Here is a 576716-nt window from a genome sequence, read left to right on the forward strand (position 1 = left end):
ACCATTAAATTGCATGATTAACTTAAAATAAGTGAAGTAAGAAAGGTCCAAGTCATTATAATCTAACACAATTAATTAATAATTGTTATTTTGATTATTTTTGTAAATTTTATAATTAGTGCATATTAAAATAGTTTTCTTATAGGTTTTAAATAGGTATTATTTGATTGAATATTTATTGAAAAAATTATAGATTTAGCATTTTAAGTAAATACATATAATATTTTAACAGTTAATACCAATGTTTCATTATTAAAGTTTATTTTTAATAAATTATTTTATAAAAAAAAAAAAAATACATTTTTTTATAATATTATGACGCTTACATATTTTTATTTTCATAATATATTTTTTATGAAAATTTTAAAATTTTAATTTGTTTTTGTATACTTTTGATACTTAACACATCAGTATTTTTCGAGTATATTTGTATTTATAATTGTAAATTTATCTTAAAATTTGATAACTGGTGTATACTTCAGTATATACTTATTTCTTTAATTTCGAGCGCATAAATTAATGCATATTTCATTGTATTTAAATATACTAAATTGGTAATTTAGAAACACTTATGATACTACACAGAACCATAATATCGTGCAATAATACGCTAAAATATATACAAGCTAATGTTATGATGATGTATACAATTTTGAAATAAAGCAAACCATCTAAGAAGAAATATTTATTAGTTTATGGTAAAAAACTAAAAACTAAAACTTTAATCGCTATTTAAATTCTACGATTTATTACAACTTTTTTTTTTAAATTCACTCTTTTTTTATTGTAAATCATTAAAAAAGAAACCTGAGTACAAACAGAGCGTCAAACAAAAGAAACAAGCATTTTTTATTTTATTTTTTTAAAGGAAAGGCGTAATTTATTGATTTGTTTTAGCCTACAGCCGAGGGATGAGACCTCTTATCGGTGTTTTTTAAAATTTGCGATCCGAGACATTTCTCCATCCACGTCGTTTAGTCTTAAAAAAAAATCTCACATTTTAGGGTTGACTAATGTTTCTATTATTTTTAATATAACTACAATAAAATGTAAAGTAAATACTCGTTTTATTATTATTTATTGAACTATTATAAATTCTTGAAACATAATATTATTCATTATTATTATTAAATAGGTATATTTTACTTCACACATAAATAGAAGTCAAATATGTTTTGAAATAAAAGTATAATGGTCACGGGCACATCCTGTGCATTACTATACCGTTACGGTCAGCCGCACAAATTTAATTTAATTTATGTGCTTAAGGACACAATTGATAAATATAGCTTATATTATATATAAGTATGATATTGCACTTTTTATGATTATCAATGTTATTCGTTTCATGAATTTGAAAATTCCTTATATTTTCTGAGATATTATGGTGCATGATAAAAATGAATCATGCTGTATATACGCAAAGCCACACTCATTTAGGGTGTACCGTATATAAATATATAATACACACGTATTGTGTGTATCGCGGTATTTCTAGGGTTATACACCTGTGTTATAAGGATTTTTGCTTATATTTTACTAGGGCGTGGGTGGAAAATCGGACGCTGCAACAGAAGGCTTTACGTGAATCATCAAATTCTAATCAACGATTGCAGTACATATACACAATATATATAGCAAAATCTCTCGTGCACTAAATCACACACGTCGTCGTCTTCGTGTCGTAGGTTAGTCCAGGTTGGGGGAGGGTGGGAGAGATAGTGGAAGAGAAGAAAAGAGAGAGAAAACGAGCACAGTAGAAAGCTAAAGGTTACTTTAAAGGCTCACTAACCCCCTCATCCTCTATATCGCTCACACATCATGCACCTAACCCTGCGAGTATTTCACTATACTACTACTACTACTATACTACTACTACGACGACGACGACGACTCCTGTTACAACAGCAGCAAAACTTTATATAAAACGTTAGTTTCAAGCACCCCGAAATTTTGTAAAACACAATAAATATATATACGGCGGCAAAATATGCACCGATGTACGCGCATATATAGGTATGCCAGCAATCCGCACTCGCCCTCCCCGCTTTGGCCGGACATCTGTTACCTATAAATAAAATACGCCGTCGGCGCTCATTATTTCCAAATTACACAACCACCCCCTCCCTCACATAGGTAACCGTTTAATTTTTCGACTAAGGCGCGTCCGCCCGCACCTGGCACGCCTTTTCGGTACTTGTAGTGCGTATATAATAATATGTATTTACTATATATAATATTATACAGGGTGGCTTGCCGAGATTTCCTGTTTTGACTTACGCGAAGGAAGTTGCAATCGACTACTACTCGTCGTAGTCATCATAATATATTTATAAACGTTTATATATTATGTATACAGGTTAATATAAAACAGTATAATATTATGATATCGTTTTTCTTTTACTAATTTTTCTATGCATTTATAGTAATTGATAATTGTACCTATTTGAGAAAAAATATAACAAGACTGGGCGAGTTTTTGAATCACTAATTTTACTGTTTACGATAGGGATGATAAATTTATTGTACAGAGCCATTCTAATGCTGCAAACGCGTAAATATTGACCATGTAAAAAAAAAAAATTTACAAAATCTTAAAAATACACGTTATCGCTTAAATGTGTTCAAGGGTCACAGATATTATATAAAGACTGCGACGGGTCGTGGATTGAATACCGCCCTAGTCAGTGGTCAAGGCAGTGTTTTATGTGCACCATGGCTATAAAAATTTCAATAATAAAAAAAGACTTCGGTTCACGTCATATTATTATATTGTAACGATACGTACATTGTACATGATACGCCGACCGCGTCAGCGCTCTTTGAGAAAAATAATATATTATGGTGTTATTATGCCATACAATGTGTATGTCGTCTGTACAATATTGTGATATTGTTATGTAGGTACCTGCTACGATTGACGACGAGACATTAACTTACGCGTTCATCATATTATTATACTTAGGTACTCCATACTTGCGGAATATTACATACTACGCTAGTGGTTGCTCTCTCTGTGTTGCTTGGTCTTTATAGGGGTAAAGAGGTGATTTTTTATACGACGTGAGACGAAGCATGTGTGTAATATACGTTGCGGATATCTCCGGTTTTGTATTGATTAAAAATGATTGTCGTGTCGAGAAAAACCGAAAGAAAAATTAATAAATTATTATACATATTTTGTTTTTCATAAATCAGTGTTGGACAAAGATAACGATTGTAAAAATTTAAAAATATCGAAAATATATAAAAATATGAATACAATATCATCGTATGTCAGTATATATTTTTATTATTTTATACACATGTACTTATTGATATAAATATTTTTTTTTAGTCATAAAATTATTATGACGAATAAACGATGATATTTTCGACGCTGTCAAATCTTAGTATAATATACTTATCAGTGGCGTAGCTAGTATTTTTCCTTGTGGTCTAATAATTTTTTATACAGTGGAGGTGGTTTAATAATTAAATCTCTATTATAAATCTGGCAAAGGCATGCCAATGCCACGGTCGTGGGTATACAACATTTTAGACTAGCAATCTTCATAGTTCATACAAATTACAGTTTAAATGTATCGTTAAGTCTTATGTATAATACCTACAACACACTAAAAGCCTTTCATATATTTTCATCAAATTTCTGGCATGGTTGAGCGCCGTCTGGCTACGCCACTGGCATGTATACTATTTTAGTATTTTCCATATAAAATAACAAAATTGTTTATCCAGGATTAACATTTACCTATTAGACCAGCATTTAGACGTTTTTTTAATTAGACAGATTGCAAGAAATACACTATATATAGTATTAGTATATATAGATTGTATGGATACAAAACTAAAAATAAAACAAATTCGGAGGTAATATCCATCTAGAATAATTATATGATATCCACTGCTTTTTATTTTATATATTAACGTTAAATTGTGCTTTATTCCATCGAAGCGACCGCCTTTGCTGTTCCGTTATTCTGATGTCCCTCTCATATCAAATTTCATAATTTTATTTTCGTTATCTATTATACTAATAATAATAATGAAAATGTTGGCATTTGTCAAAGGTAGGTCAGTGTCTTAAAAGTGTTCAACGTGTTTTCGAATTTTTTTTTCAATTGAACTTAAAATACAAGTTGGCCGTTTCTGACTGATGCAACGTAGGTATTATGTTGGTACATTATAAATAATAATTATAATATAACGCACACTTTTTTTCCGCACGCATAGAAACATAGACATTAATATTAATTAATACCACAATACACATCAGAGTTATAAATTGACTGGTGAATACAAAATATTCGAACGTATACGATAACCAAATTCTTGCGTGATTCAAATTCCTCGCCTGCAGCAGGATCAGGCGGAATTTATTATGACGCGTATACTACACTGCAGCCGAGTGTGTTTACGGTTATAGTCGGTATAATGTGTGTGTGTTGTCGCTGCGATGACGAGGACAGTTGTCGACGACGACACGCGAGACGAACGGGAAATGGAAATTCGACGACGGCGGGGTTGGCGGCGCGGCGTTTCCGCGCTTCCTCGTCGTACTTCCGGCCCGTGGCCCATAAACCGATTATTGGACTAGCTATGATACTATATAATATTACACACACACACACACACACACACACATATATATATATTATATAATGTTATTATGTGAGACGGACTCGGACTCGGGCGCTGTGCGTGCATTATTTATAATAGCGGTCGTCTCGTCGCGTACACGATGAGTGTTTTAATCGAGCTCGTTAACTGGGCGCGTAGAAAGTTACGCGGGCACGTACACACACACAAACACACGCATTTATACGTGAGCTCGAAACCATATTATTATATATATATACGCGTATTTTCCGCGCTCGCGTATCGCATATAATAATAATATAACAGCAGCAGCAGTGTAATAGTAATAATATGGAGATGTCATCTCTGCGTGCGTGTCGCCCACACCGCGCGTATTCTCCGCCGCCGTGATCCCATTACCGGTCGCCTTGCAGCGAAGACGACGAGGAGAGCCGGAACGACGCCGGAAACTCGGAACGGGTGGCGAGAACAACAACTTAGTTATCGTCGTCTCTTACTTGTTATAATAACCTCGTCGTCCTCCACCCCCAGCGACGTATCCTATATGTGTGTCCTTTGCGTACCTCCGCCAAAAGTGATATTGTGTGTATGTGTGCGGTGCGTGTGAAGGATTCGCAAAAGCGCCTAACCTATACCCGGCCGTGTACAATACGAGCAATAATTGTGCGAAAAAGACCGTTGCAGCATTTTAATGCACACTGTATACGACCACCACGCTCTTCCGTCGTGTAGACTTTGCAATATTATTATATCGTATAACTCGGTCCATATTGTTATCGTGTTGCGGTGCGTCTGCTGTCGTGTATTATTATTCCGTAGTTACGTCAGTTCGTGTTGTATGTCATTTAAAGGTATATCATGACTAGGGCTAAGATTTATAATACGAGCATTGGTTTTATATTTTAGCAATGGCCTTTTTCGGAAAATGTTGTTGGAGAAATGTTCACGCGAATCACTTCTTTTTTTGGTGACGATTATCTATTCTTATTGTGTATTTTGCACATTTTAATTTTAAACCCCTAAATTAAATTTAGTGTAAGTAATAAAGTATCTTATAGGATGACACGATTTCAGTTTTCCCGTATAACAATATTGTCATTTTTCTTATATGCATTTCTGTTAGTATATAGGAATATTTCAGAGTATTTTCGGAACTTATTTTTTTGGAAATAACTAGCAAATAACTAGTCAAGTGTTTTAAAAGTTGTATTTGTATGAGTTTATAATACAAATAGATACGTGTACAATGACAATTTACAAGCACTTCAGTGAGACTCTGATTGGTGACATCATACGTAATGTGTATCAGCGTAATATACCAGCTGCGCAGTTCAGGAAGCTTAAAAGGAGGACGGTGGTGTTAATGAAACACCTAAGAATTAAAAACCACAAAAATGTTATTTACTTTCACATTTGTGTAATAGTTTTAAATTTACCTGTATTTTTATGCACATACTGTTTCACCGTTTTTTATTTCTAATTTTATAAAAGAAACAAAATTTACAGCATAAAAATATTACAACCTAGTCAAATTAGTAAATTAGTTAATTAATTTCTTTGTGTTATATAATGTATGTATGATCTGTATCATGTTGTTATCTATTGAAATTATGATTGATAGTCGGTGGGGTGCAAATCTCCTATGGTATAATACATGATTACTATAACGTCTCTAACTGTTTTCACATCAATTGAACTTTAAGTCTGAGGGTGTTCCTGAACTGCACTAGAGGATGATGTATTCGCCGGAGAAATAGCAAAATCATACGTCAACGTAATAATTACGAATAGGTATTGTAATATAAACACATGCTGCTGTGGCGACGGTTTGTAATTATCGAACTTATTGTTTTGTGAGGTGTTTATTATATTACTATTCCAATGGAATTAAGTAACACGGTGAAAAAGACGTAACTACATCCATTAGTGAATTTTCCATCAAACAAGACACGTGATCTAGACGTAATGCATGTACTGTAGAATATCTTTGTGCATCAGCCATCAAGAAAACTTGAGAGACACCCGTTTCATCACTCGTCATACATTAAATAAAATTTGCATTACAATAATGTTATCCACATCCATCTAGTACCTATGCACAATATATTACTGTATTATTATTGAAATTTATTTCCGTAAATAAAGATTGTATGCATTATGCTTATTATGAATGGTCACAGCTAATATATTGCTGCGAATATTCGTATTTACATAACTCGTGTCGCAATGATACTACAATTATTTGTTATACATATTTTACTTTATTATTATTTGCACTTTATTAGTGCAAACTTATTGTATGTAAAAGTACGGTGAAAGAAATAATTTTATTGAAATTCGAGAATTTGTTTTCCTTTATATAGCAGATTTTAAATTTTCTTTTTTTTCTATTAAATTTTTTTTTCACCAGATATGATATTTTCATCTCAATTTATGCGTGTTGCTGATAAAAAGGTACACAAGAATTATAAAAAAAAACGCTATGATTCTTTCTTATAACTATTTTTGGTACGACGAAACTATAACATGTGAAAAACTGAATACGATTTGTGAAGCGAGCAGTATCACTCGTGTAATTGATAAACTGGGGATATCCCGAGTGTGTTCCATTATTTATTTTTTTCAAACTTTTGTATAACTCTACCGTGTTGGTAGTCAGTTTTATTGTCAAATTATATTGAATGATCCGTGTGCTTTCGAGATTTGATTAGTCTGTTCATTTTGACACGCTTAAAGAGTGGGTAAACAAAGCTTTATAAATATAATAAAATGCCAGTCTCACGTCTTATGGTAAGCATATATATAGTGGAACCGTATTTAAAATTTGTAGTGGAGAAGAGATTACAATTTAGATAAAAAAGATATTGGTAAATATTTTGTTAAAATTACATATTTAAGCGTTGTAAAATGATGTTCATATTTTTTTTTTATAATTTAAAAACATAATTTGTGCTATCTTAAAACGTTTGCATATATTTCGAATCAAATATAAATAATTTCATAAATGCAATTTTATGGGTAAAAATTAATACAATCACTGGTTATATTAATAAAAAATTAAATCAACCAACTATAATTCTAATATATAAAAAAATATTTTAATAGCTATACTAAAAAATCAAAATATTAAATACCTATACTTACTTATTAATTAGGCTGTCAGCCTGTCTTTTCTCAGGATCATTTTTCATACATAAGGAATAACGCAATAGCATTGAATTCAAATTTAATACATCCGTTGCAGCAATCCGCTCGACACCTACTGCACAGCCGAGTGGTGTCCACTCCACTTTCTCACCATTTTACACATTTAGTTAATATGATGCCTAGAGAGAAAAGCGTTGAAATTACCTAGAAAACGCTTGTTGGCGGGCCGTATTTCTAGAATAATGTGCGGTTTCTAATGCTCTTCGTCGTAATGTTAACTTATTCAACCTTGCACGGCGTGCAAGTGATTTCGGTTAACCACGACTACTGTGTTCAGATAGAATATTATACATAATATACATATTAGGTATATACATGGTGTATAATTTATTAAGTATGTGATGACGAAGACTGTCGTAAAATTAGTATCTATACGGAAGTACCTATACATTACACGAAATTATTATTATTACCCTATCGTTGTTGCTGTGCATTATTATTTATTATTAATATGTTTTGATTACTTAATGATGACACATGATGTTCAGTGGTTGCTATAAAGATTAAAGGATAATATTTTTGTAAGATGTATATTTTATATTGGTGGTGACCAATGTGTGGTCATACATGTGTATATAGAAGATAGAGGTCTATGGGGAAACCGGGATTTTTCCGATGTGCTACAATTCGTAATTACGCATTTTTGGAATAGGTACTTTTTTATTTGTTTGATGCCATGACGATTAATACAAGCATGGTTGGTAGGTTGGTTATAAAATTATTAAGGGTCATGAAACTATTATATTAGGAATTAGAGCAGTGATTTTCAATCTTTTTAGGACCCAATATTTTCCCCTGAAAACTTTCGCGACGCATATGATTTTACTCTTACAGGATGTAGTTTTAAAAAATCAAAGTTGATTTATTGCTTTTACTACTTATTAGTTATTACTTTATACTTTATAAAGTTTATAGGTTTGTAATGAATATAATTTTATTAATGTATTTTTAATATTAAGGCGTGTACAAAGTGTGTGCTTGTTTCCTGCTGTGGTTTATAACAGCAACTTTTAATTTAAATAGTTTATGTTTATACGAAATAAAATATTATAAATATCTTAGAATTTCTATAATTAATAAAATTCTCAAAACCCTCTAGTGGGTTGCGACCTACAGTTTGAAAAATGCTGAATTAGAGATTACGAGTGTAATATTATAATTAAAAAAATATATAAAAATTACAAGTATTATGTTTATAAGTAGGTACATAATATTAGATTTAGTAGCGATTTTACAATAATGTGTGTTTTGTGTGTCTGAAGTCACCTTTTATGGTAGAAAATGTGAACAAAATTTCAACTAAAATTATTTTTTCTTATGAAAAGTGAATCTAGTTGAATGTAAACAATTCCCAATAAACATATCTTGTTCATTGATAAAAATAAAAATTTGGTAAAACAGGAATTTTTATGCTAAAAATTATTATAAATTATTATATTTTATCTACACATTGTCACAATGAAATTGTCAATACATATTTTAGATTAATTTTATGACATTATTAATTTATACCACATGAATCTATTTACAACGTTCTAAGGTAAGTTGGAATTCTAAATGTTCAACATGGGTATTTTTTTAAACGATATACCTACTTTATTTTAACACATGACTTGAATTCACCGAATTTTTAAGTGTATTTGATCTATAAAATATTGTCCTTAATTCAAAATTTTCCGAATGACAGACATTTTTTTTTAACTGTTATATTTAAATATTTAATATTTCTATTCATAATTTGGTGCCTAGAGTTAAAAACAAAATTGTTCTAAAGAGAGTGAAGGGTATAGTTTCAAAATGTAAGACAATTTAATAAGAAAAATAGTTCAAAATAATTGAGAAATCCAAAACCATAAAAAAATAAAAAATAAAATAGTGATGAGCCATCTCATTGATGACTGAATCATTCAGAGAATTTGGAGTTCAGAACAAAGTGTAATTATAAGACGAATTAACTTAAAAGGAATACCGAAAGTGTAAAAAAATTAGAATATTTCACAAAACGTTTGTTCTAGTAGTAGGTACCTCCTAGATCCTCCCACCACAAACCTCATTTAAATACTTTTAATTTAATTATTAATAATATCGTGTCACGCTGTATAACACAATACAATATACTCGTATGTATCATTTAATCGGTGTCACGTCGTCTTTTGCAAGACCTACGCGTTTTGTATCGCGAACAACGATCGGTCACGGATTATTTGTGAGTATTATTTTATGTCACTACGAGTTTATATATATATGTATTAACACGAATAATATCGTTATTGTTATTTCGACTGAAACAAAAATATTATTATGTCCACTCCCACAAACGATATAAACCCTAGTCCGCGGATCAAGGTTAGATACATCGCACGCGTGTGTTACTCGTAGCGTAACTGCCGCGGCGTGACGAGATTACTCGCTTTCTCTATATATAGGTATTAAAGACGCGTGTGTAATATAGCTCGGACGACAGAAATTTTATGTTTTTAGTCTCTTCTCGATACTGTTTTCATGCGATCGGCAAGACGTTTCAAGGGTGGTCTCTGTAAGTGTAGACCATACACACACATACACACAAACACAAAAATGTCTTACCAGATATTCATCGGGCACACGTTATTGGCGTATATGGTCGTCACCGGTCATCGGATAAGAATCACAGTTTAGTATATAATATATTGTTATGTGCGTATTTACTATACTGTGATAACGAGAGTGCGAGTGTTCGACAGCCGTTTAGGGGCCCAATAATACTTTTATACGTTGTATAGGTATAAAAAATACAACTGCAGTTAAGCTGCACAAAGCTTGGACAGAGACAGACCCGTGGCGGCTGCGACCGCGTATAATAACGACGTCGCGGGAGATTATAGTGTCACTCGATCGGTGAAGACAGCGATTCACTCGAACGACGACGATAGCAATATAATGGTTGAAATATCTATATAATAATATTGCCTATTGTACGTTAATATAACAGTTTTTTTTTTTTGAAAATTGTATAAAATAATATTATTTTATCGATTTAACAAAAAATGTATGATAATTTAATTTCATCATCATAATAATTAGTATACCTCACCGAGATGATTTTATTTTAAATTAAAGCTGGTAGAAAATAGTCAATTGTCGTGAAACAGAAAAGACAATTAAGAGACAACTTTTGGATAAGTTGTTCTTTCCTTATAATGCCGTAGATGAAGTATAATATATAATAATATAATAATAATATATAATCAACAAAATTAATTTTTGTTTAAAAAAAATTATTTAAGTAAAATTTATCCAAGATGATTCACAAAACATATTTTATTCTCATTTTCCTTTAATAATGAATTTATTTAAATTCTGAATTTTTGAATTGTTATACTATTTAAAACATGAACTATGGCGCTTATTTTTATTATGTAATATCCAATCTTTTTAATGAAATTGTTAAGCAGATACATTTTTGGAAAATGTTGATTTATCATCTAAAAAAAGTTTAAACGATTAATGTAATGAGTTTCTGCAGTGTTATTACAATGTAAACACTAAAAATATATGTCCTTAAAATAGATTTGTAAAAGTATAAAATTGTTACTAGTTATTTCCCCTAAGAAGGTCAAATTTAGACGGAGGCCGTCTGTTAGTTGTTACCGACCCCTGCTATACAGGTGCATCAAATTTTTTCAAAAAAGTCATATAATTAGTTGAATCAATGATTGCAGAAACGTCACAAGTCACATATTTTATTTTTAAATTCATTTTGTTTTCAAAATTATATATACTGTACAGTTTTTATTAATTATCCAAAAGTTTTAAATAATTGACTCATAACGTTTTTGCGATTATCGATTCAGTTTCTTATTTGGAAAAATATAGAGGTGTTTATTTGTAAATGTGAAATTGATATTGCAATAGAAACACTTGGTACACATTGAAATCCTTAAAAAATTATAATATTATTATATAATATAATTGAAATTTCAAAAAATAGAGTTTAAATAAATTGTAAAGTTAGTGAAAATGTATCTATATTACTAGCCATATAATCGACCATATCATAAAGATCAACATTTTAATCGTACTAAAAATATAAATATTTTAATGAAGTTTGTCATTACATAAAACGTCTTCAGAAAAATATTTATAAGTGGATAGTGGATACCGCTCTGCTGTATATTAACTATCTAGTAGATTACTGTAATTAATATATTAAATTCGAATTCAATGATAGGTATATCATTAATCATTATATACGAAAAACGATTCTGTATGTCAGTTTTAATAACTATATTTTATGAAATTTTCAGTTTTTTTCTATAAACATCGATAAGAAATTATTTTCATGCTCAAATTTTTTAAAAAATTAACACCCTGAAAAGTTATTTTTATAGGCGTATCCAAATATAAAAAACACATGGGAACAATTTTGTTTTTCTATTCATAGATTTTAAGTCAGAATTTCGACAAAATTCGTCAAAATCACAAAAACTTGCAAACAATATTAAGTAGTTAAAAATTCATAAAATTTTTATTTTCTATCTAAGTTTTGAAAATTTAATACTAATAATTACTAATAATTTAATAATTTGTAAGTAATACACAGAAAAAAATATTTAGATAGATTGACCATTTTTAAAGTTAGTTCAACTTTAAATTCTAGTTATATATGTGACAATCAGATAATTAGTTAGTATCACCAATTAATTTTAGTTGAATTTATTGTGATATTAAACAAAATTTAGGTTAGATCAATTAATTTTTTAGTTGTTACAGCTATTTATTATGGTAAAATTTATTGTGATATAAACAAAAATTAATTTAGGTTAGATCAACCAATTTTTAGTTGTCACAGCTATTTATTATAGTTAAATGTATAGTAATATCGAAAGAAAATTTTAGGTTACATCAACCAATTTTTAGTTGTTACAACTATTCATTTCAGTGGCGTATTTAGGGAGGGAGGTTTCGGTATGGATGATAGATCCCCCCTGATTTCTTACTTGTTAGTAATTTATAACATTGTGATGTTGATGGTAAGTTAACTAATCCCTTAGGAAAATTAAATGTTTTCCAACATATATCCCTCCCCTTGAAAAAATCTTAAGTACGCCACTATTTCATTTAGAACAAATTTATAGCAATATTGACAATTTTCTTCTGTTAACTTTTTTCTTTTAATCTTCCTTTTAATAATTTGCATTACCATATTAAATACAACTTCTTTCAAAGTTCTTTTAACATCAATTCAGTGAGAGACATTGGTGTTTCACTATCAATACATTCATCTAAATACAAATAAGTAATTAAGTAAATAATACACCTAATATATACTTTTATATTTAAATGTTTATGTTGGGAATGAACTCATTTTCAATGTTAATGATTTATCTGACTGTTATTATTTAAATAATTACATTTACCTTTAAATTTGTCAATACAATTTTCCAATTTCCACTCTTTTAATTTAGATATGGTAAACCCGTCAGCCATTTTAAAATTTCCAAACTATTCAAATAATAAATTTTAATGTGTAATACCAGCATTATATTAACCATGGTGCACCACTTTTTACAAATTTTCACGAAATAACTAAAAAAATTTTATATTTTTTTACCAAATAACTTATTTTTAAATATTTTTTACCTTAAAAATTGTTTTAAATTATTTTTTAACTAAATTTTTTTAATTTTTTACCAAATAACTTATTTTTTAAATATTTTTTATCTTACACTTTTTATATTTTTTATCTAAGAAATTGTGTTAAATTATTTTTTAACTAAATTTTTTTTTTACAATTTTACTTAAAAAATATCGTTTTTAAATATATTTTTAATAAATAATAATATAATACAAAAAATAATTAATATGATTAAGCACTCAGTACTTAACTATCATAATCAATAAAATCGGCCTTTGTCTTTAATGTGTCGCAAAATCACATCATTTACTATTGTAAACAACTGTCAACTTAACGACCATCTTTAAAAATTAATACTTTAGTAAGTCAACAAAAATATATATAGGTACATTTATACTTACATGTATACAAATGATAGCAAAAACGTATTGATGTCAGGTGACAAATTTACAAGTGACAATTGAAAAATTAAAATTTAACACTTTTAAAGAAAATTTAAATTTCAAATGACGCAATGAAGATGATGAATGCGGGAAAAAGAACAAAACAGTAAAAAGAAAAACCGATTTTTCGATCACTCAGTCACTGCCATGGTGGTAAAAAACCCGAAATAGGTAAAAATAACAGTGTAACCGCGAGTCGTTGTCAGATGTAGTAATGTGATAATTACTATAACAATTCAAACAATAATAAAATAGGTATTAAAATCTTTTAGTCGTAATTACCAAAATATAGGTAAAAAAAACTAAAATTTTTCACCTATAATTTTATAGTTAGGCTTACCATCTAAAGTTAATATTTCTTACTATAATTTCGAAAAATTAACTAAATATTTTTCAACTAAAATATTTTAGAAAATATTTTTTCAGTGTAGTATTTTATTATAATTTAAACATTTTATTTGTGGGAACTTAAATGTTTATATATTTTATATTATTATGAATTTTAATATATCCTATAATATTTTTGATTTATTTAAAAGCTTATCTGTACTATGAATTTATTTTTATTATGTCACTGTTATTTACAAAAAGATGTAATTAAATCTATGGGTATTTGTTTTTGAATTACAACAGAAAATATAAAATTGATTTTGTCGAATACTGATTCGCATAAAAATTCATGTTTTTCTTGATTTATTTTGTAAAATCAAAATTTTTACTAAAAGTTAATGTCAGACAGAAAAAAAACATACACATTATTGTAAAATCAATACATTGATCACTCTGTTAAAATTTAAAATAACATTCAAGCTCAAACAAATATGTAAATAACTCAGTTTTATGGGTACAGTTGTTCCCAGTAAAATGTCGTATCAGCGATATTGTTAATACGAATATAATAAATATTATGTTCTAAAAATTTCTTAATAATGCATTTTTAAATATTTTAAATAAATATAAAAAATGTTTATTTTTACAAAAAGCTATTTTTTCAATTATTTTTCACTAAAATTTTTCTTTTTTTCCGAATGGCGTTTTTCCAGTAATTTTTGATACATTTTTCGGATATTTTGAGAATTTTATGTGCACAATCCTAAAAAAAAAGTTGTACAATTTTCCATTTTCTTGCAGATTTCTTATTATTATTATTATTTATCTGTTTAATATGAATAAAAATATAACATATTTGTTGTTGTTTTTTTTCGGTTGCTAGATGAATGCGAAATCGTTTAGAAAATAATGGTTCATAAATCGGCCACAAATATAATAATGTATATAAATATCAAAAAACACATTCACGTTAGAATGTGATGTACCTACTATCATTGAGTTAGAGCTTAAAATAAGTGTGAAAACACGATATATCCTTAGCATAAGGGAAGAGACCCATAGATAACGCTTACTTATTATATATGATTATATATTTATACAGCACGTATACGCCTGATAAAATAAAATATAATAACAACAAGCTCCGTAAATCGCGTAATGTTTTTAGCCGTCAATCGATCGAGTGTGCTTCTATTTCACGGTCCACTAATGTCTCGCTATATAAGATGTTTTCGGTGGAAAATCTTCTCTCCCTAACGAGACAAGAACCGACGGGATTATTGTCGGCTAAACATCAACACACATAACGAAATCGTCGTTGGCGATGCGAAAAAACATTAATAGCCTCCACGTATTATATACTGCCGCCTCTTCTCGGTCGCCCTCCCGCCGATACATGAGTTCGCGATGCAGCTGCGGTCCAAAGATAAGGTGTCTAGTATTAATGGTAATAATAGACTAGTGACTCTGACTCTCTCTTTCTCTCTCTCTCTCTCTCTCATTCCATCTCCTTTTATTACCCTTTCCCTACTCACTATACTAGGTTACATCAGTGCGTATGTATTGCAATGGTATATTATATTATACAATAGGTATTACAGATCACGAGCGGCTCTACGGCCGTATGGGCTTACCATACGGTATAATGGACGAAAAAGATACTATATTTCAATTTGGAAATTTTAGAAATAATAAAAGTGAAAACTGATGGGTAAGAAGACGGTATAGCTATCTTCGACTGTACAATATAAATCGTCGTTTCGTATTTACTATGCCGTGATACAGCTATTTTTTCTTTTATGATATTATGTTATGATGAATAATTTAATATTATACTCGTAGTTGAGTAAAATGGGTAAATGTGGAAAATCCAAGAATTATATACGTTTCTCAAGTATTTTTTAAAATGCTCAGCATTTTTTGGAATTATAAATAATTCTTTAAACATTTATTATATTTATAGAACGACCAATTTATCACAAGAAACATTAAATTAAAAAAAAAAAACTATAATATACATTATACATTATACAGGTTTGGGTAAATAAACTATGTTCTTGAGTTTGGATAAAATTTAAAGCTATTGAAATAATTATAATAATATCGTATTAAATATCTTATTTCATGACATACCAATTATTTGAAACGACCAACTGGCGATGTTTGTAAATGATAATTCATAAGTTTTTAAAAACAGTGACTACTTGGTTAAAAAAGTGGAAAATGAACCTGGACCAAAACAAAAAGTACAACAAAAATCTTTTTTATCTAAAGTTATATAAAAATGTTCTTGTTCTCGTAAGCAACTAAAAAATAAAATGGAATAAACAAAATAATGAATATGACTCCGTAAAATACCTTGATGCATGCATTCATAGACGAAAAACTGCAGTAGAAAATTAATTTAAATAGAAAACTTACCAAACATATTTAATGAAGATAATATTGAAAATATTTTTTTATTTTGTTTAATATGTATTGAAAATTAAAAAAAATGTACAAAAGGCTTAGAGACTTACAAAACTTTCAGATTAAATAATATTACACACAATCCTCATACTCGTAAACTCGTAAGTTCAAATATACAATTTACAAATGTGCAAATAAATTTTTTTTGAAAAACTAATTTTAAAAGTCTTAACAGATAGATAGAATATTGTTGGAAACAAATATTAATTGTACTAGGTTTTTTTTTTAGCGTATATGTACTCAAAAAAAGTAAACAATAATAAACAAACAAAATGTTCTTGTCGCGTCAACGAAAACGTTATTACACGTGTATATTGTATAATATATTTATAATAATTATAGTGTAAGTAATACGTAACAATGCTATTGTAATTTTTTTTTACTTTTCATTTGTATTTATAATAAGCGTTCAAATACAAAAAAATAGTCACGGATCCACCATCGACGTTAGGTATTTAGGGTTAGAGTATTATTATTATTATTATACATTCAAATGTATATATTAATATCATTATACAAAAATATATATGTGTTGTATTAATAATAATGTAATGCGCGTTCATTACTTCGCCATCGCTGTACCGAGCAACAGTCCCACGCGGTGTCCGGCACAAACTTTTGGGATAACCTTGTATTTTGTTTGTAATTGAAAATAATTACCCACTCTGCCACCGTTACTACGATGGACCCAGTGGAAGTTTTACAACGAAAACGGCTTTAACGTCCCAATCGTATATATATATACAGTATACACCTACCAAAATATTATATATATATTTGGACGTTGCACCGGATTACATATATATATATTATATATACTGAATATAATGACACCGGTCTATTAACAAGGTGTTATGCTGCAGCGCTCGTGCTCGTCGTCAGGGACATAATTTCAGTTTTTTTTTCAGAGCGCGTGAGCTTTTAGTAGGACCAATTTTAATATTTTACCGCGGGTCTATTGTACGACTTTTCAAATAGCTATTGCAGTCAAAAGAATTGAAAAATCTAACATCTCAACGGGTTCAAACGAAAGTTTAATGTTTTTTGACTATTTCTAAGTATTGCTTTCCGAACAGAACATTTATTTCGTACGTCAATAAAGATCTTAAAAACTAAACTTTTATTTTAAAATTTTGATAGAACTTTCAGGACATTTTTTTTAACCGAGTACATTTTTCATGTATTTTTAAGAATGGATAAAAATGTATTAAACATTTATAATAAAATACTACATTTGAAAGAAGTAAAAATTAAATAGTTATTTATTTTTCTTTGTCATTTTAGTTTTCTTACGTATTTTTTTTTTATCTATGTATCAGACAAAAGTGGCTCACAAATGAAATTTCATCACGTACTAGCAAATATATCATATACACCAGTATAATACTATAATATAGTATATAGGAGATTACGGGTTAGGTTTTTAATTTATGGCTTATATTATGTACAAATAACGCTAAATTTCATAAGTTTAAAAAATACAAATAGATTTTTGTTTAACCATTTTTATGTATGAGTAATATTAAGTTAAAAATAATTTGTAATGCTATTATAATAGGCTTAGTTGTATTATTTAAAGGTATATTCTTAAAACATTAAAATCTGCACCCTAATTTTAAGTAACAAAAAACAACCAACTGAAACAATATTTTGCTATTATTTATAAAAGAAGATAAAAATATCAAATAAATATATTATAATTATCATTACTTTAATAGTTTAATATTTAAGTTAGAGTTAAGTATGCCACCACTATAAAATCAATAAAATAATAAACAATGGTAAGATAGTACGAGTACAATGAGTACATGGTTAGCATATTGTCTCGGAAGCACAATATTAACAAACATTTCGTTAGTAGTGCTGGTGCTGTCATCGTACCATTTTCAAATGGCACTCTAACTTGTCTATCTTACGTTTTAAGATTTACACAACTATAGTATTATACTTCATGAAAATTATTACACTATTTGAATATTAACACACATTAATTATACCAGTATAATGTATGTTATGTATAAATCAATTACTTCAAATACTGTTATACTGTTAACAAAAAAAGTTGGAGAAATGTATTAAATTATAAATATTTTTTTTATAGACTTTATAGCACACTTATGGTTATAATTTAAGTTAAAATTTTGCAAATTTCTTTCTTTTTTTTTTTGTGACCTACGGAGATAATATTTATGTTTTTATTTTATTCCGTTTCGAACACATCGCAAACATTAATCTTTTTTAATTCGAAATTTTCAACTTCATTTAATTCTGTATTTAAAATATCTAAAATACTATCATCATGGACTTCAAATCAATTAATAAATTATACTTAATGTAATATCTACGTTGGTGAAGTATTATATTACACAATTTGTGAAAAAAAAATTCTTCTGGAGAATTTTATTTATAATTATAATTTTATAAAAAACATAAAATAATATTTTAATACGATTTTTTATTTTTTAAGCTGGTAGTTATACATTTAAACATTTTTTTGTATTTTTTTAAATAAGTATTTTTAAGAGGGAACATTAAAATCTCACCTCTAATAATAACTAATAACATTAAAAATCATATTTCAAAAATATTAATTATAAAAGAGACACGGACGATAAGTACAAAGATGGTTAAATATCCTGTATGGCATGTCACCGTTATATAATATTATGATATATATGCTACCTCCACACATGCTCCTATCTATTACAACCGTTATTATTATTACACCTTCGGTGACACCGTTTTAATGGGCTTGTATAAAAAAAGGTTTAATATGATAACGGCACTATAATGTAAACTACTATAAAAGCGAGTAAACAACTAGGTATATGGTATATACGCGGACACATAATTCCTGTTAACTCTTATTAAGGACGTAATAGGAATATTTAATATTACATTTGTCTATGTAGGTAATCTATTGGTACCTACTTAACTTCAATTTCTTCAATACGATAAACAAACGCAAAATATTGCATCTGTAATACAAAATCAATACTGACAAAAATGTTATGTATTTTTTTTTTGCTTTATGTACCTATAATCAATACATTCTTATTTTACTTATTATTAAAAATATGTTAACATAGTTTTTTGTGAAAATGATGTTTTCAGCATTTATATTGTAATATAGGTATAATATATTTTTTTAAATTGAGCTAATTCATGCAAGTAATATATGATTTCTACTTATTTAAATATAACTTATATAAAAAAATTATATACTTAAAGTACATACAAAAATCTAAATAGATACTCATTATTGTGTACACATACACAGCTATTATCAATACACTCCAGTCTATCTATAGTTACACCGATGATTAAATTTCAGACACAGCAACAGGTAATGTGAATGTAGTGTAATGTATTCTAATTGGCCGCGATGAATTTTTTCCAATAGTTTTAAGATTAAACGAAGTTTGTTTTTAAAATAAATCTAATTTATTATATTAATAAAATAAATCTTATAAGATTTATAAAAGAGTTTTTCGACCCTCGAATTATTATTTATACTTTTATGTGTGTACGACGACGACGACCGAAACATCTGTGATTTATCGTTTATATATAATATAATATTTTGCACAATATGTATACATGCAGAATATATACCTACGGCTATATACGGTAGATTTCTAAAATATCACCATTGTCGTAAAAATGATGTAATATTTTTTCCTATAAAAACAGTCGTCTCACCCGAAGAGCCGTAATCGCGGGCAGCATGCAGTGCTGCAGTTCTTTTCACACAGTCGATATCTCAAGAAATATTCGTATACGTTTTTTTAGTATGAGTTTCACCCGCTCGAACCGTGTGCACTACTATAAGCTAATCTAAAAAATAAAACCCTGTTGATCTATATAATTTTTATGTTGTGCACTGCTGCAGTTATCTTGAGAGATGCATTGTATAATGGTGGTTAATACTTAAAAGTTTCAAAAACGCGTTAGCCGTACAGTGAATGTTGACGGTTTAGCTATAAAATGGATGACCTGGTGCCTCGCAGACGATAATTAGAAACTTTTTTTTATATACACTTTTTAATCCGAAGCGGTGAAGCAAAATACTTTATGAAAATGTTGAAGTATTAAAATAATATATTCAACGTACACCAAGTTTTATTTTTTATTAATAAGTATTTTAAGTTTGGATAAGAGGAGTAAAGTGGAATGGTACCCTTTACCATTTGTGGCTCACCACTTTCGGTATACTCATCAAAACATTAAACGATTACCTATTACCTAATAATAAAAAAAAAACTTTTTATATTCTGATCCAGGTTATTACAAATTTAAAATTATATGTGAGTCACTGCAGCTTTTTTTAACAAATTAAAAATAGTAAATAATTTGATTTCTTGTGTAAACATCGACAAAGATATTTCAAATCTATGAACACACATATATATATATATATTGAGAATAAACTGTAATAATATGTGAATAATTGCTTTAAAAATAGATTTGTGTGTATAATATAATATAATATTATATCGATTTTTTTACATTATTATTTTTTCTAACAAAGCATTATAATAATATATGTGTATACACATTTTTTTAAATAGTTGAATATTATTAACTATATTATTATTTATATTTAAATTGTTGAATATCTACCTTTTTAGGTGATACTCGTGTTGAAGGTAAAATTATTATTATTAATATTTATAAATGATCAAATCAGATTTTAGATTCTGAACGGAGTGATGAATGTATTGATTTTACAATGATGTATGTTTTTTTTTTTGTGTCTGTGTACAGCATAACTAGTCGAAATAATGCTTCAATTTCAAACTTTGGGGGTGGTTTCCGATGGAAAAGTGAACATCCTTGGTGTATTTTTATAGAGGTAAAAAGTAAACATTTACCAACAGTTTTCAAAAAAATCGAGAAAAACAAAAAAAATGACGGAAAAACGGGAATTTTTACGCAAAACCAGTTTTTGACCGAATCGATTTTTTTATATGATTGTTTGACCAAATGTTTATGTTAGTGTTATCTATATACAGTTAAATTTTCAAAAATTTTTTTTTAGAGTTATTTATAGACCACTGAAATTTTCGATTTTTATGCGAATTTTTTTTTAAAGTGTCGGTAAAAAAATTTTGGATGACCAAAAAAACTTGAAAATTTAATACAAGGTCCCTTATGAGTTGTTCTTATTGTAGCTAAAAAAATTGAAAATCGTTAGTCACAATTTTTTTTTATAAGCGTTTATAGTTCAAATTTTTACGAAATCTGTCGAAAACGCGAAAATTTGCAAGTAATTTTGAAGTTGAAAAATCATAAAATGTTTTGTGTTTATAACTAAGGATTAAAAATACAACACTAAGTTTTCCATAGGGTTTTCTTCAAGTATCTATAGAGAAAACTCGAAGCATCATTATAGGAAACATTTTAAGTGCGTTTGAATTTTAATTTTTTTCGAAATCGCGTAACGATAACGATTTATCCTCAAACGATTTTAAATATTTATTATTATTCAAAAAGTATAAGTCGTAGATACTTGAAAATTGTACCAGTTATTTAGATTGGCATTTTTTTTGCATTATTTAATTTTCAAAATATTTTGAGTTTTTTTGAGCTATTTATAGACAACTGAAATTTTCAATTTTTCTGAAAATTTTTTTTTGAAGTGTCGATAAAATTTATTCTGCCCAATAAAAATACTTGAAAATTTTATACAAAGTTCCTCATATGTTATTCTTATAGTAATTAAAAAATTATAAGAATACATAGGCACAATTTTATTTTATTAGCATTTGAAGTTCAAATTTTGACAAAAATTCGTCAAAATCATGAATATTTGCAAATTATTTTGTAGTTCAAAATTCATAAAATTGTTTGTATTTATATCTAACGTTAAATATTCTAGACTCACAAATCATCTCTGTTCAGAATCGTTTTTCGTATACAATGATTGAATGATATCTATCATTGAATTAAAATTTAACCTACCCTAGCCTGAGGTCCACCCCACCCCCTAATGTACAGCAGAACGGTACCCATTTGCCGACTTTTTTATAAATGTTTCAAACAGATTCATAAAATATTTATGAAAAAAGGTAGAAATAATTAGACGTTATTATAAATATATTTTTAAAGCTTATAATTATTAAATTTATCTGTAAAGTAAGAAAATATAAAGTGTATAATGATTATACTTATTTCTGCTAGAGTCAATCTGACTCCTGTTTTTTTAAAACAGCTTACAATTTACAAATATGTAAATTCTCAAAACGGATCCCATTTTTGAAAATAATTCTTGTCCACTTCATACAAACTTAGGCTTGTGATTTTAAATGTATTGGTGTTTTTTAAAACATTACACGCAAAGTGCTGTTCCTAACCTAACTTGGCGTTCTATAATAGTTCAATCTAGAAGTAAATTTTTGAGGCACAATTTTTTAATATACCATTCAAAATATTTCGTTAAATGAAAACCCTTGAACAATTATAGCTCCAATGAGCTCATGTTTTATTTTTTATTTGGAGTTAGAATCATTGACATAAATACGAGATTTTATTTGCTCTAACATTAAAGCTTTGCTTTATTTACTTTAGTATTAGAATTTTTGTTGTAGATTACTATTGCCGCGGCCGTTTGGAAATTTATACATTCGTGAAACTTTTTTCGAAGACAGTCGTTTGGGAACCAATACGAACAATGGATGGGAGCCATTTAGGTTGCAATGTTTACCGCTGATTACATAAACAATTCAATCGTTGATGATTTTTTTAACATTAGATGACGAATTTTTGACTAACATTTTTTTTTTATAATAAGTTACTTTACATTCTGTAACTTATTGTTACAGTAGTATGAGATTAACATAGAAAGAATACATAATAATTGCTTTATAATTAAAAGAAAAAAATCTATATAATTTAACGATGAAAACCAGTTTCTTTGTAATATGCAGTATATAGGTATATGATATCTGGAATGTTTTTGATCGATTTTGTTGAAAATCGCAAACATTTATTTAGTTTAGGATCAGTGTGGTCGTTTGAGTACAATATAAACTTGATTAAATTCGCGGAGCTTTATTTACCTTTAAAACTGCAAAATTCATAAGAATCTATGGCTAAAAGAAACATTTTAATGATAAATGATACTTACTACCTAATATCATTCAATATTTTTTCACTAATAATATTTGAAAGCAGCTTAAAAGTAAAAAAAAAATAGTCTTCAATACGACTACTTGTAACTTAAATTTTGATATTTATTCAATAAGAAATATCTATCGTGGACGAATAGAATGTATAATAATAACGATCTTGGATTATTTGAATTTTGTAAAATTTGATAATATTTAGATACTCACCTCAAAATAATAACTTTTACAATTTTTTTTTCCATTCACCTCATTTTACGGTTTATCATAATTGTGTGTATAATACAGAAGTAACTATAGTACGCTTCACATCGTAGTGCGGGCCGCAGTGTGGTGTAACGAGTGCGAGTGAAACGAAAAAAGTACCACGCCGCGTCCGCGGGGAGACAAATAATTATTACGATGCGAAAAAAATGCACATTCGATTTTAGCGATATATTACGCCACCGCCGATACGATACTAATTTGTAATTTACGGCGGCGGCGTTAAAATATCATTGGCGTTTTTTTATTTTTATTTTTTTTAGAACTTTTTTTTTCGCCCTCCGATGCTGAAATATGTAAACGCGCATAATACCTTTTTAACCGGCCGGGATCAAAGTGCTAGCGCTAATACGACTGCGAATGTAATTATCGCGCGACGAGCGGCGGACACTAGGCACTATTTTTTTTATTATTTTTTTTTTTTTTTAATGGCAATAATGGGCACTATTACTACGATGATAATAATAATAATAATGCTTTTGCAGCCACACGATACACGCGAGATTATAGCAAATACTATGTATTAAGTCATATATACCATATACGTGAATTCATGTTACCTATATGCTCTAGTATAATATTATATAATTCACTGGCGTAACGCGTAAGTGCATATAACTATGTATTATAGGGATAGTGTGATATTAAGTCACGATTATAGGGTTGTGGAAAGGGGCGTTTCAAGGGAAACACATTTTTTATTTATATTCGAACAAATTATATATATATTAATATTTTACATTATAAGTATTGCCTTTAATTTGTACTAAGAGTTATTAAGAACCATGAAATAAAAGTGCCATATTATTATCATATTCACAGTGACCAAAATATACAAATAAACAAATGCGATCCACGGATGAGACTCTTCCCGTACAGTCTTAAACATCTCTACTACTAATTAAAATACAATAATTAATAGTGTAAATGGAAGTTTATCATCAGAAAAAAAAACGCCAATACATAACTTACTGCTATGAAACATAATGTTAAAATTATTATTATTATTAAAAAAAAAAACAAATAGCTTATCATTACCTACGGTATGAATAATTAATTAACTTATGAAGACAATTATCATCATTAGTTAAAATAAAAAACAGTCATTTTTTTAAAAAAAAAAAAACAAGTAAAAATAGTAAAAATACAATATTCGTAAGTGTGAAAGTGGTATGTGAACGGCTATGGAACATTTAAAAATACTCTATTGCGGACTCCATTAAAATGTACGGTGTTTCAGTTTTTATTTTCCTAGATTAGAAGAATTTATTTTTGTAAAATGCGAATCTAAGCACTTTTAATTCATTAATCATATGTATATAAAATATATCATTATAATAATCGATTGAAATTACGTACTATATATAATAACATGATTGTGTTTATTTAGGAAAAACTTTGGAGGGTTTAAATACTCAATATTGTGAAATGAACATTATTTCCGATGAGTTCTGCAGAGAATCCAAGTCCGTGTTCGCTATTTTATAATTTTCAATATTAAAAAAAAAAATAATTATTATTAATATCAGATTCTTCTTAATTTTATCAGTGAAGTATAAATAGTCAATATTTTCAAACATGATAGTATATAAATATTAAATATAATATATAATACATAATGTAAACTGATAAATTAAAAAATATATACACTTTACAAAAAATATAATAGTTGAGTCGAAAAGTAATAATTATCTGATTGAGAGATGTTTCCAAGAAAGAATAAACAAAAATATTATAGTAAAAAACGATACGATCTTTTTTTTATAAAGTTTAATAATAACTATTATAAAATTTCTTAATTTCAATAATTAACAACATAATTCAAAATATTCATGTGAAACTTATTATACGACTTGAAACATTATAAATCTTGGATGCAGAGTTGAGCGATGAATATAAGATTTTACTATAATGGGTGTTTTTTTCTTTTTAATTTTTTAATTAAATTTTTATGATAGTAATCAGCTTTTAGAACAGTAGAAGTGTCAAGATTTTTAACGTTAATATATATATTTTTTTTTTGGCAAAAAATGAATCTATAGTTGATAATTTGAGGAATTAAGAGCAAAAACTTCATAGTTCTTTTCTTAATATTTTTTGCAGGGATTAATTAAAAAATATATATATATCGTTTTTAGATATTTAATCGTTATAACATTTAATGTTTAATGTTATTGTACAATCGTTCAAACGTTATTTGATTTTTACATTATTAACATAATAACGTTTTGAATTTTACCTTTTCTTTTTAATATTATAAATAAAATGTTATTTTTACTTAATTCTATTGTCAACATTCCAAATCATCGACTTGAATTCGCATGCATACATGTACTTCATTAACTATTACATTATATATTGTTAACGCTGACTGGTATTATGTGTCACAGTGTAGTATTAAATTTTAGTTTATTTATTGACCATAAAGAGACCATTAGAATGCTGTTATTAAGGGAATTTAAATATGGATCAATAACTTGCATTGACAGACGCCAGTCAACTTGGTCAGGTAATAATATATGACCTCTAATATACTTGCTATATTGTGTTACTAAAAAAATTTTATTAGTTGCAATGAAACGATTTTTTTCTTATTACCGAAACTTACTTATTGTGAAACAATGTGTAAGATACTTTAAATTTGAATGTCCTCCTCATAATTATATCATGGATTATAAAAAAAAATGTATTATTAAATTTTAGTTTGCTTTTAAACTTGAAAAAATCGGTGAAACTAATTCTAAAGCAACATGTACTTATAACTATGTGAATTATGTTAAGACTTTTCTTTTTTTACCTCAATTCAATATTTCCATAATCCGATAATAATTGACAGCAAGTAGGATTTGGCCCTATGCCCGTAGTCAGCCACCATCTTAAGCTATATAATGCAGCATCCTTGTTTACACATTTTAGAACTTGTCAAGACGTCAAGTTGTATTACAAGCGCATATGTGTTTTACATTCTAAGCGGGAAAATGGTGTTATTTGTTTTAAGATACTAAAAAATTAAGCTTTGTCTTATAATTATTATTTAAATAAAATTTGCTTAATTGAATATAGTACATATTATAGTTAAAAATATAGAGTTTTCATAATAAGTTTAAAAAAATGCAAGTAAATCAGATGTAAATATATAATATTTAACTAACTTTATACCTATATTTAGTATTTATGAGTTACTTATGAATTTATTTTACATATATTATAATATAAATAATAATTTTGTTGTGTTTTTATTTTATTAACTGATTCAAAATTAATAAATTTTTTATTAGACGATTTGTGGTAAATAATAAATAGTATATGCATTGTTGGTGCGTTCCGATATCTTCGATGTATATAATAATTAATAATTTATTAAAATCTAGATTATATTATTATTGATACTAGTCGGCGCGTTGATGTATTTAATTGTAAAAATGTATCCTGTATGTCGTAAGAGGTTAAAATTCATAAAACCTTATTATAATATTATTAAGTATTTTTCTAAGTTGTAAATATATATTTAGTTCGTATAGAATTTTTCGCCTATACCCTCAAATTATTTATTTGTATCCATAAAATTTCGAGGGCAGAGTTTACCATGGAGCTTTTTTTATCCACTCATTCTGGGTGCAATTAACATCATGCACCCAGCACCATTACATCGATGCTACGAGTTGAGCTGCAAGAATCAGTTAAGTCGGAATTTTTAATATAATGTAAGATATAAATCAATTTTTGTGGGTCCTAACACTTATACGAACTTCAACCTAGTCGCGATCGGTCGTGGTAAAATGGTATGGAGGTCGTGGAAAATTCCAGTTAGGACGTGGCGAGGAAATATGTATAACTATAATGAACGGCCAGAAACGGACACGTAAAAATATACGTGTGTACTGACTTATTATACGCATGCATATATATTAGGTATATATACAAGTGCTGATAGGAAGGGCGTGGGTGTAGCAGATGTATCGAATATTCTACAGAAATATATTGTAATATGTATAGACAATGTTTGCGAAAGATGTCGCAGTGAAGAATAAATCGTACATATGTTAGACATAATATCTATACATAGGTATTGTGTATATCAGAACTGATAAAAAAATGTATAAATATAGGTAATATGTATACAGGGTGATTTATATAATAGTAAGCACTCATTATTTTAGACGATTTTTTGTGTTTTTTAAAAATACAATCATAAGGCTCAGAGAACTTATATAATAATATGTTCTATAATAACTTTTATACACATCTATACACAATATATCTATCGGTTACTATTTATCTGTTTATATAACAGTATTGTTGTAATAGACAATTCAATTTTTGGTTAGGAAATTTGGTGTCGAAAACGTATTAAAAAATCTACCAAACCGAATGCGTTTTCACCATCCAGTCATAAATTTATAAACGAATAAGTTGACCATTATCTGTATAACTTCATAAGAAAAACAACTTTTTATAATAAAGTGTAATAAAAATTTGGTAATAGATTTAAGCTAAAAATAAATAAATAAAAAAGTGGGCAATTTGGTACCATATTCTACTAAATATTAATTGATATCGAGTATGTCACAATTGCAGTGACACCCATTGCGGGTGTGTTGAATTTAAATTAATGATATATATTATTGTATACCAGAAGTGATTCTGAGCGTATCACCAAGTATATTTTATGATATAGCTATACTAAATTCATTTATTTTACTATTAGTACAGTAAATATATTGGCTTAATATTTTTTAATTAGGGGTAGACCATTGAAAGGATCGACATTTTGCTATAAGAGCATTTGAATAAAATAATAAATAATTCATCAATTCACAATGTTTATTTTTCCTTGAAAATGGACATCTTTTTTTGTTCATATTTTGAAAGTGTTTGATACACATAGACGGGACGTGCGTCCGCGTGGTTGGGAAATATAAAATTATTATGTCACGAATCATTATTTTTATAGTACTTTGTAATCGACGACTGAATCGTAGTTAATCTTCTTGTCGACGACAGCGGCCGACAGTATTGTGTACTATAGGTAATGTATATATACCCTGAAATTCACTTTAGAGGTGGCAGGGGGAGGGCAGAAAAGCCTAGAGACTTTTCACCATTTCAGGACCCGACTTCGACGAGGGTATGTATTATTATTTATTATTAACTATCAAACGATTGTGTTTTACGTACGTACAGAGAAATCGGAATAAGACGGTTTATTATCGAAAACAACTGTTGCTGGCGCTGCAACAGCTTCGATACAACACACACATACACACGCATACACACAAACAAACAAACACGAGCGCGAGAGCATTAGCCTTCGAGCGAAGACGTTTTTCCACACGGTAGTTGGGCGAAATAATTACGCTGGTTTTCGAGAGTCGAGAGCGTTAATTAAAAGACGCTCTCGCGCGGCCCACGAAGGGTACGCCGCCGCAGTCGTCTGTTTCAGACGAAATAAATAATCAAAGTGAATGGGTTACTCGTGCACGCACACACACACACACACACACAGACACAAGTCCCTTTAAGACTCGACCGATTTTCATTACGACTGGAAACAGTGTATATATATATTTACATAAATGTACGTGTACTGTACACGGCATAGCATTACGCCCGCATTTGAATTATTAAAAATAATCGTGAATGTATACATCGAATGGACGGACCCATAGCAATAGTTGTGTGTCGGTGCACCTGTGCCGTTTCTTATTCCTGCAAAGGAGCAACGGCGCTGCCTTTTGAACGCGGTTTGAATGCCACCCCTACCCTCATCGCGCGGCCCGTACGTAGTCGTAGGTATATAGTCGTATTATAACACATTACGTTGTATTATTAATTATTATTATTATTATTATTATAGCTATATTCCGACGGCCCGTAACTTCTCTCCCAAAAACGCTTCATTGATATTATAATACATACGCCAACGGATACATTATTAAGCACACGATGTATATTATGCAATACAAAACAGGACGTCCTAAAATGTACCTTTCGCAATTGCTGGACTTCAAAAACAATCGAAATGCAAGAACGGCTGAGAATTTTTGGTTTCCGTATGCGATAGTTTTGCGGGTAAGAAAACAAAACTTTCATTATTTTGGTAGCCCATTTTTATAACTAGTATACATACAACATACAAAGCTGAGTACTATTCAGTTAAAATTAAATTACTTTTAAATAACTCGTATAACGAGTTAAGTACTTTTTTTTTTTTGATAATTTTTAATTTAACAAGTTAAATTATTTTACTATAGATTTAAAATATAGTAATATGTTTTATTAATTAATTATTGTTCTTATACAGCTATCTAGGTACTTATAACAAATCAAAAGTATTCTTTAGAATTTTATTTCGTTGTATATTCTTATATTGTAGATACCAATATCGACGACCTATGTGTGCTGAATGCACTGCTTCTGGATTATCAATATAAATAACAAAATAAAGTGTATAGAAATACAGATTTAAACATATTTCCATACACTATTATATTTTTAACTTAACACATTCATTTCAAATCTTTTTCTCTTTCAAAAAAAAAAAAAAACAGGATCATTTATTTTGACTTTAAATTAGAGTTTAGTATATGGTATAGGTAGTGTATTATTAGATAAACTCATTTTTTTTATTATTTTTTTCAATTATTTATAAATCAAAATAATAATACTTATTATTCTTAGCGAACCTATATATATATTATATATACATATACTATATAGGTTATATATATATATATATATTATAACTGAATAATCGTTATGAACCAAATAAAAGCCATTATTAATATATTAATTATACAATAAAATTACCATAATTTTTTTCTTATAATATAGTATATAATATTTTTAATGGTATCAAGCTCGAAAAAAAGGTAGTTTTGGCTGATATATAATGTCTAGTTGAGAAGGGGCAGTTAAAAATTTCATTCCTGGGTCTAAATTTTGAAGTAACGCCATTGTTTATTTCTTATCTCTTTCAACTGATCACTTTTTTAATAGAACAGAAACAAACACTTGTACTTATAATGAGATTCATTTTAAAACTTATTACGTTATGACAAACTAATTGCTTATTTTATAGGTACCTAGTGTACCATCACTATACCTACCGTTATCGAATAAATGATAAATCACTTGATTGTAGCCGACAAATAACTCTTCTTTTGAAAATTGTTACTAAAAACTACAGCGATGATTGCATCGCCATTGTTGTTGATTTTTTTTTTTGCTAAACTTTATATGTATGTATGTATGTGCATTGTACATAATATGTATAATATGTATTACATATGCACACTGAACAAGTGTAAATCAGTTGAGCCACACAATTGCCAATAAAATAACTAAAGAAATGACGATTGGCTAAAATAACATGCAACTGGTACAATAAAAAAGAAACAATTTTTTGGGGACAATTATATTGATGTCCACTTTGGTGGTACCTAATGAATAGGTTACGTTTTAGTCAAATCAATAGTCATACAAAATTAATTTAAATTATTATCAACCTATATATTACATCATAAACATAATAGTAAATAAATACAAGTCTAAACTAATAATAGGTTATAGATTTTTGTTACTTGTTTAATGATAAGGAAAACTTCAAAATAACGGATTTTTCTATACAAAATTAAATTGATTAAACTATTTATTTTATTTTTGCGTGGTCTAATTGTACTAGAATTGGAGTAAAATAATTTTAATTGATTAAATTCACTATATGTGACAAAAAAAAAAAATTGATACAAATAATGTACAGAAATAAAATGGTTTTTCGGGTGCCCGTTGGCTATTTTGTAACCGTGTTTGTAATATGCACGTTTCTGTGTAAGCGTTGTTACTGGCTAGGAAAATCAAATCTATATACGTTCAAACGTGAAACGGATGAGAGTATGGTGCATTCATAGCACAATTGCAACCATTGGAGATGATTTGTTTTTTTCGTCTGTCGCCTAATAAGCTATTCACGGAACGTTTTTGGACCTTGTAGGGGCAGGGGTGCATACGCGCACGGGAACATATGCTACATGCTACACGTGGACTTAACGTCTTTACTCATCAGAAATTCACCAGTGTATAGTGAAATCGTTCTACGTAGAGTGAGACTAAGTGCCTGAAAAATCTACTACGAGATTATTATGAAAGACGGAAAGTTTTAAAAATATTATAATATTTAATATGTATTGGAAATTATTAAGTTCGATTATGTATACCTTAAAGTATTGGTGTACTAGTAAAAACTATTTTATTTTTATTGTAGTTTTTTTTTTTTTTTTAATATACATTTGTCAAAATACATTGACGGCTATGGCTATCAGTAAACAATATAAATTCTTTACATTAGTTATTTACAATGATTTTAAGTTAAGTTATACAACTCTGCATTGTTGAGGAAAGTTATTGCTTTCATTAATTTTCATAAGTATATGTTAGAGTTGTGGCATTTTTTTACGTTTTTATATTAGAATAGTCAGTATTCATAATACTTTTATTGTAATATTAACGAGGTTTTGCATAACACTAGTCTATATTATTAATAACTGAAGTTATTTAGTTTATTTGAATAACTCTATACATACGAGTATATATATATAGCATATATATGAGCATATGAGTAGGTAACATAATATTACTATGTTCTGATAAAAGCTAAAAATGAAAAAAAAAACTATACCTAATTATGGACTTAAGGTAAGTTAAGTAGTTAAATTATATTTTATATAAATCAATAAAACAGATAGTGAATATTGTTATAAGTGAAAAAATTAATGAAATAAAAAAAAAATTATTCAAGAAAAGGAATTTGTTGTATAAAAATGTATTTTTTAAATCGATTAAGTACAAAAAAAAATTTAAATTCGTGCTTCATAAGAAAAAACAAAATTTGTGAAATCAATTGTTTGAATAAACTTATAGTGCAAATTCAAAATCTGTTTAGTACTCTTTCCTTTTGTGCACTTATATGCATTATGTAGTGCGTAATATCTCAATTTATAATATAAAAAGTTAAATAAAATGTATATATAAATTAATGCTTCTCTGTATGTTTCTTATGCTTTCCTAAACCGTTCGTCCGATTGTGATGGAACTTAGGGGAATAGTTGAACCCATGCCGGAGAAAGTTTCTGAGTAGTAACACTAACTTATAGGGTTTAGTGTTTACTTAAGGTTTATTCCCTAAACCCCGGTTTTCAGATATTTTGAATACAAAAATTAATTATATTTGTTGATTCATAGGTTACCTTGGTAATAGAGATGAAAAAAACTGTTATTAATTAATAATTATTGTAACGCAATACCTATTTAATAATATTTACATATTAAAATATTAAAATATTTATCTCGTGTGGTTTACACTTAAAAAGGCATAGCTTCTACAACAAGTAACACCTAAAAGGTTTTTAATTATTAAAATATTTACCTAAAATATTTGATAAATTTTAGTCAAATTTAGTATTTTTTTATACTTAAACAGTTATAACCAAATACCAAGTAGGTATTTATTTAAATAATCAGGCTACACTATAACGACCATATCCAATGATTTGAAAAATGAAGAAAGTTTAACAATAAATAATAATTATAGTAGCATAATATTATTAATTAAGATAAAATTTAAATAAAATTTTCAGATAATTTTTTTACACTTAAGACAATTAAAAATAAATAAATAAATGAATAGTAACTTTGCTGAACTTATTTATTACTTCGAATTTATCTATTTATTTTTTTTAATGTTAAAGGACTTATTTCATCAATATTTGTCTTTAATATAAAATTAATTTGTATAAAATATCGATTGACTCGGACTATTCTGTGCACGCATTCCATTGTCAAATACTTATGCACGTGCCACCGTCAACATCAGCCGTAACGAAGGTGGTACCTACGTTGGGTAGTCTTCAAGTGTTTTTCAATCAATTAAAATTAATATCATAAAAAAAAAGTCTAGTACCCTTTATTATAATGTGTGTTTTAATAAAATTAAAAGTCAGACGACCTTTCGAGTTTTAAAATTAAAAATGATTTCAAACAGTGATCGTAGTAATTGGCGCACATGGCGAAATGCGATTGGAATACACGAAAGAACAGTGGAATTTTATTACACAAATACTCGGCAGTGTTTACTATAATGGCGTATTAATCTCAGAATAATGACTATTATAAATTATAATATATAATTCCTATATAATTATAATACGTTATTGGTCTATACTAAACCGTATAGGTAGCTAACCACTACTGATGCAGTCATCGAATAAACTGTGTGCACACGAATGGGATTAATGTGCAATTAATGCTCGGAAACAAATCGACTGCATTAAAAAAAAAAAGTGTCTAAGGGGTGATATGGGGATGACGAACATTGGTTGGTTTTATTTTTATTGAGCCTGCCTGCCTTCGAAAATATAAAATTATTTTCTGCTGAGAACTTACTACTATACCATAAATATATAAAGACATATATAGACGTAAATGGGGCCAAAAAATGTATAGGGATTGAGCACAAAAGGTTTCAAGAGTAAAACGAGTACTCCACATACACATATTTGTAGTAATGAATTATAATATTATAATCTAAAATAGTAATAAATTAAATGTCAAATATGAATTAGTATTATATTATATAAATAAGTTTAAGCAATAATATAATTTAAATATATTATATTATAATATATGGTCGTTATCGACGGTATAACACTCAAAGCAGATTTGTTAAATACCTTTTTAAAACAGATAAGATAAATTATTTGTTTAATATCAATATTTTTAGTAGATACTTATTGTGTGTCAGCAATCGGTATTCATAGGTAGTTTCTTCTATGTATAGTCTTCTTGCAGCAGTTACCGAGTTTTTACAGTTTTTAATATTATAACTGCTAAACATAATAATACATATACCTACATTAATATAAAATGCACTCAAGTGTAAATTAAGTATAATTAACTCACACAAATACTGTAAATTAAATTTAAAAATTATAATAATATAATTGAAATTTTTACGTCAGTCGTCACCGTAGAGTATAAAAGTGGAATCTTTGATATTCTAAAGAAAATCCAAAATAATTTAAGATAGTTAATATTAGTATCTATTTAAGATTTTCAAAAAAGTATAACTATAGTTAAGAAGAATAGAAATTAAAATATGTTTAAACCTTTCAAAATGTTATTAGTTATGTTAGAAAACAGCTAATAAATTTCAATAAAAATCTGTATAATATAGTATGTCTATGAGGTCTTTGAGGGTATGAAAATGCACATCATTTTTAAATTCCGCATAATGATGCCTTATACTATATATTATAATTGATATTTTTTTAAAAGAGTTAGGTACTTGGTTACCCAACCATTAGAAAAAAGATCGGTTTCAATTGAAAATATATATAATACTTATATATTGTTATAAATACATGATACTTATTACTTACTCTTTAAATTACTTTTTAAATGCTATAAAATATTTGAATCGAATTGAAAATATAGTCCTACAAAGTTTGTTTTTTAACATATAAAAATAATTTAATTAATATTTTTTTTTTTTACACCAATAAATTTTTTTTTATAATTTACTGGTTTTTGGCTCTTGAATTGTAAATTCTTATAAATACAGACCTGAAAATTATTAATTAATTAGTAATTAGTAGCCATATCGTACTGTATAATAGTATATTATAGTGGTGTACACGTCGGCGAACACTGCTAGTGAACTGTCGATAATTAATGTGGTTGTGTGCGTGCCACTGTGAGGAGGACTGCAGGGAGACGAGTATTTAAACTTATAGTAGCGGGTAAACCGAGATGTATAAATATGTATATTACGGTGTATATAACATAATATTATATATAAACAGTACACGAGGTTGTTGTTTTTATATTATTATACAAGATGTTGATGATGGTGTGCCCAGGTGTAATAAAGTCACAATAATGGCTACGGCGGGCGCAGTTAAACGGTCGCCGTTAAAAATATACGCTCGTCTGTTGTATACTTTACCACTGTATAATAGAAAGAGTATGCTGTGCTAGTGTTTTTAATTAAACACACACGTGCGCGCGCGCCTATCGATGTATAATGTTCGCGAAAAACAGTGTCTTCGGGATTCCACTGCAACCGGCTGTTTAATAGCTTCGAGCCAAGTCGTTTATCGCACAGGTTATAGCGTGGTATATAACACACCGCGTTTGAAAATCGCAACTATATTATACTGAAAAAATATACAATCGCCCTCGATAGTTCGAAATAAGTCGAAAAACTTCACATTATCGAGTGTTTTGAATTGCTAAAATACTATACATTTATACTATAAGAGTCTGCTGCTCATAAAAATAGTAGTGATTGGACCTCTCTCCCGCAAAAATTTGATTGATAACGTTGTCTCATTTCAACATAAAGTGCACGCGCACTACTCGGCAGTGCAGCCATCTACGTTTTTAATTATTTGCATATAGGTTCATTATTGTAATCGTAATTCGTATAATAAGTTGTTTCTAAGCTCCTTGACATTGATCGAAGAGTCATGGTAACATTGTTTTTTTTACTATAGACTTCTATATCAATCTATGGTTTAAGATATATCTAAAACCGTGTATATTATGTTCATGATCAAGACTTTAGAGTAGAGAAAGAGAAGATATGCTAGTAATTAGTACCATAGAAGACATAATATCTGTATTGCTCTTAAGTCGTGAAAAAAGATTTCATAACTTATTTCATACTTATGTATAACTTTTTATAATGTGGTGTTACGTTTTAAATTGTAAGAAATCAAATTGTAAAAATACAAATATAAGACTTATTTCTTTACCAACAAATGAAAATGGGTATGTAATAATTTAATTATTAATTATTAGTTATTGTAGTTATCATTAGTTTATAATAGTTCGTATTAGATTGATATTTGAAAATATTATTTATTAGGTTGAATAATGGCTTAAAAATTGTTATTTTCGTGTATATGTATACAATTTAGAGAGGATAAACAATTAGAATTAAGTACCGAGTGTTATGAAAAATGTAAATGTATGCAAGCGCGTGTTTTATATCTATATGTATTATGTATGAATGCAGGTAGGTTTATGCATATTATACCTAAAAATTACATACCCAAACACTCGTCGAATTTGTTTTTTCAAATCTAGCTTTAAATCGATTTTATTTGGATAAATGTTAGATTTTATACGTTTATACTTTTTATACGTTGATTGAAAAGAAAAGATGTGTACAAGACAAAATCGTTTTCAATAGATATGACATTTTTAAACCTATTTTATAATTTAATCATCAAACATTAATTTATGTCTACTCGTTGAAGACAGGTTAATTTTACTAATTTTATAGTGCGCACAGGTTTTGAAGTGCGTTTTAAGTATTCATTTTTCAACTATTGTTTTTCAAAGCACTTTATTGAAATCCAATTACTTGGTATTTTTTTTTTTTTGATATTTTCGGTTCATTAAAAACTATTGTCAAAAAATCTCTCGTATCGATGTCGTATGTCATGCAAAAATTCGTGTTTTCGTTTATAATTTCTATATCTAAATTGGATAACAATAAATTAACTCATACGATTTTACAGTGTCTATCTAATGATTGAGTTTTTTTAAATTTTTTAAATGTCTTATTTTACATTTATTTTATTAATGTCCACTCTTCAGAGATGTTCAAACTATTTTAGCTCTTGATGTTTGTTTTTATTATCTACCACAGTATAATACATGGGTTTATTTTTTCTTTTTTTAGGAAATTTGAATTTCGTGTTATAGGTTGTGTTAAACATGATCATTAATGTTTGATATAATTGTATACTTAACTAAATTTAAAATCTTTTACTACTACTCCATAATTTTTTCTTCATTTAAATTTATAAATTTTTATCATGACCACATTTTTTCTTTCAGTTATAAATTTATTAAAATTCTGATTTTTAAAACTTCTAAATATATTTAAGGACAGTAATTTTGATACCTTTAGTTTTCTATTAAAATTGTCTGTAGAGATACAACTTATTTTATTTTTCAAATATAAAGCACACATTTAACTGTACATTTTTTAGATGATTTTTGGAAAATTCTGGTACCTATATTTGAATAAAAATTAATTTGAACAATAATTAGTTTCTGAGTTATTAAAATATTTACAGTAAGAATAATAGTCTTAAAAATAATAAAAGTTCTAATAACGTTTAAAAATTTTTTTACAAAAATATAAAATAGATGTAGTGTATTGATGCAATATAAAGAATTTAGTATATATACTTAGAACATTAAAAATGTTAATAGATTGATATTATAAATCACTATAAATTTCATAGCACCAATATCTTCCAAGGTTTTTTAGGGTGTTTTCCATAAAATACTCGTTTTTATTTTTATTCTATTGAGTTTTAGCCTTAAAAGTAAGATTGGATATATGTGTGGCAAAAATGTCTAAAATATAATATGCCCTATGTCGCACGAGTGTCGACCAAAAGCCACCGACATTCTCTTATTATAATATTTATATCATTATTATTACTAATTATTTTAGTACTCTTTCTTTTTTTTTTGGTATTTTAAGGGCAAACTAAGCTGGTGAATAGTTCACCGTATGGTCGTTACACCACTCCGTGTACTTTTATGTCTAATACAAATTAAATATAAATGAAAAAATATTAATTATAATGAGTAGTAATTTGTTGATTTAATTGTAGTTATTATTTTTTTTTTTTAATTATAAGTAAGAAATTGTGTATGAAATTATGTCGAGTGCTACGGTATGTATAGTGAATTACAGTTGAATCCCTATCGTCCACCCTCGACCGGTCCTTCACTCTTGTTGACCCGACTGAAGTACTATCGATATTTAGTATATTACTTTAAAAATTCATTAATTCATATATTTTAATAAGTTATATGAAATTATAAAATATAATTGTATAGTTGACTTTTTTTAAAAAATGATTTTTACTTAATATAGGCTTATATTCAATTTTTTAGTATAATATGTGTGTGCAATACATTTTTAATTTAATATTTTACATACTGTAAATCAGCATTTTTCTGTATTTTCTGATAAACCACAGTTACAAAAGTGACGGATTAGAAAGATTTTATTGTAGTTTAAAATCTTATCAGTATAACATTTCTTAGTAAATTTTTTTATTAGTGTTATGTATTTTAAAACTTAAAAATTCCAGTTCCAAAATTCTCCAAAATTAACTAAATCACTAATCAGTAGGACTCAGATTTTATTGTACTAAATAATAAAAAAAGCATATCTATTTTTTAAAAAAGCAAAAAAATAATAGTCAAAAACTAACTTAAACTAGGTATAAAATTAAATAAAAATTATCGAAAATTAATTTAAATTAAAAAAAAAAAAAATTACAATTATTTATTTAGTTAGATTTTTAGTTGTGAAACTGACTCTATTGTCAGACAAAATATTTTAATGCATCGAAAATAAACGCTTTAAATCCTGAATTGATCGGTGCATACTTTATACAAGCTGTTTCGTTTAAATCAAACCTATAAAAGGACTCGGATTTTGTAGCAAAATAAATCTTAAAAGAAGCCTTTTAAGTAGATAAAAACAGCATTTATTAAATTTAATTCTAAAAAAACGAAATTTAAATTACACACAATCATATTTTATTATTAAAAACAAATTTACGGCTATATATTTTAAATATAATTTAAATTGTTTTGCTGAAACTCATCCTATTGCAGGGTGTTAATACATTTTTAAACATACAAAATGACGTTTCCACATCAACTGAATTGGTACATATTTCATATAAACTAAATTATTCAAATCATACCTACTCTTAAATTTTAACCAATTAGTAATAACCCGTATTTTTACTGTATAAAGGAATACGCGTTGTTTTTCAAATTTTGTAAGATCGAGAATAAAATATTTTTTTTAGATAATTCGAGTGACTGTGACACGTAAAACGATTATTGCGATTATTATCTAGGTATATTGTTTTCCTAGTCATTATTTAAATTGTCTACTTATGTCTCCACTCCAGAAATTTGCATTTGAGCTAATCGTCGGGAACACGGGAACTTATTACGTACAGCATTTACTTTTATTATTCTTTTGGAACTCGACAACGACCTGGTGCCCTATTTCCTATATCAATCTTAATACGTCAATATACCGCGTTCATATAATATGATATGTAATATAATGATAATATCTAAATCGTATAATCGTCTTCGGACGACCGAGCGATGTCGACGATGGACTGTTCGGCGGTCTGTGGGTGACAGTGGATGGGGGGGGGGTCACGCCACGTTGGGTGCGTGCGGTATAGGCGGCTGGAGTGAGTTTCGGGAGGGTGGCGATGGGTGTCCATGTGTGTGTGCGGCGTGTGTTCGCGGAAAACTCCGACGCCCGCGGTGGGCGTCGTCGACGACGGGAGGCGGTCGCAACCGTCTTTTGGCGCGCGCTAGCGTTTTCGGCGATTCGCCGGCCGGCCCGAGCGAGCACGTCGGCGACACGGTCACCACCGCCACCGCACATGACCGTCACGACGCGGCGACGACAGTCGGTGGCGGAAACGGCATCCGGCAACACCATCACTCTCGGGGACCCAGGAGCAGTCGTCTCGCCACAGTGATCCTCGGCCGTCAATTCCGTCGCTCACACACACACTCACGCAACCGAATAATAATATATCTGTGCAGGTACAACAACAGTAATAATAATAATAATAATAATACCTAATAAAAATAATTTTTCGCGACGATCGTATTAAACGTATATGGTATAGTAATAATGTCCACTGAAAATCGTTTGCTAAGTCAACGCCGCACACGCATGACATAGGTAATTCGACTATTATTGTCTTTAAACGCTGATCGGGTGATGCGTCGCGATAGAGGTAATGATGATAATAACATACGCTGTGTTTATAAATAAAACATTTTACGCACGCGAATTCGAAACGACGTACCTAATTGTCCTGCCGATTGACCGGAAACACGGCGATTAATTAAATGTTCATTTTTGTGGCAAGAGGCGCTTTTTAAGAGGCGGAAAATAATTGTTTTTTTTTTTTTTTGAAATTTTACGTCGACTCGAGTTCTGTTTTTGACTTGCACTTTGGAGACGAGAAAACTGCGTCATCTTGTTAAAAATTTGCTATTTTTATTTTTTTATTTATATATCTATGGATATTCGTCTGCACGCCGTGAAAGTTATTTTGTGGCGAGCATATTAAATACTTGCGTGTTAGTACATAACTCCGACCGTTGCCGATCGTATAATACTCGTGTCTCTCGTCATATTCACCTGTATTATTAAAATATTGTCATATTATTAAAATAATATACTTTGAAATTTTCGTTTAAAAGATTATTAAATAAAATTATTAAATTAAAGATTATATTATTTGTTCTAATAAAACGTGGTTTTGTACACGGTAGTCAATGATAAAATCAATCGTAGATAGATATATTTAGATAAAATGTAGTTATAATAGTGTCAATATTATAAAGATAGGCTATACTGTATTAATAATAAAAAAAAAACAAAATTCCAAACATACTTAAATTAGAGTAAAACAAGGGAAAACTTTAAACGTGAAAATTACTCGCAATAACACTGAAATACTTTCATATACTTATAAATTAGGTACCTACCTATTTGAATAAAAGCTGATAACATTAAAGTTATAATATATTGTTTATAAAATTAAAAAATAATTATTAGCACTGGATATAGCAATGAACCATAATTTCTTTGGACTATTGTTATTCTTATATTTTTTTCCAAAAATTGTTTGAGATTATGTCATTTTTTTTTTATTGGTTTGATATATTTTAATAACTACATTATTATTTGTACCTATAAAGTATATAACAAGACAAATTTGAATGCAGATAGAGCTTTTAGTTCAATAATCACTCCAAATTTCTGAATGGTATAAATATATAATAATTAATAATATAATAAATTATGATCAGCCATTGTTAACTACTATATTATTGATTTTCTTCGTCATTATTAATGAAAAATGTATAATAAATTGTTTTATTAATATACCAAATATTATAATAATTGCGTTATTAAAAATGTTGCATTAATTAGTAATTAATAAAAAATAATATGTCTAAAGAAATTTCCAAAAACTTATATTTTATCAGATATTGTAGATATTACAAAAAAAGGTTCATTAGATTTTTTAATATAAATTTTTTTCTTCTAAAGCGCTTTCCCGATCATAGTAGGTATGTGAAATTTATTTTGCACTTCATCCCACGCACAATAAACACATAACTTTATTAAGACAAACTTTTAATTGATTCATATTCGTTAGATATTTTAAAGTAATCTAATTTTTTATTGTAATACTTTTTTGATTCATCCTAATCATTATACATTGATTTGTGTTATATTAATTCTAATAAATTATATCTAATAAACTTACTGACAGGTTTTACTATATTCTATATCAATTAATGTTCCTATGTTTCAACATTTAAAGTCGAGTATTTACCGTGGTATAACAACACTTAAATATAATCATATTTTTTAAGTAATTACTTATTTTAAGATACACTCACATTAGAATTGATATAGTGCATACGTATTTTATGATCTAAAATACTATACAAAAATTAATTAATTTTAGTAAGCATAATAATATAGTTTATGCGTTTTATAAAAGAAACAGGGTTATATGTCTTAACCTTAAATAAAAAAAAACTAGATCAAAATCAAATGGAACGCTGTCAAAATTTACATTCGAGGGCCATAGTTGAAATTAAATATTAATATTTTTTTTGATAAGGGGAACAATTGTCAAGAGACAAATTGTCTTCAATTAAATATTTAGACAAAAGTGGCTGGTCATATAGTATCATAAAAACAATAACAAGAATTAAATCATTCAAATTTTGATAGAATTGATAAAATTCCGACGCTAAGAAAAACATGTATATTTTAAAATGCTAAAAGAATAAATTATAAGACTAATATTATAAAGTTTTTAAGTAGGTACACAATATTTGTAAAAAAATTTAAAGGTATAAAAAAAATATTACTTAAGAGTTTTGTAGAGTTATTCATAATTTGAACATAGATTCTCTCTCTAATTATAATAGATGATTCTTGCATAATATAGCTTGTATTGATTATAAACATATTTATACAATTAGTTTGATGTGAATACGACATTATGAAATATGATTTTTTTTTATACAATGTGATATATAATTTAATACTTAATATAGGTAATTTATTCAATAAAAAACACATTTTAATGAATCGAAATATCACATAATACACCAAAAAAAATAATCATTTTCCTATTTGCTCAGTACCAGCATTTCACTAAATTTTAATCATCAGTTAAGCCGTAATGGATAGTTTAGATTTTACATTTCTGGAAATTTGGAGTATTATATTGAATGTAATATCAGAATTTATATCACATGACTTCATTTTCATATGTTTATATAATAAATATAAATATTAAAGTGTAATAAATAATTTTAAAAAGTTCTGTATAAACTATAGATGACTTGTAAATTATCAAAATAATAGTTAGTTTAACAGTTCTTTACTATTTACCTAAATGATTGTGTACTGATATAATCTATAAAATACACCGTATTATTTTAATACTTGACTTATTTCCTAATACCTATGTATCTAATATTGAATACATTTTTATGATTTGTTTGAAAATGAAGATGAACAATTGTATAAATTCTGAGAGTATCGCCTTATTTTACAATAATATTATAAAATATTTATTTTTAAAGAATTCGGTTTTTAACCTTTTCTTTTCGAAAGAGGTCAATAATTAATCTTTGAACGTTTATGTAATAATCAATAACAGAAATCAGAAGTCATTTTAAGTTTAAATCACAAAAATTTAATGAAAATTAGGTTTATATTGTGGTCTTACATTGAAACCAATATAAAATATACGATATACTATATGAGGTTTTAAGTAAATATATATATATATATTTACATGTTTAAAAGTTGTATTTTAAAACTGGAAATTATGCTCGTTTGAAACATTCGATTTGTGTTAAGCGCGTGCGTGACTGTTAGTTATAAAATTTTGAGTTTACATAATGGAAAATCGGTTGTCCGAAGTAAACTGAAAACTTGTGCTTAAAATAATTATTATGTTTATAATTTTGATGGTAACGGTTTATATATTATTATGGACATTCCTTATGTGAACTTTACAATTACATTACCAATGACACAGAATTTTAAAATTATTATATACCTACTCGAGTATTACCCAATACTATAATAGATGCTGTTGCGCAGTTAGAGAAGGGAATAAAAACGACATCTGAAATTATTAGCGCGGACCAATTCGGGTCCAAGGTATATCAAATTTCTCCTCTTTCTCCCTTTCTCCCCCAACGACAAGCATATATACTCATATATATATATATATAAGCCGATTAAAGACGTCGTCGATGGCAAACAAGGTCTTCATCGTCGTTGTCGGATCGTTTTCTGTCTTACCCCTAAACGAACGCGTGATATTGAAGTTAAAATACCCAGCTCTACTCCAAAGAGTTGTGTACCTGCAACCCCCATCCACCACTATCATCTCTTTCTCCTTTACTGTTCACCGATATACCTCTTCCATCTTCCGATTTTCCCTAGTGGAGCATTTAACACAACACACACACACACACACACACACACACACACACACACACACACACACACACACACACACACATACATACATATATATTATAAATCCCTCGATTCTCTAGTCGATGATGGAGACCCTGTGTGGAATCGAGAAGCGCATTTATTATTCATTCGTTTATCGTCGTAGTCTTGGTTCTTGTTGTTTCCATCTAATCCCGTCTACTTAGCTGAGCAGGGGGAGCGATGACGGCGGGGAAGTTGTAAGAAGACGAGTATTCTGGCTGATGATGCGATGACGTGAACTATATATATAATCTTACTCCCTGTGTGGAATATGTATGGTGGTATTGAGGAATTCTTCTCTAAGTAGGTAGTTTACAACGCAGCGTACAACAATAGAATTCGGAACGTATCGTACAATATTATATTAGCAAAGTAGGTACATGTAATTCTTGCATATGAAATTAAGAATGATTTTTAACACATTTATGAGTTTTTCAAAGTTAAAATAAATTTTATAATAGTTAAAAAAATATAAAACTTAATGTACAGTATATTATGATATTAAAAGTCAGTTATTAGTTATTATTATAAAAAGGTATGTAGTACGAGTATTTACATTTAATGTATACGTTCAGTATTCACCTATCATTATTACGAAACTTAATATTATAATTTACAATAATAATGACTTTATTGCTTTGTATTATTTACTGACATAGTTCACGGAACTTCCTTCATTGACCAAAGTAGTTGTAAAAATATACTATTTATTTAAGTCTATTAAATTATAAAAATCTGTGAATGACACCAAATTACACCAACACAAATAAAAATGAAAATTTTTTTTATCGCGCGTAGAGCCTTGTTTTTGTAGTACACGGCGTATGTAATGATAATAATAATATTATAATGTGTATATTTTAGTCATCTATGTTACTGTGAGCGTATGTATGTGTATAGACGTCACACGGTATTTATTATGATGTAATATTAAATATATTTTCTCGCGGAGTTTCTGTTTAAAAAAAATAAATAAAAATCCAACCAAACGCATAGCTAAATTTATTAAATTCCCGTGTCGGACGCGAATTAATAGTAGTATGTATGCGCATACCTACCTATGTAATTTGTATGTACATATTATAAACAATAGAAGAGCGACTGATTTAACTGAGTAGGCAGCAGCTGAATAATAATAATATAATAATACAGTAAATATTCGGGATTACACAATTCGAATTGTCGTCGCAGTCGTTGTCGCAATCGTATACAACTCGATGTAATGGCATCTGTACACAATATAAAACAAAACGGTAAATGGACATTATTTTTATCACACGCTACGGCGGGTGAAGAGACAAGAGATTTTTGAGGGTCGTTTGCGAAAAGGGTTGCAATTTGTAATTTCACCGTAGGTACACGTTTCAATAATAACTGCAGTATATTATAACCCATGAAACAATTTAATAAAAAATAAGTTACAATATAGTCCTTGATTTATGTATGATATAAGTGTAAAAATGAAAAAAATTAGCTAATTACCTACTATGTAGTATTTAGTATGATAGAACAGTCAAATTTTAAGTCTTATCAAATTATATTATTTTCTTTATTTTATAATACGTTTTAAAACTTTTTCTTTAATTTTCAACAATTATATATTTTATAATTGTAAAAATTGTTCATTATTTTATGTGAGCCAAAGAGAAAATTAGAGCAATTAATTTTAAAACAGCAGCATAATTTATAAAACCAGCTCCAATCCATACATATATAATGTATTTAAATTTAATATTTATATTATTATTAAAATATAAATTTATGAATAATATCAAATGATATTTCGTTGATGTAATGTAAGATTTTTACAATAAACTATGAGAGTTAAAACAAAACTGCGTTTTATAATATTCCATTTTGGCAAATAATATAATATACCTACCTACATGTTCGGTTTTTCTAAATGAAATTTTATTAAATTAATTAAATGTCGTATCGACATGGTACTGTGATGTTAAATTTTACATTTATTGTTATACCTATAGTATATTATTGAAAAAAAAACGTAATTAAAAAAAAATGCAGTTATATAACGAGGCATTTTTAATCGATTATCCCTGTGTTTTATACATTTAGTTTTCGACCATCGATAACGTGGCGCTCCATTTAAACTGTTGACGTGTGGAATTGCAGCAATTTGCAGGAAATATTAAAGTAGCTGTGCCGTAAAATAAAAAAAAATCACCGACGACAATCCAACACTTCCTCGGAAAATATTAAATTGGCCTCGATGTACAATGCGTTACAATCATCGTCCATATTATGCTATACGACTATCCTACGTCATAAATCATAATAACACTGCTACGACTCTTATAAATGCATTTCGCGTATTGACGACAGACATACAAATAGATACTGTTGCATTACATACAATAAGGCGTTCGGCTATATTATTATATATAATAATAAAAAACGCAACATTCTATTTTTGTTCATCTTGGCCCTAGGATAGCGAGAGGAACAGGAAATGAGACGAAGACGTGATTTATTTTGAATAGTACTTGTATTCTATTTGAGATTTTGACTCGTAGAGTCGAAAAAAGTCACACATTGAGCAGTTCCGACCTGTATAGTATGTGTAGTATGTAATATCAAAATATACTAGTTGACAATATTTACTCGATTTATGTAATTTATTATACACGACATAAATTGTAACATATATTAAAATCCTGTATTATTTTAATGTGTAGGTTCCTACGTATTTATATTAAGTGGTACATTTTTATTATTTTATACGACTCAATTAGATACAATAATATTCTCCGAACAAATATGTTATTTTATAGTTTATTTTGAACTTCTAATTAGTTTTTAATTTTTTTTTTTTATAATTATTACAATTCATATAAGTAAAATTAACTCAAATAAATTAGTGATTTATGTTAAATTTGCTTAAGTACAAACCCTATTAGTCCAATTAATTGATACCAAAATAATATAACTTACTATGGTCATGGTATAGAACTTAGAGTAGAATATATTTTTATATATTGAATTCTAATTACTAACTTTACCTACTGGTTTCTTTTAATGAAAAAAAAAAATGTGTGGATTTGTTTATAATGAGTGTCCAACGACGAGTGTCTATTTTATACCTAAACAGCCATTTATAAATTATGGATGATAGTGCGTAGCCTTCAATCTTCACAATGCTTAGCTAAAGAAATTAAATCATAATAAACAGAAAATAATAATAATAAATATAAATCGTGGCCACTACTGTTGAAACGTTCATCTCAGCCAAAGCAGTCTGCTTGTGAAACTCTTAGAGATCTTGGTGGGAAATACAAGGAAGGGTGGACGCGTATCGCAAAATAATATTTAATTACAAATGAAAACTTGTTTGTGTTACATACATATATATATATATAATATATATGTACTTATAATATCGCGTCAATGTTTTACCGCCACTACTCGTCAACGGCCGACTGATATTATATATTATATAATGTACATGTATATACAAACAAGGAACGGACGTCGCGCGCGAAGCAATTTTGGCGTTTCGTCACGGTTTCGAGGCGGGTCGACGGGTACAACAAACGTTTTTACAGCATCTGCAATCGGGTCGAGAAAACTTTTCCATAGGTCTTCTCATTACGGAAAAAACGTCTAAAATATTCAGACAACCGTCGTCATATAACTTCTGTTTCTTCTACCATAACCTCTATGAAAGACTTGTCTTTTGAGATATTATTGTGTACATTGTCGTTGCGAGTGATGAATACCTACTTCGCGGTTATACTGTATATCTGTGATACGCTAAAAAGGCATGCGCCGACCGTGACGTTTAATTTTTATGTACGGCGTGGTTAAAGAACTTTTTCTAATGTATTTTGATGTTCATAAAAGTCGTCGTCGTATAATAATAGATACCATCATATATATTTGGATTTTAAGCTTTTAAAATCACGACATATTTTATTTCATTTAACTAAATTTGATAACCTGCAGGATACTTATCGTATTTTATTTGGAACAAAAAAGTTTTGCTTAAAAAATATAATAAAAATAATCAATATAGGTTCTATTTGTAGAAGTTTTTAATTCACTGAACATTTTTACGTTTACGTCTTTCATTTTAGCTTAGAAAAAAAAATCAAAATAACGTAATACATGTTGAGTTTTGATTTGATAACCATTAAAAATCATTCACCACGAAAGAAGATATTACAATATTACAGTTTGTAGTTAATGATTGCTCTCCCTTATAATTCGATATTTTAATTTTAGCTACCTTGTGTCTCGACTCTCGAGTCCATAACTATACTATTAACTTCTTAAGTGGTAACATTCACATAAATGCTTGAGGCCAATATAATACTATGTGTCCAACATTAAAGAATTTCAATATTTTTGTTTCAACTTTCAACTAAATAACCTTGCATTTTTACTAAAACTTTTCAATTGGATAGAGTAATTAAAGTAAAATATTAAATTAAATTTCTATCTCCAAACTATACACTCGGATTACCCTATTTATTATTTTCAAATTTTTAAAATATTTTAATTTTCATATTAATTAAAAGCCTAAATTATTAGGAAAAAAATGGGTGATTCAAATCAAGACTCAGTAATTGAGGTGATATAATATCCAAGAAAATTATATTTTACAAATAAAGCAAATGTCTTTAATGGAAAAAGGTTTAGGAAATTCAATGTCATTAAAGCTGAAATACTTTGTGTTAGGCTTGGTCTTATAACAACTCAATCAAATTGTTTAATAATTTAATGTTAGAGTTTGATGATATATAGTCACACTGGTTAGGTTTGACCGAGTGAAAAAGTACACTACGGATAATAAAATATAATATCGAACATACCGACCGTTGTAATGTACCGGAGGCAGCGACGGATCGCGAGTTTTAATGGTGATGGCACCGGCAGCAACAGACATCGCACCCGCTATTTCCCTACTACCCAAAACTCGGAGCGAGGAAGACATGACTATGGGAAAATTACATAAACAGAGGTAGTGAGTAGGGGTGTTAGTTAAAGGAAAAAAAAATAAAAAAATAAAACAGTGACGATTTGTAACTGACTGTCGAGTCGATTGCCGCATTCAAATAAACACACACACAAACTTAACCAATATATATTATAAATGTGCGTTGCTCCAAAAGGTGTATATATATTATATAATAATTGCAAATAATCGGTTATTGTTTAAAAAAAAATGTCATAACATTATTCTCACATAAGGTGAGTTTATCCTCGTAAATACAACCAGCTGACGATATATACGAGTATATATATATATATATATATATTATACATATTAGGCACTAGTGGATACAAAAAAAGTCTGTGAATAGGCAAATTACTTTGTATTTTAACTTGATAAGTTAATGTAGAAAAATTTTATTACTTAAAAGTTAAGTTGGTATGGAAGTATATTATACATTTTGATTCAAATATGCAAAAAAATAGTATAAAACAGGGCGATTACACTTGGCAGATCATCGTGTGTCGATTGAATATAGTAAATTGACGAGTCGGAACAGCGCCGGTCGCAACTGTTGTATTCTATACCCATCGTCTATAACTCGTAATAAACAGAACCAAAAAAAAATGAACTTGATCGCTAATATAGCAAAACGAGATCGGTTTACTGTACGTATATAATACCTGTACACGTGCATTTGTGTGGGTACGCGCTGGAGTATAATGTGGGTGATCGACCGGGGTGAGACTTACAACTAACAAAATCGGCGGCGGGGGAGGACTCGCGCGCGATATCGGTTAATTGCTCGTGAAATTCGATTAAACCACCAGTGTTAGCAGACGGCCCATCGCACGTGAAGCTGTAGGAGGAAAGTCAATTTAAAGGGATCGACCGGAGACGGCGAGTATAGACGACGGCAGTGTATTATATATTATCGCGCGTAGGAGAACGGACGTGTACGAACGGTGACTGTTTAGAGGGCGAGTGGTGTGAAGGCATTAAACGTATATTAGTGATTCGGTCTGTTGTGTGTGTGGGGGGAGGGGGGGAGGATGAAAGGGGAAAGTGTTGGGATTGCCCTCGACATTTGTCGGACAATAAAATGTGTGCGTTTATCCGAGAACGCGTAAGATAGGTGATGAGAAGAGAGTGATGAAATAAGCCACTGATGCATGCGTATCATCACTACGCAATTCGATGTGAAAAAAATTAACTCGAATCGGTTATAGTAAACCCGCATTAACAACGTTGAGTTATAATTTAATAATTATAACATATTATCGTCTGCAGACGATTTATTTTGCTTTAAACGTTTTAGTCAGTAATGTGGAGATAAACAACTAACCGACGTATTTTTAAAATTATCACCCGAGTCGCTTCTGATATTATGTAGTGATTATACAAATATGTGTCGATTTAAATAATAACATACGTTTTGTTAAAAACACATATTCCTTATTGTAGCATATTTACAGCCTATTTTAACTGTAATACGTCTATATTAAATAAAATATTAGTACATACAATTTGTTTATTTTAATACATATTTTGTACGAAATGTGTATGTATATATACTACGCAACGACATTCATTTATGCATTTTTCATAAAACATAATAGACACTAATAATTATATTTTAGTGAAATAAGTTATTAATATTGGCTGGTCAATATGCTGAATCCACAAAATTCATATGATTGTATATATACCTATAACGTCATCATCATGGCGAGCAAAAAAGTGTGGATCTTTTGCTAGAAAGTCGGCGGCTAGAGATTTTATCTACAGCACACTTAAACGTAAAAGAAAAATATTAATGGAATATTTTAATTTTTTGATTGTTTAGTTCTAATGACAGGTTTTTGTTAGCACATTTTATTATTTACTTCTTTATTTTTTTTTTTTTTCTTTTCTTTTTTTTTTTTTTGAATGGTTATAAAATATTGTTACTATTTGATTGAATCCAATTGGAAAACGATTAAGATTATCGGTGATTTTAGATTAAAAAAAAATTTAAAAAAAAATAATTGATCTTATCGATTCTTGAGAACCAGTTGGTTGAAGGTCTTGCAATTTTAATAGATGGAAATAAAAGGTTACCAAAATGATTGGCATAATGTACTAATAATACAATTTTAACATATTCAGCGTTGCTTATAGCTCAAATTTTTGTGTGAATTATAAAATTCGTTGATGCGTGGAGTGGTATTTTCTAACCGTGATAAAAAATTATCCCGTTTACACAAATGTATAGACGTGCAATGTGCATGTATCTAATTATATTTTGAATTTTTCAAAATATTATGTGTCGTATTTTAAGGTATTACAATGTATTTAGGAATAACCAAGGTGATTATTGAAAGTTCGGGGTGATACATTTTTACGTAATTTTTATCTTTTTTTTCGAAGTTTGTTTATCGTGACTAATAATAATGATATTGAAATAATATAATGTAAATACATTTATTTTGTTTTTGTGTGGGAATTAAAATTGAAGTTATCCTTTTTTATTGCAAGTGATCATATCTATAATTGGTACCATTATATAATATATAATTATATTATAAAAATGATTTTATCAATTTATTATATAATATATACGTTATATGAAAAACAAGTCAAGTTTTATATATTAACATTTTATTTATAATTTGTGTTTGTTGAACACTTTACTAATATCCACCCAAGCCCCCACAAAAATAAAAATCTCCGAAACTTCAATATTCTAAATACTACGATTATCGTGTTCCTAGTTTAAATGAATAGGCACACGTCATTCGTTTGATTTCGGGTGTTTTCATGTGGACGGATACTATATAATATTTTTATTTTTTTAAGACGTATTATTATATCTTAGGGATTTCGCTCGACAGCGCATATTGATGCCTGCGGTGGTTATTTGACAAACAAAACTGTATGCTGTGCTCGTATATGATCCGATCACGACACGTCGCGTGCTCTAAACGCGTACGTACCGCTAATAACACGCCGATATCGTAATACGAGTAGAGGTATATGCATCGTCCCGTTAATACTACACGTATCCCCGTCATACCGTAAGCTCATAATACTCGACGCCGAGTGGTAATCGTGCGTATTCCATGGACACGAGTAAATATATATTAGTAGTCGTGTAGAGTCGTGATGTATATTATGTAGGTATGTATATACGCATAGACAGTCACGGTGAATTGTATTCGTATGCATATACGTATGTCGTATATTGTCATGTATATATACTGGTATTATAGCCGTTGCGCGTATCTTATATTATCTACTATTGTACGTATATATGAGAATAGTCGTGGTATGTGGTATATAATACATATGTATGAAGCCGTCGGCCAGTGATAACACTGATCATATCCGTATAACGCGAGCGTGTATACCGCAGTATACCACTGGCAGACGCTCATAGCCGCGCCAGTTGAATTATTCGAAACATCCACAGACCGGCGTCAGATATTACATTTAGGTATAATATGCATAGCATTCAGCGGGTTTAGGTTCTGATTAAAATGACGCAAGTGTCTCTATATTAGATTGATGCATGAGTAGTACATTGTACTTTTTGGTATTTAACGATGGCAATTATTATTGCAATATACGCGTGTAAAAATATCGATTATCCTTAATTTTTTATATTTACCAGTATGAAACGAAACAATAAAAAAATAATAATAACAAATTCAATGAGAATATATTTTATATATCATTTTTTTTCTATTCCACATAGTGTGTAAGTACTGTTATAATACAATCGTATACATATATGCTTTATGCTTTAAACATACACAACCACAAACCATCACGTGTGTATATATCGATGGATGTAATAAAAAAATAATATACATGCAAATTGTGATGTATTATATTATGATATTGTTAATTATAAATAGAGCAGTGCATTTTTTTGAAATTCAATATCTTAATAGCTTATAGTAAAATTGATTAAGTCTTAAGTCTGGAAACTAAAAATCTAATTTTGAGACTATTTTGCATTTTTTTTGATTTTTTAGGGCTTTTTAGATTGTTTTCTCTTTTTGTTCCATTTTTCTATGCTATAAATAATTCTCGTCAATTCATACATATTTGTGAATACTACACTCTAATTTATGTCTTATATGCTAAGTATAATTTGCTTAAATTACAATCAACTATTATTAAGTGTGTATAATGTAAAAAATATTAGAGTATACTTTAAACAGTTTAAACAAAATATATTTTTTGAAAAATAACTTAAAGTTGTACAATTACTAGAAGTAACGCATTGAATAATTTTAAAAATACCAATTAACTTACAATTAATTGAGTTAAGTAGCTGAGTGGACGTTTTTCTTCATATTAACTCTACGTTTTCCAAGATGAATTTATTGTTTTTTGTCTATACATCTAACTTTCTTAATGTCTATTCAACTATTTTTTCATTAACTTTACCACCTTTGCAATATTACGCATATTATATAAAATATTATAATATAGATTATACATATTAAGTATTAAACTATTATAACAGTATAAATGCGTAGACAACATAGGTAGGTATAAATGTGTTAGTATAATGTAATATGTAGGTATGTATTATTATATTACTTAAATAGTGGTGTGCTCCGCAATGTGTCGCTAGCGTATGTGCGCCTATTCGTATAACGTGTCATAATATAATAATGTGCGTAATTAAGTTTCAACAGACGGTAAAGTGTGTATGTGTGTGGGTATGAGAGAGAAAGAGAGAGAGAGGGGATGAGAGAACATGTAATTGAAAGTCGGCGGCGGCTGGTGAATTAGGGTTAACACCGCGTATAATACACGTGTATAATCCGGTGCAGGCCCACAATCAAGTGTCATATATAGTAGTGGTGTATTATACTGTATTATACTATACATATTATTCATATGTGCACAGAACGAGTTTTCGCCCAATGTACAGCCGCGTAGTTTTACTGTTGAAGTGTTAACCCATTGCACGTTTTATATTTTTATAGATTATAAAGTATATCAAACTCTATATTATTTGCACATGCAGCATTGAAGAGTTGCCGAGTTAATAAAACTCTAGTTAATTGAGTTAAAATTCAACGTCAAGAATGTTAAGCTGTAAGTTAGGTGATAGTTAACAATTTTCCACTCTTAAAAGTTACATGTTAAGACGAAGAATTAATATTAATTCAACACAGTAAAAATTAATTTTTTTTTTTTTAATTAATATTTAGTTAACACGTATAATTATTCTGATTGAGTAACTTTAAAATAATTCCTACTAGTTAGGTTTTCCTTTTTATATGAATTATTGCACACCGCATAGATGCAAGTTCTTTATAATCTAAACCATTACAGAAAACACTAAACTTTAGACAGTTAAATACAGGTTTGTGGCAACTAAATGATTAAATTCAATAACACATTTTCTTTGTATTTAACTTTAATTATAAATTACAATGATTAAATAAATTTGATTAAAAATAAAATAGTTGAATAAATAAATTAGTTTTAATTATAATTATAATACACCTATGTATTAATTATGACATTGTACATACATGATATTAACTTAAACATATTATTTTTAAAATTAACTGAAAAAAGCGTAATTGTGACATTGGATTCTTTAAATATTTAACGAAGTGTGATGATTAAAAATTCACTAATTAGTTATGTTCAGAAATTAAAAAAATATCTTTTTAATTAGTTAATTCTCATAAATGTTATGTAGCAGTAGTATTGAAAATAATTTGCAGACTCTTATACTTTATTATGGACATTATCTCATACTCAAAAAAAACTTTTAGAATAAATGAATTAGAATAATTAGATGGCATGGATTCCAAAATCAATATTTTCATGAGTTACATTATAACCATATTTTGGTAGCCCCTGTTTTAAATTAATGATTGGATATTTTTTATATTTTTTCAAGCAGTGAAAATACAGATCAAAATACATATTTGTATTTATGAAAACATTTAGATGCTTTATACCTTATTCATACATATTATTTTACACATATATATATATACTCGTATAAGAGATTACATTATTATTAAATTATTGAATTACTGTGATGGAAAAATAGAGTGAGTGAGAGAGAAAGGAAAAAATCCTTAGGTCTCGGAATTGCACTTTTAGTGAAAGTGGTTTGTCGTTAGGAGTAAACCACCATCGAGTTAGCTACTGTATACAATAAAATAGTGTAATAGAACTAGCCTAACCTAACCTAAAGGGAGTTGCAAACCTCTAGTGGTTGTATGGCATTTCATAGTGGTCATGGCTAATTCGAAATAATGGAAAGGATTAAGAAAATGGTGCGGTAGTCAGACGCGTGAGGGTTAGGTTATTATTGTTATTAGCGCGGCGCTAGGGGACTGGTCCACCGGAATAATCGAAAAAAAGCAAAATTATTTTCACAAAAATAATATCCATTTGGCCACGTGAGATTCATCGAACAAACATGTATTGTATTTATTAAATGACTTACACTGTAATGATGGCAAGTTAAAAAAAAATGTAACATGATACAATTATTGGTTTATGAAATTATAAAGTTAGTCACTCAATAATTATTTAGATTTTATAGATGATACATACATATATATCTGTTAAGTATTGTTATTTTTTATTTACGTCCAACCATTATTGGATATCTGATAGTTATTTATTTTGTTCACAGTCCTTTAATTTGTTGCCGAACACTTTATTAAAGGCTTATGTTGCATATTATTTATGCATACCTATTATTGTAGTGCTTAGAGTATAATATTATGTATCCTTACTACCTGACAGGAATATTTTAAGTTCAGGAGATTTTTATATTAAAAGTTGAATAGTGTCTTTTAAAGTTACCAATTTCTATTTTTTAAATTTTAATCACTCTTTTTCCCTGTAAATTGCCAAGTGGATGATTTTTTTTTTTGAATGATGAACATAACAGTATAAATCGTATCCAATTACGCATTATATTTGATTACGATTGACGTACCGAGTGTCGTGTCGACTCTTCATCAGTATTGGTCGTCATTGTCATCGCTTTGACGATGTATAATAATATATTTAAATAGATTTTTTCGAGCGGCAATAAATAGCGATTCGCATGTCTTCCAGATATTTGTCTTTTCCCGTCACACTTTCTATTTGCTATACAGCACCCGAGCCCACATTAAATTATTATTATTATATCGTCTGTACTATATACTGCACGATTATGTTATTATAATATTATATCGTACTGAATATTTGCCGGAAGCTATCTGCCGTCACGCGTATATGTTATTATCATAACATCGTGTTATCGCGATTACACGACGCGCTGAATGTGCGATACTTGCTATTAAATAATAATAATAATAATAATAATAATAAAAACAATATAGACATTATAATATTTATTATGCGAAATTGTAATAATATTTGTATCAAAATGTGTATTTTGTAAAGTTAAAACGTTTAAGAAGACGTCGGTCATAGGCATGAAGTATTACATCTGTTTTACTAACACTAATATGTACTACATCAAAATGTTCATTCAGTAGTCCACTCGCATATAAAAAGTAGTAGACCTAATTTATTATATTATCTGATGTAAAAAAATAAAAAATAAATAATAATAAGTAAATAATATTTTGTTTTTTGTACCAATATAATATTATTATATCGAAAAATTGCACAACTGTAATGTTTAATGAAAAATATTTGCTTAACATTAAAATTCCTATTTTTAAATAAAATCTATAAAATATAATAAGACAGCTATGGTATAATAAAAACTCCTTACGATTTAAAATCTAATTTGTTTGCATTGTTATTTCAGAGAATATAATTATATTAATCTATTGGCCGATAAACTATCGCATTCAGATTGGTAAGATTATTTCAAAACTAATATAGGTACGTAGATAAATATAAATTTTCTTTAACTGCACCTATTTGAAACTCGAAAGTGGTTGATTCCTTTCACACAACTTTTGTCCTGTCTATTACATTGGACGTTATAAAGACATCTAATTACTTTCAGGGTTCCCTACGATAGTGTAATTGCGACTCGTCGTACTTAACTTCAATGTATTTCAAATATTTATTTCCCAAAATAATTTTTTATTAGTACTTTAGATTGGTTTAAATTTCTTTAAATACACACATACTTATTGAAAGCAACCTATATTTTAGAAAAGCAAAACATTTTACACCAATATAACAGTAGGTACTTATACTTTAATGTAAAATACTATTTTAACGTCAAATGGCATATTGTTATACTTTCGTATTATATTTTGTATTTAAAGACGTACGATTTAACTGTAAACGGCTAAGACTAAATTGTATCATCATTCAATACAGTGTACAATAAAGTTGCATTATAGCAGTATTAACCACAACAGTTACTTCGGTCGTATTAACATTAAGCTTAAGCCACTTCGTACTTCATGGTTTGTAGTTATATGGTTAAATAACGAGGTAAAAATAACATGCACTTTGGCACGACATGAAGTAATTTTATTATAATATTATTATTGATACAGTCAGTACTTACTATTTTAAAGCGCGCGAACGCCCTTAAATTGCCTATACAAGACGCCGTCTCAAAAAATTCTTCAATTTTCAGAAATATCTGAATCATATTATTATTATTGTTATATTATTTACTCGGTTTCCGTATTTGTATTGCTGTTATAATTTAAAGCTGAACCTATTGCAACGGCCATAGATTATTTTTTCTTGGCTTATTTTTATAATTTTGTATGTTATTAATTGTTTGTATAATCACAGTACAAGCGTACGAATCAACTAACTTGTATAATTAATAGTTGTATATTAAATTACTAAAATATTAAAATAACCCGATGAAACTGAAAGACATATTAAGTATTATAAAACTATTATGATGGTTATACTGTTATTAAACAACGTTTGTTATGTAAAAAAGATACCCCCTGCTTTGTTGAAGTTTTTGTCCGTTACTGTATGTGAAAATATCGATAAGTCAAATGTTATTTGTGAATTTTATAAACGTTTAATATTATACTACACGCATAAACCATAATGTGATCAACAAGTTGTGTGATTTCGGTTCGTAGAACTGCTACGATAGTTTATTAAATAGTATGTGCCTCCTCCTCCGTTGCCGCCATCTACACCGCTAGTCATGTATGTCGTGTACTGCGGTTGTAAGTCTATAGGACTAAAAGTATATAGGGTTATCCGGGAACAGTGGTGAAAGTGTACAGATCTTAAACTTAGTGACGGCAACAGATAAGCCGGTGGTGTATAGATATGATATGTATAGGATGAATGAACGAACGTTGTTTCCCCCTCGGAAATATTTGAAATATTTTTCCATTCGTTCACTTTTTAATGCTCTCTACTTCTTCTTTTCATGCGCAAAAATCGAAAACAATAGTTGATCCTCTTATTGTTATTATTACAGCGTGAAACGGTTGTATTTCTTTATTTTTTAATGCCGTTGCGATCGAGAAAATGAAAAATATAATTGCATTTTAAATTGTCCACATAACGCATTATAGTCTACAAGGTAATTGGATTTCGAAACGCGCGTGCTTTGCGATTCGTGTACTGTTTGAATCTAAAACAAATTTCGGAATCATTGTAAAATATATTTAAACTGGTATAATGGTGCTGAAGATATTATGCTATTATGCATTTATTTCAAATCCGATTTTTGGAATCTAAAACATATTATTGAGGGCTATATTTTCAAGTACTTGATTTGTTATGTTATTTAACAAATACACCGCGACGATACACACAATAAATTTGTTTTGTATTTTATATTGACAATTCAATTGATATAATATGTTTCGGAATAATATGGGTAACATTATAGTAAAATATTCCAATACTATGCTATAAGTATGTTTTATTAGTTATAGCTCATAATGAATTTAAGTTTTTGTATATTATAATTTATACTTATCTAAATGTAACATGTTAAATGATTTATTTTATTTAACTGTAATTAAAAACATGCATAAGTATAAATGTATAATGTTAAAATTGACAAATACATAATACATTTTAAATTTTATTTATTAGAAATTGTAATAATGGTCGAAGCGATTGTGCATAACTGTCTAAATATAAGGATTTATGGGTTTTTACTAGACTTATAACATTGTATATTGTTTATTAATTTAACCTTTAGAATTTAATTACATTTTAACAATATAAAGACTACAGCATATGATATTGCTAATAATCTTTTAAACGATAATGGTACACTTATGTTTTTTAATGGTAAATAATTGTCGACGGTTTATAAAACGGAACTACAAACTCTAGATGGATTTATTACGAATCGTTTTGATCTTGTGCAGTTAAAAAATGTATACCGAATTTGATTTATAAAACTCATGTAGAACTTTCGATCAAGACCATATGTTACGTGTACGCGTGCTATGAAAAAGTGTTTACCAAAAAGTAAAAAAAAAAACTTCACTATAAAAACAATAGTTTTGTCTCTCTCTTTGAAATTTATCATCAACAAATCAATAAATTCATCGTGGAAAAATCATTTGTTATTAGATGTTACTAAAACAAACTATATCATCTTAAAAATAATAACTTTTAACTATTTTGTAGATATGATAATAATTAATTATAAAAACTTAGTTTAAAAGCAGAGTTGTACATATATTATAATAAATATACACATAATAATATAATCATCATCTGCAGGTGTTACGATACAATTATTTACGATACTGCCGTAGACGTAGAAACATGCACTGCTATGTTCACCCGTGTTACACTCTGTGTATGCTATTATAATAATATATAATGTTTGTGTTTGTCTTAAATGTATTATATTATTATCGCTTAACGAGGAGTAGACACGTCTTGTGATCGTGTAAGTGAATAATATTTGTGCCGTTTTTAGTAGGGACGTGTAATGGGTGGTGAGGTGGAACTCGCCGTTCCGTCTATAGGAAAAACATTTGGTGGATTATCGCATTACGCGTGCTTAAAAAAAACACATACACACACACACATTCACAATATGGTAATAATTATTACTGCATACTAAAACACAACGATAATATTATATAATATTATGTACGAAAATATGCTATACAAGCGTTATTATGTATTTGCCATATTATTATATCAGCTGCAAGCCGCATTATAATATATTATAATACGACGTTGTGTATCGCATACGAAAGGAATTTTATAATTCTTTAAGACATTATACACTTTTCTCGGTAAATGTTTGTGTTTTTCAACAGACTATTATTATTATTATTTTTTTTTAATTTTAAATATACAATATATTTTTTAATATATTTTTGTATACAAACTGTTGTATGGTTACAGTTTTAAATTCAATACGCCATACTTTTAGGCTTTAGCATTTAATTTTCTTAACCATATTTTAATAATTTAAGAAGATTCCATTAAATAAAATAACAGTGTAATACCTATGGAAAACAAATTCTGGAAATCTACTAAACAACTTGTAAAATATTTACTGAACTACGTTTAGATTTATTGATCAATTATTGCATATTAAATATGTATTTGAACGGAGAAGGCTATAGCTTTGATTTACAAGCATATTTTACACCTAATTAATTGTATGTACACAAACTTAATATTATTGATTTATTTATTAGTAATTCGTTAGGTTGAAAAAATGTATCATTAAAATGAATGAGGTTTAACACTTCTTGGTGTAATACTTCGGTATTACTTGTTTATTATATATACTTTTACATAGATAGAATGATAAAATTTGATTATTATTTTAGAAATAGCTAATAGTTCAACCTACCAAGAAAATTAATAATATTATAAACATCATAACATTTAAGATGTTGTGCTGCTTATACTGATTATTCCGTCTTCTTTGTAAACTGTTATTCTTGTACGATAATTTATAATTATTTAGCATAATATATTTTATGGCGACCTATACAATGACGGCGTTTCACAGCGAGTTCTGTGATTTTTTTTTTACATTTTATTGTCATTTAGCTAATTTTACATACAAACCATTTAGGTTAGGAAAGTTGATTATTATTTTTTTTTTACCTCAATTAAGTTAATATACCTACATTAATAAGAAAAAGTTATAAGTTAATTAATTTTTGGTAAACTTAATTAAGTTAAAAGTTAAATGAACGTTTATTTATTTTTTTGTTACACTATCCTATTTCATTATTTAACCAATTAAAAACTATACAGCGGTTATACAGAATTTCTATAAAGTATTTCATTGAAATTTTTAATCATTATTAAAAAAAAAAAAAAAAACGTACACACCAAAAAAAACCAAAAAATATTTTTTGATATGAAAATTGTAATATAATAAAATAAAATAAAAATTGTTTAATTTAAACGAACATTGAAATTGTTGATTTTGCATTAATAGAAATGAAAGCAAATACATCGAATTAACCGATACCCAACATTAACTAGTTAAGTAAAAAAGTTATAGTAAATAAAATAAACGTAACTTTAACTTTTTAAAGTTAGTATGCACGGCCTTGCAAATCACTGTAACTATAACGAGATGTTCCGAATAATTATTTTAACGTGTATAATATTAATGTATAGTAATAATATGGACATTATTCCGGTTTATTTTTTTTCCGAGGGAAAACGGACTTTCCTGTAATCGATGTATAATATTAATAAGTCGTCTTGCGTACAGGGAAAAAATCGGTGCATATAAATGCAGGAAACGACTAGACTGGAGGTGTCAGCCGGTCCGATGCACGAAAGGCGGGGAGTCAATGGTCCGTACAGCGCGGTGCAATAACACAAACGCGCGTTTTATCGTCGACCAGCGACGGCGAACTGAGTTACACGCCCGACCCGTCTACCGTGTAACCGTTTCGCCGGTCGTGGTATTTTTTATTTCTATTTTTTTTAATCAAACATTCCGACCACCCGTGGCGGACGTGGTAATGGGAGGGGGTTGTGTGGGGGAGAGTTTGAAAAAAAATTGCCAAACACCATCGAGTAACGGTACACACACACACACAGTAAAACACACACACACACACACACACACACACACACACACACACACACACACACCACACACACACACACACACACACACACACACACACACACACACACACACACACACACACAAACATATAAAATCACGTAAATGAAGGTAAATATCGTTGCAGTGATAATAACATTACATGGTGGAATAGTTATTAGACCACGTGTATATAATTCTGTCGAAAATTTAACGGTTCGTACACCCTGCGATCCATCATTACCTATACCTATTACATGGGCGGAGATTTTTTTATAATTATGACAACCAGTACTATAGAGCTAGTGTGTGGTTTTTTTTAGCCTTCGTACATTTTTTTTTCACTCAATCGTAATACAACTATCGATTTTTATGTTATTTTAATTTATCGAATAGCCGTGTGTTGTATATTTTCAAAAATATATAATATATTTCAATTTTCAATACATTAATTTATTATAATTGTATGCTCTTTACCAATAGCATATCGATAACATACCTAAGTCGTATATATCAAGCAAATACTTTTAAAAATTTTAATTTTATATATTAATTTAATGCCGTAATGGTTAAATCAAAATTAATATAATAATATAAATGTAAAATCTGGAATCATCTAATTATTAAAAATAACGGGTTTCCTTTCAGATCTAGTTATTTGAAATTACTGAAATTATTTAGTTCTATTAAGAGTTATTGGGTTTAAATTCGGTTCTTTTCCTTTGGTTCCGGGATTTCGATAATTATCTAATATAATATTAAACTATTATTAATTATTACAACTTCTCAATAGAAATCATATTTATTAGAATAGAGCTTAATAACCTATATAATAATTTGTATGCGATTTTTGCTTACTCGCTACTTTTCTCTTTTTATTTTTCAGTTAACCCGATTAACATTAACCATCAACGGTCCACAAATATTACATAATTATTGCATTTCGTACAAGTCATCCTCGCCTAGGATTACAGAGGAACTGGTGGACTTCACAGTTGTGGCACTTTTATTTCGTCCGCGGGCTGCATAAAACTGTCGATTATTAAAATTATTGCGAGCTCAACAATAATATTCGTCATATCCGTATCGTAGCCGGAAGATGATGCACGCCAATCGTCAGTGGCCCTTTCAGCGATCCAACAGCAACGGAAATGGCATCGTTTACGGTGTCGACTATAACCACGACGACGGTGGAGGCGCAGAAGATGACGATGATGCAGCGGAAGAGTTTGGTGACTTTGGTGGCGATCAAACAGCGACCAACAGACGGTACTTGACCGTACAGCCAAAACAGTGGTGTACATCATACGTTGCCGCCAATCGACAACATTACGTGAGTACACTGTAATCGTATATATTTCGTACAATAATTACTTATTATAAAAATAACCGTAGACATAAGTAGGGATGTAGAATTTAACGGTAAAAATGTATTGTGCAATTTACTAGAAAAATTAATAATATAGATTAATTTAAGTCTAAATTAGTAAGTTGAAATGCAGACGACAATATTTTATATAAGAAAACGTGAAAACGTGCATTTTGAAAATATATAGATATAGCCGGTTTTTGACACTTTCTTGACTTACAATACCTCATGGGATAATTATTGATTAGAGATATATTTTTAGTTTTTACGAGTAAAAAAGATCAAAGTTTATTTTTTATAGTTTTAAGTTCATCATGATTTATCGTTTTTGTGTAAAACGATATTATGTTCTCTAAAATTAACAATAAAATTATAAACATAATAAATTATATATGTGTATAGAATGGTCTTGTATCCACCGTATCCTACCTATCGTAAATGTTTAAACTACAACTACTACAATCATTTACAACTAGATAAATATTGTTGAATAATACAGTGATTTTATTTTGACAATATAATATTAAAATGTTATACGCTGTTTGTCTTGGTCAATCACGTCAGTGTGGACGTACTCGCGATTATACTCGTATTATTATTGCTCATTTTGTCACACGTTTCGTTTGGAATCGAAAACGTTAAAATTCCACCGTACCATATATACGTATACATTAAACACAGTGCAGTGATTATGTAGAGAAAAGCAATAAAACTACAAAAAAAAAAAAAAAAGAGACCAAAAATTAATTTCGTGCGGCCGTTTAATTCGGGAGCGTCGTCCGTTGCCTGCCCCCTGCTAGACTATGACTGTACGATGACGACAACGACGACGACGGTTTAATTAAAAAAACAATACAACGACGACGACAATAAAAAGACCAACTATACTGCTGTACACCGCTATACTATAAACGGTATAATATAAACACTGGTACAGAGACATCCCTCGGACGTTGATGAGTGAGCGGAGGAACGGTTCTCTCATCGCTCGCACAGGGTGTATTATACAGGGCGATCATTTCGACTGTGAATTTTAAAACTTTGTTCACGTAACATTGTTTTTATACAGTCATGTACATAATATTATTAAAGACGTTTTCAATATTCTTATACAAGTGTCGTATTTTAAATTTTATTGAAGTATAATGTATCCACAGCCGCGAGATAGGACTGCTACACCGACTTCGTGCAAATTATATTAATATGAAGGTCCGTGTTTAAAAAAATATATATTTTTTATATTGTACACTATTAAATAGTTAAATGAGAAATTATATTTTTAAGCATAATGCTAAGTATGAATTAAAAACGTGTTGAAATAACGAAATAATCAATGGCCATTGTCGCTCGTCACAATTGTTTGGCTTAGAGAGGCTTTTCTAGATCTTATCGAATTCTCAAAATTCTCGAATTGTCTTTTTATCTGCTAATTTCAGTTGCATGTACTTCGGAGCGACAAAATTATTATTAACCGTTCTATGGGTGTTTATAATTATTTTATAAAACTTGTATTGCAATTGTTCCATTTAATCGTATCGTATAAAAACATATATACATTATAATTATAATGCTTATTTAAACGAACTGAAAAAAAATTATAGTTTTACCTGTAGTGGTGAGCAGTAATTTAAAGTTGTCTGGTTATAAGTAAAAAAAACGGCTGCACATAAAGCAAATAAACATAAACAACTACTAATTACGTATTACTTATTAGTTGTCGAAAAAACTTGTATTAAAAATGTTGATTTAGGTGTCTCACAGAGTTTTAAAATATTTTTATAAAATTAACAATACAAAATTTTTATAATGCTTGATCCTGGTGATGAATTCATACACTCTAAATTAATTATTAACATATCATCTATCATATTTGCCACCTATTGGTAATAGGTTTATATAGAGAGCCTATATAATAAGAGAGTGGCCAACTGGGTGATAGCTGCCATTTTTCGTTCAAACATTACTAGTATATTCACAGAATTCGGTGGTATAATATCTATGATTTGAACATAGAGTTCTTACTCTACGGATTTAAACTACAGATTTGAATATTTTGGACGAAAAATGGTGCCCATGATTAATAGTAACAGTCAACCAATAGAAAACGTTCAGCTAGTTGGCTACTCTCTTATTAGGTATATAAGCTCTCTAGGTTTATGTATATTATATGTAAAATAATAAATAACAAAATAACAAATTAACAAATTACCATCGATAAAACCATAATGTAAAGCTTCCGAAATATAGTATAGTAATTATTATAATAAAATACAGCCATACCTGCGATTGCGTGTTTTTCTTTTTTGGCTAGAATTTTCTTTTAATATTTTCATCGGTTTCGTCATTGTGGTCGTGTGATTGCTTGCACTGTCACCACACTGTAAAATCGCAATCGTTGTGCGCAATACCCGTATGTGAGTGCATGTGTTTTATTATTTTAAATGTTTTGAACGAAAAAAAATCGAGACAAATAGAGAGAAAGAGAGATACACACACACACACACACACACACACACACACACACACACACACACACACACACACACACACACACACACACACGCGCGCGCGCACACGCACGATGCATATCGAAACAGAAACAGAGAGAGAAAGAGAGAAAAACATAGAGTGGGTAAACGACAGTGAACGAATAATCTGAGCGTGTGTAATACGGGAAAACGGAAAAAAAGACCAACGATCGTTTTTTCTCCTAAATATTGTGTTTAATCACCGCGTATTACCACGCATTCCACGCGTACTACGAACGTGCTTGGAAACGGTGTGTTAACTCAAAATATATAATATATTTTATTTATATAGCACGTTCGGACACACGTTTATTATATACACAACGGCAATTAAATTATTACAATATCATAATATGGCTCTATTTTCGTATCATATAAATATATAATATCTTCGTTGACATTAACGCGCGAAGATTAATTGAACTATAGTAAAGGTAAATTAATAGGAACAAATAGTGTGAGGCGATCACCCTTTCCTGAAGCTACGTTTTGAGATTCAAAAAAAAAATATATATATATGTGATGATTTAAATGAGCAAACGACTTTGTATTGACATTGTTTATACCGTGGACATTTTAATAATCTTGAGTACACAGTGGAATCTTCTAAATATTCCGTAACAAAATTTATGCACATTACGGCTTTCACTAAAACAGAATTTGGACAATTTTAGACAGCTATACAGTATAGCGTAATCGTGTAGACGGTTGTGATTTAAATGTTTGTTCCTCTTATTATTTTCACCTGTGATAAGTACATCATATTCTGAGAAAAATTTAAATTAATAATCACTCTACACCATCACACGTATTAAACACATATTTTGTGTATGATATTATAAATCACATGTATACATACAATTAAAAAAAAAAAAACAAGGAGGCAAAAAATCTTGATATCCTTCTGCTAGCACCCTTGATTTGTGTTTGGTATCTATCGTATATTTTATAGAAATGCTGGATCTTTATAAAATCTTTTGTGTTAATGTTCTATGCCTGTTTGTTAATTATAACCGCAAACCGAATCAAAGGATGCGTTTTAAATTAATATTTGCTTTCAATTTAAAGAAACTATAAACTCATTATTATGGTTATACCTTTATTTTTTAAATATCTCTCTGTATTGTAAATAGTATGAAGTATTATTAGATTTACGTATAAAACAATATATTATTATGTATATATTTAACTCTCGCTTCTCATGATTTATTCATAACCATTATGTCACTAACCTTGTAAACAACAGTAGTATTTGCGATTATACCCACATACAAAAATAGAATTATCCATGATCGCGAGAAGAGTCTTGATGAGTTTCATGGCTTATGCGCCCCAAAATAAAATTATTCATTTTTCCAAAATAATCTCCGGTAATAATTTTATTCGTCGATGCAATCGCTGTAGGTATCAATATTAGGTATATATGAACATCGCACACGACGAAGGCGGCACAGACGCAGCTTTGTGATGCATTATTATACAATAATAGTCGGGCGTTAGTCCACCGCTGTGGAGGTGAGCTAGGCAATTATAATGGAAAAAAAATTGTTGTACATTTCCGTGATGTGCACGTAAACTTTGTTTTTTTTACACACTCGATGAGCCCAACAACAGACAAACACAAATTAAAAATTCCTCTTCAAAAGATTCGTCCTCTGATGATTTTTTTTCTGTTCTGTTTTTCACTCCCGTTCTACTCTAAAAAGCAACAAGCTATTTGTATGTGTGTACGTATATGTATGTATGTATGTATATATATGAATAAAAAAAAATCCTCCGTTTGCCCTTTGAACGCGAAACGATAATAATATCGCTGCCGTCGTTTTTCATTCTCTGCTTTTATCCCCAAACACAAAGGTATATAACGCACACACACACACACAAACATAATATATAAGAAGAAGGACTGGGTCGGGACGGCTTATTGAATTTATTATTGCGTACGACGGGAGCCCCGAGACCGCTGACTATATATAGCGAGTATATGCGCTACGAGGCCAATAAATAATAATGATAATAATAATACGCGATGACGACGATGACGACGTCAAGTGTGCGTTTATGCGATTCGTTTAATAAATTACGCACGCAAGCGATCCATAATAAAATTATATACTATTACTGTTATTATTATTTTATATAATATATTATGATGTGTATTTGCCAAAATCAGTAAAATGCACGATATAATGCGGAAACGCCATCGTCAGAATTAATATTAACCTATATATATTTATATAAACATATGATATACAATATACATACACTAAAGACTATACTATACTACCTAACCTAACTTATACTATGAAATAGGTTTTGTAAGCAGTGACATTATGTGCCACTTTTGTGTTGTATAGACAAATGTTGTTTATTTTTTTCGTATTTTTAAATAAATTAGTCATTATTTTTTCATTTCATGTTTTAATTCTATTTTCTATAATAATTATTACTTATTAGTAATTGGTTTAGTGGTTAAATAAATACTTGAATTTGAATCAAATGAACATTTAAAGAAGAAAAAAAAATCAGCAATTTATATTATAACAGTCCCCCCCCCTTTTAAATATATATCCGAGGATGGTTCTGATACATAATATAAATATCATAAAATAAAAATATATGATGTTTCGCTATGTACATATTAAGTATAAGTAGGTATATAGACCTCGTGTTTGCGGTAAACTATATAGGTATATAAAAAAATCAACTACTCTTTATACTATACTCCGCTCGACCGCAGCCGATTTATTAGACAACTTTTTCAATATACAAACACTGTAAAGGTTTATATATTATTATTATTATTTACCTACTCTTTCTCCGATCCATTTGAAAAAAAAAAACTTAAGCCTCTTTGGAAAGTTTTATGCGCGCGTGCCAATACGCGTATATCTATCGGGTCCTATACTCTCTGTGTGCTAACGGGACTGAACCGTCGGCGGTCATTTCGATTGGCGTTTCGTCCTGGCATCGATTTACAAAACAAAATAACCATCCGCTCGACGTTTCCTAAACGGTAGTACCTATGCATTATAATATGTGTACACAGAATAAAGCACGTATTTTAAACCGTAGAACGTGAATCTCCGAAAACGTAATATAACCGAAAGAGATATCAACGTCAATGTCAATGATCATATTATACAATATGATATTGTTCTCGGTGTATTGAGACAAAATAAAATGTATTCATTTTATAAAACGATATAATTTTATAATAATATCTTTCACAAACATAGTTAAATTTATTATCGTTCAGTTGTTTACGAAAGAGTTTAAATCTAAAAAGTAATACTTCGAAAAATGTCGAAAAATATAACATATAATATTATGTCTGAATATAAGAATGTTATTTATTCAGATGCAAATTCAGAGGATTCAAATTTCAATTTTCTTATAAGGGATATTATGAGAGTATCTCATAGCTTAAAATTAACCATTGTTTTTTCTTCATATTTTACCATTAATTTTCAATCTTCATTAGGCCATGGGTATATTATAATTTTTACTAACTTATCGTCTTTTTTACACTCTATAGTATTTATTATCTACATTGTACATAATATTATTCAATACATATATTACTTGGCTATTTGATAACGGCTAATGAAGAATAAGTATAACTATTAAATAATCATATCACGTACATAATAAAAATATATTGTAATATATAAAAAACTATCATTGAAATAAATCTATTTGATTTTGAAAATGCTTTAATCTGCAGCTTGTTATTGCAATTTATTAATATTAACATTTATGTGGTAACTAAATAATGAAACGTCTATTTAAGCGTTACGTTAAACCGTCATTGATTTCATTCAAGTTCTTAATCTGCGAAGAGAAGATAAATTATGTTGTGGAATCGCTGAAGTAGTTGGTAATGTTGTGTATATGAAGTAAATTATGAACTATTGTGAAAGTTTCGAGATCACATCTTTTCGAAGTTCTATAAGTCGTTTTCTTTTGAATTTATTTGTTAAGTAGGTATGCAATAGTTTCTGATAAATTTGAATGTACCTATAGCAATAGCTATTAGTTTGAAAATTATGTAACTGTATTAATAATTCTATTTTGTTATTAAATATTTCTTTATCATGAATAATGTATATACCATTATTTTTGGATTAATAACTATTACATAAATATTCCCTATAAAAAATTATCCAAGCTTAAACTTTTTAAATTTATTTAGGTATGCAATATTCACAATACATATTGTATTATACATTTAATTATTAGTATTCATTATTTTATTTTCATTTTATTGCAATATAAACACCAAATGAAAGATATAAAGTGGTAAACATCGAAATCTAATAAAACAATTAGAAATTAGGTAGGTATTGTTTATTCCGGTAATTCAGCTATCTGAACTTTAAATTGAGTTTTTATCAGCAAAATATATTCGCAGCTAAGTATATCGTAATGAGCAGAATCATCATTAGTGTCAAATTCTAATAATCTGTAATCATTTTCTAAAATAATTTAAAAAATATATTCAAATTAAATACATATTGTATTATATTATATCATATTATTTTTTTTTCTTGGAAAAAGAAAACTTAAACTTTTAAATGTTTAGGTGATTTAATTTATAACAAAGTTATTTGCGTTAACAGATACGTTACACAGCATATTATGAAATCTCGTGAATCAGCAATATCCAACTTTCTCAACGATACAATATTTTATTTTTTTACTTAACTGAACATATTAATATGTTATATATGCACTAAATTGTTATTGTATTTATAAGTAGGCAATAGTAATAAAGTAATTATGTCCGATATTTTTTAATTGACAATAAATCATTTTTGAGTGGTTTAAAAAATATATAGATACAATTTCAAAATATAATGACTATACTATAATACTATAACATATATTGAAATAAATTACGATGCACAATCCACTACAGTGTGAACATTAAAAATGTTTATCTGTGTAAACATATTTTATTGACGTTGAGACTTCAACGCTGTTAAATATGAAAAAAAAAACGTGGGTACGAGTGTCATAGATCGATACCTACGTAGGTTTCTCCGTCGGAAATATGCTAACAACCATCTTTTATTTATTGTGATAGATACCTCAGCCAAAATCTACTATTGCACTTATTAAAAGATCAATTCTTGTGCACACTTTTTCAACCCTGTGATTCAGGCGTATTGGAATTTAAGACATTTTATAGTTGAGTTCGACATCAATCAGATCACCACAACGACGAGTATTCAAATTATTAATCGAACAATAGTCATGCGGAATCAGATCCCATTAACATTTTTTAACAATAATCGTTAGGTTGACGTTGAGTTTTTGGACGTGGACAATTTACATTATTGGCTAAATTACGTCTTTGGAGATATAAACTGTAATATATATACCTACGAATTCCGTCGACATTTAAATCCCTCACAGTATTTTTTTTTATTAAGACACCGGACGTTTGACCCGTCGAGCGAAATGTATATTAAATTTGACTTGTGATTTCCAAATTCCAATTACGGTCCATTGATCAGACGACTTGCAATGGGATTTACCGACTTGTCGGATACGTGATTCTGTAAATGTTTATATTACCGAGTTATCTATATGCGTACGCAGGTCTTGAAGATTGTTTAGTTTCATCAGTGATGCACGCACAAATCGGTTACTTTTGCAGACCATTGGATCCTATGTCGAATTTTTAAACTCTATAATATATAGTTACTAACAGTGGTCTGACGTAGTTCCATTTGAAGATAATAATGGCGTTTCTCGTTGATACAGTGATCGATAGTGACTAATTCCTTTTTACTAATTGATCTTAGTGTTTGAATCGTAAAATTTTTATAGCGATTATTATTTGTTGTATACCACGACGTGGAGACTATTTGGCGATTAAAAATTAACCGAAACGCCTGAAACGTTCTAAGACTTGAATACTTTATTCATTCCAATATGACCAGTCTGGTCTTATTACGATTTTATAGTTTGTTAATGCTTTTGAATGTGGTTGATAATAATTTGAATAAGATAAGAATTCTGTTATTAGTTAATCTTCGTTTAGATTTAAGGCGAGGAAACCAGGTTAGGCGCTTGTCAAAAACTAAGCATAGGTATTTGCCATCGAATACGATAGGAATTATGATATTATTATGCAGTTTGACTGGTCGATATACCCTCACAAGTAAATATGTAGAAGGCAATAAATGAAGACTTGGTCTCATAAATTTTATTTTGCATGTTAATATGATAAAATGCCTATAATATGAAATATTTATCACCCTACAGGTTTTTATAGGTAATACTATATATAAATATATCATATTATAAAACAATTGAATAAGTGACGTATCCGGAGTAACAATATAATTACATACACATTTAATCAAAACGAGCGAATAAAGACGGGAAAACATATCGTTTTAATAATGTTATTATTTTCGACAACGATATCGAAAGCATTGAGTATTCATTGTGTTTATATTTATATATATAAATAATATAACAAACCATATTTCACGTAGAATTAGACTTGTGGCACACCCGATAACGAAAAGTTTTCTCGAGTTGAATATAACGATAATAATGTGTGCGTAATAGTTCATATTATAATATTATTATTTAACTGCATTACTACCGTAAATAATACGTACGTAATATAGTACTCCACCCCACCGCCAGACGCAGTTAGAATTAATCGTAAAATCGTTTAAAATAATATATTATAATAATAATTATATGCGTCGTCGTCGTCGTTATCATATTATATAATGCTTACAATAATATTTTTGGATGCTATGGAGTCAAACTCCATGCGTATAATTTATATATTTAAACATATTATTTTGAAGATGGTATAACTTTTTATTATTTGTCGGTTTATACTTAATTTAAAATTATCAAGTACTTAATAACTTCAAAAAAAAAACTTATCCTAATACACGTATTGTATTTCACTTGATTGGAATTATAATATACCTAAACATATTTATATTAAAACTTAATATGTATTTATTAGTCCCTGTAGTTTAAACAACAACCTTTAAGTTTATTAAAAGTATGTGTATATATACACATACTATATATACATAGTTATATCTATTGTACGTGTACCTGTTGTCTTTAAAAAATAAATACAGTAGGTTGGTACCAGTAAATAGTTACCAGAATTTTAACTAATAATTTTCATGAGTCCTCACACGAGCTTGCTCGGTAGAGCCCGTTACACAATGTACGAAACTATGACGTTATATTTTGTAATATTTTATTTAAATATTTTGAATAATAATTTTGTTTTCTGATATTCTACATAGTGATAACTATATTTAGTTTAAGGTCAATGAAATAATAGCTATGAAAATATCATATTAAGGAAAATAGTTCGTAAAAATAAATTATTAACTTGAGATATGATAAACACAAATGAATTGATTATAATACTAGTGTCTTTCTATAGTGCTAAAATATGAATTTTGTCTGTTAACGCATTACGATTATGCAATACCCACCAACAGTATTTAATTCAAACTGGATTTAGTTTAAACCTTATTTGAAAAATAATATTTCCATACATAAATATACTTTCCTTACCTTATGTGTTATTATTATTGTTTTTTGATTTTTATTCGACAATAAGTTTTATACTGGAAAAAACAATCAAAATATAATTTGACCTAAGAAAATGAAAGTCAAATTGTTATTTGAATCAACTATCACTAACTGAAACCTCCGTAGGCAATATCACGATTTGAAAGATTGGCCAAAAAAAAAATAAATAAATAAATAAATAATATGCGTTCTCAAACAACACAATTTGAATAATGTAGCAATATCCTCAAAACCACAATTATGTAAAAACATACAAAATATATTGTTTTGTGTATACACTAACGGTAATGTAAAATAAATTTTGACCAAGATTAAATCCTTCTACAAAGTAACAAAAAATACACTTGAACCCATTTAATTCATAAGCTTGAATTACAAAATGATCATACTCGTTATAAATATAACTAACCATTTCTAAATAATAAAGACTTTAAAAGTAGGTAGTTAAAATCACAAACAAAAAGAATGTATAAAAAAAAGTTAGTATGCTAGGTATTAAAACTTCAACGATAACCGTGCAACTATTATAATAAGGTGTTATCTTAAAATAAATTTAAAAAAAATCTATACAGTAATTGTATGTTATATTTAGAATAATATTAAAGACGTTTATGTTAACTTTGAATAATTAGTTATATACCTAGCAGACTAACTTTTTTAAAACCTTACTTTTGGTTCGTGATTTTAACACTACCTACTTTTAAAATTGTTATTTAGAAATGGTTAGTTATATTTATAACGAGTATGATAAAGTATTTATATTTTATAATAATAATATATTTATTACACAAATATCGGTTGTAGGTAATGGCTATATAAATATTAATCACTATTTTGAGTTATTGGGTATATTATGGATAAATTGAATAGTTATTCATAAAAAGCCAGGAAAATGAACATTTGAAATAATTAATAAAATATTAACATTAAAAATATTAAATTATGACTTTTAGTAATAAAATATCTTTAAATTTGTAAACAACGATGATTGTGATGAATTGAATATGATTTAAAGCGTTCAAATCTATAAAGACTATATCAAAAGGCTCAACTAAATACATAGTTGCATTTTTCAAAAAGTAATATTAAATTAATTAATAACTTGATCAGTGATATTTTAATTTATTAAAAATATATGATCACAAATATGCATACGATTACAGAACCATGATCTACTCTAACATCCCCTTTATACGTTGAAAGCGGCAAACTCTTGAAAGATATGCCATACGTAAAATAAAATGAAGTATATAATTTATTTTAATTACACTTAACGATAGACAACATCCATAAAGATAATTAAAAATAAAAATTTATAAAATAATATGATTATTAGGATTGTGATGGTGTATCTGGTTCTGAACAACGGTGTTGATGTGTAAATATCTTCATTCATAATTAAGTGTTAATAGGTTATTAATAATAATAATAATAATAATCTAACTGAATTGTAGATAGCTATGGGAATAATAACCATAGTCCGTCGATTCGCTTGTGCTATAATAAATACTATCGTATGCTATTACGTCCATAAATACCGGTTATAATATATTTTTTATTTTCTATTTTTAAAACAATGTGTATATATCCACTGTAATATTGTAGTCTTAAAAACACAATATTCACCTTTTGTGAACAAATACTAATCATTATTTATTTTATTCCCTGTACCGACGTGATAAGTTATGTACAAAATAAATATAATATTACAATTTTTTTTATATTATGTATTTTTTTTTCGAATTATCAAATTTAATGTTCTAATAATTATTGATTTATAATTTTCATGTGAACCTCTGAATTAAAATTAATATGACATATTATCTTTGATTTTGTGGATGTCCTTTTTGTATATTATGTTTATACAATTTGAACAACCTTAAAATCTTGACTACTTAGTTATGGTTAGCATTTTGTGGTGTCCAGATGACGACGAGAGCGTATTCTGTATAAGATTTACGCCAAAATTAAAGCCAATTAATAATTGACAATATCAAGTTTTTTGGTCATTATAACCTGTGGTAATTTTTCAGAAACAATTTAAAACAATTCATTTTTTACTTCTCGGTTTTTCAATTAGTCTTTACATTGAAATTATAGAAAATATTCATAAAAAATGTCTCCATAATTCGTTAAATATCATATACATAATATAATATATAAATAAAATTGATTTTTAAAATATCGATCATAAAACGCTCACTTAAATTCACAATATTTATTTTTAATTATTACAAGTGTATCCATTTATTTCGACAACAGTATTCTGATCATCATTTATGATGAATAACAAAATACACTTAATGATGTGTATTAAATTTGATTTCAATAATATTATCATCAGAGATGGTTTATCATTCTATGTTTTGTTAAATATATATACTGCTATTAGTTATTGATTTTTATCTTATTACCTATATTTATTATTTAGTATTTTAATTATGTTAAAATATTATTTATATTAATTCAAATAATATTACTTACTATTATTAACTTACAAGTCTGCAATTCCCACTTACCGTAGAATTTTATAAGTATAATTAAAGAATTTAATGCTATACGTCATAGCTTCAAAACAATAAAAATATTTTTTTGGTTAGTAAACAGTAATAACAACGTTCTAACAATAATTTTTAATATTCTTTCAATGGCGACAAATAATATACTTAAAATAATTGTTATTTTTAGTTTTAACATTTAATTTTGTAATAACTTGAAAGTAAAGTCTGTATAAAAAAATGGATATTTCTATACTTGGAATGTTTAAGTTTCAGATACTAATAATTTATAAGCAACCGTGTATTAAATTTTTAACATCAAAAGCTTGTAAAAAAATTGTATTTTAGATATTTTTAAACTGCTATAAGATCAACTTACATTTTAATTTAAATTTTTGTGATTAATTTTTAACAATTTGAAACTGTTCAGTACATTAAAATTATTAAAAATATTTGAAAAAATGTATCATACATAGAAAATGATTAAAAATAATAATTTAAATAATAGACAATAGAAGGGTGTTTTAAATATAAATACAACTAATATTTTTTGAATAAAAACGTATTTTATATGTATTACATTTTCATCACATAGGAGTAAATTTTAAAATGTTATGCATTTTATACAACAAAATTATTTTCATACTACTATAATAGTTTTGTGAAAATTTTAATTTGAAACGCTTATCATTATAACATTATTGCTTTATGTATTAATCATTTAATTACAGTAAGAAAAATGTACGTGGAGGCCTTTATTAAAATGTCTTTTAAAAAATAATATTATATACAATTTTTTATTAAAAAATATAAGTCTTTGTAACTATTTGTTTTTGAATTATAATATATATGTATATGTATATGTATATGTATATATAAAAAAAAAACAAAATCATATTTGTTGAAATCTAGCTTGTGTGAAATTTTTTTTTTTCACTTAATTCTATATTTTGTTTTACTTAATTATTTTTAAAAGTGCTAAGTTTTTACTTTTACGTATCAACTAAATCCAATTTGTTAATAAAAAAATACCATCAAAATGTAAGACTAAAGCATTAATTGTAGTGCTCAAAACAGAGGTAGTAAGTAACAGACTCAAAAAAGCACTAAATCATTGTAAAATCTATAACCCCATGGCTCTACTTAGAATCCTAGAAATAATAGTATTAAAAGTATATTATAATAATTGCCATATGAGTAGGATAGACACACTTGAAATTAAATTCTTAGAATTTTATATTTTTGGTACATTATTATTGTTTACTTTTACATAAAGCTTATCTTCAAACACTTTATAAACAATGAAAATCTAATAAATCCAACTTGTACTGAATTCCATCAATTGTTTTACTTCGATAAGTGGGCATCAGCTTCACGTGATGAATTTATCTCTTTGTTTGATATGTTGACTGCGCCATTCGAACCGACGGCGATTTTGTCGGATTTACTTTCTATACACAAACTCACAGACTGGTGTTGACTTCGATAATCCAATCCAGATTTTGAATAGAAATTTCACCGTTTTGCGTCCATATTGTATTTTATTAGTATTTTCTCGGAGTTTTAATTATTTGTTTATTTGTGTATGAAACATCAATATGATATAGTAGACGGCCCGTCACCGCTTTCGGTCCTCGCGTTAGCTTAATTATGCAATTTATAATTTTGATCAGATAGTCGCCATTATTACACGATTTGCATTAGCTTTTAATTGTGGAATTTAGTATAAATTCGTTTCAATGATATTTAACTGACAGTGTGTATTAATATTTTCTCTAAAGTGATAGAAACATAGGTATCTAACCATTTTATTATACAGTTTACATATGCACGACCAAGCCATTACTTCTGTTGTAGGTTTTGTTGTTTTGGTATTTGTTATTAGATATGTTGATTCGTAGGGTCTTATTCTTATGTTTTTATTTATCGTGATTTTACAGCCAAACGCGTAATAAAAAACTTCCGTATTTGTTTTCTTCATATAACTACTTTGCATTTGTGCAGAATTTCAGAATTTAGTATATCGGAATTCTGTTTTTTTTTTTATTTTTTTTTTTTTATCCAAAAGCATCCAGTCTTTGTATTATTTTTTCATGAGTTTCAGCTTGTACGGTTTTTAATCTAGACCGCTCTTTGAACTTTACCATTTATTTGTCAACCGCAATCTGAATTTATTTTTTTTTATTTAGAAGTTACTAGGATTAAACGCCTTTTTGATTAAAGATTTTTAAATGCATTTTAAATATAATACTAAGATACACAAAAATAGTTTTGTTTTATATTAATACTAAACATTTAAATTAATACAATTGACAATAAACATACACACATCAAAAAACAAAACGACAAAATACGACATTTTGACTTTCAAAATACAATATAAATTACTTTTCAATATTATTGTTTTATGAAAATAGGAAAGAAATTTAATTCAATACTTGGATAATTGAACTGTTAATAATTGTGTTCGAAATTTGCAGTATTTTAATTTTAATTAGATAATAATACTAGTCTGATAATAATATTTACAAAGTAAGGTAAGTACATAATATTATTTATTGATTTTTATTAATTTATAAGACGGCGTTTTGTTTAGGCAATTTAAGGCCTTTTATGTCTTTATATACGTTATGGATATTATAATAAATAATAACTTATCATTAATAAATTAGTACTCAGTAGTATTATCGCTATGGATTCACAATATTGAAAATACGTTAGATACTAAGAATAATAATTGTAATTGAAAACAAACCTGGCTGTCATATGCAGTTAACGATGTTATGTACAATATTATACAAATAATTCGTTAAATCTGTTATATTTTGTATCTATATATTCGTATTGAAAGGAATACATATTAAAGCCGTTCCTGGATTTAATGTATGTCCAATGGTCTATTGTTATCCTACTTTAAATTACATAATAATTATGATATTATGGTTAGATCTCAATAAAGCAGTTTCATATACATACATTGAAAAATAGCGTAATATTCGTCAAATCTTTAAAGAATGTTTTATTCAAAAATGTAAACAGACGATTAAAATTTGTTATCCATATGTTACAATAATTTTTTTTATGTTCTACATTTTTTTTGTTGTTTTTTTTATTATTATTGTTTTAGTTTTAATATTCTAAAAAAATAAAAATCTTATAAAAAGCATTAATAATTTATGTTTATGAAAACTATTAGGATTTTTAATTAGTTGAAAATGTCAAAATGTTTACGAAAAATGCAAATAAAACTAAAAACCGTTTTCAAATAATAACATGCAAAAATATGCTTTAAAAAAATATGATATCACTACATAGTTTTAATCACTTCGACAACATGAAACGAGTAATGCGTTCAATGTGCAACTGTACATAAATTTCGATTATTAGCATACGCTTTATATTCGGTTGAGTGCTGATATTTCCGGTGTCAGTCTATCTAGCACTTCTGTTTTAATACCTATCTTCATCTATTTACAACGTTATTATAGAATACAACGCAGAGCGACATTATTAAAATCATATCGTTGAATCTGGATGATAATCATGCACGCCAAAATAATTGCGTTTACCGCTGAGCACCTATAACTATAAGTAAATGTAATAACTAATAATATACATTATTGTGTACATAGTACACAATAATATGTGTATAATTCACCAGACTTTACAGGACATCTCGCACGCGATGCCCTCCCATTTGTGCTATACGGCAACAACATTATATATGTTTATGCACGTGTATTATGGTATTATTTTGTATCTAAATATTTATCATATTTTATTATACTAGTGCATCGAGCTGATATTAAACATACAGGGTGATGCATATTTAACATAAAACACTGAGTATTTTGATATATAAAATTAGTGTCAGTTATAATTTATTGGTAAGTCATAGGTATTTAAAGTTTTGACAAACAAATCAGTGGACCAATATTCATATGGTATTCATAAATCGCAAAAATTCGATTTTTGTATTCCAAAATACTTCATGAAATATTCTAGTATATGTAATGAGGAATTGAAAACAAGTAAAAAAAAAAAAATAGATAATAGTAAACATTTATTTCTTAAGAACACTTTTCTTCACGATTTAAAATAATGTAAAGATAATATGTTTTTAAAAGCGTTTATCATTTTTTAAATAACGAGTGTTTTATGTTAAATGAATCACCCAGTATATCGTCGCACTGTATGCTATTATTATTATTTTTGCGTGCGTTGTATCCGTTAGAGTGATGAGACGGTGGTGGAAGATGCCATGGTATTATAATACATACTAATGTAGTGAATAGTTTAGACATTAAGTTATACTTGCCATTTTATGCCAACATAGGTATTTTTCGTAATAATTCCGAACGATTCCTGTCCAACGTATACGAAACTTATTCGTTAATATTATTATTTACTATTAATATTTTGTTGATAATATATACCTTCACAATACGTACGTTATTGCTTATTGGTTTTATTAAAAAAATTATTTCATATAGCTCGCGATTATAATAGTCAAATATCAGGTAAATTCGCCCCGATATTAAACCTAATGACATAAAATTGGTTCTGCTGTACACACGTTTGCTATTTTGTACTTTTGTAAAAAAAAAAAAATGACAACATATCATAATATGCGAGTCTTGCGTTCTTCTAAGCAAATATTTATTTATTATACGGATTTATTATATCATATTATATTTTCTGAGAAACACGTAGTTTTAAATTATACACGAGTGACGTTAATGTACGATAGAAAATTGAAACATTATTTTGAAGTATGTAATTTAAAAAATGTACGTATTATATTTTATAACAATATACTGATAGTGCTCCATAGTACCATAGGTTTATATGACAGTTGACAATGTAGGCAAAATTCGTTCTATTGTGTCCTGTAGTAATTTAAAATTACAGCAAAAGTTATATAATTAATTCTTATATAAATCAAAACTAACTTTCTCTGCTATGTCAGAATAATTTTTTCTAAAATAATATAACAATATATTATATAAATTTTATATTAATGTAAATTATTTTACCTTATTAGTAAAATCATAAGTTCATAAATGAGGAATTGTTTTGTGTTCTAAATTATGAACAAAAAATTGCATACCACCAAAGTAAATTATGTACGTCTAAATATTTATAATTAGGATACGACACACTAAAATAAACATTCATTTATATGTTATGGTTTTTACATAAAAAAAAATAAGTAATATTTTGAACGGCCATCATCTGCTTTAAGAGATGATAATATGATAAAGAATATATTATATTAAATATACATAGTACAAGTTGAGATTGACTCATCAAGCATGTTTACTCTTACTCGAGATTTATTATTTTATGCAAATTCGTTTAAATAAAATTCTGATTTTTCGAATTTTTCGAAATAATGAATGATAATAATAATAATTTATATTAATAATTATTATTTGTCTATAATACGCACACTACATAATTTAAATATTAATAAATAATTAAATATAAAACAGTGATAATATTCAATCTGGAATTTTGCGTATTATATAATTATAATGATAATAATTATGGTGAAAGCCTGAAATCTGTGTATAATAATTTGTTATAGTGTAATGCGTAGTATAATCCAAAATTGATTTCTATGCAAACGTTACGGGCAAAGCATGAGTTAGATATGCAACACTTGAGGTATGTGGTCTTATATTCGGTGCAGCACGAGCGTATACAATGACCGCGCGTGACGGGGAGACGGTCTGACTGTCTGAAACAATAATATTATAATTATTCTCTAGAACGATCGTTTTGCATATCTATCTATCCATCTATATACATATTTATATCGTTTATTATGTACATTATATTGTATTATACACGTATATATAATAATATCATAATATAGAAATTCTACGCTCAAATCCATAGTCGATGAAATCCCGACGTCAATGTGTCGTCGAATACATATTATTATCATCTTCGTCATAATCATTAGGGAAGCCATTCTTTGGCGGATTGAGAAGGCGCGTACACGTCAACGTCGTAATTATTATCATGCTTATGTATATATGTATATACTATATAATATATAGCCCGTCTCCGCCTGTCAGTCAGCCACGCGAATTATGCGGCAGCTATACCAAAGCCGCCTGCACCGCAACCGCTGTACCTACCTCCACCTCGACTACTATTATACCACCGATGCATTATTGAAGAAAAAAAGGGACGACCGCGTTTGGTGAATCTATCTTTGTAGATATACACCGTCAACGGCTCTAGTGCAGAGTACACGTATTGTAAATTGTTATTATTTTTATACAAATTGTATTACCTATGTGTTGCTGGCGTACACGTGGGATACTATGTTAAATGAACAAATTATCGATAATATCAGACTCGTGACTATCTCGCGTCAACACCGACCCCTTCCACCGACTAAAATACCCGTAACTATCATGATTTTAACACGCTCGTTCAAATCTTCTGTATAGCGGGCAACCCGAAAGACATTGACTCTCATATCCTGATTAATAATTATTATATACCGTCTATAAAATTTCGAGTTTATCTCGACGATGAACCGTAGTCGTAATAATCATGGGCTGTATTATCATAAACAATAAACACATCATATTAAATCTTTTCAATAATCGACCACGTTATTTGTTCAGCCATTCGACTGTTGGATTATTGTAATATATTATTCTTATTTGACTATATAATATATATTATGATACACGAATATGAAACGTATTTCGTTTCGTATACCACCACTATTATCATATCGTCGTTATATAATATTACAAGTTACACGTGCATAATCATAATAATAACACATATTATTTTTCATTACAAGCGTATTGGTTGGATCTGTTGATGTAGTCATTGAGCAACGTATGATTCATAAAAAAAAAAAGAAAAAAAAAGAGAAAAAAACAGGACCAAACAGGGTTTCGTCTTAAAATGCGAATTTGATTTCCTATTAATGTGTATAAATGTAATATAAATTATTATTAATGTATGCAAGTATTGCGGTCGTAAGCGGCTCCGAGTCATAAATTACGCGTAATCATTTTTATATTATACGCAGTGTACATAATTCATAACTTTAAACTTAAGAGAAAATAACTTTTTTTATATATAAATACAGAAGTAATACATTCAAATTGAAAAATAAATATCAACGTATAATGATTTGTAATTGTTCTCATTTTTAATAACATTTTAGAAAACGAGCATATAATTTTAGAGTAATCGCCATGATAAAATCGTGTAAGTACTTAACGTTTCACGAATGCACCTTTGTGGTTCTTACATCCTTCTAATTTCTTATTTTCTTTTATAAACCGAGTTTTTTAATAACTTTTGATTTTAGTTATTAATGTCATAATTATACTTTTCTAATACTTAAACAATATTATGTTATGTACTTAAAAATTAAACAAGACAATTATGATATTTTATCATTAAAAACCAGCCCAACAAATGCGCTATTTTTAACACGAGACACAATTCACTCCGTTCCACTCACCGACATCATTGTCTATTAGTAACGACACAGAAATGCATACACATATTCAATATTTAGTCGATACGTTACTATCCACGGAAACAAAATATATTCTATAATCCTATTTACAGTTTTATCGGAAATGTTGATATTTAAACATAATGATAATTTCTATGAAATCATGACAATTCCTGAAAATTATGACAATATGTATCTAATAATGGAAGTAATTTATATATCAATACCTAGTACATGTTATAATTTCCTAATGATATAGAAAGCAATAATACACGTTAAATAGTAAATATATATATATATATATTTTAAGAAAGCAGGTTAACTATTTATATTTAATACTAAAAGCAGATAAGTTTTAGTTTTAGAAATTTAAATTGGATTTGTGTATTTTTAGACAATATTATGCTCCTCACCCATTTACCTCACAAACCCTCTCGTAAACAATCAATTATCGATTTCATTAACATAATAATTATAAAATTTGACAGTTGTTTATTATTATTTATCTTTCAAACCGTCATAGAAAAAAGAAAATACTCAATACAACTGATAAATACATCGTACATAATATACGTCACGGCCGACACTGGATTATATTTTCCAAGAAATAAAAAAAATATCGAATCAAGAGTGAGGGAAATCATGCTGATTTCTAAGCGACGATACGATTTCCTCGCCATTTCCCAAACCGTCGGCGTATCACGCGCACGTTCACGCGTATTTAGAAAATCTCAAAGACGGTGGCGTCTCCGAACACCGCGGCGGCGTTCTCTCGTCGTAGACGTACGCGTGTAACGATATGCGATTTTTTTTTCAGACGGCGACGGTGATTTACATACATTATATGTAAAATCCTGCACACCGACGAGATAGAGAGCGAAGTGGGCGAAGTAAAATATATAATATTAAATAATAATTGGATGTATAACGGGATAATACGACGGCGACGTGACAGCCCGACGCCACACCGTCACCCTCGGTATCCGTTCCGGTTGTCAAACGTTATATTCTGCCCGCCGCCGGTAACGGATATGATATTACGGCGTACAATATGCGCTCAGTAAGCGGTATTATTCGACGGTGATGGAAAGCGTGTTCATCGTGCGAAACGTGAGCGGCTCGGTCGTCGCGCGATGGACGATGATGTATCGCCGCCGCCGCCGCCGTCGTACCCCCCCGTCAAGCGCCGCGTTAATCGAATCCCGGTGTGTATAGTTGTTATGGTTTTTCCTAAACCGTGTCTCTCTCTCCAAACGGTGTCGGAGTTGCCGTGTCCGAACCGAGGTGTGACATATATAGTACGATACATATACGTATACCCTCGATCTCGAAACCGAAACATCGCAGAATATATAATATAAGTATACTGTATCGAATCGTCCGGGAGATTAAAAACTAGAATAGATATTATTTTCGGGATGAAGGAAAAATAGAGATCTAAAAATCATTAAGTCTAGAATTTGTTTTTTGCGCAAAGGCTCGTGATTTTATTTTCTCTCGGCAATAGGATTTTTTGCCCTCGACTAATTCGTGCAAGTTTTTACTATCGCACTGATTATCAAACTAAATCAATAATGAAGCGGCGGTGTTGATTTAAAATATTTACTCGTTTTACAACACGTAAACCGATCCAAGCCAGTGATGACGTTTATAAGCGATTTAGCAATGCGATCAACGCTTACACTTTCAGAGTCGTAGTATTATGACGTTAAGGGCATATTTTTGAATTATAAAATTAAAATTAAATTTGACCAATGATCATCATATGTTCTAACGACGTACAATTATAATACATTAATCCCTTTTGTTGATGGTATTATTTTTCATACATATATATTATTGTTAGCTGTTGGTAATCGTATAATAAGACTGTTGGTGGTTTCGTGCATTTTGACCGATATAATAGTAACAACCAGAGAATTTCGTTAAAATGTCCTACACAATCAATCATTATATTTACTCATCGCGAGTTGGTACGACATCCATGATTTTTTTTTTCATAAATGTCGATAAAAAAAAAATCGTTCGTTAAAAATTAAGAATTCTTAAAAATTTAAAACATGAATCGATATAAATTGTTTTTATACTCGTGTTTGAATAAAAATATTAAAAGGCTTTTTCTATGCATTATAAATGATAGGTAATTTGGATGGAATCACTTATTTAATGTTAACTATTTTATTATAATTTTCAAAATTATTTTAGATCTTAAAGGTTTTATATGTATTACATATTATTATTCATATCATTACGATTTTTTCAATGTACAATGATTTTTTTTTTGTTCATTTTAAAATAATATTTGTTTATGTTAGTACAAATCTATGTTTGATGTTTTATGGTATTTACAAAAAGTAAAAACTAAATTTCAAGTTATACATATATATTTTTATAATAAGGTATAAATGTATATTATCCAAGAACAATTTTATATCAACAGTAATACTAAATGTAAAATAAACGGTTTTAATAGTTAAGCTATAGATATAAATATATTTTACATACATGTATATAAAAAAACACATTACGAAACATACTTAGGGATTATTATAGTCTGACAGACCGTTTTCGTTCAGAATCGTTTTTCGTATACTTTAAAGTTAAACACATCCATAATATAGAAACTCACACGTAACCTAACGTATTCACTAGCCTACTTTTTATGGTTTTTAATTCTAATTTATATTATCACGGAAATCACATAAATTGGTTTTAAACTTTTAAATAACAAATTTGAAAAGTAAATTATACTGATTTAGCACAAAGCTAGATCAGATAGCAATATATTTTATGCTATAGATAACTATAAATAGTGGGCCTAAATGGTTCTTTGTGGGCTTGAATTATAGAACATTAATAACTAAACATATAAATAATATTTCCATATGAAAAAATAGAATTATTAAATTAATACATTTAGTCAATTTAGTCCTGAGCCCAGAATAATAAACTTAATACAACAGAACTATTAAAACTTAAATATACATAATTTTTCTTTTTAGCGTCGATGTAATCAATTCTCAGATGATGAAAAAATCATAGAAATGCAGTTTTTGATCTTAAATGAAAATACCGTGATTTTTAAATATTATTTATTGCTAATTTATATCTAAAGGTGTCAAGACAGAACGTATTATAATTGAAAATTCCAATTAGCTATATAGATAATTATATAATTATAGGTTGAACGTTTATAACAATCATCATATATCGTTTTAATACCTATTACCACGTAGTATTAATATAATTTACAATTTTGACTATGTATTTTAAAACTAATTTTTGTCTGACTGAATATATACCACAATTAAAATTCCCTTTGAGTTTTTTTTCTATCAACTCAGTAAAATTTCATAATTATTTAATAATATAATTTATTATATTGGTTTTACATATATTATAATTTTAGGGCTCTGTAATGTATTTTCTTTGATATAAAAAATAATTATTCACTATATTATGGCAATGTTAATCTATGAATATGGTTCATTAATGTATATCTAGGATATAATGAATTATATTATCATATTTGCAGAACTCATCATGCACGCCACTTATATAGTATGTATTGTAATATGTTTGAAATTTCTTAAAATTTGAAAATTGATCATTCTGAAATGTTTTTAATAATTGTTTAAGTAAATAACGCTTTACCGTGTTTGAAATGTTAATATTTTACCACGATTTGAATATTCACAATTTATTCTCGATGATATTATGTGCACTGCAGTCGATAACTAGCCCAAAAAATGATGTCTTAGGTACATAATATTATAACCGACAGACGACTGACTATAAATAATTTCATCCGTGGTTATAATTATACTATATAGTTGTTCCTTGCAGGTATCACACGCAGAAACTTATCGTATCGTAGACAAATCCATTATCCATAGTATATAATATATTTGCGTTGCGCCTATATGATGGTTTAGACTATGGTTATTACCGTCCACACATCGGTGGTTAAGTGCGCGGTAAAAGTTTCGGTGCTGCTCACCCCACATCGAATATTAAATTATTCTATATTTATATACAGACATAATGCCGATAACATGTATGGACCCGCAATCATTTGCACGCGTTCATTTTATTCTCTCTCTCTCTTTATTGTCCGGAAAAGTCGCCGCATCCGTTAATTAACGATCACCTAAACTCTTATGACTGGGCCGAGCTTATTGTTTATCTTAATAGGTACACACATACGTGGGTGGGTCTGGCAATAATTTTCACGATGGGTATAAACAATAAAAACGACAAAAAAGAATATTATGATATAGATTGCGCGGTACTTAGGCACGACAGAGTTTCGGGGAGAGAACGGGGGCGGTAAAAGGATCGAAAAATGACCGCAAAACGTAACTCGACCGGGTCGTCTGGTCAAAAATACTGGCACGTGTCCTGACCACCGCTCGCCGTTGGTTATGGTATTGTTTTACTTTCGAGGAGGTCAATTTAACCGGCTCTGGGGAGAGATCGCGCGTGAGTGTTGTAATCGAAGTGTTGTGCACGTGCTCGCTCTTTTGGTATACGCGGTATATGCGAGCATTATAATATTTACATTTATATATATATAAATGCATACACACAGGTGTGGTATCTCGCGGTCGAAACGACTGTATGCGCGGTAATTCCAAGCTGGACGGGACCGGTGAGAATTCGGCACGTCTCCCACGTGGGACACACACGACGGTTCCGGTACGGTCACGTACTCGGCGGGTGGCGGCCGTAAGAGGCGCGCCGGAAAAGCTCACACCCCCCATCCCTTTCATCTTTGCAACCCCTTCGTGACAAAGACAACATCTTCGCTTTTCGGCATATATATACCTACACACATACGAATGCACACACAAACAGCCACCTACACACGTGTATATATATATAATATACACGCACTTGTGTGTAATACGTGAGTTCCACGGTCCCCGCGGACGCCCCTCGACGGTGACAATAAATAGTTTTCCTTTGGGGTAAGTTTCGGGGGTGGTTGGAGGGTGACGGCGCTCAATTATATAATCTGCGCACGGCGACGCATATAGCATACGCGCTCGAGACCCGCCCCACCACCACTAATGCGATTTTTGTCGTGTCGTCCGCGAAACTTTTTTAATGGGCCGCACTCGAACCGACTCCGCATGGTCCGCGACGATGTTTATATACCTATACACTGTGCATACGCGTCCTCGCACGTGCAGGTAGCTTTGCTCGTTTTTTTCTATCACTTATTTTTTCTATATATACATTCCTTTTTTTTTTATCGACGAGATAATCTCTTGTACGCGACACAGCCTGTATAACGTTATTATGTAACATATACATATATATATATATAGGTACACGTATCTTTATGTCTCAGACATGTATAACGACTTTATTGTGTACGTATTATTGCGTTTACTATATGTTATATTGTTTTCATACGTCGACGAAGTCTGTGCTGCATAATATATACGCACACACGCACCTAACCATAGCCGAATCGCCATCAAAGTCCAGAGAGCATTCTGATTCGATAACGGTGGTGGAGCGTGGGCGGAAGTCGAAGCACACACATTATTATTGCACACGCGGCACGTACGCAACAAACTTACGCACCTTGTGGAGTAGATATCTATCGAAGTGCGCATACAAAGCGTCCAAGCCGCCAGCGACAGACTCGGTTAAAAAACTTATGACTTTTTAATGTCTAGAAAACTTATCATCAAACGAAATTTTGTCGAAACAGAAAGATTCTGGATAGGAAGTGGGTCGGAGAATGTGTCACAGGCCTAATACAAATTGTATTTTCTTTTTATATGTTGACGTTAACCGTGGTTTCTTTTACGAAAAATAGACATTTGCTCGCCACAAAGACTTTGCCGGACGGGAAACAAATCGTTCTAACATTTTTTACTTTTATTTTAATATCATAATAATATTTTACTCCAACCATGTTAATATTTTATGCCGAATTATTATAATATATCTTAATAACTATTAGAGATAATATGTTTTCTTGTAGTAAAAATAAAATCACGAATAGATCTAGTCAAACATTTTATTTTTATGGTTACTACAAAATTCAATATTATTATATGTCTTTGTAATACGCAGACAATATAATAATATAATATTATATAGTATGTGTGTGTGGTTATAAGCTAATCTTTTCTTCCAACTCAAATCACCGTTTAGCGCCAGTGAAATATTTTGGTTCAAGATAAACGAGAACCCCTATGATTTCCGTCATGATTATTCAGGCTACTGCAGAAACTGATACTGTTATGATCATAGCGTGTACGTTAGATATTATTTTAGTATACGTTGGGTGATTATTTAAATCGCGGTCATGGATTATTTATGCAGTTATTAATTTCTTTCAAAGTTTAGTTTATAGAAAAATGAAGATACCTAAACTCAAATCTCATATTTTCGTTACTAATATTAGTTGTTGAATAATTTAAGAGTTGGTCTTTAAACGATTGTCTATACTTTAACTCGTAATCTAAAATGTGAATATTTTAATAGATATTTTTAAATAAACTGTTTAAGTTCAGATAAAAGAAATGGGAAACTAAATGAAATTATGCGGAATAGATAAACATTACTGATATATTCACTCGAATTATTTAAAATTAAAAAGATAAAATACAGTATAGATAAATATTAATATTACATTAGTATCCAATGTATTTATTAGAAATCAAAATTCTACAATTATAAATTAGATTAAGTTGTAACTATGAAAAAAAAAAAAAAGATTAAGTAGATTTACCAAAAAACATTTTTAACGTTGATTAGTAGAGAAAAATAGTTTTAATTAAATTTTCCAAAAAGAAAGTCTAGAAATAACTATTTAAAGTTTATTACTGTTTAAAGAATTAAACCGAATATAGATTTTTATTTTCCTATGGATATTTTGCATTCGCTATGTAGAGAGTATTATACGTAACGCACGTACACTAATTATATCGTTTACACGTCACAAATGTAATACGCACCCGAAATACGAATTACACATGCCTAACCTATGGGGTCTAAGTATGGAACGTGACCACCCAACAACAGCTGGTGTGCCGCAGTGTTTGACTATAATAATAACAATTATTATTATAATATTCGTGAAATTGGCAATGATAGTGTGGTCGCGAAAGCGGACATGGGTTTGGATTTACGTGAAAGCTATAATTGTCTTGTACGATTTTTAAGTATTAAATAGCCCGCGGGAGACTTCGTTATTAAAATATAATTATCTATAATAAAATAGTTTATCATATTGTGTTATATTGTATTTTAAATTTGAACTTATAAGTTCACTTAATTGTTTCTATTGTAATAGCAATTTGTGGACATATCAATTGATAATATACAACCGAACAAAAATAATAATAATTTATTTATGTTTTGGTATTCAACTGCAATTGGCGGGTTTTTTTTTAAGAGAAAATATAGGAAAATTAATATGATGGTAATTTTATGACATAACAAAAAATTTATACTTGTAAAATAGCAAACATTGTTTATGAGTTTTAATCATCCACTATATAGTTGTTATTTTATTTGTATATTTTGTGAATATAATGTTATTTAATTTTTACGAATTTAAGACAACTCGTGATTCAGCAAGCTCTGTATAAATAGGTACAAATCCCTCTCACATGATAAAATCCTGAATACATATTATAACACTGAAAAATAATTATTTGACGTTATAATTAATCTTTGGTTAGGTAACCGATTTTACCACACCAGGTGGAAAAAGTCTGTTGTTAATATAATCCAAAACAATATTTTTTCACAAACTTTTTTAAATAGCATTTCCTAAAATCTGTAGACAAAAATTAAAAAAATTACATTTGTTTAGAAAGATCAAAGAATACATAAAAATATAACATTTCAACCACATTTATGTGAAAAGATAAAAATAATTAAAGATAAAATAACCAAGTGAAATTTCGAAAGCAGCAGCGTATTTACTTAAACTTAAGGAAATCCATTTTTGTTTGCTCACAAAATATTTTATACTATATACAAATACATATGTTTATACACAGACACACATATTTATGGTGTATACGATCAACGGTAGAACATAAAAGATGAAATATCTCGTTTTATTTTTTTATTTGAAAATCCATTTCAAAGTTCATTTTACGAAAATTCTTCGTGTTTTTAATGATTGATATAGTGTTTGCAATAAATTATACTTCAATAAGTTTGGTATAATAGTGATAGCTGAAAATATATTATATACTTTATAAATATCACAGGATGGTATTTAATCGGTTTCAGTTTCGATTTGACGATATGTTATGCATATTGCAACGTTATAAGTGTTTTGTGTGATTTACAAAATCCAACAGTTGTAAAAATATACGTGCGCTGTGCGTATGTCAACGTTGATATACTTTTTTGACATGAAAGTATACACAAATCTTTTAGATTTTTATACTAGATAATAATAATGCGGATAACCGTATTTTTATAATTTTACACATTTATATAGGTACGTGTTTTTTGATGTTTTTTACGCCAACCGTTTTAAATTTCTTCTGGTCTTCATATAAAATAAATAATCTTAAAATAATCATAATTATGTATCAATATTATATTATTTTCTTTTACAGTTTACTATTAAGCTGATTATGTCAAAAAACATTTAATTGTTTAACCAATAATCAACAACCCAATTTATACATTATTCAGAATAGTATTAATATTTAATATAGATAATTAAATGACAAATATTATAGGTTACGATATTACAAAATTCAATTAATGTAGATAATAACTTTTGTACAAAACAAAAAAATAAAAAACATATAAGTAATTTTTTTAACAAGTATAAGTTAGGATGATGGGTTGTAAATTAAAAAAATAATATATATATATGTAAACGAATTAAAAGTAATTTTCGGTCGATCGCGACAACCTAGAAAAACTTAGAAGTCGATCACACAAATCTTTTAAAGTTTGCCACCCCAGATAATATAGACGAAACAACACTATACGCACGTCACTAAAACACATACAATATAACACATGGATGAATAATAATATAATGATAAATAACAATATACCGAATACAGATGCATATTATGTCTGGAGAAACAATATTAGTATAAAACATAATATTATTATAACTGGTATCTGGTATACGCATAAACGTCATTTACCTATACCTATATTATGTAAACATCGTTGGCGAAAACCACGCGGTCCCACCGGACGTCGACGAGACTACATAATACATATATACATACGAGTGTATAGGTATCTAAGCAATATTACATCTAATACCACGTCGAATTGATAGTGATGTAAGTAATAACTTTACACTTACAACAAGTCGTGTGCGTGTAGACATGGCGATAGTTTATACGACGCCTCCGCCTTTGTTCCCTCTGCATATGATTTATGGCCAACGTGTGTGCCAATATATACTGCACACTATTCCGATATTACTGCGTGCGATAACACTCGTGTGTCTGTATAATAATAATATTATGCTTCGTGTACGATCTGTGTACAGGGTGATTTTGTTTTTCCCGAGTGGACCGACAGCTGCTGGTTAGACCGTCTGCTGCAGGCGCGAAACGTTCATAACCGTGTAGGTATATTGGTGTTTTGCAGCCTTTTTTTGTTGACAAGTCACCCGCCAGAGTTTCTCTTAACATTTATATTTTCGAAACGATATTTTAGTTATCTTCGAACTTTATATAGTATGATAAAATCAAGTGTGCACTCGGTATAGAAACCATTACTCTCGGTAGACCGTTAAAAATAATTATAATCACCTTAAATAACTCAACGTCTACGGGCAATTTTTAATACAATATATATACCTATATTATTAAGTGAAAAATAATATTTCAACTCCTAATTAATACAATATGTATAATAATATTGTATTATTTTAAGAATTATTAAACACTTATTGACCCATGAAAAATATATAGATTATAATATACCTATATATTATAATAATATATAAATATATCTAAAACATTTTAGTTTCAGTTTGTTTCGACTTCACAGTAGATAATTATTAAACATTGATTGTTTGACTTTAATTGTTTTAGCTTATATTGGTGAATATTTAAATTGTTACAAGTTATTAAAATATATATAATAAATAATATGTATGAAAAACTCACCAAATTTTGAGTAGTTGATATGTATAATATATAATATTGTGTTATACACTTTATAAATTTATAATAATAGAATTTTTTTTACGTGTGATTATAGTCAAAACATATTATTATTCGCACTAATTAATATGTTGCATAAATTGATGTTGTTTTATTTTATTTCTATTTTAAACCGATGCATATACGTTATATGTATATTATATTACCGTTAATAATAAACACCATAATATGTTATGTTTTCATTTAATTGAAAATAAAATATGATTGTTTGGTATTTATTATTTTCATCGTATAAGTATAACTATAACTAATAAAACCAATAAAATAAAAACCTACGATTTATTTTAATATACCTAATATACGTTGTTATAACAATTATATTTCCTATAATATGTATCTATATTATTTTAGTGATTGAATTAAATTCTATGAAATTTTCCAAATTAACTTTAATTGCTATTTTACATCTTACTATTTTGTATGATAATAATTAATATGTTATATGTGGCTTTTTTTTTATGAAATTTATGAGATTTCTTACTGCAGATTTATAATCTGTCAATAAACAATGTTAGACCACATAAATAGTATTAAAATATATTTTACTCAAGTCATATTAAAATATTAATAATCGTCAAAATCGTTGAACACAAAGTCCCGAACAACTTTTTCGCTGGACGTCGGGACATAAGCTTCTTAACCCCTTCCTCATCTCAGCTGATGTAGAAAAATCTTGATTATACCATTGATTAATCTACATATATAAACCTATTTTAGTCTCTTTAAATAAATGTATATTTTTGTTGTTATAACTGTTAAGCCGATTCGTGAGTATATATTATAAAATATTATACCTATAAATTATACACACTGGTGAGCAATGAGCAGTTGTGGTTTTGTGTGTTCTCGCGAGACTTACACGAAAAAGCGATAAAGGTGTTGATAGCGTTACTATAGTGGGCGAATCGAAGATGTTGTTTGACGGACGAAAAACGAATAAAAAAAAATCCTTAACATGGTACTGCACTTTTGTGCGGTGGATAAACTCGCGAACGCATAATTATAATTCATATTTGGCACAAACAATGATCGTCGGGACAAAATCGGACGTTTTACGGTCGCTGCCACGAATGAGTTTTCCCATACTATTTACGCTGAACGCGTATTTTCGAGATTAAAGGTCGTATTTCCCAGGCACGTAACGTTTCCGAGAACAAAATATTTTTACCAAAATATTTTAAAATTATTACGATTTACAACTGGATTTTTCTATTTTGCATTTGTGTGTCATAATAATGTTTATACGTTGTATAAACTATACAATATGCATATTAAGTATTATTTTTAAAATAAATAATATATATAATTGTCATGTGGATATTGTACAGTGTTTATAACGTTTTGTCTGCAATATGAATAATAACACTATTATTATAGCTATGAAAGGTAGATGGGCATTTAAGATTTATGACCGACTTCACATTTTACAAGTGTGAGTGTATAGTATTATATACTCTATCTTATATACCTATCTTATATTTAACTGGTTTTTGCACAAAGTGCGATATCTTAATAACTCTGCGTATCAGTTTTTTCCTTTTAGAGGTGCCTTTGTTTAAAAATCATAGTAAATAAATTACATGACGTATATAATAACCAATTAACCTTTTCGAGATAGATGAAATCTTAAATTCGATTATTTATAATTATTTGTTTTTGTCTTTGTGACTATGATGGTTCAATCGTGTTTGCGCACGCAAAGGAATTGTCAGTAAAGTCTCCCGAAGGCTGTGATGGAAATATTTCAATGGGGAGAGATGTAATTTCCTTTTATATCGTTTGACGACACCCAAATAGGCCTCAAAATATGGGGTGGCGTGTCTTCTGGACAACAGTGCAGATTTCAAAACGTACAATTAAGCGTCTTAAAATAGAATCGTGAACATATTATTATCATAATAATTACCATCGTACTAAGAAGGACAAAATAACATGTATATACAGATATAATAATTATTGTGCGCTTATTACCGGTCAAGTGACGGGACGGCAATATAATTGACGGTCTCTGTTCGTGTGATACAAGGGCCGTGGAGGGCCGTGGTCATGGACAATACGCCGGACCCGTATAGTTCGTATGATATAACACCACGGTAAAGGGACCGTCGAAACTTTGAAATCATTTAATTCGCAGTTAGGTACGGATAATCATATGCAAATTATTTGCATCGATGACGACGACGACGACGACGACGATATTCTCCGTGCCTATGACGAAGAGATGAAACGCCCCGAATCGTAGTCTTATATAATAATAATAATATATCCATTATATTATACATTATATACACATCAAAGGGGATAGGGCGTGGTGTTAGAGCATTATAGCAATAATAATTTGACGATAATATTTTATATATACCTATAAGTGCACAAATTATAGTAATATATAGTATATTATATGCGATAACAGAACAAGCAAGTAATTTAATATATATATTTGGTATAATATTATTTTTAGAAAACGTGGTCGAAGGATTAACGAGAGTGATATACAGATATTTACATTATATTCTTACACCCCGTAGCCTAAGAGTCTCCAAACTACAGCCTGTGAACAAATTTTAACCGGCCCATGGTCTTATAGCACTATAAATATAGATGATTAAAGATATGTGTAATCAATTTCATACTCCTCATTAATAAAAAAATTATTTAAAAAATTAATAAAATTAATACCAAATTTATTTAAGTGTATTGTAAACAATATTTTATAAAAAAAAATTTCAAAGTTATATACCTATATTTTCATAAAATTAAAAATGTTATATGTTAATAAACTTTTGGCCCACTAATAGAGCATTTGGTATTTTTTGTGACCCTTGAATAAAAAAGTTTGGAGACTTCTGCTACAGCCTATAAGTATACGTAATAATAATTTTATGCGTCTTGGAATTGTTTAATAACAATAATATAACAATATATTACTTTGAAATATTGAATGGTTATATAAGCTGTATTTAGCTTAAAAGTTTGGGAAAAGGAGCAACATTTTTCTTTTCAAATCTAGCCAACTTAAGAGTGTATTAATCTACTGAATAATTAATTACTTATTATACTGTTTACTAATATCAATTTCTTAAAATTTTAAAAACTATTTATGATGTGTATAATTATTATTTATTATAACGAAAATAATATTATGTTTAGTTTATTAATACAATTCCAGATGTTATTATAAAATAATAATAATAAATACGAATATTATTCTATAACCGGAAATTTTCAAAAAACTAATTTTAAAACCTTGGCCGAAACTAAAAAATTAAAAAAAACCGTTCTCAAAAGCGAATTTGTTAACTTTGAAACGATTTCCATTCCTGACGTCGACAAATGATAATCATACGAAAATCTAACAAAGCCTCGTTCTGAGTGTCCGTTACTATCGACCATAGTCGAAGGACGTCGATAGCGAATACCTTTTGACGTGGCTTCACGCGATGCACACGTCAAAACCCTATACCACTCGACGTGTTAAGAATTAATTTTTAATGTACCACCTAATACTTTGTATTTTGTCGTCCACATGACAGCTAATGATTCATTATTAATTGTCGCCGATAATTTGTATTATTATTAGTACTAATATTGTATAATAATTCAAAATCCACTTATAAAGTCCTAATATATTTTTTTTAAATTTGCATAAACAAATTTATGCGTTGTATGTTGTATAACCTAAAGATTCAATACTGTAATTGTTAGAACAATATTTATCGAACATTGGACATTTTGATTAAACGATGTATTACTTATAGTAGCTTTTAAAATTCACATTCAATTTCTTTAACTAATATATTATTCGTAATAAGTTTCTGCAAAGTATAATATTTTGTATATGTTTCGAAAATGGATGCCTAAATGTTGAACAAATTAATTTACGGTTTTCCGTATACCTAGTAATTATTGGGTTTTTCATTGATATGATGCAATATCAAGTAGGTTATTATAATTTTTATATAGCGATTTATGCTTAAATTTTTCAATATTGTTCTAAATATCTGGGCTCAACGAATTAAGAATTTATATCCAATATATGGACAAAAAATAGTATACAGATATTACGCGTTGTACCTACTAAAAAAAAACAAATTTAAATTTAAAGCGTTTGTGTTATACTATAATTTACTATAGTCACATGATATATTAGTGCTCCATTGCGTTTATTCCCCCAAACTATATTATAGCTGTTGTAGTTACGCCGAAAGCTACGACAGTGATTGTGATTTGTACACCAGTGGTCGATTTGCAAGCTGCGATTTTATTTTCTCGCATTTTTCACTTCTCTCCCACCTCCGCCCAATAGTCATGTCATATTGTCACGCTCGCTGACGATTTCTATCCCTCTTTATCAGTGCTGCTTTGGTGGTCTTAATAATAACAATAATATTATATTAAATTGCTTTTGTTCGGCGCTCGTCTGTTGTTATTATTATTTCTTTAGAGCCATCGCGCGTCGTCTTCGTCATCAAAAAGTCATCCACCACAGCGGCCACAGGTGCGTTGTTATTCGCATAACAATAATAATAATTATTATTGTCGGTTCCCTGTTGTCTTGGCTATAGTCGTTCTGCGTTTCACCGAAGCACTGAAAAAAATAAATTTCATTTGAATTCGTCATGATTTTTGACACGTATTTATATTTTATATCGATAAAAGATTACGCGCTAACACAGAGGTTCTCAAACTTTTCACGGTACAACTCATTTTAGAAAATGTTTTAATTTTGCAAAACATTTTCTAACTTAAGTTTTTTTTTTTAATACCTCCGTTACCAATCTTCATTCTATCCTTTTCACTAATTCACATATTTTTATTTTATCGATAAAAACTAATCTTTTTTTACCGTGTTGATTTTAAAATCTTAAATTTAAATGTTTGATATGATTGAATTAGTTAGTATGACTTATTAATTTAAAACTAATAGTTAGGTACGTTATTTAATTGTTAAAATTAATGGTATAATAATTCTAATAAAATAAAATAAGTTAAGTTTATTTATTTTTGAGTCACGGATATTGTTTAACCAATAACGAAAATTATCAAATTATACTATACCAACTTTCTAAACACGTATATTTTATGTAATTTACACATATTCAATATACAAAAGTATATTGAACTATTCGTTATTTACTGTTCTTAAAACGTAAAATAGAATGATATTTTTGTCCAATTTTAATACGTCGACATTTTAAAATAAAAATAAATCAGTTTAGTACCTACCTAATTGTTTATAATTAATAATTGTTTAATTGAATTAAAAACAATCAATGTTTTTATTAAAATATAAAATTGCTATAGAGTAGTCTTTAAATTTTGTAAAAATCTAAGTATTACCTACTTACAAATTTCAATACACACTATACCCTACATTCTACAAGGATGTATATAGTAAGAACACGACCGACCATCGCTAAGATCATTGCCGTCGCCCGTCGTGCTGCCGACGACTCTAATGACAGTAGTAAAAATTTAACATTGTTTCCGGCTTTCCTCTGTACTTTTGTCATAACCCTTAGCCGTCAATATATAGGTGTGTATAGGTGTACTATATAGTAAATACCATTCGCCGTTCTTTCCGGCTATGTTTTTAATGAAAAACCACAGCAGAAACCGACGTTATACGACGTGACTAAATCATATAATATAATACTCGTATACTGTCGTCGCAGCCGTAAGGTTCTTGGTAGTGTATACAGGATGATTCATCAAATATCTTCATTCTTCATCCTATACCAAACATTTTTTCCTATAAAAGTGAATAAATCAAATGTTTTTCAAAATCAGAAACACTCAACGTTTTCTTAAATATTGTTAACTAGATAAACTATTTTGAAAATATTGATTTCTCCAATTTAAAATTTAACTGAAATCAAAAAAATATTTTTAGGTTGGAAAAATTGTTAGTCAATGAGTAAAATAAATACTAGACCCAATATTACCGCCAGGTTAGGTTATTATTTAGTTAATATCAATTTTATATACTATTTTATAATCTTGTACTATTTTTTAAATATTATCCTTGATAACTTAGATAATGTTTGTTTGAATTTTGATTTAGATGTATCAAATTTTCAAAAAAAAAAATATTTGCTTAGCAACTTACATTAAATGATTTATGTTGTCATTTGAAAAAAATACTTTTGTACCACCACTAGATATATATACATCTAAATAATAAGTTGAAGATGTGGTCTTGTTTATATTTAAAAGTTAAAATAGTTAGAATTTAAATAAATTCTTTATTAAACGATAATACCAGGAGAGCTTAGTAGGTGGTTACTTAGATTACTCTGTATATATATATATGTACAATATATACAGTCTAGCTGTCTACATAGCCATCATTTATTCTTTATATAATAATACTATACGCGCGAGGGATCTTTCCTTCGGCCGTGAAATAACTTTATATAAGATAAATACATAGTATCATCTACCGAAACTATTACACAGTATATAATATGTGTGTGTGTTGTGTTAGTTTTAAAGCAGATAATAAAAATCGCGATACCAGGCCGACGTTCGACGTTAATTAAAAAGCGGAAAATTTTCCTACGGCTTATACGACTAGAATATTTACCTATATATATATACGGAGTAGTTTTGGGGGATAGAGGAGAGTGCTGTATACAAATTAACTACTACGTTAGTGGTAGTATTATATGTGTATACTATCTATCTAATATTAATATATAGCAATAGTAAAGTATTTTAGATGATTATTTGGTTTTTTTTTTATACAAATTAGACTAGTACTTATTAGTATATTTTTTTACGCGATGTTTAACATTGACCATCGCATAACATTCTGACATGTATATAGCTAAATTGGATTTAATTTTAATATAATAGTCCTTATTTTTATTTTTTTTTTTTTTTTTGAAAATCCATCATATTCTAAATAACGAAGAGTAGCGAACTTTCCATCTATTTATTACTTATATAAGGTATTTAAATTATAGGATTTTTGGTGAATATTCATTGTTGGTTGGTTTTGATCATTTTTTTGACTTGTGTTATAGCACAAAATATTCTATATTTCTCTAAAATTGACTATAATTTTATAAGCGAATACTCGATTGTATATGTGCTACATAATTTCATAGATTAAAATATAGTAGTTGGCTAAACATTGTTGTGTTTATGTATATATTAATTCCACTACCAGCACTACCAGTATGGTCTGTTCGCACGTATATCAATATTTATATCAATACACGTCGATTTACATTTAGGACTAGCTTGCGTAGGGATACTGTAAATGCTAGAATAATCCGATAACGTTAAACTAATACTAACCATGTAACTGAATGGCAACATATTATATAACCGTATTACGCATAGGTCTCCAAGGACATACACTTCATTTTTTTGGAAAAAAAATATGCTTTCTAAACTTGTACACCAAAAGAAGATCGATCACACGAACGTTTTTCTAAATGTATACATTTAGATACATTTTTTGAAATTTATAACAGAAGGTCCATTTGGATATTTTTTAAATTTTCTAATTTTATATATTTTAGTGAATTAACATTTTGTATTATTATTATTATTAATCTTAGAAATTAAATAAGAAAAATTAATAATTTTAAATCGAAAACCGTGTTACTATAAAAAAATATATAACAATATACAACGACAAGGACGACGACGACGACGACAACGTCAACGACCACTAGTACTATAGAATACTATAAATATTAAGAAAACGTCACTTTGGCGATATTATAAAATGCCGCGTGTCGTACGCCTATATACCACGATATCGTGTATATATATAAAAAGAGACCTATACGGTTTTGTGTTTAGTGTATAATATACATGTATAGGTAATATATTATCTTGATATTATACCTAATATTTTATATATATTGCAAATTTCACCGTCGTAAACATAATAATATATAATGCATATTATACACCGTGCATATACGATATTACTAATAACCAGACGATATGACGTTTTCGTGGCAACCGCACACCGCGCGCAACTCTCTGCCATCCGACGTGATCGTTATACATAATAATATTATTATTGTTATTATTATTATTTAGGGTAAAAACTTTAACCCCGATCACAGTGGTCGCTTCGACTTACACGTGCACAGCGGGGGCGTATGATATTCACAGTGATGGTATGTTTTTAACGTAAGACGCTCATACTCGCTCGTCTATGTAATAATATAATATATGCACACTGTGGTTATTCGCGGTGTGCAATTTTATTCCAATAAATAACACGACAGAGAATACAAATGTACTGCACCGTACGATATTAATGAAGCGAGTTATATACAGTTGTATTGTATAACAGAAAAAAAATGTTTCATGTATTGTATAAATATTAAATAGACATCGAAAAAAAATCAATTCATTAAAGTTATTTTGTTGTCTTCTATGGTACGTTAAATTGAAAACGAGTTTAATTGGAATATGACCGGCTGTGAGTTAGTGGATATCTTAAACGTATTTCTAAATAATACGACTACCAATAGACGGCCTTAAGCTCAATAGTATATAGTTTAGATTAAATACATAATGTAAATGATCAAAAATTAAACCAAATAATTATTAAATAATATAGTAAAGTAAAAAAAAAAAAAATGAATGATTGACGAGTGGATAGTATTTTATAATACAATATTAGATACTTGCTATATTACCTGTATAATATACTCGTATTATTATTATGATGTGTGGCTGGCTGAGATTTTGATGCGATGTCGATTTTTTTAGTGTATTAATCCGTAACGCAACAAGTGCAAAATATGTTAATGGAATCTATATTAATGATATTTTTATTAAGGATTTGTTTTGTATTTTTTGAAAAATTGAAAATTTTAGCCACAACATACCTATATTTGAACTTTGAAGTAAACATAAAAATAACACTTTATCATTAGTTATGTACATAATACTAGTTGAATAGTGTCCAGCGTACATTAGATATGCAATGGGTATTCTTATTTTCAAAATAATTACCTAAAGTGTTAATTGGTATAATGACAATAATTCTTATACATTATTATAATACTCCCATCAAACGCAGGTATACCGTACAGGTATATCATTAGTTATAATGATTACATTTTAACTGTTAACGATAAATTCTTAAACGCATCTGTATTGAATAAATTTAAGGTATTTTTGCATTTTTATAAGGAATTTTTCGCGATTATTTTATGAATTCCTGCCGTAATCATCATTATACAAGTATACTTAATACTACGTTGTTTAGCGATTTCGATTTCGATATTTTATAATGGTAAAACCGACGTCGGTAAGTTTTTATTATCAAATATTCGTATATAATAAATATAAGTACATACATTCGCTCTTCGAAAACGAAATCCTTGGAGTAATCCGTCGACAGCATTCGGCGGTGGTATATTATGTTATACGTACGCCCTCACACACACACACTGACGTGTATATAATATGATCGACGCGTATTATATTTTATACAATGACGGCGATATCGGTGTTGGCCAGAGATGATATAATATATATTTAGTAGTTATATATACCTTACCTACCGTCTATATATACCTATATATATATATTTACTATGACAGTTTTTTTTTTTTTTTAAAAATATCGACCATCGATAGGTGGTGGCTGCTGCGATAAATCCATTTACCGAGCCGAAGATTTTTCGAAAATCTCTTGCCACCACCGCGGTTGTATTGGATAATAAAAATAATATGAAATAATAATATATTTCAGTATGTTACATAAGTATACTATGCGCCCCCGCGCCCATTAATAACGGCAAAAGCGAAGTGGACGATATAATAATGCTCGAAGAGAGGATATACCTTCGCAGCGGTCGACTCCTGGGGTGACGTCGCGATATTATGTTATTATATAGCATAATAAAATGTACAATGACCGGATTTTCGTTCGAGAAAACACTTGAAAAACGTGCAATTGAACAATATTGAAACGCATAAATATAAAATAGATCGTGCTAAATTGCCTAAATGTAATTGTTGACATTACTTTAATGAGATCAACAATTTTTTTTTCATATTTATTTAAATTAAACTACCCACTTTATATGATTCGGATCTATATAAGTCCCTAATTACCATAAAATACCTATACTCCCGAAAATCAAAACAATTACTAAATATTTACAAATCTACCATAAGCATACAAAGCCAAATTTTCTCGACTTCACTATCATGTAACTTAACGATTAAAATAACTCTTGGTATCGACGAATATCATTGTATTACCTATATAATTGGTTTTATTATTAATAGTGAGTATTTTATCGATCTTTGGGTTCTTTTTATGTAGTTACAATCGATCAAATGACAAAAAAAAAATTCGTTAATAATCATAAATATAGAAATATATTTATATAGATTTCTTTTGTTTAGAGAATAACAAGAGAGTTTAAGTCCTATAATTTTTCTATATTGAGAAACACGAGAAAAAATATTTAAATTTATTATGATTCCTAGTACAAAAAGATACGAGAGATCACTTTGATGTAATAATAATACTTTGGAGTGATCATTTATCAAAATATATATGTATGTATATATATATATATATTCTACAGATATCATGAGATATTAATAAAAATGTTATACACACCTAATGTGTATTACTCGAGACTGGTATTTATTAAAGCTTTCACATTATTTATTCTGATTAACCGAGCAAAATGTGTTAAGTTGTAGCAAAAAATAGAAATAATTTAATATTTGTATAGTGTCATAATTCGTCTTGAGAAAATCATAATATTTCGTTATAGCCTACATGTCAAATAATATTATTTTTTAAGTATATTAATTTAGTCTACACAATTAATAAGACCTATAATCTATCTAATTCACCAATGGATAACACACATTAGTCTAATAAGACGAGTTAGAAACAATATTCAGATTGTTCACCGTGTTCGTCGATAATATACGTACGTTATCGTTCATAGTGTACCTACATATTCTTATAAGTAGAGTACTTAAATTAATTTAAAATTTAAAATATTAAATTTTATTTTTCACCTCTGTTGATGCATTAAAATCTAATCTCCCATAAACTCGTAATACGTATTATATTATCATACTGGCTTTATTATATTTATTGGCATTTTCAACGGGTCCACAAATCACCGCCATCCTCCACCGACAACACCACTTACCACTACATCCGACCGCATAAATAATAACAGCAATATTATGTCGAAAACGATATTTGTGATGACGTTGACATTGCATGTTCTAGACATCACAGTGCGATACAAAAGAACGACCGCTCGCCAGCAACATTCTTGCGAAAAAGGCCATCGCCAAAAATGCCAACGCCCCCCGACCGCGACGGTATAATAGTTCCTTCAAAAGACGACGACGACGGTGGCTGACTGTTCGGTTTTATAATAATAATAATATATGCAACGTACTATATTATATACGTTATTGTGCGCGAGGTGTACGCGTATTGCGTGCACAATATACATATATTATAACTACGTCGTGGTTGTTATTATTATTATATGGTCGTAAGAATCTCGTGGCGCCGCATCTTCGGTATTTTCGTAAGCGGCATACTTCCGCCGCCCTTTGGTATTCGTCGTCTTGCACGAACGCGCGCCGCGTCACTTTGTATTATTTATACCTATACTATATTATATTATTATATTGCGTATACATATATATATAGAACAGGCGCATATGATACGCATCTTAGCGTTTTCGAGGGTAGTATTATTAATAGGACCGGTGGTACGGCACGGGGGAGAGGGACGTATAAGACGCCGCGGAGAACGCTCAAAAAAAACTTATGACATTTTCACGTGAAAATTTTATTTTTCTGTTGATTAAAAAATCTTTGACATGGTTTGCGTCAATACTGCAATGCACGAAGATGTACGAACGTTGAAAATAATCGAAATAAACCATAGGTGTTTTACGCTTAAACCCGGTTTTTATTACTCTAAATTTCTTAACCGCAAAAAATGCGTTAAGGCATTTGTAATATCATTATCATATTTTATACAACTATTGTACTATGCGTGGTTAATTTTTCGGGTTTAAATTGTCAACTGTATTTCAGTATACCACAATTTTATTTACCTACCCCAGAAAAATAATAACGATTTATAACATTTTCATTCAACAATTAAAACACAGTCGGTCATACTGTAGTACTGCACATGAACAAACAACAGCTACTGTAACATTTTGATGTTAACACGAATACAGAGATATTAGCCTTTATAATTACATAAAATAGTTGAAGCATTATATTATATAATATAAAAAAAATACTTTTACTTACATTATTATCGTTTTGCATAAATTGTATTGATCTTGTTTAACATTGAATCTTAAAGAGAGGTAATATTTTATAAGTTCCCTGGGGACATTTTTAAGGTATACCTAGGAGTAAAAATTAGCTAATCAAACTTAGAAAAATGATAGAGCTATAATAAATCCGTGTGAAAAAAAGACAGGTGGTATCACCCTAATGGATATAGTAAGATCACAGACACATAAAACATCTAGATAGCTGACTCTAAGAGAGTAAATAATATAAAATACAATATACATCATACATATTATCACAAACATATGAGTAATACAAAAATTAATGTAGCTCATACAAAATATTGATATACATATATATATATAATCTAATATCGATCATAATTTATTATCAAAAAAAATAAAAGTAATGTTATTATGGTCTTTTATGTGAACATTGTTAGTGTGAGTAATAGCAGTCATGTATCAGAGGGCTGTCTTTAGAGAGAGTCAAATATCTAGGTTATTCAGGTCTGTAAGTAAAACACAATTAAAAATTATTTTGGAATCACTGGGCAGAAGTTATAATTGGAAAGGTTAAGCAACAGACAGATGAGGACGAAGGACTGGGCGTGACGGTACATATGTTACAGTATATATTTCTTTATGGTGTGAAATGGAATAGTTAATAGAGACCAATTATCGATAGAACAAGCGTAGAGCATAAATATAATATAAAATATTACGATAATAATATTATAAGTATGTTGCAGCAGATCAATAGACCTACTTTTGGTTAAAAGTATTACTGAACGTAGCGTTCAGTTGTACGCAAATCGACGATGCCGATTTGGAGAGACTTATCGTTTTTATTTAGCTATAGGTATTATACAATTTATTTATTTTTGACGAAAATAAGACTACAGAGGAAGAGGAGAAAGCGGGGGTGACGTGACAAACGGTCGGTCTAGCGTTATCGTCGCAGCAGCTCGACTCGCATAGGCACCTACGTATAATATATATATATATTTATTTACTCGGTTCTCTTCGAGACGAACCGAATTTGAATAAGCACGAAAGCCGCCTACCGCTGTTTGTGCGAGATTTTCTGGGTATATGTATATGTATATATTATATTTTTATCTCGTACGAGAAAAATCACGCGCTCACACACGTGCACAAACGCGTGAACTTGATGATAATCGACCGCGGCGAAATCCGTTTATTTATTGTGCTTTTTGCGCGGTGACGATGCCCCGCCGACGGCAATATTCGTATACTTAATAACGACTATCCACGCGATTCGTCCTTGTCGCGCCGCCGGCCTGTTTCAAGCTGTAATCTTGTTTTCTTATTTATTATATTTTTCATAAACCATTTATCCGCTCAGTGTATTTCAAAAAATGAAATACTACGGTTTTCATAATATAGTGTTGATATTGTGTCAATAAAATCCTTAAAAAATTAACTGTGCCATACCGACAGTCGGTAGGTTTTAAAATCTTTGGCAGACTGTGCAACTTTGAGTTTCGTCAAAATATACAGAGTGTACCACAATTATCTGACACGTTAAGATGTAATTATAATATAAAATTACATACATCCATGGTATACGTACAGTATATTTAAAATTGACAATTACATTTTTATGCTTATAGTTAAAAAAAAAATAGCCAATTATTAAAGTCCTCAAAATACAAATTATCAAATTTATATTTCATATTAATTATAGCAAAAACTGTTGTAAAAACACTAAGGTTAACGATTTTTATAGAACCTATATTATAACCATATATGAATGTGAACTGGTATTAATATTATATGATTATCATAATGATAATAACAATTTTGTGTATATAATAGATACATAGGTAAAAATATAATAAGGAATACAAATAATGCGATGAAGCAAAATAAATAATATTTATTTAATTTATTTCTTTTAAAATAACGTATAGTACTCGTATACATGTTTTTAATTTCTATAAATTATTTCAACTTATGAAAATATACTTAAAATATAAATGTTTTTAAAAATGCTCTAATATATTATGTGTCACATAATAATATAATATCTATATTTATATTTTAAAGTTCTATGATGTGAGGAGAAAATGTTGAGCTCAGAAATCAAAACAACATGTTTTTTGACATTTAAAGATTACCCATGGCATTAAAAATCCACACCCTACTCGACACTCGTGCATAAAAAAAACCCAAACATTCACCATAACAAATCGTGTGAACTCATAATACAACTAACAATTTTCGTGTTATTTTGCGCGTTATCTTATATCCGTATATATTATATAGGAACTAGACGAAACGATGTTTGATTCGCCTTGTGAATCGTTTCACGTTCGGCATAATATACACACTCGCTGAAAATTTAAATTATAATAATATACGGCACACCTTCACCCTTTTCGCCCCGCGATTTCCGAGAGCGTAAAACCACTCCGACTTGATAATATCGTCGTACACACACTCCGCGTACGTACCTATAATATAAGCTCAACCATTATAATAATATTATTAATGATAATGATAATAATATATAAGAATAATAATATAATACGAGCACACCGCGAAGAATATATCTAACGCGCGAGATGTGCCGCCAGTGTAATGTATAAAGGTACGCGGCGAAAGGCGATGACGGGGTAAAAGCGGCGACGGTAAGACGGTTTTACCGGCACCGAACTTTGAATTATACGCACATTATTATTCAAACGCGTATTACCGACCTTCCGCCATCCGCCGCCGCTCGCCCGCCAAACATACCACCGTCGTTCCCGCACGCTTACCGTGCCCACCCACTCTCTCCGCCCGACAGTCCTCGTCGTCGTCGTCATCGCCAAACAAACACCGCCGGCGCGCCGCAGATATATTGTATTATCATTATATACATGTGTATAGTACAGTGGCGGGCTGCGGCGGCATTTCTGTGCATATATATATATAATATATTCTCTGGAAACACTCTTAGTCCGTCAGCGAAATCCCCTCATCCTGTATAATATTATTATTATCTCCTGTACTTACGAGTATTATACTATACACGAGGCGCCCGGCGACTTAGATTTGTAGAGATTGTTTTTATTTTATTTTAAATATCCATCGACGTCCTAAGAAAATAAAAAAAATGATATTATACATCTATGACAACGCATTAATAATTGGTATCACCGTGACTGCGCAGTGCCGTTTTTTGTTATTATTTATTTTGTTTTTTTTTGTTTTTTTGTAGAACGAGAAACAGTGTTTCTTAGTTATTCAGATCTATATAGACTTGTACGGTAGACGTATCGATAAAAATGAGGAGTGGTTGAAAACTTATTGCAATGTGATATTTCGCTTTATTTATGGTTTTATATTATTTTATGGTATATTCATGTATTATAGATGGTGAGTTATTTCAAATGCATTAAAATTAATTTTTCAATAATATTTTTTTGGGTTTATTGTTATATGTTACCAAAATTTCAAAACTATGTCAATATTTTGATATTGCAGTAGGTTATTGTATATGGTATTGTTAAATCTATAAATAGATATCCCTTTGTACATCCCAGACGCCATTCAACATTTCTACAGCATAGTCTACATTATAGACTACACAGTGACAACTGACAAATGATAATCATATTGTATTTCGTGAATTGAATTCACAGGTTAGGTTTTGTGTGAACTATTCATAATTCTTGAGAGTCCACAATTGAAAATTTTTCATTTAAAAAAATATCAAGTAATTTTATTCGTAAATTCAAGCAGCAACATTTTTTTTTTTAAAATTATTAATAAATTATTATTCATTTTTATATTTATATTTAATATATAAATTATTTATAAATAAATATCTGGACATAAGTTTTTAAATTATTAAGCTTTATATGGTTACTATTGTACAAAGAATAATAGATTAAAATAAGTGTAAGTAATATACTGATTTTGAAACTAAATAAACTAAAATTAGAATTTTTTATTAATAATTATTTACAAGTATCCTTATTAATTTTAACTATAGTGTAAGTTTTGTACGGTAGATAACTGATTTCATATCTAAGAGGATTTGGCACCCAAAGCTTTCTTAGCCAATACAGCACAGAAAATATGACTATATAGTTTAACTTAGAGTTTTTTCAGTTAACAGTTAAACTACTAGTCACTACTAGTAAATTCTATTATAATAGTGTCAAAAAATATTATATAATTTATTTATTTTTATTCAATGCAACACAGTATGATAACCACTAGAAAGCTTAAATTAAAAACTTTACTGTTATCGAATCCCGAGATAGGTACTCACTTGCATGAAACGCTTATAGAGTTCAAATCGCGAAGCGTCTTGTTATGTAATGTAATTACTTTCCAGTAGCAACAAGAAGGAGTGTGTTTAGGGGTTTACAATCCTCCCCTTCAAATTTCCCATAGGTATAGAAACAATAGTTTACTATGTGCATTTATGACAATAACAAAAAAAGAGAGACTATACAATAATAGGCCTAGCTATACATAAAATCTCGAGAAATCAACTCAACGTGAACTACTTAATTAAATAAATCTACTATAAAGCGATGCCTAATCATATATTTTAATTCTAATTTTAGAATTAGTATTTTTTTTACCTAGAATAATAATAATAAACATTTTTAAAAATGCCGTTATATTACAGAAATTCCATGTTAACTGGGTTTTGTTACAATTTTAAAGGACAAATCAATAAACATGCAGGATTAATGTATAGTTAATATTATCAAAAATACAATTTTTATCAAAGAAATAATTGAAAAAAGTTTTAAGGATTTTAAATAATTTTTATAGTTTTTACTTTAACATATTAAATGGTAATTAATGATCTATTACAAGTTTAGAAGTACCTACGTTGTAATGAACTTAAGTTATAGTATATTAGTTGTGCATTCAAATAATTAGAAAAAACTAAGAGAATAATTTTTTGTACTTTATTTTATTCAGAAAAGAATTATGTGACCTAATTTATAATTATGTAACTAGACTTATATGTTTTTCAAAAAAAACTTTTACTATAAATTTGTTAATTACATACATTTTTAAAAATGTTGACAAAAAAAAAAAAAATAAAAAATAAACAATAATCACAAAATAATTATTCTACAGGAAATATATTATAATATTTAATATTTAACACTTGTTACACTTGCTCAATATACCATTGAAACGCAAACAGTGTATGGTATTATAAAAAATTATGGCTGAGAGCTTAAAGTACAAACTCGGTTTTGATTAAATGTTGATAATAATTGGAACACGGTTCACATTAACTTGATTTAGTGATTGGTATTTATTTCACTGTAAATCACACAACGATTAATAATATTTTAAAATAGCGTTTAGTTTAAAATTATAAAATAATATTCACTATTAAACACAAAACAATTACTTTTTACGTACGAATATAAATGTTTTATTTCGTGTTTCCGGTAACGATCTCCTTCCGTGACACTCGGAGCATTTCCGGTATAGTGCCGTCCCTATTCCCTCCAAATAAATGTATTAATTTCCGTCTCTCTGAGTTAGAGTAGATGTGCATTTTAAATTAAAACGTTGAGACCATCAAACGCGAAACGGACTAATACGCTCATCGGGTCTATTGATTTCTATACGACTGTTTCGAGAAACAATAAAGTCATCTCATCAAATGGCGAAAACTCGTCGTCGTGCCCTACCTCGCACAACCATTGAACTCTAAATAATATATATATATATATATATATATATAATGTGTACAATGTAACGGACGTCGTCGTCTTACAATAATATTTGTCATCGGATTTTTTCTCGTTTTCTTTTTGAGATTTTTTTTTCCAAGTTTCTCGTCGCGACGACTGTTGCAGCTGCAGTGTATACGTCGTACACTGTACACCTATATAATATGTATATGTACAACGTATACATTATACAGTATTATACGCCCCACGACGATGAGCGACGGCTCTATAATCCGGAAAACAAATGTCCCGCGATACCGACTCTGCCGCCGCCGCCGCCGCCGTCGAGATTTGCATAAACAGCGGGCGCATATATACGTATATTATATAAACCGGCAGCGGGTGAGATAACTGTCGTGAAAATCCGCCGCGTGTTTATTTGCCGCGCACACCTATTGACGGCTATCCCACGGTAGCGCGGGTGTATAGTGTAACAGTTATAATAATACTCGTTCTATTATTATACGTATTATAATATATGTATATACTATATATATATTATATATACATAATAATTTAATGTATATAAACTTATAACGCTGATAAATATTGTAATGATATTACGAGATAAATCTCTTCCTTCGCGGCTCGTGCTTAAGCCGTCGTCGTCGTCGTCATCTACACGTGAACGTTATATTATATCATTATAATGTGCGTGTTGTCGATTCGTTTACCGCGATCCGTCCGTGAGCGTTAGTACGGAGCGAAACAATACGCTGTGTACTGCTGTATATTATGGCGTAAATCGCGGGCTCGTCATCCATAATAACTGATAATAACATAATACGCACATATTATAATATTATATAGGTACCACGTGCTCGACAAATTCATTACATCTCGTCCAGAAGCCTGTCGACCGTGTATACTGTAAAATTCAAAGGATTAGTGAAATCGATACAATAAACTGGAGGGGAAGTATGTCTGTTATTAAAAAAAAAAAACGCAGAAGGTATCATTCTCAAGCCCGGGATTAAGGGTGGTAGGAAAAAGAGACGTCTACGTATGTTCTTTTGCCCAAAAGACTTGACATTTTTTCCATACGTTTATATAATATTGCAGTAATTTTTAAAACTTATTTTATGTAAAGTTTTTGATTTTATTCTTGGGATTTAATATTGTTATTAGTGAGTTGAGAACTATATACGATGATAAATATGATAAAACAATTCACTTCAATAAAAGCTAGACATTTTTTTTTTTTTAATGTAATACTTAGGTATATGAATTATTTAATATTCATAAAAGTGAAAATAAAAATATATGGACAATTGTTTTTGTTTTATAAAATAATTAAGTTATATTAGTCAATGTATTAAAACACTGACGACTATTATTAATAAATTGTTAACTACTTTATATTACCTACGCATGAATAATCTAATTAATTAAAATATTTAACTGCATATATATTTTATTTTTTAGATTTAATAGGTATCCAATAATTGATCATGTTGTTTGGTTATTATTTAATTTAATTTAAAATAGAAATTAAAATCATAATTATTTTAACATATACCTACCCATATGCCGTATACTTAATATAATATGCTGATTATTAAAACTGATATTTGACGTAATTTAATTATACATTGTACATGTTTTACATTATTTTAATACTATTATATTTGTTTATTTTATTTATTATTAGTAATATTAGGTTTTTTTAACGTTCTCGTTTTGAATATAATTCACAAATACCAAAATTGATCTATAATTGTTTAGTTCAGAACCTTGGTTAAAATTCACAATTGCCCATACAAAAATATGACTATAATATGACTACGGATTTGTTTTGCACTCAGTGATTGACCGTTTGACTATCACTGTAATAATATATAGAATCCTCTTTTTATTCTTAACCTATGTTTTTGGTGACCAATATAGGCGTCTAAATATTATGATATTGTATAGTACTTTTATTGTGTGTATGTATATATATATATATATATATATATGTATACAATAAAGAGCGACGCATCGTGTATTAAATGGACGCGAGTCTCAAATGGCCCGTGCCACGTCGTAATACAGCAGCAGTAACTTAAACCGTCGTGAATACAGCGTACCTGCTATATTCACGGTCGATTAAACGCGCAATAATATTATATATAAATCTAAGTTCCCGTCGCAGCGTACAACTCATGTTATAGTTCCTATCTATCGCCTATATCGTGTACAGCCGTCGCCGTCGAAGAATTTGTGAAAATAATAAAATACAAATGCCATTTAACATATTACAATACTCACGGACATAGAGAGAATGGGAGGAGGAATTCACCTTCCCTAGGTCTATCTCGAGATATTTTTAAGATATTGTACTATCTTTAATATCCATATTTTATAGCCACCAATGGATTATAAATGTATTTAATTTTATTGTACAATAAATTATTAGTAGTTGGACGTCAAGTGTTTTTGTTTTGCCATCAAGGTTATTTAAAAGTCTCGATACTTAAATAGATTTTCCGTTAGGTTAACCTAAACCATACATACCAACATAACCTGAACTCCATTGAATCTATATATATATATATATATATATATATATATATATATATATAGTGTATAATAAGAACTACTGACGTAAATGATAACCATATTGCATTTGAGCATTTAATTTACTATGTAGTCTGTGTGAATTATTAATTTAACTTTTTAAAAGTCGATTATTATTTACTATTTTTTAATATTAGAAAGTAAAGTAAGCAAAATTATATAAAAACACTAGAAAATACTAATGAATACTGACTGTAATTATATTATGTACATCTAAACTGGTATTCATTTAATATTTTTATACTACACACACGTTTATTTTATTCGTTTTCAATTATATACTATTTTAATAAAATTAATAATTTATTAATACGATTTTTACCAAATTAGCAATGAATAAGTATTTTATCTTTAATATGAAATAAATAGTATACATCTACGTATTTATAATATAATATACATTCATTTTAATTGTTTGGAATTACATGACACTGAAATATAGTTTGTATGCAATATATAAATTAAAAGCGAATGTTGAGGTGTAGTTCCGGACTTTTAGTTAACACCTTTAAACCTTATCCACTTTCAGTGGACCGTATTTACGTTTAATTTCTAGAGTGGTATACTCTACTACGTATTAGTGACCAATACCTGACAATATGGTTCACAAATATTAAAGTAATATACGTAAAAATATACAATTAAATATTATCCATAATATTCCATGTAAATTTAAAAACGTTAACGTTTTTAATTTTAAAATTTCAATATTTTATTCTTTAATAATATACAAATTGTGATATAAAAAAATTAATTATATTTAATGAATAATATACCAAGAATATTAAAATGTTTAGATTTCATAAGTTTAAAGCACATAAAATAAAAATTATTAATTATTATTATTAATTTCTTAATAAGTATGAATGTTTGTTTTACTTATTTAACTAGGTAATTAATTATGAATAGTTCGTTATATTCTAGATTGTAATGAAAATTTATAAGTGTTCAGTTCTACTCAACCCAGAAAAGTAGAGTTAGTAACTTTATATATATAAAAAAAAAAAATTGAAAATATTTGAAAAAGTATTTATACCTAGTAGGTACTATAATATAATAATAAATTATATTATACATGGTATGCCTATTCTGTTGAATGTAAATCATATTTCAGAAATAATACTTTTTAACGTACTGCTTATCAATGAAATTTCGTCAAAAACAAATTCAAAATTCTAATAAACAAAGTTCTCTTCCTTATTGAATCGTATTTGCGATGTATAACAAATCACACTTCTGTCATTATTATTACTTCTCCGCGATGTTTATATTATGCAGTTCTATATAATAAAGTAACAGGTAGAGTGGTGTGGTTCGAAGGGTTGAGGATGACAATGGTAAATATAGTTTTGTCACAGACTGTGGTCGACGGGAAGAGAACGATGTTGTAGACGACCTGTTGTGGCCGTCGACTTCCCATTATGTAAATATTATTATTGTGACTGTATATTATTATAATAACTACGTATACATATAGGATATTATCGTATTTTAAGTCGTTGTGCCCGATAATTTGAATATCGTCGAAGAACTAAAGATGCGAATGTCGCTCACGCGAAAATTTTGTGTAGGCTGGTGACCAATTTAATCCGTACCCTTAAAGCGCGTTAAACCCTTCAAAATACTGTACTATACAGCCAACTGAATAGCCTCAAATGACGTAACGCCCGAATTGACCCGAAAGCAAACATCGGTTAACCGCGATCAACATTGTAATTCAATGAAAATACATGTTCATGATCCGTACTCTGATAATTAATAATATGCAAACTTAATAAGAAAAAATAATTTACGTTTGTGCTATATTATGTGCACGTGTACACTGTGTACAGTATTTTGTTTTGATTTTAAAAGTCCTTGTGCTTGTATTAAACACCCGACATTATCCGAATTATTCTAGAATAAACCACAGTTGATCAAATATTTTAAATTTTAATAGAATTTTTTAGAAATATTAACTATTGTTTAGGTGCAAAATTAAAAAAAAAAGTGAAATAAATAAATAAATAAAAGATTTAATTTTTAACCTACACACCGATGTGCCTATATTGCCTATACGTTACGCCATATTACTGCATTATATAATAATAATAATAATATCCTCGTAGATCACTAGAATACACAATATTCTTCTAAAACTTTCTTAGAAATGTTAGTAATGAATTTGAATAATTGTGAGTAGCTATCTTTTAATGTGAAAATAATATAAAATATTATGTTATAAATAGTTCATGAATATATAAATGAACTCTAAATATTGTTTCAGAAAATTAATTCAATGACAAACGAAATATTGTATTATATTGTTTTAAAATATAAGCAACGATAATTTTAAAACGATTTATTTTCATTAGATAGTTTGTATTTTTAATTCCATCTTATAAGGGCATATTATCCAACCCATGTGGGAATCACGGTTAAATAGACATTTTAAAGTGCTTTTAAGAATAAATCGTCTGATCTGAAGAGCTGTTATTCGTCATGAAGCATCTGAGCACTCATATTACCTTAAAAACGGTCATATATACAGGAGCAAAAAACATCATTGTAAAAACAATAGGTACATTCCTAAATTGCTCTGTAGTATAAATCGTCCGTCAGGAATTCGGAGAGCGTTTATTTTATTGCTAATAAAATTCAATGGACTGAGATTTGAACATTTAATGTGAGTGATAAAATATACAACTCCGTATTTCGTTAACACAAAGTAATTATGCTATTAAATGGTTTATGCACCACACTTTGTAAACGAAGCGATGAAAGTACATTACAGTTCTAATCAGTCAAAAATTACGCGAAAAATAAAACAATCGAAGAGTAATAATAATAAATTAGGATTGTGAAATTAATATTACCACATACGTCAGTATATGATTTTCTTATTTTTTTATTTTTATTTGTTTTTCATATAGAAAAATTTATTCACTATATTTATTGTAATTTTAGCAATTATTGGTAAACTATTGATTTTCGTGATTTTCCATTAATTTTAACGTTTTACAAAATCAAAAAGAAATTCACACTTTTTATCCCATATACCGAATCGCTTCGGAACATCACAGTTATATTATATGATATACGATTAACAATAAACATTATCTATACAAAATACGACTTCAGCCGTGAATATAATATATACTCATATCAGCGCGCCTCGCGCTTGTGTGTGTACTCAAATACCAGTTAATTACACGTTGTGTAGGTTAAACGTTTAAACACACGAGTCTTTATACTTGGCGTTTAGATGTCAAACGTGTTCAAACATGCATGCTCGACGCACATCAATCGTCATTGTTGGGGTAAGTAAATAATAATGTGCACAAAATAAATGTGTGTGTTTTGTTTGCGAATTTTGGCTGAATCTGTGCTTTACACGTGTGTATTGTATACACTTTTACACCTGTTAACTATAGGTTCGTGACACAATATTCAACGAGAAAATGAAATCGTAATGTTAATGCGTTTGACTGTAGTTATGTACCACTAGCAATATACCTACCTTAAATTACGTTACTGGGAACGGTTATATTATTTAAAATATTTCAAAATATAAATTCATTTTTACGACAGTATACGCGTGCTAGAGACCGCATTTTATTTTCGTAAATTAAATTGAATAATAAAACTAATAAAATAATATTAACATATTATAAAAAATGTGTATAAAAATTGTAATTTTCCTTCTAAATTCTAAACCCGGTATTAGGGAAGTGTTACTTAGTGTTAATTTTCACTTTATCGTCTACTTTTGAGTTCACTCATAAATATAGTAATGTGATATAATATTTCCTTTCAAATTTTACGTGATTTATATGCAGTGAATTGCGACATAAAACTTGTAGGTATTTAATTTTTTTTTTTTAAATAAACTAATTGACATTCTTTTCAAAATGATTCAAAATATATTTGTGGTAAATATGAACATGGTAACTTATTATTTAAAGAATATTAAGAATTGATTAAGAATACTCATTAAATGTCATTTAAATGTCTATCAAACCTATGTAACTCGTTTATTGATTTTGTCGAAAAACAATCAGTGGCGTATTTAGGATTTGGTCCAGGGGGGAAATAAGGTGGAAAACATAATTTCCTCGACGGTGAGGGGGGTACACTCACCAACGTTATTAAACTTACTAGTAAAAAAAATACCAAGGGATCTATCCCCCATATCCCCCCCCCCCCGTAAATACGCCACTGAAAACAATTGCTCTCAAAAAACCAGTGTTAACTATCATATTGTATGATACTCATATTTTCAATAATATATTCTTATATCGTATTGAAACATAATACATAATTAAGTTAAAAATTATCATTAATATTTATTAATTATTTTTATAAACGAACGTCTCTTGGTTTTTGAAAATATAGTTAATATATATATATATAGAATATAGGTATAAAATTAAATAACAAAATAGTTATAAAAAATAATTCATCAAGTAAACATACAAAACCAATATAACAATGTTTAATAAAGAGATAAATATGAATACAATTCAAACAAATTTGATTCAAACTAAATAATAAAATTATAACATTTACATTGCATTTTATACATTTACAAATCTTTTATATTTTAATATAATAAGAAAATAAAAAAAAAATGTTTAAACAATGTTTAAAAATTATCATATTATTAGTTATAATGGTTATGTGAGGAATTATTATTATAATAATAAACTTAGAATACCTACTGTGATTATGTTATTGTTAGTATACTAGTAGCTTTTTATACTTGGAGACTAATAAGCCAAAAATATATTTTTCTTAAAATTCGAACTTACTTTAAGTTGATAGGGTACGTATTAATTTAATTTTTGTACTGTCGTGATAATACAAACTGTTCTGAGGTAAAATTATCAGATATATTTCTTTTATTTCCTCCCTTGTTTTTTTTTCATATCATATTTTTTATGACATCTTTTTATCTCAATTAATTATTTTTTTAATCTTTAAGCCTAAATATTGTATATATCAAGTGTTTTTGTTCGTTATACGATCATTGTAATAAAAATATTGAATACAGTATTTCAACTGATATATTTATATTTATGTATATACAACTGTTCAATATCCACAGAATTCTGAGCTTAACTTATATTAAAAATATTGACCATATATTGTCTTATTTGAAATGAGTTAATACTTAAATTAGAACCACTACGGCGAAGGTTATATTAATATTGTCCCAAATAAATTAATAAGTTGGTCAAATACGTATATATTTAGTACCTAGTAATTTGATTTTAAATTTAATTTGATGGTAGATTGAATGGACTGGAAATGTTATTATTCATTCACAGAATATTACGAATTATGGTTTTCAGTATGACTGTTGAACTTGCAAAGAAAAAGAGGAAATTACGATTTATATTGTATTGAATTAAAAATTGACTTTGTTAAACTTATACACATTTATCATAGTATTTAATCTTCTTGTATTATATTATCCCCTCTTGATAAACTCCTGAATACGTCATATCATATTATACCTAATAATAGCTAGGTGTGTGCATACAATGTGCACATATTATTACGAGTAGCGAACATTGTAAAAACTATGTTATTTTTACATGTGGCCGTACAGTGTACACTATGACGTGTTGTTAGTGCAGTAGTGTATCAGCTAGGGGACCACACGATCGGGAAAATCCTATCACCGAAATATATATTGAATTATCCTAATATCCTACTATGATGTTTCATCTTGAACATCAAATTGGCTTTGTGCCGATGGCTACAAGAAGGACCAGAAAAATAAAAATGTGTCCTGCGATCGAATAAACCCCAAGCTTCATTTACAGTATGTTCTATATTATAATATGCATATTGCATATTATTATATTATATCAATATATTACATCGAAATGCGAAATGGGAATTTAAAAAGTTATAATATTTATACTAACGATTGCGTAAAATCTACAGAGCTTTTCTTAAACGATACAAAAATAAATAAATAAACAGCTATGAAAAATTTAATTGATTTGGTTTAATTTAGGGTTGGCAAATGTACACAGGAACAGTTAAATGCAAAATAATATCTAAATTTTCGTCATATTGATGATTTTAATCAGCATTTGTATGTGTAACTGTAAATGTTTTTGTTATTACTGAATCAGACTATTTTTTTGGAAATACATAAATGTATATGGAGATTCATCATTTAATAACTAATTTATTCAAATTTTGATTCTTGAAATTTTTAATATATCTACAAAATTTAAAAAGTGTATTGTGGTGATACATTCTATTTTTAAACTAAAAACTATAATATTTTAATGTACATTTTTAATATAGGTGATGAACATACTTTGTGAATCACCTTAAATATATCTAACGATAAAATTGACAAAGACATAGCCGTTCGGATAATTTTTTTTATATATTTAAAGAGAGGGAGAGATAATCAACTGAGAGGTTATTAGCTCACATGAACTCACATTATATTAATTTATTAACTTGAATAAGAGATTGCTATTTTTTTTTTCTGAATATAGTCAGAATATTTCTTAAAGATTTTCAAGAACATAGAATTAGTCGTTGAACTTTGTAAAATCAAGATTTTAGATGATGTTTTATTTTAATCCTAATTTGTACATTGCATGTTATGAATAATGGAAATACCGTCATTCAGATCCGATACATCAACCTGCACGTGCAATCCTCATGTTACAATTCATAATTTATTCTAATCCGATTTAGAATGATGTTTCTTTTTAAAATTTTTACACTAATGCAATTGAACTAGAGTTCAAGATTTTCTTTGATTTGAGCTTCGTAACATATTGTGTTGTTCGGTGTTACATAGATCAATGATGTAGGTATTTGTTTAAATTTGTTCATTGAAATCTTTAGGTTTTTCCAAATAGGATCTTATTTTACGATCATAATAAATACGTAGAGTATTTTTCAGTTATAAATGTATTAATTATAACTCATAAAACTCTGCAGTCCATAAAAAATTGATTTTATTAATTAGTAAAGCTACCTATTATTTCATTTTATTATTATTATTATTTTTTTTTTGAAGGAGGTATTAGGTTAATATATGCTATTTATACCTATATTAATTATACGCTAAAAATTAGTTCTATAAGTGATCAAAGAAAATGTGATATCAATCTAGTTTTAACTGATTTCATTAAGAATTTCTCAAAATAGAGCTTTGATTCACAACTTCTAACTAAAATAGTTGTGGGCAAGGGTATATGCAGTTCAATTGCAAAACAAAATACACTGCATAAAAGCATAGACTTAAAAATATTTACATCTAGCGAAATTTAAAATATTACAAATTTATCTCGTTCCAATAAATACAATTACTAAAACTATAACTTATATCATATCATTCTTGCATTTTTTTTCCAATAATACATAATATATATATATATTAATATTTATATTAATTCAATATTTTATATAATTATAGTTCAATTACGTTTCAAAAAACATAAAAAATGAGTGTCATCAAAAATATCATCAACATTTGTATACGTAAATGTGCTGACATGGCCAAAATTATAAAGTAAAAAATAATTGTTTACGTTTTCTGCTAATTTCCATTTTTTTTTTTTTTTTTGTTTTTTTAATCTAATAACAATGACAAACAGTTTAGTTATGTAAATGCAATCATCGCTATACACTGTTAGCATTCATAAGTTTACTAAGAAAATTCACACTTAATAATATAAGTATATGTATAAGTATATGTATCTACGTACTAGAGATGAACAATTCAGTATTTTGAAATTATTAAAGTCAATTGTGAATTAAACTGCTATGTCAGTGAATGAGAAGAATTTTCCTATTATTCTATTTATTCGGAGTTATTAAAAATAATTACAATTCAATTCATCAAATTTCAAATACTTTTATTATATTTTTAGTTTTCAGGTTCTTATAATATATAATACATAAAATAAAATAATAATATTTTAAATTTATTTAATGGTGTAAATAAATATTTTTCTGTAGCTTTCCTGTTGCATACGAACAACGTCTATTTAGAACTCAAGTACCTACATTCTATTGGTATAAACTGTCATTGATTTCGTTAGTCTTTTAACGCCTCTATTGGTGATGATAATCATAGTGATACATAATTGTTGTATCTTTAACAAATCCTCAAACAAAAAAAAAAAAAAAAGAACTGGGCACTAAAATAAGGTAATTTAGGAAGCCAGAGTTAAGTATCAGGTAATTTTTTTTGAATAACTCTGTAGTATAATATTATATATATATATAATATACTTCATATACATGACGCAAAACAATATGAGTTCGTTTATTTCATCAGATTATGGACGTCCAATTCCGTCACTAATATAACATTATATACGCTGATTAATTGTTAATTATAATAATTATTATTAACCACTACTCTTGCTGCCCGAGCACTACTATTGATGCTATGCAACATTCTCTACCACTAGTGGCTTGTATGATATATTATTATTTAATAGTATTACGATTTGGGTTCAATTAATTAACTGTGGACATAGTATTGTATTGTAGTAATATTATACCGACAACAATTTTTCCACCCTAAATATCAATATTTTACATATTTATTTCATCAGTGATTGAGTGAGGCAGAGATTCTTTGAAATATCGAAAATATTATTTCTCTACTATTGTAACATTCGGTTTTGAAAATAATAAACCAATTAGATAATGCAAAATCGTTTGGTTTAACAGTGTAACGATCGAACAAAGTTTTAATTTATGTATTATGTATAAAAAAAATTTATAAAGGTATATTTTATTTTTTTGCTTAAACTTTGAAAAAAATCACCATAATATAATAAACAAAATAAATGGTACCATGTATAAATAATACTTATGGCTTGAATTATTGTAAAATCTCAAGACTTGAGAGACATTTAAAGAAATGAAAATAATATTTTTGATCAATTATGATTTAACAGAAAATTAAGAATGAATCTTTCATTCAAGTATAAAATCTGACTTCTATTTTCGATAAATATGTACTCATCTAGTGCATGTTTGTAATATAATACGACAGTATTAAAACTGCATATTTTCATATTGAACCAATAATATTGATTTAAGAATATTATTATACGCATATAATATAGATTATTAAACGATTCAGAATTATTTTTAAATTTGAATTGAAAATTCACTACAAGTTGTGTACCTTATCACATTACCGCGAAAATTAGATCTTTTATTTTATTAACTACTTCTTCATAATTAGGTACCTATGACAGTCAATATAACGCCAATAAAAATCTGTAGATGATTTAAAAAAAAAAATGATTTTTGAAAAATGAATTTTTTTAAATTAGTTAATTGTTTATATTTTTTATAGATTTATACAATTATGTATTTTTAAAAGGATAATACTATAGGCCCTATAATATAGGGTAGAGAATAGATATATATAATATTTTCGAACATTATTTTCCTTGAATTGTTAAAGGATGTTTTTAGCTTTAGAAGCTTTATTGGTTTGACACTAATTTCTAGATATTATAATAAAAATAGATGTGTAATAAAAAGTATAAAATAGAAACACGATACAGTATGAAAATCAGTTTTTTAGTGAAAGGGTTAACCGATACTGAATTTAGTTATTGATAATAAATAATTCTAATATATAAGTTTATTTCATATAAAAATCAAAAAGTTTATTTATTAAATCTACTACTCACTATATGACTCATTTGTTCAGAAGTTACATTGTTATTTGATATGCATCATGATATAAGTATTTTTTTTTTTTTTTTTATGAAATATTATAACGTATACAGCGAGTTTTTGTTTACACAGACTTTACTAAACTTTTTCGACTGACCCAGTGTCCTTAATTTATATTTATATATTCTAAATTTCTAAAGCTTAAATTCACTTAAAATTCATATTTTCAAACTCGTAAGATATATTTTTTTTATTACTTTAAGTAGTATCATGTTGAATGAATCTATTGTTATTTTATAAGAAATCAATTTTCCTACTATCAATTTAACTACATAAAAAAATAAGAAAAAAATATTCGGGTATTATAGTTATTATATATTTTTTTTTTTTTTTTAAATAATTAAATGTGACATACAAAAATAAAAATTAATTTAAAATATATAAGCCGGATTTAAAATAATAAATACGGATATGCTATTTTGTGCAGGTAAAAATTTGGACACCAAATTATTTTTAAAAATAAAAATATTCTATACAATTGTAAATAATTTTATCTAACTAGTCATAAAAATAATAGTTTGAATGTTATAGTTTTATAAAAACTATTTTACGTAGTCGCCTACGCATGTTCATAAAATGTATGTATATTATTATATTTCAGAGTTTAACAGTGTTGGTATTTATATTTCAACTACATCTATAAAAACGCACAATATAATACGTCATACAAAACATAAGAACTCAATTGTTATAATATATTATTTTTGACAATTGAGGTCTCAATTGATATTTATTTGACTTATACTTAATTAATATAGTAAACGTATATTGTTTAATACTGGTTAAGTAACAAATATTTAATTTATTAATATAAGACAGGTGAGACAAACAAATATGAGTCGAGTTCAAAATTATAGCTACTTATTTTTTTATTTTAATAAAGTTACAAGTTAAAAATCAGTTATATACTTATATAATATATAATATTTTTATTATATATTACACATTATTATTCTACTTATTATTAAAACGAAACATTCTAATTATATATTTTACACCTATTAGTAATTTACTCGTTAGTCATTTCATACATTAACAATTAAGTTTAATGTATGATACAATATTTTATGACTATACTATTGATTATTGAAATTCAGAAATGGTCCATATAAGTATGTATAACACTTCAAAGTTTTACAATATTAAAATATTCATTTTATATTATATAACATAAAATTTAAAGTTCTAATGGTTTATTATTATTTTTTTTTTTTTTTTGGTATTTATTCTAAAAGTAATTATTTTTGCAAAATAAAAATATTTATAAACTCATAGAACTTACATATTTAATTAAGAAATAATTGATAGGTAATACGTGACTGTGCAATTAATTAATTGATTAGTAAAACAGCACGGGAAAATTGAATGTCTAAGAATGGTTACTTAAATAAATACTCATCCTCGCTATAATATTTTCTTCAAGTATTTGAACGAATTTGATTCAATTAATAATCAATATGATATTCAAAACACACAAAGAACAATTTTTAATTTATGCCACAATCGGGTGACATACACTGAATCATTTTATAATCATATATCGATATCCTTGAATACCGAAATAAAGGACGTCTGCTGTGATCAACCATTATTGGTATTTCATATACAATGATAATTCTTATTTAGCGTGGGTGATATGCATAATATGTACTTAGATAATACATTAATATTCTTAATATTTTCAAGTTTTTTTTTTACAATATATTTTGAAAAACTTTTACAAAAAAATACGAAAAAAAAAAGATGTGAAATAATATAACGCGTTTTGCTAATAATTTCGCACCTAATTTTTTTTCCCCCTTTATCAATAATACTCGACTTCGAGACGTAACACTCGACTTTGTAGTGTAACGGTCGATCGGAATTTATTTCACTGAATATAAAAAACGAATTGGAAAAAAGCACACACACACACACACGCGCGCGCGCGCTCACAGACTTATCCGGACTTTGGCCACCGATACCTCGAGCAATATATATACCTATACACGTGCCAGGTTCTCATGCAGGGTACGTTTATATTATTATTATAACATATTATATATATTATAAGGATCTATAAACGGATCGCAAAGAGATCGACGTCGAGTCCAGGCCGCCGCCGCGCTGGAGATCGCGAGCGGCCGGGACGAGACGAGGCGGCTAATAATAGGAATCGGTCGTGACGCGCCGTTATAATAGGTCGGCGGCGGGCGGCGTAGTCGTCGGTGCGCGCGTCCGTCTTAAAATAACGCCGCCGCGTGTACGTGCGCGAAACGGCGTCGGGCTAGCGCGTGCCGCCGCTCCAATAGGTCGCGAGCGGTCACACGGCGACGAGATAATATTATAATATGCACGCGATATCGTCGTATTTAAATTATTACGTTCGACGAGCAAGAATGTCCGTCGCGCGGCCAGAGACGTCGTAGGTTGTCCGCGGCGATCACACGACGGGTGCAGTGCAAGAGCGGTGCGCCGTCTTCCACCGTGAAAATCCGTGTCCACCACGATGCGTCTCGTCCGTCCGACGGCGATAAGTAAGTGACGAGCAGTCGTCCGGTCGCGGCCGACCGCGCGTGTGTGTGTGTGTGTGTGTGTGTGTGTGTGAGTTCCCGCGCGACACGCGACGATTTACAGTCGGCAGGTAAAAGTCGCCGGTATAGACGCATCACACGTAAGTTCTTGAAAGGAAAACAAAAATATATTTTAATAATATACGTGGTTTACCGGTACGCGAAAGTGTGGGTTTTAACTGGTCAAAAAAATATGTAAATCGTCGTGTTAAAAAGTCGATAGTTTTTTTTTTTTTTTTTAAACGTCGATTTAATTCCAGTCGACCTGTTCTAATTAATCCAATGGCTAGACCGGTTAAAGCAAAATCCATTGTAAAAGCTTGGCTTTTTGATACAGTATAATATTATAGAAATAATGTACCGATACGATGTAAAATATCATAAAATCGTGTTTATACGTACCATAAAATATATGATATCTAGAAATCGAGTCGAAAAAATTAACAATTATATTCGTCATTCTTCATTATTATTACTCTGCGTTCTGCACACTAATAAAATAAATCGTAGATACTTGATTTCATAATTTATTTATATTTTCTTACAAAATATTCGTTTATTAAGTATTTTAGAAAATAAAATAAAAATTCCCGTAGGATCTTACGTAAGGGTGATTTTTCTTTTCGATAAAAATATACATAATATTTTTGTTATATCAATGTTTTAATATTATTATTTTGCGTTTTAACATATTATTGCAATTCGATAAATAAACAACTCGGAGCAGAAACATCTCTTTTGGTACACGTAAATGATTTGTTAATATTATGAAAACAAATGCATCGACATTATAAATAAATATCGATACACCACTGTGTATATAAATTATACTTGTTATAAACACATCATAAGACATCTATTTTTTTTTATCTCATTACGCAACAATGATAAACATGCTCTAGTAAAAGACTTTTTCATGTGTTCCTGCTACGCCAATATTTGCCTTTTTTATTATTTGATGTATTGGCATTAAAATATGACTTTGATAATATTATAATGCGTTGTTGTGTTTTAAATTATGGAAATATTATATGTAAAAGTTAATCTATGGAAACTTACTGATCCCACCGATGACGCAGTACATGACCGATTTTCAAGCACCTATAATATAACGAAATCCAAATCAATTCGTTGGCGACGATCGGTTAAAACTTAATCTGCTGTCGCGTGTCATTTTCACTAAACAAACTTCAGTTTAACTCATAAACTGGTGTACAGCATAACGACGTAATAAGTAAGTAGGCGTTTATGGATATATTCTGGCAAAGTCTTTATAACGCGCGCGTCCTCTTCCACTCACGATCGTATAAGATTTTTGTACAAAAAAAATAATTGACAGACGGCCGAGTTACTACTACAAAACAACGATTTTTCGTATTTTTCAGCTAGCACTGTTTTATTTGTATATGTCAACTTTACTGTTGTTGTAAATAACCAAATTATTTCGTCGATTTAATTTAACACGACTTATGTCGTCTTTCACGTATCGTAGTTTATAATACGTATTATATATTTATATATATGGGTTAGATAAATTTCAATGCATTTAAGGGTCAAATATGTCTTCTCGGTAGAGAAGTGTTAGAAACCTAAGTATAATGTGGCATAATACGAAGTCGAATTCAAATACAAACGTATTGTGATGTATATTTGATACATAATTCGAATAACACTTAGCCTGGTCCCTTAAAATGTGCCTATATAATACAGGTATAGGTATATATAAATATATATTAGTAGAACTTTCACAATTCACGGAACCTAAGGGAGCCAAATGACATTTCAAGTTTCAGTGAGTTTTTGTGTTGGGGATTACGAGGGGAGAATTTTCGACTATCAAAGTTCGAGTCGTGCAAGTTGTATTTAATATGTTATAACGTGGCCAAAAGGTGACCCGTTAAATATAAAATGTCTAGGGATGGCCGTCACACCGTATTATAATAATATTATTGATATATTTATCGCTTCGAAGGGTCGGTAGGTAGTCGGTAGATGATAGGATCGTTTGGTTATAAATTCAAATAACAATTACTCAGTTTCAGTAATTATTCAGTTGTTTTGCCTACTAAAGACTTGCAAACATATATATTATAACAAAGCAAAATATGTCCGAAAAATCTTAAAACATTAGGTGGCTATATCGTAGTCGTACCGAGTCTAGTGTGTTGTGTTTAATGTTGGTGTAGTGGTGGAAAACTGGCCGTGCTTCTACCGAGTTTTACACAATACCAAAACGTTGATCACAGGCTTCAATGTGAAGATTTTGTGTGAAATTCATACTATGAATGATACTCTGTATTGTAACTGTCAACAGTAATCATAATATCATGTCTCGTATAGTAACCCCATGGACAATATCTTAGTCACATGCATTGTATCTTTTGGTATTTAATAAAAATAATTGTACTTTAGATACTTTTATCCTTGCTGTATACTTTATTACGTAAATTTACAATAATTTGGAAGTCAAAAAGTCCCTTAAATCAGTGTTTATGTATATATATTTTTTTTTGATGATAGAGACATAGAGTGAAATCGAATTTTAAATAAAAATAATAACAATAAATTATTCAAATAAGCTTACAGATTTGATCCGTGCTTTTTCTATAACTAATTTACGTAATCACAAAATCAATCATAAATTCGTGAAAAAAGTTTAAAATTTGGTTCACTTTTAGAACAAATTATTTTTGAAAAAAAATAAATCAAATACTAAATATATTATTATTGAATGAAGACAAGAGTATATTACGTTCGAGCCGTTTATAGGAAGATATACGTCGTAATTATAGTATATTGATGATCATTTTCACTATCTGAGTAATTATTAACGAATAAGACGTATCACTCATTTTCTCTACAATAATATTATGTTGTAGTATTTCGAGTAACCACATATTGTGTAGTTAATAACTAATCACACACGATAACTAATAATATATCTACAATAGCTGGTACTGGTAATATGCATATAGGTGTCGCGTGTAGGCAATACAATCGTTACAATGTTTAACGTGCCCGTGTTTTCGGTGGTAATGACGGCGTCCAACTCTCTTTGGTTTTCCGTTCTCTATTCGTCGGCGGGTATATTTTTTTTCGTTTACAAGCGAATCGCGGGGGCGTCGGCGGTATAGTGGCGATGCCATAAATATAATATTATTATATCGCATATTATTACAACGACGGAGGCTATACGTGCGTGCGCGTGCGGTTAAACCGCACATAGCGCGTCGTCTCGGTTGTATTATAATATTATTATACGTTATACAGCGCGAAATCTATATACACGACTCGATTTTTTTTTATATACGGCAGCGTCGTCGTCGGCGGCTCGTTCGTAATAATTTTTTTCAGCTCACCCGCCCGTTCGCCAGTATATAAGAACGACGACGACGACGACGACGATTATAACACACTGTATATATATATATATATATACCTCCACAAGACTAGTATACCAATTTATATGCAAAATATCTGACGATTATTATTATTATTGTTGTTGTTATTATTATTATTACGATCATAATTCACCGCGTCCGCCGGCGGCTGTGCCCATGTACCCGTGTAACGAATAATAGTAGTAATTGTATATACCGTATATACGTATACACACACACACACACACACATATTATATAAGTTATACACGCACACCACCACCAAGTAGATAATATATATTACAATGTTATACGTATATAGTATATATATATATTATGCGACACACAATAATGTTCTGCGGCGTTTATTATTATATTTAATTCACTGGCAATAATCGCCGCCGTAGTCTCGCGATAATGTCGTTGTAATACGATCGCGCGAGCGTGTGAGCTACGCAGAAACCGCGAGAATTTTCAATTTTATATGTTTTTTTCCATCCTCGTATCAGCCGACTTTATGTCCCTCCTCTACCGACGACTGCTGGAATCAAATTAAAAAAAAAAAAAAAAAATTTAAGAGTATTATACGTTTCGAAATGAAACGGTACAGTGGCGAACGAAACGAATCCGTCGGAATCGTCTGGTAACGTTTAATTTGTCTGATCATTCGCGCGTACTACTCGTCATAATATTATTATTGATGGGGCTCGTGAGTTTGTGAGCTTGTATAAAATCTTACATCCAAGTCGTATACCCGTTAGGCAAAGTAGAAATGCACTTCAAAGTGACTGAGTATTATACTATGGAATTTAAAAAAATTATAAAACTTCATATAGGTTTATAGATTTATTTACTATACGTATAATACAGATGTTAGATATATTTTACATAATTGTGTATGTTTTTTTACATTTAAAGATAATTTAACATTACTAATACGTTATTATAATAGTGTTGATAAAATAGTAATTAGTACGTACTGATTTATGTTGATCTATCAGAAATATTTTTTGATTATTTTAAAAGTACATATTTAAAAACAATTATTATCAATAAGCGTCGGTTAAATTATTGAAAATATATATTTAAAAATAATGATTGACTCTCGTGTCTAATAAAAAGCCATGATTAATGAACGGATGAACAAAACAATATGCTTATATTAATACAAATTAAAAATCAATAATATTATGTTACAATTAAATTTTGTTTATATAAATTTAAAAACTACATTGAAATGATTTTATACAATTTTATTGCGTTCTTAAAAATAAAAATAAAGTTTTTTACTGCATATTCGATCGATTTTAAGAGACCATAAATTCCACATTGCTAATACATTACACGAGCCCTGATTATTAATATTATGTTTTGATATATAATATATTTTTATTTCATACGGTTGAAGACCGATGATGTCTGTCGCTATAGGATATAGTTTTACTGTCGCCCTCTCAAGCGATTATGTTTTTTTTACTAAATAAAGTTTCGGACGCTTGCCAAAATAGATGATATCTCCGAAGTATGCCATAAATAATAATAATAATATTTGCAACGGATAAAGGAATAAATGACACAGAGATATTGTAACAACACGTCGTCATCGTCGTCTTGGTCTATTTGCGCAGATAAACAAAGCGCGGGCGAGCGAGAAAAACGAAATAATAAACGCGCTAAAATCAACGCGTCGGCAGCGGCACTCTGACGGCTCCGATCGGCGATAATATCATCATTACGCAGCTGTTCCATCCTATAATGACGTGTAAATATTATCATTTCATAGTCATTGAGCCAATAGCGACCATTACACTCGTCGATGGCTCTTGTAATAACATAGAGTACAGCCGGACCGCAATCCGTGCTATAAATAACACTTGTCACGTCTTGTCAATGTCGATTCACATTTTTGTGAAAATTAAGAGATTTATTTAGTGAGTTGTCTCTGGTCGATCTCATCTAACGGATCACATAATATTATTATACACAGCATTTGAGTACATTAAATTTATACGTCTACAATTGTGAGGTACCTAAACTAAAAAAATAATTATATTATGTATACGTCATAATCTTACGATTGGCTGTATAGTAAAAAGTAACTATATTATTAATAACTTACAAAATATTATTACTATTTACAAAACAATAACTTGAATATAGTAGGTGGACTGTAATAAATTGGTTGTCTGAAAAATTAAATTGCTTTTTTAAAGTCGGAAAAAAGATTAGTAATTAATATTTGAATAATGGGGTGAATTAAGCAGTGGCATAACCGCAAGGCTTTATTTTAAAACGCTATCATTTTAATACTCTGTGGACGTATTACATTAGAGCTGCAAAAGTATAAAATATACCCATAACATCATCATATCAACCTATAAGATATCTTAGTTAACTCTTACTTTTATAAAAAAAAATATCAGAACCCTGCTCCTATCCAAAAAAAAAAAAAAAAATCTGGCTATGCCACTTCAGGGGTTAATCAAAATCAATTTATCAATGTTAATATTATTGTGTACGAAGATTTACTTCAAGTTATTATTATTTTTTATCTCTTTCTTTTGTGACCAAATTGTAATCATTATTCGACTATGATGTGTTTAAATTATTTTATTATGACACGCAATATCGTTCTGACATACATACATAGGACATTATATTGTTATTTCATCTAAAACTAATATATATTTTATAATAATTAATAATTAAATAATATTATCACGATAACTTGGTACTCAGAATAATCCTGGGTGTTTATAAAAAGACAAAACGGTTAGGTTGATATTAGGTATGTGTATAATTTAAAATAGAATAGGGTGACCATACGTCCCGTTTAAAACGGGATTGTCCCTTTTTTGATCATTATGTCCCGTTGTCCCGAAAAACTTCGAACGGGACGCTTTTTATCCCGTTTTAATCCCGTTATTTTCATATAATTAAATTATAATTTAAGAATTTTTGTAAAAGAATAAAATTAATTTAGGAACCAAATAAAACAGTTTATATTTAAAACTTGAAACCAAAGTTATAAATAACAGACTAAAATTTCCGTAGAACGAACGTTGAGTGCCGATGCCGACGAGCAGTACAAATAGTAATAATAAAATAAGATAAGCATGATACACGTCGTATAGCATATGTATTACGAATTAAAATATATAATACTATTTATAATCGATGATATATTAGATATTATTATATTGATTAGTTCAATCAAAAATTCGAACAACAAAATATGTCGAATAGTAACGTACGAACAGTAAAGCGTTTATGTTTATTATAGCCACTACGTATCGTCTTTTTTCTTTCAATTTTTGTGAGTTGGTGCATTATTTTATTTTTAAAAATGCCAAAGAGGAGATGCACGTTCACTGTATCTTTACAGTCTGAATTTTCTTTCCTAAAAAAATGTGAAGAAATTGGAAAAGTATTTTGTACGGTGTACAAGGCAGTATTTTCAATCGAACATGGAGGTCGCTCAGATATCAAACAGCATATGGAAAAGAAAAAGCATACGTCGGCCTTATCTAGTGCTTCAAAAAGTGACAAGGTAACCTCATATTTTATTAAACAAGGGCCAGCTGGCTTAACTAGTGAAGGATTAAAAATTGCAGCAGAAGAGGGAATGTTTGCATTTCACACTATAGTACATAACCATTCTTTTAGGTCAATGGATTGCACTACTACTTTAATAAAAAAGTTACATGAAAAAAAGTTTTCTTGTGCGCGTACCAAGTGTGAATCAATTATTTTGAATGTATTGGCACCTTTTGCAATGGATCAAATATTAGACGAACTAAAAGCTGTTAATTTTGCGACGGTTATGATTGACACTTCAAATCATAAGAATTTAAAAATTGTCCCCATTCTTATTCGATATTTCGATCCTAAAACGGGAGTTCAAATAAAAGTGCTAGAATTCACTAATTTAAAAGGAGAAACTTCGGATATATTGTCGTCATATATTATGGAAATTTTAACAAGGCATAAATTATCTCACAAAATTATTGCATTTACCGGTGACAACTGTAATACTAATTTTGGTGGTGCTGCAAGGAAAGGAACAAAAAATGTTTTTACGATTTTAAACAATAATTTAAAGACTAACATTTCTGGAATTGGTTGTGCAGCTCATATTCTGCACAACGCTATGCAAACTAGTACAGATATCTTACCTATTGATAAAAAATAAAAATAAAAAAAATAAATAAATAAATACACAAAAAAACAATTTATAGAGCAAACTAACCAGTTTTATGACACATTTTTGTTGTATATTGAAAAGTGGGGAAATCCATTTGAAGAACTTAAAGTATTTCGTTGGACACAACTGATAAATTGTCCGACATGGAATGATATACAAAAAAGTTTAACATTTATTTTGCAAAATAATAAACAAACCTGTTGGAATGTGGATGAAGATATTCTTTTTGATGAATATAACCATGTAGTTAATGTTATAAATGAAAATTTAAAAGAATGGCAGAATAAGTATGTTTGTGTTGAAGAAAGATGGTGTGCTATTTATAAAATTTTAAACAGTAAAAGTATATTGATAAATCATTTTTGGAAAATTGTAGAATATTCTCTAGCAATGCCTGGAACAAATGCTGCAATTGAAAGAGTATTTTCTATCACTAATGTATTATGGACGGACGAAAAAAATCGCTTTCTTGTTCCTACCATCAAATCAATTATAATTTTGAAAAATCATTTCAAAAAATATTCGTGTAATGATTTTTATGATTTTTTGCTAACACAACCAAAACTGTTAAACGCAATCAGTTCATCGCAAAAGTACAGTAACGACGCAATAGTTAATAAAGAACATGGTGAGCAATCGACATCGACCCAATAAAAGTAAACAAGTTATTTTATTAAAATAAAGCAAGGTTGTTAAAAAATATTTTGATTTTAAATTGTTAAATTGTAATAATAACATATGAAAAATATTTAAAAAAAAATATATATGTTTTTTTAGAGTATTTAAACTAAAAATTGTTTGTCCCGTTTTTTTTTTTTGCAAAACTGGTCACCCTAAAATAGAATAACACGTGATACTGATTTATTTCTACCACCTAAATAGAATTTACACTCAAGAGCACCCACTCGTCAAAATGCATGTAGAAATACCATTATACTCTTAGACTAAACATATAGTTTTAATGTACAGATCTTAAAAAAGTACAGTTTTTTATAAATAAAAAGCCATTTTAGATATTTATATAATTTTAAAAACTTAAAGAGATAATAAAAAATACTTATTATATATTATTTTATTTTAAGTAAAAATTTTAATTAATTAAAAACAGTATAACACATACACAATCTGTGAAGTTTGTAATTATATATATATAACACTGGGATATAGTCCAATTCCCCGTACGTAATTTAACTTTTTTCGGTTGCTAAATGTTTAAACAATTCTGATAAACATATGTTTATATATGTATAATTATATATATATATAACATAAACATATTATGTTCATGTTATTGTTAGAAATATAAATCGTAAAACAATTAATAATTGTTATAAAATTATCTTTAATATTTTAGAAATGGTGAATTATTATATATTTTAAGTTTGGCAATATTTTTTGTGGAAATTTTATATATTTGTAGTATTAGCCTTTGACCCTTCCTAATTAAGCCTATTTATTAATTTACTTTTTTGTCAATTTAGTTATTTCTTTGCGTATCCTTGACGAATAATAAAGAAGCGCTCTTAATATAACACGGTTTTATATGTCCTTTTTTTTAATTTAAATTATAAGACGAGATATTGCTGGTCAAACTTCCTTCAACTGAAGAATTTTCTTTTTTGATTATTTTGAAACAGATCTGTTTATTTATTTAATATTTTTAATTGTTGCAGATACATTCTACTGCAGAATCTGCGGTAAACCACAACGGTGGAGTTGGATTAGATAACGATGTCTACAGTGGCAGATCAACAGCTGATTATTTCCGTTCGAAAACAATGCCCAGGTAATAAAACTTATGGTAACTGAACATTAGTTATTGATGAAAAATACTACTTTTACCAAAAGTATACAATTGCTGAAATAAAAATTGACAAATTGTTTTGATAAACTTTCCTAGTTCTTAATTTAATATATTTATATAATACACTTAATTACATATACTGTATACATAATATATGTATTTGGACCATGTGTGGGTGCGTACAACTATAACCAGTATCGTAGCCAAGCATTTTGCTAAAGGAAGTAATTATTTTATCATTAGTAATTTAAATAAATACAAACATTTTGTAGGTATAACAAAATAATAATTGAAAATTAATTAAATGATTTAGCACCAGAAAATAAAACAAAAAATAATGAGTCACGATTAGAATAATAATAATAGCCAAATTTTGAAATTTAAACGCTTCTATTTTAAGAACAAATGAATCAATATTCTTTTTAAATATTTATTTCAATGACCCTGTGAATATTATGGCCCCAATTCCTTCTGAAAGCTACAATACTGTACGTGTGGGTGTAATTTATGTGTGCCTGCAGGTCGCAATGTGTGTAATGCATATTTTGTTCTGCTTAATATTGTTAAATGTATATTATTATGTTACGGTCCATTGGAATGATGGTCAACGTAAACACTAAACAGGCTAAGTGTACAATATTCCCGAATTTTACAAGACATATTGATAATATTATACATATCATAAACCAAAAATCGTATATACAATGGTTGTTGGAAATTTGGAAACTTATAATAATAAATAATGTAAAGAAATTAATTATTGACTAAAACTGAAATGTTTAATGATACAAAAAGTTGTTAAAATATACTGTAATATATAATATTATTATTTTTTTTTTGATTATTTCAACGTTTATGAAATAAAAGTCTAACATATTTACTAGACTAAAATAATCCTTCAATTACCATTGCTACGCCTTTAACCTACCTATTCATATATACATTGTAGGTTTAACCACTTATCCTTTTTTTGACATAATTCACATATGATGTAATATTAAATGATTATCTTCTTAATAGTTTTATACCAAACTAAAATAATAATTATTTCTATGAATTTTTTTTTATTTTTAATTAATATTAATTATATTTAATTTAATTACACAATAATAATAATATTTATCGATGAAATTAATAATGTTTTTTACTAATAAATATTGAAATATTGATACAAATGGCAAATCAATCAATATAGAATCTTTCACAGCTGATGCAACGAATCTCATAATTTTAGAACAAAATAATAACTAAGAATTTATATAAACTATGATAATAATAGAAATTATAAAAAAAAGAAACATTATTATAATATAAATAATATAATATGTACTATGTATAAATAAATATTTTAATAAAATGTTTTTTTTTTTTTTGATAAAATATAAAACAATGTTTTATGATAGTACTTACAGTTATCTTAGTTTAAATATGAATGCTCCATTTTACATTTTCATCATTAATATACAGAAGAATTTCACTGTTTGAATACTTAAATAATTTTGGATAAGTAAAGTTCGTATAATTTAAATTTTTTTATGGAGAAGTTCTGAAGTAATAAGCAAACCCAACACATATTGATTTTATTAATTAATTCTTCAATTAGGTCATATCATATCTCATTCTACTATTTATACTGTGTTACAAATTGATTTTTAAGAAGGGCAGGTAATTAAAATTGTAGTGATGGTGTAAGAGTATTATTATTTTTTTTTTTTTTTTGAATTACCTTATACAAATTAGGATATAATAATATTATTAAGATTAGAAATAAAACTGTATTGTGGAGGATTCTTTCTTCCATTCAACTAAAGTCTCTGAATATATTTTCTATTCTAACAAGCAGCTAGGATCATCTTTCTAAGTACTTGTGATTTAAAAATTGTATGCTTATTCTACCTAATATAGTTATTTCAAAAGAACTTTACCAACTTGAAATTTTTACTGGAATTATGTGTGACATACTATCAAAAGCTTCACTTAAATCTAAAAATAAAATCTATGATCTTGATGTGTTTATCTAAGTATTATCATAATATAATTTATTTTTATATTTTTTTAGTAAGATTTTCTAAAGCGGTTTTGGTCCCTAAAAACCTTTTTTACATCCATAATATTAAAAAATTAACAATAAATTATTACTTTCTTCTAAGTAATTTATAATTCTATAATAAATTTAATTTTTCAAATTATATATTATAATAGATCGATGGATCATATCATACTATTATAGTCAATTAAACCTGTTTTATGACCGTTACCTTTATATAAGAACGAAGTATTTATAAAGGAGTCAGGGATAAAAACTTTTTTTTAAATTTAATAAAAGTTTGACATAGTTAGTTTTAATTACATTTGTCAATTTTTTTCCGTTACACTATGTATACGCATCTTGGATATATTAATAACAGAAGAATGTTTCACCCTATCTTTTACTGATTTGAACTTGCAATAAACGACTCACCACTACCTGTGTAATCAATATATAATATATATATAATAATAATTTATAATGTCTCGTGAAATGTCAATATGCATCATCTACCGCGGTATAAAATCTAAGTAGGATGGTACCGCAAACAAACTGTTGACCGCATAATAATATAATAAAAGCTACAGCCACACAGCGTACCTAAAACACGCCAATATTGTATTATATAAATACAATGAAGAGGAAAACTATTTTGTGGTCGTCGATAAAGTTTGAGATAAAATGTAAGCACTACACTCCTGTGGTTTTGGTTTTTTTTTATCTATCACGATAATATGACTTTGTGAATATACCGTATCATCATTATTATTAATATTCTGTTGGAAAAAAACGTTTCACAGAAACTACTACTACGATCAAAGGGACATTAATGTTTGATTTATCCCACCGGTCACATCCACCAAAACGAAATTGTTTATAAGACCTATTATATACAAATATCCTAGAAACATGTTAGTACTGAAAAATTAATAATTTTAATTTTTTTTTTATGCAATGTTATTATAATGAACTAAATTGCATTTCTTTCAATAAAAAATAAATTTATGACCACTTTATTATGGTATTTTTTTTAATGTTTTTATTTTAATAACGACCTGCCTAACATATATATTTGTAATTTGTATAAGAACTAATAATAATAATAATTTTTGGAAAAGTATTTTACTTAAAATATTAAATACAAATAATGTTCTTATTATTATCGAATTAAGCTAGTGCTAAAAAACTTTTATTATTTATATCAAAAATGTGGTTTTCTTAATTTTTAAAAAACACTTCATTTAGTAAATTTGTATAGTTATATATAGTTAAATAAGTATCATATTGATTATTTTAATGTGAATTAAAATAAGTTTCATTATCGTTTGTATATTATATTTTATAAAAACCAGCAAAAAATCAATATAAATGTTAGATATATGAGTAGTAAATAATGCAGTATTAAGTTTAATAACATAATAAGTATTTTTTTTCAATATAAATATGCACATAAGTAAAATAGATATTGAATAAAATATTATAAACAAAATTATTAAAGAGCATTTAAATTTTAACTAGTTTAGATGAGTCAAATAGTAGACCATAACTTTTGTGGAGTACACTCAACCATTTTAACTTCTAACGCTTTTTAATAAAAAAATATTTATGCAATAATCGATATGCATGCTGCTTAAAAAAAAAAACAATTTAATAAAAATATTATGTTAAACTAAAATTTTATAAATACTTCAAACACTTTAAAAGCACAAAAACCGACACGGAAAATGTATGTGACTAAATGGTAAAGAGATAATTTTTTTTTAAAGGATTATTCTTAAGCTTTAATATTGTTTGTATATGTGTTTTTTATAATATTATTACTATAAAAAATAAAATGTAAAAACTGTTACATTCAACATTATATAGTATGTAATATTAATTATACTTAGTTACCATACCTTATTATAATACTTACTAAAACTTTATATATTTTCAATAATAATTGCACAATTTATTATTCTACAAAACTTAAAATACCATCATACTATAATTTTTACATTTAAAGATTTATTATTGATTAAATTTTTGAAGAAAAAAATTTCCATCTCTAGACACAATAGATAAACATATTTATTATATTTTCTCATCTACAAAACAAAAATAATTACTTTAGGTTACGTCATTGCATTTGACTTAATATTCGTCATTAATATAATATTGTATACATATATAATTTATAGTACATGTCAGTATTTCATTAAATTGAATTTGTTTACGTTCAAGTTTTGTACGTAAAAAAAATAAAAAACAATTCATCCACGTTTATGTTCACTTTTTTTCAAAAGAATAATAATTATATTATAATATTATTTAAATAAAATGTTGAGTAACACTTAAGTACCTTATAAAAAAAAAAAAAAAAAAATGTATTAATAATAATCAATTTGATTATCTAATATAATAAAATTACCTATAAAATATCCAATATACTAGTAAACTATGCTAATGTAATGATGATAAATGCACGCTAATGAATGTATTTTTTCCAAATACTGGTTCATCTATACTACTAATTGTAACATAATATACATTTTGGTTCATTAAAGTATTGTCTAATGTACATGGGTACAATAAACATATTCGATATAAAATATCGATTCTGTGTACTTATTGTGCAATTATTATAGTTAGTGTGTGCATAATATAGTATATTCATAACTTGTGCTTCTCTGGTACCCATTCATTGCCATCACGTATCTTATGCATATAAATATACGTAACATTAAAAGGGCAACAACGAGTATTATGGAAAGGCTTTTAAAAACTCACTTTCCCACTGTTTATTACAATATATAATAATATATGCCAGGTACCAGGTACTCGTCTTGAGGAACGGATATATTATATAGCTACAATACAGAACTATTCGACAGCCACCGCAACACATGGTCCATCCGTCTTCATCGACCGTATCGACATATTCATAATAATATATCGTCAGTTGACCCCACCGACAATAACACCTATATATATATATATACATATACTCTCACACGTGCATATTTGTGTGCGGTCTAAACAACCTTTTCCACTAAACACGCACCCATAATATATGTATAAAATATAAATATATATCGTATCCACGCTATTAAAAAGAAAATCTCCTCCTCGCCACAGTTTCCGGCGATTTTTTTTTTTTTTTTTACATAAAACGTCACGTCAAAGAGGGAAAACGTATTTGAATGGGCATAATATAACCCCATTCCCACTACTCCGATCACCCACCACCCTGGCTACGACGTATACCTCGTACACCCATTGTACGTAATATAATAATACGCGCTGGCGTGTAACCCGCACATTGTGCACGTGAGCTGCAGTTCAAGAGTCGAGTGCTCTGCAGGAGGCGATTTTCTCGAGTCCAACTACTATACTATACACTTACGCATCGACGTGGTATACATATAATATTATAATGTACGGTCCGTGTGCTCGTACCTATATATATATTATATACATAACGGCCGTAAACGACTTGCGCCGATGATGATTGATTGTCGTCGTCCGCTCGCGACTTACAGTCGTCGACGACCACTATACGACGATGATTGAATACTCGTTATATATGTATATTTCGTGCCCGTAACGTGCTCGCGACTGTATCTATCATAATGCACGTGTACTAGTAGCATTATTATTGTTATCTGTTTGTCGATCGCGCGCACGGTTAGACCTCATATTACCTATCGCACTCGTATGTAATATATATAATAGACATTGTTCGTAACAGGACTGATATTCTAAAGATTTTTCCCCGACGTCGGGTGTATGTTTATACAGCAAGCGGTTACGATGATACTGAACGACGGGATTATGTCGTTACGAGAACGATAGAATTCAAAAGCTTCACCCTCAGTCACAAAAATCTATGTTATCTCTATACATTTGTATTGTATTCATTTTTTTTTTTTAATTACCATTTACAGCAACAGTGATGATATGAATCTAACGATACAAAAAACATGAATTATAATTTATATTTATTTTATTTAAACCGAACATAATATTCGTTATACCGCGCTAGTCCAGCCACAAGTGCTGTGGTAAATATACCACAATAATAATATATCATATAATTATATAATAATAATTCCTATCACCCGATTTCGACTTAAATTTTCGTTAAAGTAAATAGTTTTGTCCATACCAATAATATAGCGAGTGCAAGCGTATAATATTTATTAGTGCAATACAAGTATACAACATGATCCCTCCCTGTCACTACCATCATAAAAAATATAAAATAGATCAATGAAATCATATCCTAGAACGGGGTAATATTTGGAACAAACTGTGTGAAAAAATCGAGAAATTATTAAAAAGTTTCATCAGAAAAGTGAAAAAAATAAACACAATGTGTATCACTCTTCATCAACCGTAAACGGCGAAAAAAGCACCGGCATCTATTCAACAATAATCTCAAAAATATGAATCGTATAATTCGTTTATAGGTGTAAAAGGAAATTTCAAATTAATAATATGCATACACTATAAAATAGTGTTCATTACATTTTGTAAAGTTTAATAAATTAAATAGTAATGATACTAACAATCACAAATTAATTATTGTTTTTATACGTAATATAAAATAAATATAATGATAATTGATAATTTAAGTAATAATTAAATGTTCCAAATATTGTTATTTTTTGAATTAAAAAAATAACCTACTTTTTTTTAATACTTATTAAAATCCATAAACCACGAATAGTGACTTTGACGCGATAGCCTAAAATGTAGTATTATATTTATACCTAACATTATAAATAATATTTTCAATCATTATTATATTTTTATCGATAAATATAATAATAACGTAGAAACAATTTTACCTAATATTTGCTTAAAAAAAAAAAAAATCGTACTTCTATAACTAAACTTGAAACTCATTAACTCGTAAATGTCCTGCAGTCTTGATTATCACACAGTTATCTAGTGGCGTACTATTCCAATATTAACCATAAACTAAGAGCGAACCCAATTGTCGATCACCGTTGCGACGACTTTCGACGATATTGTTTTTCATTCATGATTCTCTTCTTTAATTTAATCCTACTAAATGATTTCATTGTTTCCGGGAACATATAGGAGGACCGGAACGGCAACCGTGATGGACGACTACGACTTCGGTAACGGTAACGACGGCGACGGGAACGTCTCGGCGGTCGGTGGCGGCCACAGACAGTGGCCCGCGTCGTCGGCGGACATCGTCGAGTACGATTCGTCGGCGGTCGCGGACACGCCGACTCCGCAGCAACAGCAACAGTTTCTACTACCTCACAACCAGCAACAGCACCAGCACCTGCAACAGACGAACACGTTTCTGCAGAAGTCCGGCGCATCGGTGTCTGCGCACGATCCGCACGCCGCCGCCCGTCGCGCCGCACAAGTCGACAACAACGGCAGGCCCAAGTCCCCGTCCAAGTGGAAGACACACGCTCTGTACGTGTTTCTCGCTTGCCTGCTGGCCGTGGTCGTCATCAACCTCACGCTCACGCTCTGGTTCATCCGAGTCACGCAGTTCACGTCGGTAATTATAAAAATTGTTTACGACTTTGCATATGCACACAGCTTTAAGCTTTGAAAGCTGAATGTCAACTCTTTACGAACCGTTTAAAAAATTACTGTTTTTGAACTTTTTAACTGACTCGATTAGTTGATTTTCCAACGAACTACGTATAATAACTCTCAGATTATAATTGAAGCGAAAACGGAGTAAAAACTTACTTATCTTTTTCCGGTTAATTTAGGAAAACAAATAAATGTGCCACACATGCACGTTAGATGACTTAACTTTAGTTAAAATTACAATTAATTAGGTAATTGTATCTTGCTGTTGAGTTTTAAGCCACCAATGTACCAATATTGATTGATTTACGCAAAACGTGTAATTTCCTAAAATCTACTAGTCACTACATAGTGCATAATGAGACGTGCAGATAGTATAATATGCACTTTAAACAAGTTGTTTTTTTACTAAAAAAAAAAGGGAATGTTAGAGCCACGTAATCGAAATGATCAAAAATAATTAGAGTAACTTCTTACTAACTAAATTAGGTCAACATTTTATTTTTATTTACTAACTTAAAAATGTTCTCGTTAAATTATAAATAATAAATTAATTAGTTTAAAGCGTAACGTTTCTAAGAGATTTATCTTAAATTTCTCAAGTCATTTTTTTTTATTTAGTTGAAACCTTTGCCTGTGTTTCTATACCGTATACAAATACAGTATATCTTATAATTTTTTGTTCTCACTACCTACGCAATTTATACTATGTCACTATGATAAACATTACCGTGGGAGCTTTTCTCAAATCATATTAATTATTATACAATAGTATAAGCATTGTATAACCGATAACAAAATTCAGTCACACGATGTATAGTGTAATTCTAATAGTCAGTGTTCATTATTTTCAAGTAAAAAATCATTTTTTTTTTTTTTACAATTATTTAAAGCCTGAATCAACGAATCAACATTAAATCTAGAAATACATTAAATACATTTTAACATACTTGATTAATTTATTGTTGAGGTATTTTTTTATTACAATTTAGATATTATACACGGGATACATAATTTTTATCATGATTAAAATTTAAAAGAAGACAATTCCTACATAATTCAAAAATAATAAAATACAATTAAAATGTATAATAACGAATTTTCATAATACGTATTATAGTCACTTAACCAAGACACAATGTTAACTATAGGTACACTACAATCTGTAACACCGCTATAATTGTGTGTTGGCGTGTTCCACCAAGTGTATCCCACTAAACTACTCTAAAACAGTTTAAATCCCTCCTGAAGTTTTTTGAGTCCTATTAAAGTTTATTTTATATATTACTTCTTTATACGCCTATATAAAAATGAAATTTATTTAGTACAGTTTCAGATAGGTAATTGAGGTTTTGCGCGCATTACAGCGCGTTTTGTTCAAACATGTTTGTGTTCACATACTTTTCTTATTTCAATATTTTACGATATATTTTTTTTTAACTAATTTATTTATTTTTGTAATATGATCTTTTTAACCGATGTAAACCATTTTACATAATGTGCATATCCAAAAATTAGGTACGTTGTTAATTTAAATCTGCAACAGTTGATAGTATTGACGCTCCACAATTGTATTCATATAGTTATCATGCATCTGACTCAGTAGAGCTAAGTACCCACCTACTATTTTGATTTGTATCTATATGCAATTTTATTTCTAGAAAATCAAATATGATACGCGCTCATTCTATATGACTATATAACGTTTTATACATCACTCTTATTATTATTAATTATTATTATACTCTGTCTTACGCGAAGTTTATACCTTCGAATTTATGAAATTTCTTACTCAAAGTGTTTAAATTATATGTAATAAATTATTAAAGTGACGTGTATCAGTGTTCCATAATATGCATTGCAACTTAAGATTTATCTTTAAAAATTGTAAACGATTTATCGCCTACAATCTAATTTTTCCATTTCATTTCTACGATGATAACTATTAAAACCACCGCGCGATCAACCACAATCGCTGAAAATTATAAGTACCTATGCTATATAATAAATTTGAATGTACCTGTTTATATGTATATTTTTTAATTAAAAAATGAACGCTAGTGTTGTACCATAAAATAAAGACCGTATAACTTTGGTATAATGGCTGCAGCGGTATCCTTAAGTTTTTTGATTACCTACCTACATTACATCTATTCCATAATATTACAATGTTACAGAACACTTTTAATATAATAGTATATAATAATAAATAAAACTCTTCTTTATGCCGAAATATTCGACTAAATTTATACTCGACAAATAGTAAATAATGTCATGTGACATGTAGCAACACTACGAATTAAATGCATTAAGAAAATCGTGTTGCATTTTTGTCGTACGTATCAATATGTTACGCGTGCTTTACATATAGATGTTGCGTTAAAAGCTTATGACTGTGTAAAACATTGTTCCAATTATAAAAAAAGCATTATCCAAACAGCATTAAAATATTTCTATGGAACTTACCAAGTTCCAAAAACATTGCAAGAACGTTATAAACGATGGTTTTTTTTTTTTAACTTGATATGTTTAGTCCTGACAAAATATACCTACTACGCAGTATGCACTGAAATACCATAAAATATAAGAAACTGCGCACTTCAAGGTTTTAAAAGTGCATAACAACTCAACGTAAACTTTTAATAAAATTAAAAAACTTTCATAAAGAATTATAAATAAAAATATTTTAAATAAACATTTCTTGAGTCTTATTGTAACTTTTAAGTATTATATCTATAGCTGTGTTTTGAGTTGGCAATTAAAACCATTACATCATATTGTTTATCCGTATTTGTGAATATTCGAAAGCGCTACTGACTACTGTGATGTCAATAACATTTTAAAATTACTTTCTTTGATAATAAGAATCAGATTGGAATTTGAATTAACGTTTAAATTAAAGAACAAAGTGAAATAGTATTTGTGAGATAAATTTAATATTTATGTTATCAACTGACATGATAGTTACTGTTTTGCTTGACACTTATCTACTTCAGCTAACTATAGATAGGTATTGATTTATTAAGGCCAATGCTTTTAGTCATAGTTTAGCCGATTTCAGTTAGATAAATGTTGATACTTATATTATTGAAGAACTTTCGTTATCTATGAATATAATATAATATAAAAATTTTTGTTATATATTATATTTAAGACGTTATACAGCCTAATTTTTTATATAATATTATACTTTTAACTGTTATAATTTTTAAGTTTTTACTTTTTTTTAATAATAATAAAATTTATAACATACAATATAGTAATATTATCTTATTGTGAAAGTATAACATAATCCACTCATTAAACATTAAATTGTTATAGCTTATTAATTAAAGTCGTTCAAAATTTTACCGATATACGTATATCAAAATGATAATCTAAATCATAGTCTACTTCATAGTATGAAAATAAAAATATAATGTCGAAATGTTGTCAGAAGTAACGGTAACATTTATTACGAAAATAAATAGTAAAAATTAGAATTCTATGCAAAATATTCGTTAGTTAGTACTGATTAAAAAAAGTGTATGTTCAATAACGTTAATATTATAATAATAAGTGTTCTTCGAAAAACTAATAGTTATATTTATTTGGTTTCACACTTTTTATGCACTATAATTATAGTCGATTAAACACAAATGATAATATAATTAATATTGAGCGTGTTTAAGAGTAAAATTCATCCTTATTATGGCTTATACTAGGTCCTTCTATGCAATTATTGTTGAATAATCGTTATTGAAATGTACACGTCGTATTATGAAGCGGTCGTGTGTAAATCACTGTCGTTGGTAGACAGCTGAGAGGTGTCTTCTGGCGACAGCTAAAACATAATAGTAATATTTGTAATTCTCGGCATTCAAACACTGTTGTCAAATTTTCAAGGTTCTCAACATCATATTATTATATTTTCGACTTAAGAACTTTTCAATTACATTTCAATTGTGTGCTTAATTAGTTAAATTACAAAATTATAAAATATACAAAATTATTGAACAGAAATAAAACAGTAAATAATCTATTATATACTATTAGGTAAGTTACTTTTGAAAAGCAACGAAGTAACTAGAATACTTATTCAATACTTTACTCATTACTCAAATAAAACTGTAATTATTTAAAGAAAAAGTGGGTAAGTGGGTACCACTCTGCTGTACATTAGGTGCTGTATGGATCATTATTATTTATTGTAGGAGTGTTATTTGAACTTCAAATATTTATAAAAAAAAAATCGTGACTAACGATTTTTAATTTTTTTTAGCTACATTAAGAACAACTCGTAAGGAACCTGTGTTAAATTTTCAAGTTTTTTTGGTCATCCAAATTTTTTTTATCGACACTTCAAAAAAAAAAATCTCATAAAAATCGAAAATTTCAGTGGTCTATAAATAACTCAAAAAAGTCAAAAATGTTTGAAAATTTAACTGTATATAGATAACACCAACATCGACATTTGGTGAAAATTTCAAGTATTTACAGTGATTAGATTTTTAATTACAACCATATAAAAAAATCGATTTGATCGAAAATTGGTTTTGAGTAAAAATTCCCGTTTTTCCTTATTTTTTTTTGGTTTTTCCCGGTGCGTTTAAAAACTATTGGGAGTTTCAAAAAATAATCTTCTCAATGCACCAACTAGATTCACTTTCGAACCGGAAAAGCTACTGAAATTGAAATTATTTCGACACGTTCTCGTGTACACAAACACAAAAAAAAAAATACACAACATTGTAAAATCAATAATCATCGCTCCGCTCAGAATCTAAAAGGTTACTTCTGGGAAAAACAATAATTTATATCAATCAAAGGCTAAATTTATTATGGTCATGCCATTTCAAATATTTAATAACACAAAATCTAAATGAATAGTTTTTTTATTTATTCATACTTAGCAAGTATAAAAAAAAAAGGTTAAATAATATTAAATTTCATACGGTAATAATTTTAAAAATCAGATTTCAAAACAGCATGATGTGAAAAAAAATGTCGTCGTGGAATATAATATTGTGTCTCGCTAAATGTAATTTGTTTCCTAGGTTATAGGTCACGCGTACTATGGAGGCGTGTCAACACGATGCGAAAACATAAATTCATAATTTTCAACACGACGATAATAATAATTATATTGTTGCGATTCAAATAAAATATTAAAATATTTTTTTGTTCAGTGACTCGAGGAAATCGTTTATCCCGTTACACTAAATGTTTTGTAATCGATATAATTATTATATGCACTTAGCTACCAACTATATAAGCATATGTAATATATATATATAATAGAAAGAGTTGCCGCGACAGTTTATAATACATCGAAAAACATATTTTTTAAAAGCTTCAGTTATTTTATTCGAGCTCCTTATACTATACAGAGCTATTAAATCATAGTATAATAGAAGTTAAAATGTATTAACACCTATTCTCCAGTAGCAATACGGCTTTGATTCGTATAAAATGTAAATACAAAATATATAATACGATTTAATCATATTACAAACCGAAATATTTATTTTGTCTTTGCCGTGCTGAATTTTTTTAATTAATCTTATACCTATACCGCACCTATACCTGCATATAGTTAACACGCGCGGCAACCGGCCGTTACAAGCCGAACTTTTCGAGTTAGTGTAAACTTTGACAAGTAATTTCCCTATATAATATGTTTCACGATTTCACGTGTAACGTATGTGTGTATATATATATATATTGTATGAAACCGTATTATTATATACATTTTCTTCGTATAATTTCTTGTAAAATAAATCATCACTGCGTAGTGAATATTAATAAATTACAAATAATTTTATGTATTATAATATTTTCAAAACGTGATTCATAACGTTTTATCACGAAACGAGTATATGCAAAAAAAAATTATGAAAACAAACTTATTTTAATAAAGATGAAGTGAGTTTTCGTTTTACAATTAAAAATTGTCAACCCAGTATATATTTTTATTTTAGCACGTATTTAGCTAGGGTTTTTTATTTATTTTTATTGTTTTTGTGGAGCTAGCAGGTTCTCACTCTCTATATTTAGTCGACCGAGTATTGTGTGTTTACTAATTCCACCGAAACCGATTTACCGATGCTCAAATTTTCTTTTCTAAATGTGTTTAACCAAAAAGAAAATGTTACTTGAATTGCCGTATTAAACTTAAAAGTAATAAGTATTTAATTAATTGAAGAAAAAATGTGTATTTGTACAATCCAACCTGTCCACTATAATATACGTATAACTCACTATGTATAGAATGTATAGACCTACTCTTATATTATTATTATACTTTTATATTATTATATTAGAAACGCTTGATTGTAATTATTATCGAAGAATGAATAGTAGTTGAAACCGTCGTCAAACGGAAGCGAGAAGATATTCGTATAATCATATTTCAGAGCTCGGCAGTGGCGAAAAACGTACGAGTGATTTATGATACGCGTTGTTATCATTTTTGTTATTATTGCCATTATAATAACATAATATATCTACTTACTTGACGATAATATAATATATTATAAACCGGCCGCGTAACGAGTGGGGTAGTGGTTGCTGTGCCATTGTTGACTATGGCACGTATAATATTATAATTATATACATGTATTTTTGATATTTTTTATAAGACTTTATGTTATTTTTATTATTGTGTTATTTTAAACAAACGGAGCATGAAAAATAATGGAAACTCTAGGCCGGAAAACTGTACAAGTGTTCGCCGAGATCGCTAATATCTAAATAATGTCTCGTTAGCGCCGTCACTGCGCAGTGCTATAGGTAATGTAGTACGATCAATTTCGTCGCGATATCATTTCGACAACATCAAAATAATAAATTGATTTCTTGTCAATCTGTATTGGCTACTTAAAGCTAATATCTATTTTTATTTGAATTAATGTTATATTTAAAATAATATTTAACATATAATGCTGTAGATAGCTAGTTAGATTTTTCAACTTATTGTTGTAAATACACTATTGTAATACAGCTTTGTATATGATTAGCTCACTCTTATCATAAATCAATTAAATTCTATTGATAACTTATTATTTCGATGTTCATTACGTTACATATCCGTTTAGTCTTGATTTTTAACTTTAAGATGTTCTAGAAAATTCTATTATTTTAGATCAATTAATCAATCAGACATTTTAAATTTTGGTTATAAAAACTTTTTACATAAACAATATAATATACAACAAATCATCAACAACATCGAAATAACAAGCGGTAAAATATTAAAAATTGATGTTAAAATAATATGTCTAAAAGTCATATAATCTATATTAATACGCAACGGTACTCACTTGTCGTTAAAGATTTTAAATAAGACAATGAGCGTTATGAGCACTTTAAGATTTTGAAAACGTAAAAATTTGAATATATTAAAAAGAATTAGCTTGTTTGTCGACTATTTTCCATCAAATTACAATTTCGTCTCTTCGAATACCATAATTACAATGTGTGCTCGTATAGAATAATAACAATATCTATATTAATTACTTAAATTACTTTCCATTTATTATATACTCTCGTAAAAATTTCAATTGAATTTTAGTGCTAAGAACTATTTAATATTTATTGTTATATTTTATTCTTTACCGAAACATATTATACGGGAATATCTATGTATATAGATACAACTCAAAGATTATATTTTGATAAACAATGAGAAAATATAAAATGAATATAAATTGTAATGATTATAATAATTAAAAGTAGATACACATTTATTAATAAATAAGACACGCATTTATCAATTTAATTTATTATTTTACTCAATACGTAGTTAATACAGGGTTGTGAAGTTGGCATTACAATGTTATTATAAATTTTTGAAATATATCGAATAATTTTTAACGCTTACCCCAATTATTGGCAATACCTTGGGGCTACAATTTAGAAATTTACTCAATATAAAATTGTTTTACTTGCCTAGCCGCACCTTATTTCCAGCCTCTCACCACTCAATGTCGAAATATGTAACTTTTTAATGCACAACCAAATATTATTTATAATAATTGCACATATTTTATGACACAGGAGGGCATAGGATCTATGAAGATCACACATGGTGGCCTCCGGCTGTCTGGTCGGACACTGGTCACCAACCGGCTGGTGGCATCGGCGATAAGATCTCGGGTCGGACATCCGCTTCTTATCGAGTCTACTGCTAACGTCACGTTAAGTGCTCGAAATTCACTGGGACGCCAGGTGAACAGTCTCAAATTAAGTGAGTAGTACATCGTATTATATAACTTGTCTACGCGCTATGTATAAATCAGTCCTGCGGCGTGAAAAATTGACATATTCACACAATATAATTGAGATCATTACACTAAAGTTCAAATAATTTTTTGATATTATCTATCAAAAATTTATAGAATTTAATTTATTGTTATCGTTGTTTTAATTGAGTATTCAAGAAGACATTAGCTTGATGTTTAGCCCACTTATCTAGTTTTCTATTAGATTCAATCAGTTTGGATTTGGCGAAGTATTATAATACCAAGGCATTATAATAATTTCACACGACTTATAAATGTTTACATAATATATCAACAAAAGTATTCATTTAATAATTAATTCAATATGATATTAGACGTGCTCAATAACAGACGATTGCGATGATTTTGATAATTAATTCTGAGAATACACTTTTCCGTTTTTTTTTTTTTTTGTTCCAATAAAATTTTATTATATTATAGAATAATATGTTATATTATAATTTATAAGAATTAATCATGACACACTGTGATGCAAAATAGTGACATAATGGTTGTACATAATGACATATTAAACCAATACAAAAATAATTATTAAACTGGTCTCAAAATAATTGCATACATTTTATATTGAACTATTTTTTTAAAAAATAATGTCTAAAAATGATCTCAGCCTATAGGGTTTTCAACTAACGATAAATTAATATAATGACTGAGTTATGAAATATATTGATTTACGGTTATTAAAAGAATGCCACTTACGTTTGTTCTGTCTTCGTCTTATATACATTCAATATCACAAAATTTGCATTCAGTAGAACGACTTGAACCATTATCTGTTGTTAGCTTCAATATTAAAGTAAATTGACCTATCATCAGGGTTAAAAATCAGAACACACTATTAGTGATTAAGCATTAGATTTGTTTCGATATTTTAATTTGAAGCAAGAAATAATCTAATGTGTAAAATATAACAAATTTAAAATATTTTATAATAGGTATCTATAACTCAAAAATCGAAACATCGAAAAAATTCTAAACTTTATCACTGATATGTTCTAACCTTTAACTTTGATATTAGATCAACTCATTCTAATACGTATTGAAGATAACAATATATAATGGGTTCGTTCTATTGAACGTAAATTTGTTAAGTTGTATTTATGTAAGACTTAAACAATACATGTGAATGTGGTGTCCTCTTAAATGCCATTAAGTATAATAACGAATCTATGTGTATTTTAGTATTAATAATAGTAACTATTTATTTTGATCCCTTTTATAGCTAAAGATGGTTTGGAGTGCGCACAAGCTAGCATTTTCAAGGTGACCGATACACGTGGCGAAACGCTATTCTCAGCCGACAGGAGTAAGGTTATAGTCGGCGCTCAAGAACTTCGAGTAACAGGTCATGTAGAAAATATTATTATTAGCTGTGCGTAAATTCATTGTGTATGGTTTTGGTATTACAATTATATTTTATTGAGAACTATACCAAACCGAACGTATCTAATTATAATTATTTATATTTTTGAAGAGACTCTTAGAAGTTAAGGGAGCTTAACCTCCAAGCCCTTCTATTTATATCGATTATATAGTACCTAAATTAATTATTATTAACAATGAAATGTGGTGGTTGTTTTCAGTTTTTTACAAGTTATTTTTAATTTTTTTTTATTTTTTTTTCAAAATACTAGATACCTACCATTTATTTATTTAGTTGGAATTATTTTGAAACTATTTTATTCATTGTTACTACTATCATAACTACCCAATTTCGAGATCTGAATTTAACTTTCATTAAAATTCTATGAAAATTCAAACACGAACAATTAAATTTTTAAGTGTTTAATAAACTTTTTTCGATATTATAATATTTATATAATGATAAAAATTGAAATAACAATTTAGTATAACAATCAATATTATTGAGTACAATTTTTATCCGTATTTTCATTTAATAATGTTCATGGACTAGTAATTGGCAACCCACAACTATTAAAAACATTAAAATAAAATTATTAATACATTTACATAGGCATTTTGAAGGTTAAGATTGTGTAATCATTTTAAATAACCTTATTCAAATAGTATTAAATTAGTAACGTGTATTGTCAATATGTATAGTAAAACACAATATGTATTATTTATAATTAGAAATGCGCGCAAACTTAAATTAAATAACCGATAGTTGAAGCTTTATGTAAATTTTAAAATAGTAATCAAATTGATGAAATGTGTAACCAGTACAATATAATATTATGGTTCTATAACCTCGTGGTCTTTTACTTGCAGGTTCTGGTGGTGCTGTGTTTCAAGGCAGTGTCCAAACGCCAGTGGTTCGAGCTGATCCTCGCCACGACTTAAGGTGAGAAAATTTATCAAAATAATGCATACTTATCATATAGAATATATCACTTAAATATCTAACAATTTTACATTCAAATTAGTGTAATTTTAATTTTTGTCGATGAAATTATCAGTAACCTAATAACAAAAGTTAAGTTATACTCAAATTGTAAGCAAATTGTATTAATTATTAAAAATATAATCAAATAGCTTACAAGATTGGAAAAAGAATAATAAAATGTTGGTATGATATACAGGAACCTTACAATTTATTAATTTCCTGAAATCGAAAAAAATATACATCAAATTGTATGATATGCAAGATAATAAGAGAAAGACATACTAAAATACAAATGTAAAGATTAAGCTGAAAACAAACACTAGAACAACACCATGTATGTAGTATAATTTTTGAGGAGTTGGTGCGTCAATTAGGAACGATTTTTAAAGACAAAAATGTGTGATCCGACATGAATTAATAAGGATATATATATATAAGAATATATAAAGGGAGTATAAAATTATGCCATTGTCTATTAAACATATAGGGAAAAACAGAAATCAAATAAATTGATGTCTCCTAACAATTTCAACTAAAATCTAAATCAAAATATATAATACCATCTCTGCATGACTTAATGATTTGCTAACTGGAACCCTTGGAAATATAAATCAGTACGATACAATCAATAATATTTTTCCAATAATTCATCATAATTCAATAACTAAATATTACCGCATTTTTTATTTTATTATCAGCAGACATGATTTAAAATGTAGTAAAAGTTATTATTATTATTATCATACTAAAATTAAAATCGATCTATTCAAAACTCAAGTCAAGTGAAAAAAAATATTAAATACCTATTTAGATATCAATATTGTTTTTTACAACAACGGCCAACTCAATTTCAAAATTCACATTTATAATATTATATTATATTTCAATAATAACTGGTTGGATAATATGTTTTTATTTGACTTATCGTTTAAAACATCTGTCAAAACAAAACTGAGAAATAAAAATTTGTAATCTGATGATAATACGCTTATTTTTAATAAACTATGAAAAAATATGACTATAATACGAGTTTAAATTGCATATTTTAATTTATCTTAATATTATTCAGTGTAAATCTTAATATCTTTAAATCTTTAAATCAAATTATATACCTTTGCCATTGTTATTAATGTTATTAGAATTATTATAATGCAGAATGCAGATACATCAATACAACCATGTTCGTTTCGGTAGTAAATTATTATAATAATTTTCATGTGTCGGAGTAATAATATGTCATTTTTTCGAATACTTAATATAATATATATTTAGGTTGGAGTCAGCGTCCCGAAGACTCGAGCTAAGCGGTCCCCAAGGAGTGACTATTGAGTCCAGGGCCGGTGACATAACCGTATCGTGTCTGATGGACGTCAAGCTGCAGTCAATAGCTGGAGCGGTGTGTATTTATTTTTTTTCCTCGTTAGAACTCTTATACAATAATTTATTATCTTTCTAGTATATAAAATACCTACATAGTACATGGAGAATTAGTACCTAATTTTTATTATACAATATATTTATTGCAGTTTATTATATCATAATTTAATAATATACTTATTATAATTTATTATTATTATTTTACTTGAATTTCTACAGAAAAAATAATCGAAATACATTATTATTACTTTTTGTAAGCTTATACTTGTCTCAATGACTTGCTAAATCGTATATTTTATTTAAGCTGACTTAAAAAATAGAAATTTGTTTTAAAACAACACGATATGCTACGAATTATTTCCAATTTTCTTTTGCTCATTTTTGTTGGGATTTAATATAAAGGATAGTTGCATTATATTTAATTAAATTGTATTTAAAAAACTTATCTACAATAATCACGTGGGTTTTATGTTTATAAATTATAACAATTACATTCATGGGGCTATTGATTTTGTTAATTTATTTCAACTCATTTTGCTATCCATTGGTACATTTTTTAATGTATTTTATTATTATTATAATACTATACGGCTCGTCTTGTGTTTTGTCCATTATTTACAAGGATTAAAATCAAACCTACAATATAGAAAATATACACTTAGCCTATCCAATATTTTGATGTCAACTGATTAAAATTAGAGTAAATTTACTTATTATTGACTTAAAACAAAAACATTATGTATGTTTTGAATCTAGAATTTTTACGATATTTCAAATTGTATGTGAGTGATGACTGATGAGTATTTAAAATATTACAATTTAAAAATTCTCATAAATCAATTACGAATTTAAATATTATCATAAAGGTGAATTTACTTCAAAATATTAAAGCTAACAAGACAAAATTAGTTTCACTTAACACATATTTTCCACGTTTCTAAAATGAAGAAAACACAAACATGTTAAACGTCCTTTTGAACGTATATTGCTCGAAACAGATTATGCATTTAGCGTAGGTACAGGCTAATCCCTGAGGAATTTCTAGGGAATGTCAACGGCTGCAACATGAATTCGGAATTATGCAGAACCATGTGGATTTTAATAACCATTTATAATATATAAACACGATTCCACAAATTTAATTTTTACACACACCAAAATTCTATATGGTTTAAAATGAAATGTTACTATCATATCGAAAACATTTAAAAACAAAAATATATTATTTTAACGTATAAATCTTTTGTACAATAGAAAATTCTGCTATTTTGAAAACAATATTTTCAGAAAAATATATTTTATTTTACACTTTAAACATTGTAGGACTTATTGTAGGTATTTGGTATTTTTCTTTGGCTTTATGGTTTATTACGTTTTAGTTAATAATGTATTTTGAAATAATAACAATTTTTTTAGATAATTACATTTTTGGTACAAAAACATGGTGTTTTATCATATTATAATGGCTAGGTATATTAATTTTAAGTAAAAGTTTATTAATTCAATTTTGTAGATGAAATATAAGATAAATGTCAATTACTATAATACTATTACTATTATTTATAATGGAACAAATAAATGAAAAATGGCAATTACTAATTAGCAAAATTTCAAAAGGTATCGTGCAGAATCGTGTTTATCATGTGTGTATATATACACCTATTACCTATACTAGAAATTTGTGTAATCGTGTAATCTATTTATTAAAAAAATCCTCACTATTTCACAATTCTGAGAAAAAGTTGTATTCCAATATCAAAATTAATTTAGTTGTTAGCCAATGACTAAGGTCAACGTGTATTGTTTGTTATGACATAGCCATAATTTATAGGAATTATAAACAATAAACATTGATTAAGGATTATATAAATTGTACGCATTATAATAGACAATGTTACTCGGTGAGTTATGAATATAACTACTACTTCTACTTTCCATGTAATCTATTCACAATTATAATTTTCGATGAAGTATAATTTGTGTAGGTAAACTTGACGTATTATGGAATTCATATCAGTAATATATACAAATAACAAATATATAAATCATTGCTTTGTTAATATTCACATTATTATAAATATTTATAACCTACTTATAACGTTTTATATTTTTAGACATTATCAAAAACTATTGAGAAATTATATTAATTTCTTCATATTATTATAATTGACTCAGAGCCAGTCTAACCTAGATGATTTTTCAGTTCCGATTCTGGATTGATACTTAGAAAATTAAAATTTTAGTTTCGGTTTTTTTCTGAATTTTTAAAAATGAAAATTGTACTTCCTGTTTGAGTTTTATACGTCATATATTCGAAAAATTCGAACTGTAAACATCTTTACCGAATATTTATTGTAATTATTTAGGACTAAAGAGAGTACTAATGTAAGTAAATATCGTGGTAAATTTGGCACGTATAGAAGATTTGTTCGTGTTTCTTACATTTAATCAATTCATCGCTGCCGGCAACAATTATAATGATTATATTGATTTTATTTGATTTTATAATATTATATTGTATTAATCGTGTTACAGATACAAATCGACGCGGCCAAGGTGTTCCTCAAGGGACTGAAGACGGTCAAGACTACGACTTCGGCCAACATGGCTGCGGCAGCGGCGGCGATGTCTGCAGAAGCGGATGGTGGAGGCGGCAAGTCGACTTCACAACAAAATTCCATCGGCGGCTCAAAAAAGAGAGGTGCCGAGGACAAGTTGCCCAGCGTGTATCAGCTGTGCGTGTGCGGTAACGGTAAAGTGTTCATGTCACCACCGGACGGTCAGTGCGCAGCCGACAACGAGAGTCTGGTGTGCCGGTGAACGGTCCGGTACTTACCGCGGGCGGTATACCGTGGTCGCGGTTTCGGCAAGTCACCAACCGCACCTATTACAATATTATCATACGCGTAATCGCATCTATATATATATATATATATTATAAATAGTAGCTACGATATTCTATGTCATTATTAAGTTTTTATTCCAATATATTCTATTAACGCGATTCCCGCGTTCGTTCGTACGCATATAAACCATAATCTTGTTTAGTGTAGAAGAATATTGTTATATATAGTCACAATATGTTTCCAAATATTTTAACCAATGACGACGATCCGATATTTTCGACTCGTGCGTACTTCTCATAATATATATTATCACATTGTTATATTATTATTATATATATATGATCTATATCTGCGTCTGCTTCATATAATATTTATATCAAAATTTTACGCGAGTAGTATAATAAAATGACAAAATAAATTCGATATAAATATTATGAAAAAAAATATATGCGACATTATACCTAGTGCCTCGAAACTAGATTGGACTTCATTCAAGACATCAAATATATTATATTATATTTAATATTATAATATTGTCTAATATAGGTAGGTACGTAACTTTTGTAAAATCTATACTATATAATATTATACGTTTTAGATATCTTTTTCTTATCGTTTTTTTTTTTTTTTATGACTGGAAATTTATTATTTTAAACGCTTAATAGTTCGTCAAAAACCAATATCTAAAAAAAGCTTAGGTAGCCTAATATAATATATACTTATATTACTATCAAATTATTATAACAGGCAAATTATACACACGTTTATTTGTAAAACGTTATAATAACTACATCAATCAAATAATTATATTAATTATTAATTATACATCGATTTACTACGTGTAAATATTGGTTAATATTATATATAATATAATATATTATGTTGTCATTGATGAACTCAATATAATATCACATGTTTCTTATGTGTTTGTTGTTTTTTTTCCGGTTGACTGATACTTTATTTAAATTGTAACTATGAAATATAAAAATATAATACAGTATAGTCACCGCTTGTTGGATTCACGGGATTAATTAACTCATTCACCTAATGGACTCAAACAGGCTGGTTCCAATTTACACATAGGTACATATTTAAAACAGTCGTCCATTAAACTCACTAAACTGGTTAATTGAGACAATATATATTTTAACTTTTAAGGGCATAATTCCACATTATTTAGACTATTTAATTTATTTTATCGCACATACGTATATATTTTAAGGATAAAAATTATTACATCATACCAAAAAGTAACTAATAACTATTTTAAAGTTTTGTTTTTTACATAATATCAAATTATGTATTTATTTAAATAAGCTATGTATATATTTTCAGGAATTAAATTTTTCTGAACCAATATTTTTAAAAAAGAACCATGTTTTTTACTTCGTGAATAACAAGATACATATAAATAAATTTTATTCCTAAGAATAAATATATTTTATAGCCAAATTTAATTGTTTAATTACAATGCATAATATATATTATTTTTATTCTTGGATCTCTCATGTTATTGCCTCATTCGGTTAATGGACTACTCTGGTCCCAAACTGAATCCAATAAGCGGCGAGTGACGACTACTATTATATATGTTGTGACATAGTATTATTATTGCTGTTTTGCCGTAAATTTTGTGTTTTTTTTCCTATTTCGGTTTAGTCGGTTTTCGGTTGTAGTCATGAAATATTTGTATTGTAAAGCTTTTATTTGAATAACTATCATTGTATGATACATTTATTTACATTAGATACTTGTAATTTTGAGCCACAAATCTAAATAATATACATATATTATATTATATTATGTCTTATACTTGGGCAATTTGCAAATATTATTATTATTTTTATTTATATATTGTTAATATTTAAAACCATGTCATGTGTACATAATAATAATATTATATAATAATTTGTGACGTGTATTTGAAATGTTATACAAAATATTATTGTTCACGTGAATTGTTGACGCTCGTGAGTATTGTTTTCCGACGTGTAGGTATTAAAGATATACAAAAACAAATTATATAGCTATTATATATAGCTAGGTAATATACATATATGTACTATAATTGTTTTGTGTTTACGTGTTTATTATAAAATGAAAGAATAAATCTATTGAGATCATACATATTTTTGTTATTGTATGTTTAATTATACATAGTGAAAGTAGCATCAACGTATATTATGTAGATTGATAAAAAAAATTGAAAATAACCGATTAAAATTTTGACAGTTTAAAAGAATAATTAAGTGAAAATAGCTTGTTGTCAAGATCGATAATCCACTCGTACAACTAGTCATTGGATATCCACTAAACATACTAAATATTTATATAATATGCTTAATTTCCATCAACTTATATAATTTTTCAGTACATATATATTTTATACTAAATATCTATGTATATTATATAAAGTTTTGACTCGAGTTTTACTCAATCGACTTATGACTACTCAACAATCGAGATTGTTAAGTGTTAACAAATGACAATGACAATAATTTTATTATTTAAAATCAAAGATAAAGTCTATAGTACCTTAGTTCCTTGCTGAACCCAAAAAGGAAATGGTTTTTACGTCAATAGTATATTTTAATATCGTAACTCAAAACATTTTTACGATATTACCACACGTGTAAATCATGAAAAACGTAAAATAAGTAAGTACAATATTATTATCAATGACACTACGATTTTATCGTTCATATACGTTGTGTATACCTTCATATATTATATAAATGGAGTCGTATACAATTATTATGTGTCGCGAATAACACGCCTCACTATAAAATAGCAACGATCGAATTGCACAAAGCAGGCTGACTTCTAATAGCTGGTGCAGTAGAGTATATATTACCGAGTACCGACATGCGCCAGTACGATTTCACGACCATTTTTTCTATACCTACTGAACTAGACTACAAATGCGAATTATATGATGAACAAATAATATGGAAAATCGATGTGATATTTATATATCATTTAATATCTTTTGTAATGTGATTTTCTTATAAAATGAACAACTAACGCAAGAAAACTCAACTTAAAAATTGTTATATATAACAGATAAAATGTATGAAAAATAAAAGTAAAATAATATTTAAAGATAATATTATGAAAAAATGATTATTGAACTTTTGAAAAGTTATGATGCAAAAAAAAATAGTTGATAATCGTAAATATACGATGTTACGATAAACTGTTTAAGATATAGTTTAATTATAGGTAGATATATATAGTAAATTTTAAGTATTATGTATATATAATTTTAAATAACACAAAACATTTGTATCATCACAAGAAATATTTAAATCAGTGTTTTCAAAATCAAAAGTTATCAGCCAGAGTATACAACATCCACTTAATTAAATATTTTTATAAGAAAACACGTATGTCCATATAGGATATATGACTTTTAAACCGAGATATTTGTGACCAGAATCAGAATACAGATACAATCAAGTACGTGACAAAGCTTAACTGAATTTAGTCATTCATTACCGGTTTCACTGTTCGTTTCAAGATGATGAGTTTTGATCTGAACAGTGTCGATAAATTGATTTTTCCCAAATGTAGACGTAGAAGAAAACTTGTCCATTCCCGAACATTCATGCAATATGGACAAATGGGTATATTAGAGTGATTAGATTTAAACAGTGGAACGAACAACTATGAGTAAACTCTAAATAAAATAACATTACATTTTTTTAAATTAAACATTTTTTTTTAGTATCGTCAAATTGTTTTATAAATAGTTTAGAGTTAACTGAATAAAAGCTCATGTTCCTGTTTGATGAAGTGCATTGCTGGAAAGAATGATGACTTTTCAATTTCATAATTACTGAACTGAGCAGCGTAGATACACTTTAGTACAGTAGGATGCCATTCCAAGAAAATTGCCTTTTATACCACTGGTTCAATATAGAACTATACAAATATTGTTTTATATTTGTTTTGAGTATGTATAAGTGTTTTATTTTATACATATTTAATTATTTAAGTATACCTTCATACAACGTAATTAGAGCTGGCCTATTTTATAAAAATAGGACAAATAAAAGTGGCTGTTCACAATTTGTCCAGGATAACACTGAAAAATATGTGAAGAAGGAGACAAATCAAATTAAATGACATATTTAATCACTTATTACTCAAGTTCCTAGAATATACGTGAATAATTGTCAACAAACAAGTCAAGTTAAAATGTAGTATTGAATTAATTTTAAACTATCTTCGTAAGCTTTAATTCTTCAGAAATTTAAAATCTACAACCACCATTTATTGTCATTCGTTATTCAAGCGACATGCACTTCTTTATTATATTTCAGTTTTTAAACAATAATCAAGGTTATTTTATTTATAAAATGTCATTTATTTTTTTGTTATTATGCATGGTAAAATACTATTGATTATATTATGCAGGTTAAAAATGATATAAAACGATTAATATTACATCGATAACGTGAATACTGCTGCATCGCTAGAAAATCAAATTTATTTTTTAAATTTAAATAAATTTTAGTTAAGTAGTACTTATTTATCCAACAAGTATCTTGTAATTTGTAAAGGATCTCTGAAATTGTCTCACACCAGAATGTAGATGCAACAGTGGTATAATGACAATATATGGATGTAAGATGCCAACACTCTTGTGAATACCACAGGACATATTGGAAATCTACACAGAGTGCGCCGTAATGACATTATGTTGAGCGGGACAAGGTGGTGGCACGCGCGCTCGACGAGCCAATTTCACGGGCCACTGCGTACCATCCGTGCAATAACAATAACGGTGACGATATTTCTTTTCCGAGTTTTTTTTTCTTACTCATATACATAATTGACGGGAACATCCATGGCAATATTCACAAGTGTGCACGATTGCAATCGTCATCCTTTCCTTTTCCTCACCCATCAACCCTAATATCCGTTTTCATACTTTTACTTTTTAACCTAGTTAAAAATATGTAATTTACTGAACATTCTAGTCATAAAAAAATATATAAATATTAAATATATATTAATAGGTGATTAATTTAGATGTGATTTTTTCAATATTTGAGGTAAAAATAGAATCTTAGTTGGAGAAAATATTATATTGGTTTATTATGAAGACGTATTTTAATAATATTTAATTTAATTTAGATTTCTTAAAGTAAAATTAACTTTATATTAACAAATTAGGTAGATACATGTTGAATGTTAAACATAAATCAAATTTATGTTGTGTGAATTTACGTTTCCATTTATTTATTTAAATTTTAATTCGTTAATGCTCACACTTGTATATATTATACTATTATATTACCATTAAACTGACCCAAGTGACTTATGTTAAAACTTTATTTTTATAGGTGGATAAATGAGTTATTGAAAATACTATTCTACGTTCACTTGCTACTTATTTCATTACATTTTTAAAAGTTCACTATTGAAAATGACCAATGTTTAAGAAACATTTCAGACCGTAGAAAAATTTGATTCAGAAATTATAAAAATATATTTTAAGTAAGTACATCATATAATAATATAATCTATGAATATTATATTATATTTTTTTTAATGGCATATGATAAAAAATTTCAGCATTTCTATATAATATATATATATGTATAAACATTTTAAATCAAACTTTTCTATTTAAATTCGATTTATTTGTATACATTTTTTTTTTTTTTTTTTAGTTTTAATATTACCGATATTACCGTAATGGTAACGTAAAATGAATTCCTGATACAGAGATGTATTGAAAATGCCTATCTTAAACGCCGCGTAAGATCACAATTTTATGCAATTACAAACAAACATGAATATTTTTAAGGTCTTGTTCAGAATTAACAACTTTTGTAGTGTCGTTAAGTTTAGTTCATTGGATAATTGAAATTAATCAAACATAATGTTTATTGTTATCATACAAATTTAAAACCAATCATCAATTTATACCTTACACTTTTCATTATATTTTTAGTTTTGAGAAATGATGCCAAACGTAATCAAATTTTATCTAATCAAAAACAAGGTTAGGTAATTCGTCAAAACCACCCATTTAACGTCATACTCAACACGTATTTATACAGCCATTATCGCGTTTCGTTTTGTTTTATTATCGTTCAATTGTTTGGATATTTCAACACATTATTTTATGAACGCCATTATGTTTAATAGTCTTTATCTCAATTCTCAACAATAAAATTGCCATAGTGGCCCATAGGATTCAGTCAAATATCTGAATGCTATATTTTATTTTTTTGATATAAATTATAATTTCCTTTTTTTTAAGTTATGTAGGTACATCACTACACCTAGTTTTACATAACGTATTGAGCAAAGTATGAATACTATAAGATCAATCATTCTTAATCAAAAATAAAGTACTAGGAGACAGTCATTTAGACTATAAATTTATAAAAGAAAAAATAGATTTTTTTTTAAATAAATTTATAACTTGTGTACCACAAAACAATTTCGAACGCCAATAAATATAAATGGTTAACGTGTTAACAGATCACACTAAAAGTGACGACTTTTGTAACTATAGTCTTGAATATACCTATCCACATTATCCACAAGTGTTTAATATAAATATTAAATATATCGTATACGATCCATCTATTGTGAGAGACACACACATTAAAATTTTAATTTTTTGACATGCATATACATATTATTATCGTATTTATACAGAGTTTGAAGCCTTGTCTCCAACCTCTCTGTCCAATATATTACCAATCTTATTAAAATATAATATTATATAACCACCCGTTCCTTGTTTTTGGTTTTTTTTAAAAAAAAGGGTTACATGGCAGAGTGCCGTGTGCGATCATCTATAGTAGTAGTGGTGGAGATTCTTGAAAAGTTTCTTTTATAATATTGTATACACTTTGGACGAGATTCGAGATATCGTATAAGAACGGTAAGCGAAAAAACAGCGTCGGCGTGTAAGCATATCGCCACACGTATCGCGAACGTACACACGCCGCAGTCGTCGTCTTTTCTCTGGTGCATTATTATTATTATTATTATTATATCTTACACGCGTCGTAATCCTCTTTTTCGAACTCGCGACAAAGCGCTGCTACCACTAACGCTCCTATCTCGGACTCACAGCGGTATCCTTCGTCACATCCCACCCGGCATCTTCTCTTCCATCGTCGTCGCCGTCAATCGTCTTCGACCTCACGCGCGTAGAGTACACGTATTTTATAATATACAGTGTGATTATTTTATCACAAACCAGGAATAAACATCTTTGAAAAGACTGTATGAAACCTTGGTTACCGGAATTGTGGGGGGGAGCCCAGGGGTATGAATTTTTTGCTTTACTTATTTGTGTCACTATAAATAATATCATAACTTGATAACTATTTGCAATTTCATTCATCTATATACTCATATATCAAAAATACAGACGGATAATCTCATGGCGAATAATTGTAATAATAAATTTAGGTATCTTAAATTAATATGAAAGTGTATAAAAAAAAACCAAAACAAAAATTACAATTAGTTAAGTATATACCTATGTAATATTAAGAACACAAAAAATAAAAAAACAATATTAGCAATATTATTGCAAAAAGCTCTTTAATATAGTATTATATAATAAGTAGTACATACGTGTAACTATAACTGTGCAGTGGAAGAGAACGAAATTAAAAATAATAATAAGATAATCAAAATTACCAGTGACAAGAATGCCCATCATGTAATAAAAAACATTTAAAATAATAAATTTGAATGGCGTCAGAACCACCAGCTATTTATTTTATTAACGAGCAAAAATACAGACAAATTATAGATGATACAACAGCCATTTCAATAATTAAAATCAAACCATTTAAAAATATCGAAACGGCTTAAGAGGAAATATGATCGTGATTTATACAATTAATTGATTTTGAGAGATCGGTAAATATTATAATGCTTTATTACAATGATGTACTTTTATTTCGACTGAATCCTGGAGCACTTTTTATAGTAAGAAAAATGTTTCAATTTTTAACTTCAATAAATTTTATTTCTGGTAGGAAATGAATTTAATTGAAACCTTGGAGAGGGAGGTTAAGTACCGAATTCCCCGTATTTTTCTTAATTATCTGGAAAATCAAAAATATTTACCAGTTTTTTTTTTGTGTGTAATTTAAAAACGAAAAATCTTAAATTCTTGAAGTGTTCACTAAATGTTTATATTTTTATTTTATATACCAACAATACGATTTATAAAATGACTTATAATATAAGAACCGTTATCCTGCACCAGGAGTTAACCTGTAATTCAAATGTTTAAGCTATATTATACATTCCTAGTTTTAACATTAACTATTATATAATATCGAGTAGAGTAAACAAATTTATCTAATTTAATAAATACTTAATCAAATACAATTTACGGTCCGGTTCAATGCTAAATATTTTCACTCCACCTCGTATCCAATGTGGACATCCACGTACATCAAATCGGTTTTATAAACTATAAAGTAATAGCTAGGGATCACTGCACATCCGTAACACGTTTGTGCATGTAGCAGTGACTTTTTTACTTTAGTTTTACATCGTTTAATTTGTATTGTTTCATTTAGACTCGCCTCACGTCTATTCAATATTGATGGAGTCGTCTTGCTCGTCACACAGACACACAAACACACACTGCGACAGCAGTATTGTCTAAACATGTATATAATACGTGGGCTAAATAACAGAAAGTCCACTGTCCAGCAAAAACAACCCTTCCCCTCCTCCTCCCTCCGCCGCCGACTCAGCGCCCATAAATAAATAGCTCTAACAGGAACTACATATTCGCGGACAGGTATACCTCTATTATACGTATAGAGACAATCAACCAGAGGGTCGTCACCGTTGTCATTATTAATGTTTTGTCTTCGTTCGTTCCGCATTCATCGTGACTAGCTTCTCTTTTATACACATGCGTGTATATACTTACGCGAATAAATATATACGTTACGATTACTTGTACCACGCCAACGACATATATACAATGTAAATCCTCACCATATTTGGTTTAAATATCCTACATATATGTATATATGTAAGTACCTACTACAATCGAAAAGAGGTCACATTGTCGGTGGAGATGAGCAATCAGTAAATTAAAAAAAAAAAACGAGCAAGTTGGGCAAGTGGGTACCGTTCTGCTGTACATTAGGGGGTGGGGTTGACATCGGACTAGGGAAGGTTAAATTTGAATGCAATGATAGATATCATTGTATACGAAAAACGATTCTGAACGAAAATGATTTGTCAGCCTAGGATATAATTTCCAGTGGTTGGTGAAAAAGGTGGTTTATGTTTTAATGGCCTGAATACACCAAAATTTAAGTTCTTTTATAATTATTGTAAGCTAAACTTATGAAAAATCTTGTATTAAATTTTCATCTCTTAGCTACCTATACAAACATTTTTATGAATTTTACCTACAAAATAATTTGCAAATATTTATAATTTTGACGAATTTTCATCGTTTTACGATTGTAATAACGATTTCGGATTTTTTTTTATCACTTTAAGAACAACTTATAAGAAACCTTGTATTAAATTTTCAAAATTTTCTGGTCAGCCAAAAAATTTTTATCGTTATTTTAAAAAAAATACTTAGAAAAATTGAAAATATCAATTGTTCAAAAAAAGTCAAAATTCTTTAATTTAACTGTGTATGGAGAACGCTAATATAAACATTTTGTGAAAATTTCAAGTATTTACATCGATTAGTTTTTGAATTATAGCAAAATAAAAAATTCGATTTTGACGAAAACTGGTTTTGCGTAAAAATTTCCGTTTTTCCGTAATTTTTTTTTTTTTTTTCTCGATTTTTTTGAAAACTGTTGGAAAATGTTTACTTTTTACCTCTATAATGCACCAAGGATATTCACTTTTCCATCGGAAACCACCCCCGAAGTTTGAAATTGAAGCATTATTTCGACTAGTTATGCTGTACACAGACACAAAAACAAAACAAAAAAAAAAAAAAAACATACATCATTGTAAAATCAATACATTCATCACTCCGTTCAGAATCTAAAACAAATTATTTCGATTTTCGTATAACTTAACTACTTAAGCATTATTATTATATCATTGTACATATTGTACATTGAATATGCAGAATAGAAGGCTATAAACCATAAACCACAAATACTCTCCTCACACTACAAAAAAAATGATAAATGTTTAGGCCTTCAAAGTGTTACCTATTTAAAGTGTTGAGTATTTACTTTTTATGTGTTAGAATTGTTAGATAATAGATATCTATTTTCTATCATTATATTTATTTTATATTATTTAAAGGTATATTCTGAAGTTCTGAACTATGTTTTTCTAGATTCTAAGACTAATCTAAATTACTAAAATGTTATCGTATTTACGTGATAATGTACGTATAGCACAAAGATAGTGAATAGCTGCAAGCCCCAGAAAATATTTTTACACTAAATTAACCAAAATCATTATTAAACATGCAATTTTGTGGAATTTAAAATATCTACAAAAAAAAAAAAAAGTATGCATATCTAATTTTGAAACTTTTGTGTTCTAAGGGAACAATTAATGTGGAACTTTGAATTAAATTTTCAAACGTGATTTATTTAAATTGAAAATATAAGATTTTAACTAGTAATTTTGAAAGTCAACATAAAGTATATTATATATCATAAATCATAATACGAGTTTAGCCAGTTTATATTAAAAACCACAATCACATGTACCTATAACTACGTTAACTATGGTCTATAATAGAGAGTATACCTACGTTCCGTTTAAAATGGGATTGTCTTTCTTTTGAGCATCATACCCTTGTTACGACGAAGTTCGAAAAAGGAGATTTTTTTGTCGTTTTTAGAGGATATAGTACCATTTTAATCCCATTTTATGTACGTAAAAGAAAAAACATGTACCAGAAACAGTATTTTACAATTTATATTGAATTAATAAAAATCGTAATTGAAACTAAAATAAATAGGTAGCTGATAACAAAAAAATTTTCATCTAATAAGTGTTAAGTGACAACTTTAACAATATTATAAACTATAAGCATAATAATTAAGTTAATTTTGTATTTACAGAAGGGGAGATGGATCTTATTGTTTTACTTTTTTCAAGGAAATGTACTATATTCACCGATGAATATTTTTATAATACAAAAATACAGACTTTAGTACTTGGGAACAACTGTTTTGACGACGAATGACGTATGAATAATAATTAGTTTTAGAAGTTTAGTAAGCAGTACTATAGGTAATCCAACTAATCGATCAATCGAGTGGAATTACTATATTTTACAGATAATAATAACACCAATACACAATCGCGGCCAGTATAAAAAATTGGCATATCACCGCTCACTCATAATAACACCAAATAAAGTCATAAGTAAGCTGCTAAATGTCTGATTATCAAAAAATTAAAATGTTGTATTATAGTTAAAAGTAAAGTTGTAAATATTTATAATAAAATAATAATAAAAAAATGTTTAATGCCACATACGTTTGTAATAGGTATTCAATTTTATTTTCTCAAAACATAAAATGTCAAGTAGGTACTTAGGTAGCGTGTTTATCATGTTATACACAACATTATACTATAAGGATTATAGTATACATTTTTTTTAAATTATTTAATTTTTTTTCTTACCTGGAGCATAACTTAAATTACCAAAATACTTCATAACCAATAAGATATACCTGTGAAGTACATCAATAATTTACAGTTATCAAAATAATATGTTATATTGTAGTCTATAAAATATTAAATGCATTAACTGTGGTGTACCTGCAAGATTACTGATATTGTATTTAATTTTGGTTATTATCAAACACATACATACAGAGTGGATCACAGGAATAGGCCAAAAACTTGATTAATTTCAAGTAAGTCACACTTACAATGATTTAATTAATAATTAATTATAGATAAAAAATAAAATAATATCTCAATTTTTAAAAAATACATTGATTTTGAAGTTCTGCACTTTTACCATAGATTTAATGTTTTTAACAAATGAATCGTACGCTAACACATAATTAACGAATCTACACTGATTCATTAATTCATTATGCTAACTTAAACATCATTATCTGACGGACTGCGAATGTGCTTATCTAGACTTCAATATTCCTATTCTATTTTCTTGAGAAAATCTCATCTATTTTTGGTCCTATTATCGTGACTACGGAGTAGTTTTCCATTTTTACACAGCTTTTATATTATGGCGCAATACAGCTCATGTATGCAAGGATTTTAAATAACAATAACATACCAACTCATTATATAAAATAGTAAAATATAAACCCGATCTGTCCACACTTACCGAACGGTGGGAGTTACAAAACACGTATATTTATACGTAGGTATATGGTATCCGGATGAGCCATGATAATTGATAAATCGTGTAAAATGAGACACCCGTAAAATTGTAATTAGGTAATACAAAATATACATCATCATACATAGTGGTGACGTTTGATTGTCGTGATGATAATAATATAGTTTGATGGAATAGTATGAGATGATGATAGTGGACAATCCACTTGTGTAATAGTATGTTAGTACTTATATATAAAAACAGATACTTTATTTTGCAACGATGAAATAGTAATATTACCAACGTTCGACGTAGTTTCATCAATTTCAGTGAGTGCTTATTTAATTAATTATTTAACTATTTACTGTCACACATGCCTATAAAACTACAAACCTAACTCATAAGGAACTTAGTATTAAATGTCGAGAAATTTGACTTTGTCAAATAAATTTTAACGACATTCGTAAAAGAATAATTAAACAAACAGTCAAAAACGAATATTTAAAATTCCTATAAATAGCCTTTAAATAAGGGAAATATTTTAAAAATTAAATCATGCAAAGAAAATGCTAATCTAAATAACTGGTAATATTTTCAAATATCTAAGACTTATACTTTTGGAATAAAAATAAATATTGAAAATCGTTTAAGGATAAATCGTTATCGTTACACAATTTCTTAAAAATTTAAAATTCAGACGCTCATAACATTTATTTTTATATCTATTTAAAGGAAAACTTATAAACAACTTAGTGTTAATTTTTTTGACCTTATATATAAATGAAAACATTTTTATGAATTTTCGACTACAAAATTACTTGTTCATTTTTGCAATTTTTTACATATTTCGTACAAATTTGAAACTTTAAACGTTTATAAAAAAATTGTAAACAACGATTTTTTAACTGTAATAAAAACAACTTATGAGAAACATTGTATTACATTTTCAAGTTTTTTTGTTCATTTAAAATATTTTATCGATATTTCCAAAAAAAAATAACTAAAAAATAACTAAAAAAAAAAAAAAAAATCGAAAACTTCTATTGCCTATAAACAAATCGATTTTGTCGAAAACTAGTTTTGTGTAAAAATTCTAGTTTTTCCGTCATTTTTTTGTTGTTTTCACCGATTTTTTCTAAAACTACTGGACACTTCTTACTTTAATAAATAAATACACTGTATTTAATACAGCTGTAATATTTTTAATATCCGTGGGTATTGGGTAAGCGATTTATGTTAAATACATTATTAGGTACTTACTAATTATTATAAATGATAGTAAAACGTTTCCCAACAAGCAATAACAGTGTAGGTACTCGTACATATTTTGTAAGGACATAATTGATTGAAATACAACATAATAGAAATGAATTATTAAATCATTAGATTTTTTTTTTATATAACTTATAACTTATTAAATAAATACTAATATTCATAGATAATGGATAAATAACATTTAATACAAGAATATATATTTTTATTTGATAAAATGTCATATGTTTAAATTATACATGTGAAAAGGTTACAATTATGTGTACCAATTATTATAATAAGTAATAACATAACAAGTATAAAAATATTGTACTTATTTATTTTAATGTAGAAATAAAATTCCATCTGTAAAGATTTAATAATAATAAATAACATATTATTGCAGTCAACTAATATAATAGTACAACTATGATAAAATATAATCAATATAATTTATTCCTAGGTACAAATGTAACTATTCATGTATATACAATGTAATATATAAATATCACAGTGTTATATTCTAATAAATGTTTAAAGTAGATTTACAATTATAGGCGTACTTAAAGAATGTGAAACCAAATGCAAGTAACCAAATTAAAATAAATACCAAGATCATTATATTATAAGAAAACAATTATACAACAATCAAATTTAAAACTAAATACCAATCATACAATTACGCAATAAACATGGGGGTCACATAAGCGACCTGACCGCGCCAGATGACCTGATGTAGTGTGGTGAAAGTGTATAAAAACCACAACTTCCATACAGCATCCTGCATTGTAGTAAAAAGTAGTAGTAGTGCAATGTAAAAGAACGTAGTGTAAAAAGGTTGTGTATAAGAGGTAGTGTGAAAAATCTAGTGTAAAAACCTCATCAATATAATATGCAAGTGACCAGTGTAAAACCTCACCACCGCAACATAAAAGTTTGAAGTAAAAGATACATCACCAACATCAACGACTCAAGAAACACATCAATACCGAAGATATCAGGAGGATTGGACAAGATCGATTCCCACAGACAAATCCTATATATATTTTCGAGAAACTTTTAAAAATGAAGATGATAATTTTTACAAATTGACATCATCTACTAACGACAGTCTGGGTTTACAATATGAAGTTGTTGGTAAAGCTAAGTTATATAAAAGTAGTTGGATTATCAATACGTATTTTGATTTAAAGAATTTAGATAATAGATTTAATATTAATAAGGCAATGTTAAAATCAATTAAAATGTACGTTAATGTTAGTGATACAGCTAGACTTCGGCTTAAAAAACATGAACTTGCGTTAGAAAAAGAAATTGATGTAATTAAACAATTAGCTGAACACAATAAAAGGGTAAAAAGATCTTTCGAATTTGGGAGCTCGGCACTTCAATGGATGTTTGGTATTGCCGATGCCGACGATGTTCGAAGATATGATAGCTCAATAAATAAAATGGAAAAAAATCAAGATAAAATTTTAAGAATAGTTCACGATCAAATATCGATTTTGATTAGCACAATTTATAACTTTAATGATACTGTCACGTCATTTAATGAAAATAAAATTGTATTTGATAATAATATGAAAAGGGTTGAAGACAATTTAAATAACTTTAGCAATGAACTATCTAAAGAAAAAAAACTAATATTTGATATTGAATTAATTAATTTGATTAAAAATAATATATTCGAATTGGATATGTTTATAACTAGGCTACAGAGAATGATATCCAATGCTCAAATGAATAAGGTAGATCCTTTTTTAATGACGCCCTATCAATTATTATCGGAAATAAAGAATATTGAAAATATTCTTCTCAATGATTTAAAATTACCGGTAAAGTTCAATTTAGAAAACATTCATGAAGTATTTAAAATAATCAGCGTCCAACTACATTATATTAATGATAAATTAATATTTTTAATAAAAATTCCTTTGTGTATTGTGGACAATTTTAACTTGTTTCATATTTTACCAATTTACGTTCCAATTAATGAATACGGACAATTTCTTCATATAACTGAAAGTCCAATGTACTTATTAGCAGACGAAATGGTTACAAAATATTTTGTATGGCCCAATCTCAATAACTGTATAGTAGTAGCTAAAATATTCGTTTGTGTTTTTAATGGAATGATACACAACGGTGAGTCTGATCCCATCTGTGTAACACAATTATTAAAGAACTCTGCAGTAACTCTACCACCACAATGTGAAACATATATTACCGAGTTCAAAAAAGAAATGTGGTATCCGTCTTATTTTAAAAACAATTGGTATTTTGTGTGTGAAAAGCCGACGACCATAACAATAATTTGCAATAAACAAAATAAAATCTTTAAAATTAAAATTAAAAATTCCGGAAAGTTATACTTAAAATCTGAGTGTTTCGCTTTTACTACGAAAGGTGTTCTTAGAACGGAACAATCGTTAGAATCATCACTCCCTGTCATTTTACCAATAGACTTATCAATTTTAAATGATTCTTGTTGTAATATGCCTATCAACCAATCATACCCGAAACCAATTTACTTAAATAAAATAAAAAATCTCAAATTTAATAAAGACGTTTTTAACCGAATAAACTTACAACTAGACCAACAAGACAATTTAATTACCTCCCTTGTTGTAGATAAAACGTATGACTTCGTTTATACAAATAAATACTTAATTTTAATTATAATTGCAATATTAATATATTGTTTTTTTAAGTACCTATTTTAAAAATAAAAATAAAAAGTCAGCCTTAGAAAATAATATAGAGCTGGGATATCGTCCCTGTGCTTAATAGAAAAAATAAATTATTTTATAATTTATTGTTTATTATGTTCATAAGTTATAATTTATAACTTATAATTTGATACTCAGTTTTTTCAATTGTTTTCAACAATTCACTGATTATTATAATACTTGATAATTTATGTAAACAAGTAAAAAAAATATGTTGTATTATTAATTATTATACTATTATGTTGTATAATTGTATTATTTATTTATTTATTTTTTAATTTAATTATACTCTATAATTTTAATAATATTTTACTATCAATAATAATCGATTTTTAATCATTATATTATGTTCTTATATCATGCAATTAATATGTATTAATACTATATGTCTATATTAACAATATAATAATTAAGTATTGTTTTTATTCAATAATAGCTAATTGATTTTTAAGGAGTTAACAATTACACAATTAAACCAAACTTTTTGTTTTTTATGACCAATATTCAACAAGTTAAGAAATCTAATTCCTATGCGTGGCATTTAAAATGTTGTGTATTTAAAAGATAGCTAATAGCTGTATACTAGTATTGTTATTTCATTTATTTGCAGCAAAAGAAAAATCAAATTTATCGCAACATTTCAAACAGGTTGAAAAAAAAAAATTGTCAAAATCGGATAATTATTTTCATAATTTTATTTTAAAATGTAAATTAAATAAATACTAATAGAAATTTATAATAAATGTTATGAATAAAATAATTATTATTGTTATACTACTGCGGCCGTAGTCAATAATCATAATTATTTATAGTTTATCGCGGGCGGTTGCGTACTCGTCAAAAATCAGTTATGAACTATGATGCGGTTGTTTTAGCGGGTCGGGGGTAACGAATGTTATCGAACGCTGCCGTAATAAAAATGGAGCAGCACCAGTCGGTATAGTAATTGTATGCGTTTTTCTTATAAAACATAGTTTGCGCGTTCTAGTAATATGGGCTACTGAGTGGTTTTATTGTAAAAACACCTATGAACAAAATTGTAAAGAAGATTTTTATCTGGTTCCGTAAGAAAACCGATTTTTGATATCTTTAAAATACTATGAAATATAACATGATCAATGAAACACTTTATTTATACTTTTTTAAACAGTTATTTTTAGGACTTAAAATTATAATTTCAAAAATCGGACTTCTTACGGAACCAGATATAAATCTCCTCTACAATTTTGTTCATAGGTATTTTTACGATAAAACTACTCAGTAACCCATGTCATTTGAACGCGCAAACATGTTTTTAAAGGAATTTTTCAAGTGATTTTTTTTCGTAACACGTCCTCTTAAGCTTAAGCTTACTTTGATTCACCATTTTCTGAGTACAAACCTATATTGGTATATTTGCTTTATTGTTTAAAAACTTAAATTGTTTATATAATCATTTGCACTGCCTAACATCCAATAATATTCATCCTAAATCCTATATCCAAATTTCAGTCTTTATTCGACCTTTTCCAATTTGTACCAAACATCTACCAATATAAACTACAACCCGAGTCCAGTGTTACATAACTTGTGTAAAGAGTAATAATATCGTAATTAATAGTGATCATCGACTCATGACACCGAGATATCTATACAATCCAAAATAATACAACTATATATCTACAAAGAAGATAAGTGGAATTTCAATCTATATAGTTTCACATCGATTTAACAATATATCGTAGCAGAATAAAGTAATGTAGACAAGGCATTCAATTACTATCATTTAATAACTTATCTCATTTAATTTAAATCACACTCAAATATATTACCCATATGACCTATTTACTTTACCAATCACCAATTTACTACCACCCCCCTATACCGTGCCGATAATTTTACTTATTTTATTTTACTACAACAAATTTAAAAAAATATTATAATAATTAATACATTTTATACCAATACATATTTTTATTACTTAAATTTTAAACAAATATACATTTTTTTAATTTTAATGGTTTTAAACCATTTCATGCTGTAAATTTGGATAGACATTGGTTTTATTTTTATAACGTTGAACATTTTGAAGAATTATTTTATTGGTGAGACTAGAAAAAAAACCCGCTAAAAGCTTTGTACTCCATCCAAACGTTTGATACAAAAAATGAATATTAATACCTGTATCGATGGTTGTTACTATTACATTTGCAACAAAGAATATCACCATTATCCCCGACATAAAAGTCCCATTTGTCGTAAACCAGCCCCATAATTTATACAACTTATCTTCGACCATTTTTCCAAGTGTGTGTTCGTCTATCAAATATTTGAATTGGATACCTTGATTTACTGTATTATAACCCATGGACTGTCTAACTATATTGTTTTTGACGGCTTCCACTTCTTGAGAGTATATTATATGTTGTTGGAAAGCTTTCGTTGTATCTTTTGTATTGTGTATGCCAGAATTCATTAAAAAGTCTAGATTTTTGTATGTCCATGTCCATGCTGAATTTGGTTTCAATTTTTGTGGCGTTTTTATTTCCTGGACATTAGGGGAAAAACCATACCAATTGCCATCTAAATTGAATGCAGGTGGATACAATGAATTACAATTAATTTGAGTTCCATATTTTTGCAACGAATGTGTTTTTGGAGCCATGTAGAATGTCTGGTTGTTGTATAAGACTGGTAATTCATTATAACAAGAGTCTGTTTTAGTAACCTCTACACTAACTTTTTTGCACTTAATTAAATAAATTATTTCAGCGTGCTTCACGGCCGTGAATCCAGGTCCTCCGCCCATAATATACGCGAACTCCGGAAGATTGTTTGAGGCTAATGTAAGCCTTTGCTGTAATAATTGTCGTTCAAGTATACATTGCTTTTGTAATAAGTCATTATGTAATTCGGTTATCGTTGATTTAAAAAAATTTTTGACATATACAAATTTTGTATTTATATAAGCAATTAAATCAGTATTTTGCGGATAAATGGATTTTGTTTGAAAATTATTTAAAAACATGGCATCTATAAGAATAAGTAATTGCATGTGTTCTGTTTGAATTACCGGGATTTCACAAGCGAATGTTTTTTTAATTTGTTTGAGAGCAAACACTATTTTGTCTGTCTCTACAATATATGTATATATACTCGAGTTGTCGTTAGTAATCGAAGTAACTAATGATGCTGGACCATCAAATAAAACAATGAAATCTTGTTCCTCGCAATTATAATGATTATTGCTCCATATGGTTTCGCCTTTAAATGTATCAACACCATAATTATCGGATAATTTCATTTTTGTACCCGACGGAAGAATAAGGATGTTATCTTTACTATTTGCTAGTGCCGTACCTTCTGATAAATATATTTTATATTTAGCCTGTACTATGACGTTTACCCATTCTCCTCTATTAGATTTAAAATTCGTCCCTTTACAATTTCCAAATCTGTCTAGCGATCCTGCTACAGTGTGCGAAACTAATGTTGTTTCATTAATTTGCAAATCCGTTACTATACCCCCTAGAGGAAAAGTATAGGATCGTTTTTGATGAATTTCAAAACATCGAGCATTTCCTAATTCAACAACATCGGAATATACTGACTGATCTTCAAATGCCGAGCAACTAGTTATTAAATAATCTACCGATATGAAACACGACTTAAAATTAACAGAATAGGTTTCAATCCTCTGCAGTAATTGTATTCTCGGTACCTGTTGTGTTTTTGATGGTATTGGAAAATCGCAGTTGTCCACTTCTAAGCTATCAAATGACGTGAAATTTTTAACAGGCCCATCACAATCGTACGCAATGAACTCAGATTCAGTGAAAGGCATAATTGTAATGATGACAAGTATTATATTTTTGATACACATCATGTTGATCGGTTTTAACCTGTTATAAAAGTAAATAAATTAACCAGAGAAAATATTAAATGTTATTAATTAAATATTTAAATATTATAATAACAACAATATCTATATATTATACGTTTTACCTTATACACAGTGCTGTAGTCGTAGAAAAAGCAAAGGGTTTAGGTACTATATAATTTATAAGTTATAACCAATCATTACAAAATACATATTGTAAAACAATTACAATTAAAACAAAACATTTTATTATTATTGTTATTAATATTGTTGTATTATAACTTTAGCTTTTAATTATAAACTTTTTTACAAAGTATATTATATTTATTATAATTATTATCATAAATATATATTATATATTATATACATATAAATATGTAATTTTATATTATTTCTCTACTAAACGACCAAAACCAAAAGATACATACTGTATTCATTCGTAATGATCAGAAGGTATACAGCGTATGCAGTCGTCGCCAGATAAATTAATACGGCAGCGCGGCGGCGGAGCGATAAAGAAAAACCAGGAGTTCTCCGTATTTTAATATTATTACCGAAAATATTATTAATATTAGTACGTTCCATAATTATTTCTATACCACATTAATCTATTAAATATTATTATATTATTATTTTCATCGTTAGCCAAGTTATTTATTTGTATACATATTTTATAATAAACAAATTGATGACGCGCCGCGCGGTCGAAACACACCACGATTAGTATAGGATACACCTACCGAAATGCGCCGCCGCCGCCGTAGCAATTTATCTGGCAACGACTGTACCGCCGTTACCCTCCACTACACAGCACTGCTTATACATTTAAGCATAAAACTAAAATTATTATAACTAATTATAATTAAAATATTTTAAAATAGTGTACATTTAATGTACATATTTGTAAATTTATTTTAATTATTACACGTCAACTAACGAAATTGGTGCATAATAAAATATATGAAATCTTATTTTAAAAAATCTATTATATTTGTAAATTATATTATTTTTTTCATTATTAAAATATAGTAACAAGTAAAAACTAAAAAACAGGTTATAACTTATTTATATAAGTACACTAAACGACATAATAAAATTATTGAAAAACATCCATTTGATTAGTTATATTAATTGTTATTTCATGGTTTAGCTATTTTTTTGACTATTCAGTAAGAATATATAAATATATGAATTTTAGTGCATATTCTGTATTCGTAAGGTTAGGTATAATACAATAAGTATTCATGCTTACTTGAAAATAGTCGTAACGTTGATCTGGAACGTGAACTGATTTGATGCTTGTTGCTTTGATTCCTACTGTAATAAAAAAATAATAATATAATGGTAAAAATAAAAAGGAGAGTTAAGCTAATATAATATTTACATTACCTTTTCCTGTAGAAGGAAGTACTATTATGGAGGTTTTTATTCGTTCCGCAGTGTATTGAAGATGAGAATCTGCAGAACTCCAGGAATGTAGAAAAAGTAGATTATATACTTGTAATAAATTAACACTTTTATAATTTAACAAAAATGAATGACAACCCGTAGAAACGATTTGATATTATAAGCAAAGTATGGCCAAACGAATATAATAATAGGTCAGCGTGTATGCAAGAGACTGATGTATACGCAAGTGGACACTGGAACACACTGGATGAAATGATAAGTTTGGAGGACCGTTTTATGCAATTATTTAAAGATTAAATCGTCCCTATAGTGTGTTATTTAATTGATATGAATTATCTTAGTTCTTTATACATATACCGCCTTTTGAACCGAATTTGCAGATAGCGGCCTTAATCATTCGTGTATTGGTATTGTTATAATAATTTATGTTTGTACAATTTCAAAGATTATTAATTTTCTTTAATATAAAAATAACTTAATCAATAATAGTTATATTATGTTAATAATTAATGTTTATACAATTGTACAGATAATATTCTATTTAATTTTCTAAATAATGATATATCCTAATTTATATATCATTACACTATTTAACCTTTTCGAAACCTTTAAAATATTTAAATACAGTTACTAAAACAATGGCAATATATTTAATTTTAAAATATCAACATAAAGTCCGAAGGCCTAAACTTATTAATTTAGACTATTAAATTATAAATATGTCAAGTATGATTATGCTTGTCTTTTTATGACAACCATTTTTACACTTATTAATCTTACTTTAAAACATGTTTATAAATTTAATTTATAATTTGGTATCAATAAATATTGTTATTATTAGTATATATGCGCGTAAGCGAGTAAACACGAATCGCTGTTATACTTCTATAGTTTTGTCATTTCGTACTCATCATATCTTTTTAACGTAAAATAGAGCCATCAAAAAAGTTATCGAAAAAAAATCTGAGTTTTCGAATGAGGGGAACTTCTTGGCATTCGCAGCCAAAACAAGTATTTAAATAAAATATAAATAATTTTTTTAATAATTAAATAAGTATAAGTATACCTATTTTAATCTAACTCATATTATTTTATTTTAATTCAAGGGACAATTATTCTGAAGTAATCGAACTTATAGGGGAACCATTTTCTTAAGTTTTGATAATCAACCACTATGTTCATCAATTGACGGTTTTTTTTCCTTATGGGAAACCATCAGGTAAACTTAAAAACAGAAAAAAACGATCGGCCATCGAAGAAAAAACAAGAGACCAGGCCAATTCTCAAATTTGGCTAGTTAAGCGTCGAAATCGGCTTAAAGCTTCAAATTTTGGTCGCGTGTGTAAACTTCAACCAACAATATCGTACAAAAACACAGTGTATGGCATCATATTATATATCTAGGAAGTTTCAAACGCGACTAATTATGGTAAAGATATCGAACCAGAAGCTATTGTTGCATTGGAAAACCAATTAAAAATTAAAGTGTATCCATGTGGACTTATCATTGATGAACATTTTTCTTATTTAGCTACTTCTCCTGGTAAAATATATTGTAGTACATAATTATAAATATAAATTAAATTAAATTAGAATTAATGAAATATTAATTTTTTAAATTTTTTTTAACATCTATAGACGGTATTGTCGATGATGATTTTATTGTTGAAATAAATGTCCATTTCACATTTGGAGTAAAAAATATTAATACATTTTTAGAAACTATATAAACAGTAAAAAGTTGTATAAAAAAACAATTATTTTATTATTAAAATATATGGAATCGATGTAATGTATATAAAATGTTCTTATTACAATATTTAATTTCAGTTACCTATATCTCCAAACGAAATTTTTGCTATTTTGTCGTTTATTCGGCAAATTGGATAGAAATTCAAACAATTAGTTTCGTTGTTTTTTCTAGAGCGAAAAAATAATTAAAAGTGTAATTTAACTTTAATTTTTAGATTTATATAGCAATTGGATTTTGATGTAAATGTATAAACATAACAAATTTTATTTTCAGTTTTTATACAGAATGCTTACTTCCCGAAATAGTCAATCTCCAGTACGGGAGAAGACTGTTGGTTGATGATATTATAGACCCTGAACATATTTTGGAATATATATATACATACATAAGGCAAATTATAAGTAACAATTATATACGATTTATTACTTGCTTATTACGTAATGTAATATTATATTATGTTGTGTAACTATAATAAATTTATAGATTGTCATTTATCATTATAATTATTCGATTAATAATTTTAAAAAATTAAATGCATATTAATGCCGTCTGCGTTCTGTAATTATTTTCATCATAATATCTTGAATTTGGCTTCAATACGTTAATTATATAATTATTTAATATTATAATCAATCAATAAATAAATAATCTGTGATAGATGTACTTATATTAATAAATAAACATAAATACAACATTTGACTTTATATAAAAAAATTTATATAATTAGGGATTTAAGTCACTTATTTTTTAAACTATTGTAAGTTGTTGAGTTATGCAATTAAGTTATGCATTAATTACGTATAGACTATAGTTGGTTAATTTATTCAACTGGCTTTTATTTATTCGTATAATCGTATGTACCTAAAGTGTTTTTCGTTACCTATATCGATTTAAATTTCATATTTTATTTGTATGTTCAGCGTTATAATATATAAAATTCGATATCGATTCTAAGAATAAAATATAACATAATATATTATTCTATCACCAACATTATATTAATTGTTATCGTATTGAGTATAATAATTATTTATATACTGCGAGCGGCCCAGTCGCGATATGAAAACCAGTTTTGACCTTTGGTTTGGTATGTAATAGCGCGCGGGGTGGAGGTATGAACGTTGTTCTCGAACGCTGCCGCTATACTTAGCAGAGCAGTACGTCATGACGACTGTACATTTCTATTTTCTAAATTTCTTACCAAATACATGCTTTCGACTTCCCATTTTCCTCAGCTCTCGTTAGTCGTAGAAACATGACTGTTTCATTAAAATAAACTTGAGAAGTTCTTCTAGAAGACTGCTTGCCAATTTTTCGATTTCTTTTTTTGTCTATTTTATTAAGTTTTTTAAAAAAATTAAAAATTTCCAATGCAAATACAATCGGTCTGAAAAAAATTGGCACGAATTAATTAAATTAGTAAATAGTAAATGTAGGAAAGTAGCGAAGTACCTACTATAAATCACAACAATACATGTTATTAATTATTCACATTTTATTCACATTTTTTTTTATTATTTAGGTATTTTCAACAAATCCACTAGTTACCATATTTTGTCCACACATTTAGTTTTGTATAGGTACTATGTATTTTTAAAATTATTTTATTATTGTTTCAAAAATGTTATTATCGTATAACACCGCAACTAACATAAATATATCAATAACTACCAATAAATAAAACATGGATTGACGATACAATCATATGATAATAAATAACAATATTTAAAACAAAATTAGGTAGGTTGGTAAGTATTTAGATTTTCATGGTAGGTACGTAGTTTTTATTTCATTTAAACTGAATATTGTAGTGATCGATATTATAGGTACCTATGTACTCTATGTAGTGATGATGTCTGCATTGCTTGTAGGTATGGCTTTATTTATAGGTAAACTTTACATAAAACATAAATGCTTTAAAGTTTTAACTATAAAAATGCTTTTAATTTAGACAAAACTACTTTTATTGACTATATATATTTTATAGGACATAACCTTAATATTATTCATAGTCTCATAGATAAGACTATAAGAATCATATTACATATCGCGTGTTCAATGTTCATAGTGCAGGAACTGAGAGTATATTATGTATTTACGCATAATTATGAGGGGTGGAAAAGGGAAATTTTAGCGTTTCAATCGAACTGATTTTATGAACAGTATACTATAATATATAGTAATTAAAGTTTATTAGGTAGCTTTAGGTTCTAAGCAAAGCGAAGAATGTATCGATTTTACAATGATATATGTACTATTTTGTCTGTAAACAGTGTAAACATAATAAGCAGTCAGTAAAATATACTTTGATTTTCAACTTTGAGAGTGATTTTGGATAGAAAATTAGATTTAGTTTGTAGTGTGTATACCTAAAAGAAGTCAAAATTACCAGTATTTTTCAAAATGATAGGAAAACACAAATAAAAAATGAAAGAAAAACGAAATTTTTAAGCAATTCCAGTTTTTGATGAAATTGATTTTACCTTTGAGGTGTAACCAATAACTTCAGAGAGGAGGTAGTATGTAGGTACAATAGGTACATGCATTTTTTCTGAAGCATTTATGTGTTAATTTTAAAAATATTAAGTAAAAATAAATTAGAAAAAAAAATTATCATGTTTGTTAATTGTTATTTCATACACAATACAAATGATATTATTTTATTTTATATTATTTATCGATAATAGTTAACTTTGATATGAGAGTACACTGCAATGGCAATTTCCTCCTAATGGTCAATGTACGGTGATAGATACTGCGTTATTCTTTCAACAAAATTATGGACGCGACACGATAACAATAGGTCTGGTGCACACATTAAGATATGACGTGCTCCAAAGTACCATGTTTTACTAACCGACGTGAACAAATACGCGTTATTTGTACGGCCGACCGGATGTGTACCTACATGGATGTCGGATGTGTGCTCAGTGAATTATTTAATCGTTAAGGGTGGCTACTAGTTGTGTCCCGCGGTAAAAATTTCTTCCGAATTGCGGCCCGAGTTTTTTTGGGATGCATACGAATTGCGGCCCGAGTTTTTTTGAGTTACATATGATAATAAATTGCGTCCCGGAATTTAAAATTAAATTATTTATATGTATGTAATTAAATTTTATTATGGTATAATATGCATGCATTTATGCACTGATTTTCATTCAAATATGCAAAAATATGCAAACATAAATGCATGTTAATTAAATTTATTTAGTTTAAAAATGACAAATATATATAATTCATTAAATGAGTAATATGGATAAAAAAATGTATTAAATATATATTTGAAATAATTGATGTATAATGTACTTATTTAGCTATGTATTTTATATAAAGTAGGATGTTGAATTTAGAATTAAAAAACCCGGGCCGCAACTCGTCTGTTCCCAAAATAAACTCGGGCCGCAATTCGGATTAGACCTTTTTTCGTAGATATTTTCGGGACGCAACTAGTATGCAGCCATCGTTAAATAGACACATTTCTCAACACGAAAACCTGTAAAAATGTCTTCTTTTTTTTAAATGAATAATTTTTCATACTACCCGCTATTATTGTATAATCTAAATAAATCGTTTTCATATTGATTTATCGATTTTTAAATAATTCAGCGTGTGCCGCGGTTTTGGAAACGCATCACGCTCGCCCGGCGTTATTTGATCGAATGATAAGTGATAACCCCGATAATGTAATTTTTTATCACTCAAAATTTCCCTCCAATTTACTCGTAAATAAAATATGATAAAACCTTTATAGTTTCCTCTTTGTGAATTTAGTGTTCATTGTAATATTAATATATTTATTATTTATTATTATTTTTAGACATTTACTATTTAGTTCGCATGGGCGTCTTTCTACCGCCAGGTTTTTTCGGCGTAATCTAAAAATATTAAATCACGTCTTCCTGATTCCGCCGGTTCAAAAGTAACCATCAACTCAAAATCGTTACACACGTCCGCCCTCTTCAGAAAATAATACTTTAAAAAATGAGTGGCGAAAAAATAAAAACCCTCGTGGAACTCGCCAACAATAGGCTAAACAGCAGCGAAGATTTTGAACAGTTTCAGGAGTTCGTAAGCCAAGCACTCGACTTGGACACCGTTAGTACCTATAGTTATTGTTATTATTCTTTTTTTTCATAACAGTACAAAGTCTATAATTGTTGCTATGTTATGTCATTACTATAATATTATTATATATGCATAAAGAATAGTGTGATGTCTAAAATAACTCAACTGTTCTTAAAAGATTACATCATAATATTACATTATAATTGATAAATAATCATTAATTGAATTACTTACCGAACGATTATGATGATGTATCATTAATCCTTAAACAAATATAATTTGACTGAAAATAACTTAATTATTGAAATTCAGTTATTTTCCATGTTAAATCATTTGTATTTTAATTTAATTTTATTTCTAAATTTATTTAAAATTATAATTTTTTTAGGTTAGTAATATTATAATATTATATTGACATATTTAAATAGTTACTTATTTCAAATTCAACGATTGTATATTTATTTAACTTAATTGACTTTAATCTATAGATAGACCTTGTAAACTTTATAATTTTATTTTTTTATACACCAAAAACACCATTTTACCCATTATTTTAGTACCTACCAAATTACGCATTTTTATTTAATAATATTGTGATTATATGATAAAATATGATGGTGCATAATATAAACTAAATTCAGATACTCATTGAATGGCATGCCTCTATTAAATGTAATTAACCTTAATTTGAATTTTGTGGAATTCAATAAAAATAATATAAAAGCCAGATCACTAATATTTTGTACAGCTGTTACTTAAATTTTATGTAGTTCTATCAAACATTATTTTATAGTTTTGTATATTTTACAGATATATTCATTAATAGATGAAAAAATTGAACGTGAAGATGGGCCCAAAGTGTTGGAGTATATACTAGTTGGACTTTCTGTAAAACCTGATTCTCAAAAAACCGTTGAAAATGTATGTATTGTTGTATGTATTTCTTACTTTAATTTACTTGGAGTAATATCTTGAATACATAAGGTAAGGTTCATACAGAGAAAAGTGTTTTATGGATAGTAGTGATATAATATGCTACCTATAGCTATAGCCTATAGTCAAACTACTATGATTTTATATCTATGAATTGAATTAAGACATTAGTGGATATTTTAAAATATATTTTTTTTAGGTTTATGAATATGTATTAAACGCAATCAATAATGCCGATATTCCAGAAAAAATGAAAGTATGTTTGATTAGTCGGTTATCATTAGAATTGAATAAACTATCAACCAAGCAACTTATTAAATTTATAAATATGTGTAAAAAAGACATTGAAGAATCAAATGAAAATTGTGTTCAGAGGTAATACTCATACTACTACTATTATTATTATTATTTTTTTTTTTTTGATATATTTTAAGATATGTTTTTATTTCAGTTGGAAAGAATTGTTCCCTCATATTTTAAAAATAGTATCTGAAATCAAGCTTATTAGAACTGAAGAATTTGAAATGTCAGGTGCTGATTACAAAGAAATGATCATTACTGACATTTGTCGTTCTAAAGTACAGCCCAACATCTCAGTAGCACTTGCACTAATGTTTAGGTATTTTTCTCTTTAGTTACATTTTACTCACTAATACATTATATTTATTGAGATATTTTCTATTACACTATGATTAAATTAATTATAGAGGAACACTGTTAACTGAGAAAGAACATGATCTAGTTATTAAAACCTTATGTTCATATTTTGGTCAAATGAAACCTCAAGAAATTCCACCTATTTTACAACAAATATTACATTTTTGTTCAAGTGGAGATTTTTTAACTCTTTTTTGTACACTTCAAAAGTATTTTGACGATAAGTATCATTTAGACCAAAGTAATGATGAAAACTTTGGACTTGAAATAGGTATGATGATTTATTATCAACTGTCTATACATAATGTTAATAAATTTGTATCTAGTTCTGAATACTTACATTTAAATATTTAATATTAAATTGGATTTTTAGAAGGTGCTGAGAAGAAGGAATTTTTAGAAGCTGAAAGTACAGTATTATTTCTCTTGGAAGATTTCGCTAAAGTACATTCTTCATTTGTTAATGATATCACTAAGTACATAAAAAATAGTATTGGTGCTCCTAATATGGTTTTCGGTCCATTCATGTTAGCATTTTTACTTACTATGTCTTGCTGTGCACCTTTTGAAGCTAACGTAAGAAAATTAATTAACTTATATACTTAATTATTAATAATAATATTAAGTTTGTACTCACATTGTTTTTAGGTTATTGATTTGGTAAAAAAGCTTGTTGTGCAGTCATTAGTAGAAACAGAAAATACTCAACGTTCATGTTGGTTAAAACTCAATTACACAGATATATATGATGTTTACACACAATTTCAAGTATTTATAAAGAGCGAGTATGTTTTTTTTTTTTTAATATTATTACTAATTATTTTTTTTTTATATAGAAACAATTTAATAATTACTGTTTGTTTATTTAGAATATCAAGTTATGAAAAAATATTTAAAGGTCTTGTTAATTTGGGACTATCATTTCTTGGAACTACTTCATCTGTATTTAAGAGTAAATTATTGAACTAATCATTTTAATTCATTACTTTGTATTCTATGTAATCAGTTTAAATATTATTGTATTATAATATTATTATTTTAGAAAACGCTGAGGTCATAAATACAGTTCATCAGCTTGGTTTGTTCATCATAGTATCATTGGTTCACAAGCGATCATTTATCACCGGTAGTGTTTTACGAAAATTGACCAATTTTATTACATCTAATCCTGAATCTAATCAATACTTAGGTAATTGGAAATATATTTTCTACTGTACACATTTTAAATATTTTTAAGTTCGTAATAAAATTAATATTTTATGTCTTAGAGTGTTTACATAAACTTTGTAAGAACCAAAAGTTAACAGTTATTGAAAATAATACTGAAATATTGAAGTTGTTTAAAGAAATACCAGTTGGCATGACTGATAAAGTAACTTGCGCAGTTATGCCCGTGTTAAAGACATCTACATTCTTACGTGATAATATCATCATGATTTTAAGAAAAGAACTCATATCAAAGTAAGTTTATTTTACAAAGTATATGAAATTATTATTTATTTAATTAATATATTATGATTCATGTGTTAAATATATATATTTAACCTAATCTTAAGTCTCAAAGTCTTCTATTCCTTAGTCTATTTATGACTTAAATTCAATCTAAAATAATTTTCTATGATAATTATCCTTCAAATATTAGATTGAAAGGAAACTCTTCTCAGGTTACAATATAGGTTTAGGGAGTACAAATAAACACAAAGAATATTCAAAATTTAATATTTTTCTTTAGTTACCTATTATTAATTTATTTTCGAGAGTTTATTATTTGAAGTGCTTATAATAATCAATATTAATCACTTAATACATGATAAAATGTATACTCTGCAAAAAAAAAAGTTAAAAATCATAGATATGAATGAATTCTTAGCTATAATTATATTCGAATTCAATGTATAGATCATCAGAAATAATCTTGAGTATCCAATCAGTATGGCAATAGATTTCAATAAATAGTGATATATGTGTAATCTCTTTTGTTAAGAAAAAATAATAAAAAATATCAGTTTTCTTTCTTAAGAATGTTATAATATCTGGGTAAATGATTTTTTTCTCATTTGTGTTAATATTATAGATTCATTTAAATTATATTTGTATATTATGTACAAAAAACCAATGATTTAAAATCGGATTTACCCATAGCTGTATTGTATGATGTTAAATAAATAGAATTATTTTCTAGAAGATTAAGATAAAGACTATTACTATTAAATATACTATTGTTTTATTAGTTTAATTTTAAATAACTTTTTTTTAACAACTAATCGCTTTTTTAAATACTATATTATAATAATAACCAATTTAGTAATCGGTTCAGTTAGTATGTATTTTGTAAATAAAAATTACTGTTTTAATAAATATTATTATTGTACTAAATTTTAATAATATTCCAACACCATTTTTAAATTTAAATATTATAAATTATTTATAGAGATTTTCAGTTAAGGCATTGTGCAGTTTTGGGATTTATTGAAATATTATGTAGTGTTCATTTGGACAGTTTTACAACCTTAAGTCAGAACACAAGTAGCCAGGATTCTTGGCCCGGATTATTTACTCAGGTAATTAATAGGTATTATTTATTATTGTTTTGTGCTCTGATTATAAATATTTTCATTGTTTATTAATTTTACTTCTACATCACTTCAACATCCATTCACGGTTACTAATACATGGCTCACTACATTATTGTAATTATTTTAAACTTTTCACATAATCAAAAATGTTTAAACACACTAATTTTACAACTTACATACTTAAATTAAATAACTTGGGTTTTCTTTAATTTACAATGTTTAGTATTATTTAATTATTGGCGCAACTAGGAGGTTTGCCTTTTTTTGTTTTTTAATACAGTTATAACTTAAGTGGAAATTCTCGTATATAATTACATAATATTTTATTACATTATGTTACAAGACAAAATTATACAAATTTGCAATCATACATTTAGTTAAGAAGAAAAGATTATATATAATTTAGTGTGAAGACTATTTAAATAAATTTAGAATAATAGAACGCCCAGAAAAATTATTGTTACTATATTTAATTGTATTATACAAATACTATAATATTGTTATCTATTAATATTTATGACAGTTGATTATGAGCATTATATATAGTTTTTATAGTTTATTAATTAAATTTATAAAAATGTAGTATTAATGATGGGTGTAGGGAGAGAAGCCCAAATCTTAGCCCCTTTTCATTATAATTTTTAATTTTGTCGAACCAATACATGTGATTACATTTTATCCCAGGGATTAACAAAAGTTTTTAAATAGTGCTAGCAAAAATAGCAACACTAATAAAATATTTCATCATTATCAAGTATTTTTATAATTGAAATTGAAAACTTATAAATTAAAAACATTTTTGATCTCTGGACTTATTCCTAAGAATATGCTCACACACATAAAATTGTTTATGTGTAATGTGTATTGCATATTATGCAAAATGTACTTAACTGCGTTGGTCTGAATTTTTGAAGAACACTATTGTTTATGTATAGATGGTTCTTGATCGAGATTCTGTGGATATTCATTCTGTTGTTGATTCTGAAGATACTTCAGAAAACAATAAAACAATTTGTTTGGAAATTTTGGACGCGCTTAAAACATGTTTTTACCAAAAATCAGAAATCAAACAATCACTTTATAGAGGATTGATCAGAGTGACTTCACATAACAATGAATTGTGTGTATGTGTCAACAGTTTGCTATTAGACCACATGGGTTCATGGTGTAACAGGCTTATAGTTGCAGAGAACAAAAAATCATTAAAATTTGACAAGTCCATAATCATAGGAAAAGATAATAAAGCTATTATCCATGTGAGTTAATCATAAGTTGTTTATATTCTTAAATTATATGTTTATGTATTATTTGTAGGAACCATTAGACGAGTTAATTTTACTGGCTCAACATGTACTGGTTACAAGTATGCAATTTAATGACAACAATGAGCACACAAAAATTGACGAATTAAAACAACTACTTTGTCAACTGGTAAATTTCTATAGTGAATGCAATACAGACGAAATAAAAGTGGTTAGTAAGATCCATGTTTATTCAGTATGAATAAAATTTAATTTGTTTTATTTTATTGTTTTAGAACGAAAACGATTGTCTGCTGGACATAATTTCTGATACCACAGAACATATGGAGGTCATCAAACAAATTCTGTGTGTTTACCAAGCATTTATGGTCTATATAGTTAATTCATGGTGTAGTTCTGACCAAGACAACGAATGCTGTAAAAAACTTCAAAAATTATTTTATAAATACAATCACATTTTAGAAGCTGTTATGGTAACATTGATTTTAAGATTTTAAGGAAATGTCATCTATATTTTGCTGTTTTAGGCCCTAGATAAAACGAACAAGAAGAAGGATAAAAGCAATAAAAAAAATAAAGCTGAAACAACTGGAACAACTACTAAATTTGTTGAACCGGCAATACATTTAGATTTTGATGTACTATACAAGTTTCTTTCTTTACTTACGTAAGACTTATTTTATATGTTATCAATCTTAATTTTTTCTAAGATTAGAATTAATCTAAAATTTAATGTTTTAGTAAGAATGTTAGTTGGGCATCTGAAACTAATGTTATATTGTTAAAACAAAATGTGAGACTATGGGAATTTGTTTTAAAACTAGTACAAACACATTTGATGGAAGTGAAGAATTTACTTTCGCGTGATATAAAACCTCGTAATTTATATGAAAATATTTGTAAATTGACTAAGTAAGAATTTTTACTCTCATACTGATTACACATGTACCAATTATTTATCAAACTTATGTTGATAGATTGCTTTACGACTATTTTCTATTTGATGTTTGTGAAAAAATTAAATTCAGTCAACCAGTTCTGGAATTGGGATTGGATTGTTATTTGCAAACAATAAAACTTGTCAATTCGTATTACAAAAACTTGAATAAATTTTTTGCTGACTCGAGTAAGTATATATTATAGAATTAATATTAATATGTTTTTTTTAATAATTTATGAATGATTAGATCAAGATGATTCAAATGATGAATCTGGAGGGATATTTGATGTGCTACGTAATATGAGATTATATTTGGATCAAATATTACAAATGAATCAAGTCGATGATGTTAGTAACCAAGAAGAAGATATTGATGACAAAGAAACATATGATAAAATTGAATCTCATTTAATTGGATGTGTGTCTGTTGTATGTCATGGCCTCAAAAATAATCAGGATTCTAAAATTAAAAATGTAACTATAATTAATACTAATTACTATACAATAATTAATATTTATATTAGTAAATAAATAATAAATATTTTTTTTTATAGATATTAACTTGGCTATCTATGGTAGCTGAAAAGTATTCATTTTCAAATTCAAGCAACTCCAAACAGTTCTTAACTCTCATGCTAGAGATGCATTCAGCAAACCAAGAAGATCCTATAATGTTAGCTAATATAATTAAACATTTGTGCCATACATTTGGTCGAATAAGCAAAGTGAGCAACTATTTAAATAAAATAAAAACCTTTTCACTTAGCATATTTAGTATTATTTGCTTAATGTAAAAAGATAAAAAAAATATATTGATTTAAGTTAAAATAGTAAAATTCAAAGCAAAAAAAAAAAAAAAAGTATATACAAAAGTACACATAATTATTTACATTTAATAACAAAATAGGTAATATATTATTATGACTCATATTATAATTATGTTTTTAAAAATTTATGTGTAATACAGTATTACATTATATTATAATTATCAATTTAATTATTATTTTCACTATTTTTACTTTGGTATTATTACATTAAAAATGTTGGGACAAATATAAAAAAAAATGTAGGTCGACCTTCTTTTACTGAATAATTTTTCAAAATAACTTAATTTTTAATTTAATTTAAACAAAAATAGTTAATCATCTTTAAATATTATCACTAAAACAAGTTTGATATTAATTTGATCATAGTGTGTCTATTATTAATGGCTTGAATTATTATATTTTAATAGGCTCATAAAACCAACCAATCACAAATTAGTCCATTGAGATTAATAACTACTTGGAACAGAGCAGTGATGTGTCCTGTATTATGTCAAAGTTTATGCAATGAGTTGAACTATGTCATACATTGCTTATCTCGAATCAAGGCTGAACTAAATGCATCTCAAAAAAAAATAAAAAATATTTGTCTAGACCGACTGAAATCCCGAGAAAAAGCCATCTGTCATCGTATTGTTTTAGTAGTATTGTCCGCAACTTCATTTACGAAAACAGTGATTCCATTGGGTCAATGTACAGAGTCTGTTTTTAATTTATTATATCAAGTCTATAAAACCATCAACGTGGTAACTAAACATTTTCTGGCACGTTCCACTGTAAATGAACCTGTGTACAAACAAGCTTTGTTGAGTAAACCTTTCTTTTTGCATGTTTTTAATAGTACGCAATAATATTAAATTTACTTATTTTTTAGATTGGGTAAATTGTCGGAAATTGTCAATGATCAACTGTCACCAAATGTTTCTAAGTTTATCATGTTTATAGAGGTATAATGCTTTTAATAGTTATTTATATTTCACCAACAATGTGCATAATGAATTATGTATTTATATTTCAGTATGACAGACCATTGACAGATAAGGAGAAAAAGTCTGTTCAATTAAAAAATCAAACACGTCGTCAAGCTTCTTACATTCCCAGAGTGGTCACTGAATTAGAACTATTTGTGAACCTAATTACTAAATTGGGGAAAAAATGCAAGGTTATTATTATACCGTTGTTTTCTTATTTTGTGTTTATTTTTTATGATTTTATTATTATAATAATATATGTGTTTTTAAACTGTGTTTGATGATTAGGATCAAAACTTATTAAACAATATTAAACTCACTGCAACCCGTGACTTCAGACTAAATGTACAAAAAGTTCAAGACATGCTTAGCAAACAAAATAATTCAGATGTAAGTAGTATTTAATTAATAAAGGATTATAAATATAATATAAATATTTTTATTTTTTTTATTATTGTAATTTTATTTTATTATTGATAAAGGAAAGCGACGAAGAAATCATTGGTAATAAAAGACCAAATGAAGCTGACGAGCAACCACCAAAGAAGAAACGAAGATCTGGTTCAAATACTGCAGAAATTAGAGGAGAATCATCAGCTAACTGATGTATTTTTTTGTTTTACAATATATGATATTTTCTTATCAACACGTATTGTCCATCCTACTTCATAATATAATACATTAAATAGGATTTTTTTTTTTTTTACTTGCTATGCCGTTTGTGAAATTAATCTACATATTTTGATTTATATTTTTAAGTTGTGATTTTATGTAATATGTATAGTTACTTTATCATTAAGCAATGTTTTATACTTTTATATTAAAATAAATTTATCTTATAATGAGTTATTATTATATGTTATTTAAACTTATATACTTAACTTGCGTGAAAAATACATGTTTAAATTATTATGTCTTGTAGTTTTTTGTTCCTGATTTGTTAAGATTGATTAACGTTTAATGTAGTGCATGTGATATCAATGACTAAATGAGTAAATTAATTAAAATTTTCTAATATATTTATTTAATTCCATTGATTTTTTTAATGGTTAATTTTGTTTTATTATATTATTAATTTTTATTAAATAATGTGTAGAGATATCTATAGTCTATACATTCAAAATTGGATGTAATTAGTACTTGAAGAGTTAATTTTAAAGAACTTTTAGTGAACATTACATTACCTTTTGATTGTCCATAAAATAATATATATTTTAAAGACTAGATATGTATGCTGTTTATTCATCTGAGTACATTCTTTATACAGAATATTATTTTTAAATAATTGTCACTGCTTTATAACTTAACAATAAGGTAAATAAAAATTTAAAATACTGAAATATTTTGTTATATTTCAAGTATAATATTTGTATTTAAATTTGTTTTATATCAACACAACATTTACAAAAAAATGGAATTGCAATAACAATAATAACAATGTTTTTCTCCAAAATGTGTGTATATTATTTTTCAAAATTTCTATATTATTTGAATAAAATAAATTAATATCTTAATAGTGAACTTTGTATTTTAAAATACTTCAAATGTATTTTAATTTACTATTTTTAATTTTTAATTATACGAATATTAAAAAAAATAATGTACTTTTTAAAAAGAAAAAAAGTAAGATAAATTCATTGTATTATTTTAATTATTTTATTTTAAAAACTAATACGTTTTAGTTTACATTACAGGACGGACCCATTTGTTATGTATATGATAATATTAATTAATAATGTAAAGAGAAAACATGTAATAATGTAACCTATCCTCTATATCTTCTGATTGAACAACCGAATTGACTAAGAAATTATAGAGGTAAAATGCTTCATTAAATTATCAACGAAAATTCAATCAACTTTATAAGTCTCAAAGGCCCAACTTACTGGCCTCTTCATGAAAATAGACCTAAAGACATACTAGACTTTATCTTCTCCAAATTACCTACACATATAAAATACTCAAACGATTTGTGCGAACTTAGCTCTGACCACAACCTTGTTCTCTTAACTGTGAAAGACGCTCCAAACCCAATATTCCCTATACTTCTTTATCCCAAGGCTCTATCAACTGGGATGAATTCTCTGAAATAATGCAAAAAAATACAAACCTAAAACTTATTCACAAAACCCACATCTGTTGATAATAACTTTCAGTTATAAATTAATGTAGGTACAATAACAAAATATTATCTATGTATCTATAGTACTAGATACGACAGGGGTGGCCAAACGGTCGATAGTGGACAATTTCAAAGTCGATCATGTTAGAATTTATTTTAAGCGTATATTATACACTTTATGCAAGTATGTTTCTTAATAATTATAGTTATTCAATAATAAAAAAAATGGTGAAAGTGAAGTAGGTACCTATATTTTTAGTAGATCGTGACCAAAAAAAGTTTAGCCTCCCCTGACATATGTTATATTAAATAGATACATTAATTGTGGTAAATGGTTTAAGGTAAATTAAAAAAAAAAACAAAACATTTTCAAATATAATATAATATTATAATATATTACATGACGCATTAATATATATAATATATATATAAATACTTTAGGAAAATCTCGGTGGCACTTTTAATATATAATATAGCACACGCAATTACATAAATTGGTCTACACACCTCCATCTGGTTGTTGTAATACAGGTATATAGACGAACATATAACACCTTTTTTTTTTCTTAACTATAATATAAAATTATTCAACATCATTATCATAACAGTATTTGGTGAATTTCTTCATAATATTTACGGGAATAATAATGGAGAAAAATATAAAATAAAAAAATCACATTAGGTATATACAAAAAAAAAAAAATGTATAACAACAATATTTCTTCCGTATTCATTCGTTCCGTTTTGTCGTTAATCTGCCCGTTAAAAAATAAAATTACAGTAACAATATTGGACATCAAAAAATTTGTTTAATAAAAATTACACATAATATTATAATATTATAATATAGTATATCAAAGGTGAATATAATAATAATAATAATAATAATAATAATAAATAATGGAAAACTCTGCTTACGTAATAATAGTATATAATAATATTATATGCGTTTCACGCTTAAGTCCTAGAGAAAATATCGTATTGTAATTATTAAATGTCATAAACGTTATTTACCGTGGTAAGTGGTAGTTGGTGGTGGTGTGGTAAAACATGCGCTTATATAGGTATCGGTGGGGGTAAATAAAAAATAGTAATATTAAATTCAACGTCGCAGAAACAGTGCACACACACACAAACGGATCTCACCCGTACATCGATATGAATTAATTATAATAATATAGGTATGTAATTAGCTATGTATGCGCGAGACGTCCGATTTTACCTATGTCTGCCTACCGTGAGGAGGCGAATAGTTGACTGGCGCGCGAGAAAGAGTTGAGCCGATATTTATATGAACTGGGAAACGTTTACGAGACTACAGCTGCAGTGTAGTATACCCATGTTTGATCTCGTGAAATTCGGGTGAATATTATTCTAAGTATTATATACTTGGTCCGCGCTTATTGTGTCGTAATTTTAATACCTATTTTATCGTTTCATCGTCAATACCTGCACGCCCCACGTTGAGAATTATAATATTAGATATACAATTCAATTAAGTAAATAATTTTAGCTATATATGAGTATATTATAATATCTATATAATACACCGATTAAGATAATTTAACGCAAATATTATGTTTATTTTACTTAGATTTTAAAACAACGAGAAACTGTATTTAATAATTATATTTCGTACATCGATTTAAAGATATATAAAGAACAGAATTTATAAAAACATTACTATATTAATTAAATAGTATTATATGGTATGCATGCCTAAACATTAAATCAGTAATTAATAAGTACAGACAAATTAACTATAATAATAATATATTCCTAGGTATCATGTAGAAAAAAATGTTTCGAACAAACACTTGGATTTGTGACGTCGGTAATAACTGTGGTACGGTTATAGTGGTCGTTATAATTATCAGTTAAATAAATTATTCAACAAATGCTGTTGTTTTATATAACAGTTTACTTCATTTCGATCGAATAATTCACTATTGAAAACAATATTACACGTCATGTAATGGATACTTAACCGTCTTTTTCAATTTTAGTTATAGGTAATAATATCGTGTTTTTTTCTTTTAATATAATATAAAAATTCAGCAGTTCGAACCGTAAAAATATAACAGGGTTTGTAAAAAAAAATAATCAATTTACGCGTGCTGCAATTTTTTTTCGCGTTGATTTTCCATTATATATATATAAAAAAAAATGTGTATATATTTTTTAATTAAACATATATATTATTAATATTATGCAACTGAAGTGTTGTTACATTTACAAAATGCTCGATATACTTATTATAATAATTATACGCGTATTTCAAACAACGGTGGTTGATGAGTTGGAACGTCGATACACTTGCGGGGAAAACGAAATGGACACTGTTGATATAGGTAATGAAGTGTTTTGCTTGTCCGATTAACAGTCGTTTTTCTGTTGTTGTCGATCGGACGTCCGACGGTCTTCGAATCATGTCTGCAGTTCGATCGCCGGCGCTGGTTTGTGCAATATGCTCACCGGCCTCGAACTCGAACCGTTCAGCCCATTTTTACGGCCGCCTCCGCCTTCACGCTTTTTGAACGTCTGAGGTGACTGTAGCACTTCCGTGTACTCACGGATGAGGTTCGCGACTTGGAACGCCTGTAGTAAAGTAATATCGTATTAAATCGTAAACAATTGTATGGCAGTCAATATTATATTATATATAAGTAATAGTTCGATTGGTTAAATGGTAGGGGAGGAATGATTTCATGTACAGAGGCAGTCTTGGGAAACACTTTGCAGATATGTGTTTAGATAAAGAGTTAATATCGTGTGAAATATTGTGTCACCCCTTAATGCCCTCTTCCGGCACTATATCGAAAATCTCAGCCTCTAAATAAAATCTTCTACAAATGTACAAAGTAATAACGTCATTGTTTTCTACAGTTTTAAAATAATACCCAAACAATTTTTTGGTTGGGGTAGTAGAATTTACCCACGTTAACTCCACGCCTCCACGTGGTAGAAGTCGACTAAGGAAGCCGAACGATCACCGGAATAAACGATGTAACTCTTGTCAATCAACAGCTACGGGTGGTGAAATCGACATGAGAAGGGCACTCTTTTGTTCTTGAGTTGGGAAAACGGCTCTAAAAGTCGGATTAACTACAGATGTGGTCAACGGCAGAAAGACGAGGAGAGACTTCCGGACAAACTACCTCAATAAAGGTCCAGAATGGACAAGTTTTAGTATGAATCATCATGACTACGAGTGCGATTAAATTATTATCCAAAGTAAGTTTCTCATAAAAATCTCTGGGAGGGACGGTTGCATATAAAAGTATTAATGTTTGTTGTAGGATTAATAAGTAGGAGAAAGTAAGAATTGGATCATGAACCAGGCAGAGAAAATACACAATGCCATTAAAGAAATGGATAGGAAGAATATTTCAATCCTCGGTATCAGCGAAATGAAATGGCCAGATTCAGGCAACATAAATATAGAAAACCATAAAGTACGCTTTACTCAGTTTCAACAACTAATACATATAAGCATGGAGTCGATATTATTCTGGTAGAAAATGGTTAAATCAGTAAAGAACTTCATACTAATCTCTTCAAGAACGAAACTCATACATGCAGGTATTAGCTACACCAGTAGATTTTAACATCATTTAAGCGTAAGCCCCAATAGCAGACAAAAAGGAGAATGAGGTAGAAGAATTCTGCATTAATGAAGTTATGAATAAACTAAAAAAACAAGATTTAACAATCAGTATAGGGGATTTTAATGCAAATCTGGGAGCAGGGAAGACATCGGTGAGCGTGGGACCATTTGGCCTTGGAGAAAGAAATAGCCGAGAAGATAGGCTAGAAATATTTGTGGAAACAAATACAATGACTGAAATGAATACATGGTTCATACTATAGTCGGGAGCACGAAAAATGAGCGCTGCCCGTCATGTTCCAAGCGGCAGTTTTTGTAAAGTGGTTATCAAACTATTAAACCCGGCTAGGTTAGCCCGACAGCGCAGCGTGATAGTACAATGCTGAGAACCAATGCCTACAGCAGTGGGTACTAACAACGGGTCGCGGGGGCCATCGCTCATTTTTCGTGCTCCCGACTATACGTCCACGAAAGATAAATATATGGAAATCACTAATGAATAAACCTGGAAATATTGTGAGAAATCAAGTCAATTTTATACTAGTGAACCAGAGATTCAAAAATAGTTGTATAGCAGTTAGAACCTACAGAAGAGCTGATTTAATCGGGTCACGTTCAATTAGTGAGCACTTTCAAAATCAGAATGAAAAGGATAATCCTCAAAAGTGGAAAAAATATATTAACTACGAAAACTTAAAGATCTTAATGTAAGAAAGAATGTACAATCAGAGTTAAATGATAAACTTATAAAAATTAACAGCAACACGCTCATTAACGTAGAAAAAGAGATAAATAACTTTCAGAAAGCAGTATAAGAAATAAAAGTATAATTTCTGAAGTCAGACAAACGGAAGAAAAAGTTATGGATGGCTGATGAGCTTTAGGATAATATGATTTAAGAAAGAAGACTCAATAAAACCAATAGTACAGAATATAGGAGAATACTAAATAACATCAGGAGCAAAATAAGAGAAGCAAAGGAAAAGGAAAAATAAGAACCATGTGCAGAGATTGAGTTTCATCAAAGAAACTATGATAACTTCAATGTGTATAAGAAAATCAGGAAAGTCACTGGACGACTTCGAAAGAAAAACTATAAAATAATTGATGAATCAGATGGGAAAACATGTATGGAAGACATATCTAGAAAACATATTACATGATGTTAGCGCAAGACATACACCCAGAATTGGAATGATGAGAAAATTAGATGGATCATAGTAATATTCAATACAGTATATAAGTCAGGTATAATTCCTGAGGACTGGATAAAATCTGAATTTATTGCCTTGCCAAAAACATGTGGGGATTATTATAGAACGATTAGCCTGATGAGTTATCTGCTGAAACTGTTTTTTAAAGATAATTCATAAGAGAATATAATATATAGGCTATATGAGCAAAAAATAGCACCTAAACCGTTTAGGTTTTTGAATGTGGTTGGTACAAGAGATGCACTATTCAGTTTACAGGTCCTCTTCCAAAGATACAGAGATGTAAATTGTAATGTATTTGTCTGTCTGCTTGATTATCAGAAGGCTTTCGACCATGTTAGACATGATATAATGATTAGGATTTTAAAAGAAATAGAAATAGATGAAAGAGACCTTAGAATAATCGCTAACTTATATTAAAGAAAAACAGCGGTTCTCAAAATGGAAGGCGAAACAACAGACCTGATTGAAACTCGACGTGGGATGAGACAGGGTTGTATTCTGTCAACCGTCTTGTTTAATCTTTATTCTGCTTATATCTTTAAAGAAACTCTAGGTTAGGTAATCTCCAATGCTTGGGACATATTATGCAGAACAAGTTAGATATTATGATCATTTTCAACGTATCCTACAAAGGAAAATAGATAGCAAAATATCTCCTGGAAGAAGAAGAACATCGTGGCTAGCCAACCTCAAAACATGGTTTTACAAAAGTTCGGTGGAACTATTCCAGAATGCTACTGATAGGGCTTGTGTGTCCATGATGATTGCTAAAATCCGAGACTGATCGGCACATTAAAAAGAAGAAAATTTACTATGAGAACCCAATTAATATATACGTGCACAGTATGAAATTAATAATTCAATCTGATATCTGTAGTGGCTTGGGAGCGAGACTGTACGAGTAACCGATAACTTTACCTAATAAAAAAACGTTACCTGTGAAGTGGTCAATATGATCTTGCTTTGCTTTTTGTCGCTGCCCGTAATGATCATCAGACAATTTACGGCCGGACTGTAACTCAAGATACTGTCATATTCGTATGAACACAACGCATTTCGAGAACGGTGTTCCAGTAAATGCAAACCGGCTTGATCCACCGCTAACCACAGGACACGAGGCCAATTTGAGGTGAACGATTGCTAAAAACCAAATTTGTCTGTTAATATTTCGAAATGTAAATACCTTAAACGCGTCAAGCCTTCAAGATATCAAGTCGTACAATTATTTTTTTGTTTTTTTTTAGATACGTAGTGCATAATATATTTTATTGCATATTTTAACTTTAAATATGAAATAGTTGATACATGCAGATTTATAAGATTTATTTCATACAAAATGCTGACAGTAATCATATTTGACATAATCTATTACTCTTCCTACTTATCAAATTTTTACTGTTATTTATTTTAACAAAATTAAATGTATCCTATGTGACCAAATAATAATCAACACACTAACCATAACATCAAAAATGGTAGCTCTGTGAAGTGGCCAGCTTTTGATCAAGTTTAAGAAAGCTTTTTTGGCCTCAGCTGAAGTCATTCCTCTCAAACTCTGATGGTGCATCGCCACGTCTTCGTTGGGTATGTTAGTGACTAGCCTCGATGGAAGACAGTGACATGAGACTTGTCGGTATTCCAATACGGTATCTTCGCAGTCTCCTAATTCTACTTGAGCTTGTAAAGAGGTCAACATAACCTAAAACCAAGATAAAAATACATCAATACATTACACATTGTACACATTTAGGCTTAAGTAAAAGATGAAATACAAGGGCTCATTGACTTCTCTGAACATAGAAATACCCCTAATTGTTTTATACAATCAGAAAATTTCTAAACAATTATAATCTTTGTATGAAACAAAGAGTTTATTATAACGTATTTTCTCCACGGTATTTCTAAACTATTATAATATACAGACTAAGTGATTAATCAAAATATGTGCCAAGCCAATTTTTTCTCTAATAATGAATTAATTAAAAATATGATTTTTAGAATGTTTACGCCGTTTTAGGAGAATTAATATTTTCTTTGTAGTTGGTTCTATTTTTATGATTTGATGGAAATATCTTTAAAAATATCTTTAAACGCCTTTATTGACTTAATATATACTTAACAAAACAGTGTATGCTAATGATTTGAAAGTTCAAAGTTCAAGTCGAGATAATAATTTCAATATGCATCAAAGTTAGGCTTAACCATACTTGGGAACTTGTCTTGTCACCATAATTTATAACCTGTGGTTACTATAACTAAATTATTTAACTTAATGACCGTTAAAATAGGAAAAACACGAACCGCTTCATTATCGGTCACAGGGAATCGATCACACCGAAGGCCATGTAGCACCTGATGGTACAACAATTCTTTTTCCACTGGATCGTCCAAGTCCATGTACTGGTCGAGGAACAAGTGTTTTTTGAATAGGAATATGTGACTATGCTTTCGGATAGGTTTAGATGTGTTTGCAGTTCCTGTGTTGGCGTTTCTGTATCTTTCCCACTTCGACATGACGTCAGCCAGCTTTTCTTCGGCCACCAAACTCCGCTCAGAATTACCCAACACCTCGTAGATAGCATATCCTATAAATATATTATTATTATTATATTATTATGATCAAAGTGATAAAATGACATTTTTTTTAAGTTATAAGTGTCAACTAATGTAGAATTTTATCAAATAATAATGCATTTTTCATAATTTTATTAGTTTTATAAAATAAAATCATGACTATAAATTATTTTCTAGTCGGTAGATACTTCAACATTTGAATACTTCAATGTTAAATATAAAGTATATTTTAATGCTTTATGACAAACATCAAAGTTAAAAATATGGTTTTGATCCAAAATTTTTAAATTTTAATAAAAAGTTAAATAAATAATAAAAAAATTATATTTTTTAAATGTTAGTTGAAATAATATTAGAAAATAGATTTTCAAATAACAATATTCGTCTCTACATTATACTTTAGAATAAACTATAGTCTATAACTATAAAAAAAATAATATTTTGTCGTAATTTCGTGCAACTGTTTTTTTAATCATAATTATGAAAATGATTTTGTTTGTTTTTCCGCTGCATCAGTTTTTTCTTACCCATCGCCGTTTTCCTAAGTCCAATTTTATTCTTGACGATTTCCACCACGTCTTTAGCCGTTGAAGATGGATGAAATTCAATGGCGTGGTACTGTCCATCCATAAAATGAAACCTTGCATAAATTAATCTTCTGTTTATCGTACACAATATTTCTTCTCTAGACGGCGGCCATTGTCGTCTTCTCGTACCTTGAGTTTTTGACACGCACTAAAAAAAAATCGAAGTATAAAAAATGTGTTCAAAACTTAAAAAAAAAGCATGTCCCGCCATTTTTTAACATGATGTAAGTCCGAATTTCCGAATTGATTATAATCTTAAAACTGTTTCAGAAACTTAAAAAGGCTATTACTGTGATCAGTGTAACGTCGTTATAATTATGCAACGATCATTGTTAGTATTGACATCGAACCAATTATAAACTATTTTGAATTAATATTTAAATATATTGAAGATTCTTAAAATTAATACTTCTCAATTAATTCATTAAAATAATTTATATTTAACTCTGAAATTACAGACTTATAAGTATGGAGGTTTTTTTAAAAGGCCATACTATCATGTATAATATCATCATGAAAAAATAACTAAATGAATCACGTCCAAAATTGTCTATAGCTTATTATTACCTGTACTGTTCATTACGCTAACAAATAAATTTTACAATCAATTTCAAGTAAGAAATAAAAAAAAATAGATTAATAATTATTTAATACTTTCTAAATATTTAAAGTTATTTTTAAATACTTTTTTCAGATACACTTAAAAAAACTGTTAGATAGTTATTAAATTATTTGTATCAAGACGTATATAAATCAAAATAATATTCGTTCTAGACATTTGCAAAAATTATTGTAGCCAAGTATAATATGTCACGTGGCTACCCGTAAACTAATCAATTTAAATACAATAGATATACCCTAAAAAATCATCATTCCAGAACTATACCTTACGGTTTCTTTACACTTACTTTTTCTGCAAACCGGGCATATTTCCCTTCCTCGGTCACACAATCGCCGGCACATTTTCGCAGATGTGCAATCAAATATTTTCGTACGTTACGTTGCGGTGGTAAGATTACCGAACACGTTAACGATAACAGCGCCCAATGCCTGAGGTTTACTCTAGAGTTTGGATCTGGATGTTCGGTTGTTTGCTTGATCAGCTGTAGGTAAAGTTCACAGAGCAGCGACTCTTTGCGCATCGATCTCTCCATAACGTTCTGTATTAGAGTGACGTGTTCATCTTCTGCTCGTCGGACAACTTCTCCTAATGAATGACAAACAACGAGTTATTGAGTGAATTCTAATTGATAAATAATCGACTACGACGACAGTTATATCGTACAGTGCATAGGGGTGGTGGTAAGGCTGTTATAAAATTTTTATAGGGATGGCAAAAGTTTTAGGTGGATTTTATTGGTAAAGATTTCTATGTACATTAAGCAGGATTTTTAAAATTCATGAGTTATACGGTTCAGTCAATGCGCTATAAAAAGTTCATTCCATTGAATATTAAAGTAAATTTAGTTTTAATTTAAAAATTATATACACATAGCGTGATAAAACAGCTATATTTTATTTCTGGTTTGTTGATAACTATCTTATTTTTACTAGCGATATGAAATAAAAGTAGGATTATTATTTTCAAACAAATATAAATTACTCGTATACTAAATAATTGATCATCAGTTTATATTTATTAATCGGAACTGGGTAGTGAAGTAATAAGTCGTATTCTTAGAATATATTACAAAAAAACAATTTTGACAAAGAAAATTTTCTAACAGACAATACATGATACAAATAAACTTAATAAATCGGGCTCCATTATACAAAAAATCGTGTTTAAGTTATAAAACCATCATAGAAAAAACATTAACAGTTTATTTTAATCAATACATCAAAAAATATTAGTTTCCTTTATTAACATACTTTTAAATATGTAATTTGAAACTAAGTAAAATGACGTTTAATTTGTTTTTTGATAATAATAACAAATTTATAAGAGTACATTTAGTTGGAAAGAATATATAAAAACAAAAATATTATTTCTAATTTCTAACCATAATAGCATATTGCATATTGTAGGTATGCGTATTCAGTTAGTTTTTGATAATAATTATAAGTTATGATTGAATTAATTTTTAGCAATTAATACTTACAAATTTATTTATTTTTAACATTTATTCCATAATGTCATTCTTAAGCCAATAAATGGAAAGGATTTTTTTTTATAAAATCGTTTATACTCAATTTTTTTTTTTTTTAGTTCAAATTATTTGTAAATTTTGGTTTATGTGTCATCTGTGATTTATCATAAAATTCCATTCTTAGGTCATCACTATATAATTTTCTCAAGGGCTACACTCGTTATCTTATAATTACCATTTTGACCTAATCCAGCATATTTTAGTATGATCTGGAACATTTGCAAAGCGATCTGTTCATCTTGTTCGGACAATCGGCTGAGACTTTGGGAAATCGTCTGTCTACTGAACGACCAATAAGAGCCCGAGAATCCTTTATAAGTTTCTCCGTGTTCTGACAGTGATCCAATGTGTTCGGCCCATAATTTTTCCAATTTGTGTTTACTCAATCTGAAACAAATATTCGTAAATTAAAAATATACCGATGTAAAATGAACTTCTACTAATACATCAATGTGATGTGTACATCATTTTACTGTATCACTTACCTGCGCAAGGTGTTCTTTAAGAAACTACCAGAGGTGTCTTGAGGTTTATTCAACATGTCTGAATCGATTAAATTGCGTCGACAGTTGATCACATTGTGATAAAGTCGTATACGATCATCGTTCGTTATGGCTTTGACCTGTTATACAAATTAAAATTGTTTTAAATATTATAAAAAGTAGAATTATTCAATTTTTGTAAATGCTACAGGGCTATGAATTTCAAAGAGGTTTGAAAAAATTCGTATAACATTGTAGTTGTATTTTTTTAGTAGGTATATTTAATATATTAAATATTAAGGTAAATCAAAATTAAATTTATTAATATTTTTAAAATGCAATATAGATATTAGTTTTTACAATTTTTATCACTTAAAATTTTCTGGTTAATTTATAGTTTTTCAGTAAGTACATTAAATTCTTAGCCTTGATTACAAAATCATAACAATATATTTTATTCGATTCTTACTGGTGCTTCGTTTTCGATTATCCAACCAGCCAACCCTGGACAATAACTGACAATAAGCGAACCAATTTCAGATTTCTGTTGCGTTTCGAAGACGAAACACTTGTGAGCGGAAGCGCTGTCGTTTTGGTGTCTCATCAAGTTTATAGTTAAGAAACAATCGCTAGGGTCTAAAAATATTGATTCGACGTCAGTGTACCTGAACTCGTACATAACGAATTTATCTTCTGGCTTGATCAACATCAATCCATCGCAGTTGACACCGAGTATTAGAGTGTTTCCTGTATAAATTCACAAGACATTAAAAATAATTCCAAAACAACGTCGAATGTAAGTATGTATAATCATACCGTACGACCAGTAGCCTCTGTAGGTGACGTGGAACATCGTGGTGCCGTACAGCGGATATTGCATTACGCACGACAAGTACAAAACCTTTGCCATGACTTCCGATCTACCAGCGCCATATTGTTGATGAGCTTGCGCCAATATCGGTACCTGTTATAAAATCAAATATTGTCATCGACGTTTTAGTCATTTGTTAGCACCGAGTATTGATCAAACTCGCTGAGAACGTAATTTATCGTCAGTCGAGAGTAAATTGATATTATGCAAGACGTACGATGAATTAAAAGTAAGAAAAGTAAATAACAAAAGGTTTTTAGCAGAAAATGTCATTCGGTACTGGGCATATATATCCAAGAGTCGTGTTTTATCAACAGTGTATTGTAGAATTATTATGTTTTAGAAAATAAAATGTATAGTTATTTAATTTAGATTTCATTACTTTTTATAATGCAATTAAAACGATACATATAAAATAAAAAAATACTGTTTAAATTAAGATTTTTCTAAGGTGTTAGTATCAAACGTAAAATAGATTTTATTTTTAATTTTAAATATGTCTGTTTTTACCGGCCATGTATCTTGTGTAAACTTATCACATGCTACAGATTATCATCACGTTTAAACCTACCCAAGTATCGGAACTCCTTATTCTGCTTATCCTAAACGGTATATAATTTTCGACGTCCGCGTAATACTCCAAAGTTGACTCCTTAGGATCACCGAGTGACACTTGACACTGAAGTCCGGCTAATTGGAGAGCAACCTTTTCACTGACCGGAAAATCGTCGCACTAATTAACAACAATAATAAAGATAATTAAACTATTTATTATATAAATATTATTTGAAACATTTTTGTGCACTTATGCACGCTTTCAACATTCTACCCATCAATTACCTTCACAACAGAGTAGACGGCCTGGGCGTACAACAAGTTCACTTCGATCGGGTCCTGCGAAATTTCTCGGGAATGCCGGAACAATCGTCGTTTGAATATGAAACGGTTTTCACCACTGGTCAAAGTCGTGTTACTAGAACGCCGGCTCAGCGATGGGAAGCTGCTACTCGATTGAGCGGTTTGTTTGATTTGCTGCTTTCTATGAATCAAAATATATACATGTATATTAAATAGGTTTATCTTTAGATAAATACATATTGAGTGAAATAATACTTTAGAAATATAATATAATATTTAAATTTTTAAGACAAGATAAATTGAAAACAATTAATAGATGAAAATTCTTGAATTGTACTCTTACTTATACCAAAATTGTTGAAATGCATTTATGTTAATATTGTAATAAGTAATGTTCTAATAACAATAGATCTGTTTATCCCATTGAAATTATAAAAAACAATTTTCTTTAAAAAAAGGAATGTATGTATAAAACGATCGACAATTTATTAAAATTAAAGTTATTATAATATTATGATGTACCTACCTAATTAGTTAATTTAGAAATAAACTTTAATTAAATAAAAAATACAAACTATTCTTTTAGTTGTCGATGATAACCATTTATAAGCGCTATTCAACCTTATCTAGACAGTTGGTTAAATTTATTAAAACTCAATATACGTACGATTGCCAAGCGGCGATGATGTCGTACAGATAGTGATGAGCGCGAACATGTTCTTCACCGTCCGACCGGCTTTGATATATAGACCAACCATCAATCGATCTCAAACACAATTTGTCCGCTAGTTTGTAAACTGCATCGCTGGCTGTGTCTGTTGGGTGAATGTCGATTGCTTTAGTTCGGCCATCCAGGAAGAAGAATCTACAAACGATTGTGCCGAGTCTCCGCATAGCCTATAGCACAAAATATATGGTTTTAGATATCTCATCGGTAGAGCGTGTTCAAAACCAAAACATTAGTGTTTGGTCAACTCTAATAAAAATAATTAAACCAATTTTGAACAAAAATTCAGTGACAAGAACATTTTAAAGACGGTTTCACTTAAAGGTTGAAATGGACTTACGGCGATTTCAACTGTTGACGGTGGGTACTGTCGACACGATACTTTAGTGTTTTTGCAATTGTCGAGGCACCATTGAACGTACTGTTTAAGTTTTCCCTCGCATTGCAAATTCTTTCGTAAAAAGCTAACGAAATACTAAAAAATCATAAATAAAATATAATATTATAAGTATATTTTTAAATATTTTAGTATTTACTAATTTTATCTCAACAACTAAATTACACACAAAATAATACTGTGTGTACGTTAACGGATTGTAGAAAATGTTTTGTGCAAACCATTTAAATCATAAATATACCTTGTAGAGTAACTTGCTGGGCTGGAATGCAACAATCGCAAGGCAAATGAGCAGCCACACTCTCTCGGTGGACTCAATGTTTGGGTTATTTGTTGCTTGTCGCATGCACTGCACGAAAATTTCGTCTCGCAACTCTTCACGATTGATTCCCGCGCCAATTATCGACTGGATGATTTGTACTTCATTGTCTTGTTTTATATCACCTCTAGTATACTTACAAAGATCCTGTAAATAATAATACCATACGTAAAAAATTAAATTTAAACGAATATAATCTTAATATGATGATATTATTGCATTATGAACGGACTTATTAATCTAATACAGTCTAATTAATAAGTAATAATTAGTCTAATACATATATAATGTTTAACTATATTCTGAACCTAACCTATCCGATCTGATGCAATTTTAACAGTAAAATTATTATCACTAAACAATGTCAACAGGACTTACTCTAAATATTGATATGGCTATCGTTATGTTATCCGGATCGTACATATGTATGTGCGATGTCGGAATAGTTGAGCCACGGTGAAATGAAACCATTTCGTACATAGGTATTTTTTCCAGTGACTTGCTTTTCCTCTTCAGCGTAGCTATTATCGTTCCTACGAGTTACGGATAAAATACATTTTGATTATTACTGGTAAAATCACGAACAGATAATAAAAAATAATAAAACTTTATCGCACCTTCAGGTGAACGCTCATGAGCATTGAAATAGTTTTCGGCAAACTCGAGGATATCATGATAGTTATCTTGTAGCGGTTCGACGTTCAACTTCTCTTGGATGTTTTCCATCTCTTGAAGTTTCTTTTCCACTCTAAATTTCCTTCGCTGATCGCGTTCTGTAGTATCTTCGACAAATCCATTGTTATGCTTCCAATTCGCCCCCTGTAACATAATTGATTAATAAGTAAAAACCAAATGATTGTAAACGATTTCACTCAAAAATTGGTTATAATTCATGCAATCCAAAAATATGTTATAAAATATAAAATATAAATTATTTTATTTTGCAAAACGTAAACGCTAAACCGTGGAAATGTCCAAATAAAAATTATAGTACTTGACTACATACGGTCATTTAAAATATTTAATGGTACAAAAAGTCTGATTTTATTTTTTCGTACTGTATACCACTATACCTATTATTATTTTATCCAAGAAATGGCCTGAATTTTCGCTTTTTAATAAAAAGTAGACTTTATTACTCTATAAAATTTCTGCATTTAAGAGGGCATTAATTGGAAATGTTAAGTAAAAGCAAATAGAAAATTTGTACAGCCAATTGTTTGCCTTTTCGTCGCATTTCTTGCAGTAAAAATTGCTTATGAAGTATTTTATACTAATTTTTAAAGACTTTTTTTTTAGTAAACAGCAATTATAGAACTCATTAGATCACAACAGTTCAGATGTCTATAAAAAAACAAAAAAGAAACAAAATATTTTTCGAAAATTTGTATTTAAATATTTAAAAAATGTTTTTTTTTGTAAATATTCCCGTTTATCGTAGTTGTATATTTTTGTTTTTCCCATTGTTTAGAAAAATAATAGGAAATTTCCTTTTTCGATTCTTAAAGTTACTTAATTACTACCAACAATTTTCCTCCAAGAAGGTCTAAGAATTATTTTTACTATGAAAAATGTCTTTGCCAAAAAGCACACTTACGTGTAAATACATTGGCTTACATGTAAAAACCAATAAATTTATCGCTATGCTCAAACAATTATTGTTAAGATCATTAATTTTACTTACTCCTGTTCCAGAAGTTCTTGAGCTGGGTCTACTCTGCCGTGGTGATGACAGAGCAGCGGCGGCGGTAGCAGCTGGACTAATAGATCTATTGGCGCTTTCGATCGCAACGGGACTCTTGGCTCTGATCAGTTTGTGAGGCGGCGTTGGCAATGGCGGTGGTGACACGTTATCTTCATCCCTAGGCAACACTGCCTCGTAAATAGGTTCATCGTTAGCTTTGACTGGCTGTTGATTAAACGGTGGTGGTGGTGGAGGTGGATGCGACGGTTCTGGTAACACCACCTGCATTGCATTTGCTGGAGATGACGATAACGATTTCTCTAGTCCTCTGCTCTCGAGCTCCATTTCAACAATTTCTATTTCTCTTTGGATCACACTCTCCAACTAAAAATGTACAAAACGTAACGCAAATGTTTATTAGATACACTGTTCAATATATGATTCGACAGAATCAAAAAAATAAAATACGCATAGAGTGCATTTGAGTTTTTAAAATCACGTGGTTTGAAAAAATATCACTACCTATATATTTAGTGTAATCAATATGCATCGGTGTTGTATACAATTCGAGTATTGAATAAAAATTGGTATTCAAAACAAATTTTAAATATTTTTACATAAAACAATCTATTACATTTGAAAACTATAATTTACATCCTTTGGTAAAAAGAATCGTCTAAAATTTACGTATTTATAATATATTTAAATATAAATATTCAAATAGTTTACAACACTGAATATCATAAGTATTGTGTAGGTAATCCTCAAATGTGTTAATTAAAGCGAAGAGATATTAGTTCGAGTGCCAATAATCAATAGTCAAAACTTCCGATATAGATTGGTGTGATTATATGGTTAAAATAATTAAATCAAAAACAAGAAAAGAACCTCTTTAGTAAATCTTAAATACGTTATAAATATATTTTCTCACCTGAATAACATAATATCATGTATATTTTTGTCCCTAGCAAGTGGAATAATTTTCTACACAATAGTGTATACGTATGCCTACGTAATACAGTTTTTGGTGAAAAAAATTTGGATAATGAACTAACGAAAATATTGTTAATCATAGGAATATATGATCGTATAAGGTATAATTCGATAATTTGGTGTGCCAGAAGAAATAAATCGTGTGCAAATTACCTCATCGAAATCGCTTACTATTTCCTTCATACGGTCTCCCACAGTGTCTATAGAGCGGCCAGACTGGACGTCGGACAAAAAAGCAAATAGATTGTCCAAGTCTACAGACTCGTGTGCCGGATCTACTTGAAGCCTAGAGTTTAATTGTTCAGCCAGTTTTGCGAATTCAATTTCGGATATCCTGAAAACCAATTGTGATGATACTATGCAGATTCCAATAAATCATTTTTACTACATAATAATATACGTAAAACTCCTTACTTCTCTTCTTTTTCGATTTGCAATTCGTTTAACTGTTCATTTTCCTGAGCTTTTTCTTTGAGATCTTCAGTTTTGCGTTTTTCTTCTTCTACGCGTTCCCGTTTCCGCATTTCTTCTTCTACTCGTCTCATCTCTCGCAAAGCAGCAGCGACCTATATAAAATAACAAATATAAGTGATACTATTACTCCCAATTAAATATTCATTAGGTATAAGTTGTCTACGATTAAAATACTTTGATTACCTCTCGAGCAAAAACTCCTCTTAGATGCGATTGGATTACGATGGCGGCTCGACGTTTTTTCAAGAACACTAAACGTTGTTTCCAACTCTTGAACGCCGTTTGTACAATTATAACCGCGGACCTTGTTTTAATATAATCTGAAAAATATTTATCAAAGGAATTCATATAAATCCTCTAGCAAGAATAATACATTAATGAAATCGTCTACCTTTTCTGACGAAATATCCTCTCCACGTTCGTTGAATGATTGTGGCCATTAAGTTGAGCATTACCTTTCGCTTATCTTCGAGTGGTTCATGCGCTTTGTTCCGAAGAAATACTTTAGTTTTGCCTATCTGACACTCTTCCGAAGGAATTTCTTGTAGCGTCAAAAACGCCCTATAAAAAACATGATTATGCAATGTTGATAATAATAATAAGCGCGAGCAATAATGATATTGCAGATTTTTCGAAAAATCATTACAAAAAACCATATTTTCATATACGTACTTAACAGCTGAGCGCTCTTCGGTGGGTAGTTTTGTTCTCACCAGACAACGGTAACGGCTTAAGAACTCGTGAAATGACATATGTATGGGATAGCCCTCTTTTCGAATTCTGATTATATCCAACATGCCTAAGTACTTCAATTGGTCCAACACTAACTTCTCATTGTAATGGTCTGGTGCTTTTATTGTGTTAGGTTTGATACATCTCACGTACCTTTAATACAAAAATTATTGAAACAAATTCGATAAATTTGATTCTCGATTAGATAATTCTAGAGGCATGTACCATGGATTTGTGGATTGCAAGACATCTACTAATGCTTGTAATTGATGTCTGAACGTATCGCTAACGGTTGGACGACCTTTAGTGGTTCCTCTGGTGGATGTGGAATTGGCACTGCCCATTCGCGACACGGTAGATCCAAGTAAATCCTATCAAAAAATAAATTGTAATATTATAGTTTTGGGTTATTTTAAACCACGAAAGTGATGACCTCTATGAAAATACTGACCTGATATTTAATGAGTTCACGTACAAAGACGTTCGTCGAACGTGTCATGAAATCAAAAAATACATCTTGCTGTACATCACGATTCTTGTCAACAAAACCACTGGCGGTGTAAGTAACAGAACCAGCGTAGTGCAAAATACTGAATTCCGATTCCCATTTTCGACGGTCGTCTCCTTTCACGAAATTTGGATGATTCTCAAATTCCGTGTGCAAATTCATCAAGTATGTTGTGTCTGATCCCTATGGTTAATCAATACAGTTATACCACGACACTACATAATTTTTTCTATAAATAAATATTATTACCTTAGGCATATGACACTGTTCAGTCAACAACTTCAGAATACAGCGAGGTGGTTTCTCAACTAGTTCTAAACAACTTGTGTTATCGGTGAATTGAATGTGTGAAAATTTAATTTCTTCTTGTCGGTACTTTAGTATATAAAATAAAAACGTCGTAAAATTTAATGAATTTTCAAATATGAAGTTATAAAAATACAAGGTTATATTATATTATCATTATCATAGAAGAAATATGGTGCAGAATGAGCATTATAATAATTTTTAATATTTTATTATACGTACAATTTCTTGTTCCAATGCGAAAACATAGTGATTGAAAAACTTGTGTAGTTTCTCGTTAGTGTAATTTATACATAACTGTTCGAATGAATTGATAGTGAAATTTTCAAAACCAAATATGTCGAGTACACCAAGAAACCTTGACGTATCTTGTCCAGGATTTGTGCAAGTATTGATGTGATTCACGAGCCACGCGAAAGTTCGCGAGTATAGTGCTTTGGCCATTGCATGTCGGTTTTCAATCGCCTAATTAAAGTATATTTAATACCATATTATAGATTATACTGTAAGTTTAGTAGTTTTGATCCCATATCAATAGCGATATTAAAAATAATGGTTTACTAAATTAAAAAAATAAAATAAAATAAACTATAGTAATAATTATCTTGTGGAATATATTACGTAACAGTTCATGAAAAGGATGGTTTTGTATTTTTTTATATGACAGAATATAATGTATTAAGTATTATTATTCCGAAGTAAATAATGCCTAATTTTGAAATAATAAATAAGTACATTTGAATAGCTGATATTTAGACTGAAAATTATGTAATTGTTTTTACCACAAAAATCTATGTATTTGATAATATGATTTATTAATACTAAGTATAAAACAGAATGCCGTTTAAAATGCTGCAGATAGTATTGTATCTAATTGGCCAATTAGACACGCATTAAGCCAACACTGTGCTTAATGAATCATGTACTTATGTTTAAAAACAAAAAAAAGAACATTAATTTCTCGTATGAAGTTTTTCAAAATTCTATGATTCACGTTTCCCATCTACAAATTAGATACGTTAAAAACATAAACGTTTAGTATAGTTAAAAGCATATTATGTAATATTTTCATTAAGTGGTGTGGCCATGCGTAACAAACCAATAACAATAAAAAGATAGCATAAACATTTTGGTCAAACAAATAATACTCGAGATTTTAAACACAGAAGTATTGCATGTATAAATAACACTAACTAAGAACCGGATTTCGATGACTTTTTTTTGGCTTCTGGTGTTTTTAAAATGCGATTAAGTAACATATGGAATCTATTTAAAAATATTTTTCTACTTAAGGTTCGAGAGTTAAGAGACATTATTTTTAAAACTATAAGAAAGCAAGACATGTAGTAAATGTTTTTATAGCATCTACATAAGGATACTCAAACATATTGGTTGTACATTTATAATATTATTAATTATTAAATTATCGTCTCAACACGACACGTATTTTTATATATCGTCAACATACTTCGGGCAGTTTTAGAGGTATTTCAGTTATGTTTCCGCGCACGTTTATCTGTCTGAGCAATGCAACGTGGACCACGTCTTCCTTTTGCAGTCCCAATAAGTGAGACACGACTGACAGTACTTCGTGGTCATTTTCAGTTAGTTGACATTTTTCACCATCGACATCCTGTAGGTTAAAACAAACATAAAATATAACGTGAAAAGCACAAATAACAAAAAAAAAAAAACATCCATGGCAGGGCTAAAAAATTTGTGTTTTAAGTTCAAAGTATAATATTCTATAATGTCGTAAATAAATGTACCAAAATGTAATGTGTATATATAAATCTTTGATCAACTATTTAAAATGTATTAGTTCTTAGAGCACATTTTAACATTTTTATTTATTGGTTATATTAATACAAAACGACATATTATTTTGTCATCTGATAACTGGACAAGTATACCAGTAAATATTTTATGATACATTTTGATAGAAAACAAAATTATACCACGTTTTGTAATCTCAATGTAAATGATATGATTATGAATAAAACTATAATAAAAAACGTTGACCTGCCCTTATATTCAAATCTTAAATCATACATATATCCACGAAAAACATGAAGGTTCAATACTTCAATGCCGAACATTTAGAACCTAATACGTTGTAAGAAGAAATTTTAAATAAATATATTCATTTACTTAACGTCATGGTTTATTATAAATTTATAAATACATAGTTTTTGATGAAAATATTTTATTCTAATCGTATATTTAAGCACTTTAGGCGTAAACTGTATACGTGTATATTTGATTGTATTTTATTAACACATATAAAATAAATCTCAACTCATAACTAATCAATTGTAATTTTATTTTTTTGTGAAAACGTAGGTACGTAGTTTTGGTATTATAACCGACTAGATAATATTAATTTTTTGATGGAGTTAAATTACATCGTACAGTTAATGATATCAGCGATGTAGGTATGTAGTTATTTACCCGAAAAACAGTATTTCCCAGCCACAGAATGGCTGACAGGACGCAGAAAATTCCATCAACCATGTTGAGTGGTATGCGGAGTACGTTGAACGCTAAACGCAGCGCGTCGAATTTGTGTACGTCCGAAACGCCGTCTATGGTTCTGCAGCCCGACTGGTTTAAGTAGTTGTAAAATTCTGGTGGTTTCAATCTGTATAACTCAACCAAGTCCTTGTTGTGCTACCGAAAACAAAAATAAATATTATATATTTTCGTACATAAATTTCTAAGCACAAAAATATTTCTAGGAGATAGACAACTAGGTACATTATATCCTAATCATTCAAAACAGGTTGACGATTCTTTTTTTTTTGTTTTGGAAATAATTTTTAATTTTAAACATATCTATTTATCGATCATACATGATTTAGAACAGACAATTGGTGAAATTTTCAATAAATATTGCTGTATCATAAATACATTTTAACAAAAACAATCATTACACGAATTTAACGTAAGTATACATTTTCAATTTAATTACTTGGTAAAAATTAAAATTAAATTGTATTTGAAAAATTATTTTTTAGTGTGCACAGCTTCAAATTTTTTTCGGAGTTATAAAAAACTCAAAAACAGGTATATTTTAAATTTAATTTACCTATTTTTAGATTTATAATATTGCTTTTGGTTTTTCAAATTTTAATTTTCTAAAATGCTCTTTCATAAATCTGGATTTTTTTTAGTAATTTTATGTTTAACCCGTTAACAAAATACTTATAGAAAGGCAAACATTGTATTATTATTATTAAACAGTTTAAAAATTAATAGAATAATAAAAATCATACTTGTTTAACAATTTTTAACAATTTGTTCTTACTTTTTAACAAAATATATAATTGAAAATATGTTAACGAATATTTATAATTTTTGATTGCATTATTATAATATATTTATATATCAAAACGTTTTAAGTAAATAAATATGCTTATAAATAAAAATCATTCCCCTCCAATTCGATATTTACAGATATATTATCTTCGAAAACGACTTACTCTGGCACCCTCGGCGAGCTGATAGAACACGTGATAATTTCGTTCACCGGCACTCTGGAATGTAATTCTTGACTGTTCCAACAGATAGTCTTGTATGATGCATCCTTTTATCATCCATCTGCCGTCAAAGCAAACTTGCATGAACTTTCCAAAGCGACTAGAGTTATCGTTTCGCGCTGTTTTTGCGTTACCTGAAAAAATTCAGTTGATAATAATAGTTATTATGTTCTATTAATTGTAATATCCAACACATAAATATATTAAAACAAATATAAGTAGAATATAAAAATGAAATTCTTTAAAAATCAAATGTTGTATTATCTTAAAAGTATTATATTTTATGGACTCTCTTTCGCAAAATGTATGATAAGTATACCTAGTGGCTAGTACCTACCTATAGTATATATGAGGAAATTCAAATACCTATTATATTTTATAATATTTTGATAGTAAAACCACTGTTTACTTTTGATTTTTAAATTTCATACTATAGTTTTAATATAATATGTAAACTCTGGAAAAATCAATTTAATTTTTATACAAGAATTGAACGGTTACGGTTTGACTTTTGCAACAATGGACAACATGTTTCATTCGTAAATTGTCACTTCACTCAGTTCACTTGTCTTATACAAACTTTAAATTAGCTCATAAATAGAAACCATTGTTTCAATATATATTATATTATATTTATATACATCAACATTTTTAAATATTTATTCTACTATCTTTACTATTGTAGATTGCGAAATAAACAATTTAAATAATCGTATTATAAAATGAAAAATCTAATATTAATTCACAATAAGAATGAAATTATTTAGTGCTGTATAAATCTATAGGATTATTAGTATTATAAATTAAAATGTATTGAACATTAAAACGGTGTTTCCAATTTAACTTGGTAACTTGATAAAGTTAACCTGACTTTTTACATTCAAAACCGATTTTTTTTTAATTTGTACATATTATTTCGTAGTATAGAAATATTACGTATATAAATAATAATTAATTTCAAATATTATTGAACATAATTTGTATCTTTTCATGTATTTACAATAATTGATAATAATATATAGCTAGTAGAAATCTTTTAACTAAAAACAGAAAAAACATTTTAGTCTATTTTCGTTTGATTTAAAAAAATATATGTCAAAAACTAGTGTTTTTGAGATTTTAATTCGATAATTTTAAGATGGCACCATTTAAAATCATTAATTTATACCTGAGTCTTTATAATCATCATAAAAATCATAAGTTATAATATTTATCTTAGTTAATGTAGTTAATTCAGTTAATTATGAATAGTCTAATATAAGTAATATATCGTCATAAAGTAGTTATATACTCTATCCACTGTATCTGCATTTACTTAACGAAATTGAATTAATTATTAAATATCTAATAATACAAAGCTTAGAATTTCAAAATAAATTATAAAACGATTAATCTATTATTGTTTCAGACGTGATACAAAGTCACTATAATTGTATTTCTTGATTAATAGCATATTAATAAGTGTATATCAGCATAATCAACATATGTAGCAATTTCAACTCATACACACTGAAAATTTGATTACATGTTCAATTATACGGCATTAATTAGTGATTTTATTTCATTAATTATTAGAGACATGGACCAGGAAGTTGGCATGCTCACTGATGCATCCTTAACTAGGTACTGTGTAATTGAACCAATGCGAAAATTTAACTCAATAATAATTGTTAGCCTTTCATCAAACCTAACTAGCTGGGATAGTAAATAATCACTCTTTTATTATTTTTTACTGCAAAATAAGAATTGTAAATATTTCTCTTTAAAAATTATATGTATCTAGAGAATTTAAAAAATTATCATAGTAGATTTTTAATAGACACAAAACCAATATTTTAAGTACCTAGACCGACACACGATTATACAAAAATAAACTAATAATTACAGTAATTATAGCAATTTCAAATTGTATTATGTCAAAAGTATTATATTCAAAAAAAACCAGTACTGATGACAACCACACTATTCATATAACATTTTTTCAGCCGATTTTATGCACTATTCACAGTACATATAATTGTTTTAATTTATAGCCATTGACATAATATTGAAAGGATCATTTTTCTCTGTCAGCTTAGTCTGGATGCAGGAGTTGGTTTTTTATGTAGTACATTGATAAATACGAGATCGTCATTTTTATTTTTAAATAACCCTCTCGATTAGATATCCACATACTTCATCATATAAAACCACTTGTTTTCATAATTACCTATATGAATAAACCAAAACCATAACCAACCCTCTTTAGCTCCCATTCCTTAATAAACTTGCTAAAATATATATTTTAAATTGTTTATAACATTTAAATCTAATCATCTAATTAAAAATATTGATGATATAATACATGAGAAACCCGATAATAATATTTTAGGTGCACGTTTCACTTTAATTATGATACATTTTTACCCCGTGTGAACAGTGGTCATATTAAAAATTAAAAATCCATTTATGAACTTTACTTTATATAACACCATATTACTACATAATATTATATTATATTGCAATACATATAATAGGTATACGCACCAAACGATTCCAAAATTGTGTTGGCTTCGAGTATCTGCTGTTCGACCCATGTGCTTACGTTGCTAGTCACCGAGCACAAATATTGGAGGATGAATTTGGTGGTTTCCGTTTTGCCAGCTCCGCTTTCGCCAGATATCACACACGATTGATCGATGTCACCGGTTTGTAAACTGTTGTATGCAGCTTCCGCCACGGCGAACACGTGCGGTTCCAACACACCGATTTTTGATCCATGATATTGAAACACGTAGTCCTGTAATAACATATTAGTAGCGATTACATATTAGTACGATTATTACACCACCAACATCATTGTTAAATTATTTTTGATGATGGATAATAGAATCATGAATATAATAGTTTAATGATTTAGGCAGGAAATTATAATACTATTGTAGATCCCGAATCGGGCAGTGGAAAGTATAGGTACGGAGAGTAAATGCAGTCGACTTGACAACAATCAAAATATTTTCGATTTTATAATTTTCTTTTAGGGTAGCCGCCCGATCCCGTAATGTACGTATCGTGTAACGTTAAAAATATATTATGTTAATAGATACCTCTACCTACTTCTTATTGACCAACAAAATATAATGGCACATCAAATTTCGATCTATTTTCGACTTGTACATTATTTTAGTATTAAGTCATACCAAAGTAAAATATTAAAATATAGTACCAAATTACCACCATGAAGACAAAGCCAAACCCGTGCTATATATATAACTTATTAATGTACAATATATTAAACTGGAATCACCAATATTTTTCATTTAAAGATAATTCCATTGCGGAATATACTAAATACTTACCAGGTATCGGTTAAGTTAAAAATTAAAAATTAAATATTTTGCAGACCATAATAGCCAATAGCTAGGTATCTCTATTATATATTACTCGATCATCAGAATACCTATCGGATAGGTACCAACAATCAACATATTCTACTAGTGTGATAGGATAAAATCCGTAGAATAAGTCATGGATAAATGGACCATTTATCCAGTGCGTTTGAATAGAACTATTTAATACAGCGATAATATTTATATTACATTGTTAAACGTCAATATTTTTTATTTTATCAGTTTCTAGTGTTTTAATGGCTTCTTCAGACAGTGTATTTAATAACACTATACAACATATCAACTAATAGTTAATAGTTGACAACTATATAATAGCTATTATTTACTGATGTAAATAATATTATATATATAATGTAATTATAATTACGAGTATATATAATATACAGTTATTTAGGTGATCGTTTTGATTAGAATCACGCAACTAATCAACGACAAAAAAAGTCAATTAGAGTAATAACTTACAAAAAGGTATAGTAATTTGCACAACTTGGTGTTTTCAATTATTATTATACAAGTATAATAAATAATATTACAATCAATTTACATATTGGAACTTGAATGCATATTTCAAAGTTAATAAATAATAAATTATAAACGAATAACAAAGAACACTATTTTTTGAGTACTTATTCAATTTTGTAAAATAATTTATAAACTCGTTTTACCGCTTATTTTACGGGTTTTATAGTAAAAACTACAATTAGTTCAAAAACCAATTAATTTGATTTTCAGCATTTTAGTACCTACCTATAATGGCTACCGTGACGTTTAAATTGGATTTTACAATAACAACAAATCAATTAAGTTCAATGGTAAAACAAAAAATATAATAATAATATTCAATTAGAGGATGCAACACGCGTAAAGATAATATATGGATATTGTATAACTAGAAATTCATTTGTTTCGCAAAATATTTATCGTTCAAATCAATAATAAATTTGAATGATTGATTAGGAAGATACTTGACATGATTAAATTTATAACTAGTTTAACGTGAGTATTTTAAAATATAAATAACATTTTCTAAACGGTGAAGTATTCAATAACCCATTGGCCATTATTATGTCGTGGAACATGTCACATACTCGAGTGGATCGGTTAAAAATCGTTTAAGTACATGTTGTTTTTTCTTTCGCTGTTTTCTGCAATTTTCTCAAAGAGTATTGAAAACCACTGCGAAATTCAAATAACGACCTACGAAACATATTCAGATTCCAATCTAAAGAATAAAGTCATGAGGAACGTTTTTTTTTTACTACGCAAATTCGTATTGCAGCAAAATGATAGGTAAGTATAAAATTTTACTGAACAAGTTCAGGATTACTAAAAGCACCAAAGTCTGAAACTGTGTGCATTTTTCAATAATTTATTGTTAATCAAATAGTTAATAAAAAATAGAAAAAATTTTTATTATTATTTTCGAGTTGAGTATTGGGGTCGTGAACACGTTTATTTCAATTTTGACCTTTATTAAAATGCCATAATGTAACAATAGAAAATGGATGGGCAAAGTAACGTGTTACACATGCAGTTGGTATACCAAACCATATTTACAGAATATAAGCCATATTGTAAAGAAATTTTCTGTTTATTAAATTCATCTATTTGTTTTGTTGAACACTTGATTAGATTGTAGAGTAAATTGCATACTCCTTTATGGAAATATATATAATATATGATATACGATTCCGCGTTATTTTAAATCATAACGTTGCTATAACAATCGTTTGATCACGTTGTTTTAATAGGTAGATATTATGTATAAATGTTATAATTAAAAATTAAAAAAAACTTGAAAGAGAATTGTTTCCGACTTCATTAATTAAATTATATACCATTTACTAAAATAATAATTTGATTATACCTTTGTTTAATTTAGCTGTGTATACAATAATGTTTAATAAATAAGAATTATTATATTTAATAATTTTGTTATCATCACGAGTAGTTGTCTAAAATATTGCAGCTAGTGTATAATAAAATAGAATAATTTTATACATTTTAATCATTATGCTAAGTCATTTTAAGAAAAAATAATTAACTACAAAATATTACTATGACAAGAACATAAAATTAAATTTTAATTTTAAACTAAATTTAAATTAAAATTTGTTTAAGGTCAATTTAAAATATTGTGATCAAACATAACAATATAACGTGCTTACATTTTATTATGAACAATTAAAACTATTGATCGTAATTATTCGTCATACGAGAATAAATTTATTTGCAATTGACTTTTAAAAGTTAAATAATTGTTGTTTGCATTTTTGGCTCCAGCTCAAAACGTATTGAACCAACTTAGAATACACAATGTTACATTTAATCGTTTTTAACTGTATATACGTATTTACAATAGCTCAAACCGGGCGCACCTATAAACACCGTTTTCATATTTTGTTATGCGATTTATATTATGATATTATGTGAAAATCCTCCACCGTTATGAATAAATTTAATAATTTATTATTATTCTATTCGCTCCGCTTAATACATATTGGTGCAAAATAAGAATCTTACGAAGTCGGTGGTTATAAGTTGTATAACTTAATATTATATATTATGATAAGATAGTAGATACTACTTTTCACGATAATAATAGTTTAAAATTGCTTTTATTTCTATAACCCTCAACTGTATGGCCGGATTGGCGCATACTCAACATGAGTTTCACACAGATCGGAAGTGAATAACACATCAAAATGCATTTTACGATAAATAATTATATCACATTATGTTCACATGTAGTACAAATATAATCGCAAACCATACAAACGATGCAACGCATTTACCTCCAAACGATAATAAAGAGCCAGCCCATCGCCATCTGCAGCTAAATAAACTCAAAGAATAAACATTAAAAACCTATAAATAATTAATGTACTAGGGACACTTGAATTATTATCCCATGCAAGTGCACGTTATTTTGTAATCTTGAAACCATTTATGTGCTGTTTAGTGTTATTATGTTGGCCGGCAAGTAAATTCGGTCTTCATTGTTTCAATTAGTATAGTATACATTAAACGCCTTACATGTGTTTATCATTGTACTTATATTAAGATCAGGTTTTCGGGAAAAAATAAAAGAAAGAAAAATCAAAAATGAGGACTTAATTCAAGCGGAATAACTAACTGCATAAAAAGTATCGGTATTTCTGATCGCATTAAATATGATTAAATTTGATAATATAGATCAGAAAAGAACAAATATCATGCTTTACCCTTCTGACTTAGAAGAAATATTAAAACTTAAAATCAATTAAATTTAATTAGGTTTCAATTGAGCCGTTTATAATAATTATTTTAATAAAGTTAAAGTAAGTACGGTAATATAAAACGTGACTCAACTGCATAATTTAAAGCTGATGGCAGAATTATAGAATTATATTCACGCATGAGCCTCGTGAAGTCTTGGCCCATTAATTTGGGATTGGTGACTTAAACGGGATGTTAACTAGAACATTTTTTTCATGTGAAAAAAATTTTTTTTAGTAATCTTAGTACGGATCGAATGGAATTTTAATGTCAAAAAAATGTTTATTGAATGAATATAAATTTAAAAAAATAAAATAAAAAGAAGATTTAAAAAATATAATTTTATGCAGATTGAAGTTCACGGACAAACGTGATGGGAAATGTTGTGTTGTATTATCTCGCACCGTTAGCGAGGTTACACAATACCACAGCGGCATTACCGGTAAGGGAAGATTTTTTTTACAATTTTTTTATACTGGTGCAGAGGGGGGCCGTCATTCTGTGGGGTGGTCGTCACCAGCTGTGTTTTACGACCCCTTTCGCTAGAAAGGAAGAGTTCTGTAAGGTGGAACCACTCTCGCGGAACAGGCATACGATTATGCCTAGGACCATGTAATAATATTGGAAGGATTTAATTGGGGTGGAGGGAAGTAGATAGGATTCGATACCATAAAGTGTCGGGAACGTTTGTCATACGGACATAAATTGCGGGTAAAAAAAAAATTATGAGATTCAAAAAATGTATACATAAATTACACTAGACGAAATTAAAGTACCTACAAAATGCAAAGGGTTAACTTCAATAGATTACGCCAAACGCTTCAGGTTTATTACACATATAAATTACAATATTGTTCATATAATATATTAAGTTCATTATATTATATTTGTAATTATTTTCATTCTTTTTTTTTTTCAAATTTATTCTATAATATATTCTCATACGTATTTGAGTTTTAATAAGGTCGTCGATTATACTCGTATATGAACTATTCGATATGAAGCTGTCAAACATTAATACAGCTAACCCTCGATTCTAATTGTAATAATATTTTAGAAATTGTTGTAGTGATTAACGGATGAAAACAAGTGCTGAACGCTAGATGTCGCTGTAATATCCTGTTGGTGTGTATAAAATAAATGTTATTAAATACTTCAAGTATCACACAAATTAAATATTATACACGAGATAAAAAAGTGAACATTAATAATAATATTGAAATATAAAAATGTCTAATATTTGTAATACGGCTGATTGTTATATGGACTTATATTGTACGTTATACTCGTATATAGCTTTATTTATAATATAATATGATTAATTTAAATTCTTATTTAATAATCACAGCGCATTGTACATGTCTGTTATCAGCAGTCTTATAAAAGATACTTTTTAAAATATTCGATCACAGATATAAAAGCTTATTTTGAAAAGAATTTGAAATAGTAGTAATATAAATAGTAAAGTAGTTAGTATGCAAGCACAAAAAAGATTTTAAATAAAAAAGTTTTTGTTGATACTAGTAAATATATAAGTAGGTAACGTTATTTTATTATATTTTTAGTTTTTATCTTAAAAATAATTTATTTAAATAGTGGTTTATTACATTTTACTTCTTTTACATTAATATTTCTGAGAATTGTATACCTACTACATAATTTGATGTAACTAATAATAATTAATAAACAAATTAAAGGCCAGATAATTAAAATTATTTTACACACATTACGCTATGTTATCATTTATCATGAATTATGCAAATATCCATTAGTTTTTTTTATTTTATTGAAAATATCGAATACATAGAATAAAATAAACAAATTTTATAAAATTATAATAAATAAATATTTTAAATACTTATTTGAATAGGTGCTTAAAAAATATACTACTCGAGGTAAGCATATAATACAGGTACCTAACAGGCAATGAATGTCTGTGAACAAAATCAGTAAATATTTTCCATCGTCTATAGCTGTGACTAATTTTCTGGTGTGTTTGAGCTGCAAACGAGATTATAAATTGTTTTATAAAATCAAGTCAATCTGCGATGCACGCACACTGGTAGATAGGTATGCGTCGAATAAACAGTTTGTAGTGGACTCAAAGTCGCGCAAGGTTTTAATTAATCGGACTAAGCTAAACCAGTGTTATCGTTAGAACTTAATAACATTTAAATAACACGTAAAATATGTAAAACCGAATGTTTTATTCATTAATTATTATTATTATTATTTTTTTTTTTGTCAACAACGTGTAATTGAATAAATTATAATACTGCGAATTAGATATCATTAAAAATTAAAACAATAATATTTAAAATATTTTAATGTATAATACCATTCAGTGATGTAGCTATAGGATTTTGTATTGAGAGTGCTGACAATTTGTAATAATATTATAGGAGAAATTCAACTAGAATATCTCATAATTCATAAACAGTTTGGTATGCTGATGCTGCGAATGCTTTATAACATTTAAGACATTTTCAATAACCTACATATAAATAATTTCAATTTTTATCCAATTTGGTAACGTTTTTAAATTTTTCTTAAATTTCTGGGTGGGCTTTGTGATTCCTTTAATGATACTAATTATCGTTCAAAATCAATATTGTAATAACCTTAATAATGCATCAATTGAATTATATTTTCATCGTACTTTAAACAATTTCATTTAAAATATTCTTTTGTTCCAATATTTCTTCGAAATCGTTTATATTGTATTTTAGTACTTATCTAGTCAAATCCATATATATAATATGACATATTATTATTCAATACCTATGTTATTTAAATATAAAATCAATATTAAGTGGGTACGCTTTATAAGAGTTTAATACTTTATTGTGTATTATGTAGTTTAAGTGTTCAAAGTAGTGTAGTTCTTTTAAATACCTACCATGTTACTATAATCTCATCCTATGTTATGACCAGCCACAGATATGTAGTCAATGAACCACTCCATATATACCTACTTATAAGCCATCTACATGTCACTCATTTTTAACTGATTTATAATGTACAACTTTATATTATTATACCGACACATCGGAGTGTCGTGTGTTGAATATTAAGGTTTTTTTGAAAAAAAAAAAAAAAAAAAAATCTTCTTAAACTGCAGGCATCAACGATGATAAATCTTCGATTATCATATACCTTTATAGCAATCATTGATAATTTGTTAATGCTAAATAAGTAATAAGTAATAACTAATAACTAATCAATACTAATAATTTATATCAACAAATATTTATTTTTTCCATAATTTCATTGAAATATTTAAAAACGAAGAATGTCACTCTTCTTGAAATATTTGCATAATGAATACACAGTCTTAGATCGACGTCTGGATCGGGAGTTTTAAATTTAATTTGAGAGCAATTATCATCCTCGTTACGACGTTACGTTCTATGAAAACAACGCTGAGTGAAAAGTAGTTCTATGTTTTTATTATTATTATTATTACTTATATTAATTCCATTTTAATGATATCTTTTGTATAGATGTTTCAAGTTATTAAATTGTATAAGTTTTTTTAAAATAAAATATGTATATATATATAGTAATACTAAGTAAATTATATGTATAACGGTATCATTGGATCACACATGAAAAATGTTTACAACATTATTTTTAAACAATAACAACAATACCTATAATAACAAATATGATATATACTGCATAATACTGCATCAACATTTTAAAAACCTTTGAAATTAATTATCAAACATTTGTAGAGCGAATTAACTAACAACCTTTGTACTTTTACAGATTGATGCAATTTTCTTGAATTTCATTAAAAAAATATTGATATTCCGATATACTTATAATATTATATATACTATATTTGTGCTCATTTTTCAAACGGTAGGGTGTGCGGGTTATTGTACGAAACTTTAGAAGTTCCAGCTACTTTAACTGCTCTAAAAAAGTATTTCAAAGAAGAAAAAAAACATTGTCGTCCTAAAATCAATAATTTTCTCACTAGGGTCGTTTTGAAATAAAAAAGAAATCAAAGATTGTGCATAAAATTCGAGTGCCCGAATGAGATGGCACTAAAGCTAAATCCCTTAAGAATAACTTGATAGACAGGTCACTCCATAAGTCTACTATTTTTAAACTGCTTCAAGCGCAGATGACAATCATAAAGTTAATAGGAATAAAACTTGAAATAGATATATAGATCTGTGTTATTATTTTATTTCAGTTTTTGCGATATATTTTATATTCATGTACGAAAACCAAAGAAGGGAAAATAAATTAAAAAAATTAACTTGAGTTTTAATAACTTAATAAACAATTTATTTAACTTTAAAAGTTTATAGTTAATAATGGAGAAAAACAACTAATTTATTAAAATATATTAATTTAATTAATTTTTATTTTATTTACTACCTGTAAGTGTTGAGTTATAAATATACTTCTTATTTTATTTATTTCATAATATCTGTAGTGGCGACTACAGTACATTATTTAAATTAAGTCGATTACACATTTGTATCAACTATAATATTATTTCTAACACTTTTTATTATTATTCATATTAAAAATTATAATATATATATATATATTATATACATACAGACTACAAAGTGATTAAATAGCTAATTAATTAGTTTTAACTTTACTCTTATATAAATATACAATACAACCATGATATTATATTTCAAATTAACTGTTGAAAGTTAATTTATTGCAATGGATTATTTAACTATTTAAAGTATAAAGTAAATTAGAAAATTAACAAACTAGTTAAAAGTTTTTTAAAAAATTACCATTTTAACTTGTTAATTTTTAACAAAAAAAATAATCGGCCACTACTAATGACTATTAGATTCTGAACGAAGTGATGAATGTATTGATTTTACAATGATGTGTGTTTTTTTTTTTTTTTTTTTTTTTTTGTGTCTGTCACCACGTTTGGAGAGCAGTAAAAGTGCTCCGATTTTAAAAAGTGGACCCTGTTTCGGATAGGAAAGTGAATGTAGTTTGTACTTTGGGGGGTCAAAAGTAAAAAATTTCCAATAGTTTTCAAAAGCGCCGGGAAAACCAAAAAAAAAAAAATGACGGAAAAACGGGAATTTTAACGCAAAAACCAGTTTTCGACCAAATCGATTTTTTTTTATGGTTGTATTCAAAAACTAATCACTGAAAATACTTGAATTTTTCACCAAATGTTAATGTCAGTGGTATCCGTATATAGTAAAATTTTCAAAATTTTGACTTTTTTTGAGTTATTTATAGACCACTGAAATTTTCGATTTTTTTGAGAAATTTTTTTTAAAGTGTCGATAAAAATGTTGGATGACCAAAAATTTTGAAAATTTAATACAAGGTTCCTTATGAGTTTTTTTTAATGTAGCTAAAAAAATTAAAATCGTTAGTCACAATTTTTTTTTATAAGCGTTTATAGTTCAATTTTTACGAAATCTGTCGAAAACGCGAAAATTTGCAAGTAATTTTGAAGTTGAAAAATCATAAAATTTTTTTCTTTTAACTAAGTTTTGAAAATTTGGTACAAGGTTCTCCATACATTTTTCTTCAATTATCTGTAAAAAAACTCTACCGGATTCAGACAAAAAAATTTTATGAGTGTTTGAAATTTAAATTTTTACAAAACCGCGCTAAATAACGGTTTAGCCTCAAACGATTTTTGATATTTGTTATAATTCAAAAAGTATAAGTCGTAGATACTTGAAAATTTTACCAGTTATTTAGATTGGCATTTTATTTACTTGATTTAATTTTCAAAATATTTTGAGTTTTTTTGAGCTATTTATAGACAACTGACATTTTCAATTTTTCTGAAAATTTTTTTTTGAAGGGTCGATAAAATTTTTTTGGCCCTTTCAAAATACTTGAAAATTTTATACAAAGTTCTTCATATGTTATTCTTAAAGTGATTAAAAAATTATAAGAATACATAGGCACAATATTTTTTTATTAGCATTTGAAGTTCAATTTTTGACGAAAATTCGTCAAAACAGCATGAATATTTGCAAATTATTTGAAGTTGAAAAATCATAAAATTTTTTGTTTATAACTAAGGATTAAAAATACAACACTAAGTTTTCCATTAGTTTACCTTCAAGTATCTATAGAGAAAACTCGAAGCATCATTATAGGAAAATTTTTAGTGCGTTTGAATTTTAAATTTTAACGAAATCGCGTAACGATAACGATTTATCCTCAAACGATTTTAAATATTTGTTATTATTCAAAAGTATAAGTCGTAGATACTGAAAATTTTATCAGTTATTAAGACTAGCGTTTTCTTTACGTGATTTAATTTTCGAAATATTTTGAGTTTTTTTGAGCTATTTATAGACAACTGAAATTTTCAATTTTTGAAGTGTCGATAAAATTTTTTTGGCCCTATCAAAATACTTGAAAATTTTATACAAAGTTCCTCATATTTATTCTTATAGTGATTAAAAAATTATAAGATACATAGGCACAATTTTTTTTTATTAGCATTGAAGTTCAAATATTGACAACAATTCGTCAAAACCATGAATATTTGCAAATTATTTTGTAGGTATATTTCATAAAAATTTTTGTATAAGTAGCTAAGAGTTAAAATTTATACAAGGTTTTTCATAAGTTTAACTTACAATTATTATAAAAGAACTTAAATTTTGTTGTATTCAGGCCATTAAAACATAAACACCTTTTTCACAACCAACCACTAGAAATTATATCCTAGGCTGACAAATCATCTTCGTTCAGATCGTTTTTCGTATACAATGATAACTATCATTGGATTCAAATTAACACTCCTATAATATAATAATGATCCATACGGCACCTAATGTACAGCAGAGCGGTACTCACTTGCCCGCTTTTTTTTTTTTTTTTATATTTATTTTAATTTGATTTTATAGTTAAATATCACCGCAGAAAATACTGTATTACTGTAATGATTACAAGCGATTATTATACATATTTTTAAATAATATTAATTTTATACATTATAGTACCTATATGACAGTGTCAGCGTAACGGATTTAAAAAAAACGAAGCTACTAAAATTAAATCGTACAATTAGTATCTACTAGACATCCAGACATTCAGTCTATCTGATTTTTGGCAATAATTAAACGAGAATTGTTTTTTTCTTATATGATTGAAGATAATAAGTAAATATTGGTCAAAGCAGACACTTCAGTCAGTTTTTATTACTATTTTTCTCAACACTTCGGTTAAATCATTTTTCGTAAAATAAGGTATAGCGAACAAAAAAATATGGCTAATAGAGAATGTAGTTTTGGATCTGTAGATAAAATTACGAATCACGATAACATGACGGTTTGTACGTAAATAAATGTCCATCTAAAACTATTCGAATTATAAATATACGGTTCGTAGAGTTTATTTTATTTTTTTTTAAACATCTAAATTTAATTAGCAATAAACGCCTATTAAACCAATAGTCAGATGGCAGACGATTATATCGTTGCAACAATGTCGTAGAGACAATTAATTCTTATGCGATTGTTGTGATTCATGAGATAAACATCGGAAATCGCAGTTTGAACAAGTTTGAAGCCTAGTGTAGTTAAATATTGTAGATCATTAGTATAAATAGTATAATAATAATAATAATACCTATACCTACTATAGTGGTTTATTTTTACTCTATATTACAAGAGCTTATTATTTGGTTTTACTAATTTATTTTTGAGAGATACTTATCTATTTTTAACAATTAAAAAGTTGAAATAAATAAAAACGTATAATACTCAAATAAAATAGTATTATAGTAGCTGGTTCATGATAAAAATTATCCTTCTGTTTACTTATTATAATTTAGATAATTTAGAATTTTATGGCTTAGAGCTATAACTATAAAAGAGTGAATTTTTATGTTCTTGAAAGTTTAAAGTATGATGCTTATATACTCAAAAAAAACTTGAATTATTCCATTAAAAACTTATAATATATGCAGTTACGTACAAATTATATATTGTGATATTGTGAGTTGAGTGAATTGAGGAGTCATTATATTATTTAATTATATATATTATAATTAAAAGATATTTTTTTTATTATTTTTTGTATCTACCTAAAACTAATGCCAATTTTTTTTTTTTTTAATGTGTAGTATATAGTTTGTAGGACTTAAGTGAAAAAAATATAACAAAATCTGCAATGAAAACTTTAAAATAATCTTAACAAAAAGTCAAAAGTATGATTCAATAAAAATAATTATAATTGATGAAATAAGATGTTAATTATAAAGAAAAAATTACAACTGAATATTTCTTAGTAATAAATTCAAATAATAAAATAATGCCATTTTTTGTCATACAAATTTTATTTTCTCCGACCGAAAAAATCCCATCTCCGAAAATAAACAACTATTATTTTTTTTTTATACACACTAATACAATATATTTTAAGATATTAAAAGTATTTTCTAAGCTACAGAATATATTCTATAACGCAAAATACATTTTTTCTATAAATTTTATATTTCAACTAAAAGCTTAAAAAAGTCAAATTAATTCTTACCTACTCAATGATATTTTTTATTTTTTTTATTTTTTACAAAATAATTTTGAGATTAACAAACAAATAAAAAAACCATTGAAATTATATAATTGAAATTGATAGAATGCAAGTAATATATAATTATTAATTAAATAAATAAAGTATTCCTAAAAATTGCATAATATTATAGCTCAAACGTTTTTATCTATCATAATGATACACAAGTTGTATCAATACTATGATCTTGTTATCGTGGTATATTGTTTTAATATAATATTTTATCATTGTAATAATATTGTGTTATTATTTTATGGTTTTTGTTTTTCGTATTATTCCTTTATAACGGTCTATGGTCATATGATCAAATGTCAAAATAATTATGTAAACACTATATTGTTCAGCCATCGAACTATGGTATATTATATTCTAAATAAAGGTTTATTTTGAGAGAAAAACACAAAGCTTGAGCCCTTTAATAATAATACCAATGGACATAATAATATGATGTTCTCAAAGTGTGTACATACTACATTTCATAAAATAAAAAAAATGTATCATATACTTATATTATAATATATAAATAGCACATTGTTATAATGATATCTACATGATATTATATTTTGTGCGCTGTGTATTGAACTCCGAGACAAGTAGATAATCCATTAGTGTTGCCCCGATTGGCGGTGTATTAATATTATTGTTATTGAATTACCAAACGTATTTCTAACATCCGAGAAAGGCTTTGCGCAAGCCGATCTGTTTCCCCAGTCATAGCATTTGCTAAGCTCGGCGAACCCAATGTAATATATACATATACATTATGTAATCTCCTATACAAATAACGTGTTATTCACTATTTACATTGAAGCGTAATTCTTTTTATGAGAATACTACTACCTACGCGTATTTTGTCGGTAATTATTTATCTATTTATTTTGCGTGTTTGTTAAAAAGTTAGGTACCTACTAATTTATAATATGGTAGACTGTAGAAAAAATTACGGTTAAAAAAAAGACTACGGTAAACATTTTTAGGAATATAGACAAGTAAATAAATATTTGAAAAGTAATACAATTTTTCTTTTTTTTATAAAAAAAATTTTTTTAAAGATTGCTTAAATTTGTATTATACTACTGTTGATAATAACTTTTCCAATTTCTTTTCCTGACACATTTAATAATTTTATTAAAACATTATTTCACAATCTGTATTTTATAATATCATGATAATTGACAAATTTTTTGATGAATAATTCAATTTTCAAGTATATTATACTGTTTCATACTTTAAGTCCTTTTACCAGGACATTATTTCTTCGAATTTTTTTTCCTGGTCTTTTTATCTAAGGTAATTTTAACTATACAAATTTAGGGTTCCAAATTAGTCTGCTTTTTAGTAGGTACAATATTATTATATGGCGTAAGATTACATATCCACATTAAATTATATCTACGTTTATTATACGATCAGTAGTTGACAAAAATACAAATTAAAAATCAAACAAAATATTTATCCACCGCTAATTTATAGGAACTTACTTAATTTCTTTTTTTTATTAATTTGATTTGATATATTTAAGTTTATGGATATGATACATGATATATAACAGTCTAAAACGTCTGTGTAATCAAAATTACTTTAATTATATTATTATTCGATAAACTTTAGAATTTAACATGATTGATTATATTAACATTACATTTACTACCTAAGTTTCATCTTAAATTACTATATTGCGGAATAGGTATAATAAGTTTGCATACTAATTATATTATACATTATTATTGATAAAATATAGTAATGTTTAGCTATATCATTAAAATCCGTAATAAACTCAATCATAATTTCATCTTAATAACTGAATGTAATTGTAATATTATGTAAATATTACTTTATATGACATAACTTTATCGTATAAAACTCATCAACTATATTGCATTTGAATTTTCCTATTATAATATTATGGTTATCTAACGCGGTCGAATATTACAAAGAGTTGAAACAGAGATTTAAATTACAATTCACAAAAAATTATACCAACAGATTAATTTTATACATAGTTTCTCAGTGATCGTCTACTGTCTGCGCACTATACCTATACAATATTGTTATGAGAGTTCCTACTCCCTAGCCTAAGGTTATTTGTTTACCTTATTGCTTTATGCATAAACATTAAAATTATTCACAAGACTTGAGTTTCCTCGAAATTTAAATTGAAACAAAAATGTATACCGACTACGAGAATGATAGTTAAACAATAAAAAATAATATTTACATGATATATTTTACATCAAAAGCTTTTTTTTTACATTTTTTTTAAAATTTGTTTAATAACAGGTATAGCCAATACCTATTCTAAAAAGGCAAACACAATAGGTAGTCCTATAAACTTACCTCTACCTACTTAAAAAAGAAACTTATTATGAAATTCGTTTTTTAAAATTTTAAAAGAACAATAAATAATGTAACTTAATAGATTTTAGTGTGGATACAAATAAAATGTACTATACATAATCACTATAGTTTACATAGACATCTTTAATGTTTAAATTCCATAATGTAGTTTATTTATGTTTTAAATAATATTATATAATTAAAGATTAAACTATTATGAAAAAACTACTACTTTTATTTTATTATTAATTTTTCGCTGTTAATTATGTAAATAATAATTCTAATAAAAAAAAAATTGAATATTTAATTATTGAGATACGTCACTGGATAACATATTTAATGATTAATAAATATAGAGTTTTATTTTACCGTACATTTTTCAATATTATCGGCGATTCTGGGAGATTCCAGAGAATTTTCACCAAGTTACGATCCCGGAAATTACCCAACCTAATTATAAGGCATTATTTTCGATTGTATATTGCTGTTTGTCAGGATATAGGATATGCATTTTCATTTAGTATTGCACATTCGCCATATCCTGTACGTATTTGTAGTCTGTTGATCGCATAATATTTTATTATATATATGCACGATAAGTTACTATACGTATATAGCTACTAAATAGTACATGAGAACCGGATTAACAATAGATACACGTATAAGCGCCATATTAATTCGCCGAGCGTGTTCGTATACATCATTATATTATGTAGGTACCCATAATTCCGTTTCGAATTTCAGACAACAAAATAAATGTCAATTTTGACGTAGTGTGCACTATTCAATACATAAAATACTGTATAATATACTTTCATTTTTAACTGCCCTATAAGTCATAAACTCATAACATATCATAATATTTGAATGATTTAAATGATTTTAAAAAATAGCAAATAACAAAATTCAAAACAAACAACGTATTTTCACGAGTATTGTTTAATATTTTAAAACGATTTGTATTGGTAATAATATATTATTAAATTTTAACAAAAAAACTCCATGATTATATTAATCAAATGGTTTAATACATATATTTATGTTTATAACGCTACTTTGTATTTGTTTGATGATGTTACAACAACTTACTAGAACAAGCTAAAAATCAATTACAATTTATGATTTTATTTAATAGAGTTTTAAATTTATTTTAGTTTTAAATTATTTAATTATAGCTTTTAATTATTAGATGTATTTAAATCATATATATATTGTCTCTCAGTTATAAAACACATGATAATGCGTGTACCTAAATCCTAAGAATATTTTTTATAAGCCAAATAACAATCGATAAACGTTACATGTATTAGAAAAAGTATGTGAAAAATTACTTATTATCAGGATATATCAAATAAACTAAACCTGCATCACTTTGACAAAATATACTTGTTTGGAATTAAATGTTATGATAGCAAATGATAGTACTAAGAAACGAACAACACAAAAATATGTTATGTAATATTAGAAAATCGTTTGCTTAATCTGATTTAAATTTCCCCTTTAAATGAATACCAACTGATATAAAATAAAGACATTTGTTTATGATACCCGAATGGTATTATAGTATTTTGAATAATAATATTGTAATGCCGGTAAAAATATATAATCCCTTCTTTTTAATTCTTCTCCTATTTCATATCACAATTTATATATTATACATAATAGCACGATAACAAAATTTTATTTGACGTTTTATGCCAACAAGTTAAAAAAAAATACTTAATATACTGGTATATACTACGTGTAACAATATAAACTTAAACATTACGGTGGGTATTATTATATGTGAGTACCGGATTAAACAAACGAATTTCTAACATATTTCATCATTTATATTAAAAACGGTATACACTGGGACCAAAAAACAAAAAAAAAGTTGTAAACTTAAATCGTATACGTACATAAATTAATAGAATTTACCAAAAATAACAAACGCACAGTAAATATTCGTAGTAATAATTTAATAATATGACCTCTATTATTCGAAATATGTGAAAAATTCAAGCAAAATAATTTAAAAAGCATATTTAATTATTTTAAATAAATAAATTATTATTATTATTATTATAATTATAATTATAATTTATTATTTAATATTGAAGATTAGAAAATAGTTACTAGTTAAAGTATTTGATGAACAATTATATGATTATATTGATATTACCATACTTATAAGTACAGTTTTTATTTTCTGAGGGGAAAGAATGACGCTAATTTTATAATTCTTCTTTTATCCTATTTCACCAACAAAATATATCGATAGATAACGTATTATGAAAAAATATAATGAAAAGAACATAAATGCACTTTTACAGCTATTTCATATTATTGTCCTATTTGTTTGAATAAAGCCTGCCTGGACAATTTGTTTTAATTGTGGCTGAGATTTTAATTTAAACGAACTTTGTATGTCTACACTAGTCCTATTTCATCATTAATATTACTTATATGCAAGGTAATTTAATATTTAATTGGAATACACAAGTCCACAAAAATCAAATTATTACTGTAGAACTGTTATAAACTTGTAAGTTATAACTACTAAGCGTATTTTTAAATTTTTTACCCAAGCCGATATAATCATTTTCTGGTATTATTATATTTTATTTAAACAAACAGTTTTTAAACCGATCGTCTAAATGAATTAACTAAACAAACTCATTATCCACGTGCCAAAACCATTTCCACAGTTGAGTACAATTATTATAAGTATGTACAAATATCATAACAATATAACGTGTTATAGCTGTGTCGTATACTTGTGGAGTCTTTTAAATTAATGACATACAACTGAGATGTTTTTGACGAAGTGATACTCAAGTCTAGAAAACCACGTGTACAATATAATTATACTATATACTTATAGGTACCGCCTTTATATAACAATACAAATACATATATATTTAAATATGGTTTTACTGAGTACAAAATCAACAACACGTCAAAAAATGTAAAAAGACTTGTAGAATTAATTACCTATATTATGCGTTTTAGAAAATGTCTTTTTTAAAAAAATACTTTACTCAACCCATCATCATTTATAAGTTCGTAAAATTCGTTCTCGATCAACTATGAAATTTCTGAGATCTCGCTGTTAAACGGTTGGGTACAACTTCAAATCTGCATTTTGAAAAGGAAGATAATTAAAACCTTAGGTACCTATACTAACTGTCTAGTCTGAGAAACGATCTGTTGATGTACAGGACGTTCATAATTAATCAAAGTTGTGAATCAATGATATAATTTAATATTACGAGTACCTATGTAACTTTTTCATATCACATTTTTGATTTTTTTTTTTTTTTGTCATCGATCACTAAACCAATTTTTAGCCACAATAAATAAAAAAAAAGTATATTTATTTTAATTGAACGGCATAAATACGATTTTCATATTATATTTTATCTTCAGTCTTCAAAGAGATCTCTCTCTTTATATATATATATTATATATGTGTATTTGGTGCGTGCTAGTTTACTTTAGCTTAGCTATATTTGCAGTATATTTACTATGGCAGTTGATGTACGATATATTCTAATAATATAATATAAATACAGAGGTATCCGAGAAAGGGCGAACGAACGCTAAAATTTTGCCGTCGTTCCGCACCGGCCACAACAGATCAATACGCGCACCGCGAGGCCTCGGCGGGCGTGTGGAGAAACGTGCGTAGCGCGTTCGCTGGTACAACCACCGTTGCCTGAGTCACACCCCTATATATAGGGTCTATAACGATGAGTGTACTGTCTGTTCGTATATACACACGCACATATATGTATGTATGTGTTAATGCCATTTATGGGTATGAATTGAATTATACATTATATTAAAACGGTGTACGTGAACCGGTTAAAATTATATACACGTAAATATATCAACTAATAATCAAAGTTTTTAACTCATCGGTATCACCAATAAAGCATAGATTCCACATGTACAGGTAGTCTTAAAACAACCTGCTATTGCTATTCTACTAATTATTATCAGTGTTTCACTTGCGATAATCCTGGCTACGCCTTAACTTTATTAATTCATTCAAAAATATACTTACATTTGATATAACTGTTTAGCACTATAATAATAATACATTATATATATATTATGTATATACCATAGTTAATCACAGTAATAAACCATTATACACAATTACTCCGAAACTAACCGTATTATTTAAACATAGCTACCTGGTAATAACTATTCAATCATAATATAAAAATATAATATTAGGTATTGTAAACATTTCCAGATTTAAATTTGTTTAAAGATTTATGGTAAATCATTCCCTGATTTTCTTTTGTAGAGTTGATTTTGACAAATTTTATGAAGATAAATATACTAAAATTGTATATGATATTATTAATATGGTGTCAAATGTCAATGATAAAAATTTAAAAACAACTGATGAAATTACGGTTTTTAATATTTATGTTAAAGGAGCCAAATCGTAATGCCCGAATTAAAAATCAACAATTTTTAAAATTGATATTATAATAATATCTTAAGCTACACGATTGCTATAGTATTATGTAGTTTAGATTATTGTGTTGTATGTATAATGTATACATAATTATTACATATATATATTATAAATTTAATAAATTTATGTACATCACAGAAAACAAACGTCTTTTCACATGCTATAAAACTAACTTTACAGCAAGTATCTTGTCATAACTATTCTGCAGAATCAACCGACGGAACTACGGAAGAGAGTCACAAAAACGTAGATCGCGCAAATCATTACAGAATACATTTTCTTGTTTTATTGTAGATTCAATCGATTTTGTTACATTTCTTCGCGTAATTTTTATTTTTGTTATAAACTTACATGATGTCTATCGTATTATAAAAGTTTTAATACAAACTAACAATGGGAACTAAACAAAAATGTTCTAATCGTATTAGTATTATTGCTGCATACCTACACATTGTTATATAATTCAATAAAAATATGTGTATAATATTGGTAATGTCAATGTTAGAAACTAAAATATAAATTGGTAATAAAAATAAAATAATAATAATACAAGCCTATTATCCAATGAATTTGTTACACCATAAAACATTTATGAATATAAAATAATTTTATAAAATATGATTATTGATTATGTGTATAAAATATCACTTGTAGACAACTTTTATGAGAAATACCTACTTGAAGAATAAATTCGATTACAAAATAAAATATTTATCTAAAATAAAACCACTTTAGTCAACATATTTTATACTTGCTCTATTTAAGAGAACTAAATATACTGAATATTTTTATAAAATTCCAATATAACCATTATAATATGTATGAGAAAAAGTTATACTTTACTACTTTATTAAAAACACGTACTAAGTAGCTTAATAGTATGATACTAAAATAATTATAATATAAAAAATTTAAATCCGAAAGAAAACGATAAAAATAATGGTCATTATTAAATTATTAAATAAGAACAATATTATGAATATCGAAAATATAATTCTATATTGGTAATCTGTATCTTCCTTATTAGTGGACAGTGTTTGTAAATTAATGGTATAATAACTAATGATGTTTATAAACTATAGAAGTACAGCTTTGATAGCCCTTACGCGAAGAAAAAGAACTAACATTAAAATTAAGCAAGTTTTATTTACTTCTGTTATAGAGAAACGAAGAATCTATTTTACCTGATAGTAATGATAGTATCTTGCTTATTTAAGACCTACGCCAGCTTAGATACTCCATCAGCTAGAAAGGAAAATTTCAGAGATAATAGAACGGAAGAAAGATAATGCAATAATTACTCTATTTATAATATATACCCAGCAAAATATAAGAATTTATGCTGTACATACTCTATAAGATAATTATGAGTAATAGTATGCAGATTCCACAAAACAGGTGTGTATATTCGACAACATAGCACACTTGAAAACTATACAATATGATATGCAAACTTAAGCACATTTAATTTTTACAGAACATAATATATAAGCACCTTTATAAATCTAAAACTAAAAAGAAAACTTTTTAAACGAAAAATAGGTATAACTTTTCATTCATAGAAAAATTTGCAAACACGCTGATAAAGTGATAAATATCAATGAATAATATGAAACGAAAATAAACTAAACACGTAGTTTTAGAAAAATCCTAGTTTTTTTTAAAGAGAAATGCAACAAAATCAGTAGTGTGTTCAAATATATTGAGTTAAAATTTTTGAGTAGGTACATAATATTATATATTTGTTATTATTATAATTCGGCATAGCGTCTGTGTATGCTTATGCATGCAAATTTGTTAGTGTCTATTGTATGAATACATAAATAGTGTATAAATTGAACTTATTTGATGATTAATCGCCATTTTAATTGTTTTGGTTGAGTTCACGAGATTGTCGGTGGCGTTACAGGGTTTAAATGGCTTTTGCGTCACATACATCTGAAAGTCACATGTACTATAAAAAAACCTACTATGCGACCAAAAGTTCTCTCGAATTCACATTAAGTAACAATTTTTTCACTCTATACAGGTTCTATATCAATATATTCACTTTGAAATACTGTGTAGTATACTAAAACGTATATCATACAAATATACATAAAACTATAAGACTTTTTCAAAGAAAAAATGAGTATTTTACTTTTATTTACTTGTAAATAAAGTAAAAACTTCATATTATTATGAAGTTTTTAAAAAGTTTAAACAAAAATCAGACTATAGGGGAACTCGTTAAATAAAATTTCATAAATTGGGTTCTAATTTATTTGATTTAAGTTTAAAAAAAAAAAAAATGTCGATAAACGTGTTGTTAACTGTATGGAAATTTCACTGTAATTATCTGTTTCTATAAATTCCATCGGAACTTCATAAAACTTAACTGATCATTTTTTTATCTCTATCTTATTTTGTAATAAATCAAAGAAGATTAGGTACCAAATTATAAGTTTTTAAACTTTAAATTGCGTTTCGTGAACAGTTTCAAAACCAACAAGTAGTTACCACCTTTTCATTATCAGCCCGTGTCAGACTGTGTGTGCGATGTTTCTGTTTCACGCAGTTCACCGCACTATCCATAACAACTAATTACATTGTCAATATTATGTACTCGGTATTCTGGCAAATGTAAAACATTTTTATAATAGTATATCATATTTGTTCAAGCAATTAGATAGTATCCACTGAAATATATTTTATTCAAGAAAATAGTTTATCACATTTTTTAATATCCATATGTTAACGGTCTTTCAGTTTAAAAAAAACAATTTAGTAGCCTACGTAACGATTAAAAAAAAAAAATCGTACCCATTATGAAAAATATCGAAAACATGAACACTAATTGTCACAAAAAGGATAAAGATGTAAGCGATGACTTTAAAGAAACAGCTAATTGAGTTCAAATTGTTTTCTTTATTTTTCAAATTCAGAATTTGTTAATCACAGTATTTTAACTAAATATTGAACCTCAAAATCTACGAAATATTTACTTAAAATTGACAATTATTTCTGTACTTAAACAATTTGATATTGGATTAGATACCTACGTGATATCGTTGTCGTATATGTATTTGTTAAACTCGAATAAATACTTCGTAAATCCCTCTTATTTAATTACGTGATTCGAGGTTAAACTTTGGTATACGAGTTTATGATCGCCTTTGTTTATTTATTAATACATGACTATCATAATATGTATTTGTGTAGTTATCACTACAAAATGGTACCCTGCATGGGATCGCAATATTAGATTAAGTAAAAATTCTACAAAAATAAAATAATACTTTTCGTATTTTGAAAAATGTTAGAGTATCTTATGAGACAACAGCCAAATTTCTATAACATTTTTATACATTGAATCAGTCACTTTAAAGTCTAATTAAAAAAAAAAAATCAGACAGTTGTACTTGTTCATTTTCAGAAATTGTAGTAAACATGTAAAATATAAAATATATAATTTATTGCTTAATATTTTTAAATTTATTTTTCTGGTGTTATTAGTTAATTAACTTAAAAATCGGAATCCGATGTAGCCTAAATATTTATTAAACTTATTTCTTTTAAATCAAAAAAATAAAATAAAATATTAGTATAAAAATCTAGCTATATACTGCAAGGTATAATTTTTTTTGTATTAAATTATTTGATTTTAATTTTCACCCCTTAATAATTAGTCGACTCTGACACCATCACACAGAATAAGTATAATTCACTGTAATAATTTATATACTTTATACCAGGATTAAGAATGTTCTCATTGCGCCTTTGATTATGACCACACAGACTCAATGTTATATTATTCACAACATGTCTTTATATACTTCATTACCACAATTAAAATACACAACATTAAAATCACTTGAAAAGACTTGGAACACTACATTCTCATCTGGAACCCATAGCATGTCATTATCACACACCGATGTGTATTATATTTTATTATAATAATGACATTAAAATCTCTCGCACATCATTACGGCCTAGTATAAATATTATATATTCAAAATGTCCTTTTGAAATAATTTTTCGCCCCGTATAGCCATATAACATACAGGATGTGAAACGGTATCTATGCGATTGTTCTAAAATTTTAGTAACCTTAACCCTTATGGTATTCAATATAGTATATTATACAAAATGATTTACCAAGCACACGCTTACCTTTATAAATAATACTTTTTTCAAATTTAAATTATTATAATTTTTAAGCATACTAAAAGATCAGATTTTAAAAAATATAGGTATATTTTTTTTATATAATTTAAGTTAAGTCTTATGAGTTGTGGAAATAACTTTTTATTCATTCAAATGAATAATTGTTTATTGTGAATTGTGAAGGAGACGATTTTTCGAAAATGTTAATATGGGTAGATAAATCGAAACTGTAACAAGTAGTTTGTATGTAATTAAACTTGAAGTACTATAAGAATAAAAATCCACGATAACAAAATTAGAATATAGTATTATGATAATAATATAATATTAATTTTATATGATGATTAATATTAATTTACAACAAATTTTTTTTTAAAGTTGTTCAAGTATAATAAGAACTAGACTAACTTTTACATTTATTTTATATCTTATGTAAAATCAACATTAACGATTATTATTCTAAATACAGATACAATTTAATGAAGCAGATATAAAATAGTTCATTTATATATTTTGATGTATTAGTACACACGACAACATTTGCAAAAATAATCATTTAATTAACAATTTATAGTAAAAAAGTATTTTAAAAAAAAATTTATAAAATAGAAGTATGCATCATCGCCACAGGATACTTTTTTAAATGGTAAGAAAATGTATTTGTTTAAAATATAGTCTTTACGTATACTTATAAATTCTAATAGAAAAAAAGGTGGTCAAGTGGGTTGACGCTATGCTGTTTAATGAGTATTGATTGGACTTCAGACATACAGTAAGTACTTTAATGAGCAGGTTAAATTTGAATGCAAATAGATGTATGAACAAAACGAAAAACGTTCTGAACGGAGATGATTTTCCACTGGGTGGTGACAAATGTGTTTTATGATTTAAGGACCCAAATACCCCAAAATTAAATCATGTATAGCAAATGTTAATTTAAGCAACTGGCGAATGTTTCAAGTTTCTACGACTAGTAATTTTTAACTATAGCAAAATTGTTTAATACTAAATCGTTATTTTACAAGTGAATTTTGGATTTTGTAAAAATTTAAACTTAAGATAGGTAATTATTTTTTTACTCGGTCATTGCTCAACTTCTTTTATAATTATTTTAAGTCAGACAATTTTGTATTAAATTTTCAATTCTTAACTATTTATACAACATTTTTTATAAATGTTTAATTACAAAATAATTTTCAAATATTCATAATTTTGACGAATTTTTGTCAATATTTGAACTTCAAACGCTAATAAAAAAAAATTGTGCTAGGTAATCTTATAATTTTTGAATCAATTTATTAATAAGATTAACTAATAAGAAACTTTTCATTAATTTTTTAAGTAATTTTAATTAGCCGAATAAATTATATCGTCATTCATAAAAAATAACAAAAAGTAAAAAACAAATATTTTAAATGCCTAAAAATAGTCTTAAAATAAGCGAAATATTTTGAAAATTAAATTATGGAAAGAAAACGACAATCTAAATAATTGGTGAAAGTTTCAAATAGCAACGACTTATACTTTTAAAATAATAACAAATATTTATAATCACTTGGCGATAAAAGTTATCGTTACAGGATTTCGTAAGAATTTAAAATTCAGACGCTCAGAAAATGTTTTCCTATAATGACGTTCGAGTTTTCTTTATAGTTATTTGAAGGAAAATGTAATGAAAACTTTTTGTTGAATTTTTTAACCTCAGATATAAATATACTATTTTAATATATTTCGTAAAATTTAAACTTTAAACACTTTAAAAAAATTGTGATTAATGATTTTTGATATTTTTTTGACTGCAACAAGAAAAGCTTATTATAAAACTTGTATTAAATATTGTTCACATTAATAACCAACATTTCAAAAAAAAAAAAAATACTTAGAAAAGTCAAAAATTTCGGTTATCTATAAAAGTTCAAAAAAATCCAAAATAATTTGAAATTTTAACCATACATAGAAAACTCTAATACAAACATTTATTGAACATTTAAATTATTTATAGTGATGATTCAGTTTTGAGTTATAACAATATGAAAATTGGTTTTTGGGTAAAAATTCCGGTTTTCCGTAACGTTTTTGTGGTTTTTACCAATTTTTTCGAAAACCACAGGAAACTTTTAACCTGTATAATGTACCAAGGATATTAATTTGCCCCCGGAAAACACCCCGGAAGTTATAAATTGAAGCATTATTTTGAAAAGTTATAGTTTACACAGACACAAAAACAAAAAAACCACACATCATTATAGAATCAATACTTTCATCACTCTGTTCAGAATCTAAAATCTGAAGATATAAATTATAAAATATTATTATAAAATTTGAGCGTGGATTCTTGGTATATTATTTTGTATACATAAATTGTTGTTAGTCTGTGCCCTCTAAATTGTAAAAATATAATAATATAATGATAGGATGGTATAAAATGACGCAATGATTCATATAGTTATTATTATGATATATTTTATATGTACCTATTTAGAGGATGATGATAATACTATCGCCCCTGACAGTAAATTTTCCATGGATTAAAGAGTACCATCAATTTAATCCACAACCTACGATTATTTTCTACTAGCATTCGTCAATCAAGAGACATGAGAATTTTTTATTATATCGTAATTTTATATAAAAATTAAGATTATTTTGTTTATAAAAAGTATAGTATTTTCATTTTAGTTTTGATTTATGGTTTATTAAAAATATAGATTATGTATTTGTTATTTTGGACTTTGATACAATCTAATAATTGTGTTTGTATTATAAAAACAATAACACAATCAAATCACTATCCAAATAATAATAAAACTTCTAAAAAATAGGCAATAGAAAAAAAAATTATAAAATTTTTTTATCTTATTAATTCTAAAGTTTCCAAATTTGACATATTTTTTTTTTAGAGAAGATATCTAAAAATTTGACTTGTTTGTATTATTATTATTTGTATTAGTAATTAAATATTTATAGGTATTTGCAAATTTTTTGTGCATTCGTACAGTTTCCAGTAATTAATTTTTATAGTTATGTAAAAGGGGCACATTCGAATATCAGAACTACAACTAAGAAACCAAAACTCTAATTATCAGTATAGCTATGAGCACTTTAACTATGCTGCATATTACTGCAACAGATCTTTAATAAACTGGAATCAGTGTTTGGTGTTAATATATACTTAGAGAATGTGAAATTCTTATAGTAAAAATTTGATATATTTATTTTATTAAGTACTGTAATGTATGATATGACATATTATTAAATTTTGAGGAATTGTGTTCAAATAATTTGAATCGCAATAATTAAATTTGCCGTAAAAAATTTGAAGCGGAGTTATAACCAAATATATATATTCAAAGTTCCCTAAAAAACAAAACATTATTATGAAGAAAAAAAGTAATGTCACCTTCCCTAGTCTCCATAAATTCTGCCTAAGGACTGAAATTGTGTACGTATAAGATTAAAAAATTTTTAGGTAATTAAATTATAGTAATGGTACTATAGTATTATGTAATTTTATATACTTCATTGATATTATTGGTATTAATATTAATGAGTACCTATAACATTTAAATTTTGTTTCAAATTATTTCTAAGTTATAATAATGTAATTATTGTAATGTTAATAATAAAATGTAACTATTATATTGCTAAAAATAATTAACAAGATAATTTTTTTCGTTTTTATCATTATTGATCATTACCTAATATAATTGTTTAAAGCCCATGGTTTCGAATAGGTAGTAATAATTATGTATTATTACCACAGAATAACTTATTCTTTGTTAAATAAGTTTAAAAAAAGTATGTATGATTCAACGATTGTGTTATTATATATACTTGAAACATCGAATTTATTATATTATACAAATTTTAAACTATTTTTTGCACATAATTGTATTATAAGGTATTTCTACAGAAACATCGATTGTAATTTCGAAAAGCTTTAATAGAAATGCTCAAAGTTTAATATCAAAGCAGTTTTTTTTATATAGATTCCATTGAAAAAATGATTATAGTTTGCAAATTATTAATATACAATTTCTGGTTTACTATAATTCATTAAAAATAAATTTATTATATTATCAACTATTATTTATTCATCAAACATGCTAATATTAGTAAATTTATTATCTAATTATTATTATAATCTCTCAATAAAATGTATGGTAATAATAAAAAAAAAACTAAAGATATATTAATGTCACTAGTTTTGTTAATATTATAGGTATTAACAATATTGATTGGACAATAAGTTTTTATTTTTCACAATTTTAGTGGGCAGGGAGTGGGAAATATGAGCACTCTCGTAAAAAGTGTACAGACGTGTAGAACAAAAAATTAATATTGTTTGAATTTCTTCCTGTATTTTATCTTAAAGTACCAATAGACTATTAGATAATACTGTCAAGTTCCTGAACATAGATATTTATTAATATGCCTTCTGGCCATAAATTGTTCTCAAAATGTACAACTATTATAAGAGGATAAGGTTATTTTTATTTGTGATATTTGGACTCCATGTGCAATACTTTTTCGTGACGTCATTCTTATTTGAACTACCGTATATGCTGTAGTGTTCGTAATGTTTATAAGCGTTGCATTTTACCATTTACAGTAATATAGCAATAATAATAACAATAATAATAATAGTCGGTAGAATAAATATTAGTGGCACTATACAACATTAAACATTAAGTGAAAACTTTTTGTTATGCGCGATATTTAGACAAAGGCATCGTTAAGAAACGATTGGAATAAATGATAAATGATCATGTATAGCTAAATTTTGATCGTAATAAAATATGTTTTTAAATTCTAAAAATATTTAATCGGTTTACAAATTATTAAACTCCAATTTGATTTTGTAATAATATTATATGCCATAACAAAATAATTACCATTTATCACATAAGTCACACTAGCCTCCCCTCCATTTTCAAAAATATACATCATTTGTACGAATTTATACGCGGTGGCCCAAAATTTGTATGACCAAAAGGACAAAGTTATTCCAAAAATACTTCAGTGGGAGGGGCGTGATGTCACACCAGCCCCTTACATAAGGAATATTAATTTTTTTTTCATATTACAATAAGTATATAGCTGTTTCCATTTCAAAATTTGTCACATAATATATAAAAACTAAAATCTATGGCTATGATAAATATTTGCTGACCACATAACTTAACATAATACATAGGTATAATATAACTAAATAGTTTACTTACATTTGAGTAAATTCCCAACTCTTTGTACGGGTTCACTGCAACCAATATCGTTCCTGTATATGTCTGTTTTAAAATTATGTTAAGGAAAAATATTGAATATATAAGTACAATAATATTACAATAAAACATGTTGTTTGTTATTTTATATTTAACCATATTTGTGCAATAGTGTAATAGCAATATCATAAATTAATATTTTCTAAAATTGTATAATGCCGTTTATTTATATAACACTAACATATTAAAAAATATATTTCTATTTAAAAATTGCATACCATCGAATCTGAAATACTTTTTTAAAATACTCTGAATAACTCATAATATTTTAACAAAAAAAACTAAAAATGTTGAATTAAATGTTTTCAACATTTTTGTATAATAGATTCATAGTAAAGTTCATTACTATACAACCTATACAGACATAATAAACTAACTATAGCTTTTTGTGACCATTTTCACTTTAGCGCTGTTAGGTTTGCACATATTCTTCAGGTGTATCAGTATTCTTACTGGTTTTGCCGCTCTACTACTGGTAGGTATCTATTAATTTCTGTATTATATGGCCTAGCCATTACAATTTCATAGAATTAATGGTATCCTATATTGATATTTGTTCATTTATTTTTTCTAATACTTATTCATTTGACACTCTAAATTACCCTTAAAAAACGTCTATTGCACCACACACCCAGAAGATTTTATTATTTTCTCATATATTTTTTTATTATAAATCTATATCTCCATTGTAGGTACATAGTGCTATAAACTATATAGTCAATATATAAAATGTTTTCAACATTCCTTTTTTTGAGTTAAATGTTTATTTTATTTGAAAATAGAATCTATTTTCTTTTTTTTTTATAAAATTCAATCTTTGTCACTCCAATTGTTATCTTAATTTCCTTTACATCACGTGATATGTAATTTGTTGTTCTATACATCAACAATGGTAAACATATCATATATATAATTTATATACAGATTAGCCAATGTATTAGATTGTATTCTTATTATTATAACAATCACCATTGTTTTTGTTTTATTGGCATTTATATCCGTGTTGTATTTTTCACATGCATGTCAATGTCTTTTGTTTCTGCAAAAATCAAGTTCGTTTGAAATTGAAACAACGGGACCGTGACCACGTGCGCATGTGTGTTTTTCACCCTCTCACGCAGCGCCGACAATATATGCCTACCGCGTTTATATGTATATATTATATATATACATATACACACGTTTAAAAATAATAGTATAAATCACAATGCATAAATATAGACACGAGATCAAATCCCAAATGACAGAGGGAAAAGGGGATAGTAGTTCAACCCTACACAGCCGGCCGGGATTTTCGTTACATAATAGCTAAGCAAGAACCCTATATATATATATATTTTACAATGTATATACGAATAAAAACCTAACGAATTTTAGTGTTTTCACCGTCTCCCAGGAAACACTAAGTTGCTGTATAATAAAAAAATGTATAATTAGAAAAATATTTTTCGGCGTATCGCAACTGGTTAACTATAAAAGTGACACACTAAAAACAAAATAACGGCCTGACATTTTGTCAAATAATAAGTGTATCACAATAAACATTACGCTAGTATTTAGTCAATTAATATTTATCAATTTTACGGCATAATTTAATTATTTATTTATTTTATACAGTTATTAAATATTTTAAAATATCTATAAGATAACTAGAGTGTATCAACTTAACACTAACATAATTACTCAGCTCTTCCCAACTAATTGTTACGGTTACATAAATAGTTCAACGAGAAATTAGGCAAATCACCTCAATGTTTCGTACAAAAACTGTAACAAAACTGAAGCAATCAAAATAAATGCCAGCATATTTTATGTGCAACAGGTAGTTTTTGCCTTTTCGAGATCAATAATTCTGGACAATAATATACTGTGACATCTCAAAACGTATCATAATAATATAGCAGCGTATGAAAACGACGGTAGAAAAAATTTTCAGTGTACAATATGTTGTGGGTACTTAAATAAAGTGGTTAAAACATGAAATACTAAAATATTGAAATTAACTAAATTTTCTTTCGTAAAATTGATTTAACCATTAATGATCAACACTGGTGAGTAGTAAGTAACCGTTTAAAGTTTAAACAAGTTCAAAATTCTATTTTTTTTCTTTCAAATATAATTAGTTAATATTTAAACTAATTAAATATCTCAACAGTATTAAAATATAAATTATAGGTACAAATGTAGGCACTTAGTAATTATCAATTCATTTTAAAAAATAACTAATTTAGCTTACAATAAATGTATGGTAGCATGTGCAATATTTTCTAAACCACTGCAATAGTATGAAACAAGAAGGAATTAATTTTCCGAGTTAATTTAATATGTTTCACCATACCTATTGGCTATTCATTTTAAACTGTTAGTTAACGATTATATTTATAACTTAACATTCGTATCGTTGACTTAAATATTAATTGATTCGAACTAATTTCGTACATTAAATGTTTCATCTTTGTTTATCAATAATAATTTAAGATAAGTATACATAGTAGGAATTGTGGACTTAGGTGAAAATTCGTAAATTTATGTGCAGCAAAATATAATGAAGGTATAAAGTCTTGTGTGGGTTTACCCTTCCCACTCACCACCAGGTTCTTAATACCAATCTACGGATTCGCCTTTGATATAATATAACGTGGGTAGATCATAAACATACGTACACGTGCACGCACATCAAAATTAGCAGGATAAACAACAACAACAACTATATAGTATATTAAACGCATTTGTTTAGGCACTAATTAAAATCCACATTTACAAAGTGTATCTCCGTGTCTGTTCTATTACAACATATGTAACCTTCTCTTTAACAACCTTATCTTTGAGTAAATAGTAATACACATTTTTGAAATTCAACAATTTCCTTAAGTTTTCGGCGGGTATAATATTAAAGGCGAACCACGTTACGGCCCAATAACGACTTTAGCGCGTAATAGTGCAGTTATCGCTCCAACCAATCGCCACGCCTCTCCCTTTGACCACTGGCCATAATGCATCAATGGACGCAAAGGTATTAGAAGAAACCACATTTAGCGAAATTCACCGATTACTCTATTATATTTTATACATGCATACCATATAGTATACATATTCGGCCAACGCCAGGGTGCCATTTAATGACGAATATCTACACATAACAGTGAAACGAGTCAACTTGTTGACATGATGGCTTTTTTACTCTCGAAAAATAAAAGAAAAAAATAAACTAGGTCAAGCAGTCTACCACTTCCGTAGTGTATATAAACATGTCAAGCGGGGGATAAACGAGAAAACAAAAAAAATAATAATAATAATCGGGACAAAAGTATACACGCGCGCGCATAAACGAACTTCTGAGTGCCGTAATTGCGTATATAATAACATATAGGTAGCTGTATAGTATTATTATTATTATTATTATAACACAATTATTACGTAACATAAAATGTGTGACTGAGTATGTTCTCACGTTATGATTGTCCAAACCCTGTGGGGACTAAGCGGTATACATCGTTAACGAACTGAAAAATAAAATTGAGTCGAAAGGTCAAAAGTCTTAAAATTAAATTTTAATTAAATTTTGTATTCAATCCATTAATACGCCATGGAATACATATATACATAAGAGGTCAGGGTATTTACGTTTTTATTTCATATTTTTATTCTCAAATTGACGAAACAATACTAAATGTGCACTTGATTATACATGTTATACAATAAGCATTATATTTATCATATTTAACTGAAATAAGTTACCATTTTCCAACATATTTTCTTTAAATTATTAAAATAATTATATGTATTATTTGTTAAATCTTAAATATTAATAAGAAAATAATTAAGCTACTCAAGCTTACATTTTTTACTTACCAATCTAGGTATGTGTATAATTAATAAAAGCTTGCGTGGTTATAGTTTTTACGTATGGCGTGTGTTCGCGAGGCATGGATCGTAAAAATATTTTTATTATCTGTAACGTCGTTCATGCAATATACTATTGTATTTATAAAAACAATTAAAATAATGGATGTGACCCATGACGGGCGATTAAGACGTGTACTATTATCGAAATTTTTGGTAGAAATCGTTAAAAATATATAGGTAGTTACGTTCCGACTTCCGGTTTTTTACTCAAAAAATAATTAATACATAGGTACGCGTGACCATACGTTTGTATATCTATTGCACGCAGAACGTGAAAATATTATAATATTATATATTAGATATCATTGTTTCAGCCGATTGTATTGTAATTATTTTTTGACCACACAATTATTATTATCTTCAAACCCAGAAGGATGCGAAAATTTCCTATACCTAATTAATAATAGGTAATCGTGAAACGTTGAATATTCTATAAAAAAAAAATGTAGACGGTTAGAGAAACGAGTCAAGAAAGATATTCGAATCAAACGTCATAAAATTATTATATTTTTTTTTTTTGTTTTGTTTTTACGACCAATATTTAAATTTAACGACATTATATTAAATTCACGTTTATATATAAATTTTTTACCATATCTACGCGCTTTGTTATAATATCATTGTAGATTGGTATTAGGTTATAGGTGCTTTTTTATGCCTCACTAGTCGTTTTTGAATATTGAAAAATAAACGAGTTAGTAGGTACTAACAGTCCCATTCGCAATAATTAAACAAGTGCTGTTTGCAGTAATTTATAAATTTTACTAAACATTATTAACAACTAATAAATATATATAAAGGTATTTACCTTAATACCTATTTACAGAATAAGTTTTGTAGATAATTTTAGAATTCCTATCCTATCACTTACACGATATTGTAATACAGCTTTCATCTGCGTATCAAACGCAGTGGTGTAATTAGAACTTTGTCTGGAGGGCAAAAGATATAAGTTTTTATAATTATACATACCCACCACACCTCCATTTCAATTATTCAATTTTACCATTTAACAATTGATACATCTACTACTATAAATTAAAATATTTTTTTTTTTAATAAAGAGTTGTTATTATTTCATTTAATATTCACAAAGTATTGCCATTGTTATTCATTGCTAATCCATATAAATTTTCTTATTACGCTATTACGTTTATGTATAAAAATACATTATTATCCAAATTTTACAACAAGTACAATAATATGTAAATAAAAAGTGAGAATTTCAGTATAGCTAAAATTAATGTTTAAATGTTTTTATTAAAATATTAAATAGGCTGTTATTGAACTATTTTTTTAAATTATAACCATGAATAAACCTTATATTAACAGAAAATAATTTTTCCACTGCAGATCTATCATTCATATCACTCTTAATGTTTTAAATAATTTATATATTGGTACAAAAATATAGTAAGTGTCAAAAATAATTTAAAAAATTGATATCTCCTGCATTGAATACAAAATATAATCAATACGTCAATAAATAAGAAACAAATAAACATAAAAAACTAATTTATTATTTTTTAATTATTAAGTTTATTTAAATCCATCAATTAACTATAAAATGATCATTTGAAGCATTTTTTCGTATTTTTGAAGTAGTTGTTAAATTATTATCGTCGTCACAATTGGAGCATAATAAAACAATAGTAAAAAAGTTATAAAACCTCCAAATAAACACTATTGTACTCGGTGGCCTTGCCACCATGTATTAGAGTCAATAAAAACTATTTTAGTGAAAATAACTTTAGATAACTTTATTAAACGCATCAACATAATACGACCATCATAACAACACTGTATAGTGTATATATTATATCAATAAAACACAGAATGATCTAAAATGTGCTATGAAATGCTCAATCTTATTAAAATAAACATGGTTTAATTTTTATGTTTTATCATTACGTATTTTTCTTCGACGACAAATTTTTATCAGATGTCATAAAATGTATAAAATTTACTAGTAATAATTCATGCGCTAATTAATTGTTTTTTTTTTTTTTTGCGAAAGTAACACTACTCTGTTTATTTTATATTACAATTAATATTATAGTATGTTAATAAAGTAAGAGTAGGCTGTTATATTTATATTATGGGCCGATTTTAAAATCAAAATATAAGTATTTTGAACTTAAAAATCTCAAAGTCTAAAATATATACATTCTTCAATATAGATTCTTCTTTCATTTTAAGTCTTTTGATGAAAATATTCGAATAAATAAATTAATATTATTCAAAATGATTAACATATTACTGAAGAGGATTAAACTACATTTATCTAGGTATAGAAATTTGTGATACAAAAAATAAAATTGATAATTAATAATTAATATACCTATAATAAACAATCACAATAGTTATTTAGAAAAGAGAATAGACGAGTATTTTTTATTTAAATAAGTCAATACACTATTCATAACTAGACTATATTTATTTTAGTACCGTATATTTTACGTAATTAAAAAAATGTTATATAAATTGTTATACATTTGTCTATATTCTTAATATATAAATATTATAAATCTTAAGGAAACATATGACATTGTATTAAAATACCTACCAAATATAATATTTTTTAGATATAATATCTGAAATTATAAATGCTGATAAAAAAAATAACATTTAATTATTTCATTGTGATCAAAGCTAGAAAGTTATAATTAATGAATTAATTTCTATTTCTTTTACAGATAATTTTCAAAAATTATTTATTTATTAATAAATTACCACTTACTTCATCAATGACTTAAAGAAACGCATTAGAATCATTTATGATACTCCTAACAGCTTTATGTGTGTAAACTAAGTAGAATATAATCGAATAATATATTCTAACCAAAAGCCTACCTATTCAAATTATAATTTCCCCCCTGATTGCTATCAAAAAAGGAGTGAGTTATTATTCTCGCTTACTTTACACTGATTAAAACAAATATCAATAATATAAAATACTATTTAAGTACATAAAACTGACAGTTGAAAGTCGAAAAATTCTCAGTAAATGCTCGAAATCCTGAGGTAGGCATTGTATTGTTACAACGATGTAGTTTCTATTGTATTATAATGATATATATCTGAATATACATCAATGTACAATAATATAACTAATTTTTTCATATTTTTTTTTTTTTTGAACAAGTACTTATATGTATAAAAATACCTATTTATACTTATGTATTCACTTCTTTTATAAAAATGACCTTATTTAATTTATACTTTATTCATAAATCATCAGTGATTGAAAAAAATAAATAATAAACTTAATATTAATGGACTTGGGTTGCGTAAAATACAATGTCCGCCACTTGTCACGTCGATTGGACATAACATTTTGTTACACGGGTTTTTTCGATAAATCGTATAACGCCTCAAAGCTTTTTTTTCAATAGAAGTTTCCAATTTATTGTTAAAATATCAAAACGACACACAATGGTGTTGTAATTTATATAGGAGCCATGTTCGCGTTATATTATGTCGTATTTGCACTTAATTTTCTAAATGTAAAATTAACAATTGAATTACCTAAGTGAACAGAATGGCTTAACGTTTTAACATTAGTTAATAGTATCATGTCGACAAAAGTTTAATCACTTATAAAAAAAACGAATTCGGCATGATAATAAATTTTCGCTTTTTGTTAATTTATGGTAAAAACAAGTAACTGCGAGTACGTTATACTTTCAAAAATTATGGATTTCCTCACGAGGTTGGGAATAATTTCTTAATATATACAGTACAATGTAAATATATTTTTAAAAACACGTAAGGCCGGTAGATAAAAATATTATTGAACTTGTGTTTACTGTTTAAGTATAAATTATCAAACTGAAACAAATCTTTAAATTTTTAAAAACAAAAAAATATTTAACTTAAATAATATATGAAACAATTCTATCAGCAGGTCATGTCTTACAAACATAAAATAAATAACCATACGAATTAATAAAAGTGTAGTTTAAATAAAATAAACATACTTTATTGTCTGATCTAACATTTTATTCCGATATTTTAACTAAAAATTTTAACCAAATATTATAAAACATTAAAAAGTTATTAAATTCATTCAATCTATTGTTATCTGATGCTTTAATATTGTTAAATTTATGGATTACAAAAAATTCCTCTACTTCCGTCAATAATATCTTAGAGGTATATAGAAAATCAGGATTCTACTTGAGAAATAATGGTAAATCCTTGGAATAAAATCTGTAGGTTTTATTTTTTAATTATGAAATACCAAAAGGTTATAAACATTTAACTCCAATAATTTTAAAAAACAATGTATTTCACCAATGGAGGATTAATGATTTAATAATTATCGAAGCCAAAATGTACTATTCAAAACCAATATAAAAAAAATGTATATAATAAATAATATTTAAACGTAACATTATTGTATAGGTATCTAAACGATTTATTAGAAAATTAGTAATTATACGTCTACTATCACCTACAGTGTCTTATTTTTCTCCAGATATTAACAATCCATATAATTAGTGTATTTTCATAATTTAATACACTTTATTTATATTGAAATTAAAATATATTAAAATATAATTGATATAATATAATATCAATAGAATATAATTGATTAAAATATAAATTGAAACAACTGATCTTGATATATCAGGGATAACTCGAAGCTCGATATACTATAAGTATATTAAAAAGTTTTTTTTATCAAAAATGAAGCGTTTTAATAAGCCCTAAGCACAAAATGATATGTATTTATATAGATATATTATATTATTATAATTTGAAGCATAAACCAACAAATTTACAATAAATAGTATTTAAATGTACAGATTTTTGTAATATTGTCATATTGAGGATGGCGAATCGCTTATAAATAAAATAAAACTCTATTTAACGATTCGGGGGAGTAATACGAGATATACTTAATAATTGTTTTGTATTTGATTAGGTATATACCAACGCATAAAAATTATTTTGAGTTTCTCCAAATACAACAGTGTAATTTAAGGAGTTTTATTATCGTAGTGCTCAGAAATCCTGTTTTTTAGTCAAGCGTGCTTGCGACAATAATTTAAAAAACGGTTAACATGTCTTATGTAATATAATTCATCAACGCGTCCTATAATGCTATACAATTTGGATTGCTTTAAAATTAAAATATTGATAATTTATATTTAATACATATAAATATATAATGTTAGTCATTTTTGCTTTACTCAAAATACATTTTTATATAATTTGATACATTTTATAATTTATGAGTCATTATGTTCACTAAACATAATTTGTTAGGGATTGGAAAAATACGAGTATATTACCTAGCTCAGCATTTTAAATAAAACAATAAATACATTTATAAAAGTATCTACTAGAAAAATAAATTTAGTTGTGATAAAGTGTAAGATTATCAATTGTGAACAATTTTTTCCTAGGAAGGGTTTATATTATAAAAGATTTATTGTGATAAATAAAAAAAAATTAATCATTTTTTACACGTTTAAAGAATTTGTGATTAATATAAAATCGAAGTTAAAATACACAGATACGATTACATTATGATTTTAATTTACTCAAGTTGTATTTATGCATTTAAAATTTAGATGAAATCGATTAATCGAGCACTATACCCTTATATATATATATATATAATTCACAAAACAATAGACAGCCGTCAGGTACATACATTGTTCGATTGTTAACAACATCATTTATACAAATTACGGATAGTAACCTAGAGAAACGGATAAAAATCGAATAAAACATTAAATATAAAATTTTAAAGTCTATGCAAAACCGTGAACGAATTTTTTAACGTCTTTTTAACTAAGTTAAAACCTATATTAATTTTAAACTATTTGAGTCAAATTTAGATATTATTCTTTAACTTTTAACTTTTTACCGTAGATTTGAATTAATTTACTTTCCATTTGTCAAAAATAGTTAATGCATTAACACCGAATATGGTTCATCCATAATATGTGCAGTCTTGCGCTATAATATATAATACTCTTCTCCAAACGATAAAATGATATAATATACTAAATATATAGTATTATAGGTAAAAAAAGAACTATGTTTCGAATAGAAACCGACTGTGGTTTCAATTATTTCGTGGCCTTTACTGAGTGCAGATAATCGTAAGAAGTTAAATAAAGAAAAATAAAATAAATTATTGTCGACGATGAAGGCGAGCGAACGTTAAAATAATATTATTATTATTATATAAAATACACACGTACGATAATGAAAATTAATATTTCTCACTGCACAAGAGAAAACGATATTCCATTTATCACCAATGTCATATACATAATATAATATAGAAGTATAAGCCATGCGATCACGCAATCGCTTTGTCGTAGGTACATATCGCGTGTCAGCTATATCGTTGGTGTTATTATTATTTTTAAATTTTAATCATGCTAGCGTCGATGAGCGAAGAAAATGTAAAAATAATAAAAATCGAACTCATTCAACAATCTATATAACATTATACATTGTTTGCGTATTGTGAAAGGTATATATTGTCGGAGCGATTTCGGGGGCGGACTGGCGAGAGCCCCCGCGAGAGACTTACTGAGGGTGGTGGCTGCCGCCTAACGTGATGAGTCATCGCAGCGGACAGCCAGATCGGCTGCTCGGGGTTTATTCCACCCCCTCGGTGACGATGGCGGCGGTGGCAGAATGTACAACGATAATAACATAATAGATCGATATGACCCCCTTTCCGCGAGCAGAGATGAAGGGTAAAAAATGTTCCCAGTTCCACGTATTACATATTTATATATGCATACAGAGCTAAACAGAACGGCTGTCATCCAACGAACGATGTTCATTACTTCATAACGATTTATTCATCGGCACACGTCAATTATATATGTAACCGTGTTATTATATATACAGTAGTCGTAATAAAAAAAAAAAAAAATTATAATAAGTGCGATGAATTGCAGAATATAATATTATATAACACGCCGATTATATACCAACCCTCCAGCAGGGTTTTTTAAATGTACAAGAGCTGTGATCATATGGGATGCTTACACTCCTTCAAATATTACCAAAGATCTCCCCTCATCCCCTTCATTGAAAATAGCAAATTTTTACGAAAACTCCACTCACAAGTGTTTATTGTGTCAAATTTTGTCTTATATTTCCATAAAATTTAAAGTTCTCAAGTACCTACTTGTACAAATTTATGATATTTAATGCATTATCATAATAATATTATATCGAAAATTGAAACAAGATAAAAACAAATTTGGAAATTTCTAAGACTATTGAACAACGACTTACTTCAGTCTATAAAAGATGATATCGACGATAGAACACGCATATTATTGTGGCGGTAACAAATTATAATTACTTTATTATATTAGTTTGAGCTGCATCTATTTCATCCCGAAACACGCGTTTAACTAAGTACTAAATGCAGGGTTTATTAAAGTGACCCGGAATGGCAAAAGGTAATATAGCTATATCTAACTATTTTCAGCATTCTAATGACGTTTTTAAGTCAATTTATTATAACTAAAAAATTATAATTTTATTATGTTATCGCAACCAGCTGTAGATGTTCTACTGTTAATATTAGTACTTCTAATTTTAAAATTATTAGATTATTCTATATTATTAATTCAATTTACATGTTTATTTCACATTTTTTCCAACCAATTTTAATCAGTCTAACATTCATTTATCCAGAATTTAAATTGCTTAATAATTATATATAACACAAGATATTTAATAAAGTTTTGAAATAAAATAGCATAAATATAATAAAACCATTAACTACTTTAAGTTTAACACGTCATATTAATTATCGTAGCGTTATTACACACAAATAACAAAATAAAATATATTAAAAAAATAGTATTCCTATAACTTTTATTTTATTTATTAAATAAAATTTTCCTGGCTTGATATAATCAAAACTTAATATAATTTAAAAATATTTTCTTTTGAAGTTATTAAATAATAGATATCTAGCAATAATAAATAACTAGATAACTACTCTGTATAACATTATGCAACATTATCTACCACATTGTCTAGATTTTAAAAACAAAATTATCTGTATCTTATTTAGATAAATTTTTATAGTTTATTTTCGTTTCAAAAAAGTGTTAATCAAATATTCACATTATATACCTACAAACTATAAATTTTTTATACGGATACGGGATAACTATATAAAAACTACAATATAATGTACGAGTAGTATGATATATTCAAATAATTATAAATATATCTAACTTAGATAAAACACGTTCTACAAAAAATCTTAACAAGCTCATTGATTTAATTTTCACGGTAAGTTTAAATTATACAATAAAAGCATAAATAGTGAGCACATGATTTATTAGGTCATCGAGATAAATAATTAGTGAACAAACAACTTTTGAAATGTGTGTACTGTGTAGGTATACGACGCAAGTCGTTTGTACTAGTACCGTTTATACACAAAATAAAAACTGTTAGTGAAAAATTTCTTTCCTCCAAAAAATATGACATTAAATAATAGAGCAAATGAATAACTTTATGGTTTCAAAATAAGTTTAATATTGTTTTCTATAGTTTCAAAGATCAAATCTTATGAAATAACTATCGACAAATACCAAAAAAATTAATAATATTATATATTATGTTATATTTTAAATTATGACAATTGTTATAAAACTAATTACAGCAAATAATAAATAAATCTGTGTAGAGTATTTACGCTTTAAAACTTCGTTCATTGATTATTTACTACATTTAAAAAGTAAAAAAATTTTAATTGTTATGTTCATAATGATCACCTACAAACACTTCTTTTCATAAATAGTTAATGTGTTAATACAACAGTTTGTGCAAAAGGTCTTACGATAATGATCATATCGCATTTCAAAACTTTTATTTTTATTTAAAAATTAATAAAACATGATTGCATGTCCACACTTTGAAATTATTGATTACGTGTATACAAAATATATAGTAAGGATACAACTATATTGATCAATATTTTTTTCTCAAATTTATCAGAGTAAAATGAATTTTTTTTCAACAATTTTAATAACTTTTAACGATATTTTTGAATAAAATTGTGAAGCTATTTGGGGATCTATGGCATTTTAGCAGGGAGGAGTCTGATGACTCAATGATTCATAGTAGACTCTCTAATTCTTAGGATTCCAAATGAGATTTAGAAGTCCATAAAAGATTCAAATTAACAAATAGTACCTATATGATATTCATAATGAGCTATACCACATTAGATAATTATCTATTTTAGTTTAATTTTACAAGAAATATATTAACATGAGGTAATCTAACTTAACTAATAAGAAAAATCTAAAAATTAACAATAACTTAAAAAAAATTTGACTTTAAAAAAATAACATCATAATATCAAGTAATATAAAAAGTTATTAAGCTGCCTAATAAAAATAATATTAATATATTTCGTTATAATTTATTTACATCAGAGCCCACATAATGTGGTTGTAATAGTTACTGAATAAAATTATACGTATTTGCATATTTATTAACACTATAATATAATCGCTGGATTATCTAAAAAAAAAAAAAAATGTTTTGTAATTCACAGTTAATAAATTGTTCGTTTTATATTTGTGGAATGATCCAAGTACTCGTGTTAATAAAATACCATCATCATTACGTTTTTAGATTCTGATCTAAACTATTCGTGTACATACCTATTATTATTTTTACGGTGGTTTTTCATTAATTTTTTAATAATTAAAAAAAAAAGTTATACATTGAATAACCATTCACAATTACTTATCAACATAGTATTCAGAAGACTTAAATAAGAAAAGAAATAATTATTTTTTATTATTTTCAAATTTATATAATAGTTATAATAATAATAAATAAATAATAAATAATAACTTTTAAACATCTTGACGATATCTAAAGAATTTCCGTCAATGCTATATTGCTATATATATAATAAATAATCCATAAAAATAACCCAATACATTGTTAAAAGAAAATCATTACACATTATATTAATTTTTTAAATGCTTAATACACATATTTTTCTCAAGTTTTTTTTATAAATATAGGTAAAAACCACAGGGATGCATACAAAACTATTATTGTTGCTATATTCAGCCAAATTAATTTTACTCGGATTAGTCATTTAGTAGAAAGAATATGTGGTTCTAATATGATTCATAAGAAATTATAATACTTACAAATTTGGTTAAGTTATAAAATAGTTACTAACATAATTTTATATACTGAATATTTATAAAATATACAAAAATCTGAGATAGAAACTTTGAGATATGTATTTAGTAAATTACAGAGGAATAGAAATTATAATAAGAGTACTATGGTTCATTTTAGAACGTTAAAGTGGGATAATCATTTAATTGATTATTTCTTGGTACGTTAATTGAAAATATAATATAATATAATCAGTTCTAAAAATAAATGTATGTGCATGCAGGTATGCAATAATTCAAATCTTATTAATAAACTTTAAAAGAACATTTTGCATAATCACTGCAAAATGTGTTTAATATATTAAAATTGTTTTAGTTTATAATATAATATTGTATTTACACTTAATTAACGACCGAGCATGTGCACATAAATATTGATTTAATAATATAATATTTTATAGTTATTATTAACACTATATAGACAATTGATAATGTTAATCATTTATTAATCAATAATTGAAAAAATAATAATATAAGTAATGATATTTTTAATTGAATCTAAAAACTTTTCTTTCTATATATTATTTTATATCACAGATAATAAAATATCATTTATTAATAATTAAAATTAATTTATGTATTTATCATAAATCGCATAAATCGTTTATCATAATGGCATACATATAACACAAGCACCTTCCTCCAAATTCAAAAGCCTAGTGGCGCCTACATTATTTTAAACAATTATAATATATAAAGCATATTAACCTCCATTTTTTTTTTAATAATTAACTTTTTCAAATTACGATTTTTAGAATTTTTAAGTCAACCTGATGAATTTTTAAGTCATGTTTTCAATTATTTAGATTTTTCACCTATACCGTGATTTAAATGATATAATGTGGTGATATACTTCTTTTTTCAAATGAGAACAAGATTTTGTTACTGTAAATTAATAAGATGATGATTTTTATAAAAATTCTGATTTAAGCAGATCTTAATAAAAATTCAAACGAATAGTTATAGTATTGATATATTAATGTATATCTACCAATGATAATAAACCTCGAAAATAGTATTAAAAAAATATAAAACAAATTATTATAATATATATTGGATTTAAGAAGTATACACAGGAATTTTTAAAAATTTTAAGATAATGATAGATCAAAATTAAAAACTCAAGTCTTCATTTACCTCTATAGCCCATATAGCCCCTATAGCCTATATCTTCCAAACCTATTATCATGAACCTATATCAACACAAATACGTACACAAATTTAAAAAACTAAAAACCACTCATTCGAATTTTAATTTAGGTACATAAAAGTTTTCAAAAAAATCATCTGGTTAACAATTCATAAAAAAGGTGATTCTAGTTTGAAAAAAAAAAATTACCAACACTTAAATAACATAAAAATCTAAATAAAAATAATATAAACATATGGTCAATAAGTGCATATAAAAAAAATTTGTTTAAAATAATTAGTAAAAATACTTATTATTAAGTACATAGAAAACAGTATTTCAAAGACGACATTGTTAACATTTTATATTATTTTAAATATATATCTATAAAAATAAGTAGTTCGTTATAAAAGCCACAAAAATTATCCATCTTTTAATAACTTATATTTAAAAAAATGCAATTGTGGTTGTCTCTTTAATATTAATGTACCTACTCCTATTATTTTTACTAACTTCCTGCAAAATATATTCAATATTACGGATAATAATTAAAAAAAAGATCAGTTAGGATAGAAGTATAATATATATCTTCTTCTGTTTAAGTGGCTATATTATTGATATCTGTATCTATATTCAATAATATATTACTATTATTTACAATCTATATAGTATAATAATACAACTCAATAAAAAAAAATTTTTCGTGAATATAAACGATAAATTACAAAAGAAATTATTTCATAAGATCTCTTTTAAAAAAAAGTTAATACAAAGTCAAAACAATCTATTATATCTTCCTCAACCATTAGTATGACATATTGTGAACCTATCAAATGATTAAATCTGTTTAATATAAACATGCGTGTAATTTTTTATCTTGAATTATTTACTTTAATTGAAAATGCTAAAAATTAATACGTATTCGTAAGTTTTTTTTTAATAAATAGATATGAAAATTTCTAAAATCTCTATTACATTACATATAAACTAATTATATCTTGTGAGCAGTGCCGAATAAATTAAAGAAAGTACGTATACAGTGTTAGTATAATATCTCCATGTCTACGGTAAATTTGTCAATATAATGTACACAAGTATGTATACCTTTAAGGCTATAAAATACGTCACCGATACGTGCTGATACAATTTAAGTATAATATTATTTACTACCTATTTATGTTTGTTTGAATAAATCGAAATGTCCACTCTCGCGATGTGCTTATGAGTTATGTGTACCTATTGATAACACGACGTGTATTTACGTGCAACGAATATATAATACGTGATAACCTACATAAAGTCATAATATAATATACAGAGTGGTTATTTTGATAATGAACACTCACTAACTCAAAATTTTTAAAAAAATATCATTTTTTTTTTACTTAATTTGGATCCATTATACCATACAACATAAAATATTACATAATGTGTAATTTAATACAACAACATTTTTGAAAATATAACCACGTTTTTACTATTTTATACCATTATTTTTTTTAAACAAATTCATTATTATAGGGATAATGGGGATGAGCAAATAATTGGTGAATCGCCCAGATCACATATAAACATCATATTATACGCATTATGTATATGTAATAGATTTTAAGATTATTTTACTTTGCACTACTTTTTAGTAATTTTTAATGCATTTAAATTACCTTTTTATTAATTAAATTACAAGTATGAATACATGAATACATAATATAATATTACCTATCACTAACATCATATGACCAAAAATATATACTTCTATAGGTTTTAAACAAAATAGTCATTATAAGTGCTACTTAATAGAAAATAATAATTTATCATTTTTATTTAGAATTTTTGTTTCAAAAATTATATTTTTAAATAAACAACAGCAAGGGCTTAACGTAAAAGGATTATTTCTATACACTAGTTTCGTTCTATTGTCTTAAAGAATAACAAAATTACATAATTACAATTTATTTGTAATCAAATATTATGCGTATTTTTATTTTATTTTGTCTAGTTCGTGTAAACTGCATACTGCCTAATAAATAATAATCGTTGAACCCGTGATAAAACGTAATCGAAGACATTCCACACTACATAATATTATTAGTTAATATTTTGTTATCATTGGATATAAATTGTACAATTTTATCAATTATACACAGTTCAATAATTTTTCATCTCACCGCATATCATTGTAACTGCAATATGCCAACAATGTTTACGCGGAACGACCTACTTTATAATCGTAATAAAATAATAGATGTTATAATACAAACTGGTGAGTCAAAAATAGTGAATCGACATCACACTAAAGCTGTTTAGAACTGAATGGGGACTATTACAACTTATATATGGATATTACACTGAAGATCGACAGCTACCCTTCCTTTTCTATACAAACGCTCTAGCCTCTAATCTTTAAATTTATACATAACAATTCACAAATGTTACAAAATTTTAATGACATCTTGACAAAAATTATATTTAAAACCATAATAAAAATATAACATAATATATATTATTTGACTTATAATCTGAATAGAATAACCTTTAAAATAGTCAGGTAACGAAACGAGATTATAAAAATATAAAACGATTTTAGACTATAGTACCAGTTACAGGAATGTAATTTATGGGAGGAAGGGTATATAGCAGGATTTACACCCATTTTATTTTTTTAAACACCTATGGCCTGTAAAAAAAACCGAAAGCGTCGATGTTTGTTTTAAATTTGATATTAAATCAATATTTTAAATTAAGCATTTTATATTTCTTTTTTTTTTTTTACTTTTCATATATTTCTACTATGATCTAAAATAGACAATAATAATAAATTATATTGTAAAAGACAAATAATTATAAAAACATGACTTTTATAAGGCACAATTGGGTATAAATTGAATGTACTAATCTCATCAAATTGTTTTTTTTATAGATATATAATAAATCACGAAAATTGATCTTTCATCAAAATATCAAAAACAAAAAAAAATTGTATAAAAATTGTGCACTTAGTTGCTGATAGTTTAAACTGCATTGAATCACTTGCTTTACATATTGGTATAATTTATAATGAAACCTTTTAAGAGTCCTTCTTATCAATTTTTTTCTACTGAAAATTATCATAATCATTGCGTACTACCATTATAATAAAACGCAGTATTGTAGAAGGCACATAATTGAGTTGCATATACAGCGTGTGAATTTCATATATTTATAAAACATTGCGAAATTAATGAACACTTTAAAAAAATATAACATAAGTATTCATGCCGTGATGTAATTGTAGAAAAAAGTGCCTGTACATTGCAGATTAAAACTACCAGACAGATTTAATTAAAAATCATTATGCGAATCGCATCAATTATAAAACGATAGTTAAAAACCACATGAAAACAAACATATAGAGTGATTCACCGAGCATACTCATCGCTCTTCTTTTATTCAAATTTTCATTTAAAATGTATGTGTACATTTATAACTATATTTATAACCTAACCTAACCATCTTACTTTCAAATACCTAATTTTTTTTTTGTAATTTTAATTGTTAAATCATGTGATGTTATGAACTATTTTTCAAATAAGACCGACCTTCTACCATTTTATATTGTAAATTATCAAGGATATAATGATGCATCTAAATCAAAATTTAAATGAATTGTTTCTTAGTTATTAAATTTTATAAACTTTGATAAAAATCTTCTATAATGTTTCAACAAAAAAAAAAAAAAAAAAAAATGTAATATTTAGCACTTGTACTACTCGGACAATTTTTACAAACAAATTATAAATTAATATTAGTGATCATTATTTTCAAATCGTCGAAGCGCGTGTATATCTTTCAAACTTATTATCGTGGACAATTAATATTACCCGTAGTATTTTAAGTGTATATTAAAATAGGTCAGAAGCCATTCTTTAAAGTTTTAACATACATAAACATTGAAAAAAAATCATTTGACTAACAAACAATAAAAATCACACTAAAAAACAGTGTGTATCACCACATTACACCCTCCCTCTTAAACAGTATACATATTCTAAGTATTTAAAAATATTGCTTTAAACTCGATATTTTAACAATCAGTTTATATTATGATCACACTATGATTAAACGATTATTATTCCTCTACATCACCCAGTAGTATTCTTTTAACTTAAATTATGCATCTAAACTCTAAAGAGTATATTGTATGTAATTTATTTAGTAAAATATTAATCCCACGTGTTTCATATTTGATATATTATCATATACGTCATTTATGGGGTTGGGAATGCTCAGATTCAAATATACATACGCTACACCGATCAACATTGGATAACGGTATCATAAATTTAATATTCAATATAGGTAATAGGTATATAGTATATACGTATTTTTTCATTTTCCCATAATACCAACAAAATCTCATCCTATATACTACAAAGTTTAATATTTTGTACTTACCTAAACAAAACAATTTGAACTTTTTCAGATTACATTTTCATGAACTTATTTTAATAAAAAATTTTTATTTGAATCAATAAAAAAATTATTAATTTTTTTTTCGTAACAAATAATAAAAAGGATACATATATTTGATTAGCTGAGTATCTTTTTTGCAAATTTCGGTTTATAACGTCCTCGTCTATGTCTGATATGGAAGTCATATCTGGCACTCCGCAACTTCCTGCAAAAAGAAAAAAATACTAATATTATATTCCTAATCACAATAATTGATATATACTTTTTTATTTAATACATACATAATACAAATAATACTCTAATCTTTAAATAGTATATACTATATTATAATAATAATAATAATAATATAATTTGCATTATATACATTATAAGTTATAACAATTTCAAACATTATACAACTACACAAATTACTCGTTTCGTGTAGGTACTAATAATTATTCGTTGAATATGCAATTCGTTAATTCTTACCCATTGTGTAATATATTTAGTAACAATAAATCAACAATTAAATAACTTTATTGTCGATCTTAATTTATATCTAATTGACTTATACATCATCTAATTCAACTGAAATAATAAAATATTCGTTTTTACGTCTATCTAATAATCGTCAGACTAATTATTCCATTTTTAACTGTTAATATTATACATGTAATTTTTATGTTCTGCCGGTACTATTACACACAAACTATAATAATGAATACATATAACTATTAACTATGTAACTACAAATTATTATGATTACATACATCCATTATTATTATGGTTCATACATCAAAGAAATATTATAATGGTTCGACCGGTGCAGTACAATTACAATAACGATAAAAATACATACTTGTCTTAAGTAAATCATTATATAAGACAATATCAAAATAATGAATAAATTGATAAAGACAACAAATATAAAGATTAAAACTATTTGATAGAGTTATGACTCTATAAGTTTATTTTTTTATTTTGATTCATGAAAATACTTAGGTAGGTACTAATTTCGTAGAAAAAATACTACATCAAAATAATATAGTTTTATATATTATATTTATATAAACTAATACTAATTTTTCATAAATATTCGAGATTTATTGCATATTATATGATATTTTCTTCAAATATATATATTATGATAAAATATGTATGTTTAAATTATAATAGATATTCAATAAACATACACTACTCGTTTCTATTATTTATAGTTTATTTTCTGATGATTATGCATATACTAGCATAAAGAGGTAATTTTTGCATTGATGATAATTGATTTCAATAATAATTCAACTTTTATTCCCAAAGAAAAATTTATTTTGAACAGTTGTGTACAATATAGTATTTATCGACAAATGAAAATAAACCGATAAATAATATTATACGTCATACTACTTCTAATTGTTGTCAATTCAAATATGCAAAACAATACTTTATGCACATAAGAATAGCAGTAAACAAAATAGTAAAAAAAATGTATGACGGTAACAAATATTAATAAAACTAATTTCGCCAATTTTTTAGTAAATTTAAATTTTGCATTTTTAAGAACAAATTGTGTGCATAAGTACATCCATAATGATAATAGGATTTGCAATATATTAAATATGAAATTTTTCTCATCAATAAATAATATTTAAAAAGTTTTTTTTTTTTTTACTTAACTGGCAAGTTAATTTTCTAGTTAAATAATCTATTGTTACAACTTAGCTTTTTCTAGTTAATTTTATAAATAATACATTAAGATAAAATCTTTGTTATACATATTATTTATAAATGTAATTAAAATAAATTAGGCAATTTCGTTTATTCACTCTCTAAAAACAATATTATTTGTGTTACACTATTTCTGTTGAATAATATAATCACAAAATAATAAAACTATATTTTTTCAAAAATTATTAGAAGCGGAAATTACCATGAATTATCTGTTTAAAAACAACTTTGGGTTAAATATACTTTAAAAATATTGATAATATTGTAAATTTATTTTCTATAACAGACCATGAATTGCATTGAAATAAAAACAATATAAGTATATAGATATAATAATTTATATTTGTATTTTAACTATAGTTGTTGTTGGTGGCTATACGCCTCCTGATATTTTCTATTAATTAATACAAGAGAACCAAGTCAACACATCTATCAAAAATAAATAATTGGCCTATTTACGCCACCTATGTCAAAATATCAGAATCGTTAATAGCAAAAAAACACACTCCGTGATCGTGATTTAAGCATCGTTCTGTACTCCATAGATCGGTAATCAAACACGAACATAATAATCGTGGTAGGTATGATACGAATCGACACGATGAAAAACATCGTGAGTACAATTTGACTGTATTACATGTGATACATCATTATGGTCATCGTCGTGATTGGAAACCCATATTTTCTGTCTTGGCATTGCTTTGTAAACGTTTCCGGTTAACCACGGTCGACAAAATAAATGATCAGTTGTCGTCGCCATAGACGTGTACACAACCAATTTAGCGGAGATTTATTGAAAAATATTTATTATATTTATACCTATATATATATATATATATAGTTATGTTCCTACGCAAAGAGTACCACCACTTTTGTATTTCGAAAAAAATGGGTTCGACGCGATCACAAATATTTAAAAGGATAGTGTGGCAGTTAAACAGGCCATCAATAAACACGTTTTCAGGACGAGTAGTCCGGGCACCCGTAGCACATGACGCGAACAAAATTTCGAATACAAACCAATTCTACATTTATGTAACCGAGTCATAACCATTTGTAACTAAAATTTCAGAGTTTCTACCCAAACAGCTTTTAATAAAAATTGAATTTTTACGTTGCTGTTAAAATGACGTCTGAGACCCGCAAATATGGAAAATCGGCTGCGTATAAGTTACAAACTCCCTGTCATTATTTTTAAAATAATAGTTAATTACGGGTTTTCATTTAAACATACTAATATATTTCAAGTATGAATTCAATATAAATTATTTTATGATTTGTGTTTAGTATTGATAATTTATTCAAATTGTTACTCGACCATTCTTGACAATAAACTTAAATTATTTTCATTATTATTTGCTCATCTACCTTAGGACTATTATACAACTACTGTTTTTCGCAAACCCTAACCTATTAATTCATATGACTTTAACTATCTACTTGAATCGACTTCTCCAATGCTGAAAAATCAGTGAACAGAATTTTTTATCTATAATTAGCATGTCACCAAATGTAAAGCACTTCCATTTAACTAGCATGTTTTTCATTATTTTGTCCACAACTGGGTAGAAAACGTCGAAAATCTCGTTTTATTGGCTCAGCTCCACTCTTATTCCACTTGTTTTAAAACCAATTTGAAATGATATAAAAGATATTTCAAAAAATCTGTTTAAGTATACGATTTTTAAATTTTTTGTTATTTATCACTTTATCAGTTACAGCATAGTCTTTGGTCCACAACAAAAATTGTGACGATAGAACAATATTTTCCTTGCGTTTTTTATGTACAATACTATTATATTATATTTATTATGATCGGCAGTGACTAGTAAAATAGTATAGTGGACAAAAAATGTATTTTTTTTATCCAAGCATTTAATCACGATTTATAAAATATACATAATATATTCGTATTTTTTTGGAGACCTTTTTTATTTTTTTAGGCATTTTATTTTTTTTTTTTTTATAAAGAAAACTATAATGGATAGTTTTATTGTTTTTGTTTAATCTTTACGATATTACGCAAGATGGACAATAGACATACAAATAATAGTTCTTTCATAATTGATAAAACTAGTTTAATCTATACAATGTATTATTCTATGAGTTACAACTTACAACGAACTACGAAGACACGAAGTAAAAAAAAAAATGTATTCTTGAATACATTTAATGCAACTATCTAAAACAGTTCTAAAACACTTCTGACTATTGGATTAAAAACAATATAATACCTATAATACAAGTAATACAATTATTTTATTTTTGAACGTTTCATTAACCTTTTTCCATTAAAATTATAACAATCCTTAGGGTGATATATATTACATACTCATTCTCGCTTTAAAATTAAAATATCGAAAAATACAAACTTAAAAAATAGATTTTAAAAACGTAAAGTTTTCAAACATAGACAAACATTTTTTATTTAATATTAATTTAAAACATGTGAAAATTTACAACACTACACTCAATACTAATTTTATTTGAATATTGAAAACGATATTGACATTACTTGGATTAATATTACGACTAAACCACAAATTAACGGGTCTCGATTCGTCTATGAACAACAAAGACACATGATACACACATAATATTATACTGTGTCACAATATAAATATAATTAATGTCATAACGTTAATTATACACACTGGAAATTGTATATAGTTAACGGAAAATTGAACTATCGACCCGAAGTCCGAGAGGGGACTGAGGGCTGGATAGTAATATTATTTCGGTACTCGCCAAAACCGTGCATGCGCATAATATAAAAATAATAATACATTCCCCCTTCAATTCACTCTAGTACAGTAATGGTCCATAATATTATTAAACGCGTAATCATTGATATTGTCCCAAATGCTTGAACCACCCATATAAAATATTCTACTCGTTGCATGTCGGAAAAAACAATTATTGTCCGCACATTATAGACATTAAATTGTCTAGTATATTATACGATGTACATGCACAATTTCGAATGTTTTGTTTCAATTGAATCGATTTGTAGTCATTTCGATCCTTTGCGGCGGTGTCTTTTAAATTGATCAGTGAAAATAGTGGGATTAGGGCTTTAGGGACTGTCCCTCTAACACTCAGTCAAGTAATAAGTACTAAGTAAATATTTTTGTTTTCTATAATTTGGAAATTAAATCTAATTGAAAATATGAGGAAAGTGGTAAACCTCTATGTTGTATAGTTGTAGATGTCAAATATATTTTCTTATTGAGGAATAAATCGCTGTAATAATATAAGTAATATATAAATGTTAAATTTGAATTTAACGATAGATCACTATACACACGAAAAACGGTCTGTCTGCTAATATTGCTTTAATATTGCTTAAAATATTTTATGATAAATTTAAATTATAACATTTTTATAAAAAAAAATTAAGTTTATACATTTTTTTAGGTTTTTTTGGTTCCAATATTAATTATTTATGAAGAACCTTAAATAAAAATTTCATGAATAGCTCAAAAAAGTTTCAAAATTTAAGTATGGTTATATATCTAACATTATAGATGTGTAAATTAGTTTTTTTCATTGAAGTCCATATTTTACACACACGCGACACACGTGTATTAAAAGAACTAAGCAAAATCTGTTTACAATATTGCACAATTTCAAACTGTCCGAGTTACACTACAGCACCGCATGTGTGTGGTATATACTATATTATGCTATATATATCATATGGCTGTACAATATTTCATTAGTATATTCTGTGAATATCACTATATTATACAGAGTGATTCACCTCATCATACCCATTTTTCAGTTACCTAATAACAAGTTTCTTCAAATTGTGATTTTTGGAATTTTTAAGTTTACATAAGATTTTTTTAGTACTTGAATTTTTATAACCATTAAAGTGTATTTGTTTTCAAAATAAGAGATTTAGCCAGTTTACAAATTGACTCACAAAACATGTTCATAACTGTGCATTGCTATTAAAATATTGATTTAAATAAACATGTCTTTTTAGAATATTATAAAGTTCTTTTTATGAAAATAATAATACCAATTTATTTTATGAATCTCAAAGAAAATATGTTAACGAAAATGAAAGTAGTCATCTGCTCTCTTAAGATTTACACCATATATTACACATTGTTTTAGTATAGATCATTTTGCTTATTTGGCAAACCAATAACATTCAAGTCGAATGCGTAGGTACTTAATGATAATAATATAATTACTCTGTTGAAAAATATCTAAAAATATCTTTACTCAAGTAAAGTAAAACAACCATCATCAAGATGAGAGTCTGAATTTTCTTATGTTTTTAGTGTTAATTTTTGTTCTCTTCTCAACAGGTAAAAGAAGTATGAACGAATACTTCAATGTAGAATGTACACAAAAGCACATTTTAGGGTAAATGGAATTTTCAAGCATTTTTCTTCATCTAATTTGAGAAATTATTTAAAAATGTTCCTCTTTTGTTTGAAGTAAGTATATATTATATAATTTATTTTTCCATATTTATTTAGCAACTAAAAACATTGCTCGCATTCTTTATTATTCAATTATAATATTATTTATTAAAAATTATTTGTTTTTATTGTAGTATACAAAAATATATTATAAAAATGTTTGGGATGGGACTGAACGATTTCAAGTAGACATAATACAAAATTCAAATCAGTTTTCAAAAGTTTAATCACATTGCTTGGTCTATCGGTTTGATCGATAAAAGGTTTGGATATTTTCATTGAAATGACGGATGTATGCAATCCCATTAAGTAAAGGTACTTTATAAATATATTTTTTTACTGTGTTTTAGATACATAAATTTATGTTATTTTAAGCTTTTTAAAGATGTAAAAATCATTTTATGGTATCGTAGCATAATGTTGATATTATAATATTAGGTATAGTATAAATAAACTCATGGTAAAAACGTCTTATTTCGTCTGTGTCTAAAATATATACGAACGACGCGTTCAGCTCTCTTCGTATAAAACCTTTCATTTCGTATCGTATCAACTGACGAAACGTTAAAAATAATAATGATAATAATTATTATTATTATGATTGTTACTATAATAAACGAACGTCGTCGTCGTTATCGTCGGTTGTCACTCGACTGAAATACTGCACATAAAATATACGACATACAAACGTCGTACCCCAATATATATCACACGCGTCATGCAGAATATTTTACTACATATGAAACTACAATTTGTCTTTTTTTCGTCTTAATAGAACACCCGTAGTGCGACGACAGTGACAGTTTTTAATTTTGACTAAAAAAAAAAAATGTGCACTACTCCGAACTGAAAACGACAGTGATGATGTCGCCGAAAGCTCCCGTCTGGAAATTTATGATTGTAGCACAGCCAGTTTTGTTTTCTTCCTAATTGTTAAACTATATATTTTATACACGAATACACAATAATAATGACAGTAGTCAGAAAAGAGACCACAGAAACCCTCCTACCCAAAAATACACAATAAATAAGGGCCATATGTAGGACATAAAATTATACCATATATACCTATATATATATATATAACAATACCAATACTTTTAAAAATAACACGAAATATTTCTGTTCAGTAACCAAGGAATAATTTTCAAGAGAAGCTATAGAAGATGCTTGAATACACATTTTTTTTAGAATTTTCAATTAATTTTAACCTTATAGCCATAATTGTAATACTTAAAAAACCAAAATCTACTCAGTTACAGAGAATTAAGGTTTCGTCAAAAACACGCAAAATCGCATTATAAATCATTGAAAATATTAAACCATACATAATGGTCGTGGATAAATTTAATAACTAAATCAATTAAATATTATAACTTTAACTTGTTGTAATTTAGTCAATTTTGCTTAGATAAAAGGCCAAAAATACTTTTAAAAAATCGGGATTAAAGTACATTGTATTGAACATGAAAGGATTGAAAATCTGAGCAAAAAAACAGGAAGACTTTTTTTCAAGGCGATTTTTTTCACAATTCGTAAACTAAACGATATTCTATAATTTATTTTAGTGAGTAAAAAGGTTTTCAAAACATCACTTGTGACATTAAAAGCCGGAATGTCACACAACAACACAAAAACTAAACAAAATAAACCCAAATAAAAAATTCGAAGTTTGTGAATGTTACATTTATTAACTGAGTAACAATGCTCATAATTTGGTGTATTGCTCGCCAAAATACCAAAACCTTAGTATTTTTTTTGTTAGTCCTTGGGCGACTTAATTTGTCTATATAAAAGTGCTGTTAGACAACACGAGGGTAAATTTGTCATAAAAAAGTCATCTGATAAAACAGCAACTTGTACGATTAGGTTAGATTCAAGATTGACTGTATCAGTAATTGAATAATAAATAATAAGAAAAAAATATCGGTTTACCTATTAAATTAGAAACAGTTTATCATTATATTATAATGTAAAAGTTAAATTATATCGCGTCCCTAGATGGAATTGAACCCGAACGTAAACTTAAAATTTATCTTTCAAATTAATTTACTTATTTATATTTTTTAAAAGGCAAGATGAATAAAACAAAATAAAAACATTTTATCTATAAATGTGTAATGATGGCTTAAACGCACATCATTACATCCACCCTAGCCTTTTTGTGATGCGTCCTCGCATCAAAAGTTAAGGATAACATATAATTCCAAACCATAAAAAGCATGAAAGTTAAACAATGAAAAGTATAGAATTAGATAAATAATGTTTTTTTTTTTTTTTTTTTTTAAACATATTTGGGGAAAAAAAAATATATATAAATTAAAATGAAATAATTCTAAAAATTACAATAAAAGTTATATAATTAAATATTTATATATATGTAATATAAAAAAAAAAGGTATAATAATATTACAAATGTAATAAATTTCTAGTAATGTTGCATATTCATTATCATTTTGAAAACATATACACATTTGTAATATTATTATACCTTTTTTTTTTATATTACATATATATAAATATTTAATTATATAACTTTTATTGTAATTTTTAGAATTATTTCATTTTAATTTATATATATTTTTTTTTCCCCAAATATGTTTAAAAAAAAAAAAAAAAAAAAAAAACATTATTTATCTAATTCTATACTTTTCATTGTTTAACTTTCATGCTTTTTATGGTTTGGAATTATATGTTATCCTTAACTTTTGATGCGAGGACGCATCACAAAAAGGCTAGGGTGGATGTAATGATGTGCGTTTAAGCCATCATATCTTTTAAATGTTAAGTATTTTAGAAAATAATTATAATAATTATTAGCAATTAAGATTAAGCACACACACACATACACACACACATTAAGATAGCATATTATAAGAATTCCAGTCTGCCGTTCAGGCGGGCATTCGCGTTATTATTGTCTTCTTGTACAGACGGCCAAAGGCGAGTTTAAAAAGACTACGCAGATCGTCTGAACAGGAAGATATAATTAAATAGTTATAAATGTTTGTAATAATAATTAAATATATATATATTAATGTGTATTAAAAAAATTAAATACAATTAACAAGTATAGTGATTCAAAGAAAAAGATTTTTTTACTTTAAAATATAAATCGGTCACCTAATTCTATATCTCAGACGAAAGCCACGATTTCAACAGACAAGTCGACACGGGAATCGGAGAGGTAATATAAGTTATGGTTATTTAATAGATAATAAATTTAGAAATATACAATCTCCCCCGATTAATTAAGTAAACCTCCTTTTCAAATCACTACAAATGAATATAAATCCTATATGTATAATGACTTATGACATAATAAATTAAAAATATAATAATAACACAATGTATAATATATTTTTAATCTAATTATAGTGTCTAATTATTAGTTAATAAAAATAAAATGTTATTCAATTAATATTTGATGATTTGTAAAAAAAATTAAAACGTTTTTATTTTAAGTACAAAAATATGATAAATCTTTCTTAATTATTATTGAGACCGTATAAGTTGTATTAGAAGTATAATGAAAGTGCTATGTCACCTACCTAACTTAATTTATATCACCGTGCCATTTCGTATACAACACAAGTAAAGTATCTTTATCAAAATTAAACTTTTTATTAAAAGTTTTGACTTAATTTGAATGAAATCAGTGCTCTCAGCCTCAATATTTTATAATATTATGACGGCGCAACTACAATTATCAAATAGCAGCACATCAAACGTATGTAATGATACAAGTACTTTGAAGTATTACATAATATTATAAACAACGTTTTGAGAGATTTGCAATATAAATAAGTACTACGAATTCTATTTACACGAAAAAATAAATATAAAAGCAGTCAAACGTCTAATGACTCGTCATAATAAATACTTAAAACGTTTTAATAGGTTTTATCAAGAGATATATTATACGTTATGGTAAGATAAAATACATTTACCAAATGTTCATGTCGTCCTGTTGCTGTTAAACTACACACATGGTACCCGTAAAGTTAAATAGATTTTAAATATAGAAAAGATATTTTGTTTATTGTTCTATACATAATATTATTATACTGCGCCATAATATATTTTATGCAGTGTAGGTACAACATAACTGCAATATATTGAAACCAGAACCTGGTGTAGACCAGTTAAAATAAATATAAATATGAATAATATACGATTCTTAGCTATGCGATTATTTTATATAAAACACAAAATTTATATTAATAGTGTAACCTGGTAAGTATTATGATGTATATAAGTATAATGCAAGTGTTATACAAAATCCGTATAATAGACTTAAACCTTATAGGCTGTTAAATCGTTATAGATTTCTAGTAAGTTTAGCCACTTTATAAATCGGTCTTTTCATGAAAAGATGACTATTTCAAGAAATGGTAACGTTTTTTTTACATTTCGTGATATTTGAAAATATTTTACAAAATGATCATGCATGTATTATGCATTTGTTTAGCAAGGAAACTAAGAAAAGACAATATTAATATATTTTACAAAAATATGATGTATAAACTAGAAAAATTATTTAATATACAAAAAAAAATTATATAATATGGTTACTTGCTCTATAATAAATAATTTTTTATATAATATATTATAGTTATATTTTGTCTTACAAAGACTTGTTTAAAAAAAACTAAGTGTTTATCATATACGTATGAGAAATGGTGGTCTTATTAAAAGATGGTTCAATTCTGGAAATATTTAGTATAATGCCATTGTGAATTTTATTTTAGATAAACAGGTTGAAAACCAAAAAATAATTAACCTTGAATGACCTATTCAAGTTTTAACTGGAGGTCAGGGATTCCAAAGTTGTTGTAAAAATGTCAAACCGAAATATGTGTTTGTTTTAAAGATAATTTAAAATTTAACAATCGTTGTCAACATTTATTTTCCTGCTCAAATAAATAAAAAACGATTTTAATATGATACTAACAATATAATATTTTTAGTTATTTAATATGATTCAAAATTTAAATAGTTATGAATAAATTACATTTAAGTTTATAAAATCTTGTATGGTATTGAAGAAGTCATAAATAATTACTTAACAATTAGGTACTTTAAATTTGACAGTTGACATGAACACGTGGTCAATGAATAAACAAAAACTTGATGTGTACGATAATTAATATTGTATTTCAGTACATAAAGTGAACGACAACATAATAAAAAAATTACACAATGTTAAATTAGAGTTATCATTTCATGTAAAAGAATTATAAAAATATTTTCGAATTTCGCAAAGTGCAAAAAACCAATTATAAAATAAGGTGTAACAAATAAAAAACTGAATATTTAAGGTATATCTATATCATTAATACAACAACAATTTTATAATAATTTATTGAACAAAGAATAAATGATAAAAGTATAGTATGAGATAGGTATTGTAACTTGTAGGTAGGTACTAGATAAGTTGGTAATTATGCCCAATAAAATATTAAAAGTTATAAATAATACAAAATAATGAATTAGATAAATAAGTACTTTTAAGTTTTAATAATATAGTAGATACAGTTAAGTTAAAAATTAGAATATTATATTTAATATGGTGTAAAAAACGTATTTATGACATTAGTGTCTACCTTTTATAATTGCATGTTTAATATTTTACATACGCCATATCTGGTACTAAATAAGTGTTTTAAGCAAATCTTTATATTTCTTTGGTATGAGAATATTTTATTAATAATTGATTAATATTATTATCTGATTTGAAGTATTATCTACTAAGCCATACTTATTTTAACAATATAAACACTACACAAAAATTATTGTGGCAAAATAATTTGCAATTCTTGTACTAGTCACATTTATAGTTGGAATGGTATTTCTGATCTCTAAAAACGCTCTTTAGTAACCTCAAGGTCGGAATATTGAATAAATCATTAGGTAAAACGGATAAAAAACGGGTCAAAATGACGTCCAAACCGGTTTACCTATAGTCATCAATGAGTGTCGTTTATATTTCTTGAAAATTAGTCACTGATTATTATTATGTCATTTAACTGAATTTTTCTCAGAAAATTATTGCACAGTCAATACATTAGAACAAAAATAAAATAAAGATATAAATAGGGAAAAAAGTACAGGATAAAGTATCCAGGTATAAAATATATGAAAATATAATTGGGATAAAAAGTCCATAAAACATTTTATTCGCATTCTTATAATTTTTTTCCTCAAAATTGTTTTCCTTCCTTTCCATAAAATGCTTGTAGTCCTGTAGTCCATAAAAAAGCATGAAGTGTAAACGACGCAGTGTCGTGTGAAAAAATTAAACAAAATATCTCTTATAAATTGTAACGCAGATACGGCCAACAACATTAACATACAAATTATATATATATAATATATATGTAGTTATACACAATACCTACAATCTATATGCCAGGTACTTTTGTACATAAATTAATTTAGTAAATATAAATTGTATAGTTAGAACGGCAGATAAATTATAATATATTATTACTAGAGTAGGTTTGCACAATGCAAAACTTTGTTTATCTTAACAACTAATTGCGCTTCACTACTTCAGAAACATTTATTATTTAATAATTTTATACTTATTGTAAGTGGTAGATATATGTACCTAATACATATTATTATTATATGAGGTTTTTAGAAAATAGTAAACATGAAATGTATTTCATATCAATAATTTTAGGTTATGAAATTATAATAAAAAGTTACATCAAAGAATTAAATCAAACTAAAGCAAACAATTCAAATATAAACTAATTAGAAATTATAATAAAATTCTGATGAAATCAATATTATATTAAATGTATGGTTTTAATAACATTATAGTAACGCATAATAATTAATTAAAGTATTATAGTAATTCCAGAGGTAATAATTGCATTATGCAATTTTTAAGTTCTACAATTGTATAAGAATACATTATAAAATATTCTATCTGGACATTATAGTTTTCTTTGATGATATAATAAACTGCAGTAACTAAATCGAATATCACGTGAATCAAATTCGGTTTATGTACCTAATATAGATATACTTATTCATACTATTACTATTAAACAATGATGATATGAAAAATTATTTAAAGTAAAAAAAAAAGTTGGTAGGTATACATACCATTTGCAGCGTTGTAGTAACAAGAAATATTAATCGGGAAGTCGTTTTGTTGTCAAATAAGTGTTTCGTTTCGACTTTCAAGTTTAGGTATCTACCGTCATTGAATAAATCACTGATATAATTATATGCTAAATATGAATTCAATGATAAATCCTTCTGGCCATTCTTTACCTAACATTCATCAAAATTTTAATTTCAAACTTTATAAAAATATAATATGGCCATGCAGTTAATATTGTTAAGCCTTTTGAACTATAAATGTAGGTAAATATAATCAGTTACTAACAAAAAATTAAACATTTAAAATGTCTATAAATAAAACAAAAACTCAGGTATAAAAAAAGTAAAAAAATATTTATTACTCCGTTTAGAATTTCGTGAGTTTCAACATAAAAAATTAATTACTGAAGATCGAATGATGACACTCAAAATAATACAATTTAATACTTAACTAACAAAATTATATTATATTTTCAAGTATTTGTTGAAATTATTATTTAGGAATTTATATAGTTAAAGGCGTCTTACACGATCAACACATGTGCGTATCAAATTCCAATCCCTAACAATCGCCGCAACCCGCTGACTCTATGTATACAATATATCTCTAAACGCGTCGAATGAGCAATGCCAAACTATTTCCCAACACGAGTATAGTCTTCGTTTCGTGACATCATCAAGATACAGTAACTTAGAACATTTTTAGATATTAAAAAAGAATTGTTTTGCTACACAATAACTATGCGAGTTTGTAAGTTCAACGTTATATTTATTTTAAAAAATAATCTATAATAAACATTAATCAATAACTGGATTATTAAAATCTAAATTTCAACATAATTTTATCATTACAGTTATTATTTCATTTGAATTATTACAATTATAATTACAAATTAGGTTAGTTTTAGCATTTTTTCATCAATATTTTGTAGAAAACAATCTTAAAAAAATTTAATTACATCCTTACATACGATTATGTATCTGAACATTGAGGTTACTAAAGGACAGAATAACTGATAAAATATTTCATTATACCAAACAGAAAATCTATGGAATACCGAAAATGTGAACAAAATTGCGCAACTCTGTTTAGAGTTACCGTCTACCATTGCGGTGCAACTGCAATTTAAAGTCCCTACAAACGCAAACGTTTTATAAATTCTAAAACAAATCGCTCCACTGATTTGAAGTATTAAACAAAAAATTATTCCATATTTATTTGAGGTAAATGTTGGTATAATATTATACCACACATTCATTTATTAATATTTTTTTTTTATTTTATGTAACAAACTAACGAATTATGAAAATTAAAATTGAGTTTTAAAAAATAAAGGAATTTTAATTCACCGAGCCGAAATGTATAGGTACATGATAATTGATAAATAATATATTAGGTACATACCAAATAATCATCGTAGTAATATCTATTAAATCATAGTTAAAAATAATTAAAAGTACTTTAAACAATAAATTGAACAACCTTTTTGTATACATACACTCAGTTCACAGTCTGAGTAATACTAATTAATCACATTGATTAATTGTGTTTTACAATATACTTAATTTTAATTTATTTGGCCATCATACTATACAACAATACAATATACCTATTATATTTATATTATTTAATTTTTAAAAATAACGAATTCTACAAAAATATACTTTTCAATAAGATATAATAATAAAGTTAGAAGGTAAGTAAAATATAATAATAATAAGTAGGTGGTAGGAAAATTAATGAAAACAATTAACTTGAAGTAGTTAACTAGTTAAGTAATTAAGAACTTTGAGCAATAAATAAATAGTTTACAAACAATATTTTTATATAAAAGTTACCTTATTTACTCAACATGAAGAAAAATATGAATATCAAAATAAAATCTTTAAAAATATTCTTAATTGCACTGTAGCACCACCTTATTAAGCCCACGAAGTGTTTGGTAATGTCAATTTTTCAAAAACTTCATATTTTATCCTTTACTAAATATTTTTAGTAGAAAAAAAATATTGTTTTGATAAATGATAAAATAATAGCGTTGATACTTGATTCGTTGACTGATAAACCTTTTCTTACTCAATTGGTGACAACTATTAAGACTAACGAATAAGTTTTCATTATTCAAATATAACAATTTTTGTTATCACTTTTCGATGATTGACAATTTTTTTGATTACTCATTTTATTATGATCTGTATAAGTAAATTAGATTTTACGTCGCGTCATAAGCGTAGATTTCAATACTATTGTCTGTGGCATAGTAATAAATTGCGAAAAAATAGGATGAGAAAATTGGTGATTGACCATGGATGAGTGGTAAAATTTTCTCCATAAAAACTATACAAAATATGTTTGTCCTGACTCCTGATTTAAGTAAAAAAAAAAAATGGCGACCCTAATATAGGTACGTTTTTTACTTGTGTGATAAGGTATTTGGTAAATATACCACGGTGACTCATATTAAAAATTACATCGAATAGGTACCCTAATAATTCACTACTTCCGAAAGAACCCTGTTCTGTCACACACACGCATACAAACACACACACACACATATACGAACGAACTTTCCGTCGTTTTGTAATCGGATGAAATAAAAAAAAAAAAAGTAATAATTTCTCATTATTTATATCGTCGTACCATAACCACTCCTAAACACAAATGCACAATAAACCATCATATACATTATAATGATAATACGTAGCTGTAGTATTATAGTTCGGAGGTCGTGCCATGGCTAATTACGAACACCGGTCGAGGAACAATAGAACAGAGAGCTCTCCTTCCCGTGAATATAAATAAGAGTGTTTTACGACGATTTATTTTCAAATATAAGTGAATATAATCAACTCCTATTTCACAAGAGCACTTGTGACAAATTTAAAAAGTACTTACAATCACATCTAATAATTGAACTATGAAAAGCAATATTATACAGATAAATGAAATGTCAAAACTTAAATTTCATTTAATACAAACATTTACTTAAATATTGTAATTTCATAAAATACTAAAAATAATAAAATAATATGACTATAAGTGAGTAAAAAGTATAATTTTCTAAATATATGAATATTTTTAGTTAATTTGAATAAAATTTAAATAATATTGATCAGTACAATTGTCAAATGCCAATTGAATATCACCATACGTTGATTCGCTCTATTTATGTTTAATTCGTTTATCCTATTTATATGAGTTATTTTTTTTTACCGTTGATTTTTGGAGCAATTGATATATTACCACTGAAAAAGTAATAACACATTTGAGAAAGACCTCAACTGCAGGTACATATGAACTGCCACACTAAAGTGGTCAAGATAATGAAAACAATTGACATTAACTTTTAAAGTTAATTCAATATTAAGAGCAAATATTTATAAATTAATAGTTAACAGACGGTATATTATACCTACTTAATAAAAAGAAAAATATTAACTAATTCAGTCAAAAATGAGTAAAATATATTTTTTAAACTATCATTTTCTAATCACACATATTGATTACTGTGTAATTTAAAATGTTCAATGATTTTATTTAAAGTGCTCTCTTTCTTATCGCTTATTTTATACTTGTAGTGTTCTATTCGATTATACTAACTCTTTAATACATTTTAATATTTTGAACACACTTTCGTGATCAACTAAATGTAATTTAAACAAAAACTCAAAAAATATTTATTAGTTTATTTTTATTTAAAATAATAAAATTGTATACGACGTAAATGATTAATAAGTTATTACATTTATAAATATGTAACTATAGACTTGAAACAATATTTTTCAAATGAAGTGGAAAAAGCCAAGTGCATAAATAAAATCAATGGGTATTTAACTAAACTAGTTATTAAGTTAATCAAGAAAAAAATAAACTTTTTAACTAGTTATTGACTTATTACTCATCTTTGTTATAATCTATAAACTTCTAAATAAAAATATATTTTAACCCTTTTTGATTGAATATTTATTAAATAATTGTGTCATCTGACAAAAACGCATTACTGCTATCAAATACAATACCGTCATAAGAATAATATTATATTTATTGTATCGTTTGTCTTTGCGGAGTCTGTTAACGCGTGTGAGGGTCTCTAGTCTCTATAAATTTATTACGAACGATTCAAGTTTTTTATGAGTTTTATTAATACAATGATTATGATGATGATAATAATGAAAATAGTAATATACGTATTTGCCCGATCGCGCCCGACGCGACGTACGGTAGTTGAATAATAAACGTTCACACGACCATACATACACGCACACGTGTATTATAATACTGTATATAATATTATTATATACATAGAGATACAGTGAAGAACGACTTCCGGCTAGTGTTTTTTTTTTGTTTTTTGTTCTTTAGTTTTTCATACATTGTACTTACACGCTATGCCGTGGACAGGCGCGTATATACGAGAAAAGGAAACGAAGTTACACCTTACCCTCTCCCCGCCATCCCTTTACCAAGCCACCGCTACCACATCACTAAGGGAGTGTGAGACGGGAGAAGGAGGGAACTTCTCTCGTTTATATTAAAAAAAACAACACAATGCTTACGCAGTGCGCTCCTTTACTATACCTACTTATATATAATATATAATAAGTTTATACCTAATGAATAATATGAATACAATGTATTTTGGTAAAGGATTTTCGTTTCTGTTCTATACCACAAAGTGATTATTCACCGACCATGTATATGTCATTATATGTTCACCTCATCAATTATATTCTCTACAAAAATACTGGTTTTTTAAATTAAAAGGTAGATTTGTTTTTAAAATATTGATATTTAATGATTCACAGTAAATGTATTTAAAAGTAATAGTCGTTCATTTCGCAATATTGCCACAAGATACTTCCTTAAACTACAAACAGCTCTTTAAATAATAAAGGCAGTGTACTAAGTATAATAAAAATTGAAAAAATCACGATTCGAATAAGTACAAAATAAAATTATGATGGTGAATCACCTTGTGTGCTTCTATTACTATTGTTATATTTTTCACGCGATGTATACATGGTAATTCTCAGGGTGATTCTCCAATCATGCTTACCCCAATTTTTTCCATTAATAAAATGTTTATTCAAATTCAAATTTTTGGAAATTTCAGCTATACTTAAAAACTATATTTTCAAGTATTTAAAAATTTATTATACCATTATTTTAAATTAGCGATAAAATCTTCTTTTTCTTCAAATAAAATTTATGGATTTCGATTGAATATATTGGTGCATATTTCAAACAAATTATATTATATACTCAACATGCGCATAAAAACAATATAATAGGATCATATAAATAAAAATACCTAAAAAAAAATTAGAAATAATATCAACATAATTGTTGAAACATATATAATATGTTATTATAATAACATTCAAGTGCATAATACCCAGAGAGAAACACGCCGAGTGTAAAATATGACGAGGTGAACGAAACGGAACGAAATAATAATATTCAATGAAACAAGAAATGTTTATCATGTTGAGTCTGACTTGAAAACTGTTTGAAAAACTTTGGAAAACGATTTATATGCTGGATATCACTAATATGCGATTAATTATGAAAAAAATAATAAGTACGTAGATTTATATTTACACATTTGCACATTATTTTTTTTCTTATTTTGTTTTATTAAGATTATATAATATAGGTAGTTACATTGACTACTGTGAATTTAAGGGTACAACACGTTTTTGTATAACATATTCAAATTAAATGGTGTTTTTTTTAGCTCAAAAACTCAAACAATGTTTTAAGAGTAAAAACTTATTTATTTTTATTTTTAATCAATAATAAATCTCATATAATACTATTGTTCAATATTACCATTAAAATAAATCATTCAAAGAATAAAACGTAATAAAATAATACAATTACCTATATGTTTTAATTTTAAAGTGCGTTTTATTTTAAATTGAATAGTCATTATTTTTTTTTTTGTGTATTTTTTAAAATTGAATACGATGAACGAATTTTTGTCATTGGTTTAACTTTTATCTCCAATTAATATTGATATTACCTATAGTGTCAACGATACACGAGTCAGTGAGTAAGCACTGTGAAAATTAGCGACTGCATAATTATGGAAACTTTCTAAACCGTTAGTTGTTGTAAACTTTTATTTTATTAAGTAAATTATATTTATATACCTACCTATTATACTTAATTAGAAAAGTTGAAACATCGCACAAAAATAAAATGTATATAATTTTACTGAATCATGTTATGAGAAAGTTACTGTAGTAGCACTGTACGTATTCTACCTGAATTTAACGCAATTTTTTGTTAATATTCGTAGAAACAAAGGTCGACCTAACTTAGTATCACATTAATATGATAATAACGAATATGTGTATATATTTTTTCTGTATAACGTAATAATATATTAAATATTAAGTAGGTATTTTATAAATCTAAGAATATAATTATACTTTTATAAAAATATCAAATACATAAAACAAATATTTTATAAATTCATTTGTACAAACAGTGTATAAATAAAGAGCTAAGAGAATAAATAAAGCATAGTAATCCTAACTGTTATTTTTATTTAAAAATGAAGTAAGAGAGATATTTAACTTGTCTCTGCTTATGTTCGTATATTTTACATACCCTGTGTACATTTACTATTTATAGAGTTTACATAACAAAAAAATAAACAAAAATGTTTGGAAAAATACGTGACAGTGTTCCCTTGGACATAATATGATGACTGTGAATTAAAAAAAACATAATGATTTTATTTTATAAATACATATTTTAAGAATTATGATTAAATGAAAATGCAATTTTTAAATAAACTACAATGAACCATTCTAATTTCTAAAGTTAATTAAAAAAAACTAATTATAAGCGTAATTGAACATAATTCAGTTATTGTACATTTGCACCTACTATATTATGTTGTCTAATGTCTATGATATGCAAAGATATCTGAGTAAATAATAAAAATGCATAAAATGCAAACATCATTTAACGTTTTTAATGTTTGAAATTTAAAATTTTGAAATTTAAATTTTAATGTTTGTTTTAATGTTTGAAAACGTAAAAATAATTAATTATTAATTATTTGTTTATAGAAATAGATTAAATTTAAACTTAGAAATTCCGAAAGTTTTGATACATTACGTGTATTACAAATAAAATAAAAAAATTAAAAAAACCATTACCTAAAAAATTAACTCAGACGTAATTATGCATGTGTGATATGATGATTTTTTTTGTACATTGATAACTGCTAAAATTCTTTTTTATACACGTACGTCATGCATAATATACATAAAAAAGCTGAAAGGTATAAAATATGTTAGCTAGGTACCACAAATATCACAATTTTACAAATGATATATCATTTTACACTACCTACCCAACAGCACTTACGTTAGGAATACATCAGAATACAAATACAAATTGATGACTTATCTTTATAAATATTATGAAATATACATTTTATGAATAGATGAAAAATTTTAGAGTAAATTGTGTGCTAACTGCTAATTATATTTGCTACGTGACCAATATTTGGAAAAATAAAACAATTGTAGCGAATAGTTTTCACAAATGTATAGCTAATTTTCCCAAAAATAAATTTCTAAAAAATTGTAATATCTAAGATAAAGTACAAAAATATTTGGTGAAATTGAAAAATATAGTGATCTAGACAATTGCCTATAGTTCCAAATGACTAATTTTGGCATATATTATAGTATATAATTTATACACGTTGAATCAAACACGTGAGAATTTTCCAAGTCACAATGAGTTTATGAAAATCAAATAATATCTTTCTAAATAAGTAGAATCTAATCAACAGTATGCCTGCAGTATGAAATACCAAAAGCTATTCTAATAGATCACACCATCGAATAGTTAAATGCATAAGCCTATACAAATCTATTTTTATAGAATCTATAAAACTGCATCCTAACGTTTTTTTAAGCATTTAAAACTCGTAGAAAAATGTATATACAAATATTTTATACGATTTTTTTACCTAAATAATTTTAAGCCTTAAACCACACACTTAAATGATTATATTATAATATTATTAATATTATTAAGTATGAATAAACAATTCACATTTAATGAGCAAAACACCTAACTATATCTAATTAAGAAATCTATGTGTAAACTCTATAAAGAATGATGATATTATACATAATCGTCTTAATCGTTTGAAAAATTGACTCATTTTTCAAACCAAACTCAGATCAAAACAATTTAAACGCATTTAGTTCTGAAATAAAATTATTTGTATAACACAATTTGAAAAAGTAACACTTTTTTAAAACAATAACATATTTCCACTTCTATAAAATTTTAATAGATACATTTACAATGTAATTAATGATAATTTCCACCGAAATGTTTAGCTAGATCAATAGGTAATAAAAAAAAAGAAGAAATTCGTGAATATTTATGATATGCATAACTGTGTTAAAATCATAAAGCATAAACCTTATAATATATCTGTATGGTAGTTTTTATCATTGATATGTCTGGAAAGAAAGCTCTGTAAGGACTCTGTATAGCTTCTAAATGCCTATAATCATTGATAGAGTACAGGGCCGCTAGGTGCTGCACACAAAATGACGAGCATGGACAGACAATAGGTAGGTATTATATAAGTACATGATTTTCGAAACACATCGAAAAAGCTCGCTGTGAACAATGTAGGAGAGTGAGGAGACTTAAAAAGAAACGAAGTCGATGTTTAATATATATTTACACGTTCGTCATATTTTATATAAGTTTATCTCCGGTTTTTTTTTTAAAAAAATAATGTGAAAAAAATCTATCGTATTAACATGTAGTAGTATGGTCAATAAGATGAGGTGTTGAAAGGGTTAGCGTGTAAATATCACCTATACATTTCATAAATCCTTTTTATATGTAAAACATGTCAAGTGAAGTATGGGAAAATATACAATTTATTACCTCACTTTTATCGTAGAATAGATGTTTTTATATATTATACTTTTATTAAGTGTATGTACCTTGACAGAGGAAAATTAATTTTGCATTTAAATATAAGCATATATTATATTGTCGTGAAGGAATCCGAAACAGTATGTTAAGTATTTGTCGTACAAACTATATTACATATTTTAAAAATATTTGTATGAAATTCTCGCCTATAATTTAAGAAGTGAATTTTATGTAAATAAAATTACTCTATTTTATAATTTAAAATAATTTAATACCTGCTTATCTTATAGATTTCCATAGACTTTAATTAGTACAAATTAAACTATATAAAAATGATTTATTATCTAAAGTTAAAATAGTCATTTGATATAGGCAAATAAATGAAACTCTGTACACTAAAAATATATTGATATAGGTACATTATATTATATATTATGTCATTAAAATACACGTACCTAATTAAAATTACATTATTCTAAAGCGCTAATTACCATATATTTTCTATTCAATGTAAACAACAAGTTTTACAATTATTGTATTACCACTCACTCTATAATAAGTAATACAACCTGCTATCTACTGTATATGTCAGAATTGCTATTAAATTCCATACGGTTACAATATTTTAAAAAATTTTAAAATATTAATAACATTAAAATCATTGCAGTGAGGAAAGCGATGAAAAACTGTTAAAAATAACTATGAAAAGTATTTCAAATAGTATTTAAATACATAAATACTTGAATTAAAACAGAAAAAGTATTTTCATATACTTTCCAAAGAATATTTCAAATTCAAATACAAATACGAGTATAAATACATACAGCTAAAAATATGTCGAATACTTTTAAATATTTACCTACTTATGTATAATAGTTCTCAGAATTATTTAAAATTGAAATTTGTCAAGATAAATTTTAAATTTTAGAGGAGCGATAAATGTATTGATTTTACAATGATGTGTGTACGTGTGTGTGTGTTTTGTTTTTGGTGTGTATACACTATACACGAAAATAGTAAAAAAAAAAATGGTTCGATTTTGATTTTTTAGCAAAACTCGAGAATCTTAGAAACTTGAAATTTTCTACAAATTGCTATATAATCATTTTCTACGTGATGAAATTTCCCTTATAAATTGTTCTTATATCTATATAAAATTATTAGAAATACAAAGGCAATTATTTATTTTATTTTTAATGCATTTGAATTTTAAATTTTTACTAAATTTGTTTAAATCACAAAAATTATAAACTACAAGTAATTTTTAGTAAACAATTTATAAAACCTTTAATTTTTATAACTAAAATTTGAATTTTAATGTAATACTCCTTATAAATATTTCATACTAGACCTAAAAAATCTAAAAATATACAAACACTATTATTTTTTTATAAACATTTTAAATTGAGATTATTGAAGCATTATTTCGACAAGTTATGGTGTACAGACGCAAAAAAAAAACATATCATTGTAGAATCAATACATTCATCATTCCGTTTAGAATCTAAAAGTAGATCGGTTTCACTGTACAATGTTTCAAATCTATGATCATAAATCATAATAATAGTTTATAATAATATCACGATTTATGACATCATACTCGATATCCAAATCTATTTATTTTTTATAAATATATGTTAAGATTAGCTGGTAAAGTTAGAGATGATGAATAACTGATAGCATTTCTTGGGCAATGTTAACACATAATTATACCTACTAAGGTGAACAATATATGAATTCAAAAGTGCGCAAACTTTGTGTGAACATTTTTGAAAATTAAATTGATAACTATTTTTTAAAAAAAGTCGTTAATTATTATTACAGTTTAATACTTATGAATTCACGACTCACTGATTCTACAGTACTGAGCAAAGCGGTTTTTTAAATTATTAAAACAATTCTCTATAGATTTATTAATATGAAAATATATTTCTCCAAAAAAAATTAGAACATTTAAAAAGAATATACAGTAATAATAGGCTTACCCTCCCCTCAAACATTTCTGCAGACACCTTTGAGAACAATACATGTGTTATTTTATGTGCTTATGTGTGTTCCATGGAATCTTTAAATGAAACTAATCTAAACCCGGGTTTAGATTCTACAAACGCATAATAATTGCAATTATAATAAAATAAATTATACTTTAATTATACGTTTACACCACACAAACGAACAAACGAACATTTTAATTATTATAATTAAAATAATAGTGTTTTTCTGCTATTTCGGTATTTGCATTTAATTTTTTATCGATATCATGAACTGAAGAAATAACGAGACACAAACGAACCAAGATAATGAAATTCTTGAAGTAATGAAGTTGTTTGACAACATTTACTTTCAATGGTTTCTGTATAATATAAGTACCTACATTATTAAATACGCTATGATCTTTTTTTCAACTCACTCATTTAATAATGTCAACTTAATTTCTACAATTGGTTTGGTACCTAACACTTTTTATAGTGAGATTTTTATAATTTTAATTTATAATTATACTTGCACTTGATAGTTTTTGATAACTTTCGTAAATTTAGAATATATAGGTACAGATAAAATCAATATAATTGGTTACAAAAAATACTTTTATAAATATATTTTTAAAATTGTATTCTGGATGCAAAAATATAATTTTAATTTAAAATGTACAGCTAAGTAAGCACATTAAGTATAATAGATAGTAGGTATCCTATATATTATACTCATAGGTACGTCTTTATATATTGCAATGGCCAATGATATATGCGTACCTATATAAACAAATCTATGAAACTATTTTGTAGATTCTGACCACGAGGCAGGTACACAACTTTACCGATGCGTTTTGGAACTATTGCATCTTAAAATGTATTCTTTTTTAAAGTGTGACACAATCGATAGAAAGAAAATGTTATACCTGTCCTTTATATATTAATAAAAAACTCGAATTTATTTCAATTGTATGCTTTTTGTGGTTTAATAAATTAATTTATTACTATAGGTAAATATCATTACACCTAACGAATAAAATATCATACGATTTTAGTAGGTACGTATTTTTGCATACTTAAATTAAACGCATGCATCCATTTTAAGTGCACATTTTTAATGGTTCTTACATATTTTTCAATAATAATTTAAATTAAAAACTTCTTAAATTATAAAAATAAAAAAATTGATAAGATTTAGTTGAATTTATTTTACAACACTACTGCATTGTGTAGTTAAATTTAATATAAATTTGAAAAATAGAGAAACAGAATCATACCAGTATTTACTATTTAAAATTAACTGTAATTTTTATTGTGTAACATGCAAAACCAAAAATAAAATGTGCATATTTGTTATGCTTGTTAAGTGTATGCGTATTTAGTACATGTTTAGAGTATTAAAATTTCATCCATATCAATATTTTTACTTTTCTTTTAAACTGTTATCCTAAATGTATTAAATCATTAAATAATTCTACACTAATCATTAAAATACATTGAAGTTTTTAGTAAGTATACCTACTTATATCTACTCATATTATAAACCTAACATAATATACAACAACGATATTTCCCATAAGCTTCATTACCTTAGGTTTGTGTAAACAACCACTATAATATATCAGTATATACCTATGTCCTTTATATAAATATAAATATTAAATTAAAAAGTATTAATTCATATAATATCTCTATACATATTACAGCCCTCTAAAGTCTTCACATGGAACTAAACGCTATATAATTGAATCGTTCCGACAACGTGGTAATATCATATAATGATGATTTATATTATTACATTATTATAAACAGGTAAAAACTAGTACACGGTGATACCTGATGTAATAATAATTATTATAGTATTAATAATATGTGAACGGCTACCAAATATATCGTTCGTTATATTCCGACGACAGAATGAACGTCACGACTCTCGACGAAGCGGCGGTGACGTACGCCGCCGCCCGCACGTTAACGTCATAGGAATGTGCTCACACACGCGCGTGCGCTCGTTCGGGCGCTCTTGAAGATACAGAAAATATTTCTGCTCATCGCACACCCTCTTCTCATCGAGTGTGTACAATGTACAAAATATAATATACATTTATACAGACTAATGGTCTGTTATGTCTTAAATTCCAAATAATATAACGCATTTAGGCCCCTTAAAAATAATATTTTCAGTCTCGTTCTCACCGCCCTTAAAAATATTTTAATCGAAATTCGAACGAGTGGTTTCTAAGTTATTAAACTACAATATTATATATTAAGGATAAAACTTATGATAAAACATTAAAAGATAGATAGAGCCAAAAAACATTATTTAAGTAATAGATACTTGACTAAATATCATATATAGGTTTTATTTTATGTTACATACTTACATGTACATATTTACATTTAAAATCTCTAATTTAGCTACATGGAAATAATTGCCCAAGAAATTACAGTTAAAATAGAAATACTTATTTGAAAAAAAATAAGTTTGCATCTTCGTAAAAAATCTAAATATTAAAAAAATTTAGTCAAGGATTTAAAAAAATCAAAATATAAATGAAGAATATTGAAGAATACTCTGTCTTATGTAAAAATGAAATACCATACTTATATAACTTTTAGTATTTACTATTTTTAATTATTAATGAGTTTAATGAGTTAACAGGGGGATGATGGTGACGGCGATGGACAAGAGAAAACAAAAATAAACTCGTAATAGATAGGTATACACACTTATTGAGTTCAATCTATGGTAACTTCAATAATGTGGGTTTAAAAAAAGAAATTACTTAACTTTGTCCTTTTATTACAAATATAGTTTGCCACCCGTCTACATATATACGAAAGGGAGTATAATATGCGGTATAATATATTAAACGTGCAAGTAGTGCAGTCGGGTTCTACGATATGTGGTTTAATTTTAGACAACGAAAAATGTGGTGTAAATAAATCTCTTATACGATATATTAATTAGAGAGAGAGAGAGATAGATTAACCCTTTCTACTGCAGTAAGAATCTTCTGGAATACTATTTTAAAATATTTCATAAATTTCAAACCCATTAAGTTTATATGATTATGACCACCATCTGTAAGTCCTGTTTCTCGCGAAGACTACGATGATTGCATAATAGATATTCAACCAAGTTGAAGGTATCTAATTCATTTAAAATCAATCGTAAATCTTAAATCATATAACTGACAGGCCAAATTTAATATACGTGCGTTATTATCAACACTGCAGTTAAATAAACTATGATAAAATAGAATGTTTACGTTACTATGTGTTACAATAATTTTAAAAATAAAATACGAGCTACTAGAGAATGTAATTAGTATCACTGGTGTGTATACGTGATAAACTCGTATATTTTTTAAACGCCGAAGTGTAAATTTATGACACTATTTCTATACAGCAAGCTTACTTCATATGAAAATAATAGCACTCGAAAATGGTATACAGTGGAGGCTATATAGCGTGTAAAAGAACGAGTAGTAATAATAATAAAACTACAGTCACTGCAGGTAACGTCGTTGAGAGAGACTGTTTTTGCAAAGATGACACACGCATACATGTTTTGTTAATAATAAGTATATATAATATACGGTTCTACATCGAATACAATGGTATATTTATAAGGGAAGATGAATAGATCGCCTTTCCCTAGGAAGTCAAGTTTTTATATATTTAATACATTTATAATCATTTCTATAACAATTATTTTTTTTAATTAAACATTGAATAAAAAATTAATATAAAAAAAAATTCAAGAAACTGATAAATGGAGATCCTAGTGGGCTCTCGATTGAAGAGTTATAGTAAAAAGTTATTTTAAAACATTAACTCAAATTAATGATATCGTGTCTGTAAAATTATATTAAATGGTAATTACCTACCTATATTATATTTCGCTATATCGTTACTTTTTTAATAGTATTTATAGATCTATTTAAATCACTCAACCAGTGGCACATATTTAAAGCCAAGTGCCTCGAGAGGGACAATTAAAGCGTGAAAAAAATACGGTGTATACCTACACTGTATAGTATGTGATACACAATATCTAAAATATTCGATTAAGATAAACGCGGACTGCAGTATTAACTTGAGTTGTAAAAGAGTCCATAAATCGTAATCGAATTAATAATGAATTTATACCATATGCTGTATACAGTATTGTAAATTATAATAATAGGTACCTAAGTTTTTCCCCGGAGAATTGTCGAGTAGCATCACCACCATATTACTAGAGTTAAGATTTTTGTTAATATAATTTATTGTAATAAATTCTCCTGTCAGAAAATTAAATTTACTCGGTGTAAGATATATTTTAAGTTGAAAGTTTAAAATCAACCAAAATCCTAAAAAATATAAATTAAAAAGTGGTCATAATACAATTTTTGAGAAAGTCGATCTCAATTAAACTTTACGAATAATTCACACATGTTTCAGAATTCTTATCACTCCATAAAATAGATAAATTTAACTTTTAAAATACAACAAACCTCACTACCGATGATGCGTGTGCAGAGTTAAACAAAAACAGAATGTCATCGCTTACCATAATTACGCATTTCATTATGTGACCAAAAGTAATAAATAATAATATAAATTTTGACTTATTAACTCATTAGAAGATAAATATCATACTATTACTATATGAACATGATACACAATATCTTTAACGTTGTTTTTATTTAATGTGTTATTAATCATTGTACCAAAATAGTTATCCGGTGGTTATACTAAAATAAAGTGCTTTAACTTGAAACACTTTTTAATTACAAGTATTGGTACTACGATTTTTAATTTAAAATACACATAATACTTATTATTAAATCAAGTTTAATATTTACGTTATACCTCAAAAACTAAAATAAAGTTTGATAAAACTTTTAAAAAATACATTGACATTACTAAATTTATGTCATTATTCATAAATTATATATGACAAACTTATACTTGCAAATTATATAATTATATAATTAATAAATATACTTATGTAAGTATACAGACAAGAAATACTACCTTTTTAGTCAAATACTCAAAACAATTATTTCGGCGATTAATGAAAACTGTAGTTTTGCAAAAAAAATCAAACAAACATAGTATAAATACATTATTTAAATAACTATTCACGAGTTTCGGCATATCAACAAATGTGTATTGAAACTTTTATATGTATATAAAATAAAGGAAGTGTACGTCAATAGGGCTGAAACAATAACGAGTCATTTGTTTGAAATCATCGTGACAAAATGGTTGTTAAAAGTCAGATAATGGAATTAAATTTTAGAATTTTAAGATAAAAATCAAAAATTAAAAAAGCGTAGTCAAGTAAAATTGGTCACTATTGTTTAAGTTTTAAATTTGAATCCAATGATTATAGGTATCATTGCATAGAAAAAACGATTCTGAATGGAGATGATTTGTCAGCCTAGGCCCTATGGGATGTATTTTCCAGTGAGTGATAGAAAAGGTGGTTTGTTTTAATGATCTGAATACCCCAAAATATAAGTTCTTTTATAATTATTGTAAGCCAAACTATGGAAAATCTAGTATACATTCTCAACTCTTAGCTACTTATACAAATTTTTTTTAATTTTTCAACTCCAAAATTACTTGTAAATTTTCGCAATTCTGACATATATCGTAAACATTTGAACTTTGAATGCTTATAAAAAAAATTTGTGACCAACAATTTTTGATTTTTTTTTTAACCACAATAAAAACAATTTATAAGAAACGTTGTATTAAATTTTCAAGTTTTTTGGGTACCCAAAATTTTTATCGACACTTCAAAAAAAAAAAAAAATACTACATAGAAAAATCAAAAATTGCAGTTGTCTATAATAACTCAAAACAAGCCAAAATATTTTGAAAATTTAAGTGTATATAGATAACACTAATATAAACATTTCGTAAAAATGTCGAAAATTTTGTATGGATGTGGACAAGCATGACGATTTTCATCACAAAATAGCATTTAAAAATATTACCTAATCTAAACTAAGGTTTGGATTGTTTTATTATGAATGCAAAATTCTCTATCTCAATCACACAGAGTATATCGGTATAATATTATATCTTACCGCCTACCGGTGGTTTATTAACGACGATGATAAGAAATTCGCTTTTTCCATACATATCGTTACAATTTAGCATTAGCGTTCATTAATACAAAACGTTTGCCCTATACTTACTCGCGCACAAATGTACAAAAAAACGACGCCATTTGACGCATGTCGACTGCAGCAGATGTCACAGCGTCACTACCAAAATCCCAGTCTTTCACTGAACCGACCGACCGGTACGTTTTAAATAATATTGTATTATATTATATTATACGGTTGGTAGGTAATAGGTGTTATTATATACTATATTGTAAACCGTTTTGCCGTACCCGCACAAGCGCCACTGAACATATGATAATAATAATGTCCCCTAACAATATGTGTTATTTGGGCTCACTAAAACCTGCTTGCACACTGTTGTACCTACCTATAATACGACTACGGTGTGTACTCACGCGGACCAGGGCACGTACGAGACGACCCTGTACAGACGCTTACCACCTGTCCAACGCACGAGCTATCGTTTTTTCCCCTCTATAAACCTGTATTTTTTTTTTTCCACAAATTTAATGGGCTTCTTTTTTCTCGCTTAAATATCGCTGGATGTCAAAACATGCATAAAAAAGTGATCGCCGATCAAGCAATAACAATAATAATATATGATACAAGCGCGTTACGGCCGTTACGGGTGAACGAAGTCAATCACCAATATAAAATAATACACGTATAGTACATAATATAACAATTTAAATCATTTACGAATTATGAACTATTGAAAACCAACTACTAAATGTTGGTCATTATGTCAATTCATATTAAAATAACATAAAGTTCAGGTCTAGTAGGTACAATCGTAAAATATATGATAGGTTTTTATAAAAACTATTAAAAACGTTATAGAGGAAACAAATTCGAATACCTAAAACGCAGGTTATTATTATTAATACAATAATGCCGTGAATGAACGTCTTTGAAAATATGGTTTTATAAATGTATTCAAAACTATTAAACAAATAAGGTAAAATTATGGGGTTTTTTTTTTAATGAATTCGATTAAATATTATTATAAGGAAGATGTTATAAATAGATGATGACTATATTATTAAACATAATAAATATAATTTTACCTTCATTACATTTCCATAATAAAACCTACAATTAGATTAGAATTGAAAATGTATTGAAACTACAGTTCAAACAACATTATGAATGCCTAATTATTAAGTGACCTAACTTTTAACTTCTTAGGTATTCATTAATATAAATACGAGCATAAATATATAATAATGTAATATTATACATTACTATCGTTTTCTACAGAAAAATAATAAACTGTTGTTATTATTGTAAAAACTAATAATATTCTATTAAAGAAAATGTACTATATTTAAATAATTAAAATAACTAATACAATATCATCGAAAAATTAAGCTAATCAAGAAAAAATACTAAGAATTACTTGGTACAATTTGACTTATTTAAAATAAATTGAATCTTATATATTCATTCATAGAGTTTATCGTGGGTTTTATGATGTTTTTATATATATATACGATTTTAATAAGAGATGTGTTATTAAAAGTAATCCTGACACATTACTATTTCATTCCAAGTATATTGTACAAAATACTGAAATAACTTATTTAAAACTTATGAACTATGCAAATAAAAAATTATGTCAATTCAAAATTACAATCATTATTTTAAATTAAAACTTTGAAGTACTTCATTCAATAAAAATGTCTACGAGTATACATTATGCATATAATATGTAGAATTTATGTACTCTGCAATTCATTGTAGACACTAATGTTTTGTTAATATTTATATAAATTTATTAATAACATTACAAATTACAATTAAATTAACTATTTTAAAAAAAGAAAAAGAAAAATGGTTAACTCTCGGGTTATCTAATTGTATCTCTATAAATTAAAATGTATGTATTATAAAAATATTAATGGTTTTTAAAATTTTAAAAACGTTTTAGTAGTTTTAAATTTATTGCATTTAATCATACTTATTTTAAAAATGTAGTATTATATAAATTTTTATTCTATAGTATAAATCAAATTGATTATATGCTAAACTTTAGTCACAAGTCCTCATTACTTTACACTTCATTAAACTTGGATAAATTTAAGTTACTAATTAATAAGCTTCTAGGAAAAACGTTGTTCGTCGTTAAAAGCAATTTATTATACAAACAATATAATAATTATAAAAAATAATACCTTTTAATCATAATTTGGTTAACACAAGAATGATGAATTATGTAAAATATAAAATTATAGAGCAGCTATCTTTTTTATTTTAGTTGACCTCGTTTCAATACAATTTCAATAAGAAGATTAGTCACTTCCATTGACCATTGAATTCAAAACGTTACAGAATGATTCATAAGTCACAAAAACATAACCATTATTGATTAATATTTATGATGAAACTATCAAACATAACGAGTTATAACCAATTGTCAAATAGCAATACTACAGTTAATAAAGAATAATATATGAATATTGAATATGGATTAATGCTAATAATAATATGTTCTTATTAAACAACAACACAACAACACAACTCTTAGTTCCCATTACGAGACAGTCGAATTCCGAAATGTTACCTATTTCTGAATTTCAAATTTAGCACACTTTTTAATAAATAACCGCATTTGTGCAAACAATGGTAGATCGAAGTAAAAGTAAAACATAAATTACCACATTGTAGTTATCAATAGTCTAAACACTAAAACATAACTGTAACGTAATCCTATAATCCAAAAATGAATGCCCTATCTAGAGCTTATATCATATGTCATTTAAAGTAAACCCACTATTTAATAACTCAAACAACAGCTGTCCCTTGTCAATTTAAAAAAAAAATGAAAACACTACTATTTCTATTTTAATGAGTGCACTATATAGTTTACATATTAAAATGTCATACACTTTGAACATAAAAGCAATAAATCTTAAATTGTAAGTCTAATAATGTGGAGTGTGAAAGGTTTTAAAATATTATCATACAAGTAGTATACAAATTCAGGAGATTGCAAATTGGATATAAATATTTAATATTTTTCGTAAATAGTTGGTTGGTAATATTTAATATTTACCTACTTTAGGTATAAAAACAAGTAGATACCTATACAAGATTAAAAAATCGGTAGGTATTAAAATTAAAAAATGTTCAACAGTAACATTTTTGATAAATGGTTAAAAAATTATGTCTTAGTATCATGTTTTAGTCAGAATCATATTCCATACGCTATAAACATTATATTCAAAATTATTATAACAAAAAAATAAATTATAAAATTATTGTATTCACCGTGGTGGTTAATACGACACAAATAACCAAAATTTAAACCCTTTTACGAGCAGTTATTTGTTATATCTATACGTTTTTTTCTTTATTCCATATAAATTCTAAATTATTGACATTTTATAATTTACACACAAGTGTATTTCAAACAACATTAAAATAAAATAAACAAAATTATTAATAATTACCTATAATTTATACTAAAACGAAATTTTCTTAACTGAAATATTTAAAAATAATTTGAGATAACACGCATATTATTTAAATATTCATGCTGAAATAATCATACATCATTATTTTATATACCTACAAGGGCCACACGGCTATACTACAACTTGCAAGATGTTTACACTACAGTATTTAAACATCCAATTTTAAACCATCCAACATTATTCTCTAAAATTGGATATTAAAAATACAAATCGAGAGTAAGTATAAAATGTATGGATTTTAAACCATAAATTAACTTAATAATTTCTAATGCAATTTTATTTAATAAATTATTATTATATTTTTTTATATTCTAATTCAATTATAGTACAAATTATAAAAAAAGCTAAATATGCAAGTACACTTAAACTGTTTTAGTACACAATATAATTTAATAACTAATAATTATTAATACTATAAAGTTGATAAATGTATATAATAGTACTTAACACAATTATCATGATAAATCGTCCAATTATTTTAATTAGGTGTAAATTGATAGTACCTACGCTTAACGATAAAACAATTAAATCAATATTTTAACCTTCACCAATTATTTAATCCTATGTATATAATTCCAACATTATTATTAGTATTATCAAATAAATAAAATGTATCATCAAGTGTCTAATTGATATTTATAATGTTTTTATTAAAACTAGCCTCAGCATCTGAGCGACTGGCTTAAATATTATTATAATGTTCAGTACTACTTGTGAATTTTTATAGTATGTATTTATTTTTATTTTATATTTAATCAGCTGATTTAAAATCTTAAAATAATAATAATTAATAAAAAAATAAGGTTAGTGCAATGGTATATAAAAATCACAAGTTATTTTCTTATATAATTAAGCTCGTAATTAAGTATTATAAATTATATAGACAATCATTTATGACGATTTCCGGCTTTATTCGGGTACTCAAAATGTTCAAGAAATGTTTCAAAATTCGATACACAGGTGTTTAAGGAGGTAAAATTATTGTTTTGGTTCACTCTCCCAGAAAAAAAACGATTACTACAATAACACCAACATGGCAACATGTGACACGATGAGCCGTTGTAAGAGAAAAATTTATGGATAAAATTAATTAGAAATCATTGATGTGCAATGATTTCCGACTATTCAACGGAAGTCCTTCAATATATTATAGACAGTAGTAGGTACGTCATATATATATTGAATAATAATTTTACGCAGGTAATTCAAATTATTTAAACTTACGAGAATTCAGATATTATATTTCCCAAAGGCTATATTACCTCCTTAGAAAACTAATTATAAACTTATTGTTTTCTTATAATTGATGAATTTTTACGTAAACCCTTCTTTAATATTAAATTTTTTAAATATAAATTTGTTGGAATTATTCTAAATTTATTTATGAGTTAGAACTAAGTTATGGCTATTTAGATATAATATTATTTATGTTATTAATAAAACGTGTATATTATACGATCGGTTAAAAAAATCCTATTTGTACCTACTTATATACTTTTTTTTATTTCGGTAACTAGCAGGTGCTTATACAGCTTACCCTCTATACAGCCTTAAAAATGAGTAGGTATATAGTTATAACTGTAGTCTCTACCCCTATCAAGTAGTCGGTTAGAGAAACAAATTTGTTTATAACGTTCAACCTTACACTTGAATAAGTTTTACTAGTTAAATTTTTTTAAAATAAAAGCCACATAAGAAAATAATTCAGTGAACTTAATCAAAAATTAAAATTAACAAATAAAAGGTACCAACATTTATAACATAAGAAAATATAATTAATGAAAAAGTAATAAGTTGGTTTTAAAAATATTTTTAACTAGATAAATCTAAAAAATATACCTATTAACAAAAAGCTAGATCTAATGCATAATAATGTCAGTCTTAATTTTAAGTATATCTTCTTAATAAGTAGATACCTATATATTTTAGTATAAGCTTATCGTATGGAGAGAAGTAGAGGTCCGATTTATGTCCAAGATCGAAGTCACCAGTATTACCTATTAATAAATAATCTTAAACCAGGCTCACAGCAAATAACTATTATATAGTAAGTACCTAATGCGTAAAATGTCTGACTAATACATAATAATATAATATTACTCAAAATCTACTTACGAATTATGATAATATATATAATATGCAGACCTATGTCCTATGTATCTACTATAAAAACATATTTTTTACTTATTTATCATACTGAGTGATTATACATTTATACCTAATCGCAGTGTTATTAATTTTACCGAAAAATGTATTTCCGAATGAATATATTATATTATTAGATCTAGATGAGTAATGATAATTCTATATTCCTATTTATTTTGTTCTTGAATATCGACGTATTATAGCACTATTATACTGCTTTGAATGTATAAATTTGACATGTATAATGTTTGAATAAAATCATGAATAGTCTTGAAAAAGATGACAAGAATATTTCAATTTTTATGAAATGCTTGAAACGTTTCTCGAGTGCAAAATTGATAATATAAAAATAAATATTCATAAAATGTGTTTTTCTTTAAACAGTAGGTACCTACCTATATAACAATTGTATTACCTATTCTGATATAACAAATATTACATTTGAGTGGAATTAGATTAGTTTATGAGGAAGCTGCAATTAATTTTAGTATTAATAATACCTACATATTTTTGTGAATACATATTATAATTTTAAGCTAAATGCCTGTATGTTTCATATTAATATTCATAATAATTATTATAGTTTTATTATGATTTATAACATAATTATAATGATAATTAGAAAGCAACTTATAAAATTATAAAATTATATTATATCAATGAATTAAATTGTAAAATTCAACAACTTTACAAGCACTTTTGAAAAATATAGGTACAGTAATTTTATAAAAATATGAACTATATACCTACCCAAGTGCTTCATTTACAATTAAGCGTAAGATAATGTCAAACCAGGCAATACTAAAAAAATAACGATACCTCATTTATGAGGAACTATATGTATAAATAATAGCATTCCTGTGGGTGTAAATACTAAGCTAACTAAAAAAAGAGATATAGATAGTAAGCCAACATTGACAGATTAAAATAAACATTATACATATTGCAATGACATTTTATTTCCGTTTTGAGATGACAGCCCGTCACCGTCGTGCTATCGTTTAATAGTATATAATAATTTCTCGATTGCAAATAGCTTCCTCGTATACTATATCGTTACCTACTATTATTTTCTTATCAGAGGCGAAACCGAAAATAACGGTTTTCAACACGATGCTTTTTCAACGCATTTCAAAAATCGGGAAACAGAGTGCTAGACACGGGCGATAGGGTCCAGGAAACGGCCGACGAACGGTCAAAAAAGGCGTTAGCCGTCGGATTGAAAGGGCGGTGAAGTGCTGCGGCGGCGGCGAGGTGGTAGTCACCGGGACGCGGAGTACACGGCGGGCCGCAGCATTCACGCCCCAATAACGCGCCCTTATTCCAAACAGCGTCTAAACGTACGATAATATTTACAACGAAGCGGTTTATCTATACATATATTATTATAAACAAATATTGTAAAGCGTTACGAACGCGCAGTGCCTGAATACATGTACACTACATGTGTATACGTATGGTTTTAAAAATAAAATAACGTACCTGCATCTTGTAATCCGCCGGAGCACCTGCTGCCGGCACCGTCCGTCTTGTCTCTTCCGCCGGACGCCGACATGACGCGAGCAGCGAGCTTATCGCGCAATATTACGTGCGTACGATTCGATGTCAGCGTGCCCGTGCAGATCCGCGATAATATTACCTACGGTACGGCGTTCGTCGAGTCAGGTAGGTATCGCGTTCGCATGACTTTCCCGCGGCGCGCGAAACCGTCGAAAACCGCGAAAACACGTCGTATAGTCTCGCACGCACGACTGTCGACTGCGGCGGCGACGATACTGTTTACAACGATATATGTTTTAATAAATACCTACTGTGTTGTTATTGCGAATTCGCAATCACTACCGCGGTAGTGGTCGACTGCGACCACGAGGGTGGCAGTGTGCGCGCGGCGACCGGGGGAGTGTGCGAACCGTTGAAAATGCGCACACGCGACCGACGAGACGTTGTCCGTTGCGCCTACGTTCGACGACGATCCGTGTGCCGAGAAACGTTCGACCGGCCGTGCGCCGAGCATGTGTGCTACTGCCGAGTGGTGTCGCCGTCCGGCCGGTCGGTCGGTGGTGGCTGTGGCGCGGCGGTAACCGTATATACCGCGCGCGCGGTTCATGCGCCGCCGCCGCTTCTCCCCGCACCCGTCTTCACCCTACTACACGCCGCCGAAACATAACCGGTGATCGCGTCGCGGCGGCGGCGGCGGTCGTCGTCCCGTCGTCACCACGGCAACTGCGTCGTCGTCGTCGTCGTAGTCGCGAACGTCGCGGACCTTTTTTGTTCACCTCTCCGCCACAGCCGCCTTGGTATACCATTCGCAGCAACACGAGATTTTTACACTAACGCTTGAACAGTGCAAAAACCACCCGACGCCGTTGTTTCGGTGCAGTCGTAAAACGCTCGGCGCTATACAATTATACACACCATCACGCCGTCCGACGGCCGCCCTACGGGCACAAACCTAAGTGTGCAGTGCAACGGCATTTATCTATTAATCTACGGCCTAGTATACGGACGCCCGAAAAAACTTATTCCGAAACAACTGAAACTTTGACGGGGGGGGGGGGGGTGATTGGGTGCTGGGTGAAAAGAAATAAATTGCCGAGTCGGTACGTCGGTGTTTTACAAAAACCTGATAGAAAAATCGACCGTATAACTATTTAATAACTATCAACATCGTCTATATAGCAATAAAAGTATGCGAACAAATTAATTAAAGATAATAATTTTATATTGGTAACCTATTAATAAACTACTACACATCGTAAATAGTATTATATAATATGGTATACGTTAAAATACCTTTATAATATAATTTATTGTACCTATATAACTATTACCTACTATAATAAGCAATAATACCTATATTATTATTGAGAGTGGAACAGAGTGTGAATATTTAACTCCACATTTCGTGGGTTTCAAAAAGATTAGACGAGTACGCAAGTACCTCTATTCAGTGGTGTATTAACGTTTGGCACATACACAACCCCATATTAATATTTTGCAAGATACGTGTTGAAAATTAGTTTAGATTAGTTTTGCACAAATAGATAATTAGTAATATCAAAGATTTATTGTTATACTATTGAACTTGAATTACAGTTAAACTTAATAATATATAAGGAGTTAATTACCCACCTTATTCAAATGGGTTGATGAGTTATTGAGTTGATAATAAATGTAAAGTTAGCAGTGATATATTGGATGACCGCTGTATAGGCAGTATGCACACTATACATTGGTGCATCATTTAAATTTGGATGTAAGTGCATTTGTTAGTACCTATACTAACAAATACCTAATAATAATATTAAAACCTAATCTTCTTTATTCTTAAGACTAAATTATAATAAAACTCAAAGAGTATAGCTTAGTGATACAAGTGCAGTCCGGGAGGTACTAATGCTTAAGTTATTTAGGCTATAACCTATAGCCACCTGGAGTGGCAAATTGAAAAGGTTGAGACAAAATAACAAATTTAGAAGTAAAATATCAATATGTAAATTACGCAGTAAATTAATTTTAGTTTATGAGCAGCCTTGATCCTGCCCTGAATGCAGTCTACAATATAATAAATGGTAAGCCTACTAAAATCAATTATAAATTATAATAAATTGATTACTAAATATTAAATGATCAAATTCTTACTTATATTTGAAATATGTAAAATAAATTTTTTTTTAACTTATTTTACTGCAGTTCAAATTTTGATTAAATTAGATACATACAAAAAAATTGTTCTTCTAGGTACCTTTCAATTTTAGTAATCTATCTAATTCAAAAAATATTAATAGTAAGGATTTGAAAATTGAACTTTATGAAATTATTATGTATTTTATTATTTTCTAAACAATATACACAAGAAAATCTTCAAAATAACTAACAGTTATAATTTATTACATACATATTTTAGACTCAGAACCTATTCACACAATCACACAGTTCTACAAACCTACAGTACATCGATATTAACTTAATTAAGAACAATAATATATATTTTAAGCGATATTATTGATAAAAATAAGTTATAAATTAAATCTACTACATTACTGAAAATAAATTACAAACATTAATTATTATTATCGTATTCTTCAAACAGACTCAACAGCTAAATAAAGCAGTTGATTTAATTAATTTAATTACGATAAAATACAAGTGATATCAAATAAATTGATATACAGTAATATACATATAATTTAATACTTTTAATAATATTCATGGAAGCTAACAGATCATCACCATTTAAAATCAATTAGTCAACGATTATGAGTTCATCGTCAAATTCAAATTTATCTCATACATTACAGTAACCTACTCAATAACGAGATAGACTCGAAATCTACTACACATCAGAATTATTACCCACTTTTAATAATTGATAATAAATTAAGTCATTTTTATGCAGTTTAGAGAGGGTGCGGGGGAACTCCTACAGTTCTGTTTTAATTATTTGTGTAGGCAGGTATTTTTTGAATTCCATCGCCTCTCCTCATAAAATTTAGTTCAGCGCCACTGTAGGAGTTTAATATACGCCTTTTTAATTATTATGATTCTCTAATACCTTATACCCTTCTCCTAACCTATATTATAATACACCGATTTAGTACTTACACCAAGTTGACAAAATAAAAACTCTACAGCAACTTAATATTTATTTAAATTGGGTGAAAAATATAAAACTACATAACAAATTTGAAGCTTTCTTAATAAGTTTTAGTATAAAACTATTAACATGCGTAAGTTAATTATTTATAATCAAGTGATATTTAGTTTTCTAAAACTAACTCTTAAAACTTAGAGAATACAGTTGCTATATAAAAATTGACTGATTAGAAAAATATAATTGTGTTACTAAACAAGTCGTTTTTATAAAATTATTAATAATAATACAGATAAATTTCAATTTTATATATTATTAATATGATATATTAATCATTCAATATTCAAATGTGTTCTTTTATAAAAGTATACAACATATAAAGATCTACACCTGCACATTCGTATGTACCTCACATATTTAATTACATTTTTAGTTATGCCTACTCGTACTTATAAATTGTAATAATTAAAACTTATTATAAAATAATACTTATATTATTACTTTACCTTTTATTTATTTTATTACATTTTACTATTTTAGTATAAGTAAAATGAAATATTATTTGTCAAATTTTCATATAAATTTATAAAAACTGCATAAAAATTATTCCAAACAAAAATTGTGAAATTTCTTTGTAAATGATGTACGTATAATATAGGCAAATTAAAATATAACTTATACCAGTGGTGGCCAAACTTTTTTTGGTCACGATCTACTAAAATATACTTCACCTTTGAGGATCAACTTCCATAGAAAAATTTTTTTTTCCTAGTGCGCTTATACATATAGTAATAAGTACATTTAGTGAAAATTTCAAATAAATCGGTTCAGTAGTTTTGGCTGCACTTTGATTCCACCCTTCATTTATGTATAAATATTGTAAATCGTACATGTCTCACTTCTAGAAACAATATAAATGGAATAAAATAATCTCGTCTTCACATATAGCGAAACCCTCAATTTTTACAAGCTATTAAACACACTGTACAAACAATAATGAATCCAACATACCTAATATTAACACAACAAAAGTGTGTGTACCTGCTTATACGGCTATATAATCGGTCAGTAATATCCACTTAGAAAGCATCATCACGCTCTCCCATGACAACAATACACAATATATTTAAAATCATAATAATTAATTGGTTTTAAATATTTAGAGGAATCATAATCAATTTATGAACAAAATTATTATATATTTTATTGAAAAATATAATTTTTTTTTATCTGGTATTGACATAAATTATTTGTGTACCAAAGATAATTATAAGGGACAATGCGGTCAATACCATATTTTAATAGACAAATCGTTTAGAAACAAATTTGGTAATAAGATGAAAACGTCCATGTACAGCAGTATTGCAATACGAATAACCGTTTCAATCCGATGTCAATCAATCGAGCTACCAGTTGGAATTTTACAATAGTATGTTATGCAGATATTTGAATATTCAACTGCATTATATTAAATTTTATATTTTAGATATTTTTTTCCGTATAATGTATCAACCATATTTTGTAATATTAAATTTTTATGGACTAAGAAGTTTAAATCATGTTTCAACATCAATTTATTCTGAACTAAGATTATAGCTGACGAGAAATCAACCAGACGTAAATTTAATAAAATATTCATAGATAATTATGATTTATACTTTTGCGTTTATTTTGGTAGTAAAAAATAGTTATTCAACATTATATTATATCAATACCTAATCAATGATTATTATAAGTACCAATGCACGATTATACTTCACTGTATCTACGCTGACTATTGAAAGAATATTTTAACTAAAATCCTATTTAGTTAAAACTTAAATTGCATAATTAAATAGTAAATTAAAAAATGTATCTCGAATATATGCTTAATGCTATATGACTCTATAAAATCAAGAGGTATAGATACTTTTATAAATGGAAATTAAAATATTTTTCATTTGAGGCATTACACAAATAATATTGATTAAGATTTATGGATATTCTATTGTCATTTTAAACTATGAGTGCTAGAAGGGTAAGGGCTAAAACCCTATTTTAATTTATTTTTCTACCTTCTCTCCCCAAAAGCAATATTAGTCCGTGATTATAATAAAAAATATTGTAATATTGTGTAGGTAGTTAACACATATCAGTAATTAGTAATCCTTAGCAGAACTTAAATCACATAATAACCACAAGTGTTATTTTCTAATTAGTAATTATGCTATAATAATAAACTATCTATTGTAAACCTTATCTATATTATATATTGTAATAATTGTCGAACTATAATAATTATATACTGGAAGTTCTAAAAATAAAAAAACCACAAGTGTTACTTCTGCAAAATACAACGTATATCTGTCCTTATATATATTTTTTATTCTTTCTTATATTACCGTGATAATAACATGATTAATTATTAGTTAGTAACACAACCATGGTTAATATATTTTTATTTATGGTACGATACTTCGATTATACAAACCATTATACTAATACATAATATTATAAGTATTACATTCTTATCTAATATGAAGTACCTAATACTCATGTGTGCTATTATTGTTAATAATTATTATAAATGATAATTGGTATCAAATAATACACTTATAGACTGTTTACTGCAGCTCTCTACTATTATAATATTCATTGTTCATATTTTTGCAATGATTAATGAGTACTGAATAGTTTCTAGTTAAACATGGTTGCTAAACGGAAAAATGAGTTTTCAGTATTTTATACAAAACACTAGAGAGAACCATTTCTACCTTGTTAAGAATTATAATTTATTTACAGTATATAACAGTAAAAAAACTAAATAATAGTCAATAATTGACAATGAAAATATTGATATCGGATAACAAAAAAAAAGCATTCAAAGAATTAGATGTCATACAAATTTTTAATCAAAACGTTCCAAGAAGGATACAATTATAAGATTGGAGTCATAATAGATAAATAAAAAAAAAAACACTTTTTATAAATAATTTGTTGCATGATCTATTAAAAACATGATTTTTCAAAAATTATAAATGAAAGAAATATTTAATTAAGATATTTTTGTAAGATTTAACCCCCCCTCCCCCCCAATATAAAATTCTTGGCTATGCTACTGCCCCCAGCAATTAAAAATACCCAAAACTCAACCGTATGGAACTAAACATGAAACGATATTGAGTACGTACATACTATAAAGGCAATCCTGATTCTATAGGCTGCTCAAATTTATAAAATCATAAAAGTATAAAATATAAAATGGATTTCACTTATAACCACCGTGTGACACTAGACTAGTCAAACAGACTGCAGTAGGCGCGAACATGTGAAGGACAAAGACTTAAATCGGTTCTAAGGGTGTCCATGTGATAGTCGGGTGGAGATGGGTACTACAGACCCTGAGACCACCGAGTAGCGTCACCATTGTGTGTGCACGCTCTACGAAACGAAGTAAAAAGGAATATAATATCGTCAAAAATATTATATACGCGTATTGTGTTTGTTTACAATAATTGAATAAACATGAAGCGTGCGTATCGCGTATGCTGTGCATATATACACAGAAATACAAGATAGGTACCTACTGTGAGAACACGACATTTCTGTAAGGCCAACTACGCGGGTCTTTATTCATTTTCGTCGTTCAATATTTCGTTAGCCGGGTCGTATCTCGTTTTTATTTATTTCGTTTCCGCAATATACAGATAGGGTCAACGAGATGAAAAAATAAACCCCTGCCGCCACCGCCGATTTATATCAATAGGCGGTACATAGGACTTCATACGAATATACGATACAACACACCGCGCGCGTGCTGTATAATATTTATATACTCATTCCACCTCGTCGTATTCACGTATGTATGTACACCAAATATTGACCAGTGACCACGCAGAGCTGCAGAAGTATTCAACATTTGAATTAAGTACAGCCACCCACTCAAAACGGCGAACCCAAATCGTCTACAATAACACATTGTGCTCGCCTTGTGTGTTGTATTGTGTATGGGTAATAATATTGTACGTCGTCGAAATACACTGCACCAGCACTACTACCGAGGGAGTTACTGAGGGAATACAAAAACACAATGCGCGTTCAAACAACATATGTATTATTACAATACATATTAATACATCGGCACAGTGTTCAGAAAATCGTATTAATTTCTATACAGCGATATTGTATTAAGCTATCCCTGTTGATCGGATATAATACGCTTAGGATGACGAACGTATAAAAAATTGGTTTTCTAGCGCAAATTATGTGTCCCACCGATTCTTACAAAAGAGGGTTCTGGTGCAAGAGCTAGGGATGGATTAGTCACACAATCTTTCTTAACTTAATTACACATATGAATTTGGCGTTGGAAAATAATTAATTAGTAAAACCAATGTAAATCAATATGTCTATCAAATATCTAGTTAAATTATTACCTATTTTATTGTTAATTATATAATATTCCGAAACCCTTGACACTTATTAAGACTTAAGAGAAGAGTTCATACTAACATTTAAGAGAAAAGATTTTATTATTTTTTTTTTAAGTACTACGTAAACGTTAAATTGGTATAAAGAGAAAAACCCTGACAGGCTAATTTTTCTATAATATATTCCAGAAACATCTACAATAAAATCTGGTTAGCTCTAGATTGACCACAGTTAGATAGACCGTGAACCGCACTATAGACAAGCTATAAAACTTGAATTAGTCGGCGCTTTTGAATACCACCCAAAATGCAGAATACAACACAAAATGTAGATATATATTTACCATAGAATTTAATACTTAGTACTTACCACTAATTACCACACATTGAAATTCAGTTCAATGCTTTTAATCACAACTAATTACTTTTTTCAAGTATAATATTAATAAATAGATTTTTTTATTTCGGTATTCATAAAAACAAATAAAAAAGTTTTCTTGTTTATAACTTTATTAATAAAACTGTGCTTAAAATAAGTACACGATGGTAATTTTTCTTAGTGGTCTTGTTGAATGGAAACACTAAATTTTATTTTGCACTTTTTATGTTAATTTTACACGAAAATTAAACGTGTTATTATATTTTATTATACATTTATAATTTTTATCTTTATAAATATTATCATTATAATTGTTAGAAATAATTTTGAGATACTATGTTATTTGTTAGATATGTTTTAGTAGAAAAAAATCTCAGACGTTGGTAACATGACGAAAAATATTTTCTATTGTAAAAAAAGCAAAATGTTATTAGTTTTAAATAATTACACGTTTTATAAAGAACTAAATAGTAATTAGTAATTATACAAGCAAGAGTTAAATGGAGATAAACATTGAAGTAATGCACTTCAGAGCCATCAAAGCTATTTATAAATTAAGTTGAAAAAGATATTAAAAAAAAAACATTTGCCGAGTAAAAATTTAACGAAAAAAATTACCTACCTATTTCTAATTCTTCAAAATGGAAAACTGTATGATATTTTTAAATAGGTGCTTATAAAAATTAATAGACTAAGAATAGTTCAATCAAGAATCATAAGTGTTTATAGATATAAACTACATTCGTAGAAATATTTATTGTCTGAAAAGAAAAAACACTTCCACTACTACCTACTAAAATCTATTTCTGAAATTCGCACTCAGCATTAAAAATAATTGACTAACATAATAACAAAGTTGAGAATTTTCTATTATGTTATATAACAATGAAATAAAAGATATAATATGTTCTACATTATAAAATCAAACTTAAAATATTTATACTCCCAAGATACAATACAAATTTCGGTTTTTTTTTTCCAATTATTTACGATACACTAAAGAAAAATACTTAAGCTTTTAAGCTTGAATTTAGTCTGTTTATTATTGTATCTGATTTTGAACAAAGTATTAATGAGATAGTATCCAAAGTTATTATGTTTTTCATTTCAATCGTGGGATGTAGATTTCACCTCACTCAATCATGGCGGAAACATATATCTATATCATCATATTTTAAAGCAATATTCTGGCAAATAATCGAACCTAATACTTAAGAGGAAGAGAAATTACTAATACTTTTTTAAAATAACCAGTAAAAATAAAAAATAAAATGTTTAGACAATACCCATTTTTTTAACTAAACTTAAAACTAATATATAACTAAGATACTTACATAAAATTTTAATCAAAATATTTTTATTAGCATTTTTTATGCATGATGTAATTTTATAAATATATTGATTCTTATTGAGCTTAATTTTAATGCTTTGAAAATTTCAATTTTTATTTAGGGTTTTAACACAAATATCGATAAAAAATTAAGTACCTAGAAACTTGACTTAAAAGATTGATTTTTTTTATAAGTGTTTTTAATTCAAATTTTGACAAAATTCGTCAAAATATGCAAATAATTTTGCTGTGAATATTTTTTCAAGTATTCAATTTTTACAGTAAAGAAGTATAATATGTCCAAAACAATATACTTACGAGTAAAATATATAAACACAGGTTTTAAGATGTTAAAAAAAATTGGCTGAAATTAGATATTTAAATGAAGATTAACGATCTTAGTTATTTTTTTTATTTTTTGTTTAAAATTAATTACTTTAATAGTAATATAAAATATATTTGATAAAATAGGCTGTTGGCCATTTTCATAAAGAATTTGTACGCCTAATACTCTAAGTCCTAAGAATCTCTACTAGCTAATACTCTAATAGCTGCCATAACATGTATTATACCTAATTAAACGATAAACGTGTACATAGATTATCGTAACGATATGTATATGTAGAAAGTATATAAAATAAATTTCCGCAGTTTGTATAATGTTTCTTATCGGTTTTGTCGCAGATTGGATAATCTTAATTTTTTTTGTCGCAGTTTTACATACCTATCAACTTAAAGAAAAAGGTAAATTTTTTCCGCAGTTTACCATCTCCATTTATTTTATATGACAAATATCCACAAACTTTATTTATTCCATGTAACTAATTAAAATTCTACTCATTTTAATTTGTGTGAATTAGCTACAATGTATAAATTAATGTTTTAACAGCAAGTTTATTTTTTTAAATGTGTAAGTATTGTATTTTCTATGATGAACTGTTTGAAAATTCAATAATTATATCACCACTACTGATTTATCAGTAGTAATTGTTGTTTTCCTTACACAATGTTTTTTTTCATTTTTCCTACCTATACAATGATTAAGATGTATAAATTATAAAAAAAATAAACACAATTAAATAACAATAAACCAGTTATTAATAATTATTAATTTGGAATTAAGAAACAAATAAGTTATTTATTTGTATGTTTTTAATTTTGGTTTTCAAGTTTCAAATGATCAGGACTCTAGAAGAGAGGCAAATTAGGGTACTTGAATGGGAAATTTTGGTCAAAGGGTGCCAAATTATCAAATAACCGTGTCATAATATAGAAAGGCTGAATATGAGAGAGGTTAATTTTATACTTTGACCCTGTTAAAAAAATATGCTAGTTCAGCCCCTGATGTGGTCGTTTACTTTGAGTACTGAAATACAATACTTATCAATTATCATACACAACAAGTTTTTGTTTCATAATGATAGTGATTTCTATATATTTTATAAAGATAAGGAGCCAATCAAAAATCGTTAGTCATATTTTTTTATATAAGCGCTTAAAATTCAAATTTTTACAAAATATGTCAAAATTCGCTAGTAATTTTGTAGTTGAAAAATCATAAAATTGTTTGTGTTTATATCTAAGTTTAAAAAATTCAACACAAAGTTAAGATCACATAATTTTAGATTTTTATTATAAGTAGTTAAAAATTTCAATTACTAGTCGTAAAAACTTGAAACATACTCCAGTTATTTAAATTTGCATTTTCTCTACAAGGTTTAATTTTGGAGTATTCAGGTCATTAAAACATAAACAAACTTTTTCACCACCCAATTTAAAATATATTCTTAGGCTGACAAATCATCTCCATTCAGAATCGTTTTTCGTATACAATGATACCTATCATTAGATTCAAATTTAACACTCATATACGTATATAATAGTAATCCACATATACCCTTATGTACAGCTTAGCGGTACCCACTTGACCACGCTTTTTTTTTATTTGAATATAAACTTTTGGTCGTGTATTTTCTGAACTTTTTCATACACGTAGAGTACTAAAGACAACAATATTTTGAACCACTCTCAAAATGAGATAATCTTCATACAATTTTAAATCATTATTTGCGGAAACTTAAAACGTTTACATGATATATTCAGGCCCGGCTCAAGGGGTAGGTGACATGGGCCCACACCTAGGACACAATTTAACGTTTTTGTATTATAGATAAAAAAAATATTTGATTTAATATGTAAAGGGGTGGCAAAACTCAAGTTTACCTAGGTATATTAAACACTTGAGCCGATCCTGAATGTATTATATTATTATGAAATTTAATATAAGTAGTGATTATTTTTATTTCTTTTAATTTATTATCGTATATGACGTATACTGCCATGAATTATTTTTTACTATCTACTGTACAGCAGAGCGTTGTACAACTAATCACCCTTTTTCTAATTTCAATATTGCCTTTCTTTAAACTTACCTGCAAATAATATTTATAAAATTTCAAATATGAAAAAGAATGAGTGGAGAATTTTATATTAAGGATATAAAATTATTTAATTATAAACAAAAAATTGTAAAAATAAAAATAAAAATAATGAACAAAAAATATTGACGGTCACCCATCCGTTTACGCAGCATAAAACCGCTGGCTAAGCCGGAGGAAACTTGATAGAATCCCACGACCGCCAGAGGTTGTCCAAAAGGTACTAGCGTAGTAAAGAAATACGTTATTTAAATTGAAACATTTATCATTACAATAATAAAATAATTTGTGTATTTTCGTTTTTTTTTCTTTTTGTTTAAATATATATTCGTGTGGTTTTTTATTTTAATTACTATATCACTAATATTTTCATTTTATGATTGCTTATAAAATTATGTTAAAATTTGAAATTTAAAAATCAAATTTGTACGAAATATGTTAAAATTGCGATAATTTACAAGTAATTTTGTAGTTGAAAATTCATACAAAAATTTTATTTATATCTAAGATTAAAAAATTCAACACTAACTTTTCCATAAATTTTCCTTCAAATATTTATCGAAGCCTCATTATTGGAAAAATGATATGAGCGTTTGAATTTTAAATTTTTACGAAATCGAGTAACGATAACGATGTATCCTTAAACGATTATCAATATTTGTTATTATTCAAAAAGTGTAAATCGTAGGTACTTGAAAATTTCCCCAGTTATTAATATTGTCATTTTTTACATAATTTAATTTTCAAAATATTTTAATATTTTAAGGCTAATAATATTATAGGTATTTTAAGTATTCGTTTTTGTTTAGTTTTTTTTTTTATATAAATACCAATAAAATTATTTTGACTGAATCAAAATCTTGAATATTTGCAAATTGTTTTGTAGCTAAAATTTATAAAAAAAAATGTTATCTTTAGTTAATAACGATTTTCTATCAATTAATTTAAGATTTTTGATATAATTAAAAATTATTAGTCGTAGAAACTTGAAACACAAGTTTTTAAATTTACATTTTCTGTACATGGTTTAATTTTAGGATATTTAGGTCATTAAAACATAAGCCACCTTTTTCACCAACCAATTTAAAATAAGCTGACAAATCATCTCCGTTTATAATCATTTTTCAAAACAATGATACTTATCATTGGATTCGAATTTAATTCTCCAATAGTCCTATGTATAATAGTGGCACACGGCACCTAATGGCTAATGTACAGCAGAGCGGTACCTACTTCACCACATTTTTTTTTTTAATATTTCAGTTATGAGTGACGAATGTTATAACATTTTACCAAATTTTCAAGCTTTTTGACCAAGAATAACTTTTTAAATTGACAATTAAAGAAAAAAACTAAAAAAATTCTAAAAACTTAAATATAATAAATAAATAATAATACAAAAAGAGAAAAAATTTTAAAAATTTTAACTACCATAATACCTATGTATAACACTAATATGAATAAATATTTTGTGGAAATTTCAAGTATAGATACGTTTGTTTGTTTTTAAATTACAACAAAATGTTGTAAATGATGTATATTTTAACATAGCTTGGCACTTGAAACTCTATTTTCTTCTCTGTTAAATTTGTCCCAATTCTAGCAATGTGTACATAATATATAAATAATATATACACATATATATTATATATGTGTGTGTGTGTGTGTGTGTGTCTTCGTCTTACTACTTACTAGTGTGCAAGATACAATATTACAATATAGCAAATTTGTGTTCAGCAGACAGCAGAATCCATTTTAATATGCTGTTAGCTTGAATAATAGAGTTAATTGACCTATTATCAAACATAAAGGTAAGAATTATTATCTAGGGTGTCACGTAAGCTTTTATTGGTATTTTAATTTTAAAATGATTTATGAGCACTTTAAAGTTTTAATACTTAACATAATTATAACTATGTTTAAAATTAAAATATCAATAAAAAAATACGCGATGCCCTAGATAATAATCTTATCTTTAAGTTAAATAATAAGTAAATTATTCTAATAATATCATGTATATTAAAGAGCATAAAATGGATTGTGCTGAAATCAAATTTACTACGTGTACGTTAGTAAGACGAAGACAGCACGTCATGCGAATACGACGTCCTTCTTAATTAAAAGTGGTAATTTAGATCTCTTAATTAAGTTATTCGTGTGTACATAATACATAATATATATTATGTATGTACTATGTATACACGAATAACTAAATATGAACTCATGGCAATTATAAAATAATAAAATAATATATATATATATGTAGATTGTAGGTATATTATGAAAAAAAAAATATAATATTATTGTACTCTAAAAACTATAGTGATAGTAGTAATAATAATTTCATAATATTATAATATAAAATGCGATATCATGATTTGTGTCTCGTGATGAATAAATAAGTGCGGATTTGTATGCATTTGCATTTTTATTCTGGTTGATCGTATGATGTGCTAAGTGAGCACAAAATGTGTTTCGTGACATAACGATTTAAGAAATGAAACTTTTTTAGTGCATATTTTTGCATATCGCGACATTTTTCTATTTTAAAATTTTAATTGCATATTTCATCTTTTAATGTGCATATTTTGATGTTTTTTATTTTTGTTTTTTTAGACATTTTTTAAGTATACAAATCATAATGCAAGAGAAAAATGTTTTATATAGCTTTGATTAATATCAAAATAAATTAATGGGTGTGACTTATATTATTATACTTATATTGCTTTTCCAAATATATTTTTCATTTTAACATTTTAGTGCATCTAGCTATTTCACGCATACTTAAAATTTTTTTACCGCACATTCGGTTAAATGCAAATATTAATAAAAAAAATTACATTAAACGTTTTAACGCACTACCTACTGTACAATAGGCGCACCGCGCTCTAGCGATGAATACGATTCTCGAACGCGTCGTCGGTAAAAACTAAACACTGAGAAGTAGTATATTTTGTGAATGGGTTCAATCTTCAAATAGTAGTACGATGTACCAGGGGCCCAGTCGGCGGGCGCTCGTCGCCGTCGTCGCCACCGCCGCCGCCGACGAGAACCGCTGCTGCTATTGCCGCGCTCGGCGGACGGTCGCCGCCGCCGTCGAGCGCCGCCCGGTACCAGTCGGATGGGCCCCTGTTCACCTAAAAACATTTGTGGGGTAAACCGGCGATCCGACGGACAGCAATGGCGATATCAACGCGGACGGCGGTCATACCAACCACGGGCCGAAAGCGCACACAAAAATGGGACCACAGCAAAAAGCAAAATAATATAAATTTTGGTCACAACGTGTAGGCGGCGGAACAGCACGGCGGCGGACGGCGCCGCTCGCCGTCGTTCAAGTCAGCGCGCCGTGTGTCACAGTCAGCTGCAGCCGCCGCGCCCGGCGGGCGGCCGCAGTAAGTCAGTCGGTGTGTTCTCGGTTGCCGAGAGAGTCCCGGCGCGGCGCACTGATAAATACGACGAAAACAACAATATTATTACCATTATTCTCCGCGATTTCGGCCTTCGGCGTCGCGGCAGCCTGTAATCGCGCTGTTGCCGACGATGTGCGTATCAGCCCCGCGTACGACGCGTTATCGTCATTCATCGCTATCGAACAATTCGATATCGGCTCGGCGTGTGCACATCGTTTTAATGTATTATAATATTATGCTCTGTTTTTCTTTGTATTTTTTTTTTTTTTTAACTTTCTTATGGTCGTTTTACAATATATGTTCCTCATTTCCGACTGTTCTTATGGCGTTTTAGCCGTTCGCGTTTTCCTCCGCAGATCGTCTTGTACGACTCGCAAACTTATCGGAACTCGCGATAAAGTCTTACTCTGGTCGTTGTCCGCCGAATCGCTTCGGATTACCGCTTACAATTTTTATCGATCGTGTGATTTTTTTTTCCTTTTGGTTTACTCAAAACTGTTGATCGTTTTAAATACGCCGTCAAAGTCTACACAAACCAACTCGCTTATTTTATTTTCACCTTCTTTGGCGTTCCGTGTGTTGGTCGGGGAAATAAATTATTGGTCCTGAATCGTTCCAGCTATAGACCTCATATTAACACCTTAGTCACGAACATGAATTAAGATTAATTAATTTTATTAATTCACGGTCACGAATAATAATATTATCTCAATTCGTGACCTCAGTGTTTTTAGGTCTATGGTTCCCGCGTCAAAATTCTATAGATATTACAATATCCGTGATATCGTCCAAGTGTGGTAGTAAACTGATAAATAATGATAACAGTTGACCGTGGTTTGCTGGTTTCGATATAATATTTTAAAATTTTCTTCGTAGACTCGTAGCATTTGGTTCTTGCTTCTTCGTTCATAGATTTCATTTTAGTATTGTAAATTCATACGTGAAACTTCTCGACGGGTTCGCGTTGTAAGAGTTAACGACGATAGTCGGCATTGGTTATCCTCGATTAGTATTGAACGAGCCCGTCCCACCATATTAGTCGAAACCGAACAAAGTATTACGTTCGTAATTGCTATTAAAGTTATTTAATCGGTGTGAACAACTCTTTTTTATATATATATATAGGTACGCCAATCATGAGCATGACGTACCAACAATTTGTCGATTACGCTACGGATTTAAAAAGTCATTCGGACTCTATAGACGACGGTTGGAGTTTATGTCAATATCAATGTCCTATGGTAAAAAACAAGCTACTGAAACTTAATGATTTTCTTTCATTCGACTATCAAAATCTTTATTTTTATAACTTCTAGTATTTTTTTTATAGAATGAAAATTATATCAAATATCTAGTAAAAAAGAAGATTCAAAAAATGAATAAATATTCATTGAAATCTGATCATTCAGGTTAGTTTATCGACCATTACTTATAATAACAACACAATGGTACCTAATATTATTATTGAAACATTGATTTAAATTTTACTAGTAATAATATGATGTATTTTACAATTGTAGGATTAAAATCAATATGGACATTATGATATTCTACTCTATCCTATCTCTGAAATTATTTTATTACGATTATTTAAGTTATATTTGTCTTACATTATAATATATTTAATCTATATTTGTAACTGCCATTATTGGATAAATTTTTCTGAAAAATGTTATTCTTATTTTTATTGATGATAATTATTCTATTAGTACTCTACATATTTTTAGAAAAGCTTTAGCTCTAAAGAATTTAATTTTTAGATTCTCATACAGAAAACAATATTCCAGTTGTATGTGAGTATCACATATTGTACAATCCAAGCTATTCATGTCCAGATGTGTTTTTTAATATGTGGTCTACTGGTAATTAAATTAAGTACCTAATTACCAAATTAATGCACTTCAAAATAAAATTTATTTAATTTCATATTTAGATGGAAAGTTACTTTCATTAGAACATGTTTGGTCACTGGTTCATTATTTTTTAAAAGAAAATGTAGAACGTGACAAGTGGAATGCTATAACCCAAGAGGTATTTACTTTTTTTCTACTAAAAAATTTTTAACAAAACTTGTGCAATAATCAAATTATTACTGTTTTAGATACATCCATTTTTTAGTACACCATTTTTCAGATTACATCCTTGTAAGAATACTCACGTTTTGGAAATGTTAGGGTTTTCATCAAAAAATAACTATGAGTAAGTTGAAGATTTTTAAATCCAGTAATGATAATTTATCATTTAGGTGTGTGATTTACATCTCTATATAAAATTTAAGTATTGTACTGTATTTCAGTGGTGCTGAACTCTGGTCATGACCAGACCAAATTTTTAAGGGTAGTAGGTATGGTTACTAGCAACGAGTGAATAAATCCTATAAACTATACATTTTAATACTAAAATTATGATATTGGGGTGGGGTAGTTAGTACAATTTAAATTAGATCGCTGTTAACCAAACCAGAATTTTGTTCAATGCCACTACTGTATTTATTAATAATCAACTATAAATTATTAAAACCGTGTATAAATTTTTATATGTTTAGATTCAATCCTCTAATAGCATGGTTAAGTACTATAAGTCCTCTCATTGGTTTAGAGATACATCTATCATATGGAAACAAGGACTCAAAAGTTGAATTTACATAATTTGTATTTCTCTTATTTTTTTTTTTTAACTGTATTTTATATTGTTATTTTAATTATTGTTAATGAAATATTATGAAATTGTATTTTGTACCAAATGAATTAAGACTGAATCCTGAACATAAGTATAATTCATTATAAGAGTGCTTGCGAAAAAAGTATTAAACGTGCACTCAAAATATTTGGGCTTATGCAATATTACATTACTATTTTGATTATGGATTTAATTTTCATTTAATATTAAGTTTATTTTCCAATAATTAATGACTTCTGTTATATAATATATATTAATGTTTTTATAAAGAAATCTTTTTATAAATATATTGTGTAATGCATGGTCTAATACAACTGACTACTAAGCAAGGGCATGGCCACTATATACAGTCGACTTATAGATGGTTGTTTCAATTTAGATACAATTTTGCAAATGCATCAATTTTAATTTATCATTTATACTGCATGTATTAATATGTATTTTTATAAGTAAATACAGAAGTATCAAACAATAAATATATAATAATTACAACAAATTGAGACTGTTGGAAAATTTACAATGTGCAAATACTCTTTAAAAAGATAATAGCACATTTACTAGAAAAATTATATTCTGAGTATTCTGACATACCTGTAATAAGGCCTTCAAAATATTAGCAACAAATTGCATATACAATTCAACAAAACAAACAATATTGTGATTAGGAAGTTAAAAACAATACATTTTTATTTTTTTGAATTTTACATATAACAAATTCTAAAATAATTATACAAATAGACTTATAAATAAACTAAATTTTATTACAAATAATTATAAATTAATACATTGCATCCAGTATATAAAAAGAATTTTCCAATGTTATATTAAAAAAAAAAAAAAAATGGTAAATACAAATGTTACAATATTGGTATATATATTCTATACATGCAAAAAAAAAATTAAATAAAAAAATTCACTAAGCAACATTAATTACAATACAGGGAGACTTTAAAATAATATATAATATAAAGAAAAATCACTCAATTTTACATAAATATTACAATACATCAATGGCGATAATTTTTAAATATATATATATTTTTTAAATCTTTGGGGTTTTTAAAATTTAAAAAAAAACCATAATTCAACACAATTAAATATAATAATTTTTAAGTATATGATCTACATATAATAATTTATTCTATACTAACATTATTTTATTTTAACAGTATTTTTTTTTTTTTTTTTGTACATAAATGTAATATTGACATAATGATAAAAAAATTATTTAATGGTCAGTTATTTAAAATTTTCTACTTTAGTAATAAGATGTAACTTTTTTAATCAATAAATAATTAAAAACCCAAACATAACGATAGGGATCAATTTAATTTGAAATTGCACATAATAACTAAATAGGTACTTAAATTATTTTCCTTTATAAACTTGCACAATCAGTTACCATAATCATTGTGACTTATCAGTAAATGTATAGGATTCATACCCACTATAAATTACCAAATATCTAGTGCTCGAATTATTTAACAGTAAATATTTCACATATATATTTGATAATTTAAAAGTTATTAATTAGTTAATTCCACTTTAAATAATGATAATAAAAATGAAATTATATCAGGTCATTTCATAAAATAAATTACGTTAAAAAAAAATATATATATAGGAATTATTAAATCGATTAGTATATTAAACAAACATAATTACTTTTTATGAAAATAATTATTAGAAATTATTTTTAAAAAAATGTTCCTTTAATTAATATTATCATTGGAACTACATTAATATAAAAATAAGTATTCATAATATTAAAATAATAAGTTTAAAGCAAAATTAAAATTATACTTTGATAAAAATGAATATCAACATGGAAATTAACTAATTATAATAAGAAATTGTTTTATATTTTACTAAGTATTAATGAGTTGGGAACAAATATAAGGTAAGTATGAAAAGAAAAATACCATGTTTAATGGTGACAAATGTATAGTACACCTAGTAAAATCTTAAGTGAAATACAATGCACATTAAGATTAACAAAGTTAATACAATCAAATAGTTTTCAATCAAAAAACTTTCAACATTATTTACAATAAAAACGCTTATTTAACTAGAAAATAAAGTGCAAGAGAGATTACAATTTTTTGAGAGGTTCTCAAAATAATTTATCCATTGTAGTTTAATTCTATGCAGTGATAATTGTTACTTAGATGAAAGCAAATCATGTGTCATGAATAATGATTATTTCTTAGTTGTGTCGCCCAAGAAACTGATTCTTTGTACGAGGTTTAATCTTTTTTCAAGTGTAATAGATTGATCTAACGGCAAATATGTGAGATGCTGTTCTATAATTTTTTTATCCAAACCAATGACTGGTCTTTGTATTGTATTTTCTGAGCCAACAAATATAACATTGCTTATGAAAATACTCCATTGTTTCAATACCTTTCGTTCTGTTGTTGGTCGAACTTCTTCTGCTCGTTCAATCATATTTGCTATAACTGATATGCCAAACTAAAAACAAATATATGTTTTAATAAATATAATAATAAGTGAATACCATCATATTTTCAAATGTTTCAATTTATATAAAATAATAATGAAAGTAAAAATATGTGTTAACTTACAACACTTATCAAAACGTATGAAAGATTTTTCATTAAATACTCTGCAATTTGATTTAATTCAGTGAGACTTAAGCAGAATATCCATTGTCTTATATACGGCAAGAAAAGTAATAATAATTGATCTTCATTATCCTTTGAAATTATTGTACAAATTGAAGGTCCAAAAAATACACTCCATAAAAACGATGGGTTTTTGAGATGGGGTAAAATTCTATGCACCAATTGCTAATAATCAAATGAATGAGACAAATAAATTCATAAGTTTTCAATGATGCCATAAATTCAAAATATAAAATTAAACTAGTTTAAATACTATTGCATCGCTTACTTTTCCTTTACGTATAGTCACATATGAAACTAAGTGATGTAAGTGGTTAGACAAAATTTCTGTTAGTTCATCAATGTATTGTTGTACAGTAGGCGCTGCTTGTGCTTTGTTCCTTATTGCATAATATGTTTGTTCTATTTTCAGTAGTGGTATATACATCTGAAGAGCAATACATTTTATATTTTATAAACACTCAACATAAATATTTATAATATAAAATTTAACTAACATGTTCAATTTCTAAAAGGATTTGTTTTGAATTTTTTTGAGCAACTACAGCTCGGTCTGTTGAAGATGTAGAAGAAGGTGCAAAATCGTTTGTTTCTATATCAATCATTTTTCTTGGAGTTATCACACTGCCAATCTAAAAATATACACAACATAATAATAAAATTTGAAAAAAATAGTATTTAAATTCATTAATAATTAAAAAATTACTATTTTCAACTACATAAAATAAAAATGTATATTAACCATTTAAAAAAAGAAAATTTTTTTATAAATAAAATGTGTAACAAATTAAACCATTAAACGTTTAATAAAATATGATAAAATAAAGCTATAATTTAATAGTTATAATATTGATGGGCATTGATATCATAAAGATAAGTATTAATGAGGTTTAAACTTAATTTACGATTTTCAATCACCATAATTTAAGTTAGGATAATTGCATAATTTGTATATAGTATAAAATTAATTATTATTTTAATAAATCAATTAAATTTCAATATTTTTTTTCAAAAAATGGAAACCTTCTTAAAACCCTAGATTGTAATTAATAATAATTGCTAATATTTTTAACATTTATTATTATATGAGACATAAATAAAAGTAACATACCAGTACTTTTCCTAAAGAATTTTCAAAATGTAATTGTGTATATGAATTGTTAAATTTAGATTGTGTATCCGTTTGATGAAAATTATTGTTGGGTTTAGGTCCGCTTGATCCATGATGACGTTTTTGATACATCTGCAAATTATAAAGTACAATCGTTATAATAACCAAAAGAAGTAATTATTTTTTTAAATATTAAGTTTAATTAAGTATTTGTTATTATAAACATGTAAATTACAATATTAACTATTTTCTGAAGTATTTTTCTTTTAATAATTTATTTTCAAATATTAAGTATAATATTTTTAACTAAAGTACAAAAAAATGTTACTATTTATAAATTGAATTATAATTATATTTTACTCTATAAAAAACTTGATTTTATTTTTCTATTTAACAATTATTGAAAAATGTATATTAGCAAATTTGTATTTTTTACATGTTTAAAAAGATTAAATAATAAAAAGCTAATTAAACTTAATATTTTCAAAGACAACCACTAGTCTCCCGTAAGACACTATTATTTTTTTACTAACCGTAAAATAGTAATCTTCTTCTAATGGGTTACTATTATGGAACTGTATGGTCTGTATTCCAGCTAACCAGTGTTTTTCTCTTACCGTCATAAACCCAGCACCGTAATCAGTAAAATCTGATTGTTCATCAAACGTATAATTCTTCTGAAAAAAATTTGTAATACTAATATATCATGTGGAATAACATTTTCTAACTGATATCTGCTTAATGAATTTAGAACCCAAAATTGTAAGTCATGATATTATATAGATTTATAGGATTAACTTATTTTTTAAAAAAAACACTGATAACTAACCATTTTAGGAAAATTCTGATAAACCATGTTGTTATTAAATCTTTTAACGTTATTTACAAGATTCCTGGGAACGTTATTGTTATTCCTTGGAAAATCTGAAATAAAAAAACAGTAATTGTGTTTATAAGACAAATAAGTAATTATTATTCTTAAGGCTCAGAAGTTATAAAATTTAAAATTGATAAAATAGGCACAAAATAAATTGAAAATTTATAAAAAAAAAAAATAATAATATATTAAATACATAAAAAAGTTATTCAAAACTTAAAAAAAATAATAATTTTAACTTATTAATTATTTATTACATACATATGAATAGCCAGGAGGGGCCGTATAAGTTTGATATGGAGAGGTGGCAGGGTGTAATTTGACACTCATATTATAACTATATTTTATTTGCCTGCCATAAAATTTATATTCATGTTGATGACCAGGGATGGCAAAAGGCAGGAGCAGACTAGGCGATAGCCCAGGGCGGCAACTTTTGTCTAAATACCCAATGGGCAGCATTTTAGCATTTATTTAGTTTTAATAGGGCGGCATTTATACTTTAGCCCAGTATGGCAAAATAGCTTGAGTTGGCTCTGCTGATGATCTATACGTACAAGTATTGATTATAAATTCTAATACATATGTTTCATAATTAATGGTAGAAGTTACAAAAAATGTATTGTACATAATGTATAATAATGGCTTACTATGGGTTTCTTGCATATTTTGAAAAAAAAAGGTCTGGCTATGCCTATGATTACATAATAGTAACTTAACTAGCTTAATACATTTTAATTTTATTAAAAATATCTATGATATTTATGAAAAACTAGTTGGGTAACAATATTATGACCAAAGTGTTATTGTGAGAAAGAACTTCTAATAATATTGTTAAAAAAAACAAAAAAAAAAAAAAGAGTATAATTATAATGCAAAATAAATTACTTTTTGGTACAACACGAACATTTGGTAAATTGTACTGGGGAATTTCACGTTTATAGTACTGAGAAAAAGGTAAATATCCTTGATTCACCTCTGGAACAGGGCGGTTGTAAGTTGGATTTATTTTTACAGCATCAATCTATAAACAATAATAAATATTAATTTATCCTTATTAAGTACCTATTATTTTCATATCAGCAATGAAAATAAAACTTAATTATAAATACTAAGTAATATTTATGTTGTAGATTTTTTACAAAGATATACAGAAACAATTATCTAATTAAATTAATACATAAAAACATAAAATACATTTAAATCAAAAATATACATATAGGTATTAATGTTAGTTATGTTTATCAATGAATAGTGTTGGGATTTTGATCCATTTTGCAATATGCATGCAATTCATATTATAAGTAATTTAATTAATCATGATCAATTATTAATCTTTTGCCATTTTCATTTCTAATTGCTTTTTAATAATATACCAATTTTTATAAAAATATAATTCAGATTACTTGTTTAAAATAGTTTTAAGCAAAATTTAAATTAATCAAGTTTTTACAGTATCATTTACATTTTAACTACACTATTAAGGAATCAATATCCCAATCCTATTAATACATTAAAATATTGTTTTTTTTTAATAAAATAACAAATACCAATTGTCTTTCCAAGTCAGCTACACTTATGGCTGATGAAATGACTTTTGGTGGAGGTTTAGTCAAAATATCATCTATGTGTCCATTTACATTTACTTCTCTGAACCCAGGAGGTGCGTTGAAAACATTCTATGAAACAATGAGTTAGTTTTATGATTAAAATGTTAATATACATACAATTTTAACAACTAGTGATAATTTGCAATACAATTATTAAAAAAATATTGCAAAACTAGTCATGCACTCATGCATACATACATTTGTGGTTAAAATATTATTATTCATTAACATCTGTATTCAAGTAATAAAATTTAAAAAAAATTTAAATTTATGCATTATAACAAATAATCAACATTTAGTAAAATCAAAAACCAATTATCTCTAAAAATAATCTAAACAATTTTATAAAAAAAGATTATTTAGACTGAGTACTAAAACTAGAACTATTACTTTACTTAACTATATAACTAGATCTATTAACTTCAATTTAAATATAAAAATATATCATATTATAACCTATAAAGATGTGAGACATGATCAGAGTTCATGTATACTTGTTACATAAGATGTGTTATTGGGAAAGATGATATCATCTAGATTTTAAATTAGACTTTAAAATATGCTAATATGACATTTTTTTATAATTATTACTAACAATTGTTCATTGGCACTTGACACTCATTATTAGGGATGTGAATTTGTAAGGCATTTTTTTGGTGATTGTGAAACGTAGCTTTGTAAGTACATAATTTAAATTATATAAATTATATAACAACGAATCGACTTATGAAACTTTTATTTTGAATATTTTTCCAGTTTTTGGTCATTTTTTTGTTATATTTTCTTTTTTAGTTCATTTTTTATTTTTAATTAAATTCTGAAATTTAATTCAATATTTAATTAATATTATACTTGAAAACTTTTTTTTTGTTATGCACTATTTTAAAAATTTTTAAAAATGTTGCACATGAAATTCAAATTCAATCAACACTTCAAGTTTTTTTTTTTAAAAGACATTTTTATGCATGTAAAATGTAATGTAGTAATGTATAATATCCTATAATGTCAATATAATTATATAAATTAAATTGAAAACCATTTTAAGTGCATTATATACTATAATTTTTGGCATTTTATATTACATTTTTTGTATTTTAAGTGCATTAAATTCACAGCCCTACTCATTATACAAAAACTAATGTAAATTAATTTATACCCAATACTTGGGTTTCAATAATTCAATATAAAACTGAAGGAATATTGTTTCATTTATTTTTTTTTTTTACACAGGTTGACTTTTACATACTTTGTCTTTTATTGTAAGTTTAATTTATTAAAATATGATGGAATGCTGATTGTATAATTTGTTGTTAAGTATTTTATTGACTTAAAATAACATAATCTAAATTTATATCCTGTAATATTTCAATTGTTATTATTATACATAGATATAAGACTGAAAAAAATAAGTATTTTTGAAATAATTAATTGTATATAGATTAAGTATAAACAGCAACCAATCACCGAGGAAACAAATAAAAAATATGTAATTTATTTAGTTGGCACAATCTTTACATAGTTTAAGATGCTTGCTAGTTTCAATGTGTTTTATTATTGTGACGGAATATCAATACATGTATAAATAATGTAAGCATTAAATTATTAATATAAGTAATATATTTAAATTCAAATTCAAAAATATCATATAAATATATCTACATTTATAAAACACAAGTCAGAATAAATTATATTTCTATACTTAACAAAAACATATCTAATAGTTATACAATTACAGTATTTAACACAGAAGCAAGCTTTGAAAAAATACCCATTACCAGGGTTATAAGAGTTATTACTTATACAAGTTATAATTATCAAATTGACTGCTATAAGACTGTTGCATCGTTGTTTTCTTTTAGTGTCACAATATAATTTTAGTTATTTTATTTATTTTATATTAATGTTTGATACATATTTAATTATATATAAATAATCGATTTAACTCTTTCAGACTTGAATTTTTTTTGACATTTTATGTCTTTGCTTTGGCACACAGAATTGAAAAGCGTTCCAGCCCGGTTATATAAAAATAACAATAGCAGTCGTGTCTTTAATTTTTATCAATTACCCTATACACCAATTATATAAGATAACAAGGACAGCAAAGACATAAAAACATAGATTTCTATATAGAACTAGATAGCGAACTCCTGCTATCAATATTGAAGTCCGGTTTTTCGGTTTACATGGGATTTTATACAGCAAATTAATTATTTTTTTGCATGGAAACTCTTAAACCAATATCAAACTATATATCAACTTATTTTGCCTACATACCTAGTAGGTATAGATTTTCCCGTCTTCTAATAAATCGAATATGTATTGTTCACGTAAGAAGAATTTTACGAGCAATTTTAAAAATAGGTATTCAACGATAATCAGCATAACAGTATTATAGTAATCATACTTGTATTATATTATAGTAAGTATTAACTAGGTATTCATTGATTAATTATAATAAATTTAAATCATTCAAAATAATATTAAAATATTATATTTTTGTATCCGAATAGAATATAATATACAATATGGATGTATAATAAACCGATCAAATTAACACTTACGTATCCGTCCGATATCCGTCTATCATTCGAAAATAAACATAAGTAATGTAACTAATAAGTACGATCATCCGATTAGACCGATGGGTCATATAAAATAAAAATTACCAAACATTCAAACGTTCCTACCATACGTAATAATCAAATAGTTTATCAATGTCCAATGGGCAATGGTGTTAGTACGACGAATAACAAGTTTACTATGATGTGACGTAATTAGTTATCACTGAATTTAATTTTAATTTAATTTATAACAAAAATAGAAAAAAAATGAGAGAATCTTTTTCTTTATATTTTCCCATATAAATATCTAAATATAAATCGAACCAATATAGTTATGACAATAACAATCGCATTAACATATTCCTAGAAACCTACCACATCGATAAGTAATAACTAATAAGTATAGAATAACCCGCATACGTAATTGATGAATCATGAAGTATTGGGTCTGAAAGGATTAAGACAATTTTTATATATTTATATCATTCTGTGTGAATTTTTCTCCTCTATACAATATTAATAAGTATTCATTAATTCATTAGTCATTACTAGGGCTGTGAATTTATAAGAAAATGCATTTTTTTTATGATTGTGAAACGTAGCTTTGTAAGTACATCATTTGAATTATATAACAACGAATCGATTTATGAAACTTTTATTTAGCGTATTTTTCCATGTTTTGACTTTTTAATTTTTTTGCAATTTTAGGTCATATATTCCTTTATTAGTTCATTTTTCGGTAATAGTAATTCAATTTCGAAATTTAATTCAATATTATACTTGAAAACATTTTTTTTTGTTTTACACAATTTTAAATATTTTTAAATATGTTTCAAGTGAAATTAAAATTCAATCAACATTTTAATTTTTTTTTTTTTTAATTAACACGTTTTTATGCATGTAAAATGTAATGTACTAATGTATAATATCCTATAATATCAATATAAACATAAAAATTAAATTAAAAACCATTTTAAATGTATTTTATACTATAATTTTTGGCATTTTAAATACATATTTTATTGCATTTTTTTTGACATTTTTTAAAGATTTTTTAGTGCATTCAATTCACAGCCTTAGTCATTACCTACTAAGTCCAACACCACAGAAAGTACTCAAGTTGACATATAAATGTGATCATTACAGCTTATGGTTATATGGTGTGTAAATAATATCAAGGTATAATTGCCAGCAAAAATACTATAAATTATTATATTCTGATACTAATGATACTATGCGAATACTGGTGGTCGCATAACAGTCAACATGTTAATTAAAGCACATTTAATATACTTAATTTATTAAGCACACTATTTATCACAGTAAACCAGTTTAATAATAAATAATAATCAACGGTGAAAAAGGCAAACAAAATTTTGAAATAAACATAACTAGTCAATTCTTAGAGCATGCAATTATTTACTCGTGGTATAGGATTTGAGCCTTGAACTGGAATTGGTCTTCTAATTGGACCACAATTATTACTTGGTAGATTAATACCATAATTTTGATTTACAAAATTTAAATTATTTTGATATTGGAAAGGTAATGGTAAAGGCTGAAAGTAATTAATAATTAACAAATATATTAGCAAAATGTATAGGCAACATCGTTTTACAAACAAAAACAATTTATTTGCAATGGTTTACTTAATAATATGTTAACATAATTATATTACCGGTACTTCATATTGGTGGTTAAATGTATGTAACTGCCTTAATTCTCTTTCTAGATCTGGTAATGTTTTCAAAGACTCGGTGAACACATTTGGATCAGATGGAATTGAATTAGCTAAATAATCATTGACTTCCTATTAAATAAATCATTTTAATTAATCAAAATAGATTTCAATTTATTAAACTGTTTAATTTAAAAAAACATTTGATATATTGATATCTCAAATTTAAATTATGGAATATCTTTAATTATATTTTTAATGTAAATTTAAAATATTATTTCCCATCACCTAACTACCAAACACATCTAAAGCAATCTATAAATCTAACGTACCACTAACTAATAAGAAATTTGGTAAAAAATAGTTATTAGTAACTATAAGACAGTATTATGCCTAATATTAATTTAATATTGTACAAAATTAAGAAAAAATATTTAAAAGATCTTAATCTAGATCATATTATATTTTAATAACATTAAAAGCTTATAATTTTATTTGTTATGTATAAAACATAATGTTTTATTGAACTTGCTACACCCATGGCCCATCATAAGCTACGCTTTTGGAGCGGTGTCATAAATTGTATTTACTTTTAATTTTTGTTGTATATACAAATATATTAATTGACAATAAGCTAAATTCAAAAAGATATAGTTCATAATATATTATGACTAAACCTTAAAATATAAGTATATTGTACATAACCTACATTAAGAGATTATACCAGCATTTGTTGTCTCCTTCTTACAAATGTGTAACATAGCAAATCTACAAACAGCAGTTCATGTTTAACTTTATTAGCTTTAATATACGAGTGAATCAACTTATTATGAAACTTAATAGTAAGAACTTTATCTGAGTTTGTATTATGTTGGAATTTAACTACAATTCTGTTTTTAAGCGAGTTATGACTGAGTATTTTATCTGTAGCCACTATTTTATACTTACAAAACTTGATAAGAAATTAAAGTATTATAAAAATTCTACACACAGGTTAAATTTCATAATGGGTTAATTAATTTTAATATTAAAACTAACAAAGTTAAATGTGAACTACTGAACATAGATTTGATATATTACGCACTTGTACAACAGAAAAAAAAATACAGGTGTCCTCTTTAAAATATTTAAATCATCTATCATGTAAAATGACTAGACATTATTCGAGATTACTAATTAACAATACTATCTAACATAACAACAGTTTTGTGAAGGATGGCTGATTAGTAATTACCTATTGGAACCTAAGCTCTTGACATGAAACTTGTGTAATATTTTTAAAATGTACTCTGAATTTATAAACTATTAAAAATAATTTCATTCACTGTTGTAAATTAAATAGTTAATATATATAGGTACTAACTTACTTAAATAAAAACAATAATACAAATAATATAAATAAACTAACTGTTTCATCAGGCCATTTTTTTTTAATAACTTCATCATATTGAGCATATTTTTCGTGATCTGCTTCCCAATCACCATCTATAAGAATAAATATTTAACAACACAAATTAAAATTAGGTGTCAAATTTGTTATCTTGAAATAACATGTTTAAATAATTCACTAAGTATAGGTAATATGAATTCCTTTGTGAATTATTACTTCTAAAAAACAAAACGACAAACAACAAGAACTTGGAAAGTTTTAATTATAATTAAAATAAATTTTATTTTTATAAATAGTTCCGAATATTTCATACTTTAAATATTCGTAGCTTAACAAAATTCAATACACACTTTTATAAGTAAAAAATTATATTACTTTCACCATATACAATATTACCTGACATATCATTCCCAAAAGTCTCATCATTAAGAGCATCATATTTGTCTTCATCATAAATTTCTTCTTCAAAATCATCATCAAACTTTGCCTATGTAAATAATAAAAATAAAATATAAAATTTTAAATAAAAATGTATAGATTAAAAATACTTAATGGATACTTATAGGCACACACATTTCCCTAACTTATAATATATTTAATATATTGTAATATGAGATAGCATACAATTATTATACATTCTTTGTTTAAAAAGTTTTTAATGTATTATTTTGTTTTACATTAAATTTTAAGAACATATATTACTATTATTGTACTATTAAAAATATAAACTGGTAGTACTGATAATCATTTTTTTTTATCAATAAATGTTTTAATAATATTAACATACAAAACAAAATTATAACTTAGAATAAAATTACATATGTCATCCAATCATCAAGAACATATTAATAAGATATTATAAATATTATATTAAGGGCCGTTTTTACAATTTTCAGTTAGTGCCTGATAACGCTAACCAGAAGAATTTATCATGAGTTAATCGATAGAGTTCTACTGATTAGTCTTAACCGACATTTAACTGGACATTGTAAAAACAGCCCTTAATCAATAATACCATCATAATTATTTTCATTTGGTTGAGGACTTTTAAATTAAGCTGATTTTAAAATAAAAGTAGAATAACTTGAAACTGGAAGACTTGGATCATCAATTAATTTTAAGAGGACAGAGGTACATTATAATATCATATAATATATTTATTACAAAATAAATGTAATAGATAGAAGATGTTGATGACATAAAAAAAAAATATCAAAAATTAACAAAAAAAAAAAAAATGATTTAATGTCCTAAAAATATAAAATATTAACTAAAATTTTAAATTACAATAAATATTTTTTCAATATATCTATGTAAATTTAATTTTGTTAATCAAATTTATTCCATAGGATTTGTAAATATAATATTTGTTAAGCATGAATTAATGGTGTATTTTATATGTAATAAATAATAAAAACCAGGGATAAGATGTTGATTACATTTGTAATAAACTAATAAGTAATAACTCTTATTACAACAAAAACCAAATAATAATAATAATAATAAAACTATTTTTTTGAACAAATTCTCTTTAAAATCTAAAATTTGAGAATAATGCTGCACATTGTATAAAAACTACTAAAAATGATCTATAATATGAAAAAAATAACGTTAAATACAAAATAAAATTTGATTATTCTGAACCAAGAGTGCATGAAATAAATTTTTAGCTATGATAGCATTTTATAGAATCAAAATAGTGACATTGAACACACACTTATGGTGGTGCATTTGAACCACCTAAAATTGTAGGTGGATCTTTGGTGAATAGGTAAAAGTATTTAACCATAATCATAGTTAATACTATTTCTATAATAAGTATAAAGTAGTTACCAGTAAAGTTAATTAGTTTTTAGTTTTTTGTTAGTTGTAACCTAACATTAGATAAACTTTAATTTAACTGAAATCATAAATTAATATTATAAAATATTTCAAAATATTTTTATAATATTTATGTATTAAAATTTTATTCTTGCATAATAAATAGTGAATTGGTAAGATGTAAAATAATTTTTAATATTCTATTAATGTATACAAACGTGCTATCAAAATTTTATTTTTTATTAAAATAAATACATTTAATAAAACTAAAAATACAATTGTTTAACAAATGTATTGTAGAAAAGGTATGTTGTTTGTGAGCAAAGCAAGTGGCTTTGTATGGTTTGGTGTTATAAATATTTTCTAAGTTTTTAAATAATGAGTTAGATAGATGGGTGAGTGCGATTTCGTGAGAGTTGAACCACCTTTTTTTAACAAAGCTTGAGTCACAGGATCAAAGGAAAAAAATGCAAAAATCATCAACTTCCAATCTTAAGCATTAGATAATATTGGTAATAATATAAACATTATAATATGTAAGTTTTATAATAAAAATGTTGTGAACAACACAATTTAATAGTTTACTTGTGTTATTACATATTATAAACATGAAAATAATATAAACATGTCAGCATTATTAGGTCATCCTATATCCTGCCATAGATTAAGAAAGAAGTAATTACACTCGACACTATCTTCAAAGATTTTTTGTCAGAATATTATAATAATTATGCCACAAATAACTATATAACTGTAACCAATTCTATGCAACATTAAAAAATTAAAGATTATTTTTTTTTGTTACAGCTGGAAACATAAAGATGAGTTGGTGAGTTACCTATGTTCCTCAATATACAATATGCTATACCTATAGGTACAATATTGTAGTTCAATATTTTTGTATTTATTATTAACTTTAATTGTATGCACACTGTAATCATTATTGTTCTAAACTTATTTATTTTTGTACTTAATTAATTAATTACCCTTTAAGGGTGTCAATTAATAAATAAATAAAAAATTGAAAAAAATAATATTTCCTTCAAAAATTATAGAAAAAGGCTTTTATATTTTAGGAATGTACAAGTATACTGTGTACCACTCTTCTCTAACCAGCTGCACAAATGATACTAATACTAATAGGTTTTATTAAATCTATCTATTTTTCATAGTCATGAACTTTAAAATGACTGAAGTACCACATACAGTGGTACAATATATATGTTTATTTATTTGACAACTAGTAGAGTTCTTTTCTGACACACACAAAAGAAAAATAAGCACATATCTTCTTAAAGAAAAATAAACAAATTAAATGTATCAAATAACAATGTATACAATTTCAGAAATAAATAAATACCCTTAATTATATTTTTTATGAATTCAAACCACTCTAAATTTGAAACACTATTTGATCCTACGTAATTTAACATATTCATTTACAAGGAATCACAAACAAATGAGAAAGAAACCCTTATCAACAACAAATAACTTGTTTGAAACAAATAACTGGAAGGATATTTGAAGATTTTTAAAACATGGTTCATTAGTTGAAAAAAAAAATAATATGTGTATGAATCTGTAGTCAGTATATTTAAGTCCAAAAATAATCAAAATTATCAAAAAAGTAGTGATCATAAATTCAAATAGAAAATATTTGTTCTACATTAAATATGAAGAATAGTATGAATGTACAATTAGTGAACAGAAATTATCCAACCTCATTTTTTAATAATTATTAGGTATGAACTTAGCATCGGAAAAGCACTAATATAATACGTATTGCAATACCTAAACAAAGTCAGAGAATATAAAGTATAAAACTGCACTCATTTTCGATTAAGTCCAATACAAGTAGTACAAGTTAGAAACAAAAATAAAAATATATTGGTATACGATGCCACCGTATGTCACAATCACTCAAATATTTAAGGCAAACGATAGACTTATAAAATTCGGCTCTAATCGTTCGGAGTCAGAATAAAATTTGTCTGCGATCACAAGTCTAACGATCTATCGTTTGAAACCATAGATATACAGTATTATATCGGAATACACTGCTGAACTGGACTATAAAAATGGATGATTTTACCTGTTGATCCGTCATAAAATCTTCACCGTCCATGGCGAACGGCGATGCGTCAGTTTCTGCCTTTCTAGAGGAGAAACCTGAAATATTTCGCGGTGTCGTACTCGTTTCGAACTTTACTTATGCCATAGTCTTTCGCATCTTCACTAACACGAAAAACATGCACTAAAGAATTTTTTTCTTAGTTGATAAAAATTTGATAAGGTGCAACGACGATTTGGAGGTTATATCGGCGATGTTCTGGGCGGGCTAGCTATTTGATACAGAACGTCTGTTGACTATTTATCCGACGATAGGGCCTGAGTATCTGACGAGCAACTACAGATTGTATCATTTATTCTCTAACCGGTAAATCAATCAATGATTATTAAAATTATAAAATATTTAAAATTATTTATTTATTTCATTGACGTTAACAATCACTGGTAACTTATTATCGTACCCATTGATAACACGCGTGATTATTATTGTCATTGATTAAATAATATAATTTCATTCAAATTTTTAAGCGAATTGACACGATAATGCGATATTATTATGCAGACTGACAAAATACAAATGTCCATTACGATTTATTATTATTACTGAAGTAAACCATAGTAAACTATGTAAAATCTGAATTATTGTATTTATTTTATCATTTTATGCATTGAATGTATTAGGACTTTAGAAAATGAGTAGAGTGAATGGCGAAAATACTTAGACCTTAGACGGGCCATTATACATATTGGTACATGTGTTAGATTTTATAAAATAATATTATTAAGAATAATACGAACAACAACGGTGGTAAATGACCACAAACTAAGTATCATAAAAATATATATTACTAAATATATTTACTTTAAGACAATGGATAGGCCAGTATTTAGGGGGGAGCGGCAATGGGGACATTTACTCCAGGCAGCCAAATATTGATCTATTTTTGGTGGGAGGGAGGGGGCACAACAATTTTAAATACGGCTTTGACAATGAATATGGGTTATGAATAATTTAATTTAACATTTTTTCAATTCAAAATTTTAGATTATAAACAAAGCGTATGTTTTTTCCCTATTTATCATTACTTTTTAACAGTAAAAATTTTTCAATTTTCAAAAGTGGTTACAATATAGTATCAAATTGGATTTAAACATCTAATTAAAAGGTACCTATATCTACATAGTAAGGTTAAAAGTAAAAATACCTAGTAATATAAATAATAACCGAGGAAATAATAAAAATAAAGGAAAAACTCAAATTTTTACGCAAAATTAATATCTATACTCAATAAATTTTTTTTGTATAAATCAAAAACGAGTAGCCAGTAGGTAACCATAGATCTAATAAATATATATCACGCAATAATCTACATTTATAATTAGGATAACTTTGGTGTATGTATACCGTACGTACCATTTACGTAGTTATTATTTGTATTTGTATAATAATGGTGTAATATATGTTAGAAGATAGATTTTACGTTGAGAATATGCTTATACCTATGTATTTGTACATTTTTCCTGATAAAATTACGTTTATTCTACGTTTATGATAATATGTTGATTATTGGTTGGTTAAAGTGTCGAACTTAGGTTTAAATACAGAACGGATATACCATATACGTACCTATATTTTACGTCTAGTTGAGAATTTAAGATCGGTCAGCACATTTTTTTTTTTTTTTATTCGAACCAGCGGTGGGTGGAGTGATGGATCAAATTTTTTTAATAAAATATTGAGTAATACTAGTGGTAGGTAAACTAAAATCTATTATAATATTCATACCATATACGATATACCTATACGGCTAGTTACCAGTTATACACAAAATATATTCGTATCCTATATTAGTTGTATACGAATTATATTTGTATCCTATAAACCTACTATAGTTATAAATACGAATAATATTCTTATTCTATACTAGTTATACGCGAATATTCGGTTATTCTACTATGTTTAGTGTTTACACCGGAAACGAAATATCGTTGAATATTCAGAATATTTATACTAAATTATACGCCGAATAAATGTAATTTGTTACGTATAAAACACGAAGAATATTCGTTAAATAGCTACCTTTTGAATTTTGACCCAAAATTGTACTTAAAGTAGATTAGATTAATAATCAACAAAATATTCACGTATCTTATAACACGTAATTGTGGTATACCATATACGTTTAATACTCGTATATATTTTGTTAACTAGCCAACTAGGGAATGAAAATTCCCCATTCATTACTTGCAAATGTTGTGTAATTATAATTTATAATTAGGTACCTATGTAAAAAGTTAAAATACTTAAAAATGTATAAAATGTTCAAATTTTATGGCTTAGGAATTAGGATCGAAATTTTAATACAAGGTTTCTTATAAGTCATGAGTAATTTACGAGTATAAATTGTATTAAATTAAACATGCCGAAGCGATATCAATGAAAATAACGTCTTCATTCACGCCTATCTCTAACTACTAAATAGTATGTACCTAGTATGTACGGGGTGGTCCGAGGGGATACTCATATTTTTATTATATAATTATTATAACAAATTGTTGATTTATCAAAAATAAAATAAAATAAAATTTTGTTAGTTACCAAAAACTCTAAGAACACACGTTTTTTCAATAGCCATTTTAAGAGGACGTCGTACCCACATGTGTTGTCTCCGTCTTTCTATACAACGCATAATATACCTTTACTATAGCTTTACCAATATTTAGATTCAACAGTTCCAACTCTCTGTTATAATGTATTAACTATTAATGTTATTAGTTTAAATATTAAATACCAAGGGAATTGACTGATTATCGATCTTAAAGGTAAAAACATCATCTGTGTTTTCTTTTTGGGTTTTAGTGTTTTTACAATAGGCATTTAATTTTTTAAGTAAATTATGAATACCTATCTAGATATCTACATAAAATATTAAAATTTAACAATTGTCATAGGTACTTAAATAAAAAACTAAAATAGATATTGTAAAAGTCCAATAGAGAAAACACAGATAATATTCATATTGATAAAGATAGGTACCTTTAAATTTGATAATATACCTATGTCAACTCACTCTAATATACCTATACGTAGCAACAGTTACAAGTTACAACACAAAACTGGAACTGTTGAAGTGTTGAACCTAAGTGTATTATGATATAATGCGATGATATTTTATGCTTAAGTAAAACCCACACAACTCATGTCCGTTTTCGTAAGTTAAAATTTTGACAACATTTGATATTTTGTGTTTAAGTGATAGTATAAGAACTATATTGAAATATCCTAATTCCTTATTCTTATAAATATAACAACTAATAAAGTATGAAATTATATAATTTTCTAGTGTACAATGTACTACATTTCTGATGATACTATTGAACAGTTTTACTTTTTTTTGTGACAACCCATCTACTATTACGTTAGTAAAGTTGATTCTTTAATCGAACAACACTCATCGTCATCATTAATCATTATTTCAAAATGTATTTATGTTTTTAAAATAACAACGTTCAACGATAAAACCATAAAAAAAAACCGCTGTATAATTAATATATAGGTAATCACTAACCTATTATATATAGCCATATAAGTAGGTAGGTATGTCATATATACCTACGTATGTAAAACTAATGTCTGTTGACTTTAAATATTATAAAATATCTCTTATAAACACTTTAACACTTATACCATACTAAATAATTATTAGCTAAATATATAATATATTATATATACCTATATATATGTATAATATAATTACAATAAAAAAAAAAGAAAATATGATTTTGTGATGACCTAATGAATAGGTAATTGTTACAACTAATAATCATGATAAACAGTGATCAAGAAATATTGTTCTGTGACTTGTGAGTACATCTACCTTTAATGTATACCAGAATAATACCAATGTATAGTCTTATTTAAAATATAGAATAAACATGACATATTAGAAGTTTATTAATCATCAGTCATTAAAATTTAATTGATTTATCAAATTTGACGAAAAAGTCTAAAAAGCCGTATTTCCGTTGTGTCCATTTTCATATTATTAACGTACATGGTATACATTTTACGTTCACAATAATTCATTTTACTTTATTATATTTAAAATCAAAGTGAATTTATCTATTATAAAATTTATAGGTAAAATTCTATATTATTATACATTTATAATTTGTAATTTTAAAATGCTCATAACTTGCTTTGCTTTAAAATAAAAATATCAAAAAACACATACCTATACGAAATACTCTAGTAGGTATTTTTATCTTTACATTTTATAGTAGGTCAAAGTAGTATAGTATAGTAGTATAGTAAGTCAAATCACTTTAATATTAAAAACAACATAGTAAAATAGATCCTTCTGACCGTTAAATTTACAAGTTGTGCGTTAATAAAACTAAGATAGCCGTAATACTTATGGCCTACGAGCCGGGTATATAACATCCTCTAAAAATCTTAATATCCAAGTGTGAACACTATTGTTGATTAGGTATCTATTTATATTGCTATTGATCGTGGGTAAAGTATACCTATTATTTAATCCTTCATAACATACCACATAATAATATAATATAATACCTATAGCCAGGTTTGGGTAGTATCTTTGATACATGTATCAAAAATACAATTGTATCTTGTATCGTGATACATAACTTTTAAGTATCAAGTATCATGATGTATCTTTTTTGTCAAAATATATAAGATACTATTATTGTAAATTTTTTTACCTACTGAATACTACCGAGAAATTTAAATTCAATCTATAGAACCTTAAAAACTTAAATAAATAAAACAATAGAGATAATTTTTATTGTGTGTATTATTAATATTGTTTTGTGAATAATTTCGTATGTATGTTTAGTATGGACATTATAGTGTATTGTGTAGTTAATTTACGTTTAATAATAAATTAATAAAATTCAATTGGAAATATAAAAGTATCATAACGTATCTGATGTATAAAAGATACATGTATCTTGTATCTAGATACACTAAATATCAGTATCATGATCTTTTTTTTTAGTATCTTGCCCAACTCTGCATCCTGCCTAGAGCAAACAAATATTTAAACGAGAATATGTCATCGTTTATTTGTTTGTTGTACACGCGATAATAGGTATGACGTATGTATACTAGACTATAACATTATATACCTAGCTATTATTATAAATTATAAATAAATAGGTTCCTATATCATAGTATAATATGGTAAATTAAGCAATTAAATATTAACACCAAATTAAAGTAATCGACTCGAGGCTTATTTACAAGATTGAATTGTTTTAAATTTAAACTATAAACCTTGTACCTATAGAGTGTGAGTTCTTATAATTTACTCTTATTTACTTTAAAAGTTAGTCATAAATCGTAAAAAAAAAATTACATAAAAGGTGGTACTTCCTATATTATAATTAATATATTAGCTATAATAACCAATATACATTTATCGTTGTAACTGTAAAAGCGATTAGGTACATATTATTATAATAGGTATCTACATAATACATTACTTATCTACATGAATGAATATTTGATGATTGATGGTACATTAAATTTAAAATTTACAATTTTTACACAATGATAAGTAGGTAGTGATATTTAGTAGATATAAGTATTTAGAGGACGTCAGAACATTGTTTTCTCTCTCTGATCCAAACACATCATACATAGATAAACCACAGTCATTTGAATTTTTTTTTGAACATAGAGTAAGTTTTGAGGTAAGGACTTATCAATATGTCCAAATATTGTCTCAAACAATTTTTTATTGATTACTGAACAGCAAAATTGGTTACTTACCTATTTTTAAGTATTTTAATAAGCGTGAAATGGACCTAATACATAAAATTATGAAATTGTACATAATCTTACAGTTATAAATGTGATTTGTAATAGGTACTAATATAGTACCTAATACCTATTACCTATCGCAATTTTGTAAATTATAATTAAAATTATTTACCTACTGTGTTTTTTCTTTATAGTTATCTATATAAGCAATAAGCATAGTAGGTAATGTTCGTACTGTTACCTTTTGTCTTTAGCTATAACTTTTTTGTTTATTCGTGCCTATTTTTTAAACATTTAAAAATTAATCATACCTACTTTTTCTGTTTTTCAGTTGGTACACAAGGTACATCTACAAAGTGGTGTAATGTAACAACCAAAACCACAGATAAGTTTCTCTTATGCTTTAGAATTATGTATCCCGATCGTAAATACTATCGTCCAATGACATTATCAGATTAGAGTCTCAATTTTTGGAAAACCGTAAAATTGTCTTATTCTTATGATATAATAATGTACCAAATACTTTTTTGAAAATTTCAAAAACATAATTTGCTTTAGGTCAATTTTTATTCAATTTTAATTTTCTTTTTTAAAACTGAAAATATGATCACCAAAATGGCCATCTTGAAAATTAAAAAAAAATTGAATCTTATATCATAAATTCAGAATTTTCATATTTATTATTGTAAAAAAATGCATTTAAAATTAAAATATATTGATTTTTTCATGAAGATATAGTAAGGGTGATACGCGACTTTTAGGACATACAAAAAAAAAAAAAAAGTGTAGTATCTATACCTAGCCTTTAGGTATAAGCGTATAGCAGTATAGGTTATATAGTACTTACCTAGATGTTCAATAACCTTTTACAATGACTACCTATATTAAATTTAATATACCTGATGAATGTTATTCTAAAATTAAGACAATAAACCTTTCCACCAGGAAACTGGCTCGCTCTTGTACTCTCGCGGGAATATTTAACTTATTATCTATGATTAAAAACCGTAGGTACTTATTATTATAAAAAATTATATAAGTTTGATGTCACAATAAGTATGTGAAATAAATATATTAGGTGTGTTTAATAATTATAGTAGGTACTTGTGGTTATTTATCAATGTACAGTATAAAGGGCACTAGTTTATTCTCCTCAACCTCCACGTAAAAATGTAAATAAGAAATTATTTTCAATAGAGCTAATAATTAACTCAATATTGACTAAAAATTAAAATCTTAGGATACAAATAACTATTGGAAAAAATTTGTTACCTAGTTCATCACTAAGTAGTGTTTATTTCAGTCGAAATGAGTAGTGTTGAAAGTTAATGATATCTTATTGTTTTATATGCACAGTTTCTTGGTCCTTCACACAAATAATTGTTATGGAATTATTAGTGAACTGTATGTGTACTAAATACATAAAAAATTTACTGAATTATTTAAAATTTATTTTATTATAAATACACAGGATCAATTTTCATACTAAAAAAAAATCGTACACCACTAAACAATTATTAAGTCAAATAATATAGAAATTTTATATGTTGAATTAATTTTTTATAAGTACCTAGCCTTCTAGGTAATGATTATCAGGAACTGAAACTTAAAATATAAGTTAAAAACAATATAAAAAATAAATTTTACTTTAATAAAGAAAAAATAACATAATAATGTTAATATCACATATTTTTGTTCATATTATACAAGTAAAAAAAATAAGCATTTTAGTTTATAAGTTAATTAGCAATATAAATTAGTTCATGTATTATACATATAATAAGTACATAATGAATGAATACAAATATTATAGATGCAAAGTAATTAAAATAACAAAAAATGTTATAAAATCATGAATAATAAATATTGAATATAAATACTTTGAGGGAAATTCTATAATTTCCTCCTAAAAGTAGTACTGAATGATTTAATATTAAATTGTAATAAAATCTCTTGAAATTGCATATTGGTAGTTACTTCATATGTAATTTCATAAAAATTTCTCTGTAAATACTCATAGATAAAATAATATTCTAATAGTTTTATTTAAGGAACTCGCTATGCTTTGGTTTTAATTGTAAAAATAATATTTTTGCCATTTATTGATTAATTTATCACATACAATATACATCAAGGCAACATAAAAAAAAAGTTGTATATAATAAATTACCACTGTTCTCAGGTGGTTAGCTATTAACTAATATGTAGCATTTAAAACTGCATTTGTTTAAGCATTTTACAACTGATTCATTTTTAATAATATATGATCTACTTTATTTGCTTTATTTGTTCCAATTATATGGATGAGTGTCTCAATACTCTCAATGCTTACATTTTTAAATTAAATTTTCATTTTTTTTTTTTTTTAATCATTATTAAAATATAGATTTAAACCAAATAATTTGTTTTTTTAAGAAAATAGCAATTTGGGTTATTCTATGTCTTACAAGCTATTGTTGCTAAAGGAATATTTTAATTTGTCAAATAAAAATGTATTGTTCTGCTAACTTGTTTATCTAAAAACGTATTATGATAGCGTATTACAATATTTTTGAATACTAAATATGATATTTATAATGAGTATAACCAGATTAAGTTTCAGTCATGTTACAATGTTATATTATAAACATTAAGTTTCAAATAAAATAAATAAACAATGATGAATCTTATGGTGTAACTAATTATCTTAAAAAATTACATTTTAATGGTAATAAAACATGTGAATTAATTTTGGTAAATAATATTATTTTTTCATTAATTATTAATATTATTTGAGGTTTAAGTTTATACTACATAATAGTTGTAATATTAATGATTTCGAAAGATGATTGTATCAGACTAAAATTAATAAAAATTGACATAATTAATTTTAAGAAGAGTATTATAGTCAAAATGTTAATTAACAAAAATCATAATGTAATATTGTTATTAAGTTAAGACAAAATATAGATAAAAATATCTATACATTTTTAATAGTTGTAACTATAGAAATTATTATTCAAGTCACTAGCATCCTTCTGAATATTAAAATAATCATTAAATAAATATAATATATTATATTATTCATGATCATTTTTAAGTTGATTGATTCTACTGTCATATTTTAATGTTTTATTAGTAGGAGAAAAAATATATATATTAATAATATTAATAAATAGAATAAAACTTTTTTAGTGCCTATGTATTGATGTGCTTGGCTTTTTTAATATAGTTGAATATCAAATATCTGTTTGATTAAAATTAATTATCTTATGATTGATATATCAACTTTTATATATTATTATTAAATTTACCTATGCAATTTATTAATGATTAATATTCATATTTCTTACATAATAACAATAAATTAAAAACTATGGTTTATAGTTTATACTTGTTATTTACAGATTATTTTTGGGAAAACCTTACGAAAGTAATAGTTTGATTATTAAACAAACAATAAAGCAAGTGATTATCTGTATACCAATATAAAATAAAATAATACATTATAAATTTAGGTTAAAAATTATAACAGACCATGACAATTAATAAATTGGTTATTGGTAATAATATGACAAGAGAGCTCCTAATAAAAAAAATTCAATGTATTAATTATAATAATTAAAAAAAAAAAAAAAAAAAAAAAAAACAATTTTGGGCTTATTAATTTTTAGAAATATTTATTTTTTCTAAATTAATAACAAAAATAGAGAGATTAAACTGAATTATGGTATCTTATCCAAATTACAGTTTCGTCTAAAGAAATTTAGTAAGATATGATTTAAAATTTCAATCCTTTATGTTTACGCTTTATTCGTGCATATGGTCCAATGCTAGGATCCATTATAAAATCATACAGCACACTTGTCCATGAATGGTGTTGAGGTAAATTATCATAAAACTCTGGTGCAATTTTTTTAACCTAAATGCATAATTAATATATTTTAAAATTTTGTATTTACAATATTTTAAAATAGAAACTCTAAGAGTAAAAATATATTAACATTTTTGATATTTTATATTAAATAAATGTTATGTATAAAACTAAATAATATGAATGTATTTTAAAATAGTTTAATGTGATAATATAATTGAAATTAAAATAGCATTTTAGAATTTTAAATGCTTGAAACATTAAATATTGCATTATATAATATAACTTAACTATAAAATATAAAATGATAATAAATGAGCAGATTATTTAAATTTCTTATATATGTAAAATAAACTTAAATGAAATAAGTCTAATTGACTGTTAAAATTGATGAGAATACAAAATACAATAAACTTTTGTTTGTATATTCAAGTTTAAGTTACCAAAAACTACTTATAAGAAATTATTCTTAATACTCACTTGAGGAAGTTTAGAACCAGGAACAAATGGAAAATCATGATGTTCATTGTGATAGCCAACATTAAATGTTATAAAATTTAATGGGCCATAATATGAGTATGTTTCATACCCTTTATGAAACATATAATGTTCAGAAATAAAATGTCCTGCTACTGGATGAAGACCCATTGCCATCAACGAACCAGCTAACATATATGTTATTACTTTTGTACCTAGGAAAAAATTTATTTACACAACATTATCAACTAAATAATACTTAAGATTTTATATACATTTTAAAGTTCAGTTTATATCATAAGCTTACCTAAATATAAATATACCCAATAATTAAATGCCAACTGAATAACAACACTAATGATTTCAAGTGCAGTAGGATTTTTTGGATAAACAAACATAGGTCTTAAAGCATAAAAAAATGGTTGCAATAATACCCAGATAAACTTTCCAAATGTTGAGTTGAATAATTTTGCTTCAACATATGTAGGTATGTCTGTGTCAAGTTTCTCATCTCCTTGATACTATATACAATAAAATAATGAAGTAAATTATGTTAACTGTATTGGTTCAATAAATGTTTAGTACAAAATACATTGTAAATTAAGTATCGTAAAGATAATTTTTTAAATACACTTTTTTTTATCAAACCAAGAACAATAAGTTATAGATTTTACATTAGACACTGTTGTTGTATTTATAAGATAGTATAAAATATATCACCTATAGTAAACTATAAACAATTTATTGATGAATTATATTATTTACCCGATGATGTTCTAGATGATAGTGTTTAAAAGTGACAGAGAATGGAAGTCCAATGGGTAAGTTAGCAAACATACCCAATAATTTATTATACATTGGATATTTTGGTCCAAATCCCATATTATGGGCAATTTCATGGATTGCTGAAAATATTTATTAAAATAATAATCAATATAGAAGTAAAAAGTAATTAAGTAAGTAGTTTACAATTAAAATTAGTAAATTATATCTTACCAAGCATCAATGAATGATTTACAACACCTCCAAAACAATAGGCTAATATTATGACAGTTGACCATTTTAAATCATTAATAAAAAAAAGAGATCCCAATTGCAATATTGTAGTAATTACAACAATCCATTTAAAATTCTTATCTGGACCATAAAGTTTCTTGATTTCTGGATGCTTTTCTGGAATCAAATAATAACATTATCATTGAATTTTAATTTTAATATTTTCTATGCTTTTGTGTTAAGATAAGGTTATTTATTTTTGTAAAAATAATTAGTGCATGATAATTATAAAAATATAGTTTTTATTATAAAAATGATTAAATTACATTTGAAATACAAATAAATTCATTACAAATTATTATTTTTATATTAACAAGATGATTTAAAAAAAATTATTGGAAAACCACATTTATGATAATTGATTTCATAATTTAGAATAGTATCTAGAATTTATTATTATAACTCAACTCAGTATAAAATATTGTTATATATACCATACTCAATTATTAAATTTTTTTAGAATATTAAGTAGTTTTATAGGAATACAATATTTTATTTGGGACAAATTTCTTTCAATGCTTCAATACTCTAATGGTCATCTTTATTTAAACATTTATACTACAGCATAAATTGTATAGATTTAAAACTGTTAAAAAAGATATTTGAGGTTTTCATATAAAAACTTAATATTTAAAAATTTATTAAAAAGTTGAATACATTGCTTAATACACATAATGGATATACCACAAATATTTAACTTCAATAAACTATGTTTTAAAGTTTACTCTAGGGGTGGCCAACCCAAATGATCTTGCAGGCCACTTTGTAAATACATTACAATCCTGCAGGCCACATATAAAAAAATAAAAGTATTTTGCCCCAATACAAAAAAAAATGGAGTAAACATTATAAACAAAATTAATTATTATTATAAAATAAGTTTTGGTGTATTAATTATTTGAAATAAACAGAATGAATTATTATTTATTTTTATTTATTATTATTATTTTATAACAATGCAATTAATTGCTATATGCTGGTGTCTACTCGTATATATTTTTATCAGATTAGATTAGAATTATTACTTTTGTTGCGATTACGTTTTTAATAATACAGATGGGCATTCCAGAATATTCTATCAGCGCAAAAATAATTTTTTTTTTTGTAAATATTTGAAAATGTCGCGGGCCGCAAAATTTTCTAAGGCAAGCCGCGCGTTGGCCATCCCTGGTTTACTCGTATAACCTATGATATGACAAATAGAATAAAATGACTCAACTTAGGTACTAATTGTAAAGTATAAAAACAACTGGGTCAACTGTTTACATCTTTTTGGTTTGTTCTTAAGTAATTAAAACTGAAGAATTACAATTTTTCAAACTAAGCAAATTATATAGACACCCCAAAATTATAATATAAATACTTATAAATGAATAAGTATAAACAATGATTTGAAATAGTATTTATAATCAATAATATTAATAAAAAAATAAATCTTAGTAATATTTAATTAATTGTTTTTATTTCAACTTTATTACACTTATTATAAAACATTAATAATACTAATTTGATTGAACTCATAATCAAACCAAGATATAAATGTATAGTTCTACTAAAACTAAAAATGATTAGCTTTGATAAAATTGTTTATATATAATTATATGATTTATAGTTGGAAGTTAGATGTCAATGTTCAACAAAGATAATGCTGCCAAGGATGATAGTACATATAGAAACTGATAATTTTAATAATTAATTTTAATCGACTAAGTAAGATTTATGAATCAAATTAACTGTCACGAAAATGAATAGATTTTAAGATCATTTATTGGCATAATAAATATACTTGTTGAGTTTTAAAAATATTTATTAATAGTTATTATGATATAAGTTTATATGTATACCTAGATAATTTTTTATTGAATTCCATTGAATAACATCTCATCTTATTTTATGGTAAAAGTTAGCTTTAATTATAAAAGGATTTTTTAAATTTTAATAAAATATCTTTATGTAAATTGTATTTCATGAAAGATTTTAATTTAGAATTCTTATAAAACTACGTTTTCCCTTCAGCGTCTAGCATGAATTACCAGTCTGGACATAGTTAACGTCTTAAGTTAAAAAATATTGTAATTTATTTATAATTATTAATTAATAATAAAAATAATATCTTTACAAATTATAACTACATGGTTTTCAATTTATTGAGTATAGAGTGTATTACTACACTCAAAACAAATTTTTGTAATTCATTGTTCAACATTTTAATTAATACATTTTGAACAAAAATATTATCTATCAATCGTTAAATATGCAAAAACCTCTAAAATATGCAAACAAATGCAAAATAAAATTTCATATTTGAATTCTCAGTACTATAAAACGTAATTGTACATCACTCTGCTGTTTTACATCACCTATGATGGATATGCAAATGCTATAAATCCTGAACCCTGATTATATATGCTATTATTGCTATTATATAAAACTCTATATAAAACAAGAGTGATTAAAAGTTTTAATCAATATATAGGTATTTCTTAATTTTATTAATCAGTAAAATTATACACAGACACAACTTCCTGCTTATATATATATATTAACTCAAGCAATATATTCCAAGATAATAATATGATATTATATAACATGTTAATATATTATATGATTAAATATAAAATCTATAATGTTTTATAACTTTATAAGCAATTGATATTTTTATGGGACTATTATAATTTTTAATAAAGAACATAAAATGATGTAATTATATTATACACATACATACCTATGTAATATTATACAAATATATAAGGTATAATTATCAAATATTATTTAATAGTTAAAAATAAAAAATATGTTTGTGTTAACTTATTGGTACCTTACTATGACTCATGGGTATGTGGAATTGTATCTAGTTTAAAATTGTCCACCTATAATTTTTGGCTAGAAACTAAAAAAAAATTAACTCTATAAATAATTATATTAAAGTTAGAATTTTATTGTGAGTAAACTTAATGAATAAAAAAAATATTTTTTTTTATTCAATTTTAGGTAAGTAGGTACCAAGGTACAATTATAAAGGCATAATTCTACTTTAGGTAGCTCCCAAACGATTTTTTTTCAAAATGTGTTTTTGTATGTTTTATTTAATAGTTCTGTCAAAAAATACATGCCGGGTGTATTATGTGCTTTTTTTACAATTTTACATAGGTAATGAAGGAAAAAATTGTAGATAGGAATAGAAATTTTAAATAAAAACTTATTTATATCATTGGTGTATTTTTTTGTACATACCAAATGAGAAAAAAATTTAAAAATAGGTACGAGTATTTGAAGTTTTTGAGCAAAACTTCCTAAGGAAGTTTGAGCAATTTTTTTTAAAAGGACCATTAAAAAACACATTTTGAAAAAAGAAATCTAAAAACTTGGGAGTTAAACTAGAATTGTTCCCAAATTTTAACCAAACGTTTTGTAGGTACTTTATTTGGAAAAAAACGTGAGTTACTACACTATAATAATATGAAACTAGGTACTTCTATAAAAGTGTGTTTTTAGAACTACCTAACTCAATCTACCTATTTAACCGAGGTCGCAACACAAATGCAGATTTATAGCTTTATGCGTTAGTATACAGGTAGGTACCACAGAAAGTGATAAATATTTGCAACGGCATAAAGATACGATTATGTACACAAGTCTATAAAAACGTGAGAAAGTACGAACCCAAAATCTCTTTCCTGCGCGTCGCGTGCGGCTCTTCCGTGGGCGACCACTCAAAATCGGTCCTCGACACTTTGGCTCCCATAATATTGTCGGCGGTTATTCGTGTAGTGGCTGCGGTAAACTGACGACGACAAGGTCCGTCGTCATGATCGAGATAACTGCAAAAATCGGCTCGTGTCGACCACACGATGTATAGAATACAGACGGGCGCACCCCAGAACTATTTTTATTACGCAATCGATCGGTCGCGTGATAGAACGGCACGGCGTCGAAACGGCAAACAGGAGACGTGACTGCCGAAGCCGCGTTCGAATGACTGAATCGTCGACGAGCACAACCGTACCGGTGCCGGGTGCCTTATCCGCGAACAACGGCTGTACTGTATGGTATGCTCGGCGGGAGGCGGCGGTTATTCCGATCTCTCTGAACAACTGTCCACCGGGCGCCGACTGCGAACGTCCCCCTCCGAATACCACTCTCGGCGGCGATTGTTATGGTTTTTTTTTTTTTTTTTTTCGTTATTTTTACAACACAATATCATGGGGAGTAAACCACTATCGATGTCGATTTACGAATTCGCGATTATAATCGTCTCACGGTCAATCGTAATACCGCGTTTGCGATGTTCACCCGTTATTATTGTTTTCTGTCGACAATATTACATTAATATTATTCACGGTTTTAATTTTTAAAGAACCTACCTACAATCACGGTTATTCTGTCGGGGTAAACTGTGAATAAAAGAACGATTTTTTACTGTCGGAATATTAATATGTTTTATTTGTTAGCCGCCGGCCGGTCGGACTGATAATAGAAGAAAATATTGCATGATTATCGATCGTTATTTTAGTTCTGTGTCGGGCGCCGCGACCGTCGTGGTCCAGCTGCTGCTGCCGACACTACCTCCGCCAGGGCAGTTGTACTTCTTTACTATTATCATAATATTTTTAATCATACTATTAATATATATATTATTGAATAATATTAATATTTTATCAGCCTTTTTATGGCGTCTATTAGCTGACGCATTAACCTTTACTCTTTCACCCATTTCGGGCGATTGTATTGTTTTTTTTTTTTTTTACCTATATAAAAATCTTCCAAAAGTATTAATTTTTTTACCAATTATTATTATTTATCATCATTTATCGGACTACATGAGTACTGCGACGGAGATTTCAAAATCACTACGCATTCACGCATATTATATTTAAATTAAAATAAGAGATTATATAATAATATTAATCATTATTAATTTTTATTCGATTAACGAATACCAACCCATTTTTTTTCTTTTACAGACAATATTATGTACCTATATCTAGTTACCACTTACCACACAAACATTTTATTTTTAAAACCTTATAAATGTTTATAATTTATTAATTATTACCGTATAATAATTTTTACATCGTCTTTTTTCAACTAAAATAATAAAATAATAAATAATATGCAGAACTATTTTCATGGACAGTTGGTTTTATAATAATTAGGAGTCTACTTCAAAAGTAAGTAACGATAAATCCTAAACATAACACCTGTGTAGGATTTTTCCTCATTGCCCAAAGTATAATGTTGTCATGACATTGTTGATGCCTGATACTGCCTTATCTTTACGGTGGACGAGGAGAACGTAGTACTGTAGTAAAGAGACTAGATTAATATAATAATAGAATATGTACCTACCTGATATGATCTACAAAGAAATATATTCTGTGAAATTATAATAAAATAATAATTGAAATGAATATTTATAATTAAATAATTATTTTACTCTAATAACTGTATATCCGTTAAGACAATTTATACTTTATAACTTTAAGTAATTGCCATCAAGGTCAAAAATAAAAATTGATTTTAATAAGTTATTATTATTTTTATTATGGAACAATTTATAATACATATAAAAAAAAATTGGAACCAAACCGGGGCTCTGGAAAACAACGACTCGAGTAATGTATAGCTAACATTAAATAAATAATATTTTAACTTGAAAATTATAGGAGACATTCAACAACAAATAATTATTATAGTATTTAAGTGGTGAAATTAATAGATTAGAGTTTATACAGGCTGTTTCAAAAAAAAATTTAACCATAAAATCTATGATGACAATTGATAATATATTTATAAAAAAAAAAAAAAAACATAAGAATAACGATTGTTCTTTTACAAAAAAAATCTTTTTAACCCTGCCTACTGAATGTTTTTAGTACTTTTTTTCAAGTCCTGAAAAACTTGCGAAAATATTTATTTATATCCAAAACGCACGTAATTTTTAGTAACTTTATGTTCTCAATAAGTATTTTGATAACCAAATCCGTGTCCGTAATTGTTACGTTATAATATTGGTTTGAACACATGACAAAATAATATAATATTACATATTTTATCATGCTTGAACAATTCTTCCGAAATTGGTATATACTATATGTAGCCTAATTTTTTATATAATTAGTGTTTCCCTTTAAAAGAATTGCCTTTTATACAAATATCTTATAGGTAGGTACAACCAGGCAACCAGCTTTCTTGATTCGTCATTATACACTAACCTTCGTGTTTTTATCTGTTTAATCGATAATAACTAAGTTACAATAGCTTTAAATTTATTTTCAACTTTAGTTATCATAAATACTTAGTATTCATATTCAAAGTGATGACCAAAATTTAATGATTTTTTATTTTGTAGAATAATTACATCAGAAAAATACCGTAATGGATAAACACAAACTCAAAACACAGAAATCGCAACAAATATTTCATTTCGACGAGCATAATATTGAGAAAATATGTACAAGTTTAGAAAATGGTATGCACTTTTATTATATATTCCAAATAAAGATTAAACAGGTAGGTAAATTATATTAGAAATTTAGAACAAATGATGTATTATGTTATTTTTATCATTACAGCAAAATAAATTAGGTAGGTACATAAGTACGCATGATGAAAATCACTAGGTATAAACATGCTATAGATATACATCCTTGTTTTTATCAAAGCACGTCAACTTAATAATATATAAACTAATAAATCTTGATTTTCATTTAATCTATTTATTTTTACCGACTATTTAGATAATCGGATACTTGTGAATTGTCATAATATTCATTAGATATGTGTAAACCACGAGAGTACAAGACAGTGGTGTCAGTAAAATATGATAGAGCATAATAACACGATTGAGTATAAAATATTTCGAGCGACGTTGCCAAATTTAAACGAACAATTTGTAATTATTTTCACGTACTTATGTATTATTTACAAGGTGATTAACCACAATAACACAGTATACTCACTTATCAAAAATGGTATCGATTAATAAATTGGTGAGTCAATAATCTACCTATCTATTCTAAAATTATCACGCAATATTAATTTTATCCGCGATATACTGACCATTATAAATGCGACGAACGTATTAAACCATTGGACAGTGGTCAAATATCCACTATGACTATTAAATTTTTTATTAAAATAAGTCGCTCTAAGCACTTCCCAAATTATTTTAGAAATATTTCTGTTTAAGTAGGTAGTGACTGTTCGATGATCTATAATGATATCTTAATGATATACGCAGATCTCTAGTCTCTTCTAACTCGATTATTTGTTTATTGTTATTATTAAAGAGCGGATTTAGGTATATGCTTTAAAAACCAACCAAATATGCGCTAAATAATCTTAAATATGCCTAAATATATGCTTTAAAATATTAAAATATGCATAAAAAATAGAAAAATATGATGCATAAAAAAATTAGCAAAAAATATTTTTTGAACAATAATGAAATAATGTAGTTCAATCATATAGTCTTAATCGATATTTTCTTATCTTGGTTAACATATTTTATTCCCCTGATTATTGGTCTAAGCACTCTAAGCTCTAAGACCATATTTGGAAAAACCGTTTATACCTACAACTTTCAACTTACAAGTACCAATATCTATTAATTTATTTTGCAGATATTAATCAAAACTATTATTTTTTTATTATTTTTATTAAAATGAAGAATAGTATATATTTAAAAAATGTCGAAAAAAAACATTGAAATATGCATTAAAAGATGAAATATTCAATTAAATTTTTTTTAAAAAGCCCTTAAAATATAGAAAAATGTCAAAAAATGTCAAAAATATGCACTAAAAAAGTTTCATTTCTTAAATCGTTATGTCATGAAATAAATTTTGTGCTCAATTAACATATTTCACGATCAACTAGAATAAAGATGCAAATGCATACAAATCCGCGCCTTAATTATTATCAATAGTTTATTAATACATAACAAATTATCATGAAATCGTGATACTTTTGAATCCGTATAATGTATATACCACATTTATGTTACTGTAGTTATTATTAAAATTCAAAGTTCTATTCAATTTCTAATGAATATGTCTAATACTAATACAATATATAAGGTACCTAATATTAAAGTTTTTATTTAAAATTCAGAAATCGAAACCTTGAAAGTAGTCAAAATACAAAATCAGCCATTAAAGACACCCGACGTTCAACTCTTCAAAACTACGTTGTATGAAACTGAAACCAATACTCTTTTAGAATTACCGTCTTTGGCACCGTCCAAGAATATTTCAAACATTACAAAAAACGAGGTTTGTATATGATATATATAAGTATTTAATTCCATGTGATTCATATTTTAATCTTATATTATGTTATGTTTTAATAAGTGTTTTTTAAAGATTGTAATATTCCTATCTCTATTTTTTAACGTAGACGTCGTAGATATAATATACCTATGTATAATGTAAATCGTACGTCTTATAATATATTGCATACCTATTATGTGTAACTATGTTTACATTAAGCATAATAAATAACAATGTAGAATAATTTGAATTTATGTTTTCTCAACAATTAGTACCTAAGTCAGATTTGGGTAAAATACTTTTTAAAATTATTTTGAATACATATATATTTGAATACTTTTTTTTTAGTAGATTTAGATTTCAATGACAAAAATATTTTTTTTTTAATTCATTGTTTATGAATTAATATTATAATAATCTCGTTTTATTTATAGTTATATACAAGTGCAAAAGCTTCAATGACGAAAAGAGTAATGATATTATTTTTTAAGTGTGATTGGATGTTTAAAAAGTATTTCGAATACTGTATTCGGAATACTACCCAAGTCTGCGGCTAACCCATTTATAAGTATTTAATGAGTGTGAAATTGTAATTTGATTATTCAGCCATTTTTACTTATTTATATTGACTAAACTAAAGTTTACATCACGGCTAATTTTTTTAAAACTTATAGCAATTTTATAATTTCCCTACACTTTTAGCACCGTTCAGTATGTATATAATACAATTTTTATTATTTATATAGGTTCTATGGCCTATGCTGTTAAATTTTTTAGCTTTTTTTCGATAAATGTTAATAAATATTAATAACAAAGTTTCTTACAAGTTTTTTATGCAGAAATTTAAAAAAAATAAAAATAATACATAGTAAAAATCATGAAAACCTGTGAATTAATATTGGTATAGTTAAAAACCATTTCATTTAAATGTTGAAAAATAAGATTTGAAAATTTAATACTTAGTTGTTCTTACAATAATTTTAAATTACCAAAAATAAATATTTATAAATACAAATGTTGAATTGTTGACAAAATATTAACAAAAAATAATGATTTTAAATAATACTTGTTGTAATTAAAAAAACTTTAATTGTAGAAACTTAAAAAATTAAAATGTACTTCAAATTTCAATTACTTTACCTATTTAATTATTTGATTTACACTTTACACGATGTAACTTTCAAAATATTTAGATTATTTTATTTTATTATAATATCTTTGTCCATTCACACTACGCTAAAGTACCTACGTCAATATTGGTTTACAATTATCTATGATAAAAAAAACTATAACTATTATATTTATAAAAATGTACCTTTATATAATAATTTTTTATAATATAAAATTATAAATTTCAATATATCGTATAACTAATTGAAAAAAAAATACGAACTCGTATCCTTAGAAATAAAGGGTGACACACTGTTTCCGCTTATTTGTTTTTCGTAATTTTATGTACCTTAGGGCTCGGATTGATATGTAAATAGTAAATACATATTTTTACTGTGGCTTGATAATTGACAAATTAATTTAGGTAAGTGATAAATTCGTTTCATGCAATTTCCAATGAAATAAATTATATTTTATTTTACATATTTTACCATAAGTACGTGTTTTTATATATTTCTCAATAATTCCATTTTTTCATACATATTTCAACAGTTTGTAGATTTACATTTTATTATTAATTATATACTATTGTATTTTTCAATACAAATAATTTCCCATGTTTCCAAAAGTATGTAAATAAAATAATACCAATTATTATTAAACTTAACCTTCAGTCGATATAATATATTCGATAGGTATTTAACCTCGATAAATAGAGCACTCCTTTAGTTGGTATACCTATACTAATCTATGTTCCGACCAAACGGTGGATCATATAACTTTGACAGTTTACGCATGGTATTACATTGCTTTCAAGATCAAGATGAATAAGGTTAAATTTCATAATAACTTCAATTCAATTGTTTTCATTTTTTATTTTTATTTTTTGTCATTTATAAAGCAGTTTTTTAGTAATTTTTTTATATTCCATATTTTAATTTTTTTATCACATTTAAAACGATTTGTTATTACACATTTATTTACATATTTTGGTTTTTTAATACATATAAATCCGAGCCCTAGTAATAATTAATATTTGATTTAAAATTTAGGATACATCCAATAAGTCGTTACAACCGTCAATCACCGACAATGACCTGCAATTTAACGCCCCGAGCTACATTCGACACCACTACCAGCTACTATAATAACACAATATTGACATTGAACATAAAAAATATGTTTTTTGTCATTTTAAACAAATTAAAATACATAGGAACGTGTACATTTTTTAATTGTTATTATATTGTAATTAAAAAACAATTATTAGTGAAACTTTTAAGTATACCTATATTTTTATATTTTAGGTACTATATAATGACATTGAACAAATGTTTAGATTGTCATTAAGAAAAGCTATTGCTCATTTATATTATTATCAACACGAACCTATTAACACTTTTCTATGGTAAATTGATCTTCGTTATTTGGTCAAAATTTTATAAAAATAATACATCATATAAATACATTATATACAGCAAGAATTAATGAGTTAAGAAATGCGATGTTTTCAGAAAAATTAATTCAATCAGCTGTATTAATAAAATAAATTACTTTAATATATTAGAATTAATATAAATTTATAATAATAAAATATCACTTAATTATAGTAATAAAGGCAGATATTATACTGTAACCGTTCAAAATCGTTTTTCATTGACTCATTGTATACACTATACGGTGATTCATCATTAAATTAAAATTTAACACATCCTTTACAGACTATAGTCTACAGTGACTTACTTATTAACAAGGTTGAAGGTTTCTACATTCAGCCACTCGGGGCTCGACAACTAGTATATTTACAGACGAGCAAATTTCCCGATTTATTATATTAGTTATAGTTTATTTTGAATTTTAAACTGTAACAAGTAATAACATACATTTAAAAATTAAAGCTGCTATAATGTTTTCAAACGCTCTGCAACGCATAATAGTTGGTATTAATATACAATTATGACACTAGAAATTACATAATAAACATATTTGTACTTTGTAGAACATAACTCAATATACATGGGTGTAGCTAGGACCTAGGATTCGTACAGGAGGGGGAAATTAAAACTCAATTTTTAAAAATTATTTTTTTTTAAGTATTTATTTATATTATTATTTTTAAATTATATCAATGATAATCGTCTAAAATCTTAGCAAAATCAAACTATTAAACTAATTGCTAAAATGATTTTAATATAAAATTTATTCGTTTTGTATAAAGAAATAGAATTCAATATTATATTCATAGGGAGGAAAGTGTCCCCACCCATGCACCCTCGCTACGCCCATTTAAATATAAAATTGTAATTTATTAAAATAACTGTTATAATATGATAGCTTAACGTATTTTATTTTATGTATATCACAATGTGTATAGTGATTATTGTACTTGTACACATCGCGAATTATATAATTTAACTTGTAGTTTATACAATTTAGTTACTTTGTATCGCAACATTGTACAATTCTCAATGTGTAAATTCCGGACTTTGTATGTAACATATATTATAGCTAGGGAGGACTGGCACACAAAAAAAAACCCATATTTCAATTAAATATGTATTAGTCATTTGATTAAAATATTATAATACTAATTAATATTTGTATTATGTCAATTTTAGATAATAAAAACTACTAAATATGTGTTATCTGATGCTGTGCAAGCTTCAAGATATTTTCAAAGAACACAACACACACAAACAGAAGCAATCACTTTAAAAGTAGGCAATGATTTACATTTTTTTTTTATTTTAAGTTTTATTTGCATGTACATAACATTTTCAAGTTCATGTAATACAATATAGTTAGAATTTAAAAATATACTTTTTTAAATTATACTTTATATTATTATTAATCAAAATCAAAATTGACCACAGTTGCATACCAGTATAGATAAATCAATTATTTTTAATTATTTAGGATCAGTCAAATATTGCATCTGTATGGATACTTCAAAAGGAAATCGATAACAATGCGTCAATGGAAAAAATCCCAAGTTAGTATTTAGTAATTGTACCTCCATGCCATTCTCATTACTACCTAGTTACTGTATAGGTAATAGCCAATAAGTAGGTAGGTTCTACTTAATATTGCAAGTGTTACTGGCCTTATGGTCTGTTCTGTGAGGTTAGCTCAGACAAGCTCATTAGTAGGTGAGAGTGCCATATTCAAAATAAGTCATAAACGACTTATTATATACGAAGTTTTCATGAATCTGATAACTTATTATTTATATTGTATATACCTATTACCTATTACAGCTTCAGACTGCAGTAAGTTTTTTTTTAACATAATATTTATCATAAACTTTAAAAATAAAAATATTAAGTTTAAACAACAAAACTTAAATGAAAAACGTTTAATAGTTAAAATTGAAATATTAAAATGTCTATAAAAATATGATAATATGTACCTATTATGAATAAAAAAATTAATAGTAAGTACCTACCTACTTATAAATATTTTGTAAGTGTCAAATTTCTATAAATATAATTTTCTTATTTGTAACAAAAACAAAAAACACATTTCTTTTTATTGTTCATTATTAATAATCTTATACAAACAATATAATATTTGAATAATTTAAATATTTTAGAATTTAAATCAAGCGACAATTTCAAAAAAATGTTGTTTATATCTGACCGAATTGTGACGTCAAACAATTTTTCCAAAAAACAGATTGAATTCATAACTCGACATACAAGTGACAGTATGAATATTGATAATGCAACTCATTAATGTCTTATACTTATATTATTTTTAATTTATTTACAGAACTGAACTCAATGTCTTACCGCTATACGTTAGAAGAAATATTACAATTTTCAAACGATAAATTAACGAATTTTTCGGTCTCGTCGTTCGTATGGAATACTATGAATGAAGTAAATATACAATTTATAATCCATGGATATAAATATCTCATAAATTTATAATAATTTTGACAATTTAATAATTAATTGTATTTGTATGAGAAATAAATTCTGTAATTTTGTATAAAAGCTGATATTATCTATAATACAAATATTTTAAAAGTTAATTATCATGGTAGGTAATTAATCTGACTTGTTATTCTTACTATAAATTAAAGTAAAAGTACCTACTCATGTCACTTACGGAATATTTTTTAGACTTAAATATGATGATTTAGAGAATATTTATGATATACTATACGTTTAAATAATATCCTTATACATTATTTGCTATTAAATCCTAAATTATTGTAAATTTCCAAACTTTATACAAATACCGTATATCATAGAACTATAGTCTATAGAAGATAGAATGGGGTGAATAGAAACCATATAATAAATTGAAAAATAATAATATAAACAATTTATAATAATTATAATATTTATAGATTCTGAACGAAGTGAGAAATGTATTGATTTTACAACAATGATGTGTGTGTTTTTTTTGTCTGTGTATACCATAATTTGTCGAAATAATGTTTCAATTTAAAAAAAATCACTGTAAATATTTGAAATGTTCACCAAATGTTTATATTATTGTTATCTGTATACAGTTTAATTTTCAAAATATTATGGCTTTTTTGAGCTATTTATATACAAATGAAATTTTCGATTTTTCTAAGTAATTTTTTTTTTTTTTTTTTTGAAATTTCGATAAAAAAAGAACTTTGTATTAACTATTAAGTATATAATAATTTAATATACATTAGATCATAAATAAAAATCATAAAAACATAACAATAAGCAAAAAATATTGACGGTCACCCATCCATTTACGCAACAAAAAACCGCTGGCTAAGCCGAAGGAAACTTGATAGTATCCCACGACCGCCAGAGGTTGTCCAAAAGGTACTAGCGTAGTAAAGAAATACGTTATTTAAATTAAAACATTTATCATTACAATAATAAAATAATTTGTGTATTTTCGTTTTTTTTTTTGTTTAAATATACATTCGTGTGGTTTTTTTTTAATTACTATATCACTAATATTTTTATTTTATGATTGCTTATCAAATTATGTTAAAATTTGAAATTTAATCGAAAAATTAGTGTTTTAGTTTTTTTACGCTAAGTATTTTTTTTAGATTCTGAACGAAGTAATGAATGTATTGATTTTACAACAATAATGTGTGTTATTTTTTGTGTCTGTATACACCATAACTTGTCGAAATACTAATTCAATTTAAAACTTCAGGGGTGGTTTCCGATGGCAAATTGAATATCCTTAGTGCATTATACCTAGAGGTCAAAAGTAAGAAATTTCCAGCAGTTTTAAAAAAAATAACTGGAATTTTTACGCAAAGCCAAATTTAATAAAATTGATTTTTTTATATAGGTGTACCTAACTCAAAAATTTATCACTATAAGTCTGTAAATACTTTAAATTTTTACCAAATGTTTATATTAGTGTTATACCTATATACAGTTAAATTTTTAAATATTTTGGTTTTTTTGTTATTTATAGACAACTGAAATTTTCAATTTTTCTAAGTATTTTTTTTTTTTGGAGTGTCAATAAAAAATTTTTATTTTGAAAGTTTAAAACAGTGTTTCTTATAAAATGCTCTTATTGTAAATAAAAAAATGAATAAAAAATCGTTAGTCTTAATTTTTTTTTTTACTTGTTTAAAGTTATTAGAAATATGCCAAAATCGTGAAAATGTGCAAGTAATTTTGTAGTTGAAAATTCATAAAATATTTTGAATTTATATCTAAGGTTAAAAAAATTTAACACTAAGTTTTTCACAACACGATTTTCAATATTTGTTATTATTTAAAAAGTATAGGCCGTCGGTACTTGAAACTTTCACCAGTTATTTAGATTTGCATTTTTTTTACATCATTAAATTTTCAAAATATTTCACTTATTTTAAGGCTGTTTATAGGCATTTGAAATATTCGTTTTTGATTAATTTTTTTTTTATATAAATATCGATAAGACTTTTTTAGCTGAGTCAAAATACTTGAAAATTTAAACAAAGTTCCTCATGAGTTAGTCCTATAGTCATTCTAAAATTATAAGAATACATAGGCACCAATTCATCAAAATCATGAATATTTGCAAATTATTTTGTAGTTTAAAATGTATAAAAAATGTTGTACAATAGCTAAGAGTTGCTTAGTTATTACAAAGTTTTCCATAAGTTTGGCTTATAATAATTATAAAAGAAGTTTAGCGTTGGGAAATTATAAAAATCTTATCTTAAGTTTAAATTTTTATGAAATCTAAAATTCACGCGAAAATAACGATTTAATATCAAATCATTTTAGATTTTTATTATAGTTAAAAATTACTAGTTCTTACTACTTACTAGCATCTTGAAATATACCTACACTATTGTTTAAATAAACATTTTCAGTACATTATTTTATTTTGTGGTATGCAGGTCATTAAAACAATAATAATATAATACAACATACGTGATGTCGAAAAGTTTTAAGTACATATAATGTTTTTTAAATTTATTAATACATCCCATCATAAATACATCGATTATTTAAATATTTACAACATATATATTATTTAATATTATAAATTATAATGTGCGTTTAATTCTATTTTATTGGTGTTTAGGACATTTTGGCAGTGGGTTACGGAAAATGGAACGACGAATCGAATGGTTTTAAAGGTGCTGTTTGTTGTTGGTCGCTAAAGAATCCTGTTTATCCGGAAAGAATGTATGAGTTCAATAAGCCTATTACTTGTCTTGATTTCTCAAAAACCAAAGCTAACATCCTAGTCGCCGGCAGTCACGGAGGATGCGTATACATATTGGACATAGTCCAAGAAATCTGTGATCCAGTGATAGTTAACGAGTGAATTATAGTTTCTTTTGTTGTGTAATTTTATATATTATTATAAATAAGTATAATAACACAAAATAATTTGATAATAAGTTATATAGGTGGTGTATAATGTAATAAGTAATACCATCATATATTATTCTGTTTAAAGATCCGTTGTATCTACTATCTACAAACAAAAGATACTCGAAAATAGGTATACACAATTTAAACAATATAAATGTATCATCATTAGTTGATTTGATCGATTTGAAAATAGGTACATAAATACATAATAGTTTTCTATTGTGCATGAATATTATTAAAGCGCGCTGCCCACACAAAAACTAGCCCATCTGAACATTTTTTAATTCCTCAATATAGGTATTCCAATGCCATTAAATCACCTTGAAGAATTTAGTTTTGAGTCACCATTGAGTTTTTAAATGAAATACATTTACATTTCGAGTTCGAATTCTAGCCATTTTTTTAAATACTAGAAATACCTATATAATATATTAATTGTATAGTACGCCTACTACCTACTGCATTTTCTTTAAATCAAGTTGATTTAAATAATTATAAACATATTGATTATAGGAAAAACTTACAAAACTTCCCTATATGGAGTGTTGTATCGTTTTTACAAAAAAGTTATACATCAGAAGACGAATTTATACTATCCGTGGATGGCAACGGATCGGTACGTAAATGGTCAGGCGGTGTTTCCAAGACGTACAACACAGGTAAACGACTAACAAATTGCATATTATATTATTTGTAGTTGACGAGTGACGACACTACTATTCGTTTTCATTGAACACTTATAGAGCAGTTATAGCAGACGTTTTCTCTTATAAAATAAGATTATTTTTTGGCGATGGGCAATTACTGTAGGTACAAATATTACAAACAGTGCAGAAATTTATATTTTACCAATGATAATATTCATACTGATAATGTTCATACTAGGGTTCTGTCATACTATAAATGTGACCAGTGGTGTTTTCGAACACAAAAATTTGGTCAATTTAATTCCTAAACTAGGGTGGTTGCTGAACACACACAAACCTCCTGCAAATTACGTCTATATGTGTATAAAACTTTATTGAAGTTGATTAGACTTGACAGTGGAAGCAGTTTATATAAGATGTAATATTATGACTCAGGTCGTTAAAAAACGAAGACGATCCTTCAATCTTCATCCTTCCACAGACCGCTCTACGCCTTACTCGATAATTCACATTCCACATATACCTTTCATTTACATGATTCCACACAAAATTAATTTGCGACGTTGTAGATTGTATTTAAAAAAATAATTTTAGACATCGAAAGGTTAAAGAAGTTAGTTAAAAAAAATGAATCTAGTTTAAATTTTAAGAAAAGTATACATGATGAACTTGGAAAGTGCATTATTTTGTTCTCTTTACGTTTTTTTACATTGTGCGAGATAGATGAGGTACCTATTCACTGAACTTTTAAGTGTTTGCGCTAATTGTTAATTATTTGTTTTATCAGGTAAATTAACTAATAGGTAGGTATTTACTGACTAATTTTTATTACAATGAAATATGATTACAATATTAATATCATAATCATATATATTTTTACTATAACTGGCAACGTCGCAGCAATTTTTATGTGGAATCGTGTTAAACTGTTACATTCTGGTCAGATAAACAAAATCTATTGTTTTACAAACATTTGAGGATTTGGATAGGCAAAAAGATTTATTGTGCGGAATTGTGTGTCGTCAGTCTCACGTTGAGTTCCTAGCTTTCAATAAAGTTTATCATAAAAATATAAAATATGTACAAAACATGGACATTTTAATAATTTTACTGCAAAATTTATTTTAGAACAAATGTCGTTGATATATTGTGGAATCCGAAACGATGCCGCAAAACCGAACATTTGCAAATTCGACTATTCAACCATTGTTCAAAATATGCCGGGAACGGTTATATCGTTTCACCCAACTAATAAAAGTACATACTTTGTTGGGACTAAAGTTGGTTTTATCGTACAGGTATTTTTATAACGATGTTCCATTATTTAGTACGGTACATAGTAATGGTGAAACTAGTGAGTCGTGAGTGACTAACTGAAAATTAGCCTCACTCCACAGGTTTTAAAAAGGTTGAAAACACTATATTATTTTAAAATGTTATTATGTGCATAAAATAGTAAAGCGTATAATATGTTAAACGTTTCAAATTTCAATGGTACCCACAAATTATATTTTAAATTACAACAAAGTATAGGTAATTAAAATCTTTAGGTTAAATATTTAATTTCGTTTAAATTTCAATAAATTAAAATCGCTATAAAGGTTCTTAATATATATATTTTTTAATTTTTTAGTTGCATGAGAAATCTTGTATAAAATTATCAAGCTTTTTGACCCATCAATATTTTTTTTATTAATATTTATAGGAAAAAAAATCTAAATATATCTAAAATCTAAAAATAATTTTAAAACGAGTCATAATTATATATTTTGAAAATTATATCATGTTAAAATAAATATTTCGAGTATCTATAGTATTTATTCATTTTTAAGTATACTTTCAAAGTACCAACTAGATCAAGAGTGCCCAACCGCGACCCGCGGGAGTATTCTAATCTACTCGTGGCAATTTTATAAAAATTAGAAATTTGTATGGGCGTAAAAAAGAATAAAAATTATAATTTAAAAATGTTTTATTTTAACAAGCTTTTAAGAAATACAAAATATCGTACAATTTTTAATTTTAATTATTAAAATTAAATTTTGAAAAATGTATTGGATTTTAGATTATTAATAGAAATATAATATGTGTATTATTTTTTATATAAATATATAATATACAGTAGTATAAATTTAAATTTTGAATGTGGCCTGCAAGTTGAAAAAGGTTGGGCACGCTTGAACTACATGCTACTAGAAATTACCTTCAAAATTGAAAATCAAAACATTTTTATTGTTCCAAAAAGTGATTACATATAGGTAAAAGAACACATCATTGTCAAACTATCAATAAATTCATCATTTTGCTCAGAATTTAAAATAATAATTATAATAATATTAACTCTGAAAAAACTATATTCAAAATTAAAACGTCAAATAAAAATAAAAAAGTAGTTTTTAAACCATAATATAATATGTTTAAACATACCTATAATAACATTATCAATATAATTACAATAATATTAATATTTCATTATTAAACATATCAATCCTGTAAATAATTTAAAATACATGTTTAAAATGTATTAGTTAATTATTTTTTGTTTTTTGTAAACCTCGGTGAGCGTCATAGTTTAACTTACAAGCACACGAATATATTAAATATTATATATTTATCAGTAAAAAATGCATAACTAATTTTTAACCTAAGTTATAAATTTATTATGGAGTTATGGCGGGTACTTAGGTACTTATATTATGTTAAAAACAACACGAAATTAGTTTTTACAAACATAAAACCTTTTGAATGTGGGAGCTGGCTAATACATATTAAGTGACAATAATTGGTAGAATTTATAGTTACGTGACATGGAAGTCATACAATAAGTTTTAGGTACAATTACCATTTCAAATTTTAACGATCAAAAACAAATACCTTTTTTAATACTTGCTGAAAAATGTGTAATATTTAGACTTTATTTAAGTAGGTAATAAGTAATAAGTAATAACTATACTAAATTTGGTTTTATAAAACTTGTTTATTGTATCAACTACCAACATACGTATACTACAATCTACGCACACATATCATTTAGGTATAGTAGATCAAAACATTTAAATCATATTTGACCCATTTAAGGTGTTTCTATGCAAAACGTGTTATTTCCCAAAACTATTTTTTTTTTTTTTTACAGGAATAGTGATTCAGACAACTAGATAAGTTAGAAAATATGAGTGACTTTTAAAAATCAAGTATTTATTATTTGAAAAAGAAAATGTTTGTGAAATAAAAAATAATAAATTATTTGATCACATTTCAAAGGTTTTTTTTGTTTTGAATTACTACATAAAATAATACGTCATTTCCGATAATAACACGTTTTGTAAATTTTTTTTTCATGATTTTGTAATATTGTTTGGAAGATTAGTATACAATGTGATATTGTTTTTAAATTTTTTTCTATACATGACATTAAATAATAAAATGCAAAATGTTAAAATATATAATGAGCTGCATGCGGGAAATATTTATTTATGTCAAATTCAATAAAACAACCTTGTTAAATTTAAAATGTAGTACTATGCTATTATACTCATAGATACCTATCTGCTTAATTGCCAGATTTGTTTGTCATATTAATCATTGATAAAAAATTGTTTGGAGGGGCCTTATTATTGGTACCTAATATAGTTCAGATAGTCAGATAGATATTATAGATACGCCTAGAAATGATCATCTATAAATTTTTCTTATTACACAGATACTTATTCATCGTCCGCTGCTTAAAACCGATTCTTCGGAGGGTAAACTAATTGTATAGAGATAAGCTATTTGGATTTAACATAGAGAATTTTAACTACACGTATACTCGTATACACACTTATACCTATATCTATATATCTATCTCTTAAGTATAAAATTTATATACATGTGATATAACATTTTTTAAGAACACAGTTGATAGCTGCAATCATTACGACAAAATTTTTATGGCTCATAATGGTCCTGTTTACGGAATTAAATTTTCGCCTTTTTGCTCAAGTATTTTCATTACATACGGAGCCGACTGGCAAATCAAAATTTGGATGGAAAACGTTGACGTGCCGCTATTGTCCTTGTGTTATTGTGTACGTTTTTTATTATAGTATATGCTTTGTAAAAATCGTAAAATAATTTTATATTTAAAAATAATGCCATCGTTTCTAGTATTAGGTAAATACCTACTATTGTATGCAATTTTATATACTTTTCAGAACGCTGTAGACGACGCCGATTGGTCGCCAATCAACTCCACGGTTATTGTCAGCGTCAGCGGCGCAGTCATTTGCATTTGGGATTTTGCGCGAAAAACGGTCGAGCCTGTCATGATGTTTACATGCAAGACGGGCGTACACTTCTCACTGGTGAAATTTTCTAAACATGGTAATGTGAGTATTATTTTTATTAATATCTATCATGGAAAAATATTAAATAACATTGCTGAGTAGCTAATTAATAATACTTGCGATTTTTAGAATATTGTCACTGGTGATGTAAATGGACAGGTTAGATGTTTTCACATCAGTAACATGCCTTCGCCTTCATTTCTCCAAGTAATGTTTATAATAACTAATGAGTAATGAGTATAATTAATTTTAATTGTATGTACTGCTTCAATAGATATAATTTATAGGTAGTTATAATATAGATGCATATTTTTAAAGTAGATTAAATAATTTGACTTTTTAAAATTTTGTAAAAATAGGAAAACTTTATTTAAAATGCTTATAACAATTAATATTTATGGTTCTAGCTAGAGAGCCTATATAATATTATATAGGCTCTCTAGTTCTAGCCTTCTAGGTAACATGTAGCTTTTTTAATTATTAAATTTTTTTAAATTTTTCTAACTAGATAAATTTTACATCCATTTACTAAATTAAATATAATTTGTAGGTAAGAAAAATAATTTTAAATATAAAATTCGTTTTTGAACTGAAATATTATGAAAATGAAAAGGTTATTTCCAAAAAAAAAAAAAAAACCTTACGGTTTTAATTTATAACAAATTTTGTATTTTTATCAAATTAAAACGTTTCAAAGTTTTACAATCACGAATTTGGTATAATACTTACTATAATATTATGTACTTACCAATAGGAGATAATAAGTTTGAGAAATTTATTTATTACCAAAATTAAGACAATATTATCATTATTATCATTATTATCACAGCTCAAGGTGCCGATGTAATTTAAAATATTTATGAGAAATTTCTATATAGTTTAATATTATACTATATAGTACCTATATCTATCATTCACTACCCCAACGTCACCAACTCATCAGTGGTTCATTAACTTCTTTTAACAACTAATTATAAGTAACATATTGGGTCTCATTTGATATGGTAGTTTGTAGCCAAGGTTTATAGATAATACTATTATCTATAAACTTTGGTTTGTAGCCTGGTTTTTTTCAAAGTTTAGTACAAGATGTCTAATCCACCCACTTCAATTATTTATGTCACAGAGATTCCCAAACTGCGGGTCACGATTATATTTTTAAAAAATACCTACATTTTTTTTTAATGTGTTTCCATAATTCCCAGTTTCTATTTTTTTCGATGATGTTCATATTCAGTTTTAATCATAAATCGCTATCCGCAAGCGTGAAAATTACAACTTTACGGAGCAAATTGATATTAACAAACTCACTACGTTTAAAACTAACGTAGCAAACGTAACTAATGCTGAAGTGAATATCAATGTAGTAATGAAAAATAGAAAACATTTACATTCTTCATATTAAAAAGTAGCATTAAAATACCTATATTTTATATATATTATATGTATGTATATATATATTTTTTTGATAGCCAGATAAATAGTTGTAAAATTTCTTTAGTAATTAATAAAAATTCAAAAATAAAATTAACTGTTTTAATATTATGTATCTTTAAGAGAACGTTTCACCCGCGAGTGTTGTCTCCGTCTTACACACATACGATACTACATTTTTGTTGCCTAGTTTTAATAATTAATAATTTAAATTTTTGGTCAGCTCCCATTTCGCCGCCGTTTCATTTCGTCGCGGTACCATTTCGCCGAATTTATTTTTCTGCAGTTCCATTTCACCGAAATGAATATAAAAATAATTATATAATTAATTATTTTTTTAACTATTTAAAATTATTCGTTTTGTTTAATTAAATAATTCTTTCATTTTGAGTTACAAAATCTCCTTCCTGTCTTAAAATGAAGTTCCAACTTCTTTATAAATCTATAAAAATAAATAAGTAAATTTATATTTAGCGTAGGTATCTAATATCTACTATATAGTTACCTTTATATATGTATATACCAATAAATTAAACTACCTACCTATAAGTGTGGTCGTAGTACCTATATTATTAAACATTTTTAATATTTAAATAATTTTATCTTAAAAATCGTAACTTTTCTTTTAATCATTACGTATACAATACAATATAATTATTATTATTCCGTATTTTAAATAAATTAAAAAAGTGTGGTCAAGTGAGTAACGCTCTGCTGTATAGTAGGTTACTATAATAAATTTATGTATTAAATTTGAATCCAATGATAAGTATCATTGTATACGAAAAACAATTCTGAACGGAGATGATTTGTCAGCCTAGAATATTATTTACAGTAGTTGGTATAAAATATGGTTTATGTTTTAATGGCCTGAATACATACCAAAGTTTAAGTTCTTTTATAACTATTGTTAGTCAAACTTATGAAAAATCTTGTATTCTTTTTCAACTCTTAACTCTTAACGAAATTTTATAAGGCCGTACGCAAGTAAGGCGGAGACATCGTGTGCAGGTACGACGTCCTCTTAATTTTTTGTCATAAACAACTAATTAACGGAACAGTAAAAAAAGAACTTGATAGTTGATATTATCACTAAAATTTAAAAAAAATGTCTAAAATGGGTTGTACCATAAAAAGTTTGGGAACTTCTGACCTATGACATTTGTCACAGTTGAACCATAAAATCAGGGTTTTTAAATTAGTGATTAAGTGTATTATATTATTAAAATAATTGTATTTATTATAAATTATATACACTAAAATAAATTTAATTTTTGTTTCAGAAAAGTTCTATTCTAACAGCTCTGGAGAATATGATGTCATCAAATCATGAACTTGTTCAGATAATTAAAAAAACAATGATGAAAAAATAAAACATAAGGTAACTCTTAACTGTATTAAATAATTAAAAATTGTCTTATTTTTTTTTTTGTTATCTACTTACATTTTTACTTTTTAACAAATGAATAAGAATTTTTATATTTTTTATTTATTTTTATATTGAATAAACATAAGATAATTAAAAGTTTAGACTGTATTATGTTTATGATTATCTGTAGGTATATTTTTATAAAACATTTAAAAAGAACAATGTTTACCTTATTGTAGTGGTTCATATGCTGGCATCAATGTAAGATAAAAGTGTAGTTGCAAAATATTCCAACTAGCAATAATGTATTCTTATTGTTTTTATTTAAAAGCATATAATTATTTTAAGTGTTATTTTCAGTCTTGAAAAATACCATTTGACTTAATACTCTATAAGTACAAAAATTATGATTCATTGAAAAATATTCTAAATCCAAATAATTATTTTATTGAAAATTATTCTAACTAGCAAAATATAATTTTTGGTATAGATTGGCATTAAGATGTTAGTTCTAATTCTGAAATGTTACATCTTAAATAGACCTATCTCAGGATCTCCTATAATATAGTTAATTTCCTTATTATTCAATTAGAATTGTCAATGGTTATTATGTTCTTACAGTTCACACCTATACAATAATCACATTTCCATTCAACACTTGGATAATGGATATCTAATGCTTCAATTTTCTAGACTACATTTTGAGCATCTTTCTTTGTCAAGTTAAAAGTACAGCACAGTTGCTGAAACTATATGAAAATGCACTTGTAATATTTAAGAATGTAAGTCATTATTTTAACTGTAGATCAGTCTACTCTATACAATTCTATAACATGTATTAATAAGTACCAAAGACGACTTTCTGGTATATTTAAATGAGTGCTGCTGGGCATACCAGATTTTAATTAATATTTTCTTTTAATTTTGTATAAAAATGATTTAAGCCTATGTCGCTGTATATTATATACTACAGACTATAAGAGTATTAGAGCACATAGTATATGATACAACTTTTATGTTACTATTTGATGTCGACATTGGTCATAAGTCTAGATTGCTAGTCTGCAAGTACATGAGTAAGAAATCTGACTTAATAACAGTTCACTTAACTAAATGCTTGAGATAAACACATCAGCATCACACTTATAAACACTTGTTTTGATAAGCAAGTGTTAAATTATTTAGATACTAATTTTTCTAAATGTATTATGTCTAAATAATAATTGAACTATTATGAGTATGTACCATGGCACTTGATTCACAACATTATACTAGACTATAAGTTAGGTATAAAAAAAATAAAAAATAACTTTATATTGATAAAATCGTAATGATTGATTTTTAATATTGTTAAACCAATAATATAATGCTATAGTGAATATTGCCGTGTAGAATTCAATAATTATTATAAAAAAAAAATGGGAATGATCTTAAGATAAATTATATACAAAATAAATTAAACAAATAAATTAAGCTCTATTATATTTTCCCCAAATATGCAACATAAAAACGGACGCAATGAACAACAAAGACATCACTAACACAGGCACAGGTCCTCTGAAAAATAAATAATAAAAATAATTAAATCAATGATGCATAAATATTATATATTATGAAGTTAACACCTCAGTATAATGTTAATTAAAAATATAATTAGGCATCAAATGCAAAAACTTCAGCATGAATGAATTACATTTTTATCGAAAGTATGAATTATGATAAATAAATAAAACATTATTGTGCTTACACTTTAATTCCAGGTGAGTCGTCTGTGTAAAAACGCCACATACCTCCACTGCTTGTTCCAGTATTACGGTTCCTAACTGATGTAGTAGGTGCAGTAGTTTTTCTATAAAATAAATTACCCATGAAACACAATAAAAAAAAAAAGGTATATGATAAATATATGAATATCTAAAGACTGTGTTTTACAAAAGTTGTCATGGTTAAAGAATATTATCCTAGTTAAAAAATAATAATAATAAGTGACGTAACAATTAAAGCTTATTTGAAATGTATCATTACCTTTGTCTGAGCACATTTCCGGCTGTTCTAGATGCACCTGGTTTAGAAGGTGACCTGGGTCCATTATTAGCTGATTGCATTGCACTTGGATTTACTGGCTGAAAATAAAACATGTAATTAGTTTCTGATAATCTCTTTATATCATATAATATAAAATATGTTTATAAGTTGGAACAAAGTTATTCTTATAAAAAAAATTATTATCTTTCTCTGTTTAATTTTTGCCCAATTTTGGTGGGCAATACTTACCCAGGCTGTATTGGCTTGCCTAAACTTTAAGAAAAAATAAACCAACATAAGAACTATTAGGAATTATTAAAATAAATTAATAAAATAGTTATTAATATCATCATTATACTGTACACTACTTTGAACTAATTAATTAATGTTAAAAAATATATATTTAACAATTATTGAACCACAGTTCTAGTTATTCTAGTTCTAGTTGTTTTTTGTCAAATTTATCATATCGTTTAAAAAAAATTACCTATTCAACCCACATTTACCTCCATAATTTCAAAATATACAAAACAACATTGCACACAAAATTATAAACAATGAAGGAATTAACTTTTTTAAATTCTTTAATTGTATTAAAGACTATTTTAGCTTCATAAAAGTTTTTACTAGTATAAATCAATAATTTATACTATATTTTTATAGGTTGTTTAATGTTAATGTTTACTTTGAATGTATTTTTAAAATAATTTTTGATATTAAATGATAATATTTTAAAGTGAATAATTACTTTAATAATAAGATTTAATTATAATATCTTATAGCTTTATAATAACAATTATTTGAACTTATCCTAACTATGCTTTTATTTTCACCATGTATATAATTAAAATATGCTAATTGAAAAATGTACAATTTCAAAACTAAGTATTTTATATTTTTTAATCTTAATAATAAATTGAATAGTAATTATTTTTTTTATACTATAAACTTAGCTCAAGTCATAAGTGTATTTTTATTTTATATTGTTTTTATAAATTTGTTTTATTTATAACAATATACCTACTGAAAAATATTTTTTAACTAATTAAATGAATAATCAATTCAACATTTATATACAGCAGATAAATAAGTCTATATATTTTATTTATCTCAAAAAATAAAAATATTAAGTGGAAAAAACCTAAAATAAATATTTACAATCATATGTATCAATAATATTATATAGGTAAGTGAATTTAAATATAATATGTCAAAAGGTCATCTGAAGACCATTAAAGTAGCACAACTTCACATCATAACTTGCTAGTTTTTAGTTATGCTATAATCATTAAAATTGTATTATACTTTTTCTATTACCTACATTTTCACACTCAGGTAAAAATTTAAGTTTAAGAATGCAGACACTTAATAATGTTATACACATAAAGTGTATATTAACGTCTATAGTTATATACTCAAGTGGTAGGTAAGTGTATAATTTAATGTAAATTATTAAAATATAAAAATTAAATTAAAATCAATTTATTACAAATGTTATGCAATATAGTATATTATTATAAGTCAAAATAATCAATTTTTTTTTAATTAAAAATGTATATAATATAAAAAAAAATAAAAAAAAAATACATGTCAAAAATGAAAAATAGAGTTAAAACCAGCATATTATATAATATAGAATTTAAAAATTTGAAATAAGTATTTCCTTGTTTTGGTGCTGGTTATATAAAGTTAATAGCTTATTATTTCACTAGAATTAGATTTTTGTTTCTTATGTAGCCTATTGCCCCATTCGTCTAATTATATTGCCCGTAAAACTGTTCAAAAACTTGGATTCGCTGTACATACTAGTTTATTAAATAAATTATTCCACCCTTCACTAAAATTATTTATTCGGTGAGATTAAGACATTGTTTGTGATCTTTTATTCCTAACAGAAGGAGTACCGTGCATTGTTATTAATACCACTAACAAAGTTCTATCGAAGTATAAGAGGTAGTAACTCTTGAGAAAATGTTAAACTTAATAACATTTTTATTAAAATTGGTCATGACTTCAGACTTGTTCTGCAATCAAAAATTTTACCAGACCGTACAAAGTGTCAGCGTTCTGCAATCATAATTTTACCAACCATACAAAGTGACCTAGAACCCTTTTGAATAGGTTGTTATAATTAATTTAACATAAAAAGAAATTTAAAAAAATCAAACTATAATTTTATATCCAAAATATTGTGTTTATATAGACTAATTGAGTTTTATAAAACTTAACTATCCTATTATCTTCTTATTTGGATTATTTTTTTCATTATGTTTGTAAATGTAATTACCTAATACTATATTTTTTTTGTATTTGTAAAATTTAAAATTAACATTAAAATAAAATTTTTTGTATTTTTAATTTATATTGTGCTGTAGCAGTTGAAAATACCAAGAAGCAACATCAACATAATATACTACAGAGTAGTTAACAAGTTAACCATTGTCCATTACTTTGCAAAGTTTTAATAGGCTACCAAATTTGTGTGGTCTACATTTTGTAAATATACTACATAGCTAATTTTAACAAAATCTCAGCAGAATCAATTTTACATTGTTAGCTTAAATACCTATTAGAATGAATTGACCTATTATGTAACTTATGGGTAAGGATAATATCTAGGGCATTTGATTTTTTTATTGATATTTTAATTTAAAAGTGAGTTATGCCTAATTATGTAAAATATTACAATTTTAATATAGGTACTCATAACACGTTAAAATTTTTAAATAAGTCTACAAGATGCCCTAAATAATATTTTTAATTTGACAATAAGTCAATTCACTCTAATATACAAGCTAAACCACACAACAAATTTGATTTTTAGAATGTTTATAAGTAAATAAGAAACAATAAATACTGATTTAGCATACTCTTAAAAAAAGACGACGACCTCATTGTGGAATTTTTGAATGTATTCATAAGGTGTATAGCTAACACATTTAATATTATTAGTATTTATCATGATACATTTACTGCGGTAACAATTATACTAGAAAACCACATACTGTATTGGCAACAAGGAATCTGAAGTAGGTACTTTCACCAGTTTTTAAAATGGAAAAATTGAGATGCTTCAATACACATTTTGAAAGTTACGATTTGCGTGCACAGATTGTCCAAATATAAACTTTAAAAACGCTACAGCTTGATATATCATTGTTATACGAACTACTGATTCGAAATTACTAGGTATTACTGGTCACTCCTGTCCAAAAATCGTTTCATTTTTTCACCTAACCTTTTCCCCTCGGCTATTATAAACAGTGAAACGTGTACGGTAAATATATGTCATATGACCACGGATGCACGCAAAAGCCGGGACAACGTCGAGAACTACCAAACACACGATTTGTGTTCCTGTTGATCACCGCCGACAAGCGACGGCCGACAGTTTAAAAACAACGAGCAAAGAAATAGACGTCGGTGGAAAAACAATCTTGGCCTTAGATAATACTGTAAAAAACCAAATACTCACCATTTTTACGGTTGTTGTTGTCGGATTGTTTCAAAAAATGGCAAAAACTGTTCGGCTGGATACGACGGCGGACGGACGCAAAACGTAGAGTGAAGACGTGTATTGGAACGGTGAATTCGTGTCGCGTCCGGTCCGGTTCAGAGCTACGTGTATGCGGACAGCTGCGGGTCGGGGGACCGTACACGTTGTCACAAACGCGATAATGCAGTGGTGTGCGTTGGCATCATGGAGGCAAAAGTGGAATGCGTGGAGCCTAGTAGAGACCGACTGGCCGACGGAACGCGGTTAGAAAACGGTCGCCGGCGAACACGGATCCGTAACAATTTTAGTTATATCATTACATACCGAATAAAATAAACGAATGAGACAGTGTTACACCTCATATTTTTTTTATAAAGTAACTTCCGAAAATATATTCTACGATACCTACTACACTGAGTAAATAATACAAATAATACTCATTATATTTGGAAATCAATAAATATTTTTTTACATACTATCCATTCGAAATCAAAAAAATATTTTCCAAGTTTTTGCTTTTTTTAATGACAACATCTTTTTTTCAGATTATAATCGACGACGCCACGATATGACAACATACCTACCTAGGTACGTTTTAAATTTCATACTCTGATGCAGAATATTTTTTAAAGCAGGTAGGTATTTAATACATAAAAATCGAAATTTGGACGAGTAGAACGAGTAATAATTTCTGACTTATAAGTACTTAAAGTTTAGGAGATAGGCGTGGAGAAGTAAAAATCGAATACTTCGCTCCTCGTTATACCTTCTTATAAGTTATAACTAGAACACGGATTTATATGCATAAGAAAGTATCAAACTCTACTGTGTACCTAATATGCAGTAAAAATCATTAAAATATACATCAAATAGGTATGCAAAAAAAATATGTTTAAAAATTAAAAATCATATTAAGTAATAGGTACATATAAAAAAATATAAATGTACTTATAAAGTACACATAAATAAATACATAAATATTTCCTCAAAAATTTAAATTCAAAAAAAATAAATTATATATTTATAATTATAAAATGTGTTTTTATTCTTTATTGTTAAAATTAATTATTAAATTATATTCAAATTTTTCTTTGATAAAACTTTGACATCAATCTGTTAATAGATGCTTGTTGATATATCGAAAATGATTGTTCAACATCTATAGGTATTGCTATTATTGGCGTATCGGTATTTAAAAAAGCTTAAAATCACTGGGTCTTTTTGAACCTTTCCGCCTAATAAAACTTTATTTATTTTACGTAGTACCTTTAGGTCATTGTTTTTGGAGAAAATATCATTGAACTATGCAATGAATATGTATTTACATGGAAATACTGCAGTCAAATATGCACTTACAGCTAAATATGCAAAAATATACAAACAAAAATTTAGTGGTGAATCCAATTAATACAATTCGTCAGATTATTATCAAATATGAAAATAAAAAAGTGAAAAGAAAAATAATATGCAAAAACATACAAATCCGAGCTTTATTTATAACTAGAGCATGGATTTTTATGCATTAAAAAGTATTTTAAGCATTTCTTAATGAAACTTAATGTAAAAAATAATAACTTAGGTATAAACATTTTATATGTATTTAGCCATTTAGGTTCTTACTTGATTTAGTTTATTTTTTTTTAATACATAACCGTTTATACCTAGGTGGGCAGGTACTGGCTTAACGGCCATGTAGTGTTTGCATTTTGCAATACATCAGTAAATCAGATTCCACATTATTAAAGAAAACGTAGGTAAATACTTCTGGAATAAATGTGCATACTTGTATTAGACAATACAAGATTTTGAACATGTATTAATTACTAATTATATACACACTAAAATCAGTGGTTTTCAACCTTTTTATATTCGCGTACCACCTACTCAGTTTAAAAAAATTTACGTATCACCTGAGTACTTGACCATTTTCTGGCTTTTTTTTTGCTTACAAATTTATGTTTTTTATTAAGGTAAATTTTCTTGACGTACCACCTATAAGCTTTCCACGTACCACTTGATACTATTGTGGTACGCGTACCTACCACAGGTTGAGAAGCGCTGCACTAAATATTACTTCCTTGTCTATGTTGGTATATTGTTTGATACAAGCTACAGCGTATAGATTTATTAATTATTTTTTTAATATGCATTGTGCCCAAAACCTATTTTAACTGTTTTATAGTAAAACTAGCTGTCCCACCAGGCGTTGCCTGGGCAAAAGTCACCACAGGTGAAAACCGAGATTTTTTCTATATTATATTAATAATAATAATAACTGACCCGGCAGACTTCGTATTGCTTACTTCGTTTTGCACTTCGTTAAAAATGCCAATTCTATATAATAAGATTCGAATTTCGAATTTTGATTAATTTGTTATTTAATATTCGGTTTAACGGTGTTCAAAACTTAGATATTTTCATTAACCGTTTTGATTCTCAAAAAACTTGTGAAAGCACCACTTTAATATGCGAATTTTGTAAAATGCTTTCTTATTGCACACTAAATTTGTGGTACGATTTTACGAATGTACCGTGTAAATTGCAAGCATCGATCTATCATTGCTCAGGCTCTACGTTTATTAGTCACTGAGTTACTCAAGTCATAATATTATATTATATGCATTTTATATATTTATATTAATATGATATGTAAATACAATTTTTGAAAAAAAAAATTTTAAATTATAGGTATTCTATTTTGTACCTAGTTTAATATTTTAAGAAATAAATATAGTATGTCGACGAATGTTCATTTAATACTTTGTTTAATTGTGTACATAAAAAAAATAGTTTTAGGCAAGTTATATAAAATAGAAAAAAAATGTCACACGAGTAAGTACTAAGACGTGCTATTGCTAAGAACATTTGTTTTACCTTACGAAAAAAATTTCTCAGGTCCATAAAAGACTTATACTGCGGGCCCCACAAAACTTCCCGTCGGCACTATAATATGTACATATTAATTTTAGTAGCTTTTTCAATACATATATGTATACCTATTATATAGGTATGCATATTTATTGTTTATTTTATTTATCATATAATAATATTATATGGCATGTAAATCAAGATAGTCAGCTTAACATTTGTTTTATCTCTCAAACTCATAATATGCAACACGACAAATTTGCGTGAAGTAAAATGATCTTTGTGTCATAACTTTATGGGCTTTAAATATTGGAGTGAATTTTACCTGTTATTAAACTTATAGCCGATAGGTAAATGTGTTCTTTCGTTAGCTTTTTTACGATATTTAAATTTTTATGTTTCCCTTTGTTGTTGAAATCATAGCTGATATATTACGTCTATGATTAAGTTTAAATAAGTTCATATCGAAACCAAAAACTGTTCTGTTGTACCGAAAAGTCAGTCGCGAAACGGTTGGAGAACTCGGTTGTAGCAGCAACATCGGCAACATTTATGGAACGCGTAATAAACGTAATAAATACATTTATAACGCGAAAAATTGGAATACGTGTAACAGGAATGTATGCGGTGACACGATGGTGTTCATTGAACGAGTAACTGCTGCCGCTCGCCGTCGCCGCCGTTTTCACCGACACTGCGCGCCGCCGGTTACTGTAGAACGAGGCTAGCTCATGCGATCCTGGTACCGTCAGTCCCCGTTTCGTCACCGACGAGATATTGAGCACATTTTTAGTGCTGGTAAACTGTGATTTTTTTTTCAGTAGCAGTAGCAACTGAAAAAATAACAGTGAAAATAGCAGTGACTGCTACTTATCGATATTCAATATTTTTATTTTAGAATCACTATATTAAATAACTGCTACTTGTCAGTTGTCAGATATTGTTATTCCAAGTAACTGCTACAGAAAAATAGTGACTGCTACTATATGACCCATATACTAAAATAATAAAATTATTATAAGTATTTTAGGATAGAAAACATTTTTCATTTTTCGTTTGCGGTCAGCGAAATATTAGAAGTGTGATCCTAATGAACGAAAATTGGCCGCTGATGCGAACGCTTCCGGTAGTCGATATGTAATGGCTTCTTTTTATTTTTTTTTATTTACAAATTTTGATCGCTCGACCGATGCAGGTCCGTTTGTCGAAACGGGTGCCGACCTATGTTCAATCGAAGGTTATTGGTTAGGTTTAGTTATGGTTTTAAATTTCCGCCGACTTAAGTTAATAAGTTATTTAATAGGCATCGAGTAAGCACATACAACTTGATTCTATTTAATCCATTATTATACACATAAATATTACACCGTTTTTAATTCACAATATTAGAATGTATGTTAATGTGTTAAAACAAAATTAAGGGCACTGTCCAAGTATTGAGACACTAATTGTTCCAGGCTCGATCGGAAATTGAAGTCGGCGCATGTCTATGACTTAGGTCTCAAGTCTGTAAAAACTTCGTTAATGCTACCTATATAATTAAATGTTTATAATAATAATATAAATATAGACGTTTAAAAATTATTGACTTTATATGATTCATGAATAATTAATAACAATAAAAACTTCTTTTTTTATCAAATGTTGATACTGTAAACAAGTTTGATATTATAATGTAAAATACGTCATTGATACTTTACACTGTGCACGTAATGATGATCAGATGAGGACATTTTTTAATTTATGGGTAAGGTTATTGTTATGTTATTTAACTTTTCTAATGAATGAAACTTATTTTGATAATAATATAAATTTTAATTTAGTGAGATATTTTATTATTGAACAAGAAACATACTTATGAATTTTTTTGTACGAGTATAATCACTTTTTTCCAGTTGTATTAACACAACGATGATTAACACAATAAGTATAACGTTAATATAAACATTTTGTGAAAATGTCAAGTATTTATATTGGTTTGTTTTCTTCACATGATTTAATTTTAGGATATTCATACTCACAGGTCATTGAAACCACATTTTTAACCACCCAGTGGAAAATATATCCTAGGCTGCTATCGTTTTTCGTATCCAATGATACCTATTATTGCATTCAAATTTAAGTAATTTAACACATCTATTATATGTTCGAGATCCACTCGATACCTACTGTACCTACAGCAGAATGTTATCCACTTGACCATCCTATTATTAAACATAAAAAATATAAATTCTAATCTTCATTTTTAATTGTAGTAATAGAATTTCATTAGGTATATAGGTAGGACGTAGGTACATACAATTTAATTATTGTAATATATTATATTACAATAATATGTAAGTACTGTAAGTATACTTAACATTTTAAGGTTTTATTTTTTGTACACGAATATAATTATATTATATTAATATAGTATAATATTATATATATAGCAGATAGGAGGTATACCTATAACTTATTTTTCTTAAACTAATGTTTAACTTTATTAATATCACAAAGTTAATAAATCTGTAAGATTTCTATGTTGTAAGATATGATAAAAATAATATGAATATTTATATTAATATTAGGTAGGTAACTCGGTGTATTAAGGTTACCTAACTGAATAGTTTGAATTTTTTTTTATTCATGGACATTTTTCCATTTCAAAACATGAGGAAAGAGTTTCAACTATTTTTTTTTTCATTTTATTCGATTTCTAATTTAATACCCACCTATCTAGTAAGTAGTATTGAAATCTATGATTTTATTTCAATAGGCATTAGTTATATAACCCTTTTATACCCTATAGATTAAAAAATATAAAATTTATTTTATTTTTTACAAATAATAATTATACAAATTATAGAGTTAAAAAAAAAGTTATCAAAAATATTATTTATAAATTATTATGTTATATGAATTACAAATATTAGATACGAACACAAGTATACATAAGTAAATACAGGCATATTTTTTAATGGAGGAAGGCAAAATATAATACACGTATAATTTTTACTCATTGTGTCTAAAATTATAGTGATGGACGATGGGGTAAAAGTCAAAAAGTGAAATCCTTGTTGCCTCAATTGTATATGTAATATTTATGTAATGGTTAATGCTTGAAGTTTAAAGTTTTGTAAAATTAGTGAAAATATATCGATAGGCAGTACCTATAGGTTTTATTATTACTATACCACCCATTATAGAGGTTTTATAAGTTATAACTTATAACAAACAAACTTTAAGTGTACCTAGAACCTACCTAAGCTACTATGAAATATAAAATATATTTAAAATTTTAAAATTTTATTTTTATATTAAAAATATAAATGTCATGTTTACAAAATGTTTGATAGCTTCAAAAAAAAAAAAACAAAAAAAATTGTTGTGATTTTTATTCTATAGGTAACTAAGTGTATAAGACTAATTGACCAAAGCACAAATTAAAACAGGCATTCTAAATACACAGATGATTATTTTGTTGTAACTTTAAAATATTATTTATGAGACTTAAACATTTTTCATTTATTACTAAATTTTGTATACATAATAATCTATGACATTTTCAAAATATTGTTTTGTTATTATTATTGAAAAAGCTTTTGTAATATTATTCTAATCTAGTATACTGTTCTACAGTTGGTATTCACTCATAGTTAATAACAATGATAAAGGATAATATATAAATATTTAATATATTATTATGATCATTAAATATTAATAATATATATTTTATGCAATGTTTTTGGAAATAATAATTTAACCTGCTATATTACTAGTAATACAATTCATTATTATAGTAGCAATATAAATATATTTTAAAATTTATTAAGTCATGTAGGTTGATGCCTGACAAACCTTCATTGTTATGATTCGTTTTCCATATGGAATGATTTATTACTTATCATTGAATTAAAATTTAACATATCTATTATATTTATTTATTTAATTACTATGATTTACTCAGTTATAAAGTTACAGACCTCCCTATTTTTGTTAAAATTCGATTTATGTACCAATTTTACCACTAGTAATAAAATAATTAGTTATTATAATTGCATTTTTATAGGTACATCATATTATTTATTTGTGATAATTTTCAACTTGCTGTTATAATTAGTAAATTAATATGACATTTTTATATTTTTTATTAAAATAAATCTTTTATATATTATGTATGTGAATGTTTTATTTAAGATGTAGAACAACTGGAAATTGGATTATTACAATTTATTACAATTATTACAAAAATTAACAAAATCTAAAACCATGAACCGAGTTACCCAATTTAAAAGTGACCTGAATGCAATTCAAAAATGTACTTATCAAAATTTGTTTATACTTCCAAAAATCAAAAGTATAATTCTAAATCTAGTGCACAATTGTGAGGGTTGAAATAATCGTTATACTAAGCACTAAATAAGTATAATGTTAATAAAATTACCTGTGGCCATCTGTGTGTCCAGACTTTTTTCTATAGGTCTTGTACAATCTTAATAATATAATAATGTGAAACCAGATAGAAATAAGGAATCTTAACTTCAAATTTTAAAATACACAATTATTATTGTAATATTGTGATTACAAGAAAAAATTCAAATAATTATAACTACCTATCATTATTCATTAGTATAAAAAATGAATTACATTATTGATCAAATTTAGTAGGTCGTTCATGTGTATGATTAGAATGACGAATAAACATATCTATGCCTATAAAAATGGCATATCCTAGAGGAAGGGAGCTTTATATATTTATTATTGGGAAGACAAGATAGGGCACTTGCCCCCCCCCCCTGGACAAAAATATTGAAAACTTGTAGCTCAATAAATATTACCATAATATTATTATTACTTTTATTACCTTACATTTGAGAATTTTTTTATTTTGACCCCCCTAAAATGTTAAAATTATTAGGCCTATGGCTTATAGTATACCTACAATAATTAATACATTATATCTACTTTATAGTATAAGATTATTAGTGGTATCACTAACACCGCATTTATTTTAGAGGTACTACCAGAGCCGAATTAAGGTTTTTGCTACTCATAGGCTAAATTAAATTTGCTAGGTACCTAATTTACATAGGTAAAATTTGTTATTTCATTTCGACCGTTAAAATGTGTCGCTCTAGGCTTCAGCCTAACAGCCTAAGTGGTAATACGGCTCTGGATACTACGGAAATTTAAAATTTTTTAGTAGGTAGGTACCTAGTTAAAAAGACAAAAAATTATTTTATCTATATTATTAATTGATAAATAAATAATATACGCCGCTAAATTCAAATAACATTATATACTATTTTCTGTCTTGTAATATATATACTTCAGTGGTTTAATCTAGTCTAAATTTTAAACTGAAATTTGTTAAAAATTGTGCTTTGAGTTCCTTCTCTCTTGGTTATGGTTACATTAAATATTATACTAGGTACGATAATTCAACTTAAAAATAAACGGGCGATGTGCAAATACTGCAAACGATAGGTAACTATATTGATTATACACCCATTTCAAAAACCGAATGATGCGCAATGCGTAAATGCATTAAATGAATACCAGAATACCTATTGTCTTACAAAAAAGTTTCGAAATAAAAAATAGTGATGCGCAAACAATGTGAGGTAGGTATACCTAAAGGCTAAATTTCTGTATGAAGAAGATGGCAATGAGGCAGGTTATACGTTAAAATCACAAGTTTTAAAAGATAAAACTTTTAGAATGCTGATTTTTAAAAATATTTATTTTATTTACTGCGTATTCGTGTACCTATGTGTAATATAAGAAATTTTATTTATCATTTCCTGTAACAGACCAACAGTACATAGGCACAGGCGTACCCAATTTATCTGTGTATCGAGTACGACGCGTACCACGTACCTACGTCACTGCAGCCTGCAGTACTACCTAATGTGAACTACTTTTTGATAATTGTCGTCTTCTTGATCAGACATAAACTAATCATAACTAGATAATATGGAATTGTATCGTAACTCTATAAATTACAATAAAAATTGGTATAATAACAATAAAAAAAAACTTGATTATGATTGTTATGAATTATAATCATTTTAAAATGTAAGTTTCAATAGGTTCAATAGGTCATAACTTATTTAAACATAATAATAACAATAAAAAGTGATGTGGGCCGTGGGGCTTTTACCTTTAAAATTTATAATAGGCCAGTTCACCCTAATATCAAAATTAACAGTACACTATGTCACTATTGAAACTGGCAAACGAAAATGTACTATGTCATATTCGTGTAGGGCAGAGACAACACAATTTACGGGTATGACGTCTTCTTTAATGTAACGCTTTGAACAAAGCTAAAATTAAAATGATTTATTGACTATTAAATTATGAATTTAAATTAAAGAAAAGTATTCTGTTACATTTTGGTAAAATACCTACCTAATGATTAGAATTTAAACAATTTAAAACATAATGTAGGTAGGAAGGGGTAACATGGTTAAATGAAAACAATAGTTTATTATTTAACAAAATTGTATATATATGTGTGTATATTGTCTTGTTATAAAGTTATATTAGGGCTTAAAATGTAGAGTAATTAATTTTTCTTAACCCTATTTATAACACAGTCAACACATTGTTTAATTAATTATCATTATTTATCATTCTTAACCTACGTAGACTACAATATAATGTTATGTACGGACATACAGTATAAAATATCACAAGGAAAAAAGTTCATTCGAAAATTTCGATTCGGGTAAAATACCGGTAACCGTTATGTAGTTTACATGCCTATTTCTTAACTTTTGGTACATACAAATATTTGAAAGAGGAAGCACGGTTAATCGCGAGTACAGATAATCAAGATTCTACAATACATAAGAACAAACATTTTCTATAGAAATAAAAATATGTGTTTGTAAGAGTAGAGGGTATAACAATTTACAAGTATACATTTTTATTTAATAATATCATTGGGTATAAATATTAATAATTATTATTTGTTATACAATATATCTACTTAATTTTAATATTGTGTCTACAAATTATTGCAAGGTAAACATTTCAATAAACTATACATTTATTTTTTTAATACATATTTGTATTAAATCTCTTAAAAATATTGTACTATTATTTGTTAAAAGTTCCAAGAATACAATGTTGGGATATTTATCTTGATTGATATCTTGTTCCAAATGAATAGTAAATTTTAAGAGTTTCCTGTTAGTGAAATAGTTAGAATTTTGAGACTTCAATAAAAAGGAATTTCTTTAACCAAAAATTGACACCTAAGCATGTGTTGATAAAGCCTATGTAAATTGAAGCATTTTCAATGATAAATTAGAAAATTGTTTTACAAAAAATTGTACTTGCCTAGTTTGATAATTATTAGTTATTACAAATAATTTTCACTAGATTATCATAAAAAATTAAATAATTACACATTTTATAAATATGTATCAAAATCATATGAAACTTGAATTTTGAAATTAATAATAAATCTTAATTTGTTTAAATACAATTGAAATTATTATTTAATCAAGTAAATCAATATTGAATAATGAATTTTTTTTTGTACTCCACTGAAATTATACTTATTATCTTTATAATATTATACTTTATTATTTATTCTTCTCATCCTTAAACTGTAATATTATTTAATAAGCAGGTACAATTTAATTTGTATTATAAAAATAAGTAAGAATTTAAAATTAAAATTTTTTAATTACTAATAATTAATATAAAACCAATAATATCAGTACATTAATTTTGGTTTTTATCATATTTAAATATTTATACATTTCATTATTCTTAGTGTCATTAAGCAGTAAGAAGCATGGGATGCCTCTGAAATCTGAGACCCCATATTAGGCATCTCTATCAGAGGCGGTTATTGTGCTACTGTAACCTTCTAACAGTGACAAAATCATGATGGACAGGGGACTTTTTCAATAAGATCAACTGTTTTATTATAAATCATTTAAGAAAATTATTTTTATTATTTTAAATAAAATAATCATATACTATTCATTTGCAGTTGATAAACAAATAATTTTTTGCAAAAATATGGTATTAAAGAAAAGTCCAGTAAATAATTAGGTACCTATTCAAAGTATGTTATCTTAATGTATAATTTTTAAACCAGGTTGCATTAAACCATTTTTTAAATTTATTTAATCAACGGTTTTATTGAACCGATTTATTAATTTAACCGGTTTTATTTTACTAATCTAATTGGGCTGCATAAATCACAGATTGAGATATAATAATATTTATATATATTATATCTTAGTCCATGGTACAAATAATTCAATAAAAATGCTATGGTTTTAAACACGGTAACAAAGTTAATGTTAAAGTCTGAGCCTATAATAAGAAAAGTTATAGAAACTCTTTGACTGTTTTACTTAATAGACATAATAGAATAACAACAAGTTTAATGACTGACTAAAATTTAATAAGCCAAAATCGGACCATTATTTAAATTAATGATTAACTGAAAGTTTAATAATTCAATAACACTATTGAATGTTTAATGAACTCTAAGAGAACGAATAATTTTTTATTTATTCAATAGGTGTTATTGATTCATTAAATATTTAATGAATGTTCATGCAACCTGGCTTTAAAGTCATTTACAATTAGTACAACAAAATATGATAAATCATTTTACACAAAATATTACTAAGAACAGGTAAGAATATGCTATAAAAGTACATTAAATACATTCATAAATTAAAAAGTCACAATAATTCATGTATTTGATTTGTTTAAATATTATATATAGTTCTTAATAAAATCTAAACGTTCTTTTGTTTTAACTATTTTTCTTAGTTATAACTTATAATCTTTTACCGCCTAATTTTAATGATTGTTTGCTGTTACGTTTTGATTCTAATTGTCTTATACGTTCTTGTTTTCTTTCTTCACGTTTTTTACGCATTTCTTCTTTTAACAACTCAGCTTCTGCTTCTGTATAATTAATTTGTTAATATGTATAAAAAACCTTTAATGAAATACTCACTTTTTGCAGCTTCATCAGAATTTTCTAGTAAAATAGGCTCTTGATCTTCCCAACCGAAATCAGATTTATCTTTTACAGAATTCTGTAACAATAAATGATGTTGAATATTATGATAAAAATATAATTACTAATAAGTAAAAATAACAAAAAAAATTGTAATCAACTTTAATAGGTATACTATCTACTACAGCGGTTCTCAAACCATAGATTACAACCCAAAAGTAGGTTGTGATTATAGTTTTAGTGGATCATGTTATATTTTTAAATATAATGTAAAATGTAAAAAATTTTCAAAACGAGTAGTGCTATAAAAAGGTAAGGTACCTTTGTTTTATTATACTAAAAGATTAACCATTAAAATATCATCAGAAAAAAAGTGAACAATTGAAATACTGACAAATAAAAATAAAAATTATTATAGTGTAAATTATGTATGTAGATACTTCTAAGATTTGTTGCAATAACTTATAAATACATAGGTATCTAGTATACTATATAAATGGGCGACATAAAATCAGTTATCATACTGGAGATGTGTTTATTGCAGTATTTCAAAGTATCAAATTAGTATTAAGGAATGATAATGCATATTCTAAATACTTCCAATAATGATATTTTAAGATGGTATTTTGGAAACTTTGAATTTTAAATACTTTGTAATCATATTTTTATCATATAAAGATCGCACTAATAGTTGTTGGCAGTCACTTAATTCCACATAATATCTATGGTAAATGGTTTATGATACTCAAGTTATTTACAAGTAATCACCTAGTACCTTTGATTATATAAATATTAGTTTTTATAGTTTAAGTTAAATACTATGAATTTATATATTTGTTTCACATTATAATGTATGTATTAATAACCAAAACTATAAGATAAGTACTTAAAAATTATTAAAATACTTTTAATATTAAATTAAATATATGTATTATAAAATTTAAATATATTGTTTTAGCTAGTTTTGTATTGGCATGTAACACTTTTTAAGTATTTTTTTACAATACTAGATGTTTAACTTGTTGATTATGCAACTATTGGTATTTAAAATACATTTTATTTTTAATAAATAGTAATTTACCGAATTATCAACACCAATACTTTCCCAATCATCTCCAACATTCCATCCAGAATCATCATCCCAGCCATTAGATGATGTAGAATCGTCCATGGCATTTTTTTGATTTAGTGAGTTCTAGAAATATAATGATTTATAGTTAAAAATCAATAAATATATATAAATATGATTGATCAGCTCTTTCCAAATAAAAACTTAAGAAGTGTTTTTAAAAAAATTGCATGAGTAATTATATATTTTTAAGTATTAATATCATGATATGTTAAGGTAATTATTTATTTATTATTTTCTAAGAATAAAAACCTAACCTGTATGGTATTTATATTTTCAACTTGTCTCTCGTTGTACACATTTTTCACAGTATTGTCTTTTATTAAATTGCTGTACATCTGTTCAGAGTTGTTCACATTTGTATTGATTGAGATATCTTAAAACAGGTTAACACAAGATGAAATATTGGAAACTATTTTTAATTTTTTGGATTAGTACATATTGTAATAAATAATAAATTAAGTAAAAAGTTATGTAAATAAAAATGCCAACTTTTTGATAGTTCAATTGACTTTTCATCTTTCTGAGAAGTTTTCGATGAATAAAATTTAGAAGTTACTGTGGTAACGGCCCATCCTGCCCAAGTGGGTATGGCTGGATTTGTAGTATTGATGACTTCTTCTTCTACAAAATACAATTATTATTTAAATTTAATAATATTAGCATACACAAATCTTACTGGCAAGGGATGGGGTGAAATAGATTTTTTGTAAAACTATTAGAATCAAATTATTATAGTATTTGACATTTGTATAATATAAATGAACTGAGTAACCCAAAGAACCAATTGATGGTTAATTGATATATTGGTGTAAAACAATAAACTCTTGGAACATCTCAAATGGCAACCCAAGGTAGTATGTTATGTAGATTGTATACTATAATTATAGTTAGAGGTTGAGTATTAATAACTTAATATAATATATAACAACAATAATCACAACAAAGAGAAACTAACATATAATACATAAACTAACATGAATAAATGATGCAATATAGTTGACAGTAATAATAATATTCATATTAACAATCATAGCGGCAATTCAAATTTTCAAAAAAATAATAGAAGGAAAAAAATGGAACAAATGTGACCGAGTGCTTATTGCTAGTGATATTTAGGTCAGTATTTTTAAAGGTAATTTATTAATTTAATAATTAAGATAAAAATTAAGATAGTCTAATATTTGGAGTAATGAACTATAATCAGAGAAAAAAATTTAGCACAAACGGATGGTAGCTGCTGACCCTGTCATTTTATTGTGCATATTCATATACAATTTTATGTTAAATAATACAGTAATCTTTACCTAATTTTTCTTTTAGTCTTGCATCCTCTGATACATTTTCGAGCTTTCCTAAAAATCCTTTGATTGTTTGAAAGGTAATATCTCGTACTCCTTTTTCAGGATCAAGAGTTACTTGACATAATGCTGGTAATACTCTGGTTGATACTTCAATCAAAGGATAATACTGTTGAGTAGCTGAAAATGCTGAAACACCTAGCAATAACCGCATTAAAACATTTAATTTTATAAAAATAAAAAAATTACATATTTTTAACTATTAGATTAGACAAACCTGCCATTCTTGAAGGTTGAAATGGATCTTTGAGTGCACGACTAAATGCTGAGGTTAATATTTTACTTCTATTTTTTGGGTCTAAATGTTGAGCTATTTTACCTAAGCACACAGTGGTGTTGGTCCTTATACTACCCTGTGTTTCAAAATAAATTATGAGTATATAATTATTTAGTGCTTATACATGTCTTGTTATACCTGATCATCTTTCATTTGTAAGCGAGCAAAATGCCGCATTAACTCCACATTTAAATTATTATAATTCAATTTTGAGCTGATATGAACCATACTCTAAACAAAAATTCTGTAATTAATACATTTTTACTTTATGATTATATAAATAACTTACTCGAACAGTCAATTCTCTTATAGTTGGACTAGCATCAGCCAGACCACTTACTAATAGTGGGAATATATTTGTATTTAGTAAATCAGCGTTTAATCGGCCTGCAACATAATAATTTAAAAATTATAAAGATGAAAATAATGAAATAAAATATAGTACACAAATATATTTATATTAGCATTAATTGCCTTAATAAGTCAACATAAATGATGAATTATTTGATTTAATAATTGATATAAAACTAATAACAATGATAGAACATAACATATCAATAATTGATGTATAATTATTAAATTATACACATACTTGCATACAGTTCAATTGAATTAAGTAATAATAATCTGGTAGCTCGATCATTGGACTCGAATAGTTTAATAATACAGGGTACTATTTTCTCCTCAAACTCCTGATCATCTAACATAGTACTTAACTAATAAAAGCAAAATTAGATTAATTAAGTAAAAAAAAATATCTATTTTATTCTCTATAAACACAAATTTGATTACCTTTATCATTGGAGGGAATATAACTTTTTGTTCTTTAACATAATTAAACATTTCAAGAAGACTAGGTAATACATTGTACAGGGCTATATTTTTGGGAAATGTTTCCAATAAGCTAGGCAATTTCTCAAGAAATGCTGTTCGTTGAAAATCATCCAATATATGGTATTGACTCAATGATGTCATGGTTTTTTCCAAATCATTACCAAAATATCCTTGTTCTCGTAATGTAGAAATAACAGTATCATACGATGGACGGTTCATAGGATCTACAGCTATCAACTTTGGATATATTGTCAAAATTTCTTTAGGAATCTGTGTAATTAAAATTATACTTTATAAATTGTTTTTAATTCTGATATATTTTAAGTAAAATATTAGTTTACCTTTTTTGAAATTTTTAAGGCTGACTGATTACTTAATGGACCATTGAATACTTCCCATATTAATACACCAAGACCCCAAATATCAATTGAACTACAAATAATTATCAATTGTACATTATAACATTTATGTATATAAATAACTTAAGCATATTAACAATATATAATCAACAATTTTGCAACTTAAAATTTTTTAATGACAAAAAGTTTTACTGATTAGTATAAATAATATAATATATTATTTTATCCAAATATTTTATTTAATGTTAGAAACACAATGTTAAAATGAATTTACCTCTTACCAAAATAAAATTTAAATAAAACTAATCACACAGTTAAACCAATTTACAAATGTGATAGCTTTATATTACTTAATAAAACAAAAGTAAATATTTAACAGTTGCAATAATAATGTTTTCAACATTTTAAAATAATTAAAACTAAAAATAACATAAAATTACAATATTTAAATTAATTTTTTTATGGAAGTTAATTTTTTTATTATTTAATATTTATGTTTTATAATAATATACCTATTTTAAAAATTGTTGTCACTTGTTTGTGGTTTTTTGATTTAAATAAAACTATATTATAGAAGTTTTAGTTTTATCATTGGTAAACTATTTAATATTTTTAAATTATCAAAATGAAGAGTTATAAGAAAGCTTAGTTTCAGCTCATTTAAACAGTATATTACCATTGTTTATTCTAAATAATTAAATTAAAAAAGAAGTTCAAAATCTAGCAACTCTAAAATAAATTTCTCTTACAACTGTGATTGCCGCTGATTTCCAGGAGCACAATATAAACCACTAGCATAAGATGGTGGAGAATTTTCAATGGAATTCATGTACTCTAATTCACCTAATTTCCATTGTCCAGCTTTATTTACGAACACTGACCAAATATTAACTTTATTGTGGCAGAGTTTTGCTTCAAAGTTTAAAAATTTTAATCCATCCTGAAATATATTTAAAATAACATAAAATTTTTTGAACAGTATTAAAATAAATAATATACTTACTATTATATTGGATATTCCCCAAGCAATGTATTGTTTCATAATATCTGTATGAAGATTGTTTTGAGACGATATAAAAGATTCAAGTGGCTCAACATATTCAGTAGATAAATATATTATAGATTTAACCTAAAAATAAATTAAATTTCAAGATAAAAATAAATGTTTGTTTGTTAGTATTGTGCAATTTATTTTGGTTAAAGCTATACAACATAAATATATTCTTTTGTTTACTTCAGAGCTTTCCAAAAAACTAAGAATATTTGGATGTTTTAAAGTCTTCAAATGTTTTACAGCTGATTTAGCAAGAGCTGAACGGGTTTCACTTCCTGGAATGTCATCATTGATTAAAAATTCAAAAATAGAAACTTCTTGTGTCGTGTTCTGTTAAAAAAAAAAATACATACATACATACATGATGTGATGATAATTAGTTATTACAAATACAAGATAAAGTATAATGTATTTTAAATAGCTTATAGATAAAATAATTATTATAAAAATTTTTTTAATTGTGTATGAGTTAACTTTAATTTTGAATAAAATATAACTAGTAAAATAAGATTTTTGAATTATATATATTCTTATAAAGTTATAAACATAATTGTTAACACATTGACTGTATAATATGTCTCTTTGCAGTTTTTCACCCAGTACATATGTCACTTTTCAAAGAATAACATAAAAAGTTGCTCTTATATGGTCATACGTTCAATCGAGTATAAATACATATTTTAAAACATGCGTTTAATCAGACTAATTAATAATAAAATAACATACAGCATTGCGTAGAGAATCATAAATCATTTACTTTAAGTATATATTTGACACCAATAGGCATCTATATGCAGTTAACATGTTAATTATTATAAAATATAAGTAAGTGTTGTTTGGCATAATGGCAAATTAATTATATTATATTAAGTGAAATCCTAAAAGTAAAAATACTTATTGGGAAGATTTTTTACAGTATTATTTAAAATGGGTTTTAAACAGCCTTTGTGGGTAGATATATTATTAAGATAAGATCATACTTAAATTATTTGAAAAAAATATAAAAGTTAAAAAATTAATGAAACATTTCTTTCTGTACAATACTTCCATGAATGATCATTATTATTAATGAAAGGAATTAAGTCATAATTATTAATTACAATTAATTTTATTTAAAATTTAAGTTAAAAAATATGTTAATCATTTGAATGACTAACACTACTTAGCAATAATAATATGACATGTAAATTAAAAATACTCATCTAATATTATATAATAATGAGTTAAGATACAACTAGGAAATAATCAAGATTTTTTTTATTCAACAATTGTAATAAAAAATTATTGATCAATTTCTGATTAGAACCTGTGATTAGTATTATATCACTGTAGAAATTATTGATAAGTGAAAATTTTGTTTAACTGTAGTGTCTGTAGGCAATTGCTATTTCTGAATTTATTTAAAGGCCATAAATCATCTAATTAAAATTTACAAATATCATTCAACCAATAGACGATAAATACATGTAGCCGATTTTTAGAGATCTGTGAATAATTAAGAACTAATTTGCACCATTTTAAAGCCATCACGATTTACAATTCATTCTTACCTTCTTTTTCCCTTTATTCAATTTCCACAGACTTTTTTCGTTGAATCTATAACTTGGGGATTCACTGATTTCGTACGGAAAGTCTTTTGATGAATCTCTTGAGAATATAGTCCACATAGTTGTAATTATTTACGAGTATCTATTTTAGGGAGTTTAAATCTAGACTACGACGTTAAACATAATTATACTAACGAAAAGAGAAACGTAATTTAAAATATTCACTAAGATGAGTTTGATGGAACAGAATGGAACATCGAACCATAACTATGACCATCTATTTTGTCATGCATCGAGCTCATTAGTAATAACATAACTACATTAGATAAATAGTACAATGATTGATTTGACGAAATAAATTGTTCACATACCAATAATACTATAATAGATGATGTTCACAGTTCACACGATTTTTTAATGCTGATAGTGTTATATTATTTTGATAGCTCAGCATCGGCCTTATCGCTGATAACAGAAAATTCTATCACTGCGACGTCGTTTTATATATTATACACACACACACGCACATATTATATATTATATATGTATCCACTTTGCCCGTTGGTCCTATAGTTCTAAGCACAGGATAAATAATATTATTATTATATTATTACCTATGTGGTTATTGGATGCTAATTTTATATTTTCATGTATGAATTGTATATTATGAAAATATTAATTGTACTTAAGACGACGGTATCGTCACATTTTTCACATATTGTGTTGTCTTAGTCTTAAAAACTTAGAACACGGTAAATTGGGTTCAGTAAAATCAATTTTGTTAGCTTAAATATTTAAAAAAATATATAAAATATGTCCTATATTCTTATAAAGATATTAGATATGTAACAATCGTGAATTAAACGTCTTACCATCTTAGCTAGCACATCTACCGACATGATTATCTTTAGATTTATAAATTAGAATAGCTAATACATAGATAGGTACCTATAAAAAAATACAGTAGGTAGGTATCTGTAAATTGTATTTTTAATTATTAAATATTTAATATCCTCGCGACTTGATTTCCAAATAAAAATAAACCAGTAGTTTCAATTTTAAAACATCGTAAACTCATAAATCATTGCACACATAGGTAGGTAACAGCGACCTACCTATATACTCGTATTACAATATTTCAACAATCTATATTTTCAAAATAGGCACGATAGCAATATAACGTTGTTTAGGTAAAATATTAAAACAAAATAAATTGTTTGTGAATTGTAAGTAGTTCCATACAAAATATTTCGACGCTTTCCAATCGCAATTTTAAAAACGTTCACAACTATTATACCTAACAAAACAGTCCTTTTTGATTTTCTCACATTAATTGTAGGTATATGATTATCGTATAATATAATTATTATTCAGTGCAAGAAAGTGTTATTTTTGTTTTTTTTAGTACGTTTTTGAACAGAATTAGACACGGATCGACCAAATATGTTGCGAAAACGTACCTACGCGATCGTGGCGAGTGAGAAAATAAAATAAAAAAAGGATGGATGAGTGGACGACTTTGGGTAGTCGCAAAAATCGTAACATTCGTAACGCGCTCAGGCTGCCGCCGACCTACAAAATAAACGCACCCACGTCTCACAGGGCCGGGGATCAGGAATTCAGGAACCGTCGGCGTTACTGGCGTGCCGACTGTATAGATATATAAAAACATTATTTCAGTGTGTTGGACCGATGTGCCGCCACAATATTATTATTATTATTATCGATTTTCGAACATTTTGACGTCGTCACGCTCGGCTCGGAAATAAAACTTAGGTACGCTGCCGTACAATATCACCTGTCGGCTGTCGGCGACTCATATCTGATATCAGAATGTTATCACGGTCGTCTTCTTATCTCGTGGATAACGGACTGTTACAAAAACACAAACGGCCGCTTCAGCGACATTCGTTATTTAATATTTTTTCGCTCTTGTCGTTTATCCGTTTTTATCCGACCCGCTCGGCGCGATGTTCGCCTCTAAAATCCATACTCAAAACGAGAACAAAGTGAACTTCAAGAAGAAAACGTACGCGGAACTACAGGAACTGTACGAACGACAACGCAAGATCCTCAGTAACAAGTGTGTGCACTTCGTCCTAAAATTGTTGTCGGCGAATTCTCAAATGGCTACTAAAATACCGAGTTTTTTTTTGTTTTCTTCTAGACGGTTCGTCGACGGATTGCCTGACAAAGGCGAGAAACTGAAACAGTTTGTTGCTCAACTGGACGCAGAACTGAACGTTCGTGACGATCACAAAAAGCTATGCGCTGACATGTTGGCGTTGAAAATTGGCAAAGATCAATTGGATACCTTCGAGTGGACCAGTAAACACGTCGCGGTGATACACAAGAATAGCCAGCCAGATGTCGTAGACGATGATGAAGATGTGTTGAAAATGTTTGCTTCGCATTCGGGGGTTAATCAAGATAAAATAATCATAGAGTACTTGTTCTTAATTCTAATATTTATTCTCTAAGTAATTGCTTCCATATGGGGTTAGTTTAAAATATTGAATTGTCTTTCAGAGAGAAAGCAGAAGAAACATTGATCAAACCATCAGATTTAATCAAGGAAGATCCTATCAAAGACAAACAGCAAGATTACGATTCCATTGAGTTCTCAGAAAATATGGAGAGATATGCTAAAAATTTATGTGGTCGTATTGACACTCATTTGTCAACAGATAAAAAACATTTTTTATTAAATAAACCGGCTGTACCAAACAAACATAGTATAGTTAAAGCAGCAGATGTTAGCCTCAAGGAATCTGTGATGTTACAGGTCTCTTACGATAGTAAATTGAAGGTAAATTCAGTATCCTTACTTAGTATATTGAGAGATTAATAGCAAAGGCTCTTATTTAAGTTCTAATTAATTTAAATTTGATTTTTTCAATTCAATTATAATATTTATAAAAATAAATTGTAAGAATTTAATGTAGGTATACCATTTTAAATGTATTATTTTTTGTTATTTAGTTAATTCATTAATTCCCTAATGAATCTTGTGAAGTATTGACATTTATTTGTTTTTGAATTAATTTTTTTCAATATTACTTTATTTTTCAATATATTTACCTAGCTATCCGATTTTTACCATTCTAAATCATAAATTTTTTCTTTATTCAGTCTTCCTTGACTAGAAATTCATTAAATATTTATCAATACAATTGAGATACAGTACCACAACAACAGTGTGTTGATTATTTAACTGTGCCAAACGTGAAGACCCATGACTTCAGTCTGAAAGAGGGGGCATAGATGATAAAGATAAATGAAAAATGAAATACAATTTTAGAGATAATTTTCTTACATTTATGCACATTCACAACTCACAGGTTCATAGGATTAAATCAGATAAATTTTATAGTTTACTGTTATATTATTAACTATTATTATACGGCTGCATCCGAATTGCGTGCCAAAAAAATGAGCAGTTTTGGTCAACATCCGAATTGCGTGCGCAGTTTTTATATGACAGGGTGGAGTTGCGTGCGAGTATTTTTTGGGACATATCCGAATTCGGATAGTTTGAAAAGTCCATAGGTATACTTCAAAGACCGTCTGTGTAAAATAATTTGTATATCATACTTTTCTCATTCCTGAGAAAACCTCAATGATTTTATTTAAAAATAGACTCTAACTAGTTAAATTGTAGCACTTTTGAGAGTTTATTTTAATTTGCTAAGTATACATAATTTTTTTATTTATCTTTTTAAGCCCAGAAATTATAGAAACTATGGCCATTAACTGTTTGTAGGTTTATATTGTGGGTAGGGTACGATTGGTTAAGACACTTGTATGCATAGAAAAGTTTTTACCGCTACAAATACTGGGTGATTACTTATCCAAGAACTAGTGGCAGAGGCTGGTACTTGCTCTCAATCACGTTGCTTGATTAATCGTATGCACCACTCCATGCCAAGCCATAAAATATATACATTTTATAGTTTATTTTATAATATTTATAAGCTTATAATTGTTGTATTTAGTTTATTAATATAGTCAACAGTGTATTTTTTAGAAATACTCATTACTTATCTTATAATATAAAATTTTTTGAAACTGAATTATGTTTTTTATTTTTAAGGAATTAAAAGCTGAGAATTTGAAACAAAGATCATTTCCAAAGTTTGACATGAGTAGTTACCGAAATACAAGTTTATTCAACTTTGACAACATTGAAGATGATAGTGATGACGATAATGATTTATTAGATAATGACAGTGATGGATAATTTAAAATTTTTAGTTGCTGTTTCAATTATATTTTGTTCCTTGTTAATAAATAAAATGTAAAAATATGTAAAAATTAAGATATAATATGTTTTCTAATTTAAAATAAATATTTTATTTCTTTATAAATTTGTATAAACATTTTTTTATTAATATTTTAATACTATTATGAAAGTACATGGTAAAGAACACAACCAACTAAAAAATTACTTAATGTTTGTTATAAATTAACAATAGTATTCGCCAAATGTTAATGAAAAGTAAATATATATTATAATTTGTATTCTAATTAAAAAATAATATATTAGTCAACTAAAAAATGTTCATAATTTGAATTGTCAATAATAATGATAGTTTTTTTGTAATACATATCATTTCTGATTAATTTTTTTTTGTATTCATGACTTTATTACACCCAATATCTAGCTTAGATAGTATTTTTACCTAAATATTGTTTAATATTTAAATAAACATTAGGCAATTTATTACAGCGCATGTTATAAACTATTTATACTATAATTATTATTTGATAATATACTAAGTATAAGTGTCCACTGTCCACATAAGTAAACTGTATAACTGTTAAAAATAAGTACTTAATCATTCAAGTATTAACTGTATAGTATATCAAATTAAAATCCTTGAAAAAGAAACAACATAATGTATACTATGCAATTTAAACAAAATTTAATTCAATATTAAAATTAAAAAAAATTAAACAATATTTTTATTTTAGTATAAAACCATTATTTTAATTCATTACTTCTACTAAGTATGTTTCATTCCATTTTGAATACAATACATTTATATAGAATGTTAGATAAAGTAAAAAATTTATAAATTTATATCCATTTTACAGTTGGTTAATAAAATGAAGTATTTAATTTCATATAAAAACATTTAATTTTTCTCCAATCAATTTGAAACTTAACTATTAGATAGGACATTGATAATTAATTATAAATTACTTTACATAATATATAATAAATTTAGTTTTAACTAATAAACCTTATTTCATATCATTATTATGGCAAAAATACCAAATTCAAATCGTATGTTAATAAAACACTCAATTCTGACCTAAGACTTTTGAAACCATTATCAATAGATTTAATTATAAATCATATTCAATAAATATAAATAAACAATAGATATATTTATTGAAGTTAAAGATCTCAGAATTGTTGATTTTTTTATTTTAAATTGTGTATACTTGTATACATAAACATAAAAACATACATCCTTATAAAATCAATAAGTTGATCTTTTCAGAAACATTAACTAACTTAATGTACATTTTAATATGAATTAATTTTTTTTTTTCAACTACATATTTAGAATTTATTCCGAAACACAATCAGCAAATTTGATAAAAGTAGGTATGTAGTGATGGGGTACCTATACTAGAAATTTACTGCAGCAAAGCAAATTTCTTATTTTTTTTTTTAATACATTTTAATAAATTATTTTTTGATGTCAGTGTTTTACTGCACTCAATACTTAAATATTGCTTAACAATACTATTTGATAAGGATTTTTTAAATAAAAATAATTAACAAATTACCATGTATCATAAATCATCAATTTGATAAAAACAACAAATCATTTTCCTGTTGGTAAAATCTGTTTAAAAGTCGATATTTATCAATATGATTTTTTTATAACTGGTCTAATTGAGCTTTCTTTAATATGTAAAGTACGGGTGCCCTATTATGGGTGTTTACCATTTATTAATGTACTTAATTCTTTATCAAATTTACTATACTATGTACTAACTTTAACTATTCATTATGATGTTAACTTGAAAAGAAAATGTTCTGTTAGGTATCTAAGTATAAGTAAGCGCATATTAATATTTGGAATTGTTCATAAATAAGACAATTATATTTAATACTTACACAGATTTATATTCTGATAAATAATGAGCTACAAAACATGTTCAATCTAAAATAGGTTTTGACAACGTATAATAATCCAAAACTTTTTCCTTTTCTTTAGAAGAACCATTAAAATATATTTTTTATGTAATGTAGATAGGTACCTATTAATAATTATTTAGTATTTTTTATTTAATATTTATCTACTGTTAAAGACGGTTTTAATTTAAATTTTTATTAGTAATTACAACAAAAATGACAATTTCTGAAACGCTAGGTATTTATCTACTAGTTTATTAATATAAAAAAAAATTTATTGATAATACATTCAAATGGAAAAAAAATAACCGTGCATATAATTATGTTGAAATTGTAGGTTTTGCTTTATGTGTATTTTTAATGACGCATGCAAATATTTTTTTTTCTTAGCTTAGATAAAATATATTTAATTATACATGAATACTTTTTTAATAGTATATATAAAATATATATATTAATATATACGGTATATTATGAAAGACCACAACAATAAATATTGACGGTAAAAAAACAAATAGTGTTTTAAAAATGACATTTGTTTTTACAATATTTATTTTTCATATTCGTTTTTATTTTGGTTTTACGAATCACTGACGGATTTTTTGCATATTATTATTTTCATTACAATAATATACATTCGTTAGCTCGTGGCAACTCTTTAACCTCCACTCTATGTACATTATGTTGAATGTTGATGTAACATATTGAATTTATGCCGATCCCACCCTTACCGTTGTTCACAATGTATTTGCATATTATTTGAGTCGTTGGATTTTGGTGACAACTGACGAATTGTTTTTTTCTTTTTATAAAATCGTAATACATTTTTCTATTATTGAATTTTGAAAAATGGCGTTTGATTCTAATGTATCCACAGTCTATTTGTCAATTGCGTGAATTCAAAAAAAAAAAAAAAATACGGGTAATATATACATGAAAAATTTAAAGTGCTTTGAGTGGCGGCATTTGAAAAATGTCATCGAATAAACAGAGATGAATGTTTTTAAAAAAAATGTACCTATTATTAAAAAAAAATACATAATACCTATCTATAATATTTGAGTGAAGTTAGTTAAATTTATCAATTCTATATTGTTTACATAACAAATACATCTCTTTGAGAATGGATGACTAAAAATTAATTTAAATAAGATACTGCAATAAATTGTATTTACATTTACCTATATTGAAATAAAGATCAATAAATAAAGTAAGGAAATAAGTTAGTGTTATATTTTCAGGACATTACATAATATAATATCAGGTAGGTAGTTTTAATACATAGGTATAGGTATTTAATATTAATTTCAACTTTAAATTTACTGAAAAAGTACCTATATTCATTTTATTATTAGTTTGCTAGGTGAAGTAGGTATTTGGTGTATGTGATAATTGTCGATTTATCTCTACTATAACAGTTGTATAAGTAAGATCAGGGAATAAAGGTGACTTCTAACATGGTACAATAGAACTATACTATAAAGAACGCGGTAGGAGATTAAGATCATCCATAGAATTATTACGACACCATACCATAGTTAATCCATTAAAATGGTTTTGAAAGGGACAGCATTACACAGATAGTATTATAAATTATACTGCAATGGGAATAGATTCATGAAAAAATACATAATATTCTATTTTAGACGTTAAGAGTTAATTCAATGTATTACTAAGATTTCAAAGTTATTAAGCTCAGGTTGGAAGACTAGACAGTAAGCTGAGGAAGTACTTCTTAGAAAAATCTTAATATAATTATATTGTTGACGAAGAAGACTAATTTTGACTTCCATAATATACACTTCCCAATTAAGTTAATAAGAAGAATAAGAAGAGAGTTAAGATAACTTTGAGGAATACTAACGTTTAATAGTAACCACTTAAGGATCAGAATAGGTATTCAGAATATCTAAATCATCTAAGATATGGGGAAGTTATCGAATATCGATTCTAAATTTATAAAATAAAATATATTATACATCTATAATATTATAATTGAATTAGCCAGAACAATATTTTATTTATAAAACGATACACATAGAAAATTAAAATACTGCTAAAGTTATACTAATTCTTATCATATTATTTGTTTAAAAATTATTAATTATTCAGTATTTTTGGCAAACAATGGGCCATTGGCTACACTTAAATGCCACCATTGTGCAATTAATAATTGTTTTTAATACAAATCCTTGAAGAATTGGATTAATGATTAACGTATAAATGATATTATTATATTAACTGTTTATCGTTTTTGAACATCGAATGGAATATAATATGAATATTATACTTGGAGAATTAATTTGTTATTTGTGCAATTAGAGCGGTTCCTTTAAGGATCCAATAACTTTCCGGAAAGTCTGTTGGTAATAATATGCCAATCACAAAATGTCCATCATGTCCAGTGATCAAAGAAACATCTGCTCGAGCGGTGGTTTTATACACAGGACAGTTATATCGCAAACTATTTTTATTTATATTTATGGAGGGTATTAGTAGCATAACCGGTAGCGGAGAATACAGTTCACCTAAAATCAGACGGAATAAATTAAGTATTATGTCTTATTATAATAACAAACTTTACAAAGATTTCAACAACAACACGTTTATAGTTTGACTATCGAACTTGATTATAATTACCTGGAATAGGATCCACGAGACGTTTGCTGACCAAGTCAATACGTCCGGAATCTAGGAATAGTCCGTGGATGTAAATACCGTCTTCTCGTTCTGTTAAGTCTTTGTAAACGTGAATTTCTCTTTTCAAGTTGTCTGCGTGTAGGGTGGTAATTTCCTCTTGTGACAGAACAGTGCTGGTAAGCTCAAAATCGAATTTTAAACTATATACAGGTATACTGTATTTTCGGGCATGTCTTTGCAGACATCCGGTAATAAAACCTTGTGGAAAATATAAACCGGATATCCAGTAAGAAGGAGGACTTCCAAATTTTGTCCAGATCTTTAATATTATTTATTTTTTTTTACAACATTTGTCAATAAAACCATTAACTTAGACTACTCACATTAATAAAATCCAGTCTTAATATCAAATCTTTGATCCAACTACCTAAAGTCTTCAATGAGGGATACGCTTTGTTCTGCCAAATTTTCGGTACCTTCAAAGTTTTCCAATTTATTAGATGTTACACATTATTATTATTATTTTTGTTATATTACAGTATTTTTCATAAATGACCAATAAACTTCTTCTAATTCTGAAGACATAATTTGTTGTCCTTTGATTGTCTTACATAAGTCTGTTAAAGAATTATGCACGACATCGAGTAATGTATTAAAATGTTTAATCTCTTGTGATAAGACTATAGATAATGGAGACAATCGTCCTTTATCGTCAAGTGTCAATATTGTTGAATGGGCTTGTTGAAAGTTTATGGAGTTAATGAGTCTTTTGGAAATATCAATGGCTATTTCTATAACAATTTCGTCACCCAGTTTACTATCTACACCGGTAAGTGATTTTGAGTAGACACCAATGATTGTCCGTAACATATCTTCTGTTTCTCTAGTCTTTTAAATATAATTATTATATATTATAATTATTTATGTATATACAAGTAAGTTTATTTCACTAATCTAGTTCGTACTTGATATGCTATGTTTGCATTTTCGTGCATTCCAAATATGTCTAGTTCTTCCGTTATTGGTAGATTATTTAAAAATGCCTGATAGTTATTGATGGTGGTACAGTTTTCTGATTCTGGACAAAAGTAAATACCAGTCTGAGAGTACTTGTAACCTAAAAATATATTTAAAAAGTCTATTAATAGATCTATATAAGTACCTGACAATTATTAGTTTTTATTAATTACTCGACTCGAGTATACGAGGATCAAAGAAATTCAAAAGTATTGTCTTCATGGTTTTACGATCCCAATAATCATTAACTCTACCACCATATATTATCTCGACCATGGAGTATTGCAAGGCATCCCAGGGTATTTCGTTTGCGGTTAAGCAGTACGTTTGTAATAAATGCATAGCATATTTGTGATCACTGTCAGTAAACTTGTACGGTATGTTCCAACCAAGTGATTCAAATTTCTTTCTTTCTAATATGATGGCGTGGAAAAAACAAAGCCCGAACACCATTTTTCGCCAATCAGATCCAAAAGCTAGGTAGGACCGTTTATATTATTAAGTTGATGAACAACTAAAAAAATGACCGTATTTACCATTATCTTCGAAGAAATTGACATTCATGTCCGCGAATATCTTTTTCATTTTTGCTCGTAAGCCTTTTGGTGGTCCGTGGATAACTTTTAAAGAATTTTGTAAAACAGAAGTAGGAAAAATTTTTGATGGTACTGAACTTAAAAACAATCGAAAATTTTGATTGACATCCGATGGATTATCGATCAGTTCTCGAACTAGATTTTCCATTTTAAGCATCCACGATGGCGCTAAATGACAATTCTGAAAATAATGTTTAAAATAATATAATTTTGATGTTACATTTACATATCATAATACAATATATTACTTGCAAAAAAACCCAGTCGCCTTTTTCTTTGCCTCTCTTTATTAATTTTTCTGCAATAAGTCCCTGATCTTGGCCAAGAGATATTGCATGTAGTTTATCTATCGTACCAAATTCTTCTGCAAATTTTTGGAATGACTCAAATGGATCTGAGCCTGGACTGATGATATAAATTAATGGTATCGTCGATGATGTGTTAGTGTACAATGAATGATGTGAAATTTCCGGACTGTCGATAAACATTTTCCCGAGTTCGGTGACGACGTAATTAGAAATGGCGCAAATTAATTTTTCTTCTTTGAATGCTTTTATAATCATAAGTTTTTCAAATGGGTTCAAAATTGAATCCCAATTTACAGTGGGATTATTGTTTTCATTATCTAAATGAATATCCTGAGTGAAGTCACCGAGTTTGATTTGTATACGTCCGGTGCAGTTTTCTGGAAAACTTTTAAACTTAGGAAATACTTTAGACATGTAATTTACAGTTTTCCATGCGTCTTCTGACAATTTCAATAACATAGGTTTCTTAGGAATGTCTATTTTTGCCATATTTATAGGCCCGTGAAGCAAAAAATTCCATTCGTCATTAGTAATTTTACCTATTTGCAAATGTATGTTGATGCTGAGTAAGAAACTGAATATTAATTTATGATGTTCAAACAGGCCTTTAGAAATATTCGTATAAATAGCCATGGTAATATCTTCTACCATAGTTGGTATTTTTACATCGATTTTAACTGATTTGTTACTATTTTTTATCACATTACAAAATATCTAAAATAAATCATTTTTTTTTTTTTTTTTTTAAGAAGATAATATATTAATATTAACATATTATATTGTTTTCAATACTTACAGTATTAAAATAGTCCAAAGAAAATTGGTACATGGAGTTAATTTCAGACAGTTGAGCTACAACAAAATAAAGGCATGAACCTCGTTTTGCTATCGGTCGATATCGTTCTCGTGTGATATTGACGTTTTTTTTTGTTTCTTCTGCATCGATCAAACGCCCAGCAACGATAATTGATGATTCCTGTAAAGAAAAATTAGATTACTAAGTAATACAAACATAGCATATAGTATAGCATTGAATATGTTTTAAAATTTAGTACAAGACATTATGTTAGTGAACCTTGCTATTGTTGAGTGCATCGATGAGTTCTTCATCATCTAAAATATTCCCCTCAGACATGTATAGCATTTTCAACGTTTTATCTTCCATTTCTTTCAATAAATTATTGTCGTTGTTTAAACTCAAATTTATTTCGGTTCGTTTATCTTCCAAATCGGGCCTTTCTAATCGCACGACGTGACTGTTGAAATTAGATTTACAATTAGGTACCTATATACTATTATAGTTCAAACCACGTCGAAGTATTTAAAGATGTATTAAACGTGTTTATTAAATTAATAGGTTTACATTAGTAGGTACTTACACTAATAACTGATCTTCTAAGCCCTTTGCTGTTACCATAAAATTTATAATTGTTACATGTATCCATATATCTGGTAGGTAATGAGGATTTGACATTTTGGTCGTCATGTAGAATCTGAACTTACAGTTGTATTCTATGTCGATATTACCGATACGCATAAAAAAACGTCCATCCTATTAACAATTTATTATAATACTATTCATAAATAACAACAAATACTTTTAGGATATTTTATGGAATCTAGTTGTTTTTTATTATTTTAAAAATATTGTAAGATTAGTAAATATGTGATAACGAATGGAGTTTACGAAGTACATTGGTTAGTAAATTCATCCGGAGCTTAATATCAAGAAATAATATTTTATTATTTGCTATCAGATAATGCATTAATTGTGTTTTAATTTTCCTACAGAATCTGAAATAATTTGAGATGATAGGTTAGAGATAATAAGTATATTGAAGATTTGCTAGATTGGAGCTAAAACTAAAATATTTTGTAAGCGTTTTGGAATATGTATTAATTTTGTTTGAATCAATAATTACTCGTAAAAACGTGACGTTCTCTAGCACGGATCTGAGTGTAGGGGTTATGTGTTCATCAAGACCTTCGATTAACACTGCATTACCCAGCCTGGCTGCGTCGACAATCACGTCTGTTAAGTTGACGGTGGAATCCGTACCTCTGCATATTCTTAGAGAATTGTCTGCTTCTAAACCCTTGATCCATTTGTTTGCCTGTCCTTGAGGGTCTATCATCAACGGCCATCGACTTGCTCTTGTCGCAATTATCATGCTGTCTGTCGACACCGAATCCCGGGGTAGATCGTTGACATTCCACGATCGCAACTCAGAAGGATCGACCAATACACAGCTCAAGGAATAATTTGGTGAATATGGTACGTTATATTGTGTTAACTCTTGTAACCACGAACGAGTTATCTCTTTACGATATTCATCCGTAAATGGTCCCAGATAAGTGATACTTCCAGCTGCTATTATTGTATCTCCAATCATAGTCAACAGACGGTGTGAGTACGTCTGTAACGATAAAATGTGTTAGTCAGAAACTAGGGTTAAATAATCATAAGTAAACTTAGTAAACACGATATGAAAAATATACTTTTAAACTATTTTCCCATCTCTGCTGTTCATCGCTTAGAGCTGCAACAAGTAAGTCTGACCTGTTTAAACGAGATTGGGTTTGTTCTATGTCCAATTCTAATTTGTTTTTTTCCGAAACGCTTAAGTCGTAAATGTCTTCGAGTTTTTGTAGACGTTCTTCTACATCAGCTAACATTTTTTGTTTTGTTCTTAGTTCTTTCAACACGACATTGAGTTCATCTTCGGCTTCTTGTTGTCTAGTCATAAGTAGATATATATAATATATATATATATTTATAAGTTATATATTTATATATAAAGACTTAAATTATTTTGCAAAATGAATAAAATGATCAATATTTATGATCAATAAAATTCATTTACGATGTTAATATATTATGCCATTTTTTTCTTGTAGTAATATTTTTGTATTTTATTTTTAGATGGTAATTTGCATTAGAAACATTTTTAAACTAAAAAAAATTAATACCTAGATACTGTGTATAGTTGACAAAAATATTTAAAAATATTTATATGAATAATGATTAAACTCGTTTTAATTAATGTTATGAATGTTATGATAATCAAAAATGATGTAGTAATACAGTATAAATCTAGTCTCTAAAATTTATTACCTAAGAAAACTTTGTTGGTGGTTCTACAATTTAAAATATCTGTGAAATATCTTAATTAAAAAACACTAATTAATATATTTGTATAAGTACAATAATATAATTATAAATCGTTAAATATGCGAAGACCTCTAAAATATGCAAACATCCCAAAATATGTAAAAAAAAATGCAAAAATAAAATTTCATATTTGAATTCTCCGTACCCTAAAATGCATTTAATAACTCTGCTATGTTTTACATCACCTATGATGGATCTACAAATGCTATAAGTCCCGAACCCTGCTCATTAGTCATTGCTATTAATACCTAATATACCTTTGTGCCTCTAATTTATAATACTTATGGGCTTTGGCCAATGAATGAAATATATTTTGTTTGACTAATCCCTGAATATTTAATAACAAATTTCATAGAAATCCTTTTAAAAACAACATATTATAATAAATATTATGATTAATTTTCTTGTAACGATTATACGGAAATTACCATGTTAAATTTGTTAAATATTTTAAGTATTTGAGTAAAATTAAATTAAAAAATTTAGTTTTTACTTCTTTCTTTTAGGTTCTACTATTCGATATACTAGAGAGTAACTGTGAACTGCTCGAACCCACATGCACATCGATTTGGCCACTTTTGATTGAGTAGCTACTTTCTGCGGATTAAAATCTGGATCTTCAATGTAAGGCTTAAGTTGATTGATCATTTTGTCGGATATGTTGTCTGTATCGTATTCTTGTAGAGCTTTTAGAAAATTAGTATCTCCTAGTACGGTTTTAGCTGAAGTCCAATCGGTTCTAAACAAAAATATATATCAAAATAGTTTTTATACCTTCTATGTAGATATCTATATGTATGTATAACACCGTATTGAAAAAGTGACCACCGTGGAAAAATGTTATGGTGCTCTTTATTACCCTTAATACCCCCTTTTGCTATAGTTATCGCAACGATTATTCGAGCAATTATAACTACTATGCTATAAACATATTTATTTATAGGCTTTTACAATATTTTTTGGAGTTCTAATTTTCTATTAATTATAAAAAGATGCTACTAAAAATTACAATTCTTAAAAATGTTGGAACCCAAGAAAACGACCTACTTAATGTGAATACGTATTTATTATGTTTGTCTTTAGATTATTTACTTTTTTCCAAATAATAAACACACAGCTTCCATAACAGTTTGAACGAGCTTATGTGGCTTGCTCAACATCCGAAGCTCGTTTATATCGTTTTTGTTGAGTGATTCTAAAGCCGCTTTGGCTGCTTCCATCGCTGGCATAGCTAAAGTAAGGTCTCTTTGCGCATCCTCTGCTATTTCTTGAGCGGCTGAAGCTTTCATTTTAGCTGCTGTCTCTTCAACAAGCACTATTTTACGGACCTTGTCTACGCTCGCCTTTTCTCTCGTTAAACCTTCCATCAGTTTTAAAGTAGCTTCATTTTTCTCCAATAGTGCTGGTGCCATTGATTTTAATTTTGTTTTCATATCTCCCACCATATCAAATGTCTCGTACAACTTACGCAAACCATATGAAATCCTGTCAGAATCGTTTTTAATCTTGTCAGTTCGGGATCCATATAATTTTATGTATAATTTCAGAAATTCCAAATAACTCTTGAGGAAAACGTAGCAGTGCCTTGCCGTTTGTTTGTGAAACTTTTCAGTCACTTGACTGGTCGTTAAATGCATATTGTAGCAGATATATGTTAAATTGTCGACTAGGTTAGGGTTATCTGATTGTCCAAAAGATTCTAAGCTTTTATGAGCCACTGACAAGAGTGCTTCGGTTGGCCAATCGTCAAACCAATCTATTGTTGAATTATAAACCAACGAAGGAAACAGTCGGCATCTTCGTCTAAATGTATCGCCGATCGAGCTCATGGACACGACGAGGTGGAGTTTAGAGCGTACGCGCTCTATAAAAAATCTGAACATCACTTCTTGATTCGCACCATCAATTCCCAAATCTAATGCTGCTGGTTGACAAGTAGTTATTAACTTCTCTAAATCACCTTGTTTAAACAAATCTGGTACTTCTCCTTAATTTTTTTTTATAAATTATGAGATACAAATTGTTAATAAATAATAATTAATCATAGGTTATTACTAGTTTTAGTGTTTTGCTTGAACAAAACATCGATTTACCTGAGTTTAAAATATTGTTTATATCTTCTAAAAATTCTTCTTGGACTATTTGATTGTCTTTGAATAAAAATGTGGTATCTTCATATTTCACACCAGTGTTGTGATAAAGATTCATTAAGTCTTCACGAAAAGCAGTATGATTATATGATTTTGTTAATTCAATTTGAAAATACCTAAATATATAAAATTACGTTAATTAAATTTTAATTCCAGTATATTCATGTACTTTTTTTCGTGTTTATAACTTTACATAAATATAACATATTCTTACTTGTAAGCATTAAGGTGTGAAGATAGTTTAGTCAACGATTGCTTGCCTACTCCATTAACTCCAACAAGTAAAGCGTTTCCTCTTTCAGATCTCAATATCCTTGCGATGCGTGTGATATGTTCTATAGCATCCATGAAAAATATGATGTGCATGTCTTTATTATAAGCCATGTTGAAATCTGTTAAGGCATTTATCAATGTGGTTTTTAATTTATCGATATCTATTATTTCTTGGTAAATCCGGCTTTCTCTTGAAACTGGATTCATGAAATCACCAAATAACAATACAGGAGGACTTGATGGATTCTTGTCTGTATATTTGGAAAAGTCTAACACAGAAGTGTTGAAATAATGTGTGCACACGTCTTGAAGAAGATTTAAGAAATACGACTTGTCTTTTGGGCAAACCAAACGGTCGTGATAAACACGCAATGTTTCGTGATACCATAGTCTGCGTAAAAATCAAATAAGACATTATAATTAATATAAAATAAATATTATTTTTAAATTAAGTAGTCTTAATAAATGTATGAGTTGTGAGACACGAGTCATTAATTTTTTTATTATTACATAACTAATTAATTCTTATAAAAAATATCTGTTTCCAGGTTGGTTGGTTGGTTGGTTGATTTATTTTTTTTTTTTTGTGGACTTTTTCGTAATTTATGCGTAATTATTATTAAAGAATTAAATTTTTACATAATTTATAAAGGGAGTAGATATCAAATATTTATTTTGGATTGATTCATTATCTTGAGATATAACTACCGTAATATACCTGTATAAATGTGTTCGATCCGGTATTGTGATGAAATTAGCTTGCAAGATTCCTTGTATGGTTTTTGACAAATCTCTAAGATTAAACATGTAGTGTGGTTTGGCTGGAGTTGGAAGCAGGTCTTCTGAAATACGTAAATATACTTTGATGCTGGCTTGCACTATTTCAGAACTAGAGTTAGCTATATTTGGAGGAAATTCTTTGAGGAAACCATCCAAAATCGACGTGAATATAGTTTTCATGGTAATTTCACTCGCAATAGGCATGAAAATCACCGAAAAATGCCTTGTGAACCTCGAAGTTAATAAATTCCTTCCTCCCCCTGGAGATGCGCAGATGGTACACAAAATCAAATTTTCTATATCATTCCAATCCAGTTTATCTCTATCGTATATGCCACCAGAGTCCAAAAGCTGTCGCAGTAGTTCAATAGGAGGTTGAGCACCGTTTAATTCAGGTATCGGCATGTTGACGTTATCGATGAAAAGCGCCAAACGTTTGTTTGCTGGCGCACTGAAACGGTTTCGTTTTTTCTTCGCCAATTTTGATTCCAATACTTTTTGAGTCCATTTACTATTGGTGTACGTAGAAAAATTTATTGTTGAAGATATCCAATCACCCGTAGATATTAAGTCTTGTATAATTAAATTTGCTACAGAAGTCTTACCTACACCTAAGAATTAAGATTATAGGACGATTTTGGTACTAAAAAAATAACTTATAATTTACTCTCATTAAATTATTTTTACACACCTGTTGTTCCAGTCAACATCACTGGTTGGTTCATTTTTACTATCCTTTGGACAATATGTCTATATCGGATGCTATCGACTGTAGGCACCAGTAACTCGTGATAAGGTGTATTAGTTTTGTACACATAATCCTGTTTAATAGTATTCCAATTTTCAAACTTCTTATTTTCTGTGTTTAGGTATACGTCGAATAATTTCATTTCGGGTAGAATACCACACTCGGATTTGTCTGAAATTTGATTGAAAACAAAATCCTCGAATTTTATTTGAGAATAATCGACTAAATTCGATCCCAAAGACCACAAATACGAAAATATAAATGATTGATAAATAAATTGTTGGACTTTGGAAATTTCCGCGGACGCATCAAAACTAGCTGGGTCAGATAATAGAGATTCAAGAATAGTACACATCATGGCTGCTTTACTAATGTCAACCTGAAACAAAGTATAATTAAAATACTAATGTTTTCCTTTTTTCTTTTTTTTTGATTAAGTAGAGGTATAGGAATACCTGTTTAATGGTAGCTAAGCAATGTTTGTTAATAAATGAAAAACCTTCGTTGACATAAATTTCAAATAGTAACTCTATATATTTTTTTAATTCTGTACTACTTTTAATTACGTCATTTTGCAATTTATTTAACCACGAGTGTACATATGGTAGCCAACCGACGTTCGATGTATCTATATAAACAACTCCACATCTGCTAACTGTGGTGGGCGATGCTTGTGATAAGTCAACAACTTCGAAAAACATTTTAACCTGAAAATTTTAGGTTACATTCATTTAAAATATTAAAAATAAGCTGATTATTTAGAATATAAAACTATTACCCAAGAACTCAGTTTTATGCGTTCAGAGTTGGCTAAACACAAAATCTTGGTATCGTCCAGTATGGAATTAAGATTTTCGATCCATACTGAATCTATGGGTCCGTCGCATACCACCCATTGAAATTCTTCTTTTTCCATTTGAGCTGTTTTTCTTATAATCTTTCCAAGTAATCCATCTCTCCATTCCATTGTTAAGAGGTCTAGTTGGCCGTACAGTTCGTTCATAGAAATCGCTTTAGGATTCAGACGGTATACGTTTACTGGTTTGTAATGTCGGTTTTCTATTTTTTTATTGTAAAGCTCTGTTAATGTTTTACTAAGTATTTTTAAAATTGTAGTCTTTCCACTTCCAGTTGGACCAATAGTTATAATACCATGCCGGATAGTTATTGTTTGCAATAAGTGTATAAGTTTTTTATAGAAGCACTCATTAATTTGATAGCCTTCATTTTCCATCACACTTTGGGCAGTCGATAGGAATATTTCATAATTATATTCTGGCAAGATAATTCCGGGAAATAGATCGCTTAATATATCCTAAAGTTTAAACTATGTAAGTATTTTGAATTACAGTTTAAATGGTATAGAAAATTGTATTCCATACTTGGAATAGTACGGCGTCATCTTTTAGAAATTTCGGTAGATTAGTATCCTTTAGCGCTTTGAATAAAATTGAATTTTCTTCAACCATAGGGTTTTCTCGTCTTAAAAAGCCTGCCATTATCAAAGCGCTTTTTACAGCTCTTTAATAACACAAAATAGTTATTCGATTAAAATTTAATAGTTGATATAAAACAATTACTGATTACCTCATTCCAAAATCATAGTGTTTATGAATGGAAAGCTGTTCATTGCACAATTGATACATTTTTACTATTTTTTGAGACAATATTTTTGATGACTGAAACCCTTCAGAATACAATATAACCTCAGCAATTAAACTATAGTCTGGTATCATCATTGCCACAGGTCTAAACAACGCTTGTAGATTATCTGGTAATTCGTTTCGTCCCACATATTCCGGATTTATTGTAATAAATACTGCACATGTTCTAATAAATCTAATCTCTCGGCCTTCAAATGTGAACTTATTGGCATTAGTTGTTTTTGCGTTCGTGATAGTAATTAGCTGTTGTGCAATGATCGATAGCACTTCGATACCTACTCGGTCGAATTCGTCGAAACAACACCACACTCCCGATTGAGCCAAGCCCGAAAAAAATCTGCCTATTGTCTAAATAAATGAGGGGAATTATTAATAACTTTTTTTTTTTAGATGAATGCGATTTTAATCTAATGCATCTTATAGTATAATATAATGTATTATATCTATAATATCATATATAATAGATATCATAATATCAGATATCATAATATGATATAATATCATAGATATGCACCTTATAATTTAATCCATCAGAACAATTGAATATGATACATTGTGTAGCCAACGCTTTGGCGAGGTCCTTGACAGTTTCAGTTTTTCCGGTGCCTGTAGGTCCAGATAATACACATCCTAGACTTAATTGAAGCGCACCCATCAAGCATAAGTAGCATCGGTCAGTTAACGGTGTTATCACTAATCGAGGAGATGAACCCAGATATTCAAATGCGTACAACCAACGGCCATTGATAGAATACGTGACACAACCATCTTCGTTATCCCAATAGTAACGAAGCTGTTTCAACCATTCGAAGTGCGTGTCACTATTAATTTCACGAACAACCATAGTAGATACTACATCCCTCGCATGAACATCGACGATGATCAGTGCGCTTACTCCAGAACATTGAAGTTTGGTCAAATTTCCTAGTCGAACCATAGCTGCCAAATTATTCAGATCCTAAAATATCAATACTTCGTTATTGTAATAAAATGTGTAACTTTTATACAAATTTTAATGTGATTTTGTAGTAGAAATACTTAATTTAAAACATTTTTGTTCAAATTTGACCAATGATTCTTGTACGTTGGCCTTAAGATTGAGGATTACGTGTACGTCACGACACCAGATTATCTGTGATATCACAATCACTAGCTGAAAAAATAACTTCCTAGTTTAAAATTATAGTACTAAAAATGATTCAAATTTCAACCTGGTTAGCATGTAATAAAACCCATTTTTCTTTAGGAATTTCATTATAATCTTCAATGGCTATTGACATGAGAGCTCGTAGTGTATTTACCATCTCCTTTTCTACCCTCGACAGCCAAAATTCAACGTTCCCAGTGGCTTTAATTGGTGATACAAATTTGACAATTTCTCTTTCTGGAGATACCATAGCGATAACGTCTGTAGATGTATTATATTTTCCTTCGATCACCGATTGTAACTGCTTTCTTTCGTCGTCTTCGTTTTTAAACTGAATTCGCCAAATTGCTTCAAAACATTTATTCATGTACGGTAGTACAGTTCTAGGATTTCGAACTTGAGCGATTATTTCTAATAGTTCGTCGTTTGCCAAGAAATTAAATCGCGGGAACACAACTCTTTTTGATTCTAAATATGCTTCTAAATATAACAATACTTGTTCTAATTGTTGATTGTTCATTATAAGGGTTTTCAATAGGTCAGTTTCAGTGCATATGCTTATTGCTATAGGATTTTTTACAACCTTTTGCATAATAATCTTCCATGAATTATTTACTTGATTAAATAATTTAGCTTCATTCGGAAGTTGTCTTTGTATATCCGGAGCAGCGAATATCGTTTCTAAATAAATCCAATTATTTTGGCATAAAATCCATTCTGTCTAAACACAAAATTTTGATCAAAAAATTTCTGTGGTTATAGAACCAACAAAAAAGAATTTGATTCGTGTTAGATAATATATTTATTAAATTACTTACTAAAACGTCATTCATAATAGCCATAGAATTTATCCACTCTTCAACTTTTGATTTAATCATCATTATGTTTTTTGATGAAACGAGAGTATTTAAGTTTATATTTGTTTCTTCTAATGTTAACTGAACTTCTTCTAATGAACCTAGTATAAAAATATCGTTAGTATTTTTGTAAGGAAGTACAATCAAATTTACGTTTTTCCAAGAATCTTCAACTTTCTTCAATATTGCCTCTAAAGTAGCTTCAGAACTTGCTTGCATTGAAATATCTATTATTTCAGAACCGTGTTTGAAAGCATCTAATTTTTCGAGCATAATTAGAGTAAGAGATTGGTTAGTCGGAAATGCTGTCCCAAGTATATGCTCGATTTTAATCCAATGATGTTTTGTAAGATTTGGATTTCTTAACATGGTTATAATCGACATTTTTTCTTTGAATGACTGAACTTTTTTGTCAATAAGATCAACGAGTTCACATGCAGGAATAATTCTTTTGAATTGCATTACATATTTTAAATTTAGTGCTAAGAACGTGTTCATTTGCTCTACTTCTAAATTATGAAAATTGTCTTCTTCCCAAACAGACATTTTTTTTTCCCATTCGTCTAAGCTATCCCACAGTAAAATTCTAAGTCTTACAGCTTCACTTGCAATGCTTAGAATATTAAACTTAGTCATTTCCACTCGAAAAAAACGCTGATAAGACTCATATAAAATCGATTCTTCTTGGCGGTCTGCTAATCGATTATGAAGCTTAGATAATGCCAATTTTACTTCTTCTTTATTAGTATTAATATCAGTTAACCATAATTCCTGCAAAAAAAAAAACATGATACTGAATAATATATTTTTATATAATTACGACTTGGTAAATACTTTTAAAAAGTATTTGGAATAAATATACAAATATTTCATAAAAAAAAAATATACTTATAAATATATTATATAAAATACAATGAAAATATTTTGAAATACATCATTAGTATTATTTTCAAAAATATTCTAAAATTATTCCGAATAAGTACTTGAAAAGAAATATGAATGATGTCTCAAAATATTATCTAAGTCTGTATATGTATAATTTATTACATTGGCCTCATTATTTATTTGTTCTACATCTTGAATCATGTCTTTTATATGAATATCAATTTTTTTGATGAATTCTCCAATGAGTTTGTCTTGTTCTTTGTTAATATCCTCGAACGCTGTTTGTAAAGTAGTAAGCGTCTCTGTAAATTTCTGTAAATAAATATTATATAAAAATTGCATATCATTATTATTAAGCTACTAACTACAAAATAATAATACTACTATTAACATCATAATTGTTGATATCTTCATCAGGAACCGGCACTTCAAATTTTTCGGCCAAGTCATAAAGTTCTCTGATATAGTTTTGATTTTTATCTATTTCATCTAACTGAAATATTAAATCACGTTAAGGTATATTATTGTGTTTCTTTTAATTGTAGTATGTAGAAAATATTATTAAACTGTTCAAACACAAACCCTCGTGGAAAAATTGTCTAAGAACTTTTTATAATCTACATATTGTGCAGCAGTAGATGGAGAGGTGTGAAGGTACTTGAGCGAATCGTTTATTTCGTTAAACAGTTCATTCACCAACCGTTTTCCTGCTCTAAATGAAGATATATTTTATAATAAAATAATTTTTTTGCTTACAGTCTTACTATGATCTTGCACATACTTTACAAGCGTTTTTTCCACTAGATCTAATAAATATTCGCAGGTAGGTTTAGCAACATTTTTTAAAAGATGTAATTTTAAATGAAACATGCCCAGCATATGTGTAGTCTTTATTTTATCTACGTCGTTTATTTGTTGTTTGTATTTCTCTAACATTTTTTGAAAATTCTTTATGCCTAAGAATGATAGGTACATTTTGATACGGTGAATGGTGGATTTCATACAGATATACTCTAGACTCTAGTGACTTAAAACTTACTGGTTTCGTTTACGATATTTCCTTGATCTATGTCTTCGTTTTCCCTGTAAATAATGTGAACATATTCCAGACGTTTCAAGTAATTATGTACCACCTTGAAATTTGTTGTGAAATAATTCAATATCTTTTCCACGGAGCTCTGATACGCTCCATCAATGTCGAATATAAACTGCAGTGATGGTCCGTTGGCGCATATTCGGTCATTCTGATTACCACAAATCGACGGCCTAAAATTTTTATTACGATCGATTAAATTTTCAGTTTGCATAAAACTGTAGTTATTGTTGTTATTGTAGTCAAGTGTTATTGTTATATAAAAATAAATGCAAAATAACTAGGTATTGACAATTTAAATTCATGAAAAAAATTACATATTAAATACCTTCAAAATAATAGAATATTAAAAATTATAAAAATATTTGAATAAGACAAAAGCATATAGTAATATGCTCATAACCTCAAATATATATTTAAAAAAATACAAATATAAATTCGTATATATACTAGTTACTAGCTAGTTATGGTTATGATTAGGGCTCAAAACTTGATGGTCTAAAAATATTTAAAGTTATTTTACGTACATGTTTTTAATCCCTCCCAATCAAAATGATGACATTTTGTTCAAATCAACAATTAGCTACAATTTTCAAAAATATTTTCACAATTCGCAGGCCTTTAATTTATTATAAAATAAATAAAATTAAAGGTGGAGCTGAGAATATGTGTGAATTTCGAAAACGTACTTTACGGACGTAAAATTGGTTAACTTAATCGAATATTAAATAACAAATCGAACAAACTTTGCATCATATTATAGAGTTGTCATTTTTAAAGAGCAACTTAATACACATAGTAAGCTAGTTACACACACATATATTTATATGGTGTATAATATATAGAGTTATAATTACTCTTTAAGCCAGTATACCCAACACTGTGTTATAATGCATGTGTGTAGAACTCACGTTGAGAAATTGTTAAATTCGATGTCGTCTAGGAGTGGAGGAACGTGAGTGATAACGATCCATTTCCAGTTTTCCATTAAAAACGTCATGTAAGTGATGAAATCGTTTTGCGTGTTATCGAATTCGATACCATTTTTTGTTAAAAACGCCTCCAATACGAACAACGGCGACTGCGCATCGAAAGTAGGTATATAAAATATTGTTTACATAGAAATCGACGATTATAATGTTATTGTTATGAACGACTTGACCGAATACATTATAATTATTCTCACCTTGGGATCGTCCGAAGCCATGTCATTTTCCAGTGCGTTATCGACGTCATTGTTGTCACGGCCGTTTAGTTGATGCAATTCGTCGGGAACGTACTTGTAGTGTCTGCGCACGTCCCTCTCAAATTGAACGATTTGATTCCTGGTTATCTTATGGAGATGTGATTGCAACTGGAAATCAATCAACGCGATGAACCGGCATATCCTTTGACAGCATTTCAGTTTGGACCTTTGTTTTACGAATGACATCGTATAGCTGGTGATAACCTTACTATTATCACCACCGCGAGGCTGTGCTGTACGTGAGGTTTTTTTGACGCGAAACTCTAAGTCGTCCACGGTGAATCCACACTCGGCCAGCGCACTGGAACACGCTGCCAACACTAAGCTTTTGACCGCTAGGCGTAGGTCCTGCAAGTGTCCGACGCCCGCTTCGGTGCTAATCTCCTGCAAGGGACAAGTAAGGAATATCGATAAAAAAAAAATATATGGTTAAATTCTGAGCTGTCTTAGCTAATGACGTTATATACGTATGTATATAAATACATATGAGCCTGGGAAACAAAAATAAAATTCTACATAGGTATTCAATTTATAAAAATAAAAAGCGTTTTTATAAGGTATTAGTATTGTTTAAAGATTTATTATTTTATAAAATATTTGGAAATATAACACTCAAATAATAATAAATAGTAGATATTTTGTTAAATACCTTTGGTCATTAGGTTTCTAGTATGATGCTTGACTAGTTGATACTGAAGGACGTTGTTAAAAATATTATAATAAATAATAATTGAGAAAAACTAATAAAAATAAAAAAAAATAAAAATATTCGCAACACTAGTTTTTACAAAATCTGTAATAAATTTTTATTTAGTTGTAATTTCAATGGGAACAACAGTAGAAACTTGATAATTTTACTTAATATTTATATTAGTTCTTAACTTATTGTTAAAATTTATTTGCTCTCATTGAGGTATTTATCGTATAGAATATAGATAGTTGCAATATTGAACTTATTTTTAGTTTTTTTAAATTTCAGTAAATAAAGTTATCTAATTATTTTTCCAATATTATTTATTATGATTATTTTTAGTCAAAATGCTCGAAAACTTAGTTTAAAATTTTTCATAAGTTGTTTTTACTCAAAATGTTATCAAAAAATATAATCTACTTAAAATTTTTTTATACACTTGATTTAAGCTAAAATGTTGTCAAAACTGGACGTTTATACGAAAAATAACGATTTTTAGTATTTTGGTTGTAAATAAATATGAAAATAAAAAAAAAACAAACAAAACAATTATGACACTTTTTACCATTATGTAGTTAAAATCGTCAATATAACAGAGCAACTCTCTTGGTTTTTATTCTACATTTTTTAATTAATGGGTAGGTACTTCATTATATAAACATAATATTTTTTTTAACTCTTATTTTCACATAAATTTTAATTTGTTCGATATCTATTTCATGTAACCTAAATGTAATATTCTTTATAATATATATATATATTATGGATTAATATTTTTTATAACAGAACACTTATTTAGTATTCTTAATAAAATATTAATGTTTACAGTAGTTAAAGTTTGAAAAAACATTTTAAATTTTAAAAGATTTTGATTTATAATTCATTACATCCGTTAGTCATTTCATAAGAATTAAGTGACTATTTAGAAATTTAATTTAATTAATATTTAGTACCTACCTTACTAGTTTATTTTAAAGTGAATAACTTTTTATAACTTATTTTTTAAAAAACAGCAATAATTACCTAATTATAAGACTATTGGTACATTTATATCTACTAAACAACAGAAAGAATTATCACTATTTTCGATAAATTTTCGTAACATTTATATGCATAAAGAGTAGGTAAGTAGGGAAAATATATTCAAATAATTCAAATAAATTGAGAGTATAAAGAACAATGTTGCTGTATAACAATTGAATCCATTTTTGTTATATAAAGTTAATTAAAAAGTCAAACAAGTGTTTATTAATTATACCCTTTTAATATTATTATTTGTTTTTAATTTTAAACAGCATAAATAAGCAGTCAGCAGACTGTTCAATTTGTATCATGTATAGCATTAAGCTATTAAAACTTAGTTCTTTTATTTATGTCTTTGCTAATTTGAATATAAATAATGTGTAAGTAATAACAGTCGGATTCAAATATACTTAAAGACACGCCTTTCATAATTAATTTGATTAAAAACTGCATAGTTTCTATTTAATATTTATACATTTTTAACATCTTATTTGGTATTATACGTACTAAGTACCTATTTTTAATAGTGGTACTATAATTGTCTATAATACTATATACAACAGCAGGTATAATTTTTCACGTGAACAATTTCCCGTGTAAATAACCATGCCTTCAGGATGATAATTTAAACAGCAACAAAAATGTATAGTATTATATTGAGCACAAAGCTTTTTTTTATTAGTTGGCGCTAACCGGGAAAACTACTTAAACGATGTCTTTGAATTTTTGTACATTTTGTATATTCCTGACAATCCCCTGAAGGCATTCGTACCAGTTTAAGCCATCGGCAATCTCATATAGCGCTAATCATAAACAAGATATTTTTATGAATAAATAAATAAATTTGTTATTTTGTCGACGTCATGTATTAAATTTTGTGAGTGTGTGTTTTACTGCAGAACGTTGAAAATTGTATAATATTGTTATTGATTTATAAATAGTTTAAATTTTTCCATTTTTTGTTTAATGCGCACATGCTACTATAAATAAATTAATCTATCACTCACAGGGTAATAAGAGCACGTATTGGAATAAAAAAAAAAATGTACCTATAACCGACGGCAACGAAAAAATGTATGAACTAAGCGTTCTCAAAGGTTTGACAGCAACGTATGCTTACGACAAATTAGTGTGTAGGTAGGTTATATTAATTAACTTAACAGCCGGGCTTAATTTGTCTGATACTATTTATTATTATTTTTTTTTTATCTATAGGAATTCACACGGTTATAAAGACATTGTATTATTTCTATTGTGGAGCTTGGAAATTTGCGCGAGTTAAAAAGGGTATCTATTTAAATACTGTTAATAAATTTGTGCACAAATGTAAAATGCCAGTTGATTATTTTTAGGTAATTTTGCGTAAAGTGGTCGTAGCTTTGTTTATGATATTTATCCCTAAACGCATTTACACCGACCTGTTGTTCTTTAAACGATTGGAGTGTGCTTTCTTCCGTAACTGAACCGTTGTATAAGCTCATTGCCGCAGTCTGGTAAATCAGGTCATATACCTTTAACAAAGCGTCCCGTAGTGGAGCGGACAGCATGAATAACGAAAGCGGACCTTGTAGTTCTTCCCTCGCCCGACAGTATTTGTTCTGAGAAATGTGCTTATACCAGAAATGTAGACACTTCCATTGTATGTAATTTTTAAACAGCGATACCTGTGTACACAAAAATATAGGTATAAACAATCGTATTTAATATCAAAATTTCCATCGCTGCGATGGTGATAGTTTTTATATTTTAAAGATTTTTTCAATACCTAAGTTGTTTTCTACCAAATCACCAGATAAATACATTTTTATAAAATGTCGTTTGTTAAGTTTGGTACATTTTTTCTGAAAATGTTTGCTGCGAATTTAAATTTTCATATTTTTTAAATAATTGTAGTATCTTTACACGGAGATGTGTGTATGCGGCCATGCGGGTATAGTGCGAAATCATATTTATGAATAATTAGTGTCTAACGATGATATTAAAGGTAAGCACATGGCATAAATCCTAAGGTAACGCTATATATATAGGTATGCATCGTTGCTAATATGCTTGAGTATGAGTAAAGTTCACATATAATTTGAAAATAAGTTTCCAAACAAAAGTTTCAAAACTTCAAAGTTTAATTGACACATTGCACTATAAAACAAAGCTTTATTTAAAGAAAAATATAAGGCGTATTAAATAGATAATTAAAATTTAATTAAATTAAATTAAAAACTCTTTTCTTCATAGAACTGATGTCAAATACGCCTTTGCCTTTAAGTAAATTAATTAACTCTTAGTTGAAAGCTTTATTTGTACTTTTATCAGTATTAATACTTAAATTACCAATCGATATTAATGTTGTATAGTAAAACATGTTTAACAATTATTTATTTAATTTATTATGTATAATGTATTTACACAATTTAGCGTTGTTAAATAAATTGTAACTTTATTTTAGTTACTAAGGTTAGGTTAAGTACTGAGACTTGCTACTTAGAATTTACTTACATTAATACATACCTACCAACTACTACTTATAATTAATAACTTTTTTTTTTTGTTTAAATATTAGTTTTGTACATTTGTATTGAAAATTTACTCAAATTCCTAGTTAAAAATATTCTTAATTAGTTCATCATTTACTTAGTTTGTTTGAAATTAATTGTATTTACAATTTATTATTTGTTATCAAAATTTGAATAAATTTTGTATTATGCGCCCAATATTGGTTATAAGTACTTATAACGTACAAGGTATAACCTATACGTTTAACTGCACATATTATACTATAAGCACTATAAAAATCTTCACTTACTTTTACAATTTTCTTATATAATCTATATTCCTTTTCGAATTGCACAAAAGGCGTGAATGTCACTTCGTTTTCGATATGAGACAACATACCTTCATTACTTAGTGTAAAGAAACAAAGTTTATTGATATTTTTGAACAAAACAATTTTGAAATTATACGGTGAAAAATATTTAGATTTTTTGCTGACTGCGTAAACTAGATAAATAAATTTGAATTCCGTCGCACTTTTAAACTCTTCGATGGTCTTATCTAGGTTCAATATTTCGGGTGGTTCTTCTTTAACTGCTGTTTTTCCGTCGCCGACGTTAGTGTTATCTTCAGACTCGTCCATTTCAGCAACTAAACAACATTTAACTCGACACGATATTATCTCGAATATAAGAGTTATAATACACAATAAAATATTATCTAGGCAATAGACAAATACTTACAATAATTGGTGTCGTATAATTTTAAATCTTCATCAACCCTGAATGGTGCATTTTTTTCTTTTGTATACCGTCCAGAGATACACTAATAATACACAATATATTACGAAAATATGATACCATTTAAAGTGATACTAGTAAAAATGATCTGGTAATTAAACTTTTTTTAACAGAATAATAAGTAGAAATAAATTTATAAAAACTCACTAAATGTCCAGACTTCTCTTTTTCGTTTGGTTTAGACTGTAAATATTTAGCGTTTGACACGTTTGATGTGAAGATGTTTTCCACAAGATTTTTTGAATCACTAGCAAACAATAAAATAAATTATAGTTGGTAGATATGGTCAATAATCATATAAAGTAATATGTATATAAAAAAAAATGGATTATTATCATACTCGCTAGTAATTTTTGATTTTTTTTTTGACGAACTCCTCTGAGCTGACATACCGACACGTATCTAAGACGATACCAAAGGACGATAGCCTATTAACAAGACAAACATAGTAACATACCAATAGGTTGAATGTACCTATGTTAATTCTCTATTTAGCGTGGATCGATTCAAAGGTTGTCGCTAAGGATACGTTTTTTAACAAGCATTCCAGAATCGTAGTAAAACTATAATGGGTTATATAGAAATATTTTAATACTATTTACTTAAAAAAAAATCATGTTAAAGAATTAATGTACAAATATAAATTATGATGTAAATATAACAAAAAAAAAAAATAAATAAATAAATAACAAAAAAAAAATAATTAATTATAATAATTTTAATAATTAATTTATTATTAATATAACAAAACTATAAAAAAATAAGTATAAAATATAAATATATAATTCTTTATGAAGGTAGTTAATCGGATGAATTTTAAGAATGATAAGAAAAACATAATGATCATATTTCATTAATAACTTTCAATAATTATTAGTGATTTTACACAAATATGATGATAAATTAAAATTGATGTTCAAATACTTATAGATACTATTATTTATACTTAATAGTATAATTTAAGAGCTCTACATTTGTTTGATCTTTAAATTTATTTTACAAATAAATCAATGTTAGAAAGCTTTTTGAAAAATTATTTTACTACAAATCTATTATAACTATGTATTTGTCTATATCTTAATAGAAAATTAAAGAATATTAATGAATCTATTAAAATAAAATAAATCGTTTTAATTTTAGATTATTTAATTTTAAATTAAATTAAATATTAAATAAAATAAATTATAGTAGCATAAATATCCAAAATCAAAATTATTTTATTACTATTTTTTTGTGACATTTTAAGGTTTGTAGCAAATTTTGAAGGTTTTGAAGGAACCTTGACATTAAGTATAGCCGTTTAGGTAACTTCAATGAAAATTATGCTATGTTAATAAGTTTTAAATAAGTTACTCATTTAACTTTTAATTTATTAACTCATTAACATCCATTGTTGCGTTGGGTAATTGTAATGAATGCGTTAAATTTCAAATGAATAACTAATAATAAAATAGCTTAAAATTAATCTAAATATTTTAATTAATTCCATTAATTATACTCGTACTAACTAATAATTTGTTTGATAAATATTTGTTTGTAAATATCCTAGATCATATAATTTTAAACTACAAACGCTCATAAAATATTAATACTAATATTTGTAAATTTAAGCTCAATTATTTTACAATTCTTGTGAAACAAATTGAATGTATTAAATTGTCGAACTTTAGGTATAAATATTATGTTATACATTTTAATGTACACAACATTTTAAGTATTTTGGTAATTCCGATGAACTTTGTTTAAGTCAAATTTAAATTTACAGACTAAACTATTTAGACTTATAAAATGGATATATTGTAACTACAGTACACATTTTTTATATTAATTAATTAATTATTTATTTTATGAATATAATATAATGATTATGGTTTTAACATATAGTAGGTGTGTAATTGATCATTGTGTTTACATATTTTTATTATTTAATATAATATAGAACTATATAATAAGTAATAACTAATAAGTAATATGACATTTTTTCTATTTGTATTTAAAATATACGTAATTGTCTTAAAGCAAGTTATCAATATTATCTTAAATAATATTATCGAAATGTCAAAATTATTTGGTTTACAAAATTAATATGTGTAATCAAAATATAGTTAAAAACACAACAATTTAATGAATGTTAAATCAGTTTAGTTTATAACATACTGAAATATTATATATTATTGTGCATGTGTACTCACGTAATTATTATCTATAATCATGAATAAAATGTTAGTTCAAAGTTGTTAGTAGTTTTTGCAATTCATTATATAGTGCCTACTCGTGTATAATGTTAGGTTATAACATAGGTAAAACTATATGCCATATTTAAATTAAAATAGGTATTAAATAGGTAGTAATGGTTAAAAATTGCAAAAACAAAATTAATTTAATACCAACATATTTTTCTTTGACTAAAATTAATGTAATATATGGTCGTGGTTAATGGTTATATTAAATGGCTATTCCATTTAAGTTGTTTCATCTTTAATCTTGTAATATATCTACGCTAAAATTAAAAATACCTACTCCAAAAAATAAAATGTAATATTACAAGCATTCATTTTAAGTTAAAAGTTATTAAATAGCTCCGCTTTTGGATAAGTTTTTTTATTAGTTCTGTCGTTAATTAATATGCCGATAGCTATGTGTAAATTATAAATGATAATTTGATTTATGGTAAACGATGCATAATAAAAAACTCAATAATCAAACAATACGCAATTGTCGATGTACTACCATTATAGTAAAAATTGTTTTCATATCTAGAATTTTAAAACGTAATACAAAATTGCTCATTAGTTTTTTTAACTTGCAGCAAAAATAAAAAGTGTATTGAAAAGTCACATTTATTTTTCATGATTGTTTGAAGTTTAAATATTTATAACATTGAATATTCACCCATTTAATATAATTATTTCTTTTAAAACAGTTTTTTTATAGTTCAAAAATAAATAACAGTTGATACTTAAAAATTAAACAAAATGTTTATAATATAATTATTTTTCATAAATGTTAAAATTGTTAATAGTTTTACTCTTTTTGAGTTATTTACAGACATTTGAAATTATTTTATTTCTATAAATATGGATACATATTTTTTCGTATGTACAAAAAACTTGAAAATTTAATACAAGATTCCATATAAGTTGTTCTTACTAGAAATAAAAATATTTAAAATAATATATAGATAAATTTATTTTTATTATAAGCGTTTAAAATTTAAATGTTAACAAAAGTTGTTACAACTAAAAAAACTTACATATTATTTTGCAGTTGAAAATTTATAATGTGTCATTTTTATTTCTATACATATTATATTGTATAATTTTAACTCTTTTTTTAGCTACTAATAGATGTAAGACATTTTGTTATTCTTTAGTTTTTTTCTATAATACACCACGAAAAAATTTATCATCGTAGCGTCTAAATTCTTGAAAATTGATGATGCGTATAACGTTATTGTAAATTATTTTACCATAATTTAAAAACATCATTTCTAGAAACTTTGAACTTTTAAATGTATTATGTAACCTAATTAATAATAATAATATATTATGAATTTTATTAAACGAAATGGCATTTTTGATTTATTTTAAGATATTATCTACTTATATATATTATATTATGAATCTATTTTTCGGTATTTACAGAAAGATATGATGAAATGATGAGTTATTTATTATTAATTATTCGGTAATAATACAATAAAATTAAAAATTATACTGAAATAAACACATGTGAATTATTTGATTTGTTTTTATAAAGATCTCACGAAATTTTAAAAATTATATCTCAAATCTAAAATATTATACTACAGGTGTAATACCTATAGTACTACGGGTACTGCAGGCTATAACGAAGTTTCATTAATAATGTAAAAGTATATTCGACAATATACGTAATTAACCCTTTAAAAAAATATAACTTTACTATAATTTAAGTTTAAAAGAAGTAAGAGTTTATTTCCTGATAGACTCAAATTAGCAGTGTTATTTAAGACTTATATTAAAAATGGAGATACTATTAATAATTATAGGTCGATTTCCATGATAAGAAATTTTGGAAAAATTAGTAAAAGCAAAATTAATTAAGTTTTTAGAAAATAATAAACTGTTGTCCTAAAACCAGTATGGTTTTAGATTACGGTTGGGAATAAAATATGACTTATATACAGTGCTAGAAAGTTCATACATAACGCAATCGATAATATAGTAAATAGATTATAGCAAATTCTCAGGATATTTTTGTAGCATAAATACTAGATTTAGTCAGTACTTTGATCACACTGTTCACACTATTTTAAATTATAATACGAGATAATTATAAATAATCACAATCAAAGCAATAATGTACTAAAATGATCGTTAAAAGTAAAAGCCATATGTAGGTAATCAAATACTTTATTTACCTACCTACGAAAGAGAATCAAAACACACAAGTCCTTTGATAATTAGAAATTAATGACTTAGTAGAAATGTATCCGATTCAATACAATTATTTATTAGCAGTTTATTCTTTGGTGTGTTATTTTGGAAAATTTAAGACTTTTTGTGGAAATATGGTATTTATATAGGTACTTAATTATTAAAATTGTTAAAAATTAGTTGACAGATTTATTATAAATTAGATTTTAATGCTCTGTGATTTCTACCTAGTTATTGTTAATTATCATTTATCAATGACTGTAGGCAGTGGTGGAATTGCGTTTATTGAGTATCGTGGATACCAAATTTACTAAACACTGGTCTGTTATAATAATTATTGGAATACAATAATCAATAAATAAATAAATAAATAAATAAATAAATAAATATGTATAATAAATTAATATTTTCTTGGATTACATAATAATAATATAATTACGATGAAAGTAATTTTATGACTTATGAAAAATGATATAGTATATAAAATATGTCTCGACGTTATTTCAGATACTGGACGGTGCTGAAGTAGCTCAATAAATGTGCACCATATGCACCCATAGCCCATAGTATAAATATCTATAATAATTTATTGAAGCACACTCACAAGCATCTAACTAGCTGTAGTTATATATATATATTATATATATCTAGAAATTGAAATCAGTTGTTTTTATCGCGCTCTTAGTAAAAAATAATTTTAATACGTCGATACTATAGATATTAAATATATTATATTACATTCCTAGAGATTATATTTAACTAAAAACCCCCAAAAATGTTTATTGCACTTATATGTCTTACCTCCATTCCTATTAAGTAATTGATACATAATATACCTTATCAAGAACAACAATATATTAATTTAAAAAAAAAACCTATAGATTTTGTATAGGTTAGATTGTATTAATATAATATATTATATACATTTATAAGTTATACGAATACAATACCTGTCATGTATATAACATGTTATAGTAGTATAATAGAATTATACTGAAGAGTAAAGCACAAAGGTATACCAATATCTTAGTATAAAAATAAATTAAAACTCAAATTGGTACGCATAATAGATTTATTATTTATTTTTTGATGTGAAACATCTAATGGTGTGGTACGGTAGAGAGACCGACTGTAATGTGGCGATGCCCCACTCGTGGCTAGTCGGCTCAATTCGCGGAAGCTCGATGGACATTTTAGTAATTTGATATTTTATTTTGGTTGCTTTTGCCTATTAATTACTATAACAATAATAATGTTTCTACGGCGATCAGTGAATCTATTTTAAAATTAAAAACTATTTATTTTAATGATTTAACAATACCATGTCGCGAGACCAAGACGAACAAATCGTTCATGACAAAGCCGTGATAAAACTAGGATTTGAAACATTGAGAACGAAAGGACTGAAAAAGAACAAGAAATTGCACGACTTCGTGATTCTCAATCACAAGAGCAAAGCGTGCGTTCTACTGATATTGTTGGTCGAATGTATAGTAATGTATAGTACAGTTCATCCAAAGAATGACGAATGCTTCTATATGCGGTTGTTTTTTGATGTTTCACGTCTGCCAGACATCCCGCGACGGCTTAGTATTTTTTTTTTTATCATTTGAGGCCGAAAACATTGATTGTGGCCGTTGAATTTTGATTTCGCCTGACAACTATTTTTTAAGTTTGGCCGGCGCCACTGGATCCGGTCCTTAAATTTGATAATATAGGTAAACTTACTCTATTATTAAAGCTAACAGCATAAAATTGATTTCTCTGAATGAAAATTGGCTTTTGTTATAGGCATATGTCTGTAAGACGGAAACAGCCACGCGGCTGTGGCGCCCTCTTAAAACTAGTAATTTGTTTGCCATACCGTTCAAAATACATTTTTGAAACTTTTTTTGAACTTTTTGAAATATATTTTTATAATTTAATATAATTTAAAGGGGATGTATGTGTTCAGAACATACATAAATAGGTATCTTACTTACAATATTATATTGTATGACTTAAATAAAACAATTTAATCTTAAAATTGATAATGACTCATTTCTTTCTAATATTTAAACTAAACACACAAAATTAAATTGCTAAACGTATATTTTGGTTGGTACCTTGTAACGTCATCAACAGAAGTATGAACATAATTTGAAGATGGACATGGTATAGAATAATTATTTAGAGCAGTTTCAAGATCTTTACCAAAAGCAGCATTGGAAATATTAAGACTGAATGGGACAACACAGAACTGATATGACCGTCCGTCATATAAAAAAATGGTGTATTGACGTACGGAGGGGTCTAATGCAACTTCATACGTTAGTTCACACGAAGTTCTGTAAGTGTTGAGTGTATCTCGTCATCGAGTAGGTAGCAGTAAGGAATTGTAAAATTTTAATTTAATAATTAATCATTGTATACCTACGATATTAAGATGAAAAATTATTTTGAACGGTTACAGTAATATCTGTCAATACGTCTAAGAATATTTCATTGTAATTCTAGTAATTCATACTAATTCGTAATTTCAATGAATAATTTATTTTTCTATTAGTAACTTATGATCTTTCCCCTCTCGATTAGTTAATCCACACCGAATTTGTTAATTCACCCCTTTTCTATTTTAAATTTTAATAAATGTGATTTAAAATATTTAAAAATAAAATGCTGTAGATCGAATTAATTTTGAAAAAAAAAATCAATAAAATTGTATAAATTAAATATTTTTAATTATTATAATGTCATTTCATGCATTAAGCTGTATATGGATAACTCATAAGATGATATTATCAGCATACTATAGAATGGTAGTAGGTTCATTTTATAAATAGTTTAAAACTAATTTGTATAATATGAGTATTGAAAATTGTATTATATTTAGTAAATAATAATACATTAATAGTATACATATATATGTATATACTGTATATTATAGTGATGAAAAGTTTAAACTTTAAAGTCACCATGAACATTTTTTTTCGAGTTACCTACAACAAAATATTTAAAATTATTATTTTTTGTTTAATAATATCCAATTTCATCAAAATTTAAACTATAAATGTTAAAAAAAAAATTAAATAACTTTTTCAAAACTATAGAAATCACAAACTTTTTAAATACAAATTAATTTGAAAATGTTTGTAGTCTTAATGAATATTGTCCAAATTTAAAAGTTTAAACATTCATACAAATTATTTTGTGAAAATATGCTTAACTCTTATTTTAATTCCAGTGAACAATATAAAACTTATAAAAATCTTGTATTGAATTTTCTACTCTATAAGAAATCCTGTTTAATTTGTTTTTTGTTATTCCCAATTGTTTTGTGAAGTAAGTACCGTGATTTATAAATTTTTATCAGACACCCAAGGACCCCAATTCAATTTAAACTACTATCAAAGCTGAAAAACAAAGTTTGTGTATTGTTTATAAAATCTCCAAAATTCGATAATTAACACAAAAATAACCACGGAGACTTAAAATAAATTATGACCAAATAAGTATTAATAATAGTATTTTCTAGATATTAACGGGGGTTTTTTTTTTCTTTTGAAGCTTTCTGTACTGGGCTTAAAATATATTTTACACAACTAAAAAAATATATATTGTAGAATTTGTATTTAATATTCTATTTCAAATGTATTTAATACTCAACTTGTACTTGGTTATAAAAAAAAACAACTGGAATACTTCCCATACTTTTATATATAGTTAATAACTTAACAAGATTACCAAGTATTGAACGCTTCGTACCCATATAGAAGAAGTAGTACCTGCTTATAATATTTGGCTTGGAACGATGATAGGTAATGTAGATAGCTACTATACAGCGATTATAACAAATAAGTACACGCAAAGTGTTACACACATATTATATATAAATATTATTAGTATTTATTTATTGTAATGGCGATTTGTATATAAAAAGAATTATAATATAAAAATAATTATAAAAATGTAAAATCTAATTATTATAGTTCATAATATTTATCAAATAAGGACATAATATATTATAAATACGACGACATTCGTTTTCGTCCGATCGATTTTATTAGTATACCTATATAACAATATTATAATGACCTGACCAACGCAGAGTAAACGTACACTTTAATAAAACCAAATATTACGTTATACGCGTTTATGGTAAAGAAATGAAACTGTGGTGAGAATATTATCGCTAATAGTCGGCGGTGTTGAATGCCATCATTTCCTCTCCCCATTCGGTGCCGGCTTGTACGTCTGTTTCCTTTGGACGGCAACACGGCAAAATGCATCGCTCGTAGCAGCAGGCCTTGCGCAACAGAAACTTAACGCGTTTCGGTCGGATGACGGTCACGTAGAGTACTAGCGCCGCTTGAATTGGATTGAAGACTACGTGCACGTAGAACAGCGAGTCGTATTGGGTCCACGACAAGATGAACAGCGTCAAGTCGACCACCATGATCGCGAACAGTTTTGAAAACATGTCGAAACTGCGGGTGAGAAAAAAAATCATTTGACCTCACTAAAACCGTATAGTAGTCAAAACATCGACTAGCCTATATTAGATATAGGTACGAGTAAAACTATATACATTTCATCATGATATAAACACTCCTTGGCTAAGCCACTGTGTGTAAGTGTATTAAATTGAAAAACAGAATGCGATTATAAAATAAAGCATTTTTAATATCTTTGTAAATAATTGCGTAAACACGACAGAGATCTAAAGAACAATATTTTATTAGATTAATTTATATTTTTAAATTTTAATATTTGTTCATACAGTATTTGTAGCTAATAATATTTTAAATATTCTTCACTAAGAGAAATTGTTAAATTTTTGTAAATTTTGTCAAGTGAGTATTTGATTCAAAAATAATAATTTAATAAGACTTGGGTAGTATCCCGAATACAGTATTCGAAATACCTTTTTAAAGTCGAATCACACTTAAAAAATAATTTCATTACTTTTTTCGTCATTGAAGCTTTAGCTTAAACTATTTAAGATAAGACTTAATATTTTTATTCATAATATCTAAAACACTTTTATTTAATAAAAATTCTTTAATAGATTACAATTTTAGTTTTAAATTAAAATATTTTTAAGATTTTTCCCAGAAAATTTGTTGAAAAGTCTTAAAACCAAATTTCATAAAGTTACAAAAAGTTTTTGAAGCGTTGAGAAATAATTTGTCAAAAAGTATCTACACAGTTATGATGATGTTAAAGCAGTTTGAAAGTAAATAATCAAGTTTACTCCTTTTGAAGAAATTTAACTACTGAACTTTAAACTTTTTATACCGTTCTTATTGCAACGAATGCAACATTATTTTATTATTATTACATTTTAGTATATTTTAATATATTAGAGTATGCATTATATTTATTACATTACTTATACTCCATCAACGTTAACATCTCCGTTGAACCCTAATTATAATATAATAATAACACTGCTCTTACCTATATTTCATTTTGTGATGGATTTGACCATATGTCGACATCCGTTTGATCACTGTCTTTGTAGAAACGTAAAAGAACAAATTGACTAGAATCGTGCATATAACCGGGACGAATATGACTGCAATTCCGAGCCACCCTGTGAAGAAAACAAACATAAAATTAAGATTTTCGGACAACAACTTCTGTACAAGTGATTAAATTTCACGTCTGCTTAGTCAGTTTTTACATAGATTTTAGTAGTTCACAGAGAACCACCAAACATATTATGTGTACTTTAAAACATATAAATTATGTTTTTAAAAAGCAAAAATATGCACTCCTTATATTTTTATTCGTGTATTTGAATATTTTACGCTGAGAGTTATAGTAACTTTATTTAAATACAAAATGGACAAACAGATATCTCTTTGCTGTACAATAGGTGTGTAATGATATCCATATATCATACACAATGAACATCTTTTATAGTCAATTAATATGACATGTTATTGTAATTATTATTTACTAATGTATAATTCACTAATGTATAAAGTCTAAGTACAAAATGTCATGATATAGTCATTATACATATCAAAGTACTATTGACAATTCAAATAATCTAATATCACAGTAAACATACTTGTTCTACAATAACAATTATCATAATAAAAATAAAAATACGATAGTGACGAAAACAAAAAGCAGCATAAAACGCCCTCCCACGGGCTCATCTATCGCCAGTCTTTTAGCGTCTTACACACGTACACTTTCAGTGCGTGAATGTGTAGAGGACGTTCATGAAGGCTGCAGTTATTACTTTTTTACGTATCGTCACCATCGTAGTTGTGTTTTAATTCAAAGAAGTGTGTTCTCTTTCTTTCTTTATAATCACACTCAGATTCTATCTCCTTTTTACACCTGGAACTTTGTCAATCTTCATCATCGGTGCAACGCGAAGCAAATGCGCATCCATCTTCACAAAAGGTAAAAGGTTATATTACTTACAGATCCAATCTCTCTATATTGGTAATTTAGCAAAATTCAATCATATATATTGATGAGTTTTGTAAGGTGTTATATTATATTTATATATGTAATTAGCCAGGTTTCACAGAAGAACAGTTGTGTTCTTCATAGGTAATTTTATAGTTTATTGTAATAGGACTCACGACCCCAATAACAATACTTCCTCTAATAGGAAAAGGTAATAAAATAAATATAGGTATACCAACATAAGGTGCAGGCATTCTAGGAGGTCTAATTAATAATTACAGTTACCTCATTCCCTATACCTTAGTTTAAGCCTCTTATTTTATTACAAAGTGGCGCCCAACTCGTTGGCTTTTTCCCTCATCATCAAATAGATTCTTACAAGTAAAACTATAAAAACAAAATAAAAATAAATAAATATTAACTTCACAAATTTCTGTAATTAAATTAAAAGTCATACACTCATATACATATTTTATAATCATATTTGATTAAAATACACTGTGTACGCATATCTTTTTTCTCTCCCCATTAAACCTGACGCGATTTTTTCAGAGTATTTAATAAAATAAATTTAAGTAAGTAAAACATGTCATATTTTCAAATAAAATAATACAAAGGACGTGCTCTATCACGATTCAAATTAATTTTTATCCTAAACAAATAGACAGGTACATAAACTAAATTCTTATAAAATATTTTTATACCTAAAAACGCGTTCATGTCTACTCCAATTAAAGTTAATAATCTTAATAACGACTCTCCACAAAACTTGACTCCCCCAATTACATCAGGCTCTATTGACGAACTAGAAAATTCTCAATTGATAACTGAACTAAATAAAAGAGGACTAATCACCACAGGTACTTTTCCCGAGTTAAAATTAAGACTCTCGCAGTACTTAAGTGGAGAATCTCTACCATCTGATTTTACTGCTCTCGTAAAACAACATTTTTGGCCAGTAATAAATCAAGAAAAAGTTAATAAAATGGATAGTAAAAAACCATATATTAAACCAGATACTTTTTCTGGATCAACCTCAGAAAACATAGATTCTTTTCTAAAAAAATATGATAGAGCGGCAAAAATAAATGGGTGGACAACTGAGGACAAGGCTCAATATATAGTAGCGTTTTTGGAAGGACCCGCATTAACTTTTTACGAAAACTCACAGCATAACAATATTGATATTCCCAAATGGGAAGAACTAGAAAAAACCTTTCGAACTGAATTCGAACCTATAGCCCAAAAAGATTTAATTCGTAGTATGTTAGAAAAACGTAAACAGTTAGACGACGAACAAACAGTTGCATATATCAATGAAGCCGAGTCACTATGCAGACGCGTAGACCCTCTTATGACTCAAACTGATATGGTACGAAACATCATGAAAGGGCTTAGACCAAATATTGCTAGATATATAGGAATAATGGAAAATTCCACAATTAACGAACTTAAAAATAACATTAGAAAATATGAAAATTTAGAATTCATAATAACGGGCCAAACGTATCAATCTCCCGCGGAAATAAAAGAATCCATTTTTAAAGAACAACTTAATCAATTAACCACTCAATTTAATGACAAAATTAACATTTTAAATGAAAAAATAGTAAAACAAGATGCGGAAAATGCAAAAATGCAAACACAAAATTATACACAATTTCTCGACAATGATAATTCTAGATTTCGAAACAGAAATAATAATAATCTCCCCTTCTATACACCACCTAGACAGTCAAATTACTCACAACGTAAAACAAATAATTTACCTCAACAAAATTTTAATAACCCTCGAAACAATTTAAATTATAACTCTCGGCCATATTTTAATAATTTCACAAAACCTCAATGCGAAAACTGTTTAAAATACGGTCACATAAAAAAAGATTGTCGAAGTAATATTAATAACCAAAATAAATATAATCCAGTTACATGTCAATTATGTAATAAGATAGGCCATTCTGCTCCTACATGCTTCCAATATTTTCCAAATCCAAAAAACTAATAAATTGGTCAAACAGCTCGACAGACAACAGCTGTTCCCCTTCATTGTCTAAAAACTCAAATAAAAAAATTAATTATAAAATAAATAACATACCCGAAGCATTAAATATCCAAGCTAATTTCAATAATAAAAATATCACAGTAACTATTGATACAGGAGCTAATATATGTTGTATTAGACATTCCCTTGTACCAAAAACTCAAACATTAAGAAAAGAAAATATACAATTATCAGGACCCGATAGTGAACCTTTAACAGTATTTGGATCCACTATAATAAACATAACTATTAATGACCACAAATTTCACATTCTAGTGCATGTAGTTAAAGATTTATCTTGTGCAATAATAATCGGAAATGACTTCTTACACAAACACAAGGCTAATATAAATTTTGAAAATCAAACTATTATGTTAGATAACTTTATAATAATAAAAACATATAATAACCACAGAATCTCAAATTTAAATATTATAAAAGAAGAAAATATAAACCTATTTAAAGTAGATCCTTCCTATTCTTTAGCTCACTGCATTTCAGCTGATTTAAAAATGAGTAAAGGAATTGCCGCCAATATAAAATCCATATTTGGAAATGCAGCACCTATGTTATCTCACCTAAATCCTAAAATAGGCGAAACGATACCCATAAAATTAAAAAACCGCATGATCTATTTCCTAATTACAAAAAATAGATATTTTCATAAACCAAAAATTGAAGACATTAAAACTTCAATTCATAGATTAAAACTTGCAATGATAAAACATCAAGACCATAAATTAGCTATACCTACTATAGCTGCTGGTTTAGATAAATGTAATTGGTCAATAATTAAACAATTAATATACTCAGAATTTCATAACAGCAATATCAATTTACTTATATGTTATAAAAACAATACTGAAATATCAAATAATTGGAAAACCAAAGAACACAATGATTTATTGAATATTACTAGAACTTTTAAACAAATACCTATTCAAAATAAAAAAATAAATAACTTAATAAATAGGGATAATGCCTACACAATCTTTAGTAATTATAAACCAGGAGAAAATGTTCTCGGAGACGGTAATTGTGGAATTTATGCGATATGTAATGCCTTAAACGACGGGAAACCAAATAAAATAACTTCGATTTCACAAATTTTAGATATTTTAAGCTTAACACGACTACCAAACTATTATTGGTCAGATGACGAATTAGCTTCAATCGCCAATTACTATAATCATAATACATACATTTACGACGACACTAATAAAACAGGCATTATATATTGTAATAACAATAACAGTACTAGACCATCGATCGTATTATATAATGTAAATAATAACACACATTGGATACCCGGTACAAAATCCACACAAAAATCACATAAAATTCCCATTAAATATATCACAACTAATAACTTCATTTCTCTTAAAAACATAATAAACAAAATAAACATCTTCGTTAATAATAATTTAAAAACACCCATTACGATAAACGATACAGATTGTCATAAAAACAATTTATTTAATGGTGATAATATTAATCATAGAGTGAACAAACAAACAAAAATATTAAAAAATAATTTCATTAATAACGAAAATACATTAACTAATAATAATAAAGAAACAATCACAGATTGTGAGGGCACTCCAATAAAAATATCTCTAATCTTAATTCAAATCAACATAAACAAGTTATAAAATTATTAAAAACATATATTCATTTATTTACAAGCGATACCTCTAATGTTAAACCAGCAAACATTGATCCTTGTGAAATAACTATGAAACCTAATTATACGGATCCAAAGTTTAACGCACCACATAGAGTCTCACCATTGCAAAGGGAAGAATTAAGAACTCAATTAGATAAATTACTAAATGCAGGAATAATTCGTCCAATAATTTCAAAATTTGCAGCTCCTGCCTTTTTAGTTAAGAAAAAACAAAAGGATTCATATAGGCTCGTAGTTTCTTATAAAGAATTAAATGAAAGAGTTGACACAGATCAGTATCCAATACCAAGGACTACAGATCTATTAAGAGCCTTAGAAGGATCTGAATATTTTACATCGCTAGACTTAAACAGTGGATTTTTTCAATTACCCGTTAAGCTCGAAGACCAATATAAACTCGCTTTCACATCAATCCATGGCCTCATGACTTTTACAAGGTTACCACAAGGATTCAAAAATAGTAGCGCAATTTTTCAAAGAAAATTAAATGAATCTTTTTCCTCCCTATTATACAAATCATTAGTAATATACATAGATGACCTAGCATCTTATGGTAAAGATTTCAACAGCGCACTATTAAACTTAGAAGAAGCTTTTAAAATTCTAAATTCTATTAACTTTTCATTAAAAACAAATAAATGTTATTTCTTTAATGATAATATAGAACTGCTTGGTCACGCAATATCACGGGAAGGTATAAAACCCATAAATACTAATACCAAAGCAATAACTGAATTTAAACAACCTAAAACACAAAAAGACGTCAGATCATTTATAGGAATGTGTTCGTATTATAGGAAACATGTTAAGGATTTTGCCAAAATTGCACATCCACTTACTGAACTAATAAAGGGTGATAAAAAAATTATATGGAAAAAAGAACATGAAGAATCTTTTAACAAATTAAAAGAATATTTAACTTCTGAGCCTTTACTTAAACATTTTAATGATGAAAAAGAGGTTTATCTAACTATAGATGCCTCAATCATGGGGTTAGGAGCTTGCCTAGAGCAGCCATATGAAAATAATATTTTGCATCCGGTAGGTTATGCATCTAGAAAATTACTAAATAATGAAAAGACGTATTCCTCAACTACTCTTGAACTATTGGGACTATGTTTTGGAATTATGTACTTTCGAGAATACCTATGGGGTAGAAACTTTACTGTATTTTGTGACAATATTAGTCTACAATATTACAAAAATTTAAAAATTCCTTCAGCTAGAATAGCTAGGCTAACGCTTAAACTTTTAGATTTTAATTTCAATATATTATACAAAAAGGGCAAAGAAAATAAAGTCGCAGATGCTCTATCAAGAAACGCGATAAATTGTATATCAGAAGTAGATAACGAAAATGAAAACGAAATTATAAATCTAAATTCTTATGACATAAAAACATTACAACACGAAGACCAATTTTGTATTGACATAATTAATGCCATTAATAACAAAGACGTAAAAACGAACATAAAACGAAAATCTAGGCAATTTTCAATAATAAATGATATACTATACTACAAACATTTCTCGCCGCCAAAAAATTTTAAAAACATATTAGTAGTACCAAAATCAATAATTAATGACATACTCAAATCATACCACGAATCACCCATGGGAGGCCATACAGGGATAGCCCGTACAATTCATAAAATACAAAATAAATATTACTGGCCGACCTTATCTAAAGACACAACTAATTTTATAAAAACGTGTCATCAATGCCAAAGTAACAAAAGATTAATTGGAAAACCAATTGGCCAATTACAACCAATTATCACTTCTAACAAACCCATGGACAGATTAGTCTTTGATTATTTAGGACCATTACCTACTAGTAATAAAAAGAAGTATGTGTTAGTAGCTGCCTGCAGTAACACTAAATACATATTTACTAAAGCCGTAGAAACTGCTACTGCCCACTCGACTGTTAAATTTATTATACAAATTGTCTCTCAATGGGGTTCTTTTAGGCAATTCTCGTCAGACAGGGGCACCCATTTCAAAAACAGTACGGTAACTGAGGTACTCAATAACTAGGTATAAAACAGACTCTTTCTACTGCATACTCTCCGGAAACTCAAGGATTCGTAGAAAGAGTTAACGGAATTTTATGTAACTCTTTAAAAAATTATCTAACTGATAATAATCAGTCCAGATGGTCTTACTTTTTACCATATGTAACACTTTCATATAATTCAACCCCCCAAACCACAACAAAACAAAGTCCATTCTTCTTAATGCATGGATTTGAGCCTTTCTTTCCTATAGACAATAAATAATTCCACAGGGTATTCCATATGATATAAATAAATCACTAATGGAATTAAATGATGTTAGAAATAAAATTCCAAACATAATACAAATCGCGCAAAATACACAAAAAAAATATTATGATAAAGCTCATAGAATCCTAAATTTTAACCAGGGAGACTTAGTGATGGTTAAATTTCCATTCGCTCAAATTGGAAAAACTCCTAAATTAGCATCCTCATATAGAGGTCCTTTTGAAATTTTAAAAAAAAATATCAAATTTAAATTACAAAATTAAATTAATACTAAACAATAAAGAAACGGAAGACGTCGTTAATGTTAGAAGACTAAAACCGTATTATTCTAAATAAACCATAATCATTATTTATTATATTTTAAGTGTTTAACGATAATCATTATAACTAAGATCCCTTGTAATTAATATACGGTATTTAATATTTAAGTGACTTTATTTTTTTTTTTCTCCACATTGTTTATTTATCATTCTATTTTATATATTTATGATAAATATAAAATAATTTATTATATAATTTCTTGCCATTACAAAGTTTAAAATAGATATTTTTTTTTCGCTACAATTTGATAGAAAATATTTAATTTTATGTTACTAAAAAAAAAAAAAAAAAAAAAAAAAAAAAATGTAATACAATTTCAGCTATTACAGATCAATTCAACAACAAAAATGAAACTTCAATCTACAATCACATTCCTATTAGCATTGTCAAGCGTATATGGTTTCATAGCATATGACTGTTCTGGACCCAAACTTAACATCACCTCGTTCAACAGCCTACATATTGATAAATGTCAGGCACAACCACCCCCAAGAACAATTGAATTACCAAGAATCAAACTTTTACAAAGAGCCGAAGTCCGAACAATTATATATAAAGCATGCTTCATATCAGTAGATTATATCATCACTAAATGCTCCACATTCAATGATGCTCAAGCAGTTGAAGGAGGATTTTTTTCGGAAATAATAATGCTAGGACATGCACAATGTTCTGAGATACACCAACGATTGGTATACAACTTCCCCAATGGAGGGATAGTACTAGGATTAAAAATCAATCAGACTACATACGCAACCCATACATTAGCTGGAAGCATAGACAGAGATGGAAACTGTCAAGGATCCACTTTTGCATCAGATAGAGGATCTTGGAAAAAAGTCATAGTTCAAGGAAACTATAAAATACATTTAAGCGAGGGCATCGCAAATGCTATTAGCAAGGATAACGAATTAGTTCTACCTACGGGTACAAAACTAAAACTTTCCGAACTTTATGGGTTAGACACACATAAAGGAGAAATAATATGGAACAATAATCAATTTCACCATAGCTGCGATGTTCAAGATTTCGATGTGTTATACGATGGACCTGCAACCGTAATGATCTCAGAACCACCTCATTCAACTTCTGAAGAAACTCAAACCTTCTTAGTAGAAACACAAAACATAGTATTTGCATTAAAAAAAATTAAAAAAACTTTTGCCTGTGAAATACCAGTTATTCTCACAGAACACCCACAATTATTCATCCTCATGGACATTTCTTTTATGAATCACTTTACAATAAAAAATATAATACCTCAGAATACAGATTTGATGGCCTACGTAAACACAAAATTTGTTTATATCGAAAACTTCCTCAAAACAACATTAATTTCATTATACTCCGATTTGGTCAAAAAACAGTGCGAACTAGAGAGAAAAATACTATTACAACAACTTTCACTAGCAACATATAGCTTATCCGAATTTGCTTATTCAATGGGTGAAGGTCCCGGATACACAGCATTAAGGGCTGGAGAAATTATATACTTACTGAAATGCAAACCAGTAGACGTGGAAATCTCACGACATACATCATGTTTTAATGAACTTCCTATAAAATATAATAATAAAACACACTTTATGGCGCCAAAAACACATACTTTACAAACATACGGTACCGAAATGGACTGCAACGATCTTTTACCACCAGCGTTCCTTCTCGACGGGGAATGGTTCGGGTTTGCTCCAACACCAAGGGAAATAAAAGTTCCACAAACACTAAGACCATCCACGACCTGGACTTGGACATACAGAAGTCCAGAAGCTTTGATGATTGCAGGGATTTATACACAAGACATAATGACTGCACTTCAGAAACATCTTATTTTTCCACAAGAAATTGATTCAGTCCAAAGAAACATCGCAAGACAATCAATGGGCTATAACTTTGTAGATCAAGGACTAAGACTAAAAAGTCTATTAGACGAAGATACTATTGGTAATATGGTTGAAAATAAATTACAAAAAATGTGGGGATGGTTCACTTCTTTTGGAACTTTTATATCAGGACTCTTAGGATTATTTGTAATTTGGAGGGCATTTACTACAGCAATAAACACGGGTTTAAATATATCCATACTATATCAAACTTTTGGATGGAGTATAAAATTATTAGCGGGCATATTCTCAAGTTTAACACAATATGTTATGCACAAGGCCCACAATAAACAACTTTACAAAGAAGTAAGCAATCCGACAAGCAAGTTACCTAATACAACATTAACTGAAATCCAAAACAAAACCTCAACAAAGCATTATCCAAATAACAGGACAATATCACTTTAAAAGAAAGAACTTATATAAGCTATAGACATAGTACAATTGACAATGCTAATATCAACTATCTCATAATCAAACAACATTCAACATCAACTTTTATTCAAAAAAAATGTTATAATTATAATTACACAATTACAATGCATTTTAATGTATTGTATGGTTAGCTACAATATTTCATTATAATATTATATGATACCACATTTCATTATACAAAAATGTACCTTTCATTTATATTTTTAACTATATTCCATTTTACTGCATGCTATTAACTATATTCTAAACTATTATACAAAAACGTATAATTATAATTATATCTTATAATTATTTCATATTATATTCTACTATACTCATTATAATTTATCTTAATATTTATATACTCAAAATTATACAATGATAACTTTTTATTTAACCCTTTAATACAACTATTTAATCAATAGATTATTAAATCTAACAATGTACATTTTTATTTTTATTACCAATTTTCTATTAATTACAATTTTATATTTTTTACTGTAAAACTATTTATCTCACATACTTTTATATTATATACATTTATTTTTTTTCCCCTTTCGTTCATATGTATAACTACATGTACCGTTATGAGGGCATAACATAAAAAAGACCGGGGTGCATGTAATGATATCCATATATCATACACAATGAACATCTTTTATAGTCAATTAATATGACATGTTATTGTAATTATTATTTACTAATGTATAATTCACTAATGTATAAAGTCTAAGTACAAAATGTCATGATATAGTCATTATACATATCAAAGTACTATTGACAATTCAAATAATCTAATATCACAGTAAACATACTTTGTTCTACAATAACAATTATCATAATAAAAATAAAAATACGATAGTGACGAAAACAAAAAGCAGCATAAAACGCCCTCCCACGGGCTCATCTATCGCCAGTCTTTTAGCGTCTTACACACGTACACTTTCAGTGCGTGAATGTGTAGAGGACGTTCATGAAGGCTGCAGTTATTACTTTTTTACGTATCGTCACCATCGTAGTTGTGTTTTAATTCAAAGAAGTGTGTTCTCTTTCTTTCTTTATAATCACACTCAGATTCTATCTCCTTTTTACACCTGGAACTTTGTCAATCTTCATCATCGGTGCAACGCGAAGCAAATGCGCATCCATCTTCACAAAAGGTAAAAGGTTATATTACTTACAGATCCAATCTCTCTATATTGGTAATTTAGCAAAATTCAATCATATATATTGATGAGTTTTGTAAGGTGTTATATTATATTTATATATGTAATTAGCCAGGTTTCACAGAAGAACAGTTGTGTTCTTCATAGGTAATTTTATAGTTTATTGTAATAGGACTCACGACCCCAATAACAATACTTCCTCTAATAGGAAAAGGTAATAAAATAAATATAGGTATACCAACATAAGGTGCAGGCATTCTAGGAGGTCTAATTAATAATTACAGTTACCTCATTCCCTATACCTTAGTTTAAGCCTCTTATTTTATTACAGGTGTAAAATGTATTTGACTAGTGTTAAATTTGAATTCAATGATATTTAATTGAATATGAAAAACGATTTTTTTGATTGGAAAAATAATGAAATTTTATTCATAAATTCATAGACAAATTTATGGATTTCCCATGAATAAATAAATATTTTTTTTTTCAAAAATGAGATACCTCCATTCTTCATAATTAAAAAAAAAAAAAATACTTGATCATTATCTTATTTTTATCAAAATTATGAATTGTCACACTCTTATTAATTTAAATACATACGTATAGTGTATACCTATCATTTTCTGGCCAAAAGTATTGTTCAATATTACTGTTAAGTATTTATAAATAAATATAAAATATATAGGTAACTAAGTACCTAATTAAAATTAAAGATTATTGTGATGAAATGAAGTAAAATATTATTATTATTTTTTTACTAATTTATAAAACTTGCAATGATTTTAATTTTTGGAGGGAAATATTAGACGTGATTTGAGTTTAAAAAAAATGTGTGAAGAAAAACGGAAAACGGTAGGTAGCTTATTATTTTTGGAGGAAAATGACCCAATTTATCGTCAAGTACCCAATTATGTATATTCGATTCGACTTACCTATGGCTCCTTCTATTGATGTGGTCGTAGACGGATGCGACGAATAGTTTCTGTTAACGTTGTTGTGACGTGAGTCCAATATTAGATGTGCGAAAAGCGACATGCCGCTCATGGTTAAAGTGCAACCCCACACGTACAGCGAGTAATAGCAGTATTTGCGTCCATCGGTAATGCGCAGGAACACGTTCCGTGATTTGAATGTACGCCAAATGTAGTATCCCATTGCGTTCAGCCAAAAGAACGAACCGAGCGTGAACGTGTAAAGAAACGCATCTAAAAGAAAACCAATAATCATACATGGAGATATACATATTATTATAAAATATATTCGATTGACATATTACATAATATGATCTACAGGTGGTCACAAATAATGACGAGCTTATTCCTTCTTATCTACCAATAAATTAAATAATTTCTCGATGTACGCACTATTGATAAGTACTATAATGTGTTAAAAAGAATATAACATTTTTATTTACAACAATGAAATAATACATACCTACGATACTCGCCCGACGACGGTGATTAATATTAAGTTAAATGCGCGTTGATGTATATTGATATATGTTCGAATGCTCGAAATGATTTTAATATACACTAAAGAATTTAAGTCTTATGATGAGTTATGAGCTTTATGACGAACGCCTACCAGATATTTTACGAATTCAGCTGAGGCATTCACAGTAAAACGAAAATATGATACTTAGGGTTGAGTACCTATATAGCATACATTCTTAACCTTTTCTGGTCCATGGACCCCTTTGAAGTATAAAATATAATCACGGACCGCCCAAACAAAAAAAAAAATGAAAAAAAATGAAATAAATAAATGAAATTTTTATTATTTATTAATGATAAATGTAATACATAGGTAATACTACTATTATAACTAAAACTGTATTAAATTTTAAATTAAAAAACATTGTTATTTTCCAAGTGGCAGAATGCTGCCAAGACATTATTATTGTTATCTTAAAAACGCTATCAAAACAAATTTATTTTTGGGTTATTTAAAAAGAAAATCACAGCCACTCCGTGGACCCCCGAGCAACCATCTACGGATCCCCCAAGGAGTCCATGGATCTCCGGTTAAGAACCTATGCAGTATATAGTATCAATTGTATAATTTTGGTTGTTGTGAATTTCAATAACATAAATATAGTAGAAACCGTTTATAATGACACCGGTTGAAATGACATATTGGGTTCGTAATGACCTTAGATTGAAAGTCCCTGCAAAACTTCTATATTGTATGTATTAATTTCACTGCCTGAACTTATTCTAAGTCTTTAAGGTGTATTATAATTATTATCGTAGATATTCATCAATAATTATTGGTCATTGTCATACTTTTTTAATAAAAAATCTATTAAAATGATTTATATAATGCTTTTATGATTATTACTACTTATGTACGAATTATTTTAAATACCTACTGAAACTTAAGTAATATTTTACTTTAAAGACTTTTCATCATTATTTAATTGGGTTATTTTAAGTTTGTCATTATTTTAAATAATATACTCTAAAAAGAGATGTTTGTACCAGAAGCACATAATTCAAAACGAAGACATATTTGATTGACATATTTAAATTTATTTTAATACAAACGAGAAAAAACCCAAAAGCTCCAGTCAATGTTCTTAGTAAAACTATTTACTATGTACGATCGATATAATATCCCTTGGTACCTATAATATATTAATATATATTAAGTACAATGTATGTACAATATATACATACCAGCTGTCAAATAGCTGACGGGACCGTTGTACTCGACGAATATGCGAACGATGTTGGCGATCCGGGCTACGATCATACAGCCGGCTAGAGTAGTGACCATATTTCCGATCAAGTCTCTGAGTTGTGGCAACACGAAATGGACGATGGCGACGAGCAGCAAGCAAGCCATCGCTATGGCATGGCAAATAGGATTTACGATCCTTCGCATAACGAAATCAGAGTCCGTCCATGGAGACGGTATCTGTGGTGTACAGATGACGGCCACTTGTGCGTTAATGTCCGGACGATCAATGTCAATGACCTGCGAGAAATATTAATGATAAAAATACAAGTGATAAAAACATTAAACACTTCAACAAACTAATAAAGTTTTTGTTTATATCCAACATCTGGGTTTTAATTAATGTATTATAAAATTAAATTAATTAAATGCTAAACAATATGAAATAATATCAAAGATGTTTTGAAAAAACTTTGTCGCCACTCAAACTATGGTTGATATACATACTACATACCTATACGAGTACAATATACTACTATAATCTATACTAATATTATGAAACTAAAGAATTTGTATGTTTGAACGCTTTAATATTACGAGTAGAAACTATCAGTCCAATTTCAATACAAGTTATATCAATAAATTCTTTAAGATTCGGAGGTTAATTTTACTTTCATTTTTTAACCCTACGGGTTGATAAAGGGTGGTTTTCTAATGAATTTTTTTGGCTCACGAAATTTGAATAATTTTTTTTTATGTATAGGATTGCTATTGGTTACAAAATAAAAATTATTATAGACTCGACGACTTACCACCATGTGTTACAAGGAGTTTTTTTTTAATAAAAGAAAATAATATTTAATTTATTGTTTGTTATATACGAGTAAATATACAAAAAAAGTCAATATTATTATTTGTGTATAGCTTATAAACTCAAAAACTAATCGACCGATTTTGACGAAAGTTTCAAAGATGGTTAGATATATCAAAAAGTTTAGGAAGTACTATAAAACCCTTTCAAAAATATACCAAGTGATAAATCCAATATGCCACAGGTAGATAGTTGGCCTACCTCGGTCAAAATAGTTTACAAAGCGAGTTACGCCCGTTGCTATTTTATCCGTTCAATATGAATAAGATACACTAAAATAGTGATACATCGATATAGTGCCATAATTTTATGTTTGTTCACATATCCCGATTAAAGTAAAGTACAATTATTAGTATATATATTATTTTCTTAATATTGAAAATTATTGTCACATATTGCATTTTTAAGCAAATAATTCTAATAGTTCTTTGCGCAACGAAATAAATTCTAAGTAGAAACGAATAAATAATTATAATAATATAATATTGTCCTTATATTATTCTCTATCTTAATATATTCACACTTCAATCGAATCACTTAAATTATATACAATGTACATGCGATTAAATGTTTCCAAAGTCGAAAATCATTACATTACACTTGTCAAAACAGGCGCAGAATCTCAATGGTCTTATTATAATATTTAATAATAATTATATCTTTACTTTGTCTAAACAGTAAAATCCTTGTTCGTAATCGAAGGACCGTTCGTGATCTACGATAAAGTCTCGGTGCTGTTGTTGTTGTTCTTCGCTGCTGCCGTGCTGATGTTTGAGGACGTAATGCCTGAGCTTTCCACTTGGATACAGCACCAGACGGTCGCCAGAACCGCGGTAATGGTATACCAACCATTGTTGACGGGTCTTACAGTTTGGGAACCCGGTAGCTAATCTAAAATAAAAAAAAATAAAAAAGTTGTTAATCACAAACATATTAGAATAATAGAAAGTATATTATAATCAATTGCAAACGAGTGACAATTAGTCTGCATTTTTTAAGAGACGTAGTTATGTAAATTGGAAGATTTTTTGGTTGTGTCCAAAAATGTAATCGTTTCGATTTTATTAGGTATAAAAATTTCAACATCAATAAATTACCGTTGATGCAAATCAATGAATGTGAATGCACGCCAAATAATGTGTTTATGTTTAACAATAATAATTATAAAATAGTTAATAGACTTAATAATGTTCGAAAACCCGTCTTTGTAAAAACGTTATTCCAGAGTTCCTGTTATGTAAATACATTATGACAATGATAATCATAAATTGATTATAACATTTATTTCTTTAATTGAATGACCCCCCCCCATAAACCCATAAATTGAATTTTTCGTGTTCATTATTGTTTATTTATATATACGTATGTTATATATATTTTGTTGAGTTATCACCTCTTTTTTATTGCAAATATGCTGTTATATTATTTTATTCAACAGAGCGAGTGTGTAGCGCAGTCCCCACAGCCCTAACCGATACCGCACGAATAAGTTACCTACTTATATGTCGTATAGGTATGTCGTATATATTTTGGAGACGGTGGATTATTACGGTTAAGCGAATGCGGTATTGATCTACACCCTTCGAGCGACAACACGATTGAGCATCTTTGGCAAATTGGATTTCGCATTATACGAGCAACACCACTTTCGTCGTTGGCTTCAGCTCCTTCGCTCGTATATAATATATACAGTATCAACCCAGTCCTAAATCCCACTCACTGATCCCAGGGGTTCGAGGCCGAGCGAAGACTTGGCTCAAAGCTCTCATCGTGCACACATTTTGTGTGTATTTGTCTCGTTTTCAGAGTACAAACAATATTGTGTAAAGTATGTTATTATTATTTCTCGAGAAGGATGAAAATCACGAGTAAGTACAAATACATTAAAATAACATACATAATCATACAAATGGAACGGTTACACTGTACGAACTTGGCGCTAAAGACCGATATCAAAAACATTTTTATTTTTTTTATTGGATTTTATTATAAAAATTATGTGCACCAGTAACAATCTTTTATAAAAACACTTGAGTTGTATTCAATAGATTTGTTTTATGTACGTATAATATGATATTGTAGCATGATACGAAAATGACACAGTAATTAATAATTGTATTATAGGTATGTTGTGGTATAAAGTAGATAGACCAAACTTTGTTTGATAATTTTATGCAAATTCAGAACAGACTTGAATTTATAGTAAAACTAAGAACTTAATGAAATAAAGTGCCCATATGTAAGTACCTAATATACTAATATTTTGTAACAAAAAAGATAAAAAAAAAATTAAATTAAAAAAAAAAACTTGTGAAATAGTTAGGTAGGCTAATTTTATTTTATATTTTTAAATCTAGTAATTGGATTAATTACTGATAGAAACCATTGACATGTTTATAAAATAATAAAAGATATACGTAAATACGTGTTCAAAAAATCATTTGCTTAATAGTTATTTTTTTAGTGTACATCAAGATATACATATATTTTTTTAATTAACTAGTCCCCATTTTAAAAGATGTATTTTGTTATTTAATATTTTTTGAATATCTATACTATAATATAGCGGTAATAATATGCTTAATAATTATGGTTTGTTCTGCAGCAAATGCCGTTAGAACTACATTAATCTAAATTATGGCTTAATTGTTAGATAAACAGTCTAATGTTTGATTTTCAATTTTTTTTTTTTTAAGTATATTATATAATTTGGAATTATATTAATATGTGGTCTTACTATTCAATCGGTATTTGAAAATTCACCTAGGTATAATAGTATGAATAAGTTCATCAAAAAAACCACCCACCGCTCACACACTAATATAATATTATGTTAAGCTTAACACAGTTAATAGACAATAGTAATATACACCATTATCATTGTACACTGTATGGAATATATTATAGTCAATATGAATGGCAGGTGATACACGTTATAGGTACTCTAAATATTATAACGACTTTATAAAGTACACTAAGCTCTTGAAATGGTTATGTTATTTTAGGATAGAATTAGTATTACACATTATTGCTAGTACCTACTGTGCTTGTTAAAAAATAGGTGACACGTCAAAATATCCCGATCAAAATAATTTGTAAACCAAATATCACAGAAAAATATCCCCGCAAAATATAAAAAAAATTAATAAAATAAGTGATGAGAAGAATTATTGTGATTACCGTGATACTCATTGGGTTCGCGTTATGTACGTAATTATACATACAATTGTTCATTATAATCATAATATTATATAAACATTAATTGACAGTTATAGATGAATGTATTATCTTCTAAACTACAGGCACAATAAATATTTCGGACGTTAGATTAAAATAAAAAATTGTGATAAAATATGAATATATATATATATATATATATCAATATCATGATTTATGCCATAATATGTTATGAAAAAAACTGTGAATTTGTAGAAATGTGGATTTTTTAACGATTTTGAAATGTAGCTTTGTGAGTATATAATTTGAATTATATGTAACAATGAATTCATTTATGAAACTTTTATTAAACATTTTTTTGTTGGCATTTTTAATGCATTAAGGTTTTTAGTGTATTAAATTCACAGCCATAGTTATTAATTTACTATATTATAACAATTTGTCAAGTTATCCGTAATATTTAAGTGAGTATTACACTTTATATATTATAATATGGGTAATGAATATTACTAATCATTACTAATGACGATTATTGTAGTTTTTAGGGCAAAGATTGTATATACAATGAAAGAACAATCAAAAATATTGTTATTCTTTTATACTTCAAAGAATGCGAATATATTTGTTTTTATAAATGCAATGTGTCAAACACTATATTTTTTACGTCTCCGTGCGCAATCATCATTATTCTTGATTGAGATTGTGGTTTTACGTTTGCCATTATTAATATATTGATACACACGCTTACTGTAGCTCCATATTCGGACATTTTTGCGTTATCGTTTTTTTTTTTAATTTCACAATAATCGTCCAGCTACATACCAAAAAATTATAATAAAAATAACTAATTTCATTTTTTATATTTAATATAATGATTTATCCTAGAGATAAATAACTGTAATAAATATAGATGAATTTTCCACTGATCGGGGAAAACTATAATCATTGCACTTACGTGACTATACGGCAGCTATATTAATTTTCTGGCAATGAACTATTTTAGAATAATTAATTTAAAAATGTCATAAAACTCGATACGTTTAGCTTAATTGACTTCCAAGAGCTAATGCAATCAATACAGATGTATAAAATAGAATAAACATTAAAGAGTATACCAGTATATAACCAATATTTATATAGGAGTATACATTATAAGAGAAAGTAAATGAATTATTTCTCACAAATATTGTTTACACGTGTTTTATGATAGTAAATAAAATATAAAATTACGATTCGATTCAATCCTCTATTTAATATTTTAAACACTTCAACGTACTTCGATATTTACCTTATTTAAGATTTAGATTCGTGCAGCATATAATACTAATAAATCATTTTTTAATATTCGCGTGGAATTTAAATCAATACACCTACCTATATAGTCATTTAATAATGTTTCTTTGTCTACCACGAATCACGAATGAACAAAAATAAAATGTTATATATTTCCATGAATAAAATTTAAAAATGCTAAATGGCAAGGTTTTATAGTAATGAAACAATAACAATCAATAATGGTATTGATGATTGCTTTCATTAACGCATCTATACGTTGGCGTATTTTGCGTAAAGCATTTCATATTTTTTTAAATGATTTCATGTGTGTTTATTTTATTTTCATTTTGTTCTAAACTATTATAAGAACAATATGATTTTGAAGCTTTTTCGTATTAAAAAAAAAAGTTCGAGAATCTTTGAAGAACCCATTATATGTTATAATATTATAATAATACATTGCTCCGTGCTATATGGAAACGGTTTAATCATATTTTACATGAATTCATTCCAAAAAAGTTGTTTGGGTTCCTTACACACAGGTAACCCAATTTCGTTACGCCTTAGGTGTATGTTCATAATTGAGGCAAAAGATGCTTATTTGCTTTAAATCCGTATAATAATATTCAATATAAAACCATATAATAAAGTATTAAGTAACAGCTCTATTACAATGTGCACAGAGACGTGACATATTGTTCACTAAATTATTTATTTCTACGTCAATTACGTGCTTGCGTATATAGGAGATTGTATTCCACTGCAGGCAGTATAATAAATTATTTTACTCTCCGTTGGGTCTTCCTCGAAGATACAAACACTAATGTCGGTATAGGTTAATCGCGTCTGAGTAAACTTTCATACAATTTACCTTCACCCTTAGGGTTTCTCACCCCGAGCAATAAGAAAGAACAATTATATATATATATTCATTATACCTTTCTTTTGGTAAAATGTGCTGCCTACACGAATGATTCAATTACGTATATTACTTTGTATTATTAAAAAAAAATCAATTTGCTCTTTTGTTCCTTTTTTGAAAAAATCAGAAAAGCAATTTAAATTCACGTTATTTTAATTTTTGTTGTAAATAACGATTGCAAACATAACGATTCAATTAACACGGACACGATGCTTCCAAAAAATGTTCCTTATAATATATATTTACTATTTATACAAACATTTTTCGTATGCAAACATTGAAGAGCTACTTAAAACCAAGATCAGCTGAACCAATCAAAATGAACTTTGTAGGCCATTTCGATGAATGTCGAAAAATTGTTTAATAAATATTATTATTTGTTTTCTATTATTGCTGCATATAATAATGAAAAATCTTTCTATGTTATGATAAAATACTTTTTCAAACAGATGTATTTTACATTAAGTCTAAATATAAATAGAATATATAGAAATATATTATATACTGTACATAATTGAAATGTAAAAATAAATATTTTTTTATATAAGTCAAAAAATCAATAATACAGACAATCTCGTGAATCGTTCTTATTAATATTATGATTTGATGTTTTAATCTCATTGAAATCAGATTATACAAACGATATTTATTAAAAGTATTATTTGATTTATATACGAACTTTAAGTGTTTATGAAGTTTTTCAAACTTTAAGACTCTTTAATATAGTAATAAACCATCATTGTATTTAGTACTGAAATATTTTTTTATTTATCAAATTTGAATGATTGAATAGTAAATAGCAGTACATGTTTTAAATTGAATGTATTAAGTCTATGGGATTAAAAATGGAATACATTCAAAACCAATGAAAAATTATAAGATTTTAAAAAGTGTTCATAATATGGTAGGTACTATAGGGATAATAATTGAATAAGATCCAAAAAAGTCGAGCATATATTCTTCACTTAATAGAAAAGTATATGAAATCAATAACAATTAGTTAATTATTTATTTTATTTTTTTAAATCACAGTAAAAAAGACCAAAACTTTTTGATTTAAAAGTCTATAATATATATATATATTTAATATAAGTGATACATTTAGATTTCCATAATCATTATATTAAAAGGTTTTAAATTATTTGAAAAATATTATTTTTATAAACAGTTTAGATGAGCGAAGTTGCCAAGGGTATCCCTCAAAATATTGTTTCCCCGTTCTCTTTATCAAAGCTAAATAATTATACCTAATTCATTAACTTCCTGTTCGAAATTAAACTATAACCTATCCAAGTACCTAATCTAAAAAATATTCTTCTGGATATTAAATTAAAAATGTATGCCATCCTTCAAAAATGCAGTACACTTAAATAATTATTATGCAAATATTTAAAAATATATATTTATGATTTTATATAATGATTTATAAGAATATTATGTAAGAGTTGAAACTTTTCAAAATAATGAGTGTATATATTTAAATGTATTTCATTGTATAGTGTTCAAATAAGTTGTAAGTATAAAAATAATAATAATTTATGTAAAAGGTGAAATAATTCAATAAAATATTACAAAAATAATTTCTGATAGTTTATAATTAATATCTATTTAATAAAACTGGTCTTTATAATAATTTTTTCCTAGTCTTATAAAAATAGAATTATATAGGTAAATGAGGACAAATTTAAAACTATCAAATTATAGAGATATCATTATGAATTAGATTTTTTTATAATATACTAAACTTAAAAAATTTAATATTTTAATTACTTTGATTAGTCGTGTAATAATATACATAAAATAGTTTGACAAATGAAAATATTTATTCAAGTGTGATTTTAGTCAAGTAAATTACCTTGTCTATAAATCTAAACATATAATTTCGTAAGATGATTAGAATAATAATTCGTATGCTTTAAATCTGGAAACGGCTGAACCGACTAGGATGATATTTTTTACGATGTTCGAAGATTGTAAAGAAATATCAATGTAGGGCGCAGTTAGACAATTTCATAAGTCAAGTTTATACCTTGTTGATCGAACTGAACGGAATTTTATACAAGTTAATTTATTATAGATAAATTACGTAGTCACCAGATTATAAGGATAGACGGTTTTATACATAGGAATATATAGTTTTTTTTAATGAATTGTCGAACGTAACATGCATTATGCTATTATGCATTAAATATTCTCATAGAAAATACCCTATAATATGATCTTACTTTGTTTAACAAATATAAACAATCACGAAACTCTTTATAAGTTTAGATCAGGGATGAGCAACTTAAAGTTACTAAGGGGCCAATTTTTATAACTTCATATTCTAGCAGGCCAGAGAGGTCAATAAAATTTACAATTACAATTTACTTTTTTTACTAATAATGTTATGACTTAATGTTATATAACAAAATAAAATACTTGTAAACGCTAAAATATTAAATAGCAATAAATGTAGCACGGAACAAATAAAAAAGGTACTCGATCCGCCAATTACCCATCCCTGGTATAGATTGAAGTCATAACTTCAAAACGCCCTAATGTGTTATGTATAAATATAATACTAAAGTTTAGTTAACTGTATACTTTTAAAAACGAATTTTCAAACAATAATCTCCAGATTAAATACGACCCACAGGCGATTGCTTTTGGTCCAATTCGTTAATCTCGAATAATACATCAGCTGGTCGACTTACGATTGGTAAATAATTCAATAGGTAATAAAAACATCTGCTTTAAAAACATGTTTCATTAATAAATATAGTAATCATTTTTATTATTTAATGCTGATAAATTATACATTTGTAGACTTTTTAATTCATAATAATATAATAAGTGATTATGAATCATAAATTGTATTTGTTTAATCATAAAAGACTTATCAATTCGAATGCCATTCGCTCAAAACAATCTAGTTAAACACACATTTAATCTTATCTCAAATACTACGAATATTTTTCTTGGAGAATACCTGATGGTTGATGTTATTATTATTATTATATTAATATGGATTTTGATTGGTGCTCAAATTACTTGTATAATACCATATAATGTATAATAACAATTACAATAACAATAGTATTCAACAATAATTTAGGAATTTTATAAAGTATAATTGTATGAAAATATTTGATACAAAAAACAGTGTTGCTTTATAAATGTATTAAGAGTACATTATATACCATAATGTGTATAAATACATACATCTAAAATCTTAACGGACTATAAAATATTTATAAAAGTAATAGGTACATTATATAAATAAAATAATATAATTATCAATACTGCAGATTATCATACTACTCATTTCTTTAAATGAGAAATTAATTAAAAATAATTACAAAGTTTTTATAATAGATTATTATAATAAATCAAAATAAACTAAAATGTGATTTATAAAAAATATATCGCGTAAAAACTATTAAATAAAAGTTTGTACACGTGTGCACGTGTTGTAAAGGGTGCAAAAGTAATAATACCTATGGTCTTACACGATTTTATTTTGATATTGGCAGTATTCGATAACAAGCTTTATTACATCAACACTCCAACCACTGAAATAAAATTTAATTCACTCTACAGAATAAAAAAAAAACACAACATTATTCAATGCAATGAAATGAAATGGAAAGAAAATAAATGAGGTAGACGAGTTTCACCTCTTGCAGAAGTGTCATCGAACTTATAAAAAAGTACTTAACAAATTGGACCTAACATAGCAGTCCCAAGACACTATCAGTCTAACTTACCTCAAGTCCTATAATAAGTGAGGTGCTTAACATTTTAAATTTATAAAGTCATACTTTTTTTTTCATTTTCAATAAAATAATTATTTTTGAAATCAGTGTTCTTTATATTTCGTAATAAATTGCCAATTGGACACCTATTTATATTAATTCGATAAATCATTAAATAGAGAAGACGTGGAATTTATTATTTATTTAAATGTGTAACTTTATTTTTTACTCATAACTCATAAGTATACGTAGATTTTATACACACAATATGAATATTTAAAAATTAAATTAAAATCATAATATTAGTATTTAACATTTAGGTTTAAAATATTTTTAGATGATTCAATTGGCAATAAATATTTAATAAAGAGTCAATAATTAAGTTATTCAGTTATAGTGTAAAATTATATAAAAAGAATTGTAAAATTAATTTTATAGTTGTACTAAAAATTTTAATTTAAAGTTAAATACAAAAGTATTTTGTTGAGATCATTATTATTTTTTCACCATTTTATATAGTTGAATAAATTACTGTGTGTTGAAAGATGATAATAATTAATATGTCAGGCGTTATTTACCATAATAACAATGTTAAAATAAAAGTCAAATTATTGTAACAACAATGTTCAAAAACAAAACTGTGTATTTTAAAATCGATAAACTATAAAAAAAAAAATATGGTTAAATAAGAATATTCGAAAAACAAATAATAATATGCTAAAAGTCAAATAATATTACGTGAAAAACAATTTAGAGACAAATTAAATTTCTTTAACGGAATAATAAAAAATAAAATCATGTGAATTAAATTAAATTTATGACCTTGTTATTAATTATGTGGAAACGTCAGAACTTAGCATTTCAAATTTAAATAATTAAGTTACAATTTCGATCTAAAAATTGCTATTTTAATAAATATATATATATATATATATAATATTCAATACCTAAATACCAAACATGTTTCCAATTTATACTGGAGTGAATTTCAATCAATTCTCAGTAACAGTATAGATTTAAAAACTAAAAATTATTTAGGTAATTCAATCCAAACAAGAGTAATAGACTCAGTTTTCTCAAACTTCCATGGATACTAACCACTTCTTTCTCACAGTACTCATTCGCTCTTTGGTTGTACTAAAAGGAAACAATTTATGTTACATAATACAAAAAAAAAATCAAAATGTCGTGTCGCATAATTATTATTTATTATTAATTATATGATACCTATTGATTGAAATACACTAATTAACTTTATTGTTAACTTGTTTATTAGTTGTTCTATAACATAATCGTTCAATACTTCAATATCGATACCGATATAGCTATATTAAAGTAACTAAGCAAGGACAATGGTTCTCAAACTGTGGTACGCGAAAGTTACACGCGTTATAGTATACGCAACAATAGCGTTGTAGATTTATTACGTAAAATTAATACAAAATTCTGTTAAATATGCCTATATTTATATAATGATACTGTTTATACATTATTTTTGTTATAAATGTATTAAAATGTTTTGAATAGTTATACTTTTTTCATCATTAGTGGTACATTACTGATCCGAATTACACGCATGAGTGGTACATGAAAAAAAGTTTGAAATCTTTGAACTAGATAATAAACAATATACGAGGTAAGGTATTAGGTATTTTTTTATATGTATACTTAATAATAAGAATAAACCAAAGTCACTCAACCGTATGTAAGCAATATAGCTGATACACAGAAATAATAACCATTATACGCGCGTATACCTTTTATGTACCTATAAAGATGATTTTTTTTTTTTATTAATTAGGATTGCGAGTAAAATAATCGTACTTAAAGTTCGGCGCCACTATACTTCGCCACATTTTGATTTATAATATATATATATAGATATGATATCGGTTCGGTAAAAAAATTCCAAGAGGACGATGGCTGCAGTACCCGTCCTTGTATGGGACGATTCCACATAACTCGTTACACCACATAGACACAATCACATTATAATAATGTACACGACATAATAACTAATAAGACGTGTATTATGTCCTATTGAACGATTCGTCAGTGTTAAGGTCAGTGCTACAATACACTGTTGAGCGCCTCAAGGAGTGTACACATGTGCACGCGGAAGCCATCCCCCCTTCACGCAACGTATATTCATAACTCATTCGCGACGAATATAATTATACCCATCCGTCAGAATCCGATAGGTAATAACATCGAATTTTAACTTTTAATTTCTATAATATATACAACGCTGGAAAATAGTTATTTATTTAAGGACCGGATATTATTGAGCCTATTTTTTAATTTTTTCTTACCATTTTCATAGTTACGTATCATAAATTATTCGTATATACATATAACACAACAATATTAACAATACCGACGTTATAATTTTGAATGAGAATTTAATTTAAAAATTATAATAATAAATAAGTTAATTTTGGCACGAAAAATAAATATGCAAGTGCAGTACTTACGAGCTTTCATTAGGTATAAATAGAACCATTATAATATGAGCCACTTGTTATAAAACGATATTGTGTTATTTACTATAATAACTGTTGAAATCCCCCTAATCAAATGGTCCATTAAATTTTATTTTATAATATGAATATTATTCCTCAGTGAAATGGATTTATATTTGTTAAAACAATAACAATACTTGTTTGTTTGAATAATAAGCTATACAGTTTTCGATTTCAATTTATAAACCAATAATAACAATAAACTTTCAAAGTTATTTTTTTAACAAACGATTTTACACCCCATTGCAATACTTGCATAACATGCATACTTCAGTTTTTAATCGAATAAAATGGATTCGAATGATATTCATAATAAGTTTTATCAATCGTGCGTAAACACAATTTTTTTTTATAAGCCTGCTAAAATAACTGAAAGAGAGTACGCAATGATGTGTAGTTTAAATAAAAATTCAAAAAGGAAATTATAATTATTATACCATCGTCATAAAACAACCACACTAATAATAAACGCAATCTTGAGCCGTAGCAATTGAACAGAAACAATTGCAGCTGGCTGCAAGTATAAAATATATATACATAATTATGTACGTATGTATTTTTTTTCTTCTATATTTTGTATCCCATCTGTTCCTCTAAAATAATAATTATTATTACTTCCTTTTCAAATAAAGAGTAAAAATAAAAGTCATAAAGCTTTTTTTTCTATTTATCTGAAGATATTGCCTACATCATAAACATTTATTATAATAAAGGGTCTGCAGGATTTTTACGCACGCTTTGTGTGTAAGTATATGCTTGACTGGAGTAAGAAATTTTTGATCTTGAAATACGAATACCAAAACGTTTATTTTGGGTATTATAAAAGCATATTTTAAGGTAGACAGAATATTTCAAGAATTTTTCATATTTGTGAATATATATATGACATGTTAGATTGTGCAATGTGTAAAGAAAAATCAATGGTTTTCTTTTTTATAGAAAACTGGAAAATGTTTAGTAATTCATGGATAAGTATAAGTATACATCGAAAAAAAAATCATAAATATAGAACGACTTTAAGTAATGTATTTAGTGTTTTTTTACAGTGTTCTGGGTAAAGTCAGTTAGGTATATATACCCGTAATGGCGTAATACTAAAGTACAACTAAACATTAAAAGAATAATTTCGCTATAATGTTTTATATAAATATATACTATATATAATAAAACTATAATAAATCAACTCTTTTTTCTTTCATTTTATTCCTTATTATTTCAAAATAACACATGGAATTGTATAGCTTTTTTTCATTCTAAATGATAATTATATATTGTGTGAAAGCAACTTTTTTTAATATAAATCTCTGATATATTGAGATAAGATATGTGGATGGGTCGTAATAATCCATTCTTATACATAATGTACGGTCAAGCATTCTAAATTCACGACATTCTATTTTGTTCTAAACTAGGTACTCTAGAACAAACATTTTTTGCACATATTGTACTGAGAACTCGAGAATCATACAGTTTATAATATTTTAACCGAAAATCGTCACTGTTTTGATTATTTTTTAAGACTTTGGAGAGTACGCGCGGTACAATAATTTATACTGAGGCGGACGAAAGAATCATATTTTAATAAGGTTTTCAGGGACATTATTAAAGTCTGGACACTAATCGTAATAATACTAATATTATGTAGGCACAGTCGCGGTGCAAGCGCTGCGGACAGCGTACTTTTACGCTTGGTCAGCCGTCCCGACGGCAAAATGGCAATCTGTCGCGTACACGTACGTATGCGGCGCGTAAGGAATAACAGAAAAACAATGCGAATCGGCGAACGTTTTTTTAAAAAACCGGTTCCCGGAATGTCGGCTCGCAATGCTCGTATACGCAGTCACATATACGCGTACATAAGGTTCGGTACACATAAAAAACATAAACGAGACGAAGAAAAAAAAACACACTACGGCACGACGACGGCGGCTCGACTATATTGGCGGGATATAATATTATAATCGTCATTATGTAACTCGCTTGGTCGCGAGTAGCTCGCAATATTATTATACAAAATAATGTATTATAGGCAGGATAATAGTCGTAGGTATAGTCGGTTCTCCGACAAGAGAATGCGAAAGCTGCCAAACGAAACGAGTGAAAATGTACAAGCAAACCCCTTTGCACAATCACGCATAAACATAATACAATCTACTATTGACTCAAACACAACGGTGTACTTAAATATAGTAATATTATTCACGAGTTTTGAAAAAAATGTGCTGAAACGGTTTTAAAAATTACGACGGTTTGAGTACCTACGTATGGTACAAATTCTCCGCCAGCCAATACGAAGCATGGTCGTCACTGCAGCTCGACGAATTCGACGAAAACGCAATATTATATTTTAGATTTGTTTTGAGTCATAATAAATGTCAGTCAAAGTAAATCGACTGCGAACGACGAGACGAGGAAGTGTGTTTAAAAAATAATATATTCACCCCGGGTGTCGAGCTGTACGATTCCTCCGAAACGTTGCTGTGCAATCTGATGAAAAATGTCGAATCGTTGTATTATTATTATATATAATATGTAATATAACATACATATTTATTGGTGTGTTGTCGTCATTGCCACCACCAACGCCTCCGCCGTGAGCAGCTATGACCCAATACTAAATATATTGATTGACTTCAGTGTTTCGATAAGCACATCGGACGATTCGGACGTCATCGAAACCAAAATATCGTTTTCGTATATTACCAAGATCATAAAGTTCCAACGACGACAATAATATTATAATTTATACGGTCAAGCTAAGTTTACGAATTTTCAGGGAGAGCTATTAAGTCTGATCCACGGTCCAACTACCTATACACAATGCGGATAATAATACTATAGCTATACAATGGAATATTAAAAATAAAAATAAAAATAAAAAATATTAATATTTAATACTCCTGTTAACATCAATTATCGAAATAATTAGCTTAACACGGGCAAACATCACGGGAAGAGGACTGTGACTTAAATAAAATTTTGAGCAGGTTATTTATTACACTTTTTATTATTAAGTAATGTAAATAATAAATATGTATTGTACATAATTATATTTTGATTTCAATAAAAAAAAAGATATATAAATACAAATATTAAGTATTTAAAAATTCAATATTAAAATTAAATGATTCTCACAATTCTTAAGAATTAAAAAAGATAAATGTATAACAGAAAACATCGTTGAATATTCAGGGGAAAAAAACATTAGAGACACAAAATGTGGATATAAATATCACCTTTTTGGGATACCTGGTCACGACAATACATAGAAGAAAACGAAAAGTATATCTAGAAGCCAAAAAAGCAATATAATCCACAAATACATCGGTGGGAGTATTACAAATTTTGCAGACACAAAAATCCATACAACTACCTATAGGCGGGCACTCAAATAATAAATATATACACATATTATACTTCTTAAAATAATGAATAGTCCGTGTAGTCAATATTAATTTACTATGATCAATAATACTATTTTTTATAAATATGTTTAAAAATAATTTAATCTAAGAATATAACTATGTTACGCAAGGCCACACGAAGATACTTTAAAATTTATTGAAAGTTAAGCATAAACACAACACTTTTGTGCAAAAAATAATATATTGTTGAACACAATAATAGAATGAAAACAATGAGGTTTACTTGATTTATAAATGTTACATCTTTTATGTTTATATCGTTCACTTGTATTTTGTTTTTTGGAGAAAAATATCGGTTTCACAAGATATCAGGTATCGTCTAGTATTAAACATAATAATACCTCATCGAAAAAATATGAAAAATTACCATAGATCTATGATGATTAGAAAGCTACAAATATTTATGTACCAAAGCTCAAATTCAACTAAAATAAAAATTCGAAAGTTTTTTCCAAAATACCCCAATATATATATATTGGTTTGCATAAAAATTAATAAACTGAATGGACTAATTTATTATGGGCCACTAAATCGTGGACATTAGCACATTAGCTATATTTATTCATTAAATGTCTAGTGATTGTTTATGCAACTAAAAGAAGTTAAAATTAAAGTGCCGTGTCCCCGATGACTAATTTTTTTTATTTTACCAACAGAATGTGTTTGTTTAGTTGTGTGAACTTAATACGTTAAGTCAGGTAATCTTCATTGGTAAGCCCACCGGATTTCAGAAGAAAAAACATACACGCGTGGGTACGTAATATATTATGACATTATTGGTATGCCATACACCTGTTTCCGATGACTCTCGAATGACGAATATCGTATTATCATAGTATTATTGTTCGCATTAGGTATTTGTATATGTATTTTGAGTATAATAGACGTTTACAACGAGCGTGAATCATTCGAACGTAAAAATCATGTTTGACAACACACAAGCACCAATATATTATAGTATCCATTAAAAATAAGTTACTGTAAGTATAACATTACCATAGTACAAAACACATATCGATAAACTCTATCTTTGACAATAATTCAATCAAATATTATAGTACAATATAGCAACAAATGAAAAGGATAATTGATATTGTGTCAAAAGGTCGGTAAGCATTAAAATTAATCAATTATCGTTTTCGTATACCGAAATATGCGATAGAGGTAATAGAAGTGAATAAAAATGAATTTCAAGGCTGAAAGGGTCATAGAATAGTTCAAATAATAATAGCGCTCAAATACCGAAATATGAAATCAGAGCAATATAGAAAAAGTTTAAAGATAGGTACACCTCTAAGATTGTATAATTGGTACATTATAAAACCGGAAAAATATTAATGATATTATTCATAAGGTTATAACTGCAAACATAATAATATTATTTATGGAATTCGATAATCATATGCTTTAGTTGTTTGAACATAATTATAATATTATTTCGCTATTTCGATCCTGACGCGCTACCCTTTTGTAAATTGCATATTATACATAAACAGAAAATATTATGTATACGATACTGTGTATATAATATTATACGATAGGTATCTGACGTATAATGTGACAATGGTCGTGTTTGTTATACGCGTGTGTGTTGTCAGTCTCTCTCTCTCTCTAACTCTCTCACCCCACCCCCACCCGTCACTGTTACTCTGTCTTCAGCACCGCGTCGTGACTGATGACTTTCTCGGTGTGTGCCTCGGTTATTATATTATTATTATTGTTATTTTTTAGAAAAAAAAAATATTATATTATACAGACGAATCGACAAAATAATATTAATTACTAACGTGGCGGCAGCGACTACGTCATGTCCTTCGATTCGATTGCATCATTGCATATAATATACTATAGCGCCAATAAATATAGTATCGCTTATAAATAATAAGATAATATTATAATATAAACTATAAAATCACAGTAGGTATGTAGGTACTTCCAAACCACGTCGTCACCGTCGAGTACATATTATTATTGTTATACGTACTTACGCCCCCCCGTCGCGCTTCGTATATTGTACTATTACGCAGCCCGGAACAGCGGATACGCTCTCAGAACATCTACCTACACACTCACACACACACGTGTAGTACCGTTAAATTTTCATTCTATACAACACGTTCCGTCGAGAGCGTCTGTCCGGTGTGGTGCGAGTAGTACACTATACGTGTTTCGTGCTCGCCGATTGTATGCGCCTTTACACTATATTATCGCACGAGGGTTTGCGGTGCGATCGATCTGAATAATATCATGTTCTTCGCGTGACATTGTCGACCCGTCGAGCAGCAGCTGCAGGTACGGTCGTCATCGTCGTTTGTTTGTATCGCCCGCAGCAGTCCCTCATACGCCGTATACTATATTATAATGCGATCGAAACGATATTGACAAAATACGCAGGAAGTGTACTATTCGGTATACGGTACGGAAATCGGCGCCGGAAATACGTTTCCCCGGATATCATTTCGCCGTCGTATATACCGCGTACTTACGTACCTACGTCGCGTGCGACGCACGTATAATTTGCGGGGACACTCACCTGCCGGGGGATGAAGGGGTTGACGGGCGAGCGGTGATCCTGCAGTTATCGATTTAGTAACGGTTTTTTGCGCTATTGGGGGGGGGATGGAAACGAACAAACGAACGCGACGATTCAAAAGTTCTTTTGGCCGACCGTTAAATTCGAATGTGGACACGATAATGTTTAAACTATCGTCGGACGTCGTGACTTAAATCATTATACCTTTACGTATTATAATATTATAATAATATATGTTCGACCGATTTGAAATTAATATTTTAGATCAGACGACTCACTTGTAGGGCACGGACGAAGCGGGCAGGATGTTCTGTCCGGCGGCGGGCTCGTCTTCGTGGCTGGCGCTGAACTCGGGCGTCCAGGGCGCGGTGCCGGTTTCGTTGGCCTTCCGGCACCGGTTGACGACGACGATCTCGTCGCGGCCGCAACACTTGTGCACCACCGCCGTGGCCGCCGCCTCGGTGGCCCCGGCGGCGTTCTGCTGCTGCTGCTGTTGCTGTTGCAATCCGGCCGCGCAAGCGTGCAGCTGAACGAGCACCGCGAACACCAGCCGCAGAACGCGGCCGCGGCCGCCGTTCAACGATGACCGGCTGCTGCTGATGACGACGCGCATCGCCGCATGTTCACGACATGGCCGGACGGGGCCGCGTTCGGTTCGAGGATTTCGGTCTACGGACGGAACGTGACGTGCGCGCGTGTGTTCGCGTCGCCTTGCGTGGCGGTTGTGTGGTGCGAGTGTGCGAGCGCGCGCCCGAGCTCGGCGCCCGGTCACCGCGGGTCTGGTTTTGTTATTTCGTATATGGTTTTCAGGTGGGTTTCGTTACGTCGTGTTTTTTTTCATTGTCGGCCGCCGCCGCGCGCTCCTCCCGCGCTAACCGCCGCCGGTGAGGAGTGGCGGGGGGTAGCAACGGTAGTCGGTTTCCGAGTGATGGTGGTGGGGGGGGGACGCGACCGTAGAGCGGCGGCGGCGGCGTCGCGGGCCGCGTTCGAGCCGGACGTGAGAAGCGCACGCACGCGCACCGCGTTTTGCGGCGTGTACCTCCGCGGAACGTGTTCGAGAACGTGTGGTCCGCGAGTTAGGTTCGAGCGTTTCGTTTTTATTTATTTTTTTTTTAAATATCTACACACTATATACACAAAAAAATATTGCTAGATATATAACTTATGAGAGTAAATCTGTGACTTATTGACGTGTGGGTAAATCTTCGTAACGAATACAATGTATACATAATTATTCTACTTTAAATAATAGTTTTTGTTTTTTTCTAGTAACAAAAATATTTTTAAACATTTTACCGTTGATTATCATTGTCAACCATAAAATATCGAATTCGTGAGAGATGATGTCATTTTCATCAAGAATATTAGAACAATTTACGCGAACTACATCGATTTACATCATTTAGTTCATATTATATTCCATTTAGGCCCTATAATACTTAAATATTTACTTATGAAAATCAAGTTATTTTAAAATGGCAAACAAAATAATCTAGGTATATGCGTAGTTTTTTTATATATATTCATAATTTATATTATGGGGTTGAAGATAAATCATTGGGTGTTTGAGTTGTTCATTTTTTTGTTATCAGTGACTAAGTACGACAGTTGGTTTAATCAAAGTCATCTGGATAATTTCGTGAATAATGATAACAAAGTGTTATTTCTTGACTTCTGGTAAACGTCACGTACACTAGATAACTCATCTAAACAGCGAAACATGCCTTCTATGCTTTCCGATTACAGTAATAATATACGATCAACTGTAGAAACGTGTGGTATCTTAAAATTCACAGTTACTAAATATACAATTAATAATAATATTATATTTTTCGAATAAACAAATTATTTAAACTGTAATACTTTGAAATAGAAATACTTGAGAAGTTATTTCAAAAGTATAAAAAAAATATGAAATTCAAACATTCATAAAAAATTAGTATGATTTTTCGGTAAATATATTTGCATAAAAATTTTCGTTTTTTTTATTATTATTTTTTTATGTTAAAATTACCCAATTATCATAGTACCTGATAAGAGTATATTTAATATTGACTCCTTAAGTCCTAAACATAAGCGAATAATTAGTCACATTCATTGGGGCTTAACATGATTGTCTTATTCATGTAAACACATATTTTTAGACGCTTCAACCGTCTGGTGTGGTTTGATTACGTTTTGGGGGGCTTAGGATCCCCAAGTCCCTCCAATATCCGCCTCTGCTCCTAAAACTACCATTTAAATTCACTTTCACAAGAGCAATATTGATATTGAAAATCAAAGCATTTTGCACTTCATTGTAAAATCAATACATATTATTCATTGCCTAGTTCAGAATCTAAAATACAAACTAAAAAGTTTTTATACTGTAAAAAATGGCGGACTTACTTAACACAAAGTACCTAACTTTTTTTCAAATATTTATTAAACAATCTGTAAATATGTTCTTTACAATAAGTTTAAGTGATGTATAGGTGTAATAATGATTAAGTTTTGAAGGAAGAATCCATTCAGTGATGTAACTTTTAAGATAAATTCAACTTAAAATTTAAAAATTTATAAAATTACGCGAATAAAATATATAAAGTATGTAAAATGATCCAAAATAAACCTAATAAAATCAATTCACAATTATATTATCTTAAAACTCAGCTATATAGAATATATATAATATACGTCAACCAATTAATAAAGCTTAAAAAAATTAGTTAAAGACATATTAATAAGCTTTATATAAAAAAAAAAAAACAAATAATTATTTTGTACGAAAATATCATTGTTCAGGTATGAAATTTATTTTAGAATTTTATCTAATATAAAAATAAAAAAAAATACTATATGCATTAAAATATAAAAAGAAATAATTTATATTTTAAATAGTTATATTATAAAACAAAATTGACAGTATTTCACATACTTTCAATTAAATTTATCTCTAAGCAAAATTATAAAATTCACATCCCTGCAGATAGCAATGATAAATTTCAGAATAATCAGAATATAATTTAAAAATTAGTGCTTCAGGTTAACAATCGTAAAAAAACTAACAATGTGATAAGAATATGAACTATCGAAAAATGTTCGAAAAAATTAAAAAATTAAAATTAGTTTTTGATAAGTTTCTAAAGTGCTGTGTTGTTAGTAGCACGTCTATGTCTATTTATTAACATAATATTATACGAGTATATTATAAATATACAGAGTGCGCAAAACATTCTCCATAGGTTTAACATGGCAATATAAAATTACGTATTTACAATATTTAAGAATGGTGGGAATTGAGTCTATTTATGTAGGAGGACGGGAATTTTATTTTGATAATAATTAATATCGGTTTTAGACTTTTAGTTTTAAACGAGCGTTTATACAGCTGACACAGGTATTAGAAATTAGGGTATTAGAGAAATGTTTTCAGGGCGCTTGATTTTTATTAGAAGTGATATTCCGTAACCCACGTGATCCCCGATTTAACATATCTAACGCGATTTTTTTCTGTGGAGTAATGCTAAATCTCATATATATAGGTAGATATTTTCCAAGGAATCTTTGAGGGAAATAATTATTATAGAAATTCGTCGTACACCTCAAGAAATGCTTGAAAAAGTTATACAAAACTTTTAATTTCGTTTGGAGCAATGTATCGATAATAATAAAGGGTAGTATTTGCAATGACCGAAATCTTATTTAAAAATACATGAATTAAAATTTACAATAATGCACAATAAATATAAGTAAAAAAAAAAATTGATTAATAGGTACAATTTTTATTTTTTTATTTGCCTTTTAAACTATAGAGAAAAAATTTTGCAGTACTACTGTACAATAAACATAATCTATACGTAATATATTTTATGAAATCATTATACGTATACATTATAATATTCTAAAACGGAGTATTACGATGAGCTAAACGAATAATAACAATATTATAATCAAATAGTTATTTTGAGATATTATTGATATAATTTTATGACTTTTTATTTGATTAACTAATAATATAATTTATTACCAGTGGCGGATCTAGGATTTTTTATGGTGGGTGCTATTTTGTTGATAATAATAGTCCTAAATAATTACATTATGTAAAATTTGACATTTGTGCGTGGTCACCGAATGTCGATCGGTGTTAGCTACTCTACGGCGCGGGGCGCGCGTTCTGGTAGCCCGTACCAAAAATTCTCCACTCGGCGAATTATTAGTAATTTTTAATAAAAATACGCAGAACGGTGGGTGCTTCAGATCCCAAGCGCCCCCTCCCTAAATCCACCACTGTTTATTACTATAATATATTAATCTGTATAATTTAATAATTACACGTACCTATTATACCACTAAGACTATATAAATCATTAATGACAACTATTATACGTATCCATTTAGCAATCTAGCATATCACAAATTATTTGAAAAATAATTACTTAACATTTACATTAATCACCAAATGTATACACGGAAAGAAAAAAATATTTATTGTATAGTAGTGTTTTAAATTGTTTTAATGTAATAATTTATGAAAAAAGTAATTATAGTTTAAATTCACTATTTGTATGTATTTCAAACATCTATAACTTTTTATGTATAATACTAAAACAATAAAAATACTACGTCACTACGACACTGGAAAATATTGTCTTCTATATCGTGTAGAAATTAGTTTCTTAACTATTAACATTACTTATGCCTAAGTGATGTTTTTCGCATGAAACTGTTATTACTTATTTTGTATGCGTATAATTTCGTAATTACTCAACTATATTATTAATAATACTAGGTACTATAACTATTATAAATCATTTATGCGAGTCACTTTTATTTATATTATTAACTAATTATTCAAAAATACCAATCCGATAAAAAAGTAACTTTGCATTAAGTACATAAAATCATTTAATCATAAACAAAAATTATAAAAACAAAATAACAAGTAAAAAATATTGATGGTCACCCATCCGTTTACGCAGCATAAAACCGCTGGCTGAGCCGAAGGAAACTTGATAGAATCCCACGACCGCCAGAGGTTGTCCAAAAGGTACTAATGTGGGAAAGAAATAGGTCATTTAAATTGAAAAATTTATCATTACAATAGTAAAATAATTTGTATATTCTTGTAATTTTACCAAATTTTGTATTTTTTTTTTTTTTTTAATATGCCTTCGTGATGCTGTTTTTTTTTTTTTTTTTTTTTTAAATTACTATAACACAAATATTTTCGTTTTATAATTACTTATCCAATTATGTTAAAATTTGAGATTCATTCTAAAAATTCGTGTTTTTAGTTTTTTTTACGCTTTTTTTTTAGATTCTGAAAGAAGTGATGAACCACAACTTGTCGAAATACCAATCAAATTTAAAACTTTAGGGGTGGTTTAAGATTGCAAATTAAATATCATTGGTTACAGAGACCAAAGAAGTTTCCAGCAGTTTTCAAAAAAATTGTTTGTATAGGTGTACCTCAAACACTAATTACTGTAAAAACTTTAAATTTTTTATACAAATGTTGAGATTAGTGTTATTTATATACAGTTAAATTTACAAAATATTTTGGCTTTCTCTGAGATATGTATAGACAACTGAAATTTTTTTTTTTGAAGTGTGTAAAAAATTTTTGGGAAAATTTAATACAAGGTTTCTTATAAGTTGTTTTTATTATAGTTAAAACAAATCAAAAACCGTTAGTCATATTTTTTTTTTATAAGAGTTTAATGTTCAAATATTAACGAAAATTTTCAAAATTGCGATACATTACAAGGAATTTCGTCAAATAGCTAAAGAGAAAACTCGAAGCCTCATTATAGGAAAAATGTTATAGGTATTATGAACGTTTAAATATTAAATTTTGTACGAAATCGAGTGGATAACGACTAACGATAGCGATTTATCATCAAACGATTTTCAATATATTTTGTTGTTATTTAAAAAGTATAAGACGTAGGTATACTTGAAACTTTCATCAGCTATTTAGATTTGCATTTTTTTATATCATTGAATTTTCAAAATATTTTTCTTATTTTAATTCTATTTATAGGCATTTGAAATATTTGTTTTTTTTTTAAAAAAAAAAAAAATGTTTTTGGCTATGTCAAAATACTTGAAAATTTAATACATAATCCCTCATGGAGTTATTCTTCTTATAGTAATTCAAAAATTATAAGAATATAATATTATATACAAAAAATTCGTCAAAATTATGAATATTTGTAAATTATTTTGTAGTTAAAATTTATGAAAAATGTTGTTAATCAAAAATCGTTAGTCACGTTTTTTTTATAATCGTTTAAAGTTCAAATTTTTACGAAAAATTTCAAAATTATGAAAATTTACATATAATTTTGTTATTGAAAATTCATAAAAATTGTTGTAATTATATCTAAGATTAAAAAATTCAACATTAAGTTTTCCTTCAAATAGCTATGGACAAAATTCAAAGCTCAAATTCAATTAATTGCTATTATATTTTACGTGGGAACTTATACTGAACCACATGTTTTTACAGTTGGACTTGCCCTAATGTACTTCCGAGTATATACGTGACTTATATCGTAGTACATTCACAAAATAAAAAATATTCATTGAAATATATGAATCAATTATATTATTGTTCAGATTGAAAAATATTTTTATCAAATCTGTATTATTTTTAATCATAATTCATAAATTCAATTTATTTTAAATATATATCAGGATATTGTGTACAGTGTAACACCTGTTAACAATGAGAAACGTTATTGCAAACGTTTTATAATTATTTATATTTATTTTCAACAAAATTTCTCAATTATTTATTAACTTAATTATTCATAAACTGTCTGAAAAAATATACTTAATTATACTTATAAATTATAATACTTTTTTGACATGTATTAACATTCACTTTACCAATTGCCAATTTCTTTTAAAAGTCAATCGTCAATAGATCAATTAATGCTTTATGTAGAGTTTTAAACACCTCAAGGCTCAATTAATATAATTATTAATAAATAAAAATTAATAAAAAAATATTTTATAAAAAAAAAGTATATTAAAATTGTGAGAAATTGGCGATTATTTATATTATTTATACTACTATGGTATTTTATACAAATTGATTATGTTATAAATTTATAACTTTTAACGATAATAAAATTTAAAGGATATAGTAAATAGTTATTCTAGATTCTAAATACACCAAAATCTTAAAGTTTGATGGTGGTTTCTCTTAGAAAATTTTATCTAATTAGCACTTAATTTTTAAAAAGTAAAAAGTGTAATAGTAGAAATTTCCTAGTAGGTACTTTTTTCAAAATAATCTACTGTAAATCTAGACAATTTTTGTAAAATATATTTTGGCAAAAGAAGTTATTATATTTTATAGATCCTGAACGGAACGATAAATTTATTGATTTTATAAAGATAATTTGTGTTTTTTTGTGTATGAAGAAAATTTTTCTAGTAAAAAAAATGCTGTGGTCATTAACTTACTATATAAAAGAGATTTCTAAAAAAATTAGATCTAGTGTAATTGGTATAAAAAATTGTCAGTACTTTTTAAAATAATCTGAGGTGAGAGAGAGTAATATACGAATATTTGTTAAAATCTTAATATTATTAATTGAATAATTGTTTTAAAAAAATTATCACTAAAAAATTTGTTCATCTCCACTCAAAATCGTTTTTTATATACGATAATAGGTATACCATATATTTTAATTGAATTAAAATTTAAAAAAAAATTCATTACACCGACCTTCAATGACGAGGCACATCTAATACCTACAGTTATAGTTAAGCGATTTACCTACTTCTTTTAGTTTTTTTTATTGATATTATCTAATGAAGTTTCTATTTGTAAGTCAAAGACCTTGAAAATGTAATGCTATGCGTTCCTCGTAAGTTTTTTTTAATGATTATTAATCATTAATCAAAATTATTTTCATAAGTACTTGAAATTTAATTTTTAACAACATCGAATATTAAAACGTATAGTTATTATTGAAGAACTCGGATATACAGAAGTTAAAGGTATAACATAATAAAATCGAAATCAGTATGATACAATATAAAATAATGTTACAAAGCGTAATATTAATTAACAACTATCTTTCTGATGACTGTATATTCTATTGTATTATAAAAATGTCTATTCAACTTCTATTGTACTGCAGTGTGAATAGCTGTTTACTCATCAAGTACATGATACAGGATAATTTGTTTATAATTCCAACAATAACTGTTTATATTTATACACCTATATCTATATTCAAATGGGTTTGTTATTTTAATAATATTATATGAAAAAAAAAAAAAATGAAAAATACTAATTTAAAATATTTGAAACTATATTTCATTAATGTTCTCTTGCAGGCCCGTAGCCACAGGGGGACGTTACAACCCCCCTCCTAAACCCAGTCGTTGCCCCCTAAAAATATTAAAAATATTAGGAAGACATTGTTTTTATATATAATGCCCCTTCCCCAAAAGTTTGCTTAGCTCCACCTGAAAATTTGGTCTGGCTACGGACTTGTTATCTTATCTAATTTCTTCAATAACATTTACTTTGAAGTTTATCAAAATGCTTGCCAATTTAATTATTATTTTAAACATTTTTACAAAGTTTCTTATAAGTTTATTTGTACTTATAATAATTAAATATAATATACTTGCTGCAATTTAAAATATAGAAAATGATTGACAAATGGATATCGCTCTGTTTTATTCGAACATTAGCTATCGTGTATGTGTGTTAAATTTTCATTCAATGATAAATTATTTATACTAAAAACGATTGTGAACTGAGACGGTCTTTCAGTCTATATTATTAAGTATATTTCATTAAATATTTTTTTGATATAACTGTATTAAAATTATTTACCTATTTTACTCTTAGTATTATTAGGTATAAGTTAATATATTTTTTCCGAAAATATTACATTTATTATATTATAAGTATTTAATTATTATAATAATATATGTTTATGCTAAATTATATTATATTATACAACTCAAAATGTAATAATATCTTTTTGAAAATACCACTAAATAGTAAACATAAGTTTATAATACAAATAGATAATATCTTAAAAGAAATCAAAAATGCGATTGAGTTAATTTAAGTATAGTAAAATTCATACCTAGTAATACGATATGTGTAAAAGTTTGTATTCAATTTTTAAAAACTTTGACCCAGTGAATATTTTTTTTATTAAAGATTATTATAGATCTATGATTATTTTTTTTGAAATACAATAAAATATTAAAAATTGTTTGAAGTGATAAAATTATTATACGACTGAATATTAAAAGTCGAAAACATTTGAACTATAAAAATTAAAAATTAAAATTAATATAAAAATTAATTTGGTAATAAAAATGACATATATATAAAAACTTATAAAAAATTTTGTATTAACTTTCAAAATAATATGTATAAAAACTAAAATGTTTATGAATTTCTAGCTACAAAATAATTTACTGATTTGCGCGATTTTTATGAGTTTTACAATATTGTAAGTAGATACATATTTTTGACATTTTTTAATCAAGAAATTAACAATCTATTTATTTTTTTTGACTCATTATCATTGTAGACACATTATTGCATAATGCTTGATAATACTTTTTTTTATTAACCACAGGCTTACTTTGCAATACACTTTTTCCCCAACAGTTTTGTCGCACAGTTGGTGACTTTAAATTAACAGTAATTGTGTAAAAAGTATAAACAATATTCCTCCAAATTATACCATTAAATAATTTGTACTTACTTTTTGGTAATTTTAAACAGTTTTCTTTCATATCAAACAACAATAAGTAAAACAATTTTCAATTAAAATAATAAAATGTATGAAAAAAATAATGATTATACATATTTTATGATAATAAGAATTTTAGCGGGAATTTGTTAAAAATGAGGTTAATATAGTTGTCGATAACAATAAACATAGTACGGTCATGGATAAATAACATCAATCATTTTTTTTCTATCTTAACTCGTTGTTCAGAAAATCTTGTCACACGGTTTTGCCTCTCGTATGGAACTACCCCGATTTCCATTACCTTAAGTAAAAACTAACAAACTTAGTTTTTGTTATAATTCAAAAAATATTCGAAGTATAAAACTACTTACTTTTCGTCGTTGTACATGATGTATTATTATGTTATATTTACAATAACATATTCAAAATATTTAGATTAATATTATAAACCGTAGTCCTTTTTACATCGTTCCATTGGATTTATAAGTTAATGACAATAATATAATATGATATAACACTATAATATAACATAGAAGATAGGTATATTTGAAAATATTAATACAAAATACCGTATTGGTGTTGCAAATAGAAAAATAAAAATTTGGTGATAATTATACCTATATTGAACATTGTATATTCGTAGAAATAGAGGATGACCCGCCGAATCTGCTCAGAATAGTTTTGGACTTTTGCGCGTACCTACCTACAAATGATTTATCACTGAATTTAAATTTCGAATTATATACATCCATTACAGTGACCTACTCAATGACGTGGTAAATTTGAAACATACTATATAGCTATGCGATTTCCTCGGTTTTAATTAAAATCAACAATAATCTAAAATTCCTCGCAAGACAAACATATTATAATCACACAATTATAATTGTTAAAATATTTGAAGAAACGGGCCTGGCGATGCAAATATTTTAAAAATTTATAAAGGCTAAGCTGTACTTAAGCTTTATGCACACAATCAGTGTGAAGAAATAGTGTGTAGTGTGTACAGTACTGCCTTATTAATAATTTAACAATTTAAATAAACACCGCAATCATTTTAATTAAAAAAATCTTACGTTAATTTATCCATTCAAAATCTAGGACACCATAGATAGTTTACAGTTTAGAATTTACTATATTATCTACGTAAGACATACTATTTTAGTTACTAAATAATGTATATTATGAAATTTATAATAAGCTTTTTATTAATTTTAATACCTGAAGTGTTATTATAAAACTCAATTATAATATAGGTATATACTATATTATCTACAATTTTTATAAATAAAATAAAATAGCCAAAAATCAATCTAATATTTTAATATCACTTATAACTTTCAATTGTTAAAATGTTTTATTCAATTGAATAAAATATATATAGGGTACCTAATATATATTAACATATATACATTATATATAAATAATTAATGTTTGTTAGTGTGTCCTTTATGCATTCCTAAACCTTTCATCCGATTGCAATGAAATTTAGTGCAGAGATAGATTAGACCACTACGAAGAAGATTTGTGTATGTAAATGCGGTTGCTATTCGTTTTAATTTTACTATTATTGAAACGATAATAATTATTTATAATATAATTAAATAATAATTTGTCCGGTATTTTTTCAATGGGTGTCATTGTATTCGTCTTTTTTTCACACCACTGGAGAATTGATAAAGTTTATTGTTGAGTTTTTAAAAGTTGTGCCCATGGCACTTACGTTAGCTGTATATTTGCATCTATGGCACTCAAAGTTTTAATCGGATTTGAGAATTTCATAAATCATATTGCTTAGCAATAGTTCGTATATTTTTGGTTTTTTTTTTTTTTTTTTGCAATAAGTAGCATTTAATCGAATACGTATTCATTAAATAGTTTATAGTTGGCATTTTCAATACTTTATAAGTGATGAAAAGATAGACGGTAAGTGCCTATTGTCTAGTTTATATAGTGGTAACTGGTAACTGTAATTGATGAGTTAAATTTAAATTCAATGACTGAATGATATAATATAATTGTATATTAAAAAAAATCTGGTTGTCTGGAAAGTCATTTTCCGGACAATAATTTTACGTGATAATGCCACGAGAAAACATTTCATATTCATCTCTTGTAAGTCGCCGATTTTCTTTGATGGACCATTTCGAGATCACCTCCAGCAGTGCTGCTGCCGTAATGATGGGTTTGAGATCGTTCTCGTCTGTCGCAAACCGATCAAGCGTGACCAAAATCGTTTTCCTGAAAATTTATTTAAATGTCATGATTGAGGATGCCCATTTGGTGTTCCAGGTAGATTGTGCCTGTTGTACTTCAATTTGATCAGAAGAAGCACTTGGTTGAACAGTGATTTGTGCTGGTTCTGCTGCTGAATAGTTAAGCATTCTTCGCATGATTTGAATTTGAAATGTCGTTGAGGTACCACTTTGGACGAACAATTTTTGTCAAAACGTAAACTTCAAATGTATATAAAACTAATTTACACATATGTATTTTAAATATTTTAAAATATTTATAAGAACAACTATATTACATTTTCAAACTTTTTGACGGTGCTAAAATATTTTTATCTGTATGACTATATGTAATATGTACAAAAATAAAATTAAAAATGTCTATAAATAACTCAAAAGAGTAGCAATATTTTGAAAATATCATCATGTAGGTATTATCATATGAACATTTAGTGATATAATAAAAATACAAAACCTATTATATTATAAACTAATAGAATCATTAATCATAAATAAATATCAACTAATTAAAAATAAAATGTATGGTTAAACATTTTAACAGACTATATTATTCTATAAACATCCCATGTTCCAATCATTCAGTGGATATTTTTTTAAACTTTATCTTGGCGATTTTTTTTTTTTTTAAGTTCTTTTGCCAAATTATAATGTTAAATTTTAAGTCGATAAATGCTTTCTTCTTTCTTTAAAGCTTCAATGAAACGATATTTTCTAATTTTTTCTTAGTAATGTATTGTTGATTCTACACGCATTTATGTCGTTGATGTATAGTTGTGTATTGATTTCGAGCTAGCTGGGAAAAGCTTGGTATTAATTTCACAATAAGTGATAGTATTGATTATAAATACAATTTATACAATTTAAAATCAATGGTGATAGTTAAAATGATTGTATTTTGTCAGTCTTTAATGGAATTATTTGTTGATGTTAAATATTAATTTATTCTTAAAATACAGTTCCAAATTTAAATTTAAGTGTTATTGGTCGCTTCGTCTGTTTACTAAACCATTTACCTAACCATCTATACTTTCTAAATAATTTAAAAAGGGTTCTAATATTTCTTTATTTTCTGTATGATAATTACTTTGGATTAAAAGGTTTTATGAACTAATTTGATTATTTTTGCGTGTGTAGTAAAGTTAGGTAAAGATGGTAATTTTTTTAGTTACTCATTATAGATATCTATTGAAATAGATAAAAGCCAGTATTCTATGATAATTATACTCAAATAGAGTATCAATTAATATAATATAATCAAACTAATTATAATTTATAGGTATACCGTATACCTATAATAATGTATAATCATTTTTAGCGATACCTGACAAATTGTATTGTCCTTTACGATCAATTTAAATACATCGATATAATATTTTATACTATAATAATTATAAAACACGAATTGAATCCATTAACTGCAAGAGAAATAAAATCAAACTTTCTTATTATTATTTTTTTTTTTTTACAATACATTTTAACATGAAATCTATTATACAAAAATAATCATATTCAATTCTGCACTTTTACGTGTAATAAAATACTTCCAAAAATGTATTTGTGACTTATGCTCTATACCTATAGGCTATAGTACCAGTAACTATAAACAGCGTACTGCGTACAGTTATATAAAATATATTTTCAAATATTTCAGATGGTTCCTATAAATAAGAACGAACTTATAAAATATATTGTATATAATAAGAATATTGATATCGAATTTCAGAATAACCTACATAAAAAAGAAACGATTTTTGTCCGTGGGTTCGTTGTTTGTTTAATATTACGTGAATACTGTCAAATAGCTTAGTTATATACATTATACATCCGATATTCGACACTATATACGCGTAATTTTCAGGAACAATAAAAGGGTAAAACATACTATATATATATCATTTAAATGGTTATAGTTATATTGTAACAAACGTATTGTAAAATTCTCAACAAAAATATAAAAATAATTAAATCACATTATTCAAACATTATAATCATAATTCATATTGCATATATTGCGATGAGTATGTCATATAATATTATATAAAACTCAATACAAGCAATTGTTAAAAGAAAATACACATGATTATATACTTTTTTTGATTTACGATTTAAAATTTTATATTGTGTGTCATTGAATTTTTTTCATTTGATACTAATCCAATCGGATATCCATGCGCACATCAATAATAAAAGACATATTATATTATGTAAATTCTGACAACCACTACATCATAATTTATAACTGTTCACAACTTTATCATCCGAATATGGATGCGAGCTGTTTGTGAAAGTAGGTACTTGGTATAGATTATAATATTCCTATACACGGGTACGTAAAATAATGGAAACTATATTATGTAGGTTTATTGGTGATGTTTTATATAAAATTGCTGATAACCTTAGAAAGTGATTTTTATTGAATTATATTTATGGATTGTGCTTTTAACATGGCATAAAAAAATTATTTGTAAAACGTAAAATGTACAATGTACAATATAGCCGAGAAGAGTAACCACTTCAAAGAAGCCATGTTCTTTCCACCATCGACTGTATTTGTTTTATGTATAGTGAAATACAGGTTAACAATTAAAACATAAAATAATATTTTATCAAATGAAGCTAAAAAAATGTTAACCAACACCCACGGACGTCGACCATTATGTTAGTAGCCAAAATTTTGAGAATATTGATTATATTATATTATATTATAATATTTTATATTTTTATACCTATACGTATGGCTATACCTACTAAATATTAGCTACTATCTATAAGATGTAAGTAGTTATATCAGTTACGTTTAATTATCCACATAAAGAACTCGCAATGTTTTTCTATCAATAAAATTATGCATAATTTTATTTTTTTATAAACTTTAAGCTATAACTACTAAATTATAACATACTCGTATGATAGTTAGTGTGTGGTATTTTTAATTTTTTTTTTACATTTAAAAAAAAGAGAATTGATAACGAAAAATATTCAATTTTAATTACAATTTTTTTTTAATTTAGTAACTACTCCACTTCGAATCCTTAAATGTATAAAAATCTCTTTTAAGTATAATACAATTCAATAATAAATTCACTTTACATTACAAATTATAATGGTATTAGAGTATAGCACTATCAATATGTAATACCAATGATGTAATAAATCTAACGTTTCGTCGTCCCGCCAATAAGGTTGCACGTACCACCTATACCTACAATAATATAGTACATTGTATTATGTTTGTACTTTGTTCTATATATATATTTGTACTTTAACTCTAAACCAACCACCCGTGTACAAAATATATATGTATATGTGCCAATGTGTGTGTACAGGAGTGATTTATATTTATAAGAAGTTTTTTTCCATATGATTTTTTTTTAACGGCTATATCCTACTACTGTACGACCAGCATAATATATACGAGATGTTTCAGAATTTACTGTGCAAACTTTGACAACGATGTCATGATGTTAGGCCTTTAGGGAATAGAATCAAAAACATATTTTATATCTTGCGAACGCGCAACATTTTTAAAATAAGTTAAAATAGATATTTCGTTTAGTTAACATGATATGTGTTATTTGTGTATGTGTGTGTGTTTGTACCATAACTTGTCGAAATAATGTTTCAATCTAAAACTTCAGGAGTGGTTTCCGATGACAAAGTGAATATCCTTGGTGCGTTATAGTGGTCAAAAGTAAGAAGTTTCCAGTAGTTTTCAAACAAATCGTAAAAACCCCCCAAAAAAATGACGGAAAAGTATGAGAATTTTCACTCGAAACCAGTGTTTTTTTTTAAATTTTTTGCAACATTTCACCAGCATGTCAATCGTTTTTTTTATTTGCTAAAAAACTGGTTGTCCACAAAAATCAAATATTAGTCCACAAAATTACGCAAATTATCCACAAAATAACAATTATAACGAAATTCAAAAAATCGCAAATGTGTATGTTATCGAAATGTAGCTCGATTTTTTTTATATATTTGTAACTCAAAAACGAATCGCACTGTAAATACTTGAAATTTTCATCAAATTTTTAAATAAGTGTTATACAAGGTTAGATTCTTAAAATATTATAAATTTTTGTTGAGCTATTTATGTAAATTTATAAATGTCAATAAACTTTTTTTGGCTAGGTCAAAATACGTGAAAATTGAATACAAAGTTCTTCATAAGTTAGTCTTAAAGTGGTTCAAAATGTATTAAATTACACAGGCACAATATTCTAGGCTGACAAATCATCTCCGTTCAGAATCATTTTTAGTATAAAAAATTAGAATTGCATTCAAATTTAACACATAAATAATAGTAACCTACTGTACAGCAGAGCGTTTCTCACTTGACCACCCTTTTATTTTATTTTTGATCCAATAACCGGTAATAAAATATTCAAAAATATTGTACACGAAACAGATACCTAAATAAAACTTGGCCAAAATAATTTCATATTGCAGTATACATTGTAATACTAAAATGCACGTATAATAGTTATCTTTTAAACCCTTAGTTTTTATGTCTTTCTTCACTTTTTGATGATGAATGCATAAAGAGTTTCATATAGATGTATATTTTAAAGGACACCACGGCCCTAAAAATAAGTATGCTTAGATTTAAAGTATGTCATTATCTAAAAAATACGGTGTAAGTCTCACACTTTAACACTAGTTATTCAATGAGATACAGGTGTTTTAAAATAGGGATGTGATATCACGCCAGAGTCGAAGTCTGGACGGCAACGTACTCGTATGCGTGTTAAAGTTTAAATTAATACAACGATTTTTACAATCGTTAAATATGTAGGTATTTGTTTTCTTTTTTTATGTAATCCTAAGTGTTATTTGTTGTGTTCATGACACTGGTATGATTTTAATTTTAATATACTTTCTAGTTTTTACACATAATAGATAAAACTATTATTATACATTTCGTAAAATTTTGTTTAATATGCGGCAATATGACGCTAGTCGCGAGCTCAATAATTTTATTTAATTATAATTTATAACATGTAACAAGATATATTACATTTTAAATCACACCTTCGTCCGGTGAACATAAGTATACTTAGGATTAAAAAAAAATCTGAAATATGTACTATTTTAAGTTATTAAAATCGTTATGTAAATCTAACTACTTTTACACGTAAAACATGGGCCGCTATTCATCAATTCCATTATCTCGTTGAATAATCATTTAACTTCGAATTTTTAGCAAACATTTTTTCATTATTTTGTCTGACATAGGGGGCCATGTCCCCTCCTCCAAGACAAGACATCTTACTTTTATTTTTGTCAAATATTTTCATTGAATTAATTATGTATAATTTGTATAGTATTAATTACTATTTATTACCTATGTAAGAATATTATGATCCAAATTAATTATTATCTATTATTATCTGATAACGAAATTATGAAAATTGATAACGTAATTAGATAAATACACTGTTAATTTTTACCCCAGGCAAAGAACTAAAGCCGTCCTTGCCTTAAATAAAATAAAAATTTAAGGACTAATCAATATAATTATATTAAACACCTAATTTTAAGCCACAGTTAAAATTCCGTATATACTCGCAAGGCTTAAAATAGTTTTCTGATTTCAGTTGCTTACATTAGATTTCATTTTCAAAGAGTAAACAGAAAATCTAAGAAACATTCTGATACCTATCACGTCTCCACAGACTTGTCGTTTAGTATTACTATTTTGTAGATAGGTATACGCGCACACCCGGGAGTCTGTGCAGACGGGGTTGTGGGAAAGCGCTGAATCGTCGTGCTGATGGTGGGTGGTGGGTGTGTTCAAGTGACTGGTAGAATCAGCTAACTGGACGGGCAGAAGGTAGGGAAAAAAGCTGAAAGGGAAAGGTAGCTGCTTATAAATTCGACAATGCTTTGCAGCCGCAGAAAAAGTCACCCAGGGATACCTTGGGACACGGGTGGTAGCGGAGCTTGCGGGGATCTTAAAACAGAAATATCTTTAAAGTACCTCGACGACGGGATGAGATTGCTCTACCAGCCCGTCCCTTTGAACTTTTATATATAGGTATACACCACGCGTGGTACAAAATAAAATTAATGGATTTTATATTATTTTAGAGCATTTTAGTCCTCGGCTTTTTCATATTCGTGAATAAAACAAATATGAGTATTTACATTAACTTTAATGTATAAAATCGGGTTATTAGGTATACCTATATAATATACAATTATAGAATACAATATAAATAATGTTAAAAAAACAACAACTATGCAACTATAATTATTCTATAACTACCTATTCTAACTATTTATTATGGAACAATTAGTGCCTATCTATAATAGATAAACTAACGATACAAATATAATATATGTATATATATATATTATAATTTTGTAATGTATCAAAATTATGCGTTTATGTTTAAACTTATACACATAAAAACATTTTGATAAATAAGGAAAATACTGTACTTATAAATTTTAATTTAAAATAAGAACACATACCTACTAGATCATCACACCTACACATTATAACATAAATGTCAAGTATTTCGTGTTTACCTCGTCATTGATTACCAGTGCATAAAAAAAAAAACAAAGAAATGAAGTGCCTATACTAACTAAATCAAATTTGCTACCTGCAGAAACCATATATACTCAACGGTTAAGATTTATAACTCTCAGATGCTTTATGTAGACAAACTTCTAAACCTTTTTCTTTTTTTCAGCAAAAGATTAGCATGCACTGAAAAAAGTGTTACCATACGTGTAAAGTTTATAAAGTTTTAGAGTTAGATTGAGAACCTAGCAATTTGCTAATGTTTTGATGTATTCTATCTTTTATGTTCAAATAAAAAATACTTCATCATCATTGATGTATAATATATCATATTAGAGTAATTTTTTATTGTTGGATATATTAGTTTTTCATTATAGTTTGAACTTGATAGTGAGATAGATAGGAATAATATGAGATATGTATTATAGTGTAATTTAAAAAAAAAATCGTACTCTAAGTTGTGTGAAACCATGGACTTAAATATAAGGGTCCTCATTAAAATGTCAAGAACAAAAATAGTGAGAAATTCGTCTTCTACGGTTCCACTTTCCACTCACTATAATATACACTCAATAATCTTATCAATTATAATATATTATAATGACAAATTTTTACTTATTAGTGATATTTATATGTTTGGATGACTTGGCTTAATTGTACCAGCTGTCCGCACACGCACGTTTGCTATTTGTGCACATGATGTAGATTTTCGGACGACGATACAGTTCGTTCAAACGCGGAATTAGATCTTTATAAGTTAATAACGTAAATAAATATAAACTGTTTGTGATTATTATCTTGGTTATTATTAAGTTATTATCTTATAAATATTGATGATAAATTATATAGTTTATAATAATAAAGAATGAATGGGTATATAAATATATAACGCATGACTTTGCCTTCTGTAGTCTATTATTTATATAGGTAATATTATAGTTTGACTAGTTATTCTGAAACCTTACCGCAATTATTATTAACTAGTGGAATCATGTAATAATTCATACATTAACGAGATTATTTAGGCTTTTTTGTTGTTGTTACGTTACATTTAAGTTTAGATGAATTGGATTAACACCCATCCTCAATACTTTATACAATTTTAAGTTACATCTCTGCTTATCCTTGTGCAAAGTTTAGGGGAGGGGACGCATACATATTTTGTATTACTAATACTAGTAATACTTGTACCAAAATTCAAATTTATTATTTGCTAATAATTAATAATTCTTAAAGTAGGTACCCATAATTTATAAAATGTATCTTTATTAAATTAAAATTTTTTATTTTATCGTCAATACTGAAACATAAGTATTTGACCAACTGCAACTAAAATCACTGTAAACTAAACATAATCTTTTAGTTATGTGTGAATATCATGTAGGTCTATCAACATTTTTAGATAAATATTTTATTAGAATTTATATTTTAGTAGTTTTATTGTAGTTTCGTACAAAAATTTAGAGCTTGGGGGGTTAACGTAACGTAGCTTGAAATTAAGACATTTATTTTTACAATATACATTATTTTTATATCGATTGAAAATATGATACAAACACTAAATGATTTATGACTGAATTCCAATAAAAGGATATAGTTTGATTATTTTCATATGTTACAGCTATTAACTTTTTTATTTAATATAGTTATGTGACATAATATTAATAAGTGAAGTGTTTTTATAAAATATAAATACACAATATTTTGATACCTTATATTTTATAGTATAATTACTTCAACTCAATGTAGTAATAAATTAATTTAATGTACCACTAATATAATAACAAACTTTTATTTAAAGTAATATTAAGTATAGCTTAAATTGATAAATAAAAAAAAAAACATTATAATATGAATATATTAATTTGCCAAACTGTGCTCAACGACTCTATTCGTGATTTTTTAAGTTTTTAATAATATAAAGTAGGCTGAGAAAAGTAATTGTTATTGATATAATATATAATATTAATTAAATAATTTTAATATTTCTTATAAATTACTGTTGTATGAAATGTGATACCATAAATTATAAAAATTGCAAAGTTAATACCTACCTATATTGTAACATTTTTTTTTTTGCTTTGAGCAAAATTATAAACTATTTTATTTACTTAAAATACGTTATAAAAATTATAATCAAATAAGTTTAATATCAACATTCTATTCAATACACGGATACATATATAGCCGTTTTCATATTTCATACCGGACGGTGACATTTAATTAAAACCAAACATTGGGATTTGTGCATTCATGAGATAATAATTGATTCGTACAGTCAAAGTTAAAGGACGATTAAACTTAATGATACTGTGACAATGATGGTTCTGAAATTTAACTCACGCCAATGAACAACTATTTTGTAGGTACCTATAGTTTATTGGTTTAGTTATTTGCAGTGACGTAGCCAGGATTTCTACAAGGGGGGGGGGGGGGAAGAAGTCAAAAAAAAAATTAAATATATAACATTCAAATAACAGTATTTCTAATTTTTAAAATATGTGCATTAGTGTTTGTCATTATTACATTGTCATTTTATGAGCTTGTATCTTATTATTTAAACAATAACCAATTACCTATTAATATTAAAAATAATAATAATAACAAATGTATCAGTATTAAGGTGAACACATTTATTTTCTTAACGAAATTGGAACTAAATTATTTGAACTCATATTATTTAGTTTCTACTTTTTAGAATTAGAACAATCAAAAATTGAAAACAATTTCTGTTTTCAATCAGCAATTCCTAATACATTTAGACTTTAATCATAACGATTTAACAGGATTTAACAGGATACCCAAATTATTATTTATTTACATGAAATATCAATAAATGATTGGTATAATATTTTACAAAAGAACAATTAATAACTAATTAGGAAGTTATATTTAACAGTGTCGGTTTGGCCCACCCGAAGATCGCTAGAAACCTCTAGACATTTTATACGTATATTAAGGACTCAAATCTAAATGGAAAAGAATAAAGTTAACTCGCGATTCCGGACTCGGATTCCAGAATTTATTTGTAAACATTGAAACATTGATTATAAATACTAGTATTTAATATATTATTTATTTACCAGGTATATTATAATATTATTAAAAAGTATTATTTTAAATTTTGTATATTTTATTTAATTATTTAATGATAAAAAATTAATTAAATTTATTTAATTAAATACTTAATTTCATATTAAAAAATGTACATGGAAAATGTAATTATTACCTAGTATGTTGTATATGTTTATAAATATTTTAAATGTAAGAAATGTTTTTTTGTTTTTTGTAAGAGGGCCCTTGTAAATTACTGTACCGGGGGCCCAAACATAAGCCAGACCGACACTTAGATTTTACTTTTAACTTTTAAACGTTTAATTTAACGGTATACGAATCCAACATTCCAACATCCGTCGTTATCTGCAATTTCTACCGCGGTTGTGGCTTATAGAGTTATAATGTTATAGGTGTCTGCATAGAACAATAGTATCTGTAGAATATTTATAATCTTTTTAACGAAACAATAATTTTTTTTTTTTTAATTTAAGCTCCAAACCAGTACATAACCAAAATAAATTAATTTACATATTATGTTTTATATATTATATGATACGGCCAATGGGGGGCATGACCCCTGTGCCCCCCTCTTCTGGGGCCTGGATACGTTACTGGTTATTTGTGTGATATTTATCTTGATACGTAAACCTATTCAATAATGCCCTATTTAGTCATATAATTTATTTAATGAAAATATTTTTAATATTAAATTTTGAGATTGAAATTAAAATACCTATGTTGAAGTAACCACAAAAAATGAATCATATAAATATAATATAATAGTATAAAAAATGATGAAAACAAAGGACTTTTATATCAATTTTTTGCATATTTTTTATTTTTTAGGATGTATTCCTGCAAAATAAGAGCATAATTGCATATTTCTAAGGTTTTTATAGAACATATAAATCCGGGCCCTTAAAAACTTATTAATATAGGTAGGTAACTATCACTATTTAATGAAGGTATAAAGAAGGTATAAGGTGTGTAAGATGTACCTTCAGACAATAGAATATTTATATGTTAAATTTGTAATTTCAAATCTATATCCAACTATTATCAGTTTATTGTAGTTATATTTTACTGCGATATAAAGGAGTTAGGAAAAAACAACGCATCATAATAAATAGCCAAATCAAAAGTTTTTATTTGTTGGAGCCTTGGAGGCATAAAATATACGGGTTTTATGATGGAAAACATCCAAATAAATAAAAGTGTAAAATATCAAAACCTATGTTACTAAACTAAAACCAATATTTACTTTGTAGTTTTATTTCATATTGAACCTTTTAAAGTGCATTTAAAGTGTAGTGGAAGAAATCTATATTAATGTTTGATTTGAAAGGAAAACAATTGCCACACAAAATAAATAGTATTTTTCTTATATAGAAGTTTATCAACAAATAATATAATTGGAAAAAAGATAAATCTTCTATGATAGATAGATATCATTTGTATTATAGCTAACGAAATTATATGGCACATGAATACTATTTTTATAAATATTAATTATTATATACTAATTTTTCAAGTCAAAACTTATTAAATTTGTATTATCAAATAGAGCATAATGTATTATGGTATATTAAACGATTTTCTATTTTAATAGTTAATATCACCGTAAAAATTGTACGAATCTATATCATGTTAATTATCAATTACAATTAGTTTGTTTGAATGAGTAGTAATTTTTGTTACAATATATTATATTATTTATAATAACATTTTCCAAATTAAATAATAAAATAGAAAAAAATATCTAATACAATTATAGTGTTTTCTTGTATTGGTTTAAATGTTTGATATAGTATTTAATCAACAATAATGATTGTAATAATTATAATACATTTATATTTTTGTATAATTCATGATTCATAGACAGTTTCTTGTGCGAGCTTGTTGCTCGAACAGTTCATCAAGTTACCGTTAGACAGAACAAAAATAATCAATAAAGTGCGTAGTTGCGTACCTACGTCAAACCCAAACGTTTACATTATGAAAGGTACCTCCTCAGGAGTTCGAACATTTTTGGCGCTCAGTATACTCCCAGGAACGTTGATCGCCGGACCTCCCGTGAACACAGTCTACGTACAACTTTCGATAGATAACAATTACGTAACAACAAATACGTACTTCGAATTTTTCAATTTTTTTTTCACTCGCATAAATTTCAACAGAAAAATGGCCATGCACATGATGGTAAGCATGTTAATAGATGAAGTCACCAAACATCCAGAGATCTACAATCCAGATAATAAAGATTTTTCTAATAAAGAAATAAGAAAAAACACTTTTAATACCATCGGCAAAAGAATTTCAGGTATACCAGGTGAGTAATTTAATTATTTAACGTATAATAGATATATATATTTTGATAATATATATACCAATTATATTATGTAGTCGATTTATAATCAAAAAGCTCAGTGGCTCATAAATTAAAACTATATCACAATATGCATGCATCCAGCGACCTTGAAATAAGTGTCAAAAACGATTATTTCTAAAATGTTTAATATTGTGGCGGAAATATTGTTTTAATACACTTTTCAATGATAGATGCCTTATTAATATTATAAAAAAATTTAAACGTAACGTATCTCTATATTGAGCTAAGACATTTTATATCGCGATACTACTAAAATAATGCATAAGTACGAAATAAATAATGATAGATAAAAAATAATACTATATGATTTATTTAATTTTTAATAAATTTATTATTTATAAATGGTATTGAAGGTAATTACAAATTTAATTTAATTTCAATTCCAAAATACAAGTAACTGTTAACTGGTTATCTGAAAAATTACATAGGTGTTTAGATACAAATTCAACATTACTTAATAACATTTTTTATGACATAAAATTAATTAAAATGAAACTATCATAATCAGTTTAGTTTGTAAATAATAAATAATATTCTAAAAATAAAATAAAAAAATAATTAATTCTATGTAATATAATTTTATAATACTTTTGTTCGTGAAACAAAATAAATAAATATTAAAGTAAACAATATTATTTACAATAATTTATCTTTTAATAATCACACAAAATATACAACATAGATATTGTATATTGTACCATTGTCCATAATATGTATTTTCGTTAAAATTCACGATTTGAATGAATTGCACTATACCTGAACCTTAAGCAGTAGGTACAGGTGTTACATTATTAAATTAAAATGTTATGAAAAACTTGAATACTGAAATAAAATACATCATTTTATACATTTTTTAAACTATAACTTTTTTTCGTAGTTTATTTATTGTTCTTGTGGATTTCCGTGTGTTCCTACAAAATGTTCGTCCCTAGAGTTACTACATATATTATACACAGGCCACAAGAAAAACAAATGTAAAATGTTATTCTATATAATATAGACAATTATGAATTAATAAATGAATTAGCAGTGGAATATTTTAAGTCAATAAATACTTTTGAATCTCAACAAAATAATAAATATAAAAACAATTTAAGGAGAATATAAACATTTGGATAATATCTAAATTCATCAATATTTTAGTTTAAAGTGCTTATAAAAAAAATCAATTAAAGTAAAATAAACCTTAGCTTTGTTTTCTTTTATTGCTATAAGAACAATATAATACGAGTATAAAGAATCTTACATTACATTTTTAAACTTTTTGATTTAGAAAAATAGTATCATATTTCTTACTTTCTTCGCAAAATAAAATACAATACGATCTAGAATATTGAATTTTCTTGTACTTAATTAAATAAACAAAAAAAAGTATTAGGTAGGTAACATCATAAAGTAAAATTATTGTTGAATTCAATATGCCTTTACAGTTGTACCCTTGAATTATTTTATGTTATTAATTTATTCATGTTTTTAATTAATTATTTCATGTTCGCTTAGTATGTAAATATTTTATTATATTAAGCAAGTTTTTGGAATAATAAATATTCATAAAATGATTTTATTTATACATTGTTCAAGTGCTAATTGTACGCTATTGAAAATTATACTTAAAACATTTTTGGTTGAACAGTTTTCATTAAATTTAAATTAATACTTTTTATAAAATACATCACCCTCTCTCACCCTTTAAAATAAATTGAAAAATGTATAAATAAATTATAATAACGAAAATAAAGGTAATAAATTCTTTTCAATTTAATTAAAGATTTGTATTTTTACTTTTAAAAAGTCAATTACACTTGTATGGATTTTTCTCGCCATTTGTCCAAAATAATTGATATTTTTACATTATATTATAAATATTCATTAAAACCATTTAGATGGTAACCAAATTCTATATACTAGGTATTAATATTGAGAGGTACCTACCGAATAATTTCGTTTGTGTAGTATATACAAAATAATTAATGAATTCAAATTAAATTATTTATTCTAATTCAGTAATGAGTACAATGAATACATATTATATTATAGGTATTTTAAAATAGAATTTGATGTATTTCTATGAAATATTACTATTAGATACAACTTAAAAATTATAAAATTAAAGATTAGAAATTGTATAGGTATAAATGTTTTATTGCACAATTTATTGTACCATCTTTATAATAAAACTAAAAAACTCTATAATTTAAACCATAACATTTAGTAAAAATGTAATTTCTTACAAAAACCAATAGGAAGGTAATGTAGTAATGTAGTATAAGAGATCAATTAAAAAAAAATTTCCTTGATTTTACATTTCACTTTTATAAATAATATGCTAATTGATAGAATTAATATAAATATTGGACTTTATTTATTATTACCTATGTCAATCGGACATTTCTATAGACGTTATTTAAATTAAACATTGAGGCATGTTGGACATCGTTTATTTGGAAGAAAAGTTTTTGGACCTTATTAAAATCAGACTACAATTGACTTTGGATATAAATCAATTGGATAAAACAAATTGGATTTTATGGAGCTATATTCAATTTAATGTGCTTCGAGTTTTTGTTTCGTGGTATTTGACCGACTACCTATCCTAAAACCAGGGCCGGATCTAGGGGGGACGAACCGGGGCACTTGCCCCGGAAGTTTTGGTTGGGGGCGCTAAATTATGGCGTCAAATTGTGGGCATAACAAAGAAGGAGGGCGCTAATTTTATACTTTGCCCCGGGTAAAAAATATACTAGATCCAACACTGCCTAAACCTATAATTATCATAGTATAATGGCATTTACCGCATAATATATTTATCCTTTACACAATTTCACGTTTTATTATTTAGATCACAAAAATTAAGTGATATACACAAATGGTTAATTCCAATGTAAATAATAATTTTAAATGTAGACTAATGTATATAGCGATAGGCCAATAGAAATCAAACATACCTATAACTAGGATTTTTTCATAAAAGGTTAAGACCGTTAAGGGTTATCAAATTTTATTTAACTTAGTTGTATCTATACAAACAAGTTATTATATAATATATTATAGACTATATAGTTGTACTATAGTTTATATAAATATCAAATATGTTAATAAATTAGACTAAGTGACAATAGTAAGAATATAATATATATTATTATGTAGGATATTTGTACGTGGCGTATCGTTCGATACGCATTAATGTATATTGTATAATATTCCATGTCCGAACCACCGGTGTGATTAGTGTGAAGTAGGTACTCGAAGTGAATAAAGATATAACTGGACATTAAGCCATACATTTATTTTTTCTTACTTAAAATGTAGCAAAAAATGTTTAATTTGTGCTTATAAGCGACATAACCGTAACATATAAAATTTAATAATAATATGTAATATAGGTATATGTTTATTTTAATAAACGATAGTGACGTCGCCGAAGTAATACGAAAAAAAGGGCCCGCAGCATCGTCAATTCAAACAAAAATAAACTAAGAAATGTTTACCTAAACCCATATATATATACATTATATATATTATATATGATTCGTACAATAATACTTTTAAAATAAATACTTCTATGATTTTTTTGTATGTACATAAAATCGAGTAAAAATATTGACTTAAAATATAGTTATTCTTTCTTGAGTACACTTTTCCTGCAACATTTTATATATCTAAACCAATGGTTTTCAACATTTTTGGGTTCACGGCTTTTCTAATTTTTTAATTAGTGGTTCCCTTAAGAATAACTATAGTAATAAAAATTAAAATAAACCATTTTACAGTATTATATTATTTAAAAACGAAATAAAAATGTAATTATTAGGTAATAACAAGAATCTTTTTGATTTTGATTTTTAGGTTTTATAAAAAAAAAATTAAATAATTAATGGGACGCAGCTCTGTTGATAATAAACCACAAACCCCCCCCCCCCCCCTACCCCCGGAAGCTCGACGAACAGGATGAAAACCACTGAGCTGTGTTGTTATAATAATTAAGATATTATATAAATGTCAAATACGTATAGTTAATTATAAAACGCAACAAATCAGTGTCGAATATTTATAAATATACATACATATTTTTTTTGTATTGTTATTAGGAATAATTGTATAAGCATTCATAAAATACGAAAAATAAACTTGATTAGTACAACGCCCAAGTGAAATCACCCGTAGATATGCACTTATAAGATTGAAATATTGCCAACAATAAAGGGTCCTGATATAGTCTTAGCTTAAACTATGTTTGATGTCAATCAATAATCATAGTTTTTTTTAATTTTTATTATAGATATAAGATGTTATATAAAATATTTTTCGAAAAAATGTTATCATCATTATCCTAGTAAATATTTTTTTAAAGTTCATTAAAATAGGACATTCGTGTATAATTAATTCTGCGCGTGGAGAGGGTGTGCGGAAACTCATCTCTACATCCTGTCCATTATAAAGACACGAATATTTGAACAAAACATAATGAAATACGCCTCAGATAATTAATTTTTACGGAAAGCATGTAATTATCAAAAGTTGTTAGTCAAATTTGTTTTTTAAAAATTCAGAGTAGAAAATAAACTACAATTATTTTAACTATTTATCAGATATTTATAGTCAAACTATTAGTTTAAAACTTTTGACAATTCGTTAAAATGAATAATCATTTATTATATAGTATATAATTAATAAATATAAAATCGTCAAATAGTTAAAATAGGGTAGTAGTAGGTACATACCGAGGTAGGTAGTACTTAATTAGTAACTAATACATAAGTAAACATTGCTCAATCCAAAGTCGTCATTATTTTATTTGATATAGTTAATCATGGTTCATGGCATTTAACTTTAAAGCATAATATATTAATCATTTTATTTTAAAACAGCCATACAAGAGAAAGATTTCTTAAGTGACTTGACAACTTATTTTCTTTGATACACATAATATTACAAAGTGTCAAAAGTTATTCATTAAATTATATAATATCTATAAGATATAGGTATTTTGCATTTTATGTGTTTCAACTTTATGAACTTAAATATCTTTGAAATAAATAAACAAAAATAAACACGTTTTTACTAAGGCAAAAATAAGAGTTATTCTTATGCGTATATATTCACAAACAAATACAATTTGAAGAAACTTTTAAATAATTTTCCATCTTTGAATCCCCCCCCCCCCCCCGAAATCTCTTTTAAACGGAGAAACAGAATCATGTGCTTATTTATTCAAACATCAAACTATTAAGTATAATTTATTCAGTATTCATAAAATAACCATTAAATAATAAGAAGTGTCATAATACGTGCAGCTCGCACAAGTGCAAATTAAATTCGTTATTCCAACTTTGATTTTATTTTATGAGTTGAGACTTCATGTAATAATTAATTATAGTTTTTTGAAAAATCTTATTAACATTTAAAATCACGTATTGTTTATTTTTGTTACTTTGTATAACAATTTTTAAGTTTTTAGTCAAACATGTAGGTTTGTACTTTACAAGATTTTTTTTTATTATTGTTATTTTTTATTTTTAAATCAAAGATAAGTTTTCACATTTTATAAATAAATAAAACAAAATAATCTCTCTTAGATTTATATTTATTTTTATTTAAATTTGTTTTTAATAAAGGTAAGAAATTAATAGAGGTAGTTTGCAAGTATTTATATATTTATATATTTTTTTTAATATTTTGATTGTTATTTTCGGTACCAGTTGACGATGAATATTATTTACTTTTATTTTGATTGTTCAATTTCAACACATAAATATACTTTTAATAAAAAAAATAAAAATTAATATAATATATTGCTAAAGAATTTATATACGCATTTTATAAAATAATTTTAAATTGTTACTAATTTGTCTAAGCATATAGTATATACATACAGAATATTTGTATGTGAGTTATTGAAATAAAAATATAAAAATACAGACCTTCTTCATTTCATTCTCCACTTTTCACTCTCTTATGAGTTGCAACTATATCAAATCAGCCACTCTTAACCTGCTACTACTACATAAGCTTATGTGTGACTGTGTCCTTTACTCCTTTACATTTATTTACATAATATTACGTTTGGGAAAACACATAAATAAAACACTTCATTTATTTTCAGTAATTGTAGAAAATAAAATAATTATTATAATAATAAATAATTTTTGACCTAAATTTTATATTTAGTTAAAATTAGCCTAATTGTTTGATTTATTTTATTTTTTACTAGGTATGCTTAAAAATATGTGTAGCTTACATTCAACACATTTTAAGACGTGATAAATCCATTAGAGTTATTTTATTTTTTTACAGGCAACGCTGTTTGGAATCAACTAGTAATTTATAATTTAAAAATTGAAGTTTTAAATTGTGAAGTACTAATCCTATCCATATTATTTAGGCTTTCAATTACAGACTTGGTCTATAGCCTTATGCCTACATAGAATGCCTAATCATTAGTTACAACAGTTAATAAATCGTATAAACTGTATACTATATAAAGTGCTCACTATTCACTGCTTAGGTGTCTTTTATTATAATTATACATATTTATAATATATCATCCTGGGTTTAATTCATTTTATGGTATTCGGATAATAATTAAAAAACAGTACTACAGTGTTGGTAGGTAGGTACTTACAAATATTTTGAGTTCTTTAAAAACTCGTCCTGTACCTGTATGTAAGTTTTTTTAATTGTTAAGATAAATTATTGTCTATCAATTTTAAAACTAAACGTTTGTTTAAGTATTGGAGTAGGTATATTATATATGGCCATGTGCACATTATAACTTTGAGAATCTGATCACCTTATAATATAATGTATTATGTAATATAAAAAAATAAAACAATTTATGTATTACATTATATCCGATGAGCAATGTTTATTTACAGGCGAAATTCTGCAGGCCAAATGGGACAAAATGTTAAACAAGTATGCTGATTTCATTAGAAAACTGAGCAACGACGATTCGTCTGAAGAAGTTTTGGAACAGTTTATGAAATGGCCGTGGGCGAAGCTTATGCGTAACTTTAAACCATATGTTCGCAGACAATTGTAAGTAATAAGTATTATGATAGGTACTAAATACCAATGGACCATTGTAATATAATATTATATTATTACCTAATAAATAAAATATTAAAACCCATTAATTGTTTATAAAAACCAATGGACGTATATAGATTATTTTTTTATTCTAATTCGAGTGTCGCGAGTTGTTTTAATTTTTAAATAATGAATGTTCACAACTACAGTTTTAAACGTTTTAATAAATATTCTTGAAACGTTTGAAATAGAATTTCCAATAATTATATGTATGTAGTTACTGTTGTTGGTCTGTAAAAATAATATTAAGAATAAATTATAATTATCGACAGAAACTCGCTGACGCAATGATATTTAATTAATTCTACAAAATTAAGTAGACCAAAAAATCCAGAGAAATGAAAAATGAATTCATAATATTAAAAATATATTTTGAAGCTACCTATACCTATTGTGTTTTATAAAGTTTTTATTAGTAAAACCTGCTTAGGAGAGTGGGTTAACTGTCTGCAAATGGAATTATGTACCTATACATTTTTTAATCAACGTTTATTTTCTTAGAAACTAATATAGGAGTTGAATTGATTGCACTTTGAGCGATTTTTATTTTATTTTAAATTTTCGATCAGAAACAATACAAATAAAAAATCACGACACACGTTGTACCTACTTATAACAATTTGTATTAAGATTTTGTCCAAGAGTAACCCCAAAGTCGGTCACTATAAAATGCAATTATTTATTAATCAATTTATCTTTAATGCTTTTTTAAAATCTATATCATAGTATGGTAATATAGTTATGTTTCTCTTATATTTATCATGAATTTATGGGAAACCCTGTTTTTTTATCGATTGGTGAAAAAATTGTTTAATTATCATAGTTCTAAACTTTAGCTACAAATGCCCATCCGTATATTGGGAGTAGTAAAATATAGTTGAGTAATATGCAATTTATTTCAAATTACAGTGAATTAAATAGGAAATTTCAATAAGCATATTTTAGATTTTTTTTTTTTGCACATTCTAAAGATTTTGCTACACTAAGCAGTAAAGTAGCCTTTTATTGATATTATTATTTTTAAGTAAGTTATGACCTTTTTGAAACTCTACATTTTAAAATTATCATAAATTACTTAAAAATAATAATATCAATAAAAAACTACGTGGGGCCCTTGATAATCATCTTACTTTTAAATTAGGTCAATTCACTCTAATATCAAAACTAACAGCATACTTTTGAAACTGACGAACGAAAATTTGCTATGTCATACTTGTGTAAGACGGAGACAACACATGCGTGTATAACGTTCTCTTAACATTTTTATTGACTGTTTAAAAAAATGCATTTAACAGTCTTTATAATTATATAATCTTGTTTGGTCGTACTCCTTAACATATAAATAATTGTTTGGAGTAGGTAGGTAATAATTTTTAATAAATAATTGTAAGTTTTCTCTATTAATTCATATCCAACAATTGCTTCATTTAAATGTTATACCGTAATTTTATACAGATATTAATTGATCGGAATGATAAAATAATACGAAAAGTAAAATGATGGAATGTAATTTTGTGAAAAGTGATATAACAGAATTTAAAATACCATAAACCAATTATTTTCAACTTTCATTTAAATTTGCATACTTGTCAAATAAAAATGAATCAAAATCAATCTAAGTTGTTTTTTTCAATCTACAAAACATCTAGAAAATTGTTAAAATTAACAGTAATTGGGAACATACATTTTATTTTAAATGAAAGAGACAAAGGTTCTCTAAATTTTACTCTTTGATAAATTGTTGAGGTTAATTAAATACAGTAGAACTCCGATTATCCGGACTAATTAGTGTCAACAGTGGTCCAGATAAGCAAATATCCGAATGATTGACATATTATGACATATCAAAGGTTATACTCATATAATTGTATGAATATATTGTATATAATATATGTATTTATTATTAATATGTATGTAGTATAATTTAAAATTCGTAACCATAAACAAATAATTTTACCAAAGTATTTAACTGAAACAAAATAAGCTTTAATTATAATATGTGACATAGGTATTTTAAAACTAAAAAAAGCCGCCTTCTCTTTTTTTTCTTGTTCGATTAATTGACGTTCGGATAATCGGAGTTCTACTGTACCTATTTAGTTTAAGATCTGAAATTAATCACATTATTAAAAAGAGTGGTCTTCAATAGCTATATAATATAAATATATCGGTAAATACATAAAAATTAAACCATTTTTTAGCCAGTAGAAATGTTTTGATTAATATTTAATAAATTCATAAGTACAACTAAAAAGGAGGTAGGGAAGGCTTAATTTGTAGTTATTTATTTAATATTCTAAAGCTTTTCTATTTAAATTGTTGTTAGGTACATATCTATCGATTTATTATTGTTTCCGAAATTTGTGAATGGTTATGATCCTTAAAACTATTTATACAAATATTATAATCATTTAATTTCAAAAAACACACGTTTTAACTGTGCAACACACCGCATCAATCAATATTAAAGATAATAATAATACTTATCTTTAAATTGTACTATCGATCGGAAATTGGAATATGTCAAGCCGCAATTTACATGTATTTCAAATACACCCGGGACGCAATTTACATAGTATATGAGAATGACCTTTTTTCAAAATTATATTTCTCTTTGATAGTTAATTTAAAATTAATATAATAAATTAATATATTTATACCCACGGATACAAGAAAAATTGATTATGCTTTTTTAACAGTTTATAACTAATTAATAAATCATAGGATACCATTGTGACATAATTTATCATTGATTAAAAATGTATTTGTTTAAAAAATAATTCATTGCAATATTAATGTTCAAATCGTTTTTTAACAGCCAAATACCGGAATTTCAACCCGCGATACAGCTGATAACTGAAATAAACATTCCGAATTCAGCTACACGACCTTTGCACGCGAAATCCGTTGTGGGTGAACCGTCTGATAACGACACAACATCCAGCTCTGAATTTCCGTTCTCGCGGTCCACCGAGCAGGGACCTGCACAGCAGGATGACGGTAACGAAAGTCCCACGAACGAAAACAAGACGCCATTCACTCCGAAACTGGAGGACTCACAATTCGTGCACCCGGTACCAGAACCCTATTTCGATGAATCAAGCAATGACATTAACGAAATTGTAATCCCAATGTGTGGTTTTGGATTCGTAAGTCCCGATCTAATGGAAGGGGATGACATGTTGTCGACGCGGTCCCCCACCGAAGATGAAATTCAGGAATTTGGGAAGACTATGGCTGCCGGAATAGTTCAAGACTTAAACGACTTTAAAAAGTTCATAATTACTACGGGCCAGTTCCCCGACACCGATGACGACGACGACAATGATGACGATTCCAATGACGATGACACGACCGACGACAAGATCGCAACGTCTGAGGCGGTGGTGGCGACAAGAGATGATGGGCCATCTAGTGCCAAGAAGAGACGTCAAGAAGATCAGTCCGGGTCCGACAAAAACGTTGACAAAAGTGATAAAGTCTGGACCAAAGTCAATGGTAATACAAGTCACTCGGGAGACAATGAATATGACGGTCAGACGGATGTTCTACCTGATCTGCCACAACCCAAGCCAGTGATCAAGAAAGGACCGTTGGATTTTACTGCACAGGAGCACACATTTCTCGCCTGGGCTAAGACGATGAGTACATTTACGGCTAAACGACAAGCGACAGTTAAGATGCAAATCAATAAAATCATGTCTGAGGCCGAATTCGAAGATTTGGATGACGAGTTTTTTGCTGGTTATTTTACTTATTTTATTAATATCTATATTATACTTGCATGTCTACAATTTTACGTATTGTACAAATTTACAGATTACTTACTTTCTCTTATTTAATACTCACTTAACTCTCATTTTCTAGTTAAATGTATGTGTAATTAAAATGTCTTATTTTTATACGATTTTAAGTTATTAAAAAACAACAGTTTTGAAACAAAGTTAATTTTTTTACTATTATACGTTTTTACTTTATAAAATAACAACATACATTTAATTGGAAATTTATAATTTAATTTACTATTAAGGTGCTACCTATTTAATTATAAATGGAATTTCATATTGGGTCATTTGATTATTTCGTCAGATGTATGTATGCAGTGTGCACAATAAGTAGTTCGATTTTCGACTTTGAGTATGATTTCAGATGGTAAATTGGGTTTAATTTTTACTTTTAAGATATCAAAATCAAAAATTCATTTGATTTTTCAAACCTAACCTAACTAGGAAAAACAAAAACAAATTTAAATAAAAAAAAAAAAACTGAAATTTGTACGTACATCAAGTTTGTTGACGTAACTTGTAAACAAATAATCGTAGATACGTACTATTGTCATACAATTTTTATATGACTATTTTATATACATCATATAATTTAATACAAGATCCCACATAAATTTCTTTATAGATTTGTAAAATATTTTTAAATAAATCGGAGCAAATTTATTCTTACGAGCATTTGAAAATCAAATTTCGATACAATTCATTAAAATCATGAACATTTTAAAATTGTTTTGAAGTTGAAAATGTGTAAAATGTGCAATTTTTATAGCTAAGGCTTGAAAGAGATTAATATTAAGTTCCTCATTAGTGATTCATACTGAAACAAAAAATTACATTACCAAAATTTTTTCATAGACATTTTAAATTCGAATTTGGTATTACTAATTACATATTTAAACTACTTATGCATGTCCCAAGTATTCACTATTTTGTTTTAGTTCAAAAATATTATTCGAAGTGAAATGAAACTTTTACGTTAATTATTATATTTTGTACAGACAACGGTATTTTTGAATTCAATATGTTCGGAAATTAAGACAAAACTTTATTTGACGTACCAAACTACCCATTGTATAATATCTAATAATAAAATAAATTACTTCACCCTGTTATATTATTTAACATAAAATATACTTAGTGAAAAAGACTATACTCCGGCCCACGAAAGAACGACCGTAAAAACTCGTCCGACGCTGCGCATCGATTCCCCTTCCATATCGCATGCCGGGCGATCGGACACCGGTCGGGTAGTGGGAATATATCTGTATATATCAGTATCGATGCGCGAATTACGGTCGTTCTTTCGTGGGCCGGAGTATAGTCTCTAATGTTTACTTTGCAATATTTTTTTCAGCCAAAAAAGAGCCGTATCGTCCTATTTACACTTCACGCTATTGAACAGATCATTTTATTTCGGCCAGATGTGACGGATTGGATTTACAAGTATTTTCATGGAACACGCTCCAGCGACATTCTATCATCGAAAATCAAAGTTTTCATTAGAAAGATTTAGAATTAGAATTTAGATTAGAAGACTTTTTCATTTACTTAAAGGTTTATGCATTTATCAATCGCATTTTTATTATACAATTATAGCTTTATTCATTATGATATTATTTACTATAGGTAACAATATATTGGAACTTAATACATATATACATAAAATTTTATAAAATAAATAACTAAGGGTTTAAATTAGGTTGAATTATGCTTGGAAACCAGTTGTACAACAAGAATATTTTCCCTCTAAAACAAACAGTAATTTAGCCATCCAAGTATCCCACATCTTCCCACATCTCCCTATTTAGACTAATTTTATTAAATTTTTGCTGTTAAAGAGATTTAATAATGTGGTACGAAAAAAAAGAAAGAAAAAGCCAATCATTTAATTCAATAATGGTGTAAAAAAAAATAATTTTTTTGACAAAACTTCCAAAACAGAACAATTCCATAACCATAACATAATTTTAAAACTATTTAATACATATTATTTGATAAATAAGGTAGATAGAGTAAAATATTTATAATACTTATCAAAGAGTATCATTTTTCTAGTTTTTAGATTGATAAATGTTGAATAATTTATTTCATATTTACACATAAGCTGATAATTCTAAATTAATGAGTAATACTTTCGTATTTAAGTGTCAATTGTGACATAAAATAATTTTTATTAATTTATAATGTTAAGAAATACTTCATCACTGTTGTTACAGTAATTAATTAAGTTAAATAAATTATTATAGACGATATTGACTAAGATTAACATATTTCAACATTATTTTTTTACTGGAAAAACTACTCATCAATAATATTACTATAATTAATACCACATAAATTATAAATAATCATAAACATAATCTTAATGCATTATCTTGTCTGCCTGGGTGGGTATTATAAACCGGTTGATGTATATCTAATACTCATATAGAGCTGTATAGCTGTGTTTAAAAAATATACTATTATTTGGATAATTCTGAATTAATACGATGACAGTACAAAATTATTCAATCTTATATACAAATTATTGTAACTTTTAATTATAATTACTACAATTTATGTTCAATTGAACTATATGTGTTAAATTTTTATGTAATGCTGTTACTTGAACATAACTACATTATAATTATATTTATTAAGTGGTGTCTGAAATTATTAATTTACTAAATTAGTATTCTAATAAATTACTTTTAATGACCATCATTATTCATTAATGATTAAAGAAAAATATAGCTGGGGTGAGGATTTATGCTATTATTCCACAAATACTTATAAATCACACTTTTGTCCAATTTCAATCCAAAATATAAATTTTTTTCTATTTCGAAAAGATGAAAATAAATAATGACAGTTTTTTTAAGTTTCAACAGAGGTAATTCTGAACATTGCTGCTTTTAAAATACCGTGCAAGACATTTAAATTCCAAAAACTATATGGAAAGAAAAAACACATTGAGAAATCAAAAGCATATTTATAATGCTCAGATTTAAAAATTAATAGTTCAATAGAATTTGTTAACAAAATTTATTGACTACTATTTATAATTGTAAATTATAACAAAAATAAACACTTCATACACGTTTAAATTGACAGTCTATAGAATAATGCATAGAATTGTTAACGTTTAAGAACATTAATGAATGTATCACGAGGAATTTCAATATTTCCAACCATTTTCATTTTTTTTTTAGCATCTGACTGTTGTTTCAAAAGTTTCATTTTTCTTGTAATATCACCACCACGTTTTCCACACTATAAAATAAAGTAACAAGTTGTTATAAGACATTAATATAATTATTTATTAGTACTAAAAAAATAAGAGTCAAAAACAGTAGTTATATTAAGTAAATATTTAAGTTCAATCAGAGTACTTATAAAAATTTATCTAGATAATAAATATATTATAGAATTAGATAGTAAGTATTAGTATTGTATTAGAATATTAGATCAATAAAGTATAATCCAATAAAATGTTGTTATAATATGTGAATTTAACGAATATCAATATATTATTATTATTTATTGAATAATAAATTCTTAATTAATTTAATTATCCTTAATTAACCTAATTTAACCTTGATTTGATTTACTCAACATGGTAAATAAAAAATAAAACAAAAGTAGAATAATTTGATTTTATGTATAATAATTTATAGCTTAAACTTAGTGTTGAAATAATTATTGAAGTATAATAGAAGGATTGCACACTTACAAGTTTAGATGTTACATCTTTGCGATACGCTTTCAATGTTTCTCTTGCAATTATTTTCCCTTTGACTGAAGCTTGAATCGCAATCTATGTCATTTCATATTTTAGTTAGATGATAAAAGTGCCAATGATTAATCAGTACTTAAAATATTACCTGAAACATTTGTCTTGGAACCATGTCAACTAATTTCAATACCATTTTACGCCCAAGACTTACAGCTTTACTTGAATGAACTATGGTTCCAAGTTCTTCAACAACATTTCCATTAAGCAAAATATTCAACTAAAAAAATATGAATAGTTTAGATTAAAAAGCAAGAATTGGTATTAAAGTGTTAAAAAGATTTAAGATTGTACTTAAAATACTACTCAACATAATATGCTTTTTATTTTATTGTGTTAAATTATTATAAATTTTAAGTACTATTTTTTTTTTATTATTATCATTAATTAACAAATCATATTAACTCAAATTTGGTTTTTCATCATACATTTTCTAATTTTTGAATTTTGATAGATAAATTCAAATTATTTTTAAAAAAAAATCTGGTTTTTTTAATAATTTTATAATAAAATAATATATTGTTATCTGTAAAATACAATAAGTAAAGGTTGTAAAGGTTAGACATTTGATGTGTTTGCTGAAGTAGTCCAGCTAGTAGCTACACCATTTCAAATAATAGCAGTTAAAAATAACTATTAATAGGTTATAGAAGAATTATATTATAGAAACTTGTTTGTAGTTGTGTCTTGCTATTTATTATTTTATTTATTGTATAAATAACAATGTTATTGATTATTAAGCTTTATAATGAAAATAAATTAATAAAAATATAATTAAACCACTAGAGTTTTTACTTAAATAATATTACTACTACCTATAATTAGTTCATAATTTTTTCAATAAAACTCTTTATCCAAGTTAGTTATACATAAGTTGAGAACCATTATATTATATACAAGGTTAAATTTAAAAATAACTATTATAAAAAAAAAATTATATTTGTAATGTAATAAATTTTTACCAACAATACACTTTGGTAAGATACCCACATATTAATAAATTTAGAGTTTAGATTATTATTAAGATAAACACATGCTACTATTGAAATTGTTATTATTTAAGATAAATTAAAACTATTATACATCATAAATCAATTGTACCATATAGAGTATAGACTATGGTTACATTTCAAAAACATTATTCAAAATTAGCATCAGTTATATTAGCAGCATATTATATTAAATTTATAATATTATCTATGTTTGTAATTTATCATACTTTAACTAGATTTGAGAGTTCATATCCATGATCTTCATAACTAAAACTTCCAAAACCTGATGTAATCGATTTAAGTGTATCATGAAAGTCTATCACAATTTCATTTAATGGGAAATAACACTGTATCATTATTCTAGTATTGTCAATATTAGTCGAAGATTTTTGTACACCTCTTTTCTCCATACATAATGACAAAACACCTCCCAAATATTCATCTATAATTTAAATTTTATTATTAATAAAACAGAATATATTCATTAATTACAGTTTATTTTTACCAGGAGTTATGATAGTGCCAAGAATGAACGGTTCATAAAGTGCTACAGTGAAAGTGGGATCAGGGAAATCCATTGGATTAGAAAAACAAAACTCATCACTACCATACTTTTCAATTAATTTTTTTGAAGTCACTTTAGCTGAAATATTTTATATATTAAAAAAGATAATCAATATTTCTAAAAGTTTAGATAAAATAAAAACCTTTATATGTTACACTAGGCGCTGTCATAATTGCTTGAGCATTGTATTCCTGTTCCAGTCTTTGATTAAATACATCTAAATGGAGTAGGCCAAGGAAACCTAATCTCCAACCAAGACCTAGTGCTGGACTAGTATAAATAAATAAGTTATGTTAAAGTAAAAATAATTATTTGTTTTATAATTTTTTTGTACCTTGACTCAGTTGTAATACTAACAGCCGAATCATTGAGTGTTAGTCGTTCTAAAGCACTTCTCATTTCCATATGTAATGATTGATCCATAGGGAATAGCCCAGCAAACACCATTGGTTGTGCAGGTTTAAACCCAGGAAATGGTTCAACTGGTTCATCTTTTAAATGTATAGTATCTCCAATATGGGCTTCTTTTGCTGATCTTATATTACATGTGAGAAATCCAACTTGGCCACCTACTCTATAAAATTAAAAATTAAAAATAATAATAATAATAATTATTATAAAAATTATAAAAATTATACTCTTACAATGTTCCTGTGTTAAATTCTGTTGGTCGTAGTATTCCAACATTTTTTACTGTATATGACGTTTGAGAATAAACAGTTGTTATTATATCACCTTCTTTAACACATCCATCTTGAACATAAATTAGAACTACAGCACCACGGTATTTATCAAACCAACTATCAAAAATCAAAGCTTTGAATGGTGCTTGACGATTAGCATCTGGAGGTGGTAATCGTGTGACAATAGATTCTAATAAATCTTCCACACCAGTTCCTTGCTTGGCTGATATCTATAAACATTTTATAATTTTTGTAACTAAAAAATAATTATTTTATAATCATTTATTGACAAAAACTTTACCCTTAAGACGGTTTCTGGCTCAATGTCAAACAAAACACGCAGTTGTTCTTCTACTTTTTCTGGATTGGCATTTTTTAAATCAACTTTATTTAATACAGGTACAATAATCAAATTCTGACAGAAGGCCAAATAAAAATTAGCCACCGTCTGAGCTTGAACACCTTGGTTAGCATCCACTAAAAGTATAACACCTTGGCATGCTGATAATGATCGAGAAACTTCATTGGAAAAATCAACATGACCTGGTGTATCGATTAAATTTAACAGGTATATTTGATCATCTATTTTGCTTTTATAAAATAATGAAGCTGTTTGAGCTTTCACTGTTATACCTCTTTCTTTTTCTACTTGTAATCTGGAATTAATAAATAAACAATAAGTTATTCCTTTTTATAACATATAATGTAGATACTTAAAATTGATTTAATGTATATATGAGTAGGTAGTTAAATAAGTAGTGATAATTCTTAAATATTTATTATTTTAACAAAAAAATATTTTTTTTCAAATAATTAATAATTTATAAGATATATAAAAAAAACTCTTTCATTGATTACTGTTTTACTTGCTATTTAATAATATAGGTTATCGGCCATAACCATACTTTATACAGTAAGTATAATGTTAATAACTCAAAAGATAAGACTAAAATATATACTTATAAATGCAAAGTTTAATCATTGACATTATTATTATTTAAATGTACCAGCTATTTATTAAATATATTTATCATTTTTTTTATGCGAATATAATCAATAATACACCAACACCTTCTTCAATATACATTTCAATTCAAACATAATTTATAATTATTATAAATTAAAAAAATGTTTACCTGTCTAACACTTGTGCTTTGCCTTCCTCGATGCAGACAGTATTTGTCAGTTCTAACAGCCGATCAGCCAATGTGCTCTTACCATGATCTACATGGGCTATGATACTAAAGTTGCGAATGTTTTCACTAGGTATGTTTTGATATTTAAGTGGCACTTCTGTTTTTCCTTCAGTGTTCACTGAATAACGCTGATAGTCCGTGAACAGAAACGATGAACTACCCTTGTATTTGTTCAAAATGTTTGAACCATAGGGTCTCAATATTCTAAACATCACTTTCATGTTCCTAACTACGAATTGTCTGTCCGACACAGAACGAACCTGAACAATTATAATAAGTTATAGGTAGTAAAGTTAACATGAGTAATTTTAATTATTGACTCGGAATTTCGGATATCAACGATCGCATTCACCATTTCGCCGACTTACAGCAGCTGCCGAACTATTTGCCGCTTATCACTTAGGACACTTCGTGATAAGGTGGCGACCGTCCGTAAATCGACAAGCGTGAAAGTTTACAGAACGATAAGAGATAAGTAAATAACTTATAAATTATAATATCAGTTCTGATTTCTGAAAAGCCGTTTGAAAAGTCGAAAAATTCTGAAGCCACGATTTAATATATTTAAATTTAAATCGTGTCTGAAGGCTGAAGCGCTGCAGAACGCCAGTACTCACTACTCATACTCAGTACTCAGTGGCCACTAGTGACTAGTCGGTAGGTATACTTGTTTGTGGTCAGTACGCGACAACGCTGCAACGATGAACAGGCCAAAGCTGACTTTGTTCTTGACTTTCGTAATCTACTACATGATCTCCATGTTACCTTGGAGTGCGTTCGAATATGATAATCAGAGTAGAGTACGTTAGAGTTGAGTTAATTCTGTTGTTATCAGTGGAGTTAAAATAACATACCTATTTATTTAGGGTTGTCGGGTTAACCCGGAGTCAACAACTATGTGTTACCGAACGATAGCGCAGAGTTAACTGTTATATGCCGAACGACGTTGGGTTACTCGAGTTAACTATAGTTAAGTTTTCAAACGCGCCCCTGTATTACAACATAATAGGTACTGCGACACATTTCATTTCAATACAATATAATACAGAAAGAAACGTACAACAATTCATGGATAATTAATGATGCAGAAGATTTGTAACAGAGTGAGTAATATGTTTTCCAGACTTCATGAGATAATAGGATTATCACACACACGAGCCGCAAGGACGCATAAACACATCGGTACTGATCACTTGACTACAACAGTGGTAAAAGACAGGAACGGCTCAAATATATAAATATACTTGAGTTAAAACTTTTTAAACTTGATTATTGCTGCCCCCTACATACTATAGGTATCAAATGTTTTTTTTAATCTATAATAGAAAAATGTTAAATGCCGCCCTAGGCGTGGACCTATGTTGCCTACTCCTTGAGCCAGGCCTGGCAAAAGATCTATGTAGGAGAGCCGGACATAGACCCTTATCTATAGGCGAAACTATGGGTCAGGCCTGACCTGATAGGTACTGGCTGGATATCATATAGAATCATACTGGCTTATAGTAGTTAGTAGAATTTAAAATAAAAATTAAAAACTTAGAATTTTTTTTTATATCTATTACTTGGCCTGTCCTAATAAAATTGTCTAGTTTTGCCTATGCCCTTATCAAACAGGATTGACAAGAGTTAGAGCAAGCAACTTCATGCCAGTCTATATCAGGAATTGCATTTTCGTAGATTTAGAAATATTTTCAATAAATACGTTGAAAATTCTAAACAAGAGATAATAGAAAATTAATTTTTTTATATCAGTCACAGCCCCCAATTACTATACCTCATTTTTATTATTATTAACCTAGTGTAGTGGGTAAAATGATCATATTCTAACTGTCTTGTAGTATTTTGGCTGTTTTTGATAGACACTAAAAATGTAAGATGCCCATTTCTCAAACAACCAAGTTACTAAGAAAACTTTATATTATTATTATATTATAATTTTTGATGATGGAATTTTTTTTCACATTATATGTTCTGTTTAACCATCTTTCAATAAATCAGAACTACCTACTTATTTTATTGATTATTTCTTGAGTGATTCACTGAAGTCATATAGTTTCTGAAATTTGTTTAAATATTTGTCGATTATTCTTAAAATCAAGGCTATATTATATATTATGTAATTCTTAATTATATTTAAGTTTTTCATAATGGTAGATACATATACCTATACTATTGAGATATTATGTATGTAGGTAGTAAAAGTATTTAGTATTATTATATTTAAAAATGACGATATAAAGAAAATTGAAATTTTATTATTAATTTTAATGTTTTAAAAATCTAAATGTATAATATAATATTTAATAATGCAGTAATATAAATGTGATTTTAAGTATAGAAAACTAATTAACTTTATTTAATATTGTCAACAAGATAAGATAACAATTTATTCTAAAAATATTTGTAAATGCAATATGCATATTACAATATGAATAGTGAGTTTCATGTCAGTCAAGTGGTGACATTAGGTAGGTCTATGGACCTACTTATAACTGGTTAATCTACCACGGTCATGTTTCGTGAGCTATAGACAAATTGTAGTAGTTCATCACAGGTACAGAAAAAAGTGTAAAATTAACAATAATATACTATATACTATACCTTGTCAGTGTTATAATGTATTTAGATTACTTATTTGTAACTATATAATTTAAAAAAAAAATTTAATCTGTTATATTGTACCTTATATACAAAATATTAAGTATATTAGTAAAAAATTTTAAGATATAATTATGACTTGATTGCGAAATAAAAAGCATGCAATGGAATCTAAACTGAATTAAAGAGTACCTAATTAGAAAGTTCTGAAGATTATTGTTTTAGATATTTAAGTTATAAAATAATGATGATAAATGACAATATACCAAGGGTTGCTTACGTGAATGTGTTCGTGAGCCACATGGATAAATACAATTATGCCAAGAACCAAAATGTTTATAAATACATGTTATATAATTTGATAATTTTTATAAATGCTTATCAAAAAAATAAAAATTCATAACAATAGTAAGTAAATTTTGATTTTATAAATAAGACATGAGCCATATCTGACTATAATGAAAGCCACATGCAGCTTATTAATTTCTTATTTAAACAAATTTAAAACCAAATTTACAAAATAAATACATAATGAAAGTATATAACAGTGTAGTATGCCAATGAAGGTAATGTTGTTTTAGATGATGACAGTTCAGTGGTATGCAAATGTGATGATAAGTATAAATGATTTGTAAAAGACTATTTAAATAATAATTATTAACAAGTAAATTATTAAAATTAATCAATATTTTGTATTATAGATGGAAGTATAGAACTATGTTTACTAATTCTTTGGATGTCATAGACTGGGAAGCTGACACTTAACAGTTTACAGAACACACAATAATTGTATATCATCATATAGGTAGGACCTATTAAATTATAATCGAAACTGAGAATTGAATATTTGTTATAGTTCACACATAATAAGTATAGCTGTAGGTATACCTACAGCTTATAGCATGGGCGCCCATTGGGGAGGGCAAGATAGGGCACTTGCCCCCTCTGAACAAAACATATTATTATGAACTTGTAGCTCAATAAATATTACCATAATATTATTATTATCTTTATATCTTACATTTGAGAATTTTTTTATTTTGACTCCCTTTAATATATTACCTATAGGCGCCCATGTTGGAGACACAGTCTGCCGGGGGGGAGGGGGGCAGTGTCCACCTTAGATCATATACAATGGATAGAGCCATGCCATTTATTTTACACATAATGTCGATTGTCGATGATGCACACATTATGCGCAAGCGATGTTAAAAACAAAATATTAGTTACGTAATATTATTTTTATATTTTATCATTATTGGGAAAAATGTGCAACAAGTCGTTTACGCATACGCAGTAGAGATCACATCATAACTCGCGACTCGTTGTAATGTATGCATCAAAATATTAAGTTGTGGCTCCATCCATTATATATGATCTAAGGTGCCCACCCGGCCCCTCCCGTAAACACGCCTATTGTTTAAATAAATCAAAAACGCTATTGTGTAAGTACAGTAAAATTCGTATTACTATGATGACGTAAAAATTTGAAATACCCGCAAATAATGTTTTTTTAAATTATAAAAAAATAATTAGCATAGTTATTTAATATTTAAAATTGTAATAAGTAGTTTTGTACAAACTAATGAATTAAAATAATATCTATAAAAAATTAAAATTGCCTTTATATATATTTAAATTTTATGGTTTTTATATGGACTACTTACGAGAAATCTGTTAATGTTTTAAGATAAATATATTTATATTAACTAATTATATGTTAATATTATAATTTTTATTTTTTTATCATTATAATTTTGAGCTATTATAAAAATAATACTAAAAAAGAAATATTTGCTTATCTGCTAAATAAATTGGATAAATATAGAAACAGTAACAACGGTAATATAAACTAATAGTTTTATAATATTTTAGCAGGTAATATAATAACTCGTTTTTTAAATTTAAATTAAGTACTTTTACATTTATTTTTAAATATATATTTGAAGAGAAAATAATTAACAGACTTAAAAATGACTAAGCAACCACAAGGAGAAGACAAGAAAGTAATTGAAATGGGTTTTACGTAATTATATTTAAATTTTTGTTTGTGTATCACTTGAACACATTGATCACCTTTTAGGCCAACTCCAGGACCTGGTGGTTTTTTGAAGATCAAATTAGATGTAAAATAAAAAAAAATAAAGTACTCCAATTCGATCAATACCAAAATATAATAAGCAGAGTATAGGATATGGAAAAGAATAAATTTAGAACTGAATAGACGGTTGTTAAAAACCCAACGCCACCAACGATAACACCTATAAGAAATTTAAATTTGCCAAAAATTTCTCAGGAATCGCTATTTGACAAATGTCTAATTGAAAATGAAGATAGTGGTGTATAAATATTTAATAATGTAATAATAGAACTAACACACACTGCTCAGTGTATAATATCAACTATTTTACTAACAACATAATAATTAGTTATAATATAAGTATAACTTAAGCTTATATAAAAAAAAATTTTAAAAAATGTGTGATCGAAAGTTTTGTACATCGTAAATTGTTTTGTGTCATCACTGTGACTAGTGTGAATTTCTCATTGACAGCATAGGACTACCTATGTAATTCATCTTGAAAGTTTTACTTTTTAAATTTTGAGTATTTGAGTGGAAAAAACGCAGTATTGACTCTGAGGAAACAAACACGTCATGCCTATTAAATATTATGAATAACTAAAGCTGATTTTAATTTTATGATTAAGAACTAGGCACATATTTTTCCTATGTTAAACCTATGCTGTAAGTATGCAGTATAATATTTTTAATTACGTTTTTATCTAGATTTTTTTAAACACAATCTAACTTCTATAAAACAAACATAATCGATCTTTGAAAAAAAATTCATTCAATAGAAATTGTAAAAAGAAAAAATAACATTTTTCACCAAAAAAACTCACTTTAAATTTTTATTTTTTTTTTTAAGAGTACCTAATTCAAAAACCAATGACCCTAGGTCTATAGACATTTAAATACTTCAGTAAGCTTTTAGTACTATTAATTTCTATACATGGCTTAATTTTTTTTAAATATTTTGAGTATTTTTGACCGATTCATAGACATTTGGCATTTTTATTTTATTTTGTTACTATAAATGTCGCAAATTTCGATTGATAATATACCTATATATATATATATTAATACACGGTTCCTCATAAGAAGTTGAAAAATATTTATACGAATAAAAATGTTTTTGTTATTTTTTTGTAACTTAAAAATAATATAGTGAGTACCTTACTTTAAACGTTTAACATAATATATTATTATATTTTATACATTATAGTATTATACACATACCTATAATAACGTTTTCAAATGAATATTTTTGGAAAAAATAATTCAATATGGTAGGTATTACTAACAGTAAAATAAATAAGATAAGTACTTTAATATCAATATGTATTTAAATCATAAAATACTATACTTGTATTATAGGTAATATACCTACACTATACAGGCTGATGTCTGCATTGAGAATCGTTTTTCATACGCGCAATGATTTATCATTGAATTCAAATTTATTACATATATATTTTTAGTAACTTACAACTTACCCACTCAAGAATGATGTACCCGAGCTGTGGCCTGTGAATTGTGATATAAGTGTATATATATTACACAAACACATACTGTATATCAGAGTTATCTACTTTATTTTATTACTTTTTTAAAACTATTTATTCAACAATTTTAAAATCAATAATTTATTTTTATGTAGGTGAAACGCTACATGATACTGAAAAATGGTTGGATGAAACTGCACCAGCTAATGACACCAATCTCGTGGATAATCTTGAAGAAGCGATAAATTTTATAGCACTTTTAGCATCTAAGCCAGAGGCAGATTCCAGCGATTTTGAAGAAATGCAAGCTATTTCAGTAGTACAATTTTTACGTACCATTAAAACACCTAATGGTGCATATGAGCCTAACAATATCCGAGGAGTTTATTGACAAAAAAGGCGAAGAATTTCACAAACAATAATCTATTTATAAATATACATATACATAAAAAAAATTAATACTGCGCAATAAAAATTTAGTATGTAAACAATGTTAACAATGTTTTAATCATGACAAATAATTATACATAATATAATAATAATCTTATTTGTCATGGTTTTACTAAACATACAAATTTTGTTTTTCAATGTAATCAGTTTTAACATTTAATATTCTTTAATGTTATCTATGTTAGAAACATAGAGTATCTAAGATACAGTGGTCGCCACTTATTATAATTACGGTTAATGTTATCGAAAAGCACGGTCTTAAAAAGACCGTTTTAAAAAGATTAAGTACGTGCCGGTCGGGGAGTCGGATCTATACTTTTATGTGTAAATTATGTCAGTTTTTGTAATCAATACGCCACATAAATGCATAATGTTATCAGTTCGAGGTCAAAATAACAACAATATGTTTGAGTATATTTAACTTTTAATACACACACAATTTCCGTCAAATTGTTGATTTTATTGGTTTTATTAGACATTTTTAAAAGTGCATTTCTTATGGCAATACTTACACGAGACACGAATCCGCAGAAAACACATCCGTGCACTATGAAAAACTATTAAATGTTTTTTTTTTTTGTATGTATTAAATTTGAGGCAACATTAAAGTTAGAAGACATTTAGTAATGCCTATAAAGTATTCATGAAGTATAATTTGGATAAATTCTGAATTACATGAAAAATAAATAAATTAAATAATTTAATAAATTGTTATGGATTCATCCCAAGTCACTAAATCATATATTTAAGTGACCGTCAAATCATTATGGATTTATTAAATGCTAAGTGATTTTTCAAGCAATCTGTAATGTGTTTTGGATTTGATTTTTTTTTAATTTGAATAAACAAATAGTCCATAAAACTGTACAATATATATTGTATATTATTTATAATAACAACTTTATAATGTTTATTAATTATTTATGGAAACTAGTGATTCATTAAAACATTAACTAAAATCCTGAAGATTATTTGTAAGTACCTAATAAAAATAATATTAAAGTATAATATTTATTAATTAATAAAGATATAATATCTATAGCTACTGCTAAATCACAAGATCTCAAAGATGTTTATTTATACTAGGTAAAATTTAGAATACATTTATGGAATAATTAATATTATACATGAGTACAAGTATTGTTATGTTTTATTTCAAATTATTTTTAATATATTATTATTTATTAATAATTTATCTATGAAAGCTGTATATTCTTAACTAAGTTTTGTTAAAAACATTTAATTTACAAGAATTGATTTTTTTTTTTATTTTTTTTTTTTATTATCTTGTTATAATATTAATAAGTTAATCAACGTTTAATCATAGGTACCTACTACCTACTACAATTCAGTATACCAGTATGCTAATCATATCAAGTCTTGAAATTATTACTTATTGTATATATTCTTTAATAATATATTAAAATTTCACATATTAAGCCTATATTATTAAAACTATTAAATGTAATTGTTATGATTCTTTGTTTTATAAAATAATTTGTAGGTACCTATTAAGTAAAACAATTATGTGTGTTATTTTTCTGACACATAAATTTAACTAAATTATAAAATATTGTTTATACTATAAACTATTAACTATAGTCAAATATATTTAATATTTTCACTTTATAGTTATCATTCATATTTAATTATAATATTTTATGTATTATATACTGAAGTGTTATAGAAAAATAAGAAAAAAAAATTAAATTAAATATTATTTTGTTAAAACTATTCAAGTATGGATTTATTTAATTTTATTCGCAATAATAGGTATTTAATTATAGCATATTATTTATGTATTTTATATATCGGATGGAGTAATCAATGGTATTGTAAAGCATGTAAAGCTATCTACAAGAAATTGTTAGTGTTACAATAAATAATTTCAATTTGTAAATTTGTAAATTGAAGTGTGTTAGGAAGTCTACAGTTTACTCCTAGAATACAGCGAGTTATATCTGCTACTATGAATCTAATGACGTAAATATGTCCACAGAATTTTAGAAAAATGGCATCAAAAAGTGGTTTTAGAGTAAAAATATCTATTATGAAATTTGTAGAAACAATATTTTGGAGGGGACCTGGTTTGGGTTTTGTACTAATCTTAATATACAGCTCGTAATTAAAGGAATAAAAACATTTTATTTAACATTCTTAAAATAACTCATAATTTTTTAATACGTAATATTTTAAAAAAAACATAAACCAGATGCCCTCTTAAATATTGTTCTCTATGAATTTCATAATAGGTATTTTTACTCTAAAACCACTTTTTGATGCTATTTTTCTAAAATTCCGTGGACATGTTTTTACGGCGGAAAATGACCAGTGTGGCGCGGTGTCCTCTTAAAACGAGTTTGTTCAGTGTTTTCCAAACTGTGGTCCCTGAACCACTAGGGGTACCAGAAGGGGTCCACAATCGTAAATTAAAAATACCATATAGTATACATAAAAACGAAAATTTTACTTTTTATTAAGGAGGTTTGGCAGAGAAAAAGTTTGGGAAACGTTGGGTTAGTTAATATTCTTAACGAGCAATTGGCCAAAAAAATAAATCTAGTTTTTTTCATTTATTATTTCGATAAAATTGTATATTTGATTTACATTTAATAAATTTAAGTGCCTATTCAATTTATACTAAAAGTATAATAATCTTATTTGAGAATTTTTTCAAGACCAAAGTTTTACTAAATTTTATTATAAAGTGATAGATATTAAACATGACCAAAGTATTAGATTAGGTATATTTTATTATTATTATAATTATTATAATATAAAGATGCATTGTGAAGACTAGGTGACCACACTCATAATTGCATTCTTATTGCAGTATAAAAATTGATGCGCTTACTATCCCGACACGTTTCATGGTCATACTAACTTAGCCTTGATATCTCGTAACCCATAACACTAGATATGAGCATGACGTATTTAATAACACAATTATGATTTATAACTAAGCAAACAATAGATATCGTCGAAAACTAAGGTTTAACCCAGAGTTTGCGCTAATGTGCAGTACAACACAAATTATGCAGTACTTACTGCTAGGTACATATTTTAGCATTGTAAAAAAATAACTAATACCTGCATTATAAGACTAGACCAAAACAATTTGTAATAAAATTATAATTCATAGTACATAATAAAATTATATTATCATAATATTATTAGAATACAGCCATGAACCAAAGTGGATTATGTAATAATATTGGTATTAAATGTTTTCTATGATGTGTATTGATACCAGCCTACAAGTTATTTGCTATTGCGCTTCCGCTCAGGGTAGACCTTTTACATTGTTGAATTTATCGTTTGAAATTCCGGCTATTTTTAAATTATTTGTACTCGATTTTCTAAGTGAGATATTTTTAAGTTTTGTTTTGAAGTATAAAAATACATTCATTATGATTCGTTTTTCATATGCAATGAATTATTACTTACCTATCATTGAATTAAAATTTAACACATCTATTACATTTATGTCTTCAATTACTATGATTTACTCCATTATAAGGTAGATACCTTCTATTCAACAGACATCCACATTTTTGTTAAAATTTGATTTATGTACCACTAGTAATAAAATAATTAGTTATTATAATTGCCATTTTAAATACATAATATTATTTATTTGTAAATTTTCAACTTGCTATTATAATTAGTAAATTAATATGACATTTTTATATTTTTTATTAAAATAAATCTTTTATATATTATATAATATGTGATTGTATTTATTTAAGATGTAGAACAACTGTAAATTAAAATATAGTATTACAAAAATAAAAAATCTGAAACCATGAACCGACAGTGGCGTAGCTAGACAATTTTTCGTGGGTAGGCCCGATATTTTGATGGAATAAGGATTATCAATGAATATTTTTATTAAATAAAAAACAGTTCAGTTATCAAATTTAAAAGTGACCTGAGTTTAATTTAAAAATTTACTTATTAAAGTTTGTTTATACTCTCAAAAATTAAAAGTATAATTCTAAATCTAGTTCACAATTGTGAGGGTTGAATAAATCGTTATACTAAGCACTAAATAAGCAGGCACGGCGCCAAGGGGGGGCAAGGTGGGGCTCTAGCCCCCCCAGAAAACAGATCAGCCCCTTCGCCAGCCCCCCCACTAAAAAATATGTACGATAGATATTGTGTAAAATATCAATATTTAGCTTATATAATATATTTGTCACAACTAAAAATATTCAGGAATAAATTAAATTTATTATTTGTCTAATAAGGAAAAAATTTACTACAATTTCAATAAAATGTGTTTTGAAATTTGTAAAATAAGAAAAATCTTTTATTTATTTTTTATTACCTTTATTGAGTACTAATTACTAGATGAAAATGAACAAATAAACGTATCCCAATCATTGCATTAAAGATGATTGAAACAAATTGTTCATTACTAAACACAACTACTTTAATTTATATTTATGAAATGTAGGTAAGTAAAAGAAACATAATTATTCATTCACAAAGGTATGTAATATTAAAGTCATAAAGAACTTATCATTTTTGTGTATCATGTCATCATTATGAATATAGTTGTTGAAGGTCTGTGATTAGACATTTTATTACATAAGGTACAAAAAAAAATATTTGACATTATTCTTAAAACATTTTTAACTATTCAAAAGTTTGTATATATTATCTGTTTAGACTCTTAGAGCATACAATATAAAACGTATGTACTATATAGATAATAGCTATATTATGTTATATGATACGAAAATAGTTATATTTCATTAAAATAACCTCAGTATTTGTTGAAAAATTTTAGCCCACGTAAAAAAAATATTTGCCCCACTCTGCCTCCCCTGGAAAAAAATTCTAGTGCCGTGCCTGTAAATAAGTATACCTAATGTTAATAAAATTACCTGTGGCCATCTGTGTGGTATAAATTTCATAGTACTTTTAGCATCTAAGCCAGAGGCAGATTCCAGCGATTTTGATGAAATGCAAGCTATTTCAGTAATACAATTTTTACGTACCTTCCATTAAAACACCTAATGGTGTATATGAGCCTAACAATTTACGAATGATGGAGTACATTGACAAAAAAGGCGAAGAATTTCACAGTTTTGAAAAAACTGTAGATTATCTTAGTTTTATTATAAACAGCCATAGAGCCACCAAAATTTCCATATTTTTACTGATTGTTGCCAATCTAAAAAAAAGGTAAAAATACATTCTATGTTCTATTATTTTAATGCGAACGTTACAATTTTCCCAGGTGTTTTTTTTTATGTCATTGTTATCGTTATATTTTATGAATTATTGTCAAATATTTTTAGATTACCTATATGAATTTATTTTTAGTTGAAAAAAAAAATTTTTTTTAATTTTTTTTTATTATTTTATTTATTTTTGAGTTTATTAGTGGTATTTATTTATTTAAAATTATGATTTAAATTACGTGATTGTATTTTAAAATGAATGAAAAAAAGGGTTGATTGGGAAAGTGAGGAGAAAGAGCTATTAACTAAAACCTTCACACCATTTATCAAAGTAATTGAAAATAAAAATTGTGACACAAACATGAATGAGTTAAAACTAGAAGCTTGTTGTTATTAGTTATTTAGATACCTAAGTAATAACATTTATTTGGAGATTTGTTTTTATTTACAAAAGTTACAAGAATAAAAATAAAAAAAGTTTGAACTATAGTTTAATAATATTATTATATTATTATTAAATGTTAATTTTATATTCCTTAATATTTTATACTTTTCTATAATTAGTATTATTTAATTAATTTTATGCCAAGTGTTTTTTTTTTTTTTTTTTTATGAAATTTGAAATTAAAAAAAAACCCCCCGATACAAATAATAGATCAAATAATAATGTACCTACCTACTTAAAAGATATCACTTATAAATTCTTTACATAATAATATTAACTAAATTACCAATATAATATGATAATATGGAATCTACCCATAATATACATATTATAGTATATTGTATATTGCATACGTTTAGTAACAAAACTGTCGTATGTACTGCGCTCTTGCTACATTACCTCTATTTTGTTTTATTTGTATAACATTATAATTATCCTCATCTGCACAACTATCACTTTCACTTTCTTAATTATAATCATCATCTTCACTACTATTTTCTGTGCTACTATTATTGTTATCGTTAAGATTTATAATATTGATATGTAAGTGTTTTTTAAAATGTAATTTCACGTTGTGTAACACTGATAATGCTACTATAGCAACTTTAGCGTTCTCGAGACTTATGGTCATTCCTCGCAATAGACAGCGAAAACGTTGCTTGATTTGTCCAAGTAATCTCTCTATTGTTTTTCTTGCTCTGATGTGTGTGTAATTGTATTGTCGCTCCACATCGTTTTGATGATTGAGAATTGGTGTTAACATGTCGGAGTACAAGCATAACCACTATCACCGAGTAAGATACCGTTTATTAATCCATTTTCAAATTGTTCCTTGATAAGATTTTCGTTCCAAATCCTTGAATCGTGTGCACTTCCTCTCCAACGAGCAATTACATGCAATAGGTATATGACAATTTGCATCACAAATTACCGAAATTATTAATTATTAATTATTATTATTTATAAGTATTAAATATAATTTTAACAAGACTTCAACTTGATATTTCATAAATTTGAGTATTTTAATAAATACTCTATTACAATACATGTTGTAATGTTGTATGGCTTACTTAAACATTTATTGAATAAAAATCTTTTCTATTATTGTACAATTGAGTATAGTCACTCGCTACCTGTTTGATCCGTATATGTGTACAATCTATCGCACCAATTATTGAGGGCATATTAAATTTTCTACGAAAATCTGTCTTTTTAGTTGCTAACTGTTCGTTGGTCAATGGAAACTTATTATCATTAATATAATCATTTTTTATTGATGCTAATGCTCTACAAACTAGACTCAAACATCGACTAACTGTCGGCTGATTATCAATATGTAAGTCTTCATTGTCGTTCTGAACCTTAAATTATAACAATATAGGTACTTTAATTTGTTTTAAATTCATAAATGAACTATTACTATAAATATAATCAATAATTAGATATTTGTCATCTATAGAGAAATAACGAAGTGTAATCAACAATATTGTAAGCTCGGCGAAATTGGTTTTCCGAGATTGTAAACTGTTCGAGGTAAAAAGTCACGAATTTCGTTTACGATTTGTAAGCATTCTGTTTCGAAAATCGATATTTTTTTCGAAATTCACTATTAGTAAGTTCGTTGTAAAGATTTTTACGAATCTTATATATTTTCCGCATTCTAATAAAATACACATTTCTTAAATTTCTTACTCGTCTAACATCTTGTACATTACCGATATCCATTTTCGTAAGTATAAAACGTACAAGTTTTTAAAATACGAATGAAATAAATTAAATGATAATAAGATAATAGTGATTTTTATAATAAACCAGCTTTAAACCTAGTATTTATCTAGTTTATAAATCAGATTTATCGTTAAACTTAGTCTGTGGTCTAAGTAAAGTTTATCGTCTATGAATGACAAAAAAGATAAACTATTGTTAAACCCGGTCTAATTTGACTATGAATAACACTGAAAAGGTTTTCAGTCACTTCAGTTATTTCTTCCATAATGTATTATAATGTCGACTGTTGAAGTAATAACTGTGTCATTTTAATTTGTAGTAACTATCTATAAACAGTGTATTGACGATTATGACATGAACACTGTATAGGGTTAGGTATTAGATTAAGCTCAATTTTTTAATAATATGATTTTTGAGATGTCGTAGATATATATAATAATAAACTAATAAATATATAAATTATATAATAATGTAAAATTATTTTTTATTAAAATCCAAGTTAAAAATATTATCAAACAAGTACATAATGCATTTTAAAATTAATTTTACATTTGTCATATAATAACCTAACTTTATAAGTATTACAGTTTTAGATTCTGAACGAAGTGATGAATGTATTGATTTTACAATGATGTGTGTTTTTTTTTTGTTTTTTTTGTGTCTGTGTACAGCATAACTAGTCGAAATAATGCTCCAATTTCAAACTATGGGGGCGGTTTCCTTGGTGCATTATAGAGGTAAAAAGTTAACACTTTCCAACAGTTTTCAAAAAAATCGAGAAAAACAAAAAAAAAATGACGGAAAAACGGCAATTTTTACGCAAAACCAGTTTTCGACCAAATCGATTTTTTTATGGTTGTAATTCAAAAACTAATCACTGAAAATACTTGAAATTTTCACCAAATTTTAATGTCAGTGGTATCTGTATATCTGTATATAGTTAAATTTCCAAAAATTTTGACTTTTTTTGAGTTATTTATAGACCACTGAAATTTTTGATTTTTTTGAAAATTTAATACAAGTTTCCTTATGAGTTGTTTTTATTGTAGCTAAAAAAAATTAAAAATCGTTAGGCACAATTTTTTTTTATAAGCGTTTATAGTTCAAATTTTTACGAAATCTGTCGAAAACGCGAAAATTTGCAAGTAATTTTGAAGTTGAAAAATCATAAAATTTTTTGTGTTCATAACTAAGGATTAAAATTATAACACTAAGTTTTTCATAAGTTTTCCTTCAAGTAGCTATAGAGAAAACTCATAACATCATTAAAGGAAAAATTTTATGTGCGTTTGAATTTTAAATTTTTACTAAATAGCGTAACGACAACGATTTATCCCAAACGATTTTAAATATTTGTTATTATTCAAAAAGTATAAGTCGTAGATACTTGAAAATTTTACCAATTATTTAGATTGGCATTTTCTTTACATGATTTAATTTTCAAAATATTTTGAGTTTTTTTTTAGCTATTTATAGACAACTGAAATTTTCAATTTTTCTGAAAATTTTTTTTTGAAGTGTTGATAAAATTTTTTTGGCCCTATCAAAATACTTGAAAATTGTATACAAAGTTCCTCATATGTTATTCTTATAGTGATTAAAAAATTATAAGAATACATAGGCACAATTTTTTTTTATTAGCATTTGAAGTTCAAATTTTGACGAAAATTCGTCAAAATTATGAATATTTGCAAATTATTTTGTAGGTATAATTCATAAAAATGTTTGTATAGGTAGCTAAGAGTTGAAAATTGAATACAAGATTTTTCATAAGTTTAGCTTACAATAATTATAAAAGAACTTAAATTTTGGTGTATTCAGGCCATTAAAACATAAACCACCTTTTTCACCAACCACTGGAAATTATATCCTAGGCTGACAAATCATCTTCGTTCAGAATCGTTTTTCGTATACAATGATACCTATCATTGCATTCAAATTTAATCTACCCTAGTCCGAGGTCAACCCCACCCCCTAATGTACAGCAGAACGGCACCCACTTGCCCGCTTTTTTTAATTATTATTTTTTCTAATTTTTACATAGATAACCTTATGCAATCACCTACGTAATGAAGTTTTTTTAATTTGGACGACATTTTTAAACTCTAAACAGTTCAAATTATACTTTTCGAATTTCCGAGTTCCTAATATTCGTAAATATCAAATGATCTAAACATTCTGAACCGTATAAATAAATTATTTTCATTTTCCATGATTTTCGTATAAGTTTTAATCGTTCACTATCATACACATTAATAGGAGGTATTTTCCATATAATTTTATTAAGGTTGACTCATTTGATTATTGCAGACGGTTCTACTATTAGTAATCGATTTTACTTGAAACTATAGGTAAGTTTTAAATAATATGAATAAAGGGGAAAATTTGAGAGTTGAAATTTTTTTAAACTAATGCTAGTGTAAGAGTGTATTTCTAAATGCACAAAGTGATGCGCATTAGTACGGGTTTTAATAATTAATCACAGATTTTCGAGCAGTCGAAATAAACGATCTCTTTCAAATAATGTTACTGTTACGATATGACAATCAAGCAATTGTTTATATTTGACTTACAAATACTTATTGCACATTTTGTTTTCGTTAATTTTGTTGTATTATATTTTACTCGTTGATTACTAAATTTACAAAACAAGATTTAATTTAGCACGGCCATGGGAGGGGATTTATCCTCCGTATCAACCCCCCCCCCCGTAGATCTGCCACTGTTATAGTCTATAGTCTCCATCCGTGTTATTCTTCATCATTCAACTTTGTATAGGCCAGACTTAACGTCTATTCTAATTAAAAACTCCAACGCTCAAGAGATTAATCTCCTCTCTTAGTTGCTCAACAGAAACCCAAACGGTCTTACAAGAGAAAATCTGTAACATACAAAATTCCTTTAATGCACCCTATAAATTAGTCCTAAAAGAATAACACGTTATGGACGATGCTGAAGTCCACAAAAAAGAATGATATCCCCAACAAAATCCTTACAGTAAAAAAATGTTTAGTTCCAGATCCCCCTCCCAAGAAAGTCAGACTATCAAAGTAGTGATATCTACGTTGATGCCAAGTTTGTTTTATACCTCATTCAAAAACTGGCTAAGTGTTATGCCTTACAGATAAAAAAGTAGTATTGTCAATGAAAGTAGAAATGGAGTGAGGTTATGAACTAAAGGAATAGAAGACTGGTCATAATGTAGATATCACGACTACTTTGATAGGTTGAATTTCTTGGGAAAGGGTCAGGAACTTAGCTCCTCTTCACTGTAAGAATTTTGTTGAGGTCGTTTAATGTTTGTTTAAGTTTAATCCACTCCTCTGGTGCATTGTATTGCCCCTGTATTCAAATAACAATATCATACCATGAACTATCTTAGTTCATGATCATACTTTACAAATGCAGCGGTATTAAAAAATATCTGCTTCTCAGCACCATCTGGTGGACAGTTATGTAACTATTTTCGGCCTAAACAGTTACTGATTTACATATTTTCTCTTGCGTTTAATTGATAGCGACTATTCCGTTTTTATCTCATAGATAATAAAGGCATGGATAAGACATATCGGTCTTATCAGCGATATTTAAGGGGTCCAGTTGAGACCAAACAAGTATACCTATATCGAGTATCGACGATCATTATAAAAACATCTCAATTGCCTTCCCCTCCAGGAACGCGGCCTCAAATATATTTAACATAGGCGTAGTCTATCCATATCTTAATTATCTATGTTTTATCTACGTCATAATATCAACACACCGTGCATCGTACTGCGCAAGTCAAGTTGGCTTCACTGTATACTGTACGTAGCTATTTAGCCACGAACCGGTGGCATTAGATTATACGCGCTTAGTTTTCAGTCATCAACGTAGATGAAGTCATGTAACCCGCTCTACAGGTTTTTTTTAGATATTTTACCGCAGTGTTTACAGCGGCATTCCTTTGAATATTGCTGTCAAGCTATAATTCATTTATAATTTATTTATAATTTTATCCTCGTTCGTGTCGTGTACTTGCAGACACCTTTTACCATCATGTGTGCGCGTTAACCATTATAGGTTCAATAACTTTCTAATACGCTATAGCATTTTATTTTTGATCCGCCGATTAGTGAGTTTACGTTCTTGTTGCCAGAGTTCAGTCGTAAAAGTCTACGCCGAAGAGTCAGAGTTATAAGTTGTTTTTTTTCGAGGTGAGATGTATTTTTTTTATAATAATATTATCTGTAGATGTATTATATTATTATAATTATAATTATTTTCTTTTGTTTCACATGTTAATCGTTATTTTTGCATGACTGCTTAGGCTTATTCCTTACTAACACCGTAACATTTTAATTACTCATCGACTACTGTGGGAACTATCTACATGATACAGTCCAATGTTCATTATGATAACAAGTAGTATACAAAAAAAAAAAAAACAATACTAGTGATCGAAGTATGATGACGTAATACGACGTTCCCCCGGCTTTTTCGGAAGTTATGTAACTGTAATTACCATAATGTAATCTACCTATAGTATAATTATTAATTTGAATACCTATGCCTAATACGAAAACCACATCATCAAAAAAACACTTATCATTATTTTCATTACTACATCTTCTTTGTCCATATTTTAGACCTACATATATTTCTTATGATTCAGTCGTACGTTTCGTTTCGTTAATGAAGTAAACACTAATCCTCTTTCGTTGATTTTTATTAAAATTTTTAATTTTACTCGTTTTTTTTATCCTTCTGGTTGTCAGTTAATTACTGAGACTCCACAACTCTCATCTTGTATGATTATTGTTAGTCTAACATTTTTTTTTGTGTAAATGACTTAAAATCACGGCTCGTGCAACGCACTAAAAGCTTACACCTGGCGTTTATGTCCTTTGCTGTTTGTGTAGATTCTAGCTAATTTCTAGCTTATTTCTAAGCTAGTCAGCAACAGTACATTGTGTGTGAGGTGCCGCCTATATCGTAAATACGACCAGACGCACGAGTCCGTCAGTAATATTACGTTGCGTAAGAAGCCGTCAAGGACGACCAGTTTTGGAGATAACCGGTAGTCTGTCCAGTCAACCACTAATCTTCATTGTTGTCTTTAAAGTAACTAACAAGTTTTCCCTAAATGTAATTGCGTCCTGTGGTCGTTGTGTTAGATCGATCCAATTACAAAGTCACCGCCCCATAACTAATCTGCTTCTAAGTCATTTTACTGTACATAAAAATGACCATTTTTTTCGTGATTTTTTGTACGTTAGGTTGCCTGCCCACGCAAACTCAGGCGTAAATGTAAAATTTGAATACCCAAAAAATAGTAAGCACATAAAATCTCATCAACAATTTGAAAAACAATACATAAATCATTCTTAGACATACTAAGTGGTGCTTTAAGTTTTCAATGGCCATATCGCGTATATTTTTGATCTTTCTACTTAAATGAGATAAGACAAACTTAGACCTTTTCAAATATTTTACAGTTTTTGTTGACTTTCTTTATAAATGTTGTAATACTAAATTTCTTATGCGGAAGTACATAATATCGATGTAAAAACTCAATTGATTCAAACATTAGACTGAGTCAAAATATTCACAAGTTTTAGTTTTAGTTGTACTGATAAAAACATTTGGACTTAGCCATTTAGTGTACATTAAAATAATACACACTTATAAATCATAATCTTTTATTATATGAATTGGTTAGGTTACTGATTTTTATACTTCGTATTACCAAACTTTACCTAATAATTTCTTTGATTCTATTTTACTAGATTGATAGCACCATTGATGTGTTTCGATCTTAAAATTTTAGCTACTTCACGTCATTTTAAGTGTACATTTTTTTGTGTAAGCCTTCTCAACAATACCTTTCAATGATACGTATACATATTTTTTCCCTAACATGTTTTAAGATAAAATTACTGGTACAACATTAAGTTTCTTGATTATTAATATATAAAAATAATGAAAAATTGGTTATAAGAGTTTATAAATAAATATCTTTTACAAATTTTCTTATACATACACTTTATATTAATATTTTTATTGACAACACTTATTTATAATTTCACATACTGAAACAAAATATTTTTCCAGTATTTTGATACATAAAAATAGAAATTGAGACAGTAGTTTATGAGTTATATGTATTATGTATTTTAAAGGTTTATTGAGCGGAATAGTAGACCAACATTTTGCATTCGTATTAATTTTGATTTTTATATATCGAAATACTTATATTCTGTTTCGAAAAAAATGAAAGAAAATATTTATGTTGTCAATAAAAAATATATAAAAACTTAAAAAAACTATACCAATAAAGTATACATTTTTTTTAATGTTGTTTTATTTCGAATGAAATCGTGTAAAGAAAATATTTTCGAAAACTAATAGATTTTTAAATTATGTGTGTTGTTTGATAAAATAATCATCTAGTACAGACATAAATCCTATTAAATATTATGAATATGCAGGAATGAGTCATCGTGAGAGATAGTCACAATAATACATTCTACCAAGAAATGTGGGTTTGATGATACGGAACGAATAAAATACTGCTTAATATAAAATTAATGACAAAATAATAACCATCGATAATATTGAGACGTGTCTCATACTCTCATACCATACGATATATACGATCATTATAATGCACGGCGTTAATTCACTCTACGCGTCCGATCGATAACAATCGTAAACCGCCTTAAAAACGAAAGAGAGTGACAGTATAGAAAATGGAAGTCTAATAATTCTATTAGTTGTTTTACCGTGACATTCCTGTTCGCTTGGTTTTTTTTATTGTGATCAACGGATTTAGTGTGGCAGAGAATATTGAACTCATACTTATCACTAATACCATATAACCATGTACCTATTTATTATATAGTATTATTTTAATCATGACGTTGTTTTTAATCACTATTTTTTATTTATAGTATCAAGAACCAAAAAGTAAGCTTCGGTTAAACAATGGATTTAGACGAGATCCTAAATGACTTTGGGTTGGGTACTTATCAAGTGACCGTATGTACCATAATCGGACTTGTTCTCATGTACTCAAACATATCACCACTTAGCTACGCCATTACAGCTAGTGATCTTAAATACAGGTAAACTTGAAGTAATTTTATTTAACTGTATAGTTATATTACACAGTTTTACGTGAGCTAAACACAGTGAGCAACTACCTTTAGAACCAGCATGAAGTTATATTGGAAATAATAATTAGGTAATGGCTCATATATATGTGTGTGTGTGTGTGTGTGCATATGATACAGACTATCATTTAACCAAGCGCAACTTAATAATTTAATATTATTTTTTTAACTACAAATATTTAGCGAGTACGTTTGTTGGTTAATTTTTAATTATTTAATTTAATTGGTTTATAATATGATAATTATGTATAAACATAACAGTAAATTTATCAATCCTGAATTTGCTGTAGATTTGCATGTAAATTTTATTATCCACTAAAAACTATTTTAAAATAATAAGTGTTTGAGTTTCATTTATCGTTATCGAATACAGTATATTTTATTATACTATAACTATAAACTGCTATATTAGACTCGTAATTGTAGCGATCACATATTATCTTCCGATAACATCAAATTAAAGACATATTAGTCGACTGAAGGAGTTCCCACATTAATATAACAGTTATCTAAGTGACATATAAGTATAAGTTAGAACTTTAGAAGTTGTTAGTTATTGAGTTGTGAACAGTTTTAGTTAACATTTTAATGATGTTTATAAAAAGTAAGCGAGATAAGGACATGATGGCTTTTAATAATTTTAATTTTTAAATATAATTTCGCTTCAAAAAATATAAGTACTGATGAAATTCGTTGGCGATGTGTGAAACGTACATGTTCAGCTACATTATACACGTCCAATTCTAAAGTGGTGAATGAAGAGGATTTTTTAAACTTTGACCAGACCTAACCTAACCTAACCTAGCTTTGACATAATCATAATTCTTATAGTGATGCAGAAATAAATCGTCAAATAGTAAGTGTTTCATGTAAACGAAAAGCTACTGAAAATCTTTACATACAGCCAAAAAATCATTTTAAAAGAGTTATCAGAAAACACTCAACTTACTGATGGTTTTACTTCAAATGATTTTAATGTGATTAGAAAATCAATTTACAGAAGTAGGCGTTAAGTTCTTCCTCTTATTCCAACTACTATAGCTGAAGCACATATAGTCGTGATGGTGGATTTAATATGCCATGTCTTAACTGACATGTCTTTATCTCAAAATCATTTGTTGAATATGATAAATTATTATTTTTCAAATTTAAGAGCTTTACAGCAAAAATGTAAAATACCAGTGATATCATTGGAGATATACTCGCAATATCTTGCCAAATTCCAGTACCAGCTCTTTCTTAAGATTATAAATAAAACACAAATAAAAATGTATACATGATTTTTTTTATATATAATATTAATAAGTATATATTATTATGTATATACGTGGCCAGTTTCATCGATATCGGTTTCAAATTATGAAATCAAGATAAAAGTTACCTGCAATACAAACAGAGAATTTTTGACACTAAAATATGAAACAAAATGCAGATATACTTAATCCAAATATGTATAACCATATAACCTTCGTCCTACTTTCTTACGGCTGCCCAGCATCACCTGCCTAAATTAGTATATTACAACTATAACTATTATATTACATCCACAATACTTATATAATACGAGTAAACAGTGATCGGTGCTATACTGAATATTGACGAACGTATATTACTATAAGTAAGTACTAAGTATTGATATATTATATTATATACTATAATTCTTTTAGGTGCGAAATTCCGCAGTGTGACACCGACAATCCATCGTACAATCAGGACTGGTTAAACCTGGCGATACCTGTTAATAACAGGACCAATGAGCCTTACAAATGTCTAAAGTACCACTATATACCACAGAATACCAACAAGACGAACATATCTGCCAACAGTACATGTATGCAAGGAGCGTTCAATGTGAATCGCAAAGAAAAATGCAACAAATGGGTGTTTGATGAAATGGAAAGGACAATAGTGAACGATGTGAGTCTGAGGTCTTTTATTATATATTTTTTCTTTATAAGCACTTACAACTTACTCGCAGGACCCTTATTAACAGTAACCGTAATTTTATATATACATATAGTTTGGTATTATGTGCGAGGAAAACAAATGGAAACTCAGCATGGTGGGAACCGTCAATAGCGTTGGTCAATTCGTCGGCATTCCTTTATCAGGATATATTTCAGACAAGTTAGTGTTACTGTAAAGTAGGTATATATTATAGATGTTATAGTGAAGGTAGCCCACTTGCAGTGTAGAGTCCAGATATTATCTAGATAAAATACAGATAATTAAATAAAAAATTACTAAGTTATTATTGATACAATTTTTAAAAAAAATATTATAATCAATATTATGCTATTATTGATTTTATGTAACTGATTTATTGACCTGATTTTCCAAATTTTTCTTTCAAAAACAAAAAGTTATTAAAATATTAAGTACCTACTATACTTACATGAATACATAATAAGTACATCTATGATCTATATCGTAAAATGTTCTAAATTATATTTCACTCGACTGATGTATTTAACATTTATAAATTTGTCTGCCACAATTATAATCATCGAAAAACGATTTTATATTTGTTGTTTTAATTTTATTAAGAATTTCTGGAGAAATCAGTAAATTATTGAAGTCATCACTTATTTGTATTATAGGTGATTTATATATACAAGCACACGCATTATTAATACCACATGTCTATATACCAAATTAATAAAAAACAAAAACCGTAGGTATCTACAAAAAAGTATTATAAGTATTATAAGTAGATATGTAGATATTTATATTTTTAATTTATTATCCACGTATAAAAACAAAATTTTCGTTTTTTAACATAATAATATATAGGTTTTTTTTTAATAAAATTCTATAATTTATCTTTAGTTTATTTTATATTAAAATACATTTTTTTATTTTTATGTGCTTAAAGATATGGACGCAAGTATATCTTTATAACAGGGACAGTTTTATCGGCCATTTTTGGCACTATCAAATCCTTCGCTGCCAATTACTATTCATTCCTCGTTTTCGAATATTTGGATTCCATGGCTTCCAGTGGAGTGTATGCAGCTACGTTTGTATTAGGTAAGAAATCAAGCCCTCAATATAAGTTATAAAATAAATATGTATATAATTTTAATCACTAAATTTTACTACTTATAATGTCAACATTTTTAAAACTGTAGGTTGTCAATATATATTATAATACTTTATCGTTGCTTGATAGATTCATGGTTAATTGACTAATCCACCTATCAGACTGAAACGACAGGTTCTAATTTATAGATATAAACGATTAGGAAAAAATAATTTATTGGATTCACCATCATACGCACTACGCAGTCACGCAGATCAATGCGGTGTAAATGTGTATTTTTAAGGACATATTTCCATAGTTTTAATCTATTTTTCCGATTTTATTGTATATTATATCTTACAATTAATATTATTTATTCAACTCAAAAATATCGTATGATTATTTTTCAACTATACAATATATTAATTGGTGATAACAATTATACATTGAATAATATCTCAAAAATCAAATCTAGTGTCTTATATTTACTAAAACTATTAGGATTTGGTTCAAAAGTCGAATCAATGGATATAATTTAATAGGTAATGAATTAAATAAAGAACGATAAAAAAATAAAATGGTTAAGTTAGGTAAGGATGGTAAGGTATTATTATATCGAAATGATATTTTTTAAAGTGCATGTTATTAGATAAAATATTTTTGAAGTTCGGTGGTGTTTAATACAAATTTATCGGTATGATCAAATTGCCCTCATTTTAGTCAAATTGCACCTAGGAGGTAAAAAGAAGGTAACGATCAAACTGCAATCGGGTTAAAAGTAGATGTTTAAAACATAACTTATGTTTTTTTGAAATACAGTCAGACGGTCTACAGTATAGACTTTACAATAAACTGGAGACTATATACACTGAAATCATTAAAAGTTTAAATTAATACGACTTATATGAATTTGACAGCACTTAAGTGTACTTAATATTTATGTGCTATAAATGTGACATAATTGCTGGTAATTCGTTTTTGAGCATATTATTATAAGTTCTTAAAATGTTGTCAATTTTTTTTCTGGCGCCGTGTAGTTAAAGGTCTTGTGTCACAGTATTACGCATTAAAATGTAGTATCTTTTTTGATTGTGTTAAAAGTTAAAACATCAATAAATACAAATATTTTCGGATAATAGTGCCACGTAAGGACCGAGACACAATTGAATATAAAACGCCTTTTTTTAAACATGATTTTTTCATAATAGTCGGTGTACTGTCGGAAACAGAAATACAAAAGAAAACCTACACGATTTAGCATAAACACTCTGCTACGTAGTACGTTGCCATTTTCAATTTTTTACTGTATATTATACAAAAATATTTATTTAAATAATAATTATAATAATTCAAAATATGACATGTCAAAAAAATAACATAATTTCATAGTCAATGTAATATATCTAGTCGCATTATAACAGTATTTATAGATCTGTTTAATAAAAGTAATAATAATAGTTATAACTAGGGCTCGGAATTATATGTATTAAAAAAACCAAAATATGTAAACATATATGTTATAACAAATCGCTTTATATGTGATAAAAAACTAAAATATGGAATATAAAAAAATTTAAAAAAAACATTACTCGAGAAAAAATTGCTTTATAGATTTATAAATGACAAAAAAGTTAAGACAAATTATAATGAAATTAAACGTTATTCATCTTGATCTTGAAAGCAATGCGATACCATATATCAGAGGTGGCCAAATTTTTTTTGGTCACGATCTACTAAAAATATACTTCTCTTTTGAAGTACCTTTCGTCTTCCATAGAATTTTTTTTTTTTATTATTGAATAACTATAATTGTTGAGAAACATATAGTGCGCGTGCCCCTAAAAATAAATTCTAACATGATCGACTTTAAAATGGTCCGCGTTTGAGTGTTTGGCCGCCCTGCAATATATACATGCTCAAATTTTCAAAGTTAAATGATCTACGGTTTGGTCGTAATACAGATTCGTACTGACTAAAAGAGCACTCTATCTATCATTTACCGAAGTCAAATATCTAAAATATCGAACATATTTTATCGACCGCAGGTTAAGTTCAACAATTGGTTTTATTTTGTTTATGTACTTTTGGAAACATGAAAAATTTTCAGTATTGAAAAATACAATAGTATTTAATTAATAATAAGTCGTAAATGAAAAGCTGTCAAAATATGTGGAAAAAATAGAATTATTGAGAAATATATAACAACATGTACTCATGGCAAAATATGTAAAATAAAATATAGTTCATTTCATTGGAAATCGCTTAAAATGAATTTTTCACTTACCTAAATTAATTTACCAAGTCACAGTAAAAATATGTATTTACATGTAAATCCGAGCTTTAGTTATGACTGATGAAAATAATAAAATCAAAATATTTATAAGTCAACAATAATAGTCACATTATACAGTATATAGATTTGTTTAATAATAATACAATAATAATAAATTAAATTAATATACCTTGGTACCTGCAGTTTCCAAGGTGGCTTATTACTTATTAGTTATTACTGGCTTAAATATATTAATAAAGATTCAGTATTCATACGATTTAAATATTGATTGAAAGCTTAAATATTAAATCAATTACAAAATGCTGTGAATATATTATATATATATATATATAATAATAAATTTAAATAACGTGAATGTATGTATAAAATATTCTATGCTCAATTTATTGTGTTCCTAAAAAGTTACACGCTCCATCGTGCTTTATTGCATGTAAGAGATTTTAGTAAAATAAAATAGTTATAAATAATGGTTTTTCATAGTTATGTGTTTACCTAACCTAATGGCCTTTTACGAACCAATATAATGCTATTAAATACGAAATACACCGTAACGTTATTAAGCTTATTTTTTAAATACTTTTGTTTCAACTCTTTTTTTTTGTACGAGTACAGTTCGACAATTACCTACCTCCTTTTTATCCGAGCGCTGCAGTTCGACCATAACCTTATTTTAATCCAAGAACAATTCGATAATTCATTTTAGGTAAAAAGTGACCATACCGAAAGTTATAAGTTAAATTTGGTTCGTGTAATAAGATATAAAAGTTATATGAATAAGGTTTTCAATTCAATTATTAAAAAAAAAAATTATATATATATTATATAATATATGTATTTCAGCTATAGAATTTGTCAGTCCAAAGTCGCGGGTTCTCGTCAGTACCGTTGTGGGCTGTTTTTATCCTATGGGTGCAGTTATCATGGGCTTCACGGCCTACGTGATTCTTGATTGGCGTATAATCGTTAGGATACTCTACTTACCTGGATTACTTGTATTAGGAGCTGCTTGGTAAACTCAATATTCATTAATTATCACCACGATTCTACACAAGTCTATTATACATAAACAATTTAACGCATTTGTCTCAATGATATTGTAATGTATAAATAATATATATAGGTACGTGCCTGAGTCTTTACGATGGCTTCAAACAGAAAACCGAGTTGCAGAAGTGGCGAAAGTTCTATCCAAAGTCGCTGAATCCAATGGAAAAACAATACCGGACTGCGTCAAAGATGCACTGGTCGTCAATATTAAAGCTAATGGCAATGTAACTGACACAGTAATAATAATTGATATAATATTATAATATGTATATATGCTGTATATACATAATTTATAAATTATAAATACTTTAAAATATTTTGAAGTTCAATCGTATAATACCATACCTATTGTTTTAAATGTATTTTCCAGACCAATAAAAACCAAATGACTTGTAGAAAATTAATGAGAGAAATATTTGATTCAAAAGAGCTTTTGCTGCGTATAATAAATTGCTCGTTTTGTTGGTTAGTACCTATAGTAGATATAATTACAAATTTTACAACATACCTACACATAAATTTATAACATATTCATTATACATTATTAGTTATTGCTGCTTTGAATTTTTGAACCTTTTTGTAATTATGTGATTAAAATGTATTAAATAATACGTCATGTAAACATAAACACAATATTGAATATAACTGTTTGACTATAGGTTTACGATTACATTAGTTTATTACGGCCTTTCGTTAACTTCTGTGGAGTTCTCCGGTAACAAGTATTTTAACTTTATGCTTGTAAATGCTGTGGAATTACCGGCTAGTTTAACATTGTGGTACGTCATGGAAAATTTTTCGAGACGAAAGACTCAAGCGTATTCGTTCTTCTTCAGCGGAATTGGATGTATTATGGTCAATTTAATATCTGAGAGTAAGTAAACATTTGATTTTAAATAGTACTTTCACCTTCATTTAATTAGTATGCATCTTATCTTTAAAATTAAAACAAATTGTACATATTATTGGTGGAAGCAAGAAGTACCTATATGTAATATAATATTTTGCAATTAATAAGTTTGTCAGTATTTTGTCGTATACGTGACCAATTGTACAATTTATCTTTTTTTAAACAGTAACACTGTATAATACCTACTCGCTGCAATGCGTCGTAAAATCACTTATTACAATTGTATACGTATATACATTGCGATGTGAACAATTTCGAATTTTATCCGTAACATATATAGGTACCTACTATATTAGGGGTACCATTTTTTTTCAAGTTTTGAACCGACGAACTGGAACGGAACTGCTTTCACATTACTTCATTACTTACTTATTATATTATATTAGTGTATAAATACACAAAATTATATGTATTCATGATGGCATTTGCAATAAAATCAATTTATTATTAAAACTTACAGATTATACGTGGATGAAACTATTTTTGTTCTTGAGCAGCAAGTTCGCAATCACCATGTCGTTTAACGCCATGTACGTGTACACCGCAGAAATGTTCCCCACCGAACTGCGTATGACACTTTTCGGTATAACTAGCATGTTTGGTCGAATGGGTGTGATGTTTGCTCCACAGATGACGTTGTTGGTGTGTATTTAAACATATTTTGGTACCTAAATTTAATAAAAACAAAAAACGCACGTATAACGTAGTTAGACATTTTTTAAATCATTTAATTGCTTTTTTACAGAGTGCCTATTTCGGACAATACGTGCCAATCTTATTGTTCGGAATCTTATCAATTACGGCTGGAGCGTTGTCTTTCTTTTTCCCGGAGACAAAAGATAGAAAATTGCCCGATACAGTAAAACAAGCTGAATTTGAAGTAGAGATCTAAGTGAATTAATAATAATTCATATATGCAGTAATAATTAGTAGTAGTTTAAAAATAAATATTTTCATTTTAATAAATTAAAACAAATATTTCATAAATTCAATGAAAATACATAATGATAATATCAGTTGCATGCCTTATGAACTTAGTAGCTAGATATACTAGTTTTATTAATGTCAACTTATTATTTTTTTATTTTTTCATTTATTTGTTTTTAATAATCTTAAGCTAAATAAATTATTTTTTTTGAACTTTAAACGACTGAAATAAGTTTATATAACTGATAAATTCAAATTATTTTTATGAACCATTTACGTAATATACAATAAACTTTACATTTTACAACAATGGATAAAATCTAATGTGTACGTATTACATATTATATGAATGAATAGTGGTAGTAAATAATATCTCAACAAATTTTATTCATTTCATTACCATTTTCTATGTGTTCTTTTTTGATTATACTGAAATTTCTGTGATATTAAATATTGTTTAATTAAACAGCTTTTATTTAATAAAGCATTGTTTATTGTGTATTACTATTTGGTATATAATATAATATATTCTTTATTGTTAATACAAATTTAAGTATACTAATAGTATACGAATACTGTTAACATAAGTAATTTGCACTGTTATTTTAAGCAATAATTTTGATGAATGATAATAATTATAATACAGGGAAGATGTACTTAGGTATACATTCAGTGGCGTACATTTTGGCGTAAAATTAATACTTATTATTAAGTTAATTTAACATAAAAAAATAATCAAACGAAGTTAGTACCTATTGATGGGCTAGAACCTAGATATTAAAATATTAATTCTCCTCGAGGCCAATTTACGCCACTGTTAGAATTTATAAATGCAGGAGTAAATTTTAGAAATATTAAAGACATAACATTTTTTTTTTTTTTTTTTTTTGTCAAAGTTTTATAGAATATTATAATATTTTTATAAAAAAAGAAAATCACTGTTTACAAATATACAATTATTATAGAACTTTTTTTTTATTTTTATTAATTTTAGAAATAAATGAATATATAAATTATATAATTTGTACTTACTTAACCTACTTCAACTATAAGGTAGTAACGTTGTAAAAATAGTAATGCATGATGTAATTTTGTTATAATTATTTTCATGTAAGTTGTAACAACAAACCGCTAGATAATCTATTTTTCGATTATCTCCCAATATGCGGTCTACCATTGTTTTGTGTACTTCCTAATTATAAATATTAGTATAGTATACGGTCTACTTATGTTTTATGTTCTACTACATTATATAAACTGATCGTACTTATATTTTATACCATTTTGAAAATTTCTGCGAAGGTCTCAGATTAAAAGTCGTTGAGAAAATATGTAGTATGAATGAAGACATGTTAGATAGGTATACTCGTATACTTAGCTGAGTATTGGTGGCGAGGATTAAATGAAAGTGGCAATATTTTTGATTTGATTTTAAGAGTTTTGAAATTATAATATGTTCTATGGATTATCCATAACAGCTGTTCTTTTTTTATTCTTAAAATGCATACATACATAATATATGTATACATTTTTTTTAAATATTATATTATTAATAAATTAAACACATAGATTTTTTTACACATTGACATTACATTATTAATGAATTTAAATAAATACAGTAAATTCTACTTTTTTTTGTTGCTGAAAATCAATTATTCAAATTTTAAATGCATGTGTTGTTTGGTACGATTTTACATGAATTTTGACTATACAATTGCTTACGAAATATTAAGCGCCGTTTTTCATGAAAATTTTCATAGAACTTATAAAAAACAATTTCATATAGCAGTGCTCAATGCTCATTAGACATCATTCAACAATTAATATTGTCATTGCAATATTAAAAGAAACTCAGACGTAGACAAGATCGATTATACAATCAATATTAATAATGGGAAAATAAAGAAATTGGCAAAAAATAATTTAAATACAATTCAAAATATTATAAATGTTTATGATGAATATAAAATCCATAAAAGTTTAGTTCAATATTTAAAAATAGTAGGAATGTAGGATAGATGGCGCCACCTATTCCCCGCACAGGGAATTACAATATTTAGGGTATTGATGCAGACGCGTACGTCTCACTTACGTACACGGCGATTTTCTTCGCGGTTGCGTACACAATTACCGAAGGTCAAACTACGAACGAATTATAGTCGCATTTTCGAACACAACTTAAAATGTGGACGTTCCCGATGCCTACTTGAGGTGGCGTTGCATAAAAAATTGAGGGATATTTTCGATTTGCGGAGCGAAGCGGAGGCGTCGAGGAGCGTATCGACGAATGCCGATACACGCGCAGTTACATTTGCATTGTCAAAATATTCTGCCAGTCCTATTCCTGCCTAAGTGTGAAAGGAAATAAGTGTGTACGCAAATATGACAATTGATGTTATTCTGGGTAATTACGTCGTACGTAAGTGAGAAAATTTGTAACTCAAAGTAGACTGTACGCAAATGAGACGTAGGTACGCATTTACACCGAATCCAAAATGTAGGTACTTAAAAAATAATTTATTGATAACAGGGCCCGACTTTTAACGCTCCGGGGTAAAACCTACCTAAAATTAAGAACTATTTTTTATAAACATAAAATTATTTTACTATAATTAGGTATTCATTAAATTATATTATTAAAAATGTAATGAAATAGTTTGTTTAAATTACAATAAACAATACATTTAAATGTTTCAATAAAATTGATATAAATACATTTACCTATTAAAATAACAATTTTGTAAACGTGATTTAAAATGAAATTGAATTATTAAATTAAAATGATTATTATACAAAATACTGGGATTTATTATGCAAGTAAATTATTTTATTTTTGTTATTTATAATATTTTTATAAAAATGCTTATCTGGATTTCTGTTTAATGAATTGGTCAATACATTCATCCTATGACATAGGTTCAAGTAAATATTTTCAATATTAAGAATAGTAAATTAATATAATTTTTCTTTTTAAAGAGTAGATCGCAAATAGTTCTTGACTCTTTTTAAGGCCGAAAACAATCTTTTTCCAGAACAGTTAGATATACTAGATATAGGTATAAGATTGTATATCTAAATGCTGCAATTTCAGTTTTAGGAAATAAACTATTTAATTTTGGAAAATATTACAAGAAATTTTATCTATATTATTCTATATTTTTTATTATTACGTAGACTCTAGGACTGTAGTTATTACTTGTAATTCGGATATCAGTAAATTCGTAGAAACGCGTATATGTGAGTTCGTGCGCCGTGTATACACTATCGTAATAGCAAATAATTTTTTCACTCTAAATGGTACCTATACATAATTTTAAAACTTTGTACCTTTCATTCTTTTAAACCTCTTAAATCTTGCACTTAGTGGCGGGTTGCCCCCTTTGCTCCCTTTTAACAACAGGTTTAGACATCATAAAATACAATACAACATAATTAATTTTTACTATATAATGCCGATCGAAAAACCAAGCTTCAAATGATAGCGGTAGTTCGCTATCTAGTTCTATACAGAAATCTGTAAGTTTGTATAATATAATATATCTTATTAGTTTTGTGCTTTTGTCGCAGATTGATGTATAATCTTCATTTTTTTTTCGCCATAGTTTACATGTATCGATTTTAATGACTTTTAGAAAAAGGTAATTTTGCAGCAGTTTAACAACTCCCAATAAAACAAAAAAAAAATTATTTATTTTATATGGTTAATTTTAAAACATAAATGTTTTACATATTACATATCTAATCGTATATGTTAATTTTACTGGTTGTGTACCTACTCTACAATGTTTTCATTATTATAAGAAACAATTTTCTTTTATTAGCAAAATAAAAGTTGTTACGGTATAACTACTTATAATTATAAACTAAAATAATGTTTTTCAATTTTTAAAAATTTTACATAAAAATATTATTTATAAAGTTAATTTATGTTTAGTCTCCATTTATATCTTATTTGAGTGGTAAAAGACTTAAATATTTGCAATGAATACTGAATCATTTATTAGCAAAATAAAAGTTGTTACAGTATAACTACTTATAATTTGAACCAAAAATAATGTTTTTCAATTTTTAAAAACCTTATATAAAAATATTGTATTAAATGTTATGTTATGTTTTGCCTCCATTTATATCTTAATTGAATGGGAAAAAGTTTTAATGTGTGAGTTTAATACTGAATTATTTATTAGCAATATAAAAGTTGTTACAGTATAACTACTTATAATTTGAAACAAAATTAATGTTTATCGATTTTTAAAAACCTTATATTACAATATTATTTAAAAAGTTATGTTATGTTTTGCCTCCATTTATATCTTAATTGAATAGTAAAAGGTTTTAATGTGTGAGACAAATACTGAATCATTTATTAGCAAAATAAAAGTTGTTACAGTATAACTACTTATAATTTGAAACAAAATTAATGTTTATCGATTTTTAAAAACCTTATATTACAATATTATTTAAAAATCTATGTTATGTTTTGCCTCCATTTATATTTTAATTGAATGGTAAAAGGTTTTAAAGTGTGAGTTTAGTACTGAATTATTTATTAGCAATAAAAAGTTGTTATAGTATAACTACTTATAATTTGAAACAAAAATAATGTTTTTCAATTTTTAAAAATCTTATTTAAAAATATTACATATAAAGTTATGTTATGTTTTGCCTCTATTTATATCTTTTTTGAATGGTAAAAGACTTAAATATTTGCAACGAATACTGAATCATTGATTAGCAAAATAAAAGTTATTACGGTATAACTACTTATAATTTTAAACAAAAATAATGTTTATTGATTTTTATAAATCTTATATAAAAATATAATTTATAAAGTTATGTTATGTTTTGCCTCCATTTATATCTTATTTGAATGTTAAAAGACTTAAATATTTGCAATGAATACTGAATCATTGATTAGCAAAATAAATGTTATTACAGTATAACTACTTATAATTTGAAACAAAATTAATGTTTATCGATTTTTAAAAATCTTATATAAAAATATAATATATAAAGTTATGCTATGTTTTGTCTCCATTTATATCTTAGTTGAATGGTAAAAGACTTAAATATTTGCAATGAATACTGAATCATTTATTAGCAAAATAAAAGTTGTTACAGTAGAACTACCTATAATTTTAAACAAAAATAATGTTTTTCAATTTTTAAAAATCTTATAAAAAAATATTATATAAAATGTTATGTTATGTTTTGCCTCCATTTATATCTTATTTGAATGGTATAAGGTTTTAATGTGCAAGACAAATACTGAATCATTTATTAGCAAAATAAAAGTTGATACAGTATAACTACTTATAATTTTAAACAAAAATAATGTTTTTCAATTATTAAAAATCTTATATAAAAATATTATATAAAATGTTATGTTATGTTTTGCCTCCATTTATATCTTATTTGAATGGTAAAAGACTTAAATATTTGCAATGAATACTGAATCATTGATTAGCAAAATAAATGTTATTACAGTATAACTACTTATAATTTGAAACAAAATTAATGTTTATCGATTTTTAAAAATCTTATATAAAAATATAATATATAAAGTTATGCTATGTTTTGCCTCCATTTATATCTTATTTGAATGGTATAAGGTTTTAATGTGCAAGACAAATACTGAATCATTTATTAGCAAAATAAAAGTTGTTACAGTATAACTACTTATAATTTTAAACAAAAATAATCTTTTTCAATTTTTAAAAAATTTATATAAAAATATTATATAAAATGTTATGTTATGTTTTGCCTCCATTTATATCTTAATTGAATGGTAAAAGGTTTTAATGTGTGAGTTTAGTACTGAATTATTTATTAGCAATATAAAAGTTGTTACAGTATAACTACTTATAATTTTAAACAAAATATTGTTTTTCAATTATTAAAAATCTTATATAAAAATATTATATAAAATGTTATGTTATGTTTTGCCTCCATTTATATCTTATTTGAATGGTAAAAGACTTAAATATTTGCAATGAATACTGAATCATTGATTAGCAAAATAAATGTTATTACAGTATAACTACTTATAATTTGAAACAAAATTAATGTTTATCGATTTTTAAAAATCTTATATAAAAAATAATATATAAAGTTATGCTATGTTTTGCCTCCATTTATATCTTATTTGAATGGTATAAGGTTTTAATGTGCAAGACAAATACTGAATCATTTATTAGCAAAATAAAAGTTGTTACAGTATAACTACTTATAATTTTAAACAAAAATAATCTTTTTCAATTTTTAAAAAATTTATATAAAAATTTTATAAAATGTTATGTTATGTTTTGCCTCCATTTATATCTTAATTGAATGGTAAAAGGTTTTAATGTGTGAGTTTAGTACTGAATTATTTATTAGCAATATAAAAGTTGTTACAGTATAACTACTTATAATTTTAAACAAAATATTGTTTTTCAATTATTAAAAATCTTATATAAAAATATTATATAAAATGTTATGTTATGTTTTGCCTCCATTTATATCTTATTTGAATGGTAAAAGACTTAAATATTTGCAATGAATACTGAATCATTGATTAGCAAAATAAAAGTTATTACAGTATAACTACTTATAATTTTAAACAAAAATAATGTTTAATGATTTCTAAAAATCTTATTTAAAATTATAATATATAAAGTTATGTTATGCTTTGCCTCCATTTATATCTTATTTGAATGGTAAAAGGTTTTAATGTGTGTGACGAATACTGAATCATTTTTTAGCAAAATAAAAGTTGTTACAGTATAACTACTTATAATTTTAAACAAAAATAATGTTTTTCGATTTTTAAAAATCTTATATAAAAATATTTTATAAAATGTTATGTTATGTTTTGCCTCCATTTATATCTTATTTGAATGGTAAAAGGTTTTAAATGTGTTGAGTTAGTACTGAATTATTTTAGCAATATAAAAAAAAGTTGTTACAGTATAACTACTTATAATTTTAAACAAAATATTGTTTTTCAATTATTAAAATCTAATAAAAATATTATATAAAATGTTATGTTATGTTTTGCCTCCATTTATATCTTATTTGAATGGTAAAAGACTTAAATATTTGCAATGAATACTGAATCATTGATTAGCAAAATAAATGTTACAGTATAACTACTTATAATTTGAAACAAAATTAATGTTTATCGATTTTTAAAAACCTTATATTACAATATTATTTAAAAATCTATGTTATGTTTTGCCTCCATTTATATCTTATTTGAATGGTATAAGGTTTTAATGTGCAAGACAAATACTGAATCATTTATTAGCAAAATAAAAGTTGATACAGTATAACTACTTATAATTTTAAACAAAAATAATGTTTTTCAATTATTAAAAATCTTATATAAAAATATTATATAAAATGTTATGTTATGTTTTGCCTAAATTTATATCTTATTTGAATGGTAAAAGACTTAAATATTTGCAATGAATACTGAATCATTGATTAGCAAAATAAATGTTATTACAGTATAACTACTTATAATTTTAAACAAAAATAATGTTTTTCAATTTTTAAAATTTTTATATAAAAATATTATTTAAAAAGTTCTGTTATATTTAGTTATGTTTTATAGTTTATTTGTTATGTCATATCTAATAGGACAATAAATTTGTTTGGGTTAATCTTACAGATTATGTATTAAAAAAATAAAAAATTATTCTGCTTATTGGCTCTATTTCGTTTTTCACCATATTGGGATTGTTTGTCTTATTGCTTTCGTTCTTGTTGTTGGGCACTGCTCGATGTATGTTTTCCTTGATTACTGCTCTTCTGCTGTTTGGATAATCCTGAAATATCCACTTGTTTGTCTTTACTATCTAAAACAGAATATGATTAATTTGTGTTTACATGGTCCCTTTAGTTAATTTAATAATATAATTGTTGAGCTATTAATAGTCTAGTACCAAATTTTTTATTCAGTTATGTCGTCATTTATTTTTCTGAGTCATACTTGCGTGAAAAACATTTAGTAGTTGTTTTGCGGTAGTTGCTGATTCTCTCTGTAGAATGTAAATGGTGTTGGTATTTATCAGGCCTGTCCGAGGTTTTCGAGAAGTTGCTACATGCTCCGATAGTCCGATATCCTGTTATGGAATCCATTCACGTAAGGGTTTAATTTACCTCTAAAAATACAGAATAATAATACTTAATGAAGAAATAAAACATAATGAGTTAGGATAAGTCACGGTTCCATTACCGTCGGCGTTTTGCGTATACTATAATGGTAATATACTACAGGCAACTGGCCTAATCAACGACGGCGAAAGAATAATATTATTTATCAGAAACACGTTTATCTACTCGTGATCAGAAACAAACAAAACAATGAATATATATTTAAAAATTATATTCTTATTCCTCAGTCCTTACCATTTGTTTATTTGACAACAACCGTTCACCATTCGTGGTTGCTCATATTATGTTGTTTGACTGGCGAATGTCGAAGAAATAACGTTTTGAATTGTATTGTAGGCGATTAGGTACTGTTTCAAGAATTTTAGAATATAATCTTTTGTTGTTTATTGTGTATTTATTATTTTCGTTCACTTTAAGTATCGGTTTTTTTATTTAAAATAATAATTTATATCTGTTATTATCATTATCAGTTATCAGTTTATCACTATATTGTATTGTTACCTCCGTCATATAATTCCTTTACCAGCAGCTGCTGGTTTCAAGGTGTTCTTCACAAAAGGAGTGTAAAGCACGGTCATTCGCGGTAATTCGTGATTATTATATAAGATCGTGGAACAAAATATATCATAGATAATAAAATTTTTTTTTTTAAAGTTATATTTATTAATTATTTTGCATTATCATCATTATTAAACAAAATAATATTTTCTGTCTCCTGGTCGCTGCTTGGCTGATTTTGGAGTCCTGGATGGCTGGACATTTGAAAAAGTTGTGACTGTTATTTTATAAAAATAAAATCATAATATTTAAGTAGTACAGATTACAGAATTATTTTCAATTTTTAAAGACTGAAGGTAATTTTTTAATTCCATTTCTATCAACTATATTATTTTGAAGTACAAACATTATACTTATATTTATTTTTACTGTGGTTAAACATTGGATTGTGTAATTACCTTAGAAGAAGTAATTTGCTGATCCATTATTAACGAGTTTAACTTTAATTTTTAAACTGACATGATAATTTTTTTTATCTTGAATAAACAACTTCTCGTTTAGGTTGTTGTTTCCTTTTAACTATAGGATTGTCTCAAATAAGAAAGAAAATTGTTAGTTAGTTAGTTAGGTTGTTGTAAAAATTTGGTATAGGTTTGCACGTTTACCAATAATGGTTAATTATCACCTTGGTTAGATTGTTGTCAATAATATTGATCAAATTTCTAATTTAATTAAAGAAATAATAGGTACATGATCTAATCAATATTTCGGGTGTATAATGCTTATCTTAAGTATGTATTTTATATTCAAAGTTAGCTTATAAAATAAAATATTATTGATTTTTTTGGAAAAAAGATTAAAATCAAACTGTAATTTTACTAAGAACAGTGCTTGAATTGAGAAATGCTTTTAAAATTGTTTTTACACGCATCAAATTTAAAATTTTTCCCAATCATTCTAAGTAGTAAGAACAGCCAATTTCTTCAATGTTATTGGATGTTTGTTTTAAGTTTGTTAAAAGAAGTTCCACAAATTATTTGAATGTAAACATCTCAACTATTTAAAATGTAGGATCATGCACAAATTATGGTTAAATTCTTAATTAAAAAGGATTGTCAGAAAAATAAATAATTCACAATGCCAATTTCTATCCTATTTTAAAGAATTTCAAATTTATTATTTTTAATATTTGAATACACTAGTTAATATTTTTAACATTAAAATAATAAATATTAAAATAATTATACATTTATTGTTTATAAGAAATATGGAAGTTGATGATGAGTATGTTGAAGCTCCATCATCGAGCACCAGTAGTCGCAGAGAAAAAAAAAAATTTGAAGTAAAGAAGTGGAATGCTGTGGCTTTATGGGCTTGGGACATTGTTGTAGACAATTGTGCCATTTGTCGTAATCATATCATGGATTTTTGTATTGAATGTCAAGCTAACCAAACATCAGCTACTAGTGAAGAATGTACTGTTGCATGGGGTGTGTGTAATCATGCTTTTCATTTTCACTGCATATCTCGTTGGTTAAAAACTCGTCAAGTATGCCCACTTGATAATAGAGAATGGGAATTCCAGAAGTACGGTCATTAATAGAAATAAATTTGAAATACAAATTGAATTTACATTTTTTCATTCCTCATATGCATAATAAAAATTAAAGTATTATATAAATCTCCCTAAAGTTAATATTTATAGAAAAAATAATTAAATTACCAATCACTGAATTTCCTTCATAGTTTTCATATCAAACTTTTTACTATCTTGTACAATATTAAATTTAATATATTATTCAATAATAAAATTTGTGTACTATTCAGATAAAAATTGTTTTATTTATTTTAATGATATAAATGGTTATAGTTATTTTATATGTATGAAGTTTAAATTACAATAATGTACTGGTAACAGTCTATACAAATCTAAATCATAAATAATATTAAATTCAAATAAATTTAACCAACTTTAATGTTATTTAATTACCAGTTTTGCCAATAGCTCTGATTTAATAATTAATTTAGTAAATTAACTCTGAACATAACTACTTCTAATGTTCTCATAATTAAAGGTAACTATTACAATATGTAGTAAAATCTGTATAATATGTAAAAGTTATCTTTGCAAAATTATTGATCTGTCGTAATGTTGCTACCTTTTTAAAACAGTCATCTGAATATGTTCTTTTTCTATTTCTTAAATATTCTTATAATAAACCATTATGTAAGACATCATTTGGTTAACTTAGGTTAGCATAGGCTTAACTTGGTGGGGGCGAATGAGGGCAACTGCCCCCAGGCCAAAAATTGGCAGGGCATTGCCCCCACCGACTTAAACATAATATTATGTTCATTTGTTACAAAAAATATTTTTGCCTCCATGTGAAATTGTGAAAAGAGTCCAAGTTACGCCTATGTCGATTAGGTTAGTTAACCTATCCTGTATTAACTTTTATACATATTGACATCATTGATCAATAATAAACCTCAGTCTATTAATTATAAAATATTGTGAATATGTCATTTTGTTTGGAATAATATGCCTGTCAAGTGACTAGTAGTAGAAGTAAATTTTAAGGTTCTGTACTGAAGAGGTTTTTTCTATGTAATTCTTTACTAAACTATTTGATTACCTAAACAACCTCTGGTTCTACAAATAATCTTCTGAAAATATTTAAAAATGGGCTATTATAAAAATAATAAGTTATGGTTAAAGAGTTTATAAATGTATAACTGTATCAGTATATAGTATTATAGTGTGATAAACATATATTTTGGGAAAATAATGTATTTTAGGCTTTGGCAGTGGAGTATGTATTACTCAAATTCATTATCGTATTCCAAAAATCATTACTGTTTAGGATTTGTTTCAACTTATGTGAGTAATCTATATATATAATTTTCTTTATCTAATAAGTGGAGTACCTACACCGTGCACACATAAAATTCTTAAACATATCTGTTGTACTAGTATGTTTTAGATTAATAGGCATAAGATTAATGATACAGTATTCAAAAACTATAGATACATATTTATTTTTGTGTAGTGCTACCATTGAGTTGTTAATATTATCCAGTCCCATAATTTGTATTTAATTTACATGATAAAAAAATTGAAAATTACTAATAAATAGTTCAAAAGTAAAAATATTTTGAAAACATTTTCATGTATAGAAAATGCTAGTTATAGATATTTGTTTTTAACAAAAAGAAACATTTTTAGGTTGGTTTATATAAAATGTAATAATAATTGAAATTGTATTTTGCAGGTTTTGATTTTTTTAGTGCATGTTTGCATGCATATTTTTAAATTTAAAATGCATATAAATCCGGTCTTTAATCATTATACATCGATTTCTGCAAGGAGAAATTATTAATTATTAATTAAATAATTGCATTTAGTTGGTATGCACTAGAAAATAATATTAATTTTAAATCTAATAGATAATAAATATTAATTAATAACTTACTTTCAAATTTCAATGTAGGTACTAGTATAGTTCAGTGACCCAAATATAAATAATATTTATTATTATGTTACAAACTAAGTAAGTCCTGTAATATGTATTTCAATAAAATAAATAATGCCTATTATCCTGCACATTAAAAATTTAATTACAAATTAATTAAATTATTTTTTTACATGTGTTTCATATGAGGTTATTAATAAATATTAAATATTTGAATGAAAAACGGCGTCCAGGGTGACTGATCACAGTGGACCAATAGAAAGTTATCACCGAGTTGGCCACTCTCTTATTATCTAGGCTCTCTACCCTATTACTACTACAATAATAATTATACTATAATATTATGATATAATTTTTAATTAATTTACGGTAGACCGTATATTATACTCGTAAATTCATCGGTAGACCGCATACTCTATGACAGCCTAATTAACAAAAAATATAATAAAATAATCAAAGAATATTTTATTTTATTTTTTATTATCTTAGTCCGTGGTAATAATCAATATTCGATAATCGTCAATCGAGATAACGAAGGATTTTTATCTGTAATTTTTATCAGTATTCACTATTCAGTTGTACAATATTACGCCTTGTTTAGGTCTCAGTCACGGTAGCTGATGTATATTTAATGGGTGGAAGGTAGGAACGAAATGGAACGAAAAAAAAAATAATCGCGTGGAATCGTTCCTGATCATTCCCCGGTCGGACTCATTCGTTTGTAACGACTCGTTCATGAACGACCTGTCACTCGTATATGTTATTTTGAAAGATACAAAAAACTTTTCTTTTATTAAATAATATTAAAAATTAACAAGTTGATTTAGTTGTGTTTATAGTGATTCTACATATTTTTTATAAAGAAAATCAATTGTATCCAGATTTTTGGACAATAATCTGTTGCACCTGGCCGACATAATTTGAGCAGTCTTTGAAGTTGGAAAATATACTTTTCATAGTCACTCTTGTAGCAGGTATTGTTGCTTATTTTAATGCCACTTCATTCCATGTATACAACATTGTCTTGTGTTTTTTACTCAATATTCTACTAGTTTGCGTGAAAGTTCTTGATATGGCATACCTAAATATTGTTTAACCAAAACCGTTGTTCTACTTGTAGTTGTTGATTGGCTTTGCATAATGCATATATTGCTTATCTTTCACCTTTGTCATTACAAATTCCCAAACGGTGTTCTGTTTCCAATTGTATCGGATGAACATCTTCAGGTTTTATATTAAAAATTTATTACATGTAAAAATCAAGTTATTATTTATTTTATTAAGTTTATTTTTATTTTGATCGTAGCATTCATTAACAGAGCATGCGATAGCTGTGTGCGCAAGCTATGCAACGCTTGTTATTGCTGTAAAATATTTTTTATTCTGAGACTCGCTCAACCATCAGCTGCAGTAAAAATCACCCTGAGCATGCTCAATATGTGTCGTGCTCCGACAATGATTTATATAATTTACATGTAAGAGTGTGTGGCAATTGTATGCATTTTTATTAATTTATAAATAAATACAAATTTATGTATTGTTTGTCAATTATAAATTAAATAGAACTATAAATCATAATGCATTATGGTAAATGAGCATGCCCATACTCCAGAGTAAACATTTGCCACTGAATAGATGTCACAATTACATAAAAAGACAAAACAAATATAATATTATTTTATATTATCTACCAATATTTTTGGAGCCGAACACATAAATAAATAATTAATGAAGTATCTAATCCAATGATACTTTCAAAATGTATAGATCATTACAGCAATGTTATCTGACATTTCTCAGTATCATTATTATAATATATTTACAGATTCAGTATGAATTACTGATGAAGAATCTTCTATAATACATTTTCAAACCTATTTCCTAATAAAATTGGATTTTTTAAAATGTTTTGCTATACATAATAGGTACTTGAAACTTGTGATTTTCTTATTTTTGAAAATGTTTAGAAAATTCCATATGAAATTGAGCTAGGGTGTTTTCATTGTTTTCTTGTTTATAATTCGTTATTACTTATAAACCAAGCTAAATTTTCAAATTGTGTGTAATTTTTTATTTTTTTGAAAATTTAATATTTTATAAAAATACCAATATGATCTAATACCATATTATATTAAATAGGTAAATCACAATAAGATATTAAAATGTACTTAAGTAACAATGCGTAAACTGAGTTAGTATCTAGGTACTATCTACAAGATATTCACTATCACGTTTTAAATTTGTTTTATTTCTATAGTGCAAATCAGCCCTTCTTAAAATTTCATTAATTGAATAAAAATAATTGTAATGATTTTAGTGATTTGAATAATAGAAAGAGTGGATCATGTAGTCCTGAACTCTCAGTACCTAATTTGTGCCTATAATACAATTCAATTTTTAAAAATAAAGATTAAATTATCAGACCAATAATTTTAGTTGTTAGTTCATGTAGAAAATACTACCTAATAAAATTATTAAATACATTTACATTTTTTTCTTAACAGGATATCATGGACAAGAAAACAATGATGAAGAAACTTAATGAAATGTCAGATGAGGAGCCCATATTTCTTAATGGTTTCAAATATGGACTCAGAGCTGAAAAAATAATCACAGTTAAGAAACTCGATGACATTCTGTATTTCCTTATGAAGTGGGAAGGTGTCGAAAAAACAACACTTGTTAAGACTAAACATGCAAGTCAAAATTGTCATACACTCGTGTTGAGATATTATGAAGGAATTTCAAGATGGTCTCATGAAATGTAAGTATAATTACCAGTGATGGGAAAGAATGCGTTCCTATTACATGAACTTAACATGATCGAGTTCATTTTTATAAATAAATTTCCCATCACTAATAATTATACTTGTTTTTATTAATAAAATTATATATGTCGTAGGAATAGGTATAGTAAAAGAATTTAATTTTTTGACTATATGTCTACGACACATACATATGTTATTTTTATTATTTTTATATTACTTCTTAACATTAAAATTAATGTGCATGTTTTGAGAAAATAAAGTCTGATTATAAAAATAAAAATGTTGTATGAAAATTATATCCAATCTTCTACTAGGGTACTTCAATAAATTCTGAGAAACCATTCCATATCACAAGTTTATCTTATTATACCACATTACATGTACCGCTAGTAACACGGTGAATTTAATAATTATTATTGCTAATGGTAAATTTTTTTCTTAAATCAATGGTAAAAGTTTCAATTGTGTAATATTGAATGATTTGTTAACGATTAAAAATTTAAAAATTGCGAATTTTTACACATAATATGATTAGATATTATAGTTTTATATTTAAAAAAATTATCAAATAGACATGCATTACCATAAAAACATGTTAGTTGCAGTTGTGAGTAAAAAAAAATTTTTTAAATCTAAAAACTTGACTAGTTTTAGACCAAAAAACCTCGTATACAAGTTAAAGAGGAGAGTTGAATATAGTAACAAATAAGGTAAGATTTTTGATGATTAATTATTATATCAATTATTCACAAATCAATAAGTGAAAAAAAACATTTTTATGGATTCTGAAAATTAAATATCAAAAATAGAGACTTCTAATTTTGTATAAACATCATTAAAAATCCCTTGAAAAACATTTAAACATAATTTTTATATAATATATATTGTTTATTGTGTTAAAAATAAACTTATTTCATAAAATAATAAGTGTATTAGATACACTATTAGATTATTAGATATATTAGACCTATAGAACACAACTATACAAATTTGTAATAAATTACTTTGAAAATAACAATTACAATTGAATTTACAAATAAGGTGATTTATTTCAATACAATTATACTTTCGATTATTTAAATGATGTTAATACTAATAATTAATGAATATATTATAAAATAAGATATGTGTAGTAGGTATACAAAGTATAAGTGTAGAAAAAAGTAAGATAAACAAACTGCATACATACTGATTATTAACTTCCGAAAAAATATTTTTATGTTGTGAACGGTATTTAACAATTGCATAATATTAGGTATATCAATGTGTACAAGAATCTTAACTTCTTGTTTAAATACAATTTTGTTATAAAATCTATTAAAAATACTATATTATTATGAGTTATGACAAATAAATATTTGTTCCGCGGATGTATGAATTCATACGTTTTATCTACAGTAAGTGAATTAATAACATATCTAGTTGGTCTAATTGCTTATATTATTATTATAATTATTTATTTTATTGAATGCTTCTTTATTAAATTTATTATTTTTTATTTCATTGAAGTTTTATGAAAAAAAAATCATTTAGTTTAAATTGTGATGAAATGTATTTATTTTAAGATTAATGAATATTTTCATAGTAGTTTTAGCCATAGTTGAGCTGTCGTTATTGATAATAGTGTTTATTTCATAAAATTACCACTTGTGAATTCATAAATTTACTGATAGATCCGTATTATAGATTACGGAAGCCGCTAAAATGTTAAACAGTTATAAAATCATGTAAGACATGCTGAAATATACTTTTTAGTTTTTTTTTTTTTTATTAAATTGTTTTAATACGTACTTACATTGGAATGAACCAGAAAGTCATTTGTAATAAGTCAATCGAAGAAATTTTACGCTGGAACACAGAAATATTTTCCATTTCCAATTAAATAAGTAAAAAAATGAATACAAAAACGTTTATTATACAAACGTACTGCAACAGTGGCGGTAAAATTGTGTCCCATTTTAATGCTATATCGCCACCGTTGCAGTGTGGCTGTGTGGGGGACATTTGCGAAGTAGACGCTTGTTTGGCCGATTTACTGTGCTGTGTATGATATTGAAATTAAGACCGCGATACCAGGACTCCGTCGCTAGGTTAACGTTTTGATATATTTGTTATATTATTATTTCTACAACGTCAACAGAAGTTACTTATTAAAGTATAGGTACTCGTACTCGTTACTTAAATTACGCGTATAGTTTAATATTCTGCTCTATAATTCATCAAATAATATTATATGAGACAATTTAAAGACATAATATTCGACTTGTTTCTATATCGTCTATACACTATTATTATTATTATTATTATTAGATAATTATAGATTTTAGTTATTTCTACTTAAATTTAAAATGATTGGTATAATAATAATGTTAGTGATACATATTTTATATTATGCTGTCCTGTAGCTAATCCAACGGGAAACGCGGCGGTAAACGCCGTGTATAGCCCCAGCCTAAGTCTTTACGCTTACCTATATACAAAAACACACACACACACACACACACATTACCTTTGCTCTCAACAACATTTAATACTGTTGAATTCAATTATTTACGGCTACTATAAATTTTATAACATAGTATACGATATACCAATCCTAATATAATGTGCATACTTTATTCATATTTAATTATATTACATTATTATACTAAGTTTTGGTGTAGTGTAAGCAAATCATTATAGACATTATGATATTTAAAGCACAATGTTGTGAAATACTTTAAAACCAACATTATAATAAATTATATTTTTCTATGTGCACAAATTGTGCAATCTCAATGTTGTGTTTTCTTAAGTATAACTAGGAGAAAAAGTACGATCGTTCTTCTCAAAAGAAAAAGGTAAAATCCACAATCGCGTCACACCCGCGCACGTTATACTACATTGCGGGTGTCTATTAGTGGTAAATATCACCAATTTAAGTTAACCTCGTGTTGTATTAACACATCTCAATACTAATCATCCAAATATGCATATGCACAAACACAATTACATTATGACGTAATTACGTTACAGGTCATAGGACGAGTGTGAAGTTGGGTGACTAAAGCTAGGTGACTATTTTTCGGACGAATAGTGATAAGAAAAACCGAATACTGGGTTGCATTAAAATGTATAACAGGCGCAAAACGTTTCCAACTTCCTTCTAACATCCGCCAACCACAAGATAGCGCTATGTTAATGATTTTAGAGTTAAAAGCACTTTTCCATCACAATATGGTACAGGCTAAAGTCGCCAGGTGACTGTTTTCCGTACTACGCGTGACGGGCGTCCGTCCGTGGTTTTTAATTTTTTTCGTCGTGTTCCCCGGGGAGTCGCACGACTTAACCTACATATTCGGAAAGCCAGGAAAATTGTCTATCCGACGAAATACATTCAAAAAGGTACTGAGGTTATTGAGAGACGTCTCGTAGCACGGTAAGTCGCCAGGTGACTGTTTTCCGTACTACGCGTGACGGGCGTCCGTCCGTGTTTTTAATTTTTTTCGTCGTGTTCCCCGGGGAGTCGCACGACTTAACCTACATATTCGGAAAGCCAGGAAAATTGTCTATCCGACGAAATACATTCAAAAAGGTACTGAGGTTATTGAGAGACGTCTCGTAGCACGGTAAGTCGCCAGGTGACTGTTTTCCGTACTACGCGTGACGGGCGTCCGTCCGTGGTTTTTAATTTTTTTCGTCGTGTTCCCCGGGGAGTCGCACGACTTAACCTACATATTCGGAAAGCCAGGAAAATTGTCTATCCGACGAAATACATTCAAAAAGGTACTGAGGTTATTGAGAGACGTCTCGTAGCACGGTAAGTCGCCAGGTGACTGTTTTCCGTACTACGCGTGACGGGCGTCCGTCCGTGGTTTTTAATTTTTTTCGTCGTGTTCCCCGGGGAGTCGCACGACTTAACCTACATATTCGGAAAGCCAGGAAAATTGTCTATCCGACGAAATACATTCAAAAAGGTACTGAGGTTATTGAGAGACGTCTCGTAGCACGGTAAGTCGCCAGGTGACTGTTTTCCGTACTACGCGTGACGGGCGTCCGTCCGTGGTTTTTAATTTTTTTCGTCGTGTTCCCCGGGGAGTCGCACGACTTAACCTACATATTCGGAAAGCCAGGAAAATTGTCTATCCGACGAAATACATTCAAAAAGGTACTGAGGTTATTGAGAGACGTCTCGTAGCACGGTAAGTCGCCAGGTGACTGTTTTCCGTACTACGCGTGACGGGCGTCCGTCCGTGGTTTTTAATTTTTTTCGTCGTGTTCCCCGGGGAGTCGCACGACTTAACCTACATATTCGGAAAGCCAGGAAAATTGTCTATCCGACGAAATACATTCAAAAAGGTACTGAGGTTATTGAGAGACGTCTCGTAGCACGGTAAGTCGCCAGGTGACTGTTTTCCGTACTACGCGTGACGGGCGTCCGTCCGTGGTTTTTAATTTTTTTCGTCGTGTTCCCCGGGGAGTCGCACGACTTAACCTACATATTCGGAAAGCCAGGAAAATTGTCTATCCGACGAAATACATTCAAAAAGGTACTGAGGTTATTGAGAGACGTCTCGTAGCACGGTAAGTCGCCAGGTGACTGTTTTCCGTACTACGCGTGACGGGCGTCCGTCCGTGGTTTTTAATTTTTTTCGTCGTGTTCCCCGGGGAGTCGCACGACTTAACCTACATATTCGGAAAGCCAGGAAAATTGTCTATCCGACGAAATACATTCAAAAAGGTACTGAGGTTATTGAGAGACGTCTCGTAGCACGGTAAGTCGCCAGGTGACTGTTTTCCGTACTACGCGTGACGGGCGTCCGTCCGTGGTTTTTAATTTTTTTCGTCGTGTTCCCCGGGGAGTCGCACGACTTAACCTACATATTCGGAAAGCCAGGAAAATTGTCTATCCGACGAAATACATTCAAAAAGGTACTGAGGTTATTGAGAGACGTCTCGTAGCACGGTAAGTCGCCAGGTGACTGTTTTCCGTACTACGCGTGACGGGCGTCCGTCCGTGGTTTTTAATTTTTTTCGTCGTGTTCCCCGGGGAGTCGCACGACTTAACCTACATATTCGGAAAGCCAGGAAAATTGTCTATCCGACGAAATACATTCAAAAAGGTACTGAGGTTATTGAGAGACGTCTCGTAGCACGGTAAGTCGCCAGGTGACTGTTTTCCGTACTACGCGTGACGGGCGTCCGTCCGTGGTTTTTAATTTTTTTCGTCGTGTTCCCCGGGGAGTCGCACGACTTAACCTACATATTCGGAAAGCCAGGAAAATTGTCTATCCGACGAAATACATTCAAAAAGGTACTGAGGTTATTGAGAGACGTCTCGTAGCACGGTAAGTCGCCAGGTGACTGTTTTCCGTACTACGCGTGACGGGCGTCCGTCCGTGGTTTTTAATTTTTTTCGTCGTGTTCCCCGGGGAGTCGCACGACTTAACCTACATATTCGGAAAGCCAGGAAAATTGTCTATCCGACGAAATACATTCAAAAAGGTACTGAGGTTATTGAGAGACGTCTCGTAGCACGGTAAGTCGCCAGGTGACTGTTTTCCGTACTACGCGTGACGGGCGTCCGTCCGTGGTTTTTAATTTTTTTCGTCGTGTTCCCCGGGGAGTCGCACGACTTAACCTACATATTCGGAAAGCCAGGAAAATTGTCTATCCGACGAAATACATTCAAAAAGGTACTGAGGTTATTGAGAGACGTCTCGTAGCACGGTAAGTCGCCAGGTGACTGTTTTCCGTACTACGCGTGACGGGCGTCCGTCCGTGGTTTTTAATTACTTTGTTGTATTCATTTATATTAGCCGCCATTGATTGGCGGCTTCCAAAAATTATTAGTGATGATTTACTTAAAGTGTAAATATTAATGAAATATACTTACACTCTACGAGAAGTGAATTTGATTATTGTCTATTTTATGTTTAGTTGTATTTTACTGTTCATGTGAGAATTATATTTTAATTGTTTTTGTTTGTTAAGTTTGTTGATGTTTGATATTTTTTCGTGTTATTTGTTTAGTGTTTGATTTATGTTTAATTCAATTTTGTTTCTTTTGAATTTGTTGGATTTCAGTTTCAGCCTAGGAGGTGTTAATTTATTGATGTATGTTTAATGCTTTTATATGACGTCTTTAGTAGGTGCCATCTTTTGTAGAATTATTAAATGCCAGTATTGTAAATACCATATTTTTAACGAAGTCTATTGATGGTTCAGAATCAGTAGATGGCGTCTCACATATCGTTTAAAATTCGAATTTATTTAACCCTTTTGTCGATACTTATTACTCATTGTAGTTATTAGTCATATTATATTTCTGTTAGATTGTTTATATTATTAAATATAATATTATACTATTTGAATTAGTAGCTTTATTTTATATTATTGTCGATGACTGATGAGTTGCTGTATCCCCTGCATTGAACATATATAATATCATTATTCATTGTAGAAACTATAAATATATTAATTAATTAATTGTATGAAAAATAATAGTTTGTTCATGGTATTACCATTTATTAAATATACATATATGACCAAATTTTAATCAATGATATTAGTAATAGTGTAATACTATTTAAAATGAAACACAAAAATAAGTCTCTAATCCCTATTTTTCTATTCTTCGATATTTTGGGATCTCCCCGATGACGGACGCTTTCGACAGCGATCCTGTGGTGGGAGGGAAAATAAAATTGTGCTACATAATATTGTACTGCGGTGCGGTCATTCATTGATCATTCGTCGAGCAGTCTAATAGTGAGTATACAATTTTTAATATATATATGTATATTATAGGTATGCTACCTTATTAATTGAATAGATTATTAATAATATTGTTTACATAATAATATGTACATAAATAATATACACATATTATTATTGTGAATGTTTTTTATTTTATTAGTTTTTACATTTTTATTTTATAATAAGTTAATTTTATTTTTGTTTTTGTTATTGTTGTTAATTTTATCTTCATTGATGATTAGAACATGTCCACAATATTTTACAATTATATATATGGCGGCGGTGGTGGCCGTGGTGGCCGTGGCGGCGGTGGTGGCCGTGGCGGCGGTGGTGGCCGTGGCGGCGGTGGTGGCCGTGGCGGCGGTGGTGGCCGTGGCGGCCGTGGCGGCGGTGGTGGCCGTGGTGGCGGTGGTGGCCGTGGTGGCCGTGGCGGCGCTAGTAAAAAAGTTAGGAGCAGTAAGTAAACTTTAAAGTTGCCTACTAATTTTGTTTTTATAATTATTTAAGTACGTCAATGTTATGTTTGGGTAGAATTTCCATTTATGCACCTGTAGGTTTCTGACATTCCCGGGGTGGGGATCAGGGGCGGCTCGTCAGGGGAGACTTTGAGACTGAGTCTCCCCCTTAAAAAAACCCAGTTACTTGTAAATAATAATTAATTAAAATAATAATGCATAAAAATATTTTTATTCGAATTGAAAATATAATATTATATAATTTATATCGTTTTCTTTGTTTATTATTATAAATTGAAAGCAACCAAGTCTAAAACCTTTAAATAGTTATATTTTAATAGAAATGCTATTTTAGTTTTATCGATGACGGTGACGGTCGCCGTTACAGTGAAACTGCCGCCCGACAGTTTCAATCATAACATGTAAAATGGTACGGCCGGTTTGATGGTGGGCCGGAGGGGGCAGGGAGAATAAGCTGCGTATTATAGACTCTATTGAGACTGGGTTCACGACAATAATTGCCGTACCGCGCGCCGTTCTTAGTCGCTGTCATAATTTAATGCATTTTTATAATTTAGAACTATAACACGTTTACTACAGGGTTTTATACTATCTTCTATTTGATATTTGTTATATTTCTAATTATTTAAAAAATGCAAAAAGACAATATAATAGATGTATTATTAACTAGTGGTTTTAATACTTTAACTTACGAACAAAAAAATCAAATTAAACTTAAAAATATTAACTAAATATGTAATACTATAATATTATTAGATTTTCAATAACAGGGTTTTTCTTGTTCGTTGTTGTACGTTGAATTTCAATTTGATTTTTCTATTTTAATTATTCTAAATTTAGATTTATAGTTTTTTTGATCTTGATCAGTACTATAAATTATCTATTTCTTATTTTATTATTTACAATAGATTTGAAATATTTTCGTAGGTTCAATTAATAATTAATAACGGTTGATTGAGACCACTATAGGAAATTTTAATTGTGTTTAAAAATTATTCAGTTCATCTACATTTGGTACCTATGGATTTGATTACATTAAATTTGTTTTACTTTTACAAAAATATTGATTTTGTTCATAGGCATTTGGCTATTATTATCTGGTGGACAAAAATTAATCATAATTTACTGACCCATTTAAAAATGTTAATATCCACAGTTTTCTAGAATTTACATTAGTTTATATTAATTTATGGTAATATTGATAATTTTGATCTAACTTAACATGGGGATTAATTTTCTTATATAATTGTACAAAAGTAATTTATAAAAATGAAAAATTGTTTTAATAATATTTTTGCACGGATTTGTTATAATTGTAATGCCTTTGATTTTATAGAGTGCAACATATGTTTGAATAGGGGCCATTATGCTGCTGACTGCGCTTTAAAGCGCAGTCAGCAGCATCAAACCGCCCCCCCGCCCCCCGCGGCCAAAGGAGCAGTGGCCGCAGCAGCAGCAGCAGCTGCAAAGGCGGCAGCGGCAGTGGCAGCGGCAGCAGTAGCCAAAGCCAAATGGCTTGAGGCCGAGGCTGCTGCTGCTGCTGAAGCTGCAGCTGCTGAGGCTGCAGCTGCTGAGGCTGCTGCTGGCACTCCAATGGATGGCCAGGAAGATGGTAAGAAAAATTTAAAAATTAAATTAAATTAAATTAATAAATGAAAATTAATGATAAACATTTGTTACAGATGCTACAGAAACAATTCAGGAGTAAGTATTCAACGACCCATATCAATGTCTATGTATTGTATAAAATTCGTTATTACATTGTTTTGTTTTATATTTTTATTTCAGCCAATAAACGTTTTAACAGACAATTTCTTACTCGTTTTTCTTTTAATTTTTCTAGATTGTTCTAGGCAAAAGTTAATAGTTACTACATAATACATTATGTAAATAATAAATTATATAATAATAAATAACAATAAATAACATAATTACCTACAAACTTTAAACACCCATAACTTAATTTAAAAATAAAATATAAATAAATATCTACCTGTAATAAGGTTCCTTATAAAATATTATATCTTTCAAGTTTGATTCTATGTCAATTCTATCTAATCTTAAAGCTAACATTACAAAACTAAATCTGCTGTGCGCAAATTTGCTATGTTGTAGGTCAGAGTGAAAACAATTGGTGCATTGAAATATTTTTAACAAACTTTTAATTTATTGGTAATAATATTTTGTTGAACTTTAGTTCACAAGTATATTTGATCATTGTCAATTTCAGATGGATGACATCTACTGAATGTTAGGTACTAGTATACTACTGAAGTACCCAGGTACTGCAGAGTAACAATTTGATTGTTTTTGCAATTAATTATAATTGTGAGGTATAAACATTAAACTATTGTTAAGATAGCGTTAAACAAATTTGCTTATCCACGTGCAATAAATTAAAATTAAATTGTGTTGTGCGTTTGTATAAGATTATAATAAATGTATACATTACACAGTTAAAAAATTAACTGCAGGTTTTAAATGTATAAAGATAAAAAAATATATTATATACCTATTATATATATTTTTATTTATAATTAACCTAACTTAGGTCTTAAAGTATTGTAGAACATTTCAAATATTCATAATATTCACCACATCTAAGGAGAACTGTTTAGATTTGTTATTTGTATACAGTACACATTGAACTTATAATTCAATTAAGCAATAAATACTTGGAAGTTTAAATTTTAAAATACCATAAATAAATTTAAAATTTCATAGAATACATTTTTTTTGTGTGTATAATATTAATGGTTAAAAATAATTGTTTTGGGTAATTAAATGTATTTGTGCAATCAGCTTCATAAATCATAATAGTAATAAAATCATTAATATTTTATACTATTTTGAATAGATGGAGTAATAAAAAACAAAACCAAGTTAGTAATAAAGATATCAGTAAAAAACAAAACTTATAGTAAAATAGGTCAAAATCAGAGCAGATTTTCTGACAGAAATTCTAATGATGATGAATGTGTTCAGAAAAATTATTTCTAATTTTTTTATTGTTATTTAATTAGTATGTTAGAAGAAATTGATGAAGACCTTTTCAAACTATCAAAAGATTATTCTCTTGCTCATTGTGTTGCTGAAGATTTACGAATGGGAGCCGGCATAGCTGTTGATTTCAAGTAAAAATATTTTATATTAATGACTTTATATTATATTCAGTTGTAAATAATTAATTTTATTTCTAGACGCATCTTTGGTGGTGTTGGTAGACTAGTTGATCAGAAATTAAAAATAGGAGATGTAGGTATAGTTCAACGTCATGGTCAATTTGCATTTTATTTGGTAACAAAAAAATATAGTAATGGTAAACCAACAATGAATACAATGGAAAAAGCTCTTCGTTCACTTTTAATTATAATGAAAAAAAATAATCTAACAAAATTAGGAATTCCCAAAATTGGAAGTGGATTAGATAAACTTCATTGGTCTGATACAAGATTTCTAATTGTTGATATATTTTCTGGATCTGGTATTAACATAACTGTATGTATGCCTTCAAAAGTGAGTATTAAAAATAAATAAATACAAATTACTTAATAATTTGATATGTATATCATTAGAAACAATTTGTAAGTTAATAGATTCAAAAACACCACAGAGATTAAATGTTCACATTACACCATCTAATTTATGGGAGATGGTAGCCGAAACCATCATTGTTGTATTTATTGATTTAGAACAAGTATGCAAAAAGAATTGGAAAGACGATGTAGTTGATAAATTGGATACTAAATACCCCTTCAGAGAAAGGTATTTATATTTTAATTTAATTCCTTTCGTCTATTTATTGACTTTTAAAACTTCATAAAAGATAAATGAATATAATATAGTTGTAATATCTACCTTATTATAAAGAAAAAAATTAAGTATTGCCATATGAATGTACCTATATAATAAAACTTAATTGTACATATATGTATAATTCTATAAGATAGTAGAAGTAGTTAGATTCGTGGGTAAAAATATTGACATAATATAAATGAAAGCATGACGTGGTTCCTATAAACATACACTGTATATTTTTGATATTTATGTAAGATACATTCTTGAGATAAAACAATGAAATAAGGCATATTAAGCTCTAATATATTAAAATCTTAACTATTTTTTCGGTATCAACAATTTTTATTGTCATAGCAGTATTTCCATGTTAATGATAGGTTGTTTACTATAATATATACTATATAATGGTGTTTTCGGTGCATTGTATGTGTGACTAATGCAGTAGTTTACAAATGCTATTACTGATTGTTATTTTTAAATTTTCCCCAGTTATGTAGAATTGTAGAACATCTTTTTAAAAATAGTTAGCATTATATTTTCACTAGTCAATGTTTTTTCTCTGACAATCGACAACTATCTTTCAACTCATACAACCATGTACAACCATTACTAAACATATTGTATATTAAATTAAATGTATTTAATTTTTTTTTTATAGTTTATTAAAAGACATTAAAAATAAGAAGTTTGAACCTGGTGCCATAGCAAAATACATTGTTAATAATGAAGTGATAATTTGTATATTTGTCACGCAAAAGGCATTATACAGTTCTTTAGAAGATGGATTTAAATCCATAGATCAAACATTTAAATATTTTAAGTATTTGGCTATTCAAAGTGGCCCTATTGAACTTAGTGATAACTTTGAACATATATCATGGATAGTATTAATATTCCGATCAATTAGTCACTCTTGTGAATTATGGTTATGCGGTGATGTCAATCAAACAAGTGTCACATATTATGATCAATATTGTAAAAGTGTACTTAGCTCTATGAATCATACATTTCAAATAAGTTCTCCAGCTTAAAACAACTACAAATATAATGATAATCGACATACTAAATTAATATTTAATATTTGTTCAAATAAATAAATATGTATAATAAATAATCAAATTTGCAAGTAGTTTTTAAGTTGAAAATCATAAAAATATTTGTGTTTATAACTAAGGATTGAAAATGTAACATTAAGTTTTTCATTAGTTTTCCTTCAAGTAGCTATAAAGAAAACTCAACGCATCATTATAGGAAACATTTAAAGTGCTTTAGAATCTTAAATTTTTACTAAATAGCGTAACGTTGTGACGACAACGACAACGATTTATCCTCAAACGTTTTGAAATATTTGTTATTATTCAACATTTAATATTGACAAAAATTCGTCAACACCATGATTATTTGCAAATTATATTGTAGGTATAATTCATAAAAATGTTTGTATAAGTAGCTAAGAGTTGAAAATTCAATACGAGATTTTCCATAAGCTTAGCTTATAATAATTATAAAATAACTTAAATTCTGGTGTATTCAGGCCATTAAAACATAAACCACCCTTTTCACCAACCACTGAGAATTATTTCCTAAGCTAACAAATCAATAATAATTTACTAATTAAATAGTTTAAGGTAAGTACAGTTTAATAATTACAATTAATAATCATTTGTTTAATCATTATTCATGAATTTGTGATTGTTATTCGGTAGATAAAAAATTACAATATCTTAAGCACAGTATATTTGCAAGATGTTATTTAAAATGTAATTTTGATTAGGTACTTAAAGTTATAAAAAAACAGGCGGACCTCTAGTTTAAGAATTTGAAGGTACCTATATCAGTAAATGAGCAGATACCTATAATTATTCAAAAATATTGGCAACATAAAAATTTGTAATTGTAATGTATTTTAATTTAATAGCAGCTGTTAAAAACAAAAAATAAATTAATAACCTCAAATATTGGTTAAGATTTGAAATGGTAACCTTCTAAAACTATATACAACCATGGTTATACTAATCTATAATAATTGATAAAGCAAATTTTTGTATTGTTTTTTGGTTTTTTTATGCTTTTTGAAAGCTATCTATTTAACTACTGGAAGATTTGTTACACTGACCACTTAAATGGAATCCTCATAAATTTCTCTACCGATAAAGTTTTGGGTTCACAATTTCTCGTTCTCTTATGTGTGATTAATCTCGTCCGCAAATGGACGACCACAATAATTCTGAATAGAAAACATAATATTTATCCTTGTTATTTTGTAATTACTATACCTATTGTTCAGCGTTAAAGGTTTTGAGACTTGTCATAAATTAAGTTATTATGTATGCATAAAAAATAAACATATAACTGCATAAAACTATAAAATAGTCAAGTACAGAGGTTCAAATTTTAGTCACAATACCATTTGCAGCTTGCTTCTGTTAAAATACTAAGTCCTTTATCCACAGCGAACATTCTTATTTACTTATCGTTTGAAAGTTTAAAAGTAAATCTAAGTTGTCGGATAACAAAAATCGTTTTCCTTCATTCAAAACAAATCACATTAATTACAAATACTGTATTTTAATATAATATAAATACACAAATAGGTAGGTACCTAATCTAGACAATCTAGTATTTTTCGGACAGGTTTCAACTTAGGGGGACCATTGCTTCACCAAACGTTTTGGTTTAGGCTCTTCTAAGACGCATTCCCGAAGTCGAGGGTCTTTGAACACCCCCCCCTAGGTGTATTTTTGAAAATGTTTAATTTTTGTACAATGTTTCTGAAACTCGGGAACTGGGTAGTTTGAAGGTCGGTGATCAAATTTGGCGTCTTGTGTCGAGACCGTAGAAGCCGTTTTTCCCTGTAATTTGGGGCTTCAAAAGTTCAAAATTTACATTTTTTTCGGTTTTTTTGGAATAGGCACTAAGATTTGGGCGCAACAAACCGTTTTTGTGATTGAATATTATAGAGGACTTTGCGCCGAATCGATGGGTTCCGAGATCGACGTTATGCGACTTGTGGTTCGGGAGTTATGATTTTTCGTATGTTTTTTGTACTTAGAAAATTACGTAGTAACGTGTTTTTTGGATTTTGAATTTTCGATCGATCACTATGAAACTCGAGATTCTGGTATTTTAGCGTACGACAATTCAAAAAGGGTCTATGGTCGAAGTACCTACGACCATTATTTCACCCGTAATCTGAGAAGCAAAAAGTTGAATAACACATAAAATTATTTTTCGTATAACCATACGTTTCCTTATGGTATACGTCTGTTTAATGTTTTAAGTAATAATTATTTTGAACTTTTTGTTTATATGCCACTTAAACAACACGTTTTTGAAAAATCTAAACTATAGAACTTACGAAGTATCCAACGGGGATCAATTTTATCTCTTATGATTTTCGTCCTATCTATGACGGTTTTCCCGGAAAACAGCTGGAAAACGTGATTTTCCGAATTACGAAATCGTCAGTTTTCCCGGTAAACCGATGGCCGAACGAACATTTTGCATAGAGGTCGATTTGTTCTCCGAGGGATTCTACACTAGGATCAGTTTTTCATTTTTCCAAAAAGTCATAATTTAAAACTTTTAATTTTTAAAAGCCATTTGACGTATACGATGTTTTTAAAAAACCTAAATAACACGTTTTTGAAAAATCTAAACTATAGAACTTACGAAGTATCCAACGGGGATCAATTTTATCTCTTATGATTTTCGTCCTATCTATGACGGTTTTCCCGGAAAACAGCTGGAAAACGTGATTTTCCGAATTACGAAATCGTCAGTTTTCCCGGTAAACCGATGGCCGAACGAACATTTTGCATAGAGGTCGATTTGTTCTCCGAGGGATTTTACACTAGGATCAGTTTTTCATTTTTCCAAAAAGTCATAATTTAAAACTTTTAATTTTTAAAAGCCATTTGACGTATACGATGTTTTTAAAAAACCTAAATAACACGTTTTTGAAAAATCTAAACTATAGAACTTACGAAGTATCCAACGGGGATCAATTTTATCTCTTATGATTTTCGTCCTATCTATGACGGTTTTCCCGGAAAACAGTTCGTAAGCTAAATACAATAATATTTGAATTTAAAAATACATAAATTTGAATTATACAATAATTGTACATAATTTTACAATAATTTTTAAAGTTGAAAATACTTAAATTTGGGAAATGCATTGGGATATTTTGGGTTTTAATGTTGGTACACCTGCTTTTGAGTTCGGCCCCGATTTATTCGTTTATTCTATGATAATTCCATGAAAATTATTCTGCCTGTTATCTCGGGGCCGAACTGTACTAGCCCCCACCTTGACCTTATAGCTAATTGGCAATTGATAATACCGTGGTGCTAAACATGAAAAATTAAATTTTTGTTTTTATTTTGTGCTAAATAGTAAGTTTAATAATGATTTAATAGTTGTCAGTTTTTGACGTTTTTGTAGGTATATAGAAAAAAACATGTGTATTTGATTGCCATTTGTTACGTTTATGTACAGAAGAAAACATTAATAACTATCATAATTAACAATTACCTATGAATGCAATTAATCGCTATCCAGCGGAAACACATAGAACACGACACCCAGCAGCAGCATATATAGCTTAAATTAATAAGTATTCATATCGTAATAATTAATAGTGTATTAATTTTATTTATTTACAGTTAAACAAGGATTTATATATTTGTTTCCACACAGCAATATTGCTTTGGAAAATTTATTAGTGTACAAATATGGTATGGAGTGAAACGTTGTTAGATCAAAAGTTAACATTGAAGATATAAAAGTTCTGAGTTCTACAATAAATGGATTGTTTGTATGAATATATATACACATTTTTTTATAGTAAGTAATGCTTTCTCATACATTAAATACCTGAGTAAAACACTATTTGCCGTCCCACTTTGAATCAGACTGCGGACTGTCAGTTATGCTTGAATACATTAAATTAAAAATTCAATAATATATTAAATGCATAACTGGTGTGGTTACAAATTGTGTTTTAAAGCTATGTATGATGATTGATTTTCAACTTGTGGCGTGCTTTAACTCTATAGTCTAATTATTGCTGTACATTTTAATTACATCATTTCTGACACAATAAACAGAAGAAATCATTAGTATCGTAATTAATAGTTCTGTCTTTTTCAGGAATGCAATTTATCGCTATCCAACGACAACACACAGAACACGATACCCATTCCACACATTCATCTTCCTGGTGACAACGGTGTTTATCGGAGTGACAGTTACAGTATAGGCATATGTTTGTCATGTCTTCAGAATTTTCCAAGAGATAGGTCTTTAAATTTTCTCTGTGAATGTTAGGATCAAACTCTAAACTAAACTTAGAACTGTCCATAATTGTAAATGCATAATATATAATATAAACTCCACAATTAAATGTATCTTTTTGTATCGGAATGTTTTCTAAAGGGCATGCAATTAGTGTTAACGGTGGACATTGTCTGTCGTCACCGTATACAACATTTGATTGCAATGTTTCAAGTACCTTTTTGAAACGAAGTTTTGATGTTCGACTGTCGATGTCATATGGATTACTTGGATCCATAATGTAACACTGTCTGGTTTTGAAATTTATAAAAACTACAATCCAGTGAGAATTGTTATTCACTAACCACGGTAGGATAACCATACTGTTTTGTGTGAAAGTAATTTTGTCATACTCTTCGCCTATTTCTCTTTTTCCCATTAGCTGAGTCACCATATTACATGATAAAATGTGTGTGTTTCTTAAACGTAACTTAAAAGCATAAGATAACAAACAAATATCAATAACAAAGTTACACAACCAATTTTCTCTAGACAATGAATCAAAATCTAAGAAGTAAAGGTCAGTTAGAATGTCTTGATTTTGATCACTAGATATGTAACTATATTTTCCGACCAAATAATCTTTATTCTTTGGCATTTTAATTGGTTTGTAATATTTCAAATCTCTGGGGAGCATATTTTGGTAAAAATCTTTTGATGGCACTGTTTTACGAAAAGGAGATTTATGACTTCCTGGTGTCGAAACCGATTTCATTAAACAATTATCATCATATTGTTTACTTAAATCGTGTACAATCAGAGCATTATTACAAGACTCATCTACAGTTAGCCTAGTCTCATTGTCACATTTTATGACCACAACGTTTTCAATACTATCAACCACTTTGGGCAAAATGTTATTTTCATCTGCTATAGTGGTCGAAGACTTTGGAATTTTTAACGATAGGGCTTTGAAGGGACGGTACTTGGTATGTTGTAGATGTTTATGTTGTTTTTCTTTTTTTCCCCAACTTTCTGTTGCGTCTAAATGGTTATGATTAGACACTTCTGAGATTTTAGCCTTACTGTCAAAATCAAGTGCACGCGTACAAGTTTTTTTTCTAATATTGTACTTTATTTGTTTGTGCACATTCATCACACGCCCTCTCATAAGTCTTAAAAACCGACCGCATTTTAACCTTCGATCGCCTTCAAGTATGTCAATTTTTACTGTTTTAAACCAAGATTCAACGGTGGCATTACTCTGGCGGGTTTCAATACCATTGTTGATTTTATTATTCATAATTGGTGTCCAAAGTGCTAAGAAAGGTACACACTTGAGTATAAATTGGTGTAAATATGATTCATCGTAATATTCATTACTTATATTTTCTATATTTATGGAACAATCTAAAAGCCTAGATTTAACATGTTCTTTGATCGACTGAAATCTACAGTACATCATGGAATTACTTGTATCTGATTCACATAGAAATTTATTTATTTCTTGTGAGTAATCTTCGCCTTCGTTGTTCGATTCATTCGACAATTGATGGTTGACATTACACTTGTCTTTCATCGTACTAATAGCGTATTTGGTTTCTACTGTTCTATATGGAGACAATAATATTACTGAAAATATTTTGAACCAATTTTCAACATCTTCCAAACTCTCTGCATTAAACAGTAAACATATCCAATCAATAACATCATTTCTTTTCATTTTGTCTACAGTCTTACAACTGTTTGTCTCCGATTGAAAATATGTATAGACATGGTTTACTAAGATTTTTGTGTAATGATTCGCACAGATGTTTATGATTGTGACATTAGTCCCTACATTGTTTTCAACCAATACTCTGTAACACCAGTTAAGGTAATCAAATATGGAAGTAAAACCATTCCATCCAATGCTCAAGGCATTCATTTGTGCATAACTGAAATCTGTCACTATATTTGTGAATACAGGCCAAGTCAGTTTGTGTTTCAAAACAAATGCTTTAAAAGCGGTCAACCATTGTGAAATCGCAACTATGTCGTGTGCTGAACTAATCATTTCAACAACGGGACACGTGACACTAGAGTTTCTAGGTAAAGGGACATTAACAACTACAACATAGTATAGAACTCTTTTGCTTTTATTGTTAATTTTCCTGACCAATGTACCAGTTGCATCTAAATAACCAGTTACTGGTTTTTGATTTTTAATCAGTTTTTTTAATATATCCAACTGTTCTTTACTATAGCAGTGCACAGATGGTATACCGACATGCTGTACAAAGTCATTTTCTTTATCGTTACACATCAATACAATATCATGAAAATCATCTTTATCATAATCATCAGCGGTCAACGCCTCTGATCTGATTTTTCTGATTACATCATCTGATTTAATATTTTGCAAATTGCCACAATTCAACTGGGTGGGTGATGCCATATCAACATTGTCTGACCTAAAGGAAAACGCTTTAGTTTTTTTAAGCGCTTCCTTGTTCAAGTCTCGCTGAAACCCTTTGACGTGGTTTGTAAGACCATTGTCATCAGGATTGTGATGATAATTCAAACTAGAACTATACACCTTTGCCACGAACGTACCGTTTGTTAGTTGAACTTTAATCCTAAAAGTCTTACACCCTTCATGGCTACAATACATGTATACATTGCAATGATTTTTAAAA

At 27.2% G+C, this 576716-nt stretch overlaps 20 protein-coding genes and 5 long non-coding RNA genes across 41 annotated transcripts; 13 read left to right on the forward strand and 12 right to left on the reverse strand.

Moving 5' to 3' along the window:
• Positions 1 to 36725: 36725 nt before the first annotated feature.
• Positions 36726 to 161222, forward strand: LOC114126763 (zeta-sarcoglycan). Of its 3 annotated transcripts, none has more exons than XM_050205889.1 (9): positions 36726 to 36884; positions 63598 to 64044; positions 136518 to 136630; positions 143766 to 144207; positions 152283 to 152472; positions 153750 to 153872; positions 154760 to 154832; positions 156147 to 156270; positions 158787 to 161222. In XM_050205889.1, the coding sequence occupies exons 2-9, from the start codon at positions 63811 to 63813 to the stop codon at positions 159069 to 159071; spliced, it is 1584 nt and encodes a 527-aa protein (XP_050061846.1). In that variant the 5' UTR covers positions 36726 to 36884; positions 63598 to 63810; the 3' UTR covers positions 159072 to 161222. The 3 variants fall into 3 exon arrangements, with proteins under 3 accessions (XP_050061846.1, XP_027846570.1, XP_050061847.1); XM_027990769.2 differs by lacking the exon at positions 36726 to 36884 and adding an exon at positions 40570 to 40736; XM_050205890.1 differs by lacking the exon at positions 36726 to 36884 and adding an exon at positions 57515 to 57586.
• On the forward strand, positions 133887 to 135498 carry LOC126551765 (uncharacterized). The gene is made up of 2 exons (XM_050205891.1): positions 133887 to 134523; positions 135055 to 135498. Exons 1-2 carry the CDS (start codon positions 133987 to 133989, stop codon positions 135496 to 135498), a joined length of 981 nt encoding a protein of 326 aa, XP_050061848.1. The 5' UTR covers positions 133887 to 133986.
• Positions 161223 to 173240: 12018 nt separating the features above from the next.
• On the forward strand, positions 173241 to 175381 carry LOC126552512 (uncharacterized). Its single transcript, XM_050207224.1, has 2 exons — positions 173241 to 173246; positions 173594 to 175381. Exons 1-2 carry the CDS (start codon positions 173241 to 173243, stop codon positions 175379 to 175381), a joined length of 1794 nt encoding a protein of 597 aa, XP_050063181.1.
• A 10762-nt stretch (positions 175382 to 186143) lies between these two features.
• On the forward strand, positions 186144 to 195549 carry LOC114125025 (Fanconi anemia group I protein homolog). 2 transcript variants are annotated; one of them, XM_027988500.2, is made up of 24 exons: positions 186148 to 186504; positions 187285 to 187395; positions 187607 to 187782; positions 187859 to 188026; positions 188115 to 188335; positions 188438 to 188640; positions 188713 to 188849; positions 188934 to 189016; positions 189107 to 189253; positions 189333 to 189525; positions 190496 to 190625; positions 191576 to 191896; positions 191955 to 192113; positions 192178 to 192375; positions 192430 to 192569; positions 192644 to 192814; positions 192880 to 193028; positions 193090 to 193316; positions 193397 to 193567; positions 194077 to 194471; positions 194541 to 194613; positions 194685 to 194828; positions 194926 to 195027; positions 195120 to 195549. In XM_027988500.2, the coding sequence occupies exons 1-24, from the start codon at positions 186391 to 186393 to the stop codon at positions 195240 to 195242; spliced, it is 4056 nt and encodes a 1351-aa protein (XP_027844301.2). In that variant the 5' UTR covers positions 186148 to 186390; the 3' UTR covers positions 195243 to 195549. The 2 variants fall into 2 exon arrangements, with proteins under 2 accessions (XP_050062714.1, XP_027844301.2); XM_050206757.1 differs by lacking the exons at positions 194926 to 195027; positions 195120 to 195549 and having other exon boundaries at positions 186144 to 186504; positions 194077 to 194476.
• Positions 195550 to 197133: 1584 nt separating this feature from the next.
• On the reverse strand, positions 197134 to 307883 carry LOC114125022 (myosin-VIIa). 2 transcript variants are annotated; one of them, XM_050205151.1, is made up of 34 exons: positions 307332 to 307883; positions 270038 to 270135; positions 250170 to 250232; positions 221311 to 221563; positions 218728 to 218918; positions 217697 to 217915; positions 216714 to 216878; positions 215468 to 215710; positions 215189 to 215314; positions 214883 to 215122; positions 214657 to 214802; positions 214372 to 214584; positions 214091 to 214260; positions 213883 to 214019; positions 213640 to 213791; positions 213397 to 213559; positions 212233 to 212616; positions 211166 to 211367; positions 210927 to 211081; positions 210471 to 210695; positions 210173 to 210307; positions 209773 to 210002; positions 209088 to 209286; positions 208819 to 208980; positions 208193 to 208340; positions 207846 to 208123; positions 207380 to 207516; positions 207070 to 207281; positions 205653 to 205951; positions 204685 to 204892; positions 203885 to 204168; positions 203043 to 203282; positions 202520 to 202723; positions 197134 to 199357 (listed from the first exon to the last, which is right to left on the reverse strand). In XM_050205151.1, exons 1-34 carry the CDS (start codon positions 307402 to 307404, stop codon positions 199187 to 199189), a joined length of 6525 nt encoding a protein of 2174 aa, XP_050061108.1. In that variant the 5' UTR covers positions 307405 to 307883; the 3' UTR covers positions 197134 to 199186. The 2 variants fall into 2 exon arrangements, with proteins under 2 accessions (XP_050061108.1, XP_027844299.2); XM_027988498.2 differs by having other exon boundaries at positions 213379 to 213559.
• Positions 307884 to 322524: 14641 nt separating this feature from the next.
• On the forward strand, positions 322525 to 325378 carry LOC114125031 (ubiquitin-like-conjugating enzyme ATG10). Of its 4 annotated transcripts, none has more exons than XM_050205911.1 (7): positions 322525 to 323473; positions 323538 to 323653; positions 323743 to 323821; positions 324173 to 324274; positions 324346 to 324443; positions 324514 to 324611; positions 324691 to 324951. In XM_050205911.1, the coding sequence occupies exons 2-7, from the start codon at positions 323549 to 323551 to the stop codon at positions 324728 to 324730; spliced, it is 522 nt and encodes a 173-aa protein (XP_050061868.1). In that variant the 5' UTR covers positions 322525 to 323473; positions 323538 to 323548; the 3' UTR covers positions 324731 to 324951. The 4 variants fall into 4 exon arrangements, with proteins under 4 accessions (XP_050061868.1, XP_027844307.2, XP_027844308.2 ...); XM_027988506.2 differs by lacking the exon at positions 324691 to 324951 and adding an exon at positions 324958 to 325378 and having other exon boundaries at positions 322527 to 323466; XM_027988507.2 differs by having other exon boundaries at positions 322527 to 323473; positions 324709 to 324951.
• Positions 325379 to 325752: 374 nt separating this feature from the next.
• On the reverse strand, positions 325753 to 341072 carry LOC114125021 (protein PAT1 homolog 1). Of its 4 annotated transcripts, none has more exons than XM_027988495.2 (14): positions 340880 to 341072; positions 337363 to 337453; positions 336985 to 337061; positions 335577 to 335708; positions 335322 to 335456; positions 331275 to 331403; positions 330613 to 330748; positions 329677 to 329771; positions 329381 to 329521; positions 328848 to 328979; positions 328234 to 328368; positions 328005 to 328163; positions 327677 to 327901; positions 325753 to 327563 (listed from the first exon to the last, which is right to left on the reverse strand). In XM_027988495.2, exons 1-14 carry the CDS (start codon positions 340910 to 340912, stop codon positions 327291 to 327293), a joined length of 1893 nt encoding a protein of 630 aa, XP_027844296.1. In that variant the 5' UTR covers positions 340913 to 341072; the 3' UTR covers positions 325753 to 327290. The 4 variants fall into 4 exon arrangements, with proteins under 4 accessions (XP_027844296.1, XP_027844295.1, XP_027844297.1 ...); XM_027988494.2 differs by having other exon boundaries at positions 329381 to 329524; positions 340880 to 341070; XM_027988496.2 differs by lacking the exon at positions 331275 to 331403 and having other exon boundaries at positions 329381 to 329524; positions 340880 to 341071.
• Positions 341073 to 350287: 9215 nt separating this feature from the next.
• On the reverse strand, positions 350288 to 356079 carry LOC114125028 (sphingolipid delta(4)-desaturase DES1). The gene is made up of 6 exons (XM_027988503.2): positions 355698 to 356079; positions 351975 to 352151; positions 351744 to 351883; positions 351286 to 351499; positions 350982 to 351193; positions 350288 to 350549 (listed from the first exon to the last, which is right to left on the reverse strand). The coding sequence occupies exons 1-6, from the start codon at positions 355777 to 355779 to the stop codon at positions 350409 to 350411; spliced, it is 966 nt and encodes a 321-aa protein (XP_027844304.1). The 5' UTR covers positions 355780 to 356079; the 3' UTR covers positions 350288 to 350408.
• Positions 356080 to 356291: 212 nt separating this feature from the next.
• On the forward strand, positions 356292 to 376780 carry LOC114125026 (dynein axonemal intermediate chain 4-like). 2 transcript variants are annotated; one of them, XM_050205963.1, is made up of 15 exons: positions 356292 to 357205; positions 358387 to 358506; positions 360150 to 360310; positions 364036 to 364134; positions 364334 to 364409; positions 365010 to 365123; positions 365189 to 365298; positions 367961 to 368202; positions 368770 to 368915; positions 370032 to 370201; positions 372794 to 372970; positions 373097 to 373270; positions 373358 to 373435; positions 375946 to 376043; positions 376653 to 376780. In XM_050205963.1, the coding sequence occupies exons 2-14, from the start codon at positions 358413 to 358415 to the stop codon at positions 376033 to 376035; spliced, it is 1731 nt and encodes a 576-aa protein (XP_050061920.1). In that variant the 5' UTR covers positions 356292 to 357205; positions 358387 to 358412; the 3' UTR covers positions 376036 to 376043; positions 376653 to 376780. The 2 variants fall into 2 exon arrangements, with proteins under 2 accessions (XP_050061920.1, XP_027844302.1); XM_027988501.2 differs by lacking the exon at positions 356292 to 357205 and adding an exon at positions 357237 to 357649.
• Positions 373097 to 376013, reverse strand: LOC126551787 (uncharacterized). The gene is made up of 3 exons (XR_007605671.1): positions 373977 to 376013; positions 373345 to 373451; positions 373097 to 373256 (listed from the first exon to the last, which is right to left on the reverse strand). It is a non-coding gene; the product is annotated as an uncharacterized LOC126551787 (long non-coding RNA).
• A 707-nt stretch (positions 376781 to 377487) lies between the features above and the next one.
• LOC114125027 (protein transport protein Sec61 subunit beta) lies at positions 377488 to 381701 on the reverse strand. 2 transcript variants are annotated; one of them, XM_027988502.2, is made up of 4 exons: positions 381532 to 381701; positions 378057 to 378154; positions 377779 to 377880; positions 377488 to 377588 (listed from the first exon to the last, which is right to left on the reverse strand). In XM_027988502.2, the coding sequence occupies exons 1-4, from the start codon at positions 381532 to 381534 to the stop codon at positions 377501 to 377503; spliced, it is 291 nt and encodes a 96-aa protein (XP_027844303.1). In that variant the 5' UTR covers positions 381535 to 381701; the 3' UTR covers positions 377488 to 377500. The 2 variants fall into 2 exon arrangements, with proteins under 2 accessions (XP_027844303.1, XP_050061921.1); XM_050205964.1 differs by lacking the exon at positions 381532 to 381701 and adding an exon at positions 378306 to 378368.
• A 9194-nt stretch (positions 381702 to 390895) lies between these two features.
• LOC114127922 (N-terminal kinase-like protein) lies at positions 390896 to 400394 on the reverse strand. The gene is made up of 16 exons (XM_050206499.1): positions 399971 to 400394; positions 398601 to 398750; positions 398370 to 398495; positions 398116 to 398306; positions 397349 to 397439; positions 396966 to 397277; positions 396766 to 396889; positions 396463 to 396560; positions 396312 to 396404; positions 396114 to 396249; positions 395843 to 396034; positions 395028 to 395159; positions 394793 to 394911; positions 394488 to 394601; positions 393404 to 393485; positions 390896 to 393351 (listed from the first exon to the last, which is right to left on the reverse strand). Exons 1-16 carry the CDS (start codon positions 400085 to 400087, stop codon positions 393221 to 393223), a joined length of 2208 nt encoding a protein of 735 aa, XP_050062456.1. The 5' UTR covers positions 400088 to 400394; the 3' UTR covers positions 390896 to 393220.
• Positions 400395 to 401821: 1427 nt separating this feature from the next.
• On the forward strand, positions 401822 to 404446 carry LOC114127923 (uncharacterized). Its single transcript, XM_027992287.2, has 4 exons — positions 401822 to 402050; positions 402135 to 402413; positions 402497 to 402776; positions 404061 to 404446. The coding sequence occupies exons 1-4, from the start codon at positions 401938 to 401940 to the stop codon at positions 404205 to 404207; spliced, it is 819 nt and encodes a 272-aa protein (XP_027848088.2). The 5' UTR covers positions 401822 to 401937; the 3' UTR covers positions 404208 to 404446.
• A 2601-nt stretch (positions 404447 to 407047) lies between these two features.
• LOC114127921 (dynein axonemal heavy chain 6-like) lies at positions 407048 to 420406 on the reverse strand. Its single transcript, XM_027992285.2, has 24 exons — positions 419984 to 420406; positions 419393 to 419817; positions 419188 to 419326; positions 418584 to 419120; positions 418261 to 418512; positions 417749 to 418184; positions 416996 to 417668; positions 416219 to 416668; positions 415948 to 416120; positions 414947 to 415841; positions 414348 to 414593; positions 413182 to 413419; positions 412605 to 413099; positions 412062 to 412234; positions 411758 to 411938; positions 411479 to 411658; positions 410623 to 411396; positions 410315 to 410555; positions 409952 to 410254; positions 409727 to 409878; positions 409299 to 409649; positions 409145 to 409237; positions 408762 to 409080; positions 407048 to 408649 (listed from the first exon to the last, which is right to left on the reverse strand). Exons 1-24 carry the CDS (start codon positions 420404 to 420406, stop codon positions 408420 to 408422), a joined length of 8379 nt encoding a protein of 2792 aa, XP_027848086.2. The 3' UTR covers positions 407048 to 408419.
• Positions 420407 to 420481: 75 nt separating this feature from the next.
• Positions 420482 to 430131, reverse strand: LOC114127915 (dynein axonemal heavy chain 6-like). Its single transcript, XM_050206743.1, has 15 exons — positions 430039 to 430131; positions 429846 to 429945; positions 429642 to 429723; positions 429212 to 429549; positions 427830 to 428075; positions 424638 to 425081; positions 424363 to 424532; positions 423398 to 423624; positions 423140 to 423314; positions 422941 to 423070; positions 422750 to 422851; positions 422521 to 422670; positions 421435 to 422244; positions 420681 to 421337; positions 420482 to 420622 (listed from the first exon to the last, which is right to left on the reverse strand). The coding sequence occupies exons 1-15, from the start codon at positions 430086 to 430088 to the stop codon at positions 420482 to 420484; spliced, it is 3822 nt and encodes a 1273-aa protein (XP_050062700.1). The 5' UTR covers positions 430089 to 430131.
• Positions 430132 to 437978: 7847 nt separating this feature from the next.
• Positions 437979 to 472251, reverse strand: LOC114127917 (probable G-protein coupled receptor Mth-like 5). Its single transcript, XM_050205898.1, has 6 exons — positions 471750 to 472251; positions 454546 to 454771; positions 453009 to 453309; positions 451263 to 451535; positions 439556 to 439691; positions 437979 to 438582 (listed from the first exon to the last, which is right to left on the reverse strand). The coding sequence occupies exons 1-6, from the start codon at positions 472082 to 472084 to the stop codon at positions 438288 to 438290; spliced, it is 1566 nt and encodes a 521-aa protein (XP_050061855.1). The 5' UTR covers positions 472085 to 472251; the 3' UTR covers positions 437979 to 438287.
• Positions 472252 to 495068: 22817 nt separating this feature from the next.
• LOC114127918 (uncharacterized) lies at positions 495069 to 507876 on the forward strand. The gene is made up of 4 exons (XM_027992280.2): positions 495069 to 495375; positions 502311 to 502473; positions 505343 to 506268; positions 507664 to 507876. The coding sequence occupies exons 1-4, from the start codon at positions 495228 to 495230 to the stop codon at positions 507705 to 507707; spliced, it is 1281 nt and encodes a 426-aa protein (XP_027848081.2). The 5' UTR covers positions 495069 to 495227; the 3' UTR covers positions 507708 to 507876.
• Positions 507877 to 509316: 1440 nt separating this feature from the next.
• On the reverse strand, positions 509317 to 513882 carry LOC114127919 (translation factor GUF1 homolog, mitochondrial). The gene is made up of 10 exons (XM_027992281.2): positions 513458 to 513882; positions 512623 to 512977; positions 512283 to 512551; positions 511973 to 512212; positions 511781 to 511908; positions 511579 to 511716; positions 511301 to 511515; positions 510173 to 510301; positions 510022 to 510105; positions 509317 to 509561 (listed from the first exon to the last, which is right to left on the reverse strand). Exons 1-10 carry the CDS (start codon positions 513736 to 513738, stop codon positions 509427 to 509429), a joined length of 1974 nt encoding a protein of 657 aa, XP_027848082.2. The 5' UTR covers positions 513739 to 513882; the 3' UTR covers positions 509317 to 509426.
• Positions 513883 to 514028: 146 nt separating this feature from the next.
• LOC126551872 (uncharacterized) lies at positions 514029 to 521625 on the forward strand. The gene is made up of 3 exons (XR_007605757.1): positions 514029 to 514317; positions 514384 to 516920; positions 519838 to 521625. It is a non-coding gene; the product is annotated as an uncharacterized LOC126551872 (long non-coding RNA).
• A 9749-nt stretch (positions 521626 to 531374) lies between these two features.
• LOC114127920 (solute carrier family 22 member 21-like) lies at positions 531375 to 542942 on the forward strand. 2 transcript variants are annotated; one of them, XM_027992284.2, is made up of 11 exons: positions 531375 to 531693; positions 534430 to 534603; positions 536319 to 536568; positions 536672 to 536778; positions 537527 to 537681; positions 540807 to 540975; positions 541087 to 541249; positions 541384 to 541478; positions 541673 to 541887; positions 542384 to 542565; positions 542669 to 542942. In XM_027992284.2, exons 2-11 carry the CDS (start codon positions 534464 to 534466, stop codon positions 542813 to 542815), a joined length of 1623 nt encoding a protein of 540 aa, XP_027848085.2. In that variant the 5' UTR covers positions 531375 to 531693; positions 534430 to 534463; the 3' UTR covers positions 542816 to 542942. The 2 variants fall into 2 exon arrangements, with proteins under 2 accessions (XP_027848085.2, XP_050062000.1); XM_050206043.1 differs by having other exon boundaries at positions 541087 to 541237.
• Positions 542943 to 550424: 7482 nt separating this feature from the next.
• On the reverse strand, positions 550425 to 551471 carry LOC126552762 (uncharacterized). Of its 3 annotated transcripts, none has more exons than XR_007606178.1 (4): positions 551245 to 551471; positions 551072 to 551171; positions 550779 to 550997; positions 550425 to 550691 (listed from the first exon to the last, which is right to left on the reverse strand). It is a non-coding gene; the product is annotated as an uncharacterized LOC126552762 (long non-coding RNA). The 3 variants fall into 3 exon arrangements; XR_007606179.1 differs by having other exon boundaries at positions 550779 to 550958; positions 551021 to 551171; XR_007606180.1 differs by lacking the exon at positions 551072 to 551171.
• Positions 551472 to 551678: 207 nt separating this feature from the next.
• LOC126552761 (RING-box protein 1A-like) lies at positions 551679 to 553342 on the forward strand. The gene is made up of 2 exons (XM_050207671.1): positions 551679 to 551864; positions 552772 to 553342. The coding sequence occupies exon 2, from the start codon at positions 552776 to 552778 to the stop codon at positions 553106 to 553108; it is 333 nt and encodes a 110-aa protein (XP_050063628.1). The 5' UTR covers positions 551679 to 551864; positions 552772 to 552775; the 3' UTR covers positions 553109 to 553342.
• A 5883-nt stretch (positions 553343 to 559225) lies between these two features.
• On the reverse strand, positions 559226 to 559868 carry LOC126552160 (uncharacterized). Of its 2 annotated transcripts, none has more exons than XR_007605997.1 (3): positions 559677 to 559868; positions 559545 to 559597; positions 559226 to 559448 (listed from the first exon to the last, which is right to left on the reverse strand). It is a non-coding gene; the product is annotated as an uncharacterized LOC126552160 (long non-coding RNA). The 2 variants fall into 2 exon arrangements; XR_007605996.1 differs by having other exon boundaries at positions 559541 to 559597; positions 559677 to 559867.
• A 3878-nt stretch (positions 559869 to 563746) lies between these two features.
• LOC114126657 (uncharacterized) lies at positions 563747 to 569857 on the forward strand. The gene is made up of 8 exons (XM_050207407.1): positions 563747 to 564499; positions 564730 to 564943; positions 566300 to 566575; positions 566646 to 566667; positions 567987 to 568097; positions 568164 to 568479; positions 568553 to 568728; positions 569420 to 569857. The coding sequence occupies exons 2-8, from the start codon at positions 564733 to 564735 to the stop codon at positions 569790 to 569792; spliced, it is 1485 nt and encodes a 494-aa protein (XP_050063364.1). The 5' UTR covers positions 563747 to 564499; positions 564730 to 564732; the 3' UTR covers positions 569793 to 569857.
• Positions 569858 to 572620: 2763 nt separating this feature from the next.
• On the forward strand, positions 572621 to 574172 carry LOC126552010 (uncharacterized). The gene is made up of 2 exons (XR_007605867.1): positions 572621 to 573609; positions 573916 to 574172. It is a non-coding gene; the product is annotated as an uncharacterized LOC126552010 (long non-coding RNA).
• Positions 574173 to 576716: the final 2544 nt, after the last annotated feature.

The sequence above is a fragment of the Aphis gossypii genome, chromosome X, assembly GCF_020184175.1.
Source record: "Aphis gossypii isolate Hap1 chromosome X, ASM2018417v2, whole genome shotgun sequence".
In the NCBI taxonomy this organism is placed as follows: domain Eukaryota; kingdom Metazoa; phylum Arthropoda; class Insecta; order Hemiptera; family Aphididae; genus Aphis; species Aphis gossypii.

Coding starts and splice junctions, on each gene's coding strand:
- LOC114126763 (XM_050205889.1), top strand. CDS start 63,811: ATGATGCACGCCAATCGTCAGTGGCCCTTTCAGCGATCCAACAGCAAC. Junction 152,473..153,749: donor GGTGAACAGTCTCAAATTAA/GTGAGTAGTACA, acceptor TCCCTTTTATAG/CTAAAGATGGTTTGGAGTGC. Junction 156,271..158,786: donor TGCAGTCAATAGCTGGAGCG/GTGTGTATTTAT, acceptor ATCGTGTTACAG/ATACAAATCGACGCGGCCAA.
- LOC126551765 (XM_050205891.1), top strand. CDS start 133,987: ATGCCAAAGAGGAGATGCACGTTCACTGTATCTTTACAGTCTGAATTT. Junction 134,524..135,054: donor CCATTCTTATTCGATATTTC/GATCCTAAAACG, acceptor TGTTGGAATGTG/GATGAAGATATTCTTTTTGA.
- LOC114125025 (XM_027988500.2), top strand. CDS start 186,391: ATGAGTGGCGAAAAAATAAAAACCCTCGTGGAACTCGCCAACAATAGG. Junction 188,850..188,933: donor CAAGTATTTATAAAGAGCGA/GTATGTTTTTTT, acceptor TTGTTTATTTAG/AATATCAAGTTATGAAAAAA. Junction 194,472..194,540: donor CCTGTGTACAAACAAGCTTT/GTTGAGTAAACC, acceptor CTTATTTTTTAG/ATTGGGTAAATTGTCGGAAA.
- LOC114125022 (XM_027988498.2), bottom strand. CDS start 307,404: ATGTCGGCGTCCGGCGGAAGAGACAAGACGGACGGTGCCGGCAGCAGG. Junction 208,124..208,192: donor CAGAGGCTACTGGTCGTACG/GTATGATTATAC, acceptor GAATTTATACAG/GAAACACTCTAATACTCGGT. Junction 207,282..207,379: donor TTAAAGAACACCTTGCGCAG/GTAAGTGATACA, acceptor TATTTGTTTCAG/ATTGAGTAAACACAAATTGG.
- LOC114125031 (XM_027988506.2), top strand. CDS start 323,549: ATGAGCATGACGTACCAACAATTTGTCGATTACGCTACGGATTTAAAA. Junction 323,654..323,742: donor GTCAATATCAATGTCCTATG/GTAAAAAACAAG, acceptor TTTTTTTTATAG/AATGAAAATTATATCAAATA. Junction 324,275..324,345: donor TTTTAATATGTGGTCTACTG/GTAATTAAATTA, acceptor TTTCATATTTAG/ATGGAAAGTTACTTTCATTA.
- LOC114125021 (XM_027988494.2), bottom strand. CDS start 340,912: ATGGACGGTGAAGATTTTATGACGGATCAACAG. Junction 337,454..340,879: donor ATTTTATGACGGATCAACAG/GTAAAATCATCC, acceptor TTATTTACATAG/GCAAAGTTTGATGATGATTT. Junction 328,369..328,847: donor ATTCTTTAGGAAAAGTACTG/GTATGTTACTTT, acceptor GTATATTTTTAG/ATTGGCAGTGTGATAACTCC.
- LOC114125028 (XM_027988503.2), bottom strand. CDS start 355,779: ATGGGAGCCAAAGTGTCGAGGACCGATTTTGAGTGGTCGCCCACGGAA. Junction 352,152..355,697: donor GCGCAGGAAAGAGATTTTGG/GTTCGTACTTTC, acceptor ATTTGATTCCAG/AAAAGCATCCAGAAATCAAG. Junction 351,194..351,285: donor TTGGGTATATTTATATTTAG/GTAAGCTTATGA, acceptor ATTTTTTCCTAG/GTACAAAAGTAATAACATAT.
- LOC114125026 (XM_050205963.1), top strand. CDS start 358,413: ATGGATAAACACAAACTCAAAACACAGAAATCGCAACAAATATTTCAT. Junction 360,311..364,035: donor CAAACATTACAAAAAACGAG/GTTTGTATATGA, acceptor TGTCAATTTTAG/ATAATAAAAACTACTAAATA. Junction 364,135..364,333: donor CAGAAGCAATCACTTTAAAA/GTAGGCAATGAT, acceptor TTAATTATTTAG/GATCAGTCAAATATTGCATC.
- LOC114125027 (XM_050205964.1), bottom strand. CDS start 378,353: ATGTTGGTTTATTTTTTCTTAAAGTTTAGGCAAGCCAATACAGCCTGG. Junction 377,881..378,056: donor GGAAATGTGCTCAGACAAAG/GTAATGATACAT, acceptor TTTATTTTATAG/AAAAACTACTGCACCTACTA. Junction 377,589..377,778: donor GACTCACCTGGAATTAAAGT/GTAAGCACAATA, acceptor TTTATTTTTCAG/AGGACCTGTGCCTGTGTTAG.
- LOC114127922 (XM_050206499.1), bottom strand. CDS start 400,087: ATGTGGACTATATTCTCAAGAGATTCATCAAAAGACTTTCCGTACGAA. Junction 396,561..396,765: donor TTCAATTGAACTGTATGCAA/GTATGTGTATAA, acceptor ATTATGTTGCAG/GCCGATTAAACGCTGATTTA. Junction 393,352..393,403: donor TTCTGATGAAGCTGCAAAAA/GTGAGTATTTCA, acceptor TTAATTATACAG/AAGCAGAAGCTGAGTTGTTA.
- LOC114127923 (XM_027992287.2), top strand. CDS start 401,938: ATGTTCGCCTCTAAAATCCATACTCAAAACGAGAACAAAGTGAACTTC. Junction 402,414..402,496: donor CAAGATAAAATAATCATAGA/GTACTTGTTCTT, acceptor ATTGTCTTTCAG/AGAGAAAGCAGAAGAAACAT. Junction 402,777..404,060: donor CTTACGATAGTAAATTGAAG/GTAAATTCAGTA, acceptor TTTATTTTTAAG/GAATTAAAAGCTGAGAATTT.
- LOC114127921 (XM_027992285.2), bottom strand. CDS start 420,406: ATGGTTCGACTAGGAAATTTGACCAAACTTCAATGTTCTGGAGTAAGC. Junction 413,420..414,347: donor GTAGAACCTAAAAGAAAGAA/GTAAAAACTAAA, acceptor ACTTATGACTAG/ACAACAAGAAGCCGAAGATG. Junction 410,556..410,622: donor GCGACTGGGTTTTTTTGCAA/GTAATATATTGT, acceptor CATTATTTTCAG/AATTGTCATTTAGCGCCATC.
- LOC114127915 (XM_050206743.1), bottom strand. CDS start 430,088: ATGTCAGCTCAGAGGAGTTCGTCAAAAAAAAAATCAAAAATTACTAGC. Junction 429,946..430,038: donor AAATCAAAAATTACTAGCGA/GTATGATAATAA, acceptor ATTGTTTGCTAG/TGATTCAAAAAATCTTGTGG. Junction 423,625..424,362: donor GAATTTAACAATTTCTCAAC/GTGAGTTCTACA, acceptor TAAAAATTTTAG/GCCGTCGATTTGTGGTAATC.
- LOC114127917 (XM_050205898.1), bottom strand. CDS start 472,084: ATGCGCGTCGTCATCAGCAGCAGCCGGTCATCGTTGAACGGCGGCCGC. Junction 453,310..454,545: donor GATTTTACTGTTTAGACAAA/GTAAAGATATAA, acceptor TATTTCTCGCAG/GTCATTGACATTGATCGTCC. Junction 438,583..439,555: donor CATCACAAAATGAAATATAG/GTAAGAGCAGTG, acceptor TCTCACCCGCAG/TTTCGACATGTTTTCAAAAC.
- LOC114127918 (XM_027992280.2), top strand. CDS start 495,228: ATGGCCATGCACATGATGGTAAGCATGTTAATAGATGAAGTCACCAAA. Junction 502,474..505,342: donor CCATATGTTCGCAGACAATT/GTAAGTAATAAG, acceptor GTTTTTTAACAG/CCAAATACCGGAATTTCAAC. Junction 506,269..507,663: donor GGATGACGAGTTTTTTGCTG/GTTATTTTACTT, acceptor TATTTTTTTCAG/CCAAAAAAGAGCCGTATCGT.
- LOC114127919 (XM_027992281.2), bottom strand. CDS start 513,738: ATGAAAGTGATGTTTAGAATATTGAGACCCTATGGTTCAAACATTTTG. Junction 512,978..513,457: donor AAAGCACAAGTGTTAGACAG/GTAAACATTTTT, acceptor TATTAATTCCAG/ATTACAAGTAGAAAAAGAAA. Junction 511,516..511,578: donor TGGCACTATCATAACTCCTG/GTAAAAATAAAC, acceptor TTTAAATTATAG/ATGAATATTTGGGAGGTGTT.
- LOC114127920 (XM_027992284.2), top strand. CDS start 534,464: ATGGATTTAGACGAGATCCTAAATGACTTTGGGTTGGGTACTTATCAA. Junction 540,976..541,086: donor CTTGTATTAGGAGCTGCTTG/GTAAACTCAATA, acceptor TAATATATATAG/GTACGTGCCTGAGTCTTTAC. Junction 541,479..541,672: donor ATAAATTGCTCGTTTTGTTG/GTTAGTACCTAT, acceptor GTTTGACTATAG/GTTTACGATTACATTAGTTT.
- LOC126552761 (XM_050207671.1), top strand. CDS start 552,776: ATGGAAGTTGATGATGAGTATGTTGAAGCTCCATCATCGAGCACCAGT.
- LOC114126657 (XM_050207407.1), top strand. CDS start 564,733: ATGTCCACAATATTTTACAATTATATATATGGCGGCGGTGGTGGCCGT. Junction 566,576..566,645: donor AATGGATGGCCAGGAAGATG/GTAAGAAAAATT, acceptor CATTTGTTACAG/ATGCTACAGAAACAATTCAG. Junction 568,098..568,163: donor GGCATAGCTGTTGATTTCAA/GTAAAAATATTT, acceptor TTTTATTTCTAG/ACGCATCTTTGGTGGTGTTG.